The sequence below is a fragment of the Ovis canadensis genome, chromosome 17 (assembly GCF_042477335.2).
Source record: "Ovis canadensis isolate MfBH-ARS-UI-01 breed Bighorn chromosome 17, ARS-UI_OviCan_v2, whole genome shotgun sequence".
NCBI classification, from domain to species: domain Eukaryota; kingdom Metazoa; phylum Chordata; class Mammalia; order Artiodactyla; family Bovidae; genus Ovis; species Ovis canadensis.
Genome location: NC_091261.1, coordinates 68,833,798 through 69,410,513, shown reverse-complemented (window position 1 = coordinate 69,410,513; position 576,716 = coordinate 68,833,798). Strand labels below are relative to the sequence as shown.

Below are 576,716 nucleotides of genomic sequence, written 5' to 3'. Positions count from 1 at the left end.
TCTTCATGAAGATGCAAGCAATTCTACTGCCTAAGGACCCCTTACAGTCACAAATCACCATTCAATGAATTCCAGGATTTCAAAGCTGTGGGATAAATTTCCAAGCCAGAAGAGCAGTGTGGAAGCCTTAAGTGCTGGGTTTCAACCCTCCAGACTCCCTGGAACCACTGTCTGGGGTTCTGGCAGCATCAATGTGGCCCTTTCATCCTTCCAGGGAATATGGATAGTGTGTTAAGCCAATGAGAGACAGACAGCATGTGGTCTGTGAGTGGAAGCCACATCATGTACTTCAAGGCTCTTGGAGTCTCTTTGAAATTCTGAACGGCAAATCTCTGCCCCTCACTCCTCTGCACGATCATCTTTTAGATGGGTACAGCAGTGTTTTATTCTGGCACAGAGTGGAAGGTCTTAAAGTCTTTGAGGGAAGGAGGACTGGGTCAGTTTAAGTTCATAAATATTGGGACTTCATTTCACATTGAAGGGAAAGGGTTGGGAACATCCCTTTATCCATTAGCAATACATTCAGCTTCAAGTCATAGAATATTTCGCCATGGTGCCTTAAATTAATAGGCATTCATTTTTCTTACACAGCAAGAATTCGGGGGGAAGTCGGTGACATACTCTGATTCAGCAGCTCAATCAATGTTTTGACAAAAGAGCTGCCACAGCTCCAGCCACCACATCTAAATTTAAGACAGGAAAAAAAAAAGAAGAAGAAGAAGAGGGGGAAGGCACCACATGTGCCCCCTTTTTCTAGGAGAATAAGGTTTTCCCCAGACTCTCTTGTCACAGCCCTTTTGAGCAAAAGTGGGCCACATTCCCTCCAGCTATAAAGAAAACTGCGAAATGAAGAAACAGAACTAAGAATGATTATGATCCACAGCCTGGGTCTGGACTCAGTAGGAGTCATTGTACTGCCTTCACAGGCTGGTAGAGAGAATGAAATGAAATGATCTATAATAATAATATACAATGATCTACTGGAGCTGTGCTTGGCACACAGTGCATACAACAACTGATAACTATTACTCAAATTCTGGATTTCTGAGGTTCACTTCATGTCTTCTTTAAGTCATCTTGGCCCTGGCTGTCTTTGGACCCAGCCATGCCAACTAAACAATCTCTAATAGGCACTTTGAAATGTCCAAGATCAAAGTATGCCAGAGGTCTGTTCCTTCTTGTTTTTCCTTTCTACACAAATCAGGAAGTACCTAGACTAACAACTAACAATCTGTACATGAAGAAATACATAAAAGAGTGATGAGAAGTTTTATTCAAAATAGAGAAAGACAAAGCACCCCCCAGATCTCTTGAAACCCATGGCTGTCGGGGAGACCTTGAAATTAGACTCCGAGACTTTCTGCCTGGTTTGAACCATGCATTTCTCAGGTGATGGAATTGGGAACATGTGTCTTGATTCATCATCTGGGGCTTTGCAACCTCCTTGGGCCAAGTCTGGCGTACTGCAGTCCATGGGGTGGCAAAGCGCTGGACACGACTGAGCGACTGAACTGAACTGGGCCAAGTTGATATAGTGACTTTGTATTCCATACCTAGGAGAGAGACAGAGGAGAAGAAGGAGGAGGAGAAGAAGAAGAAAGAGAAGGAAGAGAAAAAAGAAAAAGGAGGAGGAACAGGAGGAGAAAGAGAGATTGAGCACGCGTGTGGGGGAGGGGGATGAGCAAGCAGAAATGGACCTTTGCCTAGAACCCGTGGTAGGCGTGGGGGTGTGTCTGGTATCTAATTTCTGTTGACATGTGCAGCAGAAGCACATGTGTGACCTGTCCTGGGAGGAGGTCAGAATGACCCACAGACAGCTGAACATTCCTGATCATTCCATTTCCAATCCAGGGGTTGTTTCCAGGAGCTCAGTAACTTCTGCCCTGCTCCACAGTGCCCCTCCACCCCCAACAGTCATGACCTCTCATGCACCCACCCCCAGCCCCTCTCCCTGCCCATGGGAGAGCTCACTCAGATGTCAAGATGTGGTCAAAAGGACCAGGAGGTGGGGGCGGGGGTATAACTCTGCAGGACTCAGAAGGTGACACTAGACGGCTTACTCAGAAGAAATGGAATCTGTCCTCCCAGGGACAGGCACCACTCACTCAGAGGCCATGAGCCACCAGGTATAATTAGACTAAAGCCCCAGCAATAGGCTCCGTGCCCTGTTCATGTCAGGACCCTGTTCCTGGTACGTGTTTCTGGTGCATATGTATTTCTGGCGTTATCTGATCACTGATCCAGGGGACACTCCCAGCAGAGAAGGGGTTGGCACTTTGTTTTCTGGCAGGTTTTTTTTTTTTTTTGGCCATAGGCATGGCCATAACCATAATTCTAGGAAACCTAATAATAATAACAACAAATAGTTCATAATAATGATTGATGAGGAGAATAGAAATAATGATATTGCAATCACAATGACCAGCTTTGGAGGAGAGATTTTGTGACAGGTACTTGGCAAGGTATAGGTACTCAGTCACTCGGTGGTGTCTGACTTTTTGCAACCCCGTGGACTGTAGACTGCCAGTCTCCTCTGTCCATGGGATCCTCCAGGCAAGAATACTGGAATGGGTTGCTATTTCCTCTTCCAGGGGATCTTCCCAACCCAGGGATCGAACCTGTGTCTCTTGTGTCTCCTACTGGCAAGTGGATTCTTTACCACTGAGTCACCTGGGAAGCTCTGGCAAGGTATCGGGTTGGTCAAGAAGTTCGTTTGAGCTTTTCCATACGAACTTATGGAAAAATCCAAACAAATTTTGGCCAGCCCAATATTTAAAAGCATGTCATCTCATTGAACCCACCCAAAAAACCCCGAGGAAGGTAATATCCTCATTTTCCAGATGATGATAGAGAGGCAGGAATTGAACTCAGGTTTTCTGGACGTTCAAGCACAGATTCTTCTTTTTTTAATTAATTTTTATTAGAGTATAGTTGTTGATTTACAATGTTGTCCTAGTTTCTGCTATACAGCAAAGTGAGTCAATTATACATAACATACATCCACTCTTTTTAAAATTCTCTTCCCATATAGATCATTACAGAATATTGAGTAGAGTACCCTGTGCTGTACAGTAGGTATTTATTTTTAATTGTAGGCTAAATACTTTACAATGTTGGGGTGGATTTTGCCGTCAGTCAGTTCAGTTCAGTCACCCAGTCATGTCCGATTCTTTGCAAACCCATGAAGGTCTGTCCATCACCAACTCCCGAAGTCCACCCAAACCCATGTGCATCGAGTTAATGATGCCATCCAACCATCTCATCCTCTGTCGTCCCCTTCTCCTCCTGTCCTCAATCCCTCCCAGCATCAGGGTCTTTTCAAATGAGTCAGCTCTTCGCATCATGTGGCCAAAGTATTGGAGTTTCAGCCTCAACATCAGACCTTCCAATGAACACCCAGGACTGATCTTCTTTAGGATGGACTGGTTGGATCTCCTTGCAGTCCAAGGGACTCTCAAGAGTCTTCTCCAACACCATGAATCAGCCATGGGTGTACATGTGTTCCCCATCCTGACCCTCCCTTCCACCTCCCTCCCCATCCCATCCCTCAGGGTCATCCCAGTGCACCAGCCCTGAGCACCCTGCCTCATGCATCGAACCTGGACTGGCGATCTACTTCACATATGATAACAGACATGTTTCAGAGCTATTCTCTCAAATCATCCCACCTTTGCCTTCTCCCACAGAGTCTGACAGCCTGTTCTTTACATCTGTGTCTCTTCTGCTGTCTCGCATATAGGGTCATCGTTACCATCTTTCTAAATTCCATGTATCTGCATTGATATACTGTATTGGTGTTTTTCTTTCTGACTTACTTCACTCTGTATAATAGGCTCCAGTTTCATCCACCTCATTAGAACTGATTCCAATGCATTCTTTTTAATAGCTGAGTAATATCACATTGTGTAAATATACCACAACTTTCTTATCTACTCGTCTGCCGACTGACATCTAGGTTGCTTCCATGTCCTGGCTGTTGTAAACAGCAAGCACAGATTTTTAACTGCTATGTTCTGTTGACAGATGACGGCTTTCAAAATATGCTGCTATTCTTCCAGCTTGAGAGTGTGTTCCAAATTCCAAGCTAGGATTCTGAGAACTGGCTTTGCTGGATTCTAACCCAAAAACACTAGCCTTTTATCCTCTGCTTGGAGGTAGCCTTGCATACATGGTGGTAAGTAGTAGGAGAAAGTTTAAAAGGAATTTTGGGCTCTGATCTTGGAAGGCATTAAATAAGGTATGTGATAAAGACCCTCAAACAAACTGAGCTGGTTTCTCTTTTTACGTATGTATTTCTGAATATCCTTCTCTGAGTCCAATTTTTGTAACAAGCCTCATATGCAAGTACTGGGACCCACGAAGTATTTACTAAGTCCTTGTTAAACACGGTGGACTTCTCAGTTGGCCCAATGGTAAAGAATTCACCTGCCAATGCAGGAGACGCAAGAGATGCAGGTTCAATCCCTAGGTCAGGAGGATCCCCTGGAGTAGGAAATGGCAACCCACTCCAGTATTCTTAACCAGAAAATTCCATGGACAGAGGAGTCTGGCAGGCTACAATCCATTGGGGTCACAAAAAGTCAGACTCGACTGAGCACGCGCACACACTGGACACGGCAGGTACCATAGGCACTCTGTAAAATGCAGACAGAGTCCAAGGAATGACTGTCTAGGATGGTCGAATCACTGTGAGATAGGAAACAGTTTCCCTACATAATGCAAAGCTGCTCGTCACTGCCTGCATTTCTTTCTAAATTTTTTTGGCCACACCGCATAGCACATGGTATCCTAGTTCCGCCAACAGGGATCAAACCCTTGTCCCCTACAGCAGAAGCAAGGAGTTCCAACCACTGGACCACCAAGGAAGCCCCTGCACTTCTAATAGCTACAGATCGCTGTTTTGTAGTGCCTGAAGCAAGGCAGGTGAGTGGGAAACGCAGATAATCTCATCTCTCAGGTTTTAGCATCCACAACCTTGCCACCTGTTCACGAAACAAACTTTCTCTGCATCTTCTTCCGGCTCTGAATGGATATCCTTAAGGTGAGAATGAACTGCCCTCCCCCATAACTTCAGAACCATCAGTGTCACCGGGGGCAGAGGTGCGCATGGAGCCTGACAGTCTTCTCCGATGGGACCCAGCCCAATCCCTCTTATATCAGAATGCCTTGTTTACCCATTAGTGGAGCATTGGACACCAGCAGCAGACAGGCTGGCTCCAGGGCATTTAAAAGGTCACGGATTGAGAGCCCAGGAAGGCAATCAGCTGGGATTCTGATCAACAGAGCTTCCAGAGATGAGCATCATTTCCTAAATGCACCAACGATGTGCTTTGTCCTAGAGGAGAAGGGGACCCATCAGTCAGAGGTGAGCCTCTCTAGGAAATTATCTTTCTCACCAGCCCTCCTTGGCTAATAACCCAGGGGCACGTGCCCTCAATTGGAAGCCTTGCCTGAATCACTTTGACCTTGGGGAAACTGAGATAATGACCTTGGGAGAATTTTCTTGGTAAAACCACTGCCTTGGAGAAACTGAGGCAGTAAAACTAAGTGGGATTCATCTTCATACAGCTAGCAAGAACCTGCTATCGAGCACATGGAGCTCAGCTCAGTGCTCTGCGATGACCAAGAGGGAAGGAAAGGGCAGGGGGTGGGAGGGAGGCTCAAGAGGGAGGCGATATATGTATACTCGTGCCTGATTCATGCTGTTGTACAGCACAAACTAACACAACATTGTAAAGCAATTATATTCCAATTTTTAAAAAAGAATAATCTCTAATCCCAAACAGTTGAAATAATGAGGACTTAGACATAACAAGCACAGCTTTTATAAATCACTTGCAAGCATGGACCTAGTGGTAAAGAATTCACCTGCCATTGCAGTAGTCATAAGAGGTGCAGGTTTGATCTCTGGGTTGGGAAGATCCCCTGGAGGGGGTCATGGTAACCCACTCCAGTATTCTTGCCTGGAGAATCCCATGGACAGAGGAGCCTGGCAGGCTACAGTCCATAGAGTTGCAAAGAGTCAGACACAACTGAAGTGACTTAGCATGCATGCACCAAACGTTCTTGCTGAGCTCTCTGGGTGTATTCTCTCATTTAATACAAAAGCCCTAAGAGGTACTTACTTTTATGTTACAGGTAATGCTAGAGAGGTAAGTGACTCACCCAAAGTTAGCCAGCTAGTTAGGTGTTGGAGTTGGAATTTGAACCCAGGTCTCTAAATCTAGGTTGGCCTCATCCAACCTAGAAGGGAGAAAATGGATGAAATCTAGCAGATAGGAATTATAAAAGCGTTAGGGCAGAGAGCTTCGTTTGTTGTTGTTTTAGATGCTAAGTCATCTCCAACTCTTTCATGACCCCAGGGACTATAGTCCACCAGGCTTCTCTGTCCATGGGATTTTCCAGGCAAGAATACTGAAGTGAGTTGCCATGCCCTTCTCCAGGGGATCTTCCCCACCCAGGGATCAAACCCGTGTCTCCTGCACTGGCAGGCGGATTCTTTACTGCTGAGCCACCTGGGGAGCCCGGCACAGAGAGCTTGGTGAGGCCCAGATTGGAAAGAAATAGTCTTTTTGTTCATTGTTTGTTTTTCCCAGCACAGTTCAGGTCAGAAAGTGCCCTGACAGGCTGAACTGGTCAGACTGGGGGTAATGGTATGATGGGCATAGAAGATAAATGCTGATTCACCACTTGAATGTTTTATAGCTGGTAGAAAACACAGGGACGGAAACTTGTTGGCTAGTATCTTAGAAGAAATTCTCCTAATTTCATATTAATAGATGTGGAAACTGAGACACAGATGGGAATTGTCCTGACTTAAATGTAGACTGGGATTATTGATTTTCTGGTTGCTAGAACACTCCTTTTAAAAATAACAACAGTAATAGCCATAATAATAAAAAGGCAGCCCACAATTTTCTGTGTGCTTCACATGTGTCAGGCTCTGTGCTAAGCATTTTATATGCCTATAAATGCAGCATTGTGCAAACTTCATCACAGCCTTGCAGGTCAGTTCTAAGGCTCAGAGAGGTTGAGTCCACTACCTAAATCACACAGTTAGTAAATGGCAGAAATAAGATTTTAAAACATAGACAGCCTGATTCCAGAAACTGAGGTGTTTTCTGTTTCTTTTTTTTTTTAATTGTTTGGTCACATCATGCAAAATGTAGGATCTTAGTTCCCCAACTAGGGATCAAACCTGTTCCCCCTGCATTGGAAGCACAGGCTCTTAACTACTGGACCACCAAGAAAGTCCCCAGAATCTGAGTTTTTTAAACTCTTTGACTCTGCTTCTTTATAAAATAGCATGCATCAACAGATATTGATGGAGCCCCCATAGGATTCTGGATGAGTGACAGCTTCTGTCTCTCCTCCCTGAACTCACCACTTCATCAAAGAAACAGATTCATATGTAGAGAATTGAATACAGTATAAAAATGCTTCAATGAGGGGACTTCCCTGGAAGTCCGTGGTTGAGACTCTGCACTACAATGCAGGAAGCACATGTTTGAGCACTGGTCGGGGAACTAAGCACATGCACAGGGATCTAAGGTCCCACATGCCATGTGGTACTGCCAAGAAAAAGAAAAAAGAAACAGAAATAGTGGGCAGTTATAGAAGTTACCCTTGAGAACACACTTCCCGCATGCATGACGTCTTGATACTAAGTCCAAGCTCACTCTGCTCATCACACAAGAGGCCAGTGAATCCAAGAGGTGAGGGCTTGAGGCAAGGAATATGCGGAAAGCTTAGCATAAGAAGCTTGACTAAGAAGATGGCAGACTAATGTCTCAAAATAACTGTCTTGTTGGGGTCTTGACACCAGGTTCTTTTATGGATCAGAGATGGGGGGGTACATGAAAAAAAACAAGTAAAAAGGCCATTTAATCTTGCAAATATCTCCTAGAACGGCAAGCTTTGGGCAAGGAGATGTGTTAATTTCTTCACTCCTGCCATCTACAGGTGGAAAGGCTTAACAAAGCCTCTTTAGTTTAACAGACAGAGGGGCAAGATTCTCTGAGGCCAGCCACTATGTATAATTATAATAACAAAAGCAGTAAAAAAAGAAAAACAAAAAAACAAGGGTTAAAATCAAAGAAACAGATCTTGCATGGAAGAGTCAAAATTGACTCTTCCCTGTTACAATCTCTTGATCCTCACAACACACCCTGAGGAAGCTATCTCCATAGAAGGACACATGATTTGCTCAAAGTCACCCAACTGGTAATGCAGGGAGCCAAGATTCAAACTTGGGATAACTGACCCCAGTGCTATGGAAAGTTCCTGACCACTGCGCCCTAAGAGTGCACAGGATCCCTCCAGGAAAGCATTCATCGAGGTAAGGCAGACTTTCCATTGGCCCATAGCTTTGTTGCCCAAAAGTTATGGTCAACTACCTCCTCTCAGAATGCAGTTCAAATCAACAAAACCCTAGGCTTCAAGAAGCACTCAGTTTTATAGGACAGATCCTGTCCTTTAAATGATACCTTCCCTTCCAGGTGTTTATAAATTCAAGGCCATTTCTGGACTCATGCATTTGAGGAAGCCCTGGTGGCTCAGATGGTAAAGAGTCTGCCTTCAATGCAGAAGCTGCAGGAGACACAGATTTAATCCCTGGGTCAGAAAGATCCCCTGGAGGAGGGGATGGCAACCTACTCCAATATTCTTGCCTGGACAGGGGAGCCTGGTTGGCTACAGCCCACAGAGTTGCAAAAAGCTGGACATGACTGTAGTGACTTAGCACAGCACAGCACATATCATGAAGGGGTTTCATGAGACCAAGTGTAAACTTGGCTCTCGGAATAGATGCACCTCTCCAATAAACCAATTCAGAAAATAAAACAGTCTTCTTTAGGTAGCAGCAACCTGCATTTGTCCTGAAGACACAGTTTTTCCATACATTTTCCATATATTCACTCAAACAAATGTTTTATTAATTGCTGGCAATGTGCTAGGCATTGTGATAGGAACTGGTGAACACATGTTTTTAAAAGATAGAACTTAAAGTATCAGCAAAACAAGGGTATCAAAAAATTAAGAGGAAAATTTTTTGAGTATTTCATATTTTATATCCCCTCCAAAAAAAACCATACAAGTCATCATAATAGCAAAAATTGAATTTAAGGGCAATCATAATGTTTTTGGTACTCTAGGTCTCTAACTAGTTCCAAGAAAAAGACATTAGTCTCTAGTCTTTATGGAGCTGGATGAAATATATGTAGAAAATGTTTGAGCATGGTCATTTTTGAGTCATACAGGACTTGGTTCAAATCCCATTTCTGATACTTTCCAACTATATGATTTTGGACAAGATCCTTAAATTATGAGTCTTGTTTTCTTCATCTATAAAATGTGAATAGTAACAACTTGCTCTTAGAGTTGTTATATGGATTTCATAAAGTAATGTCAATAAAGTGTATAGTCTAAATCAATATAAATGGAACCTCTTTTATGAGACCTTTCTTATCCATGGGTCTATTAGGTATCTATTTCTGCATAACAAATCATCATAAATTTAGCATCTTAAAACAATGCACACTTATTACCTCACAGTGTCTGCATATCAGGAATTCAGGCATAATTTAGCTAGGTTCCCTGTTTTCCAATCTCTCACAAGCTTGAAATCTAAGTACTGGCCAAGGTTGAAGTCCCATCTGAACGCTCAACTGGAGGAGGTTTTTCTTCCAAGCTCACTTATGTTGCTGTTGTCAGGATTTAGTTCCTTCTGGGCTATTGGGCTGAGAGCATCAGTTCCCAGCTGGCTGTTAACCAGAAGACACCCTCAGTTCCGTCTTACATGGATCTCCCCAACATGGCAAGTTGCTTCATCAAAGCCAGCCAGGGAGAGAGTCTGAGCAGGACAGAGTTTACAGTCTTAAATAATACAATCATGGAAGTCACATCCCATCATGTTTTCTATTTTCCCTTGGTTAGAAGCAAGTCACAGGTCTTGCGCATCCTCCCAGGGAGGGAATTACACAGGAGGTGGGAGTCCGGGCTGGGAGGGGGAGCGGGGGCCAGCAGTGGGGTGGGAGGATGCAGGTGGGGCAGTGGGAACCTTTTAGAAACTGTCTGCCACACCAGCTGACATTTCTCTCACCTTCAGCAGAGGTTTCTACTACTGGTGTCCTGCCTAAATTTAGGTGGTGTCAGATAGAACTCAAGACACTTTGAACCCAAGTTATATTTATTCATCTAGCAAATATTTGCTGAACATCTACTTATTCAACTCTACTGGTCTAGACATTGGCTATACTGTTTAAAAAAACTGTTTAAAAAATAAAAAAAAAAACAGGTAAAATCTCTGTCTTCATGAAACATGCTATATTGGCAGAACAGGGAGGAGGGTTACAGAACACTCTCTGCACTATCAATAATTTATCATATGTGACTCAGGTGTAAAGTTTAAACATAAAATTTGAAATCCATGGTTTATTTCCAGAGGATTGTTTTAAAATGTTTATTGACAATTGCAGTAACCAGTGCCTCGGCAGAACAAGGTCTCTCCAAAAAGAAATTAATTTTTAAATAACTATGGAAATCTTAACTCATGCTAATTACATGAGTACATACATTTGTTACAGCTCATTGAAATGTCACAACTAGAATGTGCGCATGTTATTGCATGTAAATTATAGCCCATTAAATAAATAAATAAAAATTCATTTCAGAAAAAACTACCTAAGAAGTGCCTTGCCCGATGAAAGATTTTTCTAAATTGGCAGGATCATCAATAGATCACAAATTATCAGAAAATATTGATTATAACCTATAATTCATCATTTTGCTGAAATTAAAGTAAGAAAATACATTTTTACATTATGAATATAGAGCAATTAATATTATACATATCTTTATTTTACAGCTCATTCAACATAATCTATCCATTAACAGAGGACCAAGTCTTGCATGATTATAATTAAATTCAGTCATCTTTGCTATTTTGCTGACTTTTCAGTTATTAAAAAACATATCACACACAAAATTTTATTTTGTTGTTATGAGTTGTATATGTCAAGATGGGACCCCATGGAGTGGGGCAGGGGGGTAAACTGAAAGATTGGGATTCACATATACACACCACTATATATAAAATATATAACCAATAAGGACCCACTGTATACTCTACTCAATATTCTGTAACGGCCTATATGGGAAGGAATCTTTAAAAGAGTGGATATATGTATACATATAACTGATTCAATTTGCTTTACACCTGAAACAAATACAACATTGTATTGGGTTGGCCAAAAAGTTCATTTGGTTAGTGAATACGTTGTTCAATAAAGTTCTCGGTGAAAATGAAAAATATGTCTTTTATTTTTACTTAAAATGAAACAAACTTTTTGACCAACCCAATAAATCAACTGTACTCCAATAAAAAATTTTTTATTTAAAGAAGGGACCCCAGAACATATTTTATTTTAACAGTTTTTTAAAGTACATTACAACATTTAAATTTTAGCCCTTTGGGTATGTGGGTCTCCCCATGTCCTCCTGCCTTGGGTCTCAGAAATGTCCAGGGCAAGCCTGCCAAGGGGCTCAGCTTCCAGCTCTGAAGGTCACACAAGAGCGATGGTTGAAAGTGAAACCAGAAGAATCACTAAGTGAAATCCAGCCATGCCCCTACACAGCTGTGTGACCTGGGCAAGGCCCCCGCCACTCAGATCCTCAGTTTCTTCACCTGTACAATGGGGCTAACAATAAAACAATCTAGTAGAGATGGTGGGAGAGGTAATCAAGATAATGGTTTGTAAACCAGCTAAGCACTGGACCTGGTGAAAATGAGAAAGCCCCTGGCCTTTCTTTTAAAAAAGAAAATACTTTTGGGGGTTTGTGGTAGGGCAAATCTGGGAGGCAAAGAGTTTAGAGAAGTGGCAATGATTATGGGATAATATTCCCAGATGGCGCAGTGGTAAAAAGTGAAGTGAAGTAAAGTTAAGTCGCTCAGTCGTGTCCAACTCTTTGTGACCCCGTGGACTGTAGCCTACCAGGCTCCATCCCTGGGATTCTCCAGGCAGGAATACTGGAGCGTGTTGCCATTTCCTTCTCCAGGAGATCTTCGCAAACCAGGGATCGAACCTGGGTCTCCCGTATTGCAGGCAGATGCTTTACCATCTGAGCCACCAGGGAAGTCCTGGTAAAAAGTCCACCTGCTAATGCAGGAGACACAAGAGACACGGGTTCGATCCCTGGGTCGGAAAGATCCCCTGGAGAAGGAAATGGCAACCTGCTTCAGTGTTCTTGCTTGGAGAATTCCATGGACAGAGGAGCCTGGCAGGTGATAGTCCATGTGGTTGCAAAGGGTCGGACACGACATTCAAGGCAGAGGTAAGCAGTCTTTAGTGAGAACTAAGAAATAATCTAGTGGAGGTGATGGAATTCCAGTTGAGCTATTTCAAATCCTGAAAGATGATGCTGTCAAAGTGCTGCACTCAATATGCCAGCAAATTTGGAAAACTCAGCAGTGGCCACAGGACTGGAAAAGGTCAGTTTTCATTCCAATCCCACAGAAAGGCAATGCCAAAGAATGCTCAAACTATCACACAATTGCACTCATCTCACACACTAGTAAAGGAATGCTCAAAATTCTCCAAGCCAGGCTTCAACATTATGTGAACCATGAACTTCCTGATGTTCAAGCTGGTTTTAGAAAAGGCAGAGGAACCAGAGATCAAATTACCAACATCCACTGGATCATGGAAAAAGCAAGAGAGTTCCAGAAAAACATCTACTTCTGCTTTATTGACTATGCCAAAGCCTTTGACTGTGTGGATCACAATAAACTGTGGAAAATTCTGAGAGAGATGGGAATACCAGACCACCTGACCTGCCTCTTGAGAAATCTGTATGCAGCTCAGGAAGCAACAGTTAAGCACTGGACATGGAACAAGAGACAGGTTCCAAATAGGAAAAGGAGTCCGTCAAGGCTGTATATTGTCACCCTGCTTATTTAACTTCTATGCAGAGTACATCATGAGAAACGCTGGACTGGAAGAAACACAAGCTGGAACAAGATTGCCGGGAGAAATATCAAGAACCTCAGATATGCAAATGACACCACCCTTATGGCAGAAAATGAAGAGGAACTAAAAAGCCTCTTGATGCAAGTGAAAGAGGAGAGTGAAAAAGTTGGCTGAAAGCTCAACATTCAGAAAACGAAGATCATGGCATCCAGTCCCATCACTTCATAGGAAATTATGGGGAACCAGTGGACATGGTGTCAGACTTTATTTGGGGGGCTCCAAAATCACAGCAGATGGTGGTTGCAGCCATGAAATTAAAAGAGGCTTACTCCTTGGAAGAAAAGTTATGACCAACCTAGATAGTATATTCAAAAGCAGAGACATTACTTTGCCAACTAAGGTCCGTCTAGTCAAGGCTATGGTTTTTCCTGTGGTCATGTATGGATGTGAGAGTTGGACTGTGAAGAAGGCTGAACGCCGAAGAATTGATGCTTTTGAAGTGTGGTGTTGGAGAAGACTCTTGAGAGTCCCTTGGACTGCAAGGAGATCCAACCAGTCCATTCTGAAGAAGATCAGCCCTGGGATTTCTTTGGACGGAATGATGCTAAAGCTGAAACTCCAGTATTTTGGCCACCTTATGTGAAGAGTTGACTCATTGGAAAATACTCTGATGCTGGGAGGGCTTGGGGGCAGGAGGAGAAGGGGACGACAGAGGATGAGATGGCTGGATGGCATCACTGACTCTATGGACGTGAGTGAGTGAACTCCGGGAGTTGGTGATGGACAGGGAGGCCTGGCGTGCTGCAATTCACGAGGTCACAAAGAGTCGGACACGACTGAGCCACTGAACTGAACTGAACTGAAGAAATAATTGGGGCTTAGCTCTACCCATGGTTCAGAGAATGACTCAACGTTAAGTGTGATTCCCACGGGACCCAGGCCCACCTGTGGACTCAGGAAAACTGCATCACACACACTGGTGACCACTAGCCCCTTCTAGGAAGCTTACCAAAATGCTGATTCCCAGGGCCCACCCCGGAAAAGTCTGATTCAGCAGGTCCTTGGGATGGGGTCCAAAGACTGATTTTTTTTTTTTTACAAGCATCTGCTTGTAAAATTACAAGCTTTGTTTTCAGGACAATGGCAAGAATCCCTGCCCTTCTCAGGTTCTAAGTGAGCCTTATTCATGTCACCCTTTAAAAACATGCATATCCAGTAATCAGAACACCCACACCCCTCAGACTCCTGCATCTACCCAAGAGGGGCAGGAAGTCACAGGAGATAGCTTCTCCACCTCTGGCTGAGATCAAGCTGCATATCAGATCAGTTTATCGGGACCACCAGCCTTAGCAATCATGGTACACAGAAGAGCAAGAGATGAAAGCAAGCTGAGAACTCAGGGCCTGGAGTAGGGGGTAGCAAACTTCTGGAAAGAACCAATCAGTATACAAGTTCCCTGGTGGTCCAGAGGTTAGAGCTCCGTGCTTCCAGTGCAGGAGTCATGGGTTTGATCCCTGGTTGGGGAGCTAAAATCCCACATGTGGCATGGTGCAGTCAAAAGGGGGGAAAAAGGACCAAACGGTATGTATTTCAGCTCCACAGGCCAGACAGTCACAAAGGCGATGCACAAGCAGCCACAGGCAACACACATACAAATGGGTGTGGCCAGTTTCCAATAAAACTTTATTTACAAAAACAGGCAGTGGGCCAGATTTGGCCCATGGGCCATAAGCATACCAACCCAGGATCCAGATTCAAATGGAATATCTGTGAAATCCCAACTGCGCTGTGCTGTGCATCCTTGTATAAGCTACCTAACTTCTCTGAGCCTCGGTCTCCCCATGTGAAACTCAGCAGAATAAGAGTACCAGATCCACAGTGTTCGCATGAGAATCCTCACATTTTAAATACAAAGTATTTCACATCATTCTGGGAACTTAGTATACCAGGATAAAATTCAGCTGTTAACTACTGTCTGGTCTAGAATGAGCAAGGCTCCATCCCTTCTCAGCTGGGTGACCTGGGGCAGCTGATATAACCTCTCTGTGCCTGAGTTTCCTGGATATAAAATAGGGGTAAAAACAGTTGTGAGAATTAAATGAGACAATTAATGCAAAATGCTTAGAAGAATGCCTGTAAAAAAAGCACACTGGAAAGTTAGCTTATTATTGTATTATAATATGATAAATTATAAATTCTTATGTTGTTATTATATTTCTTACAGAGAAGAGACTGAATCAACAGAGTAAGGGGAAAAGTTCCTTTATAGCAAAGAAAAGAGTACCAAGATTCTTGCCTTTCCCAAAAGCTATTAAGACTTGAGCCTTTAGCCAAAGACACTGAGTGTAAAAATGTCTTTCTTTGCACCCACAGGTCAGCCAGGAGACAGCCACACTGAAACCAGCAGACTTGAAGCTAAGTTGTATTTACCACAGTTAGCTTTGCCTCTAAATTCCTACTAAAGATGAAACACAATATCTAGAACCTTCGTGGGAGCTTTGAGACAAAGCTATGGGATGCGTTGGGAGGGGTATTTTAATAAATACCCCCCCAGATTGTTTTTATCTGGTTTTAATCTTAGTTTCATATTTCTTCTATCCTTTATTTAGTCTCTAGAATTTGCCATCAGCTTGTCAAAGACCAGGGATGCCTCTTCAAATATATTCCTTTTTGTAATTTATATATCGAATATATGAAGGTCTCTTTGGCTGGGGGTTTTCCCAACACACACAGAAGCCACCTCAATTAACTTTCCTTAAGGAAATTCCATCGCCTTTGAGAAAAACAGTTCTTGATCCTCTCCTCTGGGTTGCTGCTCCAACACACACACACACACACACACACACACACACACACACATACATACACACACACACACACACACACAGACAAACACACAAACGCAAGTCCAAACAGCACTAAAGTAATTAAAGCAGCTGGGATTGATTGGGGTTCTGAGTGACCTTTTGGTAACTTACCTACGCCTGCCATTTAGAGAAAGAATAATTTATGATGCAAGCCGAAGTGCAGAAAACCAAGGCAGACAGAAAGAGAATTCTGATTAGCCAAGAGGGGTGAACTGTCAGGAAGGGGCCCCAGAGCCCCTTGTCAAAACAGGGAACAAAAGCAGTAAATGTCCAGGTTCGCCCAGACACAGACGCCTGCGGTTCCCAGGGTGAGTCTGCTCTTCTGGTTTGGAGAATCCAAGAAGTTCAGGGTTGGGAAGGTCTTAAAGGTCTCACCCAGCCCACTCATTTGACAAATGAGGAAACTGAGGCTCAGGGTAGAGGCTGACTCACTCCAGATTTAACTGTAGGTCATCTGCCTGTCAGATGCTACGAGTTTTCCCACTTTATCTGGACCAATGTATTCAAACCAGAGGGATCTTCAAATTCCAAAATGCCTTTTATTTGTAAATTATTAATAAGTTCGCAATTCAGATTACAAATTAAAATCGCAGAAAGCAAGCTCGACAACACATGGATTATTTTCTGCTTTGTTCACTACTGTACCCAGCACCTAGATTAACAGCTGCCATGAGGTAAGTAATGCATTTCTCTAGAATGAGCTTTCAGGAGCCACCTCTCCTGGATTCAACAGATGAACGTAGGGCTGGGGCAGCTCTGTATCCAAAGTGCTATCCATTTGAGGGCACCGGGTCAGGAAAACAGATCTAGATGCCCCAGTATTGCAGTTGCATTAAGACCATTCCATTGCCTCTCTCTCCACCAACAGTCCCAGAGGCAGGAATGGCCACTGATGACATCTGTGCCGCTACGAGAATAGGTCAGACGGTTGAGACTTCCCTTAATGAACTCCCACCAGTGCCCCGCCTTGGTTTCGGCTGTTACTTTCACCTGGGAAATGCTCCGCTGGCCTCTGAGTCTTCACATCTCACCCGCACTTTAAAATCCAGCTTGTTGGACTTCCCTGGTGGTCCAGTGGTTACGACTCTGTACTGTCAATGCAGGGTTGTGGGTTCAATCTCTGGTCCAGGACCTAAGAGCCTCCATGCCATGTGGCATGGTCAAAAAGTAAAAAAAGTAAAATTAAACTGAGCTCACGTGCCACCTCCTCCAGGAGGCTTTCTTTTCTTTTTCCTACAGAGAAGCAACCCTTTCCTCTTTTGAGCTAACTTCCACATATATTTTGGGACTTTGTTTAAATGCTTCTTTGTCAGGGGAACCTTCTCTGACTTGCTGGATAAGGTTAGATTTTCCTACTTCTTATACTTTTACTATCACAACACTAACTGTGCTTTCTTTATTATATGTCTTTCCCCTTTGGATAGCAAGTGTCTTGAGAAGAGAGATCATTTCTGCTATCTTCCACCATGTGTATTCCTAGAACCTAGCACAGTGCCTTGACCACAGGTTCGGTCCAGTTCAGTTCAGTCACTCAGTCGTGTCTGACTCTTTGCAACCCCATGAACTGCAGCATGCCAGGCCTCCCTGTCCATCACCAACTCCCAGAGTTCACTCAGACTCACATCCATCAAGTCAGTGATGCCATCCAGCCATCTCATCCTCTGTCGTCCCCTTCTCCTCCTGCCCCCAAGCCCTCCCAGCATCAGAGTCTTTTGCAATGAGTCAACTCTTCGCATGAGGTGGCCAAAGTACTGGAGTTTCAGCTTTAACATCATTCCTTCCAAAGAAATCCCAGGGTTGATCTCCTTCAGAATGGACCAGTTGGATCTCCTTGCAGTCCAAGGGACTCTCAAGAGTCTTCTCCAACACCACAGTTCAAAAGCATCAATTCTTCAGTGCTCAGCTTTCTTCACAGTCCAACCCTCACATTCATAAATGACCACTGGAAAAACCATAGCCTTGACTAGACGGACCTTAGTTGGCAAAGTAATGTCTCTGCTTTTGAATATGCTATCTAGGATGGTCATAACTTTTCTTCCAAGGAGTAAGCCTCTTTTAATTTCATGGCTGCAATCACCATCCACAGTGATTTTGGAGCCCCCAAAAATAAAGTCTGACACTTTCCACTGTTTCCCCATCTATTTCCCATGAAGTGATGGGACTGGATGCCATGATCTTCATTTTCTGAATGTTGAGCTTTCAGCCAACTTTTTCACTCTCCACTTTCACTTTCATCAAGAAGCTTTTTAGTTCCTCTTCATTTTCTGCCATAAGTGTGGTATCATCTGCATATCTGAGGTTATTGATATTTCTCCCAGCAATCTTGATTCCAGCTTGTGTTTCTTCCAATCCAGCGTTTCTCATGATGTACTCTGCATAGAAGTTAAATAAGCAGGGTGACAATATACAGCCTTGACGGACTCCTTTTCCTATTTGGAACCAGTCTATTGTTCCACGTCTAGTTCTAACTGTTGCTTCCTGAGCTGCATACAGATTTCTCAAGAGGCAGGTCAGGTGGTCTGGTATTCCCATCTCTCTCAGAATTTTCCACAGTTTATTGTGATCCACACAGTCAAAGGCTTTGGCATAGTCAATAAAGCAGAAGTAGATGTTTTTCTGGAACTCTCTTGCTTTTTCCATGATCCAGCAGATGTTGCAATTTGACCTCTGGTTCCTCTGCCTTTTCTAAAACCAGCTTGAACATCAGGGAGTTCATGGTTCACGTATTGCTGAAGCCTGGCTTGGAGAATTTTGAGCATTCCTTTACTAGCATGTGAGATGAGTGCAATTGTGCGGTAGTTTGAGGATTCTTTGGCATTGCCTCTCTTTGGAATTGGAATGAAAACTGACCTTTTCCAGTCCTGTGGCCACTGCTGAGTTTTCCAAATTTGCTGGCATATTGAGTGCAACACTTTCACAGCATCATCTATCAGGATTTGAAATAGCTCCACTGGAATTCCATCACCTCCAGTAGCTTTGTTCATAGTGATGCTTTCTAAGGCCCACTTGACTTCACATTCCAGGATGTCTGGCTCTAGATGAGTAATTACACCATCGTGATTATCTGGGTCGTGAAGATCTTTTTTGTACAGTTCTTCTGTGTATTCTTGCCACTTCTTCTTAATATCTTCTGCCTCTGTTAGGTCCATACCATTTCTGTCCTTTATTGAGCTCATCTTTGCATGAAATGTTCCCTTGGTATCGCTAATTTTCTTGAAGAGATCGCTAGTCTTTCCCATTCTGTTCTTTTCCTCTATTTCTTTGCATTGATCACTGAAGAAGGCTTTCTTATCTCTTCTTGCTATTCTCTGGAACTCTGCATTCAGATGCTTATATCTTTCCTTTTCTCCTTTGTTTTTCGCCTCTCTTCTTTTCACAGCTATTTGTAAGGCCTCCCCAGACAGCCATTTTGCTTTTTTGCATTTCTGTTCCATGGGGATGGTCTTGATCCCTGTCTCCTGTACAATGTCATGAACCTCATTCCATAGTTCATCAGGCACTCTATCTATCAGATCTAGGCCCTTAAATCTATTTCTCACTTCCACTGAGGATTGGACTTCCCTGGTGACTCAAACGGTAAACAGTCTGCCCACAATGCGGGAGATCTGGGTTCGATTCCTGGGTTGGGAAGATCCCCTGGAGAAGGAAATGGCAGCCCACTCCAGTATTCTTGCCTGGAGAATCCCTTGGACAGAGGAGCCTGGCGGGCTACAGTCCATGGGGTCATAAAGAGTCGGACACGACTGAGAGACTACCACATACCACATACGTGAATGGTCTAGTGGTTTTCCCTACTTTCTTCAATTTAAGTCTGAATTTGGTAATAAGGAGTTCATGATCTGAGCCACAGTCAGCTCCTGGTCTTGTTTATGTTGACTGTATAGCGCTTTTCCATCTTTGGCTGCAAAGAATAGAATCAATCTGATTTCGGTGTTGACCACCTGATGATGTCCATGTGTAGAGTCTTCTCTTGTGTTGTTGGAAGAAGGTGTTTGCTATGACCAGTGCATTTTCTTGGCAAAACTCTTTGCCCTGCTTCATTCCACATTCCAAGGCCAAAGTTGCCTGTTACTCCAGGTGTTTCTTGACTTCCTACTTTTGCATTCCAGTCCCCTATAATGAAAAGGACATCTTTTTTGGGTGTTAGTTCTGAAAGGTCTTGTAGGTCTTCATAGCACTGTTCAGCTTCTTCAGCATTACTGGTTGGGACATAGACTTGGATTACCGTGATATTGAATGATTTGCCTTGGAAACAAACAGAGATCATTCTGTTGTTTTTGAGATTGCATCTAAGTACTGCATTTTGGACTCTTTTGTTGACCACGATGGCTACTGCATTTCTTCTGAGGGATTTCTGCCCTCAGTAGTAGATACAATGTTCATCTGAGTTAAATTCATGCATTCCAGTCCATTTTAGTTGGCTGATTCAGAGAATGTCGATGTTCACTCTTGCCATTTCTTGTTTGACTACTTCCAGTTTGCCTTGATTCATGGACCTGACATTCCAGGTTCCTATGCAATATTGCTCTTTACAGCATTGGACCTTGCTTCTATCACCAGTCACATCCACAGCTGGGTATTGTTTTTGCTTTGGTTCCATCCCTTCATTATTTCTGGAGTTATTTCTCCACTGATCTCCAGTAGCGTGTTGGGCACCTACTGACCTGGGGAGTTCCTCTTTCAGTATCCTAGCATTTTGCCTTTTCATACTGTTCATGGGGTTCTCAAGGCAAGAATACTGAAGTGGTGTGCCATTCCCTTCTCCAGTGGACCAGATTCTGTCAGACCTCTCCACCATGACCCGCCCATCTTGGGTTGCCCCACGGGCATGGCTTAGTTTCGTTGAGTTAGACAAGGTTGTGGTCCTAGTATTAGACTGACTAGTTTTCTGTGAGTATGGTTTCAGTGTGTCTGCCCTCTGATGCCCTCTTGCAACACCTACCATCTTACTTGGGTTTCTCTTCCCTAGGGCGTGGGGTATCTCTTCACAGCTGCTCCAGCAAAGCGCAGCTGCTGCTCCTTACCTTGGACGAAGGAACCACAGGAGGCATGAACAAATTGAAGGATAGATGGATGGATCAATGAATGGTTGAATGAATCAGTTAATGAATTAATCAATGAATGAATCAACGTATGAATCGCTTACATGTTATTATCCAATCTCTAGCATGCTGTTGAATTTACTTCTCAAAGACAGAAGAATGCAGCGGTTAAAAGCAGGCTTTTAATGCAGTGGTTTCCCACAGGCAATAGACACAGAGAACAGACCTGTGGTGGCCAAGGGGACAAGGGTAGGAGAGGAATGGAGCGGGAGTGTGGATTAGCAGATGCCAACTATTATTACGGAATGGATTAACAAGGTCCTATGGTATAGCACAGGGAACCACATTCAATATCCGGTGATCAGCCATAATGGAAATGAATATGAAAAAGAATGCAAATATGCATAGCTGAATCACTTGGCTGTAGAGCAGAAATCAGCGCAGCCCTGTAAATCAACTATACTTCAATAAAATTTTAAAATTGTGTTTTCTGTGAGGCTGCCTGAGACCAGATTTTAACTCCATTTACCACCCGCATGGTGTGGAAGAAGCTCCTTCACACTTCTGAGCCTCAGTTTCCCCATCTCTAAAGGAGAACCATCATGCTACCCACACCTCATAGGACTGTTGTGGGTTTAAATGAGATCATGCATGTAAAGTGCTTGGCGCATCACAAGTACTCAGGAAAGGTTAGCTTTATTGTTCTGATAACTGTTTTGGCAAGAGTTGTCAAATTCATCTTTGTAAGGCCCAGTACCTGGCAGATACACACATTTGGGTCTCAAAAAGACTGAACACTTACATGGATATTTTAAACCTCTCTGCCAGGACACTTCAAAACTCTGAGAATGTCAAATATGTCAGCTACATGGAAGGAAGCTAAAGGGAAATGACAGCTAAATGTAATCCCTGACACTGGACTGGGTCCTAGAAGAATGCTGTAAAGAACATTCTTGCGTCCACTGACAGAGCTGATCTTCAGATGAAGACGAGATGAAGATACTGTATAAATGCTAAATTCTCTGAAGTTGACAACTATAATGTGGTTACAGGAGGCTATCCACATTCTTATACGCTGAAATATTTAGGAGTAAAAGATCTTCATATATGCAACTTACTCTTACATGTTTCAGAAAAATTATACACATTTGAGAGAAAAGGAAAAAGCAGAGTAAAATACACGTGACTCCAGCTAAAGGAAGGATACACTTCGTGCTATTTTTGTTCTTGAAATTTTTCAACAAGTTTGAAATTATTTCCTGATGGAAAGAGTTTTGCAAATGATGGAATGAATCTGGAACCACCAGATTACAGTTCTGGATTTTATAGTTATATCTGAAAACCAATCTAGTAAACTGATAATCTCCAGGCTTCCCAGGTAGTGCTAATGGTAAAGAATCTGCCTGCCATTGCAGGGGGAGATATAAGAGATCTGGATATTCAATCCCTGGGTTGGGAAGATCCCCTGGAGGAGGGGATGGCAACCCACTCCAGTATTCTTGCCTGGAGAATCCCATGGACAGAGGAGCCTCATGGGCTACAGTCCACAAAGTCGCAAAGAGTCGGACATGACTGAAGTGACTTAGCACGCAACTCAAACTAATCTCAGCAGATAAACCTGCAGAGAAGGCAAACACACGACTCCCCAACCCTTTCTCAGGGCAGACATTACTAATCAAAACGGCATCCTTAATCAGTAAATCCAGACACAACCTCAGAATCCTCAACACAGCTACTACCAAGCAAATAAAACAACCCCCTGCATGAAATAACCATGGACTTGACCTCCTTCCGAGAGCTTTCTGTTCTAATCAGGGACTCATCAGACTTCAAAGCCTTTCTAGTGGAGGCACCATAGCCCCTGGAACATCTAGATGGATAATCTACAAAGTACCGCTCAAGTCTTCTATACATTATTCCCATTGAAACTTAGGACCAATTTTACTTTGGTAAATTTACTAAGGTTCTATGTGGTCGGAAGATTCTAGCAGTCAGATTTCTTTGTGTCTGAATAGCATCTCTTCAAGGGCTTCCCAGGTGGCACTACCAGTGGTAAAGAACCCGCCTGCCAACTCAGGAGACATAAGAGATGTGGGTTTGCTCCTCAGGAAGGGAAGATCCCCTGGAGGAGGGCATGGCAACCCACTCCAGTATTCTTGCCTGGAGAATCCCATGGACAGAGGAGCCTGCGGGCTACAGTCCACAGGGTCACAAAGAGTCAGATATGACTGAAGCAACTTAGCACACATGCACACCATCTCTTCAAACACACCTTCCAATTTGACAAGTCACTTTAACCTTCATGAACCTCAGTCTCCCCATCTACAAAAAGGAACACACAATAACCCTCCAGGCTGTTACGAGGACTGGCTAAGGTAATGATTGTGAACATCTTATACCCTTTACGGCTAAATTATATGATTATAGTGATGGTGATTAACCACATTATCATCCTTCCATCTTTTTCTGCTCTCCAATTACCCACCCCCCTCCCAGTTAATGGAGTCCTGTTTCTCTTTAGAAGGTAGAAAACAGCCTCTTCCCCAAACATCTCCAGCCTGGGTTCTTCAACAACCCATGGAGCTCTCCTGCCTTGAACCTGAACCATGCCTGAATTTCGAGAGAGCAGTTACGTGTCCATTTTCTTCGATTATCAGTGAAAGGTTAAGTGCCCCAGGCCTCAGCTCCTAGATATCCATCTAGGCTTTCCATTATGAGCAGAGGTAGACCAACTGGGTCTGTGAGTTTCATTCTCTGGCCCTGGGCTCTCCAGCTAATAGAACCTCAGCCACTCTCTTGAAGGTAAAGCTTTATCTCCGGGCAAAGCCAACCAATTTAAATGGCACTCACAGCTCAGGCCCGCATGTTCATGGGCTCTGAGTACTCCAAGGAGCCAGAGCAATAAAATCTATTAGGTCTCCTTTGTCCCATCTTGTTGTGAACTTATAAGAAAAAGCCACTAAGAGGATCAGTACCCAGAAAAACCTTCATAATTGTGGCTTCTATGCAGCGAATGAGGACAATTACCAAGGCAACCGGCCAATCATTCTGGTTAAGGGCAGAGGGAGTTTATTCCAGAAGAGGCTGTTTCGAACCTCTATGCCACTGTAATCAGAGAGTAACCAACATTTTAAAAGGCCCTTGTGTAAAAATAGGAGGAACAGCAGGGGAGGAAAAGAGGAGGGGGGAAGAAATTAATTTCCTCTTATTTCCTGCCTGCCTCATTGATTGCAGTCCAAAGGCAAAATGATGCGCTCGCCCTGGTGCACCTGGGGCCACAGGGGCTGACAGCCAAGCCCGCGATGTTGTCTGATTTTATGCATGTGTTTATTTACTTCTTTCCCCCTCTGGATCTGGCATCTACAGTGTCGATCTCAAGACAGGTGCAGCCAAGGTGTCGGTAAGAATCACCAAAAAAGTTATGGAGCTTCTTTCAGGACCTTCTGGTCCCACGAGAATAAAAACAGTAGCCCATCCTTCCTGACCCTGCCTCCATCACCTCAGTTGCTGATTTTGGCAGATCATTTTGTGATGAAAGTTGTTTTGCTCAGCAGAGTGTCTCCTATGAGTTTATGTTGGAAATCAGGGGAAATTGGGAAAACTCTAGATGCTTTTCCATCTTGGAGACTCTGGAGATTGTAGCTGATACTGACTTGGGGACTGACTTTTTCCTGCTGGCCCATGAGAGGCCCCTGGCATGGTTGAGGATGTGGGTGAGAATATATCTTTGGTCTGAAGTCTCTGTTTTCTCAGCTCTGTGTCCCCATGATTCCTCCCTGCCTCCAACCCTCCCAGCCATGGGCAGTGAAACACTAGATAACCTGCCCCATGTTCGCTCATCTTCCTGGTAGGACTAGCAAAGCCATCCAATGAAATAAGAGGCTATCTTTTCCATTAGTGAGCCCCCATGATGTCAAGTGTGAAAGAGAGGTGTGTCCCATTGAAAAAAAGTCATTGACTTACTCAATAAACACAGGCCAGGCGCTATTCTCTTAACACCATGTAGGCAATCATTTCCTTGTTTCTCCCCAACTAGCAGAGCCTATCATTCTAGTTACACTGAGATAACAGTAATGAAAACAACAGGAGTATAATAATATGACCACAGCAACAGGTGAATTGAACATTTGCCCTTATGTCATGATCTCCCTTAAGCCTCTAGGATATTATGGCATCAGTCAGGGTCCCAGCAGGAAATAAGTGGCACATTCAAAGGGTTTAACTGATGAGGGTTTAATAAAGGGTCTCTCTTTTTTGTAGATGTACAGCCACGTTTCTCCCCCCAGCTTTATTGAGATGCAACTGACCCGTGCGTGTGTGTGTGTGTGCTCAGTCGCTGAGTTTGACTCTTTGTGATCCTATGGACTGTAGCCCTCCAGGCTCCTCTGTCCATGGGATTCTCCAGGCAAGAATCTTGGAGTGGGTTGCCATTCCCTTCTCCAGGGGATCTTCCTGACCCAGGGATCGAACCTGGGTCACCTGCATTGCAGGGAGATTCTTCACCCACTGAGCCACCTGGGAGCCCAAATGACATGTAAAATTGAATAAATTTAAGGTGTAGAAAGTGTTGATTTGGGACATTTATATATTGCAGTAAGATAACCACTGCTACTGGCTTTCCTAACAGCTCCTTCATGTCACATACTACCATTTCCTTTTTGTGGTGAGAACATGTAAGATCTCCTCTCTTAGCAAATTACAAGTACATAATAGAGTGTTGATAAGTTCTGGGACTCTAATAAAGGGGTCTATTTTCACAGGTGTGAACGGGGTTAAAGGAATCAGCAAAGGATATTTAAATTCCTGGGGTCAGCCTTGGGTGGGGAGCTGTTACCACCTGCAGCCAAATGAAGGGGCATAGGGTTCCCAGGTGAGGGACATGGGAGAGAGGCCACCCAAGAGGAGCTGGAGAAATAGAATAACCCAGTCATTCCCTCCCTCCTGACCTCTAGTCTTTCTCCAATGATTCCCACTAGCCAATCAGTTGAGGTTGAGTCAATCACCAACGACCAGTAAGTTAATCAATCATGACTATTTAATGAAGCCTCCATAAAAGCCCAAAAAGGAAGGGGTTGAGAGCTTCCTCGATGGGGAACCAAAACACATCCACGTGCCATTTGTGCTCGGCTCAAGTCCCAGGAAGACAGAAGCTTCTTTTTCAGTATCTTGCCCAATGAATCTTTTTCATTAGGCTGTTCCTGAGTTATTTTATAATAAACTAGAATCATAAACTGTACAGTCAAAGCTATGGGTTTTCCAGGAGTCATGTATGGATGTGAGAGTTGGACAATTAAGAAGGCTGAGCGATGAAGAATTGATGCTTTTAAACTGTGGTGCTGAAGAAGACTTTTAAGAGTCCCTTGGACTGCAAGATCAAACCAGTCAATCCTAAAAGAAATCAACCCTGAATATTCATTGGAAGGACTGATGCTGAAGCTGAAGCCCCAGTACTTTGGCCACCAGATGTGAAGAAACAACTCATTGCAAAAGACCCTGATGCTAGAGAAGACTGAAGGCAAGAGGAGAGGTGGGGGGGTGAAAGAGGATGAGATGGTTAGATGGCATCACCAACTCGATGGACATGAGTTTGAGCCAACTCTGGAAGATAGAGAAGGAAAGGGAAACCTGGCTTGCTGCAGTTCATGGGGTCACAAAGAGTTGGACACGACTTAGTGATTAAACAACATTAATAAACTGGTAATCTAGTGAATTCATGGATTTCTTGAGTTCTGTAAGCTATTCTAGAAAATTCACTGAACCCAAGAAATGGGTCACTGGAACCTTCATTTCCAGTGGGTCAGGACTTCTGAACCTGGACGTGCGATTGGATTGGTGTGTGAAGTCTTGCATGGCTGAGCCTTTGTTTCCTTTTTAATATTTATGTATTGATTTAGCTGTGCCGGGACTTAGTTTCAGTTGCAGCATGTGGGATCTCCCTGACCAGAGATCGAGCCCTGGCCTCCTGCATTGGGAACATGGAGTCTTAGCCACTGGACCACCAGGGAAGTCCTAGGACTGAGCTCTTTACCCGTGAAATCTGATTCTATCTCCACATAGGTAGTGTCAGGATTGAGCTGACACCCTGCTGGTGTCTGAGAATTGCTTGTCGGTGCGGGAAAGTTAAAATTGGGTCCAGTTGAAATTGGGTCTAGTTTAGTTGGGATGATACTATGGCCAGAGGATTCAGGAATATTGGAACCCTGTCCCAGACCATGTGAGGTCCTGAGGCAATTCCATGTGAGGGATGGACACATGGAAGGTGAATTTGGAGACTGACACTAAATTCTCATGCATAACTCCAATTATCCCAGGGGGTCATGGAAAGACCCATTGGGAACAACAGCCCTGGAGCTTCCCTGGTGGCTCAGTGGTAAAGACTCCACCTGCCAATGTAGGAGACACAGGTTTAATCCCTGGGTTGGGAAGATCCCCTGGAGAAGGAAAAGGCAACCCACTCCAAAATTCTTGCCTGGGAAATCCCATAGAGGAGCCTGGAGGGCTGCAGTCCATGGGGTTGCAAAAAAGTTGGACATGACTTAGTGACGAAACAACCACCACCATAGCCTTAGAACAAAAGCAGACCAGAGCTTTTTTTCATTTATTTCATTCCCTACGTTTAAACTTACATTTCAGCATCACCACTTTTTCTAATTGAAGGACAATTGCTTTACAAAGTTGCGTTAGTTTTTGCTGAACAACGTGAATCAGCTACATGTATACACTTCTCCCCTCCCTCTCGAGCCTCCCTCCCACCCCCACCCCCCATCAGTCCTCACAGAGCACCGGGCTGAGCTCCCTAAGCACCTCCACTTTTAATGCAGGGATTCACCTTTTATTTCTCACCTGGATGATCACAACAGTCTTCTAATTGGGCTTCCTGTGCATTTTCCCTGAACTTTCTCTAATGTTGTTTACTAACGCTTTCTTGACATCTTTACTGAGGTACTGACAAATAAAGATGGCATATGGTATATGACTTGATGTCTGATTTATGAATAATTATGGAAATAACTGCCACAATCAAGGTAATTAACATACTTCTGGTTTTGTGTGTGTGTGTGTATGTGTGTGTGTTGAGAACATTTAAAGATCTACCACTTGGCAAATTTTAAGGATACTATACATTTTTATAATTGGAGGATAATTGCTGTACATCGTGCCATTGTTTCTTTTGTACAACAACGTGCATCAGCTATAAGTATACATATGTCCCTCCTTCTTGAGCTTTCTACCACCCCCATCCCATCCCTCTAGGTCATCAAAGAAAACTGGGCTGAGCTCCCTGTGTTACGTAGCACCTTCCCACTAGCTGTCTATTTTACACATGGCCATGCATACACGTCAGTGCCACTCTCTCAGTTCATCCCCCCTCGCCTTCCCCCGCTGTGTCTGCAAGTCCATTCTCTACCTCTGCATCTCTATTCCTGCCCTACAAATAGGTTAATCAGTACCATTTCTCTTGATTCCAAATGCACACATTAATATATGGTATCGATATTATTAACCAAATTCATCCTGCTGTACATTAGATCCGTAGAACTTACTCATCTTGCATAGCTGAAACTTTGTACCTCTAGACCATTGACCACATTTTTTCCTCCCCCACCCCTGGTAATTACCATCCTTTACTATTTCTATGAGTTTGACTATTTTAGGTTCCACATGTGAGTTCATGGCTTATTACCCCTAGCATAATGTCCTCATGATCTGCTTTGACTAATAGAAAATGGTTAGGAGTGACATTTAGGGGTTCAGCTTCCACATTCATCCCCTGGGGACCCAGCACCATGCAGCAAAGATGCTGGTCCAGAATGCTGGAGGGAGAGAACACACAGAGAACTGAGACCTCCATCTAAGAGCCACACCAATGGCCAGTCCCCTCAGACATTCCAGCCCCAGCCGCACTCTCAGCAGACTGCAGCCATACGAATGACCCTAGCCCACAACCCCACAGAGAAGAGGTGTGTGGTCCTAGCACAGCCCTGGGAAAAATCACAAAATTGCGAGCTAATAAACAGTTGCTGTTTAAGCCACTATCTCTTGTTTACAGCAAGAGATAACTGAAATAGTGCCCTTTAAATATCCATCCTCAAGAAAGAGTTCTCTAGTCCAGTGGACTGGAACCTGAATTATGCACATCAGTGATGCCCATCCCTGAGGTGGAGTAAAAGGGATGGGGGGCGGGGAACCCTTCTTGTAGAAAGGGACAGAAGGACCAAACCTTTCATCTTTCAAAGTCCTGATATGTGTGTGGTTGTCCTACAAGCCAGTAAAAGTAGTTCACATGAGCTGCTGAGTTTTTTATTATATCAAAATACACATAAAATTTATCATTTTAACCATTTCAAGGTGTGCATTTCAGCAACATTAGGCACATTCACCATGTTGTGTGACCATCACCACTACTCAATGCCCAAACAGAAACCCCACAGTTATTAAGCAATCATTCCATATTCTCTCTTCCCCTCGACCCAAGATAACTACTTACCTACTTTCTGTCTATATGGATTTGCCTATTTGGGACATTTCATATAAATGGAAACATACAATATAATTATCTTTTTTGTGTCTGGCTTCTATCACTTAGAATGATGTTTTCAAGATTCAGCCATGTTGTAGCACGTATCATTACATCATTCCTTTTTATGGCTGTATAATATTCCTTTGCATGGATAGGCCACATTTTATTTATCTTTTCATCCACTGATGGACATTTGGGTTGTTTCCACATTTTAGCTTTACCATACAAAATTTGAACAAATTCAATAGTTGTCAACCAAGGGTCCTTGTTTTTCACCCTCAAGGGGACATTTGGTCACATCTAGAGACACTCCTGATTGTCAAAAATAAGGCAAGGTGCTACTAACATCTACTGAACAGAAGCCAGAGATGCTGATCAATGTCCCACAATTCACAGGACAGCCCCACCACAAGAACGCTGCTGCGGTTACTATTCAGTTGCTCGGTCGTGTCTGATTCTCTGTGATCCTAAGGACTGTAGCCCACCAGGCTTTTCTGTCCATGAGATTTTCCAGGCAAGAATACCAGAGTGGGTTGCCAATTTCCTCCTCGAGGGGATCTTCCCAATCCAGGGATTGAACCCACATCAACTGCATTGCAGGTGGATTCTTTACTCCTGAGCCATCAGGTAAGCCCTCACCACAAGAATACTCAAGACACAAATGTCCCCAGTGCTGTGGTAGAGAGACCCTGCTCTAATCCAACCTCTCCCAGCCACCGTGGAGGTATAGGGACTATACCACACTTTCCATTTAGTGTGGATTCTTCCAGAGCCCCCCTCCAATAAATGATCAACCTTCTCTCCTTCCCATCCCAGAATTCACAGCCTGGTGACCAGTTTAGAAATGTGAGATTCTTTTTTAACACCCACTATTTCCAGGAGGGAAATCAAAACAAAACCCTTGAAATCAATTTGCAGGAAAAAAAAAAATAAAAGGATATTTCTGATGTTTTTCTAAGCTTTTCATCCTTTTTAAAAACAGGGGGGTCAAGTGGCAACTGAAGAATAAAAGCAAGTGTTCAAAAGCATGAGCGACCAAAAGTCCACAGAAAATCAAAACAAACCCAGCTCTCAGTGTGCGTAATTACGGGTACAACCCAGTAATGAAAGCTTTATTGGTTTAATGTGATTCCATCAAGTACCAAAAAGCGGGAAGGAGTGGGAGAAAGAAAGAAAATGGATATGAAAGAGGAGAGGGAGGGAGGAGACATGAAAGAGGGACACGAGAGAGCGGAGAGGGTGAAACCAGGGTGCACTAGTAATTAAACTGTACGTTCCGGATGTTGGACCAGCATTTATTCAGAGGAGGAGCAGGGACAGACCTTTTCCAAAAAGTGCACCTCTTCATTCAACCAACAGATCACTTGCCAAAGCTGTGTGCTTGACCCTGGTTTTGGTAGGGGGGGATCCAGCAACGAATAAATTAGACAAAAATCCCGCTGCTTCCCCCTGGAGCTTACATTCAAGCAGGGAAAACAGCCATTCAATGAAATAGTAGGTGGGGACCTCTCTGGCAGTCCAGTGGTTAGGACTGTGCACGTCCACTGCTGGGGGCCCAGGTTTGATCCCTGATCAGGGAACTAAGATCCTAAAAGCCACATGGTATGGTCAAAAAAAAAAAAAAAAAGTAAGTAAAATACATTGTACCTTTGCAGAAAAAAAAAAAAAGGCAGGGGAAGGGGACAGGAAGCACCAGGGATGGGGGAGATGCTGGAATTTTAGAGCAGGTAGCCAAGGAGGGGGTGATAATTTTTTTTGACCATGCCACATGGCATATGGAATCCTAGTTGTCTGATTAGGGATCAAACTCATAACCCCTGCAGTGGAAACACAGGGTCTTAACCACTGGACCACCAGGGAAGTCCCAGAAAGGGGTTATAGATGGCAAAGATCTGAAGGAAGTGAAGGAGTGAGCCAAGGATAGATCTAGGGAAAGATCATTCCAGGTGGGGGGAAAGGATGTGCAAATGTCCTGGGGAGGGATGTGCCTGTGGAGGAAGAGTGAAGGGGTTAGTGTTGGGACAGAGCAGCGGGGAGGCCAGTGGGAGATGGGTCAGATCCCAGGAGACCTCACTGGGCACAGGAAGGTCTTTGTTTTTCCCCTGAGTGAGAAGTGGGCCCTGGGTGGGGGCAGGGGGTTAGACATAAGATTACTCTCATAGGAATTAGCGAGAGGCACCAAGGGAGTGGCTGGTCCTGGAAGGGGCAGTTCCTCCAGGGTCAGCAAGAGCACAGATATCATAGTATCAGGAAACAAAAACATGCTTAATACACGGTGACCCACATCCAAGGACTGATCCAGGCAGGATCTCCCACTTTCATTGCTGTATAGTATTCCTCAGCACAAATGTACTCAAATTCCCACTCTTCTTTAATGGACTTTGAGTCAATAGGCTGGTAGCAAAAATAATTTCTCCAAATGGCTAATAAACACATGAAATATGCTCAACATCATTAGTTTCCAAGGAAATTCTAGTTAAAACCAAAATGGGATACTGCTGATACTGCTCCTGCTAAGTTACTTCAGTCATGTTCAACTCTGTGCAGCCCCATAGATGGCAGCCCACCAGGCTCTCCAGTCCCTGGGATCCTCCAGGCAAGAGTACTGAAGTGGGTTGCCATTTCCTTCTCCAATGCATGAAAGTGAAAAGTGAAAGTGAAGGCACTCAGTCGTGTCCAACTCCTAGCAACCCCATGGACTGCAGCCTACCAGGCTCCTCTGTCCATGGGATTTTCCAGGCAAGAGTACTGGAGTGGGTTGCCATGGCCTTCTCCGAAAATGGGATACTACTATATACCAACCAGAATGGCTAATATTAAAAGCTGGAAAATACCAAGTGCTGGTGAGGATGTGGTCCTACAGTATTCCTCTTTCATCAGACCAAGCTGTGTGGTAACTGGGTTCCTGGATGAGAAATTAACTGTGTTCCCCAAAACTGAAGGAAACCAAGAACCACAGCAATTGACTACAGATTTCAAATCAACCAATTAGCTCTTCAGTGTAAACACAGACAGCAGGCAAATTCACCAAACCTCCCTCCTAAGCCCCTCATCCAGCTTGCTTTTCCCTGTTAAGGCTATAAACCCAACCACAGCTGAATGTTGTTGTTCTGTTGCTACGTCATGTCTGACTCTTTGTGACCCCATGGACTGCAGCATGCCTATCTCCCGTAGTTTACTAAATTCATGTGTATTGCGTCAGTGGTGCTCTCTAACCATCTCATCCTTTGTTGCCTCCTTCTCCTCCTGCTCTCAATCTTTCCCAACATCAGGGTCTTTTGCACTGAGTCATCAGCTCTTTGCATCAGGTGGCCAAAGTCTTGGAGCTTCAGCTTCACCATCAGTCCTTTCAATGAATATTCAGGATTGGTTTCCTTTAGGATCGACTGGTTTGATCTACTTGCAGGCCAGGGGACTCTGAAGTGTTTTCTCCAGCACAATTCAAAACCATCAAGAAGGCTTCAGCACTCAGCCTTCTTCATGATCCAACTCTCACATCCATATATGACTACTGGAAAAACTATAACTTTGACTAGACAGACATTTTAGGTAAAGTGATGTCTCTGAGTTTGAACATGCTGTCTAGGTTTGTCGTAGCTTTCCTTTCAAGGAGCAAGTGTCTTTTAATTTCGTGGCTGCAGTCACCATCTGCAGTGATTTGGGAGCTCAAGAAAATAAAATTTGTCACTTCTCCTTTTTCTCTTCTGTTTGCCATGAAGTGATAGAACCAGATGCCATGATCTTAGTTTTTTTTTTTCATGTTGAGTTTTAAGCCAACTTTTTCATTCTCCTTTTCCACTCTCATCAAGAGGCTCTCAACACCAAATCAAAGGGGCAAAGATGGATATGCCATCTCTGACATAACTGTATGTTTGAACCTTGAGGATGGAGAGCCAGCAGGCACGTGGACAGTCATCTCTCTTTGACATATTGCCTGAATGCAGGTCTGGTTGTTTTGATAGGCTTTCAAAAAATAAAAATTATAATCTAAAAGGTTACAGTGATGGATATTGAAAACCAAACCCTAAAAGCCTTCTGCCTATGGTGTTCCAGGTGGCTCCGAGATATTTTTTTTCCTTCTTTTTAATCTAAATCATGTTCTCAGACAGCACAGAGCCTGGTATAAATTCTCTTCTGCACTAATCTTTTATATACTTTTATGCTTGTCTGAGATGATTGAACATGACTCATTCATGGTTCTGTTTTCCACCACCACTGGTCTCTTCCAGTCGGCAACATCTGGTTTTTTGCAGTAAAAGTTTCCCTTTGTCTGTCACATAACTCTGTGGTGTTCTGAGGAGAAGAGGAGTCTACACCACGGGCTGGTCAAGTGCCAGGAACTGCCATGGACGATAGCAGAGCCGGGATCATCTCTACTGTTTATTGATGGTGATATGAAACTGAAAGTCGGCTGAATAAAAACTGTCAGCTCTACAGTGTAGACTGATAGATTTCAACCTTTTATATATAGAGAGAGATTTTTTGCTGCAAATCCTTTTTTTCAAACAAAATTTCAATAAAATTGTGAAAAGAGTTCTTGTTCTGGGGGAGACACACCCTCCCCTTCACTCTCAAGACAAGTCATGAAGCCCCTTCTCTGAGACACCAGTGCTCCCAAGAGATTCTCAAATGCCCCTGTGCAAAGCAGGTTCACAGCATAGTTCTGGTTATCATAGGTTATCTCCAGGTGATCTTGATTTTTTTTCCCTGTTTTTTTCTATATTTTAAATGCTGTACAATGAACATTTACAACTCTATCATCATTAAATAAATTGGAACATCTTAAAGAAAACTGGTATCGTTTGATACTCCTTAAACATGCCCCATAAAGCATCAAGTCAGTCTCTGGCAATTGGTCTGTAAGTATAATAACCAAGTGGTAAATACATGCCAGGTACTGTTCTTGGCATAGAAGATACAGTGGTGAATAGTGAGAGAGCAGCTGACTCCAAAGGTCTGACAGTTTAACAGCAGGAAGACAGATGCAGGAGGCTTCTGCCCAGCATCACTCCCCAGCAACTCACTTGAAGAATTCCCTGTGACTTGGAACTCTCTGGGTCTACAGACCCTAGTACTGAGAGGGAGGCTCACTAATAATCCCAGGACTCAACAGTAATCCCACTCAACTCAAGTCTATGGCTGCTTCCGGGTCACTTTGAGGAATTCACACCAGTCCTCCAGAAGGCAGAGCAATCAGCATGCTGGCATGGGTCACTGACCTGGATCGTCATCAGGAGACAGGGCTGCAGCACAGTGGGATTTTTATTGGTTTTGTTATTCAGTCACTAAGTCATATCTGACTCTTGTGACCCCATGGACAGTATAAGCCATCAGGCTCTTCTGTCCATGCGATTCTCCAGGCCAAGAATACTGGAGTGGGTTGCCATTCCCTGCTCCAAGGTGTCTTCTCGACCCAGGGATTGAACCCATGCCTCTTGCATTGGCAGGTGGATTCTTTTATCCCTGAGCCACCAGGGAAGCCCAACACAATGGAGATAGGAAGGTAATTGCTTGTGTTTGGTAGTTTGTTAGGGCACCTCCTGTTGTCCCCATGCTTAGGAGTAACTAAACATGGATAATACAGCTACCCCAGCCTGATAAGGATGGGGTCACCATGGGCTCAGACCCCTTCAGGATGAGGATCTGGGTCACCCCACCAGGCCAGCTGCTCAGACCAGAAGAGGAAGAGGGGACCCTGGAATGAACGGTGAGTGGGAGGAAGATGATGAGTGTTTGACATGGAAATACTCATGTATGTAATGGTTGATGACATGGAAACACTTGTCCATGGGATGGTTGATGACATGAAACCATCTGCAACAGTGGGGGCTCTCATCCAGCCCACTTCTCCTCCTCTTAGAAATGTCTTCAGAAATTTGTGACCAATCAGAGTCCTGGAGAAACTCCACCTAAATGAAATGAATGTATGTGAGAAGCGAATGGCTCCAAAGGGTGGGTTGTAGCAGACAGTGTGGGTGTCCTATCCAAATCCTCCTAGCTGGACTGTGCACCATTCCCCCACCTGCACTGTTGTTGGCTGAATATAACTCAGAGCTGACTCATTCTCCATATAATTGGCCAAAATGGAACCACCCCTTCCAGGAGGCTGAGCTATCCCTCTGTAGGGGAGTCTGGCATGGTGGTACAAAAGCCCATAAAGGGGTACTGATTCCATGGAGCAACTTACATTCCAGATCATGAACTCCTTATTGCAAAATTCAGAGTTAAATTGAAGAAAGTAGAGAAAACCACTAGGCCATCCAGGTATGACCTAAATCAAATACCTTATGATTATACAGTGAAAGTGACAAATAGATTCAAGGGATTAGATCTGATAGAGTGCCTGAAGAACTATGGACAGAGGTTCGTAACATTGTACAGGGCAGTGATCAAGATATCCCCAAGAAGAAGAAATGCAAAAAAGTGAAATGGTTTTCTGAGGAGGCGTTTCAAAAAGCTGAGAAAAGAAAAGAAGCTAAAGGCAAAGGAACAAAGGAAAGATATACCCATCTGAATGCAGATTTCCAAAGAATAGCAAGGAGAGATAAGAAAGGCTTCCTCGGTGATCAATGTAAAGAAGTAGAAGAAAACAGCAGAATGAGAAAGACTAGAGATCTCTTCAAGAAAATGAGAGATAACAAGGGAGCATTTCATGCAAAGATGGACACAATAAAGAAGAGAAACAGTACGGACCTAACAAAAGCAGAAGCGATTAAGAAGAGGTGGCAAGAACACACAGAAAATCTATACAAAACAGATCTTATTGACCCAGGTAACCACAATAGTGTGATCACTCACCTAGAGTCAGACATCCTGGAGTGCACAGTCAAGTGGGCCTTAGGAAGTATCACTACAAGCAAAGCTAGTGGAAGTGATGGAATTTCAGCTGAGCTATTTCAAATCCTAAAAGATGATGCTGTGAAAGTGCTGCACTCAAAATGCCAGCAAATCTGGAAAACTCAGCAGTGGCCACAGGACTGGAAAAGGTCAGTTTTCATTCTAATCTCAAAGAAGGGCAATGCCAAAGAATGTTCAAACTACCGCACAATTACACTCATTTTACATGCTAGCAAAGTAATGCTCAAAATTCTCCAAGCTAGGCTTCAACAGTACATGAACCAAGAACTTCCAGATGTTCAAGCTGGATTTAGAAAAGGAAGATGAACCAGAGATCAAATACCCAATATCTGTTGGATCATAGAAAAAGCAAGAGAATTCCAGAAAAACATCTATTTCTGTTTCATTGACTATGTTAAAGCCTTTAACTGTGTGAATCACAACAAACTGGAAAATTCTTAAAGAGATGGGAATATCAGACCACATTACCTGCCTCCTGAGAAACCTGTATGCAGGTCAAGAAGCAACAGTTAGAACTGGACATGGAACAATGAAATGGTCCAAAATTGGGAAAGGATTACATCAAGGCTGTAATCCTGCTTATTTAACTTATATGAAGAGTACATCATGCAAAATACTGGGCTGGATGAAGCATAACCTGAAATCAAGATTGCCAGGAGAAATATCAATAACCTCAGATATGCAGATGACACCACCCTTATGGCAGAAAGTGAAGAGGAACTAAAGAGCCTTGTGATAAAAGTAAAAGAAGAGAGTGAAAAAGATGGCTTAAAACTCAATGTTCAAAAAGCTAAGATCATGGCATCCAGTCCCATCACTTTATGACAAACAGATGGGGAAAAAATGGAAACAGTGACAAGTTTATTTTCTTGGGCTCCAAAATCACTGCAGATGGTGACTGCAGCCATGAAATTAAAAGACGCTTGCTCCTTGGAAGAAAAGCAGTGACAAACCTAGACAGCATATTAAAAAGCAGAGACATTACTTTGCCAATGAAGATCTGTCTAGTCAAAGCTATGGTTTTTCCAGTAGTCATCTACGGATGTGAGAGTTGAACCATCAAGAAGGCTGACTGCCAAAGAATTGATGCTTTTGAACTGTGCTGCTAGAGAAGACTTGAGAGTCCCTTGGACTGCAAGGAGATCAAACCAGTCAATCCTAAAGGAAATCAGTCCTGAATATTCATTGGAAGGATTGATGTGAAGCTCCAATATTTTGGCCACTTGATGTGAAGAACCGATTCATTGAAAAAGACCCTGATGATGGGAAAGATTGAAGGCAGGAGGAGAAGGGGATGACAGAGGACAAAATGGTTGTATGGCATCACCACCTCAATGGACATGAGTTGGCGGGCTCCAGGAGATGATGAAGGACAGGGAACCTGGTGTGCTGCAGTCCATGGCATTGCAAAGAGTCGGATACGGCTGAGTGACTGAACAACAATTGAGGTTTCTTTTTTCAAACATTTATCCAGTTGAAAAGACTTTCCTTTCCCTAATGGAACTGGGGCATTTGCTAAAAATTGTGTGTGTGTGTGAATCTTGGTTTCTGTTGCATTGATCTATTGTCTATCCCTGAGGTCACACTTTTGCTTAGATTTGTTTTCCCCTGACTTACCATCTTTCCCTCATGCCTCATTTCCTAAGAGAACTCTCTTAATAAATTGCTTGGCTAACATTCCCATCACAGGCTCCATTTTCAGGGAACTAGATTTAAGATTGCAACAGACATACAAGTTAATTGTTAAATGAGATACTACCAGGTGCTAGTCAGTACTGGGAATAAGTTAAATATGGTAATACTGCAGTGAAGGACTGGCTTGCCTGTGGAAAGCTAGTTTAGAAAAGGTGTCTCTGAGAAAGTGACATTTAAGTCAAGTCCTGAGTCATGACAATGTAAGTGGATGGTTGAAAGGCAAGGAAAATAATCACTGGAGCCAAGAAGGTCTAGGAACTGAGAAGGAAGAGTGTTTAATGTTGATCTTCAATGTCACGGCTGAAGCCAGAAGCACGACGGTCAGAGAAATGGTGGAAAGTGGGGCAGAGAAGCTGCCAAGCCAGGCAAGAGTTTATTGAAAAGCCCTTCATATTAGCTGGAAGTTTTGATGAGGGAAGGAGTAGAGATCATTTCAAAGTGTCAGTCATGTGGGAGGGAGGCTCAAGAGGGAGGGGATTTATGTATACATATAGCTAATTCACGTTGTACAACAGACAGCACAACATTGTAAAGCAATTATCCTCCAATTAAAAAAAATTTTTTTTAATTTTTTTTAAGTGTCAGTGGAAAGCAAAGAGTGCACCCACCGCATCTGCAGGTACTGAGTTCTCCTGGAGCTGGGAGAAACCCACAATCCCCCTGAAGAGGGCTGTAGGGGAAGGTGTCCTTAGGGACAAGATATTGAGCCAAGATGCATATGGAGAAAGAATTTGATCAAAATTTGAACTTGAGCATGTAGCAGAATCAAGTGGAGGACTTGTTAAAACACAGATTTCTGGGTCCCACCCCAGGGTTTCTGATTCAGAAGACTTGAGGTAGGGACCCAAGAATGTATATTTCTAACAAGTTTCCAGGTGACACTGATAATGGGAGACCAGGGACTACTCTTTGAGACCCACTGGCTCAGACAATACCGCATCAGGAGACAGACAGTGGCTCAGCATTGGCAAGACCATGGACGGCTTTTGTTAATAAAGTTTTATTGGCACACGGCCACGCCCATTTGCTCACATGTCATCTGCATCTGCTTTTCCGGTTCAGGGGCCAAGATGAGTAGTTGTTACAGAGGCTGTGTGACCTGCAGAGCCAAATATATTTATTAATACAATTCTGGCTCTTCATAGAAAAAGTTGGCTGATTTCCATTCTGTTTTATCACTAGACTTCTGGAGTTTCTTGATGGTGTGCCTGGGGGAGCAGAAAGGCAACAAAGTACCTCAGATAAGGGTCATGATCTTTTGTAACCTAATCTTTTCTGTTCTCTTCGAAAGGGTAGGTCTGTGCTCTTAAAGATTATTTAACTATCTTTTTTAGTGACCTTCCAGTTAGAACAGGGGGCTTCTCTGGTTGGCTCAGTTGGTAAAGAATCTGCCTGCAATGCAGGAGACTAGGGTTCGATCCCTGGGTCACAAAAATCCCCTGGAGCAGGAAATGGCAACCCACTCTAGTATGCCTGCCTGAGAGATCCCATAGATAAAGGAGCCTGGCAGGCTCCAGTCCATGGAGTCACAAGAGTTGGACAAAACTGAGCAACTAACACTCACTCACTCAGTTGCAACTGAGATATATGTTTTCAATCCACCAAGGTAATGATGTGGATTTTTAATAGATGTATCTATAGGCCCATCAGACATGAGTCTTTACAAAACCCTAAGATGCAAAGAAATGCCCCTACAGAGAGTTGAACACATCAAGATGGGGGGATTCCCTCTCTACCCACTCTAGACCACCAACTGCTATCAATTCATAATGAAGACTTTAGGTGTCTGGAGCAAAATGAGAAGAGAAAGAAAATTTTTCTTTTTAAAATGAAGCTAACCATGCTCATTGTCCTTTCTTCTGAAAGCTTTTTCCAAATTTTTTGGTGTTAAAAATGTACTTTCTTTAAAAAAAAAAAATGAACGAATGGTGGTTTTTAAACAGCAGCTATTTTTAAATTTTTCTGGTACCTGCGAAAAGGAGAAGGCAATGGCACCCCACTCCAGTACTCTTGCCTGGAAAATCCCATGGATGAAGGAGCCTGGAAAGCTGCAGTCCATGGGGTCCCTGAGGGTCGGACACAACTGAGCAACTTCACTTTCACTTTTCACTCTCATGCATTGGAGAAGGAAATGGCAACCCACTCCAGTGTTCTTGCCTGGAGAATCCCAGGGACGGGGGAGCCTGGTGGGTAGCCGTCTATGGGGTCGCACAGAGTCGGACACGACTGAAGCGACTTAGCCTCAGCAGTACCTGCCAAAACAAAGAGTTGACACCTAACATTAGTCCAGGGCTCAGATGGCAAAGAACCTGCGTGCAAGGCAGGAGACCCAGGTTCAATTCCTAGGTTAGGAAGAGCCCCTGGAGAAAGGAATGGCTACCCACTCCAGTATTCTTGCCTGGAGAACCCAAGGATAGAGGAGCCTGGTGGGCTACAGTCCATGGGGTCACAAAGAGTCAGACACTACTGAGTGATGGACACTTTCACATTAGTTCATCTGATTTTTCAGGAATTCCACTGATCTGTAAAATACCAAAGGGTGGGAAACAGTGTACTAAGACACTATAGCAGAACTGTAGTGCGTGTCACCTCCTTTGCTCACACCCTAGAACATTACACTGAGTGGGATTCTAAGGTCTGTCTGATCTCACAGGAAAGTGTGCAATGATCGATTGATTAGTGCTGTCTGCACAGGTGCAGGAAGTCAGCCTGAAGCCTGGGCTGTCTTCACCTGCCACCTTTAACGAACATCATTATCAGCAAATGCACATTTCTAGATCTGATCTTGAGATCCAAGAGGTTCCATGAGCACAAAGCATAGAGCTTGCTCATAAACATGAGCTAAGACAATAAGAGGGAAATTGGGTGCAGGCGCTAATACCCCCCACAGCTCATTTACAGCCTCAGAGATGGCCTCCAAAAATAGAAGCAATCGAGTTATCATAAAGTAGATCCCACTTCCCCAGAAGAACAATGTTATACTTGGTGCACCCAGCCAATGCCTGGGTCCCAAGCAAACCAGAACAGGACACAAAGTGGAACCGTACATACACAATTATAATGGAAATAACATCTAAGATCTTTTTAACTCCCACCCTCACTACTCTGCCAAAGAACCAAGTTTTGCCGCATTAGGAATGATGTTGCCCTCTTTCCATGAGCATGCACGGACTAGACTAGGTCACGAGCAATTTATTAGAATCTGCCTCCTTCAGGGAGAGACACTGATGACTGAGAGTTAGGGAAGGGAGGGAGCTTCACTTTATTTATCTTTGGAGCCCTTTGAACTCTCTATGTATATTGCCTATTCACTAATAAGTTTCCAAAACTTAAAACCATCACCACTATCATTTCATAAGAGAAAGTGTGTTTAATCACAAAAAATAAAAGGCATAAGATCATCTTTTTCCACAAAGAAAGGGTGGCAACTTAACACAGACTAAGAAATAAAACATGCAGTACAGTTTCATGTTTTGTTCAAATGCAAAAATAGAAACTTTCGCTTTGCAATATACATTACATATAATTGTCTTAATAGAAGGTTGTTTTATGGGAGGAATGCTTTGGTGATGTATTTTGAAGTAAAACTCACCTAATTACTTCCAGCCAATTATTTTCATATTGTTGACTGAAAAGCCACTTTCCCCTATGAATGTAGAAAACACTAACAGCACCTTCACTGATCTTTCAGATCTTAACTATTTTGGGCAAAACCAGAAAAATTCAGGAACCAGGCCTATAGGTTTCTGGCTATTTCTCCAGACTTCTCACAGCAGAGTCATTTAGAAAAAACAGTGGATGCAAGTGTGAGTCAGAGAAGGCAATGGCAACATACTCCAGTACTCAAGCCTAGAAAATCCCATGGATAGAGGAGCTTGGTAGACTGCAGCCCATGGGGTTGCTAAGAGTCGGGCACGACTGAAGCGACTTAGCAGCAGCAGCACAGGTGTAAGTTCCAACCAGCAAGTGTTACAAATGAATACACAATTTTTCAACTAAATATTCTATTTAAAAAAAAAAACTAACCTACTAGCAGGCACTTTAAAGCCTATGAAAGTCTAAAATTAGGCACGTGAAGTACCTCATATAGTACCCACTTCCCAAAGGAGACAATGAAAGCTCAGAGCAGTCAAGTGACTTGCCCAGGAACACACAGCATGAAAGGAGTAAAGAAAAATTCAAACCCAGATCAGGTAGACAGCCAGGCCTACTCACTCAGAATGCATGCACCTGGTGTTCACTCATGGCTGGCTCTCTTCTTGAATTTCTACTCCCAGTGGGTCCTGCCAGGAGTCTGCCAACTGAGGGAGAGGAGATAGTCAAGACACACAGGCCTGGAATTGCTGGGGCTGGGAGTAGGGTTGGACACTGGCCCTCGGACTTGGCAGTCCAGCACATGGCCTGAGTCCAGCTGGGCTTCTCCATAAATACAATCCCCAGTCAGACCCCCTGGTCCAGGTACAAGTGAACTTCAACCTGAAGGAACAACTTGGGAGACACTAGGCCCCACAGGCTTGAAGAGCAGAAAAGGCCTCTGAGGATACATGCATTCAAAACCCACTAGGCTAGGCCTCGTGTACCACTCCCTCCTCCCAGCCCCAAGCCTGGAAACCATTTCTTAAATATTCAAACATGGCCTCTAAGCTGGGAGATTAACCAAGACACAGCCTTCTTATCGCAGGTAGGACTTTCAGAGGCCCTCCTGGTGGAACCGTAACAGGATCCCTCCAGGAGGGGAACTAATCACCCTGAAAGCTTCTGAACGTGGAGGGGAGGAGGGAGCAGAGAGTCTGCCCCACCCGAGCCAGCCTCATCCCCGCAGTGACCCACATACAGGGAAGAAACCTACCTGCTGCAAGACTGGGGCCCAGGCTCCCCGAACGTGCAGAACCCAGAGCTGTAGACACGAGACGCAAGCGACAGCCAGACCCATGTCACAGATGGGGCTCATCAAGTCACACTCAGGAAGCCCTCCAGGGTCCAGGACACCCAGGATCCTCTTGCAGTTGTCCTAACCAGCATGGCTGGCCCATCTGAAGGATGCTCCAGGTGCGTGCTCACTGGAAGCAGCTTAGAGTCAGAAGTACGGCCCAGATTGTGGGCATTCTTTGAAAGCCCACATGCTTGAGTTATCATGTAATGCAGGCAGAAGGAGGTAACTGAAAGGATTTGAACTTTAAAACCCCAGAGACCTGGGGCAGGGTCTCAGCGCCTTAGCTACTGACTAGCTTCAGGTGCTTGATTAAGTCACGTGACTGCTTGGCCCCCATCCTCATCTCCTGAGTTAAAGTGAGAAAGGACACCTACCAGCAAGGCTGCTCCAAGGATTAAAAGAAACGAACAATTGTAAATCAAATGCATGGCCTTGCTGAAGGGCAGGGAGGCTGATGAAGTTGACACAGGGGTCATTTTCAGGCAGATACCCTCTACCGGATTGTGAATCCTGCTAAGGCAGGGTCTGGTGCTCAGTGAATTCTAATTGAAGGAAATCAACACAGAGATATTAACAACTGCCTTTCTCATCTTCTGTTGCCAACAGCAGAATAAACATTCTCTTCAGAGGAGCCAGGAGAATAGATACTCACCCGGGCGTTACCCTTCAGAAGACAGTGGCATCATGGAACCTAAGCGGCTATTCTAATCAATACCTCTTTTTTTTTTTTTAACTCAAAAGATCTAAAGCCTTTATTTTTTTCTGTGTCCATCTTTTTTAAAAATTCTTTTTAGTTGCAGGATAATTACAATATTGTGTTGGTCTCTGCCATACATCAACAAGGATCAGCCATAGGTATACATATGTTCCCTCCCTCCTGAGACTCCCTCCCCCCTCCCACCTCATCCCACCCCTCTAAGTTGTCACAGAGCCCTGGTCTGAATTCCCTGAGTCATACAGCAAATTCCCGCTGGCCATCTATTTTACAAATGCTAGTGTATATGTTCCAGAGAAGGCAGTGGCACCCCACTCCAGTACTCTTGCCTGGAAAATCCCATGGATGGAGGAGCCTGGTAGGCTGCAATCCATGGAGTCGCTAAGAGTCGACTTCACTTTCACTTTTCACTTTCATGCACTGGAGAAGGAAATGGCAACCCACTCCAGTGTTCTTGCCTGGAGAATCCCAGGGACAGGGGAGCCTGATGGGCCGCCGTCTATGGGGTCGCACAGAGTCGGACACGACTGAAGTGACTTAGCAGCAGCAGTGTATATGTTCGGAGAAGGCAATGGCACCCCACTCCAGTACTCCTGCCTGGAAAATCCCATGGACGGAGGAGCCTGATGGGCCGCCGTCTATGGGGTCGCACAGAGTTGGACACGACTGAAGCAACTTAGCAGCAGAAGCAGCAGCAGCGTATATGTTTCCATGCTACTCTCTCCATTTGTACCACCCTCTCCTTCCTTGGGCTTCCCTGGTGGCCCAGCTGGTAAAGAATCCACCTGCAATGAGGGAGATATGGGTTCGATCCCTGGGGTGGGAAGATCCCCTGAAGAAGGGAAAGGTACCCACTCCAGCATTCTGGCCTGGAGAATTCCATGGACTGTATAGTCCATGGGGTCACAAAGAGTCAGATACGACTGAGCGACTTTCACTTTTTCCTTCCTAAGCAACCCCCGCAGTGTCCATAAGTCTGTTCTCTATGTCTGCGTCTCCATTACATTTTTTAACTTTTTATTTTGAATTGGGGTATAGCCAATTTAAAATGTGATTGTCTCAATTAAACAGCAAAGGGACTCAGCCATACATATACATATATGCATTCTGCCCCAAACTCCCCTCCCACAATCAATACCTTCTATCACAAGAGGTATACAGGGGCCAACTGGCCTGATTTTTTTCATAATAATTCCCAATTTCCCAATGAAACAGACACTATGTCATCTCCACGAGTTTGCCCAAGCCCTCTCCTGCTCTGGGAGTCTGGCCCATCCTTCCAGACTCAGTTTAGGTGCCTCCTGCCCAGTGAAGCTTCCCTACAGAGGAGGGAATCTCCCTCTGGCTCTGGACATGCTGACCTTCTCTGCTCTGGGCTGAGGCACAAGTTCCAGACACACAGACCTGGTTCCCATCTGCTCTGGGTGACTTTGATGTCCCAGAGACTTGAGATTCCTGAAAAAAATTCCCTAGAGCTACTGTAGACCTTAAACAAAAATACGTAAAGCACAAGACTGGTACCTTAGGTACTCCTTCGATTAATGGGAGTTGTTATTTTTACTGTGGACAAGGCCTGTTTTCTCCAACTAAACACCCACTCCCCAACAGACACACACACGTGCACCCCTCTAAACACAGGGGGTGCTCTGCTTGCCCTGGTTGGTAAATGCCTGGCGATGTAAGACAGCAGACAATGAATATCACACACTCTCTCTCAAGCACCTACTATGTGTAAGAATTGCACAAGGAGAAAAATGGGAATGAAGGGATGAGTTGGGGTCTGGACATAAGGGAGGCTGACTTCCAGGGAGAACAGGATTTGTCAGCTTCAGGAAATAGGTCCAAGCTCTGAATCACCAATCTACAGAACTTCCCTGAGTCCCAGGCTTCCTCATCTGTAAACATGTTCTAGGATCCACACCGTGTGAGCATTAAACATCCCGCATAAAGAGCTAACACAGAGAAAAGGTAAAAACTGTTAGTATTTATAAATGTGCTTGTTATTAGTGGTAATAAACCCCGGGAGGTATTACCACTGCGTACCTTGAAGTCAAGGGAGAAAAAAAGTGATGAAAGGAACCCAGGGCTTGGGGCTCTCCTTTTGTCTTCAAACAGAGCGAGGACCTGGGCTGGGAAAGGTTGTGTGTGCTCAGTTCAGTTCAGTTCAGTCACTCAATCGTGTCTGACTCTTTGTGACCCCATGAATCGCAGCACGCCAGGCCTCCCTGTCCATCACCAACTCACGGAGTTCACCCAGACTCACATCCATCGAGTCCGTGATGCCATCCAGCCATCTCATCCTCTGTCATCCCTTTCTCCTCCTGCCCCCAAGCCCTCCCAGCATCAGAGTATTTTCCAATGAGTCAAGTCTTTGCATAAGGTGGCCAAAGTACTGGAACTTCAGCTTTAGCATCATTCCCTCCAAAGAAATCCCAGGGCTGATCTCCTTCAGAATGGACTGGTTGGATATCCTTGCAGTCCAAGGGACTCTCAAGAGTCTTCTCCAACACCACACTTCAAAAGCATCAATTCTTTGGCACTCAGCTTTCTTCACAGTCCAACCCTCACATCCATACATGACCACTGGAAAAACCATAGCCTTGACTAGACGGACCTTAGTTAGCAAAGTAATGTCTCTGCTTTTGAATATACTATCTAGGTTGGTCATAACTTTTCTTCCAAGGAGTAAGCCTCTTTTAATTTCATGGCTGCAGTCACCATCTGCAGTGATTTTGGAGCCCCCAAAAATAAAGTCTGACACTGTTTCCCCATCTATTTCCCATGAAGTGATGGGACCAGATGCCATGATCTTCGTTTTCTGAATGGTGAGCTTTAAGCCAACTTTTTCACTCTCCACTTTCACTTTCATCAAGAGGCTTTTTAGTTCCTCTTCATTTTCTGCCATAAGGGTGGTGTCATTTGCATATCTGAGGTTATTGATATTTCTCCCGTCAATCTTGATTCCAGTTTGTGTTTCTTCCAGTCCAGCGTTTCTCATGATGTACTCTGCATAGAAGTTAAATAAGCAGGGTGACAATATACAGCCTTGATGGACTCCTTTTCCTATTTGGAACCAGTCTGTTGTTCCATGTCCAGTGCTTAACTGTTGCTTCCTGAGCTGCATACAGATTTCTCAGGAGGCAGGTCAGGTGGTTTGGTATTCCCATCTCTCTCGGAATTTTCCACAGTTTATTGTGATCCACACAGTCAAAGGCTTTGGCATAGTCAATAAAGCAGAAATAGCTGTTTTTCTGGAACTCTCTTGCTTTTTCCATGATCCAGCAGATGTTGGTAATTTGATCTCTGGTTCCTCTGCCTTTTCTAAAACCAGCTTGAACATCAGGAAGTTCATGGTTCACATACTATTGAAGCCTGGTTTGGAGAACTTTGAGCATTGTTTTGCTAGCATGTGAGATGAATGCAATTGTGCAGTAGTTTGAACATTCTTTGGCATTGCCTTTCTTTGGGATTGGAATGAAAACTGACCTTTCCCAGTCCTATGGCCACTGCTGAGTTTTCCAGATTTGCTGGCATATTGAGTGCAGCACTTTGACAGCATCATCTTTCAGGATTTGAAATAGCTCAACTGGAATTCCATCACCTCCACTAGCTTTGTTCGTAGTGATGCTTTCTAAGGCCCACTTGACTTCACATTCCAGGATGTCTGGCTCTAGATGAGTGATCACACCATCGTGATTATCTGGGTCATGAAGATCTTTTTTGTACAGTTCTTCTGTGTATTCTCGCCACCTCTTCTTAATATCTTCTACTTCTGTTAGGTCCATACCATTTCTGTCCTTTATCGAGCCCATCTTTGCATGAAATGTTCCCTTGGTATCTCTGATTTTCTTGAAGAGATCTGTAGTCCTTCCCATTTTGTTCTTTTCCTCTATTTCTTTGCATTGATCGCTGAAGAAGGCTTTCTTATCTCTTCTTGCTCAGTTAGGGTGTGCTCAACTGCAGGTCACAGACTAGATCGCCTTAAACAACCAAGTATAATTTCCCATCTAACAAGCCCAGAGCGGGCTGCCAGGGTTCGCAAGCCCAGGGAGGCCGGAGTTCTGGATCAATATCACTGCAACTCTCTAGACCTCAATTCCTAGACTCAGCTCTATGGTAACCCTCGCCTGCCAGCCTTCAAAAGCAGTGGGGGTGGGGGAAGGGACATTTCCCGGAACCTCCCACAGCTCCAGAGCTGCCATCAGGTCTGGCTGACCAGAGTTGGGTCACGGCGGTACCCAGAAGCCAAGGATACCTAGGCAACGGGAGTGGGTTTACCAAGACTACGCAGAGTCTCGCGATGTTTCATCCTTGAGGCTAGGCCCAGCTTCCCTGCAAACTAGACAAGCCCCTTGTTTCCCCGCAAGTGATAAGGTTCTGTTAGCAGGAGCATCAAGGAAGAGGTTGGCAGTGCACAACACCTGGATGTACACATGGAAAGAGCAAAATGCGGGGCCAGAGAGGATCCTGTCCCCAGTGCCCCCAGGAACTGAAGGTCAGTCGAAGCCTCAGGTGAGACTTATAAGATGCAAACTGTGTTCCCTGTCCACATGCCTGACACAGGAGGGGGTACAGGAGACCTGGCTCCTGCCCCTAAGAGGACAATAAGGTCAAGTCACAGCTATAAGACATGCACACAGCTGTCTAAAGAGTGGATCCTTTGATGGCTCCAGGCTGGTTGATTCTGTAGGTCTCAGCGTCCCGGGTCTGCAGAGTAAGGTCAGGGTGGTGGAAGAGGCAAGGGAGTCAGCCAGTGCCAATGCAGAGAGGGTCAGTGAGCCCAGCCAAGAACCTGTTCCCCACACTGAGAACACTTACTTGTATGAAATGTCAGGGTTTGCCCCGGATGCTGGGCACAGAGGGAGGAGCGCTCGGCCCTGTCCTTCATGAGCTGACAGCCTTCCTGCACCTCACTCTTTCCTGTATCCCAAGTACCTAATAACAACAGCAACAGCAAATGCATATCATTTGCTGTAAACTGAGCCCCACTTTTTGGTATAATCTCAGTTGGTCAGACAGCCACCCTAAGAGGAGGTACAGTTAAGGTCCACATGTAATGAATGAGGAAACTGAGGCAGAAGACATTACATCCCTAGAAAAGCAGTGGGATAAGATGGGTGTGAGTGAGAAGCAGGAATTCTAGTTCCAGTCTTGGCTTAGCCAAGGAAGAGAAGGCTCTCTTCCTTCCAGGAAGGCTCTCTCTGGACCTCAGCTTTCCTGCCTGTAAAAGGAATGATGCTCCATGAGCCAGAAGGTTCTGAGCAGGGGTTCTTGAACTTTGCTGCCCAGCAGAAACACCTGGGATCTTCCAAAACTCTGATATCCTCCTCAGATCACAGGTCAGTTAACTCAGGAAGTCTGGGCATGAGAGCCAGGAATCTGTGATTTTTTGTTTTGCTTCATTTTTAAGTCATCATGTGATTCCTACTTGCAGCCAAGTCTGGGGACAAGGATGGTGATTTCCTGGCATCCTGTGAGAGCGCAAAAGGATGGCCTCATACAGAATGAAGACTGAGCTGCAATTAAATATCCAGAATGGTCAAATCCATAGAGACAGAAAGCAGATTAGTGGCTGCTAGGGGCTGCGAGGAGGGGGGAATGGACTGTTCACTGGGTCCGAGTTTCTAAAAGGAAATGGAAGTGTTCCGGCTCTAGATCCAGATGGTGTTTGCACAACATTGTGAAGGGACTAAATGCCACTGAATTGCACACTTCAAAATGCTAAATTTTGTAATGTATATTTTACCACACACACACAAAAGGTTGAAAATGAATACAAATTCAATTAAGAACATGGTGTGTCTCTCAGAAGGTCAGAACTTTGTGGGCAAGCAAGGGAAGGAACAAGGTCAGAGCTGTCTCTGGAGGCAGACCTGAGTTCAAATCCCTAGTCTGCGGCTTGCTAAGTGGATGCTGTGTGACTCTGAACAAGTGACCTCACCTCTCTGATGCTCTTTCCGGCCTCCTCTGTAAAATGGAGGTAAGAAAACTACTGACCTCAGAGAGCTATGCTAAGGCTCGAATGGGACATGTACACAACATATTGCTTGATGAATGAAAATTATTGTTACTCAGAATCACAGGAAAGCACTTCAGGAATTTGGCAGAAACAGAGAACGCTGGGGCCCAGAGAGGGAAGGGACTTGAGCAGAGTCACCCAGTGGGGAAGAGAGCCAAGGAGCACGGGCATCCAGGTGCCAGCCTAGCCACCTCCCTCCACCCGCGGGGCCAGGGAGCCTGACTCACCCGGTCCCCAGGCGCGGGGCGGGGCTTCCGGCTCTCACCCGGCGCTGCAGGCGGCCCCCACCCGCCACCCGCCTTTCATCTCGCCTCCTCGTGGCTCCGGGCGCCGCTTTCCCAATTGCCCAGGTGACGCCAGAGCCCGGGCTCTTGGCTTCCGCGGGTGCGGGGCGGGCAGGTGAGGCCGCCACCAGGTGAGGCCGCCCCGCGGAAGGCCCGCCCACCGCACCTCCTCGCCTCCTCCCGGTCTGTGGCGACATCTGCTGGCCGTCCCCGGAGGGACACAACCTCTGCTCTGATTTCTGCTTCAATTCAGATTCAGTTCAGTTCAGTCTCTCAGTCTTGTCCGACTCCTCGCGACCCCATGAATGGGAGCAAGCAGGCCAGGCCTCCCTGTCCATCACCAACTCCCGGAGTTCACCCAACCTCGTGTGCATCGAGTCGGTGATGCCATCCAGCCATCTCATCCTCTGTCGTCCCCTTCTCCTCCTGCCCCCAATCCCTCCCAGCATCAGGGTCTTTTCCAACGAATCAGCTCTTCGCATGAGGTGGCCAAAGTATTGGAGTTTCAGCCTCAGCATCAGTCCTTCCAATGAACACCCAGGACTGATCTTTAGAATGGACTGGTTGGATATCCTTGCAGTCCAAGGGACTCTCAAGAGTCTTCTCCAACACCACAGTTCAAAAGCATCAATTCTTTGGCGCTCAGCTTTCTTCACAGTAATCCCCATTAATCCCTGAGCACCTCCTAGGGGCCCCGTATGGTGTTAGGTGTCTTCGATTCGCACCATCCCATGTCGCCAGGAATCTCAGACTACCTGAAAGCTCAGGTGCGGAGAAAACAAAGAAAAACTCGCAAGTTGCAATCATTCTTTGCTCAGATACAGAATAACTTTAGTTGGGGAGGTGCCAGGGAGAGGATATCTCCTCTCTCTCTGAGGAGATATCCCTGGGAAGACTTAAAAGAAACCCAGAAAATCTCAGGGAGAGGAAGTGAAAGCAGTCCAGGCATAGGAAGGCACCTGGCCTTTTAAAGGTGAAAAGCCCAGAGGCTAGAACACCATGGCTGTGGTATGAAGTAGGCAGAGATCAGATGAGACCTTCTATCTACACTCTCAGTGTTCCCACGGGAAAACTAGGACCTGGGAAAAGGACTTTCCCTCTTAACAGAGTGAGGCAGTGACAGCCAAGCCTGGAGGACTCTTAGCCCAGAGCTCTCTCCAGGCTCCCCGACCCTCTCCAGCCTGGACTGCTATTGGTACCCAAGGATCCATTCAAACATTTCTTGAGCAGTTATTTGTGCACCAAAGACTGTGCTAAGCATTAAGAACAGAGTGGTAAATGAGACATATTCCTTGAGATCCTCCTAATCTAGTGAGGGCATCAAACCTGCCTAGGATGGTTAGACAAGGTTCTCCCTCCCCTACAACATACAAACCCAAAGGAATCAATCTCTAATGGTAGAAATCTGGGACAAGGAGAGGCCGGTAGAGGAGGTATCTAGGCACTCTCTAAAGCATACCATAGGAACAAATCATTTTAATCAATCCCTAGCCCCAGGTTTTTTGTTTGTTTGTTTTTGGCAGAAGGGATACAGTAGGTCAGAGAGGGATGGAGTCAGGATACACAGCTGGACCTCTTTTGAGATCAAAATCCTCGTGGTAGATTCAGCTCAGGGAATGTGTTAGTAATAGGAATTCATCCCCAGGTTCCCAGAGGAGAGAACCTGTGCTCAGAAATCTGCGAGAAGGTCCTTATTACATACTGGGTGGTCAGGCTGATGGACTAGTGTGACCCACTAGCCCTCCTCTTCATCATCATCGTCTGGAATTATCATCATTGGCACTATTGAGAATTTACTCCCAACCAGCTTCCAGTCCTTGATTTATTAAACCAAAAAGGTTTATTAATCACCACTGCTGTCCCAGCATTCATTTGGGGTTGCGACAGACTTAGAAAGGTGAAAGCCACCTTTGAACAGCTCACAGAAAAGGCAGGTTGGTGTTTAAGCAAATTATTTCAACCTGGTGTGATAAAGTGATTGCAACAGTGGTAATTTCCACTTGGGAGGAAGGACAGAAGGCCATGGATTCACCCTGCCTGGAGAGGTCTTAAGAGGGAAGTCCTACTGAACCTTGAAAACCTTCATCTGAATCTCCAGTCTCAGAGTGTGGTCCTGAAGCAGCAGCATTTTCACCACTCAGGGACTTTGTTAAAACTGCAGATTCTGAATCTGGAACTTTGGGGTGGGTCCCAGTGATCTGTGTTTTAGCAGCCCTGAAGGTGATTTTGATGCTCCTTGAAGACAGAACCTCTGGTGTGAGGCAGAAAGACGCAGCATGCGTGCATGCTCAGTTGCTTCAGTTATGTCCAACTCTTTGCGACCCTATGGACTGTAGCCTACCAGGCTCCTCTGTCCATGGGATTCTCCAGGCAAGAAAGAATACTGGTGTTGGTTGCCATGCCCTCCTCCAGGGGCTCTTCCCAACCCGGGGATCAAACTCACATCTGCCTGTGTCTTCTGCATTGCAGGCAAATTCTTTTCCCACTGAGCCACCTGGGAAGCCCAAAGAGAGGCAGAGGAGCCTATAAATCGGTGTCTTCAACAAGGAAACAAGGGTACTAACGTGGAAATTACTGATTTTTATTTTCACCCAGCTTTTACATTCCTTTTTATTTTGTCTCAGAATATTGTCTCATCTTAATTCTACACGTGTATCTGTTCTCATAGACTGTCAGGACCACACCAAAAAGAACAAGTGTGGTCAAATAGGGGACTGAATGACCAGTCATTAACTTGGGACACTCCTGTTACAGCGCTGAAATTATCACATCCCATAAGACCTTTAAGTCATGGGCAAACCAGGACAGTTGGTCATCTTAAGTAGGCATTTATACCTGTGCCTTACTGTGACTAAATATCAAACAACCTAAACGCTGAGAGTATTGAATTATAATGTCGGCAACCTTTTTTACGCCGGTCCTAATCCCAAGTTCAATTTTGTAATCTTCATCATAACCATCTTCATGGCTTCTGATCCACTTTAACAAAACTCAGAGGCAAAATGTTACACACTTTATTTTTATGACTCAGGAGTATCCTTAAAACTTGACCGTAAGGTCGAACACTCTATGGTAGAGTGATTCTGCTTTTAGGAGAAACTTCTAGAGAAATTAGGTGGAAGAAAAGTTAATTGTTATATTGGTAGTCAGTGTCTTGAGAGATCCTTTTGCACTGAGACGCAGAAACAATGTAAGTTAACATCAGGAGAATGGACCATCACACGGTACCAAAAAACAAATGAATCAAAGCTATATGTATTTTAATTCAGCAGGACCCTAGGGGGCAATCCCAGGACAGACCCCTCCCCCAAATCCTCAGCTTTAGCTCCTCTCTGAAGTACCTACATAACAGTGCCTGATGCATATTTCCTGGGTAGTTTTTCATCTCCTAAAACCCGTCACCAAATGGAAGAAATTAAGGACTTGAAGATCAGGAGCAGTAGCCCTCGACCTTCTGGCCCTTCTTCAGGACTGATCACAATCAACCAATCAGAGAATTGTCAGGAGCTGATCAGGTACCCTGGGACGCCCCTCCCCTCACCTGGTCTTTTTTAAATGATTTGCTGGAAGCCTGGAGCTCGAGGAGCTCAGGGGGTGGGTTTTAGCACGAGCCACCTGTCCTCCTTGCATTTACCGTAAAGCTATCCTTTCCTTCACTACAACCAGGTGTCAACGGCTTGGCTTTTACTGCGCATGAGCGAGGAGTCCGTGGAGGCCAGTCTCGCGTGGATTGCTTGCGCGTGGACGCCTCGCCTGTGGCGTGTCAGAACCCGCGGCGGCGGCGGCGGCGGCTCCCGGGACCTAGCCAGCGGCTGCCTGAGAGCCTTTGCCTCCGAGCCACCCCCAGAACTGGCCGGCTGGCGTCCCTGGCCCTTGGCACTTCGGAGTTTAGAGGTGGTGGAGATGAGGCCCTCGTAGTGGCCGACCGAGACGTCTTCGGTAACGGAGCTCGAGTGGGATGATGCCCGGGTACCCAGCGCCATAACGTTGGTCTTGCCTGAGGTAGAACTTCACTTGGGTTTCTCCCCCTCTTGGGCCCGCCTTGGGCTTTCCTTCAGCCTCATCTCTGATGGGACTGAGGTTCTGCCTCTCAGGGGCTAAGAAACTTTGACCCTGAGAGACCGTTTGGCATTGCGGTAGATTTCACAACACCTGCGGTGAAGAGTTAATTATGGGTATTCAGATCTGTGTTTTCCATCTTAAAATCCCCCTACGGGTGACTTTTGCGAAACTGGGAGAACTCCAGCTATGTTATCAGAAATGAAAGAAAGTGCTGTTTTTGTTGTCAGCACTGTGGGTCTCAGTTCTCCTTGAGGTCTGGAGAACAGAGGCTTCAGCGGTTCTGCTGTCCTATCAAAGTGAGCATTTTCCATTGCTTTGGCTGTTATTAATATCTCGGGGAGGGAGAGAGGGGGTGTGTTTCCGTACCTAAGTCCAAATCCTGTTCCCTCTTCCTGGTTTTGCTGAAAGTGAGGCATGTGATTCTGAGCAAATGATAGATATATTCTTTTCTATAACTGTTGTTTGTTTCAACTGAATTGGGTGTTTGGAAACTGGGGGGAGAACGTTTCTGAAAATGGTCAAGGTGGCCCGACAGTCTGCAAGGAGGAAGCTACATTTCTCTTGCGTCTTTGAGATGAATATATCGGCCTGGAACCTCAGGAACTTACCTAGTAATCCGTGTTCCTGAGGCTGAGGAAAAATATATATTTTAAACTCAAGCAGAAAAATTGAAATCCCTGGTTCTGTCTTTATGTATTTGTAAAAATTAACTTAGAAAAACGCTCTGTTTGAGTTAAAAGTAAATGCTTGCAAAATAAATACTTCTAAGTATAAAAGATGCTAGCCAGATAAATTGCAGGTTCACTTGGTCTAGGAAATATGTAGTATCTAATTAATATCTGGTATTGTCGCTTTTTCACCTTTTGGCTAAGATCTAGTGTAATATCTGGTATTGAAGCCAGTATAAGTTTGGTAGAATCAATACAGACATATATTTTGTTGTTCCTCAGGTTACTGAAGATGATAAATTTGTTAGTTTTGTTGCAATTTGTCAGCAGAAAGAAAGATTTAATTACCTTGAAAGGGAAAGTGAAGTCACTTAGTTGTGTCCGACTCTTTGCGACCCCATGGACTGCAACCTACCAGGCTCCTCTGTCCATGGAATTTTCCAGGCAATAGTACTGGAGTGGATTGCCATTTCCTTCTCCAGGGGACCCTCCCAACCCAGGGATCGAACCTGCATCTCCCGCATGGTAGACAGATGCTTTACCGTCTGAGCCACCTTGTATGATGAAATTCTTATATGTAAATTACATGCAAATAAAATAACAGCTTTTGGGTGAACTTTTACAAATAATTGTTTTAGGAATGTCTACTTAAAAATGATTTCTCTAAATAATGTGGTAACTTGAAATTTCAGAGTTGTGCTAAATTAAGTTAAATAATGGAAGTTTATTTTATAGTTAAGTCATTAGCAAGAAAAATTAATGAAACATTAATAACTGGATGTTGGCTTCCCTTTACAGAAAAACTAAATGTGTTTAGGACTATTACTAAATGGTGCCACTGAGATGTTTTCTATTAAAAGCACATGTTTTTAGAAATTATTATTGGTATTTATGTTTGCCAAACTACAGAATGCTAATATAAACATTTATAAATATTTCTTGGTTTTCACTAGAGATTAAGGCTTTTAAGAGTTGAAGATTCTAATTTAAATATGTAATTAAAGCAGTTAGAATAATAAAGGAAACACTTCAGTATACAGTAGGAAAATAGGATATACGTTTTAAGTAAAAGAAGGTATGAGGAAAGGAATTGCGTCTTGCTAAGAAAAAGAAAGGGATTTGGTTCTGGAGCTGGTTGTTTCTAGATGGGGAAAAAAATTAAGGACAAAGCTAAGATGGACACAAAGCTGTGGAAGGTTTGTGGAAAGGGAGTCATGATAAGGAGTTTTGTGACTGGTCAGGCTGAGATTATATTAAACTTAGTAAATGGATTTTATTAAAAGTAGGCTGGTACAAGGCTAGCTTTTGTTCCTCTCTTGAGGGAACAAGTTTACTTGGAATGCTGATTTTGATAACAGATTGTGTGAATTTCCTTGCCTTTAAGTGATCTGTATTTGCTTTTTTTAAATTGAAGAATAATTGATTTACAATGTTGTGTTAGTTTCTGGTGTACAGCAAAGTAATTCAGTTTTGTGTATATATACACACACATACATATACACATATATCTTTTTCATATTCTTTTCCAATGGTTTGTTACAGGATATTGAATTTAATTCCTTGGGCTATACAGTAGGACCTTGTTTATATACTAGTATCTGTTTATATGTAGCTTGTATTTGCTAATCTCAAACTCCTAATTTATCCCTCCCCTCACCCCCTTTCCCCTTTGCTATCCATAAATTTGTTTTCTATGTCTGAGTCTGTTTTGGTGGTAAATAAGCGCATTTGTATCATATTTTAGATTCCACATATAAGTGATATGGTATTTGTCTTTTTCTGACTTCACTTAGGTCCATTCATATTGCTACAAATGGCATGATTTCATTTTTATGGCTGAGTAGTACCCTTATATATATATATAATATATATTATATGTATAATATATATAAATATATATAATATACACATCACAGCCCCTTTGTCCATTAAATTGTTGATGGACCTTTAGATTTCTTCCTTGCCTTGGCTATTGTAAAGAGTGCAGCTGTGAACATTGCGGTGCATGTATCTTTTTGAATTAGAGTTTTCTCCAGGTATCTACAAGGCATGGGATTGCAGGATCATATGGTATTTCTATTTTTCTATTTTTAGTTTTTAAAGGAACCTCTATACTGTTTTCCATAATGAATCAATTTTCACTCCCAACAATGTACGAGGATTCCCTTTGCTATATCCACCCTCTCCAGCATTTGTTATTTGTAAACTTTATAATGATGGCCATTCTGACCAGTGTGACATGATAACCTCATTATAGTTTCGATTTGCATTTCTCTCAGTGATGTTGAGCGTCTTTGCATGTTCCTATTGGCCATGTCTTCTTTGGAGAAATATCTATTCAGTCTTCTGCCCATTTTTTATTGGGTTATTTGCTTCTTATTGAGTGATATGAGCTATTTCTGTATTTCAGAAGTTAAGCCCTTGTCAGTTACATTATTTGCAAATATTTTCTCCCATTCCATAGACTATTTCATTTTGTTTATGGTTTCCTTTGCTGTTCAAAACCTTAAAAGTTTGATTAGGTTCTATTTGTTTTTGTTTGCTTTTATTTCTGTTGCCTTAGAGACTGACCTAAGAAAATACTGCTGCAATTTATGTCAATGTTTTGCCTATATTCTCTCCTAGGAGTTCTGTGGTGTCATGCCTTAGTTTTAAAGCCATTTGGAGTTTATTTTTGGGTTCGGTGTGACGTTGTGTTCTAACTTCATTGATTTACATGTGACTGTCCAGCTTTCCCAACACCACTTGCTGAAGAGACTGTCTTTTCTCTGTTGTATATTGTTACCCTTTGTTGAAGATTAATTGACCATAGATGTGCTGACTTACTTCTGGGCTCTCTATTCTGTTCTGTTGAGCTACATGTCTGTTTTTGTGCCCAAAATACCATGTTGTTTTGATTACTGTTGCTCTGTAGTATTGTCTGAAATCTGGGAGAGTTATGCCTACAACTTTGTTCTTTTTCCTGAGGATTGGTTTGGCACTTCTGGGTCTTTTACAGTTCCATATAAATTTTAGGATTATTCTATTTCTGTGAAAAATGTCATGGGGAATCTAATAGGGATTGCATTAAGTCTGTAGTTTGATTTGGGTTGTGTGGCCATTTTAATAATAATTCTTCCAGTCCAAGAGCACGGGATACATTTCCATTTCTTTGCATCATCTTCAGTTCCCTTTAACAGTGTTTTTCTTCTAATTCTCGGCATGTAAGTCTTTCCTCTCCTTGGTCAGGTTTATTCCTAAGTATTTTTATGCAATTTTAAAAAGGATTCTTTTAAATTGGAGTATGGTTGCCTTACAATGTTGTGTTAGTTTCTGCTATACAGCAGAGTGAATCAGCGATATAAATCCCACTTTCTCAATATCCTTCCCATTTAGGTCATGACAGTGCATTGAGTAGAAGCTCCTGTGCTCTACAGCAGGTTCTTACTTGTTATCTATTTTATACATGGTTGTATACATGTCAATCCCAATCTCCCAATTCATCCCACCCCTCTTTCCCCCTTGAGAGCCATACATTTGCTTTATACATCTGTTTCTACTCTGCTTTGTAAATAAGATCGTCTATACCAATTTTTTCAGATTCCACATATATGCAGTAATATGAGACTTGTTTTTCTCTTTCTGACTTCACCCTGGATGCCAGTCTATCTATATCTCTACAAGTGACCCAATTTCATTCCTTTTTATGGCTGAGTAATAATATCCCATTATATATATATGCACCACATCTTCTTTCTCCATTCCTCTGTTGATGGATATTTAGGTTGTGTCCATGTTCTAGTTACTGTAAATAGTGTTGCAGTGAACATTGGGGTGCACATCTTTTTGAATTAATGGTTTTCTCTCGGTATATGCCTATTAATGGGATTGCTGGGTCAGATGATAATTCTATTTTTAGTTTTTTAAGGAACCTCCGTATTCTTCTCCATGATGGCTGTATCAAATTACATTCCCACCAACCGTACAAGAGGGCTCCCTTTTCTCCACACCCTCTCCAGCATTTATTTGTTATGCCCAGAGTCCGAGTCCCCAAAACTGAGAGAATAAGACGTCCACAGCAATGCAAAAGCATGAAGGGGTTTTATTTCTAGCTCGAGCTAGGGCTCCCGCCACATCCAAGGCAGTGGAGTGGAGCAAGGAGCCCTGAGCCCAGATTTACAGCAGTATTTATAGGTTTTAGAACATAGAGTTGGCAAGGGCTGATTGGCTGCAGGAGTTTCCTAGTATTTACTAATTGGCTAATCTTTATTGGCTGCAGGGGTTTCCTGGTATTTACTAATTGGCTATTGGCTGCAGGGGGATGTCTTTTACGTCCTGATAAACTCAAACCAGGTTACGGGGAGTATGCTGATTAGACAAGTCCTGGCATCCTCGGGGATGACCTCACTGGGCAATGACTCAGCCTTTCCCGTGAGTCCTACCTTAGTCCCTGAAGCCTATCATGGCGTTTGTTAGGTCCCAACATATTGTTTGTAGATTTTGTGATGATGGCCAACCTGACCAGTGTGAGGTGATATCTCACTATAGTTTTGTTTTGCATTTCTCTAGTAATTAGTAATGTTGAGCTTCTTTTCATGTGCTTTTTGGCCATCTGTATGTCTTCTTTGGAAAAATGTCTATTTGGGTCTTCCCAGTTTTTGATTGAGTTGTGTTGTGTTTTTTTTTTTATATTGAGTTGTTTGTATATTTTGGAGATTAACCCTGTTTCAGTTGCTTCGTTTGCAAGTATTTTCTCCCATTCTGCATGTTCTCTTTTTGTTTGATTTCCCTTGCTGCTCAAAAAGCTTTTAATTTTAGTTAGGCCCCATTTGTTTGTTTTTATTCTCATTACTCTAGGACAACAGTCCCCAACCTTTTTGGCACCAGGGACTGGTGTCATGAAGACAATTTTTCCATGGACTGGGGAGGATGGTTCTAGTTTCACCTGCCATTCAACTCCTGCAGCCCAGTTCCCCTAACACCCGGTGTTGGGGACCCCTCCTGTAGGAGATGAGTCAAAGAGCTTGCTGAAATTCATGTCAAAGTGTGTTCTGCCTGTTTTCCTCTAAGACTTTTATAGTGTCTGGCCTTACATTTAGGTCTTTAATCCATTTTGAGTTTATTTTTCTGTATGGTGTTAGTGTTCTAATTTCATTATTTTATATGTAGCTATCTAATTTTCCCAACACCACTTATTGAAGAGACTGTCTTTTCTCCATTTGTGTATTCTAGCCTTCTTTGTCATAGACTAGGTGACCATAGGTTTGTGGGTTTATTTCTGGACTTTGTATCCTGTTCCATTGATCCACATTTCTGTTTTTGTACAGAAATATAGTACAGTCTGAAGTCAAGGAATATAGTCTGAGGTCAGGCAGCCTGATTCCTGCAGCTCCATTTTTTTTTTCTCAAGATTGCTTTTGCTATTTGAGGTTTTTTTGTGTTCCATACAAATAGTAAAATTTTTTGCTCTAGTACTGTGAAAAAATGCCATTAGTAATTTGATAAGGGGGCTTCCCAGGTGGTTTGGTGGTAAAGAATCCACCCTCCAATGCAATAGACTTGGGTTCAATCCCTGGGTCAGAAAGATCCCCTGGAAAAGGACATGGTAACTCACTAAAGAGTTGGACACAAATTTTTAGCGACTAGACAACAATAACAATTTGATATGGATTGCATTGAGTCTGTAAATTGCTTTGGGTAGTAGAGTCACTTTCACAATATTGATATCTATTTGCATTGTCTTTGATTTCTCTCATCATATCTTAGTTTTCTGTGTACAGGTCTTTTGCCTCTTTAGGTTTATTCCTAGGTATTTTATTCCAATGGTAAATGGGGTGGTTTCCTTAATTTCTCTTTCTGATCTTTCATTATTAGTGTATAAGAATGCAAGAGATTTCTGTGTATTATTTTTGTATCTTGAGATTTTACTAAATTCATTGATTAGCTCTAGTTTTCTGATGGCATCTTTAGGATTTTCTATTAGGTTGGAACAAAAGTAATTCCAGTTTCAGACCATAAATTTTTAGTCATTATAACTAGGCCCAAACACGTCTTTATTAATTAAGATAGGAACCATTACAATCAACACGTTTTTGCCAACAAGAAATAAGACTTCTCATTCCTGCAGCATAAAAGTCCATGCTTCAGGATTCGATGAACTCTTGGTTGGTTGTGGAAGCATTTTCCCTGAAAAAAAGTTGTCAAGATTCTTGTAGAAGTGGTAATCGGTTGGTGAAAGGTAAAGTGAATATGATAGGTGAGGCAAAACATCATAGCCTAATTTGTTCAACTTTTGAAAGGTGGTTGCGCGACATGTGGTCAGGTGTGGTGGAGAATTGAGCCCTTTCTGTTGACCACTGTTGCCTGCAGGCCTTGCAGTTTTCGGTGCCTCTCATTGATTTGCTGAGTATACTTCTCTCAGCTGTGATGGTTTCACTGGGAGGATCACACTACCAGTAGGATCACACTGTAGGATCACACTGTAGGATCACACTACCAGTTACCATGACCTTTTCCTGATGCAAGTTTGGCTTTGGGAAGTGCTTTGGAACTTATTGTCAGTCCAGCTACTGAGCTGATCATTGCCGGTTGGATATAAAACCCACTTTTCATCACAATCCGATCAAGAAATAGTTCGTTGTTGTATAGAATAAGAGAAGATGACATTTCAAAATGATTTTTTTTGAATAGCATTCGGCTCATCAAGCTTTTTCAACTTTCCAGTTTGCTTCAGATGCTGAACATCCATAGAATGGTCGATGTTGATTTCTTTGGCAACTTCTCGTGTAGTTGTAAGGGGATCAGCTTCCATGATTGCTTTCAGTTGGTCATTTTCACCTTCCCATGGCCAGCCGCTATGCTGCTCATCTTCAAGGCTCTTGTCTCCCTTGCGAAACTTCTTGAACCACCACTGCACTCTGTGCTCATTAGCAGTTCTGGGCCAAATGCATTGTTGATGTTGCAAGTTGTCTCTGCTGCTTTATAACCCATTTTGAGCTAAATAAGAAATTTTATTTTTATCTAACATTTCCATAGTCTAAAATGAATATGAAATAAACAGCAAGTAGTAAGTCTTTAGCAAAAAACATAAAGCAAGAAATGTGCATTAAAATGATATATAACATTTTAATATTTATTGAGAATGTGTTCCAATATCAAGAGCAAATTTCAACAAAACCCACAGTTGTGTTTACACCAACCTAATATGTATAGTATCATGTTATCTTCAGTGCTAGTTTTGATTCCTTTTATTTCTGTTTCTTCTCAGATTGCCATGGCTAGGACTTCCAAAACTACGGTGAATAATAGTGGCTATAGTGGGCATCTTTGTCTTTTTTCTGATTTTAGAGGAAATGCTTTCAGTTTTTCACCGTGAGAATAATGTATGTCGTGGGTTTGTCATATATGGCCTTTATTATGTTGAGGTAGTTTCCCTCTATGCCCACTTTCTAGACTTTTTTAAATCATAAATCAGTGAATTTTGTTGAAAGTTTTTATGCATCTATTGAGGTGATCATATGGTTTTTATTCTTCAGTTTGTTAATAGGGTTTATGACATTGCTATTGTGTATATTGAAGAATCCTTGCATCCCTGGGATAAATCCCACTTGATGTATGATTCTTTTAATGTGTTGGTGGATTCTGTTTGCTAGTATTTTCATGAGGATTTTTGCATCTCTTTTCATCAGTGATACTGGCCTGAAATTTTCTTTGTAATATCTTTGTCTGGTTTTGGTATCCGGGTAATGGTGGCCTCATATGAGTTTGAGAGTGTTCCTCCCTCTGCAATTCTTTGGAAGAGTTTGAGAAGGACAGGTGTTAGCTCTTCTCTAAATGATAGAATTTTCCTGTGAAACCGTCTGGTCCTGGACTTTTGTTTGTTGGAAGATTTTTAATCAGTTTCCATTTCATTACTTGTGATTGATCTGTTCATATTTTCTGTTTCTTTCTGATTCAGTCTTAGAAGGTTGAACCTTTCTAAGAGTTTGTCCATTTCTTCCAGGTTGTCCATTTTATTGGCATACAGTTGCTTGTGGTAGCTTCTTATCCTGTGTAAAAGGGATTTTTTTTAACTTTTTATTTTCTGATATTTCATTGTTAGTGTAAAGGAATGCAAAAGATTTCTTTATGTTAATCTTGTATCCTGCTGCTTTGCTGAATTCATTTATTCTAGTAGTTTTTGTATGGAGTCTTTAGGGTTTTCTGTATATAGTATTGTGTTATCTGCATATGATGAAAATTTTACCTCTTCCATTCCAGTTTACAGTCCTTTTTATTTCTTCTTCTTGTCTGATTACTGTGCCTAGGACTTCCAATACTATGTTGAATAGAAGTGGTGAGAGTGTGCATACTAGTCTTTTTCCAGATTTTACCAGGAAGGCTTCCAGCTTTTCACCGTTGAGCATGTGGGTTTGTCATAAAAACTTATTATGTTGAGATGTGTTCCCTCAATACTCACTTCTGGTAAGAGTTTTTGTCATGAATGGGTGTTGAATTTTATCAAATGTTTTTTCTGCATCTAGTGAGATGATCCAGTGGGTTTTGTCTTTTCCTTTGTTCATGTGGTTTATCATATTGATTTGCACATGCTGAACAATCCTTGTGACCCTGGGATGAATCTAACTTGATGGTATGACTTTTAATTTTATGTATTGTTGGATGTGGTTTGCTAATACTTACTTAAGATTTTTGCATCTATATTCATCAAAGATATTGGCCTGTAATTTTCTGTTTGGGTAATATCTTTGGTGTTAGTATCAGGATGACGGTGGCTTCGTAGAATGACTTTCGGAGTGTTCCCTCCGCTTTAAGCTTTTGGAAGAGTTTGAAAGGATCAGTGTAAATTTTTTATGTTTGGTAGAATTCCCCAGTAAAGCCACCTGGTCCTGGACTTTTCTTTAACAGATTCTCTTTCACGTCTAGTAATTGGTCTGTTCAAATTATCTGTTTTTCTTCTTTCAGTTTTTGGTTGTATGTTTCTAAGAAATATTTCCATTTCTTCTAGGTTGTCCAGTTTGTCCTCATATACTTGCTCACAGTGTGGTACTTGTTATTTCTTGTCTTTCATTTCTTATTTTACTTCTTAGGGTCCTCTTGCCTCTCTTCCTGGTGAGTCTGGGTAAGGATTGTTGATTTTGTTTATCCTTTCAAAGAACTAGCTCTTGGATTTATTTCCTATTTTTTTTCAGTCTTGATTTTATTTCTTCTCTGATATTTAGTATTTCCTGCCTTCCACTGACTTTAGGTTTTGTTTCTTCGTTTTCCAGTTCTTTTAAGTGGTAGTTCAGGTTTTTGAGATTTTTCTTGCTTGCTGAGAGAGGCCCATATGGGTAAGAATATCCTCTAAGGACTGCTGCTTCCAATGAATTTTGTATGGTATGTTTTCATTGTCAAATTTATCTCAAGGTGTTTTTAAATTTTCATCTTTTACTCCCTCATTGACCCATAAAACTCTTCATTTTGTAGATGAGAAAGCTGTGTCTCAGAGTGAGAGGGTTTAGCTCAGACCAGGTGCTAATGCTACCTTGGGAACGTCATGCTGATGGGTTCTGCTAAAATCTCTTCCCTAAGGTGAAAGACAACTTACTGCACCTCCCACCTGCTGCTACCCAAAGCCAGATGCCGTGTACTGCAGGCCCCTCTTAGATTCTGGAGGCAACAAGAACACATCTGAGCGAGCTCCTTATCCACCTACAGAGCCACTCAGGCGGCTTCCAGCTTCAGTGGGAACCAGAGCAGAGGAAGGCTCTGCAGAGCGTCCCAGCTACAGCACAAGCTGCTGACAACCCAGGTCCCTGGTCTGGTGGACACGCCAGTGCGGCAGTGGCTGCACAGGAGAGGGAAAGGAGGCCCCCCTCCCCCGGGTACTATGGACCCCTCATACCGCTGAACTGGCGAAGGAAACGAGCTAATTTACTGACAGAGGCTGATCCCCATCAGCAAGTGAAAATTAACAGGGATCAGTTTGAAATGGGTGGCTTCAGTTCAGTGAGAGTAAGGAAGATGGTGGAACAAGGGTTTGGGTCACAGCCACCAAATAAAGAACCCCCACCAGCTGGCTGAGAGTGGAGGAAACAGAATGAGGGGTGGAAGGGAGGATGGCAGCCTCACAACCACAATTCAGAAACAAGGATATAAAGACTTCGTATATTTTCTTTTGCTATGTTATAGGGATGTGTTTATTTCTATATACTAACAATTATCTTTTCCTCCTTCCCATTATTTTACACACGACTGTTGGAAATTAAGTTTATGATTTAGCCATTAGGGATTAGAATATTCAGCAGCACTGTGACTGAATTTCAGGGGTAATGTGTATATTATTAATCAGCATAGATTCAGTGACCCTTGAAACTGTGCATCCTGTCAATTTGGAGAAAAGAGTGAGAATTTATTTGTAAGAAGTGTGGCTGTATCTTGTTCAGATAAGAACATAAAGTTAATCAATTGTATATAAAATTGTGTAAACAGGGTACATATGGAAGCTGTATTGTGGAAGGAAGAGACTGTGCTGTTTTCATTTTATTGCCTCTAGTTGTAAATGCACCCTTTTTTGCCTGCTCTGTGGAGAGGAATCTGAGCTTCTTAACCGTTTTCCTTTCCCACATGGCACAAGGTTACATGTTGCCAGCAGAGGGCGCAGGAGAGACACTGAAGAAGGAAAGGGCTCTTCTACTGCCGATGGGCTGTTTACCAGGTTTCTCCTGCGCTCCCTCCAGTGGCTGACTGCTGCCGTGCGCAGCAGTCAGCAGCATCTAGGCTCCGTTCACCACCAACCCCATCCGCAGGGCACTTTCTGAATGGGGTGCCTCCAGGGAGACCCCCCCCCCCCGCCCAATAACCGCTTTCCGTGACACCCTGGGAGGGGCGGGTTTCCACTGTGTTCCACCAGCATGGCACCCCAGCACTTCTCTGCCAGCTGGTGAACCACAGCCGTGTCCTCCCAACAAAGCCTGGATCTCAGCCCGGTTGCGGGACGTGGGTGTGGTAGTCTCTCGGGCGGTCTACCTCCGCCCTCGGGGGAGGAGCTGCTCCTTAGGCCTGCTCTTCCTGGATCTTTAGATGTCTGTACTTCTTACTCAGTTCACGCTAACTTAGGGCAGATTCAGACTGCCTGTGAGGAAGGGGGACTACCCGGCGCCTCTCAAGACTGTCCTCCCTCCCCTTCCCCTCTCCTGTTTTCTTCACCTCTGACTATCCCCCCCGCCCCCCACCGTTTCTCATCTGTTCCTCTGTCCCCTTCTCCCTCCTCCCCTTCCTTGTCTTTATCACCACCCTCCCTTCCTCTTTGAAAAGTAAGCAGCTCAGATTTTTGTGCACTTGAGATGACGATTGCTTCAGAGCCTGGCAGAGGGCTCCTCTCTTTCCCTGTGATGTCCCACCAAGAAGGGGTGGGCAGAGGCACAGGGCAGTCACAAAGGGCTGCATGGTCACCGCCCCAGCCAAGAGGCCCACGCAGCACTGGCATCCCTTCAGGCGCTTCATGACACCTGCTTCTGCAAAACTCCTTCAGTGACTGTGGACTGAAAAATCTACACAGAAAAATCTGAGATCGCCAACCTGAAAAATGAATGTATGAAATGCACAACCAGGCTTAAGACTGGCTAAATCCTCTCTCTGGGCCGCAGTTTTCACATCTGTAAAATGGGGAGGACTTTCTTCACATAATTTTATCTTTATTTTAAATATTTATTTATTTGGCTCTGCCTGGTCTTAGTTGCAGCATGTGGGATCTAGTTCCCTCACCAGGGACCAAACCTAGGTCCTCTGATTGGGAGTGCAGTGTCTTAGCCATTGGACCACCAGGGAAGTCACCTTCAGATAGTTTTATCTAGTTAAAAAGGTTTGTAGAAACAGTTTCTCTGTGCCAGATACCATTCTAAGCACTGTATATTGATACATATTAATTGACTCAATATAACAAGCCAACAAGTGAGGGACTATTCTTCCCATTTTATAAGCGTGTCTATGACACATTAATGAGGAGACAAAACCAGTTTAAAAGTGTATGTGAACATGACATTTACCATTAGACCTGAAAGGGTTAAGCCCCACCTTGTTACAAATCATAACCTCAAGGGTGAGGGTGTTGAGGAATGCAAACACCATCACTTTCAACCTAGGCTCTGGTGACATTTGACTATAATGTGCATGCAAGCATTTTGTAATAAAACAGATATTTCTGAATAATGAATGTATGAAATGTACAAACAGACTTAAGGCTGGCCAGGTCCTCTCTCCAAGCCTCAGTCTTCCCATCTGTAAAATGAAAATGACCTCTTCTTCGTGTCGTTTTATGTATTTAACAAAGATTTGTAGAAACAGCTTCTTTGTGCCAGGTGCCATTCTAAATGCTTTGATTCAGTTAATATGTATAATCCCTACAACAAGCTAATGAAAGAGGGGCTGCTATTCTTCCCATTTTATAGATGGAGGAACTGAGGCACAGAGAGATTGAGTGACTTGGCCAAGCTTACCTAGCTAATAAATGCCAGAGCTAGGATTTGAACTCAAGCAGTCAGGCTCCAGAGCCTTGCTTCTTTGCAATCATACAGTGTAGCAGAGAGTCAGTGAGGATGTTCGTGAAATGCTTTTCATGTAATGTGCCACCTGATACTTGTGGAAGGTGAGAGGTGCTTCTCAGACTCTGCCTGCAGCGTGTGCTCCCTACAGCCCCCTAGAGTAGTCCCTGGCCCACAGAAGCCTCAGAACCCAATTGCTGGATTAATGAATGTGCAAATGAACAGACCCGCAGATGCCTGGACTGTCCTAAGCATATTTTGCGTGGCAGCATCTAACCCAGGAGCTAGCACATAATCAGGCTAAGGGATAAATGGGTGGAGAGAGCATTTGGGACACAAGTAGGGCATCAGGAAATGACTGGATTACAACAGGATGGTTATTCTGTTTCCTTAAAGCCACACTCTGACTCTTCTGGGAGTTCTAAGCAGGCAGGGACCCTAGCACCTAGCCCAGGGCCTGGCACACAGTAGCTGCTCAGGAATGGCTGAGAGTGGGGCCTGAGGGGACAGAGGGAAGCAGAGCTGGGTGAGCCTCTGTCCTGAGAGCTCAGGCGGGGTGACCCCAAGGTGCCAGTCTGCAGCCTCCATGGGCAGCTCAGCGTGGCGCCTGGCCAAGCACGCCCTGGGGGAGAGGAGGCAGGGTCTGCTCTGTGAGGGGAGCGACATGGAGAGGAAGGAGCCGAGGGGGTGGCAAGGGCCCAAGCCGAGGCAGGGCTGGGAGGAAGCCCGCTGGCTGTCACCTGTGGGTCTGCGGCCAAGAAGAACTTCCCTCCATTGTCTCCATGGGGCCCCTCCCAGGCTCCTGAAAGAACACACATGCAGCACCCCCAGAATCCTCCTTCCACACTGACAGCTCCAACATCCACCTCTAAGTAACTGCGCCCTAGGAAGAGTCTCTCCCCTCCTGAAGCCCCCAGAGACAGAATTAAAATCAGGCCTTCTCCCTGCTCACCAGGACCTGTCCACTTCCCCTCCCCTCATGGAACCAGGTCCCTTTCAGCCTCCCTCCGCCTCCTGCCCTCCTGGAGAGCAGACTCCCATTACTCGTTCTCACAAACGTCCCCATGCTGCCGAGAATGTGAGTCTCTAATTGTGCGGTTCTAGGCATGTCCATTAGAGCTGGGCTGTTAATTGTGCTGTTCCAATGTCTTCTGTCTTACTTCCTTATTACACAGCTGTCAACTGCTGAGACGCCTGTGAAAATCTTCCACCGTCATTGTGCACTGGGGCCATGTGACATGCACCCAGGTTTGAAATGATTATAGCTTCCAGTGAATTGAGTCTTTACATTGTAAGCCTCTTCTTTTCTGACAGTGTTCTTTGCCATAAAGTCTATTTAGCTGGATGTGAATATAGTCATATAAGCTTGCTAGTCTTTGCCAGGCATGTGTGTATTATGTACATTATCCTTGAACTTTGATGTGCCTTGTAGGCTTAGCTGCATCTTCTATAAACAGTTTGTAGCTAACTTTTATTTTTGTTCTTCAATAAGATATGGCTTCTTATTGCTATTCCTAATAAGATTTATTGTAATTGCTGATGTATTTTAATCTATATCTGCCATTTTCTGTTTGCACTTTTTCCTGTTTTTCCTATGCACTTCTTTTTTTCTTTTTCTGTCTTCAACTCGATTGACAGTTTTCTCTGTTCCTTTTATTTTTCATGTTGGAAGCTGTACGTTCTGGCCCTTTACTGTTGATTTTTAATTTTTCTCCGTGGCTTCTAGCTAATTGTGGGTAACTGAGTTAATATCTATACCTTCCCCTCTAGCAATACAAAGATTTAGATCACTTTTATTCAGATTATCCTGGGGAAGGTTTTATTTCCAAATGGTTTTATAACCTCAAAATAATCTATCATTGTTTTTTTATAATTTGTACATTTTTATTTACCCATATTTATGGACTTCTCTTCACCTCTTCTTACTATGGTCCATGCTTCCTCCTGCATTTGTTTTCCTTATTCCTAAAGGATGTGCCTCAGTAATTATTTTTGTGTTTCAGGTAATGATTAAAGCTATCCTTTTGTCTGTTCGAAAATATCTACTTCAGCTCTCATTCTTCACTTGATAGTTTCACTGGGTATAGAGTTCTGGGTTGTCAATTACTACATTCTCAGCACTTTGCAAACGACTTTTATCCTCTGTTGCTATTGAGACGTGTGATGTCAGGACTTCCTTGCCAATCTTGTTTCGATTAAGGTTGTCTCTTTTGCTCTGTGTTCTGCAGTTGTATTATGATGTGGATTCATTTTTATTTATCCTTCTTGGTTTTTATATATGATCCAAAATTTCTACGTATTTTGTAAACAGGGGGTTTGGGTTTGGTAGTTCAGAGTCTAGCGGGGGTGGAGCCAGAATCACTCTAAGGAGCTTGTGTGTCCCCAGCACTGCCTGGCCCAGAGCCTACAGGCAGGTCTGGAAGGACAGGGTGCAGTCAGAAAGATCCCAGCCTCAGCTCTCAAGGGAGCCAGGCCTTCAGTTAACGCCCTGGGAGCAGGACATCAGGATGGGATTAACTGACACAAACAAGTAAGATCACCTGATAGACAGTGATGCTTCCTCTGGAAAGGGATTCTCCCTGACTGAGAGCAGAGAGAAGGAAGAACTCCTGCCATGAGGTGCTGAGAGAACAGGGGTGGACTAGGTGAGGACCCCCTTGGGGGAGCGCACAGCCCAAGGCAGGGCCGCTCTCGTGTAGCTGGGCAGACAAGGAGACGCCAAGCGCCCGCTCCCTGCAGTTGCTAGCAAACGTGCACCCTAGTGGTAGGGGTTTGGGGCACAGGCTGCTTCTCAGCAGCAGCAACGCACCGATGAAACACTCTGCATAGTACCAAATTGATCTCATCCTCGCAGCAGGCTACTGAGCCCCCCATTTAAACATGGAGAAACTGAGGCTCAGAGGGCAAATCGTGCAGCTTCTCTGTGCCTTAGTTTCTTCTTCTGTCATGTGGGATAATAATGGTGACAACCTCTATGGGCTGGTGTGAGAATGAGATGAGGTGATGTCTATGAAGTGTGTTCTGTAGAGCAGGAGAAGATAATAGGTGTTAGTGATGAATATTACCCACCTCACCTCAGAATCCAGCCTTCTCTTGGCCCCTCCACACACTGTCCTGTATCACTGTCTTCATAACCTCTATCCCTGTATGAAATTACACCTTCACTCACTCGTGTGCCTGTTTGCTGTGTCTGCCCCAGAGGCTCCTTGTGCCGTGGGGACAGAGCCTCATGTTCATTCACTCAGTGTCCCTGACAAGGTAGCATAGATATTTCTGAGCCTGAGAGTAACTAAGCAGCTGATGGAGCCTGGATTTCAAGGAATCCCCAGTTAACCTAGATCCATGGGCCAGTCACTCACTCTGACCCATAGAAAGTAGCCTCTGAAACGCACGTCCCTGGTCAGCCACAGCCACACCGAGAGTCAGTGTTAACCCACGCAGCTCGCTCTCCTCCAAGGGCATCCCTGGGCTACGTTTATTTTCTGCTCCTGATACTCTCTGCTTGGATCTCTGTTTATAACACCTGTTGGCAATTACTGATTCCCTGCACAGCTGGGGAAGGTTCTCATAGGCAGAAACTAAATCAGTCATCTCTGAGTCCCTAGCACGTGCCAGGTATCTGGAAGGTATTGGAATGAAGGACAAAATATTGGATGACACTAGGAAAGGGTCACCAGATATAAGACACCCACTTAAAACTGACTTCCCTGGGGGCTCAGTGGTTAGGACTCCATGCTTCTGCTCCAGGGGGCATAGAGGGGAACTAAGATCCTGGGTGTCGTGTGTCACAGTTTAAAAAAGCAAATTGAATTTCAGATAAATGATGAATATTTTTAGTATCAGTATGGCCCAAGTGTGGCATGGGATATACCTAAATGGAAAACCATTTTTTTGGTTCTCTGAAATTCAAATTTAACTTGATAGCGTGTATTTCCATTTGGAAATTATAGCAATCTTATAGGAGAGGCACATGCAAGGGACAGGAAGGGGAGACAGGTCAAACGTGCCTGTGGGGCTGGGCTTGCTGGGGAGGTGGGCACAGCGGGCAATGCAGTTGCAAGATCAGTGGATTCTAAACTGTGACCTCCAAGTATCTGATCAAGAAAGGTGGCAAGGGCTTCTTTTCAAACCCCCTGCCTCTGGCCTTGTGAAGGGACAGTCAGGGCTACTCAGGGAATGTGGCTGGGGAAGAGAAGTGGGATGTCAGGAGGATCACTCTGGAGAAGGGGGATGCTCTTGTTTCGTTGTCTGGACCTCTCAGCCTGTCATATTCCACGTCCTCAGGAATGGTGTGTCAGCTGCAAATACACATCCCCTAAGGCCAGCTCCACCCTGCCTTCCCCAAAGTAACACACTTCAGCAGGGGTGTGACACATTGCATTTATAATGAGGAAACCTCCACACCTTACACAATTCAAAAACAAATACTCTCATACATTTCTACATATTTGGACAGATTTTCAAATTTAACTTCATTAGGTAATTTTCAAACATGCATGAAAGTAGACAGAAAGAATGTAACAGTCACCCATATATCTCTCACATGATTTCACAATTATCAAAATTTTGCCACCCTCCTTATACTGATATTTATACCCTCATTCTTCCCCCACAAGCACACACTTACTTCCTTTGTGAGTTTTCTTAAAGCAGGTCTCAGACATCACATCATTTTATGCAGTTTACAATTCTAAGGGGTTTGCAAAAACAGTTTCTCATGAGTGTTGTAATCCCATTTTACACATGTGCAAACTGAGGCCTAGAGAGCTGAAGTTCTTGTCCAAAGTGACAGGGAAATGGTGGGGTTGGCACCAAGCCATCAGGATCTCCGAACCTGAGACTCCCTTTCCTCCATGAGGCCCCCCAACCAGCCCTCCTCCTTTCCCCCATGGCAGGGCTCCCAAGTCAGACTTTGATTTCTGCCAGGGCCAAATTCCAGGCAGAGGTCTGGCCAGCCAGCTCAGGCAAAGCGATTGATGGGGTGCTGATGATATCAGGGTTTACAGACAAGCGCCGGGCTGGCCCAGGACAGGCTGCTGAGGGTCGATTGTCAACCTTGATGGGAACCAGACACCTCAGCCCCCTGGGGCCTGGAAGAGAAGATGCGGGGCCAGGATGGGGCCTGGGGGTTTCTCACCCTGCAGCAGCCACAGACTCAAGAGTGCGCGTCAGGCGGGATCAGATGGTCTCGGTTCCTCAAGGAGCTCAGGGAGGCCCTGGGGGCGTCAGAGATGTCCTGAACCTCCTCCACGTGGGATCTAGCGGGAAGGGCTCTCGACTCAGAGTCCAGTATTGGCCTCTGAAAATGACCTCAGACCATCTTTCACTCTCTGGGCCTCAGTCTGCTCACCAATAACAAAAGAAGCTGAGACTAGATCAGGGGTCAGCACACTTTTCCCATAAAGGGCCAAATACTTCAGCTTTAGGAACTACACAGCCTTTACTGTAGCTACCAGATTCTGCCTGGTAGCTACAGTAGCTACCAGGCTACTGAAAACTGCCTAAGATGAGATCTAATGGAGATAAGATCTAATGGAGTGGGCATGGCTGTGTTGCAATAAAGCTTTATTTACAAAAAGAGGAGTCCCCATGGCGGCTGCGCCGGAGCCCGGGGAACCTGAGAAGGGGAAGCCCTTTAAACTCCTAGGAATTTTAGATGTTGAAAACATTCCCTGTGCACGGGATTCGGTATTATATGGCTCATTAGGATCTGCTGTGGCTGGCCTTGGACATTTTTTGTTAACTAGCAGAATTAGAAGATCATGTGACGTTGGAGTAGGAGGATTTATCGTGGTGACTTTAGGATGCTGGTTCCACTGTAGGTATAATTATGCAAAGCTAAGAATCCAGGAAAGACTTGCCAGAGAAGGAATTAAAAACAAGATTTTATACGAAAGTACCCACCTTGATCCTGCAAGAAAACAGACCAATGGCGGCAGCAGCGGCAATTGAGCAGTCTTGAGCATAGAAAACCCAGATACAATTCACTTCATTGTGAACAAAGCTGAGATGAACTACAGAGAACGTTTTATGTACCATAAGACAGCTTTCAATCAAGTAAATAAAGTATGTGTAAGCTGCAAAAAAAAAAAAAAAAAAAAAAAAGAGGTAGAAGGCCACATTTGCCCTACAGCTGTAGTTGGCTGACCCATGGACTAGCCAGTCACTAAAGGCACTTTGATGGGCTTCTTCCATAGCTCAATTGGTAAAGAATCTGCCTGCAATGCAGGAGACACTGGTTTGATTCCTTGGTCAGGAAGATCCGCTGGAGAAGGGATCGGTTACCCACTCCAGTATTCTTGGGCTTCTCTTGTGGCTCAACTGGTAAAGAATCCGCCTGCAATGCAGGAGACCTGGGTATGATCCCTGGATTGGGAAGATCCCCTGGAGAAGGGATAGGCTACCCACTCTAGTATTCTGGCCTGGAGAATTCCATGGACTATACAGTCCATGGGATTGCAAAGAGTTGGACACGACTGAGCCACTTTCACTTTCAAAGGCACTTTGAAAAATATGCACATCAGAGATTAGGGTTGACAAACACCTGTGCTCACAGGAGCCAGGCAGATAATGTGGATGAAGCAAAAGCCAGCGGAAGGCACTCAGGAGTGCTGAGGACTGAAGCAAAAACTACAGGCTGTGCCCTGGCGAGAGGAGATGGCCTGGGGTGCTCCCTGCTGTAGCCAGTTGTTGCCAGGTGGAGACCAACTTACTCCCAGATATAAACGGTTATTCAAAAGATGCTGGAAGTCTGCTTGTTAAAAAATGTGAGGTACCCCATTTTGAAATGCTGGTTATAAACTCAAACTTGTAAGAAACATAGCGTGGCCACAGCCCCATCACACTATGTGCCGTGTTTGGCCCAAGGGCCACCTTTTGCCCTTCTTCCAGATCCTCCCCCCACCTCCCCACCTACTTCAGAAGCACAGGGACTGTTTTGGGGGCTCACCTCGGTGGACTGGTGTTTTCGCCCACCCTTGGACACATACAGGCTAATGGGAAAGTAAGAAATACTGATGAGGAAAGAACCCCGGCTCAGTCATGGGCCTTCATCCCTCGGGGCCTGGACCAGAGAATCTCCTGGGGAGGCAGCTCTGCTGCTGGCCTAGAACAGTCATCTGCCAGGCTCTCCGTCTGAGATGGGGGAGCACCGAGGCTTCTGCTCTGGCAAGGCTGTCACACCAGCCACTTGCCCTGACATCCCCGATAGCCACCAGGTCAGCCTTGGAGGTGTGTCCCTCTGCACCAGCTCTCCAGGAAGGTCCACATTGCCATTTTCCTGGCTGGCACAGAAGGGGCCACATTGCCAGCCTATGGGTGTTTCATTGCCAACTGTCTCAAAGGCAACATCCAGCCAAGACATGCAACTCTAGAAGAGCTGTGAGAGGCAGGGGACCAGGGGCAGAAACTTGGGGCTAGGCTGGGATGGGAGTGTTTAGCTTGGGGCCTATTGGCCTGGAAGCCATAAAAAATGCTGATTAATCTTCCCACTGGTCTTGGGATAAAGTCAGAGCCCGAAATGAGTCTGGAGCTATGAGACTTCAGAAAGGTACACAGAAGCTCTGCCTGTGTGAACTGAGGAGAAAACAAGACACCTGTCGTCTCCCCGCCAGAGCCATCCAGTGGGGTCTGTCTGCTCAGCCATCTTTGAAAGTCAGGTTTACTGAGGTGTTTATTTTTAAAAAGTGCAGCTGCTGTGGAAAACAGAAGGGAACGTCCCTAAAAGACTATAAAGAGAATGACCATGCCGGTTAGAAGTCTCACTTCTGGGTATGAACCCCCAAACCTGAAAGCAGGGCATCAGAGGGACACTCATGGCCATGTTCAAAGCCACAGTATTCACAGAAGCCAACAGTGGAAGCACCCCACCTGCCCATGAATGGACTAAGAGTATGGTCTATTCCAACAATGGGATGTTCAGATCAGTCAGTTCAGTTGCTCTTGTCCAACTCTTTGCGACCCCATGGACCACAGCACATTAGACCTCCCTGTCCATCACCAACTCCCAGAGTTGACTCAAATTCATGTCCATCAAGTCAGTGATGCCATCCAGCCATCTCATCCTGTGTCTTCCTCCTCTCCTCCCACCTTCAATCTTTCCCAGCATCAGGGTCTTTTCAAGTGAGTCAGTTCTTTGCATCAGGTGGCCAAAGTATTGGAGTTTCAGCTTCAGCATCAGTCCTTCCCATGAATATTCATGCCTGATTTCCTTTAGGATGGACTGGTTGGATCTCCTTGCAGTCCAAGGGACTCTCTAGAGTCTTCTCCAACACCGCAGTTGAAAAGCATCGATCCTTTGGCACTCAGCTTTCTTTGTAGTCCAACTCTCACGTCCATATACAACTATGGAAAAACCATAGCTTTGACTAGACAGACCTTTGTTGGCAAAGTAATGTCTCTGTTTCTTAATATGCTGTCTAGAATGGAGTGTTACTCAACCTTAAAAAGCTTTTAAGTTTACTCAAACCTTAAAAGGAAGGAGCTCCTGACAGATGCACCACCCGGACAGACCCTGAGGACATCATGCTCAGTGACTTAAGCCAGACACAGAAAGACAAACACTACACAACCCCACGTGTGTGAGGTTCCTAGAGGGGTCGGATTCATAGGGACGGAAAGTGATGGTGGGGACCAGGGGCAGGAGCGGGAGGGAGAGGGGTGTTGGTTCATGGGGGTTTCCGCTTGCAAAATGGAAAAGTTCTGGAGATCAGTTGTTAGCAAACTATGAATATACTGAGCACTACTTAAAAGAGGTAAGGTGGTAAGTTTTATGTTGTGCCTTTTTTTTCCTACAATTAAACTTCAGCGTTTTAAATGATGCACCCATTTCATGTGTACAGTTCCTTGGGCCTCACGGTAGTCTAAGGTGGTTTTAAACTTTTCGCTGAATGAAAGTCTAATTTAAAGGAAATGATTCCCCCCATCCCCCAGTTCTGGGCCAAGTCTAACCCTCTGTGGCTACAAGGAGCTGCTCCTACCTAGACTTCTAATCTGTCTGTGGGAGGGGACAGGAGGGAGCCGGGGAGAGACATTTACTTTGGCTTCTTGATTTCTAATCAACTGCCCAAGGATTGAAAGTAGCAGTATGAACCATTGGCTCGACAGACACACCCAAACACACCCCCCAAACACACCCACACCCCCCTCAGTCACACACCCAGACACCCACACACCCCTCAGTCACACCCACACACCCCCAGACACACCCACACCCCCCTACACACACACCCAGACACACACCCACACACCCCTCAGTCACACACCAACACACCCCTCAGTCACACACCCACACACCCCTCAGTCACACACCCGCACACCCCTCAGTCACACACCCGCACACCCCTCAGTCACACACCCGCACACCCCTCAGTCACACACACACACACCCCCCAGACACATACCCGCACACCCCCCAGACACACACCCGCACACCCCCTAGACACACACACATGCCCCCCAGACACAGCAACCCCCCTTGGCAGCTGCCCAGCCTGAGCACACTCCCCCATGTGCTGTAAATTTGCCAGAAAGGAGCCAGGCTGCTCTTGAAAACCACCCACACTGGTCCTTGGTGTTGCCGGGAGTTTGTCCCCTGGGGCTGTTCACCCCAGTGAGGACTTCCCTGGAGAGTGAACTCAGATCGGCCTCTTTGAGTTCTTTCATACCCTCCTCCCACCTAGTCTTGACCTTTGACTTTGCCAGTAAAGAGTGGTCTGTAAAGGTCGCCCCCTGGTGGCACATCTGGGACATAAAAATATGTTGGTGCTTTTGTGTTTCATTGAATTCATTTAATTCCAAATATTTGAGGGGGGGAATCATGACAGTGGAGAAAGCTAGAGGACACCTTAACCAAGTGATCAGATTCACGTCACCTTCCAGGGGACAGGGGGACAGCATGTACCTCCGATGATGGCTGTCTTAGGTATTCTTACCCCTCAAATGCCATTACTTTCGCAACTTCTTTGTGATCCTAAATTATTTCAAATTTTTTTCCAAAATTTCAAAGTTATTTCAACATAAAAAGTTAGTGTGGGCTTCCCTGGTGGCTCAGTGGTTAAGAATCCACCTGCCGTTGCAGGAGATGCGGGCTTGGTCGCTAGTCCCAGAAGATCCCACGCGATGCAGAGCAAGGAAGCCTATGCCCACAAGTATTTTTTTAATTGAAGGAAAACCGCTTTATAACATTGTGTTGGCTTCTGCCATACATCAGCATCAGTCAGCCGTAGGTACAGAACTATTCAGCCTGTGCTCTAGAGCCTGGGAACTGCGCCTGCTGAGCTCACACGCCCTAGAACCTCTGCTCTAGAACGGGAGAAGCCACCATCGTGAGCAGCCCGCACAGTGCAGTGAAGGGTAGTCCCTGCTTGCTGCAACTAGAGAAAAAGCCCACTTCCAGTACTGAAGACCCAGCAGGCCAAAAAATAAAATTATTTTTTAAAAATAGCATGTTTGTGGGCCTCCTTGCTTATGTGGAAGGCACTGATCTTTAAACTGGGGATATCTGCCTTCATGAAACTTATGTTTTCATAGGAGAGAGAACACACAAACAAACCCAGCAGTTGCATCTATGTCAAATGATAAGGGCTGGAAAGCAAAGCAAGGAAAGAAGAAGGGTCAGGGGTAGCTGGTGGCTTGGGGTCAGGGGTGAGCTTTCTGTGGAGATACTCAGTTTCAGGGCCCCAAGTGGCTTAGGGGAGCCCCCATAAACTCCTTCATTAATAAGTACTATCGTGTGTTAGATCACATGCAGTCCTATGGATGAGAAAGGGGATGCATGTATTTTTTAAGGGCTTCCCTGGAGGCTCAGCTGGTAAATAATTTACCTGTAATGCAGGAGACCCTGGTTTGATTCCTGGGTAGGGAAGATTCCCTGGAGGAGGAATAGGCTACCCACTCAGGTATTCTTGGACTTCCCTGGTGGTCAGACGGTAAAGAATCTGCCTGTAATGTGGGAGACCTGGGTTTGAGCCCTGGGTTGTGAAGACCCCCTGGAGGAGGGCATGGCAACTCACTCCAGTATTCTTGCCTGGAGAATCCCATGGACAGAGGAGCCTGGCAGGCTACAGTCCACGGGGTCACAAAGAGTCGGACACGACTGAGCAACTAAGCACAGGGCTCTTTAAACAGCTGGTGTGTGACACAGGCCTTACTCGGCAAGTGGTGGGTGAGCAGAGGCCTGGAGGGAAAGGTCTGAGAGTTTCTGGTGCCAGGAACAGGATGTGCAAAGGTCCAGCGGTGGGCTTCTCACCACAACACTGAGCACAGTGGGACACTCAGTGTTACCTGTGGACTTAATTTCTTTCTCTGCCCTCCTACAAGGGACACACAAGTCTGCTTACTGCTGTGTTCTCAGCTGCCTGGCACATAGTGAGCTCGGGGATAATAATTTGCTGAATTAATGAATGTGTTTATGGGAGAGCTTGCCCTGACTGCTGACCACCAGCCGCCCCAACCATTCACCCCTAACCCTCGTTCTTGCTTTTTTTGCTTTCCGGTTCTTACTATTGACATAGATGCGACTACTGGGTTGGTATGTGTGTTTTCTCTCCTTTAAGAATGTAAGTTCCATGAAGGCAAGTATCTCCAGTTTAAAGATCAGTGCCTTCCACACATGCAGGAGGTCTCACAAACACTGTAATATTTATTATGAAATACTTTTGTATCTTGGAAAATTTTTTGAAATAATTTAGGGTCACAGAAAAGTTGCAAAAATAGTAGGGATTTGAGCATTAAGGATACCTGAGAAAGGAGGTACTCTTCTCAGTGTATCACGTCGAAGATACATGACGTCCCCCTGTCCTCTGGAAGGTGACGTGGACCTGACCACTTGGCTAAGGTGTCTTCCAGCTTACTCCACGGTCATGATCTCCCCCCGCAGATACTTGGAATTAAATGAATTCACTGAAATACGAAGGCACCAACATATTTTTGTTATGTCCCAAATATTCCACCAGGGGGCGACCTTCACCTACCAATCTTCACAAGCAAGAGGCAGGGAGTTTGAGAACTAAAGGTTAAGGCTGGTGGGAGAGGTGGGGTGCGTGCGGTTGCTGAGTGGAGGGTTAGCTCAGGGAGGCTAGCCTGAGTTTCCTTTCCCTGAGTTTGCTTTGTTTTGTTCACCCACCCTCAGTTGGGTGAACAGCCCCCGGGGACACCCTACCCACTACACACTAGGGCCAGTTGGAATAGTTGGGGTAGTTTTCAAGAGCAGCCTGGCTCCTACTTGGCAAATTTATAGCACACGGGGGAGTGAGCCCAGGCTGGACAGCTGCCATGGGGGTTGGTGTGTCTGGGTGTTGGGTGTGTGGGTGTGTGTCTGGGTGGGTAGGCATGCGTCTGTCGAGCCAGTGGTTCATGCTGTGACTTTCAATCCCTTTGCAGCTGATTAGAAGTTAAGAAGCCGAAGTAAATGTCTCTCCCTGGCTCCCTCCTATTCCCTCCCGCAGACAGAAGTCCAGGTAGGAGCAGCTCCTTGCAGCCACAGAGGGTTAGACTTGGGGGAGATCCTGGGTGGGGGTAGTGGGGAGATAATTTCCTTTAAATTAGACTTTCATTCAGCAAATGTTTAAAACCACCTTAGACTGCAGTGAGTGAGGCACAAGGGGCTTTATGAATGAGGGAATGCCCAAGGAACTGTACACATGAAATGCGTGCATCATTTAAAATGTTGAAGTTTGATTGTAGGGGAAAAAAAAGGCACAACATAGAATTTACCACCTTACCGCTTTTAAGTAGTGCTCAGTATATTCACAGTTTGCTAATAGCTGATCTCCAGAACTTTCCCATTTTGCAAGCAGAAACTCTGCCCCCATGAAACACCACCTCCCCACTCTCCCTCCCTGTCCTGCCCCTGGTCCCCACCATCTTTCTGTCTCTGCGAATCCAACTCCTCTAGGAACCTTGTATATGTGGAATCATACAGTGTTTGCCTTTCTGTGTCTGGCTTAAGTCACTGAGCATGATGTCCTCAGGGTCTGTCCAGGTGGTGTGTTCGTCGGGATCGCCTTCCTTTTGAAGGCTGAGTGACATTCCATTGTTAGAACAGACAGTACTCTGTTAGTCCATTCATGGGCACATGGGGTGCTTCCGCCTTTGGCTGCTGTGAATAAATGCAGCTTTGAACTTGGCCATGAGTGTCTCTTGACTCTGCTTTCAGTTCTTGAGGGTCAGTACCCAGATGTGGGATTACTTGTCATTCCCTTCATAGTTTTTTAGGGAAGCTCCCTGCTGTTTTCCACAGCAGCCACACCAAAATGGGTGTATTTTTTTTTAAATAAATGATACTCCAGTAAACCTGATTTTCAAAGGCACCTGAGAAGACAGACCCCACTGGATGGCTCTGGAGGGGAGATGGCAGGGTGTCTTGTTTTCTCGTCAATTCATACGGGCAGAACTTCTGTTATCTTTCCCAGGTCCGCATAGCTCCAGACTCATTTCTGGCTCTGATTTTATTCCCTGAGACCAGTGGGAAGAATAATCAGCATTTTTTATGGCTCCTAGGCTCCCCTCCCCACTCCAAAAAATAAACACCCCCATCCCAGCCTAGTCCCAAGTCTCTGCCCATGGTCCCCTGCTTCTCACAGCTCTTCTAGAGTTTCACATCTTGGCTGGATGTTGCCTTTGAGACAGTTGGCAACAAAACACCCATAGGCTGGCAACCTGGCCCCTTCCGTGCCAGCCAGGAAAATGGCAATGGACCAGAGCAATGTGGGCCTTCCTGGAGAGCTGGTGCAGAGGGACACACCTCCAAGGCTGAGCTGGTGGCCATCGGGGACGTCAGGGAAAGTGGCTGAGGTGACAGCCTTGCCTGCTTCCTGCCAAGAGGAGAAGCCTCGGTGCTCCCCCATCTCAGACGGAGAGCCTGGCAGATGACTGTTCTAGGCCAGCAGCAGAGCTGCCTCCCCAGGAGATTCTCTGGTCCAGGCCCCAGGATGAAGGCCCATGACTGAGGCCAGGTTCTTCCTCATCAGCATTCCTAACTTTCCCCTTGGCCTGTTGATGTCCAAGGTGGGCATAAACACCAGTCCACCGAAGTGAGCCCCCAGAACAGTCTCTGTGCTTCTGCAAACACTAACCCGGTGTCTGCAGTAGGTGGGGAGGATCTGAAAGAAGGGCAGAGTTTGCAGAGTGGCCCCTTGGCCAAATACAGCACATGGCCAGTGTAATGGGATTGCGGCCACGCTATCTTTCTTACAAGTTTGAGTTTGTAACCAACCTTTCAAAATGGGGCAACTCACATTTTTTAACAAGCAGATTTCCAGCATGTTTTGAATAATCATTTATATTTGGTATCCACTCGGTATAAACTGGCCAAAGCAGGGAGTACCCCAGGCCATCTCTTCTAGTCAGGGCACAGCCTGTAGTTTCCCTGCAGTCCTCCCCACTCCCTAATGCCTTCCACTGGCTTTGCTTCATCCACATGATCTGCCCTGTGAACCCTAGTCTGACTTGCACATTTTAGAGAGTTCAACTCACCTTTAGTGACTGGCTAGTCCACAGGTTAACCAACTACAGCTGGAGGGTAAATGTGGCCCACTACCTCTTTTTGTAAATAAAGCTTTATTGGAACACAGCCATGCCCACTCCATTAGATCTCATCTCTGGCAGTTTTCGGGCTACAGTGGCAGAACCTGGTAGCTACAGTAAAGGCTGTGTAGTTCCTAAAGCTGAAGTATTTGGCCCTTTATGGGAAAAGTGTGCTGACCCCTGATCTAGTCTCAGCTTCTTTTGTTATTGGTGAGCAGACTGAGGCCCAGAGAGTGAAAGATGGTCTGAGGTCATTTTCAGAGGCCAACACTGGACTTTGAGTCGAGAGCCCTTCCCGCTAGATCCCACGTGGAGGAGGTTCAGGACATCTCTGACGCCCCCAGGGCCTCCCTGAGCTCCTTGAGGAACCGAGACCATCTGATCCCGCCTGACGCGCACTCTCGAGTCTGTGGCTGCTGCAGGGTGAGAAACCCCTAGGCCCCATCCTGGCCCCGCATCTTCTCTTCCAGGCCCCAGGGGGCTGAGGTGTCTGGTTCCCATCAAGGTTGACAATCGGCCCTCAGCAGCCTGTCCTGGGCCAGCCCGGCGCTTGTCTGTAAACCCTGACATCATCAGCACCCCATCAATCGCCTTGCCTGAGCTGGCTGGCCAGACCTCTGCCTGGAATTTGGCCCTGGCAGAGATCAAAATTTGACTTGGGAGCCCTGCCATGGGGGAAAGGAGGAGGGCTGGTTGGGGGGCCTCATGGAGGAAGGGGAGTCTCAGGTTCAGGTCTCTTGACGGCTGTTGCCAGTCTACTGTGCCCCTCTCACTTTGGACAAGAACTTCAGCTCTCTAGGCCTCAGTTTGCACATGCGTAAATTGGAATTACAACACCCATGAAATTGGTGGGTCTGTAAACTCCTTAGAATGTAAAGCTGGATAAAATGATGTCTCAGATTTAAGAATACTCAAAGGGGAATTAAATGTGTGCTGTGTGGAAGCGGAGAGGGCATAAGGTTGGCAAAACGATAATCACTAAATCTGAGTGAAGACTATGTGGGTGATGATTATACTTTTCTGTTTTGTGGATGTTTGAAAATTTCCTAAAGAGTTCAATTTAAAAAATCTGTATAGGGCTTCCCTGGTGACTCAGTGATAAAGAATCCACCCGCCAGTGCAGGAGACAAGGGTTCAATCCCTGGGTCAGGAAGATCCTGCGTGCTGCAGAGCAACTAAGCCTCTGTGCACCACAGCTTTTGAGCCTGTGCTCTAGAGTCCAGAAGCCACAACTGCTGAAGACTGCATGGACCCTAGAATCTGTGCTCTGTGACAAAAACGCCACCGCAATGAGAAGCACACACACTGCAGCTAGAGGGTAGCCCCAGCTTCACCACAGCGAGAGAAAAGTCCATGCAAAAGTGAAGACCCAGCACAGCTAGAAATAAAATTATTTTTTAAAATCTGTATAAATCTGTAGAAATGTATGAGATAGTTTTTTGTTTGTCTTTGAGTTGCGGGAAGTAGCAGGGTTCCCTGATAATAAAATGTCTTACACCCCTGCTGATGTCTGAAGCCCGTGGTTAGCGTGGGGAAGGCAGAGTGGAGCCGGCCTTGGGGGTGTGTGTGTGTTTTCCCCAGACGCACATTTGTTAAGGACCTGGTATATACTAGAGTCTGAGAGTGCCAGGTGATGAAATGAGAGCATCCACCTTCTCTAGAGTGATCTGCCCAACACTCCCTGAGCCGCCCTTCCTAAATATGCCCTGACTGTCCCTTCATGAGATCAGAGGCTGGGGGGTTCAGCCCAGGCCCTTGGCCACCTGCCACGGTCAGATAATACGAGGCCACACTTCAGAACGATCTTGCTGCCGCATTGCCGGCCGTGCCCACCTCCCCAGCAAGCCCAGCCCTGCAGGCACATTCGACCTCTGTCACCCCTTCCTGTCCCTTGCAGGTGATTCTGCTATAAAATTGCTAGATTTAGCAAATGGAAACACAGGATGTCCAGTTAAATTTGAATTTCAGAGAACCAGTAGACGATTTTTAGCGTAAGTATATCCCATACCATATTTTGTTGTTGTTCAGTCTCTCAGTCGTGTCCGATTCTTTTTGACCCCACAGACTGCAGCACACCAGGGACTTCACCATCCTGCCCTTCACCATCTCCCAGAGTTTGCTCAAACTCATGTCCATTGAGTCGGGGACGCCATACAACCATCTCATCCTCTGTTGACCCCTTCTCCTCCTGCTCTCAATCTTTCCTAGCATCAGGGTCTTTTCCAATGAGTCGACTCTTATGTCAGGTGGCCAAAGTATTAGAGCTTCAGCAGCAATCCTTCCATTGAATATTCAGGGTTGATTTCCTTTAGGATTGACTGGTTGGATCTCCTTGCTGTCCAAGAGACTCTCAAGAGTCTTCTCCAGCACCACAGTTTGAAAGCATCAAATCTTCAGTGCTCAGCCTTCTTCATGGTCCAACTCTCACAATCCATACATGACTATTGGAAAAACCATAGCTTTGACTATACGGACCTTTGTCAACAAAGTGATGTCTCTGTTTTTCAACATGCTACCTAGATTTGTCATAACTTTTCTTCCAAGGAGCAAGCATCTTTTAATTTCATGGCTGCAATCACCATCCACAGTGATTTGGGAGCCAAGAAAATAAGGTCTGTCACTGTTTCCGTTTTCCGCATCTGTTTGCCATGAAGTGATGGAACCAGATGCCATGACCTTCATTTTTGGAATACTGAGTTTTAAGCCACCTTTTTCACTGTTCTCTTTCAGTCTCATCAAGAGGCTCTTCACTTTTGGCCATTAGGATTGTGTCACCTGCATATCTGAGGTTATTGATCTTTCTCCCGGAAATCTTGATTCCAGCTTGTGATTCATCCAGCCTGGCATTTCACATGGTGTACTTTGCATATAAGTTAAATAAGCAGGGTGACAATATACAGCCTTGACGTACTCCTTTCCCAATTTGGAACCAGTTTGTTGTTTCATGTCCAATTCTGTTTCTTCTTGACCTGCATACAGGTTTCTCGGGAGATAGGTAAGGTGGTCTGGTATTCCTATCTCTTTAAGAATTTTCCATAGTTGTTGTGATCCACGTAGTCAAAGGCTTTAACATAGTCAGAAGCAGAAGTAGATGTTTTTCTGGAATTCTCTTTCTTTTTCTATGATCTAACAGATGTTGGCAATTTGATCTCTGGTTCCTCTGCCTTTTCTGAATCCAGCTTGTATATCTGGAAGTTCTCTGTTCACACACTTGAAGCCTAGCTTAAAGGAGTTTGAGCATTACTCTGCTAGCATGTGAAATGAGTGCAATTGTGCAATGGTTTGATCATATTCTTTGGCATTGTCCTTCTTTGAGATTAGAATGAAAACTGACTTTTCCAGTCCTGTGGCCACTGCTGAGTTTTCCAAACTTGCTGGCATATTGAGTGTAGGACTTTTAACAGCATGATCTTTCAGGATTTTAAAAGTCCATTTGGAATTCCATCACCTCCACTGGCTTTGTTCATAGTAATGCTCCCTAAGGCCCATTTGATTTCACACTCTGGGATGCCCAGCTTTAGGTGTATGGCCACACCGCTGTGGTTACCCAAGTCATTGAGACCTTTTTCTGTACAGTGTTTCTGTGTATTCTTGCCACCTCTTCTTAATCTCTTCTCTTTCTGTTAGTTGCTTATAATTTCTGTCCTTTATTGTTCCCATCCTTGCATGAAATATTTTCTTGCTATCTCCAGTTTTCTTGAAGAGATCTCTAGTCTTTCCCATTCCATTGTTTTGTTCTGTTTCTTTGCATTGTTCACTTCAGAAGGCTTTCTTATCTCCCCTTGCTATTCTTTGGAATTCAGCATTCAGTTGGGTATATCTTATCCTTTCTCCTTTGCCTTTCACTTTTCTTTTCTCAACTATTTGTAAGGCTTCTTCAGACAACCGTTTTGCCTTCTTGCATTTCTTTTTCTTTGGGATGACATTGTTCACTGCCTCCTGTACAATGTTACAAACCTCTGTCTGTAGTTCTTCAGCCACTCTATCATATCTAATCCCTTGAATCTATTTGTCACTTCCACTGTGTAATCATAAGGGTTTTTACTTATGGCCTAGTGCTTTTCCCTACTTTTTTCCATTTAAGCCTGAATTTTGCAATAAGGAGCTCATGGTATGAGACACAGTTAACTCAGGTCTTGTTTTGCTGACTGTTTAGAGCTTTTCCATCTTCATCTGCAAAGAATATAATCAGTCTCATTTCAGACATACTTATACTAAAAAATATCCATCATTTATCTGAAATTCAATTTTTTTCCATACCAGATGACATGGGATCATAGTTCCCCTTCATGTCCCCTGCAGTGGAAGCATGGAGTCTTAACCACAGAGCCCCCAGGGAAGTCAGTTTTAACTAGGGGTATTATATCTGGTGTCCCTTTCCTGGTGTTGTCCAATAATCTGTCCTTCCTTCCAACACCATCCAGATACCTGACCTTGGCCAGAGACTCAGATTACTTACTGACTTAGTTCCTGCCTATGAGAACCTTCCCTAGCTGTGCAGGGAATCAATAATTGCCAACAGATGTTTAAAATAGAGGTCTAAGCAGAGAGTATTAGAAGCAAAAAATGAAGTAGCCCGGGAATGAGGATGCCCTTGGAGGAGACAGGGCTGCATGGGGTGACATTGACTCTAGATGCAGCTGTAGTTGACCAGGGATATGCGTTTCACAGGCTGCCCTCTGTGGGTCAGCGTGGGTGGCTGGCCTGAGGATGTAGGTTAATCAGCAGTTCCTTGAAATCCAGGCTCCATCAATTGCTTAGTTACTCTGAGACTCAGAAACAACTATGGAGTGCCATCTTGTCAGGGACACTGAGTGAATGAACAGGTGAGGTCTTGTCCCCATGGCACAGGGGATCAATGGGGAAGACACGGAAAACAGGCGCATAGGTAAGTGAATGTGGGGTTTCACGCAAGATAAGCGCTGTGAAGAAAATGATGCAGGACACTGGTGGAAGGTGTTGAGTGTCTGAGGGGAGGGCTGGATTCTGGGGTGAAGTGGATAATATTCATCACTAACATTTTAATATTCCTTTTACTATTTCCTCCTGTATTCTTGCCTGGAAAATCCCATGGATGGAGGAGCCTGGTAGGCTATAGTCCATGGGGTCACAGAGAGTCGGACACAACTGACTTCACTTTCACTTTTCACTTTTCCTACTCCTCCAAATGCTCTTCATAGATGAACTCATTTCATTCTTACACCAGCCCAAAGAGGTTGTAACCTTCATTATCCCATATGACAGATGAAGAAACGGAGGCACAGAGAAATTACACTATTTGCCCTCTGAACCTCAGCTTCCCCATCTTTAATGGGAGGCTCAGTAGACTGCTGTGAGGATGAAATCAATTTGTAACTATGAAGAGTGCTTCATGCGTGCATCACTGCTGCTGAGAACCAGCCTATGCACCAAGCATCTATCACGTGGGTGCCTGTTTGCTAACAACTGGGAGAGCACTTGGGAGCCTCCTTGGCTTCCCTGTTACATTAGAGCAGCCTGCCTTGTTGGACTGTGAACTCCCAAAAGGGTGTCCTCACTTCATCTATCCCTGTTCCCTCAGCATCTGAACCAGCATGGGCATGTTGCAAGAATTCTTCCCCCTCTCTGGTTTCAGTCATGGAGAATCCCCTTCCAAGAGAAGCATCACTGAGTGTCTATCAAGTGATCTTACTTATTTGTATCAGTTATTCCCACCCTGATGTCCTGCTCCCAGGGCACTAACTGAACATCAGGCTCCCTTGAGAGCTGAGGCTGGGATCTTTCTGACTCCACCCTGTCCTGCCCAAGCTACCTGTGGGCTCTGGGCCAGGCAGTGCTGGGGACACACAGGCTCCTCCAAGAGTGATTCTGGTACCTCCCTCTGCTACCCCAGAGAAGGGAATGTCAACCCACTCCAGTATTCTTGCCTAGAGAATTCCATGAACAGAGGAGCCTTGTGAGTTATAGTCCATGGGGTTGCAGAGAGATTGACATGACTGAGTGACTAACACACACACCACACTGTAGTGTGAACTATCAAACCAAAAACCCCTGTGTTTACAAAATACCTAAAAATGTTGCACCATATATAAAAACCAAGCAGGATAAATAAAAATAAATCCACATTGTTATACAACTGTAGAACGCAGAGCCAAAGAAATAACCTTAATCAATGGAAAGATCACCAAGGGAGGACTGACATCACACATCTCAGCAGCAGCAACGGAGGGTGACAGTCACCGTCTGCAAAACGCTGAGAACACAGTAAGTGAAAGCCCAAAATTCTATACCCAGTGAAACTATCATGTGAAGAATGGGAACTGAAGTAGGTGTTTTTATTTTCAAATAGACAAAAGAGACGCTTTAATCATCACCTGACATGCTGAAATAACTGCTGGGGCACATCCTTTAGGAAGAAGGAAAACAAATGCAGGAGGAAGCGTGGACCACAGGAAGAAGAGGTGAAGAGAAAGCAATAAACAGATGGGCAAATCAAAATGCACCAATTAGAGAAAATAGTGACAGTGTGTTGAGGTTGTAAAACCATGCAGAAGTAAACCCTTCTTGGGATTATCTGAATTAAAGTGTTCTAAATCTTTGTATTGCTGGAGATATGTATTGATATTGATGAACTTAGTTACCCACAGTTACCTTGAAGCCAGAGGGGATAATTTTTAATTTCAGTGTCAACATTAAAATAATTGAGCAAAATACACAGCTTCCAAAGGAAAAAAAGAGGACATAGAGAAATCTCAGTCAATCCAGTAGAGGGAAGAAGAAAGAAATATATAGAAAACACGTGAAAATAGCACAAAAAGATGGTAGATATAGATTCAGTTACATCAGCAGTCACGATGCATCTAAGTTCATCAGCAACAGCAATAAGAAACCATGTCTTATTGGGTGAAGAACAAAAATAATAGCTATTCATTGTTTATAGAAGATGCAGCTACAACTATAAGGGCACAAAAAGATGAGAAATGCAAGGATTAATCTGGCAAACACTAAGAGCAAACTTGCATGACTATATTCATATCCAACCAAAAAGACTTGATCTCAAAGAGCACTGACAGAAATGAGGCTTACAATGTAACGTTAAGACTTAATTCACTGGAAGCTATAATTATTTCAAACTTGAGTGCACTTAATATCCCCAATCCACAATGACAGTGGAAGATTTTCACAGGCCTCTCAGCAGTTGACAGCTGTGTAATAAGGAAGTAAGAACACAGAAGACATTGGAACAACACAGTTAACAGCCCAGCTCTAATGGACATGTCTTGCGGCACACAATTACAGACTCATGTTCTTGGCAGCACAGGGACATTTGTGAAAATGAGTGATGGGACTCTGCTCTCCAGGAGGGCAGAAGGTGGAAGGAGGCTGAAAGGGATCCAGTTCCAGGAGAGGAGGGGAGGTGGGCAGAGCCTGGGCAAACAGGGAGAAGGAAGGCTGGATTGTTTTTTCTTAATATATATATTTTATTGAAGTACAGTTGATTTACAGTGTTTCAGGTACCCAGCAAGGTGATTCAGTTTATATATATATATATATACACATATATTATTACTTTTGAAATTATTTTCCATTATAGGTTATTATAAGATATTGACGGTATCTCCTTATGCTATACAGTAAACCTTTGTTGCTAGATGCATATCTGTTATTTTAATTAGAAATCAAGCATTCTATTTATATCAAGTCAACAGGTAGCATCAAAATATCATACCTTTTTTAGTTAGGCAAAAATTCGTAGTTCTTCTAAAACATATATTATACATATTACTTAGCTCAGTTCAGTTGCTCAGTTGTGTCTGACTCTGCGACCCCATGAATAGCAGCACACCAGGCCTCCCTGTCCATCACCAACTCCCGGAGTTCACCCAAACTCATGTCCATCCAGTCGGTGATGCTATCCAGCCATCTCATCCTCTGTTGTCCCCTTCTCCTCCTGCCCCCAATCCCTCAGAGCGTTGGGGTCTTTTCCAATGAGTCAACTCTTCACATGAAGTGGCCAAAGTATTGGAGTTTCAGCCTCAGCATCAGTCCTTCCAATGAACACCCAGGACTGGTTGCCTTTAGGATGGACTGGTTGGATCTCCTTGCAGTCCAAGGGACCCACAAGAGTCTTCTCCAACACCACAGTTCAAAAGCATCAATTCTTCGGCGCTCAGCTTTCTCCACCTCTCGCATCCATACATGACCACTGGAAAAACCATAGCCTTGACTAGATGGACCTTTGTTGGCAAAGTAGTATCTCTGCTTTCCAATATACTATCTAGGTTGGTCATAACTTTCCTTCCAAGGAGTAAACGTCTTTTAATTTCATGGCTGCAATCACCATCCGCAGTGATTTTGGAGCTCCTAAAGATAAAGTCTGACACCGTTTCCACTGTTTCCCCATCTATTTGCCATGAAGTGATGGGACCAGATGCCATGATCTTCGTTTTCTGAATGTTGAGCTTTAAGCCAACTTTTTCACTCTCCTCTTTCACTTGCATCAAGAGGCTTTTTAGCTCCTCTTCACTTTCTGCCATAAGGGTGGTGTCATCTGCATATCTGAGGTTATTGATATTTCTCCCGGCAATCTTGATTCTAGCTTGTGTTTCTTCCAGCTCAGCATTTCTCATGATGTACTCTGCATAGAAGTTAAATAAGCAGGGTGACAATATACAGCCTTGATGTACTCTTTCTATTTGGAACCAGTCTGTTGTTCCATATCCAGTTCTAACTGTTGCTTCCTGACCTGCATATAGGTTTCTCAAGAGGCAGGTCAGGTGGTCTGGTATTCCCATCTCTCTCAGAATTTTCCACAGTTTATTGTGATCCACATAGTCAAAGCTTTGGCATAGTCAATAAAGCAGAAGTAGATGTTTTTCTGGAACTCTCTTGCTTTTTCCATGATCCAGCAGATGTTGCAATTTGATCTCTGGTTCCTCTGCCTTTTCTAAAACCAGCATGAACATCTGGAATTTCATGGTTTACATATTGGTGAAGCCTGGCTTGGAGAATTTTGAGCATTCCTTTACCAGTGTGTGAGATGAGTGCAATTGTGCGGTAGTTTGAGCATTCTTTGGCCTTTTTTGGGATTGGAATGAAAACTGACCTTTTCCAGTCCTGTGGCCACTGCTGAGTTTTCCAAATTTGCTGGCATATTGAGTGCAGCACTTTGACAGCATCATCTTTCAGCATTTGAAATAGCTCCACTGGAATTTCATCACCTCCACTAGCTTTGTTCATAGTGATGCTTTCTAAGGCCCACTTGACTTCACATTCCAGGATGTCTGGCTCTAGGTAAGTAATCACACCATCGTTATTACCTGGTCGTGAAGCTCTTTTTTGTATAGTTCTTCTATGTATTCTTGCCACCTCTTAATATCTTCTGCTTCTGTTAGGTCCATACCATTTCCGTCCTTTGTTGAGCCCATGTTTGCATGAAATGTTCCCTTGGTATCTCTAATTTTCTTGAAGAGATCTCTAGTCTTTCCCATTCTGTTGTTTTCCTCTATTTCTTTGCACTGATCGCTGAGGAAGGCTTTCTTATCAGTACTTGGATGCAATCTCAAAAACAACAGAATGATCTCTGTTTCCAAGGCAAACCATACAATATCACAGTAATCCAAGCCTATGCCCCAACCAGTAACGCTGAAGAAGCTGAAGTTGAACCGTTCTATGAAGACCTACAAGACCTTTAGAAATAACACCCCAAAAAGATGTCCTTTTCATTATAGGGGACTGGAATGCAAAAGTAGGAAGTCAAGAAACACCTGGAGTAACAGGCAAATTTGGCCTTGGAGTATGGAATGAAGCAGGGCAAAGGCTAATAGAGTTTTGCCAAGAGAACGCACTGGTCATACCAAACACTCTTCCAACAACACAAGAGAAGACTGTACACATGGACATCACCAGATGGTCAACACCGAAATCAGATCAATTATAGTCTTTGCAGCCAAAGATGGAGAAGCTCTATACAGTCAGCAAAAACAAGACCGGGAGCTGACTGTGGCTCAGATCATGTACTCCTTATTGCCAAATTCAGACTTAAATTGAAGAAAGTGGGGGAAACCACTAGACCATTCAGGTGTGACCTAAATCAAATCCCTTATGATTATACAGTGGAAATGAGAAACAGATTTAAGGGACTAGATGTGATAGACAGAGTGCCTGATGAACTATGGACGGAGGTTTGTGACATTGCACAGGAGACAGGGATCAAGACCATCCCCATGGGAAAAAAAAAAAATGCAAACAAGTAAAATGGCTGTCTGAGGAGGCCTTACAAATAGCTGTGAACAGAGAAGCAAAAAGCAAAGGAGAAAAGGAAAGATATAAGTATTACTTATGTATGTGTATGCAAAAATTTTCTACTATGTTCAGTAAAGGCTTGAGAGAGAAGGTAAAGAGAAGCGATGTAGAAATTGGAAAACATAGACTAAATGAAATGGGAGCCCCGAATGTGAAATAGGAAAAGTGAAGCAAACTGGATAAAAGTAAAGGACCATCATACAGCGCAGCTGTTTCTAAACATGGCTTGCTCATTAGAAGCATATCTGGAGCTCTGGAGGAAAAAAGGCAATACCTGGGCGTTTGAATATTTCAAAAAATTTCAAGATCATTCTGATATGCATCTGGATTTTAAAAAGTGATTACAGATTTTTCTATTAAATCCTAGTTCTGACCATACAGAGTTCTATTTTTCTGTTGACTTATCATGATACAATGGTATTAAATGAGTAATAGTTACTTAATCACAATAGTGAAAGATGTTATCAGTTTTCAGTCAATAGCCAGACAAAAAATAAAAGATAATTACTACTGTAAGCCATAATGGGAACATGATTAACTTAACAATATACAATAGTTACATACAGTTTGGGGGATCAAGCAGTGATGTGGTAAGTGGAAGTATATACAAGAACATGTTTTGATCAGACTGCTCAGCTAGTCTCTGTCTTTTGGTTGGTGTATTTAATCCACTTACATTTAAGGTAATTATCAGTATGTATGATCCTATTACCATTTTAATTGTTTTGGATTTATTTTTTGTAGGTCTTTTCCTTCTCTTATGTTTCCTGTTTAGAAAAGTTCCTTTAGCATTTGTTGTAAAGCTGGTTTGGTGGTGCTGAATTCTCTTGCTTGTCTGGAAAGCTTTTGATTTCTCCATCAAATCCGAATCAGAGTTTTGCTGTGTAGTAGTCTTGGTTATAGGGCTTCTCTGATAGCTCAGTTGGTGAGGGATCTGCCTGCGATGTGGGAGACCTGGGTTTGATCCCTGGGGTCGGGAAGATCCCCTGGAGAAGGGAATGGCTACCCACTCCAGTATTCTGGGCCTGGGGAATTCCATGGGATCGCAAAGAGTCAAGCATGACTCAACGACTTTCACTTCACTTCACTTCATTCTTGGCTGTAAATTTGTCCTTTTCATCATTTTAAATATATTATGCCATTCCCTTCTGGCTTGTAGAGTTTCTGTTGAGAAATCAGCTGATAGCCTGACGGAAGTTTCCTTATATGTTATTTGTCATTTCCCCCTTGTTGCTTTTAATATTTTTCTTTGTCTTCAATTTTTGTCAGTTTGATGTGTTTCTCCTTGGGTTTACCCCACCTGGGACTCTGTGCTTTTTGGACGTGGTTGACTATTTCCTTTCCCATAGTAGGGAAGTTTTCATCTTTTATCTCTTCAAATATTTTCTCAGGTCCTTTCTCTCTCTCTCTCCTCCTTCTGGGACTCTTGTAATGCAAATGTTGGTGCACTTAATGTTGTCCCAGAGGGTCTCTTAGGCTGTCTTCATTTCTTTTCATTATTTTTTCTATATTCTGTTCTGCAGTGATTTCTAACATTCTGTCCTGTAGGTCATTTATCTATTCTTGTTGTTCAGTTGCTCAGTTGTGACCGCATGGACTGTAGCATGCCAGGCTTTTCTGTTCTTCACCATCCCCCAACGTTTTCTCAAACTCCTGTCCATTGAGTAGGTCATGCTGTCTAACCATCTCATCCTCTGTCATCCCCTTCTCCTCCTGCTCTCAGTCTTTCCCAGCGTGAGGGTCTTTTCCAGTCAGTCAGCTCTTCACATCAGGTGGCCAAAGTATTGGAGCTTCAGCAGCAATCCTTCCATTGATTATTCAGGGTTGATTTATTGTAGGATTGACTGGTTTGATCTCCTTGCTGTCCAGGGGACTCTCAAGAGTCTTCTCCAGCACCATAGTTCAAAGGCACCAATTCTTCAGCGCTCATCTCTTTTTATGGTCCAACTCTCACATCCATACATGACTACTGGAAAAACCATAGCTTTGACTATATGGACCTTTGTCGGCAAAGTAATGTCTCTGCTTTTTAATACACTGTCTAGGTTTGTCATTGCTTTTCTTCCAAGGAGCAAGCATCCTTTAATTTCATGGCTGCAATCACCATCTACAGTGATTTTGGAGCCCAAGAAAATAAAGTCTGTCACTGTTTTCACTGTTTCTCCATCTATTTGCCATGAAGTGATGGGACCAGATGCCATGATCTTCGTTTTCTGAATGTTGAGCTTTAAGCCAACTTTTTCACTCTCCTCTTTCACTTTCATCAAGAGGCTCTTTAGTTCCTCTTTGCTTTCTGCCATAAGGGTGGTGTCGTCTGCATATCTGAGGTTATTGATATTTCTCCTGGCAGTCTTGATTCCAGCTTGTGATTTATCCAGCCCATATGTAGTCTGTATGTTAGTTATATAAGCAGAGTGACAATATACAGCCTTGATGTACTCCTTCCCCAGCTTTGAACCAGTTTGTTGTTCTGTGTCCAGTTCTAACTGTTGCTTCTCGGTGTACATACAGGCTTCTCAGGAGACAGGTAAGAAAGTAAGGTGGTCTGGTATTCCCATGTCTTTAGGAATTTTCCACACTGTGTTGTGATACACACAGTCAAAGGCTTTAGCAGAGCCAATGAAGCAGAAGTAGATGTTTTTCTGGAACTCTCTTGCTTCTCCATGATCCAGCAAATGCTGGCAGTTTGATCTTTGGTTCCTCTGCCTGTTCTTCTGCCTCACTGCTCTCACTTATGCTGTTGATTCCTTCTAGTGTATTACTGATCTCTGTTTGCTTGTTCTTTAGTTCTTACAGCTCTTTGGTAAGCATTTCTTTCATCTCCTCCACTGTTTTCCCTAGATCCCAGATCATCTTCAATGAAGTGAGGTGACGTTGCTCAGTTGTGTCTGACTCTCTGCAACCCAGTGGACTGTAGCCTACCAGGCTCCTCCGTCCACAGAATTCTCCAGGCAAGAATACTGGAGTGGGTTGCCATTTCCTTCTCCAAAAATATTTATTTGAGCCCCTTTTTTGGGGGGGCGGGCTGGGCAAGAATACTGGAGTGGGTTGCCATTCCCTTCTCCAGGAGAGCTTCCTGACCCAGGAATTGAACCCGGGTCTCCCCCACTGTAGGCAGACGCTTTACCATCTGAGCCACCAGGGAGGTGTGGAAGGTTGCTTATCTCCACTTCATTTAGTTGTTTTTCTGGGGTTTTATCTTATTCCTTCATCTGGAACATAACTGCTTTTTCACTGTGATTAACTTTCTGTAATATGGTTTTTGTTTTAGCTGCTGTGGGACTGTGGTTCTTCTTTCTTCTTCTGTCTGCCCTCTGATCAGTGAGGCTAAAAGGCTTGTGTAAGCTTCCAGATGGGGGTGACTGGCTATGGGAAAAACTGGATCTTGCTCTGTTGGGTAGGGCCTTGCTCAGTAAAGCTTTAATCCAGTTATCTGCTGATGGGTAGGGTTGCAGTCCCTCCCTGGTAGCTGTTTGGCCTGAGGCAATCCAGCCCTGGGGTCTGCTTTATGGTAGGGTTAGTGGTGAACTCCAAAGGGGACCTTCCAGCCTGCTGCTGCCAGTGCCCCTGTCCCTGTGGCGAGCTCCTGTCGACCCAGGAGGCCCTCCAACATTAGCAGGTAGTTTTGGTTCAGTCTCCTGAGGGGTCACTGCTCCTTTCCTCTGGATCTTAGTGCATGCAAGATTTTGTTTGTACCCCCCAAGGGTAGGATCTCTGTTTCTCCTAGTCCTGTGAAAGTCCTGTAATCAAATCCCACTGGGCCACTGGCCTGTGTCGACTGAAATAAAGATGTACAACTTGAGAGTTGTGAGTTAAGTTTTATTTGGGGCAAAATGAGGACTGCAGCCCAGGAGGCAGCATCTCAGATAGCTCTGAGAGACTGCTCCAAAGCAGCACTGGGGGAAAGTCAATATAAGGTTTTGGTGAAGGAGGAGTTCAATATCATGAAGCACTCATCTTACAAAAGGTTTTTGTGAGTCATGAGGATCTGATGGCACCATGAAGGGGTTTAGTGCTTCTCTAGAATGAGGAGATGCAAGGATTGAGATCATAAGATCTGTTCCTAAAAACATCAACTACCTAAAGACCAGTCCCACCAGATTCCCTGGAGCACACAGCGCCTCACTCCACCCTGAACTCCCTCAGGGGTTGGTGAAGGTTTAGCAGCTATAGCAGCATGGGCTTGTCTCCAGAGGCAGATGACAGATGCCTTTGTTGTTCAGTTGTTGGCAGTGCTCTTCGTAAGTGCCAATTTGTAGTTGATACCTGCAAGGCCAGATTCCCTGGGCATTCCCATCCCTTTGTTGGATCCCCAGGCTGGGAAGCCCGACATGGGGTTCAGAACCTTCACAACGATGGGAGAGCTTCTTTGGTAGTACTGTTCCCCAGTTTGTTTCCATACCACCCAGTGGGTGTGGAGTTTGAGTTTATCATGATTGTGCCCCTCCTACCCTCTCACTGTGGCTGCTGCTTTGTGTTTGGACATGGGATATCTATTTTTTTGGTGGGTTCCAGCATCCAGCATTCTCCATGGAAAAGAAATGCAAAAAAGCAAAATGGCTGTCTCACGAGGCCTTACAAATAGCTGTGAAAAGAAGAGAAGTGAAAAGCAAAGGAGAAAAGGAAAGATATACCCATTTGAATGCAGAGTTCCAAAGAATAGCAAGGAGAGATAAGAAAGCCTTCCACAGCAATCAATGCAAAGAAATAGAGGAAAACAACAGAATGGGAAAGACTACAGATCTCTTCAAGAAAATTAGAGATACCAAGGGAACACTTCATGCAAAGATGAGCTCAATAAAGGACAGAAATGGTATGGACCTATAACAGAAGCAGAAGATATTAAGAGGTGGCAAGAATACACGGAAGAACTGTATAAAAAAGAGCTTCACGACCCAGATAATCACAATGGTGTGATCACTCACCTAGAGCCAGACATCCTGGAATGTAAAGTCAAGTGGGCCTTAGAAAGCATCACTATGAACAAAGCTAGTGGATTCCAGTTGAGCTATTTCAAATCCTGGAAGATGATGCTGTGAAAGTGCTGCACTCAATATGCCAGCAAATTTGGAAGTCTCAGCAGTGGCCACAGGACTGGAAAAGGTCAGTTTTCATTCCAATCCCAAAGAAAGGCAATGCCAAAGAATGTTCAAACTACCGCACAATTGCACTCATCTCACACACTAGTAAAGTAATGCTCAAAATTCTCCAAGCCAGGCTTTAGCAGTACATGAACTGTGAACTTCCAGATGTTCAAGCTTCTTTTAGAAAAGGCAGAGGAACCAGAGATCAAATTGCCAACATCTGCTGGATCATGGAAAAAGCAAGAGAGTTCCAGAAAAACATCTACTTCTGCTTTATTGACTATGCCAAAGCCTTTGACTATGTGGATCACAATAAACTGTGGAAAATTCTGAGAGAGATGGGAATACCAGACCACCTGACCTGCCTCTTGAGAAACCTATATGCAGGTCAGGAAGCAACAGTTAGAACTGGATATGGAACAACAGACTGGTTCCAAATAGAAAGAGTACATCAAGGCTGTATATTGTCACCCTGCTTATTTAACTTCTATGCAGAGTACATCATGAGAAACGCTAAGGGGGAAGAAGCACAAGCTGGAATCAAGATCACTGGGAGAAATATCAATAACCTCAGATATGCAGATGACACCACCCTTATGGCAGAAAGTGAAGAGGAGCTAAAAAGCCTCTTGATGCAAGTGAAAGAGGAGAGTGAAAAAGTTGGCTTAAAGCTCAACATTCAGAAAACGAAGATCATGGCATCTGGTCCCATCACTTCATGCAAATAGATGGGGAAACAGTGGAAACAGTGTCAGACTTTATTTTGGGGGGCTCCAGAATCACTGCAGATGGTGATTGCAGCCATGAAATTAAAAGACGCTTACTCCTTGGAAGAAAAGTTATGACCAACCTAGATAGCATATTGAACAGCAGAGACATTACTTTGCCAAAAAAGGTCCGTCTAGTCAAGGCTATGGTTTTTCCAGTGGTCATGTATGGATGCGAGAGTTGGACCATGAAGAAAGCTGAGCACCAAAGAATTGATGCTTTTGAACTGTGGTGTTGGAGAAGACTCTTGTGGGTCCCTTGGACTGCAAGGAGATCCAACCAGTCCATTCTGAAGGAGATCAGCCCTGGGATTTCTTTGGAGGGAATGATGCTAAAGCTGAAACTCCAGTACTTTGGCCACCTCATGCGAAGAGTTGACCCACTGGAAAAGACTCTGATGCTGGGAGGGATTGGGGGCAGGAGGAGACGGGGACGACAGAGGATGAGATGGCTGGATAGCATCACTGACTCGATGGACGTGAGTCTGAGTGAACTCCAGGAGATGGTGATGGACAGGGAGGCCTGGCGTACCGCAGTTCATGGGGTCGCAAAGAGTCGGACACGAGTGAGCGGCTGCACTGACCTGAGCGTCCTCTTGTTGATGGTTGTTCAACAGCTAGTTGCAGTTTTGGTGCCCTCATACGAGGAGATGAGTGCACGTCATTCTGCTGTTCCATCTTGGAAGGCTGGGTTTTTAATTCTGCCTCTGGGGGCTTCAGGCAGGGAGAGACTCTTTCTGGGGTGCAGATACTTGTAAGGTGGGTGTTGGAGTTTTTTGGGGGGAAGGAGGACTTTGGGTGGGAGCCTGCATGTGTTTTCCTCCAGAAACCTTTTCCTTGAGGTCAGGAATCTGTTTTCTGGAGGAAACTGGGAGGAGGTCCCCCCGAAAGACATGGTGGGGGGAAGTTCTTGGCCTCTATCCCACAGGTGATGGCCAGCAGGCTTCTTCTCCAGCCACCCCTCAGCTCCTTCCCCTAGGGCTGAGGTAGACCACCCAAGAGACCCCCACACCCAGGCCCCCCAAAAGGGCTGACATCCAGACTTTGTTTTCTGGAGGGCATGGTCATGGTTCACCAGATGGCAGAGAAGTGCTAGGGTGCCATGCTGGTGAAACACGCCAGAAACCTGCCTGTGCCAGGGGTCTTCCTGGAGGCGTTCTGTAAGCGGAAGCTGCCCTGCGGAGAGAGGGCTGTTGGTGGAGGGAGCCTCTGGGTGCTGCTGACTGCCCTGCACTGCAGCAGCCGGCCACTGGAGGGCGCACGGGGGAAGCCTGGTGAGCAACCCCTCTGCCCCAGGAAGAGCCCTGTCCTTCTGCGGTGTCTCCAGCGCCCTCTGCTGGCAACATTGAACATCGTGCCATGCAGGTGGCTCCCTGGGTAAACAGTTTGCCTGCAGTGTAGGAGACAAGGGTTCAATCCCTGTGTCGGGAAGATTCCCTGGAGAAGGAAATGGCAACCCACTCCAGTATTCTTGTCTGGAGGATTCCATGGAGAGAGGAGCCTGGTGGGCTACAGTCCACGGGGTCACAAAGAGTCAGACCCAACTGAGTGACTAACACTTTCACTTCACGTGGGAAAGGAAAATGATTAAGAAGCTCAGATTCCTCTCCACAGTGCAGGCAAAATTGGGTGCATTTAGAACTGGAAGAAATAAATTGAAAACAGCACAGGCTCCTCCCGTGATTCAGCTTCCACATGCACCCTGCCTCCACACTGTAACTTTATACACAACAAACAATTTTATGTTCCTGACAAGACACAGCCATGCTTCTTACAAATAGATCTTGCTCTTCAAAATGAGGAGATGCGCAGTTTCAAAGGTCAGTGAATCTATGCAGACTAATCATATACACATCACCCCTGAAATCCAGTCACAGTGTCACTGAATATTCTAGTCCCTAAGGGCTAAAGTTTAAACTTAACGGCCAACAATCATGTGTAAAATAGTAGGAAGAAAGAAAAAGATGTCGGCTAACATATAAAAACACACATATCCCTATAACACAGCAATAGAAAACATACGAAGTCCTTACAGCCTCGTTTCTGCAGCCGTGGTCGTGAGGCTCATTGATACGTACAGCTTCATCCTTCTACCTCTCATTTTCTCTTTCCCCCACTCTCAGCCAGAACTCCAGCTGTTGGAGGTTTTTTACTTGGTGATTGTGGCCCGAACCTTCATTTCTGAGTTTTTGAGTCTTCAACTCCCCTGACGTTGCTGGCTGCTGCGTTTCTCCACCCACCTTCACTGTCTGGCATGGAAACGCTGGGGTCCACGGTACCCGGGGGGGCCTCCTTTCCCTCTTCTGTACAGCCACTGCCGCACTGGCGTGTCCAGCAGACCAGGGACCCGGGTTGTCAGCAGCTTGTGCTGTAGCCGGGACGCTCTGCAGAGCCTTCCCCTGCTCTGGTTCCCACTGAAGCTGGCACCCCTTGGGTGGCTCTGGACGTGGCGTGGGTAAGGAGCTCACCCACACAGTGCCTCCAGAATCTAAGAGGGCCCACCACACGTGGCATCTGGCTTTGGGTGGCAGAGGGTGGGAGGTGCAGTAACTTGACTTTCACCTTGGGAGTGGGATCTCCACACATTCCAGATCACTGTGCCCCAGACTCCTTACTGAGGAGGGGGCCCTGAATGTTTGTGGTGGTTGTCTTCTCTCTCTCCTGTTTGTATGACTTTTGAAAGCATCTCAGACCTTGCTACTTCCTGCTCAGTAGAGCCAGTCAGCATGATGTTCTCAATGTCGTGAACCAGAAGTATCAAGATCGCTGTGGGCTGTATTAGGGCAGAGAACTGGAGAACTGGGGCATAAAAGGTTGAAGACATTGTAACTGGAAACATTTTCCCAGCATTTTGTGTTGTTGTTTAATCACAATTCAGTTCAGTCACTGAGTCATGTCTGACTCTTTGTGACCCCATGGACTGAAGCACGCCAGGCTTCCCTGTCCGTCACCAACTCCCGGAGCTTACTCAAACTCATGTCCATAGAGTCAGTGATGCCATCCAGCCATCTCATCCTCTGTCGTCCCCTTCTCCTCCTGCCCCCAATCCCTCCCAGCATCAGGGTCTTTTAAAGGGAGTCAGTTCTTTTTATCAGGTGGCCAAAGTATTGGAGCTTCAGCATCAGTCCTTCCAATGAATATTCAGGACTGATCTCCTTTAGGATGGACTGGTTGGATCTCCTTGCAGTCCAAGGGACTCTCAAGAGTCTTCTCCAACACCACAGTTCAAAAGCATCAGTTCTTCAGTGCTCAGCTTTCTTTATAGTCCAACTCTCACATCCGTACATGACTACTGGAAAAACTGTAGCCTTGACTAGACAGACCTTTGTTGGCAAAGTAATGTCTCTGCTTTTTAATATGCTGTCTAGGTTTGTCATAGCTTTTCTTCCAAAGACCAAGTCACAGTAAAGCACATATATAAATGCCTGCTAATGATGACTGTCCTAGTTTGCCCAAAACGTAAAGGTGTTCTAGAACATGGGCCTTTTACTGTTAAAACAGGAGTGTCCCAGGCAACTCAGTGGTCAGTCACTTTATCCCGTTTGGCCACCCTTGTTCTTTTTGGTGCGGTCCCGACAGTCTGTGAGAACAGATGCACTCATAGAAGTGAAAGGGAATGTAAAAGCTGAGTGAGAAGGAAAATCAATAGCTTCAACTTCAGTACTGTTCCCAGACCCTGAGGTCATGGAAAATTGTCTTGATGCTTAATGAAAACACCTATTTAGAGACTTCTTTGGTCTTTCTGCCTCACACACAGGTTCTATCTTCAGGGCACATCCGAATTACCTGCAGGGCTGTTAAAACACAGATCGCTGGGACCCACCCCAGAGTTGCAAATTCAGAATCTGCAATTCTGACAAAGTCCCTGAGGGGTGGAAATGCTGCTGCTTTGGACCACACTCTGAGAACTGCGGGACTGCAGAGTCAGATGAAGGTTTTCAAGGTTCAGTAGGACTTCCCTCCTGAGACCTCTCCAGGCAGGGTGAATCCGCGGCCTTCTGTGTTCCTCCCCGGTGTAAATTGCCACCGTTGCAGCACTTTTGTGACACCAGGTTAAAATGATTTGCTTCAGCATTAGCATGCATCTTCTATGAGCTGTTCAAGGGTGGCTTTCACCTTTCTGAGCCTGTCCCAACCCCAAATGAATGCTGGGACAGCAGTGGTGATTAATAAACCTTCTTTGGTTTAATAAATCAAGGACTGGAAGCTGGTTGGGAGTAAATTCTCAATAGTGCCAATGATGATCATTCCAGATGATGACGATGAAGAGGAGGAGGACGTGGGTCAACTAGCCCATCAGCCTGACTGCCCTGTATGTAATAAGGACCCTCTCGCAGAATTCTGAGCACAAGTTCTCTCCTCTGGGAACCTAGGGGTGAACTCCTTTTACTAACACATTCCCTGAGCTGAATCTACCACCAGGATTTTGGTATCTCAGAGGAGATTCACCTGTTTAACCTGACTCCATCCCTCTCTGATCTAATGTTTCAATTCTGTGAAAACTGGGGCTAGGGGTTGATTAAAATGATTTGTTCCTGCGGGATGCTTTGGGGAGTGCTGAGATACCTCCTCTACCAGCCTCTCCTTGTCCCAGATTTCTGCTATTAGAGATTCATTCCTTTGGGTTTGTATGTTGTAGGGGAGGGAGAACCTTGTCTAACCATCCTAGACAGGTTTGATGCCCTCACTAGATTAGGAGGATCTCAAGGAATATGTCTCATTTACCACTCTGTTCTTAATGCTTAGCACAGTCTTTGGTGCACAAATAACTGCTCAAGAAGCAGTCCAGGCTGGAGAGGGTGGTGGAGCCTGGAGAGAGCTCTGGGCTAAGAGTCCTCCAGGCTTGGCTGTCCCTGCCTCACTCTGTTAAGAGGGAAAGTCCTTTTCCCAGGTCCTAGTTTTCCCGTGGGAACACTGGGAGTGTAGATAGAAGGTCTCATCTGATCTCTGCCTACTTCATACCACAGCCATGGTGTTCCAGCCTCTGGGCTTTTCACCTTTAAAAGGCCAGGTGCCTTCCTATGCCTGGACTACTTTCACTTCCTTTCCCTGAGATTTTCTGGGTTTAAGTCTTCCCAGGGATATCTCCTCAGAGAGGATGAACTGGTACCTCCCCAACTAATGTTATTCTGTATCTGAGCAAAGAATGATTGCAACTTGCGAGTTTTTCTTTGTCTTCTCTGCACCTGAGCTTTCAGGTAGTCTGAGATTCCTGGAGACATGGGATGGTGCGAATCCCTGACACCTAACACCATACGGGGCCCCTAGGAGGTGCTCAGGGATTAATGGGAATTAATCTGAACTGAAGGAGAAATCAGAGCAGAGGTTGTGTCCCTCCGGGGACCGCCAGCAGATGTCGCCACAGACCGGGAGGAGGCGAGGAGGTGCGGGCGGGGGGGCGGGGGGGGGCGGCCTCACCTGGTGGCGGCCTCACCTGGTGGCGGCCTCACCTGCCAGCCCCGCCCCCCGTGGAAGCCAAGAGCTGGGGCTCTGGCGTCGCCTGTGCAATTGGAAAAGCGGTGCCCGGAGCCACGAGGAGGCGAGATGAAAGGCGGGTGGCGGGTGGGGGCCGCCTGCAGCGCCGGGTGAGAGCCGGAAGCCCCGCCCCGCGCCTGGGGACCGGGCGAGTCAGGCTCCCTGGCCCCGCGGGGGGAGGGCGGTGGCCAGGCTGGCACCTGGATGCCCGTGCTCCTTGGCTCTCTTCCCCACTGGGTGACTCTGCTCAAGTCCCTTCCCTCTCTGGGCCCCAGCGTTCTTGGTCTTGTCAGATCCCTGAGGCGCATTCCTGTGGTTCTGTGAGTAATGACTTCGACTCATTAAGCAGTGTGTGGCGTGCGTTTCCCATTTGAGCTTCAACACAGCTCTCTCCACCTGGGTTCCATCCCTGGGTTGGGAAGATCCCCTGGAGAAGGGAATGACTACCCACTCCAGTGTTTTGGCCTGGAGAATTTCGTGGACTGTATAGTCCCTGGGGTTGCAAGGGGTAGGACAGGACTGAGCGACTTTCACTTTTCATAACTCTCTGAGCTTGTTAGTTTTCTTATATCCATTTTACAGAGGCCAGAGAGAGGATCAGAGAGGTGAGGTCGCTTGCTCAGAGTCACACAGCATCCACTTAGCAAGTTGCAGACTAGGAATTTGAGCCCAGAGGCCGAGTTCTGATGCTGTTCCTCCCCTTGCTTGCTCACCCTATGAGAGAGACACCCTATTTTATTTTCACAATTCTATATCAATATTTCAAGAAAATTTTTTTTTACATATTCAGTCTTTTAAAAATTCTTTTCTGGGACTTCCCTGGTGATCCAGTTGTTAAGAATCTGCATGTCAAAGCAGGGGACACAGGTTCAGTCCCTGGTCAGGGAATTAAGATCTCACAGGCTTCGGGGCAGCTACGCCTGGGTGCTCTTGAGCTCATGCTTTGCAACAAGAGAAACTACCGCAGCGAGAAGCCTGAGTGCCACAGCTAGAGGGCAGCCCCTGCTCGCCACCACTAGGGAAAGACTGCACACCCAACAGACACAAGCAGAGCCAAGAAAGGGCAGCCCCTGCTCGCCACCACTAGGCAAATACTGCACACCCAACAGACATGAGCAGAGCCAAGAGGAAGTAAGCGTCAGCACAGCTCTTTTCCATGCAGGCACTGGCAGGGTACTGAGAAGAGCTCCCTGTGCTCTGCATTTTCCCTGGTGGCTCAGACAATAAACAATCAGCCTGCAACACAGGACATCCGGGTCAGACCCCTGGGCTAGGAAGATGCCCTGGAAAAGGGACTGCCTACCCACTCCAGTGTTCTTGCCTCGAGAATTCCGTGGTCAGAGGAGCCTGGCAGGCTACAGTCCATGAGGTCGCAGAGAGTCGGACTTAACTGAGCAATGAATACTTTCAGCTTTTTCACTTTCAGTGTATATATGTCGATCCTAATCTCCAAAATTTTACCTCCCCTTCCATTCCCCTTGGAACCATAAGATTTTTTCCCTACATCTGTGACGCTATTTCTGTTTTGTAAATAATGTCATTTGTACCATTTTTTTAAGATTCTGCATAACACCCTATTTTAATTGAATTACTTTTTATTTATTCTCAGTGCCCTCACCTCTTCCACCCTCTCACTGCTTTTGGAGGCTGGCAGGCCAGGGCCACCTCAGAGCTGAGTCCAGGAATTGAGGTCTAGAGAGTTGCAGTGATATTGATCCAGAACCTTGGCCTCCCTGAGCTCACGAACAACCCTGGACTGGACTTGTTAGGTGGGAAATTACTATTGACTTGGTTGTTTAAGGCCAGCTAGTCTATGACCTGCCACTGGGCACATCCTAACTGATAGAACTCTTCCCAGAAGGAGAGCATAAGGTCCAGGGTTCCTTTCATCACTTTTTTTACCCTTCACTCCAAAGCACTCAATGCTGATACCTTCTGGGGCTTAGTGCCACTATTTAGTGCCTATTGAGGGTGTCCACTGGAAGGACTGATGTTGAGGCTGAAACTCCAGTACTTTGGCCACCTCATGCAAAGAGTTGACTCATTGGAAAAGACTCTGATGCTGGGAGGGATTGGGGGCAGGAGGAGAAGGGTACGACAGAGGATGAGATGGTTGGATGGCATCACCGACTCGATGGATGCGAGTTTGAGTGAACTCCGGGAGTTGGTGATGAACAGGGAGGCCTGGCTAAGAAGCGACTGAACTGAACATTTTTTTTTTAACACTTTCTCTGTGTTAATACTGTATGTGGGTTGGTTTTTTTTTTTAATTGGAGGATTATTGCTATACAGTATTATGTTGGTTTCTGCCGGATATCAACGTGAACCAGCTACAGGTATACATAGCGACTGTTTCATATAGTGCTCACAGAACCCTGCGACCTGGATCCTAGAACTTGTTTACAGATGAGAAAGCCTGGGGCTCGGGGAAGACCTGCAGCTTGATGGTTGAGAGCTTGGTCCTGTTTCCCTTGCAAATCCTCAGCCTCCCTCACGTCCAGACACCCCAGCTCATCCCTTTATCCCCATGTTTCTCGTGGTGCAATTCTTGCACATAGTATGTGCTTGATAGAGACAACGTGGGGTTCTAAAGTTCAAATTCTTTATCTCATTCTGCCTTTAGGGTGATAACGCAGGCATGTGGGCTTCCAAAGGATGCCTGTGCTCTGAGCAAAAATTGCCAGGAGGATTGCCCTGGTTGAGTTCAAGCTACCGACAGTTCAACTACTGACTCACAAAACTCCTGACTCTTTAACCATCCTTGTCCAGCACGCACCTGGAGCATCCTTCAGATGGGACGGTAGGCCAGCCATGCTGGTTAGGACAACTGCAAGAGGACCCTGGGCATCCCGGGCTTTGGAGGGCTTTCTGAGTGTGACTTGATGAGCCCCATCCATGACATGGGTCTGGCTATCGCTTGCGTCTCGTGTCTACAGCTCTGGGTTCTGCACGTTCAGGGAGCCTGGGGCCCAGTCTTGCAGCAGGTAGGTTTCTTCCCTGTATGTGGGTCACTGCGGGGATGAGGCTGGCCTGGGTGGGGCGGACTCTCTGCTCCTGCCTCCCCTCCACGCTCAGAAGCTTTCAGGGCAATTAGTTCCTCTCCTGGAGGGATCCTGTTACGGTTCCACCAGGAGGGCCTCTGAAAGTCCTACCTGCGATAAGAAGGCTGCATCTTGGTTAATCTCCCAGCTTAGAGGCCGTGTTTGAATATTTAAGAAATGGTTTCCAGGCTTGGGGCTGGGAGGAGGGAGTGGTACACGGGGCCTAGCCTGGTGGGTTTTGAATGTATCCTCAGAGGCCTTTTCTGCTCTTCAAGCTCGTGGGGTCTGGTGTCTCCCGAGTTGTTTGTTTAGACTGACATTCACTTGTAGCTGGACTAGGGGCCTGACAGGGGCTATACTTACGGGAAGCTCAGCTGGATGCGGCCGTGTGCTGGAAGCAGCGCCAAGTCTGAGTGCGGGCCAGGCCTGTGTGTCTTGACTGTCTCCTCTCCTCTCAGCTGGCAGACTCCTGGCAGGACCCACTGGGAGTGGACATTGGAAGGGAGTCCGCCCTGAGCGAGCCGACCGTATGCATGATTCTGAGTGTGCCTGGCCATCTGGCTGACCTGGGTTTGAGTTTGTTTTCACTCCTGTCCTGCTCTGTGATCCTAGTCAAGTCACTTAATCGCTCTGAGTTTTAATTGTCTCCTTTGTGAAGTGGGCTCTGTATTATGTACTTCACATGGCAGTTTTCAAACCTGAGGCTGTTTAAGTGCCTGGAATAGGTTAGTTTTGCTTTTTTAATAAATTAGTTGAAGAAATATATATTCACCGTCTTGCTGATGGGAACTCACACTTGTAGCCACTCTCTTTCTTTTTCAAGTCCCCAAAATGAGAAGGCGTAAGAAATAGCCAGAGACTGGCTGAGAACAGGCTGAGTTTCTGAATTTTTCTAGCTTTGTCCTGAATAGTTAAATTTCTGAAAGATCAGTGAAGACACTGTGGGTGTTTCCCACATTCATAGGGGAAAGCAGATTCTCAGTCAATGATGTGAAAATAATTGGTCCGAGTAAATTACACGAGTTTTACTTCTCTACCTAGCCACGCTTGGATCTGCTCACCCGTGAGCAGTGAATCCCATCTACTGACACCTGGTGGTCGCGATGGAAAGTGCAGCTTTAGTGTACAGGTGCCAATAGAGGGCAGGCAAGTGATCCTGCCCCAGACCCTGAGCTCCCTGCAGGCTTTCAGCAAAGCCCTTTAGGAGGTGAGGCGAGGGAGGGGCTTCCTGGGTCTGTGATCAAGTCGTGCACAGTTCTCTTACTGGTTGAGGTGAACGGTCCTTAGACACCGGAAGGTCAAGGACTACGTGCGCATGATCATAAAGTCGTTAAATTCTTCCGTTTGGTGGTTTTAGGAGCTGAAAAATAACTCAGGAGATATGCATCAGACACTGTTATCCAGGCACTTCACAGAGGAGCTAAAGCAGAAGATATGGGGGGGGGGGGGGGTCCTGTCCCCGGGAAGCCCACAGGGTCCTTCCGCTTAGTTTTGGGTACCGCGGGATGATCCAGCCTCCTGTTGGCAACTTACGTGTTTTCCTAATTTAGCTCCCCACTCACACTATCCCCTTTGGTAACCATCAGTTTGTTTTCTGTGTCTGTGAGTCTGTTTCTGTTTGATAAATAAGTCCATTTGTATCATTTTTTTTCGGATTCCACATACGAGTGATGTCGTGTGGTATTTGTCTTCCTCTCTGTGACTTACTTTGCTTAGTATGACAATCTCCAGGTCCATCCACGTTGTTGCAAGCGGCATTCTTTCATTCTTTTTTATGGCTGGGTGATATTTTATTGTATACATACCACATCTTAGTGATCCATTCGTCTACTGATGGACATTTAGGTTGCTTCCATGTCTTGGCTAGCGTAAATAGTGCTGTAATGAACATCGAGGTGCACGTATCTTTTCAAATTAGAGTTTTATTCAGATATATGCCCGGTAGTGTGATTGCTGGATCATGTGTCAACTGTTTTTAGTTTTTTAAGGAACCTCCACACATTTTCCATAGTGCCTGCACCAATTTGTATTATCACCAGCTGTAGAGGAGGGTTCCCTTTTCTCCACACCCTCTTCAGCATTTATTATCTGGGGACATTTTAAGGATGGCCATTCTGACTGGTTTGAAGTGATACCTCATTGTAGTTTTGATTTGCATTTCTCTAATAATTAGCAATGATGAGTGTTTTTTCATCTGCCTGTTTTCCATCTGTATGTCTTCTTTGGAGAAATATCTATCTAGGTCGTCTGCTCAATTTTATTAGGTTCTTTGTTTCTGCCTTTTTTTTTTTTTTAATTAGGCTGTATGAACTGTTTGTATATTTTGGAAATTAATGCTTTGTCAGTAGCATCATTTTCAAACGATGCTTGGTCTGTAGGTTGTCATTTCATTTTGTTAATGGTTTCCTTTGCTGTGCAAAAGTTTTTAAGTTTAATTAGGTCCCATTTGTTTATTTTTCGTCTTTACTTCCATTACTCTAGGAGATGAAAGTGAAAGTGAAGTCGCTCAGTCGTGTCCGACTCTTTGCGACCCCGTGGACCGTAGCCCACCAGGCTCCTCCGTCCATGGGATTCTCCAGGCAAGAATACTGGAGTGGGTTGCCGTTTGCTTCTGGGTCCCCCAAAATATTGCTGTGTTTTATGTCAGTGTTCTGCTTACGTTTTCCTCTAGGAGTTTGACAGTATCCAGTCTTACATTTAGGTCTTTAATCCATTTGAGCTTATCTTTGTATATGGCGCTAGAGGATGTCCTGATTTTATTATTTCACATGTAGCTGCCCGGCTTTCCCAGCGCCAGTTATTGAAGAGACTGTCTTTCTCCATGTGTATTCATGCCTCCTTTGTTGTGGGTTAATTGATCACAGTGTGTGAGTTTATTTCTGGGCTTTCTGTCACTCCATTGATCTGTGTCTTTTTTGTGCCAGAACCACACTCCTCTGATTTCTGTAGTTTGTAGTATACGCGAAGTCAGGGAGAGTGATTCCTCCAGCTCTGTTGTTCTTTCTCAAATTTGTTTTTGGTTTCCAGGGTCTTCTCTGTTTCCACACAAATTAAAATTTTTGTTTTAGTCCTGTGAAAAATGCGATTGGTTATCTGGTAGGGATTGCCTTGAATCTGTAGATTCTTTTGGGTAGTATGAACATTTTTACAATATTGAGTCTTCCAATCCAAGAAATTAAGGGATTCTCCAATCCCTTAATTTTCTGATATTCTGTTGATAGTGTATAGAAACGTAACAGATTTCTGAACATGAAGTTTGTATCCAGCAACCTTATTGCATTTATTGATGAGCTCTATTAGTTCTCGGTTGTATCTTTAGGATTTCCTATGTATAGCATCATGTCATCTGCCAACAGTGATAGTTTCACTTCTTTTCCAGTTTAGATTCCCTTTCTTTTTCTTCTGATTGCTGTGACTAGGACTTCCACATCTGTGTTGAATAAAAGTGGTGAGGGCAGGTATCTTTGATTTGTTTATGATCTTAGAGGAAAACCTTTCAGCTTTTCACCATTGAGAATGATGTTAGCTGTGGGTTTATCATACATGGCTTTTATTCTGTTGAGGTAGATTCCCTTCATGCCCAATTCCTGAAGAAATTTTATCATAAATGGATGTTGAATTTTGCTTTTTCTGCATCTATTGAGATGATCTTACAGCTTTTATTCTTCAGGTTGTTGATGTGGTATAGCACATAGATTTTAAGAATATTGAAAAATCTTTGCATCTCTGGGATAAATCCCACTTGATCATGGTGTATGATCTTTTTAATGTATTGCTAGAGTAAGTTTGTTAGTGTCTTGTTGAGAATTTTTGCATCTATGTTCATCAGTGATATTGCCTGTAATTTGCTTTTTTTGTGTGATATATCTTTGTCTGGTTTTGGTATCAGGGTGGCCTCATTAAATGAATTCAGAAATATTTCTTCTTCTGTAATTTTTTTGGAGTAGTTTCAGGAGCAGAAGTATTTTTCTGTAAACATTGGGTAGAATTCAACTGTCAAGGCCTCTGGTCCTGGACTTGGCTTGTTGGGAGTTTTAAAATTACTAATTCAATTTCAGTATTGGTAATTGGTCTGCTCGTATTTTCTACTTCTTCCTGGTTCAATCTTGGGAGATTATACCTACCTATGAGTTTGTCCATTTCTTCCAAGTTGTCCATTTTATTGGCATACAGTTGCTTGTGGTAGTCTCTTATCCTTTGTATTTCTGTGGTGTCAATTGTTACTTCTACTTTGTCATTTCTGGTTTTATTGGTTTGGGCCCTCTCACCCTTACCCCTGATGAGTCTGGCTAAAGGTTTATCAATTTTCTTTATCTTTTCAGAGAACCACCCCTTAGTTCCATTGATTTCTTTTTTTTTTTTAATCTCTATTTCATTTATTTCTGCTCTGATATTTATGATTTCTTCCTTCTATTAACTTTGGATTTTGTTTGTTCTTTCTGTAGCTGCTTTCGGTGTAAGATTAGGTTCCTAATTTGAGATTTATCTTGTTTCCTAAGGAAAACGTGTCACTATAAACTTTCCTCTTAAAACTGCTTTTGCTGTACCCTAGAGGTTTCAGATCACCAGGTTTTCGTCTGCATTTGTCTCTAGATACGTTTTGCTTTGCTCTTTGACTACTTCAGCGATCCTCTGGTTGTTTAGTAGCATATGGTTTAGCAGCCTCTGCGTGTGTGTGGTTTTTTTTCTTGTTGTTGTTTTCTTTGTAGTTGACTTCTAGCCTCATAGAGTTGTGGTTGTAAGAGATGCCTGATATGATTTCAGTTTTCTTGAATGTACCGAGGCTTGTTTGTGGCCCAGAATTTGCTCTGTCATGGAGAGTGTCCCATGTGCATTTTAAAAGAATATATATTCTGTTGCTTTTAGATGGAATGCTCTATAAATATCAGTTCAACTGTTCTCATATCATTTAATGCCTGTGTTTCCTTTTTGCTTTTCTGTATGGCTGAACTGCCCATTGATATAAGTGTGTTGTTAAAGTCCCCACTATTATTGTTACTGTCATTTTTTCCTTTTATGTCTGTTAGCATTTGCCTTATATACTGAGATGATCCTATGTTGGGTCAGTTCAGTTCAGTCGCTCAGTCATGTCTGACTCTTTGCAACCCCATGAATCGCAGCACGCCAGGCCTCCTCGTCCATCACCAACTCCCGGATTTCACTCAGACTCATGTCCATCGAGTCCGTGATGCCATCCAGCCATCTCATCCTCTGTCGCCCCTTCTCCTCCTGTCCCCAAGCCCTCCCAGCATCAGAGTCTTTTCCAATGAGTCAGCCTTCGCATGAGGTGGCCAAAGTACTGGAGTTTCAGCTTTAGCATCATTCCTTCCAAAGAAATCCCAGGGCTGATCTCCTTCAGAATGGATTGGTTGGGTCTCCTTGCAGTCCAAGGGACTCTCAAGAGTCTTCTTCAACACCACAGTTCAAAAGCATCAATTCTTCGGCACTCTGCATTCTTCATAGTCCAACCCTCACATCCATACATGACCACTGGAAAAACCATAGCCTTGACTAGACGGACCTTAGTCGGCAAAGTAACGTCTCTGCTTTTGAATATGCTATCTAGGTTGGTCATAACTTTTCTTCCAAGGAGTAAATGTCTTTTAATTTCATGGCTGCAGTCAACATCTGCAGTGATTTGGGAGCCCAAAAAAATAAAGTCTGACACTGTTTCCACTGTTTCCCCATCCATTTGCCATGAAGTGATGGGACCGGATCCCATGATCTTCGTTTTCTGAATGTTGAGCTTTAAGCCAACTTTTTCACTCTCCTCTTTCACTTTCATCAAGAGGCTTTTTCGTTCCTCTTCACTTTCTGCCATGAGGGTGGTGTCATCTGCATATCTGAGGTTATTGATATTTCTCCCGGCAATCTTGATTCCAGCTTGTGTTTCTTCCAGTCCAGCGTTTCTCATGATGTACTCTGTATATAAGTTAAATAAGCAGGGTGACAATATACAGCCTTGACGGACTCCTTTTCCTATTTGGAACCAGTCTGTTCCATATCCAGTTCTAACTGTTGCTTCCTGACCTGCATATAGGTTTCTCAAGAGGCAGGTCAGGTGGTCTGGTATTCCCATCTCTTTCAGAATTTTCCATAGTTTATTGTGATCCACACGGTCAAAAGCTTTGGCATAGTCAATAGAGCAGAAATATATGTTTTTCTGGAACTCTCTTGCTTTTTCCGTGATCCAGCGGATGTTGGCGATTTGATCTCTGGTTCCTCTGCCTTTTCTAAAACCAGCTTGAACATCAGGAAGTTCACGGTTTACGTACTGCTAAAGCCTGGCTTGGAGAATTTTGAGCATTCCTTTACTAGCATGTGAGATGAGTGCAATTGTGCGGTAGTTTGAGCATTCTTTGGCATTGCCTTTCTTTGGGATTGGAATGAAAACTGACCTTTTCCAGTCCTGTGGCCACTGCTGAGTTTTCCAAATTTGCTGGCATATTGAGTGCAGCACTTTGACAGCATCATCTTTCAGGATTTGAAATAGCTCAACTGGAATTCCATCACCTCCACTAGCTTTGTTCGTAGTGATGCTTTCTAAGGCCCACTTGACTTCACATTCCAGGATGTCTGGCTCTAGATTAATGATCACACCATCATGATTATCTGGGTCATGAAGATCTTTTTTGTACAGTTCTTCTGTGTATTCTTGCCACCTCTTCTTAATATCTTCTGCTTCTGTTAGATCCATACCATTTCTGTCCTTTATCGAGCCCATCTTTGCATGAAATGTTCCCTTGGTATCTCTAATTTTCTTGAGATCTCTGCTGCTGCGTCACTTCAGTCGTGTCCGACTCTGTGCGACCCGATAGACGGCAGCCCACCAGGCCCCCTTGTCCCTGGGATTCTCCAGGCAAGAACACTGGAGTGGGTTGCCATTTCCTTCTCCATGAAGAGATCTCTAGTCTTTCCCATTCTGTTCTTTTCCTCTATTTCTTTGCATTGATCGCTGAAGAAGGCTTTCTTATCTCTTCTTGCTATTTTCTGGAACTCTGCATTCAGATGCTTATATCTTTACTTTTCTCCTTTGCTTTTCGCCTCTCTTCACATATTTGTAAGGCCTCCGCAGACAGCCATTTTGCTTTTTTGCATTTCTTTTCCATGGGGATGGTCTTGATCCCTGTCTCCTGTACAATGTCACGAACCTCATTCCATAGTTCATCAGGCACTCTATCTATCAGATCTAGGCCCTTAAATCTGTTTCTCACTTCCACTGTATAATCATAAGGGATTTGATTTAGGTCATACCTGAATGGTCTAGCGGTTTTCCCTACTTTCTTCAATTTGAGTCTGAATCTGGTAATAAGGAGTCAGTTATAATTGTTATATTTTCTTCTTGGGTTGATTCTTTAATCATTGTGTAGTGTCCCCCACTGCCTCTTGTAATGGTCTTTATTTTAAAGTCTATTTTGTCTAAATATTGCATCTCTGGCTTTCTTTTGATTTCCATTTGCATAGACTATCTTTTTCCATCCCCTCACTTTCAGTCTATATGTGTCTCTAGATCTAAAGGGGAGTCTCTTGTAGGCAGCAAATAATGAGTCTTATTTTTATATCCATTCAGCTATCTTTTGGTTGGAGCATTTAGATATTTACATTTAAGGTAATTGTTAATATATACGTTCCTATTGCCATTTTGTTAATTGTTTTGAATTTTTTGATGCGGACCATTTTTAAAGTCTTTATAGAATTTGTTGCAATATTGTTTGTTTTCTGTTTTGGTTTTTGGCTGCAAGATACATGGGATCTTAGCTCTCTGAACAGGGATTGAACCCATACCCCCTGCATCAGAAGGTGAAGTCTTAACCACTGGACCGCCAGGGATTCCCCTGGATTTGCTTTTATAGGTCTTTCCCCACACTTCCTTTGTTCTCTTATTTGATGACAATTCTTAGTGTTCTCTTTGGATTCCTTTTGCTTTGGTCTGTGTTTTTTGTTTTGTAGTTACCATGTGGTTGTTGTATAGGAGACTTTATTTATATGTGCCTGGTTTAAGTTGATAATCTCTCAATTTCAGACACATTTTAGACACACTGCATTTGTAGTCTCCTCTCAGGATTAGTGTTTTTGTTTGTATATTTTACATCTAATCATTTTCTCTATCCCTTAACTGCTTGTTTGTGGACACAAATGATTTTACCCCTTTTGTCTTTTAACCTCCTTACTAGCTTTGTGCATGGGTGACTTCCTACCTTTATTGTATGTTTACCTTTACCGGTGAGCTTTTCTATTTTGTGATTTTCTTGTTTTTAGTTGTGGCCTTTTCTTTTCTGCCTAAAAAATTCCTTTGGCATTTGCTATAAAGCTGGTTTGGTGATGCTGAATTTTTTTGGCTTTGCTCATCTGTAAAGCTTTTGATTTCTCCATCAAATATGAATAGAGCCTTGCTGAGTAGAGTGTTCTTGGTTGTATGTAGTTTTTTCTCTTTCGTCACTTTAAAAGCCTTATGGAATTCCCTCACCCAGCAGTGCTCCAGGTACCTCCTTCACCCCGCAGCTCAGAGACAGATCTGCGGGCTTCAGCTCCAACAACTGAGGAGCAGACCCCGCCCCCGACAAGGGCTGTGACACCCCAAACAAAGAGGAGGCCTCGCCCGGCGCCCAGTGCACCGCCAGCCATGTCCCCTTTCAAGGGGACTGCCCAGCACGCGCTGGGACACTGACACTGAGAACAGCTTTCGCACCAAAAATATTAGAGTCACACAAGCTGCACAGGGGTGAGCCACAAGAGGAACGGCCCTTCAAGACCACGGTAGATGACTGTCTCTTCTAAACTCAAAGAAATATGAGTAAAATGAAGAAATAAACCCATACACACATGATCAACTAATCTTTGACAAAGGTGGCAGTATATACAGTGCACTTCCCCAGGGTCTCAGATAGTAGAGAATCTGCCTGCAATGCAGGAGATCTGGGTTCAGTCCCTGGGTTGGGAAGATCCCTGGAGAAGGGAAAGGCTACCCACTCCAGTATTCTTGCCTGGAGAACCCCATGGACAGAGGAGCTTGGTGGGCTACAGTCCATGGGGTCACAAAGAGTCAGACACGACTGAGTGACTAACACTTTCACACTCACATACAATGGAGAAAAGACAGTCCCTTCAGCGAGTGATATTGGGAAAGCTAAATCTACACTGATACTCATTTCTCTAGTTTAGCCATTTTACATGTGGTTTAATTATTCCAAATGTAGCCAGTACTTTGAAATAGCACAGCATCTGGGAGGTCACTTAGATTTTTTTTCTTTAATGTGGACCAATTTGCTTTGTCTTTATTGAATGTTTTCAGTATGGCTTTTGTTCTGTGTTTTGGTTCTCTGGCCACAAGTCATGTGGAATCTTAGTCCACTGACCAGGGATCGAACCCCCACCCCCTTCACTGGAAGGTGAAGTCTTAACCACTGGACCACTGGCAAAGTCCCTGGGAGGTCACTTTAAAACAGTTTGGTTTTTGTTTCCCACTGACCCCTTAAACTTATTCTACAGTTGCAGTTCTTCCCTCGCTCCGAGACAGAGTCTAGGGGAGGCCTCATAACTTCTCTGGTCACTATTAGGTGATGCTAAGTCTTCTGGTCCCTTTAAGATACAAAACAGGGACTTCCCTGGCAGCCCAGTGGTGACAGCTCCACGCTGTCAGTATAGGGGGTGCAGGTTTGATCCCTGGTCAGGGAATTCAGATCCTGCTTGCCTCACGGCATGGCCAAAAAAAAAAAAACAGTAACAAAACACACTCTTGGCAGGTATTTGAGTCTCACTCTGTCATGGAATGCTTCTGTGAGTTGTTTGGAGACTTGCCAACCCATAATGGAGGTCTGTTCTGGATTTCTCTGATATGGCAAAAGTATCTTTCACAAAGCTGGATAGTTGCATGTACACAAATGAAGTGAGAACCCACCCTAGCACCATACACAAAAATAAACTCAAAAGGGCTTAAAGACATAAATATAAGACATGACACCATAAAACTCCTGACACCATGACACCATAAAACAGAACATAGGCAAAAATTCTCTGACTGGTACCATAAACCATAGCACTGTTTTCTTAGGTTGGTCTACTAAGGCAGTAGGAAAAAAGCAAAAATAAATGGGATCTAATTAAACTTCTAGGCTTCTGCACAGCAAAGGAAACCATACACAAAATGAAAAGACAGATGACCGAAAGGGAGAAAATATTTGCAACTGATAAGAGCTTAACTTCCAAAAGATACACACAGCTGATGTAACTCAGCAACAAAAACCCAAAGGATTCAATATAAAGAAGGCAGAAGACCTAAGCAGATATTTCTCCAAAGAAGATATACAGATGGCCAACAGCACATGAAAAGATGTTCAACATTGCTAATTATGAGAAAAATGCAAATCAAAACTGCAGTCAGGTATCACATCACCAACTCAATGGACATGAGTTTGAGCAAGCTCCAGGAGCTGGTGATGGACAGGGAAGCCTGGCGTGCCGCAGTCGATGGGGTTGCAGAATCGGACACGACTGAATGACTGAACTGAACTGATCACCTCATACCAGTCAGAATGGCCATCATTAAAAAGTCTACAGATGACAAATGCTGGGGAGAATGTGGAGGAACGAGAACCCCTCCTACACTGTTGGTAGGAATGTAAATGGGTGTAGCCACTATGGAAAACAGTATGGAAGTTCCTTTAAAAACTAAAATAGAATTATCATATGATCTTGCAATCCCAGTCCTGGGTATATATCTAGAGAATACTGTAGTTTGAAAATATACATGTACCCCTATGTTCATGGGCTTCCCTGGTAGCTCAGATGGTAAAGAATCTGCCTGCATTGCACAGACCTGGGTTCAATCCCTGGGTTGGGAAGATCCCCTAGTGGAGGGCATGGCAACTCCTGTATTCTTGCCTGGAGAATCTCCATGGGCAGAGGAGCCTGGCGGCTCCTCCTACAGTTCATGGGATTGCACAGTCGGACACACCATGTTCATAGCAGCACTATTTACATTAGCCAAGACATGTGGTTCAGTCAGTCAGTCATGGCCTACTCTTTGAGACCCCATGGACTATACCACGCCAGGCTTTCCTGACTTCACTATCTCCTGGAGTTCATTCAGACTCAGGTCTATTGTGTTGATGATGCCATTCAGCCATCTCATCCTCTGTCTCCCCCTTCTCCTCCTGCCTTCAATCTTTCCCAGCATCAGGGTCTTTTCCAATGAGTCAGCTCTTCACATCAGGTGGCCAGAGTGTTGGAGCTTCAGCATCAGTCCTTCCAATGAATAGTCAGGGTTGATTTCCTTTAGGGTTGACTGGTTTGATCTCCTTGCAGTCCAAGGGACTCTCAAGAGTTTTCTCCAGCACCACAGTTTGAAAGCATCAGTTCTTCGGTCCTCAGCTCTCTTTATGGTCCAACTCTCACATCCGTACATGATACTGGAAAAACCATAGCTTTGACTAGATGGACCTTTGTGGGCAAAGTGACGTCTCTGCTTTTGAATACACTGTGTAGTTTGTCCTGACTTTTATTCTAAGGAGCAGGTGTCTTTTAATTTCATGGCTGCAGTCATTGTCTGCAGTGATTTTGGAGCCCAAGAAAATAAAGTCTCTCATTGTTTCCATTGTTTCCCCATCTATTTTCCATGAAGTGATGGAACCAGATGCCACAATCTTAGTTTTTTTAATGTTGAGTTTTAAGCCAGCTTTGTCATTCTCTTCTTTCACTTTCATCAACAGGCTCTTTAGTTCTTCACTTTCTGCCCATAAGGTTGGTGTCATTTGCCTATCTGCAGTTACTGACATTTTCCCCAGCAATCTTGATTCCAGCTTGAGCTTCATCTATCCCAGCATTCCGCATGATGTACCCTGCATATAAATTAATAAGCAGGGTGACAATATACAGCCTTGACATACTCTTTTCCCAATTTGGAACCAGTCTGTTATTCCATGTCCAGTTCTAACTGTTGATTCTTGACCTGCATACAGATTTCTCAGGAGGCAGTTCAGGTGTTTGGCATTCCCATCTCTTTAAAAATTTTCCACAGTTTGTTGTGATCCACACAGTCAAAGGCTTTAGCCTAGTCAATGAAGCAATAGTAGATGTTTTTCTGGAGTTCCTTGCTTTTTCTATAATCCAAGAAATGTTGGCAATTTGATCTCTGGTTCCTCTGCCTTTTTAAAATTCAGCTTGTACATCTGTAATTTCTTAGTTCACATACTGTTGAAGTATGTGAACATACTAAGTAGTTCACATACTAGCTTGAAGGATTTTGAGCATTACCTTACTGGCATATTTTGAAATGAGTGCAATTGTGTGGTAGTATGAACATTCTTTGGCATTGTCTATCTTTGGGATTGGAATGAAAACTGACCTTTTGCAGTCCTGTGGCCACTGCTGAGTTTTCCAAATTTGCTGGCTTATTGAGTGCAGCATTTTAACAGCATCATCTTTCAGGATTTTAAAAAGCCCAGTTGGAATTCCATCGCCTCCACTAGCTTTGTTCATAGTGATGCTCCCTAAGGCCCGCTTCACTTTGCATTCCAGGGTGTCCATCTCTAGCTGAGTGGCCACACCACTGTGGTTACCTAAGTCATTAAGTCCTTTTTCTGTACAATTTTTCTGTGTATTCTTGCCATTTCTTCTTAGTATCTTCTCCTTCTGTTAGGTCCTTACCATTTCTGTCCTTTATTGTGCCCATCCTTGCATGAAATGTTCCCTTGGTGTCTCTAATTTTCTTGGAGAGATCTGTAATCTTTCTCATTCTGTTGTTTTCCTCTATTATTTCTGCATTGTTCACTTAAGAAGGCTTTCTTGTCTCTCCTTGCTATTCTTTGGAACTGTGCATTCATATGGGTGTGTTTTTCCTTTTCTCCTTTGCCTTTTGCTTCTCTTCTCTTCTCAACTGGTTGTAAGCCCTCCTCAGACAACCGTTTTGGAAGAAACTTAAATATCCATCAACACAATTAAGTATTACTCAGCTATTAAAAAGAACAAAATAATGCTATTTGCAGCAACATGGATGGGCCTAGAGATTATCATACTAAGCCAAGGCAGAGAAAGACAAGTATCACGTGGCATCACTTAATCACTTACATGTGAAATCTAAAATATGATACAAGTGAACCATCTACAAAACAGACTCACAGACTTAGAAAAGAAACTCTGGTTGTCAAAGGGGAAAGTGGATGGAAGAGAGATAAATTAGGGGTTTGGGATTAATATATACACACTATAAGATATAAAAGACACAATAAGGACTTACTGTGTGGAAGAGGGAACTATGTTCAATCTCCAGTAATAAACCATAATGGAAAGAACATATATACACCCACACACACATATCTATGTATACACATATATGGAGCTTCTCAGGTAGCGCTGGTGGTAAAGAATCCACCTGCCAATGCAGGAGACACAAGGGACCCGGGTTCAATGGCTGGGTCAGGAAGATCCCATAGAGGAGGAAATGGCAAACTGCTCCCGTATTCTTGCCTGGAAAATTCCATGCACATATAATATGTAACTGAATTGCTCTGCTATACACCATAAACTGAGCATTGTAAATTACATATCCTTTGTTTAAAGAAGATTCCAAATTGGAGACAGGAATGGGTTTGCCCATTGCCCAGGCTGGTTTGGGGAGTGCCTTTCTCTGCGGGGCTCTTTTAGAGGCTGGTCCACTCTGTGTCACAGATGCTGGCCTCCTCTGTCCTTAGGAAATGGGAGTGTGGGGTTATCTCTTCACCCCCTAGCACAGGGCCTGGCACCTGAAAGGCACAGAATATCTGTCGACAGAATCCTCAGATTCGTTCTGCAGATGTGTTACAGTTCTGTGAAGAGGCTTCTGCCTTTGTTATGGAGAGAAGCGTGTAACTAAGGGAGCTGCTCAAACCTGCAGGGCAGCATCCAAGGGAAAGGAGGACAAAGACGGACAAAAATTCTGCTCTGATTCACACATCTCCACAGGGCCTGGGAGATGAATACAGCTGAGTGAGTCTTGAGAGAAAAGGATGGAGGTGGAGTTAGGACTCGTGGTTAAGGAAGGATTTTTTTTTTTTCAGATGGGTACATGTAGATAAGTGCATTGTGAATGTTTGTGGATCATTGTAAGGCAGTCACTAACTGAAAACTAACGTTTCTCTTCAAAATGTTTTGAAAGATAAAAACAAATAGAGCTCATACACAAAAAGGTTAAACTGAAAAGAGAAAGGAAGCAAACAAATCATATGTGCATTTGTAAGAACTAGTTGACAGGTCAAAGGGCAACACAGAACAGGAAATGCAAATGGTAGAGATTACGCTATTGAAAGGAGATTGTAATTCTATGAAGCAATGAAACGCAATGACTTGTATGAAGAACGCCTAACACAGAATGACAAAGGTTGGACATAAATGGTTGGTCAAAGATATAACCAGAATTCTAACTAAAGGAAGTAGTGTTGGTAATATTCATATCAAAGGATAATTTAAAGCAAAAAATCTATGCAGAATTCATTATACAGAGATAAATTATGTAACAGATACATCATAAACCTCTATGCAGCAATAATGTAGGGCAGAGGGAAAAAGGACAGCCAAATTGCAGTAGGAAATTTAACTCCTACTATCTGGACCTCAACTGAGGTCGAGACAGAAGATATAGAAAATATATTGATCCTTGAGGCAGAATTAAGCCATCTCAAATCTTACATTCTAGCGCTGTACTGTCCAGTGGGATAGTGAGTGTGTGACTTGGAAATGTGAACATGGCTGAGGGGACTAATTTTTAAATTTTATTTAATTTTCATTAAAATTTAAAACCTGAGGCAATATACAATTTTTTGTTAAATTCAGCCTGTTTTGATACAATTGTATTTTAACCACTGAAAATTTAGCATCCAAATTAGATACGCTGTAAACAAAATAAATATTGAATTTTGAAGACAACTGCAAAAATAAGAATGCTAAATATCTGATAACTTTTATTTCACATTGAAAGATAAAAATTTAGCTATATGGGGTTAAAGAAAAATATTATTCAAAGTGATATCCCCTGTTGTCTTCACTTTTTAAATGTGGCTACTAGAAATTATAAAACTACATTTATGTGGCTCGCGTAATATTTCTGTTGCGTTAGCCACTCAGTCTTGTCCAACTCTTTGTGATCCCGTGGATTGTAGCCCACCAGGCTTCTCTGTCCGTGGAATTCTTCTTTTTTGAATTATTTTAATTGGAGGATACTTACTTTACAATGTTGTGATGATTTCTGCTGTGCATCAGTGTGTATCGGCCACAGGTACACACGTGTCCCTCCATCCTGAACCCCCTCCCACCCTCTCCCTCCAGGCTGTCACGGAGCACCGGCCTTGGGTGCCCTGCGCCATGCGTTAAACTCCCATTGGCTATCTGCTTTACATGTAGTAATGTATGTGTGTGTGTGTGAGTCACTCAGTTGTGTCAGACTCTCTGCGACCCCATGGGCTGTAGCCCCCCAGGCTCCTCTGTCCATAGGATTCTCCAGGCAAGAACACTGGAGTGGCTTGCTATTCCCTTCTTCAGGGGATCTTCCCAACCCAGGGATCAAACCTGGGTCTCTCAGATTGCAGGCAGAGTCTTTACCAGCTGAGGCAACAGGGAAGCCCAGTAATGTGTATGTTTCATTGTTATTCTCTCAAATCATCTCACCCTCTCCTCCTTCCACTGAGTCTAAAAATCTGTTCTATGTCCATGTAATTCTTTAGGCAGGAACACTGGCGTGGGTAGCCATTCCCTTCTCCAGGGCCTCTGAGGGGCAGAGCTAAATAGGACACACCTTGTTTTGAAGGTTTTGGAGACTGTTTGCAAAACCCAATCATTATTAGATTATGTGTAGTAAGAGAAAATTACAGTCCAAGAGACTTGAAATCCAAAGAGAACTTTCCTTTATTTAAAAAAAAGCAGATCAAAAAAGAAAGAAAACACCGAGTCTAAAAATAAAAATGAAAACATTAAACATCAAAACCTGTAGGATGCAGTCAGCTTTAACATAGTCCCAGAGCAGTCATTTTTATCCCTTTAAGGATCAGATCCCAGCTGAGAATCTGATACAATAGATCCCCGCCCTAGAAAAAATTCGAACACAAAGAATTTTGCCTATAACTCCAGGAGGCCCACACACATCCAGAAGCCCCAGGCTATAAATGCCTGTATCATCAAAACAGAAAATAAATTAACTAAGCAGGCAATTAAGATTCAAGGAAAATAAAACGAAACCCTCAAGGAAACTAGGAAAAGGAACAAGATTAAAAGCCAGGATAAATAACAGCAGAATTGTTAAATCCATGAGCTGTTTCTTTGGAAAAAATAAAAACTAAAAAACAGCAACTGCTAGAATAATCCATCAAGAAAGGAAAAAGAAAAAAATGCATAAACAGAAATAAGAACAACCATACGTTACCAAAAACAACAGGTTCAAAATTAAGGGAATACTGTGCACAATTGCATAGTAGTAATGTGTTGGAAAACTCAATTTTTTCCCCTGTAAAAATTCAAATTTCCAAAATTGGCATAAGAAATAGAAAACCTAAATCAATAACAGAAAAATAAAAGGAATTCTTCTATTTTCTAGTATATAAAATATATATTTTCTGCTCCTCCAAAAAGCAGCAGCAGGTGGTGAATTTGCTGGTAAATTTCAGTTTTGATGTGTTTTCCATTCTTTCAACAAACATTTCCCGTGTGCCTACTCACAGCATTAGTATATAGTCAGCCCAATCTAAGGTCGTTTTTGTCATTTTAAGTAAACGCTCCTGTTCACAGAAATGACTGGAAAGTCATTAGTTCATCCCATGAGACAAAAAATGACCTTGATTCCTAGACCTGATAGGGAGATAAATTCCTAAGTTTTGTAGTGATGAGAGGTCAACAGGAAAAAAAACCCAAAACCTGGCGTGTGCACATAGATAGAACTACATAAACATTCTCTTCTACAATTAAAAATCACATACTTAAAGGAGGCAGATAGTAAATAATTTTATATATTAAATAACATATAAATTAGTAAGAGCTCCATCAAGCCTCTAAGTGAACAAAATAAGATTTAAATAAGAGAAGCTAAATAAGAGTAAATGCTTTCTGAAAAGTGTTCGAGCTCAAATTAAGGTAAGACAATGACCATCTTACATGTTAAATGGATGACCCTCCCAGAGCAAACATTTCCAAGTCAGCCCTCTCACCTTAAATCTATCTGGCAGGGCCAGTTCTCCTGAATATCATGTGGTTTTATGAAACAGGTAAATTGAAACCTGCTTAATTTGCAAGCAAGGAGACAAAGGCATAAACTAGGGAGCACTGGCCAGAGAGATGCTGAAGGGGCTGTTAATTTCGACGTGTCTGCCTGTTCTGAGGTGTGGGTGACTTTAAACACACCGCGACACACCTGCTTAGACTCCAGTCTGAGCAGAGCACCAAGCTGCAGCCCGGACAAATGCTGTTTCTGGATTACTAAAACATTCTCTCCACGCCTCCCTGCGTGCCTTAAAGAGAAAAAAGTGAGACTGGCCCAGTGTCTGTCTGCATCTGCATCCTCCCTGGTAACTAACGTTCATCGAGGAAAATAACCTTTACAGAGAAAAATCAATACTTCAGTCTTGCCAAGCTTTGCTTCCTCAACTTTTATTTCTTACCTGCTTTATTACTTTGTTCTAACTAGAAGCCGTTAAGTGCCAAAAAAAAAAAATCTTTTTTAAAGTTGACCTGAGAATTTCAAGGGAAGTGGTGGGACTTAGTAAATCTGGTTCCAAGCAGAGTAAGATGCCCAGGGCAACTGTTGCAACCCTGTAATTACCTGGCATAACAGAATTTTCTAATGGTGTCTCATTAGGTATTAATGACATGAACTAATTCCTGGTAGAGTGACCTTTTTGTCAAGGGGATATAAACAAACTAATCATTTAACACCAAGATAATGTAATACATGAAAATTGCATCTTATTAGGACTGTAGCAAGTGGTAAATTCAAAAGGGAAACAAATCTTTATAGAATAGCTGGTGCTGTATAGATGACAAGGAACAAAATCTGTTCCCAGTGTGTGTCTCACACTCAGACACCAAGTCTCATGACAAGTCTGTCTTTAAGAACTACTGACAAACTGCACTTTTTTATAAAGATTTTTCATGAGCTCTTTGATAGCAGTTGGGAACAAATTCCTGGCCCCAGAACAGGGGCCAGGCCGTAAAACTACTGGATGGCACGGTTTAGGGGGAATGAACTGGTTTAAGCAGAATCTGAGCCGAGCGAATGCTCAGGCCGATGGCTGGAGTGTCAGGTCAGACTTAGCTACATGGAATCTGCAAAACGAATGAATTTGACAGTTTTTTCTATCTCAGAGATTTCACTACTGTTGATGTTGATATGGCTAATAACGTTATGAAAACAAAGTTCCTAGTATAAATAAAGCCAACATTCATTGGTTGTTGGATTAAGTGCCACTGGATGTATGAGCATATAACCCAAGAAAATGAGTTGGTTGGAAAACTACCACCTGGTTCTGATTTTTACAGGAACACAGGAACAGTTGGACTGACCTGAATTCATAGAATCTAGGAAGTGTGCAGTTGTTTAATGCTTTTTGGCCAGGGGCGTGTCCAAGAGGGCTGGGAACTAGGTATAAAGTGGTGGTAACTGGACAAGACAGAGATCAATATTATCTGTTAACCGAAGTGGTCTCACTTTTCTCAGCCTTCTTCAATAGTACAACTATAGTAACATGGACACAGCTTTTCAGCTGAGAGGGAACTGCCCTCAACTCAACTGCAGAGGAGATAACTGAGGCTGAATAGTGTCAACAGTTTTCTCTATAGGTTCAGAGTTAGAACCATGTATATTGCCAGCGAGCTGGAGGAAGATTAAAGGAAGGTCTTCCAACTTACTCAGATTTTGACAGTAGGCTCTGCCAAGTCCTGGTGTTAACTATCTTAGCGAGAGCTTCTGCCCCTGTGATGGTTTCTCCTACAGAAAGGATCCAAGGAGAGCACAGGCAGTGGGGATATGCAGTTGGTGAGTGTCTTGTTCATTTGTGTGTTGGGAAAACAGTAGAGTTGGAACTATTGTTTCTAAGGAACAACAAAAGGAAACTGGCTGAGCCCATGAAGAGAGAGGAGCAGAAACCAGACTTGTAGTCTAAGCCTGACTGCAGTCTCAAGAGCTGGAAGACAGTAGATCACTGTTAGATGTGATCTACTCAACCCTAAGGAAAAACACCAGAGCTCCAACTCCAATGCTGTGTATGTGTGTTCATTCAAACCTTGATCCATGAATGCACTTGTATCTTGGAGTAAGTGAAACCTGTAACAGCTGTTAGATGTCATGGTCAGGGGAGTAAAACTTTACTCTAGAAGGTAGAGCCTGGCTCCTGGTCAAGGACTGTTCAGTCCACAGTACGTAACACCTTTTGAATAGGTGTAATCATTTTCATTACAAAAGCAGGATGGAAGGGGGGAAAAAAAGCCACTCAATGTTTCAGTAATTCAATAATTTATTCCTCTAAAAAAGTGTGTAAAAGTATATAGCTCTCATTCACAAGGTATATATGAATGACATTTAAAATGGAGGCTTTTTAGTATTGTTTCTTTTTATCAAAGTCTTTTAGTGTACTGTACCAGCGCTATACTGTAGTTTTTTTTAAATGAACTTCACATATTTTTGTATTCTTTCAAATTGTTTGCTATATATAAAAGAAGCTCACTGCAAAATGCTTGAAGGAAAAAGGAAACAAAAGAAATTCAGAACTTCCCAGAAATGTACAGCTTTTACATTTAAAAAAGGTTCTGAAATATACATACAAGCATGCTGGACAAACCCACCCCTCTCCCCTCCCCATGTCCCCTCTTTAGTTCAAACCAAGGTAAGAGTTCTGATTTCTGCAGAATTTCCAAAATTAAAAATAAAAAAAAAAATAAAATAAGTTCTCACTCTGTAGCAAATCCAGGGCTTGTACATTTCAGATTAATTCAGTAAAAAACTCACAAGTAAAATAATGCATATTTAAGGGAAATATTATACAGACTTTTTCACACAGAAGTACATAATAAGATTTTTTTTAAAATCTATTGCCATTCATTTATTTTTGCACAAAAACGTATAAATATGTCACTAGCTTTTTCTTAACTTAAAAAACTTAAATAAAAGACACCAGATGAAAACTACCCTTTGCTGCCTTTTTTTTTTTTAAGTTTTTGTAGGGGTTTTTTAGTTTTTTGTGTTTTTTTCTTTTTTTGCTGAGAATTGGGTTTCTAGGGAAGAAAAGCCCCTGCATTAAAAACAGCCCATTAAAAAAAAAATTCAAAGTTCTGATGAATTCTGGGAAAAAAAGCAACCCCAAAGTGGTAAAAGATTACAAATATCTACTTTACAATTTGTCTTCTCACCAAGATAATTTTATACAAGTTTACAATCTTCATCATCTTATGCTCTTCAAAAGGCCTTGAGAATTTTTCCTTTCTGATTAAGAAAAAATAGCACTGCAATATTTTTAAAGTCAATTTTACACTGTACACATTAGATACAAATGGTTTGATATATCAGATTTTTTAACCTATACATTGCGAAAGTCAACCCCTCCCCCTCAATTGGTGGTACAGAGAACAAAATTATCCATTTACAAGTGATTTCTCTGCTTTCACATTCCCACCACACAATTTTTTTTTAATGTTTTAAACGTTAGATTATTTCAAGAAAAATACTTTTACAAAATCATCAGTTATTACATTTTTCTTTTTTGTTAATAACCAGAATATGGAAGTTTCTTGGAAGAACTTTTAAAATCTGCATGATTCTCTCTACAGATGACTAGAACTCTACAGCCTGACCAGAGCGGCTCACAGGAGGCAAGCCCACACCCACTGCCCTCGGACAGAAACGCACAGCAAGGTAGGGGGCAGAGACGGGGTCTTCAAGACAACCCGCTCGGGCCTGGGATGAGGACTCATGAAATACTTCAGTTAGCCTTAATGCTTTAAAAAGGCATGTATGTATGTTTGTTTTTAAAAAGTTCCACCACAAAGGCTCAACTTCAAGTACTAATTTAATGGTTAAGTTGTAATATTTCTTTGAAATAATATTCCTATGGTCCAGAAAAAATTCACCGTATTTATAACTGATGTTATGAACAAACACTGTTGATTGTGATATGTACATGAGTCCCTTTTGATCTAATGAGAGGAGAGACCTGGCTTTCAGTAAGAATTCACTAGAAAATATATTTCCACTGTGACTATATAAAGCTGATGAAGGTACTTGCCTCCATGGCTCCGGGTGGAGCCTGACTGCCTTCTATGTAAAAATGTCCTTCATGAAACGCTGGCCACTTCTAATAAGGAACATGGCAGAATGTTTACCCAGTTTGTTCTCAACAAAACCTGCTGCTGGGTGGTTTTGGATATATTATTACTTTGTAGGCATGATCCTCCCCAGTTTGTATTCACTCCTTTTCCGGCTTCTAGGACAGAGGTATGTAGTCAAAGAATCCTATGGTGGATCTGAGTTGGGTTTTAGCTACTGTACCTGGTCCTCATGAATTAAAAAAAATAAAAATAAAAGAAAGTCACATGACAGAACAACCTAAAATAAATAAACAAAATGAAGATGTCTCCAGACCTCTTGTATCTACACACAGGTATAAAGTCAACCAAAGCACTCACGCCAGTCTAGATGGGAGCACTAGGGAGATAGAAACCCTATGATGAAATCATGTACTTGAGCTGGTTCTTATTTTTCAAAAGTCCCAGATTACGGAGTTCAGGTAACCCACAGGCCATACACCAGGAACTGGAGGGTTTCATCAGAGGGCTACACTGCCCATGTTAAACAGAGACTGAAAACACAGACTCTTGTGCAAAAGGACACCGTCTCTTCTATTTCCCTCTTAAAAACCAACAGAAAAACTCCCTGTGGCCCAGTGGTTTGGGGCCGCACACACTGTTAACACTGGCTGCAAGTCACTGCTCGTGGAAGTTTCCAGGTCCATGAGAGAAGTGTCAGTGAGTCACTCTGGTACTGAACACTGCAGAAATGACATGTGCCTGCTGAGAAGGAATCACAGTGCAGGACTGTGCAGAGTGGTCTCCAAAGGAGGAAGTGGGGTATTTGCAGAGTGTCGCAGGTTCCTTGGACTGAGGTTGCAGGGAGAAGGAACTGAGCCAGAGAGAACAAGTGCTTTTCCAATTAGAGTATATTCATGATGGCATTGTACAACTGAGTGAGCACCACAAAGTGGACGGGAAGGCAGGAGGTACGGTCCTGGGTGGCCGGATTGCACGTGAGCCACGACAGAGCGTTGTACTGCTCCAAAACAAACCTGCCGGAGAGAACACACAGGTTAGGGTGCCCGGCATGACAGAAGGGAGGCTGGTCTGCAAGGTCTGATGTGCCAGACGTCGGCAGGAGGAAGGCGTGACCTCATTCTGGAAGTGGTTCCGGGCCCTAGCCCGGAGCTCCTGTCTCCCCTTCCTTCTAGCCCTGCACTGTCCAATATGGCAGCCACCGCCCCTCATCAACTCAGATATGCTATATGCAGAGAACAGGCACAGGGATTTCAGGGACTGAGTATTTCAAAAAGCATGGAAAATAGCTCATGACTATTTTTACATTGATTACCATTCAAATGATACTATTTATATGATCATTATCATATATTTTTCTATATTACTATAATTTCAAGATTTTTCTAGTAGCCATATTAAGATGGTAATTATTTGACTCACTGCTATTGGATGGTGTTGCTCTAGAGGCTCTGGAAGCCAAAATCATGTAGATTAGGTTCTTGCTTTTAATTATAATTTTCAAATCATTTAAGAGTTAGAAAACATTAGAAAAAGCTTGCATATCTTCTCAAGGTATATGAAGCATGTTTATAGCTTGCTAAGGTGCAAGAGAATTCTGAGATTTCCCAATCATGGAATTTGTTTTTACTTTATTTATATAATCTATGTCAGGGAGGGTAGAAAATGTGTTCAAAGGCAAGTGCTTTAAGCTCTAGACGTGGTTTTCTACCTCTGCACGCCTAATCCTGGTCTATTTTCATCACCACGACTGCCTCTTAGGAACAGGAAGTGACAACAGTGGTGCTCACGCCCATCTCCTGGGGTGGCGTCCGCTGGAGGGATGTGGCTTCCCACTGGCCAATCCAACAGTGCTCCACTGCACAAAAGGGAACATCTCCTCCACAAGCACCACATTTTACTCTTTTTTCCAAGATTTCAAACTGTACAGCTATGTTGTCTAGGTCTGAATTTACCTTAAAACATCAGATGTGGTTTTGGAGTCAAGAGGATGTGGAACCCGCTGAGAATTCCTGGCGGGGAGAAGTTCATCCGTCTGTGCTACAGAAATGTGGTGATGCAGCGAAGCCTGGTAAAAGAACAGAGGATGTTACCGTTCGGGCCTAATCAACTTGGGAAGGAAGCCCACGTCTGCCAGCAGCAGACGCTGTCTAAAGTCCTTTAGGAGTCGGGGTTTCTATAAATCCCTGAATTCAAGCTGCTCAGTACCCCCAAGCTGATTCCAAATAACGCCATATCCTAGAATAGAGAGCGGGAAAAAGCTAGCTTTGCAAATAACTACAAATAACTAGAAGTGTCCCTCTACAGGTTTTGATCTGCAGAGGCCCAGTCTGGATGGCTCATGGTGTCACTGTGGTCCTCTCTCCTGACCTCCACGCTCCATCACTGGTGTGCTGCCCTTCCAGCGTCACGTCCAAAGGCACATGCTGTCCCCCTTGAAGCACTATGACCGAGCCCTGGGTTCAGCAGGTACCAGCATGTTCTATCTACGATGAAGTTCCCCATCAATCTTTAACATAAGGGTTTTAGCATAGGTTTACTTTATTAATTTTGAAGTAATAATTTTAAAGCAGAGGCCACATAAATGCTTGATTCTCCTTCAAAGGTGAATTATTTTAAATGTTTTGTTTTCCAGCAAAACTATGAACCCATAGACTTTTAGCAGTCTGTTGCCACCACTGTTCATTCTAATGACCAAATGATCGATCCTATCCCTGGGCAATGGGAACCCCTCCAAGTTGGCTGTTGGTTCTTTGAAAAGACTCTAATAATCTTTGGTAACTTCCATGCTTTTAGGCATGAAAAGAAGTTGTCTCAGGATATCATGAATTTCTTACTTTAGTCCTGGAATCCGTCATTCCTCAAAGAACTCTCACACTTTTGAATGATAAGTGGTATTGAGAAATAATACATGTGTCAAGAAAGGTGTTTATTGCTACTAAGCTATCATGTCTAAGTCTTTTCAGTAAACAGAGCTAAAAAATGTGTATTTTTTAGAGAGGAAAAGATAAAAATTTTAACTGAAGGAAAAGATTACGGATTTTTAACATAAATTCTTTGATCTCATAATACTGTGTCGAAGTCATCAGGAAGAGAAAACTGTGTTTGGCTTTAACCATCAGGTGTCTGTGTGTGTATCACATGGATTCCTCTGTGGTGGGACTTTGCATCCGAAGGGGAATGCCACAGTCCTGCTGAGAGACTATGATGTTCAACATCTGCATTCTTGCCAATCTATGGATTGCTTCTAGGTTCTTTCACTCAAGCTGAACTGAGAGATCTTTTGCTTTTAACTTTAATTTGGAGTAAAAATTTCCAAGAAATATACAGGAAGGGGCATGCATAAACATAGGGTTTTTAGCTCACTCCTGCCCTACTCTAAAAAAGAATGCTGGCCCCCATGCAGGGGAGGAAGAGGACAACCAGTCATTACTGACCTTCCCCTCCCCAGGCGTAACTTCCTTAACAGCAGTAATCTTACACAGAAGCACAGGACGACCTGAGGTCTCCTGCCTGGGCAAATGTCAGTCCTCTGTGATACGGTTTTGGGTTCCTCTCCTAAATTTTACTCTCTGCTCTAGCTGTAAGTAAAACATCCTCAGACTTCAAGTAGACATGAGAGAATCAGGGAACAAATTGTCACCAAATTTTGAGCATTAAGTCATTCATCCCCCCCAAAACTTCAAACATGACACCAAACCAACCTTGAGGAAGAGGGGACACTGGTTCTGAGCCTGGGGACACGACGACCAAAACCACTGGGGGAGATTCTCGGCTTTGGCGGTTGACACAAAATACCCAAGGGCTAGAGGCTGCTGCTTCAGCTCCTCGGGCGCTTCCCTAGAAAGAAGACGCTCACCCTGGCTCTGAAAGACAAAGTCCCAAAGCGTGATCAGCATTTATCATCAAAGAAAGCTTTCTGTAAAACCATCTTTTCAAAAGAAATCGATATAACTGACATGTGTACTAGTTTCAGGTGTACAGCACAACGGTCCTAATTGTGGGAAATAATCACCATAAGGCTAGGGAACATCCACCATGTACAGAGCTCAATGTTTTTTCTTTTGATGAGAACTTTTTAAAAACATCTACGCGTAGCAACTATCAAATATACAATATGGTGTTTTAAAGTTATTTGTTTTTAGCTGTGCTGGGTCTTTGTTGCGGCGCGTGGGCTGTGGAGCACGGGCCGAGCTGTCCCGCGGCCCGTCCTCCTGGACCAGGGATGGACTCTCTGCCCCTGTATTGGCAAGCGGATTCTTAACCACTGGACCCCCAGGGGAGTTCTCACAATGCGGTATTAACTGTGCATTATTACATCTGCGGACACTTCTTTTGTAACGGGAAGTTCGTCCTCTGACACCGTCACCCAGCTTTTTATCAGTTCACGGTGCACTGTAGTGGCTAACTGACCGAGAAAGGGCAGCAGGGGAGGCAGTGTCTGCCACACGTGGACATCTGATGAGATATACACATAAAGCTAACGTCAGCCGAGTAAACAGACTTATTTTCTCTGCTTCCTTTTCTGCAGAACATAAAATCTGCTCCATGGCATTATTAGGTAACAAACTAAAAATGGAAGGAGCGGACTCTGACAGCTGAAGGTGCTGAATCACCACACCCATCTGCTCTTTCCCCCTGCAGTCACCCAAAACACATGAGTGCGCCTGACTGTCCACTGTCAACAAGGTCGTACCAACTCAGCTCTCTGACCTGCCAGCAGTGGGAGGTCTGCTCCTGAAGTCTTGTTTTAATTTACAGCAATCCCAGGAATAAGAGATTTTTGTGAGAGCCTTACTGGGCGTTTTGGTTTTTTTTTTGGTAATTGACATTTTCCTCATCTTTGACTCTTAGCTAGCTTCAAGAGTTGAAAATGTACCTTTTATGCAAGCAATAATAATTCATTTGTTCTCAAAAGCCTTCTGTTTCAAAGGAAAAAAAACCCAACTACTACACCAAGTTGTAGCAATTCTGAGTTAAGAAAAACTAACTGCAACTTTGAATGCTTTCTCCTGTTGTAATGTCTTAACTGAATTTCAAAGAATGTCTAACGGTTCAGGAGGAGGAAAAGCTGAAAGCCTGTCAGAGCTGCCTGGCCGCAGGCGTTCAGGAGTGGAAAAGGCCACCTGACCAGCTTCAGCACAGAATTGTTTGAAGTGTGACATTCCATGGCCTGAGGTGCCAACCAAGGGAGAAAAGACGGCACACCTCTGCTTCTCACAAAACTAACATTATACTTCAGCTGCCAATTCTTTGTTAATGGACAGGCTGAATTATAACAACCAATACTGGAAGATAGTTGCTAGTATTTCCATTTCACAGATAAGGTAACTAAGGCTGAGAAAAGGAGAGTAAACTTGTCCAAGGTCACACAGAGCTAGTGAGCTTTAACTCAGAGCTCTGTTTATCAGCCTCCAGGGCAGACATTCCCAGCTGCAGTGCTACTGGCCTCTAGAATTCTCAGTAATCCTAAATTAAACCATTCAATGTAAAACTGTGTTCTTGGTCCCCATCACAACAATCTCCAGTGAACCCATAAATTGTCATTAACTGGCAAATGCTTGAGGAGGAAGTCAAGACACTTACAGTCTTCCCCCAGAAGGGAAAATTGGGGGGCAGGCAATGACACGAAGGCAGACTACTGAGTTGCTGTTCCTTGGTCTCATCCGCTCTGTAACTAAAGTTTTCCATCTTCTTTTCTCTTGATTGTCCTTCAACAAACTCAGGGCTGGCAATAAAAGTCCCACCTGACAGAAACCTAAGTCCTTTAAGAACATCTTTGTGTCTGAATGAGGGTAAACAGGTTGCTTTTACTTGTCCAGTTTAAGTACAATACCAGGATAAAGCATGCATCACCTAGCTTTACGGCAGAACCTTTAACGCTTCAATCTTCTGCTACCTCACCTCTAATATCCCTAGAATATTTAAAGAGGAAACTAGTTGTAAGCTCTGTTTTGTCCCTTAATACTCTGGCATTAACATGGACATGTCTTCACAATCAGCCACCTGTAGGCTCTTCCCATAGCTGCAGGCTGGCTACAGAGGAGGTCAGACTGCCTAAAAAAGGTGGCAAAACACAGACCAAGACAAGGGAGGCCTCTTTCCGAATAACCATCAACAGTGTGTTCTTCAGTTAACAGTTATTCTGCATGTTGAATAAGCAGGATTACTGAACTAGTCTCTGAAAAGCTGCTGTTTTGGCAAAACTATTACAATTAACTGGGAAACGGCAAGCAACCAAAACTAAGTTTTGTTCAGAAGACAACTGCATAAAACTCTGACAGCTGTAATGGACTATTCTTCTGATTAAACACAGTCATCAGGAATGGTAACACATTTCTTTAGAATTCCTGCCTTTGCTCAAAATGAAACAGAGCCACACGGACTTCACTTGTATCAGGACCACTGGGAGGAAAGGCAGATGTAGTAACGGAGGTCGGCATCTCCAGGGGCCTTCCCTCAAGGCTGTGGTGGGTTTAAACGTGCCAAGTGTCCCAAGTCAGGCTTACCCGACTGTGCTGAAAGTGAGAGCCCACGCCGATTCCAGAAGGAGAGCCTGGGGAGGGGACTGGGGAGGAGTTGGGAGAGGAATGGAGATTCCCAGTCATTAATATGCCAATATCATTGTCCATATCATCTGGGAATGGAAGGTCAACAAACATGTCATCTAGAAGGGAGAGAGAAAAACACAAAAATTAAAAAGCTCATCCACAGCCCTGACTTAAAGCAAAACATGGTTTGTTGGCCTAGGACTGTTCTAGGTACGTATCATTAACCACTTAGACTTAACATGTGCCCATTGGGTTCAAGGTGCTGCAAATAAGCCTTTCATTGTGTCCTCTCTCCAGTGATCTCCTAGCGTGAAGTATTCACAGAATGGAGAAATAAAGAACATAAAACCCCAGCCTCCAAAGGCACATAAAAAGATGGCAAAACAGCTAAAGCAGCAATTTAATTATTAAACAAAGTTAAAACTGACACCATCCAAGAAAACAGCAGACTCCATCTATATATCCAATTAGCATCTAAAAACACTTAAGGCTGAATTAATGCATGCTAATAGGTGTGAACTTGGCCTGAAACTGGAGGCCTCTTACACCAGCAGATCAAAGCACACTGCTGTCCCTATGAAATCCTCTCCTCTATCATAAAAGTAAGGTGCACACAGAGCAGAAAGCTTGGAAAGTATAAAATACGAAACCTAGTCACCGAGAACATTTTCGCTGGTTCTGTTTCTGCATTATGACACCGCGATCATGCTACACATCTTATGTGCATACACATGCAGGACGATATCCTTTTACCCTCCCCATTTAACGGGACCAAATGCTGCTAAAAATTCCTCAAAACACACTGTAAATGGCTGCATAATATTGAGCATTTTATAGTTTATACTCATTTGTTAACAAATGCTTTAAGATACTCAAACCAAGAATATCTATTAAGAATTATCAACTAAGGAGTTGTTTCAGAGCGAATTAGATGCTATCTGACTACTGCCCAGTAGTCTTCACTCAATTCAAACCAGCTAAAGCTAAGAAATATTTATTGAAAGTGACACCACAGGACACAACCAGATAGATACTTTCTGCCTTTCATTTAATGAAAAATAGGAGAAAGTTAATTACCCAAGAGAGGAAAGTGTATATATGGCCTTGGCAATAGTATAAATGAAATCCTCAAGACCAAAAAGATTCTTACTGCCTCAGTTCCCTCATGCTCTATAAGCTGCTCCTTACAGCACAGCAGAACCTGCCGCAGCGCAGTGACTCCCTGCTGCGGCACAGCGTTTTGGTGGCGCAGTCAAGCTGCTCCGTGTCCACTCACCATTGTTGGGGCTAAACCCATCTTCATTGGGATAGTTGGCTGGAGCCACCTGGATGGTTGACGACGTTGGGAACACCAGGATGTGTGTACAGGAAGCATCCTGAGGGGTGTTAAGCTGGGACGACTGCATGTTCAGTGCAGTGCTTCGACCAAACACAGAGCCCATTGTGACAGCATCTTGAAAGGCAGGGAAAAGGGGTTCATTCCTTTTGTGTAGCAGTGAACAGCTCCAGAAACACATTCTAAGAGGACCTGAGCTGGACTGATACGAGTCTGACACAAGTGCCATGATGGACACATATTTAAAGTTGAGCCCATCTGTTCAAATATTTTCAAGAAACTGACTCAGAGCATTTACCTATGATAACCCAAGCCAGATTTCACATTAGGAAAGTTAAGATAGAATTGGACTGAGTCAACCAAATATGATTTAATTAAATAAGTATTTCTAAAAATAAAACCTTCTGTTCTCCTGTGATTGCTAATAATTTATAAAGGACTGTTCTAACAGCACAATTCTGTAGAAACGATACCATTCAACTAAAAATTGTTAAAATGCATATTTATTGAATGCATACTATATGTTAGATTCTGTACTAAATCTTTACTCATATCATCTCATTCAATCATCAAAGCCAGCATCTTGAGGTAAGAACTACTACCCCGGGTCATAAGGAGGACAGAGCACAAAGAAATGATGTAACCTGCCCAACAGGTTGGGGTCAGGCAAATAATTTGCCATGACTCCAAGAGCTCTGGATCACACTCAGGACTCAGGCTCTCCCCCAAGTGATGGTTAACAGATAAAGTCACAAACCACTCCCTTGGAAGAGACCAGACGGTTTCCACTTTTGAGCCTTGAGTACAATTGTTTTCCATAAAGATAATAAAGATACAATCTATATTTGTGTATGAACTTCAGAATAAATGGACTGAAGTACTCTGATACCTAATTAAGAAAACTGACAAGAGAGTTACCTGGCATCACTACAAAGGAGCCCTGGGGCTCCATGGCAACCAGGCAGGCACTAAGGATAGAAGGCGAGTCTGCGGCAGAGATTCCACACATCCGGCATACGTCCTTGAGCCGTTTACTGATTGTCTGTAGTGAACATTCTCCGAGGAGGATACTCCAATCTGAAATCAAATACCACAGTCTCACACAGTCTTTGAAATGCATACTGATGTGAGCTTTGAGTGTTTTACCAGTTCTGCCTGATAATTGAATTTCCAGGATTGGGCCCTAAAGGGAATATGTCTTTATACAGGTTCCCCTCCTTGCTACAAAGAAAATGTTACTTGACCTCGATTACACTTCATTAACAAGGGAACAAAGGCCTGCCATTATGGAGACTGAGGTGACACGGGCCCAGCACAGACCCAGGCAGACGTGCACATACTTCCTGTTGGGGATGCCAGTCTATTCTGTCCTTTCTCCTCCTCCTCCAGGCCTGACTCTTTCACACCTTCACAGATACTTTTCTTCAGAAGAGAGCATAGTTGGGGGTGAACCTCAGTTTTGTTTACTGCTCTAGGTTGGTTGTTTCATCAAAGGCAAGCAGCAGAAAAAACCAGGCAGACCCTTTCCTGGCATGCCCCAAACAGCTGATAAGCAATGGGTACAAGTAACATGCTCCAGATAATGCCACATTAGTTGTTCAGATTAAAAAGGTGGCACAAATTTTCTATTATCCAAACAAAGGCAGGATATCTCATCACAAAACTGCAAAGGGTAATGTTACTCTGGGAACTGAAGAGCACTCGGCCCTCCCTCTATTCTGACCCTGGCCACAAAGGAAGCGCATCACTGTCACAGGACTGCAGCCACACACTGTCACATCCCAGAGGCACGCCACTCCACCTCTCCACCGCCACATGCCTGCTCTCCCTTAAAAAGCAGCTTTAAAAACCCCAAAACTTTCACATTTCATATTCCCAATGAACAGTGAACTTAAGTGGCTGAAATAAAAAGGGTCAAGGAACATGGAGGAGGGCGTATGTTTAAAAAACCACAGAAAAACCCGAGAGATGTGAATTCAGTATTTAAAAACCAAATAAGAAAGAAAAGCCACTTTGATTCTTTTTATCACAAACACTCTGGTGATAAAGAACAGAGATTCACAAAACTGAAATCTGTGGACCCGTATCTGCTACTGCCCCACAGTAATGCAAGGTGGTACAGAGCTCGGTTCCCCAAAGGAAGAAACTCGTGTCCTGTACACGAGGCTGTTTTTTGTGTTTACTCCTTGAAGGTACATTTTCTCTCAGTCTTTTGATGGAGCCCTTGGTCACACTTGTGTCCCTTCTAAAAAATCATACAAGGGAGGGCAACAGCTCCAATAATTTTCCAAAACACCAAATAACTAGACTACTAGGCTATATTTTCATCCCCTCTACTTCTTTTCTATTATATTCTAACTTTTCCCAAGGGTTAAGAGTAGCTTAAAGCCTTTAAAAAATAAGATTGACTAAAAGGTATAGTAGGAGAGAAGATAGGAATTCTGACAGAAATGAAATGATGAATCCCCTATGAATTAGACCTCCAGGCTACTGATACAGATTCATTATAAGTATAATATTCTTTTTAAAATGAAAAGGGTGATATTTTCCTATTGGCCTAGAGTATGATTTAATAAAAAAAAAAATTCTGTGTATAAGAAGATTCCTAAGCAAACACTTAATACATATATTTGTATAAACTGCTGTTAAACCCTAATAATTAACCCCTCTGGGCACTTGATACAAGACAAGTTATCTTCATATCAGGGGTTTTATTTCAGGGTTTTCCCAAATACCTGATATAAATTTCACGCAAAGAAATACTACACACACTCCAACACAAGGGTCCGCAAACTGGTCCGCAGGCCAGGTTGTGCCCACCACCTGATGTCAACAGGGTCTTTTGGGAACACATCCGTGCCCATTCAAGGGCACTGTTGTGACAGTACAACAGAACAGCTGGTTGCTCAACAGTGACCAGCTAGCATGCACAGTCCAAAATATTTACTCTCTGGCCCTTTACAAAGAAAGTTGGCCAACTCTGCCCTAACATACACTTGACACACGCAAAACTACCAGGCTAATCTGTGACACAGGCTTGCTTTTGCACACGCCTTAGAAAAAATCACATCTATATGCGTATACTGGACTTTTTATAAATATGCCATTGATGGGGCTTAAAATAATCTAGGCCTGTTCAAATAAAACTGTGTAAGTAGCGCCATGAGGATAACGAATGAGCTGGGCTCAGCGTCAGGCAAGGCAGCTGCCAGTGGTCAGTGGTGTTACATGACACTTACTTTTAGTCCTTTGTTGTATTTCTTATAAGGAATATAAATTGGGGGATTCAGCTTAAAAAAACCCAAAAAACAAAAAAAAAACCCTATTCTCTTAAATTCAGACAATGGTGATGTTTCCAATTTGCAACTGCTTGTCCTTGCCAACAAGGATGATCTTGTTATCATATGCCACTAAAACAATACAATCTCCTCACCATCAACCACCAAAAACAAACAAGTAAATGCAAGTAAAGGCTGTATATGACATTTACCATCATCCATAATCTTATATAAAAATTTCCAGGTAAAACTGACTTGTTTAAAAAAAAAAAACTGCTTGTTCTTCTCACTGACTCAATATACAAATGTTAGAAATTTTAATTTAGTGTCACTTATAGATTAATATAAAGAAATATTTTTCTGCTAGGTTCAATATTTAAAATTTTCTTTGTAAATGATTCTGTTGCTAATAAAAAGTCTAAAAATCACAAGTTTACCCTGTACATTTAAAAGAATCAGAAAATATAATGTCCTCTATCTACTCTTACTACCAGCTTCACTGTTTTCTCCCTCAGCTTAGTTAATGAAGTTAGCTCAGCCCTCTTCCTTTCCTTTGCTTCAGGAATTTCTCACCTTTGAGTTCCCCGTGGCCTAGACGCCCGAGTCGCCCGATCACAACTCTCCAGGGCAGAGATGTCATCTGGACAATACCGACGCACCACTCCCACAGCTTCTGTAGTCCGATCTTACGTGCAGATACTTTACTCCTCCGTGACCTCAAATCAATGGAAAAGGGTCCCCAAATGAGTCAGAGCTATTACTCAGTAAGACAAAACCAAGAAAATTCCAAAGAACCCACCCCCATGGTACCCACTGTATTTAGGTAGGAGAGTTAGAAATATCCATTAGCTGAGAAAAGGCACAGTGTCAGTTTACATGCACCATAAACACCAAGGCTCCTCACCTGTTTGGTAAAGCAATATTTACAATACAAGTTTCTAATAATTCTCCATGGAGGTCAGTGCAGGAAGCCAAAAGCCAGCGCTGGTCGTGAGACAGACAATAGCCCACAAAGAGCACGTTGTATTTCTGGCTTGCTTCACCGAGTGTCTCTCCCGGCTCCGTCTGCTTCTCTTTGATTGGGGCCAATATAAAAGGAGGGGAGTAAAGCTGGATCGGGCTGGGCCGCTGAAATAAGAATCAAAATCAAAATCAGTAACAACACAGAGCAACTCAACTCGGTGTTCACAACAAAACCCACATAGCACTGAGGGAAACCAGGGAGAAATGACAACAGACTGCATCCCGACTAGTCCTATAAATAAATAATGGTACAAAAAGACTGTATAAGTCACATGAGCGAGGCAACTCAATCAAGCCAGTATTTCCTTATGAAAATAAATAATTGGCCCAACTTAGTCATTAGGAAACTCATTAGGATTAAAACCACTATATTCCCACCAGAATGTCTAAAATACAAAAGAGAAACATCATCAAGTACTCATGAGAACAGGGTGGCTAGAACTCTCTCTCACTGCTGGTATATGATGTGCTTTGGGAAAATACTGACAACATCTGTAAAAGCTGAACAAACGCAGGTACCCTCTGATCCCCCACCCTGCAAACGCACATATATGCTGACGAAGGACAGGTATAAGCATGTTCATAACAGTATCCATTTTATAGCTCAGAAAAAGGCACACAAAACTCACAAGCCATGTGGGATGTGTTACTTCTACCTTCTGATCAGCAAGATGTTTGTGGAAGCAGGAAAAAAGAATTCCAAAAAGAAATGGAGCAACCAAAAAAAAGATGAGTTACTGTTTGCAAATACAGAAGAAGAATTTTTCTACGAGAAGGCAATCCTGAAATTCAACTACTCAGTGCAGGAGGAGAGTGACATGTGTCTGGGAGGCCGATGGTCCTTTGATGATGTACCAGTGAAGCCCCTGCAAACTGTGATGTTAATTCCAGGCAACAAAATGAATGAAATTATGGAAAAACTGAAAGAACATCTGTCTGTCTAACCCATCTCCCATGGACCATGGTGGGCTTGCTTCTGTTCAATTACCAGAAAACTTGGTGGAAGCTTACTTAAAAACTCATGACTTTATTCAGTTGCAGATCCTCTTAGAAAAAGTAGGGTTCTATCACCCGTGTCTGCAACACATTTACAAAATATCTTTGCTTTTAAAATTTTGGTCAAGTTAAGAATGACTGCTTAAAAACTTTTCTAGTAAGAAGAAAAATATGTAGTAGTAATTTAAAGAAATCAATAAAAACTTCTACTTTTAGTTTTTAAATTAAAAAAGAAAACAAAAAAGCTCAGAAGAGAAAACATCATAAATAACCATCAATAGTAAAATGGATGCTAAGCTGTAATAAAGTTACACAAGCAGAGCATTAAATGGCCAAGAGAATGAGAAAACCACCACAAGCAACAAAATGGATAATTCTCAACACTGAATCAAAGAAGTCACACAAAAGATTGTAAATTATAATTCCATTTATATAAAAGCCAAAAAACGGGCAAAATTACATTGTTACAAGTCAAAATAGTGATTACCACTGGAGTGACTAGAAGGGGCGTTAGTGATGCATGCTTGTTATGCTTTATTTCTGGCTCTTAGTTACATAATAAGTTACATAATTTTACTTATAGAAATTCAGCAAGCAGTACACTTATTGACTATGTCAAAGCCTTTGACTGTGTGGAGCACAATAAACTGTGGAAAATTCTGAAAGAGGATGGGAATACCAGACCACCTGACCTGCCTCTTGAGAAGCCTGTATGCAGGTCAGGAAGCAACAGTCAGAACTGGACATGGAACAATAGACTGGTTCCAAATAGGCAAAGGAGTACGTCAAGGCTGTATACTGTCACCCTGCTTATTTAACTTCTATGCAGAGTACATCATGAGAAATGCTGGGCTGGAGGAAGCACAAGCTGGAATCAAGATTGCCGGGAGAAATATCAATAACCTCAGATATGCAGATGACACCACCCTTATGGCAGAAAGTGAAGAAGAACTAAAGAGCCTCTTGATGAAAGTGAAAGAGGAGAGTGAAAAAGTTGGCTTAAAGCTCAGCATTCAGAAAATGAAGATCATGGCATCTGGTCCCATCACTTCATGGCAAATGGATGGGGAAACAGTGTCAGACTTTTATTTTTCTGGGCTTCAAAATCACTGCGGATGGTGATTGCAGCCATGAAATTAAAAGACGCTTACTCCTTGGAAGGAAAGTTATGACCAACCTAGATAACATATTGAAAAGCAGAGACATTACTTGGCCGACTAAGGTCCGTCTAGACAAGGCTATAGTTTTTCCAGTAGTCGTGTATGGATGTGAGAGTTGGACTGTGAAGAAGGCTGAGCGCCGAAGAATTGATGCTTTTGAACTGCGGTGTTGGAGAAGACTCTTGAGAGTCCCTTGGACTGCAAGGAGATCCAACCAGTCCACTCTAAAGGAGATCAGTCCTGGGTGTTCTTTGAAAGGAATGATGCTAAACCTGAAACTCCAGTACTTTGGCCACCTCATGCGAAGAGCTGACTCATTTGAAAAGACCCTGATGCTGGGAGGGATTGGGGGCAGGAAGAGAAGGGGACAACAGAGGATGAGATGGTTGGATGGCATCACCGATTCAATGGACATGGGTTTGGGTGGACTCCAGGAGTTGGTGATGGACAGGGAGGCCTGGTGTGCTGCGGTTCATGGGGTCGCAGAGTCGGACATGACTGAGCGACTGAACTGAACACTTAAGACTGGGCACTTTTCAGTATGTATATTATACTTTACTATGTGTATGTGTATGCAATTTAAGAAATCAAAGCATTAGCTGTTACTGAAGACAAATATTTTAGATAAACTGTGATGAAATTTAACCTTTTTGTTTACAGCTATTACATACATATCAGTATTTAGTAGACTACAGCAGGGGTCAGCAAACTTCTATAAAGGACCAGACAGCAAATACTTTAGGCCTTGTGAGTCTTTTTCACATAATCCTCTCTTTGTAAAAATGTAACCATCACTCCCATCTGACTGCTCATACACATGCAGGCTGCAGGCTGGGTTTAGCCCACCGTCAGAGTTGCCAGCCCGTGAATTCTATAGCATAAGAATTGGTAATAATGGAATCACAGAATTAGAGGAGATTTTAGAGATAATTTAACCCAATTCCTTCATTTCAGGGATACAAAGATATTCAACAACTTGTTCAAGTTTCAAACCTAACCTTATCACTGATCCATTCACTCTCCATAGACCTGGAAATTTCACACCAGAAAAACCAAAAACACATAGCCACATAAAAACTCATACACAACTATTTAGAGCAGCATTAGTCAAAACAGCCAGAAAGTGGAAAAATCCACACGTCCATCCACTCATGGGATAAACAAGTTGTGGTCCATCCATATAGTGGAGCATTATTTAGCCACAGAAGTGTCATATGTGCTATGACATGGAAGAACCTTGAAAACATGATGTTAAGTGCAAGAAGCCAGACGTAGCAGCTTACATGTGGGATTACTCCATGTACATAAAACAGCCAGAACAGGCGACCCCACAGAGATAGCAAGTGAGACCGTGGCTGCCAGGAGCTTGCATGAGGCTGTGCCACTGCAGAAACTGCGAATCCCTGGAAGCAGAGGACTGGTATCTTGCTCACCGCTGCACAGTCGACACCTAACACAGAGTCTGGCAGACACTCAGCTTCAGCTGCCGAGTTAAAGTACAAAATTCGACCTACAGACTGAGGGAGAGGCCGCATCTAGCAGGAGTCAGTACCTTCACGCAAGTGAAGATTTATGGACCTCAGTAAGTATTCATGTTTGGTTCTTAGGTTTTTAATTAAGTCAAACAATTGATTTCTCTCTTCCTGTTCCAAAGCAAAAGGAAAGAAAGCGTATTTTTGCAATTTATTTTCATCTGAGTTGTCTCATGAACTCTCACGGTGTTCTGCCAGTATATAATCTTTTAAAACATTACATAATGCCTTGGGATATCTTAATATAGGTAGTCAGCCTTTACTCACTTCTATGAAAATGCAGACTGCTATTAGCTGTCACTTGAAATTGTGATAGCTTCTTACGAAAGCATAAGGAATGACTGCATCTGAATTGTACAATAACCACAAGAGGTAAAGAACTAAAAAATTTAAAGTGTATACAGAAAGCACAAACTCATCATTTCCAGACATCAATAAGGAGTAGAAACGGATATATTACAATTCTAAAAAAAGCTAGTAGTAGAGAAAATAGATGACTTGCTCACCAAAATAAAAAAAAAAAAACAACACACAAACTCAACAAACTAACCTAGAATTGCCAAAGACAGAACTTTTCTGTAACCCCAGAGTGGATGTAAGCTGTCAGCTAAGCAGTTCCCTTCCTTGGGACCAAGCTGACTTGAACCAGGTTACAACAAATGCGGTATTAAGTAGTAGGTCGGTTTTTTTTTTTTTTTAGTTTTCCAGAAAAACATTACCAACTAAAATTAGCAATTTGGGGTATTAAGTTCTCTAACAGTAAAGCGTTGTTTGCTGGCTCTTATTAATGGGTAATTTTTCATGCAAAAGTTGTGGAATTGATTTTTGAAGGCTTTTAAAGTCCTCAACACTGCCCTGTACATCTATCTTCAGGAAAAGATGATTTAGTAAAACAACAGCAGTGTACAACTCTTGTTTAAAGCATGTTTGGCTTGGTGTTTTGGAGGTACACATCTGTGCAAGATAGAGTTAGGAAGATGGAGAGAAAACACATTCATCCACACACAAGCACAGAGACCAGGGGAAGAGAAAGCATCAGAAGGTGAGGGGCCCGTGTAAAGTGAACACACACAACAGCTGCTCTGGGAGGAAAGAGCTGGGGGAGGTAGAGGTAGAGACACAGATCAGCTTCCAAAATTAATGAGCAAAATAAATATAGGAAAGCAGAACATTAGTAAGTAAAGTAAAAAGGAAAAGTGTATTGTTGCCTTAGGTCTTACATCAAGAAAAAAGCAGGAGTTTGCTTGCCTCCTTTCTCAAAAAATTATGTAAGTTCAGAGAAGTTACCTCCTCCTTTTCAGCTTAAGGATTAGAGAAATCTGCCACTCTTATGTAAAGGGAGAAGACAGAGCAAGCAAGTAACTCTCCTGGCTTGCATCTTTAGTATAAAAGCAGTCTTTGCAAATTTCTGCCCTGCTGCTGCCTACCTCCGGGTTCTTGAGAGTCATCTCAATGCTGGCAGCAGGCCCGAATCCTGTGAGGGATTTAATGTGGATCTGTGTAGGCAGAGGTCGCCTGCACTGGCAGTACACTGAAAATGCCATGGACTTCAAGTATTGAATGTAGAAAACTTGCTCATCCTTCATTGTCTGCAGCATGTACTGGCAAGGCACAATCTACAGACACAAACACAAACAAGACTGGAAACAGATCTCATATGCTAACAAGGCAGCTGGAAAATGAAATGGCATGAATTCTTTATTTGAATGGGAGAGGCAACTTTAGTCTTAAAATACAGAAATGCCAAACATAATATAATTCAATCTTAATTCCTTTCAGTAACACAAAGTCTTATATTACAAATAGCAGCAGTTTAAGAAGGGGTGTCACTCTGCTAGGCAAATTACATTGTCACTTAGAAATTACCCTGTTCCCATTTTAGGGATAAATTCTCAATTTATTGTTGCTATGCCCTCAAATGTTAAAACTTGCTTTTAAATATATTCCTCAGTTCTTATACTTAATACGCATGGCATCACTGGAATTATTGTCTAATCATGTGAGACACAAACTTTGACGAAAAACTATCAACAAACTACACCAGGAGCTTTAAATGAATTCTACAGAAATGACTTGAGTTAAAAGGGACAGTAATACAAAAGTCTAAACACCCATCATTTTTCACCTATTAAATTATAAACTTAAAAAATTTTTACACTATGAAGTTTGCAAAGGTGCATTCACTCCTGAAAGAACTGTAAATAACTATAACCTTTTGGGAAAGGAATCTGGCATTATTTATCAGCATCTTTATCTAAGAATCCACTTTAAGAAATACTTGAATTGTAAAAGAGAGATTACACATAAAAATGTTTATTCTGGCAGTATTCATTTATTTATTGGTCACACTATGCAGTTTTCGGGACCCTAGTTCCCCAACTAGGGGCTGAACCTGGCCCCAGCATTGGAAGCACAGAATCCCAACCACTAGATTGTCAAAACAGTGAACGGTAGAAAAAAATTACATGAAAATATGATCTCAATTGTGTAAACACATACAGAAAAGAGGTTAGAGAAACATCAAAATACTAACTAATAACGTCTGAATCTAAAAGGTAGAATTAAGAATAATTTTTTTTCTGTTTTCATATATATACAATTTAAAAAAATGTATTTACTTTCATAAAAACAACAACAAAGTAAACAAACTTGCAGTTAGTTACCTGGAGAATGAAAGAATTTCTCATATGCTCAGGTAAATTATCCAGCATTTCTGTGTAGCAGCGCATCAAACTCAACAGCCAAAAATTTCCAGAAGTAGAGTCTTCCTCCGCAGTGTACGTGAAGGGGTCCACCATGTAAATGACAACAGCGGGAGGGTAGGCTTGGCTGTCTGCAGAGTCAGGCTCCGTGGGAATTCCTATTCTCTCCCTTTCTGTAACACTGCAAACACAGCCACTTATGAGACATGCAACATAAATTATAAAAAATACATCAACTCCAGAGCAGACTAACTCCCTGGACAGCGATTACAGAGCAAGCGCAACATCAGCAGGGTACAAAATGAAGGCAAACCAAGTCTGCTGGCAACCAAGAGAGATGGAAAATGACAACGTGCTTCTCTAAAATGGGAGACCTCTTTTCACCCCCATGGTTTCCTTCTACGAAGATGTTTTATAATGCTGTTAATACAAAGAAGTTGAAAGTGAAAATATTAGTCACTCAGTCGTGTCGGACTCTGTCCAACTGTAGCCCACCACGCTCCTCGTCCATAGGATTCTCCAGGCAAGAATACTGGAGGGGTTGCTGTTCCCTTCTCCAGGGCATCATCCCGACCCAGGGATTGAACCTGGGTCTCCTGCATTGCAGGCAGATTCTTTACCATCTGACCCACCAGAGAAATATTATTCATATAGTATTAATAGTAATATTAGTTACACTAAGCATATTAATTAGTAAGTACATACTATTATACTAGTAATACAATAATTACTAGTAAGTTTATAAGAAGTTCTCAAATTTCTTAACACTGAACCATAGATTGACAGTTGTTCCCTTCCTTGGGGAAGAACAGAAATACAGCTCTTCACTAGATTTAGAGATGCGTGAAGTTGAGGGGGCAGGGGCACAGAGGAAGGGGAGCCCGGGGGCCCAAGCCGAAGCCACTCGGCTTGGTCAGAATACTGTACCTTTCCTGTCCGTCCTGGGAGGGCTGCGAGGAGCTCTGCCCAGGCTCGGTGTCTCCAGCACAGCCCAGGCTCCCTTGCGTTCTCTCTGCAGTGCTGGCCCCAGTGCTGGGGTTCTGCCCCCCGACACTACCGCTGAATCCTGAGGAAGAGGTAGTGCTGATCTGGTTGATGATGGGAGCAGAGGCAGATGCGGAGACTGGGGGCCCGGCAGAGCCAGAGGTGGAACTGCTCGCAGCCGGGTTCAGAGAACTGCCGTTGGAGGTGGGATTAAACGCACTGCCCGCTGAGGGCGCGGCTGAGCCTGGATTTGAAGCTAAAGGCCCAGAGCTCCCAGGCGGTGCTTGGGGCTGTGCTGCTGCTGGTGGGGTCTGGTACTTAGGTGGCATCAACAGGCTGCTGTCGAGCTGCAGAGTGGCCAGATAAGGTGCTAAAAGAGGACACACAGAGAAGCGACTTCAGGGATGTTCTGCAGGTCTGGCTGATACAGAGACTCAGAACAGTCACATTCTAAAGAGCTATGCTTCCAGGCTGCAATACTCTGGTTCTGACACCCAAAATACGATGTCCACACTGGAACACAAGCTTGTATATAAACAGGGAAATAAACATGGGCTACTTATTATAAATTCTGGAAGCCTTATTTGGAGAACAGAAGAAAAAGGACAAAACAATCATTTCGTTTTCAGGAAAACCAATCATTTTCCTTTCAGACCAATTCCACACACCTTCACTAAAAACTGAGAGGCCATGTATTCTCAGACATCATGGTATATTATGCTCCTATGTGTTTAACGCCTTATAAGCTAGATCTAAGATTCTATTGAGAATCTGGGTTAAAATTAACCAGTTAATACCAAATCATGCTGCTGCATTTTCGAAATGTGGAGTAAATCAGATATGACTTCTTTAGGCTACTTTAAATAGCTTTTCAAAAATACACATGCACATAACAATTAGCATTTAACTACTGAGAACAAAGACTTTGTGTGCTCGGTCGCATACGATTCTTTGCGACCCCAGGACAGTAGCCCGTCAGGCTCCTCTGTCCATGGGATTTTTTCAGATAAGAATGGGGGAGAGGGAAACAAACAATTTGGCTTTGTCACGTAAATTTCCATTTACCTAGGTGATGGCGGCAAACTTGCGCATAAAGTTTGAGTCTGGAATGATTGTCACTCTCCTCGCTGCCCCACGGCTGGCTGAACCACTCGCTCACAAGCTCTTCCGTCAGCTTCTGCGCCACAGTCCTCCCCACGCGCATGATCCCGTCGCGCAGCACTTTGCAGATGGGCTTGTGCTGCCCGAGTCGGCACATCTGACAGAACACAGCAGACCCCACTCAGAACAGGGACGCTCCCTCCTGAGAGCGCACCGTCAGCCGCTGAGATGCCTGACATACTCATGGAGGCATCTACCTTCTTCTCTCAGCGTCTCCACATGCAGCCAGACCAGGAATGCATTTGAATCTGCTCTCCTGTCTCTCCAAACCCTGGACCAGCCTCTCTAAGGAAAAATGTTCTTTCTGAAGAAAAAAAGAAATGCTTCTTCACCCACTCCTGCACAAGGGAACACTGCTGAGCGCTACCTGACTGCTAATGGTCAAATAAAGAGCCGGATTCCTGCCTACGAAGGCTGATGGAGACATATGTCCACTGAAATCTTTTATGTAATCCCTACTCTGGATGTTCTCCCTTAAGATAACACATTTATGGGCCATCTGTTACACTGTTACATTTGGAGATCTCCAAGAGCAGAGGCCACTAAAGCAGTGGACACGCTGACCACTTTTTAAAAGTAAATAGTTGTTTCAGCACAATGAGATCCTATTATTAACCTCCAGAACATTAAAGGGGTGCTTATGGTAAAGAATGAATACAATATATCTGCAAAAAGTAAGCTACTTAACTACTTGTTCACTGGCAGGAGAGTCCATATAACTAGCTCATACGAGAGTTGATGAACAGAAGGCTTACCAAACCCCTTAAAAATCCTCTAGTGTACACTCCTCTGAAGCAGGTATACATTACTGCCAAAAGAGCAATTCTGAAGTGATCGGGTAATCCTTTTATGTTCTGTAACTTATGCTGAGAGCTTCATTTAACAGAATGACTGGGCTTTAAAATTGCTTAGACAAGTTTTCTGCATTAGGGTAATTGTGATTCAGTATTATTATGCATCATGGACCAGGCACTGTTTAGAAATTACTGTTTCCAAGGATTTCCTTTGGTGGCTTAATTGATGCCATTATTTCAGACATAAGCATCTTCTCTTTTCTTTGAAGCAACATGTAAGTTTACTATTTCATGTGTACTCATACATTTATAGATAGTCAATTTCTGTTATGGAATATTTTTGAAATTCAACTTGGCATCTTATTTAATAAACACTTTTGTAATGCTTATAATATGTCACAGCTCCAAACACTTTATAAACACTAATTTCATTTTCTCTCAAATATGAAGATTAATTAGGAGTATAAGGTACAAAAACTTTAGTGTATATGTACTTTAGCAGAAATGTACACTAACTCTTTAAAGACAGATATGATTCTAATTTTTCAAAAGTAACAGGACTTTATATACTAAATATACAAAATTATCTAACATTACTAGGATTATTACATTATTCATCTGTATCAAAACTGAGTATTAAGATGTTTAAATAAAATATAACAGGGACATGAGTCATTAAACTTCTGTGTGACTCAGGAATTTTCCAGCTAAACACTTTTATACTGTTTTCAGGAACTCCCCCCACCCCCAAGAGCAGATGCACTTTCTTTTCATTCTGAACAATTACTATCCCCTGGTGAGTAGTCCTTTTAAACTCAAGCACATAAATGGGGGAAAAAACAGCTGACTGGATTTTAAGATGTGTTAGTAAGGGTGGTAGAGGAAAATCTTTTCAATCTAATAAAATATAAAGCTATGATGGGAAAACAATGTACTTCCTGAAAAACTTGCCAACTTATCCTTTTCTTCATCCTCCAACTATGTGCAAATTTTCCTGGCGATCTATTTTGAAGATATTTATCCTTTAAAATTTAGCCACAACTAGATGCAACCTGAGGCCCTGCATCATACAGACGACTCTCACCTCTCGTGTCTTTCTCACCTCATATACAGCGCTCAAGTCCCTGAAGAAAGTTTTGGCTCCTTCGAGCAAGGCCTCGTTTTCTGGACACACCACAATATAGGCAACATCACGGTGGCCCCCATATGGGTCCAACAACAGCCTCTCCCAAAACGGCAAGGAGAATGGCGAGATGGTGAGGAAGTCCTTGTCGTAGCCGACCAGCAGGGTGGGGATGGGCAGTGGCTCAGGAGACTCTTCAGAACCTAAAACAAGACTGCAGTTTAGGAAAGCTCTTGTGAGTCCGTTTCCCACCACCTCCACAACTGCGAATTCTCTGGCAATTTGTCTTAATTCTGGCATCGGACATTTTATTGTAGGCTGACATGATACTCGTAAAAGTAGTCTTCAAATCCTCTAATTAAATGGCCCCTGATGAAGAACTTTAATTAAATGAGTCAGAACATGCTTATAAAGGTTCAGTGAGTACAGACTAGAGCAGGTTAGTGTTAGTTCTCCAAACAAAACTATCTACCTTCCTCTGAGACAGACACTATGGTCCTGACTACAAAGAAGTTGACAGAATTAGTTCAGAGGCTCATCCAGATGAAACGGCAGTGAGGACTGGGAGGATGAGGAGATTCTAGCAAATAGTCTAGTGAGGCATTATTTGCCCCACTGACCTTGATTATGCCAAAGACATTAAGAAAAATTATCTTCAAAACTGACTATTGGAAAACAGAGAGATTATAAAATGTAGTAGTCAGGAGGGAACAGATTCTATCTTGTCAGCGAAGGAAGACTTGACAGTAACTAGAGCTGCTCTTCTCATGGAAGAGAAAGTCCAGAAGGACGTGGGAAGGGAGAGAGGCCTACCGTAGGTCCCCCGGCCCGCCATCTTGTGGAACTGCTGCCAGGTGAGTGGCCCCTGCACGTGCTGGATGTTCTCCCAGGTCCTGCCCGTGCGCTTCTTCTGGATGGCGTCCTGGAGAAAGGGCTGCAGGGACAGCAGCGTACGGACCACGTCCTGGGAGGACAGCATGCTGATGTCCAGCACTGCAAGAAAAATGACAGCACAGGACAGGACCCGTCAAGGCAGGCTGCACGACCTCAGCGACAGGCCGTGACGGAGACGTCACTAGCAGTAGAGTCTACTTGCAGCAGACTCTAAGATACTTAGTAAATAATAAATTTTATTATCATTGGAAATAATAAAAGGGGCTAACTATAGAACTGCCTAATAGTGGAAAGGTGAATAGGTCTGACTTTTTAAAACCATAGAGACCTGTTTCCAAGGGTATTCACAAGAAAAGAGAGCTGCAAAAATTTCTTAATGATTGCTTCATAATTACTTTTAGTTTCTTACTTTTCAAAAAATCATTTATTTCTGTATGGCTATGCTGGGTCTCTGTTGCTGTACGCAGGTTTCTTGCTGCCCTGAACAGGAGGCGGCTGCCCTCTAGTTGCAGTGTGGGGATTCTCTCTGCAGTGGCTTCTCTTGTTGCGGCCTGCAGGCTCCGAGGACAGGCTCAGCAGGTGTGGCGCACCGGCCTAGTGGCCCCATGGCAGGTCAGATCAAACCCGAGTCCCTGCTGCTGCTGCTGCTAAGTCGCTTCAGTCGTGTCTGACTCTGTGTGACCCCATAGACGGCAGCCCACCAGGCTCCCTCGTCCCTGGGATTCTCCAGGCAAGAACACTGGAGTGGGTTGCCATTTCCTTCTCTAATGCATGAAAGCGAAAAGTGAAAGTGAAGTCGCACAGTCATGTCCGACTCTTAGCAACTCCATGGACTGCAGTCCACCAGGCTCCTCCATCCATGGGATTTTCCAGGCAAGAGGACTAGAGTGGGGTGCCATTGTCCCTGCACTGGTAGATGGATTCTTAACCACTAGATCACCAGGGAAGTCCAGTTTCTTAATTACTTTTGTTCACAAATATCAATGTTTATCTGATTATATGATGAGTGGGAAAAAGGAATTTAAAAAGAAGCTTAGAACAGCTGGGGAGTCACGGTTTCAGAACTCACATTCTTCCTGCTAGCAGGAGGACTCCTTAACCTTGAACATGAAAACCTCTGAAACTCTCCCCAAACTGCACGTGCATGCATGAACACAGGTGTTATTTTTTCCCGGGGGGGGGTGGGGGGGGTGGGCGGAGAGGGTCCATAATGCTCATCAAATTCCCTAAAAGATCTGAAGAAATAAGTACTGAAGTTGGAGGTGGTCAGCTATGCACCCGCAGAGCTGGGGTCCTCAAGACCTCTCCTTGCTCTTACTTTTCCGGCCGACGAGGACGGCGGCACAGATGGAAACCTGTGACCTATTTACCAACTAAGCCTGGGACACACGGTACTGAAGGGTCTGAAGACATTCTCAGGTGCACCCTCAAATCAAACACAGGTTGCAAATCCATGGCACAGAGGTTTTGTTTTCATTTTTCAATCTGAAACAGACTTCTCATGAAATTTCATACACAAATCTGGATTTCCAGCTTCTCTTGAAAAACTAGAAAACGGTCTGACAACCGTGGGGCTGAGACCACTGCACTGCCAGAGGACCACCACTTGGAGTCGAGGAACTGCCTCCTTCAGGCAGTTTTTGACACCCCTGCCTCTGCTGCCTGCCTGAGATTGAAGCAGAATTTACCTCCTTTATCTTCAAGCCTGTGCTGCTTTTCTTCTTACAGTAAAGAAAAAAGTAAAGTACTTCTTGTACCCATGGTTCTATCCAATGCAGGAAAATAACAGACCAAGAGAGTTACAGGTTAAAGAAAAATAAAAGCAGAGGCAATTCTTTGTGAACTCTATTCCTATGCATACAAAATAGGATATTGTGGAAGGACACTGCTTTTTTGCAAAGCTAGCTCTCTACATCATTTGTTTACACGATCTGTCTGGTACTTTCAGCATCTGAATTTAGAACCCACATCTCATCTGCAATAAAACATGCTATTCTTCATATCCAAAGATGACACTACTCATCCACCCACCCAGACTGCTTTTCTATCTGAAGGCCACTATCTAATAAAAGAAACCACGTAAGATAATCACCCATAATTCTTTAGGGGAAAGACTTTAATTCATAAATTCATGCAGCAGCCATTAATCCAAGGCCTGCTAAGTATAAGGCACTGTACTTAAACCTAAGGAGTTATAAAAATGAGTATAACCCTTGAAATATTTTCTCGGGCGTCTCTACCTCCAGAAGTCTCCTTGCTTACATAACCTTCTCCTCTGCAAGACTGAGGATGATCCCAAAAGTAGGCTCCATGTTTCTTCCATTCATAGAATCCCGCCAGCTTGGCCTCAGCTCCCACAAACAGCTCTCACTGTGGTCAAAAGACCTGTTTACTACTTATCTTAACAGCCTGGCTTACTGAATGCCTGCTGACCACTCTCTCTGTGGAGCTTGGTTACACAGCAGAATGCAGTCAAGCTCTAACCCAGGCCCTCCTCTGGCTCCACACCTGCTTCCTTCCCAGTGAGCCCTCCTCCTTCACCACGCCCTGACTTGGGCTATCATCCATGTGCAGTCCACTCCCCTTCCCCTGAGCTCCATCCCATAAAGTCCCAAGTGTCCACCTGGACATCTCAAAGGAGATCTTTAAAACTTCCCAAACTCAATTATGACCTTCAGACCTAGTCTTTCCCCAGAACACTTATCTTTGACCAACATGCCACTGTCTGTCCAGGGGTACAAGTCACAAACCTGGGTGTCTTCCTTAATCTCTCTCTCCGATCCCCAAAACTCAACGCATTACCAAGTCCTGCCATAATACCTCCCAAACGGCCCTTGACTGTTTCCACTTCTTTTCCATCTCCTGTCCTGGGACACTAAGCCAAGCTACTGGTTCCTCTTTCACCTGCAGCAGGAACTTCTCAGTGTCCTTCAACCCCCTCTTGCCATTTTCTAATCCTCAGTCCGCATTCCAGTCAGAGTCCACTGTTTCTGAGTACACAAATCTGATGGCTGTGTCTCCTCATAACCCATCAAGGACGTGTTAAAACTGAAGACCCAGGGCCCAGGGTGTCCCCAAAGGCTCTTAACCACCTAGCCCTGCTGGCCTCTGGGCTCCTCTGAAGGATGGCCCTCCACACTCGCCATCCCTGCCCTCAGTTAACCTGTACCCAGTGTTGCAATCTTGAATATCACTGCTTCTTCAAGGAAGTGTCCTCTGACGCCCCATGCTTTCCTCACTTATAATGGTTTGCAGTTATATGCTTATTTGTGTAATTATGTGATTCATGTCATTTTCCAAAGTAGATTAGAAAGTCCCTGAGGGCAAGTACCTCGTCTCTTTCATTCACCACTTTTTCCCCCAGGACACATCACAGCATAGACAGAGAACGAATAAAGAAAAGGAACAGTCAGGTGCTCAGCATTCTTAGAGCCAAACTCCAAAAACATTTATCACCTGGAGTTTTTAAGACAGTGACATCCCCAGGAGCCACAACAGAAAGTAAAATGTGATTACTGTTACCAGAGACACAAAATACTGGAAAATCAGAGGAAAGAGAAAGTACTCTGTAAATGGACAGAAGGCTTCCTGGAAGAAGTATCATGGAAACTTGACCCAGAAGGGTGTGCAGATTATCAGTCTGTATTATCTAGATCAGGGCTCCCCAACCCCTGGGCCACAGACAAGTACTAGTCTGCGGCCTGTTGGGAACTGGGCTGCACAGCAGGAGGTGAGAGCCGGGCAAGCGAGTGAAGCTTCATCTGTATTTATCCCATCACTCATATCTCCTCCTGGTCCGTGGAAAAATTGTCTCCCATGAAACTGGTCCCAGGTGCCAAAAAGGACGGGACCACTGATCCCGAAGACTTTTATCCCACAACGTAATTACTCTTCTCCACATGTGTTTCAACACGAAACATTTCCCCATCCTTACATTTCGAATTTCAAGATAGCTCTCAGTTGTTTCTATTTTTTAAGAAATAAAATTTAAAATTTTGTCACATAGAGCAAGGCAAGTGTGCAAGTTATCATCATACCAAGACAGTTCTCAAAGTAAATCTGTATTCTGGGAAACCTACCATTGCTGTGAGGCCAGGAGTGCACAGTGGCGCTTCTCACCAGAGCTTCATCCACTTTGCCACCTGTGGGATTATCCACATACTGCCGACCCTGCTCCAAGGCATTAAAGCATTCCGTCCAGTAATCATTATTATCTGCCTGCACCCGGTCGTAACTCCAGCTCACACAGGGAAGGGTCTGGCGACTGTTGGAGGAAATGTAATCTAGGAAACTCAGTGAAGCAAAAGGCTGTGTGTGTTGGTTCTGCAAGAGGAGGAGAAGGCTTATCGGTGGCTCCTGGGGTTTTCTGGCTCCTTCCATCTGAGGAAGGAAGGTGGTCTGACACATCATTAGGCGCCTTTCGGCAGCCTGACCAATGTCAGAATTCTTCCCAAAAATATCCAACTCATCTTCCAGGAAGAGTCCCGAATTATAACCAAGTTTGCGATTCATGATCGCACTGAACCCACAGGTGCAGCGGTACTGGTCCTCATTGGAAGAGTCGGGGATGTAGAGCCCGACATCCGCCCCTTTGATGTTCATGTTGCAGGCACAGATGCAACAGCTGTCAAAGTTTCTGTCTTTAAAGATGTTCATCACGGAATCCGAAAGAATCAGGGTGACATAGAGACTGTGGGCCTCAGGGATTGGCTGCATGGTGGCGGGCTCCACAGAATTGAGAGGCCGAGTGGTAGAGGGGGTGGAGGCTGGTGAGCCCTGGTCGGTGCTGTCATACTTCACAGAGCCCTGACCACTGGCAGTGCCCCCTCCTCTGGGAGTTCTTGGTGTCCTAGGGGTTCGTGGTGTGGGGACAGAGAAGCGAGGGGTTGCTGGGGATGGTAAAACTCCTGCTCCACTGTTGCTGGCTGGGGCAGCGCTGTTGAGCGTCACCGGCGTGTTCATCTGTGGCGTGTTCAGATAATCTGGATCTGCCAGGCTCCCGACACTAGGCACATTGCTGCAAGAGAGATGGCACTGTATGAGAACAGGGGGCAGGTCACGGGTGCCAGACACACACCTCAGCACCCCAGCCCGGCCTGGCCACTTCTTATTTATGCATGCTATCGCTTGGTTTATTTGGTTTTGTTTTCTTTTTTTTTTTAAGGATTCAAAGGAGTCAGTACAGTGTGTGGAAAAACAAGCAGCAAGGTATGAAGAATAAGTCAATAACAGCAGTGCCCTTCCACTTAGTCCACACTTCAGCAAGCCTCCTCTTCATCTTTTGAGGAAACTTTTGCTATTTTTAACAAGAAAACGTGATGCTGGGTTTGGACAAAGTAGTTCTGAAGAACTCTTAACTACTAAATAGAACTTTAACACATGAGCTCAGATGCCAAATTAGCTAGAAGACCATAGATGAAATTCCCATCTAATTTGCAATTACAATTTTGTCCTTTTTTGAGACTGAAAGTCTGCCAGTGTACTTGTTCTCTGAGGCTATAATCTACATACGATTCTACAGCAGTTATAATCAAACGCACATGAAAATTTAACATTTTTCTAGTTTCCAAAAAATGCAGTCCTATCTAGCTAGCATTTTTATCGTAATGAGTGACCATGAGGGAATTCTATCTGAGGAACCCATTGGCCAGTCATATATTACAGTGAATACAAATGTTACACATGCTGCCAAGAGGACTTAGTATTAATTCGGTCTTTGCATGTAAGTATACATGCTACATCAAAGTGTCCAAACTGCTAACAGGTTTCTGTGGTGGGCAACTGCAGTTCATCTTCTATTTTCCATATGCCATACAAAACAGCATGAGTTTGAATCCCCAGAGACAATCACACTGTGCTGTTTTCTCATAAGCAGTGACTTCTGTCTGGAACAGCCACAAAGAAAACAAAACAGTGTCCACGATTTTGTAATAAAAGTTCTTATTGTAATAAAATGTTCTTGATATACATTCTTAGAGGTACCCATAAAACAGATTGGGATCACTCTTTCCAATTAGAAGGTATCAAAAGAAATAAGATTTTTTTAAATGCTTAAAATTCTTCTGTTAATACTGTACTTAAACTAATGTTCCTCCAATAAAGTACATATTCATTCACTTATAATTTGAAAGAAGAATGTCATAAAGTAATGGCTCTTTGAATCATTTTCTTCTGATTTTTAATTACCTATGCCTAACCTACCAACCTGAAAATCCAAATCAGGCTCTGCAAAGAAATGTTCAATCTGAGGCACAGCGGTGTCTTTGAGTACAGATAACGCGTGACCCAGAAACCCTGATCAGCAATCACTGCTATCTCAGAGAGCAAAATAGTAAGTGTGTAATAATGATCTTTACTCTAATTGGACTCCTTTCAAATTTTCCTGTTCAACAAAACTCTAAAATGATCATGCAGTTCAGATCAGAAAAGGAACTACAATGATTAACTGAAAACCTAAATAATTAAATTGCTCCCAAGGCAGTAAAATGGTTTATTGTGTATAGGAACCTGACTTTTCCCATTCAAGGAAAATGAACTGAGGACCAACCAACCCCATCCTAGTTGCTGGGTATGCAACAGTGGGGAAAAAAAAGAGGAAGGAAAGTCAGTGCATGGCAAGTATGAGCGGCATCAAGAGACTGCTGGTGTGTTCTGTAATAAAGCGGGAGGACTTCCCTGCAGCTCAAACAGTAAAGAATCTGCCTGCGATGCAGGAGACCAGGGTTCAATCCCTGGGTTGGGAAGTTCCTCTGGAGAAGGGAATGGCAACCCACTCTACTATTCTTGCTTGGAGAAGTCCATGGACAGAGAAGCCTGGCGGGCTACAGTTCATGGGGTCGCAGAGAGTCAGACACAACTGAGCAACTAATACACACACACACACACAGTGACACACACACACACACAGTGATGCAGACCACAGCAGGAGGACTTCCCACAGGCCACAACTGTGCAGTCCAGGAAGTAAGGGAACCACCAGCCCCACGTGCTGAACTTAAAGGCACAGTACACTTATTTCATCCCAGAGAGTTAACAGTGCCAGTTTAGAACACCAAGAATCTCTGGGGTGGCAGACAACAGATTTCGATCTAAACAATGATCTAATTATCTAGTTACAGAAACTATCTTGCAGCAAAGGGGTGTGTGTTACTGTTTTGAGGAGCTTGTGTAAGAGGCTAGGCTGTGGAATGGCTCCTGAAGCGGCTGCACTGCTTGTGATCAGCATGCTAACCCCTGGCGTGCTAGTTGCTCCAGCTGTGCGGGCCAGTTTGAGACAAAACAAGCTGGGACACGACTGGAGAACGGCAGCAGAGAATAAGCCAGGCCCTGCCCTACAGAGTGCTTCTGGGCACACACTTTCATCCTGTTGGTGGCATGTTGCTTCCACAACCATTAGTTCTCAGAGCGTTTCAAAAATCTTGTGCCTGAAACTCCATGTTAAAGAGGAGAAGACCTAGGTAAAAGGATCCCTTAAGGTCATACAGAGACTAAACAAAAAAGGCAGGAATTCGAGTCCTATGACTCCATGTACTTCTCCAAGTCTAAGGTTCTTTTAAAGTACTTCACTGTCACAGTTTTTCATTCCAATACAGACTTTACACAAACATAAGCATAAAGTCTGCTTATAAAATTAAAGTTGATTTCATTAAGATGATTTCTATACAAGGTCACAAAAGTAGCCCACAAACTGGACCTACAGCATAAATTTGTCTTAGCTTTTAGAATGTAACTCTGAATTAACTGTCAACAATTTTTTCTGTGTGTGTGGGGGGGGGATGGGCGGGGCACGCTACACGTCTTGCAGGATTTTAGTTCCCTGACCAAGGATTGAACCCAGGCCATTCACAGTGAAAGTGCCGATTCCTAACCACTGGACTGCCAGGGAATTCCCAACTATCAACATTTTAAAAAGGAAATGTACATTAAAATCTCTCACATTCCTGCCTGAACAACTCCCTAAGGTTGAACTGCCAAAAAAAAAAAGCAAAAAGCAAAAAAAAAAAAAAAAAAAGTCCCTTTAAAGGGGACAACACACACTCTCGAACAGTTTGCTGTTGGCCCCGCTCTCCCCACACCCCTATAGCGACACTGAGTGTCAATGGCGGCTAGTATTTTGCTCGACCCTGTCCACTCCATTCACATATTGCTTACTTGGTCCTGACATTTGCGTTTGTGGCCTTTTACTTTAAAGCATTTACATTATGTCATTAAGAAATTATCAATCAAAGGGAAAACTAATTCTGCATTGTTGAAGTCAGAATTATTTGGGGACAGTACAAACTATGTACAAGCTATGACAAATACTTCCTTTTCCCTCCTCTATATCACAGCACCGTTCTATTGCTGCTTTCTTGTATGACATGGGGTCAGCAACAGAAATTAGCATATGAATAGTTAACCTTAAAGTGCCTTAAGTAAACACATCTGAAATCATCAAAGTACATATAATGAAGTACTTACCACCATCACCCTAAAAATATTACCTACTCCAATCTACTGCTTGGTTCTGTGACAGACACTAATTTGACACTGAATGACCATAAACACCATGGTTCTCCACACAAATAACCTCAATGTTCCCATATATATGAAATTTAGAAAATAATATTTTCAACACAAAAGAATATGCACAAAAACACGAATGGCCGATGAAGTTTCAAATGAAATGCTGTCATCATGTAAAGTAAATACTTAGGTTAAATGATACAAATCCCATTAAATACAGCAGGCGACTTGACACGATCCCAGCACATACTTGTAGCCATCTCTAATGAAAGTGGCTGCAGGCGGCATGGGCAGCTGCTCAATTTTAGGAGGGATTGCCCACGAAGGCCGGAACAGACAGGCATCAGGAATCTTCAGAGGTAGCAGGCACTGGCTCGGCAACATCTTCAGTGGAGCAAACATGGAGGATCCCACAAAAGGCTGAAAAGTTGGAACTTTGTGCACATATGAAAAGTCCTGTGACAACAAAGTGGGATTGGTGATCAAGCTGTAAACAACTTGCGGACATACCATAATAGCAACAAAAATGACTGAATTCACTATTTCTCTTATCTGATCAATGGGAAAATGTGAATGCCAACATTTAAATTAATCAAAAGACACTAATTAATATGCCAAGTGACATACCACATGATCTAGTTCAGAGAACCCTTAGGAATGTATGTATATAACTGCATACAGACACTACTATTTTAAAGAAGTTGTAGAAAAGTGTGCTTTAAAACCACCCTGTCTTTGTATGGGCTTCCCAGCTGGCGCTAGTGGTAAAGAGTCCATCTGCTAATGTAGGCGATATGAGATGTGGGTTCGATCCCTGGGTATTCTTGCCTGGAGAATCTCATGGACAGAGGAGCCTGATGGGCTGTGGTTTATGGGGTTGCACGGAGTTGGACACAACTGAAGAGTCTGAGCATGCATGCCTGTCTGTGTACGGTAATATCCTGGCAATTACCTTTATTTCCTCTGGCTTGGGACTTCCTAATCCATCTTCCACTTCCATCTTGAATTCAGTGAGCTGTGTTGAAACCATACTGACCATCGGGCTTTCCATCATGCCTAATGCTGTCACTGTCTCTGAGCTGATCCCATCTTTATAATTCATCACAGGAGAAAATGCAGGGTGCTGTTCCAAAGAAGGAGGGGTGGGGAACATCCTCTGCAGGTCTGCAACTGCTAAAAATAAATAAATAAATAAGAAAGTAAAATTTTAACAGGCCTGACTTCTTTAAAAAAAAAAAAAAAAAATCCCAGTTCATAATCAGGCCCCCTAGTTGGCATCAGAAATAATGTTGACTGAATGGGCATATCTGTTACATGATAGAGGACTAATAATGGAAGTTCCTAAGAAGAAGGCCATGAGCAGAAAATTAGCCTTTGCTGAATCTTTATCACTGTCCTCTTGACACTTTATAATTTGGCTTCACATTAATTATGTGAACAAAGTCTACATAAACATAATTTTTTCCCCCTTCTAACAACTGACACCCTGAAAAATCTAAGGAAATGAAACTTCATAGTCAGGATTAATAATCATACCTAGAACAAAAGACAATTTATTGAAAATCAACTGGGGAAAAATTATCTTTTAAATAATATTAGAACAGTGATTCTCAACCTTTAAAAAAAAAATCATTGTTATATACCTGAGGTTAACCATCATCATTTCCAGTGTCTCTTTAAGGCACTGATGCTTAAAGTAGTAGTGTATGGAATGAAATGCAAGTTGTGGTTATGAAATCTGGCCACTAGGGGGTGTCCTGTACAGCAAATGTATTTGCATATTTGGAGGCACAAGTTTAAACCAGTGATCTAGAAACATATCTAACTCCTCAGTTCTTAACCACACTGCTCTTTCTAGCAACATCAACATTTAAACAGTAACTACTGTCTACAGCAGTGTAATTTACTGCAACTACTGAACAGATGTTAACACGACTTACAGCACTGGATCAGAGCTTAATAAAGAATAGCTGCCCTGTGCTCGCGCCTGAGGCAGAGCTGTACAGAGGAGCGGCAGTGGGCTGGTCCCCCACTCAGGCGGTCCCACCACAGCACTGCTGTGTCCCCGTCACTTCCTCCCTCCGGGCCTAGTTCCTTCATCTAGAAGGAAAGGCTTGACTAGGAGTGTGATTCTCATTAGGCTTGCTTTCTTCCCTCTGTTCATGGACGGAGGGGAAAGCTGCCACCCTATGGAGCAGAAAAGGGTGAGAACCTCTGGATTAGATGATTTTTACCATGTTTCCTAGTTAATTAGATAATCCTGAATAATCTACCCTCTCTTGCCCTCAGGGACCAACAAGGGGAGAAAAAGGCCAATAGGCAGGGTTTTAGATCTCAACTTTTACTTACATTAGAGAAGCTCCACTTCTATTTAACTTTTATAATAGAATTCTGTATAAGATTTCATTTGACAAAACAGTACCTGCTGCTGCTATGGAAAAAAAGTTAAAAAGAGAGCGAAGAAGAAGAAAACCTACTGTAAAACTCCCAAGATGATCTTCAAGGTACTTTCTTGCTGTAATAGTATTTGACCCTAAGATCATGTAACCATTCACAGTATTAGGGATACAAGCCAAGCCAGAAACTATCATAGAACCACCAGACAGATTATATAGTTGATAAGTCCTGCAGCTGAAAAACAGGTCTTCAGATGCAGCAGCAACCAAATCAATACATCTTCTTTAAAATAAGACTAAAAACTTTAATACAAAAAAATAGGTTATTCTTGAAATATATTCATCATCTTTAACTTTTGGTCCCTATTCCTTTTCCCAAGCCAAAGAGCAGCTACTGTTCAATGTAAAGATAAAATTAATTTGTAAGTAGAGTGTTTTAAAACACGTGTCTGCTTCATCACATCTTCAAATTCCTATTACATTACAGAACTTAATTAACAGAGCAGATATTTGGAAAATAATGAAACTATATAAATTCACTTTGAATTAAAATGACAATGAACTTAAACACAGCCCTTTCCTAATTTATTAAGTATTCAAGCTATGGTACAAAATGTTATCCCAAAATTATTTTATTCAATTTGTTTTCAAATTTTCTCTGAGAAATGTAAAAAAGGCATTTGCCATTTAGGGCTCCTCAATTTTTTCAATGCTACTGAACACAGTTATACACCTCAGTTTTCAAAGCCTCAGCCACCTTGATCATTTTTGTCAAAGGTAAGAGAGAACACAGACCAAAAGTATGGATAAAATGATATTTCACTTGCCAGAGATTTATGTTAAAAAGCGGTCTTCACCATTCTCATTATGAGCTATTCATCAGGAAGACTCGTAACCTCTCCATAGCTTTAATTTCCTCATCAACAAAATGGGAATAATATCTCCCTCATATTTTTTGTGCATGTTAAATGAGATAAGGTATGCACAGAAGTTTGCCAGGTTCATCTAAATACTCAGAAAGTAGTGAGAGTCAGCAATAATTAGTCCTCCCTCCTAATTTTGGTTTGATTAGAAAAAGATGGAAAAGGCTATTCAGTCACAGGAAATTCCTGAAATGACCCTAAAAAGTTTTGAGATGAAAAACAGGGAACTGGACTCAAAGTAGCTAAGGCAGAAAGAAAACAGAAACCTAGAGAAACATTCTGGTGCTCTAAAGGAGAAAAATATTGCCTGTAGTAGAATCGCCTGTTCAATTTCCTTCCCATAAAATGACTAATGTGAATGTGGGAACAGCTACCAGGATGGACTGGAGTTTAACAGTCTTGCCCACAAAGCTCCACTTCCTCATCCCTGCCGGTCCTCAAGACCTGCTGCACTTCAGCAGGAACTCACCATTCAGGACACTCTCCATTTCCTACCCTGTATATCAAGTATTTATGCAGAAGACCAAAGCCTTCCAACAGAAGCATCATCGCTAAGATTAATTTCTTAGTATTCATCCCTTACAAATAGTAACTGCTCTTGTAGAATAAAAAGCCAGTTCAAAAGTCCAACTCTTTCATTTTGCCTCCTCAAAGTCTCACACTTCAAACTGACATGCTTTCCAAGATAATTCATAAGTGACTGGTTTATAATAAAACCTAAGAGAAACGTTTCATTTTAATTAATGTAACAATACTTACTTAACACAGACTTGATGCTAAATTAACTGTTACTATAGGTTGATTTCTTCATTATTACATATGCAAATGAGTAATTATGGACCTATGCTATGCAAATGAGTAATTATGGACCTATGCTATGCAAGAGAGGATCTGCTAGCCACATGGCTATGGAGCATCCAAAAGGGGGCCTCATCTATCCTGAGATATGCTTGTGTGTAAAAGGTACCCTGGATTCCAGAGTTAATACAAAAATGGAATGTAAAAATCTCAGTATTTTTATGCTGATGACATATAAAAATGACGTACTGGATACATTGAGTCAAATTAAATATACTATTAAAATTAATTTCACAGGGTTCTTTTTACTTTTGAATGCAACTAACAGAAAATTTTAAATTACCTTATGTGGCTCTCATTTGTGGCTTCCCTTGTACTTGTGTTGGATGGTGCTGCTATTCTAGACATTAAATGCTATGTCTTTCAACTTCGATGTACAATAAGCTACTGTAGAAATTAAGAGTTTTCTGCCATGCTATTTTCATTGTCTCATCTTTGAAGGAAATACTGTGCATATGTCCCCCCCAACACACACACACATACTTTGACATGTTAATTAGGTCCTGACTCTTGTTTATCTGTTTTTCCTGACGCCAATATTTTTGCAATATTTCCAATTTATTAATTCTTATATCCTGCACTTTATCATAAAATTCTGAGTAGCTTCTTATTGAAGCAATTCCTTTTGGAACAGAAATGAGAGAAAAAAGAGAGAGTACACCATATTCTTTACTGGCAATGACACTAACTAGTAGGATGTTTCTGAGTGAATAATCTTGGACAAGTTATCAGACATTTTAACATCTAACATGATTACATATCAATGTGTCAAAAAAAGCACAGCAACTGGTTAAATGCAAGGGAAGAATTCATTCATCTGCCTTATTCCAGATGAATCTACTTTAATAATGTTTCTTTTAATCTGTGAATTTCATGTTTGTAAAATTCTGCAGTGCAGAGTAATAAAAAAAGAAAAATGTTTAATTAAAAAAACTACAGCAACTGGCTGGCTATCATTATTCATTTTCATACATGTCATGCTTGAGAAAGCTTTGCATATTTTAAAAAGCTATGGATCCACTAAAGCTGTCAAAATCCAATCTCTGTATACTTCACAGTTCTACATTTGAGTAAATCAGCAGTACATTTATAGGTTCATAAAACTTTTTGACTCATCCCTATGACATGGTGGTTTTTCCCCTCAATTTGTTCTCATTACCAGCTGAAGTTAATGAGAAGGTATTCAAGAATGATTTGCAATGGAATTGTGTTTCGGTTCCAGAGTACCCATATAAGCAACCTTGACTTTCTTCTCTCTTGTAGAATAATGTTTCTTAGGAAAAAAAGGAAGTTTTTCGTCCACATACATAACAAAACTAGTTGATATCTTTAACGAAACACAAAATCTTCAATATCAATCAGAAAAAGGACCACAGAAAACAATTATTCATCACCCTTGTATGAACTAAATTTGTAAAAATGGAAACATTCTACACAAGCTCTTACGGTAGAATGTTGCTCTGAAAACCACTGCGCAGCATCTGCCCTGCTGGGAGAGGACCAGGAGAAAAACAAACCGAAACACATGTTTCATAGTTTAAACCATGAAAGTTAATTTGAAAACAAAAGAATTCAAATTTAAATGGGTCTCTTAGCTACCTGCCACCCTAGGAATACCAATTTATACAAGTTTTAATTTATTTTTAGTATTCTGTTAAAATGAGAAAAAAAAAAAAGGAGGGGACTCAGGTGAGGCACCACTGAGGATGAGAACATTATGTATATATCAGGAGCAGTCTTTTTCTTACTTGGTGGATAAGGAACAGCAGCTCTTCCATCCTTCCCAAGAGGCCGGTCTTCTGTCCCAACCGTAGGCATTTTTGATGAGCGCAGTGCAGGTGACACAGCCTAAGAAGAGATTATTAAACAATTATTAAAACCGAGCAGCACATTTGTATATAAGCAGGGCAGTAGTTAGCTATTGCTTAGAGTGTATGGCTATTCATATTTTAAAAGAATAGAAACACATTTCCCTACAAATTTTCACCAGGTGAACATCCAGAAATACTAGCAGACAGTGACACAGAAGAGATGATTACAACCTTATCAAGTATGAGAAACGCACTGACTGGGTCTTCTTGTCACGGGTCAGGGGAGGGCAGACTGCCAGCTGAGCAGAGCTCCCAGACCTTGGGCCAATTCCCTCTCCAAGGTCATGAGAGAAGCAGTTTCAGGGACACAATAATCACATCAAAGGGGTGCCTCCAAGTAGTAACTGGGCATCAGTCTGGTTTTCCTTCTGTTTGGAAACAGACAGCTAAAAGAGATGACCTCAAGCCCTCCCAAGCTATTAACTCTTATTTTTCACCACACACACACACACACACACACGAAAGATATTTCCTATTCCTATTTCTTGGGCTTCCAAGATGGCTCAAGTGGTAAAGAATCCACCTGCTAATGTGGGAGACACAAGAGATGTGGTTTCAACCTCTGGGTTGGGAAGATCCCCTGGAGAAGGAAATGGCAACCCATTCCAGCATTCTTGCCTGGGAAATTCCACGAACAGAGGAGCCTGGTGGGCTAGAGTCTGTGGGGTCACAAAGAGTCAGACACAACTTGGTGGCTGAGCACACACATCCCTACTTCTACAGTTACTGTTCACCTTCATGGGGAAACCCTCACCTCATAAAATTATTGGAATGTGTATGCAATACATTTGAAGGAGGTTCTTCCTTGATTTGCTAAGTTCAGTTAGTCGCTCAGACATGTCTGACTTTTTGCGACCCCATGAACCACAGGACGCCAGGCCTCCCTGTCCATCACCAATACCTGGAGTTTACTCACACTCATGTCCATTGAGTCGCTGATGCCATCCAACCATCTCATCCTCTGTCATTCCCTTCTCCTCCTGCCCTCAATCTTTCCCAGCATCAGGGTCTTCTCAAATGAGTCAGCTCTTTTCATCAGGTGGCCAAAGGATTGGAGTTTCAGCTTCAATATCAGTCCTCCCAATGAACACTCAGGATTGATTTCCTTTATGATGGACCGGTTGGATCTTTCTGCAGTCCAAGGGACTTTCAAAAGTCTTCTCCAATACCACAGTTCAAAAGCATCAATTCTTCGGCACTCAGCTTTGTTTACAGTCCAACTCTCGTATTCATACAGGACTACTGGAAAAACCATAGCCTTGGCTAGATGGACCTTTGTTGGCAAAATAATGTCTCTGCTTTTTAATATGCTATCTAACTTTCAGTCATAACTTTCCTTCCAAGGAGTAAGCATCTTTTAATTTCATGGCTGCAGTCATCATCTGCAGTGATTTTGGAGCCCAGAAAAATTAAGTCTGCCACTGTTTCCCTGTCTATGTACCATGAAGTGATGGGGACCAGATGCCATGATCTTAGTTTTCTGAATGCTGAGCTTTAAGCCAACTTTTTCACTCTCCTCTTTCATTTAATTAAGAGGCTCTTTAGTTCTTTACTTTCTGCCATAAGGGTATGTCATCTGAATATCTGAGGTTATTGATATTTCTCCTGGCAATCTTGATTCCAGTTTGTTCTTCATCCAGTCCAGCATTTCTCATGATGTACTCTGCATATAAGTTAAATAAGCAGGGTGACAATATACAGCCTTGACATATTCCTTTTCCTATTTGGAACCAGTTTGTTGTTCCATGTCCAGTTCTAACTGTTGCTTCCTGACCTGCATACAGATTTCTCAGGGGGCAAGTCAAGTGCTCTGGTATTTCCATCTCTTTCAGAATTTTCCACAGTTTATTGTGATACACACAGTCAAAGGCTTTGGCATGGTCAATAAAGCAGAAATAGATGTTTTTCTGGAACTCTTTTGCTTTTTCAATGATCCAGAGGATGTTGGCAATTTGATCTCTGGTTCCTCTGCCTTTTCTAAATCCAGCTTGAACATCTGGAAGTTCACATTTCAAGTACTGCTGAAGCCTGGCTTGGAGAATTTTGAGCATTACTTTACTAGCATGTGAGATGAGTGCAATTGTGTGGTAGTTTGACCATTCTTTGGCATTGCTTTGCTTTGGGATTGGAATGAAAACTGACCTTTTCCAGTCCTGTGGCCACTGCTGAGTTTTCCAAATTTGTTGGCACATTGAATGCAGCACTTCCTAAATCATCTTTTAGGATTTGAAATAGCTCAACTGGAATTCCACCACCTCCACTAGCTTTGTTTGTAGTGATGCTTCCTAAAGCCCACTTGACTTCATATTCCAGGATGTCTGGCTCTAGGTGAGTGATCACATCATCATGATTATCTGGGTTGTGAAGATCTCTTCTGTACAGTTCTTCTGCATATTCTTGCCACCTCTCCTTAATATCTTGTGCTTTTGTAAGGTCCATACCATTTCTGTCCTTTATTGAGCCCATCTTTGCATGAAATGCTCCCTTGATAACTCTTAATTTTCTGGAAGAGAACTCTAGTCTTTCCCATTCTATTGTTTTCCTCTATTTGTTTGCACTGATCACTGAGGAAGGCTTTCTTATCTTTCCTTGTTATTCTTTGGAACTCTGCATTCAAATGGGTATATCTTTCCTTTTCTCCTTTGCTTTTCGCTTCTCTTCTTTTCACAGCTATTTGTAAGGCCTCCTGAGACAGCCATTTTGCATTTTTGCATTTCTTTTTCCTGGGGATGGTCTTGATTCCTGTCTCCTGTACAATGTCACAAACCTCTGTCCATAGTTCATCAGGCACTCTGTCTATCAGATCTAGTCCCTTTAAATCTATTTCTCACTTCCACTGTATAATCATAACGGATCTGATTTAGGTCCTACCTGAATGGTCTAGTGGTTTTCCCCACTTTCTTCAATTTAAGTCTGAATTTGGCAATGAGGAGTTCATGATCTGAGCCACAGTCAGCTCCTGAATTAAGTCCCTTAATAGGCAAGATTATGTTTAAGAATGCAAATGAATTGAAAGCAAGATAAAGGAAAAAAAAAAATCTCACAAATAGAAGGCCTTTTATGTTCACTTACTCATTGGAGAATCCCCATGGACAGAGGAGCTTGGAAGGCTACAGCCCAGGAGGTCTCAAAGAGTTGGACATGACTGAGCCACTAAGCACACATTCAATGTTATGCAGTTGAAATGTGAAAAACTAAAGTCTGGGGGTCAAAACCTGGAAAATAGTCTCCAATTCCAGTTACTAATAAAATGAATTAGCAAAATGATCCTAAGGGAAACTGTTCCTTTGATTAAATGCCAGGCCAGAAGTCAGAGTAGAAACAACCGTTCCAGAGAAATGAAAATTAAGGTTAAAACTGTCCAATTCTCCTTTGCATATTAACATTACTAAAATATATTTTTAAAAAACAGAGTAAACATCTCTTCATTTAGTCAGTAATTCATAATTTATACATAGAGTAAGGATGATGGTTCAGAGCAGAGACAAAAATCACTAGGGATGTTGGCTATGAACAGAAACTGGGTGACTCTACAAAGCTTGGTTTTTTCTTTTCTTACATCTCTCTTTCTACTTATTTTTAATTCCTTTACTTTTCACACTTTCTTCTCACCACCACCACCAAACCAAAGCATCTGAACTAACCCTCACTAAAACCAATCCTAGATAATACATGGCTTTCCAGACACAACTAGGTACAAAATGGATCTCCAATGCCTGGGTCAAAGAACAAGGACGCGTCATTTCTTCTCACAGTGTTTTTCACAGTGCCACGTCCTTTTCTTCATGCAGCCACTGTCTGAATTTAGGTCCTCGTTTCTCAATCCAACAAGTTACCACATAGTACTCTCGCTTTCCATGTATCAGACTGGTGCAAAACAGTACCCACTTCTACCAGGTCAGCTCCCCACTCAGCAGCTTTCAGAAGAGCACATTACCAGTAAAGTTTGAGGTCCAAAGCCTGAAGTGTGGCCAAGTACCTCCCCAGCCCCAGCAATCTTTACCTCCCACTTAGGAAATAGATCAATGTGCTCACTATCCCACAAGGCCCCAGCCAGTTCATGGTCTTTGCTGAACCAAGACTCCTTCCAGGCTCAAAGACACATCCCTCCCCTGCCTCTCACTAACCAAGTCTTCCCACATTTCAAGTCAATTTCATTTTTTGAGGTCATGATTATCCCATCTTCTAAGTAGTTGGGTTTCTCAGGTGGCACTAATGGTAAAGAACCAACCTGCCAATGCAGGATCAAGACGAGGGTTCAATCCCTGGTCACAAAGATCCTCTGGAGGAGGGCATGGCAACCGACTCCAGTATTCTTGCATGGAGAATCCCATGGACAGAGGAGCCTCATGGGTTATAGTCCATGGAGTCAGAAAGAAGTACTTAGAATAACAAGATATATTTTATTTTAAAGTGAGAACGAGCTTTAGAAACCTGATTCTTATTTAACCTCCAAGCCTTTACTTAAAGGCTTGTTGCTTCATACTTGAACAGGTAGCATCTTTAGATTCAGATAAATTACTGCACTCACAGGGCTAAGTATACTTTAAACTTTATTTATATGTTATTTCTCCTAAAGTCTGTGAGCACCTCAAGCATAAGACTAGTAATTTAATTTTATCTATAAACCTAGAGAATCTGCCAAAAAGGAATTGATCATTAAATAATTAACAAATATCATGTCAACTGGATGGATGGGAAAGTAAACATATAAATCAAAGAAAGTGGACTAATGCTTTGACTTCACTGAAGAGCAGGCCTCTCTTACTCATCTCCAGGTGCCCCAGAGATAACAGGGGCACTTCTGCTTACACAAAGGTACAGCTTAGTTAGGGTGATGACAACACACATTTCCTGACTCAGCTCAGCTGTTCTCCAGAGAATTATAAATTCTCATCTGTCACTTTAAGCATATGCTGTGCTGTGCTGTGCTTAGTCGCTCAGTTGTGTCTGACTCTTTGCAGCCCCATGGATTGTAGCCCACCAGGCTCCTCTGTCCAATGGGCATTCTGCAAGCAAGAATACTGGAGTGAGTTGCCATGCCCTCCTCCAGGGGATCTTCCCAACCCAGGGGTCGAACCTAGGTCTCCCACAGTGCAGGCGGATTCTTTAACATCTGAGCTACCAGGAAAGCCCAAGAATACTAGAGTGAGTATCCTATCCCTTCTCCAGGGGGTCTTCCTGAGCCAGGAATCAAACCAAGGTCTCCTGCATCGTAGGTGGATTCTTTACCAGCTGAACTACCAGGGAAGTCCAATCACATGATACCTTGTATTATTTAATGTTTACATGTATAAATTCTATTTCCTATGATGCCATAATCCTACAAAGTATAAATCATATTTGTAATCATCTCTCTAAATGCTGACTATTCTATGACATAAAGTTCAGTATGGTAAAGTTCAAAAAGTTCTATATGCCCCACTACATGGGCATTATTTTTAAAATCTAAGCTAAAGGGACTACATAATACATTCCTGTTATTCTCATATTGAGGAGTAAAAAGATAAAAAAAGAAAGATTTTAATATTTACAACAGGAATAACACTAATGGAAAAAAGCCATCAACAAACAAAACCCAAGGGTTATCAGAGACTATACTAACAAGTTTCAGAATCCTTTCAAGGTACACAAACATTTTTGAAGAACATTTAGAACCTGAAATATGAGCTCCCAATTCAGTAGACCAAACTATAAAGAAATACTGAAACACTAGGTCCATCCACTGAATGCGTTTTTTTGTGTGTAGCTACTGCAGACTCACCCCAAGTTCGTCGTCATCAGAATTATCAAAGATGTTGTCTAAGTCATGGAGGGAAGGCGCTAAGTCTGTCACCTGTGTGAGGCTACTGGAGCCTGCCCGGCCAGCAGCGTTGTCCTGCCGGACATCTGTGGGAAGGAGGCAAAAGGCACCGAATGAGCAGCTTCCTCAAAGGAGAAGGGGTGAGGAGAGGACAGTGAGCAATGCCCTGCCTGCCAACTGCTTCCTTACGCTGTCAGTTAAATCGAGATACAATTAGTGCCAAATATGCTTATCAGTTTTGAAAGGAACTGAAAAACAAACTATGAAAAATATATTACAGATGAGGTCAAATCATTGCTATTACAATCAGCACATAATCTTAAATAGAGAAGCATCTTCCTCGCATTTACTTTAGCAACAGTCCAAGTGAGGCAAATAATCAGTGTACACACCTGTTTTAGTAGAACTGAAAAGGGACATGGCATTTTTCCCTTCAGGCACCGGCGTGGAATGACCTGGTGTAGTGACATCCTTGGTACCAAATCCATCCTCTGACTGTGTAATAAATTCAGCCAAACAAAACACATGAACAGCAACCCAAAGTGTGGAATATGAGGGAGAACACAAAGAATTAGAGGGCAGAATGGAACTTGTTATGAGCACAAGTGTGATAAACCATGGTCTATGCAACCAAAGGAAATAAAAGATATGTCCTCATCCCTGATTTTAAACTGAACCCAAAAACTCCCACACTTGCCCCTTAATCTGAGTCAACAGTACTGGTGGGGTTTGATCACAGACCTGCCACGGTGTTAAAAGCTGCCTTTAACATATTTTGGAGGCTGAATTATGCTTTAAGCTTTCTGGATCTAGACAGGTGTAGGAAGTATTCTCTTGAACTATACTGGTCTCCTTCCATTCTCTTATTTCCTCTGTTCTTAAGAATATTTCTTTAAATGGCCCAGTATTTTAGAATGGTTTAAAATTTAAGGCTAAAGACAGCAGACACCCCCAGTACTCATTTTTAAGATAATGAAACCAGTAAAATTATACTGACACAGTCTTGGAGTAGTGATGATATTAATTCAGAGAAATATAGAGGTAAAGCGCTTAACACAGTAAACAGTGAGCGCCTGATAAATGGTAGATACTGTCACCAATATTTTTCCTTACATTTTGGAATAATAATTAAAAAGAAATAAGCAGGGAGCATAGGCCAAAAGAATTAGCATATGAGAGGAAACATGCGCTGTACAAGCTATAGCCTGGAAGCTATGAGGCTTCATTTATGTTCGGCTGACTTTTGAACAAAGGTGAGCCATGACATAAAGAGGAACAATACGCTGTTCGATACAGTAGTACCAAGAGCATGAATATGGGGACAGAGCAATCAGGCAAGACTATCTCAAACATTCTGCCTCAAAGTCTTCCCACACGTGTTGTACAGACGTAGACTGAAACCCACTCCTGGCTGGCCTCTCTCTCTGTTAAGCGGTACCTTATTCTTTTTCAGGGAATCTTTCTCTGTCCCTTGTTTGCATTTCTTGTTCGCAGTAAAGATGTATTTTATATCGCCATCCTCGAAAGTATATGGGTCGTTGACTTCTCCCAAACTGTCTCCAGGTTGTTGTGACAGAGGCAATGGGTCAAGAAAGTGGAGGGGCTGCATCTGGGGCTGCTTGTCTTGCCACACTTTAAACCGTTTGTTAGGTTGTGCTAAGAGTCTAGAAGGGGAAATGAATGATGATTTAAGCAAGAAATAGTAAAAAGACCAGACTTTTTTTTTAAGCAACATTTGTGATTTAAAAGCATTTGGAAGCTTAAACTTTGACAACAACAACAAAAAAACTAAAAAAAATCACCTTCGAGTGACTTTGAGAGACTATATTCACAATTAAATAAATCTTAGTAGCCTTTGTCAAGGCTTTTGTCTCTGGTTCCATTGATTTCACTTAACAGCAGAGATGGGCTCTGAGGACAGACTGTCTGGGCACAAACTCCATCCGTGTCATTTACTAACTGCATGACCCTAGTTTCTTTCTCAGCTATGAAATTAAAGGTAGCAATATGGCTGTGGTGAAGATGACATGAGATAATCTGTGTAAACTGTTTAGAGTAACAGGTTGCTCAATAACACTCTGAAGTGTTACTAGCTGCACCATACACACCTGAAAGCACGCAAAGCCTTCCTCAAAAGTGTCAACATACAAAGAAGGCACTGACTGCAATGTGGAAAAACAGCAGACCAAAAATGAATTAATTCCAGTAAGCTAATGTTACAACATAACCTTTACAGGCCAGCATTTAAGTAATGACACATATGATAGATATCACGTTGGAGAAAGCATTTGACTTTTAAGCCCTTTCCAAATGCAGAGACTAGAATGGTGAAGAAAGACCTCTTTAGTTTTGGATCTGAAGGCCCTGATTCCTGGGAACCTACGGCCTTGGCCTTCTGGCGTGTGGTCAGGGGGTGGGGTGGAGGATCGCCTTACCTTTGCAACGCAGTGCTCTCTGAGGTTACCTCCGTTTTGGCATCGCATCTCTCACCCTGGAGCTCTGGAGGCCGGAACTCAGCATCATCAACGGATGGGAGATGGTAACTGTGCCACCACTTATCTGATGACTCTGGGTTCGAGGGCCTGATCCCACAATATAAGGCGGTCTCACTGACCTCTGCCGTGAGAGGCAGTCTTTGGCCTACGAGGACAGTCCGGTCATCCAGAGCAGACAACTGCTGGAGTTCGAGCCCATTTCCATAGAGGGCTGGATTCACAGGGACAGAGGGTGGGTCCAAACTCTCTGCTTCCTGACCTCGCGGCTGAGGGCTGAGTGTTGGCGGCAGAGGGGAAATAGGGGAATGAGGTGAATCCATAGGATTCAGATTCATTTGCTTGCTTGTATTTCTGGAAGGCACGGCCATTTGCTTATCATACTTCCTACTGCTAGCCACCTCTAAGGAGGAGTCTATCCCTGCCAAGCCTAGCTTCTGTCCCGGTGGATCTTGTTCCATGCATAACTCTTCGGCCACAGATGGCCTGTGATGAAATGGTATCAAGGGTCTCTTTTGTAGCTTGTCTCCCTTGTCCTGTCTTTCTGTTGTTTTGTGCTTAGAAGAAGCAGGAGGTGGTAAAGATGAAGATGATGATGGTCCTGCACTGAACCCTGGTTGTGATATTGTGGGAGGTCGACTGGGGCCTACTGTACAACGTTTTAAAAGTTTATGCCTGAAATGAGAATGAAAATGAAGTAAGTAAATACAAAGGTGAATATAACTATACCATTCCAGTACTACAGAAGAGATGCCTCTGACCAGGTTATACCTTTTCAAGAACATGTTATACACACTAATACATCCAAGTGGGCTCTAGGTGTTAAATATATTGATAATGACTAAAAATCGCAACACATTCTGATAAGAAATGATGAACCAACTGCATGCAAGTTAAATAGATAAGAGTTGAACCTTAAGAAATATTCATTAACATGCCTCTAACCTCTTCAAAAACACTAATTTGAAAATCCCCAAATCTTTCAAATTTGGTGAGGGCCTCAGACAATCTATTCATTTGGCATTTTAAAACCAAGACCATTTGTCAAGAAAGGCAGCAAAAAAAAAGCTTCCAATCTCTATTTTACAACACCCTGCTAACTCCAACAGAGAATGGTTTATAAAAGCTTAGAGTACTGTAAATCACGAACAAGGTAACTGCAATTCTCCCACAAAGTGTGAAACTAAGGGTCAGTTTTAAGAATATTTAATAGGATAAATATACTAAGAGCCTTATATGCTACTGTTATCCAAGAAAGAAGGGATAAAAGACAACTTTGGATCTTACAAAAATGTGATAAAATGAGACAGAAGTAAAAAGGTTGTGAGTGAATATGAAAACAACACACAGATATACAAATGCATCTGCCCTATCTAAGTAGGAACAGCAAGTCTGCTCACAACCTAACACACTTCTTGGCAGGCGTGGGTGTGAGAAATTGCTCAGTAAGGGCTACTAGATAATGCTAAGGTTTAATCTGCACAAAAAAGTTATACAGCAGGTCAGCCAGTTCCTCCCAATATATAAATCATTCCCAGGAAAAACGTAAGCTCTCCTGCCAGTGTATCAGGAACTCTCTGAAGCCACTAGGGTGGCATTAAATTACTGTTGCATTGCACTAAACGATGCCCTAGTGGGCAGTAAAATGGATTTGTGTGGCATAATGGGATGGTTTAGTGGGACAGCAGGATGGCCACCCTGCCCCATAAGACCATTAAATAGTGTGAGGAGTGGACCATTCCATAATGGGTTCGGTAATCCTGCAGTAGATAATCTGAAAACACTCTTGCCAAAGTCTTAGCTACTCAAAAAAAAAAAAAAAAATCCTGACTTTGAAGAAGTCAATAGCTTAAAGCTACTGTCAAAAAGGCAAAAACTGGACTTTAAATCTCCAAGGCACAGTACCACACTGAGAGATGAATGTCTCACCTGAAAATATCTCAATTATATCTTCTAAGGGTGCTTATTTTAAGACCTAAGCTCTGAAAGTCTTTTACATAAAACTTTTTGATGTGGATTTTCTCCAAGAGCATTTAACCACACTGATCTTTTGAGATAGATACTTTATAGTAGCCTTTTCAAAGTAAGGACTTTGTGCAAAGTGGATAATCTAATAAAGTCATTTTCAACTAAGTCATGCATTTAGCAACTTAGCTACGTTGTGGAACCTTCAGAATAAGGGATACACCAGTAAGGAACAGACCTCCACTGCATATCTGTGAGTGGGTATGGGACCTCCCTGAAGGCGGCAGCAGGACCATCAGGCTCAAAAGGCTAACTATGTGGCACCAGTGGGAAGGAATCAGAAGCTGGGCCAAAGAGTGTAGAAACATATGGTGACTAAATGAATAAGGAAAGCAGAATGACTGTAACAGACATTTCAAAGGAAGTCAGTGTGAAATGCAATGATAAAACTGATCTAGAAAATTAAGGAAAATAAATGATAGTTCTAGGCCGAGAAGGAGAAAACTGACAGAAATGACTGCAACAGGGTTCTTGGTTTGATGTCAATATTAAGGGTATATCTTAAAAGCACTTTGCAAAATATAAGACTTGAGTACATGTGAGAAGTCAGATGTAGATATAAATATTTAGAAGTCAATGGAATGGAATGCATATTTACAAATAAGATCTGAAGGGTATAAGAATTTGGTGAGGAGACAGAACAGTAACTCCAGAGGACAAAAAAAAAGAGTTGTTTATTTATAATTTAGGTAAAAATAACTCAAGGTGCTGAATAAAAATGTGACAGAAATCAGTAAAAGGGTTATTTTAAAAAGTGAAAAAATCTAGATTAAGGAAAAAAGCAGGAAAAAATAAGAGGAATGCACAAGTGAAATTAAATACACTGAAATTTTTATCCTATGTACTTTCTAAAGGTGGATCAAAACCTGGCTGTAAGCTATTTAGAAGTCAATGTTATTAGGAAAATACCATTTTTCCTAATAATCACATGAATAACAGTGGCCTAGAGAAGAAAGGAGCCCAAGCATTCAGCTGGTACACCATTCCTATCCCGCGACTAGAGAGATTCTCACCAGCTCAGAGAAAGGACCCTTAATGAGCAAAGAATATCATCGAAAACATCCTCCTTGAAAAATCAATCAAGGGTTTCATTAGGTACTTAAAACAGCATCTCTCAACAAAAAGCTGACTACCAAGGCAGAGCTTGATAAAAGAGAATCAACTTATAGGAAAGAGGAGAGGGGACAGGAAGAATCTGTTAAAGTTGCTGCCTCTGTGTGTAAACAAACATGTGCACACACGTGTGTGTGCTTGCAGAGATTTCTGGGCATCATAACCTTCTCCCTACCCTGAAGCCAATTCATATATGCCACATTAAGAACCCCATGGTCTCAATTAGAGAAATGGATAGCCAACTTCCAAGTATACTTATCTCAACTGACCTTCGTATAACCATTGAGCAGTATCAAATGGAAGGAAAGCCACTCTAAGTTGAAGAGAATATTCAGAAAATAATTTGGGTTTCCACTCAAATATCTAAATGAACGAGCAACAATTCTGGCTTTCCTCAGATACTATTACCACATATCTACTTCAGTCATCAAAAAACACCAGCATCAACAAGAAAAATTTTCTATGGAAGGTCTATTTAATCCAACTTCTATTAATTCAAGCCAACTTGCTTGATATTTATCTCAACTTTATAATTAAGAGTAACTAAATAAACTCATTTAAATGGCAAGAGATTGTCTTGTTAAACTGATGCCTTTAGTTCTAAAGGAGTTGTCCTGAAGAAATCTGTGGGAGCTATTTGTTAACAGGGTCAGTTGTCTAAAAAGGCTCATTCTGAGTCCCAATAATAAAACTGTATTCTCTACATAGAAACAAAACAAAACAACAGCAAGCTTTTTTTCTAGCACTAGAAGTAGAAGGTTTATAAAGAAAACCAAGCAAAATGATGTGGAAGAAGTGGTCTGAGAGACCAGGAGACAACCAACAAAATGTACTATGATTCTGTCCAATTCTATCTGATTACTGCTCTGCCTCGGCCCCTACCTACCTAGAGCAAGAACAGCTGACTCTTTGGGTTGGATCCACAAAATCCCAAGTAGCAGGATTGTTAGCAGGCTCTTCTTCAAGAGTTGGAGTGGACATTTGGCTCCTCCTAAAAAAGGTTAAAATATGTGGTTTGTATAAACATGAGATAATATTCATACCTCTGGGGGGGAAAAGGATGTTAGAAAGACATGAATACATCTTACACAGTAACAGTATCCTGCCGATAGACAGTTTAGAGCAACCCAAGGTGTAGGGTTGGGGGGCAGAGGGGAAGTCAGCTACTATGTCTGTGCACCAGAAAGAAAATCAGATTCAAAATACTTTTATTTAAGATCAATATACATTTTAACATGGGTAGTACAGATAGCAATGAAAACATTACCTGGCACTATTAGCAGCTATTTTTTTAAAAGTCAGCTAAATTCCGGAGAGATAACCTAAATCTTTAAAAATTATCTTTTCATAGCATCTACGAATCATATACCCTCAGACAGATTATTTTTTGGTTCTGTTTGTTTTGCTTTATTTCTTTGTTAGACAGACTGTTTAAATCACTCTGAAAACATCGACATTTACTAGCATTTAAGGGCAGCACTCCATGTATATAATGTGAACCAAAATACAAGAATCAAAGATGTCTCCTACATAATCACTGGCAGCTAAAGACATCTATTGCTGCATAAATAGGAACACTGGGCAGTCCCCCTGCACTGTGGATCCTACTACAGCTGATGCTGCAGGTTACTGATGGCTCTGCAGGGACTTTGCTTGCTCTCCACCCTCCCCTGCCTTTCTGGGAGACTCACTTCCCCACGCAGTGCTTCTGACAGAAGGACTCTGATCTGTTAAGAATTAGTGGAAAGGTTAGTGGTGATAAAAATCAAAGATGGTAAATGAAAGAAAAAGAAAATGTTAGCGTGGAAATTGTTGAGGCACTGCAGACAGAAATGAAAATATCTGTACCAATAATTCTAACGGAAAGGACCATTTTTAAGCAAACAGAGCTACCTTTTAAATTCTAGAACATGATGTGATTGCCCACTGCAATTATTTTAGATTTTTTTCTACTCAATCTTTAGTAGCCTACTCAATATGTGTTAGTAATTCAGTCATGTCTGACTCTTTGCAACTCCATGGACTGCAGCCCGTCAGACTCCTCTGTCCATGGAATTCTCCAGGCAAGAATACTGGAGTGGGCTGCCATTCCCTTCTCCAAGGATCTTCCCAACTCAGGGATCAAGCCTCGGTCTCCTACATGGCAGGCAGATTCTTTACCGTCTGAGCTACCATTCCAGAGCCACTAACTGGGAGATAAATATATAGTATGAATTTGTTAAAAACTAGGTCCGAGGTCTGAAGGACAGCCCTTAAATGTGTATATATAAAGCTTTGAAGAGCAGTCACTTAAGAAACACTGACTTAACTTCTAAATGAGTCCTTTGGAATTACTGACAAAAATGTCCATATTTGTTCTGCTCCTGAGAATCAATACTCATTGTTTACTTGTATCAGCCAAAAAGGTGGACATCTCAGTCATATCAAAACATGTGAAAATATGCTGAATATGTTTACATAATTCTTGATAAGTGAAAAGTGTTTACTGACTACTGTTTGACATTAATATCCATGCAATTAAAATAATCTCATCTTAGAATCAATTTCTACTCTTTTACAAAAATATGTTAAGGAAGGAGGGAAGGAGGTCAGAGGAGATAGACAGGAGGGAGGTGGACAAGAAAGGGAAGTTGGGGAGAGGAAGAAAAGAATTTCCCTGAATCAAGAAACAGAAGCATAGCAGCTACTAAACACTTCTCTAATTCTCATCCATTTAGTTGAGAAATACACTGTCAATTAAAACATGAGGCTAATGTATCATAGAAAACATGGCAATGAAGGTCATTTTCCTTTGTAAATAGCAAACACTCATTAGTAAGTATACAGGGAAAAACCATACCCACAACTATTCTCCTGATATTCAGGGTGAATCTCCGAGTCAGCTGTGATAAAAAATGTCAGATGAATACCATGACAATCTTGAGATGATAAAGAACTTCACAGTCTTCCTGGACCATCAAATTATTCTAACATCTTTGCTTTGAATTTTACCCTATTATGATCTGAAAGACGAGCTAACAATGCAATGACCCCCTCAGGGTTTGGTCACACAACGGTGCCATGTGACTGATCCTCTTCGTGTAGTAATAAAAGGCATGTCAGTAAACCACCACCCAGACAGAACGGAAAACACATACTTGGACTGGGTTCTGTTGAGGATGCATTCCTTCCAGACTCGATGGACCATATGATTGTGGAGTTTTGGAGGAATCTTCCCCGACCTCTTTGGACTGTGCATAGTTAGCATCCCCCCGTCTTGGGAGCCTAGGTGACTGACAGCACTCTGCGTACCTCCACTCTCACCTAGGAGAGAAAACACAATATGGAAGGTCAGAATTTTCTGAAAAGGCCTCCTAGCGCACAGACTGCTCAGGGGATCTTCCCGACCCAGGGATCAAACTTGGGTCCCTGGCATTGCAGCCAGATTCTTTACCATCTGAGCCAGCAGGGCAGCCCCTTATTTATTTAACATAGACATTTGATTGTTGAAACTGATCATGGCAGCTTTGCTGCTACCCCTGACAATAATGCTATCCATAGCTATGAGTAAATCTGCGTCAGTATAGCTTTCAGTCACATTAATACCCGCACTCACATACCCGCAATGGCATATCCATCAGGAGGCATTCCTACTCAGAGGTTTTGGAGATGACTTACACAGGAGGACTGAAACACGACAGCATTAAAGATATAAACATGCAGGGATTGTCTGAGTTTTTAAATCTCAATGCAGTAAATGAGTTTCAAGACAGAAGAAAACAGCAGAGGGAGCTTTATGCCCACATAGCTAAATGGCTGCGTAGCAACTGCACACTGTCCTGGGTAGGAGAGAGAAATCCTTAACAAGGTCAAATTTCAAATCCGTGTGTGGAACTCTTCATCCTTATGCCTGACACCATCTATGCAAGCTAATACTAAAAAAAATGAGAGACTAACTCCACATTTTATATCAGAGGATTAGAAATCCACTGGTTTCTAATATTTCCACTTAGATTTTCCAACTGTACTTGGCATGCAATACATTTTCGGTGGCACGCATGCTAAGTCGCTCTGTCATGTCCCACTCTGCAACCCGATGGACTGCGGCCCACCAGACTCCTCAGTCCACGGGATTCTCCAGGCAAGAATACTGGAGTGGGCTGCCACTTCCTCCTTCAGGGCCATTTTCCATTATGCCTACTTTAACTGTTGATACGATTAGTTATTGGTTGTAAATATTTTACTACTTTCATCTCATACAAGACAAATAATGAAGTCAATTTTCAGTATTAAATTCTGACTCGATTACTTTTATCTATTTGATTTCATAAACATATTGAGGGTTTTATTCCTGATAGAATTATGATGCAAATTATCTCAACTGAAATAATTTTAAAGTGCTCTGAAATGGTTCACTTTCATGTGAAAAAGAAAGAAGCAACCTAATATTACAAACTAATATTTCTTGGTATCAATGCAAAACAACCATTGTATGGAATTGACTGGTTAGTCTCAGCTCCACTTTTTTTTTTTTTAAATAAATAAAGCAAACCCCAATGCTTACATTCTTACGAACTGAAGCTTTCTTGTTCCCCAGAAAAGCACTGTTATAATATAAATAAGATAAATTAACAGAGACAAGAAATTTGATCTTTCATTGCTATCTTTTAATCTTAAAAGTTCTCTGTCTTGGCTCACAGGACAAAATATTTCATTTTGACTTTACAATGGATTTTCAAATGCCTATTATAAAACTAGGCAAAGTAAAGCAACAAACAGAAGTAGACAGCATAGCCCTTTGACCTCAAACACTCAACAGTATAACCAAACAGACTATCAGTCCATGGTATCATAAGGGAATTATTTATGACCAAAACAGGAGAGGTTGTGGGGAAAGCCAGCCAGACTCTTTTCTGATTAAACGTAGGTTAATATTTTTCAGTAGCTTTTAATGATTTAACTAAAATGTGGGTGGTATCTTATATGGAATTAAATGAGACTTGTATTACATGTTGTTAAATGCATATTCAATGCTGCTTCTCAAATTATCTCCATAAACAGAAGAGGCAAGCTGATCTATCTATTCACACAAGCCAGAATTCTGGCCTTCCCAGGTCCTGTGCCAATCTAGGAGACTCTTAGCCACTTTAAGGGGCAAAGTAACCCCCTTTGTCCTATGCCCAGGAAAGCATGGCAGTGTTCAATATCATTCAAGTGCAGAGTGATGAGGCTGAGCAGGATTCTCGCAGATAGAGCATTAGGAGTCCTAAGCTGTAATTTGATGTTATGATGTATAAAGCTGGACAAATTAATTTTATGACAAATACAACAGTCACTCTTATTTAGTGTTTCTGTTTTAGGAAATAAGGAGACATCAAGAGATTTATTCACCCAGGGTATAGCACAATGATATACACAGAGTTAGAGGGGAAGAAATCTAAAGATCTATAGTTGGAAAAGTACACACCTGAAATCCACCAGAATATAACATTTTTTTCTGAATTATGAATTTAAGAGTTCTGAACTAACCAAAGGTCAAGGCATCACGCACACAGTAGGCCTTCAATTTTAAGCTGAACACAAATTTTACTAAATACCAGGGAAAACAGTAACAAATGTAAATAAAAACTGATGACTTCTGTAGTTTGTTAAAAATCCAAACTTGCATATGAAATATGATTAACATTTTTTTAAATACTGACAATTCTAGACTTATTAATCTATCTTCTCTATGATGTTATTATAATTATAAAAAGACTATACAAGGGTTTTTCTGCTTTTTCAGTTTAAAAGTGGTTTTAATAAAAATCAACTGTTGGCAAATCCTTTCACAAGGGATCATCCAAATTCTCTGCTCTACTGTATTCAGAGCTGGATGTAGTACATTTTTTCACCATCTTAGCAATTACAAGGCTCTTAAAAACAAAGGCTAAGAATTTCCTGGCAGTCCAATGGTTAGGACTCTGTGCTTCCATTGCAAGGGGCACAGGTTCAATCCCTGGTGGCAGAACTAAGATTCTATAAGCTGTGTAGGCCAGCCACAACAACCCCCCAAAACCCCAAACCCCTAAGGTTACATGTTCATTTCTATGTCCCTCACACAATATCTGGGTTATTCCTTCCAGATAACTTAATGTGTGTGCTATGTTGCTTCAGCTGTGTCTGACTCTTTGTGACCCTACGGACTTAGCCCGCCAGGCTCCCCTGTCCATAGGATTCTCCAGGCAAGAACACTGGAGTGGGTTGCCATGCCCTCCTTCAGGGGATCTTCCCAACCCCAGGATGGAAGCCATGTCTCTTATATCCCCCTGCATTGGCAGGCGGATTCTTTACCACTAGCGCCACCTGGGAAGCTGATAACAATACTGTGTGTTAACAATGGAGTTCTGAGCACTTCTTTGAATTCTTGTCCTACTGTTTGTATATTGCTTTACTGTTTTCAAGCACTGTCAGGTACACGATCTAACATGTGTAACAGTCCTGGAAACTATATAGAACTTAACAGAGAAGGAAACTGGTGTTCAAAACAAGTATGAGAATTAAATAAGGTCACTCATCTAGTAAAAACTAAAGCTAGGTTTTAAAAGGTGTATTCAATCACAAAGTCTATACTTTTCCCCAATATGTTATTTAACCATGCACATTTATGGAATGTCACTACACGTCAAGCACTATGGCAGCAATTTTTAAATACTACCTTATTTCATTCTCATGAAAATTACCACGTGATGAACATGTATCATGCTTGACAGTCTGTTTTCAAAGTTTAGAGGATAAGACTTTGTTTACTGATGTTCCTGCCAATATGGCCCACATTAAATACCTATAAATAATCTTACTTCAGCTCAAGTATGATGATTATCCTTTTCTTAGTGACCATATTTTCAATTAAAATGAAGTCAACTGTAACAACAAAAAAGGTAATACAGAATATATACTACTCGACAAAGGAAACATCTTCCCAATTTAAATAATTTCTGAATTTTCTCAAGAAGGAAAAATGTTGAAATGGACAAATTTTTCAAGTTAATTAATATCTGTCATTAGTGTAGACATTATTGAAAGGACAAAGCATTTATTCAGAGCTCTTAGATGTCAGACTAACTTTATAACAAGGAAAGAGAATTCACCCAAGACTTGTCCTTGTCTGGCAACAGACAACTGGGCAAGCACGTCAACTATTCTCTCATTTAGTATTTTTCACATCTCATCTCCTGACTGCATGTGTGTGCATGCATGCACATCAGTGTAAAAGGGTAGATGCATGTGTAGAGCTGAAGAGAAACAACGAAGGTGTTTAACTGGAGTAGAGACTAATAGACACGATTAAAATTCTGAAGCACATCAATTGTTTACAATTTTCCTTCTCTATTTTGTAAAATCCCACATTAGTCTATTTCCATCTCTTCCACCAGGAATTTCTCCGTTGTTTTCTCATCTGTTCCGTGGCAGGGGTGCTACATGACTTTCTGAAATCTCTTACCCCCAGGATGCTCCTGGATCGTACTCACCCATGACAGCCTGTTCTGGAGAAGTGGGTGGGGTGAGAGGCATCCCGCAGTTACTTGGGTCCTTCACGCTCCCAAGCCCCTGCTGCCCAACTGTAATATGGCCCCCGGTACTGGCCACACTCTGAGGAACTGGGATGTCATTCTGAGAGATCAGCACAAAAGCTGAAGGATAAACCATCCGAACACCACCTGTGAGGAGAGCGAGCGAGAGAACAGGCCTGAGAAAAAGGTCATGCCAGACTGCCAAATTATTATTCCAGTGGTCAGAGTCAAAGCTCACTAGTAAAAATGAGACACTCATTAGGTACTGCCAAAAGTGATAGGTTCCATCCTTTCATAAGTTAATAGCTATTTAAACATGTGTTCCAACATTATCATAATAGCATTTGGAATACAGGGACCACTGGTGCTTCAGGCAAGATAACTACTCAGCAAATACCACTGTGTCAAGAGAATTCAAAAAGATGGGAAAATTATGGAGATTATTTTTGATGAATCTGAATGATTATCTTTTTAAATTAAGCAAGATGAAGAAGATAGAATTAAGTTCTTCAGGCAAAACATTTCCTCTTACCAACAATTACTTCTACTGCCACGGGGAAATCATCATCATATCCCAACTCTTCCTCTCCTTTCATTTCTTCTTTCTTTTTCAGCACCATTGGGTAGAAATACTGCCATTCCTCTATCAACTTACGGGTGGCTGGGTCTGACATCTTGTATGCTTGGCCTGTTAGCGTGCCGTTTAAGCCATAAGGACTTACCAGTACTAAAGCAGACAGGAGAAACATATGTTACGCATCAGAGTAATCATTTCTACTTAGGTGTAATGCTATATACATGGTAGTTTTAGGGTGAGGCATACTATCATTTGATGTATACTGCTCTTTATTTCCTAACTCCTTTTTAAGTGTAATTTTTAAAATTTTCTTTTTTCTAGTTTTAGTACTTTTTATTTGCCTCTCAACTCAAATCAATTTTTGAAGGAAATCAAATGGGAGGAGATATAATTAACACCATCAGACAAGTACATCAACACACAATACATAAGCTATCTATATGTAAGCTATCTATATATTATCTATCTATACATTAAAGCATATAAAAATCAATTTGGTAATAGCTCATACAGTGTGAATACTGAATCTTCTATGACAGAAGACCATTCAATACATATATCCTGAAACCAGCCTGGGACCTGAACCCTCTCCTTATGATTTCCTGAGACTTCCTAAATATTTGAGGTAATTTAAAAATAATATATAAATAAAATGTCTGTTGGCAGAAAAGTATTAATGTACCAAATCTGAAACATAATGTTGTGTATAAGTTCAGTTACAACAATTTTAGAGGTCTGCTGATTAAACAACTCTAAAATAAAATTTATTTTACATAAAGTAAAGGACTTAAAAAGTCCTTCTCTCTTTCACTGTTTGATCTTGATGTCATTTTCACTGAGCTAGACACAAAAATGCAGTTAACATAACACTGTATAACTCAGTTCTTATTCTCACAGTGAGTATTTCTACATTTCAAATAACACTTTTCTAGGGATAAAAGTCACTTTTCCTTGATCCTGACTTATAAAAACAAATCTCAGCATAAGCATTCACTGGGAGGTCCTTTTTGAGAGACAGTTTTTTTTCTTAACTGCTGGATGATATATCACATCAATCAAGACAGAGATGGTTAAAGACATCACATATTTCGTGTTGCCTTCTGCTATTCTGTATGGATACAAATGGAGAAATACTGATCTAAGCAACACAGCTAATCAAGGGCAATTTTCCTGTTTTAGCACTTCTAAGAAATCCCCACATCAATGTGATTAATTATGTTCACTATAATTGTCTATATACCAACACCTGCCCTAAGAATGTACCTTCTCTACACCAATCATGGGAAATAAGCAGGATAATGCCCCACAAAGTCTTCCATAATTCAAGATATTAGTAACAAACCAATAATATGTAAAGTAAGTAGTCTACAAGGACCAAGTATGGCCAATATTATCTTTCCCAACTTAGGTTAGTCATCTTTTCTCATGACTAGTAATTCCTTTTGTTACTTTAAGTAAATGCTTTGGGCTCCACGAAATCTAAAGTCAGGTAATCCTCAGCACTTTCAGAGTCAAGGAAATATAGTGTTTAAATAATCCTGACAGTCCACAAAATGAGCATATTTTACAACTCAAGTGTACAGTTTGAGAACTGGGCTGTTTTGAATAATATAGCAGTTCATACACAAAACATCCAAAAAACTACAGAATAATAAAGTACACAGTTTAAAATGTGTTGCTAGATGGAGGAAAATGCAGGCAATAATCAGGACAAAATTACATGAGGTTCAGTGTTCTTTCTTACCTTAAAAAAAAAAAAAAAGGCGTAACAATCTTTAGGGCAAGAAAAAGCTGCTTTCATCAAATTAACTTGCAATCATTTGTATAAGACCAAAAACCAATATAAATAATATGGAGGCTAAACACTCATTTGACTATTATATCAATAAAATACTTTAGTCAATTTTAATAAAAATATTTTTTAAATTACATTTTGTGATATACTCAGGCTATTTCAACCAGGCATCTCTAGAATTGATAAGATTAAGCAAACAAAAAATGTTTCTATATGGTTCAATTTAATATTATAACATTTAAAAAGAGTTATTCATAGAAAATTATGAATTCCAAAGACAAAACAAAGCTTTAGAATATATAGTTAGAAAAAAGAAACATGGTGTTATTTTGCTGATATCTAGGTAATTAGTCGAGCATTCATGAAAATATGAAGGTAAGTTAAATTATAACCAAATATCTACAACCAATGCAGTCCAAAATTAAAAGAAAATAAGGTATTAATAAACAAAGTACAGACTATGCAACTCCAGGAATTTGATTTTGGTTAAAATTTCAAAGAGTACAAAGCTTAATAGTAACTCTCTGTTAGTCATTACAGTCCTAAAACCATAGGACAAAGAAAACAAGGAAAATCTTTAACTTATTAGATTTTTGATCTTCAGGAAATCCTCCACACTTTATTCTTTGACACACTTAAGACCATGTTGTAGCTGAGAGAAGCTTTCAGTAAAAAAATGAGCAAGCTATCATCACTTACTTGTGATCTTCCCTTTCTTCTTCAGAAACTAACCCTTCCTGCTTAGCTCAACATGTCCATTTCAGATACTACCTCATTCCATGAGACTTCACTGGGCAAGGTGGCTGTCCACCAGGTAGGCAGTGGTGGAGAGGAGAGACATCACTGTCTACTTACCTTGAAATGGTGCAGGTGAAGACTGAGCCATGTGGATATGCTCCTCATTGATCAAATAAATTGGCTGGTGTTGGGCAATCTCCACACTTGTGCATACATTACTTTCCCCATGAAGAAAGAATGTGAACGCACAGGACAAATGCTCACTAGAAGAAGACAAAATGAGAAACTCAGCTCTGCATTTCGGTGGGAAATAAATAGGTACTAGAGACAGGAACACAGATGGGACACAGCTTTACTTTATCGAGCATCCACCACAGCCTGCCCTGGATGATATTAACACGCACAAACTTTCCATTGGCTGTGGACAAATAACAACAACGGTAATTAAAGATGCCAGATAAAAGAAAGTTAGGTCTCACCGCAAAACTGGAAACGACTGTGCAGAACGCTTTCTGCTTCCTTTGCACAGTCTCCAACTATAAGCGCCTAAGGACAGGAAAAGAGTAACGTTTTTCTACCTTCTTGTGTATTACTATCTGAACTGGCTTTTAAATGACTAGGAACAATGACAAAGTAGTTTTGCTTGTGTTTGGTATGACATAACAGTAAGATCAAATTTATAATCTTATACCATTACAATAAGGTTATTAAACTTATTGACCTAAAGGCAGCAATTAAGAACACTGCTATATGTTAATTTCCAATACAACTGCTAAGATAATATGTTTCTAAATGGACTGGTAATTGATTATATTTAATTTTCACAATTTACCTCTGATCACAAAATTTTATTAAAGCATTTCACTTCTCCATTTTCCACACAATTTGCTAAACACTGAAAAAATGATATGTCTTGGAGAAACATAATTTCAAAATTACTATAGTGGCACATTCTTTCAAAGTTGTTAACTTTGGCCTTAAGTCACCCATAACATCTCCATTTCTCAGGACAGCTTATAGGAACATTTGCCCGATGAACCAAAATCATTATATTCTAGGCAACCACCATTTGAAAACTCATCTTCCAAGATTTCCTTCTTTTCAAAAGTGCTCTAAAATATTATAAAGTATATTTTGAGTACCACTCAAAAAATTAAAATTTAAGTATAAAATTATAATGATTTTGGAAAACTGAAATAAAAATGACAATATTTTCACTCTATTCCTACAGGGAAGCATATATTAATATAGTCTTCCTTTACAAGTATGTTGCAATGATCTGAGAAAATTTTGTGTTTTACTGGAATGCGCAGCTTCCTGAATAGGACAGACATACCTAAACTTGATATTTGGGTATTTAGCGCAACAGAGTAATCATAAGATAATAAATTTAAACATCTCCTTAGCACCTTATGTCTAAGTTTGAAGTTCACAAAGAGGAAACAATGCATGTAATTTAAATATATACAAGTATACAGGAGTGTCAACAACATGCTGGCCTCCGTTTATGGAAATGACACTGAACACACAGAATCCCCCAAGCACAACATGATGCCAGGCATGTAAGATACCAACATACGCATCAACTGACTCTGGACTGGTCATTTTCGTTTGTAAAATCCAGTAGAGAAGGAGGATCTGACATACCCCTCTCGTGCTTATTAACCCATGCAGTCATCTGAATATTTATAAGGCCACTGGTGAGAGTTACCGGTTCTGAGTACAGCCCAGAGCGCACTTGCTCTTCCACTGAATCCCAACTGTGCATGAACATAAACACAAGCTACCTTTGTCTATCAATTAGGAAGTCAGAATGGTACAAGAAGTCTGAACAGTGACAATGAATAAAATATGGTTCATGTCCTCAAGGAGTGTATAAACTAAGGCTGACATAAATGCTTATCAGTACAATAAAGTCAAGTACAGAAACAGAAAATCAAAATGCCATGGGAAGGCTAAAGTGTACTGATTTTTTCAATTTTGAAGTCCAAATGCTTCAAAGAAGAAGAAATCAGATGAATGTTTGATTTCAGTATAGAGAGAAAAGAAAAAGTAAGAGATGAAATATAAGGCAAGGAATAGATGTAGTTAGCAACAGGATATAGCTTAGAAATTCTAAAAGGAGGAAAGACAGGACATGATGGGAAAGGAGTCTGAAAAAAGAAGTCAGAGGTCACCCTTGAGACAACCAAAAGTCTTACCATGTGAAAAATAGCAGGGAGCCAATTTAAGGTTTGGTTTTTAAAAGTTGGCTCAATCTAAAGAATCGAGATTAAAAACCTCAAAATAGAATTCAATCTGAATTTGCTATGTTCCAAAAGAGGCTCAGAGGTTAAAGCGTCTGCCTGCAATGCGGGAGACCTGGGTTCGATCCCTGGGTCAGGAAGATCCCCTGGAGAAGGAAATGGTAACCCACTCCAGTGTTCTTGCCTGAAGAATCCCATGGACAGAGGAGCCTGGTGGGCTACAGTCCACGGGGTCGCAAAGAGTCGGACATGACTGAGCGACTTCAATTCACTTCACTTCATAAAAGACACAGAGAAACACAAATGAAAACAGTAGGAAGTGAATCAATGACCTATTTCCTATATTGATAACTTTTAAAAACAAAACATTTTTTTTTTCTAAAGAGACAAAACTACACAAGAAAAACAGCAAGTTATGGGAGAAACAGAACAGAAGCCACCAGTAACTACATAATGTTTGGTAAGTTACTTCACTGTTCTGATCACAGCTTCCTCATATGTCAAGTCAGATGCTGACACAAACTGCTGCCCCTTCACCCCGAGAAATTCCCATTCAGAAGGTCTAGAATGAGCCCCAAGAATCTGCATCTCCATCCAATTCTCAGTGCTGCTGCTGCTACTCCTAGCTCAAGGTTCATGCTTCGAGAATCACTGAACTTTATGGCACATAAATTCTTCTCAGCTGTAAAATTCTTTTTTTCCCCTAAGATTACAAGAAACAAGAGGGCAAGGGGGACGATACTGATGACCTAAGGAGACTTTTGCCACTTCTAAGACCACACAGATAGAACTTACAGCATTGCCCATAACAGTTAACAACTATAAACACATAAAACGCCCGATTGTAAAGGGCTGGTTAACTAAGCTATGATACATCCTTACAAGATAATACTGTGTAACCACTTAAAAGAAAATACTGATACATAAAAACCTACCACATAAACCCATAAAAGATGAGGAAAAAAATAAGGTACAAAATTGTTGTGAATCATATACACCCATCTGTATAAATCTGTACAAAAATGCGAGAGTGGGGAGAAAAATATATGCACACACAATCTGCTTACCCTGGCATAAAACTTCTCTGGAAGGATTCACTTTAAAAACCTAATAATTTTGGCTGCCTTTGGGGAATGCAGTGGTATGACTAGGGGATAAAGAAAGGATTCTCAATAGTCTTTTCTACTTTTTGAATGTGGGGCCAGGGGTCACACAGAAGGTAATGGAGGCAGGATCTGAAGGAAGCCCCTGCCTCCCGTCCTGTGCAGTGCCTGCTGGCCCAACTAGAGGAACCCACAGCCTTTCATCTCACAACATTTGACTCTTAGTTACAGCCTGCTGAGATCATCTTTGATTCTGAGTCTGTTATCTAACATGCTGGATATTTAATCAGCAAGCATCAATATCTTTATCCATGTCAGTGTTAAAAATGGTGAATGAGACTATACTGAGGAAAGAATCCTGAGTCACTTTATCAGGTAATTTTCCAGTTACAAATTCTCGCAAGTGCTGCTACTCATGTACAGTTTCTTGTCTACAAAGGACAATCTGAAAGATGACTATGTCAAATGTCTTTATAAAATGCAGACACATAACTACCGTATTACCCTGATCTAGAAACCTGCCTAAAACTCAAATTTAGGTTGTCTGATATAAAAGTTAACTCTCATTTTACAGATGAGAAGATAAGGATAAAAAGTATGGCCTGCAAATGCCACTCTTTTTTTTTTTTTGCAAATGCCACTCTTAAAAGCACAGGTGGAATTAGACTTGAAATTCAGGGATCCTTCCTCTCCTTTGCACCATGTACCTGTTTGCTGCTGCACACACCTCACTTCCCCAGAACGCTAGAGAACTACAGCTTTCCTTTCCTCTGTGAAGGGACTCCCATACTCTCTGCCACTCAGGAGTAGTCTTGATTTCCACAGCCTTACCTGCTCTTCACTAGACACACTACTCCTTTAAAGACAAGGGCTCCCTTGTCTTTCTCCCTCTATTGACTAAGGTCAAATAATCAACATGTAAATAAAATGATTAGTATAACAGTAGTACTGCTACTGATATCACTAAATAACCTATCTATAAATAACTCTGGTGTTATGAAGAAGAAAACTGTAAGGTGAATTTGGAAATACAGGTGTAATGTGTTCACTATCAAAAAGATAAAGATCATCTGAATGGCTGAAAAATACTAAATCCATCTGCATAATACTTACACCAGACATGCAAAATTAAACCACATACATGGACATCACCAGATAGTCAACACCGAAATCAGACTGATAATAGTCTTTGCAGCCAAAGATGGAAAAGCTCTATATAGTCAGCAAAAACAAGATTGGGAGCTGACTGTAGCTCAGATAATGAACTCCTCATTGCCAAATTCAGACTTAAATTGAAGAAAGTGGGGAAAACCACTAGACCATTCAGGTATGATGTGAATCAAATCCCTTATGATTATACAGTGGAAGTGAGAAATAGATTTAAGGGACTAGATCTGATAGACAGAGTGCCTGATGAACTATGGACAGAGGTTTGTGACATTGTATAGGAGACAGGGATGAACACCATCACCAAGAAAAAGAAATGCAAAAAAGCAAAATGGCTGTCTCAGGAGGCCTTACAAATAGCTGTGAAAAGAAGAGAAGCGAAAAGCAAAGGAGAAAAGGAAAGATATACCCATTTGAATGCAGAGTTCCAAAGAATAACAAGGAGAGATAAGAAAGCCTTCCTCAGCAATCAATGCAAAGAATACAGGAAAATAATAGAATGGGAAAGACTAGAGGTCTCTTCAAGAAAATCAGAGATACCAAGGGAACATTTCATGCAAAGATGGGCTCAATAAAGGACAGAAATAGTATGGACCTATAACAGAAGCAGAAGATAGTAAGGAGAGGTGGTAAGAATACACAGAAGAACTGTACAAAAAAGATCTTCACGACCCAGATAATCATGATGGTGTGATCACTCACCTAGAGCCAGACATCCTGAAGTCAAGTGGGACTTAGGATGCATCACTAAAAACAAAGCTAGTGGAAGTGGTAGAATTCCAGTTGAGCTCTTTCAAATCCTAAATGATGGTGCTGTTAAAGTGCTGCACTCAATATGCCAACAAATTTGGAAAACTCAGCAGTGGCCACAGGACTAGAAAAGGTCAGTTTTCATTCCAATCCCAAAGAAAGGCAATGTCAAAGAATGCTCAAACTACCGCACAATTGCACTCATCTCACATGCTAGCAAAGGAATGCTCAAAATTCTCCAAGCCAGGCTTCAGCAATACGTGAACCGTGAACTTCCAGACATTCAAGCTGGTTTTAGTAAAGGCAGAGGAACCAGAGATCAAATTGCCAACATCCACTGGATCACTGAAAAAGCAAAATGAGTTCCAGAAAAACATCTATTTCTGCTTTACTGACCATGTCAAAGGCTTTGACTGTGTGCATCTGAATAAAGTGGAAAATTCTGAAAGAGATGGGAATACTGGACCACCTGACCTGCTTCTTGAGAAATCTGTATGCAGGTCAGGAAGCAACAGTTAGAACTGGACATGGATCAACAGACTGGTTCCAAATAGGAAAAGGAGTCCGTCAAGGCTGTATACTGTCACCCTGCTTATTTAACTTCTATGCAGAGTACATCATGAGAAACGCTGGACTGGAAGAAGCACAAGCTGGAATCAAGATTGTCAGGAGAAATATCAATAGCCTCAGATATGCAGATGATACCACCCTTATGGCAGAAAGTGAAGAAGAACTAAAGAGCCCATTGATGAAAGTGAAAGAGGAGAGTGAAAAAGTTGGCTTAAAGCTCAACATTCAGAAAACTAAGATCATGGCATCCGGTCCCCTCACTTCATGGGAAATAGATGGGGAAACAGTGGAAACAGTGGCTGCAGTGGAATCACTGCAGATGGTGACTGCAGCCATGAAATTAAAAGACGCTTATTCCTCGGAAGGAAAGTTATGAGCAACCTAGACAGCATACTGAAAAGCAGAGACATTACTTTGCCAACAAAGGTCCGTCTAGTCAAGGCTATGGTTTTTCCAGTGGTCATGTAAGAATGCGAAAGTTGGACTGTGAAGAAAGCTGAGTGCTGAAGAATTGATGCTTTTGAACTGTGGTGTTGGAGAAGACTCTTGAGAGTCCCTTGGACTGCAAGGAGATCAACCAGTCCATCCTAAAGGAGATCAGTTCTGGGTGTTCACCAGAAGGACTGATGTTTAAGCTGAAACTCCAATACTTTAGCCACCTGATGCAAAGAGCTGACTCATTTGAAAAGACCCTGATGCTGGGAAAGATTGAGGGCAGGAGGAGCAGGGGACAACAGAGGATGAGATGTTGGATGGCATCACTGATTCAATGGATGAGTCTGGGTAAACTCCAGGAGTTGGTGATAGACAGGGAGGCCTGGTGTGCTGTGGTTCATGGGGTCGCAAAGAGTCGGACAGGACTAAGTGACTGAACTGATCAAAAAAAGTAGCAAATGATATTGCAGGTGAATACAAATAAAAATAAAGCTGGTAGAGAAATACTAGTAAACAGAACATTTTTAAAACTTAGGTTCATCTTTATAGAATGATGAACAGAGAAATTCACTAAGAAATTTAAACAATCTTGAGTGTGCATGTACACAGCCATATGGTATACAATATTTCTCAGAAATAGATAAAGAAAAACATGGCAGAATTACAAGAAGAAACTGACAAATCTTTAATTGGTAAGTATTTCTGCTGGGGTCCTGCCCTGGTGGATCCAGGGAATTCGAAGGGCAGACGGCATAGGCGAGGAAAACTTATTTATTTAGAAATATAAGAGAAATTAAGAAGAAACAGTATAGTAGGAAAACTTAGTGGAGAAAAGAGGCTGAATAACTTGGTGTACGGGGAAAGCTAATAAAACCTCAAGACAAGAGTTTTGCACCATCTACGTTGGGCCACTGGCGCCCATTTGAATATCGGAGGGTACCCCGCCTTGGGCTCCCTCTCTCATGGATGTTAGAATCCAGGGCAAGTAAATAGATGTGGTGAGCCTCCCCACTCCAGATGGGAATTCAGCCTGAAAAAGAAAGGGAGGAAGAGGGAGAAAGAGAGAGAGAGACACGGGGGAAACCAGATTTCCAAGAAACTAGTTCGAGAGACTAGTCCGAGAAACTGGTCCTTCCTTTATTGTTCAGAAGGCTTTTTATACTTTTTGATTGTACATAGAGATCAATGGGTAACACAAAATTATGCAGCGTCAGCAGCCCTGACTCTTATCGAGACCAGGCTTTCTCTCTGCATACTTAGTCGTATACACAAGTCTTGGGTGACTTACATCATCTTCCAGCCAGAAGGCTAACATTTTACGGCCCTTTTCTGATAAGGGTTTGTCAACCAGAAGACTTATTTGCCTTAAAAACGTTGTTCTTCCGCAAGTCTGGTGCCACTCTCAGAAAGCACTAAATAAAGTTACATTCTTACATAGCAAGGATACAACAATTTATAATAAGTAAAAGGAGTACAGTGATTTATAACAAAGAGAAAAGTAATTAACTCAAAAGTCTAGTGTTGCTAACATCAAAACTACTATATTCCTATTTCTGCATCCCAATTACATTGATTAATATCCTGCCAGGTGCCTAAAAGATAAAGAATATGGAGGCCTGGCAGCAGTCATTGAGTCAACAGTGAAAACCCGTCACCAATATAATTTTTAGCTCTTTAGAAAAGGCTCTGTATCTTTAAGATGCTTTAAGCTTTGTGCCTCTCCCGGTTGGGGGGCTGTAAGCAAGTCACAAATTGTAAAAGTCTGGGGGAACCTTTCAGGCAAGTTAGAGAGCCATCAGAGGGGTTTGAGCTGAAATATTCCTTTCATATGCAGGAGACTGAAGCCCTGAATTTACATTTTTCCAGAGAATGTCAGAAAAGTGGAAAGCACAGTACAGTAAAGCAGGCAGACTCTGGTTTTGGGGGGTAGATGTTCAGGAAAACCCAGGGGGAACCCCTGAAGCCGGATCACGCCTTTGTGTTTTGTCGGGCTTCCTTCCTCAAGACCTTTGTCACAGGCGGGATTCCCCACACAGGCTCCCGGCATATTTCAACATACTTTTTTCAGTATTTAATAAGCAAATTATTTAGAATATAATAAAAAAGACTATAAAAATATATAAAGAAGTATATATGTTGGCTTTTAAGAAATAAATAATCTGTTCTTTTCCAGGACACATAGAAGATGTACAAAAAAGGACTGGGAACTAGGGCACAAGACAAACCCAAATTTTCAAAGAACTGATATCACACAGACTATACATTCTTTAATCATAGTGCAATTTAGTTAGAAATCAACAGTTTTTGCTTTTTTTTTCCCTAAGGTTAAAACAAAATCCCTTTGTTTGGAAACCTGAATATGCACTCCCTAAATAAATCATGGGTTTACAGAGGAAATCACAATGGAAATCACAAAATGTTTAAAACTGAATGACAACAAAAGTAATACATGTCAAAATCAGAGAGATACAGTGCTTAGAGAGTAATTTATATCCTTACATGCCTAAAAGAGGGTCTTAACATAAATGAGATAAGCCTTCAAATCAAGAAGTTGAAAGGGGCAACAAAAAAAACAAGTCAACTCAATGAAACTAGAAGGCTGAAAATAATGACAAAAACACAAAAACTTGAGGTGGGGGAGAAAAGAGGTAACAGAAATGATTAACAAAATCAAACTTGTTCTGTGAGCACATTAAAAGAAGACAAACCACTAAGCCAACTGATCTGAGGAAGGGAAGTGGACAGATACCTACACAGCAAGACAGGAGGGGTGCCACCACACAGTCCTGAAAACCAGGAGGAGGAAGGACCCGAGGCACTGACCACTTGGCAGCAAGGCTAGCCGCTTACTGCAAAGGCTCTGCTGCTTCCTACACCTCTGCTGTTGGGCATGCTTTTCTTTTGTCTAGAATAAACTTCTCCCATCCTTCATCACCTAATGCCTTCTCATCTTTTCCAAGAAATCATCTTTAAAAGTCCCAGAACTGGCAAAATGCACCCAAACTACTCCGTATATATCTCGGCCAAAGCCTCTCAATGCTCCTAAGTTTTACGTCTAGTTCATCTGATTAACTTTTGTGAGGACAAAAGTCAAGTTTTATCTATCATTTTGTATTCCCACACTTAACAAGGTGGAGTGGGAAGATGCTGCATTAATCACTTGAGTTTGTGATACTTTGTACCTTTCCTCTAAAATATTCTGGCATTTTATTTTGAAAGTCTGACATAACCATGGAATTCTGAGTCATGAGACAGAACAAGAGGGAAAGGGGGAAAGGGGGAAAAAAAAAGAAACCCTGTAATTTTCCAGTCAAGAATACATTAGGGGAAACCTACCCTGGTCTTGAGAATCTCTGACAATCTCTCTCTGGTCTTCTAAAGGGAACCTGCTTGGGGGCATCACTGACAGCTGTGGAGTATAATATGGTATGGCTCTCACTGGGACCCAAGATAGTGTGTATTTTGCACATCTCACCTACATTTCTATAACTCCACACGATTTCCTACTCTGTCACTCTCCTTAAATCCCATCTTTCAAAGTCCAATATCACTTCTACCTTTTCCCATATAAGTTCTTTTATATGGCCTTATACAAAAGGCCTTCTCATGTAAGCTCTTTTCACAGAGACCTCTTTATTCTCTGCCACTAAGAGTATTTACCTCTTGTTTGTACCCATAGTATCAAAAGAACTCATTTAATTAACAAGTATTTACTAAGCACATCTATCTATCTTGTATCAAACACTATGCTGGACTTAGCCATGCAGAATTAAGACCAGAATCAGCCCTTGGGTATTCTATGTTTTTTGAAATTCTGGTAGGATGCCCTCAGTTAAAATTGGGTACTTGAATGTGAGAGTTCTCAAGAAAGGGCCCATATCATTACATGATGCTTCAGGCAAGAATTCTGGAGTGAGATGCCATTCCCTCCTCCAAGGGATCTTCTAGACGCAGGGATCAAGCCCATGTCTCCTGCATTACAGGCAGATTCTTCACTGCTGGACCACTGGGGAAGCCCATCCAATGGTTCCATCATCCAATTTATTTCTTTCACAACACTTTGTCATAATTTGCAATTGGTTATTTTGATGGTCTCCCTCATCATAAAATAAGCTCCCCCAAAGGAGGAATCATGTCTGTCCCACTGCCCTCTGAATCCTCAGCACCTAGACATATAACACTTAGTAGTCACCACACGGCTAAGTGCAGTTTTAGGCATAACCAAAGAGTAAATTACTTTTCTTTTAGCAAGTTCCATCACTAGGAGAACAAGAAAAACTGATGTGCACAATGAATACTTTTTAAGTGGGAAGATTAATTATTATTAATAGAAGGGGAATGTAATTCCCAGTGATAGGAAAAAAAAAACAACTTTAAAAACTGTTAAAAAAATAAAAATAAAAACTGTTTACTTGGCAAATATAAGGGGTTGGTGTAGGCTGCACCTGTGTTGTTGAGAAAAGACTTGCAAAAATACAAAAAAGGAAGAACTATTTTCCAGATCATTTTACTCTTAGAATATTCTAAATCTTAAGAACAATTTTTTTTCACTTCTTACACTGAGTTTTCAGAATGCAAGTATTACATGTGCTTTCAAAATGCATTATGAATATTAATAAACTCCTGTTCTTTTCAGGGTGTAAAAGTGTTTTGATAACAGATTCACAATGCAGAATGCATTTAGATAATTTCACCTAAATGCTTTTTGTGTTATGAACTTATTATCTTAAAATTTTCCAAGTTGTCATTAACCAAATCTCTTGCAAGAGGTAATTTGCCTCACTCTATAGATCCTCATTTGGGAATATTTTGCTAATGTTACCTTTATCATTTTCTTTTCTTAAAAATATACCATTTACTTTGTTAGCCTTCATAAAGACTATGGTGAATCCTTTGCTCATTGGCATACTGACCTTTCTCTTACTGAACAGTTCTTAACTTTCATCTCCTTTTTACAAGATGGTGACATTATAACAGTGAAATAAGAGTTAATCAAATTATTTTATAAAATCCTGAGATCCTTTCACCATTTCATGTATCTTCTCTTTAAATTAGAAGTTAAACCCGATTACAAAGGCAATGAAAATGTCCTGAAAAGTTAATGGCACATAATTTAAAAAACAAAAAACACGAGCACTTGCATTATAACTGTTAAATTATCAAGTACAACTTTATGAATAATTGCCCTGCTAAAAAATAGTTAACCAATTAAACTGTTTGAATACAAAATTGCCTCAATGAACAATTTTTCTTCACAAAGGTATATACATATGTAATACACAGGTATATATGTATGTAATACATATACATGTGCATAAATTTATAAATATACACACATGCACATGTACATGAGAAATTAAATCAGTGAGCTCTATGACCATTCCCTTCTACCCTGCCAAACCTCAAAGCCAAGTTGGTCCTTGGCAGTAAATTCAGCCCGGGAGTGGTACAGTAATTCTTCCCCATCACAAGGTGCTGCTCCTGGTCTTGCAGTGGTAACAGAGCAGCAGCACCTCTTGTACTGATGCAAAAACAGTGGCCCAGTGGCCTAAAATACTGAATGTTCCTCCCTGGGTACCTCACTAGGAGCAAATGACAGTGTGGAGGCTCTGACTCAGTGTGTCTTTGATCCAAAGGCAGGAAGAGTGTGACAGGTTCTCATCCTGATGGTACAAACTATATAAGGTAATTTTCAAGTTGCCAAAATTGACATAAGAGTTACTCTAGTCAGTGAACTGTGCTTGAAGAAGCTGGTATACACAATATTTGAGGAGACTTACGAAAGTTGTCTTATTTAAAATCTCTCTTGAGGTTACTAAACTAAGCCAGATTATCTAGTCTCAATCGCTGGACAACCCTTGGAAAATTCAATGGGAGTGTGGCTGGCAGAGAATACAGATGAAAGTGACATTTATATTAGGGAACTCATGACTACTACAGCACTTTTACTAATGGCAATCCACTCCAGTACTATTGCCTGGAAAATCCCATGGACAGAGGAGCCTGGCAGGCTACAATCCATGGGGTTGCAAAGAGTCAGACACGACTGAGCGACTTCACTTCACTTAAGACATGCTTGGATTCTTTTCTCTTTTATTAAGTATAAAACAAAACCTTTAATCCATTTTTTGCTACTTTAAAAGATAGTAACAAAGTGGGGGAAGGGGAGAAGGGTAGAGTAATGGAAGGATACAGGGAATCACAGACATTTTCTACCATTTTTCTCATTACGTATTGACACCAATTGGGCATTATATATTGCTAAGAAAAAGGCTGAACTGACACTAAAATAGCTAAGACTTTATATATATGTTTGAGATGACAAACCAGCCTTTCTCTGTTGCTCCTTACTGCTAAACTGAAATGCTATTTCTTCCCAAAGTACAAAATACATGAGAATGGTACATCTTAAAATCAGTGACTGTTTGCTTATATTTTACACAAACGTCCAACCACTATGACAGATTCTGCTGCTGCAGGAGGAGCCTGAGTGGCAGACATGGTGGAGCTCTTGCCAGCTTGAAAGAAACATAGGGACAGACCTCTGACATCTGTCTAGATTCCCACAAGCAGCTCACAGTGGGAGAAATGACCTGCTAGAAAGCATAAAGCAGATGGGAATTCCACTACGGTGCCATTCATCAGGTGAACAATACCAAGTAGGACTTTACCTATGTGATCAAACAAACAAACAAACAAAGAAAAAAACAAAAACAAAAGAGACAGACAGAGAGAGGATAAAAATAGAAAGAAAATTATAAATGAATAAGTATTAGGTAAACAGGGCTTCCCAGGTGGCTCAGTGGTAATGAATCTGCCTGTCAAGCAGGAGACTAGGGTCAGGTCCCTGGAGAAGGAAATGACCAGCCTCTCCAGTATTCTTGCCTGGGAAATTCAATGGACAGAGGAGCCTGGTGGGCTACAGTCCCTGGGGTCACAAAAAGTCTGACATGACTTAGCAACTCAACAGCAAGAGCAGCAGCCAGGTATACAGCCTTTCTGCTGTCATAGAGTGTTATTTTTCCATACTCCATTACTACACTTTCCATCACTTATGAGTATCAACCCTCACTATTTTTTCCTGCCTCATTATATTGATCGTATGATCAATACCTTAAATACTTGATCATCTATTGATCATACCTTAAATACTTCCAGAACAAGATGAAGCAGGTAAAAGAGACAAGGATCCATGTTGAGATTTTGTTTCTCTCTCATACCCCAATTCTATTTAAGAAACTGATGGTGCTACAGAGTTAAGTTATGGTATGTATGTAAGAGGAGCTAATACATAAAGAAACAGTATGATGAAATTAGTTTATGTCTTTACTTGCAGTGACAGTTTTAGTCACATTTTAAAGACATTCTCTACAATAAACAAAGCAAGAGAAACATCTAACTTCTTATATCACTCTAATTCACATCTAGCAGCTGACACTCAATGTGGCTTGGCAAATTCTTTAAAGGCTTTCCAACATTTGGCATTAGCCAACCAGAGAGCAGAGTCTTTTAGAATCAGCACTGCTGCAAAATGTCTCACTCACCAGTACTCAAAGGAGGTCACAGATTTCCCAGCTAAAGGAAAATAAAATTGGAGCTGACACTTACTTGGTAGAATGCTGTTATCAGCAAGAATTTATCCTCCATACTCTTCCCATGCCACAGGCCTACACCGGAAGCTACGTTTTCCTTCTCTTTAATCAAAACACAGCGCAGCCTTTAATCACCAGCACTGCTTGCCATCCCAACTCCCCTATCCCAAACACAAGAAAAATAAATCTGCTGGCTAGAACCAACAAAAATAAACATAAGATGCTTCTACATTTTTCTCACAATCTACTTAAGACTATGAAGTCAAAGAGAGCTACAAGTTTTGTAATATGTTTAACAAATTCCAAACAGAATTAACTTTGATTCTTGACAGTTAAAACAATTTCTCCTAAAATTTAGCAGTGATGATATACAAAGAAAAGTAGATATTGGAACTAACACACTAGTTGCTGTAAATAAGGATGCCATTAGTATCTCACTTAAGAGTAACAGAAAATAGAAGATCCTTCAGGTGATGGATGGAGCATCTAAAAAGTTAGCGTATACTCGAGACACCCAGTAGTATTCATTCTTCAAACTAGTCTACTATATACAGTAGCTACATAAGCAGTTATTTAATGACAGTGATATACAATCTGTATCTGGTCATCATCAAAAATCTGAATGCTTAAAATTATGGATGTTTCTTCCTTTCTTTTTTTTAAGAGCACCAATTTGCAAAAGGTTTAGAGGAAACAAAAATTCTGATAGAGAATCTTCTTTCATTATCAAGAATCATTTGCTCAGACAACTTTTGGTTTATTTGTTAATTCTACAAATACACAAGCATTGCCCCAAAATGCCAGGTGTACCACAGTGAAGAAGGCCTATAAATAAAAATAAAAATAAAAAAAAAGAAGGCCTATAGTCCTGACTCCCACAGAGCTGAAATTCCAGAAGCTAGGGCAATCAGACAGTTTAAAAGTCTTTTTAAAAGATAATTTTGAGACAAAAAGCCACAACGAAAACGAAATAAGATGGCTGTGTTTGAAGGGGAGAAGCGACGACGTGTTTGATGGGAGGCAGCAGTGGGTAAGGGAGGGGTCTTCTTTGAGGCAAGGCAAATGAGCAGTCAGCCCTGGTGAGACCTCAGAGAGAGAAGTTTAGGCAGATGGTCATACAAAAGTACAGGAACAAGCTTACTGAATTTGGGGAACAGAATGGCCTGCTGTGTGCTAAGTCACTTTAGTCAGGTCCGACACTCTTTGTGACCCTACGGACTGTAGCCCACCAGGCTCCTCTGTCTATGGAATCCTCCAGGCAAGAATACTGGAGTGGGTTGCTATGCTCTCCTCCAGGGGGTCTTCCCAACTCAGGGATCAAACCTGCATTTCTTACATCTCCTGCATTGGCAGGGTTCTTTACCACCACCTTGGAGATAAGTACAAAATGAGATCAAATAGGTGAGTAGGGGCTGGATCATGTAAACCTTTCAATACTGAGAAGGGGCATGGATTTTATTCTAAATACACTGATAAACCTACAGGATTTTAAGCAAAGGAATTACCATGGTCTCATTTATATTTTGAAAAGATCACTTTTAGTTACTTTCTTGATAATTTGTTATGAAGGAGATAACTGCAGAACAGGAAGACCAGCTGGAAGGCTGGTTTAGAGAAGGCATGGCTGAGAGTAGGTTGGCAGCAGTGAAGACTTAGGGGGGACATGGATTCAAAATCTACTTCCAAAATGTGACCAACAGTACATGTAGACAGGCACACTATGAAGGAAGTGGATGCACGAGTAGGAAAGAGGTAAGATCGAGAGAGCTCACGTGAAAGACGTTCGCTTAACGATACAGTTAAAGCCAAGGGGATGAGTGAAAGCACGCAGGTCTGAGTTTGAAAGAGCCCAGATACAGAAAAAGTAACGCAACTCAACTTCTGTTCTGACATTCTCAGGTTCTTCCATGGGGGGATGGGGGGAGTAGGGGAAAGGCTACTGTGTTTTTAGTAAGACAGTATGTGCAGCATGTTTTAATGATCTTTCTCCAAACAACAGGTAAAGAGAAAATAGAAAGTTTTGATGAAAGAAGCTCCCCCATACTCTGCCTGCACATACTCACTCCAATTTAGGATTTAATGGATTTAACTGAATCAAACTAATCCATTCAAATTTTCTCCTTTCAAAACCACCTTTAAGAAAAGATTTATTACTAAGTTTAGTAATAAAATTAACTGAAAACAACAAAGTTATAAAATACTATTTGATTATGCTAATAAAAGTGAGGGAGAAATGTGTTAGATATCACTTTTCTATAGATCAGGCTGGTCACCCACTCAAAACACAAAACTCCATCACATCTAGCACTCGCTCACTGAATGACTTTGACACAGTACTATTTACTGACTTTAAACATACATCAGGACTGGAAACTACCTAAACTCCAATCAAGAACAGAAGGGATAAATTAACTGGGGCATAGTCACACAATGGAGTACTCTACAGCAATCAGAATAAGTGATCTACAACTGCACATACAACCTGAATAATTAAAACAATTGTGGACCAAGAGCAGACAGAAACAAAAAGCTATCTATGTAGGATTCTATTTATATGAAATGTGAAGACACATTAAACTGCTGGAACAAGTGCTTATGCTTGGGAGGGGAGAGGCAGTGACTGGAAAGGAGAATGAGGGAGGTTTTCGGGCTGCTAGTAACATCTATTTCTTGTGCAGGAGCAGGGGTGGGTGTGTGTGTCTGTCTGTCCGTCTGTGTGTCTGTGTATGTGTCTGTGTGTGTGTGCTAGTAACATCTATTTCTTGTGCAGGAGAAGGGGTGTGTGTGTGTCTGTGTGTGTACACGTGCGCTCAGTCATGTCTGACTCTTTGCAACCCCATGGACTATATGGACTCAATTTGGAAAAACTCACTAAGCTTTATACACTTGCGATATATGTACTTTTTGTACTGTATATTATAAACATCAATAAAAAGTTATAAACATGAAATATGAAAGATATATAGCAAAATGTTAACATTCTGGACCTCACTAGGTTAAATGAGTTGTAAAAGCATGAGTATTTATCTTATTGACTATGATAAACAGAATAATGATTTCCCAAATATGCCTGTGTGCTAATCTCCCGTACCTGTGACTATACAGCCAGGGGGAATTAAGGGTACAGGTGATTAAGGTTACTAATCAAATAACCTTAAAATAGGGAGATTATCTGGGATTATCCAGTGGGTCCAATGTAATTACAAGAGTCTTTAATTTATTGCTCAAAGAGGCAGAAGAGTCAAGGTCAGAAAGACCCAACAAGCCACCACTGGCTTTGACAACAGAAGGGACTCACAAACCAAGGAATGTGGGCAGCCTCTGAAGCTGGAAAATGCAAAGAAACAGATTTGCCCCGAAGGTGTCCAAGAAGGAATTCAACCCTGCCAACATCATGGTTTTAGTCTAGTGAGACCCGTTTCAGACTTCTGATTTACAGAACTGAAAAGATAATAAATCTGTAAATAGAATGTTCAGTTTAATTTTGGATGCCACATTTTAAAAGGATATTAAGTAAACTGGAGCACACTCGAAAAGAAAATAACCAAAAGCACTTAAAACCACCCAACATGACAATAATTGAAGGAAATGGAGATATTTAACAAAGAGATAAGACAACCTAGGGAAGAGATACCAACAATGAAACACAAGCCACAGTCAAGCATAAAATGTTATGAAACCTATTTTGTTTAATATGGTATTTTACAATTATTGCTGCAACAGTATGTGCTGTCCTCAACTGTGGCAAATATCAATTTCACACACTGGTCAAAATTTCATGGTATACCAGAGAACTCAGGTACAGTGGTCAAGCACCATTGATAAAGACACTACAGAAAAATAGATTTCAATTCAATATAAAGACTTTCTAACTGGGTTTTTTTAAATAAAAAATGGCTTACAAGAAGGGTAATACATTTGCTTCCCTGGTGGCTCAGATGGTAAAAAATCTGCCTTCAATGCAGGAGACCTGGGTTTGATCCCCGGGTTGGGAAGATCCCCTGGAGAAGGGAAAGGCTACCCACTCCAGTATTCTGGCCTGGAGAATTCCATGGACTATTCCACGGGGTTGCAAAGAGTCGGACACGACTGAGCGACTTTCACCATTATGTCTGCTATACCTAATGGTGTGGTGGAGGAGATTCAAGCATACTGAAAAGGGGAAGGAACAGGATGATCTTCAGTGGTGCCTTCAATCCTCAGATTCTGATAATCCTACAATTTGATTCTCAGGTAAGTTGTGCCTATTTTAAAATATCCCATATGGGATGATTACTCAGAAGCAGAATACTGAAAGGCAAAGCACATCAAATTATAAGAGAAAGATCTATTGAGACAGGGTAAAGAGAAGTATCTTGAAGACACCATTCCTGAAGCTTGAAATGTATACTGCTAGTGAAGTCACAAATACAAACTTTAAAAAAAAATTTTTTTAACTCAAGTATAGTTGATTTACAATGTTGTGTTAGTTTTACGTGTACAGCAAAGTGGTCCAGCTACATGTTTCTTTTTCAAATTCTTTTCCATTATAGGCTATTACAAGATCCTGAACATAGTACAGTTCCCTGTGCTAAACAGTAGGTCCTCGTTGTTTATGTATTTTATATATAGTGGTATGTACATGTTAACCCCAAGCCCCTATGGATTCTCAATCCAGTCAGCCAAACCAAACTGTTCTGCTCTCCTTTTGTTACCAGGATTACTTTTTGAAAGCAGAGCTTACATGAATACCTATTTATAAAAGGAACATTATAACAGAGGTGAATAAACACAGATTTATTCTCCCTGGAGAGGAGATATGAGGCTGATGCGATAACCTTCAAGAACAGCATCCTGTCAGACTGGAGTATCAGCTTGTGAGTCAGAATGAGAAAAATCAGTATCATTTGAATAGAAAGTTATACAAAAAAAAGAAAACTTTCACTGGCGATAGTGCCATTACACTGCTTACCCTCAAAAGCTGACATCTCAGTTCAATTCTCCCAAGGATAAAGGGTTGTCTTTACCCTGTTGCGGGTGTGTTAGTCGCTTGGTCGTGTCCAACTCTCTCGGTAGCGTCCAACTCTTTGCAACCCCATAGACTGTAGCTCTGGAGAAGGCAATGGCACCCACTCCAGTACTCTTGCCTGGAAAATCCCATGGGCGGAGGAGCCTGGTAGGCTGCAGTCCATGGGGTCGCTAAGAGTTGGATACGACTGAGCAACTTGACTTTCACTTTTCACTTTCATGCATTGGACAAGCAAATGGCAACCCACTTCAGTGCTCTTGACTGGAGAATCCCTGGGACAGGGGAGCCTGGTGGGCTGCAGTCTATGGGATCGCACAGAGTCGGACACGACTGAAGCGATTTAGCAGCAGCAGCAGCAGACTGTAGCTCGCCTGGCTCCTCTGTCCATGGAATTCTCTAGGCAAGAATACTGGAGTGGGTTGCCATTTCCTTCTCCAGGGGATCTTTTCGACCCAGGGATCAAACCCTGGTCTCCTAAATTGCAGGCAGATTCTTTACCATCTGAGCTACCAGGGAAGCCCATTTACCCTGTTAGCCAAAGTCCATCTTGAACAATGTACTCACAGAATGTAAACTTTTAAATTTCTTATTCAGTAACATCTCCTATGCCTGGGGTTATCACTGGTAAGAGTTCTTAGAAATAGTCTTTCCCTGGAGATACTTTCAGCGACCCCGGAAGAATTATCACCTTAAAACTCAATGGATGGTTCCATCCCTCTCCCCTTTTAATCATTATACGCTGAATCCCCTCTGCATCAATTAAGCACACAATAGAGTGCAGTACATAAAACCACAATAAGCAATACAGAAAAAAGGATTAAAGCCATGAAAAATGTATTAATTTATTCTATGCAATGCACTTGTAATTCTCCCACTTTCAGTCAAGATCACAGTACAGTTTAATAGTCTGGTTCAGGGACCAATTAATCCTTTTATATTTAAATCAATCACTGACTCCTCTCCGAATAATTTAGCTTCTACATGCTGCCTCCCATTTGATGTCTTTGGGGAAAGAGCACAGTTAACACTATGTGGCACATTAATCATGTTTGGTAATAGAAAAAGAAATGCATTACCAGAGAAATCTCTTACGGAAAGTAGAACATGCTCTAAAACATGTTAGCATAATCAGTGTAAGTGTCGTCATTTTCTTAATTAAAGCAGGCAAGTTAAACCTGGAGCCAAGAACGCACCCTTCATCTGCCTTTTCAAGGTATGTGTAATGCACGTATCTGTTTATTTTGATTATGTATAAAATATATATCCGGGCACAAAACCACCTATACAGCCCCTCCCCCAACTGCTATCAGACTGCTCTCTTCCCTTCCCACCAAAATCGGAATGGCTTGATGATGCTCGAACAATGGGAAAGGGGAGAAGTAAAAGAAAAGCATGTATCTTACTCAAACTTGTTTGTGTTTGGCACCATGCCACAAAGCTCTGTCCTCTTCCCTGAATAACTCTGAAGCCTAATTAACAGGGTTAATCCAATGCCATAGTCATGTGTTGCCTAAGTTCCTTACCACTGTATGTAAAGAAGCTGTCCGTATTTAAGAATATTTTCTCTAAACAAATGTGTCAAGAAAGCATTAAGAGTCCATGTGACTTAGAATTCTACTTACTCTGACCAACAGCAAGTGAAGGAAGTGCGCTTTTTCTTTCTGTGCCTGGATCTTCCTTGCCACAGGAATAACTTTGTATTCTGGTGGCCACACCATGCATTGCAAATGCAGGGTTAGTTTCAGAAGTTCCAAAGCAAATGCAAGTACTTTTCAAATGGTCCATAAGTGAGTGTTTTCAAAAAATTTTAACCGATTAACTTTGGATATAGATCCAGAAGTAAAAAAAAGTGGAGTCTGTATCTTGGCATAATCTAAATGCAGTGCTGACTCAGGAGCTCTGCCAGTTCAAACAGTTCCAAAGAGGAAAGCACACAGTCAATGTTAGCTCTGTGTTCACTCCCCACCAACACAGAGATATCAAATGGCAAAAGTGTAAGATCAGGTCTATAATACTAGGAGGAGGAATAATTTTAAAAGAGGCCATGATATACGTGGTAATCAACTTGAAGAGCACACCCTGTCTACAGAAAGAAATTCAAAAGCCTGACTACATTAACTGTCACACTGAGACTTACTTCGCTGGCTATGTGAACTGTGACAATCTCTGAGACTCTGACAACTATGACCTACAAATAATCATCAGGTGGAAAAAGAATGATTGTCATTACTCTCTAATCCTTAGAATAGTCACATCAAAGAAACATTTATTAATAGAACACGTCTTTTGTCTGGTTTTCATCTAGGAATGGAACAGAGCACTACTAATCAAGATTAAACAAGTGAATCAAAGCTCATCACCAAAAACCATCATCTTGGCCCTAGAATATGAAGTCACACCAGCCAACAAGCTACCATCAGCAGGAACTGTCTATCTTAATTTGAGTCCATGGTGGCTGGGATTCACTCACATGCCTCTGTGTCATTTCCTCTTGCTAAACAAGAATTGAAAGTGTCACAGACAGGGACGTTATAAGAGACCCTCCAGATTACTTAAAAAAGGAAATCCCAGCAGTTAAATGCAAGGGAGAAAAACCTTCTGTATGTGTTTGGGCAAAATGCACTCTTATTCTATTTCAGCGACTCTCAGATGGTGAATCTCAACAGGTAAAATGCTACATACTTTCTGGATTCAGCTCAGGAGACTGATCGAAAGAAGATCATAAAATGCTAGACAGTCTTTTCTGAACACTGGTGTACCTTTCCTTTCTCTTCTCTATTTTTAATCTAACTGTCCTAATTCTGGGCCTAGATAACACTGATACCCTCTTGCTGAGACAGCAAGTGAAAACCTTATCACATCGCCAGAGGGCTCCTCTGTCAGGTCAGGCCCCATCCGAGCTGCTCTGGACAATTCCCTCTCATCATCCTGGCAGAAGAGGTTGCACGGCTTCTACATGGGGATCACAGGTACTTCTTAAAAGCCCCAGGTGTGATAGCTTCTCTCCCTTCACCAGGCTGTGCAGACTTATGACTATGGACAGTCAGTATTGAAATCTACAGTGTGACACAAAGTATGAGGCACTGCATATTTGGTCTTCTATAAGTCTTATACTGAACAACACTTGACTAAAATCAAGATACCAGACTGTCAAATAAATAACCCAATAAGTATTATGACTACCAAAGAGGATTCAAGTCGAAAGTTACTATTATATCAGCAGTCATCTTTAGACAAGTTACCAGTAAAAATGGAAAAGAAGCATATTAATGCAACAAAACTATTAATGCACAAACAAGCTTTTAACCAGTCTTTCAAAGTCATCAATAACAAGATGTACTAGGTAATCAATAAAAATTGGGTGATATTTCTAAGTCAATGTATTATAAAATCTACTCTGGAAGAGATTTTCGCAGGTTTACAAAACATCTTAGTTGTAAAACTAATATTAAAATCAACCATTTTACTTTATTTATTCTCTAACATACCACGTCTAAAGCAAATGATAGGCTGGTTTATAGTTCTCACACAAGGAAAAGAATTCCTGATTCTTCTCTTATTTTCAGAAGTTGAATCAGTTAATTTTAAATAGTCATTGTTACACACACACACACACAAACACACATTGACTATCTATATGAAAGGTGCTTGAATTCTCCTCCACTGACTCATTAAAAAAAAACAACAAAAAAAAACCCCCAAGAAATTGTTAACACTGTGATGCAAAATCTAAGCCAACAGCAAATAATTCTACCTCCCAAAATAACAGCTGGAATGGCTATTTAAAAGATAGTTAATATCTGCAATGCATTTATCTTATATTCCATTATCTTCTCTGATAAATGAATCTGAATAATTCAACAAATACAACTCCAATAGTACTTCATATATGAGTATTTTAACAGTATGAATGGAATAACACATGAAAATGTAACAAAATATACCTGTTCAATTCATAAGGAAATTTTTTGTTTTTAGGAATCTGTACTATTTATTTTTTATTTTTAAAGCATTACTGAAGTATATTTCAATGTATGGCTTACAATGCTGTGTTACAACAAGGTGACTCAGTTATACATACATATATATGTATGTGTGTGTGTATACATATATACACTCTCGTATTCCCTACGCTATCCAGTAGGACCTCATTATTCATCCATCCTATACACACTAGTTTGCATCTGCTAAAACTGTACAAAAAGATCTTCACGACCCAGATAATTACGATGGTGTGATCACTCATCTAGAGCCAGACATCCTGGAATGTGAAGTCAAGTGGGCCTTAGAAAGCATCACTACGAACAAAGCTAGGGGAGGTGATGCAATTCCAGTTGAGCTATTTCAAATCGTGGAAGATGATGCTGTAAAAGTGCTGCACTCAATATGCCAACAAATTTGGAAAACTCAGCAGTGGCCACAGGAAAGGAAACGGTTAGTTTTCATTCCAATCCCAAAGAAAGGCAAGGCCAAAAAATGCTCAAACTACTGCACTATTGCACTCATCTCACATGCTAGTAAAGTAATGCTCAAAATTCTCCAAGCCAGGCTTCAGCAATACGTGAACCGTGGACTTCCTGATATTCGCTGGTTTTAGAAAAGGCAGAGGAACCAGAGATCAAATTGCCAACATCTGCTGGATCATCAAAAAAGCAAGAGAGTTCCAGAAAAACATCTATTTCCGCTTTATTGACTATGCCAAAGCCTTTGACTGTGTGGATCACAATAAACTATGGAAAATTCTGAAAGAGATGGGAATACCAGACCACCTGACCTGCCTCTTGAGAAATCTGTATGCAGGTCAGGAAGCAACAGGTAGAGCTGGACATGGAACAACAGACTGGTTCCAAATAGGAAAAGGAGTCCGTCAAGGCTGTCTATTGTCACCCTGCTTATTTAACTTCTATGCAGAGTACATCATGAGAAACGCTGGGCTGGAAGAAACACAAGCTGGAATCAAGATTGCGGGGAGAAATATCAATAACCTCAGATATGCAGATGACACCAGCCTTATGGCAGAAAGTGAAAAGGAACTAAAAAGCCTCTTGATGGAAGTGAAAGAGGAGAGTGAAAAAGTTGGCTTAAAGCTCAGCATTCAGAAAACGAAGATCATGGCATCTGGTCCCATTACTTCATGGGAAATAGATGGGGAAACAGTGGAAACAGTGTCAGACTTCATTTTTTGGGGCTCCAAAATCACTGCAGATGGTGACTGCAGCCATGAAATTAAAAGACGCTTACTCCTTGGAAGGAAAGTTATGATCAACCTAGATAGCATATTCAAAAGCAGAGACGTTGCTTTGCCGACTAAGGTCCGTCTAGACAAGGCTATGGTTTTTCCTGTGGTCATGTATGGATGTGAGAGTTGGACTGTGAAGAAGGCTGAGCGCCGAAGAATTGATGCTTTTGAACTGTGGTGTTGGAGAAGACTCTTGAGAGTCCCTTGGACTGCAAGGAGATCCAACCAGTCCATTCTGAAGGAGATCAGCCTTGGGATTTCTCTGGAAGGAATGATGCTAAAGCGGAAACTCCAGTACTTTGGCCACCTCATGCGAGGAGCTGACTTATTGGAAAAGACTTTGATGCTGGGAGAGATTGGGGGCAGGAGGAGAAGGGGACAACAGAGGATGAGATGGCTGGATGGCATCACGGACTCGATGGATGTGAATCTGGGTGAACTCCGGGAGTTGGTGATGGACAGGGAGGCCTGGCGTGCTGCGATTCATGGGGTTGCAAAGAGTCGGACACAACTGAGCGACTGGACTGAACTGAACTGAATCTCAAATTCTCAATCCTTTCTTCCCCAACCCCCAATCCTCTTTGGCAATCACAAGTCCATTCTCTACCTCTGTGAGTCTGTTTCTGTTTCATAGGTATGTTCATTTGTGCTGTATTTTAGACTCCACATATAAGTGATATCATATGGTGTCTTTCTCTTTCATAAGGAAATTTTTAATAGCAGAGAAAATCAGCATAATATTTCTCTTCCATTTCCATCTGTGTACAGTGAATTAAATTTTCTTTTTAAAAAGAAAACTGAAAATGCATTCCTTTCCTCAGACACAAGGAGGACAAGCACCCTACTGACAAGGATATAAAAAAATTAAAGATAAAACTATTGAGCTAGCTGTTTTACAAATTTATAGAAAAATATTGAAGGGGGGGCAGAAATCTGCTGCTTTCATTTTATTCGGTAAATGGATTTCCTTTAGCCAACAAATCTGCCTAGCTTAGCTACATGGAACAAGTGATATGTTCTTGATAATCAATATAAATTAAGTTAAAATAATGTCCATGATTAAAAACACAAAATTAAAGGAACTAGATTAAGATAATGGGGAGCGAGACGCTGACAGCAGTAACACCATCCAGAGACAGCTCAAGGATGCTCTCCAGGGTCTCTGAGCCAGTTCTAGGGATCTCACTAGTAGTGCCTGTCCCACTCTCTCCTCTAGCAAAATCTTCCTGATTAAACCCCAGGGCTCAATACTAGAACTCTCACCCTGTCCTTCTATCTGAATAACTTTCACATTTTATCTAAGAGACTCAACGGTTAGAAGCAGGGTTCTGGCCTCCACTCTTGCTTTCTCTTTCAACAATATGGAAAGGCTACACAGTGTTAAGGAAAAGGGAAGCTTAACTGTAACATTTACGGAATGTGTTTTTATTCAGGTTAATTTTTACTTGGTTTTATGAGAAACCTGCAGAACAGCTGTACTTGCAAAGATGTGTTATTTCTACTTGTTCCCCTTAAAACCTCATTTACTATCATCTAAAAAATCTGGGGACAAGAACTTGGAAGAGAATAAAAAATCCCTGACTAGCACCAGTTATAACGGTGAACAGGCACTAATACCTACTCAGGGAATCAAGGGCAGAAACAGTCCTAAGGGCAGCTCCCCAGAAACCACTGTACATCATCCTGGGCTGAATGAGGGCTGGGTACCTAACCCACCCTGTCAATCCAGTTTCCTTCCTAACGCTTGAAACTGGGATAGAGCAAGTTCTCATCTCTCCAGTAGATTGCACCTATTTGAACTGGTAGCCCTGAGATTTGTATGTGATCATTTCAGGGTAGGGGTGTGAAGTAAGGTACAGGAAAAGGATAGGGAGTCAAAGTATCAAAAGGTTAATGCAGGATCTCAGAGTGAAGTGATGAAAACTTAAGATCAAAATATGGGGGTGAAAATGAAAAGGAAATAGATTTTATACGAAGACAAACCAAGAAGTATAAGTTTGTGAGATCATAATGGTTACATTCTTCTATCGGTAATGTTTAAGACATAAACTAACTTATAAATCAGAAAGAATCTTCATCTTTTTAAATATCTAGAAAAATTAGTTTCCTGCAGAAAAATTAACTGAGTTATCCACATCTTACTTGCAGTCTTTTCTTATGCCTTCTAACTGGGAGGTGGGACAGGGCATCAAGTTACAGATAGCCATTACTATTAGAGATTTCTATTTTAAAAATTGCTGTTTTCTAATAACTTTTTTTTTAAGGAGGAGACAATGATACTTATATCATCTCTACTTAACCTTGTTCCCAAGGAAACAGCTAACTCTCAAAATCAGACCCTGCATAATTACTGACTACAAAGAAAGTATATTACAGTGAGACACTGCACTTTAGCAGAATGAAAATGACCAGCTTGGTTTTGCCTTCATATCAAACAAGTCTCTGATTTTCATACAGAGAGCAAAACTTTCTACCAGGCATATGCTAACAGGACCAGGTTATATTACTTAACATGTTCTCAAGTGTGGAATGTTACTATTTTCAGTGGCATTCTATTCTAGATTAAAACAAAGATGTAACTGAAACCACTTTTATTTTTAGATACTAGTGACTGACTCTTTTGGAAGAAACTCAGCTTTGAAGTCATTCTATTACAGTGCAAGTAGAGATAACTGCTCATAAACCATCACAGATGAACATATTTCCCATGACCAAAAGCTTGAAATTAAAGTGGCTTAAATTTTTAAAAGTTTATACATTTTATATTAATAAAAGAACCTAACATCAATAAAGCATAAATCTTCTTGAACAGACTACATAATTTCTAATAATATAACTGTGAATCTCTTACCTTTTATAACCAGCCCTTTTCTAGAGAAAGCATTTCTTTGATGTAGCCAAAGAGAGAGAGATATATGAATCATTTGCAGATTTATGTGGGGCTTTTTTTGGTTAAAGATTTAGACATATTTAAACTAGGCAGGTCTAACTAACTGTTATTGAGTCTAAAAATATAACATGCATGGACATTTTGCCCAAAATATGCAAATGGTAAAGGAAAGCTGGTTAATTAAAAACTCAGCCTCATTTACCACTATATGGAACAAACTAAAATACACATTAAGAAAAGACCTGGGAGACAGAACCTTACTGAAAGTGCACGCATCCAGGGCCCTTCCATATGGGGAGAAATGGTTCTGAAAGAATAATGAAAGGGCTGATGATAGCATTTCAGATGTGACAACTGAGATTCATGATGATGGCCCCACATCCTCTGGGAACTATTAAATATATTCTGAATATTCTGATTACAAAGAGAATTAGGGAACATATTTGAGATTTACACTAAAAAGGGGGAAATGAACAAGGAATTTCAAGAGAGAAAGGAAGGGAAAGTGAAAGGAAGAAAGGGGAGAACAGAAAAAAGAAATAAAAAAGGAAATCCCTGGAGAATAAAATTCTAGCACAGGATTTTTCAAACAGTAAGGGTCATGAAACCAATCTCTTCTTGTTGTTCAATGGCTAAGTCATATCCAACTCTTTGTGACCCCATGAACTGCAGCACACCAGGCTTCCCTGTCCTTCACTATCTCCCTGAGTTTGCTCAAACTCATGTCCACTGAGTCAAGTGATATCATCCAGCCATCTCATCCTCTTGTCTAAACTGAAACCAATTTAGTGGATTTCAATCAAAATCTTTTTAACTAAATATAACAGAATAGAAAGTGTAACAGAATTCCAGACTTAAGAAAGGGAGAGACACAAACACATACATGCTGACTGCAATATAAGATTCATTTCTTTGAACGTAGTTAAGAATAATTAAAAAGTTCTTTGAAAGATCAAATATTATGGTAAACCTCAACAGATCATCCAAGTAACATGAAGATTTTTCATTATACTGGCCTTTGAAAGAAAATGTTGTTAAAGCCCCAGAGGATACTCACAACTAGATTCTTCTAGGTCTAATTCCTTGAAAGTTAAAATTTTGACTCTGGGAGTTCAATAACTCCTTTATGATACAAGAGACAGCATTGCTTTCCTAATGCTCGTATCCCAGCATGCCAGGACAATATATGCACTTAGAAAATAATTGTGAAGATGCACAAAATCTGAAAATAGTGTAACAATTTCATTAAACTTTATCAGACAAGTCTGCACATGCTATAAAACTTCCCTGTGTAAACACAGAATAGGCACATCAAGACAAAAACTCTCTATAAACTAAATGTGTCTACTGAATGGGAAATCAAGAACCAACATCACTGAGACATTCTAATACATCAGTGGCAAGAAGCCAAGCCTGGTTAATACAAAAGCAGTAAATTTAAAGACTTTTCTCTCTGAATTAAAAGCACATCGCAGTTAGAAGATGGCAATTCTTTTTTTCATTAAAAAGTTATGCAAGCTCCATTTATATATATCCAAATTCACTTGTTCTAAACTTATAGTTCAAGAAATATTCTTAAAACTTAAAATACTAATTTTTAAAATACTTAACAATATACTTTAAAAACATTCTGCACAAAACTGTATGCATGAAAAACATACATAAAAATACCTAAATCATGAAACCAATGTTTTAAAGTCTAATCCTAAAAGACAGATTATTTGTGATTCTTCAACATCATAAGCAATTCCCACACAATAAAAATTATGAAAGATTATATAACACCAAGAAACATAAGACATATTTTGCTAAGATAAAATAGTAGAATCCAATTAGTATTTCATTTAAATAATTTTTTAAATCCAGAAATACAGTTTTAATCTCCCAGTAAGGGGAATAAATCATCTGTATGATATCTATGATTCTAAAATCATAATTGAAAAATTCTAATTAATCTAGATATTAACTCTGTCATTAAGGAGTAAAAGCTGGCTGGCTATACGGTCACATGCAAAGAGTAATAATAAATGGCAACACATTTTATCAAAAGAGATAATCCCTAAGGGGCTATGATAATTGACACAAAGGCAAGAAACAAGGTGAACCACAGCCACACTTCTAGCATCTAGAGAGATGTGTCTGCTGAGAAATCACTTGCCAAAAAACCACAATCAAATGACAGCCTGCAGCTCAATTTAACAGCAGCAGTCAACCCGTTTTCTGTTATTGAAGTCTAAAGTATATTATGTGCTTAACTAACTTTCAAAAGCACACTTCATATGGCTGAGAAGCAGAATGACTGTTTCTTGGGGTAAATGTCTTTCACAGTGTGAAGGAGTCATTAGGGGGCAAGGATTAGAATTCAAAGCCTTGAGTGACTTGTCTTTTGTGAGCTCAAAGAGAAGACCTGATACATGGGACAGAGAAAACAAAAAGGTCAGACTGAAAGGATGATGAAAGTCTTTAGAAATACAAAGGCTGAGAGTGAAAGAGTGTTGTTAGGTCCAATATTACTGGTAGTGGGTATTACTGGGACAAAACCTCGATTTTGGATGCGTAAAGGCATCTGCTTGGTTCTGCAGGAGACAGAGCCTTAAAGTATTTAATAAATGGGAAAACTACTCCAAGATTTTACTCAGTTTTGATGAAAAACTTAATTCTTCATTATCCATTGAGAAAAATGCTTTGGTGTCATTCTAAAATAGTACTAAATCAATTGTGATCTTTGTAGGGAAAAAAGCTGGAAAGCATCTTTCACTCTTAAAGTTACCCAGTTAATAACAAAAATTGCTAGTTGTGTGCTGGACTCTGGTTTGCATTATATGATTTTGACGAATTACTCCAATCTTATTTTGCTTTATCTAATATTACAACCTGGCTATATGTTCCATCTCTAAGATATACTCAGAGACTGGGAAGAGAGAGCAAAGGGAAATGGTTTGGAGTGCAGAGGAGAAGCAAAACAAGTAGGAAAAATTAACAAGAAAGAATTTTCAAGAATAATTGAGAGTTTAATGTCTTTTAATTAAACAAGGAAGTCAAACATATTTCAACAAAGCAATGGGCAATGTAATGAATAATATTAGGAAAACCTAATTTTTAGTATCTTACAAAAGCACTGGAAAAACCTAAGGAATTTTCTACAATCCATTATTCCACTTATTAGGCAAATATCCATCTTCAAGAAAGGTTTACAGAAAAGTTCTCCATGTGTCATGTAATATGTAAAACAAAACAAAACTACAGTACTAATTTTAGAGTTTCTTAAAGAGTAGAAATCATTTCTTATTGGGTGACTTCTAAATTCCTGGAAAGAAACACAACTAGGGAGTTAAAAATATGAGTAAAACAATCTCTATCCTTAAGGAAATTATACTCTAGGAGAAAATTAAGTACAGATAAATACCAGAGGACAAGTATAGGTTTCTCTAAAACATCAAAAACAATTCTTCTACCTGTGGGAATCCAGAGGTGATGTGGAGGATTTAGGACTAAGGCTGAGCCCGAAGAATTTTCAGTGAGATAATGTGAGACTGAAAGCTTAGGAAGGAAGTCACTGCAGGAAAGGAAATACTAACAAATAGCTAATGTTTACTGAGTGCTCACTTTGGCAAGCACTATTCTAAGGGCTTTATTATCTCCTTAAAATCTCACAGTTAACTCTGAGACAGGCATTATGTTATTATCTCTATTTTGAAGTGATAAGAAAACAGAGATACAGAGTTAGGATAACTTGCCCATGGTCACATCGTTTGTCAAGAGTAGGGCCATCTTTCAAATTCAAATCTGACTTGACCAAAGCACTGTACTCTTCTCAAAGCACTGAACTTTACAACCTTAACTGAAATGGCATGACAAAAAGTAGCTTTCATACGTATCTTAATAACTAGACATGTCAATCTGTAAAGATTCTGTCAAGTTGAAATGCTTTTAAAATAACACAACTATCACTAAAAAGTTCACGGACACCAAAATGGTTAAAACAGACAATTCCAAGTGCTGACAGATGCAGAAAAACAGAAAATTTTATACCCTACTGATGGGAGTCTATACTGGCAAAGTCACTTTTGGGAAACTGCTTGACAGTATCTATTAATATTAAAGGTGAACATCTGCAGGTCCTCAGTGAACACACCATTAAGTGTAAGGATTAGTTTCACACTGGTGATGATAAACTCAAAGTCTAATAACTACATTTGTTTTCTATGAATTCCCCACGTAGCAATGACATAAAGAAGAGAATCATTATCAGATGAGATTCTCTAAGATTCTTTAAGAAATCACATTCTATCTCATCATAAATGATTGCATAATTAAAAGATAAAATTAATATCTTGGGTACTAATTCAAATTGCACCTAATGATCCTAGAGAAATGAATCACTAGAGATAAAAGATAAATCTTGCTTGGGTTTCTGATCTTTATTTCTATCCTTAAAAATTAACAGACCTCTTTAATTTGTCTTTCTAACTTGGCAGATTTACTAAAATCAGGAGTATGCTGCAGTTACTTACATGTATTTGGTTACTGTACTGTATTTCCTCCACAACTAACACAAATAGTAAAAGAGCAAACAGTTCTGGTAAAGCCACAAAAATAGTCTTTTTTTTAAAAACTGTTTCCTACAATTATATATATAACTGTAAAACAAAGTTAACCTAGAAGCAGAAGTGACCAGCAGGAGAATCTCTGGAGAAAAGTAATAAGAGTGATTTAACAGAAAATGAAGCTGGCTAACACCTGAAGGATTAATGGCAGTAGATTATTCCAAGTTGCTCAGACACACAGCCTATAAAATAAAGCCCTACGAGGCAGTCAAGAGTCCCAAAGAGATTACATTTAATGATCCTCCTGAAATGGCAGACAGAGGAACATTCTACACAAAAGTGTGGTGTCTGTGATGTCAAGGATGACAAAGACAGTAGCAGTAAACCCAAGAAGCCAAATCTCCAGCATCCAAACTCCAAAGTTCTCTCTGCCCTTATTTTGTGCAGCAGAGCTAAAGAGCTGCTTTAAATGAGTATTCAGTATTCACATGCTATCCAGAGTTGCATACCATTTCTGCCATCAGCCTTGTCATCAGCACTTAAATTCTAGGTAGTGACCTAATAAAAGAAGATGTAGCATTCTGTTTATGAGATATTGGTGACTTCTCTTCTGCCGCTGGATAAGCTTAGTCTATCCTATACTCAGACTAATGGTCCTTATTACAATCTCTGAAACAGTTTACACATGGAGATAGTCCAAAAGTAAACTTCAATACTTTTACATTCACCTGGCAAAGGATGATCAGTTCCTTCAACTGTTAAAGATGACTCTCAGAGTTCAAAATATGCCCTGCTTTTCAAAAATTTGATATTCAAAGTATCTAAATTTAGGAAAGAGACTTTGGTTTTGTTTTTAAAAAGCTCTGATGGTTACAAAAGGAAACTTTACAGGCTTATTTTAAATCACTCAACTATCTATATCTAGCACATTTATAAATAGGATTCAGTTCATTAAAATGTATTTTTTTAATGTATTATTGCATATGTTTTGTGATCCAATGTCTTAACGCATACTGAAATAACTATCATTTAGTCAAGGACTCATCCAGAACTTCACTAATTTTTCTTATCTCTGGCAAGATACATAACAAAAGTTTTTAGGCCTTTTAAATTACTAAAATAAGTCAATTATAGCCACTCAAAAGACATACATTATATTTTCTTCATGCCTAAGAATTCAGCCAGCACTCTTACCCTGAAAAGCGGCAATTATTTCCTACTGGACAAGTTATAAAGTAAGGGCATCAGCTTCTGATTTGAGGCCCATATTCTTCTCAGCTGATCTCTCATTTTAAGAAGTGAACAAGGACATAAAGAAAATACACCTTCATTTGTTTATTTTCAACCTAAGCAATGTTAAACTTCTAAAATTCAAAAATACTATTTCCGTCATATATGTGCTGGAGATAGGTCTATATAATTATTGTGCTCACATGTCTGCATTAGTAGCAAAATTAAAACAAATGTTGAGATTATTGAAAGTACAAAATAAGTTTATACTATAGCATGAATTGGCAATATGACCTTTCACTTTTTCATGTCTACAATAGAAAAAAAAACAGACCACAGGTTAAGGTGGTATCTTGTTGGCCATCTATATAGCTATTTTTAACTCCCTAAATATTTTTAAGATCATTAAAAGATGAAATAGAAATCTTTCTTTCAGAAATAAGTTGCTAATAACTGTTTTTAATCAGTGTTGCTAGAAAAAGAATACCATCTTATAGGGAAAGCTGAACTAAAAACAATTTAGCCTACTGTAAGACGACGACAGCACAATGAAGTACATAGTGGTTTATGGACTTCCAAATTTAACATTTATGTATTCTCAAATATTATTATATTCCTCCATTCCCCCTCAGTAACATTCTAAAACATCATAGTTTTTCATTCCTTTTAGTAGAATGACTTATAACCACAAATGTAAAATACAAATACATTAATTAAGGATCTTAATATGGTAAAAGTATATACAGATGTTTCTAATAAGAAGCTGTTATGCTTATAAAGATATGTGAAATAATCACTTCCATTTACAAGTTTATGTTAAATAGAAATGTGCTATTATTTTTACCATAAAAAAGTTGTTATAGAAGTCAATGTCATAATTATCACCTTAAACAAAATATCTGAAAAGTCTTTGTCTTTTCTCAACTATGAGGCAAAATAACCCCTGCAAATACTATACAATTCCTCATATGAAATTCATATATTTTGAGAGAAAAGTAAAGTAAGTTCAAGATATTTCCTGTAGATTCCCCAGGAAACAGTCCAGGATCACCTTCTTTCAATTTGGAGCATGTATCTATCTGTGTATCACTTTGGTATCTGGAATTGTGCCAACTAGGCAAATTTCTAATACGCCTCAAATTTTAAAAAATTGTTTTATTTTGAAAAATTTAAAAGAGAACAGGTAGAAGGATAGCAATCAAGTACATTTTTTTTCAGATCGGATTAAGTGGCCAAGAAGTGTCACTTTGTATTAACTATACTTAGTATTTAAAAATCTGAGAAATATTTTAAGGTCTGAGATATTAAAAAGCAACCATATATACACCAATATTTTAATAATTTAACTACAAAACATATTTATTAGATTGCACCGGGGGAAAAGATTCTAGATTAAACCATATCTTAAGCGTACACACATCAACACAAATGACACTGGTTTTATGGAGCTTTGACTGTTGCAGAATTGTTAATTCACTTAAGATAAACAGAAGGGAAAGCAAGAGACAAGAAGAAAATTAAAGACATAAAAGCATGGTGTTAATCTTTAAGATGAGGAAGTGGAAGCTGAGGACAGGGGCGTAAGAGCATCTGTGCCTCCTGTTATTCTCCACTGTGGGCTTTCCTTCCTGTTCCATCTCTGAGGCTCAGCTAACATTTACAAGCATGCTAACCACTAACTCAAAGCCTTTTTGTCACAAAAAGAATATAAATTACTTTTTTCATCTTCAATTTTAAAAAGTATAATTTTAAAGAAATTTGGGGAAAAGGTTTCTTTCTTTCCTTTTTAAGTCATGAGATACCTATCTCTAAAACTTTCAGTTTTGTTCTAAATTAAAATTCCACCTTCTAAAGTTATCCACATCAACATTTTTGGCCCAGATGCATTTTTTTTTTATTTTAAAATACATTGTAGTTAAACATAACATGCCTATTTAAATGCAAGGCTATATACAATCAATTCTCAATTGTTCAGCACTAAGAAAGGCAATGTCAGAGTGTCTCACAACTGGGCAGGGCTGAGATCAAATGTGATCCATTATTAACTGCCTCAAGTTAATTAACATCTCTATTTCAGTTTTCAATGCTCTAAAATAGAGATGATAAAGCACAGCTCACAGAGATACAAACATTAAACAAGAAGTGATCACGCTCTGGATATAACAGTTATTGACTAGAAAGGAAAATCCACTCCAGAATCCAAATAACAAGGTATTACACAAGCCACATCCAACCACTGATACCTTAAATCAATTCTGTGTCACTGGTTTTTTAAACTCTTTGGAGCAAAACTGGGGCTCCCCTGGTGGCTCAGAGGTTAAAGCGTCTTCCTGCAATGCAGGAAACCTGGGTTCGATCCCTGGGTCAGGAAGATCCCCTGGAGAAGGAAATGGCAACCCACCCCAGTATTCTTGCCTGGAGAATCCCATGGACGGAGGAGCCTGGTGGGCTACAGTCCACGGGGTCGCAAAGAGTCAGACATGACTGAGCGACTTCACTTTCACAGCAATACTGCCTTCCTTTCATACCAAATGTTACAGAGCATCTCAATCTACTTCAAAAAAGAAAGACCAGAGTGGCCTAGGCTGCACTGAAGGCTGTTTTCACTCAGATGGCCTCACAGTCCTGCATACCACACAAAGTCCCAGAGCTCTTCAGACTCCCTACCAGAGAACTGCTTCCTCTACGCCAGTCAAACGTGTGTACATGATGTCCCATATAGAAAATGGACACACTTTGTGCCTTTCCTGGCTTCTTGCAAAATACTGGCTCCTCCGCTTTATTATCTACCTTATTCCTCAAAAGAAGCTCAAGATTGTTCCACAGGCTCTATGAGACAGTCCAGAACAAAACCCTCTCTCTGAACATGAACTATTCTTCCTGTCCATTCTTCCAGATGACGGTCCACTCATCTGGATCCTCAGGGCAGCACTTTGCTTGGTATTACTTAACTCAGGGCACCTAGTCGCACTCACAAGGTATGTGTGAGCCCCTGATAGTCCTGAAGAGAGCCCTGCAGATCACATTTTTGTATTACTAAAAGGCACTGAGTGTGCTCTGAGAAATGGCGGGGTGGGAAGAGTCATTTCAATTATGCAATGTTTGAGATCATTTAAGCTACAGACTCTGACTGAGATAAATTAACATCAGTAGAGCCCAAGATTAATCAGGCAAAAGCCTTTTTTAACTGCTACCATTTAAAAAAACTGACTGGAATATACCAACTTAAAACCGTACTACACACATACACACACTAGTGCTGTTAACTGTGGTGCTGCTGTGTTATTATTAACACAAACATACAAATAGCAGTTAGTATTCATTTCTTATGGAGAGAGGTTAATTTGATTAAACTTCTCTGCTCTTAAAATCTTTGGAATTTGGTGCCCTGGATGTTTGGAGCCTGATCGCCTGGGGAAGAAAGAATGATTGAGAAAGCAAGAGGATCGACAGCTTTAGTTAAGTCTTAGACTGAGAAGGGCGTTCCCAGGATCTCATTAGTACTCAGCTTGTCTAACAGAGGGCTGCTTTGGAGAAGGCAGACAAGGAAGACTGCTTAAATACACAACAAAGCAACTGAGCCTTCCATAGCACTAAGCTGCCAAAAGAGCAGATTCCTCTCCTCACAGCCCCTCCATCTGACACTGCTTCAGCACTGAGACTCACCACACCAGTACACGCTCAAGCTCTGCTTTACAGGGTGCTGCTCAATTATAAACAGCGTGAGGACAGGGGCCACATCAGTTTTCCCACTGTTAAAAGCCCTCGCATCCATCATAACGTGTGGCACACAGCAGGCTCTTTAAAAAGGGGTGTTTGGGATGGGAATCTTTGTATACGTACACATACATGCTGAGTATAACAAATGGATGGCAAGAAGAAAGAAAAGCGCTTTCATGCTCACCATCACATCATACTGATTTTTTTTAACAATATGATCTGAAGACGGAGTTTTAAAATTATGTTAAAGATAAGACATCACATTAATAAATTTACTGCAAGGCAGGATGACACGTAGAATATTTAACAGTATTTCTGACCAGGTCTAAGCTTTACTTATAAACAGTTTTTAAGAGTCTGAAGAAAACAGGATTGCAATACAGTAGAATCTCCTGCATTCTGGCAGCACATCAAAAACCTGTCCCAACAGGCCTAATCCTGCATGGTCAGTGAAGAGGAAAAGTGAAAGGAGTCTTCTACTTTGCTGCTTCTCTGAAAAGGGAATCACATTAGGCCATTAAGTAGTCAGATACATTATTTTATTGCTTGCAAAACCCCTGGGTAATAAAGAATGAGTACAAATTGCCACAGGCAGTTTTGGAGGAAAAACAGAACTGTGCAAAACAATGACAGCTGCTCCCGGCAGCACTGGATGACTGCTGTAAAGAAAACAGGGCAGCGGTTGCAGTCTTTCTGCTCAAGTGGAGCGCGCGGCCATGTGCAAGAAGGGGCCTCATGAGCACCTGATTCTGTAGGATCTGGGTGCGCGGCACAGGGAAGAGAAAAGTGAGAAGAGGGAGATGTATTTTGTAAAAGCAACCACAAGTCAGAATCAGTCACACACACACATTTCCATTCTCTTCTCAGTAAGACGACTGTGGGCAGCCACCATGAAAAAAAGCACATGCCCCTGGGAAAAACATAAGTAAAAGGTCAATACTATTTATTGAGGGGAACAGTAATATTTTCCCATGGAAATACTAAGACATAAAAATAAAGAAGGATATTTCTTCAACATGGTCTATGATCTAAGGAAATAATTTCCAGGCAAAGAAAACCAATTTGTGTCAGATCTGGTATGGGGAAATATCAAGAATGAGTGATTTATTTTCATGGAGTTCAGAGACTAAAACTGGACTCTTATCTTCAACCTTGCTTAAAAGATGTTATAAAATATCAGATTTATTTCTAAAAACCACTACTTTACTTTAACCTCTTTATTGTGCTATTTTAAAGTACTGTGTGAGACCTTTATTTTACACACTACTATACTGTCAAACTTTTAGAAAAAATTACAAGAACTCTTCAGTATTATAGTAATAAAAATGCAAGAGCTTTGCTTTTAATTACAGATAGAATCTCATTACAAGGTCATGTAAGAGTTTTATCTGTAACAAAAGACAGAAAATCCTTATTTATGAATTTTCAACTTTCAAATTTTCATTGAAAAGAAGAAAAATCTCTAGGGCAAAGGAATCAACTATACCAGCGACCAACAGACGGCACAGGTGGTCACAAGTAGCCACTTCACTATCTGCTCTTTCAACCTCTATAGTCAGCAGGTTCATGCTCAGTTTCACGAAGTTTTGATAAGATGACTAACCCTACGATTTTTACCAAGCAAAACAGCAGCGCCAAAAAAAAAAAAAAAAAGTGTGGTCAACAGAAATGAAACCCGAGATCATTTCTAAATCTAGTGATGAGGAAATGATAAGGTCAGGACTTCCCTTGTGGTAAGTCCTCAAAGCTGGAATTCTTAATAGAAAGGGAGAAAAGACACAAAGTAACAGTTTTATTCATGCACTTTAACAGATTTGTCTTTTGCACAAAAGTTTGGAGATCCTTATCAGAATACAAGATGAAAGGACACTGGTAGAAGATGAAGTGAGATCTCAACAAATGGTTCCTGAATGAAGCGGATGTTTTATCTCCTCTACTGGATTTATTACACATCACATGAACACGATCTGTGATGAACTCAACAAGAAAAAAGGAGAAAAAGCAGATGACAAATATTTCTCGTGAATTACCACCCCTCTTAACTTCTTCATTCAGTTCAGTTGCTCAGTGGTGTCCGATCTCTTCATTAGAGTAATATAACCGTAGGGGTAAAGAGCATAGACTTCAGAGCTGAACAACTCTGGGTTTGCAGCATGACTATCTGTGCCACTCATGAAAATCACTACAGACACTTCAGTGCTCTCACCTATAAAATGAAGATAACAGTTCTTACATCACAGGATTAAAATGGGGGAGTAAATGAGAAAATGCACATAAAGCTTTTAGCAAATTCTCAGAACTCAGCAAGACTCAATGTATGGCAACATAGGGATCATTTATTCAAATCAATTTCGTCTTTTAAATTACTTTAGATTATCTGAGGTGAGAGATGCAAAGATGGTATCTGAAAGTATTTGACTTAAAAACCAGCCTTAATCACCAAGACCACGTTTAGATGTCACTCTAACACAAATATTCACGGGATGAATCCTGAAATCAAAATCCATTTTTACCTATAAATGTGAGGGAAAATCAACTTAGGGAACGGCACCAAAAATCACATACTGCCTTCTTATTTAACATTGGGATAGCACTGAGGAGTGCTCTGGGCCTCAGGTGTGTCTGACAACTGACAACAGTAATGGGAACAGCAAAGAACACTCTCAACAACACAAAGCCAGAAGAATCTCCCCAAAACAGCAAGGCTCATTTTAACAAGATCTGGTTTTCTTAACAAGTGCCTTTGACACAAATACTAGTTTAAGTAAGAATGTATTGATAACCTGCCCTATATATAAGAATATGTTCTGCTGATGACCAATTTTCAAACATTAACATTCTCAAATATAAACACACAGTTTAGAATTTCCGAAAAGGTCAACTAAAGAGTTCCACCTTGGCATAAATCCAAAGGTGGATGGCAAAATACTGACAATGTTTGTGGCAAGTAGGAATCACTGGCCTATAAATTTGCTTCCTGACTCCTGCTGCCTCTGTTTATTACCTTAGGACTGGCAATAGCTTTTCTCAGAGTAAGAAATCTGAGTTCTATGTACAAACTTGAATTGACTTTCCACATATGCTTTTCAGAATGTCAGTGCTTTGGATTTAAACTCTTGAATGTTACATTTTAAGGACACTCAGTCTGTGCCCTCTCTAGGATTTTGAGGATTCTAACCTGAAATAATACCTATCACTGCTACGCACAACCATATATATGCTAGCACGGGCATCACCTTTTATGTACTCATGGTTCAGTTCAGTTCAGTCACTCAGTCGTGTCCGACTCTTTGCGACCCCATGAATCGCAGCACGCCAGGCCTCCCTGTCCATCACCAACTCCCAGAGTTCACTCAGATTCACGTCCATCGAGTCAGTGATGCCATCCAGCCATCTCATCCTCTGTCGTCCCCTTCTCCTCCTGCCCCCAATCCCTCCCAGCATCAGAGTCTTTTCCAATGAGTCAACTCTTTGCATGAGGTGGCCAAAGTACTGGAGTTTCCGCTTTAGCATCATTCCTTCCAAAGAAATCCCAGGGCTGATCTCCTTCAGAATGGATTGGTTGGCTTTCCTTGCAGTCCAAGAACAGCTCTAGACAGTCCAGAACAGCTCTATTAAAGCTGATAATTGGAACCAAGACTTGTTGGCCAAACACATCCCTCATTTAAAACAAGCCTGGCCTTTGTCTTTTTTCCTGAAAGATGATATCCACCCTGGCTTCCTTCACTCAAGTCCTGACAAGTTTTCCTTCCTTTGGCCTGGGCTCCTCATTTCCAACCAGCAGGTGAACTGCCGGGTCCAATGGTAAAACCCTGCCTGTCCCAATATTTATATATTTTACATAACAAGAGGCTCACTGGGGGTAAAAATACTGCAAGAACAGCATGTGTTTCTTATTTAGCCAGCTTTACAAAATATAAAAACTAGTTAATATCAATTATATCTCAATAAAGCTGGGAGAAAATTTAAAGAAATAAAAACTATAACAGGATCATTCATTGATTCTTCTATCCACCTATCATCCACTGACTTGTAGAAATCCTGAACAAAGACTGGGCCCTGTGCTTAACTCACTGGTCATCAGCCAAGTATAAGTCAAATACCATCAAGCAGGGATGGAGTGGGAGAGGGGGAACTTCCTGGCCACAAAAAATAACTTTAAGAATCCATCACCTCTTGCTATCCTTGGTTCACAGGCTTCACAGAATCTGTGTCAGGTATTATTCTGTCTCACACCTTCATTTACAGATAAAGAAACTGGTACCCAGCAAGATTTGTATAGGACTTTTATCATTATTAGTAAGTTATATATGAATGCAAGCATCATACACATTTGGTATTCTTGATTACTTGGAAGCAAATGTTAAATACTGTAAGAAATCTCAGTGTGAGTGAAAATATAAATCCATATTCAAACAAATATTTTACTGAGCTATTGAAAATAAGGGGAGGTCCCAGTTATTGGTCAAATATAAACAATACAACTAGAAACAACAATGAAAAAAAATTTTTCCCATAATACCATTTGCCAGAAATGGTATTACTAGGTGAAAGAATAACATGAATTTTACAGTTCTTGTTTTGCAGTACAATATCACTATCTAGAAAGACTGGATTCATTAACATTTTTTAAAAAGTGTTGCAGTAAATAAGTGTGGAGGCAACCCTTACGAGTCACCAGCCTTGGTTTTGTCCATTTTATTTTTGCTTCATTAATACATATGAATGTATACTTCCCATTTATTTCCATCTGCATTTATCTGGAGGCTTCCCTGGTGGCTCAGCAGTAAAGATCTGCTTGCAATGCAAGAGACGCAGGTTCAATCCCTGGGTCAGAGAGATCCCTGGCAGGCCTCAGTCCATGGGGTTGCAAGAGTGTTTTAAGAAATAGGATGGGTGAACAAAACACATCTCTTGCAAAGTTTGCTATCAAGATTATCATAAAGACTGACTGAAACTGAGTCTTTGTTTCATAAAAAATGGCTGTTTTTTTTAATCTATTAACCATTTGCAGAGAAGGGTCTAATTAATGTGTTCATTTTCAGTATTTCCTAGATATTATACTTGATATATTTATCATCAGACTATTGCTATTCTTTTTATTAGTATCGCTGGTTTTCAAGTACTTTTTGAAAAAATTTTAATGTAACTACCAAAATACAGATAAATTATTATTGGTTCAATAGGATTTTTTTTAAGCTTCATTTTAAAGTACAGCCAAGATAGATGTTTTTTTGGTGTATTTATTCTTAATGAGCATGTTTCATTTCACATTTGACTTGAGTGCCTATATCTGAATTAGCAGTTTCAAGCTTTTTCCATATTAACATACACACCTTTTCTCAGTTTATTATGTTTATCTTCCCAATAATTTTATTTCACTCAAACAAGTACTTGTTAAATTCATATACAGTTGACTCTATTCTAAACTATGTATTTTACTTTTTTTAGGGAGGGTGGGTGGGTAGGAGAGTAGTTGATGGGTACCAAGTATCATAAAATTTAAACAACTGTTACTTTTTTCATGACTTAGAAACAGGTAATACAATCCCCCCTATGCCCTTTTTACCCATTAGAATCAGGCCTGATTATTTTTTCACGCATACGTGACTATAATTACGTCAAGTTTTATATAGCATAAGCATCAGTCACTTTTGACAGGACGCATTAAAGGCTAAACTAGATAAAATCACTGCCAGGGAACGTGTCCAAATGCACGGGCTATTATAAAACAGGCACTTATAATTCCAACGCACATTTTTGGACAGCCCAGAATTTAAATCTCAGAGCCACAATCACTAGTCATGTGACCTTAGGCAAAGCACATAATCTTTCTGAGCTTTACTCTTCATAGCTGCAAGATAACCATCTCTCTGTAAAGGTTATTATGAGGATTAAATGAACGTTCATTTGACTAGTAAATAAATGTTAGGCACACTTCTAAGCACTTTGTAAGTATTAACTCATTTAATTTTCATAACAATCCTGTGGTGTAGGAACAACAATTACCTTTCTTTTACAGATAAACTGGGAAAAAAGACATTAAGTAACTTTACTCACCTAAGGTCACACCACTGGTGAGTGGGAAATCTAGGGTCTGAATCCAGGCAGTCTGGCCTCAAAGCCGACTCTCAAGTACCACGCTAAAGTGCCTCTCAAAACACTGAAAGCACTTGCCTGGCACCCAGCGTAATGGGAAGAATGGCGATAGAGCACGCGGTGCGAGGCCTAGCACAGAGCGCAGTCCCCAGAGGCCCAAAGATTGCTGAGGGCCACAGTGTTAGGATGACACATAAAATGCACAAGTGCTCCTAGACTAAACTCATACACAGGACAGAAATCTCTAAAAATACAAATCAGTAACAGAGCTCTAAGAATGTAAAAAGCAGTGAACTGTAGTAGAGATCACTCTCCACCACTGAGAGCCTAGTTTTTTCTCTTAACATTGTTAAATGAATCTTACAAATAACTAGCAGTTGATACTTGGTATGGTGTGCGTGTGTATATATATATAGTGGGTTATATAGTGAGTAGCCATTTCTTTCTCCAGGGTATCTTCCCAACCCAGGGATAGAACCTGTGTCTCTTGCACTGCAGGCGGATTCTTCACCTGCTGAGCCACTGGGGAACCCCCAAGAAATACAAGGGTAGGAAGAAGAAAACAACAATCACTAGTACCTCAGTATCATCATATACAGTCTGAGATAAATATTTATTTTCCGATGATGACAGCTATAATACTTTCTTTCAATTCTGAAAACATGAAATTTCATGAACTAAAGTAATGTCAAGGTGCTTCAAGACAGAAATGTTCTTCAACTGAGTAAGAAACATTAACTCCACTTACAATTGTTTTATATAATGAATGCTTTCTCTACTCTTTATGCTTAATGTAAATTAAGTTCAGTCAACAGACATGACTGACTGAATCCAACTAACTAAAATGGTTTTTAAAACAATTTAAACAAGTTTCTATAAAATCCGAGTCACATGTTGAGAAAGTGATTACTAATTAATGGCAAACATTGGAAATATAATTCATTCTCTTTCATGGTATAGATGACACCAAATCACTCATTTGGCATTGCTCTAGCATGGTATGTTTCAGCTTGGTTCCATATATGCTAACGATTTAGAAGAGAAAAGTAACTTCTGTTCTTCTAAATGGGGTACCCTATGAAAAACAACTTTCAGGCAGAGCCAATACTATTCAGATGGATACCTATTCAAAAGGCATTTATTTACACTTTCAGTATACTAACATCAACAGTCCTCATAAGTGAGCCTTCAAATTCCAAGCCCTATACCAGCTAGCGAAGGGCAAGGAAAGTAGTGTTGAAATATATTCAAGTAAACTGCCCTTTCCCTGCCATACTCAGAACAATAGTCTTACAGAATCTTTCTGGGTTTTCTACCGTAATAAAGGCTTAATTTGATATGATTTTTTTCTTACTCTAATTTACAGGACAAGTAAGACGCTTAAGCTATCTTTCAATTCTCCAAACTAGTAATAATTAAGTTTTAATATTTAAAATAATCTTTTAAAGTATCTTCTTTTGCCATTTTAAATCTGTTAATCAAATCAGTGAGCTCAAATAAATCCAATTAGTTAAAGGCACTCCAACTGTGGTAAATCAGCATTCACATCAGTTTTGGGAAGCAATTCCTTACATTTCAGGAAACTTAAACTTTTAAGTTTTCAGCTTTTATATCTCATTTGATTTAACGTTAAGCTAGCGCTGGTTTTTATTATATGTTCAAATAGGTTTCTAAGCAAGCTGTTGATCGGCTATTTGAGAATGAGCAGGCTTGCCATCCTGCAGATACTTTTGTTAACGACCCTTAATGCCCTGTTTTTAACTGCACTTGTTTAAACACAAGGAATAGTTTCGTTATATTTCATATACAGTGACAAAACAAGGCAAGGATTCTTCATATGAATGAATTTTATAAAACTGTAGAGTTCCCTTAAACTTCACATGTTTACATACCCATGGCTGAATGCACACTATTTCATATTATATTATGTCAAGGTAACTGGTAGATGTGATTCCTGCCAAATCTTGGCCAGTAAGCATTATTTTACATGGGCCATGCTCTGTCCCCTACCACTACACCACCAGCAGCACCACCACTTAAATTCCAATCAGCTTCCTGCCCCAAACTTCATACTCCAATTTCCAGCCATACCCCTCCCCCCACCCCTGGTATGGGGGGGGGGGGGGACTATTGGCTCATAAAATTAGCTCATTCAAGTATACAAAACAGAGCTGTAATCTGATCTGAAATGTGTGGGAACCTGGTTCCATCTTGCAACATAAGATAATTTAAAAATTGCCCTTTAACTGGAGGAAACGGATTAATAGGAAATTTGGCACTTGAGTGGACCAAACATTGCAGGGACCGAACATCCCAAGCAGATTCCTGTCTGCTGGGAAAGGTGGTCAGGACCAACACAATAGCTTTTGAATGTGAAGAAAAACAACTTGATTCTCTGAGAGCAGAATGAAACTAAAATTAAAATCATACGCATTTACTATGGAAAAGTTCTTAAAAATAACAACCCCCTCACTTTTATAATGAACTGTAATGAAAAATTACTTTATTTAAATCCAAATATTCAAGTATCTGTTGTGTGCCGGGTAGTTGATGAATTGGATTTTTTAAAGCAACTCCTTTAGAACACATATGAAACACACCTGTTTATGATAGACAGTTCACTTTTAAGCCAATAAAATGACTTGAGAGGCAGTGGGAAGAACAGTAATCTAAAGGTTGGAACCACTTACTGGAATTAAACACTGTGGAACTCCATGCAAATCACTTAACGTCTTATTTTAAAAGCTAAGGGGACTTTCTTACCTCACAGGTCCTTCCAACTCCAGTCACATAACAAACCAGATTCTTTTATTAAAAAGTAGCATTAAGTAGTTTGAAAGTCCACACTTGAAAGCTAGGAAACTGGGTTAAAATGTAAAAGTGTTTAATTTTTCTTAATTTTATGGTAAATTAAAGAAAAATTACTAGTACAGAGAGAGATACAATATTAGAGTCCTCTGAACAAAATTCTGAAAGAATACCTAAGAGACCACTCAGGGACTACCTCTTATGAGTCTGGGAGCAAAACAGTGGAAGAGGGAGGTTTTTGTTGCCTTCTAAACTACCTAATTTTTCCTAGAGCATTTATTACTTTTATAATTTTTTTGAACCTCCAATTTTTAAAAATCTCAGGAGCACTTCAATCATTGAAGGCTAGGTAACACAGCAGAAAGTACAATGAACTACAGATGGGGAGAAAAGATTACTAGTCTGCCTCTGTCTAGCTCTGTGACCTTGGGAAATACATTTGAGTTACAACATTTTAGCTTTCTCATGAAAACAAGAATGAGACTGCTCAGTGTGTTATGATCCCACTGGACTCAATTTTATATTAACTGGTCTTAGGTTACTTTTGTCTCATTTAGCCATTAAGTGTGTCCATCAAACAGCGAAATAACAGCAGGACCTAAACAAAAGTAAGACAGAGTGCAAATTAACTTCCCTATAATAAAAATAATTAACAGCCCCCTGCCCAAATCTAACAGAGTTCTGAAAATATTTAATTTGCTGAAAAGAAAAGAAGGTATAAAAGATATACTTGGTGAAAACCCAAAATCTATTACTGACAAAGGTGAATAAATATACACTCAGACCTAGACCTGAATGTTTTATTAGAATGCTTTACAAACATATGCCAGAAAAGTAACTAAATTAAAAAATTATTATCAATCACATAAATTACAACTCTGCTGGAGTTAGGATACTGTCTTGTTTCTTAACTGACTGATGGTCATACTTTCTGTCTCTAAGTATTAACCCAATTATTGATTTCCCTAAAGATGGATCTGAATATATGAAATTATTCTTTGTAGTTTAACATTCACCCTCTTAACAGAGAAAACTAAGGTTTGTTATTTTATTGTCCTTCTCAGCTTCATGTGACCAATACAAGGATTAGGTGGTTATCAGGCAGCTTTCTCAAAACTTCCTACTAACATGCACCTCTTTATTATACTTTTTCCCCGTTTCACACTTCTTGAATAAAACATATTGTTAAATATTAAAACTTAAAGTTTTCTTAAGCATTTAACCTATGCTCAATTTTTAAGCTTTGAAAGAATGCTGCTTTTTCTCAAACTTCGTCTAATACATAAATGAATAAATGAGGGGACGGTAACAATTTTCTCCGAAATTCTAAATTTGGCTAAATGCCACAAATAAAGTGTATTCTTAAACTTATTATTAAGCACCAGTCACTGAATATTTAGGCAAAACTTCAAAAGACAGATAGAAACTCACCTCTCTGTACCCTTGATCTCTTTTCCTTTGACCCAAGGATTCAAACTGATACCTAGAAAGACTTCCAGTTTGACAGTGCTAGGGGAAGATGCAATCCAGGAGATGACCACAAGGGAGCCCTCCACTGAGCAGCTTGCTACTTAGACCCTTAGGCCAAGTGCCCAACCAATGCCCAAGGCCTGGAAACTCTTTCTTCCTTCTAAACATGCGATTAAATGTCCTACTTGGGCTTTATAGCGCAAGCAAGGTCTGTAAAGAAAAGCAAGATTAGGAATCTCCTTCAAAACCTTGAACACTGCCATCTCTGTCTTCTCTTGTGTCCCTTCTCCACAAAACAGGTTTCCACTGTCTACAGTTAGCCCAGGAGCTAAAAAGCGAAGTCATTTGTTTTTCGTTTGTTCTTTATGACGTCACACCTAACAGTAAGCCTCTACTTTTTATCTTTCTCCAACTTTTTCTGTTTTTTGGAGGAAGATAGTACTTATTCTTTGTCTGCTAAAATCATGGGCAAGAGCCCTGGGAGAACAGGAATCCCGCTGTGCCCTGGACGCAGTCTAGCCTTGCTCACGCCTCTCCTCATAGCCTGAGGAATGTTGGTGTTGTTTAGTCACTAAGTCGTCTCCCACTCTGTGTGACCCTATGGACCATAGCCCACTAGGATCCTCTGTCCATGGGATTCTCCAGGCAAGAATATGGAGGGGGTTGCCATTTCCTTCTCTAAGGGATCATCCTGACCCAGGGATCGAACCTGTGTCTCCTGCTTGGCAGGTGAGTTCTTTACCACTGAGCCACAATAACAAGACAGAAGGACCTAGCAAGCAGTATGCAGAAAGGTCCTGCCCTTCTCCTGGAAAATGTGCTCTTAGCTCTGGCACTTTTTAACTCTGTTACTAAAATTCTCTAAGTCTCCATGGTCTCATCTATAAAACCAAGGTAAATGACACAAAGCTCCAAGTACATAGTGAAGACTGGAAATAATTCATGTACAACATTTAGCACAGTATCTCAATGAATAATATTCCTAACTTAGAAACATTAGCTCCCTCTCCTTCCAACTCGAAGTTGTGCTACTGTATATCTCTATCTTGGTTGGCTTTTTATTCTACCATTTCAATTTGACTGTGAGAACACATCCAAGCCTATACTGTGGACTCTGGGAAGCATGACTGCCTTTCTGCTGATCTTTGAGTCTGAAGTAGATGCCAGTTGATTAAACCCACACAGAGAGGACAAAGTGGCACCAGGGAGCGCTATAAAGAAATCCCTGTTAATGCTATAATAAGGCTTAGATGCCTCTCAATTGCAATAATGTGAGACATTGATAGCTTCAAAAAAATTTTATCATGAGCAGTAAGAGCCTGCAGGTTGTAAATGCTAAAATCCTTGGCAAGAGAGAAAATAAGACAATACAAAAGGCACTAACTAAAAACAGTCCCAGACTACATTAATAAAATCTGCAGAAGCAAGGAGTCAAGAGCAAGAGGGAAAAGTTATAAATGAATCTCCATAACTCAGTGGCCAGTTTGGACTGAGCCATCAAAATGAAGCTTGGTATTCCTGTTTGTTTTAAGATCTTTAATTCTCAGGACAATGCTTACTGATGGCTCTTTTGCAATTCTTAAATTCTAACAAACTACTCTAATTATTTAGACATTACTAAAATAGCGATTAAGTCTCTATCTGTACTCACAAACTATTATAAGTAATCAAAGCTTCATTAACGTAGAAATCTGTCATGGTTTTAAACTTGATATTTTGATGTTATGCTCTTTCAAAGAACATATTCTTAGCCCACATTCATTCACCAAAATAAATAAAAATCCCAAATCTATCATTGTGGCTTAAGGAAAGAACAGTATCTACGGGCAAAATTCATTTGTGGCTCAGCTCTCCACCAAAAATGAACACCTAGACAGTTTCTTAGTACAAGCACATAAATTCAGTGATACACAGACCCTGCAAACAATTTATCATCTTTTCTACATCTTGGGCCCACAACAAAGAAATGTCGTAAAAGAACTTCTATGTAACTGTCGAAATCACTTGAGGTCTCCTATTAGAAATTCTCTCTTCTTATCTTCCACCGCACCTTCCTCTTGAGATGCCAAGTCTTTCCTTGAGACACCACTGGGATATGTCTCCTTGCTATTTTCCTGTCCATGACTGTACCCCAAGTCACCCAAACCTCAGATCTGACAAAATACAGTTAATTTCATGAATCTTTTCTCTCCACTAGAACCCACATCAATATCTTACAATTTTCCCCTTTAGTGCTTAATATTTCACAAACCAAGACACTGATTATATATAGTGTCTTATCTCTAATTGCTTTAAGTGTTTATATCTTACCTTCCTGACAACACTAAGATCTTTAGAAGGACTTTGTCAAGTTATTTTATTCATGTTGACCAAATACCAAAATAAAACCATTAAAACAACAACAACAATGAACTGTTAGAAAAGCTATTCACAGAACACAGACAACTAAGTAAACAAATTTTGAAACTGGTAAACTTCCTATATCCCATATGTACATACTTGGATTGGTCTTCGATACATCATTACTACAAAGTAAAATAAAGCAATGGAACAATGGGTAGGATATGTGCACCATGTGGTATACTATGTGTACAGAAAAGGGAAATAAACATACACACTGTGTATCTTCATAAACTAATCTCTGGAAAGACAGAAAGAAACTGGGGGCTTCCCTGGTAGCTCAGATGGTAAAGAATCTGCCTGCAATGCAGGAGACCAGGGTTTGATCCCTGGGTTGGGAAGCTCCTCTGGAGAAAGGAATGGCAACCCACTCCAGTATTCTTGCCTAGAGAATTCCATTGACAGAGGAGCCTGGTGGGCTACAGTCCATGGGGTCACAAAGAGTCAGACACAACTGAACAACCAACATTTTCAAGTTTTTCCAGGTTCAACATGATTTAACACTAGGAAAAAAACTGGGCAGTAAGTGGAGGAGATATTTTCACCTATGTAATTTTGTGCTGTTTAAATTTTACACTATATACATTTATTTCCCATTCATAATAATTTAAATAGGATAAAATAGCTTTTCAGTTAAAGAGAAAACACTGTCAGATATGTACATTTTAGTGAATTATCATGAGAATTAAAATGCTGTGCTGTGCATGAGATTTATTATGATAAAGACACATACAAAATCATCTCTTGGGTATCCATAGGGATTCTAAATTCTAGCCCCTACATTAACTCTGTAATTAGATAAATATTTACCTCAAAAAATTTATTTACAATCAATGATCACTCCTACATTAAAGGTGTAATCATTAACTAGTGAAGTCAGCATGAAAAACTGAGGAAAAATAATGGTTGTGAAACTAGAAATGCCTAGACCTGAATTCTCGACTTTCTAGCTATGTGGCTTCCCAGCCAACCACTTTAGCCTATCTGGATGGCAAATTTCCTTTTAAGGGCAGAGGTCTGCAAATTTAGGTACCAGGACCAACTACATCCCATTGTAACTGAGAGTGGGGGTTCAGCTGCTTGCCTCTTAAAAGTCAATAAAGAGGCCAGTTGGTGAAAAGAAGAGTTTGCTTTATTTCAGAGGGTGACAACCAGCAGGAGAGCAGACTCCTGTCCAACGGCTAACTTCCCACCACTGACAATCGTGGGCAAGAGCTTTTACAGACAGAGGGGGCAACATGTAGAAACAGCATCATCAGCTCTGACAGTCACCTTGAAACTGGTTTCCCTGAGGCCATTTCTTGGAATTAGGGTAGCTTATGTCTTGACTACAGTCTGGTCATCATGTAAACTTCCACCCAGTGGGGATTTTAATATTTATAAGACAGCTCAAAGGACATGGCTCAGAATATTATCTATAACCCCTGAGGTCCTTGACTTTGCTCATTAGGTCTCCTTTGATGATTTTTCTTTGTTTCTCCATTTTCTCATTTCTTGGATTAAACTTATTCTTTGGATAAATTTTTCCACAGACAAAAGGCAAGCTGCGGACATGAGTGGGGTGGAGGTAGGGGAGGACCATTAGGTCCTGCTCCACTTCATGGTCACCTATTTTTTGTAAATAAAGTTTTATTGGAACAGTCTATTGCCTGTTTGCTAACATATTGTCTATGGCTGCTTTTCCAGTGCAGTGTGGGATGTGACTAGTTTTGACAGAAACCATATGCCCTTCAAAGCTGAAAATATTTACTATGTGCAGGAAAAGTTTACCTGCCCCAGTCTAAGAATAAAATGCAGACAAACCACATCTTTGTTGAAACTTTTTTTAAAGTGCAGCAATGCTAAGCAGGCAGCAGGTCAAAACTACTTTCAAAATAACATGAAGACATTATCCTTTTCACTCTGATTTTCTCCAAGTGCACAATGGAGTTTTCCAGAGACTACACGGCGTTTTATGTCACAACAGACTATAAGCAGAAGCAGACACAAGAATACAGCTGTTTTCCCTTAAGCCAGCTTTAAAGAGAGTCACAAAAACAGTGCCACTCTTCTAACTAAATATTTTCATCTTTTAAAAAGTGTTATTTTAGTTTAAAAAAGAAAGAGTTATTTGTGTTAACATATGGTGGGCTTGTTACTATTATTTTTAAAATTTATAAACATTTTAACTTTTCTCAGTTTCATTTCTTTAAATACTGAAAAGTATAACCCAATAAACAAAAGCTCTATTGGGTGCTCAATAACGTTCACAGGTGTTTTGAAGCCAAAAAGTTCAAGAAACTGCTATACTATAGCTCAAATGTATCACAGCACCATGATTAACTGGCCTACTAGAACAGTCTATACACTGGGCAGGGACTGAGGATAAACACGGGGTAGTTTATTAATCATGGACAGTACCAGGAAAATCAATGGCACCACCACCATTCTGCAAGTTGTTTTTGAAAGAAAATTTGACAATTTGCATTAGAAGCTCCTTGGGGTACTTTATAAAAAAATTTATTCAAAATTCTGAAATAAGGTCAGTGGAAGACAGATTGTCCTTACAATACCATATCGGGAAAATGCTCATCTAAGGATTATCTAGTGTCTCAGTTCCTCAACTGTGTACCCAACACCTCAGAACACTGTGGCAAATTCACACGGATGTGGCGGGATATTTTAGATTGGCAGGGCCAGGGAAATAAGGTGACATCTGTTGGATTCTACACAAACCACTAGCTCAAGGCAGTCTCCAGTCTCAATATTACACTATACTGCATTCTGTGCAATAAAGTCAGATCAGTAGGGACAGGAAATAAGAGCAGTGACAGCCAACCTGATTCCAAGGTCTCGGAAGCTGCATGGTGCTCAACAGACACGTGTCCTATTTATAAGCAATTCGAGATACGAAAAAAAAAAATTACTCTCCCAATTTATGTGCATTATTTGTTCAAACAGCTACTAAGTTGTAGGTGCATATATACCAATTAATTTTCTAGAAAAAGCTAGCTACTCATGATCTCTGAATTGGTTACTGAATTGAACATGTTACTTGTTCTTTCATTCATTAATGAGTTTATTAAAACATATGGCATTTATTCATTTTATATTTGCAGTAGAGTCCAAATTTTACCTATCATTCTTCACTCCACATCAAATATTCTTATCTAAATCATTCTTCTCACTTCAAGCTACATAAGTGATAAATGTGTTTAAGAAGGAAAAAGAATAGAAAACAGCTGTCCCCTTTCTGGCACCCTTATGAGGAACAATAGGGAAAAAAGCGAAGTAAAAAGCAAGTGCAAAAATATGTTTCTAGAAGGTTTGACAGATGCCTATTCAAGCAAGAGGAAAATTAGGGAAGTATCTACTTTTAATTCATGGTTTATATAAATAATACAACTTTGATGTATATGTGCTTAGTTGCTCAGTAGTGTCCAACTCTTTGCAACCCCACGGACTGTGGCCCACCAGGCTCTTCTGTCCATGGGGATTCTCCAGGCAAGAATACTGGAGTAGGCTGCCATGCCCTTCTCCAAGGAATCTTCCCAACCCAGGGATCGAACTCAGGTCTCCCACATTGCATGTGAGAGCTACCACTGCATTACCGTCTGAGCTACCAGGGAAGCCTTCTGATGTATACAAACAATATTAAATAATTAATATTAAATGGAAAAATAAAATGATACACACTGCTATTCCTGAATTATGATCCTTTAATTTTGAAACGCTGAAAGGTTTCATTCATAATACAGTGAAGAGTATATAAAGTGTTATAAGAATCTAGGAAACTTATGAAATAAGCTTTAAGTAACTTGTCAATCCATTCATTCATATTAATTATCTCCCACTTAATCCCCCAAACAACCAATATATAGACATCAATATACCCTTATTATTATCCCTACTCAGAGTTTAGGGGGAAAAAAAATAGGAACAGAAACACAGGATATAGTAAGTGGATCATTTTGACTATGTACACTAACAGCATAACCAGGAGTCATAACACAGTCCTAAACTTCTGTCATTTATGTCCAAAGGAGCAGTCTACTGGATGGTAGATGCAGGCCCATCAGTAACACTTGTAATAATGTATATATTTGTGCATCCAATTCCTGAAAAAAAAAATCACATGTACATGAAGTTCTAATTCCTGAACTCAATACTGATGATTCTGAATCCTTACATGGTAGGTCAGGATGACTGGTTCCTACTCAGCTGCCTCATCCTGTCTGATGTCATCCTCACATCAACTCCAACCTGGCAGCTCAGGGACCTCAGCTGCTTCTGAAAATATCTGACGTGTTCAAAGGAGTTACAGGAGCACTACATGAATCCTTAAAAGAGATCAGATATACAACGTGCCAATGGCCCAACTGAAGGCTTCTTCTCTATGATATATGTACTCAGAGGAATTAAAAGAGCTCTGAAAGTTGGGAAGCTTAGTTTACAGTAAATCAAAGCACAAATACAGAATGCTTTTTTCCACAGCAGCTACAGAACATACCCTGTATTGTACTTCAAACAGAGTCAAATGTAACCGTAATATACTTTGACTGAAGCATCCTCTGGTTTGAAATGTACTTAGCAAGTATTTTATTGAGTCTTTCCTGAGTATCTGTAACTGCATATATTTCTAAGGGTTGGGGTAAAGGGAGGCCTTGTCATTATTAGGGTCCTTTATTAGTGCCATTATTAGTAATTTATCTTTTTGAACCTACAAAACATGCACAAAGTGATCAAGGTTAATGCAAGAGAGTACATGTTTAATTTAGCACTTGAACACAATCATGTGTCTCAAACCAGTAAAGTTTTTAGAGACCAGGTAAAGGAAAGGCTACAGGGATAAAGTCAAAAGGTAAAAGCATATAATCCCACTTCTTCCATTTTCACAAACTGGGTATTTAAGAGCTATCATAATGTCTTATTTCTTTCCTAAAAAACTCTAGTTGAAATCAAGGCCTAGAAATGGTCAAGGATCCAACAAATCATTAGGAGAAGAAAGCGGTCATTTTCAGGGATGTGAACCATACACTGATACAAAGCTTAACTTTTAGATCTTGAAATTAAAAGTAAGGAACAAAGGAGAGGAGCTGGCACGCTTACAGTGAAATTGATGTAATACTTTAAAGTCCATTGAGACAAAGCTCAAAATTCTCAAGCTAACAGTCCAATTTTCCCCTTTGGTGAAACGTACCTTCTTACAGTCTTTTTTTTTTTTTTTAAACAATTCACCTAACAGAGAAATACTTTAGTCAACTGTCTTCAAATATACATACTAAAGATGTTTCCTTGTTTTCTTACATTTTCAGTACCAGATAAACTCAGCAAACAACACTGGGTTAATTTCAATGGTACATAATAATGCTTCAAATGTTCCCCAACAATGTTCTTTCTAAGCTCTTCTGTGTGCAGCCAACTAGAAAAGCCTCCTTTTTTCTATGAGGTCTGTTAAGAACTCAAAACATGTTAAGTCTGTTTCCACTAGCAGAATTGCAACTCAGAGGCCAGCAACGGGTGGCAAAGTCCAACGGGTAAAGTGTGCTATCTACTTAGGGAATACTTAAACTAAAGCAACCATCATAAAGAGAGCCCAACTGCTCAAACCTGAAACATGAACAAATCATTAAATAATATTGAGAAAAGACTCATGCAAAACTGACAATTATAAGAAACAAATGTTTTAACCCATTTATAAAAGATAATAGTTTAAAATGGGAATGTAATCTTAAAAACTATTTTGTTTTACATTAAATCAATTTTAAGACATCATTTTTTAATGGGTTCTCATCTTAGTACAAATTCAAGAGAAAAATAAAAATTTTTAAATAAAACACACACACACACACACACACACACCAAGAATAGTAAAAACATACTATTGATAAATATTGAGGTAAAATGTCAGAAAAAAACCAGCTAGAAAAGTTGCCTCAGGGGAGCAGCTCAAAGAAGAGAGATCAAAGTTAACTTGAGTTGCCAGAGAAGACAGAAGGGGGGTGGCAGGGTGGGGGAAGAACAGGAACAAAAGAGAAAAGGAGTTGAAACCATACTACTGGAAACTGGGAAGGGCAACTCTGTCTGGACAAAAGGCTTCTTCTGGGGAACAAGAAAGCCAGATAAAATTCGGGTAACACCCTAAACACTGACACCACATTATGGTCTTATATGGGAGAGTGCCTCACCAAAAGCAGTCAAACAGAAGGATACACAGGGTATTTAGAAACATGAGCAGTTTGAAGTCAGAAGATTCAGACAGGCAGAAGACTGTGACAACAGACCAGACCCGAACAGTACAACAAAGAAGAAGCTTCACAGTTAACATAACTGAAGATTTCATCTTAACACTCACAGCTTCCATATTCTTTAGCCATAAATATTGAGTTATAATACCTCAAACTTACACAACTATTAATGAAACCCTACATGAGAAGTACACTGTCACATTCTGTCAGGTCCTCAGATAGACATTTAATACCTTTGAAGAACCACACTTAATAAAAGCTTTATTTTTATAATGCCCTATGTCCTGTAACAGTCCAAATACATACATCAAAGAAGTAAACCAACTACTTATAAATCCCACTGGTACCTAAAATTTCTTCTCCCCTCTTCCTAATTTCATTATGAACATTATTACTAAAACTAACACAACCCCTTTCTCTAGACACATTCTTGAAAACTTTCAGACCCTTTGGAACAGTAATCAAATCCCTTGAATTGGTAAATAAAGGAGTTACTTTCTGCTTACAGCCAAAACAGAAAAACAATGAAAACAATATGTTCCTGGTGGCAGACAAAGAAGGCAGAAAAGATATATATGCGCGTGTGTGTGTGTGTGTGTGTGTGTACACATACACTGAGGACTTGCCCAGATTCTACAATTTCCCTGGAAACATTTTACAAATAATAAATGCTAAAACTAAAGTCCACAGGATTCAGTAAGTCCCACAATGTCAGATAGTTAATGGGAGACCATCCATATTTCTGGACAAAGCAGTGATCAAGGATAGTTCTGTTGCCAGCTTAGTTTCAGTCCTCTAGCAGGAATTAAAACAATGCTATTCACAAAACCTCTTCAGTGTATATATATATATGTTCAACTATATATGTATATGCATACAGATATATAGGTACATTTTTAAGGAAAAATCCACCTGCAATGCAGGAGACAGGGGTTCAATCCCTGAGTCAGGAAGATCCCTTGGAGAAGGGCATGGCGACCCACTCCAGTATTCTTGCCTGGAGAATCCCATGGACAGAGGAGCCTGGCAGCTATGGTCCACGGGGTTGCAAAGAGCTGGACATGACTGAAGAGACTTAGCACAACACATCTCTTACTGTAGGGTGTTTAAAATCCATTTTGAAACTGGACAGTATATATTTAAACTGTGAAAATCCATTACTGATATTCAGGATGTAAGTTTTTATTGTGTACTTTTTAGACTACTAACAGGACAAAATCCAAAAACTAACATTGATGATTGCCTTTTGGTTATTAAGAAAAAGAGGAAAGCAATTTTTAAAAAGTAAACAAGCTACTTCTGGTTGAGACAGTCTTTCAATTTAACACTCTAAGCATGTCTGTGAAAGTACAAAGCAGAGTGCGTGGTATATGAAAGATACTTTTAAGAAGGATAGACAGTATCACTAAGACTCATCAGAGGCTCTTATTAAATGTCTCCTCCCTTCCTAGTAATAGATCCAACAGTTTACCACTTTGCAGATACCTGTGACAAAATATAGCAAGAAGTCTACATTCCTATCTTCATTTCAACTCCCATTCATAACTTAGGCTACCACAACCTGAAATCCACTTCAGTGAAACTGCTCGTCATGTCCATCATGACCGCCCAACTACCTTTTAGAATGCATTTCATATATCCTCACTGGTAGAGACAGCTCACTAGTCTTGACACTTTAAAAATTCATGGATTTGGTGATACCAGTCCTCCTGGGTCTGTCTCCTTTCTCACTGACCTTCCCTAGTCTCCTTTATGTATCCCTTTTCTCTACCCATCCTGTAAATGCAGATGCTCCCCAGGACTCTAACCTCATCTTCTCACTTTTCATACAATTCTCAAATTCAAGAGACATAATACACAGTACCTTCTGATATATCTTCCATCAGATAAACTAGCAGAAAATGACTACATATTTTATAGATCCACCAAAAGCAAACAAAAAATATGGTAAAATTATTATGTATGATTAATACATCCAAATTGTCTCATTACTTTTCTAAATTAATTTCCCATCATAAATTCTTAAAGGCACCACACACATGCAAAGTAAATTTATAAGGAAAATTACAAGGCTATCACTAATGATCTTATTTTTCTGGACACCAATAAAGAGATTCTCATTACTTTTCACAGTGAAGTGCCTGTTTAAATATCTGCTTACCCTTTAGTGAGATCCCTTTCCCGGAATTTTTATCTCTGTATCTCAAGAGGGAAAGACAGATGACTGGGGCCATAATACAAGGAAAGTACATGAAAGAGGAAGATGGAAAGGAAAATAAGAAGAGGTGAAGAGACAGGGGAGGGTGAAGAAAGACACGGAAGCAAAGTTTTAAAGTGCTAAAGAAGATTGGTACCTCAAAATATTCCATCCTGTTACGCAGAAACTGTTTTTTGCTACTAAAATCAAAGGACAAGTGCATCTCTTAAACATTAGGTAATATAAGAACATAAAAAGGAAGTTAAAGAAATAATCCCAGGCTCAGGGGTCAAGAAAATATCCAGATGAGATGGCACAAAAGCACTCAAAGTAATACACTTCCAATGTGTATGTGCTTGTGGATCTGTTAACAGCACACACAAAAGTAATTAAAATATTTGAAAACATGTGCGGCTACTTGGAGCATCACCCAAGAGAAGGGCAGGTTTGCCCATGAGGAAGAGATGGCAAATTAATTTAAAAATGCACTGGCAAGTATTTGTGTTAACTCAGCTACCATACATCTGATACCAGGAAAGATCAAAGAGCCAAATTGCTATTGGGGACAATCAATTATTCTGTTAAAAATGGCATTCAAAGACTAAGGAATATAAACTTCAAATTCTGTGGCAGACAAATGTGGGCTGAAACTAGACTAAAGTAGAAAATAGACATCTTTCCAAAAGAAAGAACCTCCACCACTGGAATAATTTTTACGTTATCTTAAAAGAACTTTTTTTTTTTTTACTGGTTTTTAAGAATACTCTGGAAGCTACGGCTTTTTCAAGTTCAACATGCCTTAGAAATCAGAAATTCTATTTGTTTGATGTCAGCTGTCACAACTTTTTAGGACAAAGCCAAGTTCTCTTTCCTACAGATTATATTTCCAAGAATGAGTAACAAGAGATATACTACTATAGCAAAAACAAAAAATGATATAAATTTCTTTTATCTTCCTGGACCTGCCTGGTCAAATCTGTGTGTATAAATTTATACACATATCTAATTTTTCTTTAATTATCCTGAACATCATCTCATATCAAACTTTGAGAACTCTAGTTTCAGAGTCCTTTAGCAAATGACTTATTTTTACTATCAATACAGAGAGAAATGATAGCTCAAAAAATAATATATTATTAATCTAACTGGTGAAACCTAGTCATCAATATATTCTTTTGTCGCCACTATTAGAGTTATTTTAGCTTACTTAAAATATGCAGTGTGTTAAGTGGTGCTTTTGATCTAACAATATCTATATGCTAGTATCAATTTCCTTTATATTTAAAATATTATTGTTTACAGTATGTTCTTTTTATTTGGGTTTAATGATATCAAATTAGGGAATTCCTAAAAATATTAATTTGTATATACAATGCATTTAGCATTTGCAGCAAATTTTCCTCTCCATTGGTATTAAACTGGTATGTACTAAAAAAAAGAAAAGAAAAAGAACAAGAAGCTTAAAGAAGATTAATTTGTTCTTCTTGTTTCTCAACTAAATTATAAACTAGTCATATAAATTAACTCATTTAATCTTCACAATAATCCTCTAAGATATCATTATCAATTCAATAATAGCAAAAAATAGAAGTTCAACTCAGAAAAACTAAACAACTTTTATAAAAGCAAATAACTTGTAAAAAGAGGTGTAGGATGTGATACTAACTCTTCTAATCCTAAATGACCTCCTCTACAGCACTACCCCATCCACCCAAAATGACTTAAGCACTGAGATCCTATTCAACATCCGACAAGATACTCTATTTTCCACTCAGAGAACGAGAGTGAAAAAGTCATTACCCCTAATAAAGTTTTATTATACCATATGCCAAATTTTTTAATAGAATCTTTGCTTTAAAATGTTTTCTAATCGTTAACACCTTCCAAAATAGCTTTTTAAAAGTATCAATATTTCTACAGGAAAAGCTGCACAAGATTCAACCACAACTATAAAGTCTTGAAAATAATAAAATAACTTAATTTACACTGCTCAGAAATCAATAGTCTCCCAGGTATACAAAATCAAATATCCAAACATACTACATGCATTATTTACATCTGGTTTGCTAAAATGAGTACCTGAATAAAGTGTAAAGATATACAAGCTATTTTTTATATTAAAATAGTAATTGCTACTCCTTCAACCACTCCTATTTCTACATTTAGCTACAATAGCTACTCCTATTTCTACATTTCCTCTTCATCCACAAATTCCTCACAAATCATCACACAAATATCTGTTCCTTTTGGTCAAAACTTTCAGGACTGGCTCAGTTAATTCATCAGAGACAAGTTGTGGGAATGCACACTGAGCACGGAGAGGCGTGCTAAGGATGGCAAGGGAGAGCCCTGCACTAAACCAAGACCATGCATCACCATCCAGACTCCCCACAATAAAAGCCCAAACTTTAACCAGCAGGAAAGTTAAGTCCTCTGTAACTTTAAAGAAAATGCTAAGATGAATTATGTCCATGAAGCACTCATCAGTTAGATGAAATCAATAAAAATAAAAGGAAAAAAAAGTTCCTCTCTATCATTCAAAGCATCTGTAAACAGAATCACATCCAGGCACATTAGTAACTTTTTTCTAAAAATCATCTTCCTTTTTCAGGCAAACTTTGATACCCACAATACCTACTACCAACTTAAACACAATTTTTAATAAATACTAAGTGTATTAAAAGGGGGGAAATATTTCAAGGAAGTTAATGATGATTTGGCAAAAAGAATAAGAAAAGTCAGTCCCTAATTTATCTGATTCAAAAAATCCCAATTTTCATAAATTAGGTTTAGTTAATAAGGAGATTCCACAACAATTTAAATCAAAGCTTTATGACATACAGATTGGAGAGAAGGCTGGTATTATCGGAAGATGAGGCAGAGTAACCAACTGAAATTCTGGCCAACTAACCAAACAACTGAACCTTCCACAAAAGGCTTCAAGAGCTCCTATCTACAGCCACTAGCTGGTACCCTTAGCTTAGGACAACTTCACAAATGGTAAAATAGAATCAAGACTGTGTCCTTGGTTCTACAAAAATGAAATAATCACCAACTTCCAATTAAATTCATAATGTTCAAAGGAAAGTGAGATAAATATTAGATTTTGATGGTTTTGGATTTTGATTCTGGCTTGACTGATCTAAAATTCGATGTTTGTTTAGTATCAAAGACTGCCTTTAAATTTAAAGCCTTGCATATGATAAGTGATGGTTAAAAGTTTAGGACTGTTTCCATAAGTAATACCGAGTCCTGGTCTGGCAACTATCAAGGATGTGTTGACCAACTTTTAACGGCATCAAACAATTCTATAAAAACTGTCACCATTTGAATTTGCTTGACTATTGATGTAGTTATGCCACAGAACACTTTAAGGAATAAAGATAAATTAGAATAATGAGAATAACAAAATAGAGTAATTCAATTCCAAAGAGTGTGGCTATAAGGAACTCAGACATGGGTTACCAATAATTTTTTAGCTGAATTTAATATTCCACAAAAACTTAGTAATAAGAGTATTTAATAAAATGTGATCCAGGAATCTGTTTCAAACATCTAAACTATTAACATTATTGGAAAGTAAATAAATGCTGCTTCCTCCACTCATCTCTTCTCCAAAGATAGGTGCAGTCAAGCAAAAGAAACCAAAAGACCCAAAGCAATGCACAGACTCACCTTTTGTTGACTGGCTTTTCATCTTTTTCATAGGGTCGGACAAACCATTTCCCAATCCTAACGAAGTTCTTATCCATTAGGCACCTACAATAATTATATCAAGAATACAGTTTCAATAACAAATTAGCAAGTCACTGAATCAATAATCAGATAAGATCCACCACTGAAAATAAAACCATTACCAATTAAATTGGCAAAATGTTTTCTCATCACTTAAAATTTTTACACTATACTAAACTGAAAGAACTTTCTTCTGACTTTGGGCAGACTTTCATTATATATTATTCTTACACATTAAAAAAAAAAGAATTAGTTGAAAATTCCTGAAGCACTTTACACTTCTGAATTACTTCAAATCCAATCACACCTCTGTGTGACTTTAAATCTTCTGTGATCAAGAATGTTGGGAATATATACAGCATTTCTTATGAATACCTCAGAGAAACTCTTCCAAGTATCTGATGCCGTTTTTTGCAAGTTTTAATGCTGGACTTGCTTGGTGTGTGGTAGTCAATTCTTTAGCAGGGATTTTGGTAACAAAAACATACCAGAGCCTCTTCAACTAGGTACTTTCCTTCTGTAGATATGGTAAAGCACTTCATTATGGCTTTGCCAAAAAAAAAAAAAAGCCAAACTGAGGAACTGCAGTCATTTCTTCACTAATGAATATTTGCTTTCTTCTTATCTAAATTGTGCCCTGCTTCAGTTTTCACACTACTTTATGTACATTATTTTCCAATGTTAAGTCACAGGGTACTCCTTCTGAAGACATGTTAATGGCAGCTGAACTCAACTGATATAATACCAAAAACGCATTCAATTCAACTGAAGTGACAACAATACAGATAGCTATGACCAAGTTCACTGGAATACAGGCAGATGACAACTATACCATAACTGCCACCCAGTCAATTGTGGGCTGCCATCATTTGTAAAGAATATCCCTGATTTTGAAAATATAAAAATGTGGGAGAGAATGTGCATTTTGAAATTGATGAAATACAGTAATCTCTAACACTAGTCAATGAAATGACACATATTTTGTAAGAAAACCTGTCAGAGAGGTAGATGTAATTCTTCTATACAAGGTTTTACCCACCAGCCAAAGAGCTGCACAGCAATTCTTTATTGAATATTCAGGCAATTCTGCACGTGGCTTTTGCCTCTGTAATTCCCACTCCATCAAGGAGGATGGAAACAATTCAAGCCTTCACCCAACTCACTACAAATTAGATGCCTTAGTAAATGGCAATAGTTTCTGTTGGCCACAATGTAACTCCCTGTGGGCAGAGCCAATTTAAAACAGTGTTGCATCAAAAAGCCACTGGCTTCAACTAGCTTTATTTTGAAAACTATTTCTACAACAAACTTCCTTATTTACAATGAAAAAAAAAATTCATTTCAAAGTAACCAGACTGTTCTCCTAAGATTATAAATAAACTTGCTTTAGGATTAAAGACCGAATGACTCCATTAAAGTTAGAATAGAAAATACGGAAAACCCATAAGCTGAAAAGTGCTCATGAAGCAAAACTGAAAAATAAAATTAAGTTTATTCTCTAGTTAAGAGACTTAATTGCATTTTTAAGGTAGATGACATATATGCTGTCACATTCCTACAATTCTTAACTCATTTTCACAATCCAAGTTTATCTTGTAATTGATTAATGTTTCTTTATTCCCCAAAAGCTATTACTAAATTGAAGGTATATCTTAAAATCAATAATGAATGAAAGCAATAGGACATGTACAGAATCACACCAAACATTAAACACTGTCTTCTACTGACACTCATCTTCACTTACTAAATACCACTTTTAAGTAATGTATTCATTAGCTCATAAATCTTAAAGGTCAGAATTCAAAAAACCCATTTTGTTCAATAACAGAGAAAACATGAATTTACAGGTTATGGAAAGAAGAAACTCCAAGGCTTTTGACAGTATAACATCTCTCATTAAAGAGAAGAACATGTAGTCTGTTTCAAAACCCTTGCCCTTCTATGAAGCAAAAGCAACAAATTCTATTCACAATTTTCATTCCAGCACAAATAAAGGACTGGAGTGGAGGAGCAGCAATGCACAGCCAAGGACAAAGGCAAAAGGCAAAAAGCTAATGAAAATGCTGAGGGTCTACTCTGTGCTAATACATCTCCTGGAGTTTCCACTACAGATCATATTTCTTTGTCAGGCAATGTCAACAAAAGGTTATTACCACTAATATACAAAGCAGCCATGGAAACGACTGCACCTTCAATCCAAAAACATCTGGTTCCAAAGCAGAGTCATAAATGACTTCTGTGATTTTTCAACCAATAACCAGTGTCTACGTGATCAGTGATTTCCCTCACACTGAAAGGAAAACATGAGAATGCACAATTGCACTGGATGAAGCCGTGTTTTTAATACTGTTCTGGATCTGCGACTGCCCGCCTACCCACCTGCCTGCCTGCTGCATAAGGGAGCTATCACAAGTAACCCTGTCACCAGTGATGTGACAGAAAGTTAGCAATCACCAAGTACCTCAGAGACGGCTGGGGCCAAATGAGTGAAGATGCTGAATGTGCTCCCTCTCCATCCTCTGACCCCCCAACTCAGCAGAGAAGTACATACAAGCTGTTAGATGTAGAGATGGGTAAAGATGAAGGCAAAGTTTCTTTCTAGTCAATAAATAGGTTAAAAGAACTCAGCAACTATCATTATTAATTTTTATACTCCGCAATCTCTTAAATCTCCACTATGGCTGATCCAAAAAACAAACTTTCTCTCTCTCACATACACATACACAGTGATACACATAAATTCTTCAAGACTAAGCAGTACAGAAAGTATTTCCACCTTGTGCTTTAAGCTATGGGAAGAACTGTGAGAAGACATGTGGCTCTGCTAAGAAAGACAGTTCTGCCACCTGATTGATAGGAACTATGCTGGCTCAGTAGCAGATAATATATTGAGATACTAATAAGTCCTTGCTTCGCCATCATTTTTGGGTCATGATTCATGTAATATGCTTTGTATATTTGGGGTCATGATATGAATATGCTTTATGTTCTGCTTGAAAGTAATAGGTGCTCAATAAGTATCTCAGAAATGAATGCTATATGCCAAGTATTTTCCTATTCACAGTGTAATATCGGGTCATGATTCATGTAATATGCTTTGTATATTTGGGGTCATGATATGAATATGCTTTATGTTCTGCTTGAAAGTAATAGGTGCTCAATAAGTATCTCAGAAATGAATGCTATATGCCAAGTATTTTCCTATTCACAGTGTAATATTGAAACTCCTCTTGTTTGTAACTACTAATCAGGGGCAACCTCACATTGTTATTTGAATTTTCTTATGTGTATATATTTGGGGCAAATATATATACACACAAGAAAATTCAAATAACACATCACAACTCTCTCCAGACTAAAATCAATAGTGGATACTCAATATGTGGAAAATTAGACAGGTGTTAAGAAATGTTTAGGAATACTGGTACTACTACTCATATGCTTTAATTATACCTGAAGAACAAAATTAAGCAAATCTTTTTTGTTTTTAAGAGAGATAATGTTGTGCTATGCTCAGCTGTGTTTGACTCTTTACAACCCCATGGACTGTAGCCCACCAGGCTTCTCTGTCCAAGGGATTTCCCAGGCAAGAATACTGGACAGGGTTGCCATTTCCTTCTCCAGGGGATCTTTCCAACCCAGGGATCAAACCCTTGTCTACTGCGTCTCCTGCATTGGTAGGCAGATTCTTTACCACTGCACCATCTGGGATACCCCAAAGAGATAACGCTAAGATATAAAAACTAAAGTATATCAGAAATACAATTCTCTTTTTGAGAGACAAAGTTTTTATTTAAGTTGACAAATACATAAGCCTAGAGATATACCTCATCTGCCAAAAATTGCTTTAAATCAACGTTACAAACAGTGCTAAGAATTTCTATCAGTTAACCCTGGCTATCCACTCAGTAATCCCACTCATTATTATTGAGATTTTAAAAATTACCTTACTACTAAAATACAACAAAATTCTTTAAAGTAGTACAACAGTATCTTAAAAGATCACAATGTGATTTCAGATTTATAAAATGTTCTGTAAGTAATATTCTAGGTAAGTATTTCTTTTTGGAAATAATTCCAAGTCCCCTATTACCTCCCTTTAATCACTATTTCAAGAAGGAAAGAAACAGGAGCCAAAAAATAAAAAAGAAATCCAGTTGTGTGTTTGTGTACACATGATTCTGCATCATGCCAAATGGTTCTAAATAATTAACTTAATTGACTATAAGCACAACCTGACTCTGAAGTTGGAAAGCCCCAATCTCGAATCCCAAAACCACGGGCAGACAGATCGCAAGAGCCACAGCAGTAACCACAGCATAAATCAGCAACCCATTTCCCAGGCAGGATAGTTAGGAGGTTTAGAAGGGAGCCAACACTGGCTGCGGCTCCTTCTGAGCCCTCATATTCCACAGGTACTATAGCTTTCCTAGATATAAAAGTCCAAGGATAGCGTTCCTCCACCACACCCTCAACTGAACTGCCCCTTTGTGCAATCATCTACTTACGGGGCTGTTCAGACAGACTAAATTTTATGTAACTTCATATCTCACCAGCATCAGTCTTCACCTCAGCAGCCCAATCTATATCAAACATGTATGCAAAGAAGTGTTTTCCCAAGAAACTGCAGTGCTCCTAATTTCCAACTAAATAAAATAAACCCCATTTTTGTGACTCCATAGACTGTAACCTGCCAGGTTCCTCCGTCCATGAGATTTCCCAGGCAAGAATACTGGATGGGCACCTATTCCCTTCTCCAGGGGAGTTTCCCTACCCAGGGATCGAACCCAGATCTCCTGCACTGCAGGTGGATTCTTAACCATCCGAGCCACCAGGGAAGCCCAATTTAAGGTTAAAGAAACCTTTTTCAACGGATCCCTACTATCTTCAGTACTTCGGGTTCCTACTGTGCCCGAGTGGATGCTGTCTCCTCCAACCAAGTAATCCCTATTATTTCCATCCTCTCCAAAATCTCTGTAAGGCTAAGGCCTTTTGTAGGACTGGCCAAACCTGAAACGCCCATTCTACAATAGTTTCGAACATTTAGTGTCTGATTCCACTCTCTAAGCACACAAATAATAGTAATACATTTAAATTTAAAATTTAAAGTCTCAATCCTTTCCCAGCCCTAAAAATAGTAATAACTGCCCCTTAGGTCTAAAGCCTCATCTTTCTACTTCTTTTAAAGAACTGTATACTGTAGCAATTCAATAAAATGAGAATTTATTAATTAGTCATTTCCTGCTCTTATTACATTACCCCAGAACCCTCAAGGCTGCAGTGTTACATCACCATTTCTTCAACTAAGGCTGTACCACTCACTATCCTCTACTGAATATATTTATCATTTTGAAATATATTTATCATTTTGAACTACCACATCCAAGGGCCTTGCTCATCTGCCCTCTGATAATCACCTCTACTGGATCACAATACCATAGGGTATTGAAAGCTACTAATTTACAAATGCAATGTTATTGTTATCATATAATTTCAATCCTCTCCATGTTATTTTTAATGTACTTTTCCAAATTGAGTATCTTCGCTTAAAATACCAACTCCTGGCAAACTTAGAATCTCCAGACCAAAGGCAATTTTACAGCTGTGTTATAAACTTCCATGGGGGAGAACATGCCAACAATCCATTAAAAAAGCAGCATGAATGGATGACTCGGAAGAGCCATTGTGTTTTACAAAAATCAAATACCCACAGATTAAAGTCTCTCTAAGCAAGCAGGGGGCTTCCCAGGTGGCTCAGTGGCAAAGAATCCTCCTACCAATGCAGGAGACTCAGCTTTGATCCCTTAGTCGGGAAGATCCCCTGGAGAAGGAAATGGCAACCCACTCCAGTATTCTTGCCTGGACAGTTCCATAGACAGAGAAGCATGGTGGGCTGCAGTCCATGGGATCGAAAAAGAGTCGGACATGGCTTAGTGACTAAACACCACCAAGAAGTAAGCGTGGACTGGACAGAGCACAACAGCATCAAAAAACCCATGTAATCTTCCATTGTGTGCAAACCAATGATCTGCATTTTAGAGGGGGGAGGACGAGGGGAGTTGGGGGGAAAGAGGGGAGAAAAACAAAAAAAAAAAACCCTTTCCATCAAAATCAGCTGTTTAATTCTAAAAGCTTAAGAAAATTAAAATTGAAGTATACTACCACATATACCCACACATAATTGCAATTTGACAGCATTATGGCAGGCATTTTAAGCATTTCTTCAAGGCTACAAAAGCAAGATTTTCCTAAGTCCCATATATGGTGCAAATCACTGAGGCAATAATAAAAACTCTGGGTGATATGAACTACACACATTTCCTGAATTTGTTTTAAAAGCTTTTCAATCAAATGTTTCACTTCATTTAAACAGTTACATGGAAAGGTATGGTACACTATGGAAACTATACAAATTATAAGAGCAACAGCCATTATATCTGTAATATTAAAAGTGCCAAATGAAGAAATTTCTGAAAAAAGACTACAAGTTTTTGTTTTCCAAAATTTATTCACAGCTAAAGTACTGCAGTAGTACTTTTCTATTAATGAGGAGTGTGAGACAACCTAAATCTAAAATACAAAGTGTAACCTTTGACAAGTTCATTAGAAATACATACAGAAACCCATACAAAACTGCAAAGACTGATTAAGAAGTTTGAAATACAGCATTACTAAAAGAGAGCGAGCAGGCACAAAAAAGGTGACGTACAGTGGAGTCAAGTCAAAATGGCAGAGATTTTATAGGAATAAAAGAAATTAACGGTATTTTATTATTCTAGTCATTTTGCCAAAAGGGATAACTGAACATTAAAGAAAACAAAAGCACACTTTCTCAGAAAGGAGGAGAAATAACAATGATTGTACGATATAAAACTTAGAAGGCCTACATACTTTCAGATACTGAAATTGACTCAGAAATCACAGGTGAAGAAAATACCAAAAGAAGCCAACATGGTCAAAGGTTTTAAAAACAGGTACACATACACCAATAGTTGTGTTTCAGAAATGTATCTGGTTTTAGTAATATAACTAGCCTCTGTTTGGAGGATAATTCTTAGAGAAGAGCTTAATTAAGAGACATGGTAGACTGTATCCTTTTCCCAGTATGTGCTACCCCTTTCTTTCCACTGACATCAAGCTTGGCCATGGGACTTTGGCACCTCTCAGTGATGGATAATACTTTCTCACTCACTGACTTTAAGCTTGGTGGTAAATGTCCTAGTCAGTGAAATATAAGCAGAAATGCCATATACCACTTCTAAACAGATGCTTCAATGGGCTATTACGTATTTTGCCACTGCTCTTTGCTCTTTACCAGGAGTCTTTGACAAGGAGTGCCCCAACCGTAAAATTCCTGCCTGGAGGGAAGAGGATACAGAGAAGTGCTGCAGTAAACGATACAATGGACAAGAGCGTGAGGGAAAAATGAGCTGCCACTGTCAGAAGTCAGTAAGGGCTTTCAGATGTTTTGCTACTGCAGTATAACTGAGTCTAACCTGATTGACTGAAGCTGTTGTTGCTGTTCGGTTACTGAGCTGTGTCTGACTCCTTGCAAACCCATGGACTGCAGCACACCAGGCTTCCCTGTCTTTCACCATCTCCTAGAGTTTTGCTCAGATTGACTAGAGAGAATCTGGTCAATTTCTAATCTTCATGAAACACCCATGAAGTCTTAAATTAGGCCAGTAGCAATAAAAAATGAAGAGAATTAGACTGACTAGAGGAAAACCTAAAAGGCTGAAGGAAAGGGGTGAGGATATATATAGTAAAAATATATAAGGATATAGAGTAAAGAACCACAAACAAGGAAAAATAAATAACTCAGTGTGTACACGTTAATTGCTTCAGTCATGTCTGACTCTTTGCAACCCTGTGGAATGTAGCCTGCCAAGCTTCTCTGCCCATGGAATTCTCCAGGCAAGAATACTAGAGTGGGTTGCCATGCCCTCCTCCACGGGATCTTCCCAACTCGGGGGTCGAACCTGTGTCTCCTGTGATTCCTGCATCACAGGCAGATTCTTTACTGAGCCACCAGGGAAGCTCCAAATTAACTCAGGACACCAAGCTAGTGAACAGGCCACTACACAGAAGTTGGACTGATGAATTATATACAACCCCCAATGAACAGAATCAAGATAAAGAAAAGAAAATTACAGGGATACAGATTTCTACTCAGCCTAAGAAACTTTGTAACAGTGAGTACTCAGAAGATAAAAAGAACTCCCTTAGGAAGCGAGGCTCACATAATCAGAAGTACTCAAGGAAAGGACAGATGACCACATTAACAAGGATATTATAGGTTGGAATTCCAGAACTCGCTGGGTAAACAGACTATTAATGTCGTGTCCAACTGTAGCAACAGTAACATCAATACTTTTGTTAACTAATATTAATAGCTGTTAACCATTTATTGAGCTCTTTTAACAAGAAAGTTACTGTGCTGAGGAAATCAGCCCTTCACCCTTTTATAGGTAAGGAATAGGAATTCAGGTGACTTAAATCGTCTGCCCATGTCATATATAATTGGCAAAGCCAAGACCCAAAATATCTCTTGCCTCTGAAGACAGGCAAGAGATGGACTTTGAGAAATGGGTGCCACTGGAAAGACATATAAAATTTCAGATATGTTAGCTCCTGTCTGACACCTTGATGGAAAATGCTCTACAGTAAGCAATAGTGAGGTGGGTTTTTTTTTTCTGTTTCTGTCTTTTTTAATACAGATGACACAGGCCAGACATATATAACATACTATATGCAAATAGTGAAAAGTTATGGGAGAAATGAGTAAATGAACGATTTACTCAAGAGTAAATGAAAAATATTTGAAGTCAAATTACCTTAGAATTTAAAATCTAAGGAGTTCCCTGGTGGTCTAGTGCTTAGGATTTAGCACTTTCACTCTTGTGGCCTGGATTCAATCCCTGGTAGGGTAAATGAGATCTCATAGACTGTGCAGCACAGCCCAACAAATCAAAGAAAAAATTAAGAAAATCTCTACACAGTATTAAAATTAAATGTTTTAAGTATTTTAAAATTTAATTTTAAGTATTAAAATTAAGAAAATCTCTACACAGTATCACTATAGTATTATCTAAGCATAGGAACAAGGAATGAACTGATCTTGCTCTATGTGAAGTTTACAATGGGACCTTAATTTCTGTAATGAAATTATGTTTTATGCATTAATGCAGTGACCCTTCATTCTGTACACACTAGCAACCATAAAGAAAATCAATTTATATGACTACTGCTAAGCTGTGAGAGCTTCTCAAAATAGTTAATGGAATTACTTTTTAATTAAATAGTTTTGTATGCTAAAAAAAATTAAGAGAAGAAATAAATTGTAGGAGTTTTGTTAAAATTCAAACTGGGAAGGGAAAAAATGCTTCAGGAAGCACGAGTACCCTTCAAGGATACATTCTTTGATGATGCATTTCAATAATCTCAGTTTTGGCTTTCATGCTAGAAACTCTAAATATACTCAACCTGGGAAACAAGTCAATCTTATCTCAATAGAAATGGACAGACAATCTCATCAAACCAGAAAGTCAATCTTATCTAAATAGAAATGGAGCCCTGGTGGTCTAGTGGCTAGGACTCCATGTTCCCAATGCAGGGGTCCAGGGTTCAACCCAGATGCAGCAACTAAAGAGTTTTGCATGCCTGCTGCAAAGACTTGGCACAGTCGAAGAAACAACTTAAAAAAAAAAAAAAAAGACGTAACAGAAAATTGTTCAGAATAAGATAGTAAACTGTATTTTAACAAATTTAGGTTGTAAAGAGATAAGTAAGTTACAGCAAGTGGTCTAAGCTATGAAAAGAACAAAAGGGCAAGTATGTATTGGCCAACCTAGCTTCTGTTGACAATGAATAAAGACAGCTAAAAACAACCATGCAAAATGCTTCCCCGTCTCATGAGTAGGGTGATTTTCATTCACAGAGCACAGTAAAATTTTGATGAAAAGAGAACATTATTTTAAAGGACAAAAAACTATTACAAATTTTCAAAAGAATCTCAACTCTTCCATTCTAATAGCAGGAAGGGAGCCAAACAGCATAATTATTCATTATTTTCTCTAAGAAACACTGTTTTCTTTGCTTCAAAATAAACTTATATTAGGATCCAAATCAAAATATGCCAAATAATACTTTATGGGGAAAAGGAATTAATAATTATTGAAAACAGGTCAAGTATTAAGTGGAAGGCATCATATACTTTATCTAACAAAAAGTCAAAATGCATAGTTCAGTTCAGTCACTCAGTTGTGTCCGACTCTTTGAGACCCCATGAACTGCAGCACGCAATTCTTTGCATGCAACTCTTTGCGACCCCATGAATTCAGCACATGGCCTCCCTGTCCATCACCAACTCCCAGAGTTCACTCAGACTCACGTCCATTGAGTCGGGGATGCCATCCAGGCATCTCATCCTCTGTTGTCCCCTTCTCCTCCTGCCCTCAATCCCTCCCAGCATCAGAGTCTTTTCCAATGAGTCAACTCTTCACATGAGGTGGCCAAAGTACTGGAGTTTCATCCTCTATTTAATTTAAAGGGCATTAACTAAGACTTAAGAGAGGTCAAGGCAACTGTCCAAGTAACAGACCCTGAAACCAAACCAAGATCTAACCCAAAGTTCTTCAGAACTCAAGCTTTATTACATGTCATACTGCATATGACACAGTTAACTTTCTTATAAAATAAGGAAGTTATTTCAAACTGACCTAGACAACATTTTCTAAGCAGTTATATTGTAGCACTATTACCCTAGATAATAGCTGGGATAAAAAACAAAGGTACTAAAACGCCCTTTCAGTTCTGATCACCTAAAAGAACTATATATAAACTCAGGGGAAGAAATACAAAGTTTTTCCCATAAAAATTCTTAAATAGCCCATTCTTTCTCTTCTCTCTTTCCCCTTAAAACACCATCCAAAGCCTGGGACATACTCTTACGCGGAAGTAAGGAGATGCTCAAACAATGATGAGGACAGGTCAAAAAACCACAGGAGCTATCATGAAGGGACTTCCCCCAGCCAAATCCAGAAGAACTTACACATCAAATTAAATGATAGTAATAAACTATAATTCATTGAATAACCAGGAACCCCTTTTTTCCAAAATTATAAAGATAAAAAGATTAAGTGAGGCGAATAAATGCATACATCTATGGAAGAAATTGAAAACCTTTTCCTTACAAAAGAATGCCAACTAAATAAAAATAGAAGGAATGGTACATTTGAAAATTAACATCACAGTCACATAGTAATAAATGATATACAAGAACCACCAATAGAAGCTTAAACAAGTGGTTTAGATTTTGATAACAAATAGGAACATTACACAATTGTATTTGATCACACAAAATGCTGGGATGGATGACTCTCAAGCTGGAATCAAGACTGCCTGGATATATATCAACAACTTCAGATATGCACATGATACCATTTTAATAGCAGAAAGTTAAGAGAAACTAAAGAGCCTCTTGATGGAAGGTGAAATAGGAGAGTGAAAAAGATGGCTTAAAACTCAAAATTAAAAAACAAAGATCATGGAATCTGGTCCTATCACTTCATGGCAAACGGATAGGGAAAAAGAGGAAACAGAGTCAGATTTCATTTTCTTGGGCTCAGAAATCACTGCAGACAATGACTGCAGCCACGAAATTAAAAGACTCTTGTTCCTTGGAAGAATAGCTAAGACAAACCTAGACAGTGTGTTAAAAGGCAGACATCATTTTGCTGACAAAGATCTGAATAGCCCAAGCTGTGGTTTTTCCAGTAGTCATGTATGGATATGAGAGCTGGACCATAAAGAAGGCTGAGTACCAAAGAATTGATGTTTTCAAACTGTGGTGCTGGAGAAGGCTCTTGAGAGTCCCCTGGACTGCAAGGAGATCCAACCTAAAGGAAATCAACCCTGAATATTCACTGGAAGGAATAGTGCTGAAGCTGAAACTCCAATACTTCGGCCACCTTATACGAAGAACCAACTCACCAGAGATGAGCATGACAGTGGGAAAGATTGAGGGCAATGGGAGAAGGGGGACAGAGGATGAGATGGCTGGATGGCATCACTGACTTGGAAGGACACGAGTCTGAGCAAACTCAAGGAGACAGTGAAGGACAGAGAATCCTGGCATGCTTTCAGGGGGTTGCAAACAGTCGGACACGACTCAGCAACTGAACAACAACACTGGATCTGGCCACAAATTACTTATTAATTTCAAAGACAGAAATAAGGATCATAGTTAACAAATTCTTTTCTATGGTGTCACTACTGAAAAAGTATACAGTAAATCTAATCAAGAGGAAAATATCTCAAATTGAGAGACATTATAAAAAACATATGGCCTGAATCCATCCAAATGTCAATGATGACCCCAAGGAAAAAAAAAAAAAAAGTTAAGGAACTCTTCCAGATTTTAAAATGACATCAGAACTAAATATAATGCATGATTAAGGGCTAATCTGGGGGGGGCGGGGAGGATGGCACAGGAGAGAGGTTAAACTAAAGAGAACATAACTGGGACAGACAATAACAGCTGAGTTGAACTACAGATTAGATAATGATATTTTATCAATGTTATATTTCCTATGGGCTTACATGAGAGGATGTCCTTGTCCTTAGGAAACGTATGCCTAAATACTTCAGAGTTATAAAAAATGAATCTCAACTGTGTAAATGACATTTCTGGGAATAAATCTGAATGCACTCATGTGCACACACAACACACACTGAGTGCAAAGTTGGGGGTGGGTGAGAGGGTGAGGAATCAAAAAGCAAATATAAAGCAAACGGGGCAAAAGAGAAACTGTAAGTGAATCTATGTAAAAGGATATATGGAGTTCTTTGGGCTACTTCTAAAAATTCCATAAGTCTGAAATTACTCAATATAAAAAAAAAACAAACAAGAAGTTTATATAAAATTTCATAAAGCTGTGTGTGAAAATGGTTTGAGAGCTACAGGAAGCCTTCTGAGCACCTAGCATTATACTAGGGTGTCGAAACCACCATGCTGCCGCTCCTTCTCTTACCTTTCTAACAGATTGTGGATCGCTTTGAAGAGCAGCGTCCGACATTCATAGGAAAGGCCATTTTCCCAGAGTCCTTCTTCCACAACTGAAAACAAAACAAAACAAAGCAAAACAAAAAAATGAACCAGTAAGCAGGGCATCCAAATAAAAATAAAAGAAACTTTAAAAATATTTTTCTAAAGCAAAGTTAATGAGTTAATTTAAGTAGATGAACTTACACTGAAACAGAAAATAAGTTTGATCCTTGCCCAAAGTCAGAAAATACTTATGTACAGAGGGAATAATGTCTCAATTTTAAAGTTACTGAAACATGGGCATGGCACATCCCCCTCACACAAAGGTCTTACCAACCTGCCTCTGCAAAGTCTGAAACCATCCAAAAATCTCAAATTACTGTTTCTACCTAACTGTGTCACAACATTAATTATATTAAGGTTCTACTTAAAGTAACAAAATGCACAGATTAATACAAAGGTAATCGTGTATTTTCAGAGAGAAAACCAAAAAAGAAAATCCAAAAAAAAGGGGGACATTACACAAATTTCTCTAAATGTTTTGAAAGCAGTTATCTGAATAGGATTTTTAAAACATGGTTTTAGGGAGAACGTCAGAAAATTAAACCTTAATATAACATCAAATTCATTTCCTGAACTCATAATTTCATTAATGTTAACATTTGGTGAAGTTTTAATATTTGTTTACCATTTGCCTATGAAATATGCTGCAGCATCACTTAAAAGAGCCGCAAGGAACTTTAACACCAGAGAACTCAACAGACCAACAATATACCTCCTGCATTCCTAACATTCTTTTCATATGTAAAAACTATAAAATGCCTGAGAGAAGATAGCTAATTTTCTTCTAAATTATATTAGTTCATTTCAACACAGCAAAATATTCAAAGGATGCAGGCAACATTTGCAGATGAAAATTTTCCTCTCCCTTTTTAACATGCTGTCTTGACAAAAGTACTCACCGGAGAAAATTGTAACAGAGAATTAAAACACATGTTAAATCCAAAATGCACTTTTCATGCATTTACCGCACCAACTAACTTTCAAATTGCATCTCCTCATTCTCCAATTAGAATCTGAAAAAGTATACTTACATTTAGGGGTTTTCTCTATAGGACTTCTTTTAAAAATGATAAAACTGGATAAATATTTCTTTTCTTGGGATGTCAGATAATTTTTTTATCCTCCTATGTGGCTAATCATGACCTACCAAATTTTTCCAAATTAACCTCTGTCAAGAGACTTTTATATTATTTGTAACTAGATAAACAGAAATAAAAGTACAGCAAATAAACATTCCTGCTAGCAACAGACTATCTCTGCTCAGGACAAAACATCCAAATGTTTTCTACAATCCTATATAGGCATCATCAATCTCTACTTTCACACATATTTATCTTCGGGGTTGAGCTTTTCTGAGTGAGAAAGCAAGCTAATATATTTCAGTGAAAGGAACATCCCATATTAATTTGCTCTTATTTCCTAACATAAGCTAGAAATTCCTAAAACTTAATAACAGAGCCCAGCTCTTCTGAATTACTCTTCAAAGCAGTCACTGGTTTCAGCGTTTTCTATATATTAGTCTTTTGTGCCATAAAGAGTGTTGATGATGCAGTATTTATGAAAATCATAAGTATCCCATTCGTCTTTCCAAGGTTTTCTTCCAAGTTGGTAGCACCTATTCTGCACATTAAAAACACAGGAACTTTTATAATTAAAACCTTCACACATACTTCAGTGTAGAATAATAGGCCTCAAATAAATTCCAACACCAAATTATCAACAGTGTCATTTGCTTCAACCACACTGCTTTCTTTTTTCCTCGATATATTTTTGAAGCACACCCCACTCCAAAGTACCTCAGTATACACAAAATTTGAATCTAAACAAGGTCTATCAGTTGCCTGTCAAGTTGTATCTCTTAAGACTCCTTAATCTCAACATCTCATCTCCTTTTTTCAAACATGGCATTTATTTACTAAAGAAACCAGGTTAGTTGTTTTATAGAATACCTTGCATTCACATCTGATTTGTTTCCTCATGATATTCTTTAATGTTGGCACTACTTTGATCTTAACAGAAGATGTCAAAGGAAAGCTCTCAGACAAGCAGATCTCTATTTCTTCCTCAAAAGATCCTCAAATACTTTGTTAACTGAAATGTGGAAGGGTTATAGCTGTCTGGTCATGCACTGTGCATTACTAAACAAGTTTTAGCATGCACAGGTAATGCCAACTACATCACTGTCCTATAATACCATTATGATCTTATCCCGATTTCAAGAATTTTTAAAATAGGCCTTAGAAGTTCTTCTTTGAAAAAAATCTTAAAAGAGCAATTACAACACACCTACACCTAGCATCATACTGTTAACACACTGAACATTTCTCCTAATATCAAAAACAAAGCAAGGCTGTCAGCTCTGATCAGTCTTATTCCACTTTACAGTGGAGGTCTCAGCCAGTACAAGAAAGTAAGTACCAGGCATACTAACTGGAATAGAAGAAATGATCTTTATACAGATGACATGACTATTAGAAAATCCTAGAGGATCAACAAAGAAGAGCTACAAGAACCAGAACTGAGTTTAAGTTAGTTAAGGTCAACAGACACAAAATAACCATATTTCTATACAATACAATGAATAATTAGAAATTTTTAACAATTTGAGTACTATTTACAATAGCACCAAAGCCCATGAAATTCTTAGGCATAAATCTTATAATTGGGAGACTAACACTACCTAACTTCCAGGTTAACTATAAAGCTAGAATAAACAAGACAATATGGTACTACAGAGAGGACAGATATACAGATCAACAGAACAGAAAACAAAGTCCAGATATAGACCCACAAATATACAGTCAACTGATTTTCAACACAGCTTGCAAAGGTAGTTCCGTGGAGAAAACAGTCTTCAACAGATGATGCTAGGATTAATGAATATCCCTATGCAAAAAAATTGAGCCTCAAACCCTACCTCACACCATATAGAAAATCCTCAAAATGGATCATAAAACAAAATGCAAAACCTAAAACTATAAAACTGTGAAAATATAGGAGAAACCTTTTATAAGTTTAGGTTAATCAAAGACTTCAAAGCTGACACCAGAAGCATGATTCATAAATAAAAATTGTTAAACAGAGCTTCATAATAATAACTTAGCTCTTTAAAAAGCACAGAAAGTCATAGTAAGCTATAGGAAAGATAAGCCACAGATGGAGGGAAAACAATTACAAATCACATATCTGTCAAGGACATGTACTCAGAAAATGCTGTTCTTGAAAAAAAAAAACTCAAAACAACACAATTTTTTAAAAAAATTTTTAGAGAATGGAGAAAAATTTGGACACTTCACCAAAAAGATATACGAATGGCAAATAAAAACATGAAAATATGCTCAAAATATCATTGGTCATTAAGGAAATGCAAATTAAAATCACAGTAAGATATCACCCATTAGAACGGCTTGAAAGAAAAACTGAAAATCCTAAGTGCTAGTGAGCACATAGGTAACTGCTGCTAAGTCGCTTCAGTCGTGTCCGACTCTGTGCGACCCCATAGACGGCAGCCCACCAGGCTCCCCCATCCCTGGGATTCTCCAGGCAAGAACACTGGAGTGGGTTTCCATACTGCCCTATACTGCTAATGGAAATGCAATTATTAGTAAAGTCACTTTGGAAAAGCTGACTGGCGATTTTTCAAAAGTTAAACATACGCTTTATATACAGCTTAGCAACATCCCTCCAGGTTCACATGAAAAACTGTAGCAAATTTTTTTTGCCCTCATAGTTGACAAAAACTAGAAACTACCCAAATGTCTCTCAACTGGGGAATGGTCAAACAGTGGAAAATCCATACGCCGAGCATTCAGAAATAAAATGAACTACTGATACAGCTAAAACATGAACGAATATCATTAAAGTGTTAGTCGCCCAGTCGTGTCTGACTCTTTGTGACCCCATGGACTAGAGCCCACCAGGCTCTTCTGTCCATGGAATTCTTCAGGCAAGAATACTGGAGGGGGTTGCCATTTCCTACTCCAACTGATACACCTAAAACATGAATGAATGTTATTAGGCTAAATGGAGAAAGTCACACTTACAAGGCCACCTGCCTTATGATTTCACTGTATGACATTCTTGCAAAGGCAAACTTGAGGTAACGTGAACCGCTCGGTGGTTTCCAGGGATGGGGGTGGTGGGAGGAGGGCTCACAACATAAGGGCATGAGAAAGCGGGGCAAGGGGCATGGAGGTTGGGTTGGGGGTGCTTCTGGAATATGCTTATATTGATTTAATTATTTTTTTAAAATTTTACAATACAGTATTGGTCTTGCCATACATTGACATGAATCCACCACGGGTGTACATGAGTTGATTTTTAAAATACATTTTTAGTGTTGAAAATGAGAACAGAGTGTGAATTAAAAGAACTCCTACTCTAAATATATATTCTAAACATAATTTTTATTCAAAGGATTGTGTCTATTTGATTAACCTAAATTATTAAAAGCAAAAAACAGTTGTAAGCAAAAAGAGACCACAGACCCAACCACAGTGGTCCTCCCAAACAACATAATATACTATTATTTATAGTATGTACTCTATGTTAATCACTATAAATAATACAAAGAGAGTGTCTCTTTCCTGCCTCAGTCCATAAAGACTCTGCCTGCAACGCAGGGGACTTGGGTTTGATTCCTGGGTCGTTTAGATCCTCTAGAAAAGGAAATGGCAACCCACTCCAGTATTCTTACCTGGAGAATCCCATGGACAGAGGAGCCTGGCCGGCTACAGTCCATGGGGAATCAAGAGATGGACACAACTTAGCAACTAATCCACCATCATACCAAGAGAAGAAAATAATTCAGAAAGATGCTTTGCTTTTTAAATATTAAAAATTTGAAAAAGTATCTTTATTAATATTATTAATTAATTAAATTCTCATGTCTCCCTCATACAGTATAACGAAGTTTAGGAACCAATGTAATAAAACAACAGGGAAGAAAAGTAGTAACATGAAGTAAAACAGATCCCTCCACATTAAGCTCTTGTTTAAGAAAAGTATACTAAAGCTGAAACAATAATAGAAAATTATGAATTATCCTGTAAGTTAACCAGTAAATTTTTAAGTACAAGTCAGCAGAGGTAATTAAAAAGGATACAGTGTTTGAACTTCATATAAACATTTAAGTTTCGTAAGTCATATGATTTATTACAGATTTCAAAGCAGCCAATAATTTACTGGAAGTCAACAACTGTGATCAAAGATTAACCACGGTAATAGAAACCATCAATATAAGCTATGGATTTAAGGATAATGCATTAATATGCTAACCCTTTTAATTTACTATTTATATATACCCAATAAACTTGTAGAAAGGAACATTAAGTCAGAACATACTTTATTTCTATCAATTTCACATACAGAATTTTCAGAAATACAAGGGTGATGTACATTTGATGTATATTTCAATCAATCTCTAAAATTCCAAAAGAAGCAAAATCTAGAATGACATTTTTGGAGTCTGGTAATAGATATTTGGCCAATAATCACTGGCCAACTGTTCTTGGCTATAAATCAGGAATGCTCTCAAAAATCAAACAGACTTTGAAAGCCACTGTGAGGCAAAATTACTTAAAATACTTTTCAAATCTGCTATTGAACGCTGAAAGTCTTTTCTTTTAAAACACTAATAGGAAAGCAAAATAACTTAAACAGTCAAGGTTAGTTTTCTATTCAGAAAACAATCTTTTTCTCATCTAATGAGGCTTCATGTACCAAGTCTGAACCAAGCACTACATCACTACATACAAATGTAGGGGAAGGGGTTCCTCTTTTCACAACACTTTGAGACAGAGTAAAAGGACACATAGCATTCATTTTTCTCACTCAATACCTGACTTCTTCCCATCACTGCAAATTGCTTATTTCATGAACTCTGGTTGGGAACAAAGATGGTCAGTCACCCCTAAAAGGAGATGAAAATGCTGATTCTTCTACAAGTGGGACAAGGATCCATAAGCTAAATGCTAGATGCTCCTACATCATAATTTTGACCCTAGATTTTGGGACACAAAAGGGAGTGGATAGAGAGAACTTTCTGTCAGCACTAAAAACAGAGGCTGCAAGATTAAGTTTCCTGAGGTACTGTAGCATCAAGGGCTTGGTGGTGATAACACAGTTTTCTCAGACCACATCTGCAGTACTGATCCTAAAAGACAATACTCAGTATTCTCTTATCCAACTCCTCTTCTTAGTTTGCAGCTAAAAACACTGATCAATACACTTTATTCTAATCTCCATTTGAGAAAACTAAGGCTTAAAAAATAAACTTCCTGATGGTCACATAATAAATTCAAAAATCTGGAGTTAAATGTTATCTATACTCAACAGGACTTCCCTGGTGGCTCAGACGGTAAAAGCGTCTGCCTACAGTGCAGGAGACCTGGATTCAATCCCTGGGTCGGGAAGATCTGGAGAAGGAAATGGCACCCCATGATAAAGTCAAAGAAAATCACAGAACAGATTTTTTAAACTAATATATCTGACACACCCTTTGCCCAAGGTAAAATTTAAACCAATACTTCATTTACTTTATATAGTGATTTTCCAAACAGTATTCTTTTTTTGAGGGGGGGAGGGGCTGGCAGACAGAGGAGTTAAAAAGTAGCTAGTCTAGGTTAAGATGCTATAAATGACATGAGGTGCATTTACTACTTAATTCTCTATCTCCCTTCCAATTGGACTGAGAAGAAAAGCCAACTGCCAAGAAGTTTTTACAAGAAGGTAGGCAGATGCTAGGCCCTCTCCTTAAGAAACCTACAATCTACCCAGGGCACACTGTCTTCATCTTAAAAAAAAAAAAAAGAAAGCCTTTCTAATTCTTTTGATCTTTCAAGTTTCAACTTAAAATGATTATTAACTCCTTAAGAATATAAATTATCAAGATGACTGTCTCTATAGAATACACTTACTCTATATAATGGAGATTTTTTTCTAAAACTTTGTTAACAGTCTCAGGAAATAAAAGCAACAAAAGAAGTAAAATGAATGCACCAAAAATCACTGGCAAAACTCAGCCAAAATAAATTCCCAAATTAAAACACTCTTGATATTTCGTGGTCGATTAAAGCCAGACTGAACTGAAAAATAAAATTAAGTACAACCATAACTGCCTACTTACAAAGAAAAACAATTTTGGCACTAAAGTTATCTAACTTAAATTGCAAAAGCTATAATCAGAATTTGTTCAAATGGCTGTTATTTAACCTTTTTTAATATAGTAATCCTCATAATCAAATATTTAAACTGTAAAACTATTATATAAATGTTTTCTTTTAGTGGAGAGACAGTGTTTTAGAAGTGAAAACTTAAATAGCAGGAATTACTGCTTAGCTCACAAATAATTTTTTTAAATCATCACAAATTGTACTACAAATTCTTTCTATTTTGCTAAACATGGTTCCTTGCAGAATTAATAAGCTTCTTTGAAAGAAAAATCATATAAAACGTTCGGGGGAAAAAAAAGTCAATACGGCAAAATATCAAAGCAGCATATACTTCAATGATTTTGTGTTTCCCAGCAGAGATCATGGAAAGATATCTCTTCCAATTCGACAAATGAAACTGACATACTTTACTTGAAGGGGGAAAAAAGGGAGGAGGGAGAATGAAATAGGGTAAGGGAGGAGCATAAAAATTGTGAAACCTTCAAGAAATTCAAGCTCATGCTTTTAGAATTCAGGTCACCCTGCCTTACACAGTTTAAAAGTAGAATTACTTTCAAAGAATACATATTTCCTCAGAGCTATGATACATATTTCCTTTTAATGTATCATATTGCAGCAACAGCTGAAATGAACGTCTAGACATCAAAAACACTTCTTACTCCCACCTACTGCTTTTTTAACTCAGGCATCAAAACTAATGAAACCTATTATCCAGAACACTGAGTTCAGTAACCACACTGGCCACTGCAAATACTGAAGGGGGGAGGGGCACTTTCCAGGGATGGCACTCCCGATTCAGCCATTAAAATTACTGAAAATCAAATTGTGCACCAAACTCCAGAAATACAAACAGATTAAAGCAAGGCACATGAAACAAGAAGATTATTTCCCAGTTAGATTTCAGAGGCAAAATGATAAAGATAATGCAGCTCTGAATCCAGGATTTATAATTTTCCCACCGCCTTTGTGGTCAAACCTTTATCTGCAATATGTAAAGCCCACTAGGATTTTTGTTTTTTTCTTTTTTTTCTTTTCTAAAATTAAATCTACTACCTAGGAATTATACTTAGCAAACATAATAACATTTATCAATTTATCATTTATCCATTTAATTATAACAGTTGCAATAAAGATTTTCAAGATAAATATATGGAGATTTTTTTGAAGTATCTGCTGTTTCTTTTTCTAAATTGAGGTATAGCTGATTTACAGTGTCTTCTTAAAATTGACATTAAAAAAACTGAGTAACAAAGTAGCATAATGCTACATTAATTCTGAAATATAGCACAATACCCATAAAAAATCCAATTACATACAACACTATTGATTGATCACAGTTATGCTGCCATCGATTGCCTTGTAAAATCTATATTTGAAGTCATTAATAACTAAATGGACTGACTTATTACTTATATAAAATTCAACCCACCTAGAGCTCTGATTTCCCTGAATTGTTCATGGATGTTGAATACTTGCTATCACTTAACAAATCTATGTTGAAATGGATTTTAACTTTCCCAATGTCAATTAATCAATCAAATAAGAATTTGAGATATAAGGTATATATCAAAATGCTCCATTTGTTTCGACCTATTTGCCACTTTACATGATGACGAACATTGACAATATTCATCAGACAGAAGCACAGCTGTAATTCAAAATTTTAACAGTATAATGTCTAACGAAGGAATCTCTAACAGCATGAGTTCTCTGCCAGTTGCAGGATAACCAGAATTTTAATGACGGTTCCTACACACCACTGACGCAGTTGAGACATGACCTAAGTTAGCATTTCAATGGATCACAGGATTCCATGTAAAGCCACTAAACTTTAAATTGAACTAAATTTCTAGATAAATTGAATAAGACCTTCAAAAGACAGCTGCTACAGAAAACAGGCTGCCGTGCTACTTTAATAGCTACACAATGAAAAAAAGTCTTGCACAATGGCTGTTACTGACTTCGAAGAACTAAACTTGCCCCTATTTTTTACTCCTTTCAAAGATTTTTAATTATTAATTTTTATCCTTTCAAGCTATTAATATTCTCTTAATTTTATAATGCATATAAACAAACAAAGGCCTAGAGGCACAGCCACTGAAATTAACAATTATCTTTGATGCTAGAATAATTATCTTTTTTACCTCTTTGTGTATGTTAGCGATTTTCTTTAATGAACATGTTACTTTTAAAAAGAGACATCATATCTGAAATAGATTTTTTTAATGTCTACTGTTGTTTATTAAAGAGCCGTATATTAAAAAAAGAAAAAAACTACATGCTCATAAATTACAAGAATGGTAACATCCTCAGGACAGGAAACACCACAAGATAAATTAAATTAAATTTTGAAAAAGGAAAACCAGACATACGATTCAGTTAGACTATACATTTAAATCCATCAATACTGCAAAATGAACATCTTATAAACTTTCTCTAAGACAATGACTTTAATCAAGATGACTCAACTATTGATTTCAACATTGGCAAAACTGAGCAGTTAAAATTAAAAATATTTCCTTCCACTCTTCAGAAACAACCTGATTTGAAACACACACACACACACACCCACACACACACACCCACTAGACGGCACAAGCGCACGCGCGCGCACACCCACCCACACACACACACACACCCACACACCAGACTGCTACTAAAATTTTAACAGAGCAAGTCTCCAAATTGCCTTTTACACTAAAGCTCAAACAGTTGTCTGTCACTGCTATTACAGTGAGTAATCCTTGCAGCTGTAAGTGTTTGAAAGGCAGCTGTCTCATTGGCATTCTCTCCCCACCCCCACTCATCCAGCATTTCTGTTCTTGCTACAATAATCTTAAAGAGCATTTTACAGGAGGCTTAGCCCTGGCTGAGGGCACTCTACGGCGTGACCGAGAGAACATGGAAACACGATTCATTAGACACGCCTGGAGTGATAACAATGGTGCTGCTTCTTGCTGCCTTTCATTTCGTACATCAGGCTGAGACTAATGCATTCTCGTTACACAACAAGCACATTTATAGACAGGAAAAAACTGTAATCACCTTTGATTAAGAGACAGCATATTTTTCCTATATGAGCCGCCAGCCATACTGACAGAGTAATTATTTTTTAACTGACAGGTTAAAATAGCAAATGTAGCAAAAATAACATCTGCCCAAAAGAGACAGAGATGACTACTATAAAGACTTCATACACAAAGGTTTCTTAGACCAGGCTCAGTGCCATATCCTTGAGAACTGATTGGTACCTGGACTTATATTTAAGCTACACAGTCTATGAGAAATAGAACAGGCCCTTTAAGCAATCTCAATCTACACACCTAATTCTTTATAGGTAAAAATTACAGAATTTCGTTGGTCATTTTATCTGTAATTATTACTGACCTCCTTTCTACTTCTTTCACCACAGTACTACAAAATTCAACAGTACTATTAACATTCTTCTCATTTTCCATTATTCAAAATAATTTATCCTTTTACATAAAATGCTAGCCCAAAACAGAAAATCTGCTTTCTATCCAAACTGTAATAGCAAACAAAGTGTAATTTCGATTAAAAACAGGGATATAGAATAATTATTTTCTATCACCCAGCTTCCTCAATCACTGCACCCAATAAAGGTTTGAATTATACATATAGAAGAATATAAAAGACCTAATTTAAACTGAAAAAAGTCATAAACCACATTATATTGACAATATGTAAAGTCAATTTTCTTACAGGATTTCTTACTTCTTCACATACCCATAAACTTGCAGTCTTTTGTGGGTTCATGCTTATATGTTGCTCACTTACAGGGAGCTTGGTAGTTTATTTACTAGCCAGAAATTAAAAGATAATACATTAAACAAAAATATTGGAAAGTATCTTTTCAAGGTTAGCAGACTGCATAGTTAAGCATTTTTTAAAAGACATTTAGTCTCTCTTTAAAGCTTTCTAAAATACACCTCTATTTTACACCAAGAATGTGCTACATAACTACCAAAACAATTTGTACATGTGAACATTTGCTAAAACATTAAAGAAACAAAAGTGAGCAAATAATTGAAAAGGTCTGGTTCACGAAACTTTTGAGTTCTAAAAACAGCTTTAAAAAAAAAAAAAAGTTGTGTACAGCAAGTGAGTTTTTGTAAAGCAGTAAAATGTTTAAGTAATGTTTAGCTGCTGGATTATAGGTTTGCTGACCTGTGCCTCTACCACACCAAGCTAGAAACTAGGAAATCTGCTGTTCATCTTTGATGTGTCTGTAAGAGGATCACTGAACATGCATTTAAACACAGTGTGCTTTGAAGAGAAGTCTGATGCGCATCACAGTATATCAGGATTACATAAGTTTAAAAACTTTATCATCTGGAATAAAATAACATCTACTACAGAAGGTAACAATCATACAATTTCTACTCTACAGGTGCCCAAGTCTTGTCTCTCTTATTTTGGTCTCTCTTATTTAATTATTTTTAAAAAAATCACTATAAATGAATTCTTCCTTTAATAAATAACCTGCTGTTTTACATATAAATTTCCATCATATTAATCTGGCTCTTAGAAGGATCTCAAATCATTATTTTTCACTTTTAAAAGCAGGACCGTGTAAGTCTTTCCTGAAGTCTTCAAAGTTAGTTTATGCATTAAAAACAATTTTTAAACAACCTACTAGAAAGCATTAAGAGCATCCCAAAACTTTAAATTGAAACATATACATTAAGATGTTGCCTTTTCCCAAAACTTTTAACAAACTTTTAAACAGTTTCCAACTCATAAGCAAAAAATTTATAGATGATCTAAGCACTCCAACAGAGCCAACATTCTACTTCATGAAGGTGTTTCAACACTACAGGATTCCTTTGCAGTAACAAGATTTAATTACGAAAACTTGCAAGTGCTTTGGGAAATGAAGATCAGTTATTTACCCAGCGGTGTGAGTGAGTTCAATCCTATTTTCTTTCTAAACTTGGCCAGAATGGCATTTTGATTGGAGGGTGGGGCAACCCAGTAATTTTGGATGGGGCACAATTTGGAGCTGGGAAGGGCTGAGTAGGTTCAATAACACATGAGGCAGTGGTTTAGTCCCTGTGATCCTGGGAGGACACTGGCCCATGGAAGAGCCCCAGCAAGTCTCTAGTCTTGTCCATCTCCACATTAAAGTAGTACGGCTAGAGTTTTATACAGATATAAATAATGGAGTTCTGCTACCAAGGATTCATTTGAAAACATAAGTAAGTACAGAGTTTGCAAAGAGGACAGAACTTGCAAACCACTGGAAAAGGAAACGGAGTAAACAGGACCAGAAACCCACAGAGACTACTCTCCAGCACTGCACTCCCCGGCACCTCAGCTTTCTTCACACTTCTCTACACTCTTTTTGAGTGTTTCCAGCCCTCCAACTCCATGATTCTAAGGATGAGTGCTAGCATATGAGGCAGCCTGCCAAGACAAAGTGTGAGGGCTTCAAATCAGAGCCAAGTCCTCCCCAAAATCACAAAACCCAGTATGCAACTCAACACTAAAGTTAGGCATTACTGGTTAACAGACTATACTGGCTAGCTTTAGAATTTATCCACCAGTTAGGCTTTTCACGGGGGGGGGGGGGGGGGGGAAAGTATGTTTCTTTCAAATTATTAACTTATAGATGGCCTTTCTGCAAACACAGTATCAATATTTACTTTGTCAATCAGTGTTTGTCCATGATGAATCTCCTTTCCAGTTTTTAAAACCTGCTATTATAAAGTACAATTAAAAGTTACCACAATGAGCATTTATCACTGAAGGGAAAAGAGGAGAGTTTTGATAATGAAAAACAAACTCAAAAAGCTTCTGGAGTGCTGGTAAAATTTCCCAGGAGCTATATATTAGATGTCTTTGTAGAATAATTCATTTATTTTGAATGTAATTCTCTATCATAGCTCACAGTTTTAAAGTATGCATTCAACTATGCTCCTAAAACATAAAAATATATATATGGAACAATATAAGATTAAAATTTAATTGCATATATACTATAATGACAACTTTTAAGAATGCATGTCCAAATATCTTAAAATGGAATAAAAAAACATAGTCATTGCTATAAATTTTAAATTTAAGTACACGCTTGCAGGCATGCTCAGTTGCGTCCAACTCCTTGTGACCCCAACCAGGCTCCTCTGTTCATGGGATTTCCCAGGCAAGAAACAGCACTGGAGCAGGTTGCCATTTTCTACTCCAGGGGATCTTCCCAGGCCAGGGATCCAACCCAAGTCTCTTGTCTCCTACGCTGGCAGACAGATTCTTTACCACTGCGCCACCTGGGAAGCCCAAGTACATGGATACGCTCCTTAAAATAAAAGTAAATATCTTAACTAAAATATGCATATATTCAAAGGTAATATTCCTAAAGGGCTTAGCTAATCAATTATTTATCAGATAATAAAGAAAATAGCCTAAAAATAGAATGCAGTAAACACGAAACAGATATTATCTGGACAAAACATAAACTAACACTTTGTTGGGCTTCCCAGGTGGCACTAGTGGTAAAGACCCCGCCTGCCAAAGCAGGAGACCTAAGAGAATGGGGTTCCATCCCTGGGTTGCAAAGATCCCCTGGAGGAAGGCATGGCATATACTCTGTGAAGTACATATATTGCTGTTACATTTCCTTTACAATGCAGCTTCATCAAGAAGCAAAAACTTCTAAACCACTCTCATTGTTTTCACTCTTGGTATTCTAAGCCCATTTTTCGTGATAAAGCCAAGGTGCCATTTTTCGTGATGAAGCCAAGGTGATCTTTCCAAAACTTTAATCACACCATTGCATTCTTCTGTTTCAAGCTCTACTCCAATGGCTTCACATGACATTAATAATCTATTCAAGCTCATCACCACAGCCTACAAAGGTCCATCTGATCTCATCTCTAACTATCTCTTTCATCTCCCATGAGCTTACCAGTTTCAAGAGCACTGACCTTCTGTTTCTGCAACAAGTGAGCTTGGAGGTTTTTGCCCTTACTTTCCCCTGGGACTGCATGTCTGGCTGGGTTCAGATCTCAATCTCAACCCAAAATGTCATTTCCTCCCAGAAGCTTTTTGCTAAATAACCCCCTTAGCTAAAGTATCCCTATCCTTTCCTAGTCACTCACTTTTTCACCATTTGCATTGTAACACATGATCATATGAAATTATTCATTTGTTTACTGTCTTTTATCCACACAGAACAATGCCACTTCCAAAATGCACAACGGGAATGTCAATAATTGTGTACTTAAATGATATCATACACTGTGAGCTCAAAAAAAAAAAAAAAACCAAAACATTCAGAACTTCTCTGGTGGCACAGTGGATAAGAATCCGCCTGCTGATGCAGGAACACAGGTTCGATCCCCAGTCCGGGAAGAGCCCACATGCTGCCAAGTAACTAAGTCCATGGGCCACAACTATTGAGACTGTGCCCTACAGCCCACAAGCCCCAACTTCTAAGCCTGCACACCCCAACTACTGAAGCTTGAGCACTGAGAACGTACGCTCTCCAACAAGAAGCCACAATGAGAAGCCCTCACACTTCAACAAGAGTAGCCCCTGCTCGCTTCAACTAGAAAAAGCCTACGCTAAGCAACAAACAGCCAGCCCAGCCTAAAATAAACAAATAAATAAAATTATTTTAAAAATAAAAACATTCAAAGTGAAACAAAAGCCAACCCATCACCCAAAGACAATTTAATGTCACTCAGTTTTTCAGACAAGGGAATTATATACAATATGGTAGCATGGTATAGCATGAGTCTAAGGTTTTTAACACTGTGCATAACAGACATTTCCATAGAACACTTATCTTTATTTCTACTGATGATTTAAGGCAAGTTGTACACATTCTCAGAGTTGTGATTTTATGCAGTTTCCATGGAAACCAAATAGGGTCATAATTAAAGCACAAAAACATTTCTAAAGAAACAAGTATAAATGAAAGATGTGATGCAAATAAGATCTTATATGAACCCACGATCATTAACAAGATCAGAATGACTAACGAGAAGGATTCTTGAGGGGAAAAATCAATTAAGTTAAATTAAAATGCTTTAAAATAATGGCAATAAACTATCACAATTTAAAGCAGTTCATGTAAGGACGTGAGCCTATATGTTTTCTGTGTTAAAATCAGATAACTCTAAGTTATAAAACCTCTATCATAATAAGAAACATTTAGATACAAAATTAACTCATCTTTCCTCAGTATAACTGATGCTAGTAATCAACTACAGATGGTTGCTATTAGTATTATTATTAATAATAAGGACTCTTCATCACTATAAATTTATAATGTCCTCTAATTTCTGACAATCAGTCATATTCATCGAATTTAGAAAATAAAGTTACACATTTAGCAACCTTAAACTCACATTCTATGTTGTTATAACTATATATAACCATGCTACTTGTTTCAGTCTATAAGGTATGAGCCAAAAGTCTCTCTACAGTTATCTGAAGCCACATCTGTAAAGGCCACAGGAACTTTTGTTTGGGGGGTGGGGGGCAGGAAGGAATGCAAAAATATTTTGGGGGGTATAAAAATACTGTATAATCCATTTCTACGTAAGTTTTGGCAATACTATATGGTTTTCTGAAGTCACCTTCAGTAGCATTATTCTCAACTTACCTCTGGCTTATTCATGGACACCAAATTTTATGATTCTCAAACAAAATTCTAACTAAATTTTTAAGTATAACTTAATCACTTTACCAATAGTAAATTCTCAATTTGAGAGATATTTAAAAGATGTCTTTTATCTATTTGAAGATAACTCAAATATTATAGTTTGAGCTAGTTATTGAAAATCCCATTTTCCGCAGAGATGTTTACAAATGAAGGTACATAGAGAAGAAACTGGAACACAATGGCTCTTTTAAATTGACTAAACAACTATTCACTGTTCACATTCATTTTGTATCTTGCAGTCTGGAAAAACTAAGGTTCCTTTTAACTTTCAATTAGTCATATGCTGTCCTGTTTAATTTTTTTCTCTGACCATTTTGCCCTTTTGAAGGTGAACTCAAATTAAGTCAAAAACATGTAATACACGACAGTAATTTGGAAGTGATTTTCTGCCTCCCAAAACCAGACATTATGCCTTGCCAAGGGAAAAACTATATAAATAAGACTATTCACAAGATAGGAAGCATAATCACATGCCCATTTACCTTCAGGGTAGTCACTGAAACTTCAAAGCACCATGAAAAGCAGCATCAATGCTTTTGTCTAAAAGATCTCAGAAAATGTAAGTGATCTTGGTTTCATAAATATCTAAGACTTTCCAGGAAACAAACAGGTTTCTTAAATTCACAAGAAACTGCCTAAACATCTCTTATTAGCAATGAAAGTCACAACCTCTTTCCTTGAAGGTGATCATACTTACATAAGTTTAAGAAAAAAAAATTTTTTTGGCCACAATGGAATAACATAAAAATGTTTTACACTTGCTTTACTTTAGTTCAGGTTAAAAACAACTATTTTAAAAATAAAACTCCAGATTGTGCAGTTTCAATTTTCCACTGCTCATTTTCTATGACAATCTGACCAAGAATTTCCCTGGTGAGGAAAGAAGATGATATCTGAAACCTTATTTTCAGAAAAATATCTGATTACATATCCAGTTTTTTCTGAAAACACTAATGAAAAGGTAATGATATAATAAACTGAAAGCTGGTTTTAGAAATGAGCAAGTGAAGCTCATCTAAAGGCCAGAAAGGACTTTCTGGAAAGAATGATAAGCATCTTGGAATCTCACTACTCTCACACACTGAGCTCCAATCTGCAGCCATTTCCCTCTGAGCCAATGCACTTGATGGGTGTGATAACAGATGGATCACTGTATCTGCCAACTTCCTGTGATGTACTGTATGGGGACTGATAATTTAGTGACTACAGAAGTCCTACAACAGACAATGCAAGCAATCCTGGCATTCGGTAAGTAGCTGCATGCAGTCCTTTGACAGTCTGTAGGTGTTGAATATGTGCAGATCATTGTACAATGTAAGCTCTCTGCAAGTATCTATGCCATCTTGAAAAAAAGAAGAAATTAAACACTGGGCAAGCTAAGAACTAAATAGAACAAACAGGAAAGAACAAATATACTTAAAGTAACACTTTTTACTTAAAAAATATGAAAACCATATATTGCTCAAAAAGCTATTAGAGCTTCATGACCAGGTTAACCAGAAATATATGTATACACATTGTGGGCCTAATTTTCAGGTTTCACAACCAGAGTGATATTGAAGTTTGTGTGAAATAATTCCTTGCTGTAGGGGGCTCTCTTGTGCATCATCCCTGGGTAATGGATGCTTAGCATCATCCCTAGCCTCTACCCAGTAGATGGCAACAGCACCCTACCCTCCAGTGGTGACAACCAGAAATGTATCTACACCACCAGCACCTCGTTGAGAAGACAGTCTAGAACTGCACTCTTTCAATTTTAATGTTTACTTTGGAGTGGAGGGAGAGAATATAAGGAAAGCGGAGTGTTTATTCATGGAAAGCATACACAAAAGACTCAAACATAATCTATATAGTGTGGATCAGCTAAGCACATATTACTATGAAGAAGAAAGGCCATCTAGAGATTTGGTGGCTAAATTGTTCACCAGGTTACGGAGGGAAATGAAAAGGCAGCTTCCATTAACAAGCATAAGTGTAGTCTCTCTGCAAAACAGGAAGAAAATCATAGCTCTGCTACAACACTATATACAAATGATACTGACAGTACTTTTGTCACATATCCTCCTCAAATAAATTCTTCATTATGTCAGGTACTGATTTACAGAATTGTCAACTTTAACAGATGCTCAGAGATGAAACTCTCCAGGTTTCACGTTCTGGTTAAAAAAGTCGTATCTGTGCATACACATACAAATGTGTGTGCATGTATATAGTCAAAATCCAAGTGTAGACACATTTGAAAAACATGGGTATTGAAATCAGTATGACCATCTTATTTTACTTGCACATCTCTGGAACCTGCCAAACGTACTCAAGTTATCTGGGAGAGGATTAGTTTGTCATTTTTGCAGCACCTCTAATGTAATGCTATTCTCTAAGTCTATAGCACAAAATCTCTTTTAAAATATTATTTTACAATACTACACAATATTAGCACTTGGAGTAAAGTCCTATAATCAAATTAAGGATGCTATTTGCACACGGAAATGCAGTTTTCTTTCTCCTCATTTTCTGTCTGCCTACTCTTTCTGCAATCTCACTACTGAGCAAAAAAGGAGGACTAAAAGCGGGGGTGGGGTGGAGGGATGATGAGAGGAACAGACTAACCAGGGGAAATGAACTCAACATTACTTACTACACAGTTGCAATTCTTTGATTAGGAATGAATTTTTGAAACTAGAGATTTTTGAAAATGATGAGTAAGGTGGATTTACTAATGATAATATTGTCACAAAAGGAAAACTCCTTGGTAATTTGAAAGGAGGACATGAGTAAAGGGGCAACTTTTCCCTCAACTAGCAGAGGCCATTAACAATAATGAACAAAACCAGAATTTATTTCTGGCAGGCCACTATACAAGCAGTCTTTAGTTTCAAATTCTTGAAGGGCATCCATAAAACATAGCACTTTACCCTGGAACACTCACCCTGCCAGTCAGCACTGCCTGAAAGTCCAACCCTCGGCTTCCCTCTACAAATGCAAAGGCTCAATCTAAGAGTAGAAACAGTAACTCCTAACAATGTGGGAAATGCATAAGCATGGAGAAGAGCTTGATCCAGGATGACTACAGACCAAGCTGGTAGTGGAACTCACGCTCCGCTCAAAACTGGCTCCAAGACCATGTGACCCTCAGATACAGACAGACAGGCCCTCAACACCACAGCTCACCCAGCCAGATACCATCTGTTTTCCAAAGATGGCTGACACAACATTTTCCATCCTGAGCTGTGCTTAGTCACTCAGCCATGTCCAACTCTTTGCAACCCATGGACTGGTAGCCCACCAGGCTCCTCTGTCTTTGGGGATGCTCCAGGCAATAATACTGGAGTGGGTTGCCGTGCCTTCCTCCAGGGGATCTTCCCAACCCAGGGATCGAACCCAGGTCTCCCACACTGTAGGTGGATTCTTTACCAGCTGAGCTGTTCTTTTTACACTGTGACACTGTCACTCTTCTCATCAAGTAATAGGGAGTATGTCACCTCCCCTGAATCTAGATGGCTCTCTGTGAGTGCCTCAACACACAAAATTTGGCCAGAGTGACACTATGCTAAGTCTCCGGGTTCAAAGCTTCAAAAACTGGCAGTGTCCATGTCCTGCCTCTTGGAATGCTCATTTTTAGAATCCAACCACCTTGCTGTGTGTGGAAACCCAGTTCACATGTAGAAGCCACAGGTGGTTGTTCTGGCTATCTTGGCTGAAGTTCTAGCCAATAGCCAGCACCAGCCACCAGCTATGTAAGTAAAGATATCCCCAAGAATATCAGGTCCTTGCCACAGAGTCACTTTTAGTCTTGGAGTCATACCAGGAGTCCTCAGACATCCTGGAGCACAAACTAGTAGCCCCTATTATGTCTGGAGTTCTGACCCATAGAGTCAATGGGCATAAAAAAAATAGCTGGATTGGGTTTTTTTGTGTTTTTCTTTTTTTTCTTTTTTTACCACTAAATAATTTATCCAGTGCAATCAGTATCCTAGGCAGAGTAGATTCAGTACTTCATTCACAAAAACAAAGCTCTTACAGTACTCAACCTAGTCTTGCTGTATAACACGATCTGGATGATTTATTGCTGGGTGACAAATCATTAAGGTAGCATACTGACAGTGAAAATATTAAATTTTAAAGGTACTGATTTCATTACCAAGTACAATATAAACAAAGATGTAGAGATTCATTGAGATGAAATAGGAAATTTGTAATTTACAGCATTACATATTAATATAGGATATTGTTATGAGAAATATTTTGCTGTAATGGAACACTGAGATGATATTCAGACAGATGAGTAAAGACACAGCCAGGCAATTCTAGCACCCAGCCATTCAGGTGTTCCAGTTCTCCCAGCTGAGGACCCTGACACCATGACTCAGAGGTAAACAGATTTACTATATGCCCTGCCCAAATTATTGATCTAAAGAATCTGTGAGCATTTTAAAATTAAAAAAAAAAAAGGTTATTGTTTATACCACCAAGTAGAGGGTGGTTTGTTATGCAGCAGCAGATAACTGGAGCAAATGATAAGGGGAAGCCCACTACAAGGAGGAAGCAAGGTAGCATTTGTTATGAGAAACAAATGCTATCAGGCAGTCAGGCTAATGAGGATGTTAAGAAACAGCTGTCCCAAAAGGGAGAACAAGTATTAAGTCCTAAAGCAGAAGGAACCTGGAGGCATGAGAGACGTCATGCATGTGGCAAAGGCCAGATGACGCAGGGTTTTGTACGCCTTGATGAGTTATTCAGAAATTATCTTCAGTGTACAAGGAAGTCACTGTAATGCTTTAGGTAGGACATTCTTTCAAAGATCCCTTTGGCTGCTGTGTTTCCTGATGTTAAATATGGAAACTAAACACTATGATTCCTTTAGGTCTACCACGTATACACTCAGTGTGTCTCAAAACTGGGTCTCTAGAAAACCCTTAACTCTCTACAAAATTAAATAATCTTTTAAAATTAATGTTTATTTGGGTCAACTGAATGCCACCACACAATTTCTGTGTGCCTGCATTTACACCTGTAATTCCTCCATTGAGGTCTAATGAGAAAAGTACAAGACTTAGTCTATGTGCATATATACATTCACATAGAAATGTGCTGGATGTAGTCACACCACATGAGGGCCTAATGAAGCTCCAGTAAACTGTGCAAAGGAAAGTTTTACACGAGTTCCAACAGGAGGAAATGGTGGAAGAACCGAGTCATCACACCATTCACAAAGTAGGCAAGCCAAAATTAACAGAACTCTTTCAAAACAGACAGCACCACACTCTTACAGAAAGTTATATTCAAGAAAACATCAGTAGCATAAAATGCTATGTTGTTACTCTGTATTTTTACTGGTCATATAGTTTTGATGGTTACATTTAATCCGTAAAATTTTTACAGTTTAAAGTTTTATAATTATATATGCTATAAGTATAAGGCATTTATTTTTGAATTAGCCACGGTGTCTCTAGAATCATAATAAAATGCTGCCATACATCTGTGACTTCCACATCATTCACATGTTATATGTTCATTTTCATCAACATTTTATTTTCCTGAGTAAACTTAAGATCCCAGCTGACCTATGTCAATTATTTTAAGTTCGCATAAATAGAAGGCAACTGAGGTAAATCAACAGCAAATAACCAATAGTTATTTTGAAATAATTCTGTGTTTTAAGAAAATAGTCTTCTCCTTCCAATTTGTCTTTACTTGACTAAATATTTTTCGTTCTTCAAAGTCTAATTCAAGTACCACCTCTCTGTATAAACATCCCAGACCACCCCAGCACAAATACTTTTCAGTACCTCTAAACTCCCACATAATGTCTACACCATACCTAGGCATGCTTCCTAACACTGTTAGTTATTCCATGCATTTCCGTCGTTAAGACGGCTGATGAGGAGATGACAATGTTGCTATAGGTGCTATGATGACGATGACAATGGCAGCAGCTATCATTCACTAAGTGATAATTTACATTCCAGGCACAAAATTCATTCTGTGGTAATCTCCACCTTACAGATAAGGAAACTGAGGTAACCGTAATTATGTAATTTTCTCAAGGTCACAAGAACTAATGAAGGAGTCAGAATTCAAAAATTCATGGGCCTTTGAAATATCAGAGTCATAGGAGCGTGTGTGTTAGAAATTCTCAGGTACCCCAAACTACACTAACGTCTCAGGGAAATGGTCTTGAGAATCAAGTAACAAGCTTCCCAAGTACATTCTTATATGTGTTGAAGATTAAGAAACACAATTCACCCAAATAACACTGGGTGCCTCCATTTAGACTATTTTTTGAGGCTACCAACAATCTGAAATAGCTCTCCTTTGAGTAAAGAATACAGACAAGAGTAAGCCATTAAATTTTATAGCTGTTAAAATCTAAAAAGATCTAATTACAAAAGATACAACTGCAATGATTAAATTTTATAAAACATAATCCCCATTCTATAGGTATGTATAGCCTACACTTAGAAAACTAATAATTTTCATGGTTTTCAAGTATTTTTTTTTTTAACATAAAGGAGTTTGCTGGTGTTATTTGTATAAAGCCTGGTAGAGTTGAGTTCAGGATAGAGAATGGATGGCAATGACATAGAAGGCTGACAGGGAAAAGACTATAAAGAAAGGGAAAGAACCAAAGATTCCTTGAGTGGTTCCTGTTGTCTGTCAACCCCCTATTCTGCAGGAAAAGCAAAGGCCAAGCTAGAATGCTCCCATAGCTACAGTGTCTTTTCAGAATTTTATGATTCAGTGAGGTGGTTGCTGAGTTAACTACTGTCTTCCTATATCAAAGATCTGTCTTTGTCCATCAGGATGGATCTGGGGAAGGTCAACTTACACATGTCTGACCTTGGTCAAGTCGTATGTCTTCAAAATACATCTGCAATATTGCGACCTATCAGAAAGATGTGAAAGGTGTGAATTTTTTATTCTATACTATTTCCTCCATCCTGTTTTGTTTAACCAATGATCTAAGGCACTACAGTTCAAGGTGTCTTAAGACAACTAAAATCTCTGCCTTAGGATGTTTTATTACACAAGAAAAGAGGAAGGAACCAATATTTTCAAATCAAACTACCCTTAAATGCCTACTTTATTAGTAACTACTGAAAATCAGAGCAATTAATACATTTGATGAATGGAGGACACCACAAAACCATAATATAGTTGAAAAATATTTCTGATTCTCTGAATCTACTATTGCTACCTTAGTGTTAACAAAGAGATCGAGAAATGAGTGGGCTACAGATGACAAACTGAGCTTTCGATATGCCAACCTCCCACGCTGTTTAACCAGGGGCCTTTGAACCAAGAAGATCACAGAGCATATTTCTCAAATTTTAACCCAGCCAACATTTCAAAATTTGAAAACCAGGGACTTTATATAGTATCCTATGTTTCACCTATTTTATCTATTACATAAACTAAAAGATAAATCACAAGGTGATTCAATGATGGATTGGTGAAAACTTGGTAGGTTTTCCAAACTACACTCAGCAAGAAACAATGAATCATAATGCAGATTCTTTTTTCAAATAAAGATATCACAATATCTAGAGATATCTGATTTTCAGCAATCAGTATTATAATTCCACCAAGGGGTCCCAGTCCATAAGTGAAATAGTTTGTCATATAAAGTCAAACCTAAAATTGTTATACCAGTCCATTTTTTTTTTAAAAGAAAAGATAAATGACTCTCCTACAAGTTACCATAATGTGTGTGTGTTTTTTTTATATCTTTCCAATCTGGTTTTAAACTCCTTAAGGGTAGAGATGTGTCTTTTATCTCCTTTGTTTCATTGAGTAGGTAGGACAAGGTAATATGTGCTTGCTGAGTATTTACTAAATGAATAGATGGATGTGAACTGTTCCAGTTTCCAAGGCAGATAGGACATTTACAACAATTTTAAGTGTACTTTCTTTTTATAACTTGCCTAGGAACAAAATTATCTGAAAAGGAAAATTTGCATAAAGTGAGCAAAAAGCATATCCTCCTTTTTTTCCCCAGCATACTCTACCCTCCTCATCTCGCTTTATCTTCCTCCAAAGCACTTACTACCATCTGACATGCTATATATTTATGTCTGTATATTGTCTGATTCCTATCCCATCTCCTACTAGAATGTAAGCTTAATGAAAGCAAAGATTTCTGTGCTTTGTTTCAAAGCTATATCCCCAGGGCTCAGAACATTCCCTGGTTTACTGTAAACATTCAATAAGTATCTGTCAAATCCATCTTCAGAGTTCCTTAATGGTGAATGAACTCTTTTTGTTTCTTCCACCAGCATCTTTAGAGCTCTGATTTGAAACTAACAAATGAGTAAGTCTTATGGATATGCTATATGCATGTAAACAAAAATTATTTCATCCCTTATGAAATACTGCTATCTAGCAGGTACCTGAAGAAAGGCATATTTAAGATAGCAAGCCATCACATACTCGTTTAATCAGAAAAAAAGGATCCAGAAAAGCAGACAATTACTAAAATTGGTGTAAGACCATAGCCTTCAATAACAATTGGTCATCCCTCATGTTAAACATCTCTCATGCAGCAGCAAAAGCCTGATTCAGCCCTGACTTGAAGAGTATCACAGAACCAATACTATTCCTGTAACTTTGTAAATTATTTCAGTGGGGGGGGGAGGTGAGGGCGGTTCTAACTAACATTATTACTAAGCAGCAAGAAAAATGGCTAAAATGGCATAATATTTTATCTAATTAAATTTTAAATGTCTACTCGCTTTGCTTGACTGTTAAGGTACTACAGATACTACAAGGTCTGTCTCCTTCAATCACAAATTATTTCATTACTTGCTTACTCAAAAGAACAAAAAACAAAGTCTCTTCCCTGTCCAACAGAACATAATAATCATGAGTACAGAGAGACGACAGGGCTGAGCACAACAAATAAATATTTGTTCAACTGAATTCAATACAGAGATCAAGATGCCAATAAAACTAATCTTCAATCTACAACCTTACTTCTAGAGAATTCAATTATCATATTAAAGATCCATACCAGGAACGTAATAGGAAAGCAATTAAGTAAGCCTCAATTAATCTGTTAACATTCTGTTTCAAACCAATATTAAAGCTATGCATAAACAGTTATTGTAATTACATAAATGAAGGGCTATAAACATTAGGTGGCAGCAGCAGTACACTGTACCTAATCCTGAATTCATCTTTTTATACCCTCATATATCGAAACCTGATCCATAAATGGGGCTACACAAATAGACTCACAGATAAAATGTGCAAAAGGAACTGAAAACACAATAACAAAACATAGTATCTCTTAGTATCTAGATTCCTCAAATTATTCTTTAAAATAATTGAGCAATTTGAAAAAGCACTGGCAATTTCCTATAAACATACTTAAATTTTTATTTTATATTGGTTCTCTCAAAATCTACATCCAAGCAGCCAACTCCTACCTTCAAAACTGCATGTACAATATGACCACTTATCACCATACCAATCAAATCCAAGCCACCATCAGCATTCACCTAGGTCATTACAACCACTTCCCTGCCTCTGCGCTGTACCTCCCCACCCCAGCCCCAACCAATCTGCTCTCCACAGGGTAGCTAGAGAGATCCTTTAGAAGTCACCTCATGCCTCTGCTCAGAACCCTTCAATGGCTTCCCAACTCAGAAGAAAGCTCTACTTGGTCTTCAATACACTTTGTGAATGCACCCCAGCCCCATGCACACCCTACCCCAACTTCACCCCCACTACTCTTCAGGCTCACTCCGCTTCAGCCACACTCATCCTTCATCAGGTCGACAAGCACTCTCCACCTCAAGAGCCTTTGCATTTACTCTTCTCTCTCCCTGGTATGCTCTTCTGACAGTCATCCCCAGTTTTTCCCACAGGTCTCCGTCAGATGCCACTGTAATCAGTGAGACTTTCTACTGATCACTCTATTTAAAATAGCAACTATGTTTCTTACTGCTTCACTTTTCTCCCTGACACTAATCAGCATCTGACACACTTTATATTTTGTGTTCCTTTACTATCTCCTCTAGAAATTAAAAGCCACAACAATCAACATTTCAGTATGTTTTCTTCACTGTTTGGTCCAGAGTTGTAAACAGTACCAGGTAAGTAAGTAGCGGCAGTCAACTATTTTCAGTAATGACTCCTGTTGTCAAACAAGCTTATAGCAATAATTTTACAGCTGGTTCTTACTTAAGACATAAGACTGCCTGAAAAGTTCAAGAGTACTATGGGTTTATTTACTATTTTTAAGTTCAAGTGTGCATAATTTGAGTATGTGTATGTTTAAAAATGAAGTGATACTTTTTAAATACATACATTTTTAAGGCAATAAGAACTTGAGTCAAATGTGTTGCAGTGACCTAATGTTGGAATTATATTTTTATGTTAATATTTTCTTTAAAATACAACATACTGATAAGTTCAAATTATATATATTTTTTAAATAACTATTTTTAGTGTCTTCAAATATTAAGAACTGCATGTAGCCATGTTCTTCCACTCAAATCAAACAGGTGAATTCAAAATTGCCTGTTACATTTTTAATCTTATCTACTGACAAGCTTTGTGGCTTCAGGCTCTGCTGGTTTCAGAGAGAGAAAGAATTACAGGTTTGCTCTCCACTAAATGACTCTATAATCGGTGCTGATTGCTTAATTCTGAACTACATCAGTAGCTAACCACTGATTATGAAATGCCTGGATCTACTTTATTTTCTTTACTGTTTACATTCTGTAGAATAAACATTTGAGCAAGAGATGGAAATACTAAAGAACCTCAAGGAATTTTCTTTATACCTATAATATACCTTTAAAATTCTCACATGCCCTTTGTTAGGATGATCAGTATTATAGCTAACCTCTTAAAAAGTGACTTTGAAAGCATCTCAACACATACGTGAATCTCCACTGTCACTTATTATTATTAATTGTAATACGTGGAAAAGGCTTTTTTCACATAGCATACTTGTACATGTTCCAAAGAAAAGGAACATGTACAAGGAACAAAATTGCCCAGAAAAGGTTCTTGTTTTTGTTTTGCTTTGTTGCTGTGCAGAGTAGGGACGCAGGAGAGGAATGGTAACACAGTATGAAAAGAAATCAGAAATTTAACAAATGTGCAATACTTTCTTCTTTCTGTGTCAAACTAGAGGAGTTTACATGCTCCTATGCCAAAACAATGTATGCAGAAAATTATCGTGCCACAGTTTACACACATAAATAAAATGCAACACAAAATTATTTCTTGGTCATAAATTAGCTAAAAAGAAACAAAGATAACCAGAGCCATGGGAATTTAGGTATACCCATGACTGCTTGAAAGTTGGCTTAGAAAGATCTCAATTAATTACAAATAGGTTGTGTTCCAAAATTTAATTTGTAAATTCATTAACCTAGAATTCAAAACTTTGTTCTCTCATAAGAAGTGTTAAATATAGCAGTCAGGTTCCCAGTTTGTCCATAACAGCTGACACTTCCTTAATTTACACTTCCTCTAAAGAGTTAATTCACCTCCATTACTCTTATCTGGGACCCCTTTCTTCTAAAAGGTTTTAATTGCGCATTAATTGACTTGTAGTCTAAGCTAGACATCACCACTTTATATGCTTTCTATACATTCCTATGAAGACAAGAAAACTACAGACCAAGGCAAAAAAAAAAGAGTGACTGAGAATACTTTCTGTCCTTCATTTCTCTGGAAAGGGCTAGACCCTGATAAGTTTGTTTACCTTCATCAACAGGATAGATTAACATTACAAATCCTAAACCATGTAAAATGAGTATACAAAACCTGTTTTCAAGCAAAAAGAAAATCACAGTAATTTCTACTTTTATAAAATCAGATTATTGATTGGCTAAAAGAGACCACACACACACATACTTCCATTCCCAATTATTTAGCCAATGCTATAGAACTTAATAAAAGCCAGGTGGTTAGACAGAACCACAGAATAGGCACATATGCAGCTTATCTTTGCTTTGGCTTTTCCTCTACCCCTGGGTTCCACATGCCACACGCTAGCAGGAATCCTGACTGGACTGAGAAATTCTCGCTATTCCACTGTCCCAAAGGCTTAACTTACCATTTGGAAGTACTCACACCATGATTTGGAGAAGGCAATGGCACCCCACTCCAGTACTCTTGCCTGGAAAATCCCATGGATGGAGGAGCTTGGTGGGCTGCAGTCCATGGGGTCGCTAAGAGTCGGACACGACTGAGCAACTTCACTTTCACTTTTCACTTTCTTGCATTGGAGAAGGAAATGGCAACCCACTCCAGTGTTCTTGCCTGGAGAATCCCAGGGACGGCAGAGCCTGGTGGGCTGCTGTCTCTGGGGTCGCACAGAGTCAGACACGACTGAAGCGACGCAGCAGCAGCAGCAGCAGCAGCAGCAGCAGCAGCACACTATGATTCCACGTAAAGTAATGCTTGAAAATCAGCATTCTTCATTCCTAAATCAAACTTAGCAGCAACAGGGCCACATCCTCATCTAGGGTAAGGAAACGAAGTTGCTGCCCAAGCATTCCGCCAAATTCCCCTATCTCCTGCTGCCCTGAAGGGCTTCCCCGGTGGCTCAGGTGGTAAAGAATCTGCCTGCAATGCAGGAGACCTGGGTTCCATCCCTGGGTCAGGAAGATCCCCTGGAGAAGGGAATGGCAAACCACTGCAGCATTCTTGCCAGGAAAATTCCATGGACAGATGAGCCTGGTGGGCTACAATCCGTAGTGTCACAAAGAGTTGGACGCGACTGAGTGACTTTCACTCACTCCATCATCCTGAAGAGCTTGGCTCCCCTACTGTCCAACTCTAAGTAAGGCAGATTTCAGATACCTTTTCTGAAAGTCTGGGTGATTTTGACTTAGATCTGAGGATCTCTGTCCCAAATCTATTCTTCAATTAAAAAAGGAAAAAAATGTTTGGTTTTTTTTTTTTCTTTAATGAGAGAGCCTACCCCAAAACATGTAACTTTGGCTCAAAGTAGTCTCAATATAAATTCTTTATACTAAAAATCAATTTTGCTAATATAACTAATAGCTCACCTACTGAACTTTTCATTATGAATTCACAGCCACTATGAATGGATGTTCTCTAGAACTCCAACTACTTCATGGAGAGACTTTTTAAGGATTCAGTTCAGTTCACTCGCTCAGTTGTGTCCGACTTTGAAACCCCATGAACCGCAGCACGCCAGGCCTCCCTGTCCATCACCAACTCCCGGAGTTCACCCAAACCTGTGCCCATCCAGTCAGTGATGCCATCGAACCATCTCATCCTCTGTCATCCCCTTCTCCTCCTGCCCTCAATCTTTTCCAGCATCAGGGTCTTACTGAGATAATATCTAAAAGTACCTAAAACTATCTCCAGCAGAGGGTAAATGTTCCATAAAAGATTACGGTAATCTGTGCACGTAAGCAGTCTGACTCCTAGAGCTAATACAGTCAACAGATTTAATTATTTGCTACCTAATAATCAACATCTACACTACACTGCTTTCAAGCGGCAATTCATGGCATCACCATAGCGTTTCTGCCGTATGGTTGCTCCACTTAACTCACCCCATACCACTTACAAAGCTAATTACATGTGTCTATGTGCCTAACAAAATAGCAGTGCAGGGCACAAGATTGTTGTCAGTATACTACCTTCATATTATGATCCTATTACCTTCACACGGCCATTTAAATAAAACTGGCTTATCAAAATTATCCTCTTCAGATCAATAAATTATTGGTGTGGTTTTTTCCTTTCCATAAGATGGCTCTAGTAGTGTTTAGCTCTCTAAGATCATTCGAAAATTGCTGGATTGTATTGTGACAGCTGTCATATATAAGTGTGTTAAAAAAAAAAAAAAGACTTCTCAAACTGGGGAATTTTTGTGTTGAAAATTTTGTGAATTTTCATATGAAAGATAAAAAAGCAATATTTTGGCATATTATGCTTTATTACTCCAAGAAAGGTAAAAAGGCAACTGAAATGCAAAAAAGATTTGGGCAGTGTATGGAGAAGGTGTTGTGACTGATTGAATGTGTCAAATGTAGTTTGCAAAGTTTCATGCTGGAGGTTTCTCATTGGACGATGCTCCATAAATGTGTAGATCAGTTGACCAGAGTGACCAAATCAAGACATTGAGAACAATCAACGTTATACCATGTGGGAGATAGCCAACATACTCAAAATATCCAAATAAAGCACTGGAAATCATTTGCCCCAGTTCGGTTATGCTATTCATTTTCATATTTGGGTTCCAAATAAGTTGAGCAAAAATAATCTTGACTGTATTTCCACATGTGATTCTTGATTGAAATATAAAAATGTTCCATTTTTAAAATAAATTGTGATGTGCAACGAAAAGGGGATACTGTACAATAATGTGGAATGGAAGAGATTGTGGGGCAAGCAAAATGAAACACCACCAACCACACCAAAAGCTGGTCTTCATCGAAAGAAGGTGAAGTTGTGCAGATGGCAGGATTGGAAGGGAGTCCTCTACTATGAGCTCCTTCTGGAAAACCAAACAACTAATTCCAACAAATACTGCTCCCAATGAGACCAACTGAAAGATGCACTCGACAAAAAATGTCCAGAATTAGTCAACAGAAAATGCACAATCTTCCATCAGTATAATGCAAGACCGCATGTTTCTTTGATGTCAGGCCCCAAACTGTTACTGTCTGGCTGGGAAATTCTGATTCATCCACTGTATTCAGCAGACATTGCACCACTGGATATCCATTTATTTTGGCCTTTACAAAACTCTCTTAATGGAAAAAGTTTTAATTCTTTGCAAGACTGTATAATGCCCTTGGAGCAGTTCTTTGCCCAAAAAGATAAAAAGTTTTGGCAAGACAGAATTATGAAGTTGCCTAAAAAATGGCAGAAGGTATTAGAACAAAATGGTGAATACCTTGTTCAGTAAAGTTCTTGGTGAAAATTTAAATTTCTTTTATTTTTACTTAAAAACCAACCCAAGACTATCCATTTTGGCCAACCTCATACAATCCACCTCATACCAAATAGGGGAGCCAAATTTCTGAAAGACAAAGTGCTCTTTAGAGGAGACGGAAGGAAGTTTAGTTATTCTGTGTCTCCTGGTATACTGTTTGATATGGCAAAGTTAACGTCAACCAAATCAATGGTCTAAATGGCAGATGAAAACTGTCAAAAGGAATCCTGACACTTAACCTCTATGGACATCAGTATGCTTCCTTTAAGAGTTCCTTATCATAGGCTGACAAACCACCTCGATGGATTTCTTGGGACTGAGTCTCAGGGTAGACTCTGGATCTTTAAAGGCCCTTTCCAGTCCTGAGGTTCTATGTTCTTTCCTATTACTATATGGCTTTCAGAGTAAATAGCATATAGTAGTTTCTGAGTAACTTCTGCAACTTTACCAATTAATTAGCCTAAGCCTAGTGAGGGAAAATTCTGAAAATTCCCCATATAATAATATTTTAATATCATGCTCCAGGTTATCTGCAGTATCTAAACAAATCAACAATCAAGAAAAACTGAATCCCTTCCTATCTGTGACAAGAAATGTTTAAAAACTGTGCTAACAACAATTAAGCAGTCCCTTGGAACATGCAGGTTAGCACCACCAACCCTTGATGCAGTGGAAAATCTGCACCCAGGGTTCCACGTCCCTGAACTCCACCAAGAGTGCATTGCGTAGAACTGCTGCCTCTACTCTGGGACCTATTGAGTTCACACCCACATTCAAGTCACTTGCACTTTAAATTTTTAAGAAATCTTCTAAGTAGTCCCAACTCAAGAAGAGTGGCAAAGGCACAGACCAAAATATCAAATGTACATCTATGACAACAAAGACAATCACCTCTCAAGTATCTGTGGTATGCAGTTTACGTGCAAGAAGGAACTACTGGAGCTGTAACAATAATTATACCAATGGGCTCATGCCCGCAAAAGTGACAGGAGACATATATTCACTTAACTAACATTCAACAAATATATGTATCTTTGTTGACTATTATGTACCTTTGGCTGCGCAGCATGCAGGGACTTCTCCAACCCCAGAGACAGAACTTGTGCCCCCTGAAGTGAAAGCTGAGTCCTAACTACTGGACTGCCAGGGAACTCCCACAACCAATATTCAGTATGCAAAAATCTGTGTTTAGTTAGAAATGCTGTGGGCGGGGCAGGGGTGCTAACCCACTCTATTAGTTTTTGCCAGATTTTGCAAAGGAGAAAAAAAAAAAGGAAAGGAATGGAGGGAGGGAGGGGAGGAGGGACGGAGGAAGAAAAGAAAAAAAAGCAGGGAGCCAAATCAAAAACGTATCAGAAACTGTTTTGCTTTTCCTCTTAAAATTTTAAGGACCAGCCATATTTCTGAAGCTCTGATATCTCTTACTATTCCACGTTCAAACAGCACCTCATTTCAGTATGTACTAAGTCGCTTCAGTTGTGTCCAACTCTTTGCAACCCCACGGACTGCAGCCTGCCAGGCTCCTCTGTCCATGGGATTGTCCAGGCAAGAACACTGGAGTGGGCTGCCACGTCCTCCTCCAGGGGATCTTCCCCATCCAGGGATCAAACCCACGTTCTTGTGTCTCTTGCACTAACAGGTGGGTTCTTTACCACTAGCGCCACTATATTGTCCAATTTGACATTATACTGGATCAAAGCATCTAGTTTTCCTCACAGTCTGCGTAAACTGCTGATCGTGAAACTTAGAGAACTGCCAGAGAGCTCCATCTTCTCAGACTCTTCACATCATGAGTAACTGTTACCAGTATCAATAAAATATAAAACAGAATTGTTTTCCTGTGATTGCTATCCTGGCTGAACACAATCCCTGTAAAAGGTACGGGGAAACAAGTCCACACCTGGAAATCACCAGACAACAGAGCCCTTTCTGACTAAAGAAGGCAATCTTGCACTGATGAATCTGCCTCAGAAGTCTTAATAGCAAGTTATTATTAATACCATAATGATGGTGACATACACGACCACTGGAAAAACCATAGCCTTGACTAGACGGACCTTAGTTGGCAAAGTAATGTCTCTGCTTTTCAATATGCTATCTAGGTTGGTCATAACTTTTCTTCCAAGGAGTAAGCGTCTTTTAATTTCATGGCTGCAGTCACCATCTGCAGTGATTTTGGAGCCCCCAAAAATAAAGTCTGACACTATCTATCTCCACTGTTTCCCCATCTATTTCCCATGAAGTGATGGGACCAGATGCCATGATCTTCGTTTTCTGAATGTTGAGCTTTAAGCCAACTTTTTCACTCTCCTCTTTCACTTTCATCAAGAGGCTTTTTAGTTCCTCTTCACTTTCTGCTATAAGGGTGGTGTCATCTGCATATCTGAGAGCTGAAGAATTGATGCTTTTGAACTGTGGTGTTGGAGAAGACTCTTGAGAGTCCCTTGGACTGCAAGGAGATCCAACTAGTCCATTCTGAAGGAGATCAGTCCTGGGTGTTCTTTGGAAGGAATGATGCTAAAGCTGAAACTCCAGTACTTTGGCCACCTCGTGCGAAGAGTTGACTCATTGGAAAAGACTCTGATGCTGGGAGGGATTGGGGGCAGGAGGAAAAGGGGACGACAGAGGATGAGATGGCTGGATGGGATCACCAACTCAATGGACCTGAGTTTGAGTGAACTCCGGGAGTTGGTGATGGGCAGGGAGGCCTGGCGTGCTGCGATTCATGGGGTCACAAAGAGTCAGACACCACCAAGCAACTGAACTAAACTGAATGATGCTGACAAAGTATCAAAATCACAGGATGCCAGTGGGGGGAGCAATTAAGATAAGCACAGATACATACAAAGATTTAGTATTCTCCCACAAATTGGGAGAACAGGCGTTATAGGATAGCTTTTACAGGATGAAAAAGGATAATAAAATTGTCTTTTTTCCGGGTGGGGGTAACTCAGAGAGGGATGACATTTCCTTCATTTTGGTTTCTAACATTTCCATAGTGACATAAAAAGATACCCTTATCTGCCTTGAATTGTATCATATACCAATTAAGTATATACAGTAAGCATATACATTTAATAAATGCACATATGGAGATATTTAGCTGTCAAAAGAATGGCTCGAACTGCAAAAATCTTTCAAAGACCTAACTGGAATCAAAGCTGACATTGAGATTGCTGCTATACCAGTACGGCCCTAAGCCAAACCTCTTGTTCTGGCTGACCATGCAGACTGTGTCACTGGACATTAGCTTCACACAACACGCAACAACCACCAAGTGTAGTCCTCTTGTGTCTGCCTAAGGCCAGATCCTACCTTTCCTCACAGGAGAGTACATTATCAACATACTCAAAATACTACAACAAAGTCTTGGAAAGAAACCAGGAGGACAAAAAGTCACTTCTGTTCTTCTTAAAGTCTAGATATTATCATCATTCAGTGTATCAAATTTTTATAATGAGGTGAGAAAGCCTTAATTCACCAGGCCAGCATTCCAAATTTCCCAAGCATCGATCTTGGTCTTATCTTCCGCTTCCTGAATACACCTCTGTTCTCCAGCTTTTAAATTCCCCTACCTGCTCCCTAAGGGCGCTCCACTGACACGCAGAGTTATCTATATAATTTCTCGAGTCTCTCACTGTACTCATACACACTGCATTTCCTAACTTTTACTGTTATCTGTGTAGGATTCTAAAGCTGGTAAGATAGTGAAAACTTACCTTATTAATGGGTACTTTAGAATAATGGAAAAAATATAAGCTTTGGAATTAGACAGGGCTTGGCCTGAAACCTAGATCTGCTACTTCTTGGTTGTATAGTCTCAGGCAGTTCATTTATTTCTCTCAGTTTCCTCTTCTGTAAATACAATCTATAATATATCACTACCAGTTATTCAAAGAATTAGAGCTAGTGTATGTAAAGCATACGACATTATACTAGGCTCATAGTAAGGACCTAATACATGGCAGTTATTGTCATTCAATTTTGTACACCCCTTCACTCCATTCCCAAAGGTCCATCACATCGCCTTCGTATTTTTTTAAAAAACGAGAAAATTAAAATGACAGAGAATAAACTGGACCCACAATTTCATCTTAACCAGGCTTGATGCAACCAAAATCATGGGCAGGGGGGTGTGGGGTGTGGGTGGGGGTACTGTTTAATTTTAACATTGTTATTCGAAAGAAATGTGTCTAAGAGGTCTCCATGAAGATGCCAATTTTCATATAATTGGTTAAGAGATCAGACACGTCTTAAGCTACTATAGAAATGCCAGAAATGTTAAATGCTTTAAGTGAAAATGTTTCTTTATGTTCTATCTTTAAATTGCTTCTTCGATGAAAAAGAAAATTATTTCAAAAGGTATCATGAAGAGACCACATTAAGCAGGGGGTGAGGACAGAGATTTAACAATATACATATACAATGGAACTCCTCAGTTGCACTGCCTGTAGGAAATATGGGAGTGTTGTATGTATCCTATGGAAAGGCCTGAACCTGAGCAACAGGAAGCCACATTGCAACAGACCTCACTGCAGAAACAAACCTAGAGCAAGTTTTGGAAAACCAGAATTAACCATAATGTACCAGTAAAATGATGCCTTCTGTCAACAGTGGCTATGGAAATGGAACAAATCAATGGATGCTGATTGTTAAGATTCCCAAAGGTGATGGTAAGTACAAAAACACAGGAAAGCAGAGGATAATGTAGCTCTCTAAGAAATACACATCCTAAATCTAAACATTAGGCATTTCCTAAATTTGAAAGATATTCAATTCAAATACGTCAATGCTCAACTTGTATTCCCTATGCTTTCTCACCTCTATCCTTCCATTTGTTTTCTTCAGTCTGCCCAAGACGTCTGAAAGATATATTCTGCTTCTTTGGATCACTCAAATACCATTTCTTCCCTCTCCCCTACACACTGAATTAGAAGTGCCCCCCGCCCCCTCCCAGCCACAATCTCTTCAGCATTTTCACTTACCCGGATTTGTAGGACTTTCTTGCTGCCTATGACATGGAAATGTCTTCTGTTCCACAGAATCTCTCTTCCCCACTGGATTATAAACTCATTGGGGTCAGAATGTTCTTATAAAGCCCCAAAGAGTTGTAAAAGAATAAGTATTTTCAGAAAATGTTTGTTGAATGAAAGGTATGAAAAGGTAATTTTTTTCAAAGTCTGGAATTATTTTTAGCATAGTCACGTTCTAACAGATTTGTATTACTGTTTCCATATCTAAGCAAACTTTAATAATAATAATGGTTCCTATCGTGCTAATATAAAGTGAAAAAGTGAAAGTGAAAGTCACTCAGTCTGTGCCACTCTTTGGGACCCCATGGATATATACAGCCCATGGAATTCTTCAGGAAAGAATACTGGAGTGGGTAGCCTTTCCTATCTCCAGGAGATCCTCCCAACCCAGGTTGAACCCAAGTCTCTTGCATTGCGAGCGGATTCTTTACCAGCTGAGCCACCAGGGAAGCCCAAGAATACTTGAGTGGGTAGCCTATCTCTTTTCCAGAGGATCTTCCTCACCCAGGAATCGAACCAGGATCTCCTGCTTTGCAGGCGGATTCTTTACCAACTGAGCTATCAGGAAAGCCCAAGGAGATAATAAAAAGGTATTATTTTGTGGATTTGACAGAGGGGTGAAAACAGATGATTAAACGGTCAAATTCTGTCTTCAGATAAAGTTGCTCTAACTTTTGGCGTATGTCTACTACTCAAAGAATGCAAGACACAATTTAATAACATTTTATACAGCACCTTGGAGGATTCCTATACACTTGCCCTCTCTGCTTCCCACTTCCTTTGCACTGGGGCCTCAGAAAGCAAAAGAGATCCTGAGTAAGAACTTGGGAGTCACAGGACCCAGCCTTTGCAAAACCCAAACAAATAGAGAAACAGGAGCAGGGATAAAGGTTGAGAGCTGTTCAACAACCGAAAACAAAGGTAAGAAAAATACTAAAGGAAATGTGTGAATACTGCAGTGTGGTTATAAGAAAATAATTTTTTTAAGTCATAATGAAATAATATATAGAACTTGTTTTAGATTTTTCAACAAAAAAATGATGCAGCAAATATGGCAAAACACTCTTTTGAGGTGTTCAGTATAATATTCTATCTAGCTTTTCATATATTTCAAATTCTTCATAATAAAAACTAAAAAGAATTCTAAAAACTTGAAAAAAATACTGAGCTGTGAAGTGTGGATTCCCGTCCCAGCTAGGTCATGTACTGATGGGCAAAGATAAGTAAAGTAAACCTCTTTGAGTCTTAGTTCTTCATCTGTCAATACTACTAAGCTTAAGAGTTATTTCAGGATTAAATCAGTATGTAACATAATGAGGGCAGTGCCATCACACAGTAATTACACCATATAGGTTAGCTACTATTATTGTTAGTATTCCTACTGGAAGGTGCAATAACCTGGTTAAACAGTTTTGTTTTCCCACTGTATACAGAACTTACTGCTGATGGCAGCAGGGATACCAGGAGTAAAAGATCAACTGTCTTTCTCTGGTCCAATATTTGTAAAGAAACCACAGTGGCAGCTAAAAGCCACAAAATTAAACAAAGAAAGGAGGAAGCTAAAGCAAGAGAAGACCTAGAGCTTACTACAGTGACTGACAGCTGCCACAAATCCCCACTGCCACGATCTCCACCTCCACAAACACAGAACTGGAAGCCATCAAGCTTTGTGAAACAGCAGTAATCTGACATGTCATTAACAATAAAAATCAGTAGCTATTCATACAATAAAAAATTAAAGGTAAGAGTTATGCACGCTTAAAAGGCCAAGAGCACGTTAAATTCACTCTCCTAGAAGAAATGACGGTCAAGACTCCAATGGCACCTGCACACGGGAAGCAAATGATTCCTCTCAAAAGACAAGACACATCGGCTTCTATGTCAACCCATTCCCCTACTGCAAAAAAATTTTGTAAGCAAACAAAAACACCTTCTAACTTAAATATGCAAAGGTTATATTCAGCTTAATCCTTCCTTTTGTGATTAGAATATACTTGCCCATGAGGACACTGAAGACTTACACCATGGCCTCACAGGTTCCTTTCTTCCCCAAACTGACAACATTCAGATAAAAAGAAACAATCCCTTCATTAAAAACAGAAAACAGAAAAAAACGAAATACATATCAACGTCAGTGAAAGGAAACTCAATGAAGAGTAGACCTAACAGCAACGAAGAAGGAAAGTCCTTGCTGCCCGGAGCACTGTGCTTACAGCAAGAGCAGAAACAGTGATGGTGTTCACAGTGACAGCTTACAGTTAGTCTTCTAAGCTAAGTGCTGTGCTAAGTGATTCCCTTGCATTAACTCATATAATCCTCAAATGCAATGAAGTATTATGACTTTAATTCCCCACTTTGCAAATGAAGATGAAATTTAGTGGTTTTGCCAAAGGTCATACAGCCAGCATCAACAAGAGATGGGATTTGAACCTCGGTCTAACACCAAAGCCCATGCTGTTAATTAGTGAGACACAGGCTCTCTTGAATGGATTCCTACAGCTGCCATAACCCTGGAGCTATGACTCTGGTATTGCCAAGGCCAATTAGCAGCACTGACAATGATAAACCACAGTCATCTTGCCACCTTCCAATTGAAAAATAAATAAATAAATAAAAATAAAATAAGTAAGTACCCAAATTTTAAGTCATATTTTTTAAAAAAATTACTTTTTCAGGCTCTGAATACTTCCAAATCCCAAATGTATTTTAAATTAATAAAATTTAATGAAGGAAGCCCAATGGGGTAAATAAAGCAAACATACCACATTAAGTCACAATAGGTATAACTCATGTTTGTTCATCAAAAATGTTCACAGCTGAAATACTGTGATCTTTCGATCACAGCCTATTAGTACTATGGACAGTGCTAGGGTTCATTTCACCACTGGGAAAACATTTTGCCAAACAATGTCTTAAACAAGTATCTGGTTCATACTTATCTATGACCACAATTTTAAAAACTAACTTGAAACTGCTGACATATTAAGTATTCTTTATTGGTTCTATTCATATGATTAAAATAACAATTTAACAAGCAAATTTAACTATTTCCACTACTGTATATATAAATTTATACTCCAATTAATTTTTTACTCAACTCAATAGAGGAAAAATATCTGCACATCAATTATTTCCATGTTTCTATAGACAATTCATTCTAGAATGCTTTTTTCTTAAGTCTTTTATTCAGTATAAGAACTTTTCTTCATTCTGTTACTGTAAAACTGTCATGATCTCATTTCTCAAAAAAAAAAAGTAAAATCCGTTAAGTCTGTATTACTATTAGCCATGCTAAGGTTCAAGTTCACTGACTTTAGTTGTGTTTTTGCAATGGTCCTAAATACCTCTCCAACTATATGATGAATGTCCTCTAGCAAAAATAAGTTTTAACTTTTCAATAAAGCATGTATTATACCTAACTTATGAGTACATCTGTTAAGATGCCTTTTTTTTTTTTTACTCCAAATTAACTAATGAAAGAATACTGAATTAAAGGCAGTGTTAGTCGCTCAGCCATTCTGACTCTTTGCAGCCCCACAAACTGTAGGCTGCCAGGCTCCTCTGACCATGGCAAGAATACTGGAGTGGGTTGCCATTCCCTTCTCCAGAATTAAAGGCAGCAGAGAATAAATGTGAAGTGTATCCAATGCCTAAGAAAAAGCTTTAATAGTCCAAAATTAAATTCAATACATCTGAGGGGAGAAAAGCGATGCTCACTGCAAATCAAACAACACTGGTAAGTATACTGCAGGCCAGCTTTCCAAGCACCAGCCACCCCCTTATACACCAATACCAAAGCATCCAAAGTATAAAGAACAAATATATGTGTATGTATGCAGAAGCAATAAGGAGAGGTAAGTCAGATTTAGTTATTTAAACCAATGCATGTTATTAACTCTGAGAATCTGAAAGAAAGAGAAATAGAGAATATATATGACTCACTGTTAAGAGAGGACGTTCATAAAAAATTTAGCATTTGCAAATACAAAGAAATAATTAAAACCAACAAAATGACAGACATAAATTAGAGATGAAATGGAGTAAGGAGAAAAAGAGATAAGAAACCAAATTATTGCTTATGTGATTATCATTTTGATGATGTTGATAATGGCTAAAAGATACTGGACATTATCTCATTTATTAATTTCCATAACCCTCAAGGTAATACTATTAATATCCCCATATTACAGATGGGGATACTGAGGCACATAAAGCTAAAGTAACATTTCTAAGATCACATGGCTAACAAGTGGTTCATTTGGATATAAATGTTTTCCTATTCTGTAACAAACCCAGAAATTTCGAAGAAATGGTTCATGTCAATCACCAAACAATAGTCTTTAACATCTCATTTCTCTTTGGAAACCAAAAAAAAAATTCAGTTTCACCTTCCTCTAACACAACTTTCTAGGAAATAATTTTCTTTACTGAGTTTTCTCTAAAGTTTTAAAAGAAGGGCAACGTTAAGCGTTGAAGGTCTATAGTGCTAAGCTTCTTAAAACAAATAAATGAATTCTTTTTCCTGCATCACTGAATACAACAGGGTCAATACAGGGGCTCTGAGATTTTTATGTCCAACAAATGAAGGTCCCAATCTCAAAGCTTACAGAGACATTACAAAAAATGTTTCAATGGTAAGCGTTTATTTTAGTATTGGCTGTCTGCCCAGAGAATACCAGAGTACATTTTAACCAAGCAGACAGAAAACAAAGTGGGGCAGATTTAAATCTACTTTACTTTCAATCTACTAAGATCTATGTAACACAGCAATATAACTTCCTCTCATTACTTTTAATATACAGTTAGACTTGGGAAGTGACCAGGTAATTTTTTTAAGTTCTATAATTCATATCTGATCATTTTACCTTATAGTCCATGTTCTTACATACTTTAAAGTTATATTTTAATTGAATTTCAGAGATATTAGGGAAAAAAGCACTAAACCAACAATGCTATCTTGTTTTGAAAGGTAACATCTATAAAAAGGATATAACATTAAAAGAGCACACAGGTTTATTTAACTGTCTGGAAAGAATTAGAAAGGTTGCATTGTGTTTGTGAATACATATAAATATGTAAAGTTATCTATAGATCTTACGTGCAGCATGTACACATTTAATTCCACAATACCAGCTTCTCTTGCTTTTTAAATTAAATCTTGAACTTTATGCTAACCAGTTCTCAAGAGGAAAGAATTATAAATGTGCCACATCCTGTTCTTTATTTCAAAGTGTCAGCGTGAAATAATAAAGAGCTAATGTGGTCCTAACGATTACTGTACATTTCATTAAAATTTCATCTCTTTGTCCCATTTAAGGACTCACGACATGCTTCTGGCCATATGGAGTCAGTTACACAGACTCTGATTTCGTCTCCATAAACGTTACTTCACTACTTGCACAGGAACAAAAAAAACATAAACTAAGAAAAAATTTACACCATTTTTATAGCCAAGTTTTCCAATGATTCCATTACAATTCAAATCAATGTATCATGAGGTCAAATTACAATGAAATTAACGGAAATTTCAAATTTTTCACAAAGGAATATATATATCCCAAAGTAAGTATTCATTAGCTTACACTTTTAAGTAACAACTAATTTTTACACAATAGCTTTTTTAAAAGTGTTATGACGTATGTGAACATACATTTTAATGCTACTGAATGAAACAAACTTGTTCAATACACACAGTTAATACGAACCATGAAAGCATCACAGTAGTGAGGCACACTTCCCCTTCTAAAGGTTGGCAGGCGTTACAGCAGCCGTCCAGAAGCACTGTGGCACAGCACACACAGCACAGAGCAAGAGCGCCGGGAGCCGAGAGCCCACTCTCCAACTCCTTCACGTGGAGCTGGACAACCATCTACCTCCCCTAGACCGTGGTTCTCACTGGTAGGAAGAAACTCAACTAGATACTTCTTTTGCAAACTTTTAAAGCAGAATCCTGGCAACAATTATGCTACCAGAATAAAAGAGATAGAGGGAGACCTACACCGGACTCTCTCCAGCAGCAACTCATGAGGCAGTGCCGAGCAAGCACCTAGGGCCTCAGCAGAGTGCAGTCAGAAATCGGGGCGGGGTGGGGGGGGGGGGGGGGGCTGAAAATATTTATTACTGCTCAAAGACTTCCCAGCACTTAACTCCCAAATGCTTTGTGCTGAGATTAAACTAACACAACCACATGCATTGCTGCTCCCAAAAACATCAATCAGAAACTGGATAAAGCAATTACATTCAATAAATATTTACTGAATATCCACCAGGAGGTAAATCCTGAGGATTAGTGGCAAATAAGACAGTCCCTCCCTGAAAAAGAGCCTTCCAAGCTATAGGAGAGACAGGTACAATCAACTATAATACAAACAGGCAAAATACTTCGGCAGTAGCACAATGCTGCTGCTGCTGCTAAGTTGCTTCAGTCGTATCTGACTCTGTGCGACCCCGTAGATGGCAGCCCACCAGGCTCCGCCGTCCCTGGGATTCTCCAGGCAAGAACACTGGAGTGAGTTGCCATTTCCTTCTGGGTCAGTTTACACAAATTGGAGATGTCAGGCAAGGATTGTCAGAAAAAACTGCATATAAGCTAACAAACCAAATATATCATAAATGACAGGGTCCTAGCTCCAGTGGATTCACTCACTTTTCTAACCACTCCTCCAAGTCTCCCCTTACGCCCTACATGTTCCAACCATCTCACCCTTACTCTACTGTTCTCAGTAAAACTGACAATGGGTATGCCCACGTGAGCACTTCTTTTAAGGACAATAATATGCTTTCAAGACTGAGTGCTTTATGGAAACATCCACATGGGTGTGAGTTAACAGAAGAGATGTGTGGAGGTGTAAGGTGCATGGTTATTTTTATAAAATCTGTCCATGAATTTCTACTGAGGGTAAGGGCCATAACTTTATGCTTAATATATTTAGACTCAAAGATATTCTGAAAGTTTCAATGTCATCACAGGTATCAACCTAACATAGAAGTTAATTAACTGATGTTTTGAAAAGATCTGAGTCAGTACTATATATACATTAACTATGAGATCTTTTTCAGAATTAATAAAATCACATCTCCAAATAGCCCTATTAGGGAAGTAATATAATTTGACTAATTTCCTATCTTGACCTTCAATTTTTATATTTAATTCCTTATAAACTGTAGTTTGGGGCAAGTGTTTTCTTCCATTTTTCTCTTTTACAACATCTTAACATTTTAATTAATAAAAAAATTCAAGTTCAACTGACCATTAAAGTCTGACAAAATCAATTCCTTTTCAATGCAAAATACATTTTACAACTCTCAGTAATTATGAAAAAAAGCTGCTTAATATATACTTGAAAAAAAAATTTTAATTCACAAAGGTTTAAGTATAATAGAAGACACCCAAAGCAGGTATTTACTATCAATAAGCTAATTATAATCAGCTCAGTTTAGTCACTCAGTTGTGTCTGACTCTCTGTGACCCCATAGACTAGAGCACACCAGGCCTCCCTGTCCATCAACAACTCCCAAGCTTACTTAAACTCAGGTCCATCGAGTCAGTGATGCCATCCAACCATCTCATCCTCTGTCATCCCCTTCTCCTCCTGCCTTCAGTCTTTTCCAGCATCAAGGTCTTTTCCAATGAGTCAGTTCTTCACATCAGGTGGCCAAAGTATTGGAGTTTCAGCTTCAACATCAGTCTACCAATGAGTATTCAGGACTGATTTCCTTTAGGATGAACTGGATGGATCTCCTTGCAGTTCAGGGGACTCTCAAGAGTCTTCTCCAATGCCACAGTTCAAAAGCATCGGTTCTTCAGTGCTCAGCTTTCTTTATAGTCCAATTCTCACATCCATACACGACTACTGGGAAAACTATACCTTTGATTAGACAGACCTTTGTTGGCAAAGTAATGTCTCTGCTTTTTAATATGCTGACTAGGTTGGTCATAGCTTTTCTTCCAAGAAGCAAACATCTTTTAATTTCATGGCTGCAGTCACCATCTGCAGTGATTTTGGAGCCCAAAAAATAAAGTCTCTCACTGTTTCCATTGTTTCCCCATCTATCTGCTATGAACTGATAGGACCAGAAGCCATGATCTTAGTTTTCTGAATGTTGAGTTTTAAGCCAATTTTTTCACTCTCCTCTTTCACTTTCATCAAGAGGTTCTAGGGTTTTTCTTCACTTTCTGCCATTAGGGTGGTATCATCTGTGTATCTGAGGTTATTGATATTTCTCCTGGCAATCTTGATTTCAGCTTTTGCTTCATCTAGCCTGGCATTTCTCGTGATGTACTCTGCATATAAATTAAATAAGCAGGGTAGCAGTATACAGCCTTGATGTACTCCTTTCCTGATTTGGAACCAGTCTATTGTTCCATGTCCAGTTCTAACTGTTGCTTCTTGATCTGCATGCAGATTTCTCAGAAGGCAGGTCAGGTGGTCTGGTATTCCTATCTCTTTCAGAATTTTCTACAGTTTATTGTGATCCACACAGTCAAAGGCTTTGGCATAGTCAATAAAGCAGTAGTAGATGTTTTTCTGGAACTCTTGCTTTTTCGATGATCCAGCAAATGTTGGCTACTTGATCTCTGGTTCCTCTGCCTTTTCTAAATCCAGCTTGAACATCTTGAAGTTCACAGCTCACATACTGTGCCTGGCATGGAGAATTTGGAGCATTACTTTGCTAGCGTGTGGGATGAGTACAACTGTGCAGTAGTTTGAGCATTCTTTGGCATTGCTTTCTTTGGGAGTGAAATGAAAACTGATCTTTCCAGTCCTGTGGCCACTGCTGAGTTTTCCAAATTTGCTGGCATATTTAGTGCAGCACTTTCACACACCATCTTTTAGGATTTGAAATAGCTCAACTGAAGTTCCATCACCTCCACTAGCTTTGTTCGTAGTGATGCTTCCTAAGGCCTACTTGACTTCACATTCCAGGATGTCTAACTCTAGGTGAGTGATCACACCACTGTGATTATGTGTCATGAAGATCTTTTTTGTATAATTCTTCTGTGTATTCTTGCCACCTCTTCTTAATATCTTCTGCTTCTGTTAGGTCCATACCATTTCTGTTCTTTATTATGCCCAACTTTACATGAAATGTTCCCTTGGTATCTCTAACTTTTGTGAAGAGATCTCTAGTCTCTCCCATTCTATTGTTTTCCTCTATTTCTTTGCACTGATCACTGAAGAATGCTTTCTTATCTCTCCTTGCTATTCCTTGGAACTCTGCATTCAAATGGGTATTTCTTTTCTTTTCTCCTTTGCCTTTAGCTTCTCTTCTTTTCTCAGCTACTAATTATAATATCACCCTTATTAATGAAAAATATATATTAAATCCAAAATACTCATTAACTACACCTCTCTTTAGGTAATAAATATTTGTGATAACTGCATTGTTTATAAGGTGAATAAATTTTAAATGTACATGGAAAGGGTTTTTACAAAGATTCACAGTAAAGGTTTCCTAAATAAAAAAAGTACATAAATATAACACACAACACTTGCTTAGAGATAAATTAACCTGAAATTGTATTTTTATTTTTTTTTAGTTTTTTATTTTTTAAATTTTAAAATCTTTAATTCTTACATGCGTTCCCAAACATGAACCCCCCCCCCACCTCCCTCCCCACAACATCTCTCTGGGTTATCCCCATGCACCAGCCCCAAGCAACAGCTCCAAGCATGAAATTGTATTTTTAAAACTTTTATAAAACAGACTAATCTAAACTGACTCTCCAGAATATCTTCAAGTTGGCAGGCCTTTAGTAGTAATGAAACACATTAATAACAATGCATTTTCAAAGCCTATAATATCAAAAGAATAAAACAATGATTTTTTTTCAACCATAGAAGGCATCACACGATAAAAGACGTAAAACTGAGACTCTTAGGGAAGAGGGAAAAACACTTTAAACTACAATGCAAGTTGGCCTGCGTAATATTTATCATAAAACTTTACATATTTAAAAAGATACAGGTCCACTCACAGATTCCTAAGTTATACTGGGTTCAAATATTGTGGGTGAGCTTACTTCTCCGGGACCTACTTGCTGCTCCTTGTCCATGTCATTTTTCTCCTATCTGCACTATGTGCCAAGGCACATAACCACGTGCATCAAGAAAAAGAATTAAATCATTTCTCCCTCTCAGTTTTACCTTTATTACTTCAGAGATTGGCCCCCCCAAAAAGTATTTACACTTTTTATTTATTTAACTGCAACAGAAGCTGCTGCAGCTGCAAAGAGCCTCTTCTGACTGACGTGACATGAGTCCCTACATTTTAAAACAAGGCACTTTGAACAGATGGCTATTTGGCAAAAGTCTTCAGGCATTATCTCCCACTCTCAGTCACATTTGCCAAAGAAGAGGGCAGTAGGTTTCTGCTACAGCTTCAATATTTGTACACTGACAATTACACACAGGACCACAGCTTAGTGATAAATAACTGCTACCATAGTTTACATCTGTAAGGGTGTAAGCTAGTTTCAAAGACACAGCAAGGAGCAAAACAGTAAAGCCTAGGTAACGAATTCATTTTAAGTGCCTTAAATGTAGGCTGCAGCTAGCATACAATTCAAGGACTATTCTGTACTAATAAGGGTTTCAACTTATGGTCACTTTTAGTCATTTGTTTATGTCGGAAGCTTACACTAACCCAGTAGTGACCTGCCAAATGTGTAGCTGGAAATATAAACCAACTAAGGAACACCTTATACTCACACATATTTAATCAGTTTCCCAAAAGCACATTACAATGCATGCTTACGAATACTAGCCTTCATACAGCTGCTTTCGGATTATATCTGTGTTAATAATCCAAAGAAACAAGCAGCCTTCTGCACTGGTGCTGCAGGAAAACACTGGGATAAAGAACATCCAAGCTTCTAACGCAATAATGTGCTAGAAACTGCCTCGGAAAGGGGGCTTACAGCAATTTTAAAAAACCAGCAACAACAAAAAAGGCATTATCGCTTCCTTGGAAGACTCAAGCTTCCTGAGCAGAATGTCCATGTCCTCTTTTTGGTCACACGCTCTTCTATCCACCTTGCACACTAAATTCTGCCCCAAGCCACACCTTTCCTGTCTCAATTCTCATCTGCACACATTCCCTCAGTGCCCCCACTCCCAATTCTTGCTTAAAATATGTAACACCAATTCTCCTAGTTCTTAGGGTAAGTCCTTATCATGTCTGGAGAGGCATGTGTAACCCAGCTGTGCCTGGTCTGCACCCACTGACACTCAGATCGATCTGTCTCATCTGATAACACTCTCTTCGGCACCTTCTCTGCTAGCGCCACACTGGTCTCCCGTCCCTGCAGCGCACAGAGCTTCCTGCTACCCGGGCTGCTGCCACATCTGCCACAGAAATGCTGCCACTCCTCTCTTCACCCACTCCAAGTCTACTCTACTTTCTCATTTTAGCTCAAACACCGCTTCCTCAGACAACTGATTTTCTTTTATAAAGTCCCATACTATCTACATAGCACCATACAATCCAGTTTCTGTACTTATGGCAGTTGTGATTTTTTTATGTGTATTTATGTGACTTTCCCAATGCCTACATCTCCCCAACGGTTTAAATTCAAAGACCGCAAAAGTTCGCGTTCGTTTGCGTCTACCACTGTATTCCCCAGCGCTTACAGCATAGTGACTGCTACAAACTGAGCAGTTAGTAGCTGCTGAGTGAGTGAGTGAAAAGGGGCGATTAAAAATCAGCATACACCTTTCAGTAAGAAAATTTATTACCACATTTTTCAGTTGCAATCCCACAACAATTTACTTTCACTGAATTGGAAATTTGGCAAAACTCCTCTTTAGGGATCAAACTTTTCATCCTTTGACTTCGAGTATGAAGATAAAATTCTTCATATATAAACCCATGAATTTACATCATAAAAATAAGCTATTCTAGAATTAAATCTTTAAAAACTAGACTGTGCTTCAGAGAGACAAAGGATTAAAGATGAATTCATAAAAATAAAGAAATGGATAGGAAAAGCAGTAGAAAAGACAACTCAGAAAGTAAAGCAACTTCCTGAAGGGAATAAAATGGTTTACAGAATATATTTTAATTCACTAAGATAAAAAGTTAGATAAAAAGATACTAGGGTTGAAATTTTGGGCAAGAAAGGAATAATATGATTTTTTATACATAAAAGGATCCCTTAAAAGAAGGCAGATTAAAACAACTGATTTTTTTTTTTTTCATTTTAATTTGGGACGCAGATTAGATGCCAGCCTGCTAAGGATGTAATACTTTAACATAAAAATGTCATAATCAACAGCCCAGCAGATACTGTATAATTCATTTTTCCTCATTGTAGTTATACTGATTTAGGATGTGGAGGTTTAATTTTTCCCCATAATATTCACACTTCTTAAATTTTATTCTCTAAGTAAGGGCCATCACTTACAAGTACTTGTTTTATGTAGAGATTATTCTGAAGTGTCAAGAGATCAATTCATCATATTATGTGTATTCCCTTATGACACAATTTAGAGAGACTGGACTACACAATGTCAAATAGTAACTAATTTTAAACTTAGTTACCTTAAAAAACACTGTGTTACTGCCATGTAGACATTCCAGTGTGTTCCTTCCTCACCTATATTTTTATTTCCTTGACTTCCTTATTCATTACTGCTTCATTGCTAACATTTCCTTTTGATGTGTATTGATCACATTAATAGCTATAATACTGCTTTTTGTGCCTGGAACTGATTGACTGTATTTTATAAAAATCCATATGAACTAACCAACAAGTTTATTTAATGATGTTTATTCAAAGAATGACATTTTCTAGGCATTTTCACCACATTAAAAATATTCAAGATAAAATACATGTTAGCTTTTAAAATATATACAACTTAGAAAATCTTCTAATACTGTAAAAAATTCACCACATGTAAATTTTCATAGGCCATCTAAGCTACATGTACAAAGTCTATCACCAATATCTATTAGGACAACCTGATCTTTGTGCTACCCACCTGTTGGAAGTATAAAATGAAGATCTTTATGTGAATGTAGTTCTTTAAGTTCAAAATGAAGACATTTTTATTCCTACATATAAAATCTTCAATGTGACTAAATTAGTTTTATCTAATGATTTAACTAAATTAATTATGAGGACAAATAAGAGTACTAAACAGAAGTAACACACCTCTTTAACTCCTAGAATAGTACCTGGTGCTTAGGAAACATTTTCTAAATGAATGAACAAATAAACAGCATAAATCTTTGTGATGGGAAACTATTAGGCTCCTCTCCCCACATATTTCCTGGCCTCCAATCAGAAGGAAGGTGAGAAAATTAAACCTGTTAAATGTGAGTAACCCCAAAGCTCACAGAATCCAACCAAGTCTACAAAAACAACTGTTTAATCCTGCAAGATACTTCCTGGAAGTCTCCCTGTTTTATAAACTCCCAAGATCCAAGATGCAAACTAAAATTAGAATTTTCTTCTTCAACAAGCCCAAAAAGACAATTATCAGTTTAAACAATTCCAGCAATGACTGTAGGAGGGAGTTTAAAAAAAAAAAGTGCCAGGCCTATAATATAGACTCTGAAATACTTTTTAAAAGAATATGATCCAAATGGAAACCCACCAGCTGCTACAGACAAGGCCGGGGGTCAGGGTGGGGGTGGGGCGGGAGGGGAGGGGGACACTCTCTGAAATGAAAGACAATAAGAAGCATAAGTTGCCTGAAGGAGTCTTCAAAATGTGACAGGACTAAGATGTCTGGTGAGCTGAATCAAAGTGATCAGAGTCTGGCCTTAGAAAAACATTACAGCACTGAATCAATTATGAGACGATGGGGTTTGGGGAAATATATATATATATATATTAAAGAATTTAAAAGGAGCCTGTCCAAAACAGAAACATGGTAAACATAAGAGACACTAGACAGCAGAGAGGTGCTCACTGATGTGCAGCAGGGACACAGTATAATATGTCCCAGAAAACATTTAATTCCATTGATCTCATGTTCACCAAGCAATCCTTTAACACTGCTGATTTAGTTTCCCAGGTACCAAGACACAATGAAAAAGCATGTTGGAGAGCAACAAGCTTTCCCAATTCACTCCACTGTCAATTAACTGACAAGCACTGCGGATTATAAATCAACTTCTTTCTGAAAGTGTCTCGGGTTCCCAGAGCTGGATCATACCTAGGCAAACCGATGAAAATATAAAGCTGAAGTCATGCACCGAGAGTAATGGATCCCTTTACACTTATATGCCATCACACAATATATTATTCATAGGAAAAATAACTATATTCACCAAAATTAGTTGAGTAAAGGGGTGCTGATTTTCATTATTGCTAACCACTTTTAAGTCTGCCTTAACAGAAGACAACTGAATTGTTGATCTGCTTCTTAATGCAATACATTGTAATATGCTGTCTTGGTTAAAGTTTACAAAAAACATCCAACTCCATGCAAATAGGTACTTGGAGAAGAAAGGAACATTTTAATAATCCTTAGAATTAGCTGTGTTATACCAAAAGCTGATAAATGGTAGCTTCTAAACACTGAGTGAGTAAGTGAAGTCGCTCAGTCATGTCCGACTCTGTGACCCCATAGACTGTAGCCTACCAGGCTCCTCTGTCCATGGGATTTTCCAGGCAAGAGTACTGGAGTGGGGTGCCATTTCCTTCTCCAGAGGATCTTCCCGACCCAGGGATCAAACCTGGGTCTCCCGCATTGTAGGCAGACACTTTACCATCTGAGCCACCAGGAAGCCTCTAAACATTCAGTTCAGTTCAGTCGCTCAGTCATGTCCGACTCTTTGCGACCCCATGAATCGCACCACGCCAGGCCTCCCTGTCCATCACCAACTCCCCGAGTTCACTCAGACTCACATCCATCGAGTCAGTGATGCCATCCAGCCATCTCATCCTCTGTGGTCCCCTCCTCCTCTTGCCCCCAATCCCTCCCAGCATCAGAGTCTTTTCCAATGAGCCAACTCTTCGCATGAGGTGGCCCAAGAACTGGAGTTTCAGCTTTAGCACCATTCCTTCCAAAGAAACATTAGTACAATCTAAAAACCGGTATCAGTGAACTTTCCGTCATCTGTAACATTAAAACCCCACTGTTTGCCTTGCCCTCTAAATGGACCTGTTAACTCAATGCATGATTTTGTAACATCATGCACTGATTGTCTGGAAGATTCTTGTTCTGAGCTATGCAGGTCTTCTATCTGCTGACACATTTTACCATTAACTGAAGTCCACTCAGTCGTCATACTGTTTGTGACCCCATGGACTGCAGCCCACCAGGCCCCTCCATCCATGGGATTTTCCAGGCAAGAATACTGGAGTGGGTTACCATTACCACACAATATCCAAAAATAAAATCACACTTACTATTATCTCCAAAGATCTTATCAGAAAAATCTTTAGGTACTGGGAACCTAAAAAAACACAGTAGCTGATACAAGTTTTTAAACTATAATTTTCACATGAAATCACAAATTTTATAATAACCAACAAATATGTCAGTCTTCCTTGACAAGCTCACTTCAAGTTCATTTTGGAGAAAATATCTGCCTAATACCTAGGTCTGAAACTATAGTTTGTCAGTTGCTCTTTGAAAACCAAGAAAGCAGCTGATTTAACACAAAATTCAGATAACTGCACAAATGCTTCCCCCTGAGATAACCACCCTGAGCATAAGTGTCTGATGTATGTATATGCTTGTTAGTTTCTCTCATAGGGTAGTAAAAAGACACATACTCAAGGGTCAAGATTTAATACAGTTTTAGTAATTTTTATGTCTTGATCAGTGACACTTAAATATAAGGTACTGTCTTCTTTCAATGTGTGGCAATGAAGAATAAAACAATGACAATTAATACAGTTTGATACCTCTGCCTTAATTTCATAAGGCACCTGCAGTTTGACACACCATTGCTTTTGCACCATCGGCGCAAATTTCAACACAGTGAAAGAGGCAAATATTACAAAAATTGTTTTCAGTTCCTGACAGAGACTAAAGGACTCCCTCTCACCCCATGACTGCAGACCATATTTGAAACTGATGGATTATAAATCGACTTCTATGGGTTGTTGAGTAAGCATCTAAAAAACTTGCACTGCAAAGGCTTGCTGTCCTTCAGTTGCCAAGTTGTGGAAAGCCTTGTTAAGAGATAGCCAAATGGCTTCTCTCCCACAGATTTGTTTTTGCTGGGAAGATGGAGGCTCCCTACCTCATGAGACAATGGATTTATAAAGACCTCTAATAATTCTTATACTAAGTTAAATCTGTAGTCCTGTAACTTACATCTACTTCTTGGAAAATAATACAAAATAATTTTTTGTTTACAACAGAGACTATAAGTTTCTAAAAGTCCAACATGTGTTTTGTTTCCTCTTTGGGCTAAATATATCTAATTGCTATAGCCACTCCTCGTACGACAGGGTCCCCAGACTTAGCCCCATCCCAACCAACCCTTCTGTCCTGTCATGGCTCCAGTTTTCAAAGTCCTTAGAATGAAGCTTTCCAACATGAGCATCTAATTCCAGACATCTCTGATGAAGAGAGAGAGCAGTAAAACTATTCAAGTACCCTGATCTGAACACAATGCTTATATCAAGACAGACTAGGTATCATGTAAACTTCATTAAGCACAGACCAAAACATCCAGCTTCGTTTCTTTTACTCACAATACTGTCAAGCCCCAGCTCCTCCATCTATACCTGTCAATCTGCTTTTTTAAAACCTTAATGCAAGGTCTCACCTTTATCCTTATTACATTTTATCCTGTCAATCAGATACACTGACCAAAGATAAACTTTTGAAAACTCTCAACTTTATTATTATTTTTTAGATCAGCTTTAAGCAGATTTTATAAATAAGACTTCTCATTATCCAAAATTTCCATTGTTTTTGTTTCTAAATTAACAAGTGCTTAATAAGACAAAAACCACAGGCAAAGTCCAGGGACATAAAACTGCAGAATCTCCTTCTGGGCCATGAAAGACTCAAGACCCACTTGGGTGTAAGTTCCCCAACAGATATCCCTAATTTGCACAGAAGTTAAAACTCTGTACAATTGCTTACCTCTAAGTCAATGACTCAAGAAAAGGACCAAAGAGTTCCTTTTCTAAAATGAAAGAATCACGTTTTCAGATGTAAACCATTCAGTCAGATACCAGCATTTGATTTTCTCCCTTCACCTTCAATGAGAAAGGTCATGACAAAGTGCAACTGCATTATTCTGAGCAACTAGTGACATCACTACCAAAAAGATCCTTCTTGCCATATATTCCAGACAAATAAATATATCTGAAAGAACATCTTCCAGTTTTTATTCTCTAGAAATGAGAAACCTCCAGCTTTCAGTAAATGGCCACAGAAAATGAAAAGTACATTTTATAGAATTTAGGTAATCTTCTACTCCCTACTAGCTACTTTATCTGGAATACTAAGCATCTACCCCAAGGCAACAAAGCATACTAAAAAAAAGATCTGAAGTCAAAAACTTCTAGAGCCCTAGCTTCACCACCTTAAAACTGAGTGGTCATGAGCCTTCACTTTACATCTGTGTAACCCTAAATATGTACTGGAACCTCGGTAGACTCAGACCACTTCATACATCATAGCATAACTGTGAAGGATAATAATTGAGATAACATACAGGAAGAGGCCTCATAAACTGTCTAGCACAAAGGAAAATTTCAATATACATGAGTTTCCATCCCTCTTGACACAGTGTCTTCCAAAGAATAAGCATTCCCTCATTATGCTTCCTTCCAAATCATTTAAGGCAAAAAACAAGTGTTCTTCTGAGCTCCCTCAGAAGACAACAGTTGTCTCTCCCAGTCCCAGAGCTAACAGCTTTTATAGACAGCATTACAGATTGTGATATAATTTATCAGAAAATATGCCTTGCTCATCTTTGGAAACAGGGGCATGGCACACTAGAAGCAAAGAAAAAGAAAAAAGAAGTTTGCCAAACTAGTAATCCTCAACCTAAGAAACTCTCACCCACAGAAAACAGCACAGATTCAAAGTGAATTTTTTTCAATCAAAAGCACCTATCATGTTTTTAAAAACATGACTCTAAGATCTCAAAATGGGAACTACAATGGTTAAACATAACTTGACTAAGCATGGCACTGTAGGTGTTCTTTGAATGTAATTATCACACACAGCAATAAAACCACAATAAGCAGAGAGAACAACAAAGTCAAGAAACTATGTCACCATGATTCAGAAACAGACACAGTACTGTCTTGTTCTAACATGGCAGGATACAGGGTAGTAAGAGAGGTATTTTAAAGACAGTATGATAAAACACATATATGCTATAATAAAAAATACACATCCCTGTTTCATAGTTTGTCTCTGTCTTCCCTTGAAAGCATGGCAAGACAATGTAATCAGAGATATTTAATATACTACACTTCCTTTCCTCGACTCCCTTACAGACTGTCTGTTAGATATCAAGATAAGAGAAATGTGAGACGCAACGAAATTGGTAAATGTTTCTAAATATTGGCCCAATGACCGACAAAATATCACCCATACAACCAGTTCTATTATCATTTCCACAGCACCAAATTAACAAAACCAAATATTTCAGTATCACACAATTTGTATTACAGGAATCAAAAGGAAAAAGGACTATCTATATAAGGGGTCAACTGAGAGAATAATCCTATAAAGGGTACCCACTCCAGTATTCTGGCCTGGAGAATTCCATGGACTGTATAGTCCATGAGGTCGCAAAGAGTTGGACACAACTGAGCGACCTTCACTTTCACACTATATATGAGAAAGAGGAAGAATGGCAAAGCTAGGATAACCCCGTGCAAACACTTATATTAAATGTGAGAACAATACTCCATATTTGCAGGTAAAGGTTAACCAAAGTTCTATACTACATAAATGGACAAGATAATAACCTGAAGAGATGAAGGTTTTTCACTGGCTAAGCAAAAAAAATTTCAGCTACAGGTATACAAATTAGAAACAATCACCACATAATATAAAACTTTTTACATAATTTACATCCACTTTTATAGTTATTCATCTGTCTTCCCAATGTGATTCTTATTTTCCCCGTGTCTAAGCACTTAGAAACAGTACTTAAATCTCAGACATTTCACATGAAAATTTCTCAAGTATAATTTTAAAATTTCATCTTATACTGACATTATTAATTTGGTACCCAACCACACTATTCCTACTATATTTAATAGGCCTCTTTCATTACTGATTATCTCCCTGCATAGTTAATTTTGTTTTATTAAAAACACACCAAAATATATATCTATCATATAAAAAAGTAGCACATTAGAAGAGTACATTATCACATTTAGAACTCAATGTCCAAAATAAATCAAGTTACCAACAGCAACTTAAATTTTACAACAATTATTTCACTGAAATGTCCAAAGCAAAATTGTTGACACAGATTACAGAATTTTCAGAGTTAACTCTACAGATTTATGTTACATTTCTGATGGCCAGATGTTATACTCCTCTATGGTAGTCAACCAGATACTTTGGTAACAGAGTATTTCGTACTGAAAATATTTACACAATTTGACAAATGATCCTAATTTCACAGTTATGAAGACCTAGAGTCTTAATGACTTACAGACTTAACTGTCCTTTGAGACTGACCTACAAAACTATAATAAATAATTCTAAAAATTAAAGTCAAAATTGGAGCTAAATTCAACTATGTAACTATGGAAAGCTATGCAGTCATTTGAAAGAAAAATTATCAATTTCCCTACTGTTAGAAGTATCCAATATACAAACTGAAGAACATGAATATATTTTTATTAATACCAAAATACACTGTAATCCTATGATACATTAATACCATTCTTAACCACCCCTTCGGAGAAGGCAATAACAGCCCACTCCAGTACTCTTGCCTGGAAAATCCCATGGACAGAGGAGCCTGGTGGGCTGCAGTCCATGGGGTCGCTAAGAGTCGGACACGACTGAGCAACTTCACTTTCACTTTTCACTTTCATGCACTGGAGAAGGAACTGGCAACCCACTCCAGTGTTTTTGCCTGGAGAATCCCAGGGACGGGGAAGCCTGGTGGGCTGCCGTCTATGGGGTCGCACAGGGTCGGACATGACTGAAATGACTTAGCAGCAGCAGCAGCAGCAGCAACCACCCCTTACCTTGTCTTCACCTCTTTTGTAAAGAATAACGTCCTTCCTGATTGACCACCTAAGGAGTCTCTCAACAAAGGTGTATCTTAATCAGCCTTGCAGTGTGTAGCACATATTAGGAATTCCAAACATTGGGGGCTCAATCAAACTCAATATTCACTCCTAAGATATTCTGATTACTCAGCATTTGAAAGGGAGTGTGAAATGAGAAAAAATCTAACATCTTTTTGTTAAGTGGGTTCTGAATTAATATAAAGAACTTATTGGAAACTATACAGTTTTGCTCTATAAGCAAAGCAATCTACATCAGAATGAATTTTTGTGAAGTGAATTAATATTCTTCACTACCCATTTTAAAGTATACTTATTTTCTCCACGGAATATGCACTTTGAAAATACATACACAAATTGTTTGTATAAAAGGGGAGTACTGAAAGCAGAACAGTTATTCAAAGTGGAAAGGTAATGAGTAATTATGGTTGCTTCTTAGGTCCAAAATTGTTTAAGAAGTTCTTCCCATACAGGATGCTCAGGGCTGGTGCACTGGGATGACCCAGAGGGATGGTATGGGGAGGGTGGTGGGAGGGGGGTTCAGGATGGGGAACACGTGTACACCCATGGTGGATTCATGTTGATGTATGGCAAAATCAATACAATACTGTAAACTAATTAACCTCCAATTAAAATAAATTTATATTTTAAAATAAATATAAATAAATAGATAAATAATAAAAAAAAGATTTAAAATCTCCAGTTACTTATGTGTATATATGTACATGGTTTTTTAAAAAGAGAGCAGTTTCATGTCAAGAAGTAGTGGAGACTTTTTCTTAACTCATATTGTAAAATAGAATTTTTAATATAAAACTCATTCTGCCTGTATTTAAACTCAGAGAAACTGCTGACACAGATAAAAAATAATATTGTGTATATGGGTTAAGGATAAGTGGGAAGGTTTCTCAAGGTCCAACAGTCGTTTCATGTAATGGGGACATCCACATACCTGAGCAGGACACAAATTGCTTCTAAAATGTTACAGGAGAGTAGACTAGAAGAAAGAAAAGGGTGACGGAAGGAGAAACCAAAAAGATTCAGGAAAATCTTGAAGTACAGTACAGATGATATGGCCATTCTCCATGGAACACGCACTCGTTACAGAATTAGTAGTTACCTACCCGGCTACCACCAGCTGTATTTTCAATCTATGTGCATAGCTATTGAAAGGATTTTAAGTAATTACCTGAAAGGGTTGTTGTAGAAGATGCCAATGACACAACAGTAAGCACCAATTAAAAGATGCTGGTCATGTCTCATAGGAGAAGGTAATGGCACCCCACTCCAGTACTCTTGCCTGGAAAATCCCACGGGTGGAGAAGCCTGGTAGGGTCAGACATGACTGAGCTGACTTCACTTTGACTTTTCACTTTCCTGCACTGGAGAAGGAAATGGCAACCCACTCCAGTGTTCTGGCCTGGAGAATCCCAGGGACGGGGGAGCCTGGTGGGCTGCCATCTATGGGGTCACACAGAGTCGGACACGACTGAAGCGACTTAGCAGCAGCAGCATATCTCATAACTGTCAACATTCTTTACTTGAGTATCTCTATAATCTATGTTATTTCCTTCATGGCCATCTTCAATCCAAACTGCTAACTGGAACAACTGTTATGGATTTCACCTCGGTCTCTGTGGCTTGACCACACTGTCTTGGTCATAAAACTCCAACCTGGTGATGTTTACAGCAAAAGACTCTTTATTACTATTATTGCCTATCAGTGCAATGGAACTCAAGAAAGTGGAGAAGAAAGCAAGAAAAGTAAGTGAGGCTCAACAGAAGGCAAGGACAGAAGTATTTTCTGAATGAACAAATGGTTAGATATGCCCAAAGTCAAATCAAAAAGAATGAGAACTTCATTTTTTAAATAACTCGACTGGATATATAGAGAAAAATATGACTTGTTGAATAAGTCTATAAAGATTACAGCTGACCATGTCAGGCTGAAGTGTTACTGGGACTGTATCTTGATCGATCAAGATAAATTTCTAAAATGCCAGTGCTGCAGTGTCAACCACCACAGAACAAAGACAAAACTACAGAAACAGCCGCCTGCCTGCCCTTTGTTCTTTCTCTCATGACTTGACTTTCCACTTCAATAGAGAAAGTAACTGGAAAATAATTTCCACAGATGCAGAACTCCACCTCTACCCAAATGCCAGAACCTCGGTCCCTCTTCTATTACCGTAAATCACTGGTACTCAACCTGAGGCAATTCTGACCTCTCAGGTCAAAGTTTCTGATTGTCAAGACTGAGCAACTAGTGAATCAAGGCCCAAGATATGGCTAAACATCTTACAGTGCCTGTAAAGGAAGAATTATATAGCCCAAAATATCATCAGTGCCAAGGTTGAGAAACGAACACAGATGGATTATCCACGCTGCTAACAAGTCCCTAAGAAGATGACCTAGACCCCATTCCCCTCACCTACTATAAGACACAGGTCCAGTAATTCTAAGTATCACTATTACATCAATTTGTGTGCAAGAAAAGGTAGAATCTTAATTAAGACGATCCAAAAGAAATTTACTTACAGTAATTATATTTTAAGCTGTCTTCAGCACTAATCATACCTAAAGGGCTAATCAAAACTGTAGCAGTTCCTCCTTACCATATAATTACAATGTTTATATGTAGAAAACAACTTCTAAAAAAACTTGGAAAGGAGTTCCTTGTTAAACAGAAACATATCTTGAAATTTTATCTAAATATACCATTTATGAACCTTTTCTTTTTTAAGAAAAAAAGGTGTAATCCAACTTTTTAAAAAATTCTCATTCAAGCATTTGGTCCTCTGTTTGAGATTACACATGATATCACCTAAACCTAAATTTCCTTTGCATATCATCCAACTGGAATCTGGCACCAGCAGTTTAGACAACAAGAATAAAAAATACTCATGTTATCACAAATTACACTGGAAAACAATAGTTTCTTTAAAGTAAACCGAAGTTTAACTAAAATAATGTTTGTGGGATGGAACAAAAGGGGGGGAAATGTATTTCTATAGATTATGCCTTCAAAAAAAATGGAATACTAGGAGAATCTCAAAATAAACTTTTTTTTTGGGGGGGGGGGGGCCAGGGGGAGGCCATGGTTAACACACCCTTACTACCAACAGTAAGGCCTAAAATCATAATTCAAATTGGTATTACCACAGTGAACTTCAGGCAAATGGAAAACTGTGGAGTTTGTAACCCACAGGTCCCACCACCTTTCTTGCCCCTCATTCTCATGCCTTCTCCTAGTTGAAATTCCATGGTCACTCATCAGAGTCACTCTGTGCATGAACCTTCAACTGCCTTGGCCCTCTCTCATGTCCCTGTACACTCTGACAAAACTCCAGTTAAATCCAACTCTCCACCTAATCAGTGCTTCAACCTATACAGTTGAATGTGACTACGTGAAACCCAAACCCACACAAACTGGTGATACTTTAAATTCAAAACCACAACTTAAGTGGGCTCCCACCATCATGCAGAGAATTAAATCACTTTTCTAGAGGCCCTTCACTTTACTGCTTTCCTGCAAGACTAACCCTTTTCTTCTTTGCCCTCTACAAGCCTCTGACATCTCTTCCTCTATCTTTGCTCTCAACAGATGACCTTGCTTCTTTTTTCAGTGATAGTTAAAAACCACTGAAGGAGAAATTCCACATGCCACATTTACCACCTACTGCATCTGTACGCATCAATTCTTATCTCCTCTCTTATTACACAGATATGTCTTTGCTCTTATCTGAAGCCACCTCTCACTTTTGCACTTTCCCCATTTCCTATGGCTTACTGAAGAACACTGCTCCAACAAATTCTATCTATCCTCTCTGCTTATCCTCTATCCTACCTGTCAATTTCTCATTCTCTACTGTATTATTCCTGACATACAACGCAAATAAAAAACAGAAGGGAGAAACAGAGAGACACAGATACCTTCTCATGAACGTAGAGATCCACAAAACAAAATGTGAGAACCAATGGACTCCAAACAACACACATCACATGACTGCTGTCCCCACCCTGAAATCCCCGTCAGTATTCAAGGACTATCCCCTTTAGAAAGTGCCTTCTCCCTTAAAGTTCCAGCAGAGCACCATCAGGGCGCTTTGATCACCCTGCTAACATGGTGCTCTTCAAGTACAAAGATACACGTTTGTTGCCCTTCTTGAGTTCCCTGAGGTGTGTGAATGTTCATCAAAGGAAGGAATGAATGAATTTTTGCATATTTCTTGCAGTTTACAAATCTGAAAAAACATTACCAAAAATCTGTTGAGAGAAAAGCTGATTTAAATAAATGTATTACAAGCACTTTAAAAAGGTCCAGAGAAGCATTTGAACTTAATGGGACTCCACAAGTGACAACAGTTTATAACATACCTGTTTGGGTGTAAATATTAGGAAATAAGTTCACAGTGGTTAAAGCAGCTATGCAGATTTTGTGCTAAAATGTGAGATTTTCACAAACCCTGCTGTGAACAACTAAATATTTTAATAAACTTCTTAAATGAAACATCACCTATGAGCAACTGTTCAGTTCACAGATACTTAAATATAGGACTGGTGGGCTAAATTTTTAAATGCACATTTTAAAATCTCAATCTGTAAAACTGAGTTAATGCGTAAAGTGGTATCATAAAGCATACCAAATAAAATGACTAAGTACCACCAAGGAGGACATTTGATTTTTAAAATACTGAATTTTAAATTTCTGACCACCACCTAATAAATACCTGAACTGCCAATTCCTAGTATTTATAAACAAATACGTACTTTAGTACTAAGACCGTTAATTCTATAATACAAGCAAAACCACCACTAAGGTGAAATGTCAGTTTTCAACTATAAGATAAATACTCCAATATGTTCACAATCTCTGAAAGTTCACGTCATTTCTGTTTTAAAATTCATAGGAGTCAATGAAATTAAACAGCACTACTTTTTAGTGTGTGTGGAGGGGGAAATTAAGATCAGATTCTTTCTTAAATGGGTTATAAATTCTCCATGTGTTTAAAAAGAACAAAAGAACAACAAAAAAGAAAGGTATGTGTGAAGAAGATGAACAACAACAAAACAACAGAGTCCTTGGGAAACAGAACTTCCCTTGAGACAACTGGTTAGGACAAACTCCAAAGTTTGAACATTACACCAGGCAGAAGAAGCCAGAGAAGTTCTAAATAATTTACAAACCCCCATTCCAACTACCCTTAAGCCTCATTACAGGATTACTGCCTACAGCTTAACCTCCCTGTTGCCACTGCTTCAGAGATGAGTCCAAAGAAATGACTAGATAAATACAGGGTTTCAGCAAATGTCCTCTTCATGGGCTATAGAGAACACACTGGAGAAGTCTGCTCAACATTCAGAAAGTCAGAGCCCCTCTGGTAAGGTTGCCACAATCTTTAGCTAAACCTTAAACTTTTAGAATAATTACAATCAATCGGAGGTCAAATGTGGTGAACAATATTCTCCTGCCTATTAAATAACAAAAACAAAAGCAAATTAACAATTACAGAACATGGATGGTATGCAAAACAGTTTTTAAAAGTCCACAAATGGAAACTGAATACTTTCAGGAAATGTGGAGTTTGTATAACAAAGAAGAGAGGGATGTTTTCAGCGAAGTGGCAACCAGCCAACCTCTCATTTTGAATCAAATTTGTCACTGAAATGAAGTTTTCCAGGAAGCAATAAGAATAATAAAACTTTAGGCTTCAAAGAAACTCAGCTTAAGAAAAAACTATGTGGCAAATACTCAAAATATCACTAAAGTGACAATAAATCATTTATTCAACTTGAAATCTGAACAATTTCCGGAAATGTCAATTAAACCAGACCTCTATTTAAGCAGCAAGTCTGAACTACTTTTTTGATGTCAAACATTCACACACACACACACACACACACACACACACACACAAGCAATAAAAATCATTTTGGTTTAAAATTTTGATTAAATCACTATTCTGATTTAAATAACTATTTATCACTTGGTTTTTTCAAAACAACTAAAAGTCACTATTATTAAAGTTTTAATACTGTGTAAAGTTTACTTGACAACCACTACCAAATATTTACGACCCATGCTTGTTAGAAACAGCACTGTACATGGCAATGGGATTTCACACTTTTAGGAATATCATGCTAGTTAGTGTCTATGATGTTGAGGAATCAAAAAAGGCCTAAGAGAAGCAAGCACACCCAAAAGATTTGTTTTGTATTATCAGCAGGAAATTTTATCACCAAGACATTTTAACATACAAACATTTTTAATCGAAGTGTCTCATCTGGTAAAAAACTGTTGAAGATTGGGATAATTTCAATCAAACTCTGAAAACTACACAATCTGTACTCTCTTACAAAGAAGTGAGCAGAAAGTAGTAAATTGCTCTGGGCACAATAAAGGACAGAAATGGTATGGACCTAACAGAAGCAGAAGATATTAAGAAAAGGTGTTTAGAATACACAGAGGAACTACACAAAAAAGATCTTCATGACCCAGATAACCATGATGGTGTGATCACTCACCTAGAGCCAGATTATCTGTAGTGTGAAGTCAAGTGGGCCTTAGGAAGTATCATTACGAACAAAGTTAGTGGAGGTGATGGAACTTCAGTTGAGCTATTTCAAATCCCAAAAGATGGTGTGTGAAAGTGCTGCACTCAATATGCCAGCAAATTTGGAAAACTCAGCAGTGGCCACAGGACTGGAAAGATCAGTTTTCATTTCACTCCCAAAGAAAGCAATGCCAAAGAATGCTCAAACTACTGCAAAACTGCACTCCTCTCACACGCTAGCAAAGTAATGCTCAAAATTCTCCAAGCCAGGCTTCAGCAATACATGAACCATGAACTTCAAGATGTTCAAGCTGGATTTAGAAAAGACAGAGGAACTAGAAATAAAACTGCCAACATCATCAAAGCAGCAGGAGAGTTCCAAAAAAACATCTACTACTGCTTTCCTGACTATGCCAAAGCCTCGTGTCTGACTCTTAGTGACCCCATGGATTGCAGCCTACCAGACTCCTCCACCCATGGGATCTGCCAGGCAAGAGTACTGGAGTGGGGTGCCATTGCCTTCTCCGATAACCAACCTAGTCAGCATATTAAAAAGCAGAGACATTACTTTGCCAACAAAGGTCCATTTAGTCTAGTTTTCCCAGTAGTCATGTATGGATGTAAGAGTTGGACTCTAAAGCAAGCTGAGTGCCTGTGAACTGTGGTGTTAGAGAAGACTCTTGAGAATCTCTTGGACTGCAGGAGATCCAACCAGCCAATCCTTAAAGGAAATGACTGGAAGGACTGATGCTGAAGCTGAAGCTCCAATACTTTGGCCAGCTGATACAAAGAACTGACTCACTGGGATGCTGGGAAAGACTGAAGGCAGGAAGAGAAGGGGACGACAGAGGATGAGATAGTTGGATGGCCATCACCAACTCAATGCACATGAGTCTGAGTAAACTCTGGGAGTTGGTGATGGACAGGGAAGCCTAACGTGATGCAGTCGCTGCGGCTGCAGGGAGTTGGACCCAACTGAGAAACTAAACTGAACTGAGTACCTTATGATAACCAACAAGATAGCTGATCTTGACATCTAACAACATTCAGGCTCTAAAGTTCCAAAGCATACCAAGCAAGCCTCTTGGTAATCCAGTCCCATCCCATCTTTTTGATCTATTTCCTATTATTTCTGGCCCAGATACTTACTACAAAAATACCAAATTTTGTGGCCACATGTTTTTCTTTCTCTATGCCTTTATTCATTGTATTCTCTTCCCCTGAAATAAATAAATTCTCTTCATTTCAGCATCACATCCCTCTTTCAGCACTTCCTCCTCTACAAAGCATTCCCACTTCTCCCAAGCAGCAATAATCTCTTTTGAATTACCATAGCCATAACTGGGCTTCCCTGGTGGCTCAGAGGGTAAAGCGTCTGCCTACAATGCAGGAGACCCAGGTGCAATCCTTGGGTTGGGAAGATCCCCTGGAGAAGGAAATGATAACCCACTCCAGTACTCTTGCCTGGAGAATCCCATGGAGGGAGGAGCCTGGTAGGCTACAGTCCATGCGGTTACAAAGAGTCGGACATGATTGAGCACCTTCATTTCACTTTTTAGCCATAATTATTTCATAAGCATCATTTTGCATATATCATTATACTTAATATGTTTCTCTCCCCTACTTGACAGAGTGTCCTGTGACCAAATCACACCTGTTGAATAAAAACCATCAGTGTGCCATAAATCCCAAAGCCAGAAGAGATCTGGTAAGAAGCAAAGTATTCCCACTCACCTGTAATTTAATTCCTGTTTAGCAGCTTTATTGCTTAGTAAATTGTTTTCTAAGGAAAGTTTAGATGGGTCCAATAAGTTAAAAGTTGGAATATCTCACGTGGTTGTCACAGAAATCCTGAATTAGTTACATGAAACTACAAAAAAGCAAGAGAGTTCCACAAAAACATCTATTTCTGCTTTATTGACTATGCCAAAGCCTTTGACTGTGTGGATCACAATGAACCGTGGAAAATTCTGAAAGAGATGGGAATACCAGACCACCTGACCTGCCTCTAGAGAAACCTGTATGCAGGTCAGGAAGCAACAGTTAGAACTGGACATGGAACAACACACTGGTTCCAAATTGGAAAAGGAGTACGTCAAGGCTGTATATTGTCACCCTGCTTATTTAACTTATATGTAGAGTAAATCGTGAGAATCCCTGGGCTGGAAGAAGCACAAGCTGGAATCAAGATTGCTAGGAGAAATATCAATAACCTCAGATATACAGATGACACCATCCTTATGGCAGAAAGAGAAAAGGAACTAAAAAGCCTCTTGATGAAAGTGAAAGAGGAGAGTGAAAAAGTTGGCTTAAAGCTCAACATTCAGAAAACGAAGATCGTGGCATCTGGTCCCATCACTTCATGGGAAATAGATGGGGAAACAGTGGAAACAGGATCAGACTTTATTTTGGGGGGCTCCAAAATCACTGCAGATGATGATTGCAGCCATGAAATTAAAAGATGCTTACCCCTTGGAAGAAAAGTTATGACCAACCTAGACAGCATATTGAAAAGCAGAGATATTACTTTGCCAACAAAGATCCGTCTAGTCAAGGCTATGGTTCTTCCAGTGGTCAGTATGTATGCAAGAGTTGGACTGTGAAGAAAGCTGTGCGCAGAAGAAATGATGCTTTTGAACTGTGGTGTTGGAGAAGACTCTTGAGAGTCCCTTGGACTGCAAGGAGATCCAACCAGTCCATTCTGAAGGAGATCAGTCCTGGGTGTTCTTTGGAAGAAATGATGCTAAAACTAAAACTCCAGTACTTTGGCCACCTCATGTGAAGAGTTGGCTCACTGGAAAAGACTCTGATGCTGGGAGAGACTGAAGGCAGGAGAAGGGGACAACAGAGGATGAGATGACTGGATGGCATCACTGACTCGATGGACATGAGTTTGAGTGAATTCCAGAAGTTGATGATGGTCAGGGAGGCCTGGCGTGCTGCAATTCATGGGGTCACAAAGAGTTGGACATGACTGAGCAACTGAACTAAACTGAACCCACTTATACAGCTGAGGAAATGAAACCCTGTGATTAAGTAACCAATTTCAAGGTCATTACAGCAAGGAGGTGGAAAAGTTGGTACTACAGTCCAAGCTTTGTGATACTTAGTTTACTGCTTTTGTTTCACCACACTACCCCCAGGGATACCCTCAGGGGAGACGGCGACAGCAAAGTGGGGGCAGGGGGTGGGAGTAGGGGGTGGAGAATGAATGTTGCAGTTAAGAAAATAGAGGAGAAGAGATTGATATTCCTTGGTTTACGCAGAAAGCCAATAAAGCCCCTGCACAGGACTTGCTCTGTTCATGTAGGCCACAGGCGCCTTCTCAGTGTAGCGAAGGTGCCCTACCTTGGGAACCTTCTCGAGAGGGTCTTAGAAGCCCAGGCAGGAAAGTGAACTCAGAGGGCTCCTGCACTCCAGGGAATCAACCTGAAAAGGAAAGAGGAAGAGAGAGAAAAAATACACGGGGTGACCAAGCTTCGATGAGCAAGGCCCGCAACTTTATTTTCACAGAGAGCTTTTATACCATAAGTTGTACATAGAGAATAATGGAAGATGCAGGGTCATCCAGGGTCAGCAGTCCTGACCCTTATCGAGACCAGGCTTTCTTTATGCATACCTATCTGTATACACAGGTCTTAGGTGATTTACATCATCTTCTGGCCAGGAGGCCTGCTAACATTTTACGACTCTTTCTTCTGATAAACGTTAGTTAACCAGAAAGCTTATTTTCTCTAAAAGTGTTTTTCTAAACTCAGGCGCTATTCTCCAAAAGCACTAGATAAAGGTGCATTCCTATAGGGCAAAGGTGCAGTGGGCTATAACAGGGAAAGAATTTATTAACTCAAGTTTTAGTGTTGTTAATATCAAGGCCACTACTTATATTTCTATATATCAACAATGTTAATTAATGCACACAATATGAAAACTTGGGCAGCAAACACTGGCTCAACAATGAGACCCTTCATCAGTACCATTCTAATAATTTTAACTCCTCGAAAGGCTTTATTTAAGCTTCCCGTGCCTCTCTCACGGTTGGGAGTTTGTAAACAATCACAACGTAGTTGTAAAAGTCTGGATAAACCTGTCAGGCAAGTTAGAGAGCCATCAGAGGGGTTTGAATTGAAACACTCCTATTATGCCCAGGAGACTTATTAACTAGAGCCCTACGTTGATTTCCTTCAGAGAAAGGTGGTCGGGGATAGCCCCCGGTAAACGTCAGAAGAGCTGGTGAAAGGCATAAAATAGCAAGACAGACTCTGGTTTGGGGGTAGATGCTCGAGCAGGTAAAGGGGGTCCCTCGAGTCCTGATTCGCCTTTGCCCATCAGGTCTCTTCCACATGACCTTTGTCATGGGCGGGATTTCCCATGCTGGCTCCCGGCAACCCCTGCTCTGGATAATCACAGCAAAGCTAAACTACAGAACTTGGCATAGAGGCAGACAGACTAAAGAGCCACTTTTACAGTCTTCTCTAGCTCTAAGAGTCCACACACAAGGTATCTATGATAGATTGGGCTCCTGCTGTTCCTCTAAATGACTTCCCAGAAAACGTGTTTCCCAAATCCACACTTTGCCATTCAAAATTCTAACCCTCAGTAATCTGGCCCATGTTTTCTACCGCTCTCCCAAACTTCCAGCTCCCCTCAGCTGCCTACTGCCATGCCACACGCAGCACACTTAAATACCCACTGCTCTGCGCTCAGGCTGCTATCGCACTCCTGGGCACACTTGTGCTATCTTTCGTGTTCTCCAGGCAAACGGCCCTAACGACTCCAGCTCAGAGACTTTAGCCTACTACCTGTGAGATCACATTTCACATTTTATTATAAGTGCTCTCAGTTCTCTACAGAAGTCAATATAAAGTGGTTAAAACCAAAGACCTAGAGCCAGATGCCCTTCTCTTCTACTTACGTTGTCTTCTGGGAGTTCTTAACATCTCTATGCCTCAGTTTCCCCACATATAAACAGGAAATCTTAGTATAGTCCCTACCACACAGCAATGATACGATAAAATGAGTTAATACAAAAAACAGTGCTTTGAACAATGCCCAGCATGGAGACAATGCTTCAAAGTCAGTAGCTATCATTGCCATTTCTTCCAGTACCACAGTTAGTTTTATCTCCTCAGGACTATTCCACAATGCTAGACACATATTGTTTCATTTGTAAGTTATATTTTAATAACATGCTTTTAAGTCTTCTCCCAAAAAAATCAATTTATGTTTTCAGAGATCGCTTTCATTTTATAAGGCAAACCAGAATATGCTAAAAACTTATTTTTATAATATAGAAAATATAACTATGATAATCACAGGGGATTAATAGAAGTAAATATCCACTCCATTAAATCTGGAACTCTGTACTGATACAACAGTTCCATTCATTTAATCAAACACCATGCAAACTATTAAAGAGTTCCTTCTGACTTTAACAGCTATTTTCTCAGAAAAAGCAAGTGCCTGCTAAAAGATCTTAATAATCCACAGGGCCTGGAGAGTACTGCCTTTTTTCTTTTTCTAGTTAAAAAAGGCTTTTCCTCTCAACTGAAATCAATGAAAAGCCTCTTGAACGCAGCAAGAAGATAAGGTTGATTTTAGCTACAATGTAAGTCACTACAGAATTTCAGAGTGCCAACAATGGTGTCACTTTTCTCATTCATTGGATTTATTCCTGTTTTTTTAGGACTACAATAGTCTGTGCAATGTTATGAATGCCTCTCACCAGTGTTACATTTCACATAACATAATTAACAAATTATAAAAAAAAAACAAAACACCATTGTCCTATCACAGCTGCTATTATTAGTCCTGAAAGGAAATCCTAAACATGAAGGGGAAAAAAAATTGTACTATGACCAATGAGGCCAATTTTACATCTCTAAAACCATATATTTTGAGTAGTTGGAGGATGGCTAAGTATTCATGTTTTTAAAAAAGAGGGGGGAAAAAATCTGTGCCCATATTATTCAAGGATCCTCAATTTTAAACAACTGTAAAAAGATGAAAATAGCCATGGAAATAGATACGACTGCTGCTGCTGCTAAGTTGCTTCAGTCATGTCCAACTCTGTGCGACCCCATAGATGGCAGCCCACCAGGCTTCCCCGTCCCTGGGATTCTCCAAGCAAGAACACTGGAGTGGGTTGCCATTTCCTTCTCCATAATAATAATTTAAAAAAATACCAAAGATCTCATATCCAGGGTTCCCAGTGCTGAGTGCTTACATAACTATTACATAATATCACAATCAAAACTGACATTGTGTCAGTGTTACAGGATCCCTCATGTTCCCACTTTTATGGCTACCCTAGCTTTAGTCCTCTCCCACCCTGACCTAAACTCCTGGCAACCACTTATCTGTTCTCTACATCTATAACTAAGTCAAGAATCCTAGATAAATGGAATCAGACAGTATGTATTAACTTCCAGGGTTCGCTTTTTCACTCAGCAGAATTTTCTGGAGGTTCATCCTGGTGGTTGTATCAACAGTTTACTCCTCTTGATTAAACTGTAATATTCCATAGCAGAATGGCTATATCACAGTTTAACCTTTTTTCCACAAATTGAGGGATATCTGAATTGTTTCCAATTTGGAACTTTTATGAATAAAGCAGCTATTTGTTTATACATGTAAAAACCTGTTTTTAATGTGAACACAAGTTTTCATATATCAAGGATAAATGCCCAAGAGTACAGTTCCTGAGTTGTACAGTAACTGTACATTAGGTTTAAGAAACCACCCCGACAGGATTAGAAAGGTGAACCACTCAGGAACTCTCTGCACAAGTGGTGCGGAAGAGCAGACCATCAGTGCTGCACTGGCATTAATCCCAGGAACCACTAGCAGCAGTGGGGCACCACCTAACATGAGCACAAGTGCCTTATGACAAATGTTACTAGCGTGTTCAACTGCATAATGTTTTAGCACTGTATTCCGAAAGACATTGATTTATTAAATAAATTGCATATATATATTTTAAAAAAAGGTAACCATCCAGCTATTTTCTATAGTGGCTTTGTACACTATTTCAAAATCCCACCAGAAACATGTAAGTAATCGTTTCTTCACATCCTCCCCAGCATTTGGTGTTGTCAGTATTTTTCACTTTAGCCACTGTAGCAGGTAAGTAATGACTGATCGTAATTTTAATCTGGATTTCCTTAATGGCTAATGATGCTGAAAAGCTTTTCATACATATATTGCCTTGTATATTTGTCTCAACAAGTCTTTTGGTCATTTTCTTCTATATTAACTATTTGGTTTTTTACAACTGAGCTTTGAGAAATCTTTACATGTTTTAGACTAGATCTTTGTCGGATATAGGGTTTGCTAAGACTTTTCTCCCATTGCAACTTTTCATCCTCTCAAAGGGATTTTCTGCAAAGCATAAGTTTTTAAAATAAATAATTAATTTGTTAATTTTTCCTTTTATAAATTGTGCTTTTGCTATTGGCTCTAAAAACTCCTAGATCATAGAAATTTTCATATTCATTGTTTTTTCCAAACGTTCTATAGTTTTACATTCAATGCCTGTGATTCGTGGAGTTGTTTTTTTGTTTGTTTGTTTTGTTTTTTTTGTATAAGGTATGAGACTTGGGTCAAGGTACTTTTTTTGGTTGTTTTTGGATGTTTAATTACTTCACTACTAATGGTTGAAAAGGTGCATGAATTTTCAGCATATGAGACCTATACAATTTTTGTTAAGATTTTGGGGGCAATTATAAATGGTACTGGATTTTCAGTTTTGTTTTATCCACAGGTTCATTGCTAATATATAGAAATAAAAATGATTTCTATATGTTTACCTTGTATCCTGTGATCTTGAACTCATTTCTAGACTTACTGGTCTTTTTTCTTTTTTTGGTAGATTCCTTGGAATTTTCTACAAAAACCATTTTATCTGCAAACAGAGACAATTTTATTTCTTTCTGATCTGCCTCTTCTTTCTTTTTCTTGCCTTACTGTACTGGCTAGAACGTCAACGTTAAAGTGAGTAAGAATGGTTAAAGCAGACAACCTGGCCTTCTTCCTGATCTTGGGGGAGGGGGGAGAAGTATTTGTCTTTCATTATTAAATATAATGTTAGCTGTTTGTTTATGTAGATGCTCTTTACAAAGTTGAGGAAACTCCCCCATTACTATTTTTCTAAGAGTTTTTATCATAAATGGATATTAATTTCTAGACTTGAGTTTGTCACAGTTTCAAAGGGAAATGATGAAGAAGTTGCTCTGAATTAATCCTCAATTGTTTGCTCTTTAAGTATGAAGTCTGTGAACAGAGAAAATTGCTCACTACATCAAGTCTGAATTAAACTGCATTTCTTTTTACTATATAAATGTATACCTTGTATCAACAGCTTCAAGTCCTTCCCCCCAACCCTAGGAAGCAATCCAAAAACATGATCATTTAGAAAATATGCAACAATCTAACACTTTTTGTTGAATTAATTCATCAAAACTAAGTACTGCTTTGCTTTCCATGTTCTTAAGACTTCACTTTTTTTTCCAGCATAAAAAGTGATGTACTATTTTAAACATATGAAAACAACACAATTTGACCTTGTCAGTGGAAATATGCGTGGTTTTCTTATCCTGGGATGTTTCTGCTGCTACCTTGAAAATCACAGCTTAGATCAGTCAAGTAACAGTCATTCCCTGTCAAATACCTAAAACAAAATTCTACCCTCTAATCACTATTTATCTAGTGTTAAACTGCAGTGGTACTCTCAAGGAGTACCACTCAAGGATTAGTGGTGAAACACTAATCAAACTCTGAATTTAAACATCCATTTGCTTTTAACTCAATTTTAAAACTGAGAATTTTAGGAGCATAGAAATCTACGTTTAATTTAAATTTAAACTATAGCATCAGAATTTAAAAGTCCAATTATTTCAAATCACCAAGGGACTATCAAAGGGAAGACAAAGGAGAGGCAAATACACCTAAAGTATTAATAATCTGCATCCTACCTAAAACTGTATTCATTTCCTTAGTCTTAATAAGGGCAATAAATAGAAAAAAGTAGATAAAACAACTATGATAAAATAGTTTACATTCAAATGCTAGAAAAGCAGATACAATTATTAAGTTAAGGTTTCTTTGAAGTTTTACATCCAAAGCCAAAAAGAATTCTAAGTTTACAGGGCTATGGAAGCATTGTGGCTATTACCTCTGTAGAACCAACCCCCTCCGCATACTCTCTCAGTGAAGACACCCTACTCCTAATCTACCATAGCCAGGCACTTCTGCACTCCAAACAACAGAGCATAACAAAACACTTTTTAAACCAAGTACACCAAAATTTGAAAATTGCTAGTATAGCTGGAGAAAATTTAACTCTCTAATTATCTATGTTAGTTATGTTTGCTTTAAAGATAAATGAAGTAAATAGGATTTCTATCTGCTTAATCTAAAAGAGTGAACAAAGGCAGCATAAGAAAACAGAAATACAAACGCAAAAACAAAACTGAGAAAAACAGAAATGAAAATTAATAGAATGTACCATTAGTAAAAGATTTTACTGTGTATGATTTCATAGGACTTATTCTGCAAATGCAGAACTGTTCTTAAGTTACATAAGATATCTTAAGTTACATAAGATATATTGGGGACCTGAATACACCAGCGTTAAATCTGTATTACAAACCTACTCAGGAAGTGAGTGGACAGTTCAATATTTTTCAATTTCTAGGACAGTGTGACAAGAATAAGTAAAGCAAATAAGAAAAACTAGTCTTTTTTTATACTTCACCACTAAATTAAACAAACCCTGTAAAAACTAATTTCTTTTTAAAACAATCAGAAGTATTTTTCAACGTAAATATTAAAGTATGATATTGCCAGTATTTTGTCTTAGAACCTAAAACCCTAAACTTAAAATTTAAATAAGCATAAATATCAACTGCAAATGTCTATATATTAATTTATCATTTTAGGAATAACTTGAAATGTGAGCCACCTATCTCTTTAAAAAAATCTCAAGTAGTATATAATTAAATACATTATTAAATCTAGTCAAGATGAAGACTTAGCGTTAAATAGAAATCTCAGGAAAATCCAGCCCCCCCCAATCACCAATATACCCCCAAAAGACAGGCAAAAATTCCTAATTGCTCATGATCAGGGTCCCCAAATTAAAGGAAAAGGCACAAAGAAATGAAAATCACATGTATGCCTCAGAAGGAAAGCACCATGGGATTAGCCAGTGACAATCAGAAACTGCCTCTAGTCCAAAGGAGAAATACAATCCAGGGAACTGATTACTTGACAAATGTATCAAAAATAGGAATGTTAAAGGTGAATTTGTTCTGTATTCCATTTTTTAACAGAGAGAGACATAAATGACAAGGTAGAGAGAAGGAAAAAAGGAAGGGAAAGAGAAGGAAGAAAATCCTGTCTGTAGCCACACCTCTATTTTTGTAAAGTACAGGATGATTTCCAATCATTAGAGGGAATAATAAAAATCATACATTTTAAGACTACTTCATCTATAAATTTTTAACCCATCTGATCAAATTCACTTTCACCACGTTGATAAGTACTTCAAAAACATAAAGCCCACAAAGTAAAATAAGTTTTGGCTGAACTACAGAAGGACAAAAATTTGTACCTTACAGAATACAAAAAGATTCAGAAGATTGTTTAAAAAAAAAATCAAAGGAGTATTAAATATAAAGTATGATAGGGAATACAATAAACTAGAATTCATTCTAATTTTTCAGTTAACTTAGTTATTCTTAAAGTAATAAATCTCAGAACTTTCAAGCAGACATCATAAATTGCTCTGAAAACCCATTCTGCTCCAAATATACAGCAATGATAGATAAAATAGACAAATTTAAAAGGCATGAATTTAAAAAAAAAAACACAAAAACAGACAAACACCATGACGAAGAAACACATAAGAGTAAGAGGGATTTAAGCTGTGAGCCTACTGGGCTCTTGTTTTAGAAGGTATCAACAGAGACCCAGATTTCAGATTCTGTGAGCAAAGAAATAAAAATGGCCCACCCAAGACTAGAGATTAGAGCTGAAATTGGGCCACAAGAAAACTCCTGGTAATAGCTGCCCCAGGATGAGTCAGTTGTGTGCATGTAAGTGTGGCTTCTAAACTGAGTGCCTAGGAAAGTCAGACTATTCAACTTCACACATAGGACCTTAGCCACACCATCTAGTTGACTGGCCAATGGAACAAAGATATACCGAGCATCAGGGGTGGGCAGTCATCTGGTTTTGGATTGGGGGAAGGGACAGTAGGAAGAACCAGTTAAGAACACCTGCAAAACCACTAGATAAGAAGAGTAAGAAAAGACCGGGGGGGGGGGGGGGGGGGGGCGGGGGGGGGGAGGGAGAGTAGTGACTTCTTGACAGTCAAGTTGTACCATGACATATGAAGAAAACTTAGTAAGAAAGACAGTCTACAAATATAGCAACTGAAGTACTTAATTCCTCCAAACAAAACAGAATCAGGAAATACACCTGAAAAATAGATGTTTGATAGTTCCTAAAAGATAAATATTATAAAACATAAAATTTCTTTTATATAAGGAAAAAAGTCAAAGACAGGCAAAACCTAAACAAGATTAGGCGGAAATGAGAAAATCAGAAAGGTGGAAAATTAAGTTTATAAGTTTTAAATAAGTAACAAAATCAAAAATTCAACAGACAAGAGAATAAACTGGGAAAGGTGAAAAGGAATTCATGAACTAGACAATAATAATGAGGGATGTGACAGAGAGAGTTTGTAAAAATATATACTATGAAGGATAGATACCGAGGTTTCAAAATGTATTTAATAGCAGTCTCAGAACAAGCAAAGAGGCAACAGTAAGAGATTAACCTTGTATTAGTAGAAAAGAGAAAAATCACAATGAACCATACAGTATTCCAAACAGATGAATAGTTTTCATATAAAAAATATTTACAAAGGGTACATTTTAAACTAATGTGCAGTCTTTCAAACATCAGGGGAAAAAATACTAACAACTCATCTAACCTAATTTTAAAACTATATTTTGAAAGTTGACAAAATGTAATTAACAAAAAAGTTCCACTCACCCATCTTCATTTACAACCCAATAGTCCTCCAAGTTCAGTTTCTACACTCAGAGAAATGAGGCACCAGATGAGAGTGCTTTGCTTGTCACAAGTGTAGTAATAAAAATTGTGATTGGGATAGAAGAGTAATAGTAGATTATACAACTGAATAATAACTGATTTCCAATAAAAAAAGAAAATTTCTCATTTACTAAAATCACATAAATCAACAAAAAGCAAAAACTAGTGCTATCAACAATAAATTATTCAAGGAAAAGTATCCATTAAATTTCCCCTCTAAGTTTAAAACAAGTAGTCAGAAAAACTATAATACTGACAATGGGGCCTGCATTTACACTGAAGTTTTTGGTGGTTCAGCTATCTACAAGACTGAAGAATTTGACAGTTTTACCTGAAAAGGTTAAGATACACAACTGGTTAAAGCTAAGATACACAACTGGTTAAAGCTTTGTGTGTTTTAGCAGGATGACTAGATTAAAAGTGAATTAATTTTACCATTATACAGATGTGGATTTAATCATCTACACTAATCACTTATTTTGATGGAAATATGTATTTAGGAATCATTCAGAGATAAACAGAGTAGTTGAAGACTACACAAGAAAGAAACACAAACTATAGATAGAACATCAGTGTCCTCATCAAGACAAAGCATATTCTTTACTGGTGATGAACAGTTTACTCACTTTAGTTTAAAACTCCACCCAGGTGATCCATAAAATTACTCGGAGTTCCAGCGGATAACAATACAGCAGCAGACATGCAGCCTGATTGCAGACACGGAACTGTGTATGCAGCAGAGTGCCTGGCCTTGCTGATGAGAAAAGTTCAGGCATTTCTACCGTCTGACAGAGAAACACTCCATGCGCTTTCTCAGTTATCTATAAATGTCAGTAGCCCTCTGGCTCACTGCCATAAGGAGCGCTTATCTCTGTTCTCTGCTTTATCTCTTTGTCCATTCTTCAGTCATTTAGCACAACCACTACTCTATTTTCATCAGTAAGATGTTCTTCTGCAACAAAAATGGGAGTTCCAACTGCTTCAAAAGCAGTTACTCACCAGCTGCTAGCTAAAATCGTGAAAATTAGAAAGCAACACTTCGTGGCTTTTTTAATCAAAGGAGCATAACATTTCAAATTGACATTTAAGACCCAGCAATCCACCCTCTTTTATAGTAAGCCAAATATATATATACACACATATATGTATTAAAACGTTCACACAAAAGCAATCACTCTGATAAAAATTTTATAGATGTAACACTTACTTAGAAAATGTCTATGAAATCACAAACTCATTAACAGTAAGAAATAACATCAACAGTGTTTATTTAAGTATGACAGATAACCAAAATACGAGCTGTTATTTATTACTTCCCTTCCACACACCAAAAATCCAATAATTTTTTACTGAATGTAAAAAAGAAAAAAAAAAGTATCTCAATCTTTCTTCTGCTTAGGTCTGAACTATACCATCTAACATTACATCCTGGCTCCATTCTGCCCTTTCCTCCCCACTGACATAAAATTCTCTGTCAAGTGACCTAAGAGTATTCAATGTATCCTCTGTGTGTACATATACTAAAAAAAAAGTAAATAGAAAAGATAAAAACATGCCTTTCTTATACTGTACCATCTGCTTTGAGTGGCTTTTCCTTCCTCTTCTAAAGGATATTATTCTTTTTTTTTTTAAGGCAGTAGCTCCATCCAGTTTTGCTTGCTAAGTTTTCATCAATAGGCAAACAGAATAAACTGCTTTCTTTCTGTGATCCCACATAGAATTTTAGGCCTGCCTCTTTACATTGAGACTTGTCTGACAACTCTGATCACCAGGTTGAGGGCAAGCAGAGTTTTGCAACTGGAAAAGACCCTGAGCAGCAGTTAATGTTGCTATAACTTAGAGCATGATTGCTACCTCTTGTCCAGCAGCAATCATTCTGCCTAACACCTCCTCTAGCTAAAAGCTTTCTTCAAGGCAGGGCCTCAAGAAACGTCTCTTACCACATAGAGATTGTAGCTCTCCACATAATAACCATGCAAAAACTGCTTGGTGAATAATGAAAATTGAATCTATAAACACACTTTGAGAAAACTAGTACAATGAGTTACAGTTATTGTTTTAGATAAAGACATAGATGCTAAGCAATGTAAGATTTTACAAATACGATTACACAAAGTCACTGTCTCTACTACGTCTCTCTAAGCCCTATTATCCACCCTCTCTATCCCTAGGAACCACTAAAATGTAGATACTTACAGCCTGACACACTGATTCAGGACTGTAAGGTATGTACAGGTTGGTGTCTGATCCATTCAGAGAAGTTACCATCTTCTTCTCTGCTGTTCCTTCTGTCTGCTCTAAATATCTGATATCAGCCTCCTCCAGAATTCCCTTCCTTCTCCAGTCCCATATGTCTCTCCATCTCTTCTACCTTCTCTTACAGATCAACTTTTACATCAGAGAACTAGCCCATTTTATACAATGCTAGTCAGCCAGGGAAACACATTTTATTCCATGCAGTAAAGCAAGCTATGATCTTAATAGACTTTATAAACATAATCTCAGGCATTTCTGCCTAAGAAAATGGAGAAGAGAGTTCACACAAAAGTGGTACAGGCTTCATGCACACTTTATTTTTATGTCAAGTAGCTTCCTATAGCAATATCCTCATCTGCAGTAAACACTAAGGTCTTATTTAGGAGTGCTAAATTGTGTCACCCCTGAGGCTTACAGAAGCTCATCATCTGACTTTTAAACACTGTCTATTAGAAAAGTTTCATCCAACGTCTAAAATTTCTACTTTCACTAAGTGTAAAAACAATAGCACTAAAGCACTTTCAGGAAAACAGTTTCCATTTCGTTAAACAATCATCAAACTTTAAGACTGAGACTACATCTGTTCAGTTCAGTCCAGTCATGTCCAGCTCTTTGCAACACCATGGACTGCAGCACAGGCCTCCCTGTCCATCACCAACTTCTGGACTTTACTCAAACTCACGCGCATTGAATCGGTGATGCCATCCAACCACCTCATCCTCTGTCGTCCCCTTCTCCTTCTGCGTCCAATCTTTCCCAGTATCAGGGTCTTTTCCAACAAGTCAGCTCTTCGCATCAGGTGGCCAAAGTATTGAAGTTTCAGCTTCAGAATCAGTCCTTTCAATGAACATTCAGGACTGATCTCCTTCAGAGTGGACTGGTTGGATCTCCTTGCAGTCCAAGGGACTCTCAAGAGTCTTCTCCAACACCACAGTTCAAAAGCATCAATTCTTCGGTGATCACCTTTCTTTATAGTCCAACTCTCACATCCATACATGACTAATGGAAAAACCATAGCCTTGACCAGACGGGCCTTTGTTGGGAAAGTAATGTCTCTGCCTTTTAATAAGCTGTCTAGGTTGGTCATAGCTTTCCTTCCAAGGAATAAGCATCTTTTAATTTCATGGCTGAAGTCACCATCTGCAGTGATTTTGGAGCCCAAGAAAATAAAGTCTGTTTCCACATTTTGGAGCCCAAGAAAATAAAGACTGTTTCCACATCTATGTGCCATGAAGTGATGAGAGTGAATGCCATGGTCTTAGTTTTCTGAATGCTGAGCTTTAAGGCAACTTTTTCACTCTCCTCTTTCACTTTGATCAAGAGGTTCTTTAAATCTTCTTCACTTTCTGCCATAAGGGTGGTGTCATCTGCATATCTGAGGTTATTAATATTTCTCCCGGCAATCTTGATTCCAGCTTCTGCTTCATCCAGCCCAACGTTTCACATGATGTATTCCGCATACAAGTTAAATAAGCAGGGTGACAATATACAGCCTTGATGTACTCCTTTTCCTATTTGGAACCAGTCTGTCATTATGCCAGGTCCAGTTCTAACTGTTGCTTCCTGACCTGTATACAGACTTCTCAAGAGGCAGGTCAGGTGGTCTGGTATTCCCACCTCTTAAAAGAATTTTCCACAGTTTATTGTGATCCACACAAAGGCTTTGGCATAATCAATAAAGCAGAAATAGATGTTTTTCTGGAACTCTCTTGCTTTTTCAATGATCCAGTGATGTTGGCAATTTGACCTCTGGTTCCTCTGCCTTTTCTAAATACAGCCTGAACATCTGGTTCACGTATTGCTGAAGCCTGGCTTGGAGAATTTTGAGCATTACTTTACTAGCATGTGAGATGAGTGCAATCATGTGATAGTTTGAATATTCTCTGGCATTGCCTTTCTTTGGAATTGGAATGAAAACTGACCTTTTCCAGTCCCGTGGCCACTAATGAGTTTTCCAACTTTGCTGGCATACTGAGTGCAGCACTTTCACAGCTTCATCTTTTAGGATTTGAAAGAGGTCAACTGGGTGGGAAGGGGGTTTAGGAGTGGGAACTTATGTACACCCGTGGCGGATTCATGTTGATGTATGGCAAAACCAATACATTATTGTAAAGTAAAAAAATAAAAATACATAATTTTCTTTAAAAAGGACATCTTTCTAAAATGAACAAATGTTTCTTCGGGAAAAAAAAAAAAAAAAGAGCTCAACTGGAATTCCATCACCTCCACTAGCTTTGTTCGTAGTGATACTTCCTAAGGCCCACTTGACTTCACATTCCAGGATATCTGGCTCTAGGTGAGGGATCACGCCATCGAGACTACCTACTTACACACTTTGGGGGTGGGGAAGGTGGGGAGATGTCAAACCTGTACCAAGAGAAATAATATTTTGATCCAGTATCAAATTCTACTCTTCTCCACATTCCCACAAATAAAGAAATGTATCTACCCTAACACCATACTTCTCACATTTAAGAAGCTAAATCAACTATTAACTTCATATAGTAATCAATAAAAAAGGCAAATTATTATCTCAAGAAAATAATTTCAAATTCAAGCTTATAATATGAGCATTGTCTCTCCTTCTCTCTCTTTTTGGTCACACTGCACAGTTTGTGGGGTCTTAGCTCCCCAACGACGGATTGAACCTGGGCTCCCAGCAATGAAAGCACTGAGTCCTGACCACCGCAGGGGGAGGGAATTCCCTATAAGAGCATCTTTTATCCTAGATTGTGTGTTCTATGTAATATAATTTAAATCTGCAAAGAGCCAAAATTCTTTGTTATGGTTGAAATAAAGGAGGAAAAACAAACATATTTTAAGCAGCCTGTTAAAAAATTCATATATAATTAAAATCACTTACCAACATAAAAGTTTGTTTGATAAAATGACACCAATCCTCTGCCTTTTTAAATGGTCTTATTTCCCTCTTACACCATGAAAAAAGGAATAATGGCCATGTGATAGTCATTCAACATTTCCAAAGCACTTTCATACTTTATACAATGTTAACAATTCAATATAATTTAGCTACCCTTTTTATCATAGGCTGCAAATATGATGCTTTTCCAAGACATCGATTATATTCACAATAAACTATCACATTTATTAGAACAGCATTTGTAGTTCAAAATAATTTGAACCATCAAGAGAAAGAAAATAATCTTTCCCACAAGCCTAAATTTTAAAACTCTTGGGAACTGATTCAACTAAAAACTGCTCAACTACTGCTGAAAAACTTAGTAAACACTATGCTAAGAGTGTTCATAATACATATGGAGACTACCCTCAATGAGTCTACAGTCCACTGGGAGGGAGCATGAAACCCATGATAACACAATGATACAGATGAAGCACGCTTCAAGATAGTACCCTCACTGAAACTCACTTTCCTATTAATGAATTTTAATTGTCTTAATAAGTAAATGTTATCGATAAAATTAAAGAACATTAGCCAGCAAGTTGAAATTTTACAATAAAGGGCTGGAGGTAGATAACATCATAAAAGTTCCTGTCACACAGTAGATATGATGGCTACTGTTCCTGTAACTTAAAAGCAGAGTGGGGAACACAAATAGTCCAGCCTCTGAGTTTAAAAGAAATCCAATTCAGAGAGAAGGTTGCAAAAGAAGAGCAGTCATTCTCAAGATAAATTAATAAATATACATGCTAGCCTTGAAGCACTGGCAAAATTCCAAACTGTAAAAGAAAACTACACAAAGACAACTGAATCAACCACACCCAACAGTGCACATCCACTGGACTGACAGGCCCCTGTGGCTTGCCATATGAAGAGCATCCATCTCCACCTAAGTTTCACTTTTCTCTAAGGTATTCTATACCAACATTGAAAGCATCATTTGGAAGTATTACACACAGAAAGTATCAAGGAAAGAACGTCACAAAATGAAATCAGATAAGCCCGTTGTTACTTTAATACCATATAATCTATCATATGAACTTTCGTGATCAAATGTATCCAAATAATGGCTGTAAAAACCAAGAAACCCTGAGAAGGATAGCTTTCCTTCTCTGAAAAAAACTGGAAGAACAAGGAAAAATAATACAAAGGACATCAGCCAGGAAGCAATGTACTTCAGGGGATCTGCCCCAGGGAGCGCCACCTCCCTACAACTGTACAGTTCTAGAAGTATGTGCATAGGTGGTTTTCCTAGACCACCCAAAACTTTCCACAGATCTCAGATGGACAGATGACCTAAAAAAGCTAAGAGTTACTCATCTAAGACTGTAAGTTTCCAACATTCCTAATATTAATTTTCCTTGACAATAAACAACAATAACAAGCTAAACACTTAAGAATAAGGTTAAAACAAGCTATCATAAAACTCTGTGGAAATTTTTTTACAGCATAAGAGAAATACACTGTATTCTCTTTGTAGAAATACACTGTATTCTCTTTGTAAGTTGTAAATTTGAAAATTTAAAGTTTTATGACACTGAACTAGCTTCACAAAACAGATGTTGTTGCCTGCGCCATTTAATCAATTCAAGTCACATTCCTAGAAGACAATATAGCCATCTGATGAGTTCAGCGTCAATGGAATGAGCCAAATCCACACAACAGCATTTTACAAAAATAATCAGTGGTTTAAAGCAGGGCATGTGCAAAATTCCTGAAATAACACATACATAATTCACTGCCAAACTCAGATCAATTCAAAATCTGCAGAGGCAAGAAGCATTATTACAGCTCTGAAACCCATATTCAGTAAGGCTGTGTTCAGAAAAGTTTCATTTCAATTTCAAGAAAGTAAATGACTAGAGAAGTTCAATAACGATTTTGGCAGTTATCAGTAACCCTCGTTCAAAGCAAAAAATTTTACACAGCTCAAGATTCTTTAAAAGATAAAGAAAAGCACCAATTTATAGAACCTGAGTCTGAATTTAAGATAAAATGTCACCTACTTGAGAAATATAACACTGCATCCTCTCAAATATTACAACCATCTAGACAACAGAAGCAAAAGAGCACAATGGAAAAGGAAGGAGAAAGCACAGCCTTATTAGCGATCAGGCTGTCCTTCTGGCTCTGCCACCAGCAAACTGTAAGGCTTAGAGCAAGTTACTTTGCCTCTTCATGCCTTGGTTTACTCAACAAAGTATTAGCAAACTGAATCCAATACCAGACCAAAAAAGATCACACACACACGATCACGTGGCATTCATCCCAAGTTCACAAGGATGGTTCAACACATGCAAACCAATCAATGTGATACATCACATAAACAGAAGACAAAAACCACATGATCATCTCAATAGGTGCAGGAAAAGCGTATAACAAAATTCAACATCCATTCATGATAAAAATTCTTGCCAAAGTGGGTACAGAAGAAACGTATCTCAAAAAACAACAGAAGTTATTTATGACAAACCCACAGGGAATGTAATACCAGTGGTGAAAAGCTGAAAGTATTCCTGCTAAAATCTGGAACAAGACAAGGATGCCCACTCTCATCACGTCTCTTCAACATAGTATTGTAAATCCTAGCCACAGTAATCAGATAAGAAAAAGAACAAAAGGTATCCAGATTGAAAGGAAAGAGGTAAAACTGTCATTACATGCAGCTGATACAATATGATATATAGAACACCCTAAAGACTCTACTCCTTGTAAGAAAGTTATGACCAACCTAGATAGCATATTGAAAAGCAGACACATTACTTTGCCAACAAAGGTCCATCTAGTCAAGGCTATGGTTTTTCCAGTGGTCATGTACGGATGTGAGAGCTGGACGGTGAAGAAAGCTGAGGGCTGAAGAATTGATGCTTTTGAATTGTGGTGTTAGAGAAGACTCTTGAGAATCCCTTGGACTGCAAGGAGACCCAACCAATCCATTTTGAAAGAGATCAGCCCTGGGATTTCTTTGGAAGGAATGATGCTGAAGCTGAAACTCCAGAACTTTGGCCACCTCATGCGAAGAGTTGGCTCATTGGAAAAGACTCTGATGCTGGGAGGGACTGGGGGCAGGATGAGAAGGGGACAACATAGGATGAGATGGCTGGATGGCATCACCAACTCAATGGACGTGAGTTTGAGTGAACTCCGGGAGTTGGTGATGGACAGGGAGGCCTGGCGTGCTGTGATTCATGGGGTCGCAAAGAGATGGACACGACTGAGCGACTGAACTGAACTGAAAGACTCCATACAAAAACTACTAGAACTGATAAATGATGAATGCAACAGAGCAGCAGGACCCAAGATTAATATACAGAAATTGGCTGCATTTCTTCACACCAGCAATGAAATATCAGAAAGGGAATGTTTAAAAAAAAAAGTACCTTTTAAAATAACAGCCTCCAAAATAAAATACTTAGGAATAAACCTCATCAAGGAGGTAGAAGACTCATACACTGAGAACTATAAAACATTAATTAAGGAAAATGAGGGGGTGTGCTCACTCAGTTGTGTCCAACTCTTTGCAACCCTATGGACTGTAGCCTGCCAGGCTCCTCTGTCCATGAGATTCTCCCAGGAAGAATACTGGGATGGGTGCCATTTCCTCCTCTAGGGGATCTTCCTGACCCAGGGGCTGAACCTGCATCTCTCACATATTCTGCACTGGCAGGTAGATTATTTACCATTAGTGCCACCTGGGAAGCCCAAGGAAACTGAAGTGATTCAAAGAAATGAAAAGATATCCCATGCTCTTGGACTATAAGAATTAATATTGTCAAAAGGGCCATACCACCCAAAGCAGTCTACAGATTTACTGCAATCAATATCAAATTACCCATGACCTTTTAGAAAGAACTAAAATTCACATGGAACCATAAAAGACCCAGAATTGGTGAAGTAATCCTGAAAAAAAAAAAAAAAAAAAAGGCAGGAAGCATAACCATCCCAGGCTTCAGACAACACTATAAAGCTGTGAGAATCCAAACAGCATGATATTTGCACAAAAACAGACATATGGATCAATGGGCAGAATACAGCCCAGAAATAAACCCACACAGTCAATTAATCTTTAACAATAGAGGCAGGAATATATCATGGGAAAGAGTCTCTTCAGCAAATGGAGTTCTACACCCACATGTAAATCAATGAGGTGAGAACACACTCACCATACACAAAAATAAACTCGAAATGGCTTGAAGACCTCAACATAAGACCTGACACTATAAAACTCATATAAGAGAACAGAGGCCAGACATTCTCTGACATAAATCACACCAACGTTTTCTTAACATTAGTCTTCCAAAGCAACAGAAACAAAAACAAAAATAAACAAATGGGTAATCAAATTTACAACCTTTTTCACAACAAAGGAAACCATAAACAAAATGAAAGACAACCGACAGAATGGGGGAAAACACTTGCAAACATTGGCAACTACCAAGAGCTTAATTTCCAAAATATACAATACAAACAGCTCATACAACTGGACAACAACAAAAATAACCTCATCAAAAAAGAAGACAGAAGACCTAGGTAGACATTTCTCCAAAGAAGAAATACAGATGGCCAACAGGCCTATGAAAAGATGCTCAACGCTGCTAACCATTAGAGAAATGCCAATCAAAACTACAATGAAGAATCACCTCATGCTGGCCAAAATGACCATAATTTAAAAATCTACAAATAACAAATGCTGGAGAGGGTGAGGAGAAAAGGAAACCCTCCTATACTGCTGGTGGGGATGTAAATTGGTCTAGCCCCTACTGAAGACAGTATGGAGGTTCCTCAGAAAACTAAAGAGAGAATTACCATATGATCCAGCAATCCCACTCCTGATCATCATGTGTGTGCACTCCGCTGCATCTGACTCTTTGTGACCCCATGGCCTACAGCCCACCAGGGTCCTCTGTCTATGGGATTTCCCAGGCAAGAATACTAGGATGGGTTGCCCTTTCCTTCTCCAGAGGATCTTCCTGACCCAGGGATCAAACCTGCTTCTCCTGCATTGGCAGAGGTGTTACCACTGAGCCAGCCATAAAAAAGAATGAAATAATGCCGTCCGCAGCAATCTGGATGCAGCTAGAGATTATTATACTAAGTGAAGGCAGGAAGAGACAAACACTGTATGATATCACTTCTGTGACACAAATGGAACCTGACGATGAAACAGAATCAGAATCAGGACGCAGAAAACAGACTGCTAGCTGCCAATGGAGTGAGCTGTGGGAAAGGGAGGGACAAAGAGTCTGGGATTAGCAGATGCAAACTAGTATATACAGGATTGATAAACAAGCTCCTGCTGTACAGCACAGGGAACTACATTCAATATCCTGTGATAAACCATACTGGAAAAGAATATGAAAAAGAATGTATATATAACTGAGTTGCTCTGCTGTACAGCAGAAACACAACATTGTAATTCAACTAAACTTCAATAAAAATGAATTTAAAACAAATAAACTGCCTGAAGCTGTGATGCCCAAGGAACCTCTTAATCTCCCCTAGCAACCACCAACCCTTAACCACCCTATAGGCTCAAGCCTTCCTTAAAAGACAATTTTAATGCTTTAGGAAAATTTAAATTTCTTCTCACAAAAGGCATGGCAGTAAACACAACAGTCTCAAAAATGTAAAAACATCTGGCAAAAGGACAAAAGAAAGAAATTACAAAGGTTTAAAAAAGAACTGCTGTTCAGGACCCAATGCTAAACATACCTGGAAACCAGAGCAATGAACTTTGCTAAAACTTATTAGATCTGATTCATGATTGTTTTCCACAGAAATCTATGTAGAACCTGTGGCCTGAGTCTCCTCACCTGCCAAGTGGTATGTATGGATGGGAATGAGTATGCACTAAAATCAGCAGCTCTCAAAACACATTCCTCTGAACTCTCAGGTCCTGTGAAAGTGCCTCACAGGTCTCGGGACAAATATCTTCACACCACCTTCAAGCAGGCAACCCAGTTGTATTGCTTTATGTATGATCTGGTTTTACATTAAGGTAAAATCACGTAAGGATTCCATGTAAGATTCTTACAACTAAGTTCTGGTTATAAATGTCGGCAAGTGATACACAAAATAAATAGTTCTTAAAGCTCTGACACTGTGAGTTGATGGCTATCATTTTGAAATGGAATTTAACAGTAAAATGGGATTTGCTTTACAGAAATTTGCTTGTGCTACAGATTCAATGACAGATTACATCTATTTAGTACTACATTTATCCCCACCTCAGGACAAAGGCAATATCTAAAATGGTATCTTCATGAAGTTTTAGAGGGAAATACCAGAAAACTGATGAGAAAGTCAGATACAGAAATGCATGTGGTTTAATTCATCCATGTCTCTTGTAAGAACTTTAATGTGATTACAATCATAAATCCCTGCAATTCAATTATTGCTAAAGTTAGTGTTAATTTACAAATGAGTTGCTTTGAATTTCTTAAAAAGAAAAAAAAAACCCACATATGAAAGGAAGAATAAACAGAAATTCCCTACACTGACAGATTTAAAGTTTTTTGTTTCAACTAGTCAAGAGGCAAAGGAAGGCCACTGTAATGTAGTAAACCGCATTTTGCAAAGGCTAGAATGTGAACTGCTGGCACAGTGAAACTGATAAGAGGGAGCCGTCATTTCACTTGCAAACAAGCTTCACTAGCGGACTGTTTATGATTTTTTTGCTATTGTTTATTTCTACCTGTTGCCAGAAATATAGTAACTTTCCTGAAGCTACTGTTTTAAGAGTTGGTTGTTTTAATCAAAAATGGACACAAAAATAAAAACCAGCCAATTGCTAGAGCTGGTGGTAGATGTGAAGAGGTCCAAGGAATGACTAGTGTTAGCCAAAAATACAAGAGAGGAAAGTCATTGGTGACCACTCAGGAAGTGAACCAGTGACCCATATGCTCAGTTAGAAATAAGAAAAAGCCATCTGTAGGAGTATTTTTGGTGAGTGAACCAGGCAGGGCAAAAATTATATTTTATGGAGGAAAATTCTATGTCATAATGGTATATTATAAAAAAAATTTAAGTGGGACTTTTTTTTGAAGACGGCTTCAAGATGTACCTCTCTCAAATAGATGTTATAGACCACAATCTTAAAATCTGTCTACTTTGACAGAGAAGAGAACTTAACAGAAACTAACTTAGCATAAAACCCTAGTGATTTGGACCAGCTGCTCAAGAGTCATGAGCAGCCAGATGTAAAGTTAATTGCTGCACTCTGCTATCATCTGCAATAAGGAGAACCTGAAAGGGCTTTCCTGACAAGGAAAGACTGTTGTCTCAGGAGCCACGCTGCGAACGGCTCAAACCAGCTCTCCTGGTAGACCTCTTTTTCAGTGTAGATGGATGTTCTGAGTCCCAAATGAAAACATTTAGCCAAAAACCTTGTCTCTAGTATGTGTCCTGGAGTCTGACTGCTGCCATGACTTTTAACACAGAACCCTGCTTCATTCTCCACTAAATGCTCTCCTAGTTACAACCCATTTCTTTCCATCTTACTTTCCACTATGTGTATCTTCCTTTGGTCCACCCCTTCTTTGCTTTAACCCACTGTACTTCCTGTATACCTGGCTGCTGCTCTTAATCCCAAACTTCCCTCATTTTGTGTGTGTGGATGCCAGCTTGCTATCTTACTTTCATAAACTAATCCAGTCAGGGTCCAAGACAAATTGGCAGCAGACAAGACATGATCCCTTTCGGAATACATGAAAGGGCTAAGATGAGAGAATAGGCATAATATCATCGCCAAGAGAAAGGAGCGGTGTGTGCTCATGTGGTGATCACAGCTGGCGTGCGCTCACAAACACCAGTTCCTTGCCGTCCCTCTCATAGTGGCACCAGGACACCATCAGGAGTGGAAAGGAGCCCTCACTCTCAACAGCGCGTGGCCTCCGACAATAGCCCAGCTACAAAAAGGACCCAGAAGCCATCTAGCACAGGTTTTTACTGACTGAAAATAAGACAAGCAACATCAAGAAGGATGACAACTGCAACTGACTGAAACAATCTGTTTAAATCCTTGAGTTAAAAACATTCAAAAATAAAAACTCACAGGTCAGTTTCTGAAGAACAGGTGACTATCACTCCTTAAACTAAAGAATTTTCTTCAAATACTAGTCATATTACACCTGCCATTTCAGTAATAACTAATAAGACTTAAATGTTCTATTCATAGGGAGATGGGAGCAAAACTAATTTGCATACTCTGCATGAAGAGTAAAGCATCAGAAAAAAACAAAAAGAAGAAATAGGATTATCTGGTCCAAGCCGTGATATAAAAGAGGGAAATGTTAAACCCCTCTCCCTCCACAAGAGTCGCAATGTGTATTTTATGCATCCCAATCAGCATTTTTGTATATATATGTCCTGACTTTTAAATCTATGCAAGAATCATCAATGACTGAGTAGAGTTCTGAGAATCTAATAGTTTTTTAAATTGCCAACACTTTAGGTACCTATTACCAGTGGACTTTAAATACTGCAAGGATATAGAGCGGATAAGACTTTGAAGTTTCTGATTCCAGAGGATAAATTACAAACCAAGGAGATAAACCACTATGTTCAACATCATTTAATAACTTATTTTGGACTAAACCAGAACCCTAAGGTCACACTGAGGAAATATTTTTAAACTGTCCCTAGAAAAATCACACAAGCTAGAGTTTATTCTTCTTGAACTTTATGGTTTTGCTTTAAAAAAAAAAAAAAAACTACTACTAAAACTGTGCCACATTATTGACCTCAGGACACTTCTGATGCCTTGTCTAGTTACAACCAAGACCATCTCACACTTTTTTCAAACTGTGATTCAAAGGAAAAAAAAAAATGCTCTTTACTCAGTTTACATAACTGGAGTATGTAAATCCAACTATCCTCTACCATGCTTTCCTTCCTAAGTATTTGTCTTAATATTCTTCACTGCTTCCTATCAACTGCTGAGCGAGTAAGTCAGATAACTATTAGGGCCAACCTCCTACCACAGTGAGGTTTGTTCCAGACCTACTTACATGGTCCCAAAGCCAAAATAAAACCAAGATGATACTTCCTCAAATGATACAGAGTCCTCCAGCTGTGGTAAGCCCTGAAGATTTTCAAGCGGTTCTACTATAATCTGAGCTCTTAATGCTAATAACACTTTACCATGGAATCACCAAAATGATGATTCCTCCTGAAATACTCTTCTGAAAACACACTAGGAAAGTTAAAACAATTCTAAAAACTCTAAGAAAGTCAACTATTTTTCCCCTAAATTTCTCTAATGTTTTGGGCAGTCAACTGCAACAAACTACACTAAGCCAATTTGAGTGAAGAAAAATTCAACTGCTTTTCTTTCCCATTTCAACTTACATGCTACATGAGATACAGCAGCTTGGAAGGGAGGCAGGCAGCTTCAGACTAAAGAATAAGGCTTATAAGTATGATGAGTTAGCAGAGGCACCTCGAAATGAATTCCAATCACCCCAAAAGCATACAGACATTCTCTAAAAGACATTCAAAGGATGAGAATCTTCAGCGAAATCATTTAAGGACAGAGTGAAAGTGAGACTGCACACGTGGATCTTCAGCTACACAGAAGAAAGGAGACTGCTTTGAAATACTGCCACATTTACATTCTCAAGAAAATCAGAAAAATCACAAAGCACACGGTATGAATAACATTCTTACTTCTCCCAAACCTCTGAGGGCATTGAATAAATGCTTACTGAGTGAATTGCCTTATTTTATGCAATAAGCTGAAATAAGGTGGCCAACAGGGTAGCCATATACGGCAACTAAGCACATATCATAGCTCCTTAAATTTCTTTCTATCATTTCTCCAAAATAGAATAAACATCCCCAAATCAATCTTAGAAGGTTACCAACATATACTCACATAACATTTCTATAACGGTATAGTTTAGCCCTAAAGTGTAACCACAGGTCTTTCAGGGAAGATGTGTACGTTCCGTACAGCACCTAATATTCTGTTCACAAAGGGTCAACAAAAAAGCCACCAAGGATTCTAAAATCCAAAACTGGCACAACTGTATCTACCACATTTATATCTGCCCACAAGCAGAAATGCACAAAAATAAGCCTCCACAAATCATGCCTGGGTTTAGGAAAAATGTAAACTGGCAAGATCACAGAGAAAGAAACCTCTAACTAAAGCTAATGGAGAGGCATTTATAACTGAAAGCTCATCAGGAGACCAAGATGAATCACGTGAAAAGCAGATGCTGAAGAGCACTGTTAGGTTCACCACCTGAAGCTGTCAACTTGAAGAGCCTAGGAAAATCATCAAGAAAACTAATCCCCTGCATAGCAAATAAGTTCACCACCATTTCAAAAAGGAAATAAGGGAGGAAAGAGAAGGACAGAATAAAAGAGGACAGGCCAAGGGAGGACTTAAGGAAAACTTCCAGACACCCTTATTAAAGCTCCCAGTCAGATGAGAAAAAACTTCCTACCACACTCCTGCTCAATGGTCTTCTGTTAGAACACTTTAGTGCCTCCTCAAGGTGGTATTTCTGCCCTTTCCAACCATTGCTGGTTTTCCCCCATAGCAGAACTGCTAATCAGACCTTCCATAGCGATGAAAAGGTCTCCACTATCCAACAGGGTGGCCATGTAGGACAACTAGGCACCTTTATGTGTCATGTGACAGAGGATCTGAGTTTTTCATTTTATTTAATATTAATTAAACAGTCACATGTGAAGTGGCTGCCATGCCAAATAATGCAACTCTAGAGTCAAAGTAATTTGATACTTTATTGTTGAAAAAAGTTTTACTGATAAAAATGTACCTTTTAAGGTGGCTGACCGATTCAAACAGGTGTATAAACTCAGGGGAAAAAGATTTTTTTTTCCTGAATACATTTCTGTACATATCAGTCACACAGGATCCTCTCTACTGAAAGGCATATTCCAAAACTGCTCTATTTATACTTTAAGACAGCCAAATTTTGGAGTTAGGAATAATTTTTATGACATGTACGAAAGGTAAGTGATAGAAGAAGTACAGTACAAAAATAAATCTACAAAGTTCCAAAATTTTTCTTAGTTTAACTTTTTAAAAATAAAAGTAGCAGGAATTCCCTGACAGTCCAGTGGCTGGGACTGGACACTTCCTGCTTGGGGGCAGGGGTCGAGGGGCAGGGTTTAATTCCAGATGGGAAAACTAACATTCCCCTACATCCCCCTAAGCCGTGGTGTGGCCAAAAAAAAGTAGCTACTTATCACAGGTCCCAAACTACTAATCACTACATCCCTATTAAAAAGTTTCCTTCTCAATTACTACTGTATCATATTTTAATCTTACATGTATCATATTTTAACCTTTGATTACATTCAATTTTAAAACTTTGTTATACATGACTGTGTTAGGTAGCATTTCCTAAGAATACTGTGATATATTCTTATAAAGCAACATGCAAACAGGATATAGTAGCTCAATAAATAATTTCTGAAATAAGTTAAAATAATGAAAAATAGCCTTTTAAAATGCTTACTAAGTATATATGTACCACTTTCCCTGAGGAAGCCAAATCTACTAATCATATTATACCTCTGTAATTAAATTTTAAAGTTTGTAAGTAACCTCCTCTTAGAAACCCATGAGATTAAGCTGCTAATTGTTTAATAATATTAAGTTAATTGTTATAAATTATTAAAATTGATACTATTATTACTTCCCTATCTGAACAAATATAAGTCAAGAAGAATACATTTTCTCATGGGAAACCATCAAAACTTCTAAGAACCAGAGAATCTGACCCCACAATTTTCTGGTCTTTTCAGCAGAGTGTACTATGATGCTATTTCTTATACCTTGGTTTTTCTACTAGAAAGAGATTTTTTAACCCAAACAATTACAGATAGTTAAAATTATTCCATAAATATAGTATATATGGAGCATGTTAATAAAATCTAGTTTTCCAATTTAACATGGTATTCAAACTTTACTTCCTGCAGCTCATATAGCCAAAACAAACACACATACATTCACATGCAGACAACTTTAACCAGCCTAAGCAAAACACATGTACAGAAAACAAAATCAAATATGTTCTGCCCTAATGATCAGATTATACTTTAAAAAAAAGGCTTTCTATAATATCAGGAAACAAGTGATTCCTAAAAATACATAGTTCATAGAGACAATGAAACTACTGCAGAAAGGACACTGAGAGAATTACAACATACATTATCACCTTCCTTTTGAAACTAAAAATCCCAGTACAATCTCAGAAAGTCAAGAGTAATGCTCAAGGCAACTCCTTGACATGCTGCCATTAGATCAAGGAGACTGTCTTCTGAGATGTTGCTATGGCAATCAGCGATGGCTATCCTAAAAAGAAAAGAGCAACTACCACCGTTAATTATAGTCTCAATACTAGCATCCAAAAACAAATCCAATACTGGAAGAAAAAGCATGTTGTAAATGAAGCACAAAGCCTACTGTTCCCATCATCTGTGTGGCCTGATGAACTTTTACAGTTTAGATTTTACTTTTCAATAAACCAAGTAGGTTTTCTTCCCACCAATTAATTTCCCTTCACAAGGACGCAGGGACCAATGGACTGAGAGATGGACAGCAAAAGAAGAGGAAAGGGAGACCTCTCAGCTATATAAAAACAACCTCTGCTTCCAAATCAAAGGCAAAAGCCAAGTATGGGAGGCAAATATTTTAGAACTAAAAAATAAACACTAAAATTATTTGCAAGTTTCTCCTGGAGTACAGGTTATTTTCCCTAACATTTTGCAACTATTCTTCCAAATTCCTAAATTTGATGCTTTTGATTTATTTGCACATAATGATCACTACCAAACAAAAGATCCTTTATTTCAAAGGGTACTGGTGAAGACTAAATTTAGTTACAAGGTAGAAAAAACCAAGAAAAGCTCATTAGCCCAGAATTTAAAGTTTATATCTAGGAAACACAGCATTACATCCATCCTATATAGATTCCATCGGTTACCCCCGGCCCCACCTCAACACCCCTTAAGGGAAAACAAAAACAAAACGGGAGGTATCTTTACATCACAGAGTAAAATGTAGGATTCCTTAGTGATGTGAACAACTCTACTACATACAAAGTTCTGATTTTTTTCCCCCTAATCAACAGATCAGGTTAAATAACAACTACATAATATAATATCCTCCTGCCAGTATGTTGCAGTCATGGTAACAACACAACAGCAAAATACTAAGCTGTTTCTTTCCCATCTGACTCATCTTGTTATGTAATAACTCAGTTCTGAGAGTCAAGAGCCATTTAATGAAACTGGAATTACTTACAAAGAAACCATCTATCTTCTCTTAAGACTGTCAAATGATCTTTAAAAAAAAAAAAAACCCAAAAGGAAAAGGAAAAATAGCTTTGCAATATCTATTTCAAAGGTGTGAAGCTAGATCAGATATTTTCAAAATATTAAAAACTGAATTAACCCCAAATCGAAATTTCAGTATTTATATTCGTCCCAAATCTGGATGAAATGTAAGTAACACTAACATTTCCCCCTATTCAGGCACCCACAATATCTAAGGAAAACACGGTTTCCAGAAACAGTTTCTTTCTCTTGGTTTCCTATCAAACAACTTAAATAGGAATAAGTAAAAATGGTTAGCTCAAAATCACTTTATCAATTTGTACAAAAAGTAAATACAACAGCCCAGACCATATTATAACTAAAACCCTTGGAGGAAAACACACACACACACACAACTTTTAATCTAACTCATTGTGATTTCTATAAAGTGACCCCAAAGTGTATCTTGTTAGCTTAGCTCTGCACTACTTTATCACCAAAAAATATCCTCATACATAATAATTTTTGCTGCCCAACAGATAATGCCTTTATTGGACTGACCAACTATATTTAGGCTGCCTCATTTGAAAATGTATACCCACCAATCTAGCCTCATAAAACTATCAAATAGTGTATCCTAATATTTCTGGGGCACTCCTAATTTTACAAATTATCAACATCTACGTAAAAATTTCAAAGGGTATCACTATATATGTACAAACTGAATAAAAGATTAATTTTTTAAGTGTTCCAATAAAAACGTTTCAGGGGCAGGGGGTGGTTTAAAATATTTTATTTTTGCTTTAGCTACGCTCAATAGTATATTATAATACAATCTCTGTTCTCTTTCACCCACAAATGATGTTGTCTATGAAAATCAATACTTCCTTTAAGTGAACATTCCCTAATACCGTTCTTTCAGAAATGACAAAATCATACTTACAGGCTCTTTTTCTCAGCAATCTTAGAGAAATCTGTCACCTTGCATTCCATATAACTTTCAGTGGCTTTGCCCACTGTCTAAGAGATAAAGCCAAGGAAGCCTTACACAATCTGATTCCTTTCTATCTTTCCAGCCTCAACCACCCTCCCCTATCCAGTCACCTCTTCTACCACATATTCAGCAAGCCCTGAACATCTGCAGTTGACTCAACCTCAATTCAACTTCTCCTGCCCTGTTAAAATACAAAAACCTAAAAAGTGCTGAGCTCGTATCTCACTTTTAGATCCACAATGCTTAACTCAGTATTAAGCACTAGCAGACAGGAACAAATCAACAAATTAAAACACACATAATTTCAATATTAAGAAATCAAAAGGCCAGATTAAAATACACAAAAATGCTATTTAATGGCTCTCGGATTTCACCAAGAATGATGGAACAGACTTCTAATATTCTCCTTGCCATCAACTTCCTTCCTCTAATTTATGTAACACACTACAGTCCAGATTAATCTTTCTAGCTGCTCTGGATTCTGAAAAGATCCTGCTAATGGTCTACTGAATGGTGCTAATTGCCTTAACCCACTATTCAAGGCCCCCTATTATGTGAACTACCTTTCCAATCTTATTTCTTCCTCTTTTCCTTATCACTCCCTTCTCAATCAGTTCAGGTCAGTTGCTCAGTCGCGTCCGACTCTTTGCGACCCCATGGACTGTAGCACACCAGGCTTCCCTGTCCATCACCAACTCCTAGAGCTTGCTCAAACTCATGTCCATCAAGTTGGTGATGCCATCCAACCATCTTATCCTCTGTCGTCACCTTCTCCTCCTGCCCTCAATCTTTCCCAGCATCAGGGTCTTTTCCAATGAATGAGTCAGTTCTTCTCAACAGCAAGCTGAAATTCCAGCTATGACCAAAACTTCTCTACTGTGCCTTTACCCTTGGTCAATCACTTTCACTAGATTCTCTTCTCTTCTTCCGGCCCCTGAAAGTTACATGTCCCAAATCAACTTTCTAAAACTTTTTTTTAAAACTGGTCAACGTAAGAAGCACACAGCCATGAATCTATCCTCTTGCATTCCATACTCAACAAACATCCCATTCAATTTAAGAGAATTACAGCTGGTAGCTTGAGAGATGGGAACAGTAGCAAAGACCAACATGCTATTTCTATGTCTGATTTCACACTGAAAATCCTCAACAAAGATGTAACTAACTAGCAAGGAGATATGGTATGTGGAATACATAAAAACATGTCATAAATAATATAAGCACAAAGTTGGTAATAAGGACAGGAAACTTTTGGCAAAATCCCATTTGTCTTCCACATGAAGAAAGTTTTAATATTCTGACATTTTAAACAAACCTAGTAACTTGAGAAGTCTTAACCTTTAGCTTTACAGAATATTCATTGAAGATACTTGTTCAACTGGCTTGAAATGTCTTATCTCACCCTCTGAAGGTTGTCACAATCCAAAAAGACACTGCAACATACGAACAAGTCTAAGAAGCTGCTTGGGCACCCATCTATCTAGGTAAAAACATAACGACCTAGAAGTACTACCCGTATCAGAGCATTTATAACACTGTACTGAGTACTTATCTAACTGTCCCACAAAGAATAAATCTGAGAGATCAAGAAGTTCAGCTTATCAGAGAAGGCCAAATATTATCTGGTCCATGTTCATACATGAAGATTGAACAAACAAAAAGCAAGAGTAAACAAAACTCACTAAAACCTTACGAGTTCCTGAGAACTGTATCAAAATAAGATGACCTAAACTCAAATTTTCATTATTTAAATTCTGGGGAAATGAACAACCAATTATGTATGTATGGGAGGCAATAACCATGTCATCCCCAGCACACAGGACAGTACTGAGCACTCAACAAATGTTTGCTGAAATGAATTCCAAACTTTCCTCCTCCTCCAAGTATTAAGACATATAAAGAGATTTGCTAAAATAACTATCTAATCAGCCTTTTTCTAATTAAACCTTTGCTGGGTCATTTTAGGAGATACATAATTTTATTTTAATCCAGTAGTATATGGTGATCAAATTTACCTCAAATAACACTTTTTTTAAAGCTAAAACACAGAATAAAAGATGGGATTTTACTTTTTTTTCTAACTCTCCTTAATAGTGCCCTTGATCTTAACCTGAATCTATTCTATAAGCTAATAAAGTCTCTTTAAATCTATTATTCAGTACATTGGGCAATTACAATCCACTCAATATTACTTCCCTGGTGGCTCAGACAGTAAAGCCACAATGTCTGCCTACAATGCGGGAGACCCCAGTTCTATCCCTGGGTCAGGAAGATCCTCTGGAGAAGATCCACTCCAGTACTCTTGCCTGGAAAATCCCATGGACGGAGGAGCATGGTAGGCTACAGTCCATGGGGTCGCAAAGAGCTGGACACAACTGAGCTACTGAACTGAACTGAACTGAACTGAACTATAACCAAGTCAGGATCAGTTTTTACTCTGTTCAAAATATCAGGCACTTGAAGACAACTCCTGCAATGCCAACAATTATAATCATGTCAACTAGCCAACATTTATAACAAAAACATGCTTTTTACATCCAACATGCCTTTATCCTAACTCTGGAATTCACAGTTTGGTACTCTGTGTACTTTTCGGCATTTTCCAGAAATTCAGTCTCCAGAAAACAGTTTCATACTTAACACACCAGGATTTTTTTAATGACATTAACACCACACTTCTGAGAAAACAATGAAGTTGTTAAAGACTTTCTAATATCAAATTTCTTCTCTAAATAACCCAAGACAAAATTCAGTAGAGTACTTACCAATATTTTGCAAAGCAGTTAAGACTAGCAGTTAAACATCCTAATGCTGATTTTACCAAAGAACTGACTACATTTAGAATTTTATGGTAATTTCAATTTTCTTCACTATTTTCAGAAATCAAAAAGCCCACAAAGGATAACTTTAAAGACTTTCTCAATTATAAAAGGAACACAAATGAGTTGGATAATTTTTAAATGATCGAAACAAATGTATACCTCAAGAATTTACATCATAGTTCTTATAAGTTAGAATGAAAGTATCATTGGATACTTAAAGCATAATAGCTAATTCCATACATCATTTTAGTTAACTCAAAATATTCTGGAAGAAGATAGAAATATTAATAATAAGAGATGGATTTAAATTATTCTTTTCTTATATTAAACTGTACTGGGTTTTTTTTGTACTGGTTTTTAATTTATATTGAATTTTAAAAATATATAATCAAGGAAAATGAAATAAAACACTTAAACATGAAAAATTAAACTTAAATTATATTTGTTATTAACGTAGTACATATTTCTGCCACATTATAAACTTTAGATCAGCATTACAAATATAAAAATGATAAAATAAATTTATTTCAGAAGAAAATAAATTCTACACCCAATTCATTCATTTCACGAATCTTTAAATGATCTTTAGCACTTCTTAAAGAGAAATATATAAATATGCAGATTGATTCATTTTTATGTTCATAATGTGACCCCAATTAAAATCCCAAGATAGCCAACAAACCAAACTTTCAAAAGCATTCATCTACTGTACATCAATTGTAGTTTAAATTCCGTAATTTCACATTTACATCATTTCCAAGGCAAAATAATTTTAAGAACAAAATGTTAACAGCAAAGTTGAACCACAGGTATTCAAGAAATAGTCAACCTTCTAAGGCATAAAGACTGGATTCCAGAAAACTCTTATTAAATTAGGTTCAGCTGCCAAACATCTTTTCATGTGAAACATCACAAATATCTGTAAAGCCACCTATGTAGACTAAAACTATAATATATGGATTAACTTTGCTGTGTTAGTGCTATTATAAACTGATGAATCTTTTCACAAAACACATATTCAATAATCATAAAAATCTGAATTACTGTTCCAATGAATATTTTTCCAAACTCTATTTTCTTCTACTAGAGACTTTCAAGAGAAAACTATGAACTCATTATTTATATAGGTGACTTCCATATTTCCCACTTCTTTCAGCAGGACACCTAAATACATAGATTGATTAAAGCAGGCTATGACCAAAGGTTTTTTTGGTTTGATATACCTAAACTGCTGCTGCTGCTGCTGCTGCTGTTGCGTCACTTCAGTCGTGTCCGACTCTGTGCGACCCCATAGACGGCAGCCCAACTAGGCTCCCCCCGTCCCTGGGATTCTCCAGGCAAGAACACTGGAGTGGGTTGCCATTTCCTTCTCCAATGCAGGAAAGTGAAAAGCAAAAGTGAAGTTGCTCAGTTGTTTCCAACTCTCTGTGACCCCATGAACTGCAGCCTACCAGGCTCCTCTGTCCATGGGATTTTCCAGGCAGGAATACTGGAGTGGGTGCCATTGCCTTCTCTGATACCTAGACTGGCAGAGGTTAAATTTTATAGTCCATACACACAAGAGTTAATCAACCAAATAAGATGCCAGGTAAACTCTGGGGCACAATACTTAACCTTAGGAAAACTAAAAAGCTGGAAAAAGCTATGTGACTCTGCTATTTAAATAAAGCACCTCAACTACTAAACAACTGAACTAAAAAATTCAGTGGTTAGTTCACAGTCCCTCTAGTGTTCAACTAGTTAAATTAACAGTCTCAAAATGGTAAAGACTGCTGTTTATTTCATAACTACTAAATCTGTTCCACGTTAAATAAAATTGAATTTTTTAAAAAAACAAGGTATAAAAACACACCAACAAACTCTGAAATCTTTCCCTTAAATCATTCAAGTTAAGATATAAAAAGAATGAATGAATTCAGAATCATTTTCCACTACAAGATTGATCATCAAGCACCCAGCATGATGCCTGGCACATAACAAGTGAACTATAAATATTTTATTATTGTCTGGTTCCTTCTTTCAACATATAATTATTTCAAGCCATCATTTATTTTTGATTTATTACTACCACAAAATTAGAAACAATAAGCATAAATAAAAACTACTCTGCAAAGAAAAAAACAAAATGTGGAAAGAAAAATAGGCTTATTATGGCATGTAACACGAATCTGTAGTAATCCTTGTTAATCAAATATTCCTGCCAATTGTCTATATGCAACAGTCAATAAAAAGTCAAAAACACTCTGGTCAATTAATAATTCACATACACCATACACTTACCATAATTTTCAAGGATCAGATTACCATCCCTATTTAGAACAATAGAACAATATGGAATACAATTTTAATTTTTTATTCTAAAATCCCTTCAGCACAGACATAAGTATTATCAACCGTCCTTGTACTGCCAAACCCAAAAAAACAATTATGAGACAACTTTTTGAAAAATCAAATGGCTAAATGTTAATTTAACTAAGATGACACTGACAATGTCAGGTGAAAAAGAATTCAAATTTTATCTACAGGCAGAAATTATGACCAAAACTATGAATTATAAAATAAGTTCATAAAGATTTAAATATTTTCAAAGCAGAGTTCATTAAAGGAAAAGTATGACTATGAAAAGCATTTATTTACACAGCACTTAAAATGTATGAACTTTCCACAGTTGCTTCATGTTGTATCATAAACTAAAGCTGTAATTCCCATAGTTTAGACAAGAATAAGTCAAAGCAAATTTAAATGACTTGTCTCTAATCAGACAAGTATCACAAGGAGAGAGAGACAAGGAGTGAACATTCAAAATTTTTTTTAGTTTACTTATCATACTTACGGTCTCTACCTCTACAAAGAGAAAAAATAATAAAAGAATGCTAAATTTCTTCCTGGCCTCTGCTACATTTTGGATATGTGAGAGTGAACAGGAGGGAGTAAATCACAACCCACGACCTATACCTCTGCTGAATGCCGGCTGAGCTAAGGTAACAAATGGAAACAGAGTGGTAATGGTTCCTAGCCAACAAGGTGTGATTTGCTGAAGATGGAAGGGTTCTCCAAGCATTCTCTGTGAGACAGGGCTGCATTTCATGTGTGGTCAAATGGAATTTCAACTAACACAGGAAATCCAAGGAACTGCAGGTATATATATATATATATATATATATATATATATGCAAGTACATTTACAAGCATCTTTGGAGGGACAGATCAACTTTGTGAATAGTTTTCGAAAAATGCCATTTTAGAATTATAGAACTAATTAAGTAACAACTTGCTATCTTAAATGTTTAGAAAATAGAACCAAAAGGCTATCTTTATAACAGAAGAACAAAAGATGTATATTGACACACACACACACAAAGTCAAGGATTTCACTGAAAATGTTTGCCTAATAGTATACTAACTCATTTTATCATGTAGTCTATAGACACGACATTTAAAGAGGTCAGTAATTAAGGATTTCAGAGTGAGAAAGCTCAGTGAAAGCTTTCAATCTGATTCTATAGGAAAACATGCAGTTTACCAGTGAGCATCTCAGCCAAGCAATCTTAGCTAATGATTTCTACGTAGCAAATATGAACTCTAAGATTGGGTTGGCGATTTGTAACATACAGAGGACAGCCAAGGTCATTCAATCTGTGACATATTTATAAGTTAACAAGGCTTCTGACACATAAATATCATTAAGCACTTTAATCCAATAAATAGTGCTCTTCCAAAGCCCCTATTCTACATGACACAAGCTTTATTCCCACTGCCCAATACTTGCTATCTACAAATGAATAAAAATAATTTATGGAAAATAATTCAATTCAATTAAGTTTAATAAAACCTTTAAAATTAAACTATAAAAAGCAATAACTCCCCCCCAAAATGAAGAAAATTATACTACTGTCTTCTTAATATGGAGTTGCTGCTGCTACTGCTGCTGCTAGGTCGCTTCAGTAGTGTCTGACTCTGTGCGACTCCATAGATGGCAACCCACCAGGCTCCCCTGTCCCTGGGATTCTCCAGGCAAGAACACTGGAGTGGGTTGCCATTTCCTTCTCCAACGCATGAAAGTGAACAGTGAAAATGAAGTCACTCAGTCGTGTCCGACTCTTAGCGACCCCATGAACTGCAGCCCACCAGGCTCCTCCGTCCATGGGATTTTCCATTGAAGAGTACTGGAGTGGGGTGCCATTGCCTTCTTCAAATATGGAGTTAAAAGAGAAATCAATGCACCAAGAAAATCTTTCAAATGTGGTCATATACTTTCTTTACATGTCTTCTGTAAGAGTATGTTTTCCTATGTGATCCAGAGTACTACAAGGACTTCATAGTGTGCAATGGTGCTAGACTGGTAATCTTCATACAAACTTCTCTCGCACTCATTCATTTACTAATTAACTTATCCTCTAAATATGTGCCAGGAATTACGTTGGTCCTGCAGTTACAACAATGGGCAAAGTCAGATGCAGGTCTTACCCCCAGCACATTTCACAGCCTACAGGGAGCTTCCCATCTCATCCTATCCAAAAATTCCCCAAATCCCCAACTGCCGGGAGCCAGCATGGGAGATCCCACCCATGACAAGGTCATGCAGAGAGGCCTGATGGGCAAGGTGAGTCAGGTCTCAAGGGGTCCTCTGCCTGAGCATCTACTCCGAAACCAAAATCTGTCTGTTTACTGTCTGCTATACTATACTCTTCTGACATTACCACCTTTCTCTGGAAAGAGTTAACTCAGAGCTCCAGTTAACAGTCTCCTGCATATAAAAAGAATGTCTCCATTTAAAAACCCCTTTGATGGCTTTCTAATTTACCTGACCCGTCTGCCCAGACTTTTACAACTTGTGAATTGTTTACAGCCCCCCAACCGAGAGAGGCACGAAGCTTAAAACATCTTAAAGATATAGAGCCTTTTAGAGCTAAGAATTAGTTTGGTGAAGGATTTCACTGTTGAGTTAATGTTTGCCGCCAGGCCTCCATATCCTTTATCTTTTAGGCACCTCGGAGGATATTAATCAATATAAACGGGATGCAGAAATAGGAATATAGTAGTTTTGATGTTAGCAACACTAGACTTGAGTTAATTACTTTTCCCTTTGTTATAAATCACTATACTTCTTTCATTGTTATAAACTGTTGTGTCCTTGCTGTGTAAGAATGTAACTTCATTTAGTGCTATCTGAGAGTGGCACCAGACTTTGGAAAAGAACAACACTATTAAGCCAAATAAGTCTTCTGGTTGACAGACCCTTATCAGAAAAGGGCCGTAAAATGTTAATTGGCCCTCTGGCCAGAAGATAATGTAAATCACCTAAGACTTGTGTATATAACTAGGTATGCAGAGAGAAAGCCTGGTCTCGATAAGAGTCAGGGCTGCTGACGCTGCATAATTTTGTATTATCCATTGATCTCTATGTACAATCAAAAGTATAAAAGGCCTTTCCGGACAATAGAGGATGGGCCAGTCACTGAAAGACTGGTTTCCCCTGTGTCAAATCTCTCTCTCTGTCTCTCTCTTTCTCCCTCTCCTTTTCAGGCTGAATTCCCATCTGGGGTCTACTTACTTGCCCTGGCTTCTAAGACCCACGTGAGAGGGAGCCCAAAGCGGGGCACCCTCCGCTATTCAAGTGAGCGCCAGTGGCCTAACGTAGACGGTGCAAGTTCCTTGTCTGGAACTTTATTAGTTTTCCACGTAAACCAAGTTATTCAGCCTCTTTTCTCCACTAATTTTCCTACTATACTATTTTCTCTTAATCTCTTTATATATTTCTAAATAAGTAAGTTTTTCCTCGCCTACTCCGTCTCCCCTTCAAATTACCCTGGATCCACTGGGGCAGGACCCTGGCACCCAACTACCTATTAAGTCCAAACTCCTCAGCCTAGTATTTAAGCTCCATCACCATCAGGCATAAGCATGCAGTTTCAATCAACTTATCTTTAACTCTTTCCCCACAGATACTGCAAACTTTCCTACTCTATCTTTGCACGTGCAATTTCATATACCTGAAATGTTCTTGCTGTGACAATCATATACCCAAATAACCAAATTCTACCCACTCTTTGCAGTTCAGTAAGAATCAATTGTTCCTCAAAGTGCTGCCTCTTTCCAAATAACTCCAGTAAGACTGTGTGTGTTCCTCTCAGGACATTTGCAGTAATGCTCTAGGTACATGTGTTGTGCCCCCTGTTAAGAGTGTTTCTTTCTGAAGAACACAGTATGTTTCTGATTCATTTTGCATTCTGCACAGCACCTAAAATAATCCAGACTCAATAAATATCTGCTGGCTAAATACATGGTGGTAACTCTAAATAGTAAAGATCATTAAAGAGCAATAATACTTTACAAAGCTGAAAGGATGCTTTTAAAACATCCTTTTGTACGTTATTTTACTGCTGTTACAAAATACTATAAATTGAAACATGGGGGCAAACGAGCTGAATCAGTATTCCAGGACATCCGAGGAAGATGTTCTTGCCCAAGTATATTCTACCTCATTGCCCAACCATTCTGCACATCACACTGATATCTGTGCACATCAGGACTAATCACAGAGAGTGCTTCATTTCAGTCATTTAACCCTTTGATTGGTAAAATTTCCTTTGAAAAAGTGTAAGTCACTCAGTCGTGTCCAACTCTTTGTGAGCCTATGGACTATAGCCCACCAGGCTCCTCTGTCAATGGGGATTCTCCAGGCCAGAAAACTGGAGTCGGTAGCCAGTCCCTTCTCCAAGGGATCTTCCCTACCCAAGGATCGAATCCAGGTCTCCCACACTGCAGGCGGATTCTTTACTATCTGAGATACCAATGGCTTATGCTTATTAAGAATGGGTTTAAGGGCTCTGGCAATCTGATTCTGATTAATGAAACCTTTTCTATAGCAACCAGGTATGTGTTCCAACCCCAGATGTGCTACTGGAATCAAGGGCTCCTCCTTGTTATACTCTTCATGAAACCAAGAAACGGCCTGATAAATGTCTCCATAAAAGTCACTGCCAACAAATGTTACTTCCTTCCTAAACTGAGTTGCATCCTAAACTTCCAAGGGTGCCAAGGCAGGCACCCTTTCCATTATTAATATCTGCTAGGGTACTTTTAAAATAAGTTAAAAATATACTGCCTAAAACTGAACTGACAGTATCTAAATTTTTCTTCTTTAGACTAAATATATTTCAATGTGAATAATCTGCCCTCTTATAAATAGCAAACATCAAAGCTGCTTACATTTAAACAAGCCCAAGATTACCAGCGAAAAAATAATCTTAATGAAGAGACCTCCTCTTGATGATGTTCACACTTTCCTTCTTTAGGCAGTCACTCTACAAATATTTACTTATTTCCAACTGAAGGCATAGAATAAGTCTTCAAGAAGATTAGCATTAAGTCTTACCTCCCCCTAAGGCTGGTAAAGCCATAAACAAAGGTAATGTTTTAATGAAATATATTTTGCATATAACATTATATTAAATATGAGGAAGGGGTTTTTCATGACAAATCTGTGAATGTGCTACCTTTCAACTTACCACTGTACACACACAATCCTTTTCAACACAAAAGCACTCTATCCAATTTTTAACCTTAATATTTAGTATGTTTTAAGTCAAGGCAGTTTTGCTGCATGATCAACTGCAAACCACAGGTATTCTACCACAACAGCCTGGCAACTGGCTCATATTCAGTTACACTATCACAGCACCAAAAAAAAAAAAAAAAAAACCAACAACTAACTGTATGATCATGTGGCTACTGCAGAAGGCCTTTAGGCTCAATCCTAGGTGGGTCTCAGAGGATAATGCTTATTCTGTTGAAGTCACAGACAAATCACAGTACGACAGAGCCAGGATCAAAACGAGACGCAACTATACCAAGAGTACCTTTAATCAGTGTTGGGTTTATAAGAAATAGGTATGTGGCCCCAAACTTGTGGGAAATTGTACAAAAATATGTACACAGATGAAGCAGTAAAGAGAATTACTGAACACTTACTAGCCATAATGATACTCAATGAAAAACTCCTCAGGTAGCATCAGGACAATTTTAGACATGAAATATTTAAAGCAACAGAATCCAATTTCATAATTCTCTAATGCTTAAAACATTTCTAAACCTTTGAGATCTTTTGGGAGGAGGGAGGAAAGAAGCATATACTATGTTATTTCTGCCATTAAAACATTTTTTATACAGAACAAAAAATTTTAGCTCCTAACTGAATCATTTTGCTGTTCATCTGAAACACTGCAAATTAACTATATTCCAATATAAGATACAAATTCAATTTAATTTTTAAAAATACTAATAAATAAATAAAGCCAAAAAAACATAAGCCCTATGTCCAGAATTAAGCAAGTCAGTGCTCTTTCTGTAAGTTCAGAAAATAGATTTTATTAGATACATAGATAATAGAACTCTTAATAGTTTATTTTAAATGCTATGGCAGAATTGAATTACTCTATAAAATGAGTAAATCACACAGTTTATGTTACATATACCTTTAGAGACAACAATGGTTTTAATTTTAAAAGGTATAAAGTATGAATTTGAGTTCCACTACAACTAGTAATATGACTAAGTCACGGACTTTTATAAGCATTCATTTCCCTATGGGTATGCTAACTTAAATGAATGAATGGGACAGGACACTCAAGGAGTCCTCTCAATGATGAACCACCAAGATTCAGCCCCACTTTCTTCCTTCCTTTAAAAAACCTAGTTTTATTTTAGAGACTTCTAATTTTATCTTCTATATAAAACACTTCAAACAGTAAGACTGACTGAATATGTCAGCAAAGGATTTGCTTGTAAATTGTGTAGCAAAAAGTGTTTTGTTCTCTAATGTGTAATTTTATATCTACATCACTCAATTTTAATCTCCAAATACATATTTTTTCTTGAATTAATTAGGCTTTTAAATTAACTTAATTTAGCACATTTTAATTTCTTAGATCAACCTCTCTGAACAAGAGATAAAGAAATTGCTTTACTGGAAAAAGAAATCTTTATAGTACTTTAATGCATAGGAACCCTATTTTAAATCTTAAAAGTACTCTATTAAAATAGAACAAGATTTTGAACTGTGTTCATCACTAAAACCACTTACATCTCAAGCAAAAAGGAAAAAAACAAAAGCTGGAATACATCAAGAAAGTTTACCTACTTTTAGGTTAATTTGCAACCCTACTTGTGGTGGTGACTTGAACACCTCATTACTAGGGAGTTTTATTCAGGTTTACTTTATAGAGTAGGTAATTTTATGTATAATGCTTATACATACTTACCAAAACATAAATCTACACACACACACACACATACCCTGCAAATCAAATGATTTAACTTTTCCCTAAAGCAACCATCTTTAAAGTGTAATTTTTCTTACCAACTGTTTAATTTTCATATCATTAGAACATAAGTCCTTTACATGCTATTTCACTATAATCTCTATATAAATGTCTCATTTTTCATAGAAAAAACTAATTACATGGTTCAGTAAGTTGCCTGTGGTAACACATCGATTTTATTTACATTCAAAAATTAGACTTCAGCTTATTCTCTCAATTTCAAGCACATTTAGCCTAATAATTCTATCTAATCCATTAGATCTTTTCCTATTCTTCATATGAAAGAATTCTGAAATCTTAACCATCATTTTACCATATAAATTTACTGCTTACCAAAGTCTTAATAAGTATTTTACTTTCTCAAAGAATAAAATGTATAATTTTCTATTAAATCTAATATTTCAGTAATTACACACTAGAAGCGCTTATATAATCATACAGTGAAAACTATTACTATTTTATAGTTTTTTAGCAAGCTAATTCTTTCAAAACAAAACACAGTGAAAACAAGGAATACTTACTTTACAACTACTCAGAACTAGCTACCATTTACCACTCGGTTCATGCTTTCCATCAAAGTGTTAGCTTCTTTTGAAACATAAATGTATTTTTCTATTATCCTCCACAAAGTAAAAGCAAATATGAAAATTAAAGTAACATTTACTTTTCAGATACACTGAGTTAACAATCTCAAGAATTATTAATGCCATGTAATGAAATCTCCATATAAATGTTGATACATAAAATATTAATATTAGAGATCTAGAATGCTGTAAAATGGTATAATTCACTTGTTTTCAAAATCAGATTTATATACTTGAAGAATAAATAAATGCAAACAATGTGAAAAAAAGCTTTTTCAATCTAGCCAGAGATTAATTTTAATGAATCACAAATGAACTATCAATAATGACAAAACAGATATAAAAACAGAATGGAACGTCAGGGATCAGAAGAAATTTCTTTAGAAGAAATTTTCAAACTAAATGAAGTTTTACCTAATTTCATTCCTATTAATTTTATATGTAAAGCTGTCACTACGTTCAGAGAAAGCAATTCTTTTTCACTGCAACTGAGAATAAATCCATTTACAATGTTGACTAAAATTCATTTCATTTAGTCAAAGATAATCAGAAATCTCCAAAACCCAACTGACAATTCACACTGTTAAGATACACATATGTGGCAATACATTCCTGTGTAGACATACTTCATTGTCTATGATTTTATGAAAATTCAATGCCAATACTTCTCTTTTTAATATTCTAAGCAATAAGTGGCTATTAATTTTCAGAGTTTGGCTTGATCGCCATCATTTGCCTTTGTGAGCTCTTGAATGTTTTTCATCCTTTCTTCTCTCCTCTGCCTGACCCCATCTTTCTTATGACTTCAGAACAATCTTCATTTGAACTTGTAACTGCTTTTGTAAAAGCAGATGATTCAAGAAGTCTTCTGTTTTTAAACAGGCTCAAAGTCAGGTTCTTCCTCAAGCCAGAGTGAAAAGTTATAGGGGAAAATAACATTCACAGTCTCAAAGTTTAGCCCCAAACTTAACAGTTGCAAAAGTAGGAGGGCATCTTTACACTGGATATTTACACCTCACTGAGAATCAAAAACAGAAATAATAATGCCTTAACTAGGTTTCGATCTTCTCAGATTACCAAATAATTCAAAATTTCAAGTGTATTTACTATAAATCAATCTTCTGAAAGGATAAACCACGCTATGTTATAATTATTTAAGAGGTTTTTCATTCATTCATTCAACGAACGTTATTAAGCACATTACAGCTAATCTGTGTAAGATACTTCTGGACCAGGAGTTCTTTGGGTCAAGCCAACTCCAATCCCTAGAAGTCTGTGCTTGTTCTTTGTACGATTTTGGGACTCAAAGATTGCATGTCTTTCCCATTACTGACTAAGAGGCAATGAAATGACCGAACAATTGTGTTTATAAAATGATTCTGTTTGGTAGATAAGAAGTCAATTTAGCATAATATATTATTCTCTAAAACTCAGATTTGAAAAATGTGGGAAAAAACTTAGGCAAGCAAAAACAGCCAAGTTATAATAAAATAAAATTGGCAAAAACTATCAATATAAAGTTTAGTACATAGTCATTGGTATTTTTTAACTTAAATCTGTATCCTAAACTAAAAACATTTAATAACTCAATTCAGAATAAAATAATATATTACAATATTATGGTCTTCCTGCCCATATTCAACATCTTATATATAATCTTTCTAATTATCTCTTTCTTGATCAGAAACCTTTAACAATTTCTCAAAATCTATCAGATTAAGTCCTTGCTTCAGTGAACTCCACACTATGGCCCACCTCCCCACTTTTTGTTTCCCCCAACTATCTCACTCATATTCCACGTTCTGGGCAAGCCTGCCTCTTCCACAGTTCATTCACTGCCCGAAGGCCCATGTATAGCAGCTACTTTCTCTGACTAGGGCAAATTCCATTGCAACCTATGTAACAGATGTATCCTGTAAGACACTGCAAGCCTCACGGCCTCTGGGCTTCAGGCCTATCTCCCTATTCTCTTTCCCTGAGGTTGCATCTGGTACTTCTGCGAGATCCCTAACTTAAACATTTGCAGCTTACTCCACTGTATCATCATTATGGACTCATTTAGCTGCTTCCCCAGTAAGACTGTGAGCTCCTTAAAGATGAGGATTCGTTTTTACACATCTAGGGCTGATCACAGCTCTTGCCTAATAGAGACTGAATAAACAGACCAGAAACCAAGAAGGTTTCTCACTAGGACTTACAGTGTTCTTGTGAAAACTTTATAGAACCCTTATTTACGCATTAGTCCTAGAATTGAGGGCCTCCCTGGTGGCTCAGACGGTGAAGAATCCGCCTGCAATGCAGGATACCTGGGTTCAATTTCAATCCCTCGGCTGGGAAGATCCCCTGGAGGAGGAAGGACATGGCAACCCACTCCAGTATTCTTGCCTGGAGAATCCCATGGACAGAGCCTGGTGGGCTACAGTCCATGGGGTCGCAAAGAGTTGGACACGACTGAGCGACTCAGCACAGCACACACCTGGAATTGAATGTTTGCTAATGTGGAAAACAGTCAATCTACTACATTTCTCTTATATACTTACAGTGTTCCCTGCATTATACATATTTGTATGCCTGTCTTATACCCTTTTCAGACTATAATTTATCAAGGGTAGAGATTTCAAAGCCTTATAATTGGACCTGTTGATACAGGTACTTAGAGATGGACACAAAGAAGGAAATACTTGTATATTCAGTATTCAGCCAGTGTCCTTCAATACTTCTATGTGCAGAAGGCAGTAAAGTTACAAATCTACATTACAGGGATCCAACAGAGTCAAATCTTAAAGTTCTGACCTCTTTATAACATAATTTAAGGTTTGTTATGAAATTCTGTTTACAGACTCACTCTAGACAAATTTCCTATGCGGAGGAACATCTTCACTGTTCTCTAATAGTTTACTATTCTTAGTTATCGACATTAACAAACTCAAAAATGATTACTTCAATCTAAAAGTATACTTTAAAAAACTAGTATTTGACAAACATCAGCAAATACTGAATGTTATACCACACAGACCAACTGCCAAAAATGTTTTCATTTTAATGTCTGAGTTAATTGCTGGTACTGCAGTAGTAGCAGTAGTTACAATTCTAGATTAGCTTGTTCTCTGTGCTGTTCTAAGTACTTAAACTTTTTTTTATTCTTGTAACCCAGTTTAGAGTGAGGAAAATGAAGCACGAATAAGGTAAATAACTAGACCAAAGATACAGAGCAAGCAAGTCAACAAGCAGGGATTCAAACCCAAGCCTCTGAACCACTATGCTATACAATATAAACAACTCCCTAAACAAGAGCCCAAAAGTGTTTATCCAAGTGACAGGGACCAGTTGGAAACGTGTCTTAGTCTTCTTATAGACTATTTCATAGGTATTTTAAGCATTTGAGCAAAAAATGTAATATAAAACTATGTGTATCCTAAAGGATTGTTCTCCTTCGGCACATATTTAAATACAATGCTTTGTGACATTTCTTAGTAGAATGCTATTTGGGCTAAACTGTAAAAACAAAGGTAAATGCCTATAACATAACTAAAAAGCATTTTAAAGGACAGTAAAATGTCCCTTAAAAAAAGAGAATGCTACAAATAATGGTACCATTATCTTAATATTAAAGGATCCTGACAAAATTTATTTTAGCCAAAATGGAATCATTCTTACACATACTAGAGAATGAGACAGATTGCAAGTATCCTAAATGTGTATGACTACCATTACAGTATTTCCCTGGTATCCTTTTTCCATGATTGCTCTACATGTAATATTCTCCCTCACTTGAAACAAAGCAGTCTTTATGTCACTCATTTTTCTAATTAAGTTTCATATATTTCCTAATATTAGTTGAAACATGAAACTACTCTTTGCAACCACTTTTACCTACAGAAAAGATCATTTGCCTTGATCTAATAACTTTCACACATTCAATATATTAAAAAGAGTAGATGTATTTAATAAAGTTATGATTGTTTCATCACTCCAATACTTCCCTGGTGACATACCAAAAAATAAACAGTTTACACTGTTTTCAAACTCAATAGGGAAGAAAATTAAAAGGCAATCATTCTCAGGCGAAAACATTCATAAGACACCATTAAGTGAAAAGGGCTGAGTTACAAAACAGTATGATACCACTTTCATTTATACATAGAAACATCAAACATTAAAACTCTGCTTTAGACTTCAGGATTCTTGGTTTTTTGTTCTCTTCCTTTGGCAGTTCTGTTTTCCTAATTTTCTAATTAAAGTGTAATATTTCTGTAATTTATAAAACTATCTAAAAGAATTTAATCTTAAATATTTACCGCAAAAAAACCACTTAAAACATGAACAAATGTACATAGGCAATCTATAGCAACTATAAAATATTCAAACAGGCTACATCTTTTCATTAACACAGTAACAAAATCCATGAGAAATAACACAGTAACTTAGTAAGTTATTTCTAAAAACACTGACCATGTGCCTTTTTGGTATGGATAAATAACTTTATACATCAACTAAATAAGCCTAAATAACAGTTGGGTTTGGTTTCATCTTCATTATAAAATGATTATTTGTGTTGCTAACAGTAAAGACCAGACCAAAAAGTTAAGACATAAAGGATCAACAGGGAAAAAGAAAGAGAGTGAGACTGAGTCAGAAACAATCACAGAAAATGAAGGGGAAAGAAACGGGAAAAAAAAAAAAAAAGCTGTTTATTATTCCTCTACCACATGTGCAAAATACTGTGAAAGAAGAAAAAGATATGCTTTGATACTTAAATGGATAAATATAAATGCTATATTTTAGGAGGTATCTTATTTTAAAAACTCTGATTAAACAGAAACCAGATGTTTAAAACTAATTTTACCTTGAGTTCACTGCAAATTACATGTAATAGCTTTGAGATGTATATAATTCTGAGACTTTGCTGACTAACCAGCTAGGTAAGCAATCTTACCCAGAATAGATTCTTATATATATATAAACCAAATACTCTAAAAAACTGTGGAAGAAAGGTTTGAGCTGAACAAATGGACCATAAACTAAACAGCTCAATTAGTCCACTGTGGTTTACTGCCCTCTGGCTGTTGTGGCAGGAGATATCACAGATTAAAAAAAGTGGCTGTAAAGAAAAGCCAGGAAGGTGTCAAGCAGAAGTTGGCAGGAAATCCTTTAGGGAAATTTAGATGCTTTAAAATAGATCCTCAGATACATTAAAGATAGTTTTACTCCTTCCTATAAAAAAAATTAAATATACGTACTAACAAAACATTTCAAACACTAACTGAAATTTTTCAACCACAAATTAATAAGAGTGATTTAGACACTATAAATGTTGGTTCTAGGAGACTAAGTCAAAAAGAGTTAATGGCCTATCCAAACTAAAAATCAGAATTAGCCCTGATTTAGGAAACTTCTTTAGCATACTAGATGAAAACATTTAAGGAAAGAGGTAAAAACGTTTTTATAAGAAATTCAGAGAATATCAATAAAATTTCCTCCGGTTATAAATTGGTGGTAAATACAAAAAGTATCAATAGCTCAGAAAAATCAAAGCCTTATATTAATTCAAAATTTCCAGATATCAGAGGTAATCTGAAGTTAAACATTAGGCAGCATTAGAGCAAATAATTCCTGGAATCACCTACTTACATAAAAAGCAGGAACAAAACACAGGAAAACTTGCTACAAAACCAGAGTAGATTCTTTACATGAATCTTTCTTCAAAGTACTATGCAATGACACCTCATAATTCTGTCCAATAAGGCTTGCACTAAGTTCCTATTATCACTTTACAATTTTCCACCAGAGTTCAGCTGGCAAAAACCATAACAGCAAGAGTCCAAAAAGAAAAAAAAAATAATTCTTTTCATTTCACTGACTTGCTAATAACTCACATTTCACTATCATTTTAATACAGTAGATCTTAGCCTCAATTCCAACCCAAACACCCAGGGGACACTATAATAGAGTGGCTCTCAAGGTACTGTATGAATGGGAAAGAATCTGAATAAAACAGGGGTGGAAAGAAGAGGGGTTAGAGTAAGGAGGTTCCTTTGACACAAATCCATTAAACACTTGGATTTTTCTTCTCAGCAAGTCTTTATAACCTTTTCAGAATATACCACTATTCAAAACATATATAATGCAAATAATTTTTAAGGAAAAAAAAAAAAAAAACTTACCCTGTAGTTCATGATGTATTACACCCACTAGGTTGGGTTCGTCTCCCCACCAGAATATCCATAACTCTTTGCAATCTGGTTTGACATCACGGCGCCATACACACAGCAAGTTGGCTTGGAGACAGCGGATGAAACTTAACAGGATTGGATCATCTTGGGCTGGGGCTGAAATTATGGGTCCACAGTCCCCGTGCCCTCCAAAATTGTACCTACGCCATTTGATTCCTGTGAGTTCAGCCTGGAAAAAGAAAATTACAATTTTGACTGTTTTCTTCACATAAAAACACTAAAAACAGGCTTCAATACAGAAAAATAAATCTGCTAAAAATAAATATTTACAGTACACCTCATTACCATAAGATTTCTTCCACTGAAGAATTTCTGTCAATCCTTGATTTTTTTAAAGGGGGTAAAAAGTTCATTTCTTCCTATCAAGATTTCTACATATATTATATATCAAAATACAGCAAAAAAGTAATCATTTCCTGTTGAACCATTTTTTACCTATTATTTACTATAAAGTCCCTATACTTATTGCTTAGAATACTTTCTATATTATTATTCCTTATTTAACTCATAAATTATATTTAGAAGTCAAGTAAGAATCTGTAGAACTGAAATAATTTCTTTCAAAGAATTTCCTCAATTTCATCCCATCCAGAAACTCTAGTTTAAATCTTTTTTAATTGGAGAAATACAATGCAGTAACATAGTACTTCATTATGAAAGCCAAAATAACCTGCTAATAAACTAATGGAATGTTATCGGCAATTTATTCCTGCTATTTAGTGTGTGGCATACAGAAAAGCTTTCCTTCTATAACAGTTCCCTAGTGTACTTTGGTCTTTTGTTTTCTAAACACATTTTAAAACACAGTAACTTTAACTCAGCTGAGAGCAGATCCTCTATCTTTGATCTGTCTTGTGAATTTGTATTCTAAAATTTCTGAAGTATTAGGTTTAAAAAGAACTAAGTTTCAAGGATGTTTCAACACAAAAGTTGAATTCCTTACTTGACTAGGAACTACAACTATGTATTCAAAACTGATAGTAAAACTTATTCATAACATAACTCTGTACCAAAGAGTCCATGTATCCCTTGCATTTAACCCTTACTCACTCATATTCCCCTTCCTCACACCACTCACAACCACCAAGTTAGTAATTTTTGTCAAGAAGTTGCTTTTCGAAAAACAAGCACCGCAGGTGAGAAAAATAACTGTTACCTTCAACTAACATAACTAAAACAAGCTGAAGTCCTAAAACAATCACTATAATGAACATCTCCAATAAAAAATTATCAGTTTTCTTCAATCCCCAAAAAAGCTTCACTAAAAGAAAAAAAAAAAAAAGATTCCAAAAAGACAAACATCCAAACTAGAACTGTCTGAAATTCACTAATTTTTCCTTTCACAGTATGAGATGCGGAAATCTCATCTTTAATGAAAATTCTCAGTAAAACCTGGTATTGGCATCATTTAGGCTTTCTCTTTGGACCACTTGGGTTTTCCTCCAACTAAATATACCTGGCCAAGGAAAAGGTTCAAACAAAAAAGTAAACTAATCACACAAGAAAAAATTATTTTCCATTATGATATGAGAAATAATTATCAGCATCATACTTTCCTGTTTTTCTGTACATAAACATTTTTTCAAATCCTTTTTCATTTACTATAAATATTTTTTATATTACTAATCACCATTCAAAAATAATTAATATTTTCATACTATTCACTGCTTGGAGAAAACAATTTATTCAATAACTGGACAGTCTTCATTTTTCTATTATAATTATTATAACTGGCGAACATCCTTGAACATTATTTTCCTCAATTATTTCCTTAGGAGAGATTGTTTGATGCGGAATTACCAAAGACTACAAATATTTTAGTCTTTGGCAAACTCACAAAAGGATGCTACCATATGCTTTTCAGTAGTCTCATCAACACAAATAACCTCCTTCCCAATGGCCTATTTTTTAAAATTCCTATCAGTTTAATAAAATGGTATGTCCTTGTACTAACTGGTAGTCCTCATTCTACTTAGAGAAATCATTATCATGTACTTGATCTGATTGGAGCCAGTTTTCCTGGGTTTGACTTCCAGCTCTGTACTTATTAGCTGGAGGTAGAAGTACCCAGAGCAAATCATTTAATCTTGGTCTCTCAGTTCCCTTACAAGTAAAATGAGAATAATGGTATTCAGAATTGATTAAATGAGTTAGTATACACAGGCAGCGCTTAGGCCAGTGCCTGGCACAGGGCCAAAAGCATAAGCGATACTGCTGTCTTACTAGCACAGCTGTGCTGCTTCCCTTTAGGTGTGTTTTCTATCACATAGATTTTTTCTTCAAATAAAAGCAATATGTATGTATCTGTTTATGTCTTAATCAGAAAGCCTAAGATCAAGTTTTAAATATGTATCAAAGAAGGTATTTAAATAAAAAGACTAAGTGGGAGCAACTGAAATCAGAAAAGTAGAAGACTTGTTCAATCACTCAGTCGTGTCCAACTCTGTGACCCCATGGGCTGTAGCCAGCCAGGCTCCCTTGTCCATGGGATTTGGGGGTTGCCGAAAATTTCCTCTTCCAGGGGATCTTCCCAACACAGTGACTGAACCTGCATCTCCTGCACTGCAGGCAGATTCTTCCCACTAGAAGACTAACTTCTCTTTCATCACTAAACAAGCATTCTACGCCCAAGGATCCTGAGGAAGTGAGGGGAGAGGGAGGTAAGGCGGGGAATGAAAATATACCAATGAATGCGAACCACTCAACAGTCCATGGGGTCACAGAGAGTCGGACACAACTGACAGACTAACACTAATGTTTACACTAACCGTATTTAAAATGAGAAAATTTAAATATATCAGCTATTTAAACATCAGGTGAGTCAGTTCCCAAGAAAATCTATGAACCGCAATCTACTCACAAGAATACTTTCACCTGTAACATCCAATATGGCTCAGCAGACAAAACTATTTGGCTTTGCTTCAGGAGAATGGCTTCCTAATCCCAGCACGTCCACTAACTTCCTATCAGTGCTTCTATGGTCTCAGTGGTAAAAGAGAGCCGCTGCCACCTGCGCTCTGTCTTTATGGGGCTGTTCCAGCAAGTGACATAATACAAATGCAAGTGGCATTACTTCAAAGCTACAAACTTAATCTCTTTATAACTAATTCAGCCAGAAGTACTAAAAATGTCCAGTCATTTTAAAACAATTTATCCCTTTACCTTAAAGCTAAATATCACTATACCAATCTTCACTGGAAAATATAACAATGAAACACCATTAAAGCCTAACATATATCTGAGTATAAAATGAATGTTCAAAGATTTAGCTTTACATTTTGAATTAGTATTTGATAAGAGGAAAAATGATTGAAACACTTTGTCCATGAAAAAAAAATTTATCATGGATATATATTCAATTACACTATTAAAATGTTCTTATATGCCACGATCATGTTTATAGTTAAAAATCAATTACACAAAGGTCTGTTGACCTGATTTCTGACAATTTCTGACCCAATTTCTCATATCTCCAAGACTCAATATTCTTGAGGCAATCCTTTAAAATGTTTCTAGATGCAAATTATCCCCAAAATGCAACTATCTCTCACTGTCAAAGATAAACAATCCATATTTATACTTAAGATTGTTATTGTTCAGTCGCTAAGTCGTGTCCAACTCTTGTGACCCCATGGACTACAGCCCACCAGGCTCCTCTGTCAACAGAATTTTCCAGGCAAGAGTGCTGCTGTGGGTTGCGTACTGCTGTGGGTTGCTATTTCCTTCTCCAGGGGATCTTCCCGCCCCAGGGATCAAACCTGCATCTCCTGCGTTGGCAGGTGGATTCTTTACCACTGAGCCACCAGGGAAGCCCTAAGCTTAAGATTATATAGCTTTAAAAATATAGAATCAAAGGTATAAATAGTATTTTTATTCATCACCTACTTAATACCAGGCACCACAACAGGGTCTTCACATAGAATTTCTAATATGAGGCACCCTAATAGGCTTCATATGTAATTTCTACATATGAAGCTTTCATATGTAATTTCTAATCTTGGCCAACAGCTAAAGAAATTAGTAGTCAGAAAAATTAAATAACTCTTCCATAACCACACAGGTAGCAATTGGCAAATCCGAAACATAACTGAACTTAAAGCATAAATTCTTTCTACTCTGCCATGATGTTTCATAGGGCTAATTGTAACAAGTAGCCTTAGAGGATTATAAAATAGTACAAAGAAACTGTCATAAACTCAATTTAGCAATGACAAGATCTCATGGCCATACTTTCTAATTTAAGAAAGTTCATGAATCTTTCTTCACTCTTCCTGAGTTATTAAGAAAACTAGTATTAAGACTGCTCACTACACCATCCCATAAATAGAAGAGATTAATTTCACTCAGATAATTACATACTCCTTCATGTACATGTTACCACTGTAAGACCATAACCACACAAGCTAATTCTTAGGGTATGTATAACAAACCAAGAAAATAACTACTCTAATAGTAACAGAGACTGGAGGGAAGTTTCCTCATCAATGGCTAGTATCAGCTGCATGGGTAGTAGTCAAGGTCCTTGGGGAACTGAACTTAACCAGAAGAGACTCTTCTAGCCAAAACAGCAGCTCAATTCAGAACGGTTCTAACTAAATTGCAACAGAGTCAGGATAAATGTATTTTCTTATGACATGAACATATTTAAATTTATATTGCTTCTTAACATCCTACTCTTTAGGTACTCATGTAAGAAGTGAGCTGATAAATTTTCCCACTGAAGGTCACTTATTTGCACTGACCCACTGCAATCAGATCCCTTGTGAGACCAGCATACATCAATACTTGCAAAGTGGCTCTCCAAAGTTAAAAACTGTATTCAGAGGCCATGGAATGGAGTAAAACTAATGTAACTTGATAATGAACCCCGGGTATATTATGGAAAGAACACTGGCTGCAGGTCAGGAGACCGAGGCTCTAGTACTAGTTTTTCAACTATTTACCTAAATGGTATCAGGAAATCTCCATCTCAGGGCACCTTGGCTTCCCGACCTGTAAGGTGATATGGTTGACCTAGATACTATAAAGAGCTCACGTCTCCTGACCCAAGCTAATTACATCCCACTCACAAAGGCGATTTGTAAATGAAATTGACCCTCATTAGAGACATTTGAATTTTCAAGAAATAGTTAAAATAAAGATATCTCAAACTATAGAACAAGCAGCTTAATATCAATCCTTGGCAGGATTCTAGGACGATCTGTAGAAAAGGCAGATGTGATCATTTGGGACTAACGTGAGTACATGAGGAAATTTCAAGTCTGCCTCACACCACTTCCTCCTGTGATAGGGTTACTACGCTAGCAGATCAGAAGAATACAGCTAACAAACATATTAAGTCACCTCTCAACTGAGTCAAAGGAAAGAAAAAAGTTAGGATAATAGAAAACGTCTGTTAAAACATAACTAATCAGCTCCAGGTAAAGATGGCAGAACAAATACACACATCTGCTTTTGCTCGCTCTTAAATCCCTCAAAAAATCCAGTAAAGAAGTTTGTTTCTTTGTTTTGTTCCCTTAAATCATAAAATCACAATAGTAGGTAGCAGAGATGAGAGCATCCAGATTTTTAAAGGTAAGAAGCCAATGCTCAAGAGGTCAGGAGCCTTATAATACCTAAGAAAACTGAATCTGGGCTGTGGAGAAAGCAAAGCTACAACCCAATTTATAAAGAATGATAAACACAGGTACAGTCATCCCTCAGTATCCATGGGGGGTTGGTTCCAGGACACTCCACAAACTGTCAAAATCTGTGGGTGCTCAAGTAGTTTAAATAAATGGTGTAGAATTTGCATTTAACTTATGCATATCATTATCAAAGAACTAAAAGGGCTTTTAGAAACTTTAAAACAATGATGCCAGAAATGATAAAACATGCAGAGAAGGGCTGGAAGATAAAGTTTCTCCCAGAAAGTAAAGCAAATAAAAATGAATAAATAAATAAAAACAGGAGGGTGGGGGGAGATAAAACTAGAGGATCAGCCCAGGAAGTTCAAAACCAAATAAAAGAGCTTTCAGAAAGGGAAAACACAGAAAATGAAAAAGTGGAAATGACCAATAAAATGATTCATGAAAATTTTGAGGGGTGAAGAGGTAAGGGTGGGGACAAAGGAAGAATGCAAATTTACAGATTGAAAGGGACTCACAGAAAGCATATCACTGTAAACTTTCAACACACTGCAGACAAAGAGAAGTGCCTCTAAGCTCCCATATAGTGAAAAGGGGTCAGGAATCAGAAGGATTTCTGACTTCTCAACAGTAACACTAGAAGCTAAAAGGCAATGGTGTAATATCTCCAAAATTCTAAAAAAAAAAAAAAAAAGTATTCCAAACTAAACATCTCTGCCAATCTAAATTATCTATGAAGTGTAAAAGGAGAATACATTTTAGAATATGCAATGTGTATTTTAAAAAAATAAAAGGTATCCTTTCTTAGGAAGCTACTGGAGGCATACTCCATGAAAAGGAGGAAATAAACCCTGAGTAGCCATGAGATTTATTGGAGAAGGAAATGGCAACCCACTCCAGTGTTCTTGCCTGGAGAATCCCAGGGATGGGGGAGCCTGGTGGGCTGCTGCCTATGGGGTCGCACAGAGTCGGACACGACTGAAGCGACTTAGCAGCAGCAGCCATGAGATTTAGGAAACAGATTCAACATGGGAGGGAGCAAACGAAGCCCCAGGATTACAGGCAATAATCAGATGATCCCAGGTTGTGAACTGTGCACCAGTTAGAGGGCAACCAATCTAGATTATAAGAGGTCAGATGGCTCCAGGGAAGACCCTGTCACAAATCTGGAACTGACAGAACACCAGATATTCGAAAGTCTTTTAAACGGAGATTCAAATAATAGGCAAAAGGTTTGGTGATGAATTAGTCAAAAATACATAGGAAAGTAAACAGTCGAAAACCAAGCAAACAAAACCCAGATAATTACCATCTTCCAGTTACACAGAAAAGAAAAAGTAATCAGAGTTTACTCAATGGCTCTGCCATATATTAACATAATCAAGTGAATGTTAACACTGAATACTGAGCTAACCAAAATTACAATACAACTATTTTGGTGAAATGGAAGGATGGAAAAGGCATATTTGCTTAGTAGGAGGGAGAGAGAAGAAGCTAAATCTTGATTTTGAACAGTGGAAGGTTCAGAATTTTAAAACCTGAAAGTAATTATAAACAGTATTTAGAAACATTTAAAAATTAAGATAATTTTAGTAGATGAACATGTATGTCTCTGGAGAGGGTAAAATAAGGGCCAGTAGTAAGGGAATGCTATTCACTAAACCTAGGAATTCTCTGGAGATCCAGTGGTTAGGACTTATGTTATCACTGTCAGGCCCAGGTTCAAATCCTGGTTGGGGAACTAAGACCTAACAAGCAGTGTGGTGCAGTTAAAAGAACAACAAAAACCTTATAGAACTATTTGATTCTTTAACTATGTCAGAGTACAATTCTGTTCTAAAATTTAAAAAAACACTAATCAAAATGTAGCAAAAATATTTAATACATACAAAAAGTTAAAACTAATTTTGAGAACTCACTTCTACATTTTTACAGACTGATTCTAGGCAAATTCTTAAGCTTAAGAACAACTTAATATCCCATAAATTGTGTTGCAAAGCCAAAAACTTATTTTACTGGGTGTTAAGATAACTGTTGTTATCTGTTTCTTCTCTCCATTTTTAGACTATTAAAACTCCAGGTGGGCAGAGACATGCTTCCAGCTGCATGCTCCCTCCCATCTAGCTCTGCTCAAACTCTTCCTGCTCCAAGAGGAGAGGTTTGCCAGGGATCACCTCCACAGAGGCAAGGAGCACATCAGGGCACTGGGCCTCGCATCTGACTCTCATCTAACATGGTATTTTCATGTTGTGAGAAACGCAGTACGGTAACTCCCTCCATACAATAAGCTGTATGTCAAACATGCTTTCTAACACATACATACCTTTGCTGACTCATAACATTTCCCTCAACTGTAACTTTCCTCCTAGCCCTCAGTTTACCAACACTAATTCAAAAATATAAAGATTTTTAAAATGGAGTGTAGCATGAGTGGAAAGGGGTGTTTTATTTGACAATGACCTAAACACAAACAATGTGAAGTAACTATTTTAAAAGTTACTGCCATCCTAAGCTACATTGATGAAAGTACAGTATCTAGATCCTACATAGCAGATTATAAGAGGCACTAGTCAATCCTGCTTTCAACTCCTAGCTCCTTAGTTTGAGAAAAATCTAGATTAGGTGCAACAAATTAACAGATGTACGATGAGGCAATCTAAACATGTCATATGGCTAGAAGTTATATGGCTTCATGTTCGAATTCTTTCAATCGAATAAATAGCAAAAAGAAGATAAACCCACAGCTGAATTAAGTTGAATGAAGTTAAGAGGCTGAAGAAATTTGAAAAATCTTTAGTCACACAGAAGACTGATGCAGGAAAGATGAATTCAATTTGCTCAGAACTGACCCAAGTGGTGCCAGACAATCAAATGGAAAAAACTAAAACAACAATGAGAGGTCACTGAAGAAAATGGCCCTGACTGGCATCCCTGAGAATCACAGATATGGGGGGTTAGCAAGAAGCTGGTCAATACTAGGTGTGGCTTCAAACATCAAAGAACTGGTTAAACAATATGATTTATAAGGCTCCTTTTGAACATGAAATATGTATCTCAAAGATTCCTCCCCTTCAAGCATAAGACTCCGTAACTCTAATATCATTTGTATCTCAGTCAAGTAGCTCAGGGGGTAGCCAACTAGGGCCTGCAGGTAGGCCACCTATTTTGTAAATTAAGTTTTATTAGTACACAACCAAACCACGTATCATCTATGGCTACTTCCACAGTACAACCACGCTGTTCAGCCTCAAGTAATGAACTCTCTGGTTCTCTAAGAAAAAGTCTGCTCATCCCTAAACTAGGATAATATACACAGACAAACATGACACTTAAAATATAAATAAGAAGCAACAGAATTATCCTCCCACCATAAACAATCAGAAAACCAGACCAAAAAATAAAAAAAAGAAACTGTTTTCAGATACTGGATGGCAGACAACACAAAGGTAGAATCTCTGAGGTAAAGAAAACCAATGAAGCAGGTCCTATAAAGTCTAAGGTAACTGGAATATATTAAAGTAGATCACCAGAAAAGAGTTTATACAGAAAAAGAGCTCCATCGATCTGACAGGGTCTCTTTTGAGGCTGTTCCTAAATACCAAGTTGCACATTTAAACAAAATTCAACAGGTGCCAGGCAACCAGGGAGCTCAGTGAACTCAGAGCAATATAAACCAAAAGAAAAAAGAAAATCAAAATATATACAATTAAACATCTGAAAACCAGAGATAAAAAGGAAAATCTTCTGCAATGACAGGCAGGTTCTTTACCACTAGTGCCACCTGGGAAGCCCCAAAAAGAAAAATCTTAAAAGCTGTCAAGAGGGGAAAAAAGAAACACATTACATAAGCAGAAGCAACCAATATTTACAACAGATTGCTCAAAAGAAAATATGCAAGCAGAAAATAATGGAACTTGGGACTTCCCCAGTGGTCCAGTACTTCAGAATCTGCTCTTCCCATGGGTTCCCTGGTTAGTTAACTGGGATCCCATATGTGACACAGTTAAAAAGCAAACAAACACAAAAAAACAACGGTACAAGCTGAAAGAAAAAAATCTCCACACCTGTAACTCTAGATCAAGCACAAATCTTCCAAACATGAAGGTAAAATACTGACTTTTTTTTTAGATCAACAGAAGCCAATGGAATTGTACTTTAATAAATGTAACTAGAATAAATGTTTTTAAAAAGTTCTTCTGCTACAAGGAAAATTTATCAGATGGAAACCTAGATCTACACAAAAGAATAACAAGCACCAGAAACAGTCAATATATAAATATAAATCATGTATCTCATTTTGAAATTTCCTGAAAAGCTAATTAACTGTTATTGCAAAACTAGTGGATCATGGACTGGATACTGGATACAGAAGAAAAATTTAAAACAACAGAACAAAGGCCAGAAGGAGAAAGTGTATATATATATTGCTCCATTAACATAAATGAAAAAATGCAATATTTGGAGGCAAACTGTAATAAGCTAAAGATGCATATTCTAAGCCCATAACCAGTTCTTAAAAACTAAAACAAAGAAGCATATCTAATAATGAAGACAAAGTGGACTCATTCAAAACAAAAAACAAAACTCAAAATAACCCAAAAACAAGGAGAAAAAGACCAAAAAAAGAGAAAGAAAATGGATGCAACAGATTGGAAAAAAGCCAAAATAGCTGATTTAAAGCCAATCATATCAATATAATTATACAATTAAAAGACACCAATTCTCACAGTGGATAAAATATTTAAAGGCCCAACTATATGCTGCTCACAAGAAAAGCACTTAAAAAGTGAAATGACATAAAAAGGTGTATCAGGCAAGCATAACTTATAAGAAAACCAAGTGAATGCATTAATAGCAAATTTGACTCCAAGAGGACTATTACTAGGACTAGAGAGAGAAATTTTATAATGATAAAAATGGCAACTCTTCAAGAAGACATAAATGCCAAATGTGTAGGTATCTAATAACAAAACTTCAAAATATATGAACTACAATATAGATATATATATCTATGATATATCTAAAAGGAGGAATTGACAAATCCAGAATTATAATTGGAGACTTCAACAGGCCTCCTCTTGGCAACTGATAAAACAAGTAGACAGAAGATCAATAAGGATATAGAAAAACATGAACACTATCAACCAACATAACCAAACTGACATTTATAAAACATTACAACTCAACAGAAGACTACACTTTTTTTTTTTTTCAAATGCACACGGAATATTCACCAAGAGAAACCATATGCTGGGCCATAAAATAAATATCAATGTATTTTCAAAAGCTGAAATCTCTGAACAGAATTAAATTAGAAATTAATGAAGTATCTCCAATGCTTCCTTCCCCCACAAATAACTTTAAATAATGCACAGGAACACCTCCTGCCAAAAAAAAACACAAGGGAAACTAGAAAATATCTTGAACTGATTATGACAACAAAATATACTAAAATACGAGGGCTACAAGTAAAACAGTGCTCAAAGAGAAATCTGTAGCGTTATATATTCACATCAAAAAGGAAGAAATGTATAGAACTACTCTAAGCTTCTTCCTCTGGAAGCTAGAAAAGATATAAATTAAATAAAATGCAAACTGACAGAAATAATAAAGCAAAGAAATAAATGAAATATAAAACAGACTAACAACAGACAAATCCAATAAAATGAAAAGCTGGTTATTTTAAAAGATCAATAAGATTGACAAACTTCTCACTAGGTTAATCAAGAGAGGTAAAAAAAGACAAATTACCATTATCAGGAATGAAAGATGAGAAATTACTCCACATCGTAATGACACTGTAAAGATAATGGAATTACTATAAACAACCATATGTCAATAGTTAAAACTACTTAAATGGACTATTCCTTTGCAACAATTACAAAAGTAACACACACACACAAAGACCTAAATAGCCCTTTATCTATTAAGAAGTGGAATTCATAAATTAAAATCTTCCCTAAAAGAGTTTTCTAAGGCAAGATGGCTTCACTAGTAAATTCTATTCAAACATCTAAGGAGCAATACCACCAGTTCTACACATACTTTAAAAAAAAACAGAGGGACTACTTATCAATTCATTTTTAGGAGACCAACATTACTAAGACCAAAGACGTTACAAGAAAAGAAATCTACATGTCAATATCTTTCATGATTATAGATTTTAAAATCAGTAACAAAATATTGGCAAATCAAATCTAACATTATATAAAAATGATAATACAGGAGTTTATTCGGGGTATTAAACTTAGTAGCATTAGTTTGAAAATCTATCAAGGTAATTTCAGTCTGGTGGTTGGTGGTTTAGTCACCAAGTCATGTCCGACTCTTGCGATCCCATGGACTGGAGCCTGTCAGGCTCCTCTGTCCATGGGATTCTCCAGGCAAGAATACTGGAGTGGGTTGCCATTTCCTTCTCCAGGGGATCTTCCCGACCCAGGAACCAAACCCAGGTTTCCTGCATTGCAGGCAGATGATTTACCAACTGAGCTATGTTTAGTTCAAAAACTCATCAATAAAATACCCCATATTAACAAAACTTGTGATCAACCCAACAGACACAGAGAAAACGTTTTACAAAATTCAACACCAATTCATAGCAAAAAATTAAGCAAACCAAGAATTAAAGCAAACTCTTGCAACTTCATGTACATTCTTAATACATTTCTATTCAACTCTGAACTATAGATCCTTCCCAATCAATGCAATAAAGCAAGGAAGAAAAAAGGTGTACAGATTAGAAAGGTGTAACACATCATTTATTCACAGACAGCATCATTTACATCTACAAAGATAAAAGGACTTCAGAAGAGCTACTAAAATTAATACAGCTGACCTTCAACACACAGGTGTGAACTGTGCAAGTCCACTAAAACGCAGATTTTTTAATGCTACAGCACTACATGATTTGTGGTTAGCTGAATCTGTGGATGCAGAACTGTGGATATGGAGGAACCATGGGTATGTAGGGCTGAAATATTCAGATTTTCGACTGTGGGGAGGGTTGCTTCCTATAACCTCCATATTGTTAAAGGCTTAACTGCAATCGAATTTAGGAAATTTACAGTGTGGGGTATAAATATTGGGCTTCCCAGGTGGCTCAATGACAAAGAACCTGCCTGCCAATGCAGGAGACGTAAGAGACGCCGGTTCGATCCCTGGGTCTGGAAGATCCCCTGAAGGGCATGGCAACCCACTCCAGTATTCTTGCTTGAAGAATTCCATGGACAGAGAAGCCTGGCGGGTTACAGTCCATAGGGTCACAAAGAGTCGGACACGACTGAAGCGACTTAGCATGCATGCACAGGATAAATATACAGAAGTTAACTGCTGCTGCTGCTGCTAAGTCGCTTCAGTCGTGTCCGGCTCTGTGCGACCCCATAGACGGCAGCCCACCAGGCTTCCCTGTCCCTGGAACTCTCCAGGCAAGAACACTGGAGTGGGTTGCCATTTCCTTCTCCAATGCATGAAAGTGAAAAGTGAAAGGGAAGTCGCTCAGTCATGTCTGACTCTTAGCTACCCCATGGACTGCAGCCTACCAGGCTCCTCCATCCATGGGATTTTCCAGGCAAGAGTACTGGAGTGGGGTGCCACTGCCTTCTCTGAATACATGCTAGCAGTGAACAATTTAAAAATAATATTTAAAAAGCAACACCACTTATAACAGCATTGAAAAATATGAACTACTCAGAGATAAATCTGATAACATGTTACAGACCTATACACCAAAAACTACAAAAAAGTGCTGAGAGAAATTAAAGATCTAAAGAAATGGAGAGCTAGAACATGTTTATGGATTAGAACATCTAAAATGTTCTATCAGTTCTCCCCAAGTCAATCTACAGAGTCAACCAGACATCAATCAAATCCCTGCAGTTTTTCTTAGTAAATTAAGATTGATTCTAAAACTTATATTGAAATGCAAAGTACTCAGGAGAGCCAAAACAATTTTGAAAAAGAACAAAGTTGGGAATCTATCCTGATTTCAAGATGCACAGTAAGATTTCAACAATCATGACTGTGTGCTCGCGGCAGAAGTAGGTAGAGCAAAGGAACGGAACACAGGGAGCTCCCTGACAGTCCAGCAGCCAGGACGCCTCTCTCTCACTGCTGAGGGCCTGGCGTCAACCCCTGGTTGGGGATGGGACAAGCCACGCTACACACATACATTCAATACGTTCAATAGATTTTTGATAGGTATAGGGAAAAATATAAGTCTTTTCAACAAACAATGCTGGAATAACTAGATATCCCATGAGCAAAAAGAACTTCAACCCTTACTTCACGCCACACAAAAAATTAACTCAAAACGGATCACTTAACCACAGACCTAAACCTAATAAAAAATACTAGGATACCTCTGGAAGAAATCATAAGAGAAAATCTGTGCTACTCTGGAATAGCAATCAGAACTCATACATAGCTGGCTGCAATGTAAAATGGCACAACCACCTTTTTAAAGTTGAGCAGTACTTAATAAAGTGAAATCTATATTTCCCACATGATTCAGCAAGTGTACTCCTGGATATTTACAGAAATAAAAACATATGCCCCACATAAAAACCAGTACATGAAAGTTCATAATCATCAATGAATGAATAGATACGCAAATTGTGGTGTATCAATACACAGAACGACAACTTAGCACTAAAAAGGAATTATTTAAACAATATGAAGCCACACAAAAGAGACTATACACACTATGATTCCATTCATAAAATATCCTAGAAAAGGCAAAATGAGTCTACAGTAACAGAAGATCAGTGGTTGCCTGGAGGTGGGGGATGGTTTCACCGACTACACATTCATCAAAACTCATAAATCTGTACTGCTTAAGGTGGGTAATATTTTACTGTATATAAACTATACCTCAATAAAGAGAAAAAAAATCTATTTTTAATATAGCCAAAGTAACCATATTGTGTATCTCCAGTATAAATGAATCTCTTTTACAAAGTACACAATATTTTCAAAAAAGTTATTTTCATGCCTAACTATATCAGGACACTGAAATATCTGGGAACTATTTAATGAAGTTCATTAGTGACATTGGGATGATTTCTTATCCAACTGCAATAAGACTATAAATTAAAAATTTATGTTACTTTCTCTGTATATCAGAGATTGTTAGCTGTCTACCCAAGCATGAATGGCTCCTTCCTCCACAGTTAACACACTCCAGTGCTGGGGAAAACAATGTGCTCACTTGAAGAACTACATTTCCCAGCCTCCCTGAGGTTAAGTGTGGCCAGACGTGTTGTAAAGAATGCCCTAGAAGTTTCCTTTAAAAGGAGGGGTGTGGCCCTCCTACAGTTCCTTCTCCTTCCTATCTAGAATGTCACCAGGACGATTAGAGTTTGAGAAGCCATCTTGGACAATATGCTACTTGTGATAAACTAGAGATGATGGAATAACAAGAAAGGACGAGCCTGGGTCCCTTGATGACTGAGAAAAGTAACCAAGCCAGTTCTAATGCTGCCTCCAGGTTGCATGTATGCAAAAAAGGAAATTTCTACTTTGTTTAAGCTATTTTTATTTTGAAATAAGCACATGATTATGTTACTATAATAAATCATTTCTGATGAGCATTTCAGCAACTGGTTTTTCATTTTCCAGAAAATTTTTAGTGAGATGATGAGTTTTTTTGAGACTATACAGTTACCTAGGTTTTTATCTTGCCCAGTCATTGACCGAAACAATAAACCACCCTAATTTTTCAACTGATTTCTCTATTTGGAATAAAGTAGTCTAGGAGAAAAAAAAAAACAAACACCTGCCTATCTGTTGGAAGAAATTTTAAGCTGCATTATTACTCCATTAATCTCTGATGAAACTTTTTAAAAACGTAAACTGTGTTATCACTCCATTAATCTCAGGCAAATCTATATGCTCCAGTGACTTCTACCTTCATGCTTATGCTAAATTATATGGTCTACACTGTTAATTTTTAAAAGGCTCAGAAAAGAAAGAGACCAATAATGTCTGGAAGAGCTAGGAAGAGCTTCACAAAAACTCTAAAAGGATTTAGACAAAAGAAAGGAGCACAGGATACAATGCACTAGGCTAAGTGCTCAGGCTTTTAAGTCAGTGACTCAGCTCCAGGACTGGCTGGCTGTGTGACCTAAGGCAAGTTACTATAATCTCGCTTCAGTTTTCTTATCTGAAAAATGGGAACAGTAGTATCTATCTCATCAGGATCTTGATGAGAAAATGTATGTAGCTGGCAAGAAGTTAAGCAATTCCAAGCATTCATTAAGCACTTTCAGAGCAAAAGCTTCGACATGAGAATGTGTGCGACCTGTGAAGATGTGACCTGAAATAAAGATGCCTGTTAGTGAATGGCTGGAAATTTTAAATAGAAAAAGAAAACAGAAGGCTTTCTAGAGATTAAATGCTTTTGAAAAATAAGAAAATTCACAAAATATGTATACCCGTTTATATAAAAGCATTCTCATAACCTCATTAGAAATAAAGAAACTGAAAATGTAAATACTGAGATATTTTCTGCTCAGAGTATAAAAATTTAAGTTTCACAATAGGTGAGGATAGAGGAATTGGGCATTTACATTATTGCCCAAGGAAATATAAACTGACACATCTTTCTGAAGAATTTATGGTTATAACTATCAAAAATGCATAACTAGTTGTTACAGAAAAAACTGAATTGTAATATCTCTCACAGTTGATGGTTAAATATCCAATCCTGTGAAACATGATACAATCGCTTAAAAAAATAACAGTGAGGTATATCTAAATTTACTAAGTCGAAAATATTTTGAGACTTTGATTCTATGACTTTAATATTTTTTAAATGTTAAGCTGAAACATATGTTGCAGGGAAAATGGGAGAATTAGCCCCCACCTGTAATTTTTTTAACTACAAATACGACCATCTTCAACAGAATGCATAAACAAACTGTGGTACAAGAGTAAATGGTAATTACACATTGTTGGAACATAGTATTAAATTAAAAAGTAAGTTGCAAAGGAATACAGTTCATTTATAAAAAGTTCCAAAACCCAAAACTATATATATGTGTATATATATATATATATATATATAAAACACACTAAATTCACATGATTAAAACTGTTTAAAAACAGATGATAAAAATAAAATCCAGAAAAGTTACCTTTGAAGGGATAGAAAAGAGAATGGAAAGCAATCACAGGACTTCACAAATGATAAGATGTTCTTTTTCTTACTCTGGGTATTAGGTACATGGGTGTTCAATATATCATGACTGTTTGTACCTTATGTACGATTTATACATGCTATTATCTAACAAAAACAATTTGAAACTGTAAGTTTATAAGCACACAAACATATTTTTTAAAAAACCAGAATGATAAAAAGTAAACTAACCTGGAATGATAAAAAAAACAACTGGTAGTTACCCCTACATGGGAGAAGGGGAACCTCCTGTTAACAATATTGAATTATTAAATTATAAAATTAATTAAATTTATAAAATACTTTGCTCTTTCAAATTATAATTGTGAAAATGGTAACCACATGGAAAATACGCTAGTGCATACAGCTGAATACAGAACTGTATTTACCCTGTGATTATATCTGTTTTTCAAAAATTGCACGTTAACAAGAATAGAAAAGTTGCATGCGTCTAACACACACAGATCTAACGGTGTGTCCGGATTACGTAGGCACTTTATGCAGTTTAAATTTCTTGGAAGTTTTATTTCTTGGAAATATTTTGTATTTCATTAGTACGACCTCACTTGGAGAGAAATTACAGAAAAATGCAACTGCAAGAAAGCCAACTCTCCACCTCCAGGGTAGCCAAGTTAAAAATCTACCCGCATGGGAAGGCTGAATGAATTACAGCCAATTGACAATGGATAGCACATGCTGTGCCAGTAAGTGCACTCAAAACAACTGGAGAGGATCCCCACCACAGCAAGGAGATTACATCAAAAGGTTCTGAAGTGCATATGTACATTTTAGCGCTTAACTGAGAACTGGTGCTGCCAAGTAAAAGTGCACGGGTAGGGAAAGCTCCAGAGCACAGGAAGTCCAGGAATGTGCTGAAAAAGGAAAGGGGTAGGGAGGGATGGGCAGAAAGTGAGGGACGAAGGGAAAACTTTTCCCAACGTGTGAGGTAGAAATCTGACGTGGCATAACAATGATACTCTCAGTATCTATAAAAACATTGTCCAACCAGAAACCTAAGTGCTGAGGAAGAACAGGATGATAGGAATGAAAATTTAAAGGAACTCAAAATCAGAATAAAGAAGAGGTGTCAAAGATACACACCGTTTTCTGGTCTTTACAACTGTCCTCTAGTTTATCCATTATGCCAGTTCCTAAAAACTGGCAGTTTCCACAAAGGCAAGAAGAAAAACAGGGGTAAAAGTCTTTTTCATCCTCCTACCAACAATATCACTAATAGGAAATTAAATATAAAGAAAGCCTTTAAATCTTAATATAAATAAAACCTTTAAATAAAAAAACTAAGTGAAAACCACCCATAGCAGATTTACAGAGGGAAAATATAACCTGCTTTCTGAGCTTGCCACTATTAAAAGCAGAAGCCTTATGTAACAAATGCTGATAGAGCCACTGCTGTTGGGGTACACCCCCATCTATCTTCTTTTCTGTCAGAGTTTCTCCACACCCATTTCTGATCATCAACATTTCAAGAGCTCTTCCGCTACCAAAATATTCTTCATTCCCACCTACAAACAACCACCATTCATCACCCACATCTCTCCACTCAGCCTACCAGTCTTGCCTTCTTCTTCCTTCCCCACCTTTTTAATTCACCCCTCCTTGCTCCTAAATCTTATTCTCGATTTAGGAGAGAACTCTTGTTCCCACTGCCTCAAGTCTTTTCTGAAAATAGGCAGGTTATAAAGGCTAATGTTTGTTTTTACTTTTTTCCCCACTATCTCTTATCTTTCTGCCCCCAGCTCTTGTCTATAATTAATTTTAAAACTGTGACTTCCACAGGACATAACTTAATAGCAAGAACTCAGGCTCAGTGAATACTTTCACATATATATATGACTATGATCAAAGCATAGCTCTTTTTAACAACTACAGCTCATGGATGCCACTAACAGTTCTTTGTTTTGTATAAACAAGAACACAAATGCTATAAAACCAAGAATATCTGTTTGCCATTTGATTCCTCTCCTATGACAAAATTTGGTTACCAACTTCTGTCAATTCTACCTCCAAAATATTATTTGATACCATTTCTTTCTCTTCATTCCTACTGACCCTGCATAATTTCTCAGATTTAGACTATTCTAAGAGCCTTCTCTCTGCCTTTGGGGTTTCTCTGCTATTACAGCTGACACTACACAGAGCCCACATGAGTTTTCTCTCTGAAACATAAATCTGGTCAGGTCATTATTCTCCTCAGTAGCCTTCAGGCACTCCCCTGTGCACACAGAATAAACTTCCAGCTCCTTCATGTCACCCAATATAGCATCAAACATCATCTTTCAGGATTGTCTCCTATCTATTATAAGCATTAAATAAAAATAAGTAAACTCAACAAAAGAATAATTTCCAAGGGTATCTAGAAATGAATTCTTAATGTATTATGTATGCAATTATTTACGTAACTGATAAATTTATTTATCTCAACCACATACTATTACCTCCAACTCAACTTTTAGAAAATAGCTAAAATAAAGTTCTATCCACCTAATGTGTTAAAACTGAATTTCACTATTTAAAATATTTTAATTTTCAGTTCCAATATTAAAACGTAAGGTGGACAACAAGGATTCTAAAATCAAGTTATCTTTTAAATGAATGTAAACACATATTGACAAATTTCTCAGTTTTCTGGAATTTGTTAAAATCAGCTCTTAGAGTTGTTAACAGTGTATCACATCTACCATATGAGAAAGTTTGACAACAAAGTCTAAGTCACTTTAGTAGCTAAGCACCTACCTTACTGAATCCCATTTGTTTTCCATCTAGACTATTTCTTGAGTTCGCCATATAAACTATCAAACCAGGCTATACATCTTAACACAGTTATTAGAAAAGTTTCCTAAAAACAAGTACTTCTTTTTCAAATCAAATTTATAAAATTTACTAAAAAAGACAGTTCATTCGCTTACACACAGCAAAGGCTGGGTTCTCATGAGAATCATTCTGCTGTGTAATTAAGTGTTGTAGAAGCTTGCAGACAGACTCAAGAACCACACCATCTGTCTGGGTTGCAAAGCGCGGTTTTACCATGATATTACCAAACGGCAACAAAATATTATTTTCATATGTATCTCAAGTAATTTACAGACAACTAAAGAATTTGTATATTTGGGATCACAACACTTGATTCAATCCATACCCATGATAACACTTTGTATATAAACCAATACTCTTTGAAAAATGTTTTTAGTAACTTAGACTTATATTTCAGAAGGTAAACATTTATGGTCTTCAGTAGCTACAAAGTAGAGTTATGCTCTGGTATAAATTCTAAATGTTAAACTGTTCAGGTGTTAAATACATCTGTAAAATTTTAAAGCGCCTATTATTTGTTTAGAATAATATCATTTAAGTAAATTTTCCCCAAATATCTACAGATCTAGGATTACAGTGCCACACTTTTTGACAGGATTTCAATTCTCATTTTTTAATGTGAAAAGTATTTTTAAAGAGAAATTATTATAAATAAAATCATCTATGTAACATGAAAACCGTAGGAACAAAGCTGATTGAGAAAACTCGCATGATATTCCTGAATTCAAAAGCAGAAAATAATCCTTGCCACTGCAACTCAATCTAAACAGTACAGGCATGCCTGCCACAGATCAAACATCCTCTGCACCACCTCCTCTAACACTGAATGTTAAGGCAGACCACCGTGAGAAAGTAAAATCCTAAAAACACACATAATTTGCTAATCTTTGCTGCCTCGTGTCCAATTCTTTGTGACCCCATGGACTGTACCCCACAAAGCTCCTCTGTCCATGGGATTCTCCAGGCAAGAATACTGGAGTGGGTGGCCATTTCCTTCTCCAGGGGATCTTCCCAACCCAGGGATCGAACCCAGGCCTCTCGCATTACAGGCAGATTCTTTACCATCTGAACCACCAGGGATACCCATAGTTGACTACGTGGGCAGCCTCAAATGAGTAAAGCAACACTAAGTGGACAAAGGTAAATTACTTGGGTCTCACAGGCCAAACTTTCTGTTAAAACCTAAAGAAATTGTCTCACTGGGATATTTTATTTATCCTAAGGCTTTTCTTAACAATTACTTCCATTTAGCCAAAATTGAGGAGGCTGCCAACATGGCTCAGTGTTAAAGAATCTGCCTGCCAATGCAAAAGACATGGGTTCAAACCCTGGGTAAGGAAGATCCCCTGGAGAAGTAAATGGCAACCCACTCCAATATTCTTGCCTAGGAAATCCCATGGACAGAGAAGTCTGGTGGGCTACAGTCCATGGGGTCGCAAAAGAGTCAGACACAACTTAGCGACTAAACAACAAGAAGCCAAAAATGAAGCTCAGGAGGATAGCTGACGTTTGCTAGACAGACACAGACAGAGCACAACTTACAATTCCATTCCTCCTCTTCTGATAATCTGCCTTGATCCCCAGAGAGCAAAAATGGCACTCCCAATATCTAGCCCAATCAAGGGACCACTAAATCCACCTCCACTGATACTGTACTGAAACAAACACGCTGAAGCACCAGACAGAGAACCTGGAAGGCAGTAGTACAAGCAAGGAAGGAGCTCTCGGCATATATGCATAATGTATGCATTCCAATACAGCTGGCCCTTGAACTGCCTGCCCTGCAGAGTGGAAAATTCATGTGTAACTTCGTAGTCAGCTCTCCTTATCCATGGAACTCAATCCAGGGAACAGGTCACATAATACTATAGTATTTATTTATTGAAATACACCTAAATATAAATGGACCCATGCAGTTCAAACCCATGTTGTTCAAGGGTCAACTGTATAGCCAAAAGCAGAGCTCTTCCCAGGACTTTTGCTCAACACCAGTAAAACCCCCATCAGAAGGTACTAAATTACTGACATAAGCAATAATTTACAGCAAAAAGCAGAACTGAGAGAAGAGAAAAGACACTGACCAAAGAAGTATACTTTAAAATAAGACTTTTCAGGACAGCTGACAAAACTGTCTTTAAAAGAAATTCCAAAAGAAAAAGACCAAAAGATACTAGACAATGGCATCACTATCTGATCCATTTCAAAGGAGTCTACTTTGAAGAAAGCTTCTCATTTGGGCAGATGTGTTCTAGTCCTAGTGTGACTAGCTCAAAATTAGTTTCCTAATTGTGAAATGTACAACCAAAGCAAGTGACATTTGACCTACTTAAAATAACCATTAAAGGAAAATAAAAACAAAAATGTTTGATAGTAACAAGAACATCAAGTAGAATGCAAAATTTTTAACTAAAAAAAATTTTACATGTTCATTCAGGCTCATGCTCAGTATCTTTTAGTCTTTGAACTTAAAAAGCACTCAAGTTACAACTGAGATTGTCCCACTTCCTTCATACTTATTCATTTCTTATACCCTCACAGCTTTTATTTCTCAGGTGTCTTACTCTTTTCCCAGTGCTAATTCCATCACCTGGGTTCTTAACATCATTTCCAGCCTGACTGTTCCACCGATTATCAACTACTCTTGTATCTTTCATTTTTCTTTCCATCTCTCTACTACAGTTGCTCCTAACCTACAAATACAAATGAGGCTCTGGCCTTCTGAAAAACTGCCTTCATCTACCTTTCAGTCTCTTACCCTTCCCACTCCCATATCACCGCCTGTTTCACAATCAAGTTTCTTCAACTGCGAAGTGTACCATCTATTCATTTTGCAAGCTGCTGTAATTCAGGTTCTACCCTCAATAAGCATATGTAATTATTTCAACCAAGCACCAAGCTGCCCAAACAGGAAACTTCCTCATCTTCCTCTCCTTAATTCTTTCCTTCAAGGTCCACCACAATTGTCTTTGAAAATTATGATTATTCCTTCTTTATTATTTTTATGTCAGATAAAGCAAATTATATTGTCTACTGAAAACACTTTAACATATATACTCATGACCTGAATGTCTAGGCTTCATGAGAAGTAATTCTTGACCAAAATCTAATTTGTTTTAAATGCACAAAATTTAAAGAATGATAGGTTACACAGCTCAACAATTCCAATTTGTCTATTTAAGAGAGCAATCCTAGAAAGGCTTTTAAACACATTATTAAATGTAATACCATGTAACACACTTGTTTTTCCTCAATTCATTTCTCATAATAGTTTCTATATCATCTTGGATTATCTCCCACTTTTAGTTTCATATCCCATCTGCTCATGTAAGTTCACGTCTGTCCAGTTTCTGAAATATTTGTCACTTTAGTCATTAGCATTTTGCGTAATATAGCACTGTTTTTTAAAGTTCAAAACTGAATTATTTTAGAAAACTGATTATTTTAACATCACCACTTCTTAACCTAAATCAGTCTGCCCACACTTCAAATTTTCCACCTAACAAAAAGCAGATTTCAGTAAGTTTTTGTACTGTTTATTAAAAGGGAACCAAGACCATAGATTAGAAGTGCTCTCCTATATACTACTTAGGAAATATTCTCAAGGACAGAGAGAGTTGACAATTGAGCTTCCAAAAAAATATGCAACCTTTCCATCCCCCCTCTAAGAAGCCATATCCATCGATTCCTTCAAGACCCAGTTTAAAATTCCCAAGTTTTTCTGGTTGAGTTACTATGCTATCTGTTCATGTTGCTCTCCCTCCGCACTTACCATACACAATCTTATAAAAACTATACATCAATAGTATATGCAGGTCTTTATCCTACATATCAAACCCTTCGTTGTTTAGTCGCTAAGCCAGCTGTCTCTGACTCTTTTGCGACCCCATGGACTACAGACCGCCAGGCTCCTGCGTCCATGGATTTCCATGGAAAGAAAACTGGAGTAGGTTGCTGTTTCGCTCCAAGGGATCTTCCTCCAGGGGATCTTCAAACTCACATCTCCTATATTACATGCAGATTCTTTACTAGTATTTTACTACTATTCCCTAGAGAAGCTCATTAGCCCTTCTGTAAAACCAAGCCAGACTTCAAGCATTTCTGATGTATGTACATTATTTGAAAATAAATTATATACATCCTAAATTTCTCAAGCATCTGTTGTTCAGTCACTTAGTCATGTCCGACTCTTTGCGACATGGACTGCAGCACACCAGGCTTCCCTGTCCTTAACCATTAACATTGTCTAAATACTAATTTATTAGTTACCCCATCCAATCTCACCCCCAATTCCCTTTGCCCTTCACTGAGACTCGTAAGTGCTCATTTATCACACAACATAGCAAGTAGAAAAGATTGTCTTTAAGGGTGAATGAAGGAAAAAAGAGAAGGGAAAAGCTAAAGCGCAAAGATGACATCACAGAACCTATTACTGCTCCCTACATTTTAGGGAGTACATCAGCAAAGAGGAAGCAGCAGCAAATACCCTCAGAAAGGAAAGGGAGTATCTGCTTAAATCCTTGTTCCAAAACTGTTCTTCCCATTGGGAAGAGGCCACCCTCACCTCTCCATGCCCTCTTCAAGACCTTTCAGACAGCAATCCTCTCCTACCCTACAAACATGCCCAGAGTCTGGGTGGGCCTCATTCCCACTGCCTGGAGCTAAGATGGGTTTTAGGGAGAACCTGCTCTGATGGCCAGCACTACAGTCAGAGGAAAGGCACTCCTAATAACCTAAGCTTTCCCATAAAAATGCTCACATAAATAGCATCTGAGTTCTATAATACAAGTAATCAAGTACAATACAATAGGCTAACCATCATTTGTAGCTACAGAATTAAGGGTAGGTTTTATTTAAAAGCAAACTTACGTACAAATTAACTTTTTCTAATATTTAGAATGCTGGAGACCACTACATGGAAAATTCTACACTTCGGATAAAAACTTAGGACACTGTTCATAATCAACATGACTAAAACTACAGACTGGGGCAGAGGGGCTTTCCTTCCTTCAACAAGGTCTAAATATTTTTAGATGTCACCACATTATTAAATGGAAAATAGAAACTGGCTTGCAGTTGAGGATATATACTTTGTTCAAAACAAAGTAAGGGTTATGACATGTGTGCCACACTAAAATGTGATTTAGTCTTTAAAAAGAAAAAGATATTTATTAAGTACTATTTCTGACATTCCCTGAGACAAATCTCAAAATGTTAACAGAACTGCTATTTAAAGTTCAAAGAGCACTCTGGAGCTGCCAAAGAATTAATAGCTTAAACTACCAAATAAGAGTCACAGTTCAATCTCCAGTCTCAGCCAGTCAGAGCTCAGGGTTGGCACAGCAAAATCACCCAGCTTATTAAAGACACACTGTGCAACCTGAGAATCATATACACAAATGAAAAGTTGTGACATCTAAAGATGGCTCATTTATAAAGAAAGCCACAAGAACAATTTAATCTTCTGCTCCCCTCAAAAAGCACAAATTCAACATAACTGCCATACTTAAAACAAGTAATTTTGCTGTTCCACTTCCTGATTAACTGTCTAGGGTTACTCTATAACTTGAGTTGTAATTTGCCAGAAGACTCTTCCTATTAAAAAACATTATCTAGTCATCCAAAGTGCTTTCCTTAAAAGACACTCAAAATGATTTCTCACACTTCCTGACGCCCGTATTTCCATCAAGTTTATAGGAGAAAATGAGGCACAGAACCATTATGTGACCAACCAGATATAGTCATTAGTTCAAAAAAAAAAAAAGGGGGGGGTGGTGTTGAATACCACTCAACTTTCCCTATTACCGGTTTACTACCATTTCACTGGGCTCATAGAAAGTAATCCTGTAACTGAAGATTAAGCAAAAGCCTTCTTACAGGATACTTCTTAGAGAATGAAAATGGAGGAATTTTGGATCAAACCTCAAACAAAATCTCCAACAGGTTCCGAAATCCATTAGATTGCTACCACCTTACACAAAATCTAAATAGGAACCAAATTCCTACTCCTTTGGGGTATAAGGATGCATCTCTTGATCAGCTGGAAATTTTTAAGAAAGATTTCCTAAAACTCATCTAAAATATTACCAAGCAACAGTACATACAGCCTAAACAATGAATGTTCAGAACACAGAGCTGAACAGCTAAATAAACTTCAAAAATAACAACAACATGTTGTGATCAAGACCTAAATGGGTAATGAGAACTCCCTTATGAAACAAGGTGGGGAAGAGAATAGTTGCCTAGTCATTCATTCATTCAACTGAGTTAACCAGCATTTAACTATGAAGGGAATGCAAAGATGGCTTAAGACAGGGTCACTGCCCTATAGAAGTTCATACGATTATCAGAGGTAGACAGAGGAGGTATACGGAAGGACAAGAGTGACAAGTTCGATCTGTGGGAGTCAAGGAAATCTTCACAGGGCGATGACATGTGACCTACTAGAAGATGAGGAGAACTGTGCCAAACATATACACGTGCAATAAAACTAGGAGCTGGTTCCTGAGTTGGACATACGTATGTTTTCCCTTATTTCTCTTTAGGACATTATTACTCAATCTTGTGAACTGCCAACACAAAATGCTTTTTCACACCTATTTTACTCTTTTGAATACCTTACTTATTAGCTCTCAAATTAAGCACAGATGGACTGTGGGAACTTTACGTGTCATGCAAAAATACTTCCTCAGAAATGTATCAATGATGGGAGCAAGGGGAGGGATCATGGTTTTCATGCAACTTAATACGTTTTATGTGAACAATCTTTGTAATTTCCACTAGTATTATAAAGAATTCTGTGCACAATGATATATTTTATTTGAAAAAATCATTTCTTCAAATTTAAACACCAAATGTCTTAAATATATCCAATTAATGTAGTGATTTAATACAAATCAAGACAATGATTACAATAAAGAGATCTAGCGAAGACTGAGAAAACATGTTTACCTGAAAATTTACCTAATTCTCTTTATCTTCCTTTTCATGTTTTTTTTTTAAGTTACAAATTTAAACAATGTAAAATAAAGGCACAAGTGAAATTTTAAAAGAATCAACTCAGGATGTTCCTTTAACAGTAATGGAATTTCACTGTACTTGGAAGAAGTACAAAATGCAGAAAGCTGTCAACCAGGGCTCTGTGCTATTTCACAGTGGTAGAAATAGGGCTTTAATAAGACTACCACAATTTACCTAGAATGAGAAATAAACATTCAGAAATATACATAATAAACTATAGAGTATGGAAATGCCAATGGCATAAACATTCTCCCTTGGACACCACTGATTCTTCTAATTCTCATCTAGAAAGAACAACAACAACAACAAAAAAAACAACCTTCATCTTTCTTGACTAGAATCCAAATGTACGCTAAGACATTTTATTAGCTTAAAAAAGGAAAACAACTTTATTCCAACAAACATAACTAAAACATGTTAATATAAATGCAAGTAAAACAGGAGTTCCTAAAAGAGAACTATGATAGCCAATTTATGAAAACAGAATCCAATCTATACTACAGATTATTTCAAAAATTAAGTACAAAACAAAGCAGTACGTTGAGGGAGCTGCCTCTGAAATAAACACCAATCACATATTAAAAGCATTTAAAACTATTTTTGTGTAAACTAAAGCAAAGACAGAAAACCATGCTGATGTACATAAGTGACTTTATACTCAACAAAAATTGAGCACACATACATATTTCATTCATGCAAATGAACATGAATTTACAATTCCTCGTTTATGTTAATATTTACCAAGATTAATGGAAAATCATCTCCCCTATGTAATGAAGTGAATTCCCCCAACAGAACAAAGCTAACACCTTCAAATCTTTCGAATAAACAATGAAAGCACATACTATAAAAGGAAATTATCTGAACTGGATAGAAGTTAAATGACTCAAGAGAGAAGAAAGTCCGAAATTCCAATACACATTACAACCGTTGATTCATTAATTCCAAATCTCTAAACCAGTCCTATGAAACTAAAATGTGTGCCTGCAAATTTTTTAACTATCCCCCACAGCACATTTTTAGACTACCTACCTAATTACCTCATTTTGCAATGCACTAAATGCAATTTCTTGAAATAGCAATGTTTATACAATGACAAAATAGAAATTCTGGTAGCCACAACACAGTCTGTAAAACAAGTTAGCACATAACACATTTTAAATAAAGGACAATAAAAGAAATGCCACGGAAACTCTTTTTCTCCATTTCTAATAAATGGTTGCAATGCACAGCTCAGTAATAACATCTAATATTCAACTGTATTACTAATTCTCATAAACTTTGCCTAATCTCTCACAGTAGCTAACTTCTGTGAAATAAATAAATATATCATCCACTTTCAAAACAACAATAAATCAGTATCTTCTACTACTATTTCAAAGAAGATTATGCTTTTCCTCTACTGAAAACAAACCATTCAGAAAAACATCTAGTCTGGGAATTCCCAAGCAGTCCAGGAGTTAGGACTCTCTGCCAGTACATGGGTTTGATTCCTGGTCTGGGGACTAAGATCCAAGTGGCCAAAAAGAAAACAATCTAGTCTATCTCTGAATCAAACTTTCAGAAAAAGTTGAATTGTTTATTTCAAAAAATCCAGATAAACAATCGTAATACTATTTACACTGAATTTCACCTCAATTTTAAATAACTTAAACATTACTATAGAATATTCCTATCTTTTGCCAATATATAATACATAGACTATAGCATAAAGTGACTTCCCTGGTGGCTCAGACGGTAAAGCGTCTGCCTACAATGCAGGAGACCCGGGTTCGATCCCTGGGTTGGGAAGACCCCCTGGAGAAAGAAATGGCAACCCACTCCAGTATTCTTGCCTGGAAAATTCCATGGACGGAGGAGCCTGGCTGGCTACTGTCCATGGGGTCACAAAGAGTCAGACACGACTGAGCGACTTCACTTCACTATAGTATAAAGTGGTGACAGAGTATCTTTCTTATTAATCTTAAGAGCAGAGAAGACCTTTGAAAATGTTTGATGAATACAATTAACTCAGAATTAACCAGGCTAAATTAGCCCATGAACAAAAAAGATGAATCTTTCCATGCCTAATTAATATAATCCACTACTATAACTTAATTTCATTTAAAGAATGCCTTAAAAGGTTTTTTCCCCAAATACCTAATACAGTCATGAAAAAAATGACCAAAATATTCCAAACAAAGTGCTAAACTACATAAGCACCTGGCATAAACTCAACACTCACTGTCCTAAGGCACCCCCTGCCTTTATTCTCACAAAGCAGCCGCAACCTAACTTCCTCTCAATGAACTCTTCAAGCAATAACACAGCAACATATTTTGTAGCATATAAGTCCTGCGTACATTATTTTCTCTTTAAATTATGAACTCATCACACGTACAAATGGCTCTTTAAAACGGTCCAGTAAACTGCTATGCTATGCCTTAAATTGCTGTCTATTATGTACTTAAAAATATTTACTAGCAATTGGAGGTTAATATGGCAAATACTACCGGGTAAGCAATTATTGCTATTAAAAATATACAAATATCATTAAACAAAATGAACCATCATGAAAAAAAGACGCTTCATGTGTAAATACTAACACTGAAACCCAGACAAAAAAAATACTCTATATAAAGTATTGGCATTTGAGAAAATTAATCATTTCTTCTCCTCATTTTCAATTGATGGTCCTCCCCATCTGGTTCTAACTCAAAAGAACAAATCGCCAAGTTTCTACAACTATCTTCCCTCTCTGCAAAAAAATTAAAATAAATCTCAAGAAAAAAGAAAGCAGGTCAATGAGAGATTACTGTAAAATCTTCAAATATTGAATGAATGGCCCTTAATAGGAATTACGTACTAATGTGTATTTCAATTTAAGAAGGAAGAACCTGATACCATCCCCCAACTACCCCATAGTCAGGAAGATTCTATGCAAATAAAACATGAATGCGGGGCATACCTAACTAAGAATTAAACTGCCCTGTGCCAAAGAGTATATACTTTTATGAAGTATATATATACTTTATGAAGGACATAAAACCACTTTTCTTCATATCATCTTGAGTAAGAAACAGAAAGAAACAAAAGTAAATATATACTTACATCTGGAAATTATAACATGTCTTTCCACAAGGGTGAGTTGACATCCCATAGGGCATTGGTACACTCTCCAAAAGGGCAGATCTAACACACTTAACTGAATTCTAACTGAGTGAATACATAACAAGAGTCTCCCGGAAATGTGATGGACAGCATGAGAAAACAGTTCTGAGCCACAAAGGCACAGTCAGGCATGCATTTAATGCAGCAGCTACAAATCTCACAACTTCAAGAATCACCCAAATCATGGCATTTTTCACATGTTAGGAAAAGGAGCAGGGTTGACAAAGAATTTAGGAAATATGATGATGCCACGCAGTAGAATATCAGAAGACTAAGTAAAGCACTAACAAAAATCTTTAAGGCACCTGACTGCACAAATCAACTTCTGCTAAGCCAAGTGAACACCTTGAGGTAACAGAAAGTGGGTGGGTCATTAATGTGGTACAGAACTTTATCAGCTCTAGCTTACATTTCAATCCACATTAATAAGAGTATTTAGGTAAATTCTCTATAAGCAATACTTTGCTCAAAAAAACTACAGGTTAAAAAGAAAACTATATGCTAATATTATATACTAAGAGTTTTTATAATACATGCTTTATTTTGAACAGGTGATGATTTTATCTCCTTTGGAATTAATTAGTCTATACAATGTATTTTAGGCAACATATTTTTGATACTCCAGGTTGCTGCTGTATCTGATTTTCAAGAAAATGCTCAATTTGGAGCAAGAAAAATTTACAGTATCAGTAGCTCTTTAACGGATTTGCAGTTTTTTAATAACCGGCTATCCACCCTCCATCTATAAGAGAACACAGACATTACACAGTTCTTCAAAAAAGAAAAAAGCATTTCTGCATTTCAAAGTTGCTACCTAAAGAATAATTCTGTTTAAAAAAAGTATACTCAAAAATGAATTCCTGGTTTAAGCACAAACCTTTAGAAAGTCAGAAAGCACAGAATCCTCTCCTACAAATTTTTTCTCCAAAACAATATTAAACATCTTTAGAAACATTATCATTCTTAAGCTTTTTAAAAAAATTAAAAAAGGATAAAAAAAGAAATGATATATACTGAAGACTGGCTACACATGTATTTTCATTCCTACATGAAAGGTACTGTATACAAAATAGCCACATATATACAAGCCATTATCAGTCAGCATGATATATGGTAATTTGGGGGAATCTCTCCTCACTAATACTGATCTACTTGGTTATTTCAATTTCCTGATAAAGTGTCAACTCGGTCACCAGTCACCAAACAAAAACCATTTAAATACCCCTTAGTCAATGTTTGCTACCCTATGGAAGTCCCTGAGAATCTGAGTGACACTAAATGAAAGACTGAGAGAAGAAAAGAGGAGGCAAGGGGAAGTTATCACAGGACTGAAAGGGAGAATCACAACTTGTAACTGAATTTTAAGATTAAATATCCGAATAAAAATGTTGGGAGGAAAAAAACTGACCTGCTATTACTACAGTAAAAGCATAAATACTATGTCACTCGGTCTCAGTAGGTAAAAATCGCTTGTCTTCATTTTTTAAAATCTGCATAATGAAATATATTTAATAAAGCTTCTATTTAAAAAGTTGGCAAGAATTTGTATTTCTCCACTAGTCTCAAAGGAAAAAAAAAAGCATCTATGCTACCCATAATTAAATGTAACTAATTACAATTTGAACACTAAATTATGTATCCAGTGTAAACAAAGATTAAGAGGAAATAAAGCTCTATGTACAGCAGAGGTTACGGAAAACAATTTCCAAAATGCATGTTCTCTAAAGGCAGTCCCCCAAAAAGGGTACACCACTTAAACAAAGTTGGGTTTTTTTAAAGTCTAAATTAAACAAACCGTTCAGCCAATTTTCCAATTATATTCCACGCTTGAAACATAATTGCCTTACATCTGTTTACAAATCTTTGCTCAATATTTAAACAAATTCGTAGTCTCCCGGGCACATAGCTATACATACAGTTACTCATGCACAAAGCACATATTTAAAGACCACGCACTGCAATTATTAGTCTAAACGCCAGGTTTAACAACGTGAATGTTTTCAGAGCTAGGTAATACGACCCAATAAAAAAAAGCAAAGATGGCATTTACCACCAAATGTCACTGCCACCGCCAGGAAAGAGTTTCTGGAACCCTATACATTTTTAATTTCGATGAATCTAGACGCCGTCGTCGGATGCCAGGCTTCCAGGAGAACAATTGACACCCTAACTGCTTCAAGATTAAGGCAGGCGATTCAAATCCGAAGGAAAAGTTGTCAATTATCAGAGAGAGCGCGCGAGAGAGGCGAAGGCAGATAAAAGCGATGTTATCAAACCGCCCAGCTTGTTGCTTTGTGTGTGTGTGTGTGTGTGTGTGTGTGTGGATTCGTTGTGAGCAGAGAGAAAACAGTTTTTAAAAGACACAGGAGGAGAGAAAGAAAAAAAAGCTTTCTCCACCTTCCGTCGGCTCGGTGCAATGGCTTTAAGGCTCTCCAGCGTAGTAAACCCCGAGAGGCAGGCGGCTGTCGATGTTTACAATCGCCGGAGCTTCGGGTGCAAGAGTCCTTTACTGACACAATCGCATTCAATCAACTGTTTTCGGGCGAAATTGCAGGTGTCATTATGGAATTTTTTAAAAAATTCAAAAGGCGGGCGGGCGGGCGGGCAGCCGATCCGACACAAGGGGGAAAAAAAGCTGCTTATCGCAGGCGCGGGCAACACAAGGCAAAAGCCTTCCACATTTAAGGGGGGAAAAGAGGGGGAAAGGGAGGGGAAGGGGAGTGCGACTGCAACAGAGGGTGGGCGTTCGAAGTGCGACCCAGAATCCGCAGCTTTGAGACTTCCACATGCAAATTCCACGCCGAGCGCCGCGCTCACAAATGATTTTTAAAGAGCCAAATAAACACTGGATGGGATCCAAGGCGAAGGAGAGACGATCCAAAAGGGGGAGAATCGGCAAGAGGCGAACGGCGGGGAGAGGCGAGGGAGGGGCGAAGTCCCGGCGGCGGGAGGAGAAAGTTGGTCGGTGGCGGAGGTCGACCCCCCCCCACCCCACGGCACAGCCCCCTCCCCGCAGCCCGGCTACTCACCAGCGAGAAGAGGTTGGAGTGACAATCCTCCAGGCTCGCCCCGTTCGCCACCCAGTTCGCTGCCGCAGTCATGATCCTCCGCGAGCCCGGCCGCCAGAGCGGGGCATGTCGGAGCGAGGCGTCCGAGGCGAGGCCGGGCCGGGCGGCGGCGCCTCGCCGGGGAGCGTGGGGCGGCCCGGCCGCCGCCGCCGCCGGGGGAGGGAGCGAGGGCCGGCTGGCGGGCGAGAGGCGCCGCGGCGACGCCGCGCCGGGGGCGGCGGGCCCGGGCCGGCGGGGGGGTACGCGGCGGCCGCGCGGCTCCTTCCTGCTCGGGCGGCGGCGGCGGCTGCTCCCGCGGCGGCGGGGGGCGCTGTCCGCGCGGCCCGGCGCCCTCCCCGCCTCTCAGGGCCGCCGCTGCCTCCCGGGCCGGCGCTGCGGGCCGACCGCCGCCTCCGCCTTCCCTGTTCCTCAGCCGCCGCCGCCGCCGCCGCCGCCGCCGCCGCCTTGTTTATCTCCAGCCACCGACTCCCCCTCAGCCCCCGCCGGCGCGTGAGGGGAGGCGAGCCCTAGAGTCGCCGCCGCCGCTTCGGAGCCGCCGCCGCCGCGGAGCGCGAACTCGCGAAGGGGGGGGTGCGGACGAAGCCAGCGGGCGACCCCGGCAGCCGAGCGACGTCCCCTCCTTCCTCTTCCTCCCCCACCCCCCCCTCCTCCCCAGTCAGCCTCGCTTCTCCTCCCTCCCTGGGCTCGCTCGCTCTGACAGCAATGGCGGCCGCCGACCGCGGCTCGGCCCGCCATTGGCTGGCGCCTTGTCACGTGACGGGCGCCGGCCGCACGGGGGGGGACTGGAGGAGGCGGGGGAGGGGCCGGAGCGGCGGCCGCGACTGTTCGCTGGCGGCGCTGCTGAGCCGAGAGCGGCTGGATTCTCCGCCGGAGAGAGGGAGGGAGACGGAGACAGAGGGAGAGAAAGAAGTGCGGGCGGCGCGGCTCCGAGGCGGGCGGGCGGGCAGTCAGCCGCTGAGCCGGCCGCCCCGCGCCCCGCCCCCTCGGGTGCACGAATCTTTGCTGGGCGCGACCGCGAGCCACGGGAACGCCGGTGGCAGTGGTTGTGGAGGGCTTGGGGCTCCTTGCCTGTGCCCTCGATCGCCCCTGCCGGCTGGGTGGCAGAGGCCCGCCATGGGCCAGACAGCAGATCCAAGTGCTTCGGGGTGTCTCCTCGAGGTCTCACTCCGTGGTCCGCGTTTTGCAGATGAGAAAACTGAAGCACAAAGAGGTTAAGACACTTACCCGAGGTCGCTCACCTAGGAAGAGGAGGGGATGGGATTCGAACCCTTGTGCTCAGGCACACAGCGAAGCGGAGCTCTTGCATCAAGATTTTAAAGCCTAGGCCAGGAAGTGCTTACTGTGTACCACGCACTATGCTCTGAATCCAGAAATGCCTTTTTAAGCCCTTACTCGTAGGCGCTGTGCGCATGCATGCATGCGTTGCAGAAATGCTTTCTGACCTCTTGCTTTGTGCCAGGATATAAATATATGTATTTTTTAAACTACCAGACACTACTGGGCTGGATTTGGAGCAGACCTTCCCGCCTGGCTCCATTCAGTCAATAACCAACATTTCCCAAGCATAACAGTGTGGGAGTCCAGAGAAATGCCAGTATGAGGAGGCTCTCTGTCAGACCTCAGAGCTCATGCTCCCCTCGAAGGTGGGAAGGAGATAACTTCTTCATTAACAAGCCCGCAAACGTGGAAAAGCCAGGTGGATTGGATTAAAACAGGGACAAATGGAAAACAAGAAAGAAGCAATGTAATAAAAGGAGAACAGTATTAGATATATGAATTGAGCTTTGGAATTACCACAAATTACTGCTAAAGCAAAACTCAGGAGCAGCATGTTATAATATGTATTATGATTGACACTATGTTACAACGAATGTACCTACATTATTTCACATAGTCCTCAGAACAACCGCATTAAGATACTGTTTTTATCCTTAGACTGTAAGTCAAAGCTCAGAAGTGCAGTGACATCTCCAAGCTCTCCAGTTAGTGAACTGCTCAAGCCCAGGTGTATCTGGCTTCAGAGCCCAAGCCTGAGTCCAGAAGGTTCTGTCAACAAGTGCCTATAGATGACTCTGGCACCCATGGTTGTATTACCTTGACCACCATGGTTTAACTCTCTGAGCCTCATTTCCCAGTCTATCAGAAAGAGGTCCCAGTTGCTGACCCACTGACTTCAGACCAATTTCATGCATTTCTATTAAGACATATTGATGAAAATGTTTGGGGGAAAAAGAGCACTTTATCAACATGCATGATGTTACTTGCGCCTGAGCAATCAGTGATGGTCTATCATATCCAGGTGTGTTTCTATCCCAGGAGGCTTTCATCTCACATAACTGGTCAACAAATTCTCATTCTTCGGTTTGTTTTTAAGTCTCTCAAAGCAACCTAATCAAAAAATTATAAAAGGACACGGACAGTTTACAGAGTAGGAAAGACATATTGCTCTTAAATATATAAAAAGATGTTCAGCCTCACTTGTTGCGATGGACAGAATGTTTGTGTTTCCCTAAAATTAATCTGCTGAAATTTTCATTCCAAGTGTGATGGTATGTGGAGATAGAGCTTTTGGCAGGTAATTAAGTCACAAGGGTGTAGCCCTCATGATTGCAGTAGTGCCCTTGTAAGAAGAGACAGGAAAGACTTCCAGCCTCCAAACTCTCTCCCTCCCTCCTTCTTTCTCTTTCTCTCCCTGCCTACTTTGCCCTCCCCCACCTCAACTGGCTCTGCCCTGTGAAGACAAAACCAAGAAAAGCATTCTTACCAGGAACCAAATTGGCTAGCACCTTGATCTTAGACTTACCAACCTCCAGAACTGTAACAAATAAATTTCTCTTGTTTAAGCAAGTCAATCTATGGTAATTTGTTGGAGCGGCCCAACAAGCGGACTGAGACACTCATCATAAGAAAAACAGAAATTAAAGCTATAATAAGTATTGACAATATTTTAAAAGCTTAGGCAACTGTGAAGGGAAGCAGAACTCGTACACGCTGTCAGTGGGAATATAAATTAGCACTGCAGCTTTGGGTGTCAATTTGGAAAAGAGCAAAATTTATAATGCACCTTCCGTTTGACCTAGCAATTCTACACAGATGTGTAAAGACCTATAGAGCAAGGATGTGAACTAAAGCCTCTTTGTAGAAAGCAACTTCCATGTCCATCATTTGGGGAGTAGTGAACAGTATAATTTAATTCCATGCAGCCGTTAAAAATAATGAGTTAGCACTATGTATACTGATACAGAATAATCTCAAAAAGAGATTATTAATTGAGATATCCCTGGAAGGTTGCATCAGAGACAATGGTAATATCAGTTCTCTCTGGGGATAGAGAGAGTAGGGAGAGAAATCACTTTTCACTGTTTTGCATTTTTTTAGCCAAATGTGTATATTACCTATTCAATATAGTAAGTTTTAAACAACACAAATCAATAAATAAAATTGAAATAAAAAATAAACAGAAAGCAAATAAAGCAAATTGGGAGAGGAAAAAAAAGAAAACCCCATCTAGGGAGATCTCTTTGGCTGTCAAGCGAAAGCCCCAGAGTGGAAAAGAAAAGGCCAGAAGTTCAGTGTGCAATTGCCCCGGCAACATGAGTAACAGAATGAGGACCCAAGAGAACTGGGTTCTAGTCTCAAGTGGGCCCCTGAGCAACCCTGTTATCTTAGACAAGCCACCCGACCTCTCTGGGCGTTTCCTCCTGTGCGAAAAGGCAGCCCAGGTGATCCTCCATGCTAAGTCATTTCTAGCAATGAAACCCTTTGACTCTGCACTATGGAGATGACTGATAAATATCTGCAGAGCCCTTAATAGAGAAAGCAATGGGAGTTGATGGAGAGCCTCAGGAGATAAAATCAAAACAAAACAAAGCCATTCTGGCAACTAGGCAGCAGCAAGACACCAGGCACTTCTGAGTCCAGTTCCCCATGTCGGGGGCTCGTTAGAAGCATCCTCATTCATGACGTTCATGAGTTTCCCTCTTTGTGAAAATGCCTAACTGCCCAGGCAGGAAATGGATGGGCCCCTCTGCACAAGTCTCAGGTCCTATTCTAAGAATGACAGGTTAGTTCCCTTTCATGGTTACCAAATGTCATGGCAGAGAGAAAATGGAAGCAAAAACCTGACCGGAGGAGGAACCACCCTGTTAGAAAGACCACAGGAAGCCGCCACAGCTGCAGGGTGGGAGTATTTTGTAGGAGTTAAGAAGAGAGCTTCAGAGTAAGAGGCACCTGGGCTGCAATCTCTGCTCTGCCATGTGCTAGCTGCTCAGCCTTAAGCAGGTCACTTAACCCCTGTTCCAGTGAGCTGACCTCCCAGAGCGACAGCCCAGGGAGAGATCTTAGCACAGTGATCAATAAATCACAACAATCACAAGCCACTTGTCTATCCTTGTACAACCGAATGTGGCATCCAGTCACATCACTTGGAGGTTTTTTTTCCCCTTAACCTTTAGTTTCATTGGATGTAGTTTATCGTAAATAACAAAAGTAACAAAATGCTAGCTGTAACAGGTTAAACAGCATGGGAGCATGCCAAGGAAAATCTCTACCACTGAGATCACCAAACTCAACCAAATTGTTAGGAGTCCTTATTCGGCTTCCTCCAAGATCATACCAGATCATATTGGTTGGCCCAAAAAAGTTCCTTCAGTTTTTAACTAAAAATAAAAGACACATTTTTCATTTTCACCAAGAATTTAGATCAACAACGTATTCACCGTTTTGTTCCAATACCTTCTGCTATTTTTTAGGCAACTTCATAATTCCATCTTCCCCAAACTTTTTATCTCATTGAGCAAAGATCTGCTCCAGGTGTCTTTTACAGTCTTCCAGGGAATTGAAATTTTTTCCATTAAGAGAATTTTGTTAAGACTAAAATAAACGGAAATTTGAAGGTGCAAGCAACGTCTAGTGAGTACGGTGACATGAATCAGAACTTCCCAGCCAAGCTGTAGCAGTTTTGGCCTGGTCATCAAAGAAACGTTTGGTCTTGAGTTATCCTGATGGAAGATTATGTGTTTTCTGTTAACTAATTCCAGAAGATTTTCATCGAGTGATGCTTTCAGTTGGTCTCACTGGGAGCAGTACTTGTTGGAATGAATCATTTGGTTTTCTGGAAGGAGCTCATAATAGAAGACTCCCATCCAGTCCCACCATATGCACAATCTCACCTTCTTTGCATGAATATCAGCCTTTGGTGTGGTTGGTGGTGGTTCATTTTGCTTCCCCACAATCTCTTCCATTCCACGTTATTGTACAATATCCACTTCTCTTTGCCCATCACAATTTGTTTTAAAAACAGAACATTTTCTTTACATTTCAGTAGGGAATCGCATGTGAAAATATGATCAAGACATGGGTTCAGTCCCTGGGTCAGGAAGATCCCCTGGAGAAGGAAATGGCCACTCACTCCAGTATTCTTGCCTGGAAAATTCCAAGGACAGAGGAGGCTGGCAGGATTCAGTCCATGGGATCTCAAAGAGTTGGACACGACTGAGCAACTGGGCACACATGCACACAGATATGTGGAACCGAAGCATCACAGTAATTAACATAACCAAGCTGGTACAAATAAGTTTCAGCACTTGATTTGGATATTTTGAGTATATTGGCCATCTCCTGCATGGTATAATATTGATTGTTCTCAATGTCTTGATTTGGTTGCTATCAACTTCAGCTGGTTTACCCAAACTGGTGTGTCATCCAGCAAGAAATCTCCAGCGCCAGACTTTGCAAACCACTTTTGATACATTTGACCAGTCACAGCACCTTCTTCATACACTGCACAAATCTTTTTTTTTGGGGGGGGGGGGGAGGGGGTGTTCAGTTGCATTTTTAACCTTTCTTAAAACAATAAAGCATACTATGCCAAAAATGTTGCTTTTCTTCTTCCATCTTCAATATTAAAATGGCTACCCCAAAATTCACCATTTCTGATAAGTTTTTTTTTTAATACACACTGATAGAACAGCTGTCATGATACAATGAATAAAACTGTTTCAAATGAAGTTAGACAACTAAGCATTACTACACCCATCTTACAGAAAAAAAAAAACAAATGAAACTTTTGGCCAACCCAGTACAATTTAAACACACATTCCTAAGAGGATTTTTTTTTTCTTTTTTGCTTTTTACGAAAATGGGATCATGTCACATATATTACTTTGCAAGCTGCTTTTTTTTCACTTAACAATTTATCACAAATATACCCCTAGGCCTATATATCTAGATCCAACTCAGTCTTTTATTAGTTGTATAGTGTTTCATAGAACACCTGTGCCATAATTTATCCAATTATTCCACTATTTCTGAACCTTCGGGTGGTTTTCAGTTTTTTTTTTTCTACTCTAAATAAGGGTGCAATAAATATCCTCATCCATATTTCCTTATGAAGTGACACTTTTATTTCTGTAGAATAAAGTCCCCAAAATAGGATTGCTTTTTTATTGTTAATAAATGTGTATTTTTATTGTTAATAAATACAGCCGGAAGACTTTCCCCAAAGACTGTAGCAATCCACACTCCCTCAAGCAATAAGGGAAGACAGTATACTTCCTCACTACCCTGCCAGCATTTGCATGTTGCCAGTCTTTTTAAATTTTTGCCAGCCCAACGGTGAAAAATGGTGTCATTGTTGTTTGGATTTGCTTTCTCAAACTCCAGCGAGGTAGATCTTCTCTTAGGTCTCTGGACACTGCATTTCTTCCTGCGGGGTTTTTGTTGTTGTTGTTGTTACTCTCAAGTCAGCAGCTGAGATGAAGGAGAACCAAAGGTAGTCTCAAGGAGACCAGCCAGGGGTTGGGCTCAGTGACAAACACGAGTCTTGGGTCCCTCTCATCTGGTGTGGACAAGGCCGTTCATTCCATAATTCCAGGAAGATGTTTCTAGATGCTTCCATGCGGCATGCCTATCCTTTTCATTCCTTCACTTTCATAATTCAATTTTTAAGTTGAGGTTTTTAAGTTCCCTCTGAGAGAATGGTCTTATACCAATCAAGCTGGGCTGCCTTGGGCAATAACAGCTCTGCTCATAACCACCAAGGATTTCCTAATTGTTCCAACCTCTCCCCTAAGACCGTGCAGAGGATGAAGTAAAAACAATAGCAGTCGTTGCTGGTTCCGAGCGTGGCTTGAGGTCTGGGGAAAGGCAAGAACATCAGTGCTGGTCCAGACCCCAGCTCTGTCTTGGACTCTCTTGAGCTGTTAGCCAGTGACTTAACCTTTCTGTACCTCAGTTTCCTCATCCCTAAAGCGGGGTCGTCCTTGTGTCCTCTTAGAGCCACTGTAAGTATTCAGTGTGTTACTGCACAGAAAGCACTTGGCACTTAGGTGTTCAATAAATGTCAGTGACTCTTCAGACCCAGGGCTTTTATAAAATGTAGGTGGAGACGGAACTCCAACAAACACCACCAAGGAGATCATTCAAGCAATGATTGAGTTTTTTAAAAATCCCAATGAGCTTAAATTAACTGCACTTGGTGGCATTTTACCTACACCTACATACAAAGGACTCTTGCTTCTGGTAACGTGGATTTTTGAATGAATTTAGCAAACCACGATAAAGCGCTTTCAAATAGCCAATAATAAGGAAGTGCGTGAAGGTCCCCTGAAATCTTTGACCCAAAACAAGTGACCACATTCATAAATTTTCGGCCTCCACTACGTTTACATGTTGCAGGCTATGTCCATGGCAGGTGGTGAAATATATCATGTGAAACTAAATTCTGTTTCCTCTGGATGGACCCACATACACACACACACACTCTCTCTCTCTCACTCTCTCTCTCTCTCTCTCGCAGTCTGAATGTCCTCGCTTACAACAGCCAATTCCGGTTTGAGGCTGAACAAAATCGTCTTTAAGAAAAGAGTGTGTTCAAGAGGTGGATTCTGTAACTTTTCCTCTCCAGGGTTGTGCAAGTGTGAATTCAGTGCTCACAACAGAGGCTCACAGTCAGGCTGTGCTCTGGGAGGGGAGATGCCAACTTCTCTGGCAAGTTTGCCAGCCCATCTCAGCATTTCTGCTTTCTTGTGTTCCAGGCCAGACCCAAGTGTCCAGGGGTTTTGTAAGGAAGACAAACATCTTTTCGCTGGTGTCCTGAATCAGGGACTTCAGCCGAGGTCTGGATAGGTGAGAAGGCCATGTGATGCTGCTTTTTGAGAAGCGGCATCCAGGTCCTGTCACATTAGACAAAGGCCACCATCCTCCAGGGACCCTACCAGTTCCCTCCAAACTGTCTGGCACTTTCCGTTCTCAGCCTGAGAGGACACTTTGCCTGCTCCCTGGCACAGGTGTGCGGGCTGCCTGCTGGCTGGGTCCCTGCCTGGAGCCCAGATCTTGCTTTCTGCAACAGATCATTTTATTTAAAGGCAGCCCTTGGAAAGAGCATGGTCCTCACTCCAGCAGCACTTTGGAGGCAATAAAAAAATGCCATATGTGAAACTTGAGTCATCACTTTGTCTTCATATGGCCTCAGTGACCGGTTCACCGGGCTCCTCCTGTCACCTGGGTTATGGGTTCCCGGCAATGATGAGGCAAGCAGCTCATCTCTCCAGCTTGAGTCTCAGTTTCTCCTTTTTAAAATGGGCTGCCAACCTCTCAGGACACTGGTGAGTTATAATCAATTGTTTTTTTTTTTTTAATTGCGCACACAATTTCTCAATTTTCAAATGTGCTGACTGCAATAGTCTGTCGAGGATGGAAATGGAATACATCTAGAGTTGCTCTGTTGCTGCTGTCAGTATAGATCGCTTCCCCAAGGAAATAAATTACATTTCATTCTCTATATATTGTTTACTTTATAGTCTCTTGATCTTACTTTGCTGACTTCTTGTTGTAGATTTTTTGGTAGCTTGGTTCCCACTTAATCACAACAGCTTCTGTAAATGTTAGCGAGTTGTGTTATGGGGATTTGCTACTGGCGTTTCACAACGGTTGCTGAACATAGAAGCCCCTTCTTTATTCTACCAAAAATGCCTCAGTAAATATTCCCTTCACTTAAAAAAAGAAAAAAGACCCTTAAAATGATTTTCCAACGAGCGGACTTTATTTCATGTTCACCATGCATTAACTCAAAGCATATTTTGCATGGTTCTGTATTTGTGGTTTTATGAAGAGGTCACTGTTTACACAGCATGTGCACCCCGATGAGCCGGTTCATTATAATCTAATCAGCCACTTCCCAAAATCACAGTGGAAGACAGGCTTTCTTCTCCCTAGCAGAGCTGTGTGGTACAGCCAGAAAAACCAGCCATTTACTCGGTTACAACTCTCCTTACTGTACCACCTTTTCAGGAGGGTGCTATCTTCCAGATGTGTTTATGGAGCTCATTTTATGCCAGATATCTGCTTGCCACAACTATCTTGAGGTAGGTTTTATCCCAGTCTCCATTTTATAAGTGACACAGCTGAGGCTCAGAGAGGTGAAGTGACTCGTCCGAGGTCACACAGCTTAGAGGAGCCAGACAGGATCTGAAGCTTGGCCACTGCTGCCTTCTGTACTCTGATGAGGTAAGAAGACTTCCCCATGCTTAGACACCCTCTGCCTCTTATCTAGGCTTCTTGTCTTCTTCATCAGCCTGGTGTGCCTCCCCAAAAATGTTCCAAGGGGGTCTGGAGAAACACAGCTCTGCCACTCACCAGCCATCTGCCCTCTGAGCCTCAGTCTTCTCATCCATAATGTGGGCATAATTATCCTGGCCTCGCTGGAAGAGTTGGTAATTAATAATAACAACAAACATGGACGTATGTACTGAGCACATCCCCTGTCCAAGGCACAGGGCCAGGTACTTAACATCATGAGCTTGTTTAATCCTCCTGTGAAAGAGACACCATTATCATCCCATTTTGCAGATGGGAAAAATGAAGAATGAGATAAAAATATCCAGAATGTGCCACCACCAAGTCTAAGCCCCTGGCCTCTCTGTTCTCACTCCTTCACCCCACCCTCACTGTGTTCTCTCTCCCACACAGCAGTTGGAAGGAGTCTAACTAAACCTAAGTCAGATCAAGGTCATTGCTCTCTCCAAACGCTTCCGAGACTCCCACCTCATTCAAGGTAAAAGCCAAATGCTCCTTCACCACCTGCAGGGCCCTGCGTGCCCTGGCGTCCCTGCACACACTCGGCCACGGGCCTGTGACCTCCCTGGGGTTCTTCTCACAGATGCAACAGCAGGGCCCTGGCCCTTGCGGGCCTTTCCACTCCTCAGCTCAGTGGTCCCCATAGTGACAAGATCCTTTCAGGCCTCTGTACCTAAGATGGGGTACCTCATCCCCCCCTCTGGCACCCCTCACTCTGTTCAGTTTTCTCTTAGCATCTAAAACCCCCTGACATATATTCGCTTTCATATATCTTTGCCTGTCTCCCCCTCCCGCTATTAGAACATCAGATGATAGAATACAAGGGCTCTTTTCTCCTCTTCTTTGTTCACTGCCATATCCCAAGTGCCTAGAACATTGTTTGTTAAACATTTAAATGTTTGTTAAATGAATTACAAAATAACATTAAGTGGTAAGTGTTTGGTCCCTGTCTGGCACAGAGCAAGTGTCAACAAATGGCTGTTACCATCAGAGGTGTTAAACCACCTTGGGCCACGGACAGTTCTTCTCCACGACCGGAAGACGAGGGTCATGCCAGCCCTGAGCCTCATTCCACCTCCATTCAGAAAACTTAGTCCCATGGGAACTGCTGAAGGGCCATCTCCCCCCAGGAGCAGCTTAGAAGGGACAGCAGCCATTCCTCGCCTGGAACGGGGTCCCAAGCCAAAGAGGAGGGTGTCCCCCAGGCTTCTCAGGCTCTGCGAAGTCACACTATATCTTTAACACCCTGAGTGGACAACTGCCCTCCAGAGGCAAGATTAGGGTCACGTGATGTGCCTGAGCCTCTCAGGTGAGTTCTGTGCCTCCCCGCAGTAGCCTGGCCGGTATGGAGGACTAAATTTTGTATCACAATTTGATTCTCCCTGTAATTTTGCAAGTAACACTTGCCCTATAAAATATTCAAACATCAAAGATATGTGTAATTTAGAAAATGAAATACCCCTTTCCACAACCCAGATAACTTATGTTAATAATTTGGCATGATGGATATTCATCTAGATTTTTTTTCCAAAGCATATTCTAACATTATTCTTATTATTACTTACAAAGATGGGATCATATTGTATGCACCTTTTGCACTTCAGTTTTTCCCCTTAATCAGGTTTACTGAGGTATGACTTACATATAGTAAAATTCACTGGTCTTAGTGTAGCATTCTTAGGATTCTCAACAAAACATCATCATTTGTGTAAGCATCACCACAATAAAGACTTAACACAGGGACTTCCCTGGTGGTCCAGTGGCTAAGACTCCGGCTCCCAATGCAGGGGGCCCGGGTTCTATCCCTGGTCAAGGAAATAGATCCCACATGCTGCAGCTAAGAGTTTACATGCCTCAACTAAAAATTTCGAGTGCCACAAGACCCGCTGCAGCCAAATGAACTTATTCATAAGTGATTTTTTTTTAAAGACTTAATACAGTTCTAACATCCTCTGAAATTCGCTTGTGCCCCTTTGTATTCAACCCCTTCCTTCATGCTTTGCTCCTGGCAATGACTAAACTGTTGTCTGTCCCTAAATTTTACCTTTGCCAGAATGTCATATAAATGAAAATACAGAGTATGTGGCCCTCCACTAAACATAATCCATTTTGTTGCATGAATTAGCCTCTCCTTATATTTTATTGGTATATGATATTCCATTGTATAGCTGTACATGTTTTGTTTAACCTCGCATCAGTTGAAGGACATAGGGTTGTTTCCATTTTGGGGGTGACTACAAATAAAGTCACTATAAACAGTCACACACAAGTTTTAGGGTGAACATAAGTTTTCGTTTCTCTTGGGTAAATACTCAGGAGTGGGATGTTGAACTATATATAACTTTACAAGAAAATGCCAGACTATTTTTCAAAGTGGCTCTTCCACGCTCCTTGCTTTTTTGTAAGCTCCATGAGGCCAAGGACATTGTCTCCTTCCATTACTCCTGTATCCTCTGCCTAGAGCAGTGCCTGGCACTTAGGAGGTGCTTGAGAAATGTGTGGAGGATGAAAGAACCCCAAGCCTGCAGACCTCCTCCACCTGAGGACACGTGGAACCACATCATTAACCCACCGGGGCAACACCATGAATGGTGCTCCCTGGCTGTGTCTCACATGTCTCCGGCCAGTCCTCTTCCTGTGAGTCCTTGGTACCCTCCAGGTTTTTCACTTCAAGACAAGGCTACATTTCTTTGCAAACTTGTGTGTGAGTTTTCCACTAAAACAAATTCCTAGAAGTAGAATTGCTGAGTCAAAGTTTACAAAAGATCACAACTTTCATAGATCCTGCAAAAAGGTTATGCCAATTTACACTTTTGCCGAGAGTGGAGGAGATAGCCTGCTTCTGGAGATTGCACACTTTGCCACAGCCTCACCTACACTGAGGATGGTCACTTGGGATAAATGTGTTAAATCTATGTTGCTGGAGGTCTCAGGGTCATCAAGATCAGGGCTTCCCAGATTTTTGGATTTCACATGTGGGTACACGCTCCAGAAAGAATGGTAGAGATCCACGCAAGACTGCTAGCTCCTTGTTTGGCTAAGCAAAGACGACGACAACAACAACAAAATCAAGACTGAAATAAACCTATCTATAAAACATAGTACCACCTCCTATGGTGTCATAAATAAAAGGACATTTTTCCCCATTGAAAAATTGGAAAGGCAAATGTGGAGAATAAAATCAATCTAATTGTAATCTGGTTGGACTTGGTTTTTTTTTTTCTGATTTCACTGTGAATTGGGGAAAAGAATGCAGCCTGGGTCTTGCAGATGAGTTTGGATGGGAGCCTGGTTAATGCCAGCAGGCCTGCGTAGGTGACCCTGTGAGGGCTTTAAATGAGAACAACAAAAGATAGTTGGGAAAAAAATAAAACGAAATTGAAAGGGGGGAAGAAATGAAAGTGTTACAATTAGTTAATTGGGCTCAGTTCTTGTGGTTGTAGCTTTATCTCCCCCACTGTGCATGGAGTTCTTCTCCACATCAAAGACCGGTTGATCGCCTGGAGAATTGGAACCACTGTTTATGGAGTGCTTTGAAGATGTAAAGCACTGTTTAAATGCTAAGTATTATTATTATTATTACTTTAGATTTTAAATACCTCTTTTTTTGGTGCTGATGGGAATTTTTCATATGTTTGCCATTTTTATTTTATGCTGAAAGGGAACTTGTCTGTTAAATCACACCTCTATTCAGGCTGGGGTGGGCAAGCACTCTGACGTACCTTTGGAATATGGAACCGAATTCACCATTCTGTCCTTGTAAATTGTGTTCTCTGGGAAGATGAACGCTGTCAATCCGATGCTGTCAGTTTATGTAAGAACATGTCTCGAGATCTAATTGAAATACAGTCTCTTTCCAGGCAGGGTTGATAGAGTTATCACATTACAGATTTTATTTGACTCTGCATCTCAATTCATTCCTTTGTATAGTTTCCAGATTTCTTCATAAAACAGAATTAGACACAGTCTTGACATTAGAATTTCACGAAGAAGCAATCAAATCCAAATTACTTCGAAGAAGGAAAAGACTATAAAAGTGACTAAACAAAATGAAAGGGAAAAAACCTTCTGGAGGGCCCTAGCTTGTGAATTAATTTTCTGATTTGGTCCTTGGGACAAGTCCAACTTAATTTAGGAGGTTGCCTGACTTAAAAACATGAAGAAAGACTTTTGCATCTGTGGCTACTAAGGGCTTAAAGATAAATATTGTAAAGTTGGAAAGTTTTGTTTACTTTTCACCCTTACAATTTTTTAAATTTTAAAAAAATTTTTTAATTTTTTTGGCATAGAACTCAAGACAGTATCCCTCTCATGTGTTCACCGTGTGCTAATAGATTTTTTTTTTTTTGAGCATTAATGGGGAATTTTTTAAATTAAAAAGTCATCAGAGCTTAAATGAATCATCCGGCATAAAACTTGGATCCAGAATGAAACACAGTCATTGGGTCTTTGCAATTTCCTATGGTAACCAAAGACCAAACTGTGTTTTAAAAACTCTTCTAGTAATGAGATTCACAAGAGGTCTCAAGTTACTAAGTGGCTTTGAGCCTCTTTTGAAACTGAAGTAAAGGAAAATCTCATTAATTTGAACTGTGCTAATAATGGAATTTGTTATAAGTCAGCCTGGCCTAAGCTGCAGTTTACCTTTGCTCTACCTGTGAAGAAAACTTTACCAGTGTAACCGTGTAAAGAAGGTTGTGTAAAGAGTGTCTCATGTCTTTAAAGGAATAAACTGTTTTAAGGCTTTTAGCACCTCGTCTTACCCAAAGAAATTCCTGCCAAATCCAGATGAGTTTTAAATGTTGATTAGAGCAGCTGGGAAGTAATACTACTTGGGAACTCTTTCTTTGTCAAATGCTCCTCTGTACTGAAAAGAAAGAAAAGTTCATTTTGTTTAAGGATTCTAAACAGGCCCTTTAATGCAGACGGATCTCTTAACCTGCCCTTCATACATACTGTCATGAATGAATGAGGTTTTATTGAAGCAGTAGCAAAGATCTGTAATTACAACCTCCAACAAAGGAAGGAATTCAATAAAATGCTTTTTTCCATGACACTTATATGTGTCAGGCCGTGTGCAGCACTTTTTAATTTCTTCATGTGGTGCCTGGTAACTAAATAGGTTCTTACTAGATGGTCACATTTACTATTAAGTAATCGGTATCTTCTTCCAGTTACAGGAGGACATTAACACTTGTTGACCTCATGGCTATCAATGGATGGATAAAGGACGGTTAAAGGAAAAGGAGGAAAATATATGTAAAGAAATAGATAATAGATGATAGATAAGGGTGGATGAGGGCTTCTCGGGTGGCACTAGTGGTAAAGAACCCGCCTGCCAGTGGAGGTAGATGTGAGAGACACTGGTTGGATTCCTGGGTTGGGAAGATCCCCTGGAGGAGGGTATAGCAACCCACTCCAGTATTCTTGCCTTCAGAATCCCTTAGACAGAGGAGCCTGGCAGCCTACAGTCCATGGGGTAGCAAAGAGCTGGACACGACTGAGTGACTTAGCCTGCACACATGCAGGGATGGATGGAGAGATAAACACATGGATGGATAGATGGATGGATAGATGTACACAAAGCAAAGAAACAAGAAGTGGCACTTTGGGCATGCTAGCCCGATGTCCCCACTCCAGTACTCTTGCCTGGAAAATCCCATGGACGGAGGAGCCTGGTAGGCTGCAGTCCATGGGGTTGCTAAGAGTCGGACTCGACTGACTGATTTCACTTTCGCTTTTCACTTTCATGCATTGGAGAAGGAAATGGCAACCCACTCCAGTATTCTTGCCTGGAGAATCCCAGGGACAGGGGAGCCTAGTGGGCTGCCGTCTATGGGGTCGCACAGAGTCAGACACGACTGAAGCGACTTAGCAGCAGCAGCAGCAGCAGCCCGGTGTCAGGGAATGGCTCTCTCCAGCCAATCAGGAACTGTGGCAAGGCACAGCTGAAAGGTGGCCAGGTACCAGGAGTGACATAGCCCTTCTGGCGATTACAGTAAGCGGGCTCAGGAGTCTGTATCTGGTGCTCCTCCAATGAGGTTCCAAGGTCTTATGAAACTTCATTCAGTCATTTCCCTATCAGACAGATAAGGAGGTCATTATAAGTGCTTTCACTATTAAATATAAATGCTGTGATGAATATCCTTAGAAATAGGCTCACTTCTAAAGGAAGTGAATAGATAGTTAGATAAATATTATATGATAGGTAGACAGATAGATAGACAGGAGGGAATAAAGAAGGAAGGAAATAAGCAATCAAAGAAACAACTGGATAAATGAATTATGGTATGTCCATACGAGAGAATACTACTCAACAATAAGAAAGAATGAAGTACTGATACACAGCAGTGTGGATGAATCTAAAATTATTTATGCTGAGTGAGCATTTCATAGCTTCAGTTTTCTTATCTGTGAAATGGGAATAGTAAGTAGTGTTGTCCACAGAGTCTGTGAAACAAAGGCATGAGGGGCTCAGCACCCTGCATGGCACGCAGCAGGCACCGAGCGAAAGCTAATTTCATTTTAGTTTTTATATAGTAGTGAGGAGGTGAAGAGCTTGGACTCTGGATTCAGGCTGATCCAAATTCAAACCCCAGATAATTGCCCCTGGGCAAGTGACTTAATTTCTCCAAGCTCCAGTTTCCTCTTCTGTAAACGAGAAGTGATGCAAACGCACTGGTCAGCAGTCTGGCAGGAAACAGAGGGCACACTGAAATGGAGTAATCTGAGGTGAGTTTAATATTAATAGATTATTTGCACAGTTGTGGGCAGGATTTGGGGAGACCAAGGCAGAGTGCAATACCTGGGGATAGCAGAGGGAGGCGCTATTCCTGTCTTGGGTCTATAGGAGCAAGGAGAAGGGTTAATTCCAGAACCTGGAAAGGGGAGCTGTATGGAGAGAATCACCCAAAGGAGCCAGCCTATACCCACACAGCAAGGAGAAGTCTGGAGGAGTGGGAGTGGAATTACTGGCCCCAGTTCATTGCCTTTCTTCCTCTTCTTCTTGTGCAAATCCAATCAGAGGCCAGAGTGCATGGGAGCCGACTGGTGCCATCCACCCCGGTCAGCCTCCTGGGTTCAGGGCAAAGGTAAAGGGGGGCCAGCAGACCTAGAGGGGCAAAGAGATGAAATACAATATGCAAAGGTCCCACCTCATAGGATCAGTAGGATGAACCGAGTTCATGTCCCTAAGGCATTTGCACATAATGAGGCTTTGCAGTCCATGCTTGCCCCAGAGCCCACCCCAGCCTGGGTTCTTGAGGTTGGTGCCAGGCCAGCCTTGACCCAACCTACAGTGCTGGGAATGCAACTGAGCTGATCTACTGCTACATTCTGTGTTTACTTAGAGGAAACTTGGCAGCTGAGAGCAAGAAGAGGTTGACTGTGGTTTTCTGCAACAGCTGGGGGGTGGAGGGGAGGTGGAGAGAGGGGAGCTGGAATCTATTAGGACGCCTGAAAGCCAAGAGACCCCAGAGCCCAGGAATCTGAGAAGAGTCCAGGTCGAGGGCCGAGTCGGCCTGCATTCTCTTTGCCAAGGGGGCTGTGGATTTCGGGGGCTGAGCAGCAAGCCCTGGGACCTCATCCCCAAGGGGCCGGGCCATGGAACAGCCCCCGGTGCTGGCCACGTGGAATGTGCCACTCTTGGAACTGAGGCTTTTGCTTTTCAAAATTGGCTTGTAAATCTCTGTATAGTTTTCAGGGTTTGGGAATTTTATTTTATCTGGATTAAAGTCATGTTCTGCTTTGGCATCGGAAGGCGTTTATGACTGTTAAAACAAGAAATGAAAAATATAGGCCTGGAATCGGCAAGGCTGCCTCCTGCCAGACTCCTAGGGATTTGTCTTGGGGGCCGGGTTGAAGGTTTTCTGCCCCTTCCCCTGCCTGCTCTGTTCTTCCTTGGTCAAGCTGGAGCTGACTGAATCCAAGCACCAAATACAATGCAGGGAGAGTCCATCAAGAAGAACACCTCTCTTTTTCCTTGGGTGAACTTTATCATCTGGTTCCGCCTCCCCTCACAGCACACCCTCTTCTCGGTCATTGTTTAAAGGGCTTTCTCACTGTCACTGCCACTTGGCTTCGCTTGGTCTGGGGCAGATGGCTTAAGACTTTTGCTTCATCATTTTGGGATAACTTTGAACTCCCCAAATCGCAATTTGGGGCAAGATTGAAATAACTGCAATTCCAGCTTCTTTGGCCTACTTTGCCATCTTCTCTGTTCCCTCTGCCTTTTAAAACACACACACACACACACACACACACACACACACTTCTTTCCTAATGGCAAAGGTTATAGATGCTTCACAAAGAACACTTGAAATGCAAAGGAAAGCACACCCACGGGGGGAAAGAAAGCAAAAAATCATGAGAGTCACTCAAGCTTTTGGCAAAGATTGTTCTAGTATTTTTCCTCTTCTCCATTTATCTATCATTTATCTATTTTAAAAATATCACAATGTGCAATCTTGTCTCCCATATTGTCACTTATATGTTGGGAAAATCTTTGTATTCCTACAGATAATGTGTTGTATTTTATGACAGTAACAATAATGATTGCCATTTATTAAGCACTGTGGTTTAAAACTCAGCCTTTGTAGACAGAGAGATTTGGGTTCCAATCTCAGCTCAGTCAATGTCTAGCTGCATCTTTGGGCAAGTTACTTAATCTTGCTGGGCGTAAGTAGGTGTTAATATATAGTAAGTATTCAATAAATTCCAGCTCATATTCCTGTGGCTGTGTTCAGCAGTGATCCATATAAGACATTTGTCTGTGTTTTTCTTTTCATGAGAGTGTTACATGCAGCATTCTCTCTAAATCAGAACTTTGCGTTCCACAGCATTTGTTTCACGGTAAGCAGCTAGCTGATTTTCAACTTCTATCTTCCCTCAAGAACACGCGACAAAATTGGCAGTCTGTACTATGCAAAAATTCACCCAGAAATGGGAGAGAGGGACATTTGCACAAGCTGGGTTGTGTCTACAGAATTAGAAGGCACATTTGGACTAATTTTAGTGCTAAAAATTGGAAACATTGGAATCATGCTTCATAGGGAAGGCAAATTCTCAAAAGTGGTGAAAGGAATCCTCAGGAAGGTTTGAATTGGGTACCATTCCCTCAAGGTTTGGGCACCAGCCCAAGTTGTACACAGGTCTCGGTTTGTCTGGGAGTTGAAAGGTTCAGGCGGGAAAGAGTTAACCGTCCTTCCAGCCTTCAGGTTAGCAGTGACCAGGGAGGTCTCCTTCACGTGCCTCTTCATTGTCTTGGCTTTCCCGGCTATCTGCTGTCCATTGTGTGGCCAGAGATAATTTTGATCCCGTGACCGGGCAGTTGCTGTGTCGGCCGCTGGTATTTTGTCCTTTGGGATTTCTAAGAGGCACGGGCCTCTGTGATTGGCCTCACGTGGGCAAAAGCTGCACACAACTCACTTTGTATCTGAGGAGCTGGAGTGGGGGCCTTACTCCTTTTTTGTCACAGCCAATCAGGCTGGGGCTGAGAATTTATGAGATGAGGGGGAACCCTTTGGAAGAAAGACGCCCTTGTCTGCGGGCCTGGCCATTGCTCGCTGGTGCGCGTGGGGCGGCTGGGAGGGGGTGGGCCGGCAACCCGGGGATGGATGGGGAAAGAAAGAAATCTGAGCAACCAGGGTCAGAAGTCTTTCTGGGAGCAGGAAAGAAAACTGAGCAGGTCGCCTTGCAGGTGGGGAGCCAGAACCCTCCCCAGGGGTCAGGGAGGAGTGGGAACATTGCATCTTCCTGCAGACCCCATTCCTCCACAAGGGCAGAACCAGAGAGGTGAGGTCGAATCGCTTCTAAAATCAATCCCGGCAGCCAGTAGCCTAGATGTGGTAATATCTCCACCGAGGCAGCGAGGTACAGCTTTTCGTCTTGCTGGCCTTATACCTTTTGGCTTCTGATCTCTGAACCTGTTTCTTCATCTCTTAAAGGAGGTGGTTGGTTAATCACAATTCCTTTCTCATGGGACTTTGGGAGAAATGTGTGGAATGGATTCAGTATAGCACCTGGTATGAAATCAGTGCTAAATAAGTAGAAGCTATTATTAATGGTGATATATTTGGTTTCAGAAGAGAGTAGTCTGTTTTCATGAAAGCTCAAATTAAAGTTCATTCATTCACTGGTTCTTTCATTCATTGGTTCGGGTGATCAGTAAAGACTGATCAGGGCCTTCTGTGTGCTGGTTATTTTACTGGAGGTGATGATAATAGTAGCTAACACTTGCTTGGGGCTGACTCTGAGTTAGGCTCTACTGCCAACCCTTCATATATACTAACTTACGCAGGCTTCACAAGCAGACCATTGGGTGGGAACAGTTTCTCCTAATATCTGAAAGTAGAGTGTTCCTACAACACTTTGTAAGCCAAGATTGTTTAAAGCAAAGAAGCGATTACTTTAGGATACATCTTGCTCAGCAAAAAGCAGAGACATCACTTTGCTGACAAAGGTCTGTATGTATAGTCAAAGCTATGGTTTTTCCAGTAGTCATGTACAGATGCGAGAGCTGGACAATAAAGAAAGCTGAGCGCCGAAGAACTGATGCTTTCAAACTATGGTGCTGGAGAAGATTCTCGAGAGTCCCTTGAACAGGCGAGGAAATCAAACCAGTCAATCCTAAACGAAATCATCCCTGAATACTCATTGGAAGGACTGATGCTGAAGCCGTAGCTCCCATACATTGGCCACTTGATGAGAAGAGCCAACTCATTGGAAAAGACCCTGATGCTGGGAAAGATTGAGGGCAGGAGGAGAAAGGAACAACAGAATATGAGATGGTTGGATGGCATCACTGACTCAATGGACATGAGTTTGAGCACACTCCAGGAAATAGTGAAGGACAGAGAAGCCTGGCATGCTGCAGTCCATGGGTCACAAAGAGTCGGACATGACCGAGCGACTGAACAACAACACATCTTGTTCACGTGGACTTCCCTGGGAGCTCATCAGTAAAGAATCCACCTGCCAATGACAGAGACTCAAGTTCGATCCCTGGGTCAGGAAGATCCTGCAGAGAAGGAAATGACAACCCACTCCAGTATTCTTGCCTGGGAAATCCCATGGACAGAGGGGCCTTGGATACAACTGAGCGGCTGAGCACACATGCACATCTTGCTCACAAATTCACAATTCAACACAGAGGTGACGTGATGCTGAGATTGGAGCTGCCACTGCTGCTGCTTGGGGGCACATGTTGCCTCTATGAACAACCAAACAGCAAAACAAACAGTGAACACTATTTTGGCTTTTAGCCTTTCTTCTGTAAAAGTGAAAATCCTCTTCACATTTCTTTCGGTTACTGATGTACTGATGGGTGCTGGTGTGGGTCTATGGTAAAAGTGAAGTGGTGTGAAGCAAACTTCTGATAAGCAGGGGACACCTGTGTTGAGAAAATGAATTTGGTCAAGATCACAGAGCTAGTAAGATTAGAAGCTGAGATTTGAACTAATGTCTGCCCACGTCTCAAGTATGTGTCTTAAACACTCTGCTAGCTCTAAACTAAGAAAACAACACATGACTCTGGCCCCACCCCCTCAGGGCAGTTCTGTCCCCTAGGACTTTCTGCAATCATAGAAATATTTGCTATCTGTGCTGTCCATGGCTACTGAGGATCTGACATGCAGCTAATGCAAGAGAGGAACTGGATGTTAAAGGTTTTGTTTTAATTTGTATTCATTTCAATGTAGATTTATATAGCCACAGTTGGCTGGTGGCCATTGTATTAACCAGGACGGTTCTAGGAATTCAGAGTCTAGGTGAAGCCATTTGTGTTAATCAAGGCAGTAAGTGTTATGCTATGCGTTCAGTTCAATTCAGTCACTCAATCGTGTCTGACTCTTTGCAATCCTGTGGACTGTAGCATGCCAGGCTTCCCTGTCCATCACCAACTCCTGGAGCTTGCTCAAACTCATGTCCATCAAGTTGGTGATGCCATCCAACCATTTCATCCTCTGTCATCCCCTTCTCCTCCTGCCTTCAATCTTTCCCAGCATCAGGGTCTTTTCCAATGGGTCAGTTCTTTGCATCAGGTGGCTGAAGTATTGGAGTATTGGAGTATTCATATTCCAATGAATATTCAGGACTGATTTCCTTTAGGATGGACTGATTGGATCTCCTTGCAGTCCAAGAAACTCTCAAGAGTTTTCACCAACACCACAGTTCAAAAGCACCAATTCTTCGGTGCTCAGCTTTCTTTATAGTCCAACTCTCACATCCATACATGACTACTGGAAAAACCAAAGCTTTGACTAGATGGACCCTATGGCTCTGCCCAAGTTCCAAGGGCATAGGGATGTCAGCATTGGTGTGGGGTGGGGGCCTGTGGCCAGGTCAGGGGAGGCTTCCCTGAGAAAAATCTTCTCTGAGCCAAGTCTGGAGGAAGGAGGAGCTGGCAGGAGGCGAGGTCTTCTCAAATATACCCACATAAGCTGGGTTTCACAACACAGATGGTGCTCAGTCAGGACTTTGGTGGGGACTGAAACCTGTAATCAAGACCCAGGGTCTTCTCTGAGCTACAGGATAACCAGAGCGTCCCCCTGAAGGATGAAAGAATATTGGATTCAAGAATCTGTTCACTGTGGTGGTGTTGTTTTTCTTCAGTTTACAGGTATCAGCTTGTGTTTGGCTTCTAACCATCACCTCTCTGAGGATGTGAAAACATCAGGAAAACAAATCTGAAAGATTCACCAGCTCATCAGAATGCTTTGTCAATATCATGTGAAGCTCAATGTCCAGGAATCGTGAGCCGGCTGTAGGCAGACAAAAGAGTAGTAATAATAATGATAATGATGATAATAATGAAAAACAGTTACCACTTATTAAGACACTTACTTTGTGCCAGACCCAATCTTAAGTGCTTTCGTGTATTGATCGTCTCACACAATCTTACAATCTATTCTCTACATGGCAGGAGAGTGGCCTTTTTAAGACATAAACTCTAAATCAGATCATGCTAGTCTGTGGCTAAAAACCCTTAAGTGGCTTCCCATTATATTTAGAATGAAATCAAAGTTTCTGGCCCCAGCCTGCCAGGCTTGTCCCCTGTCTACTTCTCCCTGTCTGCTTCCATCTATGCACCGAGCTCCAGACACATAAGAACACTCTCTGGTATAAAGCGCTAAGCTATTGTCTGCCCCAGGACAATATTCACCCTTACCCTCCACTAGAATGAATGTGCCGGCGGAGAACAAGGACTTTGTTTCTTTGCTCACTATTGCATCATTAGCTCCTACGACGGTTAAGAACTCAATAAAAATATGTAATTGAAAACATTTCAATCCTATGTACTAGGCATTATTATTCTCACGTAACAGATGAAGAAATTGAAGGTCGGAGTGGTTCATTTGCTAGAAGCCACATGGCTTGTGAGTTTCTGACTCCATAGCTGGAGGAATCTGTCCATTTCCTCATCAGCCAGCCGCGCAGAGGCTGCACACCTACCCCTGGAGGATGAGCATCCTTCAAGTTGTGGTTTTCATCCTTTCACTCTGCAAACAGTCCTGGTTTGCCTCACTTAGTCCTTTATTGCCTGAACCTGTCTATATAATAAGAAACCTAGCCTGCATAACAACCCAGTCTTCTTCTGGCTTTTACTTTATGTTTTTCTCTGATCATAAAAATGAGTATTGGAGACAGACTGGAAAATGTAGGAAAAACACATACAGAAGCTGGGGGAAAAAAACCACTCATGACTTCACAACCCAGAAGCAAGTGGGTTAACGCTTTGGTTTCTTGATTGCCAATCTTTTCTATGGTCCTGATCTCTTTATCTGTATGTAATTTTGTGTCCTGTTTCTATCCCTTAATGCTCTATCTTCAGAGTTCTCAAGGCATTGCAAAGTTTTCATAAGCACTAAAGCTAATGGTTGCATAATACTCCTTAGGTACACTCAATTGACTCAATCATTTTTTATAATTGGGAGGTGGGGGATGAGATTCCCTTTTCTTATCTTGCAAAGTTAGTAAGCCAAAAATAGGGCTTAAATGTAAGGAGGCACATATTACAATTATGATTTAAATATAAAGAGACGCTTGGGCAATTATGTTTCCCTTTTGAGATCAGAAAAAGGAACATTTGGGCTTCCCTGGTGATTCAATGGTTAAGAATCCACCTTGAAAATGCAAGGGACACTGGTTTGATCCCTGATCCAGGAAAATCTCACATGCCACAGGGCAACTGAGCCTGTGCACCACAACTACTATGCCCATGCTCTGGAGCCCACAAGCTTCAACTATTACAACTACTAAAAGCCCGCATGCCCTGATACCCGTGCTCTGCACAAGAGAAAGGCTTCCCTGGTGGCTCAGACTGTAAAAAAGTCTGCCTGCAATGTGGGAGACCCAGGTTCCATTCCCAGGTTAGGAAGATCCACTGGAGAAGGGAATGGCAACCAACTCCAGTATTCTTGTATGGAGAATTCCATGGACAGAGGAGCCTGGTTGGCTGCAGTCCATGGGGTCACAAAACAATGAGAAGCCCTTGCACCACAACAAGAGTAGGCCTCCCTCACCACAACTAGAGAAAGCCTGCATGCAACAATGAAGCAGCAGCACAGACAAAAACAAATACTTTTTTTAAAAAAAGAAAAGGGCACATTTGTATGCCATCAGAATAATTATTGCTATTATTTTATCATTTCCTGAGATTTCATAGTATATTAAACTTGCAGATATTCCAAAGAAAATCATGGATTATACCTAAATGTCTTTACCCAAAGCAAATGTTTTAGGGCTGTGTTGACTCTTGGCAAAATCCCTCTGGTTGCCTTATCAGGGATACTTTCTTAGCCGCTAATCCTTCCCATGATGGGATCCGGATGGTAAAGAACCCACCCTCCTGCCAATACAGGAGATGTAAGAGACAGGGGTTCAATCCCTGGTCAGGAAGATCCCCTGGAGAAGGGGATGGCAACCCACTCCAATATCCTTGCCTGGAGAATCCTATGGACAGAGGAGCCTGGTGGGCTACAGTCCATAGGGTCACAAAGAGTCAGACATGACTTAAGTGACTTAGCACATAGCACAGCTTTCCATCATATAGCCACTGACAAGTCCCTCCTCTTGCTGGTGATTGGTTCCATGGGGGCCACGTGACCCCATTCTAGGGACTGAGACCGTGAAGGTGGGGAAAACTCTCCTTGCTCCAGGAAGTAGAGTGAAAAATGGTTGGGATTCTAGAGGCCAGAAACCAGGGTTCAAGGTCTAGCATTAGGGCCTAACCATGTCATGTGCCTTTGGTCATGTCACTTCTCTTCCCTGCGGAATGAGGATCATAGTCCTTGCCTCAGAGAACTGTGAAGGTCAAATGAGGCATCTAACAGGGAGGGTGTGTAGTAAACTCAAAAAGGCCATAAAGTTGTTTGGAATGCTTATGATCCAATGAGTTATGACCACAGTAGCTATTTAAAAAGACTTAAAGGTCAGTAGAGCCAATGTTCTCCAGCTCAAATCTTTAAAAGACTTGCTCTTGTTATAAGACGTTATATATAAACCAGATTAGCGGGTCCTCTGCTTGTCATAAATTCATGGGGATTTGAAAGAGTGGGTGGGGTAGGCTGTGCTGGTTGCTTACCCAGTATCCATGTCCTACTTTGCTCTGTCCTAACAAAAGATCTGTTGGGGTCAGGCATTCGCCTTGTCCCCATTCAGAACGTGACTCAGGGCGAAGTAACCCCACCCCCAGCTGCAGGGGTGGACCTGATTGGTTCAAAGAATAGTCCCTCTTCTTGCCAGTGATTGGTTCCGTAGGGGCCACATGACCCCATTCTAGCAACTGAGACCTTGAGTGTGGGAAAACCTCTCCTTGCTACTAACAATTTATGACCGGAAAGGAGAGTGTTTCGTTTTCCTCCGGATGCCCTACCTTGAACTCTGGTCGCCATCTTGCTATCAAAATGGGGGATGAAGGCAACACGGACAGGGGAGGGGTCCAGAGAATTATGCTGGATGTGTTAATAATAACAACAATAATAGCAGCAAACACTTTTTGAGCATTTAGAGGTTTACAGGTACTATTCTAAATGTATTATAGGCTTTAGCTTAGGGGGGCGGCTGCAGCTATTTTAATGGCCAGTGAACCTAAGAATGGTTTTTATATTTTCTAATGGTTAAAGAAAAAAAATCAAAAGAACAGTATTTTGCAACATGTGAAATTACATAAAGTTCAACTTTCAGTGTCCATAAATAAAATTTCATTGGACCACAGTCATGCCCACTCATTTATCTGTTGTCTACCACTGCATTCATGCTATAACAGCAGCGTTGAGTGGTTGGGCAGAAACTACCAACTACCTTGCCAAGAGGGAAGCCTAAAATATTTACTACCTGGTCCTTCATAAAGTTTACCTGCCCTTGCTTTAGCACAGACAACAGTACTATGAGTCAGCATACTATTCCTAGCCAATTTTTAACAGATGAGAAAAATGTGGCTCAGAGAGGTTAATAATTTGCCCAAGGTCCCGCAGCTATTAAGAGCTGGACTTGAGATCCACTACCAGTCTCGCTCTAGAGCCAGTGTTCTTAACCTCTTTGGGAAAGAACCTGTATTTGCGATGACATTGTTGAAATGTTGAGTCAACCAACCCCAAGCCTGCCTCCTTTGGGATTTCCAGATTGAAGATGTACTCTGTTAGCAAGACCAGTTTGAGACTGTGTTTCTGTTCTTTGCAGGTGAAAGCCTCCCAGCTAATGCCATGAGGAAGCACCTTAAAGAGGTAAGAGCAGAAACAGAAGGCAAGCTCTTTGGAGCAACTGCTTTCTTTCCTCAGTCAAGAGAGTAAAAGCTTTCTTTCTCTAGGCGGTTCAAGTCTCCACAAGTTCTTCCCTTTAAAAGGGATTATGAAAGAAATCCTATTTTAGGATTGCTGCTGCTTTTGGCAATCTGCAATATTAGCCTGATGAGGAATTACACTCGCTAATAAAATATCTCAAGTTGGGCTGAGTCTAATTGTTGCAAGTGCTGGTTGTAATAGCCTGTCACAAGGACTTCTATGCCAGCGCATCCCTTGCTTGGCTACAGCCCATGTGGAAAATCAATTTCCTCTAAATGTTTGAAGAATGGCACAGAAGGACCTGATTTCTTTTCCCTCTGCTGGAGTCAATCTGGAGATAGTGAGCCTATGAGATGAGTGAAAATAGCTATGATTACAAGATGCAGGATAGAATGCCAAGTTGAGCAAAGCCTGATCACAAGCTCTGAGTTCTAGACTTTATGTCCTGAGACCGCAGACAATTACATTTGTGTCCCAAATCAACATGCTCTTGAAAAGTCACAGAACAGAAAGGATCTGACTTCAGTCCAGCTATTTCACTTCTAGGAATCTCTCCCACTGAAAAACTCCTATAAGTAGGCAAGAATATACAAACAGGGTGTTCCTCACAACCTCCTTTGAAAAACTGGAGGTAATATAGTTATCTGACAAGAGGAGACTGGTCAATTAAAGGGTGATATTTCCAGGCTGCTGCTGCTGCTGCTGCTAAGTCGCTTCAGTCGTGTCTGACTCTGTGCGACCCCATAGACGGCAGCCCACCAGGCTCTGCCATCTCTGGGATTCTCCAGGCAAGAACACTGGAGTGGGTTGCCATTTCCTTCTCCAATGCATGAAAGTGAAAAGTGAAAGGGAAGTCGCTCAGTCGTGTCCGACTCCTAGTGACCCCTTGGACTGCAGCCTACCAGGCTCCTCAGTCCACGGGATTTGCCAGGCAAGAGTACTGGAGTGGGTTGCTATTGCCTTCTCCAATTCCAGGCTATGTACCCATTAAGAAACAGATAAATCCATATGTATTCATGTGGAAAGATTTTTGTGATATGGTATTGAGTGGAAAAAAAGAAAGCTGAAGACCAGTATGTGTAGTATAAGTTTGTTTCGGTTTAAAAAAATGTGCCCATTTATATGCAGGTGCTTGTACATGTAGAAAAAGGTATGAAGGGATACACACCAGGTTATAGATGGTGGTGGCTAAACCCAGAAAGTGGGAATAGTGCAGATGAGAGGGAAAATGTTCCTTCTATATTATTGAGATTTTTTACGAGAGTATATGAATTTGACAATGATAAAGGAAATAAAGAGTTGACTTTCTGGCATGTATGAATAACATTGTACTCACCACCATTTCTGAGGGTGCAGAGAATCAGCCTCAATTCCACAGCACTTACCATCCAATCAAGTCACAGATGTAAGTCTGTTACATAGCCTAATCTGACAGGTCATAGCTCCTCTTAGTTTATAGTTGTCCCAAAGAGACTTCAACCTTAGCTATCTGCCTGCCAAATCAGAACCAACCCAAAATGTCCTGCTACCGAGGCCAGAATTTAAAGACTTACTCTAAAAATCAATGGCAAAAGATATGTAACATAAAATGTACTATTTTAACCATTTTCAAGTATACAATTCAGTGGCATTGGGTACATCACAGTGTTACGCAACCACCAGCACTGTGTGGTTCCAGAACTTTCTCGTTACTCCAAAAAGAAACCTCAGGGGCTTCCCTGGTGGTCCAGTGGTTAAGAATCTGCCTTCAAATGCAGGGGATGCTGGTTCCATCCCTTGTCAGGAAACTAAGATACCCGTGGGGTAACTAAGCTTTCCTGCTGCAAGTAGAGAGCCCATGCTGCAATGAAAGATCCGACATGACGGAATGAAGATCCTATGTGCTGCAACTGAGAAGTGATGCAGCCAAATAAATAATTTTTTATTATTTATAAAAAGGAAACCTCATACATATTAGCAGTCACTCTCCACTCCCCTCTGCCCAACCCCTCTTAAACCACTAACCTGCTTCCTGTCTCTATGGATTTGCCTATTCTAGACATTTCATACAAATGGAATCATACCATATGTGGCTTTTTGTGTCTGGTTTCTTTCATGTAACATGATGTTTGGAAAAAAAGAAAGCTGATGTTTTCATGTTCATGATGTTTTCAAGGTTCATCCATGTTGTAGCCTGTATCAGTACTTCATTCATTTTTATCCATTCATTTATCCATTGTATGGATAGACCACAATTTATGTGTTCATCAGTTGATCCACATTTTAGATGTTTTTATCTTTTAGATATTATGAATAATACTATGAACATTTCCCATACATATTTTTGTTGAGCACCTGTTTTCTACTCTTTTGTGTATATACACAGGAATGGAATTGTGGGGTGAGATGGTTAACCTTATTAAGATTTGCTTTTAAAATCTCATAGAGCTTCCTTGACCATAGAGGACATAGCTTGAATGGGAAAAACTTCCCCTAAGTTCTCCTAAGTTTCTCTATCATGTCCCCCGAGTCTAGGCAGTTAAGTACATAGATGAAGATAATTACTATGTAATTACCTTATCTATGCTTTAAAAACCATCTGCTAAGATCTCACTTCTAGGATATTCCAAATATTGCTATCACATGAGCATTTGGGGAACTGTTATTCAAAGTACATTAAACAAATGGTTAACCCAGGATTTCCCATGAAAGTTTCACTTTCTGTTACCACTTGTGGAAATTCAATAGTTCTGGCTATTACTGAGCACAATGGCATTAACTTTGAATTGCTGAAACACCAGACCAGGTGAACAGGATCTTGAAATGGGCTTTTGCTCAATGGTAGCTTGTAATTATCAGTGTATCTTAAGATGGGCTTAACTTGGGATCAGTACCAAGTTGGGATTAACTAACCATAGTAGTTAAGTTGCTTTGGGACAGTAGGACCTGGATTCAAGTCCTGACTTTGCCATTAACTATTTACCCTGGGAAAGTCACTTAACCCTTCTGGGTCCCCCAGTTCTCTCCTCTATAATATGGTTATAGGACATACTTCATGGCTTATTCAACAAACATTTTTTCTACACCTATACAAGCATTGACTGACCAAAACCCAGCAGTCCCTGGTCTTGTGGGGAGAGGCAAAAAATAAATATAACTAAAAGTAATTATGAGGTAGTTAGATGGTGGTACATTTTATGAGGAAAAAATAGACCAGGAGGGCTGAGGGAGGGTCTGCATTTTAAATGGTGTGGTCAGAATAAGCCTCCCTAAGAAGGTGACATTTGAACAAAGACTTGAAGGAAGAAAGAGGATAAGTCATGTGGGTAACTGGGAGGAAGAGGAACAGGTGTGCAAAGGCCCCAAGGCAGGAATGTTCTCTCACATTCACAGAAAGTTGAGGAGACTGACTGGTATGCCGGGCCCAGTGTGCATTTGGGGGAGAACAGAAGAAGCTGATTTTGTGGGCTTTGGGGGAAGGACTTTGGATTTTACTCTGAGAGAGAAAAGGAGCCCTTGTAGGCTTTTGACCTGAGATGACTTCTACCTCAAAAACATCATTTAATCTGCTCTGTTGAAAGTAAAGCACAGAGAGACAGGGGCAGCAGCGGGCAGATCAGTTAGGTGCATTCTGCAGTAATGCAGGTGAGACAAGGTGGTGGCATAGAGGTGAGAAATGGCAGGGCTCTGAATACATTCTGAAGGCAGAGCCAACACAATTTCCTATCAGGAGGATTAAATAAGATAATGCAGGCAAAGCTCTCATCACAGAGCCTGCATGTAGTTAATACAAAATAATGGTAGCCGCCTTTATTATCAAAGTGGGCTCCCTTGTAGGGGCAGATTAGGAGGTAAAAAGAAGTGAGCAGACTTGCTTCGTGGTCCAGTGGTTAATAATCTGCCCACCAATGCTGGGGACATGGGTTTGATCCCTGGTTCAGGAAGATCCCACATGCCAAGGGGCAGCTAAGTCTGTGAGTCACAACTGCTGAGCCCACGTTCCCTAGAGCCTGTGCTCCTCAACAAGAGAAACCATGTCAAATGAGAAGCCCGTGCACTTCGACTAAAGAGTAGCCCTTTACTCGCTGCAACTAGAGAAAGCTCATACGTAGCAATAAAGACCCGGTGCAGCCAGAAATAAGTAAATAGAAAGTGAGCAAGAGAGACCATATTCCGTTTCCAGTGTGATTTGCAGTGAGTCATAAGGCCACCAAAGGTAAGGAGGCATTGACAAATGAAGACAAGGACTTCTGGACCTTCCAGAGAACTGGAAAACCCAAAGCAGCAAAAACTGACATAATTTAGGCCAAAAATAGAGATTTTAGATATCAAGTTTTTCGAATAATCGCAAAAGCTTCCTTTTCGATGCAGTGGTAAAGAATCTGCCTGCCAATGCAGGGGTTGCTAGATACTTGGGTTCAATCCCTGGGTCGGGAAGATCCCCTGGAGGAGGAAATGGCAACCTGCTCCAGTATTCTTGCCTGGAGAATCCCATGGAAAGAGGTACCTGGTGGGCTGTAATCCATGGGGTGGCAAAGAGTCGGACATGACTGAGCACACACGCACACACATAGTGTGTGGAAGGCAACGTCAGTCGGGGGAAAATGTTTGTTTCTAGATTTCCTCACTTTGGAAATATTTACTGGTGATATTGCAGCCCAGGTATTTAATTTGGGGTTTTTGATTGAATGCCCAACTCCAGAATTCCTTTCAGGAAGAAAAGCCAATTGCCAGGAGACAACTGGATTCCTTGCAGCTCACCTTTTCTTTGTTCCAAATTTCAGAGACGAGATGAAAGGTCGTTCTGAGACTGATAAAGATGGATTTTTCCAAGGGGGATGCCAGCATTGCTCCTCCAGCCTCTGGTAATTACGCCTCCTGGAAGCCCTCTGCCAGCCTCTTCCCATCAGACATCTGGCCCCAGCAGGAAGAAACGGGGACCAAGGCACTTATTTTGGTTTTGACATCGGCAAAGGAAGTCTGATTAAATTCATCATGAGAGCAGATGAAAAGCTACCAAACAGTATCTCTCTTCGTTGCATCACCTGCATTTCTAGATTGGCCAAAGATCTTGCTTCCTTTTTTAAAAAAATTTTACTCTGGATTAAGGTGTGATTTTTATTTTACAGTTAATTAATTATATGATAATAATGCCAGTGAGTTTATTGTTAATTATTTGTATCTGTGCTTAATATTTATAAGTATGCTCAGTTCTTGTGAGCTAACATTTGGCTTGTCAGATGTGTTAGTCATTGTAATTAATTGAGCCCATGTATGTTAAGCGTCTGTCTACAATGCGGGAGACCCAGGTTCGATCCCTGGGTTGGGAAGATCCCCTGGAGAAGGAAATGGCAACCCACTCTAGTATTCTGGCCTGGAGAATCCCATGGACAGAGGAGCCTGGCAGGCTGCAGTCCATGGGGTCACAAAGAGTCGGACACGACTGAGCGACTTCACTATATCCCTATATGTTCACTGAGTAGATTTCTAGGAATAGCAGCAGATATGAAATGTCTTCACTACCCTGAACTTATCTTGATTTTTTGTTGTGTTTTTTGACTACACTGCATGGCATGTGAGATCTTAGTTCCCTGACCAGGGATTGAACCTGCACCCCCTGCAGTGGAAGCATGGAGTCTGAACCACTAGACCACCAGGGAAGTCCCCTGCACTAGATAGAGAAAAACTTTGGAGGTTGGATCCTTTGGGTGATATTCATTCTTTACCTGTCAGGCCTCTTTCCTCATTCCTCTTGAGATGGTACATCCTCTCTCTTGTGACTCCCCCCTCCTCCTCCATTTCCTTTGTACCACCAGGCCCAGCTGCCTTGCTTGTGGGGATCTGGTGCAAAATAAAAATATGGATCCCATTGGTCAGAAATGATGAGGAATTTCAATATGGTGACAGCAGAGTATTAAACCCAGTGTGAGGCCCTGGTGACTGCATAGGTCACACGCCAGTGAAACTGGCTCTGCATGCCATGGTCGCCTTTTGCTTTTTCCCAAAAGGCATCTTCCCACCAGAAAGCACCCCCTCCCTCTTCTCTACAGCTGAAACAGGGCCCAGCACCCAGGAGGGGCTCGAGAAATGAGTAAAAGATTTTCCAAATGCAAGCCTGAGAAAAGCAGAGCATAATCATGGAGCTCTCCTGTTTTCCTCTAGATGGGTTGGGTTCTATATTGATGTAGAGGTGATGGTTGTAGAGGGTTAAGTGTTAATCGCTCAATCGTGTCTGATTCTGTGCAGCCCCATGCACTGTAGCCCGTGAGCCTCCTCTGTCCATGGGTTTTCCAGGCAAGAATACTGGAGTGGGCAGCCATTCCCTTCTCCAAGGGATCTACCCCGACACAAGGATCAAACCTAGGTTTCCTGCATTGCCGGCAGATTCTTTACCATCTGAGCCACCAGGGAAAGCCATGGTGGTGGCGAGGGTGGGAGGTGGTTGAGGTAAACATTTGTCAAAACTTATCAAACTAGACTTCAGGGGACTGCACTGCACTGAGGATCATTGCACATCAATTAAGAAAGAGTGGGCCTAAAATAACCCCCAATGGCTCCACATTACCCTCAAGACAATCTTGTTTTTGTCATACAAGGTCCTTCCTCAGGGGGCTGTTCATTGTTTTTCAGCCCCACCTCCAGCACTTCTGGGCTCCCTGTTTTCTAGCTGTGCTGGCTGCCCACTCCCCCGCGCCCTTCCTGCTCAACAGCTTCCCAGTGGCCCAGGAGTAAAATGTCAAATACTAACAACCAGTATGGCATCAGCACCACCAGGGAAGGACTGAGGAGCTGAAGTGGAGTCCTGGAGCTTCCTGCTGTGTCAGGTGTTAGCCTTGTCTTCTCTGCATTACGGGAAGTGGATGGAGGCCCAGGGAAGAGAGGCTGAGGTAGAAGGTATGTGGTGGGCTGCAGGCACTGGCTATTTATCCATCAATACAAAGGTAGGAAGGAAACCTATGACAAACCTAGACAGTGTATTAAAAAGCAAAGACATCACTGTGCCTACAAAAACCCATATAGTCAAAGCTATGGTTTTTCCAGTAGTCATGCACAGATGTGAGAGCTGGATCATAAAGAAGCCTGAGCACCGAAGAATTGATGCTTTCAAATTGTGGTACTGGAGAAGACTCTTGAGAGTCCCTTGGACTGCAAGGAGATCAAACCAGTCCATCCTAAAGGAAATCAAGGAAACCAACCCTGAATATCCACTGGAAGAACTGATGCTGAAGTTGAAGCTCTAATACTTTGGCCACCTGATACCAAGAGCTGACTCATTGGAAAAGACCCTGATGCTGGGGAAGATTGAAGGCAAAAGGAAAAGGAGGCAGCAGAGGATGAGATGGTTGGACAGCATCACTGACCCAGTGGACATGAATTTGAGCAAACTCTGGGAGACAGTGAAAGACAAGGTAGCCTGACATGCTGCAGTCCATGGGGTCACCAAGAGTCACACACAACTTAGCAACCGAATAACGACAAAGGTAGTCAAATATATGACCTGACATAGCCAGGCTCCTGAACATCAACCCACTGCCTAAAATGAGGGCCAGCTCTTTCTTCTCTGTCGACACTTCCCCCTTCCTCCTTCAAGTCTCAGCTTATGGGTTTTCTCCTCCAGGAAGTCTTCCCTGACCCCATCTTCTCTCTTGACCTCTCCTTCCATAGCATTTACCACACTGTCCTAGATGAATTGACATCTGTCTTCTCCAGCTCTTTAAGGCTGAGTCAGTGTCTTCCTAGTTCCAAAGTCCAATAAAGTGCTGGACACAGACACCTGGGTACACACATGAGTGAAAGGTTTTCTTTTGGCTTTTCTGGTGTGTGGTGCAGACACAGATAAACTCGTATGGAGGGATGTGTGAACAGCGAGTGAGTAAATGTCCCCCATACCTTATCTATCACTCCTTTAATTGAGACAGTGGGGAATCTTGGGACATGGGTTTGGAGAGAATGTATTGCTGCAGCTAAAAGGTCTCATACTGTGGTCTCAGGCAACCCAGAGAGATCCTAGACCTTGCTGGCAGGCATGCACAGGCAAGCGACTTGACCTTCCTGAGCATCAGATCAGGTCAGTATTGCTCCAGCTTCACAGGGTTATTGAGAAGCTCAAAGGCAATAATACCTGCAGAACACTTAGCCTTCAGCAGCTCTGACTCAAAGAGAAGTTGGATCTTGTTCACCAGGGGGCCTGAATTGGTGACTGTGGTCACTGGACAACAGGAAAAGAGGTCATCTGCCATTTGTAGCCGTCCTCGAATAGGCAGCTCTGATTTTTGCCTTCCATGAGCTACCCAGTCTCCTGGGTCAGGCAATTGCACAACAAAAGTGAACTTTTCTCTGCAATAAGAATATAACTATTGGCAGATGTCACTGAACCGAAATCTGGAAGACAATAAAAATGGGCATTTTCTTGTGGGCCTGCAACTTCCTGTTTCTCTGCAGGAAGACCCCAATTTCAGCCCTGAGAGAGAGAAGACAGTGGTCCTCAATCATAAAAATCAAGAGAGAAACCAATGCATTGATTGCCTTCCCAATCAAAATGCCTTGTTTTCTGCCTTTCTGAATATTCTGCCCAAGAATAATTCTTGGCTAAAACGTGGCATAAATTGTCCCATTCCCCATGCTTCCACCTCCTTCCAAACTACGGTCTCCCAACAAATCCTGAATTCCCAAGAAAAGGCAGTTTTGCATCCTGCCTGAGAACTCAGACTCCAGAGTCAGACAGACTGGAGTTCCAGTCCTCCCCTTACTGGTTCCTGGCTGTGAAATCTTAGTCAAGGTTCTTAACCTCTCATAGTTTTTTTCCTACCCTGTTCGGTGAGCAAAGAACAGTGTCTATATGGTGGAGTTTCTGTGAGGACTAAGTGACACTAAGTGGCAGAACTTGGTGAGATTTCACAAAGTATTGGTTGTTGTTATACTCATTTGTTTTAAAGAGAGGATATGGGATGGCAAAAATATTTTAAATGCTTATAATAAGCCCTGCAGACCCACAAAATTTGGGAGACTCTCATTTTTATAAATCATCTCATCATCTCCCGATGTGGTAGGAAAGATTTAGAATCAGTTCCTTGGAATCTGGGAATGTGATCTCACTGGAAAAAGAATCTTTGCTGATGTAATTAAGTTAAGCATCTTGAGATAAGATGCAAAGGGGCCCTAAGTCCAATAAAATTGTCCTTAGAAGAGAAGGGGAGGAGACCTGTATGAAGGCCATGTGGGGACAGAGGCAGAGATTAGAGTGATACAGTCACAAGCCAAGGAATGCCAGCAACCACTCAAAGACAGGAAAGGATTCTCCCCTAGAACCTTCAGAGGGGGCAGGAGCATGGCCTTGCCAACATCTTCGTTTCTGGCCTCCAGAACCGTGGGAGGATACACTTCTGTTGTTTTAAGCACCTTGTTTGCAATAACTTGTTGCACAAGAACACATCTTATGGCATCTTTAATAGGGAATTCAATACCTTGCCTCACAGGGTTCTAAGAATAAAGAAGGTGATGCTGCAGGTTTGCTGCCTTGGGAGTTTTGTTAGAAGCCAGCATGGAGCCCTTACAGCCTGATCATTGAGAGCAGGCAGACTTGGGTTCAAATCCCAGCTTCCCTTTTACTTGCTGTACAGTCTTGGGCAGGTGACTCAACCTCTCTGAACTTCAGTTTCTTCATAGGTAAAATAGGAATTGCTGTTCAGTTGCTCAGTCATGTCTGACTCCTTGCGACCCCATGGACTGTGGCACGGCAGGCTTCCCTGTCATTCACTATCTCCTGGAGTTTGCTCAAATTCATCTTCATTGAGTTGGTGATACTACCTAACCATCTCATCCCCTACTGCCCCCTTCTCCTTTTGCCTGGCTTCATTGAGTTATGCAAGCCCCATTGCCAACAACAAGGCTGTGATCCATGAAGGGAACAATAGGAGTGGTAATATCCTTTTTTAAAAAATAATTTATTATTTTTGACTGCACCACGTGGCATGCAGGATTTTAGTTCCCCAAGCAGGGATTGAACCCAGGCCCCTTGCAGTGGAAGTAGAATCTTCACCACTGGACTGCCAGGGAAGTCCCTGGAATAGTGATATCCTTATATCATGTGATAATGGGATGATTCAGAAAATACATCCGAGGTGCCTGGTATACAGAAAATGTGACGATGACTCTTTGGGGGAAATCCATCTAGCTTCTCACACACGTGGCAAGATGCTGATGTGGTTATGGAGTGACTATGGCCGTGGGGCAAAACTAAATGGCATCATGAGTGGGTTGACCCTGCAGCCACTCCTGGTTAGCAAAGCTAGAAGGAAGGACTTGGCTGTCTCAAGGTGCCTCGTGAGACAGCCCACACTCAGGCCTCCTGCTTTATTGTTCCTGCTGAAATCAGGGGACAGAAGCCTTGAAAGCCAGCCCCCAGTGTTGCTCTGTGTCTGCCAGGAACCTTCTAAAGGTGATGACTTTTAAACAGGCAGTGCCGATTCCACGGCCGTCCCGCTTCCTCAGGGTGTCTGTGTTCAGAAGGCCCCACCATCCGTGACCCTCCTACTTACTTCCTAGAAGGGGCACATCCTTTCCACTCAGTTAAAAGGACATTTTTTCCAATGAAAGCGGGTCATATTTCAAGTTGCATTGCCAAGGTATTGGGAGCCAGTAAAAGGGGGCATTTAACACCGTATTTATTTTGACTGGCAAAACAGGTCATGGCTGTAAAAGAAACAGCTCTTGAGAAGGAGGCAGCCTCGCCGACTCTGGGCTCACTCTTCCTACCCACACACACACTGTTTAAAGCATTCCAGCGCTGCTGCCAACCTTCCTGGCAGTGCTCTTATTTCTTTACATGTATGTTGCATTCCATCTGTTTAATGTGCTCTCTGTGCCATTCGTGGATTTTGGCAAGGCCTGGAGAGGTGGCATGGCATGCTGAAGCTTGTTCTAAGCAAAACGGGGCACAAGGCAGAGGGAGGTTGGAGGTTGATGAAGGGGTCCTGTTTCCCCTTTGACTCGGGTGTAGGGGGCGGCGCCTGGAGTTGCAAAGACTGAGGGGGAGTCGCAGAGCAGTTTTTTCTCCAGATGTGGTTGAATCACGTGTGTGCCACTACGGCAGTTCATCCTTAGTGGGGATTTTGGGGTGTACTTTTACGGTTTCTGATACGTGGCCAGAAAAATTAAAGTGATGGAGGAGGGTAACTGTGGGGAAGTTGACTCGTACTCATGAATCTGGGTTTCCACCTGGAAATCTTCTAAAGCGAAGCCAGAAAATGCCAACACCTGGATCCAATGGGCCCAAGGCCTAAAGAAAACTGAACTCCATCTTTACATTATTCTCAAGAACCATTAAGTACTTGGTTGGAGAAGCTGAGGAGACGTGCTGTGATTTGGATCCTATTTCATCCACTTGGAAGACAGGAAAGCCACGTTTATGTACCGCCAAAACATCTGGTGAATTCAGCTAAAGAGAAAACTCACCACTCCAGTTGCAGGGTTGGGGGATGGAGGTGGGGACAAACCCTTTAGAAACAGTTGTTGAGTATTGGGTGACTAAAAAACTTCCTGTCGATTGACTCAAATGTTCACTTTTCCATTGGTTCCTGTCGAGTCCAACTCTTCAGAATGAGGAAACAATGAAGATTCTGGGCAGAGAAACAAAGATTCGGGGGTTAAAAAGACACAGAAAAAAGACAACTTAAGAAAAAGGTTGAGTGCACTTTTTTCTTTTTTTTGAGTCCAGCCAAGAGTGTGAACAGAATCCCCGTGTTAAGAAATGGAATTACTCACCTGAATCAGGAGAGATGATATGGTAAAGGAAAAAAATAAGATCCAGCCTCCTAATAAGAAACAGCCACATGTGGAATAAAATTAGTGCGAATTGTGTAATCCCAGTTGGCCAGTTGTAACAACAGGGAGGAGGAGAAAGGAGGACGGGGAACATGTTTCAGATGTGATTCAACAGGTCCTGGAGCCTGTCCTGACCCTCTGGGTTGGAATTTCTGACTCCCTTCTCTGCCTTGACTCAGAATAGGAAACCGTATCCTGACCGCGCGTTTCTTTTTATAGAATTAAACTTTCTTGCCAACTTCCTCTGGAGCACAGGATCATCCCTCCTCGCCTCTAAACAATACGCCAATCATCGGATGGAAGTGAGGGGGGGTGGGGGTACTGACCTGTTTGCACCAAACATAACCCAGACCCTGAGCAGAAGACAAACAACAGGAATGGAGCTTGGCTTTCATACCCAGCCTGGTAAATACAACATGTTCTTACAGGTTGGAAAACCGTCTGGCTCATCTTTTGTACTTTCTCTTCTTTCTCCCACTTCTTCTAACTTGGATCTCATCAGTCAGATTTGACGTGGGCCAAGTTCATGTTTGCCAGATACTGAGTGGATAATGGATGGTTTGTAAGATTCGTAATAGGTTAGAGATGAGGAGTCAGGCAGCCAAGTGTATACTGGATGTGTGTGTTGAGATGACTTCTCCCGATTTCCCACCCAGCCCTGAGAAGGGCTGGCCATGTGCACCCAGCTGGCCATGTGCGGAGGGGATTGAGGGCGGTGGGGACAGAGTCCCTTGTTTTCTGTCCATTCGGTCACCATATTTGCGCTGGGATGCAAGACTCCCAGGATACTCTCTTGCCTTGGCCAATCAGTTAGTGGGGGTCATTTCTTGGGGTGTAAGATATACTGAGGCTTGAGAGGCCAAAGGGGACATTAACAGAATGCAAAGTGTTTAGTAGTCCCTCATTAAAAATGGATTTTGTTTTCAATGCTTTTGAGGAGGGAACAGTGAAGTTGGAAACTGTGCTTGTAATTGGGAGCAGGTCTCCTGCCAGATTCTAACAGCTTCAAGGGATATCCAGTTTTAGGTTTACAGTACTACATTCTGGCTCATTGAAATTGCATCTAAACGTTGCCAGAATGTGTCATAAACTACAAAATCTGTACAGAAATGTATCGACATAATGGCTCTGTAACCTTAAATCAGAGGGCTTGGGGAGCAGCGTTTGTTCCCAGCAGGATCGTTCTTGCTTTGTCTCATGTCAGACTTGGGGCGCCTGGGACAATTATCATTCATGGGATTCCGACTCTAGTCTGACCAGTTCTCTCGGCTCTTAGGACACCATGCTAAAGGACTCTAGATATAAAGCGTCTTCTTTCAGCTCCTCCATTGACCAAGCTCCCTCCAATCTCTGAGCCTTTGCTAGTGATATTCCTGCTGCCAGGAATGCTATTTTCCTGTTTGGTCCCCAATCCACCCCTCAATTTACAGGCTGATTTTTCATGGAAGCCTTCCCTGACCCCTCAGAGTGGGTTCCTTTGTAGCTGTTTTAGTCCATCTGGGGCTTGTTGTTGTTCAGTCTCTCAGTTGTGTCTGATTCTTTGTGGCCCCATGGACTACAGCATGCCAAGTTTCCCTGTCCTTTACCATCTCCCAGAGTTTGCTCAAACTCATGTCTATTGAGTCAGTGATGCCATCCAACCACGTCATCCTCTGTCACCCACTTCTCCTCCTGCCCTCAATCTTTCCCAGTACCAGGGTCTTTTCCAACGAGTTGGCTTTTCCCATCGGGTGACCAAAGTATTGCAGCTTCAGCTTCAGTCTTTTCAGTGAATATTTAGAGTTGATTTCCTTTACTGGTTTGACTAGTTTGAGCTTTCTGTCCAATGGAGTCTCAAGAGTCTTCTCCATCACCACATTTCGAATGCATTTGGGGCTGTTATAACAAAAATATCATAGACTGGTGGCTGAAACAACAGACATTTATTTCACACAGAGTCAGTGTCTGGTGAGAAGTGAACCCTCACCATATCCTCAAACAATGTCCTCAAACATGGTCCCAAACACCATGCCACGTCCTCAAACAATAGAGGGTGTGAGGGGGCTTTCTGGGGTCTCTTTTGTAAGGGCACTAATCCTGCTCCTAAGGACTCTGCCTTCATGACCTAATGGCCTCCTGCCTTCATGACCCCACCTCCTGAGAGGGGAGGGTCACATTGGGGGTTAGGATTTCAGCATATATCAAGACTGTCACTTAAAACTTCTGTTTCATGTCTGATTAGAGCTGCAACTTCTCATACTATAACTGGGTGCACACAGATCTCCTGAGGTTGTGTCAACGTGCAGAGTCTGATTTAGCTGACCTGGAGTGGGGCCTGAGTGTCTGCATTTCTAACAAGCTCCCAGGTGACGCTGATGCTGCTGATCCATGGACCATACCCTGAGAGCAATGGTACCAACCTCTCTCACTCACGGTTCCATGAGAGAAGAAAATCTGACAGAAAATGAGTTGAGCTTCTGTTTTCTCATTTCTCCTAAGGATGGTGCTTAACTAGAAGCATTGACTAGAAGTTAGTTCCTTACACATCTTGTCTGCCTTAAGGTTAGGCTTTTCAACTTCCATTTGGTTGATATTTGGGGTGAGGGGCTGTGTATCATGGGATGTTTAGCAGCATTCTTGGCCTCTACCTCTTGGATGCCAGTAGCACCCTCCCACAATTGTGACATCCAAAAAGGTCTCCAGACATTGCCCAAGAACTCCTGTCTTAGGACTTTAGGGCATCTTTCTCTGGCATGCCCAGCTGAGAAAAGTGCAAAGTCAAAGAGAGTGTTTTGTTCATGGCTATAGGCCCATTGTCTAGCACAATGCTCTCTATATGGCAGGTCTATAATACGTGTTGACTGACTGAATGAATGAATGAACGAATGAAAATGAATGAAAATGAACTTTCAGATCCTGCTTGGCTGGTGGGTGAACAAAACTGCCTTTACACAGCCTCCAACCTCCTCCGCTCCTTTCTCCCCCTCAAAAAACAGTACAACTTAGTGGGCCAGTTGTCATCCAAGGCACGATTTTTCTAAATGTAGCATTTTCCAAAGTAAATATCCTTTTGAAAAAAATATAAAGAAAGATTCTCATTTGAGATCTGTTTTTAAATGTCTCCAATGACTAAAATCCTCTTACAGTAAGTACCCAGAGAGTTGCATTTGCTTAAAGAAAAGAAAATGCCATTTTTAGTCTCAAATATAGAAAGTACTTGAAAACCATATATATATATATATATATATATATATATATATATATATATATATATTTTTTTTGCATCTGACTGGGCAGATTATAAAATGGTAGAATTAATTTTGGTTCTAGATTGTTTCTAAAACTCCATCTCAGACTGAGGACTTATAGATAAAGTAACATCAGGAACTTATTTGAAAAAAAATTTCTAGAGTAAAAACACAAAGAATTTGAGGGAAAAAAACAGCAGTTACAAGGATTGGAGGTGAGAGGAGAGGTTAATTTTATACAATTTCAAGAGGAAAACTGCAAATAAAAATAATCTGCACCTCACTCAAAAACTATAGACTGAGGTTCTATTAAGAAAAGAGGTGAATTCATTCAATCTGCTTGTTTCTACATATTCAGAGACTTCAAGTTTTTAAACCAAATTGCTATGGAGAAAGCAAAGCTGACCTCTCTTCTCTTTCAAACCTTTGGTCAACTAGGATTTGGAGCACTGAAGGAGTTTCTGGAAAAGGATACAGTGGTGGCAACATTTCATGCTCTTCCATTATTATTCTTTTGCACTTAGCAGAAGCAAAAAATCTTTTTTTTTTTTTACCTTATGTGCTTACTCTGAAATCCACTGGTAGTGGCTGTGTGTGTAATTTGGGGAAAAGAGTCATTGATCGGTAATGTCTGCCGTAGGCAGAGTGGAGAGTAGAGGTGAATCAGCTGTGTATTTGCCATTCTTGGATCTTGGTATGGTCTTCTCTATCACAGGTGTTTTAGGAAAAGAAGGACATCAAGGAGAAGGCCCTGCCCACCTGAGCAAAATGTGCGTCACTCTGTATCACAGAGACACACCAAGACAATGTTTCAAATCAAGAATACTCCTTGAGACAGAGTGACACAGAAAGGCACTCTGAGGGCACACTTCCCTTTCTCCTCTGGATATATGGAAGAGGATACCATATGCATGTCCTCCCTCTCAGGGGCAGGATGGCCAGGACATTGCCTTTCCCCCATCCAGTTACCCTACATTCGACTATGTCACCATGATATCATATGCTGCCAAAACCACACATCCTCCTTCCTTGGAAAAAGGCCTTTTCATAAGACTTATTAAGTCTGAATATTAATCATATTCATCATTATTCAGTCTGCCTGCTGTCCACAATATTTAAATGAAGGAAAATTTAAAAATGGAAAAAGACAAGTTTACGATTTTCAAGACACTGATGAGTAAGAAATGATGGGGAAGAAAGCAACAGTGACTGTAAAAAAAGAAACAGAGCATTTAAAAAAAAAAGAATCCATAAATAGACTCAACTTTCAATATTAGTCTTTATTTAAAAAATAAGGGGAAGGATGATTAAAGAGATGAATTCACTTTTGAATAGAGTCCAAATGACTTAAGAATTATTTGGATTCAAATATTTCAGTTGGACAGGGAATGATATTAGAGTTATGTGATACATTAGGGGCTAAAATGAAATGGAAATATTTCTTTTGTTTAAAAGCAATTTTCTGGCCTTTGTGGTCCTTGAGAATTTCCTAGGTTGTAAGTGCCAACCACCATCCCCCCGCTTTGCTTTGGACACATGGGCTCCTAGTTCAGATCCACTCTGTTTTGGTGGGGGAGGGAAATGGAGCCTGTATTTGTGAGAGCTCCTTCTTAAAATCATGTGGCTATGAGGAAGGCTTTCCACAGAGAGTTGAGAGGTCAGTAGTTTTGAATCCAAATTAGGAAGTTTTGATAATCATGATATAGCAGGATCACATCTGAATTGGTGCTGGCTTCAGAACCTCCCCTCATGGAAGACAGCCGCATGAGTCTGTCCCCGGTGAGTGAGGCTGAAGTGGAAATTCCAGTTTGGGAAGACAGGAGGCAGGTGGCCCAGCAGGTCTCCAGCCACATTTCAAAAAACAGTGTGTATGTGATAGACCCCAGCAAGCAAGATGTAACTATACACTCACCAAATATTTGTTAAGCACCTACTTTGTGCCAGGCCCTGAACTAAGAGCTCTGACATGTGGCATCCCATTAAACTCCCACCATCCAGCCCCAACCTTTGAAAAGCAGACCATCCAAGCAGACTCCACCCATCTCTCATTCCTAAATGTGGATTTGATAGTTACCTCACAGCAGGGTTTCTCAACTTTGGCACTAGTGGCACTTTAGGCTGTGTGGCTCTTTGCTTCGGGAAATTGCCCTGGGCACTGCAGGATATTTAGTAGCATCCCTGGCTGCTACCTGCTGGATGCCAATGTCATACCCCATCCTAGTTATGACAATGCCTTTCTAGACATTGCCAAATGTCCTCTGGGAGAGGAAAACTGCCCCCAGTTGAGACCCTCTTCCTTGGACACAGAATGGTTTGAATCCTCAGGCAGTTGTAGGTAAACTTTCCTTTATTCTGTCTGATGGTCTGACTCAGTGGTTTTCAAACCCAAGTTGTTTGTACACAATACCATATACACCCTACTTTATGGGCAGAGCATTTTCAAGTGTACCTTGACCCCATCCTTTTTTGCCTTATGTGCTGACATGAGAACCTAAAACCTCTTTTAAATTTAACACCACCAGTCTCCTGAAGAGTCCTGCAGTGATCACAAAGATCTTTCCAGGATAGAATTTCTTTTATGCCCAGGCTTTTCCATGGAGCCAGTGGTGACACCTGCCATTGCTAAACACTCCCCATGGTATCCCACCATCTCACTAAATCCTCATGTTTACACCATTTCTGCCCCATTTCAAGAGGAGACACTGAAGCTCACACAGGGTAAATCACTTGCCCCAAATTCCACGGCTAGTAAATGGTAGAGCCCATTTGATGCCAAGCTGTATGACTTTTCAATAGAAAATACAATATGCACAGCATACACTCAATAGCTATCAGTGACTGTTTACTAGTGGGAAACAAATCTTTCTAATTTGATCACGAATAGTCATTCAGAATTCTTTCCCCAAGCTGAAGAAGCCTGATAGGATTGCCCAATCCTCCTACCATCCCAGCTAGCAAGGATAGGGCTTTTCAGAATGTATATATATATATATATATATATATATATATATATATATACACATATACCTCAAATTGTGTTTCTCTTCTGCAACACAAAACAGAAACTACCCAAACATGCATTAACTAGCTGTCAAAACAAAACAGATCATTTCCTTTGGAACTACAAAAAGACTGGAGTGTTGGCAGGTACTACAGAATAACTCACCATCATACTTGCCACACCATAGTATCATTACACATTTCTACTATATTCTCCCACATGGCTGAGTGCTTCTTGACGTCAGGGACTGACTTACTCATCATCACTAGACGCTGGTCCCATACTATGACTGTAGAGTTAGTGAATAACACATGAATACCCTTTTAAACTTAACACGCGTATTTTATCTCCATTCTCTCAGTAACTGTGGGTGGTATATATTTTCAAGAGCCTCTTTTTCATAGAAAGAGACTAAAGTTGAAGGAGATAAAGTGACCAGTAACAAGGTCACCCTGTGGAAAATTGTGGACTCAAGTCTCATGCTTTGAACTCCAGATCTTTTGCTTTTTACAAAGAGGGCTTTCAAGGTCAAGATGGGTTGGGATCCCCAGGTCCTAGCCTTGACCCTGATATCTAACATTTCTGAACTGTCTTACTATGAAGCAAATTAAATATAGGGAAATTGCCTCCTATAAGCCTTTAATGTTCACGGATTCGGCCACACAGTCTTGTGGAGAGAAAGAACAATGTAATAAGTACAGGTGGTTCCTATAGGAGGATATGGGATGTAGGCTTACCCAGGGTGACTTTTGGGTGGGACCTGAGAGGATGGCCGATCCCTTGATTCATGAGTTTCTTCTTACATGTGGCCTTTGGCTGCCCTGACTGGGAGTCCAGTGTTTATAAACGTTTTTAAAGTATTTAAGGGTCAGCATTTTTCATACAATCTGACTCCTAAATACAAAGATACTGCTTTATCTGGTACCCAACCAAAGAATAATGTGGGATAAACTGACTGGGCAGAACTTACAAGATTGAGAGATGGTCTACAGATGACCAATATGGCTGCTTCCAAAGGGATTTTTGAGGGATGTGTGGGACTGTCACCAAACATGGTGATTCTTGACCCCAAGATATACCTGAGAATTACTGGGAAAACATCAAAATCAGATCTTATACAAGAGATCTGTGAAGATATAAAATAAGAAAGAAAGACAACGTGGACATCTTTTTTGAGTTTTAGACATTTTTCTTTGACATTCTATATTTTTAGCCCTATTTCACAGATGAAAAACTGAAGTACACAGAGATTCTGTACTTTGCCCAAGAATGTAGCTAGGAGGGGAATGAACCTCAGTAGTCCAGGCCCTCTAGACTAAACCACATTCCTATCTCCCCAACCAGACAGTCATCTCCAGGGGACTGAGACTGGAGTTTCTCATCTTTCTGTCACCTTCAAACCTGATGCTATCATGTAAACACCAGGAACTCAGTAAAGCTTGTTTTGATATGAATCAACCTCTTAGACTGTTGACTGGCCTTTAAAATTTTTTGATAAGGGAAAAAGAACCATTACCCAGGAGGCTCAGTGGTAAATAATTCTCCTGCCAATGCAGGAGACTCAGGTCAGATCTCTGGGTCGAGAAGATGCCCTGGAGAAATGGCAACCTACTCCAGTGTTCTTGTCTGGGAAATCCCATGGACAGAGGAGCCCAGGGGGCTACATACAGTCCACGGGGCTGCAAAGAGTCAGACAAGAGTGAGCACACATGCATGCACCCAGGAGCTCAACATGTTAAGCGATCTATAGCTTGGTAATCACACCAGAAGGAGTGGAAACCCGGTGATGAAATGAAAAATAAATAGAATTAACGTCATCTGCTAAGCACCATTATAATGCATAACAGCGGCTGGTCTGCTCTCTATAGAAAATACAACCTGTTTGCAATGTTTTGTTTGTGTTACTGTTTCTGTTAGTATGAAAGAATTACAGATAAAGAATTAAATATTTTAGTGAGAATTCTATTAATCGGGGAAGGAGTTGAATGTGGACCTATATTAGTTCTAACTCTGAAAAAGTCTTTCCAAAGCCTGATTGTGTGTGGGGGCTAGCAGGGGAAAAGCTTAGCCTACTCAAGACAACTGTTTTTAAGCAAGTTGACAACCACTTTGCCGGGGTTCCTTTAATGAGCTAATTATAAAGGGCTCTTAGGTGTTCACTGCAGCCAGTCCTAGAGGAGCTCTACTTAAGAAACACTGAATGAGTCATTAGCACCTGAAATACTATAAACACTATAGACTCTTAGAACTTATAATGAAATGAATGTATCTACCACTTCAGACTGATCTGGCGAAGTCAGAACTTTTTCAGTTGCAAGCAACAGAAAACTAACTCCAATTGGCTTAAACAGAAAGGAATGTTTGTTAACATTAGGCAGAGCTGAACCTTCCTGCTTAAAGGGATGTCAGCAGGCATCTAACTTTGTCCGTTTCCTGCCTTTTCATCCTTTGTGTTTGCTCCATTCTCAAGCAGGCCTAAATGATGTTGAAGCCATTCCTGACATTTTCAGCCTTACATTCTACTTGCTTAGCATCCCAGTGGAAAGAGAGCACTCTTAATATCAGCACTTCTGCCAAAAATCCCAGGGCTAACATTCTTTGTCTCTGATTGGTGTAGCTTGGGTCATATGCTCATCCCTGAGCCAATCCCAGTGGCCAGAACAACACTGTACTCTTATTAGTCAGGACTGGGTCACGCCTACCTCTAAAGCCAATACATGGCCAGGCCCACCTTGAGCCACAAGGATCTAGGGGAAGGGACCATCTTCCCAGAGAAATATCTGAATTCTGATGCCAATGTGGGCAGGGATACAGAGCAGGTGGATGCTGGAGCAGGCAAAACCAATGAACACTGGAACCTTCTCTCTAAATTATCTCCAACAAGCAAGGTGTTACCAAGCAAGAGAACTTTACAGGTGTTATTTAGATATTTGCTCAGATATCTGAGATTTAAAACATGACCTATATTGGCTACATTATTTTGGAAATGTTTTTCTGCAAATTGTACTCACCCACATGGCTTGAAGCTTTGGGGGTTTTCTGTCTTTCTGTTTGTGCGTTGTTGTTGTTGTTGTTTTTTCCTAATTCTTGGAACTAGTCCTTAAAAAAAAGAGGAACAGAAATGCCACGGAATGATTCAAAACAGACAACTCTGAGAGCAGACAGAGATGGCAAATTAACACACTGTTGACATTCCTCCTGTCCTGATGACATTTCTTATGTTGAATAATATTCTCACGGTTCCTTTTTGCCTCTCCATTTTTATGTTAATAACTGTGTTTCAAGTTACAAAAGCAATAACAACCTAACTCAGGAAGAACTGAACACATCCAGGAAGCACCATGGTGAGCACATACACACATATACCCACATACTATCACCCATCATTTTAGTTAGAAACATTTATTTAATAAGTACCTTGCCCTTGTTATAGTCCAGAAACCATCCTAGCCCCATATCAAAGATGAGGAAGCTGAGGCTTACAGTGTTCAAGCTGGTTAAGTGGTGGATCTGGGAACAGAACTCATATCTGTCTTATCTCCAAGCCCTCATCCTTACCCACCTCTGTTACTCCTCCTTTTTATCCTATTACCCAAAGATCTCCAAAATTAACCTTACAAAAATGACATGATGTTCATAATGTTTTATGGCCTGCCTTTTCATATACCACATTCTCCCATGTTATTTAATATGCTTCTATGCAGTTTTTTTTTTTTTTGGACTGTATTGAATCTGTCATATAGACGTGCCATAATTTACTCAACTAATCCCTGATTATTGGATATTCGATTTAGTTCTAATTTTTCAGTATTATATTAATGCTACAGTGAGCCACCTTGGAGGAACATTTTTTGCATACATATCTGATTGTGTCCTTATGACAAATTCCTAGAAATTCAGGATCAAAGGGATTGGGTATTTTTAGTGCTTTAGTGTATTGCCAAGTTGTTCTTTAGGAAGGCAGGCCCAGTGTACAATTCCACAGTAACAGATGAGTTTCTGCTTTTCCACTCTTTGCCACTTACGCCTCCTCCTCAGAGATGACCAGTCATTAGTTAACTGTGCCTCCCACCCTCCGAAATGGGAAACAGTGCTCACGCTCCGTCACAAAGTCGTGTCCATGGACCGACCCCATGGACTGGAGCCCGTGAGACTCCTCTGTCCATGGACTTTCCCAGGCAAGAATACTGGAATATGCTGCCATTTCTTCCTCCGGGGGATCTTCCCAACCCAGGGGGCACACCCAAGTCTCCTGCACCTCCTGTATTGGCAGGCAGATTCTTTACCATTGCACCACCTGGGAAACCCAATTGGGAACAGGGGCCTTTTCAAAGTATAAATCATTTAATAATATTCAAATGGTTGAATGCAAATGCAGTGGTAAAAAATTGTCAGTGATAATTTGCATCCCTATCATTGTTACTGCCTACATTGGGAAAGTTCATAACCTTTCTTCCCCAGCTCTTGGGACTGGATCTGCAGCCTTGGCACAGGACTCTGGCCAGTACCATGAAAACAACTCTTGGTCCAAGTCAGGAATCATGCACTGATTTCTGTGAAGGAGGCTATGAGGCTGGCCTGCCATCATGATCCTTGCTTATGACTGTATCATGTTGACATGGAGCCCAACTTCCCTTTCTCCGGAAACAACCATGGCTTGCTCTGGGGAACCACTGTCAGTTGTGTGTGTCCCATGGTGGGTCCTGACTGGACCTGCCCTGGGCCGGTAATGTAGCTGGCCTTAAAACACAAGCGAATCAGATGTCTTTCAGAGATTTGAACTTGAAAAACTAAAACAACTGAAGGCAAGTGGAGAGTAGTTGAGTCCCTTAGAGGGAAGGAGGGGGCTTGGGAGGGAAGATTCTGAAGCTCGGGATTCCACGGCTCTATGTCAAGCACAGGCTTGGAACACCAGAGTAGTGCTCAATATGTGTTTGTTGTTGAATGAATGAACGGATTTGCTTACAGTGAATTTTTTTTTTTTTTTACTCAGTTCAGCACTCTTTCCTCCTTTTTTCTGGCAACACCTCTGATGGGTAATTCTAAAGCATCCTTCTAGTGGGAGGAAGGCAGCCTCCACTATGTGTGAGTTGACACTGTCCCCCGGACCCACCTGAGCTGGGAGGTGAAGTATACCCCTTTAGCCCTTAGGACCTCTCCATGGTGTGACGCCAACATTCTTTTCCTTCTACACCCACGCTCCCCTCTGGCTTATTTCCATTCCCAGGATGGGCTCTGTACTTTTCCATCCTTTGTGTGTTTACTGGTTCTCAAGTCTTGCCTACTTCTCCCTCCATCTCTCCCTATCAAAATCCTTCAAGCCCAGCACAAAGACCACCTCTACCAGGAAACTTTTCCTGCTCTGCTCTATTTGATTTTCTTCAAAGTACTGGTCAGGACCTAAGACTCCCTCACTTCTTTAGGTGATTATGGTCTGTCTTCCTGGCCATGAGGTGCCTGGCGTGAGATCTTGTCTGTCCTGTTCCCAGCTGCATTCCCAGCTCTTAGACCAGAGTCTCGGACACTGTTGGGGCTCAAAAAACCTGTCTCAACTGACCTAGCCTTAGGGATATTGTCTAAGCAAGGCCACCCAGGAGTTGGACTCTTGAATAGAGGGTGGGCACCTGCTTCCTAGGTGGCTCAAGTGGTAAAGAACCAGTCTGCCAATGCAGGAGACACTAAAGATAAGGGTTCGATCCCTGGGTTGGGAAGATCCCCTGGAGGAGGAAATGACAACACACTCAATATTCTTGCCTGGAGAATCCCATGGACAGGGGAGCCTGGCGGGTTCCAGTCCCTGGGGTCGCAAAGAGTTGGATGCAACTGAGCATGAACACGAGGGGAAAGGGGATCTGCTGAGTCATCTGTTGGTTACACGTCATGGCCAAGGGCCTCAGGTCTGCTTCAGTCCACCCTTTTCCTAGGACCCAGAGGCTCATCTCTTCTTTAATTCCAGAGCTACCCCCATAACCTTCCAATCAATTATTTATTTGCCCATGTGGCTGTTTCTGCTCTTTGTCATCCCCAAACCCTAACCACATACTGATCTCCATAACTAAGGTTCATTTACTATTTTGCAGAGGATGAAGCTGAGACATGGGCTTGGCCCCATATCCCAGAGATAGCATCACTTGTGGGCTTTGAGGAGCTTTTCCTGAGTTCCTGTTGAATGTGGCTGATCAACAGCCAACTAAGAACAAGATGGAGCCCCTTCACTGTTTTCTGAGCGTCCACGCTGTTGTTGGCAGCCTGACCTCCACCTGGTAATGAAGAAGTGAGTGTCATTCTCAGAAAGCAAAGGGCCAGGTGGGAGATGTTGCATGCCATCTGGAAAGGTGCGGACTGAGTTTGTTCCTCGGCAGCTTCCATAACTGAAGGAGACACAAAACCAAGGCCCTTTCTTCTTGGGCTTGGGTTCCTCCTGGCTCTCACATCTATCATGGTCTGTCTGATGTTCTGGGTCCACGTGCCCTTACAAAGAGTTGGACATGACTGAACACAAGTACAAGGGGAAAGGGGTCCTGCTGAGTCATCTGGTGGTCAGATGCTCCTATCCACTCTGATTGGACTCCGTACAGAATTTATGATATAATGTTGGGCTGATTTCTTGACCTGCCATCTGTCAAGACCTGTCATTCATTTATCAAATATTTGCTGAGCACCTACTATGCATGGCCCTATTCTGGATATATCAGATCCCTGCCTTGTCAAACTGACAACAGGAGGAATAAATAATGTGATAGATCACAGTAAATGAGTAAATTCTTTAGTATATTAAAGGGTTATAAATAGACCTTTCTTTTTCCAGAAGATAAAGTAGAGCCAGGTAAGGGGCTAAAGAAGAAGTAGAGAGGCTGGTTACAGTTTTAACCAGATTACGGGCATACCTTGAGATGTGAGGTAGGTTCCGCATCATCATATGAAGTGAAGATGGCAATAAAGCAAGTCACATGAAGTTTTCAGCTTCCCAGCACATACAAAAGTTATGTTCATACTACGCTGTAATCTATTAAGTATGCAACAGCATGATGTCAAAAACCAATCACATACTCTAAGAATCAGTTCAGTTCAGTCGCTCAGTCGTGTCTGACTCTTTGTGACCGCATGAATCGCAGCACGCCAGGCCTCCCTGTCCATCACCATCTCCCAGAGTTCACCCAGACTCGCGTCCGTCGAGTCAGTGATGCCATCCAGCCATCTCATCCTCTGTCGTCCCCTTCTTCTCCTGCCCCAAATCCCTCCCAGCGTCAAAGTCTTTTCCAATGAGTCAACTCTTCGCATGAGGTGGCCAAAGTACTGGAGTTTCAGCTTTAGCATCATTCTTTCCAAAGAAATCCCAGGGTTGATCTCCTTCAGAATGGACTGGCTGGGTCTCCTTGCAGTCCAAGGGACTCTCAAGAGTCTTCTTCAACACCACAATTCAAAAGCATCAATTCTTCGGTGCTCAGCCTTCTTCACAGTCCAACTCTCACATCCATACATGACCACAGGAAAAACCATAGCCTTGACTAGACGGACCTTAGTCTGCAAAGTAATGTCTCTGCTTTTGAATATGCTATCTAGGCTGCTCATAACTTTTCTTCTAAGGATAAGCATCTTTTAATTTCATGGCTGCAATCACCATCTGCAGTGATTTTGGAGCCCCCCAAAATAAAGTCTGACACTGTTTCCACTGTTTCCCCATCTATTTCCCATGAAGTGATGGGACCAGATGCCATGATCTTCGTTTTCTGAATGTTGAGCTTTAAGCCAACTTTTTCACTCTCCTCTTTCACTTTCATCAAGAGGCTTTTTAGTTCCTCTTCACTTTCTGCCATAAAGGTGGTGTCATCTGCATATCTGAGGTTATTGATATTTCTCCCGGCAATCTGGATTCCAACTTGTGTTTCTTCCAGTCCAGCGTTTCTCATGATGTACTCTGCATAGAAGTTAAATAAGCAGGGTGACAATATACAGCCTTGACATACTCCTTTCCCTATCTGGAACCAGTCTGTTGTTCCATGTCCAGTTCTATCTGTTGCTTCCTGACCTGCATATAGATTTCTCAAGAGGCAGGTAAGATGGTCTGGTATTCCCATCTCTTTCAGAATTTTCCACAGTTTATTGTGATCCACACAGTCAAGGGCTTTGGCATAGTCAATAAAGCAGAATTAGATGTTTTTCTGGAACTCTCTTGCTTTTTCCATGATCCAGCGGATGTTGGCAATTTGATCTCTGGTTCCTCTGCCTTTTCTAAAACCGGCTTGAACATCTGGAAGTTCATGGTTCACGTATTGCTGAAGCCTGGCTTGGAGAATGTTGAGCATTACTTTACTAGCGTGTGAGATGGGTGCAATTGTGCGGTAGTTTGAGCATTATTTTGCATTGCCTTTCTTTGGGATTGGAATGAAAACTGACCTTTCCCGTCCTGTGGCCACTGCTGAGATTTCCAAATTTGCTGGCATATTGTGTGCAGCACTTTCACAGCATTATGTTTCAGGATTTGAAACAGCTCAACTGGAATTCCATCACCTCCACTAGCTTTGTTCATAGTGATGCTTCCTAAGGCCCACTTGACTTCACATTCCAGGATGTCTGGCTCTAGATTAGTGATCACATCATCATGATTATCTGGATCATGAAGATCTTTCTTGTACAGTTCTTCTGTGTATTCTTGCCACCTCTTCTTAATATCTTCTGCTTCTGTTAGGTCCATACCACTTCTGTCCCTTATCGAGCCCATCTTTGCATGAAATGTTCCCTTGGTATCTCTAATTTTCTTGAAGAGATCTCTAGTCTTTCCCATTCTGTTGTTTTCCTCTATTTCTTTGCACTGATCGCTGAAGAAGGCTTTCTTATCTCTTCTTGCTATTCTCTGGAACTCTGCATTCAGATGCTTATGTTTTTCCTTTTCTCCTTTGCTTTTTGCCTCTCTTCTTTTCACAGCTGTTTGTAAGGCCTCCCCAGACAGCCATTTTGCTTTTTTGCATTTCTTTTCCATGGGGATGGTCTTGATCCCTGTCTCCTGTACAATGTCACAAACCTCATTCCATAGTTCATCAGGCACTCTATCTATCAGATCTAGGCCCTTAAATCTATTTCTCACTTCCACTGTATAATCATAAGGGATTTGATTTAGGTCATACCTGAATGGTCTAGCGGTTTTCCCTACTTTCTTCAATTTGAGTCTGAATTTGGTAATAAGGAGTTCCTGATCTGAGCCACAGTCAGCTCCTGGTCTTGTTTTTGTTGACTGTATAGAGCTTCTCCATCTTTGGCTGCAGAGAATATAATCAATCTGATTTCGGTGTTAACCATCTGGTGATGTCCATGTGTAGAGTCTTCTCTTGTGTTGTTGGAAGAGGGTGTTTGCTATGACCAGTGCATTTTCTTGGCAAAACTCTATTAGTCTTTGCCCTGCTTCATTCCACATTCCAAGGCCAAATTTGCCCGTTACTCCAGGTGTTTCTTGACTTCCTACTTTTGCATTCCAGTCCCCTATCATGAAAGGGACATCTTTTTTGGGTGGTAGTTCTAAAAGGTCTTGTAGGTCTTCATAGAACCATTTAACTTCAGTTTCTTCAGCGTTACTGGTTGGGGCATAGACTTGGATTACTGTGATACTGAATGGTTTGCCTTGGAGATGAACAGAGATCATTCTGTTGTTTTTGAGATTGCATGCAGGTACTGCATTTTGGACTCTTTTGTTGACCATGATGGCTACTCCATTTCTTCTGAGGGATTCCTGCCCGCAGTAGTAGATGTAATGGTCATCTGAGTTAAATTCCCGTATTCCAGTCCATTTTAGTTCGCTGATTCCTAGAATGTCGACGTTCACTCTTGCCATCTCCTGTTTGACCACTTCCAATTTGCCTTGATTCATGGACCTGACATTCCACGTTCCTATGCAATATTGCTCTTTACAGCATCGGACCATGCTTCTATCACCAGTCACATCCACAACTGGGTATTGTTTTTGCTTTGGCTCCATCCCTTCATTCTTTCTGGAGTTATTTCTCCACTGATCTCCAGTAGCATATTGGGCACCTACTGACCTGGGAAGTACCTCTTTCAGTATCCTATCATTTTGCCTTTTCATACTGTTCATGGGGTTCTCAAGGCAAGAATACTGAAGTGGCTTGCCATTCCCTTCTCCAGTGGACCACATTCTGTCAGACCTCTCCACCATGACCCGCCCGTCTTGGGTTGCCCCGTGGGCATGGCTTAGTTTCATTGAGTTAGACAAGGCTGTGCTAAAAAATGCTAACCGTCATCTGAGCCTTCAGTGAGTTTTTGCCATAGTCACATCAAAGGTCAGTGATCACAGAACACCGTAAGAAATATAGTAATGAAAATGTTTGAAATATTGCTATCCAGATGTGACAAAGAGATACAAAGTATGCCAATGCTATTGGGGAAAATGGCGCCTATAGACTTGCTCAAACCAGAGTTGCCATAAACCTTGAATTTGTAAAAAAAAAAAAAAAAGCAGGATCTGTGACTCTCTATAAAGTTAAGCACAATAAGAGGTCTCAGTGAAGCACAGTGAAGCACAATAAAAGGCCTGTACTCAGTGGTGGCCTCACTAAGGAAAAACTGGAGGAAAGAATGGCTGGGTCACATGGATGCTGGGGTCCAGGGTGGGGAGAAGGGTTTTGCAGGTCCAGGGACCACCAAGTGCAACATCCCTAAGTGAGGAGTTTTAGAACCCAGCAGATTGGGGTTCCGATCTCTAATGCTCTACTTTCTCTCTGTGCAAGCTCGGGAAAGTTAATTAACCTCTCTGAGTTTCAGAGTGCTTATAGGCAAAATGGAGATAAAAAATTAGATAATACCCGTAAAGCAGGTTGAACAGGGCTAATTATCAGTAACTGTGACGAACAGGCCCTGCCCGATCCTAGAGATGTGGACATAACTACAGGAAAGTCCGAGGTAGCAGCGGGCAGTAAAGCGTGATGATTAAGAGCATCAGCTGTCATTTAGTAGTCCTGTGACCTTGGGCTAGTTTATGTAACCTCAGTCTCCTCTGTTGTAAGTGGGATAATAATAGCAGCGACATCAGACAGTCATTGTGAGGAATCAGTGAGCGAATCCTGGAACGTGCTCAGGAGGTGGGCTTGGCTCTGAAGAAGCACTCAGTGAATGGCAGCTATTTTTTTGGCTGAAACCATGGGGAGAGAGGCATTCTTTTCTCCGTAGGATTGCTAAACTGGTAGAATGTGAGCCGGGAGCTGCTGGGGGCCATCGGTGGGAGGTCTTCCCTGCAAAGGAAGCCAACCCAGGGAAAGCAGAGCTGAAGGGTGGACAGAAAGGGACTTCTGACAACTTAAAAAAAAAATGTAACTTTAAAAATTAACCCAAAAAACTTACTGTCAGGGGCTTGCACCATACACACATTCAGCTTATGCAAATCCAACTTGCCTTGGTGCAAGCTGGTTGCTTGCCTTGGTGATGCAGTCCTCAGGAAGCAAAGGGCCAGGCAGGAGGGGTTAGGTGCCAGCTGGAAAGGTAAGGACTGAGTTTGTCCTTTGGTGGCCTGTAGCTGAGTGGGGGGGATGGGGTGGGAGCTCCAAGCCAAGCACCCCCATCCTTCTCCCTTCTGGTTCCCAACCATCCCAGTGTTTAGCACCTTTGGATGCCCTTTTTAGAGCCTCTCAAAATCTCACCAACTTGTACATTAAACAAGTTGTTTAAGAGAAGGCCTAACAACAAAAAGCCATGATGACTTATTCTCTGCTTTTAAAGGATTTTTTTTTTCATTGCGCTAGTGTTGAAAATCCAGTCATGTGTCTGTGTGTGGGAGGTATTGTTTATTCATTCAGTGGGTAACTCCAGCTGCACTCTGGACATGCGGGCCCTAGCTGTGACTCTGGAGCCCAACTCCCTCCCCCCCGCCGCCTGCAGGTCACAGCGGAGCCATCCTCACTTGGTGACCCCCAGCCCACTGAGAGGGTCCCCCGCTCCCTCCTGAGGGCCACGACCTTGTCCTGAAAGCAAGTAACACGTACATCCGTGGATTTCCAGTTTTATGTGTGACTAAGTGTCACTTTCTAGGAAACTACTGAGTTACTACAATTCACTAGTCATAACTAAAATTAGTATGTTACTAGGGTTTACCAAGAACTCAGCTGCAGCATTCTTCGTGGAAGGCTGGCTCCTGCTCCGTGCTTCCCAACCTTGTAGAACTCCTACTACGCAAATTGGAAAGGGAACTGGGGATGGAGACTGGATGAAGTGTCTTTGGCCACACCTAAGTTAACCAAAAGGGGCAAAAGAGCTTGAGAGCCACTGTTCTAGGATCTAGAAATTCAGAAATCTCCTCTCTGGGTGCTTTAGTGACCACCCCCCCCCCCCACCAACACATTTCAATAGCCCTGACATTTCCAGTTGCCTCTACATCAATAGTGATTGCACACATTTAAACCACAATAAGTTACCCACAGAACACATTTTAAACCAGTATCCATAAATAAAATTCTAGTTCTGACCTCCAGATGCCTAAAGAACTCCTTCATACATTTAATATATACTCATTAAGACTTTAAAATAGGGACTTTCCCAGTGGTCCAGTGGTTAAGAATCCACCTACCAATGCAGGGGACATGGATTTGATCCCTGGTCTGGGAAGATCCCACATGTGGCAGGGCAACTAAGCCTGAGCACCACAACTACTGAACCTGCACGCCTAGAACCTGTGCTCCACAGCAAGTGAAGCCACCACAGTGAAAACCCCGGGCACCACAACTAGAGAGTAACCCGCTGCTCACCACAACTAGAGAAAGCCTTCCCACAGTGACAAAGATCCAGTGCAGCCAAAAAAAAATTTTTTTAAGACTTTAAAATATATCAGGCATGGGTTAGTTCTGGGGCATGCAGTGAAATCAAGTCTGTCACATTCCCTGTCTGCATTCAGCTTACAGTCTGGTCAGAAAAAGGCATGACACAAGCAAACAGCAAAGCAATTATATAATTCCGGGGGTTTAAAATACTAAACAAGGTATTGAGAATAGCAGGGGAGGCCCTATTTAAACACTGTGATCAAGGATGGTGTTATCAGCCAGGCTTCTGTGGTTGCAAGCAACAGAAAATGAAGCTGGAATGTGGTTGCAAAAATGTGAGATGACTCACAGATGCAATGGAAAACCGGACAAGGTGCTGGAAGAACAGGAACCAGGGAAATGCTGGGAATCCTGGGCACAGGAGGAATGAGATGTCTTAAATACCTCAGACAGGAGGTATCATGGCCAACCATTTCCTATTCTTAGTTCACATGAGTCAAGGGCCCCTCCCTTGCTGGAGAAGTAGTGGAAGGGCAGAACACCTTGACTGACAGCTGTTCCAAGACCATGTGGAACAGGGGGAGGGAAACGGGGTCCCATGGCGGATCCCATTGGCTGGCCAGATCAATATACTTCTCCACCTCCTTCCCTTCTGCATGTTTCCATTATCAAGGCTGATACAATCTAATTCCTCGCCTTCCAAACCTTCCTTGCAGGAATAGGTGGCCACATATATGACACAGGTCTGGTCAATAAGACAAGCTGCTGGGGGTTGGGGGGAGAGGGTTCTGGAAAAGCTTTTTGTTTTTGAATAAAAGGGACAGAAGTTGCCAGTAGCACCACTTCCCTCTTCTTCCTGGTTGGAATATGGAAAAAAAACAGCTTGGAATGTTAGCCACCAGCCTTCTTACAGACCACAAGAGCAAGCCCAAGAGAAGTAGGGAGATACAGGTCAGGATGTTACTGTGTTGCCAAACTCTGAAATCACTTGAGATCTTGCTTTGTGAGAAAAATAAACCACCTTTTTTTTTTAAGCTACTGTTTGTCAGGCATTCTTTTGTTACTTGCAGCCAACTGTATTTTCAGCAGATTGTGGTAGATTGTACTACTGTTCCCCACCCATTGGCTTCCTTCCCTATAGCAAGCTTATACACTCTTGTTCACTGCTGTGTAAACTGCAATCCGCCCCCTAAAGGTGGTCTATCCTTCCCAGTCTTGACAGACTGGGACATGTGACTTACTTAAGCCAATGGAGGATCAGCAGATATGCCTGACATTCACATGCCAAGTCTGAGTTAATAGCTTTAAGAGAGGAGGTGGAGAATTCTCTGGTGGTCCAGTGACTAAGACTCTGTGCTCCCAATACGGGGTGGGGGAGAAACGGTTTGATCTCTGATCAGAGAACTAGATCCCACATGCCACAACTAAGAGCTTGCATGCCACAACTAACACTGGGCAAAATAAATAAATATTTTTTGAAAATAAAAACATTTCTTTCAAAAAAAGAGAGTGTACATTTTTAGTTGTTACCTGCTGTTTGCCATCAACCACCAGGTGGCTTGTCCCAGATAGTGGCTTCTCCTTCAGCTTGTCTCATGGAATGAGAGATACACGGAGCTGTGGCTAAAAAGGTGCCATACATGAAATAAACGTTTGTTGTTGTGACCCACAATGTTTGGGGCTGTTTGTTAGTCTGACGAAGCTGACCAAAACACTGTAAATGATGCTTTACAGTGTACCTGCTTCCCCCTGCCCCTGCCAAAACTGGTATGGATGCTGGGCAGGCAAAATTACTAGGTATCAACTATTGAAGACCTTGCTGAGGAAGTGGCAAGAAAAGCTGAGGCCTAAAGCCTGCAAAATAATCATCTAGTCAAAGAACCAGGTGAAGTATTCTAGGTCAGAGAATCACGTGCTCAAAGATCTGAAGTAGAAAAGTGCTTGGCTTTTTTAGAAATTGGAAGAAGGTCAGCATGGCTGGAACATCCTCATTCTTACTCCTTAATCTGTGTCTCTTTTCTCTATTTTTAAGCCTTTGGCTTGGACTCATGTTTCTGGTGCCACTCTCGTCTCCTTGGACTTGCTGACCCAACTCAGATTCACTCTCCTTGACCGTCCACCTCTCTAAGGATTCAGCTTGCAGTCATTTCTGGCTCATCCCACTCTTAGCTCTTTGGGGTATCCTTCTTGCCCACGCCAACTGTGACCCCATGAACCAAACCCTAGACTGAATCCAGTGGAGACCCTCTGGAAACACAAGGCCAGGCATCAGACAAGGTGGACTTTCTCCCCATCTCACTACTCAGGCTCATTTTGTGGGGCTCCAGTTCGGCCCCAGGGAAGGAGAAATCCTTCCACATATCTCTTAATTGGTGGCCACACATAGCTCATTAAGCTTAATTAATGAGCCTTTATCAACTTATTTTTGAGCCTTGGTGGAAAGTTGAATTCTATGTGCAGGCTGGGAAAACAGATGGATGGGTGTGTCTGCATGGTTCTCAGCGGTAGGTTGAATTCCTGGTGAGCACTCATTGGATCTTCAGTTTAAAACAGTCAAAATCCCAAGCTTACTAAACTGAATGGAAAATATGCTCCTAAATCCTATGAAACAGATCCATTTTAAGATACCAGCCTGCCCACAGGTCCCATTGCTGAGGTCCTGCCTGCCCCCAGGAGGCCCTGGAATGCTTCCCAGAGGCTATTTCTCAGGAGGCTTCTCAGTTCTTTATTGATTCTCTGTCCTTTGTTTCTGAGAGAATTGTGTCTTTACAGTAAATCTTGTCTTACTTGGGGGAGACTGAGCAGGTTTCTGTTTCGTCCAACTCAGGATGTTCAGCCTAGACCACCTGCTTTCAATTTTGCCCTAAGCTGTGTTATCTGGTAGAGACCAGAGTGTCATTATCTGGAGAAGGGCTGTCTGCCCATTTTCAACTGATCCTTTGGGAGAAAGTTTGGCTTTTTTCACGGTGGAGTCAAGGTGACCCTAGCAAGAAGTGAAGAAGGTTAGGGAAGTAGAGACTGAAATGGAAACATGATGTTGGAGGCTAATAGAGGAATGGAAGATTCTGGTGGTGCTTCTAGAATTTAGAAACTGGGGTGACTGGGGGCCCTACTTTAGCCTTGCAAACATGTTTGGTTGGGTTAGAACTATGGTTTTTAAACATTTGAGTGTAAATGCTTTCGGGCAGGAATGCACTTAATTTTTTTTTAATGTCGGCCATTTTAAAAGTCTTTATTGAATTTGTTACACTATTGCTTCTGTTTTATGTTTTGCTTTTTCTTGGCCGCAAGGCATGTGGTATCTGAGCTCCCTGACCAGGGATTGAACCGGTCCCTCCTGCATTGGAAGGCTGATTCTGAACCACTGAACCACCAGGGAATTCCCATGAGTGCACTTTTTTGTTCACCATAGTTCTCTCTCACCACTTCCTATTGTATTCTACCCAAATGTTTCCTTCACTTCAAGTCATATTAATATTTGTCTGGCTTCAGCTAATTGAGATTATCATCTGTGCTTTACGTAAAAAGCCTGGTGAGAAAGTTAGTAGGACTCTATCATTCAATTCAACCCTGACTTCACACTTGAAATCTTTCCACCAGAGTCCCTCCCACTTTATCAGCCTCTGTTCATCATTTTCATACATCTAATGTGTTCAAGAGTTACGTGCAAATCTGCACTGAAAATAGAAGGAGTGTCTCACATTGTTTTGGACTCAAAAACAGAGAACTAATATTTTTCACCAGTTTGTTGAAGCTTGAGGAGGAAAATAACCTCGAGTATCCCTTTGGAAGGGAGAGGGCTCTCAGTGGTAATCATTCCTGCCTCTAGGACCAGCGGACTTCTCATGGGAGGAAAAACCAAAAATGTCTCTCTAAAGAGCAGGGGAGAAAAAGAAAACACACTCTGGGACTGCCATGATGGGGAAGCCCAGTCCAGGGCAGTGCTGAAGGCAGGGGGCAATGGTAAGAGACTCTTCAGCTGCATTCCCCAGCTCAGCCTGAACTTTCGACCCCATTGTCTACTCTAATTACTGGAACCAGCAGGATTAATTCCTCGACCTACTTTCCAGTCCTTTTTGCTGCCACAGAGCGATAAGGCCTCACTGGGTTTCTCTCTGTCATTTTAATGCAGCAGAACTCGCTGAGAAGTTACATGTGAACTCGAATTTGAACCAAAGGAGCATCTCATTTTTTGAACTGAAGAAAGGGACTCAGGATAGCTCCTTTTTAGCTGATTCTGACATTCGGCTTCTCTAAAGTTACTCAACAAAGAGCAATCAAACACAGGAAAAAACTCCCTACTTTGAGAACAATTGGAGATAGAGCTAAAAACAAGGTATCATTTTATATCTCCTAAATTAGAGTAAGATTTAATCTAATAATAAGTGCTGGTGAGGTTGTAAGAAATCTATATGTTCACAAGTTGCTGGCTGGCACAATTTTATAATATGGCAATATATAGCAGGGGCCATTAAAAACATCGCTGTCCATTGATCCAGTAATCTCATTCCTGGGAAGTTATCCAAAGGAAGTGGTTCAAAAGAAGGAAAAAGCTGTATACATAGAGACCTTCCCAGCAGCATAGAGACAGAGGGTAGCAAAATAACCTGTGGGCTAGCTGGCAAGTCTATGGACCAAATTCAGCCTAAGACCTGCTAAGACCTGTTTTTATATGACCAACAAGCTAAAAATGTTTTTCTTTTTTTTTTAAAGAATTATGAAAAGATTGTTAAGGCAAACAAACAAAGGATATGTGAAGTGCTGACCCTAGAGGAAGAGAAAATTGGATGAAGACTATAAAACAACATGGGGAAATGTTTATAATACATTAAACTTTGCAAAATATAAATGGGATGCTTGCCATGATATCAACCATGTAAAAATTTGTCATGCCATACAGACAGGAAGAGAATGCAAAAAAAAAAGAAATCTGTTGTTTGGGAGTAATTTCAAAGGTTTATTTTTCTTAAAAGAATTTCTTCTTATTGGTTAATTGTTTTTTATTGAAGGATAATTGCTTTACAGAATTTTGCTGTTTTTTTTTTTTAAAGCATTCCTTCTTATTGGAAACAGCACAGATGTTCACGGGGAGGGAGTTAATTGTGTGTATGTTATTTCCTTATGATGGAGTACTATGCAGCAATCAAGAATGATACTGTGGGTCTGCTTTTACTGAGATGGAAAGGTACTTAAGATGTATGTCGAAGGAAAACACATGTTTTACAGCAGTTTGTGCAGTGTGCTCTCATTTATATATGGGCACACCTCATTTTATTGCACTTTGGTTTATTGTGCTTTGCAGATATTACATTATTTTACAAATTCAAGGTATGTGCAACCCTGAGTCGAGCAAGTCTATCAGTGCTATTTTTCCAGTAGCACTCTCTCATTTTGTGTCTTGTGTCACAGGTTGGTGATTCTAGCGATATTTCAAGTTTTTGATTATTTTTTATATTTGTTGTGGTGATCAATGAACTCTGATGTTACTGTTGCAAAAAGATTGACTTGCTGAAGCCTCAGATGATAGTTAACATTTACTTAACAATAAAGTATTCTCTCTTTTTTTTTTTTTGGCCACATCATAAGGCAGGTGGGATCTTAGTTTCTGGACCAGGGATTGAAACTGTGCTCCCTGCAGTGGAAGCACAGAGTCTTAACCATTGGACCACCAGGCTTATATTCTTAAATTAAAGTATGTACCTTGTTTTATTTAGACTTCATGCTATTGCACACTTAATAGACTACAGTATAGTATAAACAACTTTTATATGTACTGGAGAAACTGAAAACTGCCTGAGACTCGCTTTATAGTGATATTAGCTTTATCACAATGATCTTGGAACTGAACCCAAAGTATGTCACCTTTATATCTCTATCTATAAGGGTGGAGAACAATCTGGAAAGACAGACATTGAATATGTTTATAGCAGTTATTTTGGGGTGATGGGATTTGTGGCAAACTTTTTTTCTTTTACTATTTGAAGGTTTAGGGTTTTTTTATTTTTTGCAAGGATCATTTATTATTTTTAGAATCAGAAGGTATTTTCATAAAAATTAAAGAATGTTGTGAAGGGTTTCCCTGGTGACTCTGGTAAAGAATCTGCCTGCCAATGCAGGAGAAATGGGTTCCATCCCTGATCTGGAAAAATCCTACATGATGAGGAGCAGATTAAGCCCATGCACCACAATTACTAAGCCCATTCTCTAGAGCCCAGGAGCCACAACTACTGAGGCCGGAGCACCCTAGAGCCTGCGCTCTGCAATGAGAGAAGCCACCGCAGTGGCTGCACGCTATTAACTGAAGAATAGCACCCACTGTCCGCAACTAGAGAAAGCCCACACGCAGCAACGAAGACCCAGCACAGTCAATAAGTAAAATTATATTTTTAAAACGTTGGTAAAATGTTTTTACAGTAGAAAAAGAAAAATGTGCCATTTATAATGCTGCCGAAGTTACAGGAATCTAAGCAAAAGTGTCCCTCTGAGCTGCTGGCTGCCTCGTCACACTGTGCCCACCTTAAATGCCGTATCCTCCAGCCTGAGGCTCTCTGACACAGACTGAGGTCGCGAGGGGATGGAGGCTCTTACTTTGGGTTCAAAATTTAAAGTGACAGCAAAAAAATCTCAATAGTCATGATAAATATTTTAATCCCATTTTTTTCAGAAATTAAAATTAATGGGGGAAAATCCATAATGAACAAAATATTAACATTTTAAATAAAGACAGGATCAGTATGACTGATTTTCCTTTTGCCTCAGGCCACCATATTGCTTGGTACACCACACTGTTACTGATCCTGTCCTTATTTAAAATGCTGATATTTTTATTCATTATGGATTGTGGAGCATCCATTTTTATTTTTAGAAATATCATATTGGGCTTCCCTGGTGGTCCAGTGGTGAAGAATCTGCCTGCCAATGTAGGGGACAGAGGTTCAACCCTTGCTAGAGGAATATCTCACATGTCAAGTAGCAACTGGGCCCACACAACACAACTATTGAAGCCCACATGCCTAGAGCCTGTCCTCCCCAACAAGAGAAGCCACTGCAACGAGAGGCCTGCATACTGCAACTAGAACGTAGCTCCTGCTCACCACAACTGAAGTCCACATGCAGCCACAAATTCCCAGTGCAGCCAAAGATAAATAAATAAATCTTTAAAATGTATCATATTAAAATATTACTTATCTTGATCCTGAATTTTTTGGCACCTCCTTAAATGTACTGAAAAGCATCAAATTGTGCATTCAAAAGATCTTTAAAATATATAAATTATATCTCAGTGGAGCTGTTTAAAAACTATTTGTGGCAAATGAAATTTAAATTTTATGTGATTTTCACATATCACAAAATTATTCTTTTGATTTCACTCCTCCAATTTACAGGTATATAAACTTTCTTAGTTAGTGGGTGATACAAAAGCGGGTGACTGTCCCAATCTGGCCCACGGACCATAATTTGCTGACTCCTGAGTTAAAACATGGGAAGTGCTTGACATGGAGCCTGACAAGCAATAGTTTAAGCTTGAAAGGAGTTCACTGGCCTCTGAATCTGTTTCTTCTGATAGAGGATGGGCTCACGCTAGCCCATACCTATGGTATTAATACCTATAATACCTGGGAGTAAGTTGAGGAAATACAGGCTATGCACCTAGAATAGAATTTCCTTTTGGGGGTGTTAAGATTGAGTTTCCTTACCTAACGAGGAGCAGGGCTGCTGAGCGAGGCCCCAGGCATCTCCCTCTGGAGGCCCAGGGGGTGCTGGGCCAGCTCCAGTCACTACCTATCTTCTCATCACTCCTTGGTCTCGTCCTCTCTTCCATAGTCCCCACTTCCCACTCATATTTCTCAGCAGAGTTTGTAATGACTGTCCAAGCAGCCGCCACCTAGCAGCTTATCTGCTTCATTACTGCATGACAGGGCCGTAAAACTGCAGATAACCCTGGCTCTCTGGGCAGGAGGGCGGCTGCCTTATCAGACACCGGCTACAATAATTAACCACGCGGGGAAATAAAAACAAGTATCAGACAGTGGATGCCTCATACGTGACCTAAAGCCCCTGACTCCACAGAGACTATGGGCTCTGCTGTTTCCTTATGGCTCTGATGCTGTTCTCACTGCAGTTTTCCTGAAATTTCCATCACCTGAGCTTCTGTTCCAGCTGCCTGTGACTTCTGAGTTGAAAACCCCGTGTCTTAACCTCTCGTTTATCATTCACCTCTACCTAGCTTTTCATGCTCCCCAATTCTTCCACTTCAATTTATCACAGCAGACCATCAAAGAGGAAAATGGACTAATGAGGCCTCCATCATGGGCTTTTTGAGTGGATTAAATGAGACAACATACATGAAGGGCCTGGCTTGACGCCTGGCCCACAGTAGGTCTTGGTGAACAACTGTTAGTATCATTTCAGTAGATATGTTTAAATAGCAGTGCCTAGGATTTGCAGGCCTGTCCTTATTTCCAGGGGTACAGACTGTCGATGGGTCAAATTTCATCACCCCAAATGTAATCAATATCTTGCCCTATCAGAATGGTTTGTAATCAATTTCATTCATTCATTTATTCAACACTGAGGGGCTTCTGTATCATGTTAAGTAATATGAGATCTTCTGTAGGCATTGGAAACAAGCAATGGACTTATCAAAACTGTGTAACTGAACATTTAAGCTCTAAGCACTCTTCTAGACAAGAGTGGCATGGTTCCTGTCCTCAAAGAGCTTAAAGTTGAGATGTGCAGCCAGGCACACAATGCAAGTAACTTGCAGGAAAAAGGAATAAGTTTAGCCTAAAGGTTGAGCTTCTTCCTGTAGGGGGAAGAGTGTGAGTTGCCCTTGAAGGAAAAATGGCCAGGGTGGTGGGGAGGTGAGGGGGCAGTGGCCCAGATGTGAAGGGGGCTTGGTCATCTGAACACCAGCACAAGGGAAAAGCAGAGATGGTCCTTGTGATTTCAGCATGTTATTACACCAGCAGCTCCTTCTTAAATGTACTTTGAAAGGTTTGCTAGGTTCCTAGGTTTTTTTGGGAAACTAGTCCTGACATGACTGAGCCACCTCAACTAACAGCACAATTTCTGTTTGGTGAAAAGATAGACCCTCATGTGTTTAGCTGTTGTAATGGTTTTGGTTAGTCAGTGGCAAAGGTGATCCTGGTGGGTTGAATAGGGTTGATCATAGACAAGCTTTCTGGTCAGAGCCAAGAGCATCAATCGAAAGCATCAAGTCATGAGTGTCTGGGGTCTAGAGTCAGGTCACCAGGCAGGTTCAGCAACTGAGAACTCAGGAGCTGGCAGTGAGGCTAGGACTGGAACACAGAGAAGCTGGCTGCCCCTTTCTTAAGCCAGAAACATGACAATGGATTCCTGGGTGGAGGAAGAAGTGCCTCCCGTCCAACCCGGCAGGCTTGGGCATGTCAAGGCCAGAGGAATGGGTCTCCAGCTGAGATAAGAAGGGCTCATATACCCTGACATCTGATTGGATCTGGGCTTCCACTCCATTGCATGCCCTGTTTCCTCACTAGACCTGGCATTTTGTTTCTCTGATTCTTTCTCGTGAGGTCTTATTTTTATAACCTTCTTCCTTTACTCACTTGCTGCTAAGAATAAGGTAGAAAGATGAGAGGGCAGGAGGCTTAAAACTCCAAGGGGCTGTGGCTTCTTCTCCCCATTGCCCCTCCACCCCACCCCATGCATAAACATTTGCTGAGTGAGCGACTGAATGCACCAATGAGCGGGTCCTGCAGATTCCATCCTGCTACTATCTGTGCTAATCCATAATAATTTCTATTTGACTTTGGAATGCATTATGTAATTTGAATTCTGCAAATTTACCTTCCTAATTAGGTTCTTCTTTGGCTAACACAGAAATTACTTTGCACAGATTGAGTGATGGTGGGGGAATGTTTGCTAGGTGTTGGGATCATTAGGTAGATAATCCATATATTGGCAGTCAAGTGCTGACTATATCAGGAAGGTCAACTTGATTGATATTTGAGGCATGGGGAGTGTGTGTGTGTGTGCGTGTGTGTGTGTGCATGCATGTGCACACGAGCCTGGTGTTCTGTTTCTGCATTAGCCAAGCCATGGAAACTGGGTCTACTTAAAGCCCTACCTTCCAGCTCAGTCTTCGTCTAAACTGTCTGTCCTATCCTGTCACTGTTCTGAGAATGATGAGACTGTTCACAGCTTCAAAGATCCAGAAAGGAGTGCGATTACACCTAGTCCTGCTCATACTTCAGGACCTCAATGCCAGGGACTAGGTTCCCAGGTTAGTACATTAGATGCTGGGATACTGCCTTATCTAACCCCTGCTTGCCCAGTGCATATAAGGATGAGCAAATGGATGGCTGGATGGGTGAACTCTTTATACAATAGGTCCCCAGTCTCAAATCTTGGTTCTCCAGGAACAATTGCTGATGTATTGACTTCTGTGCCATCCATCCACCTGATCTCCACTGACTGACCCTTCTTTTTGAACTGGGGCTGGGTTTTAGTTGGACTTTGATTACTAGAATCTACTTTCCCCTGGAAAGTATCCCAAGTGCCCAGCCCAGCTGGTGATTCTTGGCCCCATGTGCCTGGGTTTAGGATGCCCAGTCCCTGAGCTTGTTTCAGTGTTTAGACATTTGATGGGGCCTGACCTGGCCACGTGCCTTTAAGCTGGCAGGTCTCACCCCAGCCACATGGCCAGTATTCAATACAAATGAACCACTGACACCATCAACTCATTCACAGCCTTTGTCCTGGATCACTTGCCTTGACCTAGCTAGCTTGCCTTTTGTTCCTAATATCCTCTAGGTATATCTAGCCCCTAGATTAACCTTCAGATTGATTTATGCTTCTATATTGGCTGTGATCTCATAATTTCCTCCTGAGCAATGGGTTACACTTGACTTCCTACCCCAGAATTGTGTCACTGAGCTCTGCCTTCTCTCCTCAATGAAGGTTCATGCCAATCCCTTTGATTACATCACTACTGGCAGCTTTGGGTTAACATTTGGCCAAATCCGGAACTCTATATCCATGGCATTTTGTAGCCTTCTCGCTCCTGGGTCTATCCAGCCTTGGGAATGACAGCAGGATGTCTACACCTGTGGATCTGCTCATAATCTCAACACCAGCCTTTCCTGATCTCTCTTGGCAGCTTTCCTTCATCAAACAAGTATCAAATACCTACTGTGTGTCAGGCACTGTATGAGGCCCAGGGGATTTAATTGCAGCCTAGACATACACAGTCATTACATGAAAGTCTCTCAGGGAGATAGACATGTAAACAGGCAACTGCAATGTAGCTTGTCAAGAGCTAGAACACAAGGAAGAGAGCTCTGTGAACCATCACAGCACCTCTCAACAAGAAGTCGTAACTAGAACAAAGGAGATGAAAACGGTGCCAGACGCTGAGTGCCAAAGGAAACCCCAAGGAATTGCTGTTTCAGAGTCCTCTACTCTGGAAACCAGAGCCACTTCCTCCTCTGGGGGAGAGGCACTGATGGTCCAAGAATGGCAACCACCAATGCCATGTGAGTTGGCCTGATAACTGACTGGGCTCTGGAGGGCAAGCCAGGCATACTCCCCACAGATGGAGACTTTATTGAGCCTCCCCTCTCCAAAGAAGTATTGCTCCAAAGCAAATGTGGTGCTTCTGCCTAAAAGGAAAGTGTTGGAGAAATTACTGAAAACACAATGATGTTCAATTCTGTCTCCAAGATAATGGGGACAGGGCTTTAAAAGAGCTCTTTGATTCTAAGAAAAAAAAAAAAAAATTAGAAGGAAGCTGAGCACTTGTCTCTGTGAGATGAGAAACCAAGAGACAACGCAGTATGGAAGTCCTGGGGTCAGACCATGTCAAAGAAAAGAGCAAAACAAATGCCATGAAAATAAGGTTTGTTCCCCTCTCCCCCACATGCCTATTCTTAGCTGATACTCACAGCATGGCATCTGGAAATCTGAATTCACTAATTTGAACTGTGTGAGGAGAGACAGTCTAAACGAGTAAGTGGTTCAAATGTTAGAATTTATTTGGAAAGAAACGATTCAATTATCTGGAAGAAAGTATGGTTGCTAAAGAAGCAATGTCAGGAAGTAGGGGAGGGGGTCTCCTTAAACGAATATATGATGTTCATTTGGTAAAACAGAATTGTGTTCATGAAATGATGCCTGAGGTCCTCAAGAAAGTGCTTGCCCTTCCTCTTCTTGTCTGGATGGGCTTCCCCTACATCATATGACCTGCTTTGTTGAGATGACATTCACTCTACTCTTCCCCTTAGAACACGAGCCGGACAATGTGTAGGGAGAGGAGCTTCTCAATAAAGAAAGGGCCCCAAATGCCTTCCCTCTTATACTTGTTACTCTTTTAATTTCCTTGTCAAAACCTGGTTAGGATTTAAAGCAAAAGGATTTTATTAGGGGAAAGGTCCATGTGAGAAAAAACAGGGAGGAAGCCATGAAGTTAGGAGGATTATCAGACCCCCAGTGAAGAGGAGAGGAAAGGCAGGTCTTGTGGGAAGCAACCTAGAGTGTCATGCAATCTGAGGAAGATTCATTCGGGCAGGCCCATGGATCGCAGCTGCTGTGCTCATTCACTGGCTGGGAGCAGCAGCCCTGGGGATATCAGAGCCCGCACTGGGGGTCTCAATCAACTATGAGTCCTGTGGTAAGAGGTCCTCAAGGCACATTATCGTGGTTGCTTCACCTCTCTGTAGTTAGGGTGGCTCCACTTTCGAGTTTAGATCTGTGAATGTCTGGACTAGGGGCTTCTGCTTTTGGGTATGACAGGCAAATGGAGAGATAAAGTTTGCATGCTAAAATATTTCAGGGACTTCCCTGGTGGACCAGTTGGTTAAGACTCTGCGCTTCCAGTGCAGGAGATGTGGGTTCGATCTCTGATCAGAGAACAAAGATCCCATATGCTATGTGGTACAGTGAAAAATAAATAAAATATTTCAGTTGCTGAGATATTTCAATAGTTTGTGAAGATCATTGGGGTAAATATTTCAAAAATTAAGGCAGAGCTTCTCAAGGGTAGTCCTCTTCTGTCAGAAAACACCTGTTTAAAAGTTTTTATTTCTGCCCAGATCTGTTGAATTAAAACCTTAGTGGTTGAGAACCAGAAGTCTAATAGATGCCATATTTATAGATAGCACAAAGTAAAGAGAAACTTGTTTGAGGTTATTTACACCAGACCCAAATTAAATGATACCTAAATGAAATATGACCATATTTTAACATCAGTCTTCCTACTTTTTCCTTTCCACTAGTAGCTACATACACCCTTCTGCTTCAGATTCCTTCTGTTTTCCAAGTCCTCCCTTCAGACAGCTAAGGGGAGGGGGGGTAGTTAAGAACATTCTCAGAAAACTGGGCTTCAGAGAAAGCAGTAAGATTACTCAATTGTTTCCCTCTTGTTAATTTGAGGATCTTAAATTATGCATGTTGTTGTGCTCACATTTGCATGTTCAATTCACATGCCTGAGCTACCAGTCAGCAAGATAAAAATCAAGCACAATAATTTAAGTAACCTGCGTCTGATTTCTCCTCATCCAAATTTCAGGGCTAACCGTCTCTGAGACAAAGAATAGATAATTAAATCACTTGGGAAATGCAGGAGGAGTACTGGTGGGGTCAAGAAAGGAAAGCACAGGTCACGGAGCCAACTCCTGCCTCCATCCCTTCTAGATTGCCAACGCTTTCTCCTTCCATGCCCCGCTGGATTTCATAACCTCTATAAGGTCGCTTTCCCAGAAGGGACTGACTGCCTTGATTCCAATCCTTAAATCTAGCCAGGCAGGGAGACCAGAAGTGGAGTTTGTCCTCTGTCTGACGTGGGTAACCTTGAATATAGAGAAACCACAATAGGACCGTCCTGAAATTTGAACCAATGCGAACCAATATGCAGATTAGGAAGTTGGAGCCACCCGACCATTGGCGGATTGCTCCTGTGACGTCACAAAGACCCAGCCCAAAAGTGGCCAGAAGTGCCGTGGGCAAGTTTCCCGGCAAGTTGCAAAGTTTTTATTATTATTACTATTTGTATATGTGAGCCCCTTAAAAAAAATCAGCTGGTCCTGTTTTCCTGAATTTCCTGTGTTAGGAGAAAAGTGTTCGTGTACTAGCCAGAGCTGAAGGGCTCAGGACTGAAGAGCATTTTGTTCTGTGTGGTGGCTGTGTCCCTTTACTTAGGGTTGACTGGTGTTTTGAACAAAAGTGACATGAGGGAAAGCTGTGAATTCCAAATGAGCCATGGGGACTTTACGAACCTCTGCAGCTTAGTGGTGTCTGAGAAGCCCCAGCCTGACCCAAAGTCTATGAGCCAGCTCAGTGGAAATCTTTGGCTGCAATCTTGACGCCAAGGCTCAAGAAATGCAGGCATAGGAGGTTGGGGCCTCCCTAACTTCCCCTACCTCTCTTTGCCAGGTTCAGGGCAAAGACAGAAGCAAGTTCCCTGACTTGTGAGCTTCTAGCAGTTGGCCCCTCAATGCGAGGTTCCCAATTTCAATACCTCTGAAGAGTTGAAGTCTGTTAGAAAGGAGGGAGAAAACTTATGTAGAGAATAACAAAATAGGTATAACTGCTAGCTTCACACACCCTGAAAGCTTGTTTTTCCCAAACAACTGTCCTTGAAATGTCTGGCAGTTCCTATGACGCTGTCTATTTGGTCTCCTAGAGCCACTAGGAATTTTTCCAACATCTCTCACCACAGGAACCCCTCCTCCCCAAATTGGCACAGGCAGAGATGGAACACAGCTGAAACGTTTCATGGGAGTTGGGGGAGGCACTCTGTGTTGTTTGGTTTGTCCAGATACCATTTTATCTCCTGGGAATAGCATCCATTTCCCCCTACCCCCACCTTGGGGGAATCATCCCATCACTGCTGTGAGTCTTTGTTTGGATTAAGAGGGAGCCCCACTCCCCAACTGTAGAGACCGGAATGTGTCCCAGGCCTGGCTGACCTGCATGTCTCATTCTCCTGGCTACACAGGGATCAGGATTGAGCATGTCATGTGCGTGTGGTCCAGTGATGGTCAATCCAGGGACTTTGATAGGAACTTTGTGACAATAGGTGCTCTCTTTTTGCACTGAGATCGCTAAACTGACAAAAAGCAAGCATGGAGTTGATGGTGACCATCTTTGCCTTTATAAGGAAAGAAGCTATTCAACAAGGAAGTCAATACCATAAAAAAAAAAAAGAGAGAGCTAAAAGAGAGAGAGAGATTTCTGATAATATTGTTTGAACACCTGGATCCAGCTGTGCCTGAAACTAGAAATGGGAAATTTTAGTTAATGGAACCAATATATTTTCCTTTTGGTATAAGTCAGATCAGGTTGAGTGTCTGTTAACTTGGTAAAAAGAATCCTCACTTAGATACCCAATCACCGGGTAAGGCTTACTCTTACATCTCAAGGATGGTTTAGGGCTAGATTAGTCCCCTTCCTGTGTGGTTTCTTCCTGGTTCCTTCTGCTTAGCTGGGGGGAGGGCGGTGGGGTTGGTTTGATGACATAAAATCCCATGGACGGAGGAGCCTGGTAGGCTGCAGTCCATGGGATCACTAAGAGTCGGACACGACTGGGTGACTTTACTTCCACTTTTCGCTTTTATGCATTGGAGAAGGAAATGGCAACCCACTCCAGTGTTCTGCCTGGAGAATCCCAACAACGAGGGAGCCTGGTGGGCTGCTGTCTCTGGGGTCACACAGAGTCGGACACGACTGAAGCGACTTAGCAGCAGCAGCAGCAGCAGGTGACTGATAGAAGAGACTGGTTATTCTGGAGTGGTACAGCACAAGGATCAAATGAAGGGTACTGGGGTCATATATAGGGCTGGGAAACTAACATCACCTCGCTGAGCCCCACTTCTCTCATCTGTAACATGGGGACAGTGAAGGTCTCTCCTTGAGGTGTCGCTGTTCTATGCACAGCGTCTGGTGCATAGTAAATGCTCAAGAAATAGCAACCATTAGCTAATTCTAGACAATCAACCGCAGAAAAGATGGGCTTTTCCCCCTGGCCTCCAGTACAATGTGGGAACAAGGGAAGAGAGGGCTCTGAAAGCCTTCACTGCAATTCTAACCAACAATTCAGAGCCTCTGTTGACACTGCCAGCCACAAGCACCTGCTAAGCAGGCAGCATGCACCTGCCACCTGCCACTCCAAGAAGAGATTCCTATCCAGCCAGAGCAGGCGGCCTTCCTTCTAGGCCAGATCCTGGCTGTGTGTGGAGTCTGCAAGCCCGCCCACCTGTTCTGAAACCCCAGCTGGGCTCCGTCCTTCACTTGTTCCACCTCCCACCCCCAGCTTCCTTCCTTGATCCCACGCCTTCCTCGTTGTTGACACTGTGCTAGGATTCACAGAGTGTGCAAGGAAAGAAACCTGCATCAGTAAAGCACCTCCCACCTGCCACATAATTGCTTTGCTTATCTGTCGGCCTCACGAACCTGAGAGTTGTGTTAAACACACCCATTTCACAGAGGCGCGAACTGAGAGCACTTCCTGCCATGGGTGATGGACTCAAGATCCGAATCCTGGCGTGTTTCTTCAAAGCCCATATTCTTCCCTTTCTTCTCATAGGCTGCCTATCACAACAGAGTGTAGATGGAGGCACGATGTCACATTAAAAAATTTAGTGTGCAATCGCACTTGTGGCACTTTATCTCAGAGAAACAAAAGCCAAAGTTCACATAGAAACCTGTACATGAATGTCTACTGTGGCTTTATTCAGAATTACCAAAAACTAGAAACAACCTAAATGTCCCTCAGTTAGAGGATGGGTTAAAAAAAATCTGTGGTACATCCATACTATGGAATATTATTCAGTAACAGAAAGGAATGAAGAACTCGGATGCATCTTGAGTGAAAAAAGCCAGTCTCAACAGTTTGCATACTGTAGGATTTCATTTATGTAACATTTTCAAAATAACAAAATGGAGACTAGATTAGCAGTTGCCAGGGACTGGGAGAGAGGAGTTGTAGCTATACAAGGATAGCATGAGGGAGCTTTGTGGTGACAGAATAGTTCTTTATCTCGATTGCGATGATGTTTACACAGATTTGCATGTGTTAAAACTGCATAGAAATGTCCACATGCAGGACACCTGAACCCAGCAAGATCTGAATAACTGGTCAGTTGTATCAGTGCCAATTCCTGCTTTGGATATTACACTACAGTTATGCAAGATATTCTCCTTTGGGGGAACTGGGTAAGGGTACATGGATCTTCCTTATCCTTTTATTTCTTTTTTGAAACTTCCTATGAATCTATAATAATTAAAATTTTTCCCTTAAGTTAAAATAACATAATTCCTAGTACAGAATAAGTGCTCAGTAAATAGTTGCTATAAATACTACTAGGATTCTGGCTCTTATGTAGCCATATGCATGGAGTAGGGAGACAGATATGTTAATAATTGACTCAAATACAGAAGACAGAAAGCAGAGATGTGCAATAGAAACATACTCAGAGCCATATACAGTTAAATTCTTTCTAGTAGTCGCATCCAAAAGGCAAAATGGAAAAGATGAAATTATTCAGATGAAATTAACTTTAATAAGACAGTTTATCTAACTCAATATGCCCCAAGCAGTATCATTTCAACATGTAATCAAGATAAATATTAGCAAGAATTTTACTTTTTATTTTTTGGTACAACATCTTTGAAATCTGTATGTAAGTAATCAGCTATACCCCATAACAAAATAAAAAGTTCAAAAGAAAAAAAAAGTTTAAAGTAAAAAAAATCTGTGTATTAAATATAACACGTCTCAATTCAGACACTAAATTTTCATTGAAAATACTTGATCTGTATTTAGATTTTATAATTTATGGTTGAAAAACTAGATTCACATACCCAAGTTATTCCAAACATACTTAGTTTTCCAATAACTGAATGCAATATTAGTTTTTTAACTTAAATTTAAACTAATTAAAATTAAGTTATTTTAATTAAGAATTCTGTTATTCAGTTGCACTAGTGGCTGCCTTTGGCTACTGTGTTGAGCAATGAAGGTAGAAAGGGGTGTGGGCTAGACAGAGGATTCCAGGTAAGACTTTAGGGAAGTGACACGTTTGAGCCAGGCCTCAAAGGATCAGTATGATTTTCACAGGGAGGGAATATGTCAAGTACACAAATCACCCTGGACAAAAGTAGGCAAATTCTTCTGGTTGCCCATGCAATATTTATACTACTTTCCTTAGTGACCTAACTTTGTTTTTTGTTAAGTGGCAACAGACCAACTAAAAAAATTTACATTTCCTAGCTTCCTTTGCAGATTGTTGTTGTTCAGTTGTGTCGACTCTGTGACACCATGGACTGTAGCAAGCCAGGCTTCCCTGTCCTTCACTATCACTTAGAGTTTGCTTAAACTTGTGTCCAGCTATACAAGTCATTTCTGATAAACAGTATGTGGAAAACATTTGGGTAGAGCTTTCAGGAAAGCTTTTTTAAAAAGGGTCAATTCAGCCACTGTACCCTTTTGCTTTTCTCTCTTCCTCTTTCTGCATGCCTGGAATGAAGACATGATGGCTGGAGTTGTACCAGTGATTTTGTGACCTTGATAATGGCAACCATAAACCAAGGATAAATGAAAAAAAAAAATGAACATGGGACATTGATGATTCTGAGGACATAGTATGCCAGTCCTGGACTTCTTTTTAAGTGAGAAGAAAATAACCCTGATTTCTTTAAAAACCACTGTTATTCTGTTACCAGTAGCTGGGGCTTTTCAGGAGGCACTAATGGTAAAGAACCTGCCTGCCAATGCAAGAGATGTAAGAGACACAAGTTCGAATCCTGGGTCAGGAAGATACCCTGGAGGAGGGCATGGCAGTTCACTCCAGTATTCTTGCTTGGAGAATCCCTTGGACAGAGGAGCCAGGCAGGCTACAGTCCACAGGGTTGCAAAGAGTCAGACATGACCAAAGCGACTTAGCATGCACACCAGCAGCCAAGCACAATTCCTAACCAATACAAGGTGTGAGTGGGGAAGGGAATGGCAACCCACTCCAGTATTCTTGCCTGGAGAATCCCATGGACAGAGGAGCCTGGTGGGCTACAGTCCATGGGGTCACAAAGAGTTAGACATGACTGAGCGACTAAACCACCACCACCACAAGGTGTGAGACTGATGGGAGAAAAGCAAATAGTTTGGTACAATTGGTATTTCATAAAACCATCCTGGGAAAATTATTTACGTATTGAGTACTGCTTCACAGAGCTTAAAAAGTATAATTTACCTAACCATTGCTGCAATAAAATCGTGTTAATGAGGAAACTGAGACACAGGGAGAATTAAGCAACTTAGTCAAGGTTGCAGAGCTGACAGGTAGTGAATCTGGGCTTCAAGTCCAGGCAGTGTGTCCAAAGGGCTGCTTTCTTGGACAAAAGTAAAGGAATTCTGTCTGAATAACGTGAAGGAGCTCAGACTAGGTTTGGACACATGGACCCTGGCCTAGATGTTCAGATGCCTTCAGGCCCCTCTGGGTCTCTGAATACCAACCTCAGATCATCTACTTGGATGTGCCAGGCCATGTCCCCTCTACTTGACTGCACCCAGACTCTGGGTCATGCCTCTGAAATTTGCTTACTCCTTCAAAGTGTGCTATGTAGCCTCAGGGAGATGACCTCTTGGCTGGATATCATATTCTCTATTTTCTCCCAAGCTGTCTGACCCAGCAGGGAGCTCCCTCATTTTTACCCCAAGTACACTGGCTTCCCCCAGGGGCCCTACAGCATCAGAGGTTGCAGGGAGCCTCAGTGGGGCTGAGCTCATAGGTACGCCAGGCCAGGGGTTCAAAGCTAATGTCTCTTCTGATTGGCAGGTGGTCATACTTGTGCTGGCTATTAAAGACATATAATAATGCCCTTGCTTGGGCTATAAACTCTGTGTCTTCACAGCTATGGGATCTTGAAAAAGTCACTTCACCTCTGAGTTTTAACATGCTCATCTATAAAGTGGGACTATAATACCTCCTGTGACCAATGAGGCTGCAAAATCAGATTAGGCCTGTAAAGAACTCAGCAGCTCACCTAGCTCCTTGACAGGGCTGGGTAACTGGTAGTTACTATTATTCTGCTAGAGATGTCTCAGCTCAAGAGTGTGCAGGTCAGCGTTATTGCTTCCTGGGTCTTGAACTTGAAGTGGGGAGCATCTTTGATAACGAACAACTGCAACCTCCTGGCTCTGAGCCTCAGTTGGTAGGTAACATGGAAGGAACACTGGTCCTGTTTTTAGATGATCTGGGGTCTCATCTTAGCTCAGGTCTGATGTGGGACAAGCTGCCACTAAGATCTCTGAGCAGTCTTCAGTGGGGAGATTGTAGACAAAGACCCGCAGGGGTCCAGGTGGGCTGTGCAAATGGGAGAAGTGGTGTAGGGGGTTGGGTTTCAGATACAAGGAGAGGGGGCAAAGGTAGTAGGGATGAGACAGGGGTGGAGAGGTTCCTGTCTTAGAGTAGGCCAGTTCTACTGGCCTAGAGTCACTAGCAACTTCATGAAAGGAAGTGAAGTGAAGTGAAGTCGCTCAGTCGTGTCCGACTCTTTGCGACCCCATGGACTGTAGTCTACCAGGCTCCTCCCTCCGTGGGATTCTCCAGGCAAGAGTACTGGAGTGGGTTGCCATTTCCTTCTCCAGGGAATCTTCCCGACCCAGGGATCGAACCCGGGTCTCCAGCATTCCAGGCAGATGCTCTAACCTCTGAGCCACCAGGGAAGCCCTCATGAAGGGAAGGGAGGTAGATATGAACATCTATTAAGCTCCTACTCTATACCAAACTCTCTCTATATTATCTTATGTAATTTTAATAACACAGTTCAAGGAAGGCATTTTAATCCCCATCTTATAAAGACAGAGATTAAGGCCGAAAGAGGGAAATGACTTTTCCATGAGTCACACAGCTGGAGGCAGCTGAACTGACATTCAAACCCAGGCCTGTGTCTAGAGCGGGGGTCTTTTTGATTCCTTGAAAAATGCCATTTGGGGGTTTCCTTCTGAGGGTGCTGCTCCTCTGACTGAAACCTCCCCAACTCCCTACTTTCCAGGCCAGTTCCTTCTCATTCTGCAGGCTTCAGTTTAAACATCATCCTTTGGGGAGGCCTTACCTGACCACTCCCCGCCCTGCGGCTCTGAACAGGCCACACCTGCCTGAGTTATCCTCTCTTACTGAGCTGTTCCCTGCGTCACAAGGCACAATCACTTATTAACTTTTTGTTTGCTTCCTTTATCTAGACAAAGGCTTTACTCCCAAGGAGCTCGCATTGACATGGAGAAGAAAGACACGGAACCCAGAAACCAACAGTTATCCAGGATGGTGATAAGTGCTGAGAAGAAAGAAAACTAGGCAATGGGCTGGAAAGTGACAGAGAGGAAAGGGAAATTTAGAGTGGGGGTTGTCAGGGAGGGCTTCCTGGGGAGGTGATATTTTTGATGAGATCTGAGAAGTGAAAAGGAGTGAGTCATATGAAAATCCAGGAGTTAGCTCCAGGCAGAGGGAAAAGTAAGTACAAAGGCCCTGGGGTGGGAATGAGTTTGATGTGTTCAAGAAGTAAAAGAAAGCCAAGTGGCTAGAGTTGGCAGTCCCAGGGAGGGTGACAGGAGATGAGACAAGGCCAAGGGCCAGATCATAAAGGCCTTAGAGGCTGAGCTAAGGAGTTGGTTCATTGCTTGGTTAGTCTCCCACCTAGGCTGTGAACTCTACAAGTGCAGGGCCCTTGCTCACCACTGTATGTCAACACTGTAGCCCAGTGCTTGGCACATGGCAGATGCTCAGTAAATATTGTCTGAATCAATGAACAAATGTGTTCACACACTGCCTTCTACACTCAACACCTTCTCTCTGTGTATTTTACCATCTCTTTCTCCCAGGCTTCCTGTTTTCTCTTTGCTGTCCCCTTCACCCTAAGCCCCAGCTTTGAGAATGTACCCTAATCATGTGAGATTATTTACTGACAAAGGCTCAGGGGTCCCCCTTTCAAGGAGGCCTGTATTTGCATAGCGCATTGCAGAAAGTGAAAGTGTTAGTCACTCAGTCATGTTCGACTTTTTGCAACCATATGGACTGTACTTCAACAGGCTCCTCTGTCCGTGGAATTCTGCAGGCAAGAATACTGGAGTGGGTAGCCATTCCCTTCTCCAGGGGAGCTTCCTGACCCAGAGATTGAATCCAAGTCTGCATTGCAGACAGATTCTTTACCATCTGAGCCACCAGGGAAGCCCATTTCAGAAAGCTCCCTCCAAATCTGATGGCATCAAATGGTGGAATTTCAGGCCCATATGTGTCTGTGTCTACTTGGAAGTCCTAGTTGCCCCCTCAGATCAGTGCAAGAAGGCGACCCCAACCCACCAGCTGCTAGGAAACTCGGTCACATCAATAATTCCTATGCCTTGCTCTTACGCCAGTGCCCGAGGGAGCAGGAAGTTAATTAGCTTTGCTAGAAAGGGCCTGTGAAGTGTGTGGGACTCTGCAGACTCGAGAACCCTTCACACTCAAGGCACAGCTCTGCATTCCAGCCCCAGCCTGGGCTCTCTCGGCCAGATCTTACACCTGTTCATGGTGTGGGGTGGTATTTACAGACAGTAGACACCCGTGGGTCAGCAGGAGGACAGGGATGGGGCCACCCCTGCGCTGCGTTTGAGTTGTCGCAGAGTTAACTTAATGATGAAACAATCACCATTCATTCTCCCTTCTCCTGGGAGTGCAAATGGCTTTATAAGCACCAGGCCTAGGGCAAGCGAGGGGAGGCGGGGTAAGCGGTTTACCTTGGGTGGGGAGTGAGCCTTCAGTCCATTAAGGGGAGTCTGAGAGCAGAAGTTAATGGTCCCTCCAGGCCTGGAAGTTAATTTGGCCTTGAAAAGAGTTCTCAGAATCCATTTGCCGACCACTTCGGCCCACACTGATCTCCACGCCCTGCCTACACCTCCTTGGAACCTCTCCGCCTGCTGTTCCTTGGTCTGATTTTCTCCAAGGTGCTGGCCCAGGAAGTCACTGACCTTAGATTGGGTTTCTCAGAGAGGGGAGTACCTTCCTTCTGTATGCAACACAGGTGATGTAATGCTAGTGAAACGCTTGCCTCTGGTCCAGAATTTAAGGTGCTAACAAAAAACTCAGTCATCAAGATAAAATAAGCATAAGCAATATTAGAAGAATTAAGATTCATGAAAAATATCTATGATGAACAAAATAAAATGTATAATAAGTACAGGATCTTATTCTCACTCACTCTACTTGGACCCTCGCTCAAATGACCTTGACTCTCATTGGCATGACCTTGACCCTCACTCATCTCCCTATAACCCTGATGCAAGATGATCTTAGATGGCCCACACATGAACTTTCAAAATTTTAACACACACTTTTTTTTTTTTTTAAATTATGGCAAGTGATCCCAGCTTTCTATTCATGGTAGGGATATACCATTTCTCTTTTATAAAAAAAAAGTTTTATTTATTTATTTTTGCTGTGCTGGGTCTTCATTTCTGTGTGGGCTTTTCTCTAGTTGCAGTGAGAGGGGGCTGCTCTCTAGTTGTGGTGCTCGGGTTTCTTACTGGGGTGGTGGTTTCTCTTATTATGGAGCACGGACTCTAGGGCCTCTTGGTCTTCAGTAGTTGCAGTATGTGGGCTCAGACGTTGCAGCTACTGGGCTCTAGAGCACTGGCTCAAGAGCTGTGGTGCACAGGGTAATTTGCTTCGAGGCATACGGGGTCTTCCTGGATCAGGGCTTGAACCAGTGTCTCCTGCATTGGTAGGCACTGAACCACCAGGGAAACCCCAATTTCTCTTTAAAAATACATTTATTTTAACAAATAATTTAAAGAAATGTATTGAGTAAATAATAGGATGGGGCCAACGTCCCGGTGGGGGGATATTTGGTCAAAGGCTTCACCTGTGATCCTGCTGATGGCAGGGCCAAACTAACCTTCTCTTCTGTTCCTTGTTGTATGAAGGTGACTTCTGATTTATAGCAGGAGCTTAAGAAAAAGAGAATGGGGCTTATTGGAAGGGTGGCTTCGACAGTCACCAAGTCCTGCTGAGCCCCATACTCTTCACCTCTAGAATGGGGCTCACAACATTTGCCCCAGAGGGCTGTGAGGTTTATAGGAGATGACTATAATGTGCTCAGTGGGGATCAACAGGGCCACACCTTGATTTTTTGTGGACTCCTTTCCTGGAGAAGGGAATGGCTACCCACTCAGTATTCTTGTCTGGAGAATTCCATGGACAAAGGAGCCTGGCAGGCTACAGCCCATGGGGTCACAGAGTCAGACACGACTGAGTGACTAACATTTTCCCCATTAAAAATACGAAGTTATTTTTTATATTTGCATAGTTATAAAGATAAATGCAATCCACTTTAATTATTAATATATTCACCTTTATACCAACACAGTCAAGGTATGCATCTTGCTTATTTCAAGAAGTATTTTGGTTGGGGGGGGACTCCTGAAAGTACCATGTCCACAGGCCTTGTGCCTGCTGTGCTAGATGGGGAGGCCAGTGCTGGGCACAACAGGCAAGCACTTATTCTTTTAATCTTCACAGTGCCACAAAGCAGGCATTACTAGCTCCATTTTATAGATGATGAAAAGAAAGTCCAGAGAGGTTCAGCAACTTGCTCAAGGTCACACAGCCCCTGAGTAGCAGGGCAAAGGTCTGAATACAGACTCGCTGATTCTGGAGTCTGCCATGCTGCCATGCCCCAGGAAGTGGGAGAGTCTGGAGGGCTGCCAACATGAGCAACTGTGTCCCTTGGTAATGGAAGTTGTGATTACATTTGGGGCCGGCTCCTGCAAGGCCTCTAAGGTGGAGGCATTCTACAGGAGGAACCCAGTCTTCTGGCCCCTTGGTTGCCTGCTAGTTTGGGAGGGGGCTGGGCGACATGTGCAGGCTGGTTGCTTGGGAGTCTCTGGGCATTTAAGCTGCCACCCTTAGGCAGCGAGACGTGCTCAGGGCCTCTGAGACTCTGAGGACCAGACTCCAGCAGACTGGGCTGCAATTTCCTTCACAACTCTGTGTTCTTGAAAAGGACAAAGAAAAAGAGAAGAGGAACCTCGGACGCAGACCAAAGCCACTCAGGTTTTCCACTATGTGTCTTCTTACAGGCTCCTCAATGAGAAGGGCCTGACAAGTGTCACCTGAACAAGGGGTCAGAGCCATTCCCCTCCATGCACACGACACTGCAATTTTAAACAATTGTGGCTTGAGACAAAGATCCTCCCAGGGAAGGAAAATCTAACCGAGTTTGCAGTTTCTAGCTCCGGCACTTCTTGAATTATACATGGGCAAAACCCCCTTGAAGGCTGCTTTTTAAGCCGTGAGGGGAAGGCATGTAATTTTGGTCTCTGGCATTCTGCTAGAACACTTGCTGAAAGTGGGGGCCCCTCCCCAGCCAAGTGGCGTTTGCCTCAAAACCAACTGGGGGACGTTTGACGCCTCAAATAGCTTCAAGCTGCCAGCTGAAAGGATGCGGAGGGAATCGGTTTTCTTTTTGCCACAGGCTTGTCTCCGTAGGGGCCTCTGTCCCTCGGAGGCTCTTGCCTTGCCGTGGCAGCTGTGACACCGACCACAGACATCCTCCTCCTTCCTGGCTGGGAAGACGGACAAGTGCTATATTCTTCCGGAAGGGGAGGCAGGGGGCTGGGTAGGGGTCTGCAAGGTGCAGCAGGTCCAGCCAGACCCATTCCAGTGTCCTCTGGGAGATGGCAGCTCCAGGTCCAGACCGCCCTGACGTTACGCCGGGTCCAGAAAGAGTGAAGCCATTTCTGGCCCCTGTAATCGGGCAAACTGTCTCCAGTGATCTGCAACTGCAAAATGCATCCTAGAAGAAGGGGGTTCCCAGCATTCGTCTCCCACGGGGGATTGGCCCAGGACCGTGGTTGAGGATTCTGAGTCAACTGGGATCATTTGGGCCATTGGTGGCTTAAAGTGAGGGCCCTGGTGACAGTCTTGGGGTTTGGAATGGCTCTTTGTAACTTATTAGCTGTGTGAACCTGAGGCTACTGCACCTCTGGGACCCTCAGTTCCCCTGACTGTAGAATGGGCTGATTATCTACTTCAAAGCATTGCTATACAAATGAAATGTATGCTGTGTGCCTTTAACACCGAAGCAGGGCACATTTGAAAAAGAGTGAACGTGTTAGTCTCTCAGTCATGTCTCTTTGTGACCCCATGGACTGTAGCTCACCAGGCTCCTCTGTCCATGGGATTCTCCAGGCAAGAATACTGGAGTGGGTAGCCATTCCCTTCTCCAGGGGATCTTTCTGACCCAGGGATCAAACCCAGGTCTCCTGTATTTGCAAGCAGATTCTTTACCATTTGAGCCATCAGGAAAGCCACCAGAAATAGTGGCTGTCATGATCATTTGCATGCTGAAGGTAAGCAAATGACAAGTGGTGTTAGTTCCCATTGGTAATTCAAAGGGTGTGTGTGTGTGTGCACATGCATGTATGCATATGTGAGTGCCTGTTCCCTGAGTGTGAATATGAGTGTTTGTGCATTCATGAATAGGCTCCAAGCAAAGGTCAGGGGAAGAGTGTTCTTGTTCCTAGACGTGGAAACTTGAGAAGGGCAAATACTTCATTATTTAGATTCAAAAGCTACTCATTAGAGGAGACTAGGGCACTTAGAAAGAAGAGCTGACCTACAAGTGTAAAATGTTATTATAAGTAATGACAATGATTATAGGATGAGGGTTGAATGGAGAGAGGGAGCCGGAGAGGTTAATGTCCATTAACTACAACGAATTAGGAGATGGTGCTTCTGCAGACACTTCTGGGTGAAACCTAACAGTCTGTTTATTTACCTCACGGGGAGCTCTTAGCACATCAAAAAGGTATTTAAAACACCCCCCCCCCAACAATTAGCTTTAGGAAGAAGAGTAAATATGGATGTAATTTATCACTCCAAGAGAGCCCTGCTATCAGAGACAGATGCCGTCAGTTAAATAAAACAGACACTAAGACTTGCCAGAAAGATCAACCCAGAAGCAATTTTCTCATTTGCTGATCATCAGTGGACAGTAGGATTTGGGGGCCCACCAACAATTCATGTCTTTCTGCTGACTTTTGTAACCTGAATTACATGTTTCTTTTTGCATCTAGTGGGGGAAGGATGACTTAGGAATGGGTTGAGGTGATTTCAGTGGCTTTGTCCATCTGTGATTTTAAAATGTAATAGAAAGAAGTTGAACACTGAAAGAGTCACAGGATTGGGACTTCACTGTAGAGGGTCCAGTCATCCCAGTTTGCCCGAGACTAAGAGGTTTCAGTGCTAGAGCCAGGAGAGGGTTGGTCACCCCATTTATATCCCCTTCCCGGGGTTCCCAAGTGTGAGTATCAGTCAGTCCCAGTTGGAGTAATAGTGGGCAGAAGCTGGCTTGTGGCTTTCCCGTTAGAAATTCAACCTCCCCCCATATGGTGAAACAGACTGTGAACCCATTAGCAGCAGGAATGTGGGGTCACGTGGGACGAGTGCAGGGGAGCTGCACACATCGAGGTAAATGTGCAGGGAGACCTCTGATAGGTGAAGGCGCGGGGGCCCAAAAGCTGATCTTGTACAGATTGCTTCTAACTTCTCAGAGAACTCTTGATGGAAAATTGCAGAGCCCGGCGACACTTTGCAGATTCCAGAGTCTCTGCCCTCCCCACCCCCGCCAACAGGTATCTGATCATGTTTTATAAACTAGGGCAAGAATGCACACTAGACACTCAAAGTGCACATCATTCTATCATTTCAGCTGTTTCCACTGCTTCTGAGATTTTTGTATATAAATATCTCTGCGTGTGCGTTTGTGTGTACATTTCTTGACATATTTACGAAGTCCCAGTTTGCCAACCTTCAGGGCATAATGCAAGAACTATTTTTCATCCTAATCTTCTGTAATGACATGTTTTATTATACTATTTCAGCTGTTTCCATTGCTTTTGCTGTTTCATGTTTTATGTATTTTAACTAATGCTTTAATTTTAGGACGTTGTGCCCTAAGGTGGTTTCACAAAGGCTCACTTTGGAAAAGCAACAGGGATTCACAGAGATGGCCGTTGGAGGCTCTACCCACACACAGCTTGGCACAGAAGAAAAGAGGGTCCGAACACAGGGCAGGAAGCAGACACACAGGAAGGCAGACTGTGCGGGTCAATAGCTTAAAGGCCTAGCGTCCATAACACCAAAATGTAAGGGGAGCTTGTGTTCACCTAGGGCTTCTGCCCCATTTGGAACCTGCGAACCCCCTGGGTTCTGGACAAAGCAGGATGGTTGGTCACCCTACCAAGATGGTGGGTTTGATGCTTGAATATCCTGGTTCTTAGCAGGAGGGGGGCTTTTGGTGTGACACAGAAAGAGCCTGGAGTTTGGAATGCACTCTTCTTAGATTCAAACCCCAACTCCACCCATACTTTAACAGTCATTTGAATCTGAGGAAGTCACTTAAGCCCTCACTAAGCCTCAGTTTCCTCATCTGGAAAATGGAGCTGGGAAAGCATATTGGGCAGAAGTGCTATAAGGTATGGAGGAAGTGATGTGTGATCTATGCCTGGTACATCATCTCCTGGTTCCCCGATCTCACAATGAGGGAGCCACAGCGCATGCTCAAAATTCATGTCCCATTGCAGGCCACCACCCAGACCTCCCAGACTTGGGCACCAACGTGTCCCCATAGCCTGTGCAAACCCATTGGTAGTAGGGACTAAGGAGTACAAGAGGCATAATAATAATGGTAATAACAGGAACGGCAGCGGTAAGGAGATACCCCTCATCCAAGGTAAGGAGCAGCGGCTGTGCTTTGCTGGAGCAGCTAAGAAGAGATATCCCACGCCCAAGGTAAGAGAAACCCAAGTAAGATGGTAGGTGTTGCAAGAGGGCATCAGAGGGCAGACACACTGAAACCATACTCACAGAAAACTAGTCAATCTAATCACACTAGGACCACAGCCTTGTCTAACTCAATGAAACCAAGCCATGCCTATGGGGCAACCCAAGACAGGTGGGTCATGGTGGAGAGGTCTGACAGAATGTGGTCCACTGGAGAAGGGAATGGCAAGCCACTTCAGTATTCTTGCCTTGAGAACCCCATGAACAGTATGAAAAGGCAAAATGATAGGATACTGAAAGAGGTACTTCCCAGGTCAGTAGGTGCCCAATATGCTACTGGAGATCAGTGGAGAAATAACTCCAGAAAGAATGAAGGGATGGAGCCAAAGCAAAAACAATACCCAGTTGTGGATGTGACTGGTGATAGAAGCAAGATCCGATGCTGTAAAGAGCAATATAGCATAGGAACGTGGAATGTTAGGTCCATGAATCAAGGCAAATTGGAAGTGGTCAAACAGGAGATGGCAAGAGTGAACATCGACATTCTAGGAACCAGCGAACTAAAATGGACTGGAATACGGGAATTTAACTCAGATGACCATTACATCTACTACTGCGGGCAGGAATCCCTCAGAAGAAATGGAGTAGCCATCATGGTCAACAAAAGAGTCCAAAATGCAGTACCTGCATGCAATCTCAAAAACAACAGAATGATCTCTGTTCGTCTCCAAGGCAAACCATTCAATATCACAGTAATCCAAGTCTATGCCCCAACCAGTAACGCTGAAGAAACTGAAGTTAAATGGTTCTATGAAGACCTACAAGACCTTTTAGAACTACCACCCAAAAAAGATGTCCCTTTCATGATAGGGGACTGGAATGCAAAAGTAGGAAGTCAAGAAACACCTGGAGTAACGGGCAAATTTGGCCTTGGAATGTGGAATGAAGCAGGGCAAAGACTAATAGAGTTTTGCCAAGAAAATGCACTGGTCATAGCAAACACCCTCTTCCAACAACACAAGAGAAGACTCTACACATGGACATCACCAGATGGTTAACACCGAAATCAGATTGATTATATTCTCTGCAGCCAAAGATGGAGAAGCTCTATACAGTCAACAAAAACAAGACCAGGAGCTGACTGTGGCTCAGATCAGGAACTCCTTATTACCAAATTCAGACTCAAATTGAAGAAAGTAGGGAAAACCGCTAGACCATTCAGGTATGACCTAAATCAAATCCCTTATGATTATACAGTGGAAGTGAGAAATAGATTTAAGGGCCTAGATCTGATAGATAGAGTGCCTGATGAACTATGGAATGAGGTTTGTGACATTGTACAGGAGACAGGGATCAAGACCATCCCCATGGAAAAGAAATGCAAAAAAGCAAAATGGCTGTCTGGGGAGGCCTTACAAATAGCTGTGAAAAGAAGAGAGGTGAAAAGCAAAGGAGAAAAGGAAAGATATAAGCATCTGAATGCAGAGTTCCAGAGAATAGCAAGAAGAGATAAGAAAGCCTTCTTCAGCGATCAGTGCAAAGAAATAGAGGAAAAGAACAGAATGGGAAAGACTAGAGATCTCTTCAAGAAAATTAGAGATACCAAGGGAACATTTCATGCAAAGATGGGCTCGATAAAGGACAGAAATGGTATGGACCTAACAGAAGCAGAAGATATTAAGAAGAGGTGGCAAGAATACATGGAAGAACTGTACAAAAAAGATCTTCATGACCCAGATAATCATGATGATGTGATCACTAATCTAGAGCCAGACATCTTGGAATGTGAAGTCAAGTGGGCCTTAGAAAGCATCACTACGAACAAAGCTAGTGGAGGTGATGAAATTCCAGTTGAGCTGTTTCAAATCCTGAAAGATGATGCTGTCAAAGTGCTGCACTCAATATGCCAGCAAATTTGGAAAACTCAGCAGTGGCCACAGGACTGGAAAAGGTCAGTTTTCATTCCAATCCCAAAGAAAGGCAATGCCAAAGAATGCTCAAACTACCAAACAATTGCACTCATCTCACATGCTAGTAAAGTAATGCTCAACATTCTCCAAGCCAGGCTTCAGCAATACGTGAACCGTGAACTCCCTGATGGTCAAGCTGGTTTCAGAAAGGGCAGAGGAACCAGAGATCAAATTGCCAACATCTGCTGGATCATGGAAAAAGCAAGAGAGTTCCAGAAAAACATCTAATTCTGCTTTATTGACTATGCCAAAGCCCTTGACTGTGTGGATCACAATAAACTGTGGAAAATTCTGAAAGAGCTGGGAATACCAGACCACCTAACCTGCCTCTTGAGAAATCTGTATGCAGGTCAGGAAGCAACAGTTAGAACTGGACATGGAACCACAGACTGGTTCCAAATAGGAAAAGGAGTATGTCAAGGCTGTATATTGTCACCCTGCTTATTTAACTTCTATGCAGAGTACATCATGAGAAACGCTGGACTGGAAGAAACACAAGCTGGAATCAAGATTGCCGGGAGAAATATCAATCACCTCAGATATGCAGATGACACCACCCTTATGGCAGAAAGTGAAGAGGAACTAAAAAGCCTCTTGATGAAAGTGAAAGAGGAGAGTGAAAAAGTTGGCTTAAAGCTCAACATTCAGAAAACAAAGATCATGGCATCCGGTCCCATCACTTCATGGGAAATAGATGGGGAAACAGTAGAAACAGTGTCAGACTTTATTTTGGGGGGCTCCAAAATCACTGCAGATGGTGATTGCAGCCATGAAATTAAAAGACGCTTACTCCTTGGAAGAAAAGTTATGACCAACCTAGATAGCATATTCAAACGCAGAGATATTACTTTGCAGACTAAGGTTCGTCTGGTCAAGGCTATGGTTTTTCCTGTGGTCATGTATGGATGTGAGAGTTGGACTGTGAAGAAGGCTGAGTGCCGAAGAATTGATGCGTTTAAACTGTGGTGTTGGAGAAGACTCTTGAGAGTCCCTTGGACTGCGAGGAGATCCAACCAGTCCATTCTGAAGGAGATCAGCCCTGGGATTTCTTTGGAAGGAATGATGCTAAAGGAGGGATTGGGGGCAGGAGGAGGGAGGGACGACCGAGGATGAAATGGCTGGATGGCATCACTGACTCGATGGACATGAGTCTGAGTGAACTCCGGGAGACGGTGATTGACAGGGAGGCCTGGCGTGCTGCGATTCATGGGGTCGCAAAGTGTTGGACACGACTGAGTGACTGAACTGAACTGAATTATTAAACAGTACATATTTAGTTTGTCAGGCTCCTCTGTCCATGGAATTCTCCATGCAAGAAAACTGTATTGGTTGCCATTCCCTTTTCCAGAGGGTCTTCCCAATCCAGGGATCGAACCCAAATCTCCTGTGTTTTTACTGTCTGAGCCACCAGGGAAGCTGAATAATGGTAATAATTACTATTATAAAACATTATATTTATATTATAAAATACTTTATCATCATAAAGTATTACAATAATCATGGTGGTATTAAGATGGCTTCTGCTTACAAATTGCTAGCTATGTGCCAGGCAAGCCCTGTGTTACACATTGCCCTTCCTTATCCCATGTAATCTCCCAGCAGGACACCTGCTGGGTAGGTGAGACCATAACTCCCATTTTGCAGATGAGGAAATGGAGACCCAGAGAGGTAGGTGAAGACATTTGCCAAAGATACATAGCAAGCAAATGTTCAATGGGGCACTGGAAGCCACATCAGAGGTACTCCAATGTCCATGCTTTTTAGCATGAGGCCCGGGAAGAAAAGCTATGACAAACCTGGACAGTGTACTGAAAAGCAGAGACATCACTTTTCTGACAAAGGTTCATATAGTCAGAGCTATGGGTTTTCTAGTAGTCATGCACGGATGAGAGCTGAACCATAAAGAAGGCCGTGCACTGAAGAATTGATGCTTTTGAACTGTGGTGTTGGAGAAGACTCTTGAGAATCCCTTGGACAGCAAGGAGCTCAAACCAGCCTAGCCTAAAGGAAACTGATCCTGAACATTCACTGGAAGGACTGATGCTGAAGCTGAAGTTCCAATACTTTGGCCACCTGAAGTGAAGAGCCAACTGTTTGGAAAAGACCCTGATGCTGGGAAAGATTGACGGCAGGAAGAGAAGGGGGTGGCAGAGGATGAGATGGTTGGATGGCATCACCAGCTCAGTGGACACGAGTTTGAGCAAACTCTGGGGGATAGTGAAGGACAGGGAGGCCTGTCGTACTGCAGTCCCTGGGGTCACAAAGAGCTGGACATGACTTAGCTACTGAACAACAACCTGCAGCCTCCTTGTCTAGAAGGAGTGCAGAATCAGTCAGGGTTGTAAGGCACTGAGAAGAAATGGAGAGAAAACGTCAGTGGGCAGAGCTGAGAAGCCTTTCTGTTATTGGGCCTCGAACACCCACTCCAGCCTGGAACAATCCCAAGGTAGGGCAGGGGCAGGAGGCTGATATTTGACATCTGCCTTTCTCATCCTCTTTTCTCACCTGTACCCACTGCATATCCACATCCCACCCACCTGTCTCTGCGCCTATGCATGTACGTGTGGTCCGTGAGCATAGAATATACATGTATGACTGTTAGCTCTCGGAAAACTCCTATTCACCCTGCAATGCCCAGCTCCTTGATGTCCAGGCCCTTGACTCTTTAGATTCCCACTAGTGGCTTCTTTACTGACTTAATGGTAGCATCTGCTCATGCCTGACATGAAATGATAGAAAGTTGGTGGGAAGTTCATTGGTCAGAGAAGTCTCCGCTGTCTTGCTAACCCTGTCTGGAAGACAAGAAGCCGATGTGTTTCAGACCCTAACACTGTGCTACCACACTGAGTTTATTTAATTAATGGGGTCCCAGAAGCATCATCATTTCTATTTCTAGATGATGGGTAACCAAACTACAGCCCCTAGGCTAGCTGCCTGCCTTTGTAAATAAAGTTGTACTAGACACAGCTATCCTTGCTCATTTATGTGTGTCCACGGCTGCTTTCACACTACAGTGACAAGGTTGAATCGTTGCCGCAGAGACCGAACGGCCCGCAAAGATATTTACTATCTGATCCTTTCCAGAAAAAGTATGCTGGCCTCTATAAATCAACGTAAAGACCTGAGGTTCAGAGAGGCTTAGCAACTTGCCCCAGTTCACTCAGCCAGCAGAGGGCAGCCCTGGGGCTCAAACCTGAAACCCCAGCCTTCAAGGTGGTGCTCTTTCTATGCCCCAAATGCTTTCCTGGCTTTCTTCCAAGTCCTCTTCCACAGACGTCCTCGGGTGCTCAGCATCAGGCCACAGAGAGGAGGCTCCCTCCTGCTTGGGTTGGGGGCCAAGTGCAGCTGCCGATCACAGAGTCACCTGGACTCAGGTGTGAGCACTTTAAGGCACATGGGGGCCCAGAAAAATGGGAGTGGGCTGGAGAAGTTCTTTTCTTTTTTTACAGGTGAAAATACATTTGATAAAGAATCTCACCTCACCTGCCAACTCATTTCCCAAGCACTTTACATATAAACCCATGATGCCAAGTGAATCAGTCTCTGCTTAGCTGCTCTGCTGTTTCCAGTTTCAGAGAGGCCAGACCCAGCACAGCTTGAAAGTGGCAGGGCCTTCCTTGGGTCTGGAGACCGCCCCTCAAAGCAGGAGACAAAACTCCTTCCCACGTCCCACAGCCAAGATCCTCTATGTCCCCCTCCCCTGCACCCCAACCAGCACCCACCTTCCCCATTTCCACCCTGCAGCCTGCCCCTCCCTGCATCTCCAGGGGTCTGCTTCCCCACCCAGCCCTGGGAGTTCTGTTTCAACTGAGACACAATTACAGATCACAGCCCTTTTCTTCCTCCCTTTTTCTTTTTAATAAAACTGTTTTGTGTCTCCACTGGCCCCCCTTCCTGCATTCCTCCCATCTTAGTCTTCCCCTCTCCCCCTCCTGTAGGAAATGTCTTGGATTCTCTCACTGGGGTGTAATGGTTAAATTGCTACCAGCTGATTAAACAGCAGAAGTTGAAGCTGTAATCCTTGGTGTTCAGGAACCTGGGGAAGCAGAGATGAGGGCCCTGACCTGCTTAGCCCCCCTGACCCCCTGCCATGGGCCCGCCCTAGCTTCGCTCTTTTCATTTGTCCCAGGCTGATAGAATCCTGGGGCGGGGGGCGGGGTGTGGAATGGGGCTGGGGGAGGAAAAGGAGAGGAGAGGCAGAGACAGGGGAGGGAGAAGGGAGGTGATATCTCCCCAGCCCTGGCCCAACCTCGAGGAATGTCTGTTCCCACCTCTGTCCCGTCTCTGCCCCCCAACAAGCCACACACACACACACACACACACACACACACACTGACACATATACATGCAGACATTCTCACATACACACATGCTCACACACACCCAGACCCCCAAGCCGCACACATACCCTCAGACTCACACACACTCACATGCACACACATATACACACTCACACACACATGCAGACATTCTCACATACACACGTCACACACATCCAGACCCCCAAGCCGCACACATACCCTCAGACTCACACACACTCACATGCACACATATACACACACTCACACACACATGCAGACATTCTCACATACACACACTCATGCTCACACACACCCAGACCCCCAGTCACACACATTCACACACTCTTGCCCAGGCACTTTCTCACTTTCTGGAGAATGCAGACCAGGTGAAGGAGAAGACTCACCTGCCTTGCCCCTCCCTCCTCCAGGGAACACTGTCTCCCCACCTGCCCCACCCAGGAAAGGATGGGGAAGACAGAGAAGAGTGAGCTGGGAGGGAGGGGTCAGGGGAGAGGGAAGAGGAGAGCTTTTTGGGCATGGGCCCACTCAGATTGGACTCAGGCTCTGCAGGAGCCCAGGAGTTTCGGGACAGCCCTTCTTTGATCTTCTCTGAGCCTTGTTCGCTAACTGGGGGTGACAGCCACCTCACAAGGCAGCTATGAGGATGAAGCAAGTGAATACAAAGCATCATGCCCAGCCCGTCACAAAGCCTGTCTCATCTCAGATGGCCTGGGCTGAGGGCTGGGGTGCAGGGCAATCGTCGTAACCTCTAATACATAACCTTCAAATACATTCACCCCCTACCCCCACCTGCTGGCAAATAAAGCTGTGTGCCCCTGGGCTCCTTACGGGACCCCTCTGACCCTTAGCTCTTCCCCTGCAAATTGCCATCACCATGCTCTCCTCACGGGCCTGTGACAACTGGATGTGACCCTGCACAAGCCATGCCAGGTTCCCAGAGGCCGGGGGCCCCTTAAGGGTGTTTCTCTGTTATGGGTGGTGTGGTTACAAGTGACGTGGTTGTGGACTCAACCTCTGGGAGAAGAAGAGCAGAGGGCAGCGAGCCTCCTTGGGAAAGTTTATTTCCATGGAAAGTGCAGTTCAGATGAGGGGAGGATCCAGCCTAGACTCACCCTCCCCCACACTTACTCAGAAATCAAACAGGAGAGCCCCAGGGTGAAGAGGGAACTGGCTACCAGCACAAGGAATGTCTGCCCCTCGTCCAAATACCCTTGAAAGTGACCTTTCTCTTCCCTTGGGGGAAAGAAAAGCCTCTATCTTAGGGTTCTCCAGAGAAACAAACTCTCTATCCGGAGACACGTGTCTCTGTCATTGTATCTATATAGGTAGTTCTGTATATAGAGATGTAGATATGAAATACATATCCTATATGTAGGATAGACATAATATGTTACTGCTGTTTAGTCACAAAGTCATATCCAACTGTTTGTGACTCCATGGACTATAGCTCCTCTGTCCATGGGATTTTCCAGGCAAGAACACTAGAGTGGGTTGCCATTTCCTTCTACAGGGGATCTTCCCAACCCAGGGATCGAACCTGTGTCTCCTGCATTGGAAGGTGGATTCTTCAGCACTGAGCCACCAGGGAAGCCTATACATGATATAGACCAATCCATAGAAGATTTGGGTATGCAGCCGGCCTTCCTTACCTGCAGACTTCACATCCCTGGATACAGAGGGTTGCTTGTATTCACTGTGCTATGCTATTTTATGTAAGGAACTTCAGCATCTTTGTTGGGTGTTTTGTGTTTTTTTGCCTGGAATCAAACCTGGGCCATGGTAGTGAAAGCCCAGAATCCTAACCGGTAGGCCACCAGGAAACGCACGTGTTTGAAATTTGTATCTGTTGGAACCAAGCCCCCACATATACCAATGGACATTAATAAATATAGATCTGAGATAGATGTCACATAACCTACATCTATCTCTATCTGTCTATCTATTGAGAGGGAGAGAAAGAGATGTATTCCAAGAATTCGGCTTGCATGATTACAGAGGATGAGAAGTCCCACAGCCTGCCATCTGTCAGCTGGAAACCTGGGAGAGCTGGTGGCATAAGTTCCAGTCCAATCACAGGAGAAAACTGCATCCAACTCAAAAACTAGCCGGCAGAGAGTGAATTCTCTCTTCCTCTGTCTTTTTGTTCTATTCAGTCCCGCAAGGGACTGGATATGGAAGGGCCATCTGCTTTACTCAGTCTACCCATTCCGATGCTAATCTCATCCTTAAACACCTCAGAGACACACCCAGAAAGTGCTTAACCAGATATCTGGGTACCATGTGGCCTCATCAAGTTGACACATGAAATTGACCATCACAGCCTCCAAGTCAGGGAGTAGGAGAGAGTGGAGGAGAAGGCTGCTCGAGGGCTGAGGGTCGGGCCCATTTCAGTGCAGTGAGGGTGATTAGTGTCCCCTCAAACCCATGTTTACCCAGAACCTCAGAATGTGGCCTTCCCTGGAAATAGAGTCTCTGCAGACACAATTATCAGGGTTTCCCAGTTAGCTAAGGTGGTAAAGAATTTGCCTGCAATGCAGGAGGCCCCTGCATTGGTTCGATTCCTGGGTCAGGAAGATCCGCTAGAGAAGGGATACCCGCTCCAGTATTCTTGGTCTTCCTTTGTGGCTCAGCTGGTAAAGAATCTGCCCGCAATGCAGAAGACCTGGGTTCAATCCCTGGGTTGGGAAGATCCCTTGGAGGGAAAGGCTACCCATACCTACTCCAGTATTCTGGCCTGGAGAATTCCATGGGCTGTATTGTCCATGGGATCGCAAAGAGTTGGACACAACTGAGCGACTTTCACTTTAGACACAATTAAGCTAGAATTGAGATGAGATCATAACAGATTAGGTTGGGCCCTACATCCAATGAGAATATCCTAACAAGAGACAGAAAAGGACACAGACACAAGGATGAAGGCTGTGTGAAAACAGAGGGGGAGACTGGAGTGATGCGCCATAAGCCAAGGGATGCTTGGGGCCACCAGAAGGTGGGATAAGCCAGGAAGGATCCTCCCCTAGAGCCTGGAGATGGAGCATGGCCCTGGTGACACCTCGATTTGGAACTTCTGGCCTTTGGAACTGTGAGACAATAATTTTCTGTTTTCACCCACCCAGTTGGTAATAATTTGTTAGAGTAGCCACAGGAAGTGAATACATCCTGCAAAACATGCACCACTGGTTCCATTTTACTGATGGGGAAATTGAGGCACAGGGAAGGGGAAAGTCCTATGTTCAAAATAACACAGATGGTTGGAAGTGAAGGCAGGATTCAAACCCAGGTCTAACTCCAGTGCCTGGAGCCTCTACTGCTGAGTCCACCCAAAAGGGACACATCTGCGGGAGAGGGATGTAGTGAAAGATGGAAGAGAAGGCAAGCGCTGGCTTCCTCTGCTGCCAGCTCACAGGTAGCTGTGCTGTGGGAGGTCCAAGAGATAGAACCTGCTGTCTCAGGGGTCCTTTCCTAGGCTGAGAGTCCCTGGTGAGGTGGGGTGAGGTCTGAAAATTGCACTGGTGTAATTATGGGAGAAAGAAACTCTAGTCACAGCTGGTTTGACCAGAACATTCTTCCTGTGTAGGACCTGCCCTGAACTTGGTGTGTGCAATAAGCTACTAAACTTGGGTGTTTACCTAGAGGCAGGGCTGAGGCAGGTACCCAGGGCTCAGAATTCAAGGAGGCACTTGCTCACAGAGTCGTGCCCGGGCCCAGCCCCACAGTGGCATGAACTTGAGCCTGAGTGCCTTCTTACATTTTGCCCGGTGCTTGCGTCACCCCCATCCTGCCCTGCCCCCAGGGGTAGGTAACTTTTTAGAGAAACAGGGGGCATTCTTGGCTACTGGCAGCAAGTGGGCTTTGGAGCCACAGAGACCTGGTTTCAATCCTGGCTTTAGCTGCTTACCAGCTGGGTGACTGTGGATGGGTCTATTCTCTTATTTGAACTCAGTTTTCTCATCTATAAAATGGGTATGATACATTAAAACCTACCTCAGGGGCTGTGGTGGGGATTAAATGAGAGTCTGCCCAAGAAGTGCCTGACACTCAATTAAGACTATTGTTACTATATTTGCATCCTGGAAAGAGGAAGTTGGGGGGTAGCAATGGGAGTACCGGCTGCATCTGGAGGCAGATCAAAGGTGGCCAGCTAAGCTGACAAGCCGGTTGGGTGTACCTTCAGAGTGAACGATAACTGGTCATTTCTTGTTTAAGAAAAACCGGGGCTCAGACTGGAATAGCAAGGCAGCCCGCGCATGCAGCTCTTTAGGAATCTTCACAGCTCTTTACAGGAGTCACACTTCCCTGCCTCTTCCTCCTGTCTGGACTGGAGCCATGATGCTCCTGTGGGCTCCTGTGGGAACCACCTCCTGGTGGGGGGCGCTGGAGACAAGAGTCCCAGCTCCCCACAATTTCACCTCTGAGGATGTGAGCTGGTCACCTCCTGGGGTCCTGGTGCTTCCGTTGGAGACGCAGAGGACGTTGGGCTGGGTCCCTGGCAATAAGGACAGGTTGGGTTGAGCAACCGCATCTGTTCCTTATCCAGGCGAAAGATCTTTTCTGAAGTGCAGCTCTGGCTGATGCCCTGCAGCGCGGCAGAGGTTCCTACTCCCACCACCCGTGAGTTCACAATTCTCCAGGCGGACGGTAGTGGGCTGCGCGGCCCCACAACAGCCGCCTGCCCCGCGAGGAAGGCACACAAGGCCTCACATCGTTGACCTGCTCTCACTTTCCAAGCTCATCAATTTGCCGTCTTGACCCTCGTTCCCAGAGAGAGAGAGGAGAGACTTACATCCAAAGCAAGGAGCAGGCCCAAAGTTCCTATCTGGGTTTTTTTTTTTTCTTTTTTTCTTTTAAGGGTGGGGCTGCTCATCAGCCTGAAGCAATCCCCTCCCAATCTTTTAGCTCAAACTACAGCCCTTGCCTGCTTGTTTGCACCTGGCTTGAACCCAGCTCCTTAATCTGTCCCTCTGCTAGGGCTCCCAACACGATGACGTTCACACTTTTCCATTAGCACAATTATCACATTCTTAATCAGTTTGTCTACCATTTATGGCGCTGTTACTATGTGCCAGGCATCGTGCTCAAAGCTTTCTTATGTTATCTCATTTAGACCTGGCAGTAACTCCAAGAGAAGATGATTAGTTTATAGACAGGATGAGCTACTTGATCTGGCTCACCCACCTGGGGAGGCAGGGTTTGAATACAAATCTGTTCAACTTCCCAATCTGGGCCCTAAACTTCCCAATAAGCCATCCTGTACTTTGGTTACCTGCAGACCTATGTCCCGTAGGGGCACAGCTGTCCAACCTCCGGGCCGCAGACATGTACCTCCTGTCAGATCAGTGGCAGCATTAGTTTAGAAATAAAGTGCACAGTAAATGCAATGTGCTTGAATCATCCCCAAACCATCCCGTCACCCTGGTTTGTGGAATAACTGTCTTCCATGAAATCAGTCCCTGGTGCCAAAAAGGTCAGGGACCACTGCTCTGGGGTATAAACTCTGAAAGAGCAGAGAGACACAGCTATTATTTTTTCAAAAGAAATTATATAAACTTACAATTGAATAAATTCTATTACTAACAAAGGAAATAAGTATTCAGAACTCCTCCCTTAATCAATTGACTGCATTATTCTACTATCCATGCTATAGGTTTGTGTCTATTACCTCTTACGGTGAAGATACTATATGGTATTTGCTACTGCACATCTGTCTGCACATCTTTTCCCAGCTCTCCATTCAATGAACTCATATTGGTAGCTTGAAACTGGCCACAGTGAGAGTCTTTGCACCATAGCAATTGGCAAATGCTGCAAATCAGAGTTTTCCTTCTGGGAGCCAATTATCAGATATTTACCTGTGCACCAGTAGTCACAACCTTTGTGGTAGGTATTAATCATTTCCCTTGAACAGATGAAGCAGTTGAGGTTCAGAAATGCTAAATGATGTGCCCAAGGCCAACTTCTAGGAAGTGATAGGGCTAGGGTAAGATCCAACTTCATGCCATTTCCACTGCCAGGATACACCTTCATGTCTCCTAAAGACAGGGAAAAAAAAAAATCCAGAAGCTCACTTTTTTCCAACTTACCTGATCTCCAGCTGCTGCCTTGTCTTTGGTGAATGCCAGCCATGCAGAAGACCTCTGATTCAGAGAAGAGTGGTAGAAAATCCTTGGCCTGAGAAGAAGGGAGAGAAAGAGACAAAAAAGACAAGGTCAGGGGCCTCCCTGGTGACTCAATGGTAAAGAATCCACCTGCCAATGCAGGAGACACGGGTCCGATCCCTTATCTAGGAAGATTCCACATGCCACTGAGCAACTAGGTCCATGCACCACCACCACCAAGCACAGGCCCTCGAGCCCGTGAGAAACAAGGACTGAAGCCTGCGCGCCTCGAGCCTGCGCTCCGCAACGAGAGAAGCCACTGCAGTGAGAACACTCACCACCACGAGAAAGTAGCCCCCTGCTCACCACTAGAGGAAAGCCCGTGTGCAGTTTTGAAGACCACGCACGGCCCAAAATAAATAAATACATAATAATAAAGAAGCAAGGTCAGGTTTTTAACAGACTGAAATCAAATTCCACTCACCTAAGCCTTCAAGAGCTGGTGCTAGGTTGGCCAATTAAAAGTCATTTTATCTCTAGAGTCCCTTTGAGGGTTATTCAAAGAAGACTTAACAATTAATCTCTCACTTATCCCAAGAACAAAACAAGGTTTCCCACCTCCAATCTAGCCACTCTTTTCAAAATGGAGAGGTGCAGTGTTAAATTAATGCTATTAATCGTGGATTGCAATCGCAGAAGAACTCTGCGGACCCGGCATGGTGTGTTGCATCTTTCAGTTACACGTGTATTTTAATGTAGACTCAAGGTCCCTCTTGTGAAAGAATCATGAGCTCAGCAAATAGTAGAAAAACCTGACACTCATCGGTTGGTAAATATCATTTGTTCTGTCTCTGGGAGGGCAGAGACCTCGGCCCGGGTGCCCTGGAGAGACTGAATCCTTACTCCTGAGAATTATATCATTGAAGGCAAGCCCGAACTAAATGGTTGGAGAACAGTGAGAGAGGAAATACAGATGCTAAACAAATCTGGAGGGCAATTCAACGACTATTATCCGAGAGAGGAAACCTCAAACAACACTTAGAAATCATTCATATATACTTTCAAACTAGCAAAGTTAGCAAGGAGGCAAATAACTCCAGTGGAGGTCAACACTGGGTAGGATTTGGTGAACCAGACATTTTTCATTCAGGGTAAACAGTACAACCTTCTAAAAACAAGCCAGGTAGATGATGCTTATCCTGAACTTTGTGTTCACTACAAATGTCCTCAGTTGTTTTGCAGAGGCATTTGCTACTTTGTCCATCTTGGACATGGAAATCACAACCATTTGTAACTTAATCACAGAGGTGACATCCCATCACTTTTGCTGTATTCTGCTGATTAGAAGTCAGTCTAGGTTCAACCCTCAGGAGGAGGGAATTATACAAAGGTGTGAACAACAAGAGACAAGGATCACAGGGTGGGATGAGGGGGTAAGAAGGGATCTTGGAAGTCTGTCTACCACACACTTGTACAAGCCAGAGGTGAAATCAGCTCCTCTTGAACTATGGTGGGTAGAGAGTGGAGGGAGAAATCTTCCCAAGAAATATTGGGATGCTTTTACCAGAAGAAGGGTAAGTTCATATAATTTGTACAATAGTTGGCTATTTATTTAACAAGGGGCCAAGAGGCATATGGTCCCTCTCACCAAGAAGCACACAGTGCCTCCCACGACTGTCAGGGCTCAACAGTGTCATCAGAGATCCTAGGTTATTTCCACTTTTTTACTCTCCCAGTTTCAGAATATCAATACTGTCTGTCCTCATGGTTGCAAGACAACTTGCCAGAGCACCAGACATCACAGTCTCATCTGACAGTGTCAGATACAGGATGAGAGAAAAAGGAGGAGAAGGAAAGAGAGAAATTATTCTTAGGCTAATTCTTTTTCCTTTGGGAAAGAAAATCTTTCCAAGACCACCCTCCCACAAGACTTCCTATTACATCTGTTTGAGTAGAAGTAGGTCACCTTCCCATCTCTAAACCAATCATTGGCAAAGAGAAACAATACTGTGTTTTGTTTTTTCTTTTCCCTCAATTTAGGCATGACCCATTACTGGACACGCAGAGTCAGACACAACTGAGCATGCATGCATGCACATTACTGGACCTAGATAGACTGCTGTTCTGAACATCAGGGGAATTTATCAAGAAAGAAGAAAGGAGGGGTCATTGGTGAGTGACCAAGAAGGGTATCCATGATAGTAATGATGATTATCCTAGGCATGTTTTTCTGGCTACCTATAATCCACCAAGTCCTGGACTAAGCATTTCATGTGCATTATCTCATTCAATCTTTGCAACCACTCTATGAGACAGGTTCTACCTAGTACTCATTTTTTATGGGTTGAATTATGTCCTCTCCAAATTTGTATGCTGAAGTCCTATTCCCCTCCACCCCACCCCATCAAATATCTCAGAATGTGACCTTGCTTGGGTCATTGCAGGGATAATTAGTTAAGATGATGTAATTAGGGCAGACCCTTATCCAATATAACTGGTATCTTTTGAAAAAGGGGAAATTTGGACACAGAGAGAAGGAAGGCAACAGGAAGAGGTGCAGGGAGAAGATGGCCATCTAAGGAGAGAGACTTTGGACAGATCCTTTCCTACACAGCTCGCAGAAGCAAGCAGCCCCGCCGTCACTTTGATTTCCAACTTCTAGCTTCCAGAACCATGAGACAATAAATTTCTGTTGTTTGAGCCACCCAGTTTGTAGTACTTTGCTATAGCAGCCTTAGCAAACAAAGATACCATTTTTACATAGTAATGGCTGAGAAAGTTAAGTGAATTTCCCAAGCACTCTTTCCAACCCAGGTCTCTCTGACCACAAAACCTATGGTCCTAACCACAAATCCTGTATCCTGCAGGAATGGGGAGCTGGAGAAAGTTTGAGTGGCCCATTGGAGCCACGTTTCAGGTGGAATGTCATTACTGCAGAGATCAAAAAGTTCCTTTTCACGTCTATTGTCAATCTCTTATCCCAGGCTCACAGTCTCTGGCCTGGTTTCTAGGAGACAGGCAGAACCCCTCCTAGTGGCCTCCTCATAAAACCTCCTGTGTGGACAAGAAGCAGGTAATTAAGTCCCTTCCTTTCTAGGACCTGTGGTCTTGGCCTTTGATCTTTCCTCGCTCTGCCCTGAAGCTTCCTTGGCCAATGAAGGAGGTGTGAGCAGGGTGTGAGAATGGCAGTGCGAGGGCGAGTGTCTAAGGGGACCTGGGACTCACCCAGAGCCAGGGGGATAGGGAAGGAGTGCTGGCTGGAGGCCTGACCTGCCACACATGATGTGGCCATGGCGACCCCCGTCTACCCAGCCAGGGGCTGACGATGCTGTATCTAGCTTCCTTCTTTGCTCCTGAGATCCAAAGTCACCCGATAGTTTGGCGCCTCTATGTACCTCCCCGCCTTCAAAAATGTATACATTTATATACTGGTTTTTGGTTAAAAAAAAAAAAACAGAGAGAGGGAGAGTGAGAGACTGAGAGCTGCTTCTTTTATCTCCAGTCATTACAAAGCTCCTCTTCCCATCCCAACCCTGGCCCCGGGGCCGCCTCCCTCGCCATTCTCTACTCAGTTTGCAAGGCTGTTATTTCTGCCAAATGAGTCATTGATGTGGGAAAGTTAATTTATTTTGGCAGACTTCATCACTGCTCTGAGAAATGGACTGTGCACCTAATGCTGCAGAAGACACAGGTTATTGTGATGATTCATTCATTCCTCTCTGCTTTATTTCATTCATTCATTCTCAGAGCACATGACCATCTCTCTCACAGATACACATGGGCGGATTCAGGGATTGTTTTCTATCTCAGGGAGTAGATATGGGGCTTACATGAGGTCATGTATGTAAAAGGATTAAATAATAATAATTATTATAATAATAGCTAATCCTCATTTGAGCCCTTATGTGTCAAGCTGCATGCTAAGGTGTTTTGTTTTTAATAAATATGGCAATAAATCAAGCAGGCTTTATTTAATGCCTTTAACCCTGTTGCTGCTATCTGGGGCAGAGACGATGATTATCTTCATTTTGGAGATTCAGAGACTGAAGCTCAAAGGGGTCAAGGTGACCAGGTCACAGTCATTACATGTCTCATAAGTGGCAGAGGGAAGTCATGTCCAGCTCCATCTTATCACAACCCACATTTATAAGGTGTTGGCCACATGGCAGGTACTGGACTTACAAAATGCTTCTCCACTCCCAGTCCTCTTGGTTTTTCACAGGAACTGACGTGGAGACTGTGACTAGCATTTCTGTTTTCCAGCTGAGCAAACCTTGTTTTGGAGAAGCAGGGCAACTTGCCTGAGGAGGCATGGCTATTACCCAGAAGAGCTGGGCAGAGACCAGGTAGTGAGCAGAAAGCAGGCAGTCTGGGCTCAGAAGATGCTTTGCCCTCACTGTGAGCCGAGAGCTTGGTGCTTAGCGTATGTGTCCTGTTCTTATTGACCATACTCACCATCAGCACCATCAACACTCCTTCTGACGTCTTTACATGGTCTCAGGCACATAGGTCCTGTGACAGAGGCAGTGCTGTGTGCTCACCAAAACCCCATGTCTCCATTCTTTGAGACACACAGATGGACCGCAGCAATGAAATGGGTTCATGCCACTGAATTCTGACCAATGGAATGTGTGGTAAGTGATGAGGGTCACTCCCAAGCCTGGCCCTAAAAAAAAGCCCATGATCCTCTATCTGCTGCTCAGATGCAGAGGATCCCGTGGAACATTCTGAGACCCTAGGGGAGGGTGGAACCACTCAGCTGGAAGATGTCCAGGTCCCTGGGTGATTGTCAGAAGCCAAGCTCCTCCAACCTGAGCCATACCGGACTATAATGTGGACCTCAACCTTTACTGGCTATTTTTTGTAGCGGCTAGCCTAACCTTACTCATAGAGATGTTACTGGAAGGAGTTTTGATATAATGACATTCTGATCTAGGGTTCCCTTGGGAAAAAGAACTCAAGCTTCATAAAGGTAGAGTCCCCTGTGTCAAGTGCAGGGCCTGACACACCTTAGATCTTCAGGAAATACATCTGGAAGTGACCAAATGGACCTCCCATCTCAGAGGTCCTTGGACCACTGGGAAGCTTCCTAGATGGAGATGCAGGAAAAAAGCCTTAATCATGCTACCTAATCCTCCATCCTTTCCCAATACTCATGCTAACTAACTACCCTTTTCCAACTCCCTGCATATCCCTGGTAGAGTGCTGGGGAGACAACCCAAGCAGTAACATATAGAACCTGCTTGTCAAGTCTGACGTCATTCTACAAATATCAAGCTGACTTCATTCCATCCAATCTGGCTGTCAAATCTGGAAAAAGCCAAGCAGAGTGGGCTCCAAGCTGCACACACTACATTCAGATGTTTACAGAAAACCAGTGCATGAGGATTTGCTCAAAAGCTAAATTTCCTCTTAGCCAAAGCCCAGAAATACCTTTTAAACCCTGAGCAAATAAGCTAGAGAAGAAGGCATTTTCCCTCTGATGGAGCCCTTAGAGCCTGGGAGATCTTCAATTTTGCAAGGAAGCAAGCTCACTGCAGAAAGGTGTGCTGCACAGTGGGGCCCTTCCCCACCCACAACCAGCTCCTTCAAGAACTTTCCCTTTAGTCCCAGAGCACATGGCATAAACGGCCACAAGCCCCAACCCTGACTTCAGGCTGTGAACAGAAGCCGTGACATGCACATTTAGGCCCACTTGCAGAGATGCTGACTTCGAATAAAATTAAAAGAAGCCATTTTTTTTTTTTTAACTAACCAATCAAACAAAACCATTTTCCTATGGGGTGTTGAACTGAGTGGGATGTATACTGAACAAAGCCTGCTAGAGCCACCATTGACATGGGGAATACTGCCTGACATCAAGTTCTTAGGAGCCAAGTGATGGCTTTCTACAGAAACCTTGTTTCATCCTCACAACAAACTTCTGAGTCAGAAATGGCTGTTATTACCTCTTCTACACATGCAGAAACAGAGGGGCAGAGAGGTTCAGCCATGGGTTCAGTTTCACACAGCCAGAAAGCAGCTGTCCCGGGAAGCTCACTGAGCATGTCTGCAATTAGCCAGGTCCCAGCTAAAAGGCCAACTCAGCTGGGCCACATGATCTTGGGCAATGTATTCATTAAATAACTTCTCTGAGCACCTCAAGAATAGCAGCAGTACCTAGTTTATAAATTTAAGTGAGATGATATATGTGAACATTGCTAGAACGGTCATTGGGTCTTACGGCCTTTCATCTTGCCTGTTGTTTTATTTGTAAAGTGCTATTCAGGCTGCTGGTGGTGGGAAGCAGGGGTCTGCTCCCATATCTGGATGCATCAGAGACCCTGGGGACCCGAGATCAGGAAACAGCCAATTCTGGGGCCTGAGTGCATTGGCAGCAGCGGGAAGAAGTAGGAAGTGACCACAGAAGGGTGAAGAGAACTTGGCGGGAAGAGCAACAAGACCTTCAAATCTAGCAGCAAAACCAGTGAAAGTGGCCCCTCGATCAAGTGTGATGTGGCCCTACTGGGTACAGCCACAGGGGTACCCCTTCCTTCTACCTATAACAGGGAAGATGATGTTTTTGATCAAGAAGAGCGATGCAGATAGAGGAAAGCCTGTGGACTGCTGGGGTGGTCGGGGCAGCGTTTGGGAGAAGGAAGGGGCCAGTTGAACAGGAAGAAATAGGCAGTGTATGAGTTTTCTGTGGCTGCTGTACCAAATGATCACCAAGTGCTAGCATAGAACAAGAGAACTCTTTCTGTCTTTCCTTTCTGGAGGCCAGAAGTCTGAAATCAAGGCGGGGTCAGGCTCACACTCCCGCTGAAGGCTTCCCGCTGAAGGCTTGGTGGGAGGCCCCTTCCTGGCCTCTCCCAGCTGCTGGCAGCTCCAGGCATCCCTTGGCTTGTGGCTTCATCACTCTAGCCTAAGCCTTTCTTTTCACATGACCTTCTCCTCTGTATCTCCCCACCTTCTCTTTTGTTCTCTTCTAAGGACACTTGTCATCACATTTAGGGACACCCCCCACCCCCGCTTAATTCTGGATAATTTCATCTTGAGATCCTTAATTTTATTACATCTGCAAAGACCCATTTTTCAAATAAGGTCACATCCACGAGTGGAAGTATCTTTTGAAGGCCACCATTCAACCTGCTACAGGCTAAGTATTCATTTGCTCCCTAAAACTTACAATCATTAATGATTCCAAACACTAAAAGGCACAGAACATAAAATAACAGACTTCCATGTACCCAGAACTCGATTTAACAGATGTCAACATTTCCCCATAACTGCTCTGATCTGTCTTGGAAAAGAAAAAAATATAAAACACAACAAATACATCCCTTCTCTTCCTTCTCTCCTTAGAGAGAACCACAATCCTGAATTTGGTCTTACACTCTCATGTATATTGCTATACTTTCCTTGCATGTGTATGCAACTTTAAATAATTGATAGTATTAATTCCTGTGTGTTTTTAAAGTATTACATAAGTGCTACCACACTGTATCTCTATAAAAACCTGAGGCTTTATAAAGATATAATTCACATATCATAAATTTCATCCTTTTAAAGTTTACAATTCAGTAAAAGTGTGGAAGTGTTAGTAGCTCAGTAATGTCTAACTCTGTGACCCCATGAACTGTAGCCCAACAGGCTGCTCTGTCCAGGGAATTTTCCAGGTAAGAATACTGGAGTGAGTAGCCATTTCTTTCTCCAGGGGATCTTTCTGACCCAGAGATTGAACCCCAGTCTCCAGCACTGCAGGCAGATTCTTTACTGTCTGAGCATTCAGTGGCTTTTAGTATATTCACAGAATTGTGCAACCATCACCACTATCTAATTCTAGACCATTTTCGTTACCCGAGAAAGATCATAATCACACCCTTGCCTTTCTTTACCCTCCAACCTCTGGCAAGCACTAGTCTACTTCCTGTCTCTACTAACTGGTCTATTTGGGACACTCCATATAAAGGAAATACATGTGGTTGTTGGGTATCTTTAATTTAGCACAAAGTTATTAAAGCTTCCCTAGCGGCTCAGACAGTAAGGAATCTGCCTGCAATGCAGAAGATGCAGGAGACAGGGGTTCAGTCCCTGGGTTGGGAACATTCCCTGGAGAAGGACATGGCAACCCACTCTAGTAATCTTGCCTGGAGAATCCCATGGGCAGAGGAGTCTGGTGGGCGACAGTCCATTGGGTTGAAAAGAGTTGGACACACCTGAGCAACTAATACCAGTTTTCAAAGTTCATCCATGTTGTAGCATGCATCAATTCTTCCTTTTTATGACTGAATAATATCTTATTGTATGGAAGGACCATATTTTGCTTATCCCTACGTCATTTGATAGACATTTAGGTTGTGGCCACTTTTCGGCTATTTTATGATGTTGCTGTGAACATTCACGTACATGCTTTTGTGTGGATGTATGTTTCAGTTCTCTTGGGAATGTATTTAAGAGTGGAATTACTAGGTCACATGGTAACTCTATGTTTAACTTTTTGAGGAACTGCTTAACAGTCTTCCAAAGTGGCTGTTGCATTTTGCTCTGCCCCAAGCAATGATGACGGTTTCCGATTTCTGTGCATCCTTGTCAATACTTGTTATTGGCTAACTTTTTTATTATAGTCATCCTAGTGGGTGGGAAGTGGTTATCTCACTGAAGTTTAGATATTCATTTTTCTGATGGTAATGACACTGAGCACCTTTTCACATACTTATTGGCCATTTCTGTATTTTCAATTGAGAAATGTTTATTCAACACTTTTTTCCTATTTAAAAAGCTGGGTTATTTTTCTTTTTATTATTGAGTGGTAAGAGTTTTTAAAAATACGTTCTGGATACAAGTCTTTTATCAGTTATATGATTTGAAAATATTTTTTTCCCTTTCAGGGGAAGAACGCACAAAAATTTTAAATATTATGTCCAACTTATTTATTTTTTCCATTTGTCACTTTATTTTTTAATTTTCATGTCATTTCTAAGAAACCACCACCTAATCCAGGGTCACAAAGATTTATGCCTATGTTTTCTTCTAAGAATTTTATAGTCTTAGCTCTTACATTGAGGCCTTTGATTCATTTAGAGTTAAATCCTGTAGATGGTATAAAGTAGGGTCCCAGCTTCATGCTTACACATGGAGACGTCTTTCTTGTATGTGCCTCAGTACATTTTGTGGAAAAAAGTTTTTTGGCCACTGAAGCGTGTCTTGGCACCCTTGCTGAAAATCAATCAAATACAAATGTAAAGGTTGATTTCTGGACTCAATTCTATTTCATTGACCTATATGTCTGTTCATATACTAGTACCACACTGTCTTGCTTATAGTAGTTTTGCAGTAAGTTTTGAAATAGGGACATGCCAGTCCTCGAAATTTGTTCCTTTTCAAGAGTTTTGGCTCTTCTAGATCTCTTGCATTTCCATCTAAATAATAGCATCAGCTTGTCAATTTCTATGGAGAAGATGGCTGGAATTTCTATAGAGATTGCACTGAATATTGAATTAATATTGAGATTAATTTGAGCAGTACTGCAATCGTCACAATATTATATTATGTCTTTCAACATAATCATGGGGATTCTTTCAATTTATTTAGGTCTTTAGTTTTTCAATGTTATTTTATAGTTTTTAATATTCAAATCTTATACTTTGGTTAAACGTATCTCTAAGTATTTCATTTTTTTATGCCATTATAAATGGAGTTGTTTCCTTAATTTTGTTTTCAGTCTGCTTATTGTTAATGTATAGAAACAATTGATTATTATATATTGATTCTGTATCCTACAACCTTGCTTAACTAATTTTAAAGTTCTAATAATTTTTACCTTTGTTTTTTGCATTTGTGGATTCCTTATGAATTTCTACATACAGGATCATTCCATCTGCAAATAGAGATCGTTTTATATCTTCTTTTCTAATCTGGTTGCCTTCTATTTTTTCCTCTTGCTTAATTGCCCTAGCTAAAACCTCCAGCACAATGTTGAACAGAAGTGGTGACAGTGGATATCCTTGTCTTGCTTCTGATCTTAGAGAGAAATTATTCAGTCTTTCATCATTAAGTATGAGGTTAGCTGTAGGGTTTTTCATGAAAGTGAAAGTGAAGTCACTTAGTTGTGTCCGACTCTTTGTGACCCCATGGACTGTAGCCTATCAGGTTCCTCGGTCCATGGGATTTTCCAGGCAAGAATACTGGAGTGGGTTGCCATTAGATGCCCTTTATCAGACTGAGAAAGTTCCCTTCTATTCCTAGTTTTTGAGTGCTTTTTTTTAAAATCATGAAAGGATTTTGGATTTCATCAAGTAATCTTTCTGCACCTATTGAAATGATTGTGTGATTTCCCCCCTTTATTCTATTAATATGGCACATTACTAGTGACTATTACTAGTGACACATTACTAGTGACTAGTTACTATTACACATGACTAGTTTTTTAGTATGTTAAACCAATCTTGCATTCCTGGGATAAATCCCACTTGGTCATGGTGTATGATCCATCTTATATGTTGCTGGATTTAGTTTGTTTTGTTGAGAAATTCTGCATCTATGTTTACTAGAGATATTTTTACTAGACCATACTATATTTACTAGGCTGTACTACAGTACGGTCTGTAATTTTGGTGTCTTTGGTTTCAGTATCTTAGTAATACTGGCCACGGGAATGATTTGAGATGTATTCTCTCGTCTCTTACTTTTTGGGAGAGTGTGTGAAGGGAACAGTCTTAATTATCCCCTTTTAACATTTCAAAAAATTATTCTTACATGTGGGGTAGAATTCTCCAGTGAAGCCATTTGTGCCTGGGCTTTTCTTCATTGGAAGTTTATTTAATTACGTATAAAATTCTTTAAATTTTAATGGCAGTTTTTCAAAGGTCTAGCATATGGTCTCTCCTAGAGAATGTTTCATGTGCGCTTGAGAAGAATGGTCACTGATGTTTTGGGGTAAAATGTTTCATAGACACCTAAGAAGTCTGGTTGGTTTATAGTACTGTTCAAGTCTTCTATTTCTTTGTTAATCTCCTGCCTTTTGGTAAGTACTGTACTGACATCTCCAACTTTTTTCACTGAATAGTCTAGTTCTCCTTGCAGTTCTGTCAGTTTTTGCTTCCTGCATTTCAGGACTCTGTTATCACCTTGACTGATTATCATTATGAAATGTCCTTTGTCTCAAGTACAGTTTTTTCTTAATGTCCATTCTGTCTGATATTTGTATAGCCATTCTCGTTCCCTTGTGGCTACTATTCACATGATATACCTTCTTCCATCCTTTTATTCTCAATATACTTGCATCTTTGCATCTAAACTGTTTACATAGATAGCATATAGTTGGATTTTAAAAATTCATCCTGCTCAATTTTGCTTTTGAGTGGTGTGTTTAGTTTCCTGGTGGCTCAGACAGTAAAGAATCTGCCTGCAATGAAGGAGAATCGAGTTTGATCCCTGGGCCAGGAAGATTCCCCTGGAGAAGGAAATGGCTACTCTAGAATTCTTGCCTGGACAATTCCATGGACAGAGGAGCCTGGTGGGCTACACCCCAGGGGTCACAAAGAGTCAGACACGACTGAGCGACTAACAGTTTCACTATAAGGTAGAGGTTAATGTAATTTTGGATGAGGTGCCTGTAATTTTTCTATGAGTCTGTCTTTTTCTTTAACCTCTATTCCTCTATCACTGTCTCCTTTTGTGTTAAATATACATGTTCCAGGGTACTATTTTAATTCCCTTGTTCTTTCTTTTGCTACATTTTTTTGAGTTAACTTTCTTAGTGATTGTCCTGCAATTAACACCTTCATTTAAAACAACTTAATTTCAACAGTACACAAAAACTTTATTTCAAAATAGCTTTTTTTTCCTTACCCTGCCTTTGTGTTATCGCTGTCTCACAACACAGTACACAGAAAAACTACATCTTTCACATTATAAGCCCACCAACACACGTTAATAGTTACTACTTTATGCTGTTGTCTTTTAAATAACAAAGGAAAAGAAAAGTACTTTTATGAATTATTTTATATTTACCAATATAATTATCTTTACTTGTGTTCTTAATTGCTTTCTGGGATTCAAGTTAATGCCTAGGGTGCTTTAATGGCAACCCACTCCAGTACTCTTGCCTGGAAAATCCCATGGACGGAGGAGCCTGGTAGGCTGCAGTCCATGGGGTCGCTGAGAGTCGGACACAACTGAGCGACTTCACTTTCACTTTTCACTTTCCTGCATTGGAGAAGAAAATGGCAACCCACTCCAGTGTTCTTGCCTGGAGAATTCCAGGGACGGGGGAGCCTGGTGGGCTGCCGTCTATGGGGTCGCACAGAGTTGGACACGACTGAAGCGACTTAGCAGCAGCAGCTTTAATTTTAACCTGAATGATTCTCTTTAGTATTTCTTGTATAGCAACTCTCCCAGCAATAAATATGCTTCTTATTTGTCAATGTCTTCACCTTCATTTTTGAAGGATAGATATACTGGGTATGGAATCCTTTGTTCACAGTCTTCTTTTTGGTACCTTGAATATGTCATCCTGCTGCCTCCCAAACTTGATGATTTCATATGAGAAATCCATTGTTAATCTTAATGAGGTATGAGGTAATGAGTCACTTTTCACTGCTTTCAAGATTTTCTCCTGGTCTTCTCTTTTGACAGTTGGACTATCTGTGACATATCCGTGTCCAGATATGAGTTCTTGGAGTTTACCCTACTTGGAGTTTGTTAAGCTTCTTGGATGTGCAGGTTAGTTTTTCCTTAAAATAAATTTGTGATATTATTTGAATATTCCTTCTTCCCCTTTCTCTCCTTTCGAGGACTCCCATTATACATTCAACGGTATACCACAGGTCTCTAAAGTTCTGTTCATTTATCTTCATTCATTTTTCTTTCTGTTGCTCAAACTGGATACTCTCAATTCACCTGTCCTCAAGTTTGTGAATTCTTTCTTCTGCCAACTCAAATCTGCTCAAGTCCCTCCAATGAATTTTTCTTTCTAATTATGGCATTGCACTTTTCAACTCCAGAACATCTATGTGGTTCTTTGAAAAGTAATTTCTATCCCATTATTAATATCTCTGTGTGGCAGTACTTCATCTCATGTGTGTGTGCATGCTCAGTCCCTTCAGTAGTGTTCAACTCTTTATGACCCCATGGACTGCAGCCCACCAGGCTCCTCTGTCCACGGGATTCTCCAGGAAAGAATACTGGAGTAGGTTGCCATGCCCTCCTCCAGGGGATCTTCAAACCTAGGAATCAAAACCACGTCTCCTGCGTCTCCTGCATTACACGCGGATTCTTTACCACTGAGCCACCACGGACACCCACTTCATCTCATCCTTTTCTTTTATCCTTTAGACATGGTTTCTTTTAGTTCTTTGAACATATTTAATACAGTTTATTTAAAATCTTTGTGTGGTAAGTCCAATGTCTTGGCTTCCAAAGGGACTGATTCCTGTGTATGAGCCGTATATTCTGATTTTTTGAATGTCTAATATTTCTTATAGAAAACTGGACTTGTTAGTAATATAATATGGCAACTCCAGAGATCAAACTTTCTCCCCAGGGCTTTTGCTTTTTGTTGTTGTTACTGTTTGTTTAGTGACTTTCCTGGACTTATTCTATAAAGTCTTTAATCTTTGTTGTGCATAATCACTGAAATCTCTGCTCTGCTATCTTAGTGGTCAGTTTTTTCATTTAACAGAGATTTTCATAAATGCCTTGAACCAGTTAGTCTCCCAGTCTTTGCTGAAGGTTTATGTGTGTTGGGTTATACTTTTCACGCCGTGGCAGGCAGTTTTTCTAACTGCTTTAATCTTCACTTGTGCTTGTACACAGCTCTTCAAGGTTAGCCAGAGTTGAGCTATAAGTACCTTCTAAGGTATTTATGACCATACACACAGCCTTGCATATATGTAAGACTTTCCAAATTCCCAGGTCTATATCAGCTTTTCAAAGACCCCTAGGGACAGTTGTCTTTTTCTGTTGTTTGATCAGCTTCTTTTAATCCCAAATGGTAGAACTGCCTTGGGTGACTGTGATGTTAAAAAATTGCCCCTGATTGTTTTTGACAAATGTTATGGAGATAGATCTGGGAGAGCTCTGAGTCAGGTCAGATAAAGACAAGACCTAAGAATGGACCTTTTCAGCAAGCCACCAGACAGGTTATATGGTGACAGTGCTCTGGGAATGGGACTTTTGGAGAGCTCTAAACCCATTTGATCCCTCTAGTAGCAGCAGGGGGGAGAAAAGTGGGGTTAGGGTAGGTAAGTTAAAACAAGGCAAAACTTATTGTTGTCACTGAAATTCAGTCATTAAAAAATAATCTTTAGATTGTTATAAGCCTTTAATTTCCAGAGTCCTCAGAAAGTTCTTTTTGACAATTTTTTATAGTTCTCATTGCTTTTATGGAGAAGAAGGATTTCAGAAGTCCTTTCTCTTCCATTCTGAAAGTGCTCTCAGTTCAGTCAGTCAGTTCAGTTGCTCACTCGCGTCTGACTCTTTGTGACCCCATGGACTGCAGCATGCCAGGCCTCCCCGTCCATCACCAACTCCCAGAGTTTACTCAAACTCATGTCCACTGAGTCAGTGATGCCATCCAACCATCTCAACCTTTGTCTTTCCCTTCTCCTCCTGCCTTCAATCTTTCTCAGCATCAGGGTCTTTTCTTTCTCTATTTCTTTTCTCTTTTTTCAGGGTCTTTTCAAATGAGTCAGTTCTTCACATCAGGTGGCCAAAGTATTGGAGTTTCAGCTTGAGCATCAGTCCTTCCAATGAATATTCAGGACTGATTTCCTTTAGGATGGACTGGTTGGATCTCCTTGCAGCCCAAGGGACTCTCAAGAGTCTTCTCCAAAATCACAGTTCAAAAGCATCAATTATTCAGCGCTCAGCTTTCTTTATAGTCCAACTCTCACATCCATACATGACCACTGGAAAAACCATAGCCTTGACTAGATGGACCTTTGTTGGCAAAATAATGTCTCTGCTTTTTAATATGCTGTCTAGGTTGGTCATAACTTTTCTTACAAGGAGCAAGCGTCTTTGAATTTCATGGCTACAGTCACCATCTGCAGTGATTTTGGAGCCCCCCAAAATGAAGTCTGTCACTGTTTCCACTGTTTCCCCATCTATCTGTCATGGAGCGATGGGACCAGATGCCATGATCTTAGTTTTCTGAATGTTGAGTTTTTAAGCCAACTTTTTCACTCTCCTCTTTCACTTTCATCAAGAGGCTCTTTAGTTCTTCTTCACTTTCTGCCTTAAGGGTGTTGTCATCTGTTTATCTGAGGTTATTGATATTCCTCCTGGCAATCTTGATTCCAGCTTGTGCTTCTTCTAGCCCAGCATTTCTCATGATGTACTCTGCATAAAGTTAAATAAGCAGGGTGACAATATACAGCCTTGACATACTCCTTTTCCTATTTGGAACCAGTCTGTTGTTCCATGTCCAGTTCTAACTGTTGCTTCCTGACTTGCATACAGATTTCTCAAGAGGCAGGTCAGGTGGTCTGGTATTCCCATCTCTTTCAGAATTGTCCACAGTTTATTATGATCCACACAGTCAAAGGCTTTGGCATAGTTGATAAAGCAGAAATAGATGTTTTTCTGGAACTCTCTTGCTTTTTCCACGATCCAATGGAGGTTGGCAATTTGATCTCTAGTTCCTCTGCCTTTTCTAAAACCAACTTGAACATCTGGAAGTTCATGGTTCACATACTGTTGAAGCCTGGCTTGGAGAATTTTGAGCATTACTTTACTAGCGTGTGAGATGAGTGCAACTGTGTGGCAGTTTAAGCATTCTTTGGCATTGCCTTTCTTTGGGATTGGAATGAAAACTGACTTTTTCCAGTCCTGTGGCCATTGCTGAGTCTTCCAAATTTACTGGTATATTGAGTGCAACACTTTCACAGCATCATCTTTTAGGATTTGCAATAGCTCAACTGGAATTTCATCACCTCCACTAGCTTTGTTTGTAGTGATGCTTCCTAAGGCCCACTTCACTTCGCATTCCAAGATGTCTGGCTCTAGGTTGGTGATCACACTATCGTGATTATCTTGGTCATGAAGATCTTTTTTGTACAGTTCTTCTGTGTATTCTTGCCACCTCTTCTTAATATCTTCTGCTTCTGCTAGGTCCATAACATTTCTGTCCTTTACTGTGCCCACCTTTGAATGAAATGTTCCCTTGGTATCTCTAATTTTCTTGAAGAGATCTCTAGACTTTCCCATTCTATTGTTTTGCTGTATTTCTTTGCATTGATCACTGAGGAAGGCTTTCTTATCTGTTCTTGCTATTCTTTGGAACTTTGCATTCAAAGCTCCAGTACTTTGGACACCTCATGCAAAGAGTTGACTCATTGGAAAAGACTCTGATGCTGGGAGGGATTGGGGGCAGGAGGAGAAGGGGACAACCGAGGATGAGATGGCTGGATGGCATCACGGACTCGATGGATGTGAGTCTGGGTGAGCTCTGGGAGATGGTGATGGACAGGGAGGCCTGGCGTGCTGCGATTCATGGGGTTGCAAAGAGTCGGACACGACTGAGCAACTGAACTGAACTGAACTTGCATTCAAATGGGTATTTCTTTCCTTTTCTCCTTTGCCTTTCACTTCTCTTCTATTCACAGTTATTTGTAAGGCCTCCTCAGACAACAATTTTGCCTTTTTGCATTTCTTTTCCTTGGGGCTGGTCTTGATTCCTGCCTCCTGTACAATGTCACAAACCTCTATCCATAGTTCTTCAGCCACTCTGTCTATCAGATCTAATCTTTTGAATCTACTCGTCACTTTACTGTATAATCATAAGGGATTTGATTTAGGTCATACCTGAATGGTCTAGTGGTTTTCCCTACTTTCTTCAATTTAAGTCTGAATTTGGCAATAAGGAGTTCATAGTCTGTGCCACAGTCAACTCCCAGTATTGTTTTTGCTGACTGTATAAAACTTCTCCATCTTTGGCTGCAAAGAGTATAATCAATCTGATTTCAGTATTGACCATCTGGTGATGTCCATGTGTAGAGTCTTCTCTTGTGTTGTTGGAAGAGGGTGTTTGCTATGACCAGTGCATTCTCTTATATATAAAATTTGACAATCTGCTTTGTTCTCTTAGGATTTCCTTTTTATATGAGACCAAATTTATTCATATTAACTGCTGAATAGTATTCTAATTTGTAAATAAAACACCACATATTAATCTACTCTCTTGGTAAGAGATGGTTATTATTTTCCAAATTTTGTTCTTATCAATAATACTATAATAAACATCTTTGTGCATGTCTATATGAGAAATGCTCTAGGACATACATGTAGAAATGTGTTTGCAGAGGCACAGTGTATATATATCTTTAGTTTTATGTGATATTTCCACATTTCTAATCCACCAGCAATTGCCAACCCACCAAAAACAAGTAAGAGTTCCAATTTCATCACATTCTTGCCAACATTTGAATTCATCAGATTTTGTTCATTTTTGATAATCTAATGGGTACTAAATGGTATCTCATTGCTTTCTTAATTTGCATTTGGATATTTTGTAATGTTAAGTCAAGGCTATGAAGCTATGAAGAAGGTAGACATTCTTTCAGCCTGGTAAGCTGTAGAAAAGCCAATAGGAGTTACTATTCCCAGTGATAAACGTTATCTTTTAGCTATTCCCACTGAAGCCAGACCCTAACAGGCAGCTGCAGATCTTTTCCTGGTTGAGTTTCAGATGAGATCACAGCCCCAGCTGACCTCTTGACTGCAGTGAGGGATGGTAAGCAGAGGGCTGAGATAAGCCTTGCCTGGACTCTGGATCCAAAAAACTGCGAGATAGTAAATATTTGTTTGAAGGCTCTAAGCTGTGGGAATATTACTAGGGAGCAATAGGTAACTGATATAGGAGACAAGGACAGATTGCCAAACTCTGAGGTTCTGTGGGTTTCCTTTACTGGATTTGGACTCCACCCTAGGAAAGAGCAGAGGGCCTGGGTCCTGAAGACCATCATCTGTTTACTTTCTGTCCTCTGCAGATGAGGACGGTATCTATAATCTCAGTGCGCTGCACAGTGTGTGGCATAGCATGGGTGATCCATCATTATGTGTCAAATTCTAAATTGATGAGTGAGCTCCAAGGCCCCCAGAGGATCAGGGAAACCCAGCTGCAAAACACAAAGAGCCAGGCCTGAAGACCCTCAGCCACAAGGTCAGAGTCAGGCCTTGAAATAGGCCATTTTTCTCCTTTTATGAGGACCAACAGGAGAGCCTCACTGAATCAGACCATGACAGTGTGATCATCGGTGTTGAGGAAGGCTGAGGCCTTAGGAGCAGTGCAAGGTGGTGGTTAGTGCAAGGGTTCTGGCACTTATTGGATTCGCCCCCAAATCCTGACTCAGGCTGGTTCCCTTCCATTGCTAAGCCCCAGTTTATCATCTGTAAAAGGGGTGCTCATTGATGATGGTACTCATCTTGCAGGTCTGTTGTGAGGATTCATGAACACATATAAAATTCTTAGTAGCAGTAGTTTAGATGCTCAGTCGTGTCCGACTCTTGTGACTCCACAGACTGTAGCCTGCCAGGCTCCTCTGTCCATGGGATTTTCCAGGCAAAAATACTGGGTTGCTATTTCCTCCTCCAAAAGAATATATATGTTTGTGTGTGTGTGTATAAACATATATATTCATATAGTGAGTGAAGTGAAAGTCGCTCAGTCATATCTAACTCTTTGTAATCCCATGGACTATAGAGTCCATGGAATTCTCCAGGCTAGAATACTGAAGTGGGTAGCCTTTTCCTTTTCCAGGGGATCTTCCCAACTCAGGGATCAAACCCAGGTCTCCTGCATTGCAGGCAAATTCTTTACTAGCTGAGCCACAAGCACATCATAAATAAATGCTCAGCTAACATATCTCTTGAGAAACACATTTGAATAGATCATCAATGAGCAAGATGGCGAGCCCCAGGCAGCTAAAATTGTGTAGACTGGAGCCCAGTTTTCCTTTCATGGAGTCACAGGAAGCTGGCTCCACGCAACATATGCCAAGGAGAGGAGGAAGCTTGGAGAGAACCCTGGGGAAATAGGGTGGGATGATGCTATCTAAAAACACAGTGGTTTCTCTTTCCCCCTCTTAGGGAAGAACTGCTGCCCAAACCCAGAGAGTTACTGGAGACAGGACTAGTCTGACATATAAACAGAGTAGCAGTTGTGCAATGGAGATGACTGAGAAGCACAGTGAATGACCCCTCCCCCTCCCCTCCCCCTCTCCCACCCACAGGCCAGTGGCAGTACCGGAGATCTCCATCAGTCTACTCCTAAAGGTCCTGAGAAATGTAATCTGTCACCTTACACTCATCCAACATCTCTTTAGCTCTTACTGCATACAGACCATTTTGGGAGAAAGATCTACTTATGTGTGTCTGGTAATTTACAAGGTACCTGAGTAGCTAATTTGATCATCATGATAATGCTATGAAGTAGGTATTGAAGATTCTCCCCATTTTGTAGAGGAGGAAACTGAGGCCCCATGAGGTTAAGGGTTAAGGGGCTTAATGCAAGTCAAGCATGTAGTAAGTAGCAGAGTCAGATCAGGCTCCACAGTCAATGAGCCTGGCTCCAAGTTCTTGGTGTTTTGTTCATTTTTTTGTTTTGCCTTTTTTTCATCCCCGCTGTTCTCAGGTTTACAGAAAACACACAAGTCGGCCAATTGACAAAATGATCAGGGGCTTTTCAAACCTGGTGTCCTAGGGGTCCCCTGGGGGCTGAGAGGTGGGAGAGGGTTGACAGGTGGGTGGCACTGAACCTCCGGCTCCCCAGACATGGTGACCAGATCTGCTCCCATTTTTCTGTCTCTGGAGGTACAAGTGGTTCGATTTTCCAGGAAAGATGATAACCAGAGGAAAACCAAACGAGAATTTCTTGAACAAATACTGTGCATCAATACCTATTGAGCCTGGAGTGGTGGGGAGGGCCACTTCAGGGAATGTAAGGGGAGCTTACAAAACAACCCACTTGTGAAAACTTGAAGAACAATAAAAAATTAAATAACGGCTCAATTTAGCAACAGACGAGCTGTCCCACAGCTGTGTTTGGTTCCCTAATTAATTGCTTCAGCAGTGACTTGGGTGGTCAAGGGAGAGTAAGGATCTGTTTAGCTGAGTAACCCAGCACCACCCATTATCAGCACAAAGAGCAGGAGCCTGGAGCCATGAAACCCCGGGCTGGGCAGGTTTGGATGGGAGGAGACACGAGGGAAGGTGCTCAGTGCAGGGTGGTGAGCACCAAGGAGGCGCAGTGTTACAGCCAGAAGCCTGAGCAGAGGGCAGCACCACAGGTACAGCTCCACCATCACCACAGCCTTGCCCGTCGATGAGGACTCATCCTTCAGAAAGCACCCCCGTGGACCCCCTCGAATCCCCCTGCCACTTGCCATCCTGCTGGACCCTGGTGGACAGAGATCACACGCTGGATGGTCCTGCAGGTGGAGTGCGAACCCCAGCCCTGCCTCCCTGGAACTGGACTATGTGGAGGAAACAACATCCACCTTGTGGGGCTGCTTGGATGGCAAGCTGGGTAGTGCACATACACAGCCTGGCACCGTTAGCTGCTGGCACATGGCAAGTTCTCAATGAATGTTATTGGCTACTCTCTGCAGTTATCAATACATTTAACATGGGCAGCCTGGGAACAGGCTCATCTTGGTTTTTATTCACTCATTTAACAAGCATTTAATGGGCACCTACCCTGTGCCAGGCACTGCGCTGGGAGCCAAGGCCAGAGATGGAAAAGTTCATTTTCCTTAAGTAGCTCCCAGTCCACTGGGGAGGCAGAGGGCAGATAACCCCCATTCCGAGTTAAGTATCAGAACGTCTGCCTGGGAACAAGGAGGCTAGTTCATGTTTATTGAGCACGTGCTGTGTGCCAGTTATGATGCACTTGATATGTATCATTATCTCATTTGATCTTTACGAGGTAGGGCTTGACTCTCCCTTTTCCAGAGGGGGTCGCTGAGGCCCTGAAAGGCTCTGAAAGGCTATGGCTTTTCCCCAAAGGCACGTGACCCACACGTGGCATGAAGTCTTTACCATTATTTATTATTATAGCAGTCCCTGCTTTTGTGTGGTTCTGATATGCATGAACTTCGGTTACCGAGCTTTGAAAAATAGCTCTAGCCATCCCCACTCTCCAACGTGGTTCAAATTTCACTGACCACAGTATATTGGGCTTCCCTGGTGGCTCAGACAGTAAAGAATCTGTCAGCAGTGCAGAAGGCAAGGGTTCAATCCCTGGGTTGGGAAGATCCCCTGGAGAAGGGCATGGCAACCCACTCCAGTATTCTTGCCTGGAGAAATCCATGGACAGAGGATGGTGTCTCAACAAGTCAGACAAGACTGAGCGACTAACACTGAAGATGGCATATTAAGTGTAAATGATTGCACAAAGTACAAACTTTGCTGCTGGCTCTTCAGTCTCCAGATCACTAGGTAAGTAACTGAAGTGCATCATGGCCCATGACCCATCACGTCACTTCTTACTAGTCTGCTGGGGACTAGTCACTGAGCATCTGCCATTCAGCCCACGGACTGACACCTGAGTGTGTAGCTGTGTTGCCTCCCTGCTCTCAGTGATAACCCATGTGACAGTTCACACAAATAGATGACAAAAAGAAAGGAATGGCCAAAGAAGATGAAAGTGCAGCACAGGAAAGAAATGAAAAAGCAAAGCTGGAAATGAGATTTGAATCAAGCTTCAGAGGCGTTTGTCGCTGGAGAACATCAAGGGTGAGGGTTCTCCAGAGAGACAGAAATAATAGACTATATATTAGACTATACATGGGCTTTGCCGGTGGTGCTAGTGGTAAAAGAATCTGCCTGCCAATGTGGGAGATGCAAGAGATGGGGGTTCACTGCCTAGGTTGGGAAGATCCCCTGGAGTAGAAAATGGTATCCCACTCCAGAATTCTTGCCTGGAAATTTCCATGGGCAGGGGAGCCTGGCAGGCTACAGTCCATGGGGCCACAAAGAGTTGGATGACTGAGTGCCTGCGTGCACACACACACACACAAACACATATCAGTTACTATGCACAGATATGATATACTCTAGATAGATACAAAGAAGGATGGATGGAAAGGTGGATGGATGAATGGATGGATAGAAAAATAGTAAGTAGGTAGATAGAGGAGGCTAGTAAGTACAAAATCTGCATGGTAGGCTGGCAAGTTGGAAACACAGTTAACAATTCAGTGTGAGTCTAAAAGCCATCTGCTGGCATAATTCTCTCTTCCTCGAGGGAGGTCACTCTTTTTCTATTAAGGCCTTCAACTGATCGGATGAGGCCCACCCACATGAAGGAGGGTAATCTGCTTTATTTAAACCCCACCAGTTTAAATGTTAATTGCATCTGAAAAAATACCTTCACAGAAATTTCCAGAATAATGTTTTATCAAATAATCTGGGTATCCTGGCTCAGCCAAATTAATATAAAATTAACCATGAGAGGATTACAGGCTTACAGAAAAAAACAGACGATCATGAGAATATTGACACTGTCTCCATGTAAGAGGCTCTAGACCTGCTGCCAGAGGAAGACAGATTTACTGACATAAATGAGGGAAGTGGCTGTGACGAAAAGGATGAAGACATCCCAAGGAAGTGAAGCCAGCAGGAACTCTGAGATATTTCACAACATTCAAAGCAATAAAGGATAAAATGCTGGAAAAGGACCCAGTCTTATAAAGGAAGATGACAATTTGCCAAGGCATATAAAAGCTGCTCCCTCTGTATTATTAAACAACCAGAAGAAGAAGGCAAGCACTGTTCAAACTATTCTTGATCATATTTACACAAGGAAATAACCACACTTCAGTTCTAAATGTTTCCAATGGTTTAAATTTAGGTATACTAAATACATGTTGGAAGAGGGTGTTTGCTATGACCAGTGCGTTCTCTTGACAAAACTCTATTAGCCTTTGCCCTGCTTCATTCCGTATTCCAAGGCCAAATTTGCCTGTTACTCCAGGTGTTTCTTGACTTCCTACTTTTGCATTCCAGTACCCTATAATGCAAAGGACATCTTTTTTTGGGTGTTAGTTCAAAAAGGTCTTGTAGGTCTTCATAGAACCATTCAACTTCAGCTTCTTCAGCATTACTGGTTGGGGCATAGGCTTGGATTACTGTGATACTGAATGGTTTGCCTTGGAAACGAACAGAGATCATTCTGTCATTTTTGAGATTGCATCCAAGTACTGCATTTCAGACTCTTTTGTTGACCATGATGGCTGCTCCATTTCTTCTGAGGGGCTCACAGCAGTAGATATAATGGTCCACCCGTTTCAGTCCATTTTAGTTTGCTAATTCCTAGAATGTCAACGTTCACTCTTGCCATCTCCTGTTTGACCACTTCCAATTTGCCTTGATTCATGGACCTAACATTCCAGGATCCTATGCAATATTGCTTTTTACAGCATTGGAACTTGCTTCTATCACCAGTCACATCCACAACTGGGTATTGGTTTTGCTTTGGCTCCATCCCTTCATTCTTTCTGGAGTTATTTCTCCACTGATCCCCACTAGCATATTGGGCACCTACTGACCTGAGGAGTTCCTCTTTCAGTATCCTATCATTTTGCCTTTTCATACTGTTCATGGGGTTCTCAAGGCAAGAACACTGAAGTGGTTTGCCATTCCCTTCTCCAGTGGACCACATTCTGTCGGTTTTCATTCCAATCCCAAAGAAAGGCAATGCCAAAGAATGCTCAAACTATCGCACAATTGCACTCATCTCACATGCTAGTAAAGTAATGCTCAAAATTCTCCAAGCCAGGCTTCAGCAATACGTGAACTGTGAACGTCCAGATGTTCAAGCTGGTTTCGGAAAAGGCAGAGGAACGAGAGATCAAATTGCCAACATCTGCTGGATCATGGAAAAAGCAAGAGTTCCAGAAAAACATCTATTTCTGCTTTACTGGCTATGCCAAAGCCTTTGACTGTGTGGATCACAATAAACTGTGGAAAATTTTGAAAGAGATGGGAATACCAGATCACCTGACCTGCCTCTTGAGAAATCTGTAGCAGGTCAGGAAGCAACAGTTAGAACTGGACATGGAACAACAGACTGGTTCCAAATACGAAAAGGAGTACGTCAAGGCTGTATATTGTCACCCTGCTTATTTAACTTCTATGCAGAGTACATCATGAGAAATGCTGGGCTGGAAGAAGCACAAGCTGGAATCAAGATTTCCAGGAGAAATATCTATAACCTCAGATATGCAGATGACACCACCCTTATGGCAGAAAGTGAAGAGGAACTATAAAGCCTTTTGATGAAATAAAAGAAGAGAGTGAAAAAGTTGGCTTAACGCTCAACATTCAGAAAACGAAGATCATGGCATCTGGTCCCATCACTTCATAGGAAATAAATGGGGAAATAGTGGAAACAGTGACAGACTTTATTTTGGGGGGCTCCAAAATCACTGCAGATGGTGATTGCAGCCATGAAATTAAAAGCTTGCTCCTTGGAAGGAAAGTTATGAGCAACCTAGATAGCATATTGAAAAGCAGAGACATTACTTTGCCAACAAAGGTCTGTCTAGTCAAGGCTATAGTTTTTCCAGCGGTCATGTATGGATGTGAGAGTTGGACTGTGAAGAAAGCTGAGAGCCGAAGAATTCATGCTTTTGAATTGTGGTGTTGGAGAAGACTCTTGAGAGTCCCTTGGACTGCAAGGAGATCCAACCAGTCCATTTGAAAGGAAATCAGTCCTGGGTATTCATTGGAAGGACTGATGCTGAAGCTGAAACTCCAATACTTTGGCCACCTCATGCGAAGAGTTGACTCATTGGAAAAGACTCTGATGCTGGGAGGGATTAGGGGCAGGAGGAGAAGGGGACGACAGAGGATGAGATGGCTGGATGGCATCACCGACTTGATGGACATGAGTTTGAGTGAACTCTGGGAGTTGGTGATGGACAGGGAGGCCTGGCGTGCTGCGATTCAGGGGGTCACAAAGAGTTGGACACGACTGAGCGACTGAACTGACTGAAATACATGTTGAATACTAGAGTGGGTTGCCATTCCCTTCTCCAAGGGATCTTCCTGACCCAGGAATCCAACCTGGGTCTCCTACATTGCAGGCAGATTCTTTACCTTCTGAGCCACCAGGGAAGCCCCTAAATACATGTTTGTTTTGCTAGTTTTTCATTCATTTCCTTAAACATTTGTAACTAACAATGAGAGAGTATTCAGTGTTTTGGCAAAAAGAATATTAAAGGTCACAGAGTAATCTTTATTTTCTCACACTGACTTTTTTAAGACCATTTTGCACAATTTCAGCTTGCAGGTTCTTACAGTCTACACAACCGTGCAAAGTAAGGACTGTCTGCTTTATCTGTAATGTCACTGATTATCATCATCAGCTCTACCAGGCAGGTCTGGCAGACATGCCAGGATGCCAGCCCAGGTGTCAAGTTCCTTTGACATCTTTTTCTGACTCTGGACAGGGAGCCTCCTACAAAATCCCAGGCCGGCTCTGGCCAAGACTGCTCATCCTGCCTCGGCAGGGGTTTCAGGATTCTCTACAGCCTCAGGAAGTTCTCAAGGAAGAGAGCTCGGTTTACACACCAATAAAAATAACTCAGGGGGTGATAAACAGCCCCATGTCTCCAGGGCAAGCCGCTCTTACGCAACCTGCCTTGATTTCAAAAGCCCCACATGGCACTGGGAGGCAACTCAGACTTCGATGTACACCCTGGCTGACAGCACAGGGAAGGGACCCCCGTGGCCACAAGATCTGGGGAGAAGTGACTTTGGCAGTGACATGGGGGTGTTTCATTCACAACAGAAGGTACACAGAAATAGCACATCGATTGACTGGCTTAAATACAGATATTTCTTTTTACTTTCTATTTTTGGCAAGGTATGTAAGCAGTGGATGGTCTTAGTAGAAAACTCATAAAAGAAAAAGAAAATCAAAACCACTTATGGTCCAGACACCAGAAAGCCCTGATAGAGTTTTCTAGAAGCTATGTACCAAGTGTGTACGGTGTAGACTTTCAGACCACAGACTCTGGAGCCACTTTGTAAGTCTGTTGCATGGATAGAGGGCTTCCGGTTTTCTTCCCACTGCGAAAGAAGGCAAGAGGAAGCTGCTTGCGGTTAAGTCTTTGGGTACCTCAATTGTTTCTTCAAGGTAAATTCTTGAGAGTGCAGCCTCAGTGTCAAAGACAATTCACATTTTGATGGACTTGTTCATCCACTCCCTACCCAGGAAACTGTTTAACATGGGCTACCTGCGGACTTCCCTAGTGGTCGAGTGGTAAAGAATCACCCTGCAAAATGCAGAGGACTCGGGTTCGAGCCCTGGTCTGGGAAGGTTCCACATGCCGTGGAGCAACAAAGCCTGAGAGCTGCAATGACTGAGCCTGCCTGCCCTACAGCCTGTGCTTTGCAACAAGAGAAGCCACAGCAATGAGAAGCCCATGCATCGCAAACAGAGAGTAGGCCTCGCTCACCACAAGGAGAGAAAGCCCACATGCAGCAATGAAGATTTGGTGCAACCAAAAATAAATAAATAAATAAATATGTTAAAATGGGCTCCCTGGGACTCCTGCTGCAGTAAGGGTTGGCAGCTGAACCATCAGAGAAGGGAGGCCCAAAAAGGCTGAGTCTCCCATCCAGGGCACACAGTAATTGTCACCATTAGACTGTCAGCCCCACGAGGACAGGAATGGTGTCTGCCCTGCTCACTGTGGTGTCCCTGCTCTCCCAGTGGCTGAAACAACTCAGAAGAGCCAGAATGTTCTGGAACTAACCGGAGCCCTGAGGACCTCACGTCATTCTGCTAACCATTTTCTTAGAGATACCATGCTGGATTCTTTGCACCTTGCAGCCTTTGTTAAATTCTATAATGAATAAAATATTAGCCAACACACTTCAAAAGAAAAGGAGGGCGCCAGAAACCCCCCAGAAGGAGGACTCGGGAACAAAGCAAGCCCGCCGTGAGAGGCAAAAATAAATAAATGCATCATTATTGTCCTTTGATTGACATGTCTTGAATCATTTATGGCGAGCTCCGCCTCTTTCTAATAATATGGAAATTGGGAACATGTTGCTTTCCGTCATGATTATGAGTGCATTTCAGAGCATGTTTGCAGGTGAGGGAGGGACGGATGTAGGTGGTGACACAGCCACTAAGGTGTGTGTAGATTTCAGCAGGCGACCACCATGGGCTTCCTGCAGTGTGGTGGCCTCTGATGTTAGTCAGAGAGTGAAATGTCTCCTGTCCTTGTCAAAATGATCATCCTGTCATTCAGTATTTAACAAGTACGCAGTATGCACTAGGCCCTGTGTCGAATGCCCAGGACTCTGCAGGATCCATTCTTCACTTTGCTGGGATGAAATGCTGCATGAACACCTACTCTGTGCTGGATGCCGTGTTGGATGCTGTGTCAGTGGAGTCAGTGGAAGAGTCTGGAGAGTGACACAGATGCACAGACAAGCAGCCACCTCTCCCACCTAAGTAGGGCTTATTCTTCTAAAACCAGGCTTCCTGTGCATTCACTCCTTTGATCCTTCCAGAAGTCCTAATGGCCACAGGCTTGAGGATTCTTCTAGTCTCAGACTGATCCAGCTTGGGCTCCTGGCTCTGCCACTTACTGGGGAAAGTGACACATCCTTCTTAAGTCTCCTTTTCCTCCTCTGTAAAATGGAGTGCTGCGAGCTTCCTTGTTAGTGTAAGTACATCCCAGCCATTGCATGGGATGTGCTTATACTAAAAATATTCCCTGTTCCTCTGGAACTCCAAATGAACTGGGTGCTAGCTGTTTTTGTTTTTTGCTAAATCGTGTAGTCCTGGAAGGGGAGATAGTGATGGTGACCAATGGATGCCTCTCAAGGGCAGTTAACACTCCCAATTTCTTCCAGATCAGGGGCAGGGGAAGAGGCATGTTGTTTCTGTAAAGGGATTCTATGCACAGCACCAGTAGCATCCTTGAACACAACTTCTCACTCTCCATTGTCAAACCTTCACATTAGGCGGACTCCTGGGTCCAGCAAAGTTATAGGTAGACAATCCAGTTTGTTGCTAAGAATCATAGACTCTGTCAGATTTAACCATTGCCAAATCCACCTGTCTGGTTTTGCTGAGAGGGCCTGGAGAGGTTGTGTTATTTTCCCAAGGCTGGGGTCACAAACTCCATTGCCAAAGGGGTCAGCCAGGAGAAACAAATGGTGTCCAAGATGATGAGGAGTGGTGGGGAATGTGGCAAACTGGAGAGAAGGGACCCCTCTAACAAGGCAACAGCAACAGCCTGTTTCCCAGAGCCATAAGGAAATGGGTGCTCAGAGTGATGCACGCCTCTAAAATTCTCCTGAGTGCTCGCTTCAGCAGTGCATATACTAAAATTCTCCTGAGGAGATGGAAATATGCATGTCTGTTTCATGTGAAATCTCTTGGTTTTGAAATGTTGGCACCTATTGGAAATTCTTAAGAACACTGGAAGGGCCAAGGAAAATATGTCAGCAGGCCAAACTGGGCCCTGGAGTCACCACGTGCAATCTCTGGCCTATGGCCCCTTGGGACATGGGAAGCACAGCCAGGCTTCCTGGGCCAAGGTCATTTCTATCACTCCAGCAAAAGGCCACGGCTCGAGAGGAGGGAGACAGGAGTGGAAATACTGGAGGAATGGCCAGCAGCTCCTACCCAAAGCCTCCAGTGTGAGTTAGAGTGGGAAATCTCAGGCACCGGTGTTATTTTGTTTTAATTGAGATGGAATTCAAGAACATAAAATGAACACTTGTAAAGTGTAAAGTGTTCAACGGCACTGAGTGCATTCAAAAGGTCATGCAACCAACCTGATCTAGTTTCAAAATGTTTTGGTCACCCCCAAAAGGAAATTCTGCACCTGTTAAGTGGTCACCCCCTCCCCATCCCCACCTCCCTCCAGCCCTTGGCCACCACTACTCTGCTTTCTATCTCTACAGATTTACAGATTCTGGGCATTTCAGATGGATGGAATCCTACAACATGCAGCCTCTGGTGACTGGCTCCTTTCGTTTAGCATCATGCCTTCAAAGTTCTTCCATGTTGTAGCATGTATCAGTGCTTCATTCCTTTTTATGTCTGAACAGTATTTCATTGTCTGGACGGACCACATTTTGTTTATCTGCCTATCAATGGCTAACTGGGTATTTTCACCTTTCAGGTGTGGTGAACAATCTCAAGGCTCACTTTTTAAGGGGAGGTAACCCCACGCTGGTGTTCAGGGACACAGAGACCCAGTGGACCCACTGTGTGCAGCAGCACAGTGCCTAGGGCCCATGAAACTGTCTTCATTCCTTTGAACATCAGAAGCAAAAAACCTGACTTTCAGAGTTGAAGAAAATGTTTTACTTTTGAATTTGGCCTGGATTATATTTGTCTTTATACCAAAGCAGCCATAAAATATAATTATGGAGGAAGGAACCCACAAAGGCAAAAGTGACTAAGGCACTCATGTCCTGCAGGGACACAGAACAATTAAGGACCTGGAGTTAGAGAAACCAGGTCTCTAACCTGGTCAGAGGGGGACCCCTCGTTCTCCTCTGACTCGCCAGCCTTGTGGGTATGTGCCCAGGGGCCAGGTTCTTTGTCCTGTCCAAATGTGGCATTCCTCACTGCCAAGACAGGGCCTGGCATCCAGTAGGTACTCACTAAATACTTTTTGAAAAGATTCATTAACCTAACATGAGTCACAGAGTTCTCTGCGCCTTGATGTTCTCATCTGAGACATGAAGAAAATAATCTGGATCTCTGAGGGTGGCTGAGAGGGTGAGAAGGCTGTGCCCGGTGCCAGGAAGGGAGAAGGCCTTAAAGAATCCACTTCCTTCCCTTTGCTTTTTTTTTGGCAGGGTGGGGGCAGGGTGAAGTTGATAGCCGACTTACGAGAAGCAAGTCTCTATCAAACCCGAGGTGCATTTGCTCTTGTCTCTCTGAGCAAATATATCAGGTATTTCAACATCTTGGCTGAAGATCCCAGGGTCTTGCGAGTGGGGGTGATTAGCAGACAAAACCACAAAGAAAACGTCGAGGAAAATAATGCCAGAGAAAAACAAGTACTGACAGGGAAGGGCCAGTGAGGGAGTGAGTGTGTGTGTGTTTATGTGAGTGTCTGTAAATGCATTGTGTGTCCGTGTGAGAACTGTGTGTGCTTGTGAGCACAAGTGTGCATGTGTATGCGAGCACATGTGTCTACACACGTGGTGGGAAGAGGCGGTGGCAGGGAAGGGAGGGAGGGAGAGAAGAACAGCCCTGTGATCACAGACACAGGAATTCTGCTTTGACTTTAGGTTGAGGCTGCACATTCCTGGGGCAGGCCTCCGGTGGGGTCTGAGAGCGGGAAATGACCATATCTGGTGTTTTGTCTTGATGAGAGGAAATTCTTTGCCCAGGGCAACAGCCCCCCTGGGGTGTGCCCTCCTCTGTGGGTGACTGGGAACTCAGAGACCCAGAGTCCAAGATCCTCTTCAAATCCAATTTGCATGAGAAATCAATGTGGTTTTATTTTATTATTTTGTTGTTGTTGTTCTTTTTCTTCAGGCCCTGAGATGCCAAGACCCTCAAGCAGATAATAATGATGCTTTTCAGACCAGGACTTCAAACTGCTTAGCTGTGATTAGTCTTCTGTTTAAACACAGGAAAACTGGGGTGATTTGAAGGAATCCACTGACAAGTCAAAAGGAGGCTCAAGGAAGCCTTGGCCCCATGCTGGGCCCCACTTACCTGGGGGCAAGGAGGTCCTGCTGGTTTCTGGACAGAAGTAAATTGAGTCTCTTATTGATGTCTCCAGGGCAAAGCCCTGTAGGCCAAGGAGGCAAGTTGCAAGATCAATTCTGAAAGGCCCTTTTATGGTCAGCTTTGTCCAGAGGCATCCGTGTGTCATGGAGTAAGAGGCGGCTTACTGGTTGGAATAAGGTTTGAGTCCTGTGACAGGAACCTCAGTTTTCTCATCTGTGAAATGGGGATAGTGTCCTTTGGCACAGGGTTCATTAAGGACTAATTAGATGTGGGAGAGTGTAGCGCAGTATATGGTGCAGACCCAAGCCGTGGTAATCCATAAGTCATAATACCACCATCATCATCATCATCTCCCTGTGAAAAGACTATTGAGGGGGATAAGAAAACTCACCCCACACTCCTGGACCCTTCAGGCCACTGCTGCTAAGGGAGGAGGGCAATTCCATAGAAACAGTGACAAGATTTCCTGGTAAGAGTTCACTGTCTCCTAGGTTCCTGGGGAGCCTTGGAGGTGTGGGCTGAAGAGATTCTGAGAACCCCTGTATCAAGAATGTCTGACTTCAATATAGAACTTTTAAAAAAATTAATTAATTACTGTTTTGGGGTTTTTTTTGTTTGTTTTTTGTTTGTTGTTGTTGTTTTTGCCACACCACATGGCTTGTGAGATCTTAGTTTCTCAGCCAGGGATCAAAGCTGGGCCCTCAGCAGTGAAAGCTCAGAGTCCTAACCACTGGACTGCCAGGGAATTTCCCAGGTGGAACTTTCAAAAATTTACTCTCTAAAGGATCTGGTCTAAGACTGTGTGTCTGCAGACCCTGAAACTGATGATTGGCTTGATGGGAGCAGGTATCCTGGAAAGGAACTGAGTTTGGAGGGACACCCAGAGTTCTATAGACCTGTGTTCCAATCCCCTCTCTGCTGAATCTCAGCTGTGTGGGCCTGAATGAATAAACAATGCTGCGGTAATACACTCTCTTGGGATGACAAATATCAGGCTGCAGGCCTCACAGTAAGAGGCCCCAAATGGCAGCTCTGTTGGTTGGATCAACGCAATCAGTAAATGGACTGGTTTGAGACGACTGAAATGATAATGGTGAGTCTTACAGATGCTTACAAAGAACCACCTATGTGCCAGATTCTGGGAAATGGGACTGGGCTACTGTCTAGGAGAGGATCCAGGAATGGTGGTAACGAATGTAGTCTGTTCACCAAGTCCAAGCCAAGGCTGACACATCCCTCTCCGGTGCTTCCCTGGTAAGATGGGCCTCTGGGGAGAGTAGACCCAACCCCAGAGTCTTGGAACTGCTGTGGTAGTCCCTGGAGACACGGGGTGACAGGGGACGGTTTTCTGACTCCAGACAAACAAACAAGAATAGAAGAAAAACCTTGCCGAGTTGTCAAGTTGGGAGGGCGTCCCTGACAGTTGAACCTAGTCTTGGAAGACTGAGGTGCGGCCTGGTTCCTCGGGAGCCTCTCTGAGGTAAGATGACTTGCCCAGCATCATGTCAGATTGGCACAAGGGCCTCTGGGACACCAGCTACCAGTTAAGAAGTCCCCAGGGGCTGTTTCCTGACAGAAATGGGCCTCCCTGCTCTTATATTCAACCTGCAGCTGCAGAGGCCCGCAGGATTGCTTGAGGAAGGTTTCTGAGGAAAAGGAAGGGGGAAAGGAAGGAGTTGGTCATCTGGCTTTGGGTCTCTGGGCCCACTAAAGGTTCTCACGGGTTTCTCTCTGGTCAGGGATCAGGAAGCAGCCTGGTCCTACAGCTCCCTAGGTGTGGTCCTATCAGAGAGGAGATGAGTGGGGATGAAGTCAGGACAGTGGAGGACAGAGGGTGGGGGTGGCCTCCCCCGCCTCTCCCAGTAAGGATGCATCTTCCAACAGGAAGCTGCCCAGAACTCAGTATCTGGCTGAAGCCGTGGTCTAACAGCTGTGTGGGCATTATAAATCTCTCTCTTGGAGATGAGGCTCCAAGGCTCTCGATGGATCCTGCTAATGGTAAATCTGTCAGTGCCCACAGCGCGAGACCTGGACTCAGAGCATCAAGGTGAGACTGTCTGCTTCCCTCAAGCCTGTTCATTGCACCTGCTGTCTATTTCTCTCCAAACGTGGAGGGCTGTCACCTTCTTCATTGAAAGCATCAAGGCAGGTTTAACTGCAAGGTAGACTGTGCTTCAGGTCCAGCTGAAATGCCTCTGAAGCCAAAGTTTCACCTAAAAACTTTCTGCCAGAAGGGACCGTTTTTCTGCAAGACCTTGGGTGATTTGGATGAGTTTAGGCCAGTGTCCCTTGGGTATTGTGGAGGTTTGTGTGGTTTTTATTGTTTGCTTTTTGGGGGCAGCCTAGCTTTAAATCTTCACTTTCAAAAAGAAAAAAAAGTGGTCATTAGCCTTATTTTGATTTAGAAGATGGGAAATCAAAAGTTCAGACCCCTGATTTATTACCTCATAGATGTATGTCTTTGAACAATCCCTTCATCTCTCTTAGACTGCTCATTGTAGAAAGATGATGATAAAGTCTTATCGGTTGGGTACAAGGATGAAATGAGATACTCCATCAATCAGAGCTTTAATTGGAAACATCCAGTGTTACTGTTGATAAATAAACTCCTCAAGGAACAAAAAGCTCTGATTTGTAGCACTTGCCAATTTCCATAGTGTAAACACTCCCATCACTGACACTTGCAAGCTACCAACATGACACTGTTGAATAAAGAGCTGGGAAGAGGAATGAACCATTGGTCCTTCTGCACTGAGCGGAGGCGCCTTAGTGCATTCCTGAAGACAACAGACACAAACTCTAATTGTATCATGAAATAAATGAGTCCCAAGGATAGAGGGTAGCTTGCAGAATTCCAGTTGGTGAATTAAACCTGGAGTTTGTGCAGGCAAAAGTTACATCCTAAATTACCCACAAAGCCATCCAATAATGATGTTGCTACTGTCCCCTCCGGCACAGATACAGTAACATGCCCCATCGTCACTAATAACTCTGGACACTGGCCAATGCCACGAAAATTGCAGCCACTGATAGCCCTGAAAATACCATGGTGCTGCGCTGTGCTGTGCTTAGTCACTCAGTCATGTCCAACTCTTGCGACCCCACAAACTGCAGCCTGTCAGGTTCCTCTGTTCGTGGGATTCTCCCAGCAAGAATACTGGAGTGAGTTGCCATGCCCTCCTCCAGGGTATCTTCCCAACCCAGGGATTAAACCCGGGTCTCCCACACTGCAGGCAGATTCTTTACCATCTGAGCCACCAGGGAAGCCCTGAAATAAGATAGAGCTGCTCCTAATGTCATCCTTGACAGCATGGAGAAGGCCCTGGGAGAGGTGTGGCTCCTGCTTCCTCCCACCATTAGTTTCCATTTAATGCAGGAAGGTGCATCTGATTGGTAGAGTCAAGTCATACATCTCTGCCTAGCTGCAAGGGAAGCTGGGAAAGTGAGTTTATTAGTTTCCTGTGGCTGCTCTAACAAATAACCAGCAATCAGGTGGTTTGAAACCACAGAAGTTTGTTCTCTCACAGTTCTATGGACCTGAAGTCCAAATTCCAGGTGTTTGCATGGCTTCCCTTCCTCTGGAGTTTCTAGGGGAGAATTCTTCCCTGCCTCTTCTGACTTCTGATGGCTGTTACCATTCCTTGTGGCTACATCACTCCAGTCTCTGCTTCTGTCTTCACATGGCCTTTCCCACTTTTCTGTGTCTCCCCTCTGTGTGTCTCTTTATAAGAATATCTGCCATTGGATTAAGGGTCCATTTGGATAATCCAGGAAGACATCATCTCAAGATCCTTAAGTGCTTCTGAAAAGACCCTTTTATCAAATCAGATCAGATTCACAGATTCTGGAGGTTCAGGGTGTGGACATATCTTTGGGTATCACTATTCAACCCACTGCAGTAAGTATCTGTGTTTTTAGGTTCTCTGGCAAACAGTGAGCCCTACCTCATTAGATGGGAGATTCTTTCATTATAAGATGGGGGTTCACAGGCTGGGCAGTTAGAAAAACACCCAATGTCTTCTAGAACAGGGGTCACAGCATTTTTTCAGTAAAGAGTCAGAGGGTAAATATTTTCAGCCTTGAGGGTCATACGGTTAACTACTCAACTCTGCCCTTGTGGCATGGAAACAGCCACAGACATTCTGTAAACAAATGGGGGTGGCTGTGTTCCAATAAAACTTTATTTATAAAAACAAGTGTCTGTTTAGATTTGGCCCAAGGGCTATAGATTGCTGACCCCTGTTCTAGAACATGAAGGAGTGCTTAGGAGGTATTGACTGAGTCTTTAATCCTCAGCATGTTTGAAATGTATTGAACATGGAGGACAGAGCCAGGACAGAAATTAATAAACAACTAAAATGTATCACTAATGCTCTGTGACCCACACTTTTGAATATGCAAGGGTGAAGAGCTGTAGTATCTAACTGGAAAAAACAACAACAACAACATCCAGTTTTACCTGTTTTAGAGCATAGTACTAAATATGGGCCACATTTTGATTCCGGTGTCATACCTAGTGACAGCATCCCTGACCCAACCAGAGACCAGGGAGGAGTGTGGAGGATTTACACAAATGAACCCCATCAGAGGAGCACTGGGGGCAGGAGTCTAGCACTTCCTGCTGGCAACAGAGAAGAGCCGCAAATGCCTCCATGAAGGATGAATCACATGAAATCCAGATTTCTACCTCTAAGACGGCAAAAACAGCACAGAAAACAGTGTCTGAAGGGCAAAAGGGCAAGGTTGGTGCTTATAGTAAAAAGACAACACAAAACAGTTTGGCTTTGAAGGCCAACAGACCCAGGTCCTTATCTCAGCTCCTCAGTCACTCAGTACAGCCCCTGAGTAGGTCTCTTTACCTCTCCAAGCCTCGATTTCCTCATCTGTAAGATGGGAAGAGTTAGATCCATCCCACCCAATGGTTAAAAGGATTGAAGGGGACAATTTTCATAAAATATTGTAGCACCCAATGAATGCTCAGTAACTAACACTTGTCAAATTCCTGACAAGTCTGGAAATTAGAAGTGGATTTTCAAAGTCTGCACACCAGAACATATATGGCGAAGAAAGCATACTCCTTCAAAGGAGGCCCCAGGGAAGCCCGACCCTTGGCCGGCCGGCCCGCCCACGGAACAGCAGCCCTGGCAGGGTACTTCGGGAACTGGCTGCTGATGAGCCTTTGGCGCCTCAACAATTTGTCCTGACTTTCCTCAGCGGCCAGCAGGTCTTCAGTCTTGGAGAGTGGACTGCTTTCTGGATGGAGCCCAAGGTTAAATGGAGCCAGGTCTGATGAACAAGGTAGGAGATGAAGCTGGCTGGGATCACTTTGGATGAGAAAATATCATGATTGCAAAATAATGAGCAGGGGTGACTTGGAGCCTTTCTCTGAAGGAAATCCCCAGAGAGGAGTTCCAAAAGGGCTTTAAGCATTGGGAGCTTTCCTGGAATAAGTGAGTAAGTCCCTGGAGGGGTGGCTATGGCAGGGGAAACACTTGTTTGGAAGGGCAAGCACTGGGGTATTGGGGGGGAGGGGTGTCTCTGTATGTTACAGTCGTATCTTGTGAGATTCATTCATTCAACATTTGATAAGCAATGGCACCCCACTCCAGTACTCTTGCCTGGAAAATCCCATGGACGAATGAGCCTGATGGGCTGCAGTCCATGGGGTCACTGAGGGTCGGACACGACTGAGTGACTTCACTTTGACTTTTCACTTTCATGCACTGGAGAAGGAAATGGCAACCCACTCCAGTGTTCTTGCCTGGAGAATCCCAGGGACGGGGGAGCCTGGTGGGCTGCCATCTACGGGGTCGCAGAGAGTTGGACACGACTAAAGCAACTAAGCAGCAGGGGCTCCCCTGGGGGCTCAGACGGTAAAGAATCTGCCTGCAATGTAGGAGACCCTGGTTTGATCCCTGGATCAGCAAGATCCTCTGGAGAAGGGAATGGCAACCCACTCCAGTATTCTTGCCTGGAAAATCCCATGGACAGAGGAGCCTGATGGGCTATCACAGGATGAGACTGAGTCACTAACATACTCTAAGGCTAAGGCCCTGTCCTAGGCACTGGGTGTGGTGATTATACGCTTTCCTCCTTACCCTCAGATTACAGCCACAAACAGACATTATTGCAACTTTTGCGCTATGTTAGTTGCTCAGTCGTGTCTGTTTGTGACTCCATGGACTGTAGCCTGCCAGGCTTCTCTGTCCGTGGGCATTCTCCAGGCAATGTCACTGTGATCTTTGCAAACGGTCCCTCTGGAGTTGTGCAGTGCACAACCTGTAGAAAGGTACATGGCAGCCTTGAATGGGAGAAAAAAACAAGGGTGTGAATTATATGTGTAAGCTCAGGGAGACACTTGGTCTGGATTACTGAGGAGGTGAAGGCATTTTCAACGGAAAAGGGGTGGGGAAAGGGAAAATCAGACTCAGGGACGTTATGTACTAAAGCTCCAGGGGGAGGGCAAGGTGGGTTCTGAGAACGCTGAGACATCTGGTAGATTTGGGGAGGAGGCCGGCCAGCAGGCTAGGGGCAAGGAGGTTGAGGGGACTGACTTCCTGCACATGAGTCAAGATCCCCCAGGAGCTTCTGGGGGAGTCAGAGAGGCCCTTGAATGTCAGACATTCCATTCCTCTGAGTCGGCCTCTGCTGGAGAGAAAGATGCAAGGAAGCACACTGGCCTTCCTAAGCGTGGCACAGATCAGGTCTGGATACCAGCTCTGAAGCCTATAGGCTGTGCTGTGTGTTCTCCAGTCAGTCACTTAACCTCTCTGAACAGGAGTTTCCTAACCTGCAAAATGGAGGTCACAGTAATGCTGGGGGTTGGGAAATTTGGCAAGATTCGAAGTCAGAGATGCAACAGGTGCTGTAAACGTTCTTTTCTTTCCTTTCCAAGTTGTGGTCTCAGTCAACCTTTGTTTAGGGACGGAAACTGATACTTAGGGTGCTGACAGCACCAGCCCTCTGTAGGCTGAGCAGGTAGGAGATAATTCTCTTTCAGAAAGTCTCCCTAGATAGCTGGCCCAAGTCTCCACATTTCCTTCATTAACATGAGCATTAGAGAGCACTTTCTCTGTGTTAGGCAGGCCCTTGCTCCCCTGCGATTTTTTTTTTAAATGCAAATCTGCCCCTTTGAGTCCCCAGTACCTGAGGCTAAGTGACTTTTATTAGTGTTCCATCGACCCTAGAGTAGAAGGGTGGGGCCCAGAGAAATGGGGATTGCACATCTGAAATGGAGAAGGTAGGGGTTGCTTCCCCCATCCTCACCCCAGAGATAGCAAGGAAGCTCCTGGAATTGGAATATGGAAGGAAGAGGGGAAAGAGCTTCGAGGGCATATTAAATGCCTCCTCTATCCTCACCCTCTCTCTGCATGGTACTGTGTGGGGTGACTTGTGTGGAGACAAACAGACACTCTGCATACCCTGGGTGAGCTCTGTGTGCTGGGCTGGGATTGTAAACACCAGAGAGCCCTCAGGGACTTACTGTCTGGATGGGAAAACATCATCAACGGATAAGTAAGGCATGGAGGCCAAGGTGATGTTGCAACGGTAACTGTGATGGCTAGGGCTTCCCAGGTGCTGCTGCTGCTGCTGTGGCTAAGCCGCTTCAGTCGTGTCTGACTCTGTGCGACCCCATAGACGACAGCCTGCCAGGCTCCCCCGTCCCTGGGATTCTCCAGGCAAGAGTACTGGAGTGGGTTGCCACTGCCTTCTTTGTGGGCTTCCCAGGTGACTGACTCAGTGGTAAAGAATTTGCCTGCCAATGCAGGAAACATGGGTTTGATCCCTGGGTTGAGAAGATTCTTTAGAGGAGGAAATGGTAACCAACTCCAGTATTCTTGCCTGGGAAATCCCATGGACAGAGGAGCTTGGTGGGCTACAGTTGCAGAGTGGGACACAACTTAGCGACTAAACAACAATAAACTGTGATGGCTACCTGTTACTGAGCATTTACTGAGCCTGGCCCTGTGCTAAGAACCTTGCTACTTATTATCTCCACCTTGAGGTGGCTATTAGTAACCACTTTTTGCAGATGAGGAAACTGAGTCTCCCAAGGTCAGAAAGCTGGCAGGTGGCAAAGACCAAAAGAACCTAAGTTCTCCACCGCTGAGTTATTTGGCCTAAACTGGAAAATCAGCCCACCTGTGTGAGTTCTAGTAGGGATTTCCCTCTGTTACCTTTCATTGCCTTTCATTGTAACATTTTGGAAACAGAACCCTATTTTGTTTTGAGAGGGTTTGTTGTCTCATTCTGAAGACTTCATCAGAAACCCTCAGGGGTCCCCTCTTAACCACAGGATTCTTCCCAAGACACCCTCCCCACTGCATTGTCTCCCCTTCTTTGTGTGGGTGGGTCTACCATGGGGAAGAAAGAATTTGAAATCAGAAATACTGTATGTAGGAAATAAAGCCTCCTGTTAGGTGCAAAACGTAGAAACATGCAAATTTCTGCAGTTAAAAAAAAAAGACATCAGTAATTGCATAATTTCAAAACCGAGTGGCTCGAGCGAAATTTAAACGGTGGCGCACAGTTGCCATGTGTTAGAAACGTTTTAATGGATATAAACAGACAGGCTTACCACCCCTTTCAGGGCTATGCTTGGATTAGTTGAGGTTTTTATTATGTAAAGATCTTCAAGAATACATTCCTTTTAAATCTGTGACCTCCCTCATGACTATTGTGTTTGTGTATAAAAATATAAATTTATATTTATATAAATATAAAAAATATAAATTATGGGTCCCCATATGGCTCTTTCTGTGACTTAGTTGTATGTGAAGAACTGCCGTCTAGCTATCAAACAGTAATCAAATCCTTACTGTATGGAGTCCAAACCCCATGGCAACACTGAATACGAGCTGTCTCATCCTTCCCCCATTCTTGCACCCCCCATTCCAAACTCCAGAACTCCCAGACAGCGTGTCCTTTCTCATTGTCTCAGCTCTTAGATATGTAAATGAAATTAGTTTCTCTACCAAGTCCTCTCCACCTTCCTCATTTGTCCCATGTCTGCACTGAATGGAGGTTCTGCTGAGTCTCCAGGCTCAGGTCTTAGAACTGGGCTGACAAACACTCTTAGGGGAGAGAGGGAAGGAGGTGGAAATACCAGCGCTGGTAGGTTGTAGATTTCTAGCAATGATTATCCCTTAGTCTGATCTCTGCACTTTCCCCCAGCCTTACCATATCTTGCTGATTCCTGGGTAGAGGTAATTCCCCAAATACACCCACTGCCCATCTTAGGCTGCCCCCTCTGTCTGACTTGCCCATCTGCTTCATCTTCAGGAGTCCACTCTTGCATGGTTTCTTCTGTGACCCATCCCCAGCACCCTTACTGGCCCCCCACCCCAGGCACACTCAGCCCCCCTTTCCTCTGGATTCCACCCTTGACACACCTACATTCTTGACAACCACCTGCAATGGTTTGTTTACAGGTCAGTTTTATCTCTAGGTGGTGACCTCCCAGAGAGCAAGGACTAACTCATTTTCATGCCTCCATCCTCAGCACTGAGCCCTGCAGACACAGTAGGTGCTCCACAGATGTTGTTGTTGTTTAGTTCCTAAGTTGTGTCCAACTCTTTGCAACCCCATGGACTACAGCACACCAGGCTCTTCTGTCCTCTACCACTCCCCAGAGTCTGCTCAAATTCATGTCTATTGAGTCAGTGATGCTATCTAACCATCTCATCCTCTGTCACCCTCTTCTCCTTTTGCCTTCACTCTTTCCTATTATCAGGGTCTTTTCCAATGAGTTGGCTCTTCCCAACAGGTGGCCAAAGTATTTGAGCTTCAGCTTCAGTGTCAGTCCTTCCAATGAATATTCCGGGTTGATTTCCTTTAGGATTGACTGGTTTGATCTCCTTGTAGTCCAAGGGACTCTCAACAGTCTTCTCCAGCACCACAGTTTGAAAGCATCAATTCTTTGGCACTCAAGCCTTCTATATGGTCCAACTCTTATATCTATTTGTGACTACTGGAAAACCATAGCTTTGACTATATGGACTTTTGTCGGCTAAGAGCTGTCTTTGGTTTTTAATACACTGTCTAGGTTTGTCATAGCTTGTCTTCAAAGGAGCAAGTCTGTTAATTTCATGGCTTCAGTCAGCATCCGTAGTGATTTTGGAGTTCAAGAAAATAAAATCTGTCTCTGTTTCCACATTTCCCCCTTCTATTTGCCATGAAGTGATGGGACTGGATGCCACACTCTTCGTTTTTTTAATGTTGAGTTTCAAGCCAGCCTTTTCACTCTCCTCTTCAGCCTCATCAAGAGGCTCTTTAGTTTCTCTTCACTTTCTGCCATTAGAGTAATATCATCTGCATATCTGAGGTTGTTATTTCTCCCAGCAATCTTGATTCCAGCCTGTGATTCATCCAGCCCAGTATTTTGCATGATGTACTCTGAATAGAAGTTAAATAAGCAGGGTGACAATATACAGCCTTGACTACTACTTTCCCAATTTTGAACCAGTTCATTGTTTCATGTAAGTTTCTAGCTGTTGTTTCTTGACCTGTATACAGGAGATATAGGAGACAGGTGAGGAGGTGGTGTGGTACTCCCATCTCTTTAAGAATTTTCTGCAGTTTTTTGTGATACACAGTCAAGGCTTTAACGTAGTCAATGAAGGAGATGTTTTTCTGGAATTCACTTGTTTTCTCCATGATCCAACAAACGTTCGCAATTTGACCTCTGGTTCTTCTACCTTTTCTAAAGCTGGCTTGCACATCTGGAAGTTCTCAATTTACATATTGCTGAAGCATAACCAAAGGATTTTGAGCATATCCTTGTTAGCATATGAAATGAGCACAATTACATGGTAGTTTGAACATTCTTTGGCATTGCTCTTCTTTGGAACTGAAATGAAAACTGACCTCTTCCAGTCCTGCAGCCACTGCTGAGTTTTCCAAATTTGCTGACATATTGAGTGCAGCACTTTAACAGTATCATCTTTTAGGATTTGAGACATAGCTCAGCTAGAATTCTGTCACCTTCTCTATCTTTGGTCATGGTGATGCTACCTAAGGCACATTTGACTTCACACTCCAGTATGTCTGGCTCAAGGTGAATGACCACATCATTGTGGTTATCTGGGTTATTAAGACCTTTCTTATATGATTATTCTGTGTACTCTTGCTACCTCTTCTTAATGAGCTCATCCTTGCATGAAATGTTCTGTTGATAGCTCCAATTTGTTTGAAGAGATCTCTAGTCTTTCCCATTCTATTGTTTTCCTCTCTGTCTTTGCATTGCTCATTGAAGAAGTCCTTCTTATCTCTTTTTTCTATTCTCTGGAATTCTTCATTCAGTTGAGTATATCTTTCCCTTTCTCCTTTACCTTTTGCTTCTTTTCTTCCCTCAGCTATTTGTAAAGCCTCATAGACAACCACTTTGCCTTCCTGTGTCTCTTTTTCTTGGGGATGGTTTTGGTTACTGCCTCCTGTACAATGTTGTGAACCTCTGTCTGTAGTTCTTCAGGCAATCTGTCTACCAGATCTAATCCCTTGAATCTATTCATCATCTCTACTGTATAATCAAAAGGGATTTGATTTAGGTCATACTTGAATGACCTAGTGGTTTTTCCTACTTTCTTCAATTTATACCTGAATTTTGTGATATAATATATATATATATATATATATATATATATATAATCTGAGCCACAATCAGCTCACAGTCTTGTTTTTCCTGACTGTATAGAGCTTCTCCATCTTCGACTGCAAAGACAATAAATCTGATTTCAGTACTGACCATCTGGTAATGGCCACATGCAGAGTTATCTCTTGGGTTGTTGGAAAGGGGTGTTTGCTATGACCAGTGTGTTCTCTTAACAAAACTGTTAGCCTTTGCCCTGCTTCATTTTGTACTCCAAGGCTAAACTTGCCTGTTATTCTAGGTATCTCGACTTCCTACTTTTGCATTCCAATCCTCTGTGATGAAAAGAACATCTTTTTTATTTTTTGGTATTATTGGTCTTCATAGAACTGATCAACTTCAGGTACTTTGGCATCAGTGGTTGGGGCATAGACTTGGATTACTGTGATGTTGAATGGTTTGCCTTGGAAATCAACTGAGATCATTTTTTCATTCATGAGATTGTACCCAAGTACTGTATTTTGGACTCTTTTGTTGAGGGCTACTCCATTTCTTCTAAGGGACTGTTGCCCCTGCTGCTGTTGCTAAGTCGCTTCAGTCGTGTCTGACTCTGTCCAGCCCCACAGACAGCAGCCCGCCAGGCTCCCCCCATCCCTGGGATTCTTCAGGCAAGAACACTGGAGTGGGTTGCCATTTCCTTCTCCTAGTAGTAGATAAAATAGTTATCTGAAATTCACTCCACAGATATCACGATATAACAGAAAGGCTTTTGGCATTCCACAGACTTGAAAAGGAAAGTGAAAAGGAAACGTTCCAAGCATAGGGATTGATATTCCTCTGGGAAAGGCACAGCACAGGCTGACTGCCCAGTTCCTCATTGGGTGCTCTCGTGTACATTCTGGGTGAGTAAGCAGGGACCCTTGGTGTGCTCCATCCCCAAAGACAGCTGAGCAAACAGCTTGCTCTTTTGCAGTTGGCAGTGCCCCTGCTCACACCCAAAGGCAGGGTTATCTCCCCTCTGCTTCAGTCAGGGCTCGCCTCAGGATAGAATACAGCAGAAGTGAGGTAGGTCAACATCCAGACCTCAGCCCTATGAAGTCTTTCAGCTTCACTGTTCACCACATCAAGAAGCTCAGGCTATCCAGCTGGAAAGGCCACACAGAGGAAAACCAAGCACCCTGGCAGACAGCCAACACCAACTACCAGACAGGGGAGGGAGGACATCTTGGATCTTTTAGACCCAGCCACGCTCCCAGGAGAGTGTAGCCACATAGGTGAAGAACAGCCCAGCAGGGCCCCTCCTGAATTCCTGACCCATCGAATCATAAGCAATAAAATAGCCGTTGTTAACATTTAAAGCATCTGTGTCTCAGAATGGTTTGTTATGCAGCAGTAGATAACTTACACATTAATATTTTTCTGAATGGGCAAAAAAATTGGTGGTGCGGGTTTCTGTGACTTCTGAGTTGGGAGCTAAGAGGGTATGACTAGAATTCAAGCTTTGCTATCTGTATGTGCTTGTTTGCTTGCTTTCTAGCTTTAAAATACAGAAGGGTCCATTAACCCAGGGATCACAGTCAGCATCACCAGAATGGAGCAAAATGATAAAGATGCATTGGGAAGAATGCAAGACATTTCTGTGATCATCCAGCCAAAAGTGTAACACCTGAAAATAATCACAAATATCTGACAAACCCAAACTGAGGGGGCATTCTGTAATATACTGACCACTTCTCTTAAAAATTATCAATGTCTTGGGACTTCCCTGGTGGTCCAGTGGCCAAGACTCCATCCTCCCAATGCAGAGGACCCAGGGTTGATCCCTGATCAGGGAACTAGGGCTTCCCTGGTGGCTCAAATGGTAAAGAATCTGCCTGCAATGCAGGAGACCCTGGTTTGATCCCTGGGTTAGGAATATCCTCTGGAGAAGGGAATGGCAACCCACTCCAGTATTTTTGCCTGGAGAATCCCAAGGACAGAGGAGCCTGGCAGGCTGCAGTGCAAGCAGTCACAAAGAGCTGGACACAACTGAACAGTAACACTTTCAGTTTCTTTTAGGGAACCAGATCCCACATGCTGCAATTTAAAATTCCACATGCCGCAACTAAGACCCATCGCAGCCGAAAAAATAAATATTACAAGAACATCATCAATGCCTTGAAAGAACAAAGAAAGACCGAGGAACACTTCCAGATTAAAAGAGGCTGAGAGATATGAACTGAATGCCATATGGGGTCCAGAGTTTCCTTGTGTTATAAAGGACACTGCTGGGACAAATGGCAAGATCCATGTAAAGTCTGTGATTAGACAAGAATGCTGTTTTGGTGGTCATTCCCTGATTTTGGTAATTATATTGGAAGACATCATATTGTAAGAGAATGTCATCTGTTTTTAGGCAACACATGCTAAAGTATTTAGAGGTAAAAGCAGTATTATGTCTGCAGCTTACTGTGAAACAGTTCTAAAAAAAAAAAATCTTCCTCTTCTATGTATATCTATCTAGAGAGAAATGGAAAAGAATAAGGCAAAAGTGATAAAGCGTTTACATTTGGGGAATCCAGGTGAAGGGTGTGTGGGAATTCTTTGTACTGTCCTTGCAGCTTTTTTGTAAGTCCAAAATCGTATTTAGATAAAAAGTAATGAAAAAGAAGCAGATTGCAGTGGGTACGTGATTGCCCCCCAAAAGAGGAAAAACTGACCTGCAGTAGGGGCGGGGCTGTCCCTGGAAACGCCTGCCTCAGCTGACACAGGTCCCATTCCCATCTCCCTCTGGTGGCTCGCAGGCCTGCCCTGCCCCATAGTCACAGCTAAACTCACCGTCTACCTCACTCACGCCCGGGCTTCTCTGAAGGCCAGGCTGGGTGTGGACGGGTCACGGGCCCCAAGAGGGCGGTCATGGAGAGTTTTCCCTAGGAATCCTCGGCTGTGGAGACCCAGCTCCACCCTCCTTGCACATCTGGGTTTGGGGGACTCTATTCAGAGCCACAGAGCAGAGGACCATGGAGGTGAGGGGTCTACAGAGGCCCCCCGTCTGTCAGTAAGCACTGTGAAGAGTACATACCTCGGGTGGTCTCACTGTTTCACATGCCTGGGCTGGGCAGGGCTGAGAGGAGAGGGTCTTTACGGCCCAGAGGAAGGGCGGTATAGGCGGCATTCACAGGATCTGGGCTGACCGAGCCTCCCAGGCTGAGTAGTGCCAACCGGGCATGTTTCTGGGCAGAGTTTCCTTCCGGAGGGGAGCTGGCTGGGCAGGAAAGAGCCAGGACTTTGGGATCCAAGAGAGCCGAGAGGGCAGACTCTGACTCGCCCCTTCCTGGCTGGGTGACGCTGGCCCAGAGACGTCTCCTGGCGCTGGATGAGGGCCCTCATCTGCAAGGGAAATCATCAAACACACCCTGAGATGTGAATCAAGTGGTAAGACAGTGTCCAGCACAAAGGAGGGTCCGTGCTTCGATTCTATTCATGTTTAAGGAGCATGGGCTCACAGCCAGGCACAGCGGGGATGTCCTGTGTGTCCCCCAGACCCCTGAGAGTAGACTCAAGGCCTTCCCCTCTTGCTTCTTCATCCTGGTCTTCCCCCTCTTCTGTGCCAACATCACCACCAAAGCCCAGGTGCTAGAGCATTTGGGTTCAAATGTGAGCCTTGCCTTGGAGTGACTGAGGTTAAGTTACCTAACCTGTGTGTGCCTCAGTTTCCCTACCTGGAACTGGGTATAGTAATAGCATCCACCCCCTAGATTGTTCTGGAGATAAACTAAATTCATCCTTGCAAATAATAGTGAACGCTTGCATAGTGGTTACTACATGCCAGGCACAGATCTTCACTTTTAATTGGTGTCACCCCCATTTTACAGATGACAAAGCTGAGGCACTGAGAGACTACATAATTTGTCCATGATTACACAGAGAATAAAAGGTAGAGCTGAAATCTGCATCCCTAACCCCTGCTGTCTCCTGCCGTGGGCATACAGTAAGAGCTCAATTCACGTTTGCTGTTACTGAGGCTCAGAGCCAGGGCCAGCTTCACGGGTGCACCACCTGTACAGTTCCACAGGGCCTGGCACTTAGAAGGGCAATGCTTGTTAATGTCCTGTCACTGTCTTGAAGTTCTCAATAATGTTAACAAAAGGGCCCACATCTTCATTTTGCACTGGGCCCCCAAAATTCCATAGCCGGTCTTGCTTAGAATCTGACAGGACGTGACCACCTCTTCTTCCTTCTTCATCCCCCACCTAGACTTGAGTCCCCTGGGCTCTGAGATACAGCTACTTATCTCTCCATCCACCTTATTCCATGCCCGGCAGGTAACACGTTCTCTTGTTCTGGCCAAGAGGGACAGAGGTGGCTAGAGTCATAGCTGTTGCCCCCGCCCATACTTCCTCTCAACATCCTCAAGAAGAGCTTCCAGCCCCAGGAGCCTCAGGAACTGCCAGAGAAGAAACTTTTCAAGGCGTGTGAGGACTCCCAGCCAGTGGCCACCCAAACCAGGTCTTTGCAGAATGGCCAGGGAAGGGGGGTATAGCCAGAAAACGGTGTAGATCGCTACAACTGGGGAATCCCAGCCGGGCCTGAAAGACCCTAATAAGCAGTTAATTATGATGCTGGCTCTGTAAACAGTGGCAGAGACCTGGCATAATGTGTAATTACACCAGTTGGAGCTAGAACTGGGCAGTGTTTTCTCCTGCGACGCCGGAGGTAACACAGATCCCAAAGCGCAGGCTTGTGGTCAGGGCACAAAGGTAAACAAGACCCTCCCTAAGGGCAGGCAGGACTCAGTCCAAAGGTTCAAGAGCAGTAATGATGGGGGTGAAAAGAATTTTTTCTTTTTTATATAGTGAGCAGGTAGTGGGGGTGGGGGTGGAAGGGAGGACAGCACCTACTATGTGTCAGTCTCTGTGCTCCATTGAGATTATGAGAAAGGCATCTGGGGCCAGGCAGAGGCCTTGGGCATTTCTGGGACTGGATGTCACACCTCTACAATCCTTGCCTGCCTGCCTTTCCCTCCTCCACACACATTTCTAATTACTGATACTTTAAAAATTGAGGTGAAATTCACATAACATACAATTAACCATGTTAAAAGTATACAATTCAGTGGCATTTAGTATATTCACAATCTTTTTTTTTTTTAATAATTGAAGTACAGTGGATTTACAATGTTTCAGGTATATAGCAAAGTGATTCAGTTATACATATATATATTTTTTCATTTTCATTATAGGTTATTACGAGACATTGAATATAGCTCCCTGTGGTATATAGTAAGTCCATGTTAGTAATGTGTACATTCACAACCTTGTGTAACCACCATCTCTACCAAGTTCCAAAATATTTTCATCACCCCAAGAGGAAATTCGGTACCCGTTACTCACTTACTCCCAGGCAACCACTAATTTGTTTTCCGTCCCTATGGATTGGCCTATTCGGGACATTTTCATACAGATAGAATCATATCACATGTGACCTTTTGGGGCTGGCTTCTTTCACATTGCCTCCTGCCTTCAAGGTTCATCCACACAGTAGCATGCATCAATGCTTTATTACTTTTTATGGACAAATAATATTCCATTGTCTGTATCTGCCACATTTTGTTTATCCATTGGTGGACATTGGGTTATTTCTACTTTTTGGCTTTTATAAATAATGCTGTGAACATTTGTGGACAAGTTTTTGTGTGGACATGTTTTCAGTTCTCTTGGGTGAACTGAGGAGTGAGATGGCTGGGTCATAGGGTTACTCTAGATTGAGCTTTTTGCTGGTTTCTATGGCATATGGTGCCATAGAAACATATTTCATTCTCATCTGTAATGCACAAGGGTTCCCTTCACATCCTCACCAATGCTTATTTTCTTTCTTTTATTTTTTTAAATTTATTGGGGTATAGTTGCTTCACAGCTTTGTGCTAGCTGCTGCTGTACAGCAAAGTGGATAGGCCACATGTAAACACATCTCCCCTCCCTTCTGGATTTCCCTCCCATCTAGATCACCACAAAGCACTGAGCAGAGCCCCTTGTGATAAACAGCAGGCTCTCACTAGTTATCTATTCCATGCATAGCAGTGTATACATGTCAATCCCAAAATAATCACTGATTTCTCATGGGGGCTGAGGTAAGCCTCTGTCTGCCACCGGGGCTGAAACACAGAGCCCTGTCCTCTGGAATTATAGGAAAGCCCAAAAGAAGCTTTAGCCTTCCCAGGTGGCTCAGTGGTAAAGAATCCGCCTGCAGATGACGCGGATTCGCTCCCTGGGTCTGAAAGATGCCCTGGAGGAGGAAATGGCATCCCACCCCAGTATTCTTGCCTGGGAAATCCCAGGGCCAGAAGAGCATGGCGGGCTACAGTCCACGGGGTCGCAAGAGTCCGACACGACTTAGCAACTAAACAACGACGACCTACAGAAGCCAGAGTGCAGGAGGAACAATTTGGGGGCCCCTAGAAATAATTCATCGCCCAGAAAGAGCTGGATACTTTTATCCAAGCAGCTCCAAGTTACACCAGTCCTGTGGGGCCTGGTGATGAGCTCAGCGCGGCAAGCTGCCCCCAGGTGCTGTGTGGGTGCCACGGAGGGAAACGGCTAAGTGTGAGCTGAGAGACAGCCTGGGCCTCTGGAATCCAGCTAGCTTTGCCCCGGACGCTCCTGCCTGAGTGTCACTGAGAGAGGCGGCGTTTGCAGCTCTGGGGAACCTGGCACAGGGCAACGCTGACAAAATGAGGGGCCACTCCGGGTACTGGGGCGTGGTGGGAACAGGGCCAAACTGTGGGAACAGTCACATGGCTTCTCCCGCCTGTGAACGAACCAAGGACAGCCATACCTTGTTTCATTGTGCCTCACAGACAGCGCATTTTTAACCAACGGGAGGTCTGTGGCAGCACTGCGTCGCGCAAGTCTGTCGATGCCGTTTTCCCAACGGCTTTTAGGCACTTCCTGTTTCTGTCACGTTTTGGTAAGTCTCGCGATATTTCAAACTTGCTGCTAAGTCGCTTCAGTCGTGTCCGACTCTGTGCGACCCCATAGACGGCAGCTCACCAGGCTCCCCCGTCCCTGGGATTCTCCAGGCAAGAACACTGGAGTGGGTTGCCACTTCTCCAATGCATGAAAGTGAAGAGTGAAAGTAAATTCGCTCAGTCCTATCCGACTGTTAGCGACCCCATGGACTGCAGCCCACCAGGCTCCTCTGCCCATGGGATTTTCCAGGCAAGAGTACTGGAGTGGGGTGCCATCGCCTTCTCCGATTTCAAACTTGGTCATTATTATATATCAGTTATGGTGGTCTGTGACTGGTGATCTTTGATGTGACTAAAATGAAAAGGTTAAGACTTGCTAAAGACTCAGATGATGGTTTAGCAATAAAGTATCTTTCAGTCAAGGTATGTGTGCATGGGTTTTTTTTTTGGGGGGGGGTGGCTAATGCAACTGCACACTTAATAGGCTATAGTAAATGTAAATATAACTTTCATATGCACTGGGAAGCCAAAAAATTCACGTGACTGGTTTTATTTCAGTATTCACCTTATTATTCCGTTCTGTTGGAACGGAACCCACAGTAACTCAGCAGTCTGCCTGTACCTCTGCATTATACTTGGGAGGGAAGAGAACCAGAAATATTTGGCAAACAGCACTAATGACTCCCATGTATATCCGACTGTTAGTCGTGTATAATCTACAATGTATTCATAGGTAAGCAGTAATTACAGTGATGTTTAGGAGTGCTCCTGTGTACCATGCACTGAGCTAAATGCATCCTTTCATGAATTCTCATGGCAATCCTGGGGCCTAGGCATTATGATCTCTAATGATTCTAGTCTGTTATTTAAGGATGCTTTAGGCTGCAAGTTACAGACAACACAACTTAGGCTCAAATGGCCTTAACCACTAAGAAGATTCATTATGTCACATAATAAAACATCCGAGGAAGGGCACACTCCGGGGGTGATGCCCATGGCTGCATTGTATCTTCAAGGTCACCAGTTCCTCCCATCTCAGACCTGACCACCTCAGGCTGCAGGGCTTGCAACATCACATTCAAACGTCATGACCATCCAGCATCACCTTCTTAGGAGGGAGGAGGAGTTTTCCCAGAAGCCCTAGCAAACTTTCCCCCTGTGTCTCTTTGGCTGTCATTGGATCACATAACCACTGGGGAATCAATCCCAGCAAGAGAAAGGGGAGCCCCATGCCTGACATCATCGTTTGGGTTTAATACACACTGGGGAGATGGGAGAAGTGGGGTTAAGCACAGTGAACAGATCCAGTGTTTGCCTTCTTCTTGACCTCCTGGATATTCAGGGAAGCAGCCCAGGCAAGGGTGGTCCTGAGCCCTCCAGCCCAGTCACCCTCCACTCCTGATTTCCTTGTTAGCCATGGTGTCCAGCACCTGGGTATCATCTGCCTTCAATCCCCCCCTCCAGCATCTAGCCAGCCAGTGACCCCGCACGTCCATTCCAATCAGTGAGCCCAGCTCAGAGCCAGCCAGAGAATTTTCCATTTTGCTCCTGATCATGTGTCCACCCGCATCAGCCTTTCCCTGCTGCCCGCAGGGCCGAGGCCTCTCAGAACTGCTCCTGTGCAGTCAGACATATCGGGCTGATCAGCAGTTCTGGGCGGGGGGCCAGCAGGGGCAAGGGCCTTTCGGGTTCTGTCGGTCCATGTACGTCAAGCTGTTCCCAGCCGGTGGCTCCAGCACCATCAGGCAACACGGCAGGGCCTGGCTCCGTCAGTGCAGGAGCCATGCAGTTAGAACCCCGCCTGTTTTGCCTGGGGTTGGGTGAAGGCGATGGACAATGGTAGTGAGGGTTTGGGAGGAGTAAAAGGTAGGGATGACAGAGGAAGAAGAAAAGAAGAGAGCAAGAAAAACACAAGGAGATTCCAAGACAGCGGAGATCTCATCTTAGTCCTGCCTGCCTGCACCCCTAACACCTAACAGAGTGCCTGGCACAAAGCAGAAAAAAGTTGGTTCAACTGGTCTAAACAATGGAAGAGAGAGAGGTGATCCCAAGAGCAAGGAGGGGGAGGAAGAGGAGAACGACACAGAGAACAGAGCAGGGCAGGAAGGGGTGGTGAGCGTAACCCCTCTTGTTTGTCTTTCCATCCCGTCATTCTCGAAACCCCCGGTTTACTGAGGCAGCTCCACAAGTGTTTATCTTGCTGAACCAAGTGAAGAGGAGGAAAGGGGAGCCAGAATCAGACAGGAAAGAAGAGAGAAGGAAGAAAACCCCGGGGGACGGGGCTCTTGTGGGGGAGAGAGATTGTGAGACAGAGAGAGAGAGAAAGGGGAGGGGAGGTCAGTAATCAGGAAAGAGAACAGGCAGGACCAACCCAGCAAAGGAAGAGGAAGCAAAGAGGTGAGGCAGGCAACTGGGAGTGGGGCAGGCTCAGCCCTGTGATGAAAATGCACATTAGCAAACGTGCTGGGATCTGACAAGTGCCAACAGGCCCATCGCAGAGTTAAAAAGTGCTACAGCTGTCAGGGTTTCCATTTTTAAGTCAGCACTTTTCCTCTCCTTCCCATGCTGGGATTCTGCAACTATGGTCTTCCCCGCGCATCTCCCTCGAGCACCTGGGGCTTGTCCTGGAGGCTTTAGACTTCCAGGGAACCTGGGAGGGTGGGGTGGGTATGTTAGGAGAGTCCATGGGCTGGGGGAGGGGTATGTGGCTGCTGCCCCTACAGCAGTTGCAGAAGTGTTCTGTGGAGGGAGGGCATGGGAAAGCAGGTAAGGTTTTCAGCAGACACTGGGAGGACCCAAGGCAATGAACCTTTATGTACTGGGTTGAATAGAGTTCCTCCAAGTTCATGTCCGTCCAGAACCTCTGAGTGTGACTTTAGCTGGAAATTTGGTCAAAGACCTTGAGGTAAAATCATCCTGGGTTTACGATGGGCTCTAAATCTGATGACTGGGGTCTTATAAGAAGAGGAGAGGATACAGAGCCAAAAGGAGAGAAAGGTGGTGCGAAGACAGAGGCAGAGACTGCAGTGACATAGCCGCAAGCTGAGGAACACTGAGGAGGGCCTGGAGCCACCAGAAGCTACAAGGAGGCAAAGAGCCCACTCTCCCCTAAAGCCTCCAAAGGAACCCTTGATTTTGGACATCTGGCCTCCAGAACTGAGAGGGAATCGTTTCTGTTGTTTTAAACTCCCCACTTCCGGGTAACTTGTTACAGCAGCCCCAGGAGGACTAATACAACCTCCTGGCCTTAGGGGACCCATTTTGCATGCTCTTGGGTCTGATGGAATGAGGGGCACAACTGTCAGAGATGAGGGAGGGTGCCTGGCTCTCAACCCAGTCCCACCCAGTCTCCAGAGCTGGAGAGTGACTTTTGTCCCCACACGGGAATCACATTGACTCTGCTCTCCAGAAGAGAACTCAGGTTCCCGCCCTGGCAGCTGGAAGTTCTGTCTGGGGGCGGGGTGGGGGGTAGCTGGGGAGTGGGGACGGCTGGGGGTGGGGGGGCTTTCATCCAGCTGTGCATTCAGGGGCTAACAGAGGCTTAGGAAACCACCAGACCCCACAGGACTGGGGCCCCACAGGACATAGGGGCCCTCCTGGGTGCTCCTTCAGCAAAAGCCATGACCTCAGATAGTATCAAGTCCCGCGAATTCCAAGATGTGTGAGTTTCCCTTGGTCTAGTCTTCAACTCTGGGCTTTGAAAACAGCCTCCTCTGAAAAATGAGAAAGAAAATTCCTTCTTCCCGTGGTCACTGGGAGAATTAAAGAAGAAAATGTACAAGAAGAGCCTAGGCAACGCTTTAGGAGATGGTGATGAGGGAGGTGAAGATCTTTCCAAGCCAGTGTCTGTCTGGCCCTGGATGGTTATAGTGGGCCGTAAGGAAAGATGGCCTCTGCTCTTTAGCAAAATTGGCCACGAATTTGTGAAATTATTAGCAAACTATTAAAATACACGACAATAGATTTAGTACCGCCTGACTGGGATCAGATCTGACAGGGGGTCATGCAGGCAGGAGGTAGTGTCACATGACCAACTCATCCAAGTTTGCCTGGGACAAGCCTGAAATAAGCACCAAAAGTCCCATAGCCTGGACAAACAGGGATAGCTGGTTACCCTACACAGAAGTGGAAACTTCAGGTGGACCTTGAAGGAATCATTCCTTCATTCATCCATTCTCTGAACATTTTTTGAGAGTTCTCCAAAGGCCAGACTCTTTGGGGCACTGGGGGCACTGGGGACACCTGACACAGCTCCTGCTTCCAGATCATTCGCTGGCATACTTGTATGCATACATCTATCATTCAGAAAAGCATCTATTGGGCAGCTGCTGTGTGCCAGGCACGCAGGTGCAGCGATGGCAAAGACAAGCGACATCATTTCTGATCTCAAGATGCTCACGTCTAGTCGGGGGGAGGGCGGCAGTGCGCCCCTTCCAGTGCAGGAAGAGTTGCTGCAGCATCTAGTGGGTGGAGAGACCTCAGGAGAGAAAAGGGACTCCCAACTCCATTAGGGCTGTGTTTCGGTGGCAGTTCAAAGAATTTTCTGGAAAGAGGTTGCACTGAGAGGTGGCAGGCACCAGTCAGAGAAATGGAGAAGGGTACTGAGGCAAAAGAATCAGCCAGAACACAGGTGGCCAGGCAGGGTGCCTGGAGGAAACATAAGCAGGGCATGTGTGTGCAGAGAGAAGCCTCGGGCACCTGGCAGGGAGGCGGTCAAGATGAGGACAGGCAAGGAGAGGGAAAGGAAGGAGCGAGTCTGGTCTGCAATGGCACAGAGGATGGAGCAGGCAGGATCTGTGGAAGGGTCTTGACTGAAGGGAGGTGTTTAGGCCTTGTGCCCACCCTGGCTGGGAGTGGGGCAGCTGTCCTGGCTGCTGGCGCAGAGCACCATGGGAAGTGCAGGGGAGGGAGGGCACACGAGCTCAGCTTCAGGACCAACCCTTGCTGGGAGAAACAAGGAGAACAAAGAAAAGTCAGGATTCACTGAACATCACCCTACACTTGGGTCCCAGTTTAGGGGGCTGGATGATGGCACTGAGCCTTCCTTGGAGTTTGGATCAAGCAGGCACATTGTCCCTACTTGTCCTGTAATTTTTTCTATCCAAAGAATAAACACCTGTTGAGCATCTTGGAGCGGGGCCCCACTGCTGAGAAGACAAAACTGGGTATTGTGAGAGAGAGCCCTGGGGGTCTTGCTTTTGGGCTTTCGTGAGCATGGATGGGGCCAGGGCAAGCTGATCTCCAAGGATCCAGACCTGCTAGACTTGGGAAGACACGAGGAGAGGAGGAGAGTTCCACGCTGAGCAAACATTACATGCAAAGGATCAGAGGTGGGAATGAGCCGCATATACGGAAGGAGCAGAGGGGCATGGAAGCAGTGGGAGATCTGGGGCCAGGGGAGGTGAGGCAGGTACAGAAATGGGCCGGGTCAGATGAAGCCTGGTGGAGGGGAAAAGTCAGTGAAAAGGCTCTCCTTCTCATTGGACATGGCGGCCCAGACACACAAGTGGCCTGTCAGCATCAGAGCTGAGGTTAGGACCCAGGACCCCAGCTTTCCGATTTCCTCTTAATCTGACCCTGTTTCCCCTTCTGGGGAGGTGAGGACAGCAGCTCAGCTGGTGGTGTAGGGAGAGACCTTTCAAGATTCTGCTGCTGCCCCAAGAAAGGCTAGGTTCATCTGGGCCATGGGGCATGGCCCCCAGAGCCCAGAACCAGCCTGCACTCGCCGCACAGTCTTTATGTCTGCCCCTTAATTTCCAAGCCTTTCAATTTCCTGATCTCGGAGAATTTTACAGACATGGTGTGCGTGGCTGGCTGTAATAACTGTCTGTTGAATAAATGACCCCTTCTGTCTTGACTCACAGGTAGTTAAACCTCATGCTGAGAGCAAAGGTGAAGCCATCGGGGCTGGGGGGCGGGGGTGGTTTGCTTTGCCAGTGACCTGCAGGCTGTCTTCACTCTTGGGGGCTTCAATTTGTCATTGACAGAACATGACTAACAATGTTTATTTAACTCCTTTGGTGTTTTGGAACTGCTTAAGCAAAAATATTTGGCGTAAGAAATGCTTTGTGAATACTGTTCTTGAGTCTCCCTCTGGTCGAAGCTCCCCAGTTTTCCTCTAGGGAGCCACCTCTCCCCTGCCACCCTTATACACAGTCCCTTTGGGTGCCAGTGAGTACATCCTTCAGCTCCAGGGACCATGTGACTCTGGACCCACCTATCAGAACCCTGCATTTCCCGGCCAAAGGGGCTGAATCGGAAGTGGGCACGTGGCCCAATCAGAACCAACGGGACTTAATGATTTTTGTTACTGCCTTTGGAAAACCCTGCTCACTCTTCTCTGCTGGACTTGAAGCTGGGAAAGTGTGGTGGGGGCTGCTGGTGACCATTTCGTGGAAACTGAGAGTGGAATCAATATGGAGATCTGGTAACATTTGCACTCCTACATCCGACAGTACCTAAAGCCCACCTCTCCTCTAGGCTTTTCATTAAATGCATCAAGAAGTTCCTCATTTTGCTGTAATCAGCTTGAGTTGGGCTATTGCCTGTTTGAAATCTAAAGAGCCCTGATAAGGTCATCGTGTAGATTGGGGTCAGCAAACCATGGCTTGTGGGCCAGATCCAGTCTGCTGCCTACGTTCCCCCTCCCCACTCTTAAGGGCTTTAATGAGATATAATTTACATAAATTATTTCACCCATTTAAAATATAAATTTGGTATATTTTTATGAATATACTCAGTCATGCAGCCAGTACCAAAATCAATTTTTGGAACATTTCCATCCACTCCCAAGATTTTGCTCGTGCTCTCTCTTTTTTATGCTTTATCAGTAAATGAATGTTTTTTATTTTTATTGATATTTTTGGTGGTGCTGCTTAGCATGTGGGCTCTTAGTTCCCTGACCAGGGATCGAACCTGCGTCCCATGCATCGGAGGCATGAAGTCTTCACCACTGGACCGCCAGGGAAGTTTCAGTGAATGAAATTTTTAACAGCAGCTCTACTGAGATATGATTCACATACCATAAAAGTCACTCATTTATAGCATACAGTTCAATGGCTTTTAGTATAGTCACAGATATGTGCAGCCATCATCACCACAATCAATTTTAGAATATTTTTACTGCTTCAAAAAGAAACTCTTTTAGCCACCAGCACCCCACCCCTCTCAATCCCCCGATTCTTCCATTCCAGCCCTAAGCAACCACTGATCTACTTTCTATTTCTATGGGTTCACCTATTCTGAACACTTTGAATAAATGGAATCATACAGTACGTAGCATTTTGTGTCTGGCTCCCTTCACTTAGTGTAATTCAAGACTCACCTGTGTTGTAGTGTGTATCAGATGTACTACGCTGCTTTTTATAACCAAGTGATATTCCACTGATGGGCAGACCACATTTTGTTTATCTAGTTATCAGTTGATCGCCGTTTGGGTTGTTCTCTCTTTTTGACTTTTATGACTTTTAATTCATGACTGTTGAGCTGCTGTGAACATTAGCATACAGATTTTTGTGCAACGCTTGTTTTCAGCTCTCTTGGGTATACACCCAGGAGTAGAGTATACCCCTGAGTCACACGATAACTCTAAGTTTAACCCTTGAGGTACTACTATTTTCCAAAGTGCTGTACCATTTGACATTTTCATCAGTGGTGTATGAGAACTCTGATTTCTCCACTTCCTCACCAATGCTTGTTATCTGACTTTTTAAGTACAGTCCCCTTAGTGGGTGTGAAGTGCTGTCACCTGTTTTTGTAAATAAAGTTTTATTGGAACACAGCCACACTCATTTGCCACTTCAGTATTGCCTATGGCTACTTTTATGCCACCAGGGCAGAACTGAAGAGTTGACAAAAAAAGACGATGTGACCTGTAAAGCCTAAAATATTTACTATCTCACTTTTTACCGAAAAAGTTCTCGAATCCCTGATTAAGACCCACTCTTTCACTTTTTTTGTAACAGGAAACTTAGGCTCAGAGAAGTTCTCTCTCTATTCAGTCCCTATATCATGGGAGACAATATTACAATATTAGATGTGGTGAGAATTTTAAAAGGCAGTCAGTAAAGTACCTAGCCCAGGGGTAGATATGCATTATTAAGTGTGACAGCCCCAGAAGCCGAGGTGCCCAATACCTAGTCTAGTAGTTCACCCAGTCCCTAATTCCCCATCTCGATGCTTCTTCCATCAGTCAGTTGGGCCCAGCTGAGTCACTAGTGTGCACACTGGCCCTTCCTTACCCTGATCTGATGTGCATTGGACATAAAACGAGATTCCCTACATCTGGTAACATCACTCAGCATGTGAAACGCAGCCCTGCCTCCTCCCCAGCATCCTCTGCTCTCTGCTATTCTGGGGGCCTCTGGCACATCATTGCTTTTGCTGGCCTGCGAGTCTACCCTCACAGCTCTGCAGCCGTCACCTCTTCCTGGCGCTGTGTCAGAGGATCAGCTCTCTCTGGTCCCCACAGTCACTTCCTTCCCACATGCAGCCATGCACCGCAGAACAGGTCATGCATGCTTCCATGGTTGAGAACATGGGCTCCATCCAAAGTCAGGGTCTGGCCCTGGGACCTCGGGCATACCACGCAACCTCTTTTGGCCTCGGTTTTCTTATCTGCAAAATGGGGATAGCTGAGTCTACCTCTTAGGGCTTCACTGAGTAATAATTAAAGGAATAGAATGCCCGAGAAGCCCAAAGCATAGTGCCTGGCATGTTCAGTTGCTCAGCCGTGTCTGACTCTTAGTGACCCCATCATGGACTGTAGTCTGCCAGGCTCCTCTGTTCATGGGATTACCCCAGCAAGAATACTGGAGTGAGCTGCCAGTTCTTTCTTCAGGGGATCTTCCCGACCCAGGGATCAAACCTGTGTCTCCTGTAGCTCCTGCATTAGCAGGTAGATTCTTTATGATTGAACCACAATAAATGTGTTCTTGGAAAAGCAGGGGCAGAAAAGAGTGACTGTGCTGCAGCTGTGCAAAGGGATTTCTGTACATTCTTTCCATGATACAATGGGGATGAGGGTTCAGAGACATGAAATGAGCTCCCCAAGGTCACACAGCAAGTGAGGGATAGAGTTCTGTCCCTAACTCCCTGCGCCACCTTGGGCCAGGCCTCTCCCCTTTCCAGGCCTCCATGCCCCCATCTGTCCCCAACACTGGGCTGATGATCTAGAAGACCTCCTGTTCTAGGTCCAGGGTCCTAGCTCCCTCAGGGTCCATCTCCTGGCAGGGGAGTGGCTTATCTATCTGTTACTCATCTGGCTTCCTGACCAGCCAGCAGTGCCCACATCTGTCCCACTTGCTTCCCTCCCTTCCCCAGCCTTTCCCTCTCTTGTTTTCGTGTCTTAAGAGCATCACCTTCTTCCTGCACAACTGACTCAGCCAGGAAGCATGGGCTTGGGGTCCTCCAGGTGTTTCTACTCCTGGCTAATTTGTTTTTACCGAGTGCCAATCTGATGGCTCTGCAAACTTCCCTTTGAGTTGGAAATGGGGGCTTGCTGCCACTGCTGCGGCAGGGTCTGGAAAGAACAGTTACTCAACTGGGGTCCGTGAAATGACTCCTCTACAAGCCCTCTCATCTGAGTCAGCCCTCCAGGATGCTGTAAAATCTGTGGGAAGAGACCTCTGATAGGAACTTCAGCCTTCACAGTCACTCTGCCTGGAGCAGCTGACTGTCCCTGCCCACTTCCTGCCACCTGCTCCCACTCTTCATGGCTGACTTTCTCTTCCTTAGAGTCTTGTCTAGGAATGTCACCTCCTTAGAGAAGCCCTCCTGGATTGCCCCATCTAAGTAGCCCTCTGCTCCTCTCATCCTCATTTCCCGTTTGCTTCCTTCAGCATACTTGACCCGTTTCAGTTTTACACATTCCTGTTGACTTGTTTGTGTGCGTGTTGAGTATTCCAGGTCCTGGTCTGGGGTAGGGGGATAAGGCCCTCATCTGGGTTTTCCATCAGTCTGGAACTCAGCTCTCTCAGTGCCTAGTGCATAGTAGGTACTCAGTGCCTTTTGGCGGAATGAATGAAAACCTTGTTTGGAGCAGTGAAGGACGCCTGGGGAAGCTGCTCTTTAGCACTGAGAAAGCGCCGAGCTGGAGGGTCCTCCTGCTGGGAGCTGACTTCATCGCCAAACTTGTCCAGAGGCTACAGGGCCGCACGGAGGGTACTGTGTGTACAACTATCGTCACAGCTCTTCAGACTTCTGAACAAGCTGCCCTCCCAAGAAAACGCATTACAAAGAGCACACCCCCCACCCTCCTGCTCAGACAGCCAGCGTCCCAAGAACTAGCCCTTTGTTTATGATAATAAAGCAGGGGCCATGGCAACACACTGTGATGTCATGGGAGTGTGAGGTCATAAATCCTTCCAGGGGAAGAGCAGGACAGACTGGACACAATGGAGTCCGAGCCTCCGCTGGCCTGGCTGGGACTGTTTGCTGGATATGTTTTTCTCACCCCGAGTGGCTCATTTCTTTTTCTTTATTCCCCTCTCTCTCTCTTTTTTTTTTTGTTTCTTGTTTCCCTCTCACTCTTTTTTTTTTAATCCCCAAGTAAAAGAAAATTAAAATAAATAAATAAAAGTTTTAAAAGACTCCGAGTGGAAAGATTTGTCCCAGGAATTTCCTGTTGGCTAATGTCCAGTTAGCAAGGAACACCAGCAGTCATGTGAACAAGGCTTGCTCGTCCTGGACCTGCCACAGGAAAACTTCCCTGATCCCCCAGTTTCGTGGCTGAACGGAGCAAAGACTTGGAGGGTTGCTGGGCTTGGGATCACGGGGTTTGCAAGGAAATCTTTCCCTTGCTCACTTTCTCTGTCTTTCCTCCCACTCAACCCTTCTCCCTCTAGCTCTTTTTCCATCTTTTTCTCTTCTCGCTGCTCTCACGCCGTCTTGCCTTCTTCTGGATCTGGCTTCCTCTCTCTCTGTTTTCCCCCAGGACTCTCAGTACGTCTCCTTCCATCTCAGTCTCCATCTCTTTCTCATTCTCGGTCTCTCCGTGTCTCTCTTCCTTGGAGGTTCTTTTCTCCTGCTGACGCTGTCTCTCCCAGTCTCTGTCCCGGTCAGCCTCACTGTTTTTGACTCCCAGTCTCTCCCTCTCTCGCTTGCTCCTTTGCCTCTCGTCTTTCCCCTGTGCTCATATTACTATAACAAATCAACGTTTCTGACTCAGAACACTGAAGGGTGGGCCCACTGCCCGTGCTTTCTGATCTGCAGGCTGAGCAGCGAGGGGTCCAGGTTTCCGGCCGGGGGCTCCAAGTGGCAGGAGGCGATCGGATGCTGGACTCGCACACCCACCTCAAGGAACTTGTTGGGCCTGCAATTCTGGAGCTGCAGGCGCAGCTGGAGAAAGGGTAGCCCGCTGCCTGCCAGGGCCTACAGACCTTTTGGTGTCACGCACCTCCCCCAGCCAGCCCCTTCTCTGATGCTCATTTGGAGAAGGAGTGGGGGAGTGGGAAGGCGGGGCGGGGGAGACTCTTCCAATCACTGGCCACCCCAGGGCCTGCCCAGAGCCTCCTCTGACAACCCATATTGTGTCCTGCATCAGCCCCTGTACTCAACCTAAACTCACATTTTTTTTTCTACCTCAAGCCTACTGACATTTGGGCTGGAGAATCCTTTGTGGTGGGGGCTGTGCTAAGCACCATAGGTTGTTTAAGAGAATCCCTGGCTTCCACCCACCAGATGCCAGTAACATCCCTCCCCCCAAATGTCCCCTGAGATGGGGGAAATAAATCACCACTGGGTGAGACTCACTGCTCTAGACCATCTCTGCTCCTGTCCTTCTACCCAAGTGCCTCACTCTCATTTTCTCCCTTGCTAAAGCCATCCACTGCTCCCTTTTATTATTATTACTATTAACACCATAGCAGACATCTATCTAGGACTTTCTATGTGGCCAGAAACTGTGCTAAGGGCTTTGTATATGTGTATGCATGCGTGCTCAGCCGTGTCTGACTCTTTGTGAGACCCTTTGAGACCCCATGGACTGCAGCCCACCAGTCTCTTGTCTGTGGGATTCTCTAGGCAAGACTACTGGAGTGGGTTGCCATTTTCTCCTCCAAGGGATCTTTCCGAGCCAGGGATCAAACCTGCGTCTCTGGTGCCTCCTGCATTGGCAGATGTGTTCTTTACCACTGAGCCACCTGGGAAGCCACACTTTGTATACGTGTTAACTAATTTCTTAGCGCTTTTCCCTAGGGCTGCTGAGGTTGATCACAATAAAGCAATGCCCCTTAGCTCAGGGCTAGGTCGGTAGATATCGCTATTATTGCCTCTGCATGTGGGTCTTAGTTTCCCCAAGCCCTTTCATGCCTCTGTGCTTCTGCGTCTGTCCTTTTCTCTGCTCACATGGCCCATGCCCCCTTTTTCCACCTAGCACCCTCCCCTGCTTCCCCCAGGACCTGTTTCTGATCTGATTGGTTCTCTAAAGACTTACCTCAGGGCCTGAAGCACCCTTGAGCTCCTCTGATGGAGACACATCTCTTTTTCAACAGTTCCTGCAGTGGACACATGCCCCCACTCCATCCTCCCCACAGCCCTCACCACCCCACAGGTTGGGAGCTGGGAATGGTGAGTGGGCAGGGGCCATGGTTCATGCATCTCTTTGTCCTGGTGGCAGATGGGGTTGGGGCTTGGTGACCACTGAATGTTCTGATGAGAGTGAGTCAAGTACGTTGGCTGGGAAGACTAGAACAGGAATACAAATGGAGAGGAGGAGCTGGCCCAGCTCCAAGCCCCCTCACCCCATCTGGGTCCACATGGTCCAGCCACTCTCTCTTACAGACTCCATGGGTGGCTGTGTGAACCAGGTCTGCCCATCAAGGGAAGTCCCCCCCCCCCCCCCCCCCCCCGTCCCCAGCCACAGTAAGTTGGCTCGTGGATGGACACCTGACTCAACTTGGTCCAATGACTTTTTTTTTTTTTGGAAGAAAGAGGACTTAAAGGTACACTCAAGGGTCCTACAGCCTGAATGGCAGCTGGAGGAAAATCCAAACCAAGAGAGGCAGGACTGCAAGATGGAGGAAGAGCCCAGACATCAGCATTTGAAACCCTGGGTCAGGTGATGCCTGAAGTTTCCACCTTGAACTCCACTTCTGGGGCTAAAAATTTGCTTATTTCTTTGAAGCTGTTTGGAGTGAACTGTCAGTCGCTTTAGGTCAGGCCGCCTGACTTCCCAACGAGTGCCCTTTGCCCTGCAGCACCTCCTACACCCTCATCCAAGTCCTGGTGGGAAAGTCCTTCATCCTTTTGGTCTCAGACCCAAGCGCTCCCCTAACCAACGAGGGACACCTAGGGGCCCCCTTAGCTCTGCATACTGTTTGCTGCCCGCCCTCCCTCAGCAAACTCAAGATGATACTTAGACCAGGAACTGAAAACACATCCACGTGTCCCCAGGGAGGAAGAGAGCACTGCCTCTCACCTTGGGGGTCTGTCTGCTTAGCGTCAGATCAAGACATGAGGCCTCCGCACAGGTCAACGGAAGGCAGGCCTGGGGGGAGGGCTCGCCGGGGCCCACACCTGCATGTCTCCCCTGTGAGAGATGAACAGGGTGCTCGACTTCCACCGCAGCCCCACCATCTCTGTATACAGCCCTGCCACCCCAACCCTAGAGCCTGGTCAAAGGCAACTTATTAAAAAGTGAGTCATGGAGGATGGGGGTGGGGGAGCATGCCACCAAAGTCACTAATGTCGATGCAACTGCACCTTCTAGAATGAGGTACAGATAGATGGGCGAGTGTACACATGTGTGTGCGAACCCAGTGGGTGAACTGCCGTGCAATGCATGCTGCAGATTGCATGTTCATGCCAACAGCATGGTTTGCGTGCTCTAGGAGGCATGTGTGCGGGCCCGCATGTGCACACGCCTCCAGTGCTAAGCACTCTGAAGCACCGCTCTGCTCAGGATTCTGAAATCTTAAACCTGGTAACAAACATGGGGCATGGTGCTGTCAGGCAGTGAGTGCAAATAAAAGCCAATGGACAGTTCTTCATCGTACCCAAGGTGGGTACTATCCAAACGTAACCGTTCTGCAGTATCGGGGATTCTGGGAGGCACCCCAGACTCATCAGCGCTCATGCCACTTCCCACCCTCACACCCAGATGGTGGTGCCTGAGATATAATCGCAGTATAACCCCCCTCAAGGCTGCGAGCCATGGAATAAATTTCGAGCCATGCTATAAACCGTGCTTTTGGATGTCATTGAGCGCTCCCGTGCCAATGACATCACCGTTTCCATGGCAACTAATATAATTAACATGAGAGAAAGTGCAAGGAGAAAGAGAAAGGAAAGAGGGAAAACACCAAGTCTAACCCCAAACAGAGCAAATTACACGGTGGGGGAGAGAGAGGGGGGCCGAAGGGGTCTATAAAATGTTTTACTGCCACTTGTTAGGAAGGCCCGACATAACTCTGTTCATGGCTGCGGGGGTAATGAGATCATTTGCAAACTGTATCTCTCGCAAAATACAGAAAGGGCTTTGTCGCCTTCACAGTTTATGGAGTTGAAACAGAGGAGCCTGCTCCAGGTGAAGCAGGAACACCTCCGCCTCCCTCCCCGCTCAAGGTTCCTATTAAGCCAGAGCCTACTCAACTTGGGGCTCAGAGGGACTTAAACAGTTGCGGGTTTGGTCCTCTGGGCATTCATGTCCTCACACTGAAACATATCCAAGCGTGAAGCAGAAATGGGCAAAACGATGCGGCAGACACTCCTAGTTGACTGTGAGTGGTGAAAACATCTCACATCCCATTCGGGCTTTCCAGCACCTAAGAGATTCTCGTAAATTACCTTGATCAAGCTTAGTCGACTCTGGGCACCTCCTGTTTTACACCCACTCTACAGATGGGCACATTGAGGCTCAGAGAAGAAAGTGCACCTGAGCGGGCTGAGCTGAGTCTAGGACCCAGCTCTGTCTGACTGCTGGCACAGGGACCTCTCCACCATCTCAGAGTCATCCCAACCATTTCACAGCTGTCAGCTAACTCCAGGTGGGACTGGAAGAACCCCCAGCCCAACCTTGGCTTTCAGGTTGCTTGCAGGGTAAGTTAAGTCATTCTTCTTCACTGTGCCTCAGTTTCTCTAACTTTCCATTACTTGATAACATTGAGCTGGTCTGGCCCAGAAGGGTGGTGCCCTCCGTGTCCGTGGCCAGCTTCATGTCAGAGTCAGCTGGGCCCAAGAGAACACCTCATGCAGGTCTCCATCCCATGGAGAGGTGGGGCTCCTCAGAAGGATTTGGGGTGCAGTGTGGGGTGGGGACACCAAGGACAGTGAGGGCAGGATTGGCTATGTGTGGAGCCCAGTGCAACAGTGCAAACTGAACATGTGGGTCTGTCGTTCACAAGACAGGAGCAGTGCTATTAAAGGTGCTAATATATAAAAAGCCTTTTCCTTCTCTCTCAACCTGTCAGAGTGTTTTTATTAGCTATTCAATGTTGTATTCTCTTTGGCATGGAGATACTGGGGGGGTGCAAATGCTGACCCAGGTGCCCAGGACCACTGGCTGCTGGGTCCCCATTCCACCACCTGCTGAACTAACTTGCTGTTCCCTGGGTAGGGTGGAGAAATTGATCAGGACATCTTCCCCTTCCATAAGCCTGCCACCCCAGCCCCTGGTGGACCGTGACCCCAGGTACCAGGTGGCACTTAGAACTTGGATTGGGGATGTGCAATTGGCTTGCCCCCTCTGAGTTGCCTGCTGACTGCACCATGGCACTGCCAGTCTGGGGTACAGAGAAGTTTGCCAGTCTGTCCTCGTGCTTCAGGACACACATGCCCAGCCCCACCTCTCCCTGTGACACCCACAGTCTCCTGCCAGGGACAGGGTGGGAGTTATTACTGGGTGGGACTGAGGAGAGGTTGAGAGATTCCCTCCTGGGGAGATGAGAAGGAAGGCCCGGGTAGCGAGACCCAAGGTCAAAGCTCCAAGCCCTCTGTGCATGTTGCCTCATCCCACTGACTTCCGCTTACAAAAGAAATCCAAAGATAAACGTATTAAGGATTTCAAGATGGTAATAGCAGAGCCTCAGACTCCAAGTATACATGCCCCGAGTGATGGGACCTGTCTGTCACCTGCCCATGCAGCCTGCCGGAGTCTTGTTGACTGTGATTCTAAGTACGATTTCCTGTGGTGGAAAAAAGAAAGATTCCTTAGCTAGAAAGAATGTGAATTGTAAATGATAAGATAAAAGATAAAGACAACCCCTGGGGTGGAGGGGGGTTGGAAAAAAGAGTAACTTTCCAGGAGAGAAACCTGACAAACACTTCCTCCACCAGGAGATCAAGGTCAACATCAAGTGTAAATCAGAGGTGAAAAGCATGGCACTTTACTTCTGTGGTCTTCTTCCCCAGTACCTATGACTCCAGTCTAGTCAAGAGAAAAACTTCAGACAAATTTTAATGTGGGGAGGGGGGTGCGGCTGGAGTCCAGCAAAATCTCTGACCAGAAATCCTCAAAACTGCCAAGGTCATCGAAAACAAGGAAAGTCTGAGAAACTGCCACAGGCAAGAGGAGGCTAAGGAAACACAATGATTAAATGTAATGTGGTTAATTGGATGGGGTCCTGGGACAGAGAGCGGACATTAGGGAAAAGCTAAGGAAATCTAAATATAAAGTATGGGTTTTAGTTAATGGATTTGTATCGGCTCCTTCATTGTGACAAATGGACCAGGCTAAGGTAAGATATTAAATATAAGGGGAAATTGGGTCTAGGGTATAAGGGAACTCTCAGTACTGTTGAAACAGGAGGGAAGGGGGCAGGGCACAACCTTTGAAAGAATGACAGAGCCTGAGGACAAAACGTGAACAGATTAGAATCAAATGGGTCCAAGACTGCGGACAAATCAACCTAGACTAGGCTTCGACTGAGCGACTTCACTTTCACGTTTCACTTCCATGCACTGGAGAAGGAAATGGCAACCCACTCCAGTGTTCTTGCCTGGAGAATCCTAGGGATGGGGGAGCCTGGTGGGCTGCCATTTACGGGATCACACAGAGTCAGACACGACTGAAGCGACTTAGCAGCAGCAGCATAAGTGTTATTTGCACAGTCGTGTCCAACTCTTGGTGACCCAATCGGCCTCCAGGCTCCTCTGTCCATGGGATTCTCCAGGCAAGAATACTGGGTGGGTAACCCAGGCCTTTCTCCAGAGGATCTTCCCAACCCAGGATCAAACCTGAGTCTCCTGCATTTCAGGCAGATTCTTTACCATCTGAGCCACCAAGCAAGTTAAATGGCAAGGCCAACCATCAAAGACCAAAGAGTGAGTAATGGCCTAATTCCTGGAAATCTCTGCTCCTTTCCCCAATTAGTTGGAATAATCCTTCCCTAGATCCCCTGAAATGCAAAAAAGCGAAATGGCTGTCTGAGGAGGCCTTACAAATAGCTGTGAAAAGAAAAGAAGCAAATAGCAAAGGAGAAAAGGAAAGATAAAAGCATCTGAATACAGAGTTCCAAAGAATAGCAAGGAGAGATAAGAAAGCCTCCGTCAGCGATCAATGCAAAGAAATAGAGCAAAACAACAGAATGGGAAAGACTAGAGATCTCTTCAAGAAAATTAGAGATACCAAGGGAACATTTCATGCAAAGATGGACTCGATAAAGGACAAAAATGGTATGGGCCTAACAGAAGCAGAAGATATTAAGAAGAGGTGGCAAGAATACACAGAAGAACTGTACAAAAAAGGTTTTCACGATGGTGTGATCACTCACCTAGAGCCAGACATCCTGGAATGTGAGTCAAGTGGGCCTTAGAAAGCATCACTATGAACAAAGCTAGTGGAGGTGATGGAATTCCAGTTGAGCTATTTCAAATCCTAAAAGATGATGCTGTGAAAGTGCTGTACTCAATATGCCAGCAAATTTGGAAAACTCAGCAGTGGCCACAGGACTGGAAAAGGTCAGTTTTCATTCCAATCCCAAAGAAAGGCAATGCCAAAGAATGCTCAAACTACCGCACAATTGCACTCATCTCACACACTAGTAAAGCAATGCTCAAAATTCTCCAAGCCAGGCTTCAGCAATACGTGAACCATGACTTTCAGATGTTCAAGATGGTTTTAGAAAAGGCAGAGGAACCAGAGATCAAATTGCCAACATCCGCTGGATCATCGAAAAAGCAAGAGAGTTCCAGAAAAACATCTATTTCTGCTTTATTGACTATGCCAAAGCCTTTAACTGTGTGGATCACAATAAACTGTGGAAAATTCTGAAAGAGCTGGGAATACCAGACCACCTGACCTGCCTCTTGAGAAACCTATATGCAGGTCAGGAAGCAACAGTTAGAACTGGACATGGAACCACAGACTGGTTCCAAATACAAAAAGGAGTACGTCAAGGCTGTATATTGTCACCCTGCTTATTTAACTTCTATGCAGAGTACATCATGAGAAACGCTGGGCTGGAAGAAGCACAAGCTGGAATCAAGATTGCTGGGAGAAATATCTATAACCTCAGATATGCAGATGACACCACCCTTATGGCAGAAAGTGAAGAGGAGCTAAAAAGCCTCTTGATGAAAGTGAAAGAGGAGAGTGAAAAAGTTGGCTTAATGCTCAACATTCAGAAAAAGAAGATCATGGCATCCGGTCCCATTACTTCATGGGAAATAGATGGGGACACAGTGGAAACAGTGTCAGACTTTATTTTTGGGGGTTCCAAAATCACTGCAGATGGTGATTACAGCCATGAAATTAAAAGAACGCTTACTCCTTGGAGGGAAAGTTATGACCAACCTAGATAGCATATTGAAAAGCAGAGACATTACTTTGCCAACAAAGGTCTGTCTAGTCAAGGCTATGGTTTTCCAGTAGTCATGTATGGATGTGAGAGTTGGACTGTGAAGAAAGCTGAGTGCCGAAGAATTGATGTTTTTGAACTATGGTGCTGGGGAAGACTCTTGAGATTCCCTTGGACTGCAAGGAGATCCAACCAGTCCATCCTAAAGGAGACCAGTCCTGGGTGTTCATTTGAAGGACTGATACTGAGCCTGAAACCTCAATACTTTGGCCACCTCATGCGAAGAATTGACTCATTGGAAAAGACTCTGATGCTGGGAGGGATTGGGGGCAGGAGGAGAAGGGGATGACAGGGGATGAGATGGCTGGATGGCATCACCGACTCGATTCACATGAGTTTGGGTGAACTCCGGGAGTTGGTGATGGACAGGGAGGCCTGGCGTGCTGCGATTCATGGGGTTGCAGAGTCAGACACGACTGAGCGACTGAACTGAACTGAACTGAAAGCTATTCTAAAAAAAAAAAATGATGTCTATTAAAAAAAGATACTGCCCCCAACCCCCTCCCCAAATCCCCCTCAACATAAATATTTATCCAAGACCTTGCTGGTACAGAAAAGGGCAATATAGTGAAGTGGTCACAATCATGGGCTCTGGTGGCAAGAAATCTGGGTTCAAATTCTGGCTCTGCCAGTCTGCTGTGTGACCTTGGGCAACTGACTTCACCTCTCTGAACCTTAGTTTCCTCATGTGTTATAAGTGGGTAAGAATAACAGTCAGTGTTGTTGTAGGGATCAAAGTGGAAACTTCAGATGAAGCTCAAGGCATTAAACCTGGCAAGGAAAGTGATGCTGCTCCCAGGGGTAGGGACCCATCCATGAATAAATCTAGCCAAGCCTTTTCCATTCTCACACTGGAGCAACCCTGGGACAGAACATGTCTTTTGAAGATGTCCATATATAGAAACAGCTTGATTTATTTGATGGCCCTATTGAGTCAAGGTGACTCTTAATTGGAACTGCCAGAGTTTATCCCTGGCCACTGGGCTGTATCACTGAACTTCAAAAAAGATGGTATGATTGCGATTTCTCTATGATGAAGCCACATTCTAAGGGGAATGTGGGTAAATCCAGCCCGAGGAACTGCAGTATGGAGAGAAAGGTTTCCTCTGGATTTCTTAAGAGCTTCACAAAAAGGGGATTTCCTTGCCTCCCTTCCCCATCTAAGAACTCGATAATAATGCTGCTTAGCCTCAAGGTTGTCACAAAGACTCAGAGAGACAGTGCGTATAGACGGCGGAGGCCAGGGGCCTGCAGAGGGCAACCACTCAGTTTATATGGACTATTATTTACTGGCCTCCAACTGGGAGCTAATGCCAGACTATCACAGATTTGGAGACTGGGACTCAGGGAGGATAAATGACTTACTCAAGGTCAAACACAAGGTGAGTGGGAAACTCAGAGGTATCCTTTTAAGCATCCTTTTCTGACGCTGGGAAAGACTGAGGGCAGGAGAAGAAGGGGGCGACAGAGGATGAGATGGTTGGATGGCATCACCGACTCAGCAGAAAACTCCAGGAAATAGTGAAGGACAGGGAAGCCTGGAGTGCTGCAGCCCATGGGGGTCGCAAAGAGTTGGACATGACTTAGCGACCAAACAACAACATCCTTGCCTAATTCCCACAGTGGTGATGCGTGGGCCGGTGGCAGCTCTGTGAGCCGAGAGGAGATTCAAACATACACTTAAATTTCTCCAGAGACTGAACTCTTAACTGGATTATCCTGTATAAGGGAGCGGCTCTACTTTCGACATTTTCTATATCCTCACAACAATCTACTAAATCATATCCTTGGAGCTGCCCAGGAAAGGAGAGCTACTCAAGTCCAAGGTGATCATTTTCCTTTGCATGCACAGTACAAGGTCTGCTGTTTGGGGGCATTTGTACAAGGCATGCAAACACTGCGGCTGTAAATATTCATGTTGAGGACCATAGCTGGGCCATTCTTCACGGAGCTGAGCTCAGGCTGACTCACAGATGGCCGTCTGAAAGATGCACGTGGAGGATGTGAAAGGTACCACTTGCCCTCTGCTGTCCCTCCTGCTGCCTTCCCGATGGCTGGCCTGCTGTGGCCTGAGCTTCCCATATTTGACCTTCGTG

General features: G+C 41.4%; 1 protein-coding gene, 1 long non-coding RNA gene, 2 other non-coding genes and 1 pseudogene across 5 annotated transcripts; 3 read left to right on the top strand and 2 right to left on the bottom strand.

The window, feature by feature from the left end:
* Positions 1–72,717: 72,717 nt before the first annotated feature.
* On the top strand, positions 72,718–73,002 carry LOC138929778 (cytochrome c oxidase assembly protein COX20, mitochondrial pseudogene; annotated as a pseudogene).
* Positions 73,003–125,754: 52,752 nt separating this feature from the next.
* On the bottom strand, positions 125,755–408,960 carry MED13L (mediator complex subunit 13L). 2 transcript variants are annotated; one of them, XM_069557581.1, is made up of 31 exons: positions 408,227–408,960; positions 375,330–375,567; positions 262,206–262,290; positions 249,112–249,195; positions 187,856–188,001; positions 185,161–185,355; positions 184,587–184,775; positions 180,234–180,399; positions 177,983–178,087; positions 173,902–174,633; positions 172,905–173,130; positions 171,859–171,961; positions 171,428–171,552; positions 165,541–165,640; positions 160,568–160,788; positions 159,866–160,071; positions 155,190–156,127; positions 151,030–151,209; positions 150,196–150,419; positions 148,204–148,396; positions 147,082–147,508; positions 146,116–146,335; positions 144,880–145,068; positions 139,646–139,869; positions 139,315–139,457; positions 136,382–136,540; positions 135,404–135,580; positions 134,086–134,243; positions 131,281–131,442; positions 129,532–129,644; positions 125,755–128,592 (listed from the first exon to the last, which is right to left on the bottom strand). In XM_069557581.1, exons 1-31 carry the CDS (start codon positions 408,296–408,298, stop codon positions 128,460–128,462), a joined length of 6,633 nt encoding a protein of 2,210 aa, XP_069413682.1. In that variant the 5' UTR covers positions 408,299–408,960; the 3' UTR covers positions 125,755–128,459. The 2 variants fall into 2 exon arrangements, with proteins under 2 accessions (XP_069413682.1, XP_069413683.1); XM_069557582.1 differs by having other exon boundaries at positions 160,568–160,785.
* On the top strand, positions 403,767–403,838 carry TRNAC-ACA (transfer RNA cysteine (anticodon ACA)). The gene has a single exon. It is a non-coding gene; the product is annotated as a tRNA-Cys (tRNA).
* A 25,381-nt stretch (positions 408,961–434,341) lies between the features above and the next one.
* On the top strand, positions 434,342–439,758 carry LOC138422520 (uncharacterized). The gene is made up of 2 exons (XR_011249902.1): positions 434,342–434,562; positions 439,383–439,758. It is a non-coding gene; the product is annotated as an uncharacterized lncRNA (long non-coding RNA).
* A 46,275-nt stretch (positions 439,759–486,033) lies between these two features.
* On the bottom strand, positions 486,034–486,105 carry TRNAS-GGA (transfer RNA serine (anticodon GGA)). The gene has a single exon. It is a non-coding gene; the product is annotated as a tRNA-Ser (tRNA).
* Positions 486,106–576,716: the final 90,611 nt, after the last annotated feature.

What these genes read in the sequence shown, in the direction of transcription:
- MED13L (XM_069557581.1), bottom strand. Translation starts at nt 408,298, where the DNA reads ATGACTGCGGCAGCGAACTGGGTGGCGAACGGGGCGAGCCTGGAGGAT. An exon ending in AATATTGCTTTACCAAACAG is followed by an intron (nt 139,458 to 139,645) that starts GTGAGGAGCCTT and finishes CATTGATTTGAG; the next exon opens with GTCACGGAGGAGTAAAGTAT. An exon ending in AGTGTCCCCTCTTCCTCAAG is followed by an intron (nt 129,645 to 131,280) that starts GTTGGTTTGGTG and finishes TTCTTTTACCAG; the next exon opens with GCTTCGCTGCATCACCACAT.